The sequence below is a fragment of the Falco biarmicus genome, chromosome 6, assembly GCF_023638135.1.
Source record: "Falco biarmicus isolate bFalBia1 chromosome 6, bFalBia1.pri, whole genome shotgun sequence".
NCBI lineage: Eukaryota > Metazoa > Chordata > Aves > Falconiformes > Falconidae > Falco > Falco biarmicus.
This window is the reverse complement of record NC_079293.1, coordinates 86,614,426-87,191,141: the sequence shown is the minus strand read 5'-3', so window position 1 is coordinate 87,191,141 and position 576,716 is coordinate 86,614,426. Positions and strand designations below refer to the sequence as shown.

The window sequence follows — 576,716 nt, the reverse complement described above, 5'->3', positions numbered from 1 at the left end:
GCCGTTGGTGGTGCCACGCTGGTGAGCCGTTGATGGTGCAGCATTTGAGGAGCCCCTGAGCGCTCGGCCGCAGAGGATCCCTTTGTGGTGCCGCTCTGGAGGAGCCATTTCTTGCTTTGTGCTTGGCAAAGCTCTTGGCGTTTGCCATCGTGGAGGCGTCCTTGGTGTCATCACGCCGGTGGATCGTGTCTTGGCGCCGGCTTAGAGGTGGCTTTGTGCCGCCCCAGCAGAGCAGTGGGTAGCAGGGAGCGCCGGAGGAGCAGTTTGTTTGATGCCCAGCTCTTCTTGGAGCCCCTTTGCTGCATCGGAGGAGCCGTTGGTGGTGCCACGCTGGTGAGCCGTTGATGGTGCAGCATTCGAGGAGCCCCTGAGCGCTCGGCCACAGAGGAGCCGTTTGTGGAGGAGCCATTTCTTGCTTTGTGCTTGGCAAAGCTCTTGGCGTTTGCCATCGTGGAGGCATCCTTGGTGTCATCACGCCGCAGGATCATGTCTTGGCGCCGGCTTAGAGGTGGCTTTGTGCCGCCCCAGCAGAGCAGTGGGTAGCAGGGAGCGCCGGAGGAGCAGTTTGTTTGATGCCCAGCTCTTCTTGGAGCCCCTTTGCTGCATCGGAGGAGCCGTTGGTGGTGCCACGCTGGTGAGCCGTTGATGGTGCAGCATTTGAGGAGCCCCTGAGCGCTCGGCCACAGAGGAGCCGTTTGTGGAGGAGCCATTTCTTGCTTTGTGCTTGGCAAAGCTCTTGGCGTTTGCCATCCTGGAGGCATCCTTGGTGTCATCACGCCGGTGGATCGTGTCTTGGCGCCGGCTTAGAGGTGGCTTTGTGCCGCCCCAGTAGAGCAGTGGGTAGCAGGGAGCGCCGGAGGAGCAGTTTGTTTGATGCCCAGCTCTTCTTGGAGCCCCTTTGCTGCATCGGAGGAGCCGTTGGTGGTGCCACGCTGGTGAGCCGTTGATGGTGCAGCATTTGAGGAGCCCCTGACGGCTTGGTGGCGGAGGAGGCCTTTGTGGTGCTGCTGTGGAGGAGCCATTGGCTGCGCCGTCCCGCAGGAGCTCTTCATTGTGGTGCCCGGAGGCACCTTGCGTCGTGCTGTGTGGGAGGAGCCGTTGTTTGCCCCGTGCCAAAGGAGTAGTTTCTTGTGGCAGCCTGGAGGAGCCCTTCATAGGAGTCCCGTGGAGCAGTGCCACGTCGCTGAGCAGCAGTGGAGCCCGTCAGGGCAGCAGCGTGGAGGAGCCCTTGGTGGCAGTGCCCTTGAGGCGGAGGCATTGACGCCTTTGTGCTGGAGGAGCCCTTGGTTGCGCAGCCCTGGAGGAGCCTTTCTTTGCGCCGCCCCGCAGGAGCCGCTCCTTGCGCTGCCTGCTAGGGCACCTGTGTCACCTTACGTTGGAGGGGCCCTGGCTGGCGCAGCCCCAGAGGAGCCGTGCATCGCAGCGCCCACGGGAGATCTTCCTGACGCTGCTGGTGTGGTAGGTATTGCACGGTAGGTACTGCAGGGCTGGTCCCTGCCTATGGCATCTCCAGTCCGGTCTGGGATGGTCTGGCATTGTAGTTGGCCTGTATTTGTGTGCTGTCTGGTACTTGCATTTCGTATTGTACCGTATGTCTTGTGTGTATTCTATCGTCGTTCTTGTACAGTGTGCGCTGTCTGGTATACATTGCAGGGAATGGATTTAGTTTTCTGTAGAGTATTTGTTATTGTCAAGTATTGTGTGTATTCTTTGTGCTGTCTTTGATGTTGCAGGATGATTTTGATGGTATGTATTCATTTTTTGTTCTCTCTTGTATGTTATATGTATTGCATAGTACCTTCTCTTGCGTGTGTTTTACTGGGTTTTGCCTGTATTTTCTGGTACGTATTGTCTTTTGAGGTATTTTCCCCGCAGATTGCGTTTCCTGCCTTGTCTTTTGCGTCTGTTTTTGCACGCTGTTTCTGCAAGTGTCCTGTGGCATGCGCTATGGTTTGTCATGTCCTGGCTCTTGCCACTTCTTTGGTGGTGTGTGTCTTGAGCGAGGCTGCAGGGGCTGGGCTTGTTTAGCCGGGGGAGCCCTGCATCGTGCCAGCCCTGGAGGACACGTTCGACACGCAGCCCAGGCCGTCTCTGTGGAGCCTTTCGTCGCCCCGCGCTGAAGGAGCCCTGAATGGCGGCGGCGCCCCGGCAGAGCCCTTCGGCACACGTCACCAGGGGAGCCGGTCACGGCTGCGTCATTGCGTTTGCTGTTCTGTACGGCGTTGGGTTTGGTGTATTCGACTGTCCGGCGCCTTGTGTGTGTCTTACGTGGGGTGTATGGTATTGTTTGGTGTTTATTGGATGGTATATATTGCGGTTCTGCTATGGGTATCTGCTGTCTATTCTATGGTGTGTTGTATTTTGTATTGTACGTGTTGCAGTGTCTTGTATTTTCTGCTGTATGTTTCAGCATTTATATTCTGTGTTGGCTTGTATGTATCGTACCGTGTGTACTTTGACTGAACTGTATATATTGTATGTGTTGCGTTATATATTGTATTTTATGTATTGTGTATGTTGTCTTTTATTGTGTGGTATGGTATTTATTGTATGTCCTTCTAATTATCTTGTATGTAGCTTGCATTTTGTATTGTATTGCAGTTTTTATTGTATGTAAGGTATGTGTTCTAACGTACCGCTTGATTGTATGTAATGTATTGTCCAGTCTTTTTGTTCTTGTGTGGGTTATATTTTGTTACGTATTCTGTTGTTCATTGTATTTTATTGAATACTGCATTTTCCGTTCCGGATTGTATTTTCTGTTGTGTATGCCTTGTATTGTGTGTTGCGTGTATTGTACGGTATGGTGTGCATTGCACGATGTGTACTGTATTGCACTGTAGTTTGTTCTGTACCGTGTAGTTTATGGGGTGTATGCATTTGTGTAGTACTGTGTTTTGTGTGGTATTGCCGGTGTTTTTAGCTGTGCATAGTATTGTGTTTTATGTCCTCTGCTATGCCTTGTGTATGCTATTGCGCTGTTTGTAATGCATTCTGTGTATTTTATTTCATGGAGTGTATTTCACGTATTGTGTGTTATATATTTCAGGTATGGTATTTTATGCATGGTCTGTATTTTGGAGTGTGTATAGTATTCTATTTGGTGTATTGTTTATCTTTAAAGGATACTGCGTATTGTGTTGTTTGTATCGCCATGTATTTTGTGGTTTTAGTCTGTGTTACTGTATTTTATGGTTTCATATACATTGTGTGGTATGTATTGTGTTACAAGCTTTGTTGGTTTGTATGTGTTGAATAGTATGAATTGTATGATATGTATTCTGTTGTATTGTATTTTGTTTTGCATTGTCTTGCTCTGTATTTTGTTTAATTGTATGTATTCGATGTATGGTAGCGTGCAACAGTTTGTGTCGTATTGTGTGTTGTTATTTCTGTTTTAGCGTGCATTGTATGGTAGTGCCCACTGTTTGTATCCTGTTGTGCGCTATGGTATTTATCACAGTCTGTAGTATGCAATAGCTAGTGTTTTGTATTGCATTTTGTATTTCATATTTTACCTGGTATTTCGTATGTTGTGTGGTACATAGTGTACATAGTGCATTTTGTCTTGTACTGTCGTCTGCTTTGTATGGAGTATGCCGTATGGTATGATGTTTCTGCCATGTGTTGTGTTGTATGTGTTGGTGTATCATTTGTATTGTACTGTAGGTATTGTCTTGTTTGCCTTGTACTTTATCTCCTGTTGTATGTATTGCGTTGTATTTTGTATTGTAGTGTACGTATTTTATTTTGTGTTCTATTTGTACGTTTGATTTATTGTATTTATAATCTCTTGAATTTTGTCCCGTATGTAATGCATCGTGTGTATGGTCTGTTCAGTATTTTGTAGCCTGTGGTATGTGTTTTCTGTTGGAATGCTTTTAATGTGTTGCATGTATTGCATTTGAAATACGGTGTAGTAGGAGTTGTATTTGAAGTACGGAATGGGATATGTGGCATTTTATTTTGTTGTATATATGGCTTTGCATTCTAGTCCATGTTTTCTGATGAATTTTTGATGATAACTTTTGTTGTATTGCCCCTTTTTTTTTTTTTTCCATGATGTATTTTTTCCTGTGCTGTAGTTTGTGTTGTATGGTGTGGTACACGTTGTGTGGTGGGTATCGTGTTCTGGTTTTTATTGCTGCGTCTTGTATATTTTGTATGTTTTGTCATCTGTTGTATCGTTTTGTAAATGTTTTCTGTATTGTGTTACATGATATTGTATGTCTTGTTTCTAGTTTGTGTCATATTCTGTGGTGGTGTTAGCAGCGTGGTGAGTATTGCGTGGTGGTACTTGATTTTTTTGTATCCTATTACCTGGTATGGCATTTATTGCAAAGTATTGCTTGTACTCTCTATGATTTAGTCTTCCGTATTGTATTTTGTGTTCTGTTTATTGTATTTTGCACACATTGTGGTATTTGGAGTTGAACGTTTTGTACAGTCTCCTGTGTGCGTGGTATGGTATGACGTCGGTCCCATGTATTGTATGTATGGTGTCACATTATTCATACTGTATTACCTATATTGTCTTGTTTGTATTGTCATGTATTTGGTATTGTAGTTTGCGTTGTATGTGTTGTCTTACATTTTGTATTCTTTTTGTATTGTGTTTTCTGTATATTGTGGTCTGCGCTGCCTTCTATGTATGGAGCTGTATTGCACGGCTTGTAACGTACGAGGGTTTGTAATGTGTTTTGTATTCTACGTAGTGTGTTTTGGTTTAGATGTGGTAATGTATTTTGTATGTACTGCAATGTACCTTTTTATTTCAGTGCTTTTTTGTGTTGGACTGTATTTTCCCTTGTAATGCATTTTCTCTTGTAATGCAGTATGCCTTGTAATGCGTGTTGTATTTTATGTAGGGTGTGTATTGTGTGGTAAGCTATGTGACATACGGAGTTGTATGTATTGTATTCTGTATTTTGTCTTTAACGTTGTAAGTGTTGTACGTGTGGTATTGTATCGCGCATGTTGTGTCCTATCTGTTGCATGGTATGTCACGATACTGATTGTCTTGTGCTCATTGCATTGTATGTATTCTGTGTATTGCAGTCCATGTATTGTATAGTATTTGTTTTGTACCGTAGGGTTTTTCTGTATTTTGTACCAGACTTTGTGGTGTTTTGCGTATTGCATGGTATGGCGTTTATCAGGTTGCGTGTGTCAGATTGCATTTCTCCTGTTGCGTGTCTGAGACTGCATTTTGTGTTGTAGGTATTGTAGCAAATATTGTATTGTATGTCTTTTGTACTGAATTTTTTGCAATTTTTGTGTGTATTCCACTGTGTTGCGTTTTCTGTATTTTGTCTGTGACATGGTACGTATGGTATTGCCCATATTGCATGGAACATAAGGTATGGTATTTATCGTATCGGTTTTCCATATTGTGTTGTCTTTTGTAACGTGTTTTGTAATGCATTGTGTATTACGCTGTGATTTGTACCGTATTGTAAGTCGCATGGTGCTTGTTATTGCATTCTGTGTGTTGAATGGCAGGAATTGTATGGTTGATAGCCTGTACTGCACTTTGTTTTGTACTGTGCTGTAGTGTTGTCCAATAATTTCTGTAGTACTGCAGCCGTCCTTGCGCCACCCAGGAGGGACCCGGTCATGGCATCGCGCTGGGGGATCCCTTGACGGAGCAGCCCCAGAGGAGCTCTTCATCGCAGCACCCAGGTGGTCTTGAAGTCCTTCGCCGCACCGTGCCAGAGGCACTGGGAGTGTCTGTTTTCTGTTTCGCAGGTGTGGGTTGTGCTTTATTGTGTTGCAGGCATTACATTGCACGGTGGTTTGTGTCATCTTGTTTGTTGCTGTTTGCATTTCAGTGTGTCTTGTGTGTATTTTGTGGTATTGAGTGTATTGTAATATTTGTATTGCAGAATCTTTTCTGTTTTGTAGTGCGTTTACCATTTTCTATTGCCTTTCTTATTAAGTACTGTGGGTGTTGTACTTTGCATTGTAGTGTTGTGTTGTACCGTAGTTTGTTTTCTGTTCTGTCCTGTACGTATTGTATGGTATGACGTTTATCCGACGTATTGGAGCATATCAAGGTGTATGATTTGTATGGTACTATATGTAGTGTCTTGTCTTCTATGTATTGCCTTATATTTTTATGTGCGTTACATGCATTTACTTTTGTATTCTATTTTCTCTAAATTATGGCATGCAAAGTATTGTATGTATTGGGTTGTATTGGCGGTTCGTAATGGTACGTGGTATTGTAATGTCTTGTCTTGTACGTAGTGTGTTTTCTTCTATTGCAAGTATTGTAATTTATATTGTATTACATGTATTTTGATGTTGTACTGTTGTATTCTGTAGTGTGGTGTGTTCTGTATCATATATATTGTGTCATGGTATTCTTGGTATCCTACTGTACGGTGTTTTCTTATAGGTGGCATATGTTGTTTACATTATTTTGTATTTTTTTTACTTTGGGTTTTGTTTTCTGTAGAGTATTTGTTATTGTCTGTTAAGTATTGTGTGTATTCTTTGTGCTGTCTTATTGTGCAGGATGATTTTGACGGTATGTATTCTTGTTTGTTTGGTATTGTATGTCATCTGTATTGCATAGTACCTTCTCTTGCGTGTGTTTTACTGGGTTTTGCCTGTATTTTCTGGTACGTATTGTCTTTTGAGGTATTTTCCCAGCAGATTGCGTTTCCTGCCTTGTCTTTTGCGTCTGTTTTTGCACGCTGTTTCTGCAAGTGTCCTGTGGCATGCGCTATGGTTTGTCATGTCCTGGCTCTTGCCACTTCTTTGGTGGTGTGTGTCTTGAGCGAGGCTGCAGGGGCTGGGCTTGTTTAGCCGGGGGAGCCCTGCATCGTGCCAGCCCTGGAGGACACGTTTGACACGCAGCCCAGGCCGTCTCTGTGGAGCCTTTCGTCGCCCCGCGCTGAAGGAGCCCTGAATGGCGGCGGCGCCCCGGCAGAGCCCTTCGGCACACGTCACCAGGGGAGCCGGTCACGGCTGCGTCATTGCGTTTGCTGTTCTGTACGGCGTTGGGTTTGGTGTATTCGACTGTCCGGCGCCTTGTGTGTGTCTTACGTGGCCTGCACAGTGTGCTTTGTCGGGGATGGGTTGCGGGGGGAGGTGTACCTGGTGGAGCATATGGTAGTTGGTTTTGTGTTCCATATTCCATATTGTATGCGCTGCATAGTCGTGTATGTACTGTGTATTGCGTGCTCTCGCCTGGGTTATATTTGGTGCTGTATGTATTGTTTTGGTTTTGCATGGTTTAGTGCTTCTTGTACTGAGGGTCTCTTGAGTTGCATCTTGTATTTCCTGCCTCGTGTGTATGGTGTGCGTCGGGTTGTATTTTGTATCCGACGGTACAACTTGTGTTTTCTGTTGGGCTGTTTGTAATGCGTCGTATGACGGATTGTATTTCAAGTCTGTTCTTTCCAGCTTGGTATGAGTTGTGCTGTACTGCGCTCACGCCACCCCGGAGGAGTGCTGATGCTGTTGCCCCTGGAGACCCCCAGTGGCGCTGCCCCAAAGCAGCCCTATAGCGCAGCGCCCCAGGGGAACGGCTGGTGGCGAAGTGCCCGGGGAGCCCCTCGTCGTGTCGCAGTGGAGCACCTTTGTTACGCTGCCGAGGAGGAGCGGATGGTGGCAGTGCCCTGGAGGAGCCATTTCTTGCTTTGCGCGGGAGGAGCCCTTGGTGTCGCTGTCCCGGTGGTGTCCTTGGTGTCACCACGCTGGAGGAGCCTGTCCTGGCACCTCTCCAGAGGATGGCTTTGTGCCGCCCCCGCAGAGCAGGGGGTAGCAGGGAGCGCCGGAGGAGCAGTTTGTTTGATGCCCAGCTCTTCTTGGAGCCTCTTTGCTGCATCGGATGAGCCATTGGTGGTGCCACGCTGGTGAGCCGTTGATGGTGCAGCATTTGAGGAGCCCCTGAGCGCTCGTCCGCAGAGGATCCCTTTGTGGAGGAGCCATTTCTTGCTATGTGCTTGGCAAAGCTCTTGGCGTTTGCCATCCTGGAGGCGTCCTTGGTGTCATCACGCCGCAGGATCGTGTCTTGGCGCCGGCTTAGAGGTGGCTTTGTGCCGCCCCAGCAGAGCAGTGGGTAGCAGGGAGCGCCGGAGGAGCAGTTTGTTTGATGCCCAGCTCTTCTTGGAGCCCCTTTGCTGCATCGGAGGAGCCGTTGGTGGTGCCACGCTGGTGAGCCGTTGATGGTGCAGCATTTGAGGAGCCCCTGAGCGCTCGGCCACAGAGGAGCCCTTTGTGGTGCCGCTCTGGAGGAGCCATTTCTTGCTTTGTGCTTGGCAAAGCTCTTGGCGTTTGCCATCCTGGAGGCGTCCTTGGTGACATCACGCCACAGGATCGTGTCTTGGCGCTGGCTTAGAGGTGGCTTTGTGCCGCCCCAGCAGAGCAGTGGGTAGCAGGGAGCGCCGGAGGAGCAGTTTGTTTGATGCCCAGCTCTTCTTGGAGCCCCTTTGCTGCATCGGAGGAGCCGTTGGTGGTGCCACGCTGGTGAGCCGTTGATGGTGCAGCATTTGAGGAGCCCCTGAGCGCTCGGCCGCAGAGGATCCCTTTGTGGTGCCGCTCTGGAGGAGCCATTTCTTGCTTTGTGCTTGGCAAAGCTCTTGGCGTTTGCCGTCCTGGAGGCGTCCTTGGTGTCATCACGCCGGTGGATCGTGTCTTGGCGCCGGCTTAGAGGTGGCTTTGTGCCGCCCCAGCAGAGCAGTGGGTAGCAGGGAGCGCCGGAGGAGCAGTTTGTTTGATGCCCAGCTCTTCTTGGAGCCCCTTTGCTGCATCGGAGGAGCCGTTGGTGGTGCCACGCTGGTGAGCCGTTGATGGTGCAGCATTTGAGGAGCCCCTGAGCGCTCGGCCACAGAGGAGCCCTTTGTGGTGCCGCTCTGGAGGAGCCATTTCTTGCTTTGTGCTTGGCAAAGCTCTTGGCGTTTGCCATCCTGGAGGCGTCCTTGGTGTCATCACGCCGCAGGATCGTGTCTTGGCGCCGGCTTAGAGGTGGCTTTGTGCCGCCCCAGCAGAGCAGTGGGTAGCAGGGAGCGCCGGAGGAGCAGTTTGTTTGATGCCCAGCTCTTCTTGGAGCCCCTTTGCTGCATCGGAGGAGCCGTTGGTGGTGCCACGCTGGTGAGCCGTTGATGGTGCAGCATTTGAGGAGTCCCTGACGGCACGGCCGCAGAGGAGCCGTTTGTGGAGGAGCCATTTCTTGCGTTGTGCTTGGCAAAGCTCTTGGCGTTTGCCATCCTGGAGGCGTCCTGGTGTCTACACGCTGGAGGAGCGTGTCCTGGCACCTCTCCAGAGGATGGCTTTGTGCTGCCCCAGCAGAGCAGTGGGTAGCAGGGAGCGCCGGAGGAGCAGTTTGTTTGATGCCCAGCTCTTCTTGGAGCCCCTTTGCTGCATCGGAGGAGCCGTTGGTGGTGCCACGCTGGTGAGCCGTTGATGGTGCAGCATTTGAGGAGCCCCTGAGCGCTCGGCCACAGAGGATCCCTTTGTGGTGCCGCTCTGGAGGAGCCATTTCTTGCTTTGTGCTTGGCAAAGCTCTTGGCGTTTGCCGTCCTGGAGGCGTCCTTGGTGTCATCACGCCGGTGGATCGTGTCTTGGCCCCGGCTTAGAGGTGGCTTTGTGCCGCCCCAGCAGAGCAGTGGGTAGCAGGAAGCGCCGGAGGAGCAGTTTGTTTGATGCCCAGCTCTTCTTGGAGCCCCTTTGCTGCATCGGAGGAGCCGTTGGTGGTGCCACGCTGGTGAGCCGTTGATGGTGCATCATTTGAGGAGCCCCTGAGCGCTCGGCCACAGAGGAGCCGTTTGTGGAGGAGCCATTTCTTGCTTTGTGCTTGGCAAAGCTCTTGGCGTTTGCCATCGTGGAGGCGTCCTTGGTGTCATCACGCCGGTGGATCGTGTCTTGGCGCCGGCTTAGAGGTGGCTTTGTGCCGCCCCAGCAGAGCAGTGGGTAGCAGGGAGCGCCGGAGGAGCAGTTTGTTTGATGCCCAGCTCTTCTTGGAGCCCCTTTGCTGCATCGGAGGAGCCGTTGGTGGTGCCACGCTGGTGAGCCGTTGATGGTGCAGCATTTGAGGAGCCCCTGAGCGCCCGGCCACAGAGGAGCCGTTTGTGGAGGAGCCATTTCTTGCTTTGTGCTTGGCAAAGCTCTTGGCGTTTGTTGTCCTGGAGGCGTCCTGGTGTCACCACGCTGGAGGAGCGTGTCCTGGCACCTCTCCAGAGGATGGCTTTGTGCTGCCCCAGCAGAGCAGTGGGTAGCTGGGAGCGCCGGAGGAGCAGTTTGTTTGATGCCCAGCTCTTCTTGGAGCCCCTTTGCTGCAACGGAGGAGCCGATGGTGGTGCCACGCTGGTGAGCCGTTGATGGTGCAGCATTTGAGGAGCCCCTGAGCGCTCGGCCGCAGAGGATCCCTTTGTGGTGCCGCTCTGGAGGAGCCATTTCTTGCTTTGTGCTTGGCAAAGCTCTTGGCGTTTGCCGTCCTGGAGGCGTCCTGGTGTCATCACGCCGGTGGATCGTGTCTTGGCGCCGGCTTAGAGGTGGCTTTGTGCCGCCCCAGCAGAGCAGTGGGTAGCAGGGAGCGCCGGAGGAGCAGTTTGTTTGATGCCCAGCTCTTCTTGGAGCCCCTTTGCTGCATCGGAGGAGCCGTTGGTGGTGCCACGCTGGTGAGCCGTTGATGGTGCAGCATTTGAGGAGCCCCTGAGCGCTCGGCCACAGAGGAGCCGTTTGTGGAGGAGCCATTTCTTGCTTTGTGCTTGGCAAAGCTCTTGGCGTTTGCCATCCTGGAGGCATCCTTGGTGTCATCACGCCGGTGGATCGTGTCTTGGCGCCGGCTTAGAGGTGGCTTTGTGCCGCCCCAGCAGAGCAGTGGGTTGCAGGGAGCGCCGGAGGAGCAGTTTGTTTGATGCCCAGCTCTTCTTGGAGCCCCTTTGCTGCATCGGAGGAGCCGTTGGTGGTGCCACACTGGTGAGCCGTTGATGGTGCAGCATTTGAGGAGCCCCTGAGCGTTCGGCCACAGAGGAGCCGTTTGTGGAGGAGCCATTTCTTGCTTTGTGCTTGGCAAAGCTCTTGGCGTTTGTTGTCCTGGAGGCATCCTGGTGTCACCACGCTGGAGGAGCGTGTCCTGGCACCTCTCCAGAGGATGGCTTTGTGCTGCCCCAGCAGAGCAGTGGGTAGCTGGGAGCGCCGGAGGAGCAGTTTGTTTGATGCCCAGCTCTTCTTGGAGCCCCTTTGCTGCATCGGAGGAGCCGATGGTGGTGCCACGCTGGTGAGCCGTTGATGGTGCAGCATTTGAGGAGCCCCTGAGCGCTCGGCCGCAGAGGATCCCTTTGTGGTGCCGCTCTGGAGGAGCCATTTCTTGCGTTGTGCTTGGCAAAGCTCTTGGCGTTTGCCATCCTGGAGGCGTCCTGGTGTCACCACGCTGGAGGAGCGTGTCCTGGCACCTCTCCAGCGGATGGCTTTGTGCCGCCCCAGCAGAGCAGTGGGTAGCAGGGAGCGCCGGTGGAGCAGTTTGTTTGATGCCCAGCTCTTCTTGGAGCCCCTTTGCTGCATCGGAGGAGCCGTTGGTGGTGCCACGCTGGTGAGCCGTTGATGGTGCAGCATTTGAGGAGCCCCTGAGCGCTCGGCCACAGAGGAGCCGTTTGTGGAGGAGCCATTTCTTGCTTTGTGCTTGGCAAAGCTCTTGGCGTTTGCCATCCTGGAGGCGTCCTGGTGTCACCACGCTGGAGGAGCGTGTCCTGGCACCTCTCCAGAGGATGGCTTTGTGCTGCCCCAGCAGAGCAGTGGGTAGCTGGGAGCGCCGGAGGAGCAGTTTGTTTGATGCCCAGCTCTTCTTGGAGCCCCTTTGCTGCATCGGAGGAGCCGTTGGTGGTGCCACGCTGGTGAGCCGTTGATGGTGCAGCATTTGAGGAGCCCCTGAGCGCTCGGCCGCAGAGGATCCCTTTGTGGTGCCGCTCTGGAGGAGCCATTTCTTGCTTTGTGCTTGGCAAAGCTCTTGGTGTTTGCTATCCTGGAGGCGTCCTTGGTGTCATCACGCCGGTGGATCGTGTCTTGGCGCCGGCTTAGAGGTGGCTTTGTGCCGCCCCAGCAGAGCAGTGGGTAGCAGGGAGCGCCGGAGGAGCAGTTTGTTTGATGCCCAGCTCTTCTTGGAGCCCCTTTGCTGCATCGGAGGAGCCGTTGGTGGTGCCACGCTGGTGAGCCGTTGATGGTGCAGCATTTGAGGAGCCCCTGAGTGCTCGGCTGCAGAGGATCCCTTTGTGGTGCCGCTCTGGAGGAGCCGTTTCTTGCTTTGTGCTTGGCAAAGCTCTTGGCGTTTGCCATCGTGGAGGCGTCCTTGGTGTCATCACGCCGGTGGATCGTGTCTTGGCGCCGGCTTAGAGGTGGCTTTGTGCCGCCCCAGCAGAGCAGTGGGTAGCACGGAGCGCCGGAGGAGCAGTTTGTTTGATGCCCAGCTCTTCTTGGAGCCCCTTTGCTGCATCGGAGGAGCCGTTGGTGGTGCCACGCTGGTGAGCCGTTGATGGTGCAGCATTTGAGGAGCCCCTGAGCGCTCGGCCGCAGAGGAGCCCTTTGTGGAGGAGCCATTTCTTGCTTTGTGCTTGGCAAAGCTCTTGGCGTTTGCCATCGTGGAGGCGTCCTGGTGTCACCACGCTGGAGGAGCGTGTCCTGTCACCTCTCCAGCGGATGGCTTTGTGCTGCCCCAGCAGAGCAGTGGGTAGCAGGGAGCGCCGGAGGAGCAGTTTGTTTGATGCCCAGCTCTTCTTGGAGCCCCTTTGCTGCATCGGAGGAGCCGTTGGTGGTGCCACGCTGGTGAGCCGTTGATGGTGCATCATTTGAGGAGCCCCTGAGCGCCCGGCCACAGAGGAGCCGTTTGTGGAGGAGCCATTTCTTGCGTTGTGCTTGGCAAAGCTCTTGGCGTTTGCCAACCTGGAGGCGTCCTGGTGTCACCACGCTGGAGGAGCGTGTCCTGGCACCTCTCCAGAGGATGGCTTTGTGCTGCCCCAGCAGAGCAGTGGGTAGCAGGGAGCGCCGGAGGAGCAGTTTGTTTGATGCCCAGCTCTTCTTGGAGCCCCTTTGCTGCATCGGAGGAGCCGTTGGTGGTGCCACGCTGGTGAGCCGTTGATGGTGCAGCATTTGAGGAGCCCCTGAGCGCCCAGCCACAGAGGAGCCGTTTGTGGAGGAGCCATTTCTTGCGTTGTGCTTGGCAAAGCTCTTGGCGTTTGTTGTCCTGGAGGCGTCCTGGTGTCACCACGCTGGAGGAGCCTGTCCTGGCACCTCTCCAGAGGATGGCTTTGTGCTGCCCCAGCAGAGCAGTGGGTAGCTGGGAGCGCCGGAGGAGCAGTTTGTTTGATGCCCAGCTCTTCTTGGAGCCCCTTTGCTGCATCGGAGGAGCCGTTGGTGGTGCCACGCTGGTGAGCCGTTGATGGTGCAGCATTTGAGGAGCCCCTGAGCGCTCGGCCGCAGAGGATCCCTTTGTGGTGCCGCTCTGGAGGAGCCATTTCTTGCTTTGTGCTTGGCAAAGCTCTTGGCGTTTGCCATCGTGGAGGCGTCCTTGGTGTCATCACGCCGGTGGATCGTGTCTTGGCGCCGGCTTAGAGGTGGCTTTGTGCCGCCCCAGCAGAGCAGTGGGTAGCAGGGAGCGCCGGAGGAGCAGTTTGTTTGATGCCCAGCTCTTCTTGGAGCCCCTTTGCTGCATCGGAGGAGCCGTTGGTGGTGCCACGCTGGTGAGCCGTTGATGGTGCAGCATTTGAGGAGCCCCTGAGCGCTCGGCCACAGAGGAGCCGTTTGTGGAGGAGCCATTTCTTGCTTTGTGCTTGGCAAAGCTCTTGGCGTTTGCCATCCTGGAGGCATCCTTGGTGTCATCACGCCGGTGGATCGTGTCTTGGCGCCGGCTTAGAGGTGGCTTTGTGCCGCCCCAGCAGAGCAGTGGGTTGCAGGGAGCGCCGGAGGAGCAGTTTGTTTGATGCCCAGCTCTTCTTGGAGCCCCTTTGCTGCATCGGAGGAGCCGTTGGTGGTGCCACGCTGGTGAGCCGTTGATGGTGCAGCATTTGAGGAGCCCCTGAGCGCTCGGCCACAGAGGAGCCGTTTGTGGAGGAGCCATTTCTTGCTTTGTGCTTGGCAAAGCTCTTGGCGTTTGTTGTCCTGGAGGCGTCCTGGTGTCACCACGCTGGAGGAGCGTGTCCTGGCACCTCTCCAGAGGATGGCTTTGTGCTGCCCCAGCAGAGCAGTGGGTAGCTGGGAGCGCCGGAGGAGCAGTTTGTTTGATGCCCAGCTCTTCTTGGAGCCCCTTTGCTGCATCGGAGGAGCCGATGGTGGTGCCACGCTGGTGAGCCGTTGATGGTGCAGCATTTGAGGAGCCCCTGAGCGCTCGGCCGCAGAGGATCCCTTTGTGGTGCCGCTCTGGAGGAGCCATTTCTTGCGTTGTGCTTGGCAAAGCTCTTGGCGTTTGCTGTCCTGGAGGCGTCCTGGTGTCACCACGCTGGAGGAGCGTGTCCTGGCACCTCTCCAGCGGATGGCTTTGTGCTGCCCCAGCAGAGCAGTGGGTAGCTGGGAGCGCCGGAGGAGCAGTTTGTTTGATGCCCAGCTCTTCTTGGAGCCCCTTTGCTGCATCGGAGGAGCCGTTGGTGGTGCCACGCTGGTGAGCCGTTGATGGTGCAGCATTTGAGGAGCCCCTGAGCGCTCGGCCACAGAGGAGCCGTTTGTGGAGGAGCCATTTCTTGCTTTGTGCTTGGCAAAGCTCTTGGCGTTTGCCATCGTGGAGGCGTCCTGGTGTCACCACGCTGGAGGAGCGTGTCCTGTCACCTCTCCAGCGGATGGCTTTGTGCTGCCCCAGCAGAGCAGTGGGTAGCTGGGAGCGCCGGAGGAGCAGTTTGTTTGATGCCCAGCTCTTCTTGGAGCCCCTTTGCTGCATCGGAGGAGCCGTTGGTGGTGCCACGCTGGTGAGCCGTTGATGGTGCAGCATTTGAGGAGCCCCTGACGGCTTGGTGGCGGAGGAGGCCTTTGTGGTGCCGCTGTGGAGGAGCCATTGGCTGCACCTTCCTGCCGGAGCTCTTCATTGTGGTGCCCGGAGGCACCTTGCGTCGTGCTGTGTGGGAGGAGCCGTTGTTTGCCCCGTGCCAAAGGAGTAGTTTCTTGTGGCAGCCTGGAGGAGCCCTTCATAGGAGTCCCGTGGAGCAGTGCCACGTCGCTGAGCAGCAGTGGAGCCCGTCAGGGCAGCGGCGTGGAGGAGCCCTTGGTGGCAGCGCCCTTGAGGCGGAGGCGTTGACGCCTTTGTGCTGGAGGAGCCCTTGGTTGCGCAGCCCTGGAGGAGCCTTTCTTTGCGCCGCCCCGCAGGAGCCGCTCCTTGCGCTGCCTGCTAGGGCACCTGTGTCACCTTACGTTGGAGGGGCCCTGGCTGGCGCAGCCCCAGAGGAGCCGTGCATCGCAGCGCCCACGGGAGATCTTCCTGACGCTGCTGGTGTGGTAGGTATTGCACGGTAGGTACTGCAGGGCTGGTCCCTGCCTATGGCATCTCCAGTCCGGTCTGGGATGGTCTGGCATTGTAGTTGGCCTGTATTTGTGTGCTGTCTGGTACTTGCATTTCGTATTGTACCGTATGTCTTGTGTGTATTCTATCGTCGTTCTTGTACAGTGTGCGCTGTCTGGTATACATTGCAGGGAATGGATTTAGTTTTCTGTAGAGTATTTGTTATTGTCTGTTAAGTATTGTGTGTATTCTTTGTGCTGTCTTTGATGTTGCAGGATGATTTTGATGGTATGTATTCATTTTTTGTTCTCTCTTGTATGTTATATGTATTGCATAGTACCTTCTCTTGCGTGTGTTTTACTGGGTTTTGCCTGTATTTTCTGGTACGTATTGTCTTTTGAAGTATTTTCCCCATAGATTGCGTTTCCTGCCTTGTCTTTTGCGTCTGTTTTTGCACGCTGTTTCTGCAAGTGTCCTGTGGCATGCGCTATGGTTTGTCATGTCCTGGCTCTTGCCACTTCTTTGGTGGTGTGTGTCTTGAGCGAGGCTGCAGGGGCTGGTCTTGTTTAGCCGGGGGAGCCCTGCATCGTGCCAGCCCTGGAGGACACGTTCGACACGCAGCCCAGGCCGTCTCTGTGGAGCCTTTCGTCGCCCCGCGCTGAAGGAGCCCTGAATGGCGGCGGCGCCCCGGCAGAGCCCTTCGGCACACGTCACCAGGGGAGCCGGTCACGGCGGCGTCATTGCGTTTGCTGTTCTGTACGGCGTTGGGTTTGGTGTATTCGACTGTCCGGCGCCTTGTGTGTGTCTTACGTGGGGTGTATGGTATTGTTTGGTGTTTATTGGATGGTATATATTGCGGTTCTGCTATGGGTATCTGCTGTCTATTCTATGGTGTGTTGTATTTTGTATTGTACGTGTTGCAGTGTCTTGTATTTTCTGCTGTATGTTTCAGCATTTATATTCTGTGTTGGCTTGTATGTATCGTACCGTGTGTACTTTGACTGAACTGTATATATTGTATGTGTTGCGTTATATATTGTATTTTATGTATTGTGTATGTTGTCTTTTATTGTGTGGTATGGTATTTATTGTATGTCTTTCTAATTATCCTGTATGTAGCTTGCATTTTGTATTGTATTGCAGTTTTTATTGTATGTAAGGTATGTGTTCTAACGTACCGCTTGATTGTATGTAATGTATTGTCCAGTCTTTTTGTTCTTGTGTGGGTTATATTTTGTTACGTATTCTGTTGTTCATTGTATTTTATTGAATACTGCATTTTCCGTTCCGGATTGTATTTTCTGTTGTGTATGCCTTGTATTGTGTGTTGCGTGTATTGTACGGTATGGTGTGCATTGCACGATGTGTACTGTATTGCACTGTAGTTTGTTCTGTACCGTGTAGTTTATGGGGTGTATGCATTGTGTAGTACTGTGTTTTGTGTGGTATTGCCGGTGTTTTTAGCTGTGCATAGTATTGTGTTTTATGTCCTCTGCTATGCCTTGTGTATGCTATTGCGCTGTTTGTAATGCATTCTGTGTATTTTATTTCATGGAGTGTATTTCACGTATTGTGTGTTATATATTTCAGGTATGGTATTTTATGCATGGTCTGTATTTTGGAGTGTGTATAGTATTCTATTTGGTGTATTGTGATCTTTAAAGGATACTGCGTATTGTGTTGTTTGTATCGCCATGTATTTTGTGGTTTTAGTCTGTGTTACTGTATTTTATGGTTTCATATACATTGTGTGGTGTGTATTGTGTTACAAGCTTTGTTGGTTTGTATGTGTTGAATAGTATGAATTGTATGATATGTATTCTGTTGTATTTTGTTTTGCATTGTCTTGCTCTGTATTTTGTTTAATTGTATGTATTCGATGTATGGTAGCGTGCAACAGTTTGTGTCGTATTGTGTGTTGTTATTTCTGTTTTAGCGTGCATTGTATGGTAGTGCCCACTGTTTGTATCCTGTTGTGCGCTATGGTATTTATCACAGTCTGTAGTATGCAATAGCTAGTGTTTTGTATTGCATTTTGTATTTCATATTTTACCTGGTATTTCGTATGTTGTGTGGTACATAGTGTACATATTGCATTTTGTCTTGTACTGTCGTCTGCTTTGTATGGAGTATGCCGTATGGTATGATGTTTCTGCCATGTGTTGTGTTGTATGTGTTGGTGTATCATTTGTATTGTACTGTAGGTATTGTCTTGTTTGCCTTGTACTTTATCTCCTGTTGTATGTATTGCGTTGTATTTTGTATTGTAGTGTACGTATTTTATTTTGTGTTCTATTTGTACGTTTGATTTATTGTATTTATAATCTCTTGAATTTTGTCCCGTATGTAATGCATCGTGTGTATGGTCTGTTCAGTATTTTGTAGCCTGTGGTATGTGTTTTCTGTTGGAATGCTTTTAATGTGTTGCATGTATTGCATTTGAAATACGGTGTAGTAGGAGTTGTATTTGAAGTACGGAATGGGATATGTGGCATTTTATTTTGTTGTATATATGGCTTTGCATTCTAGTCCATGTTTTCTGATGAATTTTTGATGATAACTTTTGTTGTATTGCCCCTTTTTTTTTTTTTTCCATGATGTATTTTTTCCTGTGCTGTAGTTTGTGTTGTATGGTGTGGTACACGTTGTGTGGTGGGTATCGTGTTCTGGTTTTTATTGCTGCGTCTTGTATATTTTGTATGTTTTGTCATCTGTTGTATCGTTTTGTAAATGTTTTCTGTATTGTGTTACATGATATTGTATGTCTTGTTTCTAGTTTGTGTCATATTCTGTGGTGGTGTTAGCAGCGTGGTGAGTATTGCGTGGTGGTACTTGATTTTTTTGTATCCTATTACCTGGTATGGCATTTATTGCAAAGTATTGCTTGTACTCTCTATGATTTAGTCTTCCGTATTGTATTTTGTGTTCTGTTTATTGTATTTTGCACACATTGTGGTATTTGGAGTTGAACGTTTTGTACAGTCTCCTGTGTGCGTGGTATGGTATGACGTCGGTCCCATGTATTGTATGTATGGTGTCACATTATTCATACTGTATTACCTATATTGTCTTGTTTGTATTGTCATGTATTTGGTATTGTAGTTTGCGTTGTATGTGTTGTCTTACATTTTGTATTCTTTTTGTATTGTGTTTTCTGTATATTGTGGTCTGCGCTGCCTTCTATGTATGGAGCTGTATTGCACGGCTTGTAACGTACGAGGGTTTGTAATGTGTTTTGTATTCTACGTAGTGTGTTTTGGTTTAGATGTGGTAATGTATTTTGTATGTACTGCAATGTACCTTTTTATTTCAGTGCTTTTTTGTGTTGGACTGTATTTTCCCTTGTAATGCATTTTCTCTTGTAATGCAGTATGCCTTGTAATGCGTGTTGTATTTTATGTAGGGTGTGTATTGTGTGGTAAGCTATGTGACATACGGAGTTGTATGTATTGTATTCTGTATTTTGTCTTTAACGTTGTAAGTGTTGTACGTGTTGTACTGTATCGCGCATGTTGTGTCCTATCTGTTGCATGGTATGTCACGATACTGATTGTCTTGTGCTCATTGCATTGTATGTATTCTGTGTATTGCAGTCCATGTATTGTATAGTATTTGTTTTGTACCGTAGGGTTTTTCTGTATTTTGTACCAGACTTTGTGGTGTTTTGCGTATTGCATGGTATGGCGTTTATCAGGTTGCGTGTGTCAGATTGCATTTCTCCTGTTGCGTGTCTGAGACTGCATTTTGTGTTGTAGGTATTGTAGCAAATATTGTATTGTATGTCTTTTGTACTGAATTTTTTGCAATTTTTGTGTGTATTCCACTGTGTTGCGTTTTCTGTATTTTGTCTGTGACATGGTACGTATGGTATTGCCCATATTGCATGGAACATAAGGTATGGTATTTATCGTATCGGTTTTCCATATTGTGTTGTCTTTTGTAACGTGTTTTGTAATGCATTGTGTATTACGCTGTGATTTGTACCGTATTGTAAGTCGCATGGTGCTTGTTATTGCATTCTGTGTGTTGAATGGCAGGAATTGTATGGTTGATAGCCTGTACTGCACTTTGTTTTGTACTGTGCTGTAGTGTTGTCCAATAATTTCTGTAGTACTGCAGCCGTCCTTGCGCCACCCAGGAGGGACCCGGTCATGGCACCGCGCTGGGGGATCCCTTGACGGAGCAGCCCCAGAGGAGCTCTTCATCGCAGCACCCAGGTGGTCTTGAAGTCCTTCGCCGCACCGTGCCAGAGGCACTGGGAGTGTCTGTTTTCTGTTTCGCAGGTGTGGGTTGTGCTTTATTGTGTTGCAGGCATTACATTGCACGGTGGTTTGTGTCATCTTGTTTGTTGCTGTTTGCATTTCAGTGTGTCTTGTGTGTATTTTGTGGTATTGAGTGTATTGTAATATTTGTATTGCAGAATCTTTTCTGTTTTGTAGTGCGTTTACCATTTTCTATTGCCTTTCTTATTAAGTACTGTGGGTGTTGTACTTTGCATTGTAGTGTTGTGTTGTACCGTAGTTTGTTTTCTGTTCTGTCCTGTACGTATTGTATGGTATGACGTTTATCCGACGTATTGGAGCATATCAAGGTGTATGATTTGTATGGTACTATATGTAGTGTCTTGTCTTCTATGTATTGCCTTATATTTTTATGTGCGTTACATGCATTTACTTTTGTATTCTATTTTCTCTAAATTATGGCATGCAAAGTATTGTATGTATTGGGTTGTATTGGCGGTTCGTAATGGTACGTGGTATTGTAATGTCTTGTCTTGTACGTAGTGTGTTTTCTTCTATTGCAAGTATTGTAATTAATTTATATTGTATTACATGTATTTTAATGTTGTACTGTTGTATTCTGTAGTGTGGTGTGTTCTGTATCATATATATTGTGTCATGGTATTCTTGGTATCCTACTGTACGGTGTTTTCTTATAGGTGGCATATGTTGTTTACATTATTTTGTATTTTTTTTACTTTGGGTTTTGTTTTCTGTAGAGTATTTGTTATTGTCTGTTAAGTATTGTGTGTATTCTTTGTGCTGTCTTATTGTGCAGGATGATTTTGACGGTATGTATTCTTGTTTGTTTGGTATTGTATGTCATCTGTATTGCATAGTACCTTCTCTTGCGTGTGTTTTACTGGGTTTTGCCTGTATTTTCTGGTACGTATTGTCTTTTGAGGTATTTTCCCCGCAGATTGCGTTTCCTGCCTTGTCTTTTGCGTCTGTTTTTGCACGCTGTTTCTGCAAGTGTCCTGTGGCATGCGCTATGGTTTGTCATGTCCTGGCTCTTGCCACTTCTTTGGTGGTGTGTGTCTTGAGCGAGGCTGCAGGGGCTGGGCTTGTTTAGCCGGGGGAGCCCTGCATCGTGCCAGCCCTGGAGGACACGTTTGACACGCAGCCCAGGCCGTCTCTGTGGAGCCTTTCGTCGCCCCGCGCTGAAGGAGCCCTGAATGGCGGCGGCGCCCCGGCAGAGCCCTTCGGCACACGTCACCAGGGGAGCCGGTCACGGCTGCGTCATTGCGTTTGCTGTTCTGTACGGCGTTGGGTTTGGTGTATTCGACTGTCCGGCGCCTTGTGTGTGTCTTACGTGGCCTGCACAGTGTGCTTTGTCGGGGATGGGTTGTGGGGGGAGGTGTACCTGGTGGAGCATATGGTAGTTGGTTTTGTGTTCCATATTCCATATTGTATGCGCTGCATAGTCATGTATTACTGTGTATTGCGTGCTCTCGCCTGGGTTGTATTTGGTGCTGTATGTATTGTTTTGGTTTTGCATGGTTTAGTGTTTCTTGTACTGAGGGTCTCTTGAGTTGCATCTTGTATTTCCTGCCTCGTGTGTATGGTGTGCGTCGGGTTGTATTTTGTATCCGACGGTACATCTTGTGTTTTCTGCTGGGCTGTTTGTAATGCGTCGTATGACGGATTGTATTTCAAGTCTGTTCTTTCCAGCTTGGTATGAGTTGTGCTGTACTGCGCTCACGCCACCCCGGAGGAGGTGCTGATGCTGTTGCCCCTGGAGACCCCCAGTGGCGCTGCCCCAAAGCAGCCCTATAGCGCAGCGCCCCAGGGGAGCGGCTGGTGGCGAAGTGCCCGGGGAGCCCCTCGTCGTGCCGCAGTGGAGCACCTTTGTTACGCTGCCGAGGAGGAGCGGATGGTGGCAGTGCCCTGGAGGCGCCATTTCTTGCTTTGCGCGGGAGGACCCCTTGGTGTCGCTGTCCCGGTGGTGTCCTTGGTGTCACCACGCCAGAGGAGCCTGTCCTGGCACCTCTCCAGAGGATGGCTTTGTGCCGCCCCAGCAGAGCAGTGGGTAGCAGGGAGCGCCGGAGGAGCAGTTTGTTTGATGCCCAGCTCTTCTTGGAGCCCCTTTGCTGCATCGGAGGAGCCGTTGGTGGTGCCACGCTGGTGAGCCGTTGGTGGTGCAGCATTTGAGGAGCCCCTGAGCGCTCGGCCACAGAGGAGCCGTTTGTGGAGGAGCCATTTCTTGCTTTGTGCTTGGCAAAGCTCTTGGCGTTTGCCATCCTGGAGGCGTCCTGGTGTCACCACGCTGGAGGAGCGTGTCCTGGCACCTCTCCAGAGGATGGCTTTGTGCCGCCCCAGCAGAGCAGTGGGTAGCAGGGAGCGCGGGAGGAGCAGTATGTTTGATGCCCGGCTCTTCTTGGAGCCCCTTTGCTGCATCGGAGGAGCCGTTGGTGGTGCCACGCTGGTGAGCCGTTGATGGTGCAGCATTTGAGGAGCCCCTGAGCGCTCGGCCGCAGAGGATCCCTTTGTGGTGCCGCTCTGGAGGAGCCATTTCTTGCTTTGTGCTTGGCAAAGCTCTTGGCGTTTGCCATCGTGGAGGCGTCCTTGGTGTCATCACGCCGGTGGATCGTGTCTTGGCGCCGGCTTAGAGGTGGCTTTGTGCCGCCCCAGCAGAGCAGTGGGTAGCAGGGAGCGCCGGATGAGCAGTTTGTTTGATGCCCAGCTCTTCTTGGAGCCCCTTTGCTGCATCGGAGGAGCCGTTGGTGGTGCCACGCTGGTGAGCCGTTGATGGTGCAGCATTTGAGGAGCCCCTGAGCGCTCGGCCACAGAGGAGCTGTTTGTGGAGGAGCCATTTCTTGCTTTGTGCTTGGCAAAGCTCTTGGCGTTTGCCGTCCTGGAGGCGTCCTGGTGTCACCACGCTGGAGGAGCGTGTCCTGGCACCTCTCCAGAGGATGGCTTTGTGCCGCCCCAGCAGAGCAGTGGGTAGCAGGGAGCGCCGGAGGAGCAGTTTGTTTGATGCCCAGCTCTTCTTGGAGCCCCTTTGCTGCATCGGAGGAGCCGTTGGTGGTGCCACGCTGGTGAGCCGTTGATGGTGCAGCATTTGAGGAGCCCCTGAGCGCTCGGCCACAGAGGAGCCGTTTGTGGTGCCGCTCTGGAGGAGCCATTTCTTGCTTTGTGCTTGGCAAAGCTCTTGGCGTTTGCCATCCTGGAGGCATCCTTGGTGTCATCACGCCGGTGGATCGTGTCTTGGCGCCGGCTTAGAGGTGGCTTTGTGCCGCCTCAGCAAAGCAGTGGGTAGCAGGGAGCGCCGGAGGAGCAGTTTGTTTGATGCCCAGCTCTTCTTGGAGCCCCTTTGCTGCATCGGAGGAGCCGTTGGTGGTGCCACGCTGGTGAGCCGTTGATGGTGCAGCATTTGAGGAGCCCCTGAGCGCTCGGCCGCAGAGGAGCCCTTTGTGGAGGAGCCATTTCTTGCTTTGTGCTTGGCAAAGCTCTTGGCGTTTGTTGTCCTGGAGGCGTCCTGGTGTCACCACGCTGGAGGAGCGTGTCCTGGCACCTGTCCAGAGGATGGCTTTGTGCCACCCCAGCAGAGCAGTGGGTAGCTGGGAGCGCCGGAGGAGCAGTTTGTTTGATGCCCAGCTCTTCTTGGAGCCCCTTTGCTGCATCGGAGGAGCCGTTGGTGGTGCCACGCTGGTGAGCCGTTGATGGTGCAGCATTTGAGGAGCCCCTGAGCGCTCGGCCGCAGAGGATCCCTTTGTGGTGCCGCTCTGGAGGAGCCATTTCTTGCTTTGTGCTTGGCAAAGCTCTTGGCGTTTGCCATCGTGGAGGCGTCCTTGGTGTCATCACGCCGGTGGATCGTGTCTTGGCGCCGGCTTAGAGGTGGCTTTGTGCCGCCCCAGCAGAGCAGTGGGTAGCAGGGAGCGCCGGAGGAGCAGTTTGTTTGATGCCCAGCTCTTCTTGGAGCCCCTTTGCTGCATCGGAGGAGCCGTTGGTGGTGCCACACTGGTGAGCCGTTGATGGTGCAGCATTTGAGGAGCCCCTGAGCGCTCGGCCGCAGAGGAGCCGTTTGTGGAGGAGCCATTTCTTGCTTTGTGCTTGGCAAAGCTCTTGGCGTTTGCCATCGTGGAGGCGTCCTGGTGTCACCACGCTGGAGGAGCGTGTCCTGGCACCTCTCCAGAGGATGGGTTTTTGCCGCCCCAGCAGAGCAGTGGGTAGCAGGGAGCGCGGGAGGAGCAGTTTGTTTGACGCCCAGCTCTTCTTGGAGCCCCTTTGCTGCATCGGAGGAGCCGTTGGTGGTGCCACGCCGGTGAGCCGTTGATGGTGCAGCATTTGAGGAGCCCCTGAGCACTCGGCCGCAGAGGAGCCGTTTGTGGAGGAGCCATTTCTTGCTTTGTGCTTGGCAAAGCTCTTGGCGTTTGCCATCCTGGAGGCGTCCTGGTGTTCACCACGCTGGAGGAGCGTGTCCTGGCACCTCTCCAGAGGATGGCTTTGTGCTGCCCCAGCCGAGCAGTGGGTAGCAGGGAGCGCGGGAGGAGCAGTTTGTTTGATGCCCAGCTCTTCTTGGAGCCCCTTTGCTGCATCGGAGGAGCCGTTGGTGGTGCCACGCTGGTGAGCCGTTGATGGTGCAGCATTTGAGGAGCCCCTGAGCGCCCGGCCACAGAGGAGCCGTTTGTGGAGGAGCCATTTCTTGCTTTGTGCTTGGCAAAGCTCTTGGCGTTTGCCATCCTGGAGGCGTCCTGGTGTCACCACGCTGGAGGAGCGTGTCCTGGCACCTCTCCAGAGGATGGCTTTGTGCTGCCACAGCAGAGCAGTGGGTAGCAGGGAGCGCCGGAGGAGCAGTTTGTTTGATGCCCAGCTCTTCTTGGAGCCCCTTTGCTGCATCGGAGGAGCCGTTGGTGGTGCCACGCTGGTGAGCCGTTGATGGTGCATCATTTGAGGAGCCCCTGAGCGCTCGGCCGCAGAGGATCCCTTTGTGGAGGAGCCATTTCTTGCTTTGTGCTTGGCAAAGCTCTTGGCGTTTGCCATCCTGGAGGCATCCTTGGTGTCATCACGCCGGTGGATCGTGTCTTGGCGCCGGCTTAGAGGTGGCTTTGTGCCGCCCCAGCAGAGCAGTGGGTAGCAGGGAGCGCCGGAGGAGCAGTTTGTTTGATGCCCAGCTCTTCTTGGAGCCCCTTTGCTGCATCGGAGGAGCCGTTGGTGGTGCCACACTGGTGAGCCGTTGATGGTGCATCATTTGAGGAGCCCCTGAGCGCTCGGCCGCAGAGGAGCCGTTTGTGGAGGAGCCATTTCTTGCTTTGTGCTTGGCAAAGCTCTTGGCGTTTGCCATCCTGGAGGCGTCCTGGTGTCACCACGCTGGAGGAGCGTGTCCTGGCACCTCTCCAGAGGATGGGTTTTTGCCGCCCCAGCAGAGCAGTGGGTAGCAGGGAGCGCGGGAGGAGCAGTTTGTTTGACGCCCAGCTCTTCTTGGAGCCCCTTTGCTGCATCGGAGGAGCCGTTGGTGGTGCCACGCTGGTGAGCCGTTGATGGTGCAGCATTTGAGGAGCCCCTGAGCGCTCGGCCACAGAGGAGCCGTTTGTGGAGGAGCCATTTCTTGCTTTGTGCTTGGCAAAGCTCTTGGCGTTTGTTGTCCTGGAGGCGTCCTGGTGTCACCACGCTGGAGGAGCGTGTCCTGGCACCTCTCCAGCGGATGGCTTTGTGCTGCCCCAGCAGAGCAGTGGGTAGCTGGGAACGCCGGAGGAGCAGTTTGTTTGATGCCCAGCTCCTCTTGGAGCCCCTTTGCTGCATCGGAGGAGCCGTTGGTGGTGCCACGCTGGTAAGCCGTTGAAGGTGCAGCATTTGAGGAGCCCCTGAGTGCTCGGCCGCAGAGGATCCCTTTGTGGTGCCGCTCTGGAGGAGCCATTTCTTGCTTTGTGCTTGGCAAAGCTCTTGGCGTTTGCCATCCAGGAGGCATCCTTGGTGTCATCACGCCGGTGGATCGTGTCTTGGCGCCGGCTTAGAGGTGGCTTTGTGCCGCCCCAGCAGAGCAGTGGGTAGCAGGGAGCGCCGGAGGAGCAGTTTGTTTGATGCCCAGCTCTTCTTGGAGCCCCTTTGCTGCATCGGAGGAGCCGTTGGTGGTGCCACGCTGGTGAGCCGTTGATGGTGCAGCATTTGAGGAGCCCCTGAGCGCTCGGCCACAGAGGAGCCGTTTGTGGAGGAGCCATTTCTTGCTTTGTGCTTGGCAAAGCTCTTGGCGTTTGCCATCCTGGAGGCATCCTTGGTGTCATCACGCCGCAGGATCGTGTCTTGGCGCCGGCTTAGAGGTGGCTTTGTGCCGCCCCAGCAGAGCAGTGGGTAGCAGGGAGCGCCGGAGGAGCAATTTGTTTGATGCCCAGCTCTTCTTGGAGCCCCTTTGCTGCATCGGAGGAGCCGTTGGTGGTGCCACGCTGGTGAGCCGTTGATGGTGCAGCATTTGAGGAGCCCCTGAGCACTCGGCCGCAGAGGAGCCGTTTGTGGAGGAGCCATTTCTTGCTTTGTGCTTGGCAAAGCTCTTGGCGTTTGCCATCCTGGAGGCGTCCTGGTGTCACCACGCTGGAGGAGCGTGTCCTGGCACCTCTCCAGCGGATGGCTTTGTGCTGCCCCAGCAGAGCAGTGGGTAGCAGGGAGCGCCGGAGGAGCAGTTTGTTTGATGCCCAGCTCTTCTTGGAGCCCCTTTGCTGCATCGGAGGAGCCGTTGGTGGTGCCACGCTGGTGAGCCGTTGATGGTGCAGCATTTGAGGAGCCCCTGAGCGCTCGGCCACAGAGGAGCCGTTTGTGGAGGAGCCATTTCTTGCTTTGTGCTTGGCAAAGCTCTTGGCGTTTGCCGTCCTGGGTGCGTCCTGGTGTCACCACGCTGGAGGAGCGTGTCCTGGCACCTCTCCAGCGGATGGCTTTGTGCCGCCCCAGCAGAGCAGTGGGTAGCAGGGAGCGCCGGAGGAGCAGTTTGTTTGATGCCCAGCTCTTCTTGGAGCCCCTTTGCTGCATCGGAGGAGCCGTTGGTGGTGCCACACTGGTGAGCCGTTGATGGTGCCGCATTTGAGGAGCCCCTGAGCACTCGGTCGCAGAGGAGCCGTTTGTGGAGGAGCCATTTCTTGCTTTGTGCTTGGCAAAGCTCTTGGCGTTTGCCATCCTGGAGGCGTCCTGGTGTCACCACGCTGGAGGAGCGTGTCCTGGCACCTCTCCAGCGGATGGCTTTGTGCCGCCCCAGCAGAGCAGTGGGTAGCAGGGAGCGCGGGAGGAGCAGTTTGTTTGACGCCCAGCTCTTCTTGGAGCCCCTTTGCTGCATCGGAGGAGCCGTTGGTGGTGCCACGCTGGTGAGCCGTTGATGGTGCAGCATTTGAGGAGCCCCTGAGCGCTCGGCCGCAGAGGAGCCCTTTGTGGAGGAGCCATTTCTTGCTTTGTGCTTGGCAAAGCTCTTGGCGTTTGTTGTCCTGGAGGCGTCCTGGTGTCACCACGCTGGAGGAGCGTGTCCTGGCACCTCTCCAGAGGATGGCTTTGTGCTGCCCCAGCAGAGCAGTGGGTAGCTGGGAGCGCCGGAGGAGCAGTTTGTTTGATGCCCAGCTCTTCTTGGAGCCCCTTTGCTGCATCGGAGGAGCCGTTGGTGGTGCCACGCTGGTGAGCCGTTGATGGTGCAGCATTTGAGGAGCCCCTGAGCGCTCGGCCACAGAGGAGCCGTTTGTGGAGGAGCCATTTCTTGCTTTGTGCTTGGCAAAGCTCTTGGCGTTTGCCGTCCTGGAGGCGTCCTGGTGTCACCACGCTGGAGGAGCGTGTCCTGGCACCTCTCCAGAGGATGGCTTTGTGCTGCCCCAGCAGAGCAGTGGGTAGCAGGGAGCGCCGGAGGAGCAGTTTGTTTGATGCCCAGCTCTTCTTGGAGCCCCTTTGCTGCATCGGAGGAGCCGTTGGTGGTGCCACGCTGGTGAGCCGTTGATGGTGCAGCATTTGAGGAGCCCCTGAGCGCTCGGCCGCAGAGGATCCCTTTGTGGTGCCGCTCTGGAGGAGCCATTTCTTGCTTTGTGCTTGGCAAAGCTCTTGGCGTTTGCCATCGTGGAGGCGTCCTTGGTGTCATCACGCCGGTGGATCGTGTCTTGGCGCCGGCTTAGAGGTGGCTTTGTGCCGCCCCAGCAGAGCAGTGGGTAGCAGGGAGTGCCGGAGGAGCAGTTTGTTTGATGCCCAGCTCTTCTTGGAGCCTCTTTGCTGCATCGGAGGAGCCGTTGGTGGTGCCACGCTGGTGAGCCGTTGATGGTGCAGCATTTGAGGAGCCCCTGACGGTTCGGCTGCAGAGGATCCCTTTGTGGTGCCGCTCTGGAGGAGCCATTTCTTGCTTTGTGCTTGGCAAAGCTCTTGGCGTTTGCCGTCCTGGAGGCGTCCTGGTGTCACCACGCTGGAGGAGCGTGTCCTGGCACCTCTCCAGAGGATGGCTTTGTGCCGCCCCAGCAGAGCAGTGGGTAGCAGGGAGCGCCGGAGGAGCAGTTTGTTTGATGCCCAGCTCTTCTTGGAGCCCCTTTGCTGCATCGGAGGAGCTGTTGGTGGTGCCACGCTGGTGAGCCATTGATGGTGCAGCATTTGAGGAGCCCCTGAGCGCTCGGCCGCAGAGGATCCCTTTGTGGTGCCGCTCTGGAGGAGCCATTTCTTGCTTTGTGCTTGGCAAAGCTCTTGGCGTTTGCCATCCTGGAGGCGTCCTTGGTGTCATCACGCTGCAGGATCGTGTCTTGGCGCCGGCTTAGAGGTGGCTTTGTGCCGCCCCAGCAGAGCAGTGGGTAGCAGGGAGTGCCGGAGGAGCAGTTTGTTTGATGCCCAGCTCTTCTTGGAGCCTCTTTGCTGCATCGGAGGAGCCGTTGGTGGTGCCACGCTGGTGAGCCGTTGATGGTGCAGCATTTGAGGAGCCCCTGACGGCTCGGCTACAGAGGATCCCTTTGTGGTGCCGCTCTGGAGGAGCCATTTCTTGCTTTGTGCTTGGCAAAGCTCTTGGCGTTTGCCGTCCTGGAGGCGTCCTGGTGTCACCACGCTGGAGGAGCGTGTCCTGGCACCTCTCCAGAGGATGGCTTTGTGCCGCCCCAGCAGAGCAGTGGGTAGCAGGGAGCGCCGGAGGAGCAGTTTGTTTGATGCCCAGCTCTTCTTGGAGCCCCTTTGCTGCATCGGAGGAGCCGTTGGTGGTGCCACACTGGTGAGCCGTTGATGGTGCCGCATTTGAGGAGCCCCTGAGCACTCGGCCGCAGAGGAGCCGTTTGTGGAGGAGCCATTTCTTGCTTTGTGCTTGGCAAAGCTCTTGGCGTTTGCCATCCTGGAGGCGTCCTGGTGTCACCACGCTGGAGGAGCGTGTCCTGGCACCTCTCCAGAGGATGGGTTTTTGCCGCCCCAGCAGAGCAGTGGGTAGCAGGGAGCGCCGGAGGAGCAGTTTGTTTGACGCCCAGCTCTTCTTGGAGCCCCTTTGCTGCATCGGAGGAGCCGTTGGTGGTGCCACGCTGGTGAGCCGTTGATGGTGCAGCATTTGAGGAGCCCCTGAGCGCTCGGCCACAGAGGAGCCGTTTGTGGAGGAGCCATTTCTTGCTTTGTGCTTGGCAAAGCTCTTGGCGTTTGCCATCCAGGAGGCATCCTTGGTGTCATCACGCCGGTGGATCGTGTCTTGGCGCCGGCTTAGAGGTGGCTTTGTGCCGCCCCAGCAGAGCAGTGGGTAGCAGGGAGCGCCGGAGGAGCAGTTTGTTTGATGCCCAGCTCTTCTTGGAGCCCCTTTGCTGCATCGGAGGAGCCGTTGGTGGTGCCACGCTGGTGAGCCGTTGATGGTGCAGCATTTGAGGAGCCCCTTAGCGCTCGGCCACAGAGGAGCCGTTTGTGGAGGAGCCATTTCTTGCTTTGTGCTTGGCAAAGCTCTTGGCGTTTGCCATCCTGGAGGCGTCCTTGGTGTCATCACGCCGGTGGATCGTGTCTTGGCGCCGGCTTAGAGGTGGCTTTGTGCCGCCCCAGCAGAGCAGTGGGTAGCAGGGAGCGCCGGAGGAGCAGTTTGTTTGATGCCCAGCTCTTCTTGGAGCCCCTTTGCTGCATCGGAGGAGCCGTTGGTGGTGCCACGCTGGTGAGCCGTTGATGGTGCAGCATTTGAGGAGCCCCTGAGCACTCGGCCGCAGAGGAGCCGTTTGTGGAGGAGCCATTTCTTGCTTTGTGCTTGGCAAAGCTCTTGGCGTTTGCCGTCCTGGGTGCGTCCTGGTGTCACCACGCTGGAGGAGCGTGTCCTGGCACCTCTCCAGCGGATGGCTTTGTGCCGCCCCAGCAGAGCAGTGGGTAGCAGGGAGCGCCGGAGGAGCAGTTTGTTTGATGCCCAGCTCTTCTTGGAGCCCCTTTGCTGCATCGGAGGAGCCGTTGGTGGTGCCACGCTGGTGAGCCGTTGATGGTGCAGCATTTGAGGAGCCCCTGAGCGCTCGGCCACAGAGGAGCCGTTTGTGGAGGAGCCATTTCTTGCTTTGTGCTTGGCAAAGCTCTTGGCATTTGCTGTCCTGGAGGCGTCCTGGTGTCACCACGCTGGAGGAGCGTGTCCTGGCACCTCTCCAGAGGATGGCTTTGTGCCGCCCCAGCAGAGCAGTGGGTAGCAGGGAGCGCGGGAGGAGCAGTTTGTTTGATGCCCAGCTCTTCTTGGAGCCCCTTTGCTGCATCGGAGGAGCCGTTGGTGGTGCCACACTGGTGAGCCGTTGATGGTGCCGCATTTGAGGAGCCCCTGAGCACTCGGTCGCAGAGGAGCCGTTTGTGGAGGAGCCATTTCTTGCTTTGTGCTTGGCAAAGCTCTTGGCGTTTGCCATCCTGGAGGCGTCCTGGTGTCACCACGCTGGAGGAGCGTGTCCTGGCACCTCTCCAGCGGATGGCTTTGTGCCGCCCCAGCAGAGCAGTGGGTAGCAGGGAGCGCGGGAGGAGCAGTTTGTTTGACGCCCAGCTCTTCTTGGAGCCCCTTTGCTGCATCGGAGGAGCCGTTGGTGGTGCCACGCTGGTGAGCCGTTGATGGTGCAGCATTTGAGGAGCCCCTGAGCGCTCGGCCGCAGAGGAGCCCTTTGTGGAGGAGCCATTTCTTGCTTTGTGCTTGGCAAAGCTCTTGGCGTTTGTTGTCCTGGAGGCGTCCTGGTGTCACCACGCTGGAGGAGCGTGTCTTGGCACCTCTCCAGAGGATGGCTTTGTGCTGCCCCAGCAGAGCAGTGGGTAGCTGGGAGCGCCGGAGGAGCAGTTTGTTTGATGCCCAGCTCTTCTTGGAGCCCCTTTGCTGCATCGGAGGAGCCGTTGGTGGTGCCACGCTGGTGAGCCGTTGATGGTGCAGCATTTGAGGAGCCCCTGAGCGCTCGACCGCAGAGGATCCCTTTGTGGTGCCGCTCTGGAGGAGCCATTTCTTGCTTTGTGCTTGGCAAAGCTCTTGGCGTTTGCCATCGTGGAGGCGTCCTTGGTGTCATCACGCCGGTGGATCGTGTCTTGGCGCCGGCTTAGAGGTGGCTTTGTGCCGCCTCAGCAGAGCAGTGGGTAGCAGGGAGCGCCGGAGGAGCAGTTTGTTTGATGCCCAGCTCTTCTTGGAGCCCCTTTGCTGCATCGGAGGAGCCGTTGGTGGTGCCACGCTGGTGAGCCGTTGATGGTGCAGCATTTGAGGAGCCCCTGAGCGCTCGGCCACAGAGGAGCCGTTTGTGGAGGAGCCATTTCTTGCTTTGTGCTTGGCAAAGCTCTTGGCGTTTGCCGTCCTGGAGGCGTCCTGGTGTCACCACGCTGGAGGAGCGTGCCCTGGCACCTCTCCAGAGGATGGCTTTGTGCCGCCCCAGCAGAGCAGTGGGTAGCAGGGAGCGCCGGAGGAGCAGTTTGTTTGATGCCCAGCTCTTCTTGGAGCCCCTTTGCTGCATCGGAGGAGCCGTTGGTGGTGCCACGCTGGTGAGCCGTTGATGGTGCAGCATTTGAGGAGCCCCTGAGCGCTCGGCCGCAGAGGAGCCCTTTCTGGTGCCGCTCTGGAGGAGCCATTTCTTGCTTTGTGCTTGGCAAAGCTCTTGGCGTTTGCCGTCCTGGAGGCGTCCTGGTGTCAGCACGCTGGAGGAGCGTGTCCTGGCACCTCTCCAGAGGATGGCTTTGTGCCGCCTCAGCAGAGCAGTGGGTAGCTGGGAGCGCCGGAGGAGCAGTTTGTTTGATGCCCAGCTCTTCTTGGAGCCCCTTTGCTGCATCGGAGGAGCCGTTGGTGATGCCACGCTGGTGAGCCGTTGATGGTGCAGCATTTGAGGAGCCCCTGAGCGCCCGGCCACAGAGGAGCCGTTTGTGGAGGAGCCATTTCTTGCTTTGTGCTTGGCAAAGCTCTTGGCGTTTGCTGTCCTGGAGGCGTCCTTGGTGTCATCACGCCGCAGGATCGTGTCTTGGCACCGGCTTAGAGGTGGCTTTGTGCCGCCCCAGCAGAGCAGTGGGTAGCACGGAGCGCCGGAGGAGCAGTTTGTTTGATGCCCAGCTCTTCTTGGAGCCCCTTTGCTGCATCGGAGGAGCCGTTGGTGGTGCCACGCTGGTGAGCCGTTGATGGTGCAGCATTTGAGGAGCCCCTGAGCGCTCGGCCGCAGAGGAGCCCTTTGTGGTGCCGCTCTGGAGGAGCCATTTCTTGCTTTGTGCTTGGCAAAGCTCTTGGCGTTTGCCATCCTGGAGGCGTCCTTGGTGTCATCACGCCGCAGGATCGTGTCTTGGCGCCGGCTTAGAGGTGGCTTTGTGCCGCCCCAGCAGAGCAGTGGGTAGCAGGGAGCGCCGGAGGAGCAGTTTGTTTGATGCCCAGCTCTTCTTGGAGCCCCTTTGCTGCTTTGGAGGAGCCGTTGGTGGTGCCACGCTGGTGAGCCGTTGATGGTGCAGCATTTGAGGAGCCCCTGAGCGCTCGGCCACAGAAGAGCCGTTTGTGGAGGAGCCATTTCTTGCTTTGTGCTTGGCAAAGCTCTTGGCGTTTGCCATCCTGGAGGCATCCTTGGTGTCATCACGCCGCAGGATCGTGTCTTGGCGCCGGCTTAGAGGTGGCTTTGTGCCGCCCCAGCAGAGCAGTGGGTAGCAGGGAGCGCCGGAGGAGCAGTTTGTTTGATGCCCAGCTCTTCTTGGAGCCCCTTTGCTGCATCGGAGGAGCCGTTGGTGGTGCCACGCTGGTGAGCCGTTGATGGTGCAGCATTTGAGGAGCCCCTGAGTGCCCGGCCACAGAGGAGCCCTTTGTGGAGGAGCCATTTCTTGCTTTGTGCTTGGCAAAGCTCTTGGCGTTTGCCATCCTGGAGGCGTCCTGGTGTCACCACGCTGGAGGAGCGTGTCCTGGCACCTCTCCAGAGGATGGCTTTGTGCCGCCCCAGCAGAGCAGTGGGTAGCAGGGAGCGGCGGAGGGGCAGTTTGTTTGATGCCCAGCTCTTCTTGGAGCCCCTTTGCTTCATCGGAGGAGCCGTTGGTGGTGCCACGCTGGTGAGCCGTTGATGGTGCAGCATTTGAGGAGCCCCTGAGCGCTCGGCCGCAGAGGAGCCCTTTGTGGAGGAGCCATTTTTTGCTTTGTGCTTGGCAAAGCTCTTGGCGTTTGCCATCCTGGAGGCGTCCTGGTGTCACCACGCTGGAGGAGCGTGTCCTGGCACCTCTCCAGAGGATGGCTTTGTGCCGCCCCAGCAGAGCAGTGGGTAGCAGGGAGCGCGGGAGGAGCAGTTTGTTTGATGCCCAGCTCTTCTTGGAGCCCCTTTGCTGCATCGGAGGAGCCGTTGGTGGTGCCACGCTGGTGAGCCGTTGATGGTGCAGCATTTGAGGAGCCCCTAAGTGCTCAGCCGCAGAGGATCCCTTTGTGGTGCCACTCTGGAGGAGCCATTTCTTGCTTTGTGCTTGGCAAAGCTCTTGGCGTTTGCCATCCTGGTGGCGTTATTGGTGTCATCACGCTGCAGGATCGTGTCTTGGCGCCGGCTTAGAGGTGGCTTTGTGCCGCCCCAGCAGAGCAGTGGGTAGCAGGGAGCGCCGGAGGAGCAGTTTGTTTGATGCCCAGCTCTTCTTGGAGCCCCTTTGCTGCATCGGAGGAGCCGTTGGTGGTGCCACGCTGGTGAGCCGTTGATGGTGCAGCATTTGAGGAGCCCCTGAGCGCTCGGCCGCAGAGGAGCCGTTTGTGGTGCCGCTCTGGAGGAGCCATTTCTTGCTTTGTGCTTGGCAAAGCTCTTGGCGTTTGCCATCCTGGAGGCGTCCTGGTGTCACCACGCTGGAGGAGCGTGTCCTGGCACCTCTCCAGAGGATGGGTTTTTGCCGCCCCAGCAGAGCAGTGGGTAGCAGGGAGCGCGGGAGGAGCAGTTTGTTTGACGCCCAGCTCTTCTTGGAGCCCCTTTGCTGCATCGGAGGAGCCGTTGGTGGTGCCACGCCGGTGAGCCGTTGATGGTGCAGCATTTGAGGAGCCCCTGAGCGCTCGGCCACAGAGGAGCCGTTTGTGGAGGAGCCATTTCTTGCTTTGTGCTTGGCAAAGCTCTTGGCGTTTGCCGTCCTGGGTGCGTCCTGGTGTCACCACGCTGGAGGAGCGTGTCCTGGCACCTCTCCAGAGGATGGCTTTGTGCCGCCCCAGCCGAGCAGTGGGTAGCTGGGAGCACCGGAGGAGCAGTTTGTTTGATGCCCAGCTCTTCTTGGAGCCCCTTTGCTGCATCGGAGGAGCCGTTGGTGGTGCCACGCTGGTGAGCCGTTGATGGTGCAGCATTTGAGGAGCCCCTGAGCGCTCGGCCGCAGAGGAGCCGTTTGTGGTGCCGCTCTGGAGGAGCCATTTCTTGCTTTGTGCTTGGCAAAGCTCTTGGCGTTTGCCATCCTGGAGGCGTCCTGGTGTCACCACGCTGGAGGAGCGTGTCTTGGCGCCGGCTTAGAGGTGGCTTTGTGCCGCCCCAGCAGAGCAGTGGGTAGCAGGGAGCGCCGGAGGAGCAGTTTGTTTGATGCCCAGCTCTTCTTGGAGCCCCTTTGCTGCATCGGAGGAGCCGTTGGTGGTGCCACGCTGGTGAGCCGTTGATGGTGCAGCATTTGAGGAGCCCCTGACGGCTTGGTGGCGGAGGAGGCCTTTGTGGTGCCGCTGTGGAGGAGCCATTGGCTGCACCTTCCTGCAGGAGCTCTTCATTGTGGTGCCCGGAGGCACCTTGCGTCGTGCTGTGTGGGAGGAGCCGTTGTTTGCCCCGTGCCAAAGGAGTAGTTTCTTGTGGCAGCCTGGAGGAGCCCTTCATAGGAGTCCCGTGGAGCAGTGCCACGTCGCTGAGCAGCAGTGGAGCCCGTCAGGGCAGCGGCGTGGAGGAGCCCTTGGTGGCAGCGCCCTTGAGGCGGAGGCGTTGACGCCTTTGTGCTGGAGGAGCCCTTGGTTGCGCAGCCCTGGAGGAGCCTTTCTTTGCGCCGCCCCGCAGGAGCCGCTCCTTGCGCTGCCTGCTAGGGCACCTGTGTCACCTTACGTTGGAGGGGCCCTGGCTGGCGCAGCCCCAGAGGAGCCGTGCATCGCAGCGCCCACGGGAGATCTTCCTGACGCTGCTGGTGTGGTAGGTATTGCACGGTAGGTACTGCAGGGCTGGTCCCTGCCTATGGCATCTCCAGTCCGGTCTGGGATGGTCTGGCATTGTAGTTGGCCTGTATTTGTGTGCTGTCTGGTACTTGCATTTCGTATTGTACCGTATGTCTTGTGTGTATTCTATCGTCGTTCTTGTACAGTGTGCGCTGTCTGGTATACATTGCAGGGAATGGATTTAGTTTTCTGTAGAGTATTTGTTATTGTCTGTTAAGTATTGTGTGTATTCTTTGTGCTGTCTTTGATGTTGCAGGATGATTTTGATGGTATGTATTCATTTTTTGTTCTCTCTTGTATGTTATATGTATTGCATAGTACCTTCTCTTGCGTGTGTTTTACTGGGTTTTGCCTGTATTTTCTGGTACGTATTGTCTTTTGAGGTATTTTCCCCGCAGATTGCGTTTCCTGCCTTGTCTTTTGCGTCTGTTTTTGCACGCTGTTTCTGCAAGTGTCCTGTGGCATGCGCTATGGTTTGTCATGTCCTGGCTCTTGCCACTTCTTTGGTGGTGTGTGTCTTGAGCGAGGCTGCAGGGGCTGGTCTTGTTTAGCCGGGGGAGCCCTGCATCGTGCCAGCCCTGGAGGACACGTTCGACACGCAGCCCAGGCCGTCTCTGTGGAGCCTTTCGTCGCCCCGCGCTGAAGGAGCCCTGAATGGCGGCGGCGCCCCGGCAGAGCCCTTCGGCACACGTCACCAGGGGAGCCGGTCACGGCGGCGTCATTGCGTTTGCTGTTCTGTACGGCGTTGGGTTTGGTGTATTCGACTGTCCGGCGCCTTGTGTGTGTCTTACGTGGGGTGTATGGTATTGTTTGGTGTTTATTGGATGGTATATATTGCGGTTCTGCTATGGGTATCTGCTGTCTATTCTATGGTGTGTTGTATTTTGTATTGTACGTGTTGCAGTGTCTTGTATTTTCTGCTGTATGTTTCAGCATTTATATTCTGTGTTGGCTTGTATGTATCGTACCGTGTGTACTTTGACTGAACTGTATATATTGTATGTGTTGCGTTATATATTGTATTTTATGTATTGTGTATGTTGTCTTTTATTGTGTGGTATGGTATTTATTGTATGTCTTTCTAATTATCCTGTATGTAGCTTGCATTTTGTATTGTATTGCAGTTTTTATTGTATGTAAGGTATGTGTTCTAACGTACCGCTTGATTGTATGTAATGTATTGTCCAGTCTTTTTGTTCTTGTGTGGGTTATATTTTGTTACGTATTCTGTTGTTCATTGTATTTTATTGAATACTGCATTTTCCGTTCCGGATTGTATTTTCTGTTGTGTATGCCTTGTATTGTGTGTTGCGTGTATTGTACGGTATGGTGTGCATTGCACGATGTGTACTGTATTGCACTGTAGTTTGTTCTGTACCGTGTAGTTTATGGGGTGTATGCATTGTGTAGTACTGTGTTTTGTGTGGTATTGCCGGTGTTTTTAGCTGTGCATAGTATTGTGTTTTATGTCCTCTGCTATGCCTTGTGTATGCTATTGCGCTGTTTGTAATGCATTCTGTGTATTTTATTTCATGGAGTGTATTTCACGTATTGTGTGTTATATATTTCAGGTATGGTATTTTATGCATGGTCTGTATTTTGGAGTGTGTATAGTATTCTATTTGGTGTATTGTGATCTTTAAAGGATACTGCGTATTGTGTTGTTTGTATCGCCATGTATTTTGTGGTTTTAGTCTGTGTTACTGTATTTTATGGTTTCATATACATTGTGTGGTGTGTATTGTGTTACAAGCTTTGTTGGTTTGTATGTGTTGAATAGTATGAATTGTATGATATGTATTCTGTTGTATTTTGTTTTGCATTGTCTTGCTCTGTATTTTGTTTAATTGTATGTATTCGATGTATGGTAGCGTGCAACAGTTTGTGTCGTATTGTGTGTTGTTATTTCTGTTTTAGCGTGCATTGTATGGTAGTGCCCACTGTTTGTATCCTGTTGTGCGCTATGGTATTTATTACAGTCTGTAGTATGCAATAGCTAGTGTTTTGTATTGCATTTTGTATTTCATATTTTACCTGGTATTTCGTATGTTGTGTGGTACATAGTGTACATAGTGCATTTTGTCTTGTACTGTCGTCTGCTTTGTATGGAGTATGCCGTATGGTATGATGTTTCTGCCATGTGTTGTGTTGTATGTGTTGGTGTATCATTTGTATTGTACTGTAGGTATTGTCTTGTTTGCCTTGTACTTTATCTCCTGTTGTATGTATTGCGTTGTATTTTGTATTGTAGTGTACGTATTTTATTTTGTGTTCTATTTGTACGTTTGATTTATTGTATTTATAATCTCTTGAATTTTGTCCCGTATGTAATGCATCGTGTGTATGGTCTGTTCAGTATTTTGTAGCCTGTGGTATGTGTTTTCTGTTGGAATGCTTTTAATGTGTTGCATGTATTGCATTTGAAATACGGTGTAGTAGGAGTTGTATTTGAAGTACGGAATGGGATATGTGGCATTTTATTTTGTTGTATATATGGCTTTGCATTCTAGTCCATGTTTTCTGATGAATTTTTGATGATAACTTTTGTTGTATTGCCCCTTTTTTTTTTTTTCATGATGTATTTTTTCCTGTGCTGTAGTTTGTGTTGTATGGTGTGGTACACGTTGTGTGGTGGGTATCGTGTTCTGGTTTTTATTGCTGCGTCTTGTATATTTTGTATGTTTTGTCATCTGTTGTATCGTTTTGTAAATGTTTTCTGTATTGTGTTACATGATATTGTATGTCTTGTTTCTAGTTTGTGTCATATTCTGTGGTGGTGTTAGCAGCGTGGTGAGTATTGCGTGGTGGTACTTGATTTTTTTGTATCCTATTACCTGGTATGGCATTTATTGCAAAGTATTGCTTGTACTCTCTATGATTTAGTCTTCCGTATTGTATTTTGTGTTCTGTTTATTGTATTTTGCACACATTGTGGTATTTGGAGTTGAACGTTTTGTACGGTCCCGCAGTTTGTTTTGTACAGTCTCCTGTGTGCGTGGTATGGTATGACGTCGGTCCCATGTATTGTATGTATGGTGTCACATTATTCATACTGTATTACCTATATTGTCTTGTTTGTATTGTCATGTATTTGGTATTGTAGTTTGCGTTGTATGTGTTGTCTTACATTTTGTATTCTTTTTGTATTGTGTTTTCTGTATATTGTGGTCTGCGCTGCCTTCTATGTATGGAGCTGTATTGCACGGCTTGTAACGTACGAGGGTTTGTAATGTGTTTTGTATTCTACGTAGTGTGTTTTGGTTTAGATGTGGTAATGTATTTTGTATGTACTGCAATGTACCTTTTTATTTCAGTGCTTTTTTGTGTTGGACTGTATTTTCCCTTGTAATGCATTTTCTCTTGTAATGCAGTATGCCTTGTAATGCGTGTTGTATTTTATGTAGGGTGTGTATTGTGTGGTAAGCTATGTGACATACGGAGTTGTATGTATTGTATTCTGTATTTTGTCTTTAACGTTGTAAGTGTTGTACGTGTTGTACTGTATCGCGCATGTTGTGTCCTATCTGTTGCATGGTATGTCACGATACTGATTGTCTTGTGCTCATTGCATTGTATGTATTCTGTGTATTGCAGTCCATGTATTGTATAGTATTTGTTTTGTACCGTAGGGTTTTTCTGTATTTTGTACCAGACTTTGTGGTGTTTTGCGTATTGCATGGTATGGCGTTTATCAGGTTGCGTGTGTCAGATTGCATTTCTCCTGTTGCGTGTCTGAGACTGCATTTTGTGTTGTAGGTATTGTAGCAAATATTGTATTGTATGTCTTTTGTACTGAATTTTTTGCAATTTTTGTGTGTATTCCACTGTGTTGCGTTTTCTGTATTTTGTCTGTGATATGGTACGTATGGTATTGCCCATATTGCATGGAACATAAGGTATGGTATTTATCGTATCGGTTTTCCATATTGTGTTGTCTTTTGTAACGTGTTTTGTAATGCATTGTGTATTACGCTGTGATTTGTACCGTATTGTAAGTCGCATGGTGCTTGTTATTGCATTCTGTGTGTTGAATGGCAGGAATTGTATGGTTGATAGCCTGTACTGCACTTTGTTTTGTACTGTGCTGTAGTGTTGTCCAATAATTTCTGTAGTACTGCAGCCGTCCTTGCGCCACCCAGGAGGGACCCGGTCATGGCACCGCGCTGGGGGATCCCTTGACGGAGCAGCCCCAGAGGAGCTCTTCATCGCAGCACCCAGGTGGTCTTGAAGTCCTTCGCCGCACCGTGCCAGAGGCACTGGGAGTGTCCGTTTTCTGTTTCGCAGGTGTGGGTTGTGCTTTATTGTGTTGCAGGCATTACATTGCACGGTGGTTTGTGTCATCTTGTTTGTTGCTGTTTGCATTTCAGTGTGTCTTGTGTGTATTTTGTGGTATTGAGTGTATTGTAATATTTGTATTGCAGAATCTTTTCTGTTTTGTAGTGCGTTTACCATTTTCTATTGCCTTTCTTATTAAGTACTGTGGGTGTTGTACTTTGCATTGTAGTGTTGTGTTGTACCGTAGTTTGTTTTCTGTTCTGTCCTGTACGTATTGTATGGTATGACGTTTATCCGACGTATTGGAGCATATCAAGGTGTATGATTTGTATGGTACTATATGTAGTGTCTTGTCTTCTATGTATTGCCTTATATTTTTATGTGCGTTACATGCATTTACTTTTGTATTCTATTTTCTCTAAATTATGGCATGCAAAGTATTGTATGTATTGGGTTGTATTGGCGGTTCGTAATGGTACGTGGTATTGTAATGTCTTGTCTTGTACGTAGTGTGTTTTCTTCTATTGCAAGTATTGTAATTAATTTATATTGTATTACATGTATTTTAATGTTGTACTGTTGTATTCTGTAGTGTGGTGTGTTCTGTATCATATATATTGTGTCATGGTATTCTTGGTATCCTACTGTACGGTGTTTTTTATAGGTGGCATATGTTGTTTACATTATTTTGTATTTTTTTTACTTTGGGTTTTGTTTTCTGTAGAGTATTTGTTATTGTCTGTTAAGTATTCTGCGTATTCTTTGTGCTGTCTTATTGTGCAGGATGATTTTGACGGTATGTATTCTTGTTTGTTTGGTATTGTATGTCATCTGTATTGCATAGTACCTTCTCTTGCGTGTGTTTTACTGGGTTTTGCCTGTATTTTCTGGTACGTATTGTCTTTTGAGGTATTTTCCCGCAGATTGCGTTTCCTGCCTTGTCTTTTGCGTCTGTTTTTGCACGCTGTTTCTGCAAGTGTCCTGTGGCATGCGCTATGGTTTGTCATGTCCTGGCTCTTGCCACTTCTTTGGTGGTGTGTGTCTTGAGCGAGGCTGCAGGGGCTGGGCTTGTTTAGCCGGGGGAGCCCTGCATCGTGCCAGCCCTGGAGGACACGTTCGACACGCAGCCCAGGCCGTCTCTGTGGAGCCTTTCGTCGCCCCGCGCTGAAGGAGCCCTGAATGGCGGCGGCGCCCCGGCAGAGCCCTTCGGCACACGTCACCAGGGGAGCCGGTCACGGCTGCGTCATTGCGTTTGCTGTTCTGTACGGCGTTGGGTTTGGTGTATTCGACTGTCTGGCGCCTTGTGTGTGTCTTACGTGGCCTGCACAGTGTGCTTTGTCGGGGATGGGTTGTGGGGGGAGGTGTACCTGGTGGAGCATATGGTAGTTGGTTTTGTGTTCCATATTCCATATTGTATGCGCTGCATAGTCGTGTATTACTGTGTATTGCGTGCTCTCGCCTGGGTTGTATTTGGTGCTGTATGTATTGTTTTGGTTTTGCATGGTTTAGTGTTTCTTGTACTGAGGGTCTCTTGAGTTGCATCTTGTATTTCCTGCCTCGTGTGTGGTGTGCGTCGGGTTGTATTTTGTATCCGACGGTACATCTGGTGTTTTCTGCTGGGCTGTTTGTAATGCGTCGTATGACGGATTGTATTTCAAGTCTGTTCTTTCCAGCTTGGTATGAGTTGTGCTGTACTGCGCTCACGCCACCCCGGAGGAGTGCTGATGCTGTTGCCCCTGGAGACCCCCAGTGGCGCTGCCCCAAAGCAGCCCTATAGCGCAGCGCCCCAGGGGAGCGGCTGGTGGCGAAGTGCCCGGGGAGCCCCTCGTCGTGCCGCAGTGGAGCACCTTTGTTACGCTGCCGAGGAGGAGCGGATGGTGGCAGTGCCCTGGAGGCGCCATTTCTTGCTTTGCGCGGGAGGACCCCTTGGTGTCGCCGTCCCGGTGGTGTCCTTGGTGTCACCACGCCAGAGGAGCCTGTCCTGGCACCTCTCCAGAGGATGGCTTTGTGCCGCCCCAGCAGAGCAGTGGGTAGCAGGGAGCGCCGGAGGAGCAGTTTGTTTGATGCCCAGCTCTTCTTGGAGCCCCTTTGCTGCATCGGAGGACCTGTTGTGGGTCGTATTGTTGTATTTTGTAGTGTGGTGTGTTCTGTATCATATGTATTGTATCACGTTTTTTTTGGTATCCTATTGTACAGTGTTTTCTTATATGTAACATACATTGTTTACATTTTTATGTATTTTGCTTTGGGTTTTGTTTATCATATATTTTTTTATTATATTTTTATTGTATGAATTGAACTGTGCTGTATTTTCCTTTGCGTTATGTAGTGTATGTACTCTACAATTACAGCATTTAGCATGTTATATGCATCACATTGTAGTGTGGTATGATATTTATCATTTCAGATTGTTTGTGCTGTATTTTTTTGTTTGTTTTCTGTGTTTTGTATAGTACGCTGTATTGTATGTATTTTGTATCATATTGCATGTATTTAGTTTTGAGTTTTTTCATGTATGATATGTATTGAAATATATTTGTATTATAATAATTTCTTTTACTATGTAGCTACACCCCCTCAGTATCCCCCTTTGCCACTTCAATAAACACCCTGATCCTTTCCATGCTGTATGGCAGACATTTTTGACCCTCAGGTTAGCAATGGTACCACAGTTAAGGTACGAACCTCTGAAGATGCACCTGTAGCATCCCGAGACAGCGCACTGCATCCATTGGGCAAGCTCCAGTACTGCAGAGCACCATGTGCATGCAGTTTGCCTGCTAATAGAGAATGGTGCATATGATGCTACTGCAAGAGGGAGATCTTTCTGTCTTGAGAGTACTTCAGAAGCTCTACTCCTACAACAACAAAAAAAAAAGCCCGTGCCCATAAATAGCCCTCCCCCCCCCCCTCCCCCGGCACTGCCTGTCCTGCACACCAGAGGCTACAACACTGCCTTTCATGGTTGTAGTAACAGACCTACTGGGTTTTTTCTCCGTTTTAGCAGAGCTCCCTACAGGCCCACTTGTAATACAGGTGAAAGTCAACAGACCTTAACACAACAGTAGAGTCAGCTGATCTTTATTATAACCCAGGAAAAGACGACAAAACTATTCCTTTAAACTCTGGAAAACCACAACTACTCCTTTATTTCACTACAGGCACTGAGGCTTTGGAAGCAAGACCACCCCAGAGTACTAGCGCCTCTCCCAAACAGGCATGAGGAGTAACTAGCGGTTTCATCTGCTAAGGCACTTTGTTATCCAGGGCCTGCCTGCTTGTCACAGTTGCAGAACCGGGTGAAGGGAGAAGGCTGTGGTTAACTGTGAAGCAGATGCTATGGTGGTTTCATTAACTTAAAACTTACATAAGAGATTAAACAGAAGTCCAGAGCTAGTACCCAGGAAGTCACTGATTTAATGCGCTTGTGAATTAAAACTCAATACCGTTGATGGGTTTGCTCACTATAGCAAATAGTGGTATAACTGTTACCTCATTCTTCTGTAAACAATAGCACAGTGAAACTATTTTATGATTAGGCTTTTACAGCCAAATGAGTTTTATTGGAGTCACACCCAGGAAGGGTCGTAGTTCATACAGTTATGTTTGGACTTCAGACTTCAGGCTTGCTAATAACAGAGAACTCAACACCACGTTTGTTGAGACGATCAATCAGTTTTGTTTTGGAGAAGGCAGCTCCTGGAGAATACACACCACCTCTGTTAAGGAAAAGAGAAAAACATGACTGGTGCAGTGATTGAACTGACACCTTGTTTTGAAGTCAAAGATGTGTTTCTCTGCCTAAGAAAGAAAAAGCCGCTTTGTCCCATAGGAGAGCATACGAGGGATTTGGCAAACCGGTTATAGTCACAGGTTCATTTCTGCACCTATTCATTTCAAACTCAATAGAAATCATTCAGTTATCTGGAAATACAGACACTGATGCACTAGGTGCTACTAAACACCTGTGACTACATCCTTTCAAACTGTAAGGTGGGCAGATGAAGAGTAAGTGGCTTTGAATCAGCATGTGGTGAAGCATTTTTGTGGTAATGCAGAAATCCACAGGGTTAGGAGGTCTGTATTTTCAAAGAGAAAGTGCCCAGTAGGTTTAAGGGAGATCAAGCGGTTTGGCATGGGAAAGTACTTACTGTTTAGGCAGACAAGCTGCATCTTCCAGAAGAGAGAGAGCTGCCTGAACCATGGCAATTGGGGTGGCAACATAGCCAGGCTCTGACAAAATAAAAACCAAAACCAAGATTATATTCTACACACTGTATGTGGTTTACCTACAGCATGCTGAAAAATGATCTCTTTGGCAATGAAATAGCCTTCTCCATTTAAAACCAACTTTTTTACCTGGTACTCATTCCAAGTAGCTGATGAAATCCTTAAGATCTAATCTGGACAAATCCTGCTTCAAAGGCAGGGCTCTAACCACCCAACAGCCTTGAGTGACCACAGCGCAGTGACAGAGGGCTCCTCCTGACAGCAAGAGCTTTCCCCATCCCGTGTTTAAACTCAGACTTTCTCTGTGAGACTGCTGCATTCAGTGACAGCTCTAGGTATTTAAGGAAACTCAGCTTCATTAACTCCTTCCTGAATATACATTCTGGGTGTCTCTCCCCTCAAAGGAATGATATGAACGTAAGTATGTTGTAGCTAGAAATGAAACCATGCCAGATCTGATTTCAGTTTGCTCACAGCAGACTGGAGAGAAGCAAGCGTAAAGTCTAGGCTGTAACAACTGAAAACTATTAAAGCACTCTCCCTTTAACTGCTCTACTCCGCAAAAATGAAAATTGCAACAGCGAAAGGAAGGAAAGAGAAGGGCAAGAACGCACACAAATTGGCCATTTCAAAAAACGCTAGTGTCCAAGGTGACGCTCTGCTAAGGCTGCTGACTTTAACCCTCAAGGAGTGCTTGCTGCATGGACAAAGGCATAGCAGTGGAACCATACACCTATTTTAGAGCAGAGAACGCAAGACAAAAGCTGTGAGCTGCTACTAACGTATGTACCTGGTCCTTTCACTTCAGTGCAGATCTTGACGTTTGGTTTGCCATTCTGGGGATCTTGCCCCTCGCTGTAACCCTCACCAAAAAAAGTCATTGTAAACGAGGTTCCGTCCATCTGCAGCCGACAAGACACATGGTCACCAAAACAGTAACTCCCTTGTATCAGGCAAGCACAAGTAGTAAATACAAGTATCTACCGTACCAAATACTATGAGCTATCTAAACATGAGCATAGTTATTTTGAGCTGTTGCTTAAAAGGTGCAATCCCATTAAATTTTTAATCACTTCCACTTTGTTGGAACTGTTACTGAAGTCCATGTATTCTCTCAGTGCTTTCAGTCCTGGGTTTTTGATACTCAGTCTCACTCTGCCATCACCTATGACAGGTTGAGTGCTGTGATCCGTCCGCATAAATACATCAGACCCAGCAACATGATCTGGTTTTTTCCTCCTATAAGTTCTACACACTTCAATGTGTAATAAAAGAGGGCATGATTATTTAATAGTCAAAGCTATCTGAACAGGCACACACAATGTGCACCTAGGAATTGTTTCTCTGAGGCCCAGCAGCTGCCTCTAGATCACTGTTCTACCGTTACCATAACACATTTATTCAGTAATTGTGATGGAAAACAGTCAGTTACCTGTTTCTGAGTTGGTCCTTCCTTTGTGAAGCGTCCAGCAGAGAAAAAAGCCGGGTACTACATAATAAGAGGGGAAATGGAGGGAGACCAACAGTAAACTAGAGAGAAAAAAAAAAAAAAAAAATCTACACACACTCAATTCTTTTGTGTTTTGATTACTTACTTTTGTCAGAAGTTTTCTTCCAAGGCTAAACTTCACAAGAAGAAGAAATAAAATGCCAGCAAACATCAGCTTGATAACAGAGCCAAGACCACCCACATTCACATAAGCGCCATACTGCACCTGAGGCAAAGATACACCTTCAGTGATAGAATTTACATGAAAATTCTTATATCTATTCATCTGTAAAAATAAATATCCCCAAATTAGGATGCAGTTGTTTGACACAACAGATAGCTGTTTAAATAGGGCCTTAAACAACTGTCTTAGTTCTAAACAACTCTTTGAATAATGCTTCACTTTACAAATCCTATGAGAAGACAGTATGAGGGAGCAAGCACAGTAAGTAAGAGTGGGAAACCTTAAAGATGTGTTTTGGTATCCGACTTCAGGCTTCTTTCCAGGTATCCTCCTTTCCTCCTCTTTGTGCTTTAGTTTAAAGAGAAACTGAGGCCTGCCTTTAGAATTCTGGAAGAGCAATAGCAAGCCTTGCTCCTTGGTAGTTTCCAAGTACATTTTTAGAGCCTTATCTCACCTTCATCCCTTAACTGATGCCTGTGATTCTGCACAGCTGTTACACAGATTGTGGGGGCTGATCTCTCAGGGAACCACAGAAAACAAAACCTAAACATCTCTTCCACCACCACCGCTTCACACTGCCTCTACTCTGCACGCCAGAGACCCAGGCGTCAAAGTCATCTCCAGATACAAGTGAGCAGCATATGGATTCTTTATCAGAATGCTGACTGCACTATACTGGCCTGACTAGGGTTACAGAGACTATGATGCTTGTGGAAGCTCTACTACTAAAAAAAGGCTTTGCACAGGAACAGAATTTAATGCATTTTGTCATTCCCCAAAATCAGGAAGCCTACCTTTCAAATATTTCTGTGACTCAGGGCTTCTGTTCCCTACAAATACACACCCAGGAATCAGACAGCATGAGAAACCTACAAGAGACGCTCAAAACTATTCGCTAGCAGCAGGAAGTGAGCACATCAGGCAGAGTATCAAGCAGTATGAAACAGGCCAACACACCCAGAACCTGGGCCACGTCACGTCAGGCAGCTTCCAAAGGTGATCAGAAGGAAAAGCACGCTGTACTTCATTACTATTTACCCTGCTACAGAAACCCTATTACACAGATCTGCACTAAGAACACTTAATACATAAAGGAAGGATTTGTGTAATAAAGACATAGCATACTTGTAACTTACAGGTGTTTCCTGCAACTCTGTGTGCAAGTAACGCTGAGACCGTTTCACAACGGAAGCATCAGATCCCATGAATGGAATGCAGTACTGTTTGAATTCCTGACTGTAAAACACAAGTCCTCTGCAAATGGGGGAAAAAAAAAAAAAAAGGGGGGGTCAGAAAAAAAGTCCTCAAGTGTTAATGTTCACGCAAACCGAAAGAAACTGATCCTAACAGCCCTACCAGTACTGGCTTTTTCTCAAGCATTCTTAGGACATCATCATTTCTCTCATTGAAAGCAAACCATTCCAAATTTATCCCTGGTTCCATGCACTACAGCAAGGTTGAATTCGATGACCAGAATAACACTCTTCTCACATTTCTTTCTTCTGTTCTACTGCTCGCTTCCGAAATCAAACTCAGAAGTTTGCCAGGCCACTAGAAGTCTCTTAGAACAAAGTAACTTTGAGACTCCATAAATGCTGGGTCATGTTCTTTTTTCAGTGAAATACGAGCTTATCTTCAATTCTATTAGATGAGCATCTATGTGTTCATATTATAGCTAAGTCCTAAATGCATCTTTTTAGTATTCAATGGTATGTCAACAATCTCTGTAATAGATACTGAACCGTTAGAAGACGGCATGTCTCACATCTTATGTTTCTTATACCTTCTTTTAAGTTTTGCACCAACTACTGGAACAGGGGTGTATCCTATCCTTTTACGAAGCTTCCTCAGGTTGTCTTGATCTGCGAGGCCATAAACAGCTGACTTCCAGGTCCCATCGTGTACACAAGAACCCTGGTGACACACCATAAACCAGTCATTAATTCAGTATCAGAAATAATACAGTTTCACGTATTGTTTTCACATGTTTTCATAATGGCCTTTAGAGTTGCCACATACGTGTATTATGATCACATGCATTGAAGTTATATTGAAATATGTATTTCAATACGCCATACACAATACAGCCAAGGTGGGTTATGGTGGCTGAACGCCAGGTGCCCACCAAGCCACTCTTATCACTCCCCCCTCCCACTCTGTAGGACAGGGAGGGGAGAAAGTAAGATGGTGAAAAAAACCCCAACCTCGTGAGTCAAGATAAAGGCAGTTTAATAAAGCAAAAGCCAAGGCCGCCTGCAGAAGCAAAGGAAAACAAGAGATCCTTTCACTCCTTCCCATCAGCGAGCAAGCGCAGCCGCTGCCTGGGAAGCAGGGCTTCAGTATGCATAGCGGTTGCTCCAGAAGACAAACGCAGTAACAAATGTCCCTCACCCCTCCTCCTTTCTCTTAGCTTTTATCGCCAAGTAGATGTCCTATGAGACAGAATATCCCTTTGGTCAGTGTGGGTCAGCTGTCCTGGCTGTGTCCCCTCCCGGGACCTTGCCCGCCCCCCGGCTGCTGGCTGTGTGTGTGGGAATGCTGGAGAGGCAGCCTCGATGCTGTGCCAGCACCGCTCAGCAGCAGCCAGAACCCTGGGGTGTTATCAGCACCTTCCTGGCTCCCAGTGCACAGCACGGCACTGTGGGGGCTGCTGCGGGGAAAATTAACTCCGTCTCAGCCAGACCCAACACTATCTCCACCCCTTATTCCATACAATTTGCATCATGCTCAGGTCCCACATAATTTAACACATAGGTATGCAATTCTCTCTCCTAACCATCCCATTGTATTTAATTCTCATTACTTAAATTCCTTCTTGTCAACAATTACAACTTATACTACAGACTTAAACCACCTTTATAGCCAACATACAGATTTATATATTCTCATTAACTGCTCTCCTCTGTCCTTTAACAGGTGGGTATTACTCTGCCATTCTATGGACTTCTGCCACTCCTCCAGATGTTCATAAGAACAGGCTGTGACTTGGGCTCCATCTGTCAAGATGGGTGCTCAGGACAGGAGAAGCAGCATGTTCAACTGCTGGGCACCAACACCAGCTTGGTTTAGGTCATCGTTGCACTATTTTAATAGTGTCCTTAGAATTATGACACTATTACAATTATGACATACACGTATTATCGTTACACGCACTAAACTGTAATGAAACACACACCCCCCAAACAAAAAAACCAAACAGCCAAACACTAGGATTGCTGGCAACACACTATGTACCTGTTACTGTGTGCGACTCCTTCCCACATCTCTGCACAAACTTAAGCATCTCTTCATACAGGTTAACACAACAAGCTTTAGGTCGACAGACAATGCAAACCAACCTTAAAAAAGGGTGCTTGCTTAGGATACTTTTATTAGCTCCTAAAGAATAATGTTCTTGGACTCATGATCATCAAAGTACTGCCAGCTCATTCCTTCGTCTGAATTAATGTCACAACATTTACTCTAATAGGCTATGGTGATGTTATCATAAATACCTCCGAGTCTCCAAGTAGGTATAAAGCAACTAACCTCAGGCCCAGACTTCACCGTCAGAAAACTTTCGACAGCAGTTAAGGTACCTTTAAGGGAGGAGAAAACATGACTTGGCATATGCACTCAGTTCACAAAGCCAGAGCACGCTCTGCTAGACTCAAACAGCCAGCCACTGACACTGGCAGTTGAAAAGGCAATCTCGCATCTTTTTCTCAAAGTAAAATAAACATAAGATGAAGTTCCGCAGCTCTTTGAGTTAGTAAATACCAAATTTCTCATGTAAAGTACTTCAATAAGGGTCACAAATATTATCTTTACCCACTACAGTTTTCATTTGTCATATCTAGTTAATGAGATCATGTAAGTAATCAATGAAAAAAAAATATTATTAGAAGCCATATTTAAATTTTCTCCAAGTTTCAAAATAAAGGGTGACATTGGCTGTGAAGACTGAGATGGGCTTACAGATTTTGGTAGACCTTAACTACAAAAAGACCCCAACCAACCAACCCACAAAAAGCCTGAAACACACAAGGTATCCTAAAACATTCCATTTTCCAACAGCCTGTGTTTTGCAAAGAATCCTTAGTTGGGATGAGCAGCAAAACAACTCCTCCAAATTCTGCTTTGTTCTGCTTTGCTCAGTTCCTTCAGAGACTGTAAAACTACTTGTAGGGGCAAATTTCAGCAGAGGAAGCAACAAGGTGGTAATAACCATAAAGTCAAAATAGGAAGAGATAAAACCCATCTGTATTTAAAACAAGTATCAGACAGCAGATCATAATCCCATGAACAACCAGACACTCATTTCCTTGCCTCTCCCTCCAATCAGATCCAGATTGAGTTTTCTTAAACTGAAAAGTTGATGATACACTCTAATGTAAAGCAATCCCACTTAATAGCAGTTTTAATGGTACATACAAGCAAAGCACTTGCGTACTCTTACTAGCCCTTCCAATGTGAAGTCAGACCTGATGAACAAACTATCCTCATTTGAGATTAGGATCGAGTACTATTTGCATAGAATTAAATCATCTCACATCTTTTCTTGAATATATTTGCCCTCTTTCAGTTACTGTCTAGCAGCCCCTAAAGAAAAAGGCACCGTGTGGCACCACCTACTGCACTCACCCAGCAGCTTCTCGGTGCTGACGGTAGGAAAAACTTCGGACACCCCATCACCCACTGATTTTCGAGCCCTTTCCTGCAACCTTGCTGGACCCACTGTCTCTTCCCTATGAGACCCTGGGCACACGCGGCAGTGCGCTGAGGCTTGCCTAGGGACACCCACAGCCGGCTGCTGGGACCTGTGGGCTCTGTTCTCGGTCAGCAGCGTTGCCTGGAACCCCTCCTCCACCCAATGACCAGCTTTGTCCAGTCTAATGGGAATACGATTTACTGTTGAAGTTCTGTCTACTAGATTTGGCTGAAACTGGTCAGCTGGTGAAGGCAGGCAAAAAGAGACAGAAAAGAGCTTCCATGTACACACAGCAGCTTTAGGAAGCGAGGTGAAGGCATGACCTGCCCTTCTTTTTCAACACAGGGTCACGCTCCAGTCACTCACCTTTCAGCTTGTCTCTGGTGTACAGGACTCCCATATCAGCTGGTATAGAGTCAAAGCCACAGCTGCCAATGACATATACTCCCTTTTCTGCTGCTTTTTCGTTATATTTCAGGTACATTCCTTCCAGAAACTAAAACACAATCAGAACAAGTATTTTAAGCGGAACTCTGGCCATACTCAGTATTAGCCATTAGCATTTTACTGTCACATTATAGCACCCTACATACGGCAAACCACTTACAGGCATCTTTAAGACAGATACATATGATTCTTGTTTTATGGCACAAAAGTGTCACAGCAGGGCAGCAGGATGTGAGCTACACCAAACTCCTACATGGCATCACAACTGAGACTTGAAGCAGAACTCAAAAATTTTTGCATTTCTAGAGAGAACCAAGAGGCTCTCGCCTGAGAGTAGGAAAAGCATACAAGGAATACACAGTAAAGGTTGTTAAAATAACGAAGGCATCTGAAAAACCATAGCTTAGGAGGCAGAAGTCATCTTCACGTTCAAAAGCGTGAGCAGAAACACAAAATGTATACCACAGAGACTCCTTTGATGGATCCTTGGTATAAGGCAGCATTTTTCCACTGTCACGTACCTGGGGCTCTCCGCTGATGTCGATGCAGCTCGCACCATTCTCAACACAAGCTTCGACCACGGGCTCTCCAAAGAACCTGTACTGTAGTAAGGCGAGAACACCGCACGTAGCAAAATAAACCCCACACCCCCCAACTCACCCAGCGTGCTTGACTTAACAAATGTACCCACAATAAAAGCAAACACTGGGTGGCTATTCATGCTGCCAAGGGGGGCACAAACGGCACAGCACCAGTGGGAAGGAGGAGCAGCACAGTTTCATGGCCCATAACAGTCTGTGGCACTGACAACCCTATTTTGTAACATAAAATCACCCAGGCCAGTTTAAGACAGCCTGTCTCACTTTATGCTTCCTCCACTCATACTAGTAGCACGTTCCCTGCTTAAATACTCTTGTAAGACGGTGCCAGGACCCGGCTTCCAGCTCATCCTTCGACCCCCTCCCCCAGTTTCAAAGGGGCCAAGGCCTGACCCAGCGGGGTGGGGGCTCCTCTCCCAGCCGCTCCCACCCCAGCACAGCTCGCACCCACCCCGGCCCGGCCCAGCGCCCCTCCCCACTTCACAAACCGTTTCTTAACGCTGCCCGTGAAAGACTTAAATAAGAAACAGGTAAACAAAAAAAAAACCCAACCAAAAGCGCGCGCACCCACAGCGGCCCCAGCCCAACCCCCACCTGCCCCAGCCCGGCCCCGCACCGCTCCCAGGGCGGGGGCTGCGGGGGGCGCCGGGGGAGCCCCTCCCGCCCCGCACTCACCGGGCCCACGCAGTTGAGCACCAGCCGGGTCTGCCTCGCCACGGCGGCCAGCGAGGCCGGGTCGCCCACGTCGCACAGCAGCACGGCCACCTCCGCCGCCAGCGCCGCTCTGCCTGCGCGCCGGGCACCGCCGTCACCCGCCGCGCCCCGGGGCCGCGGCCCAGCCCCGCCTCGGCCCGGCCGCTCCGCCCGCCGCCGCCACGGGACACCGGCCGCGGCCCGGCACCCCCCTCCCCGCCGCGGCCCGCACCCAGCCGCTCGGGCACGGCCCATACCGCCGCCCGGCCGCCGCCCGCACCCAGGCCCCCGCCGCGGCCCGCACCCCGTCACACCCCCCCGCCGCCGCCCGTACCCAGCCTCTCGGCCGCCCGCACCCCGACCCCCGGCCCGTCACGCCCCCCCGCCGCCGCCCGTACCCAGCCTCTCGGCCGCCCGCTCCAGCACCGCCTGCAGCTTCTCCCGGCTCCGCCCGGCCACGGCCCAGCGCAGGGCCCGGCCGCCCGCCGCCCGCGCCACCTCCTCCACCACGAACTGGCCGGTGAAGCCCGAAGCCCCGAACACCACCAGCTCGTAGGGCCGCTGGGGCGCCCCGGCCCCGGCCCCGGCCCCCGCCCCGCCGGCCGCCATCAGCACGCGCCGCAGTGCCGCAGTGCCGGCCCGCGCCAGGCACCGGCCGCTATCAGCCGGCCCCGCCCCCGCCCCGCCCCCACGCCCCGCCCCCGCCCCGCGCCGCCAGGGGGAGGGGCACGGGGCCGCTGCGGACGCTGAGGGGGGCGGAGGGGACCCGAGTGGGTTGCTGAGGGGGCGGAGGGGCCGGGGGGGTCTTAGGTGAGCTGAGGGGGCTGAGGGGGCCGGGGGGGGCTCAGGTGAGCTGAGGGGGCAGAGGGGGCGGGGGGGGGGCTCAGGTGAGCTGAGCGGGCAGAGGGGGCGGGGGGGGGGGGCTCAGGTGAGCTGAGGGGGCAGGGGGGCTCAGGTGAGCTGAGGGGGCAGAGGGGGCGGGGGGGGGCTCAGGTGAGCTGAGGGGGCTGAGGGGGCGGAGGGGGGCTCAGGTGAGCTGAGGGGGCAGAGGGGGCGGGGGGGGGGCTCAGGTGAGCTGAGGGGGCAGAGGGGGCGGGGGGGGCTCAGGTGAGCTGAGGGGGCAGAGGGGGCGGGGGGGGCTCAGGTGAGCTGAGGGGGCAGAGGGGGCGGGGGGGGGGCTCAGGTGAGCTGAGGGGGCAGAGGGGGCGGGGGGGGCTCAGGTGAGCTGAGGGGGCAGAGGGACGCTGGCAGCCCCTCAGGGCCCGCAGGCCCCAGTAAGGGCAGCCCCTCAGGGCCTCGGCAAAAGGCACCTTTGCTCTCCCTGCAGCAGCTGGGGAGGAGGGCGAGCTGCTGTCCTATCTCCCTCTCTCAAGGGCTCAGCGGATTTTTGACATACCATGAACAAATAAGACTCCACCAAGAGCCCGCCGAGAGGCGCTGAGCCCAGCTGTGTAAGCAGCACTTGTGGAGGGGCCGACATTACCGGCCCCACAGCACAATTACCTCTCCCGATGAGCGCAGCTCGTTACTAGGAGTTATTGCCCTAAGCATTCCAGCACAGGTGACTGAAATGGCATGAGGGTTGTTACTAATCAAAAAGAAAACCTTAATTACCTAGAAGTGAAATGAAGCACTCTCGTTTCCCCCACAATCACAGCAACTGCGTTTCGCTGAACAGCAAAAGCAGCCCACCACAAAATCTGGAGTCCCCGCTGCAGCGGGGAGCGGTGGCCGTGGCAAGGAGCATCCCTGGCTGCGTGGCACAGTGAGGGACAGGCGTGTCCTCTGTGCTTCTCATGGCCAGGCTACCGGAGTGCCTGGATTCCAGAGGCTGGCAGGAAGCCACCTGGGAAGCAGCCTTGCTTGCTGGCTCCTTCTCCCCAGGGAGCATGTGCCATATCTAAACAGCTCCTGACAGATGCCCGTCTAACCTGTTTTAAAACCTTTGGTGCTAGAGGCTTTCATGCTGTCCCCGGGGAATCTCCTCCTGTGCTTTGTTATACATAAAGGTGGGGACAAGAGCTAGATCTCCACATCCCATAGTTTCAACACCATACTATTTCTCTTGTTTGTAGAGGACATTGGCAAAATAGTTAATCCCTGAGGAGTATATAAAAAACACGGAAACTCCCACACATCTCCTTAGTCTTCCCTAGATGAGAAAGCACCAATTCTTTCAATCTTGCCTCACGGGCCACATCATACATACATTTTTCCTGTTTTCCTCTGAACTCTCTCCAGCTGGTTTACATTTTTCTTGAAATCTCGTGTTCGCTGCTAGGCCCCACATTCACATTGTCAGGGCTAAATCGATTGAGGTTACGTGTTGTGCCAGAATTTATCTGTTTCTACATGCCCCAAACATTTGCCTTTTTTTTTTTCTCTTTGTTAACGGGTGTCACATCGTTGACACAGCTGCAGCTCACAATCTGTTCCACCACAGAGTTTCTTTCAAATCACTGCTGCCTGGCCAGTTTTTCCCCATCTCAGACTTGCACTGAAGGTTAATGTCCTTTCTGAATACATTCTAAACAGCTCATCTCCGAGGCAGCGGGAGATCCTCTCCTTGAGTAGTGCTGATGCAGTTGTTGGTAGGCCTCCACTATCAGCTGTATCAGTGACGCAACTCAGTCTAACAAAAAACAAAGAGTGGGGGAGGGGAGGACAAAGACGGGTTTTGTGTTCTTTTTTAATGCGGATCATTTTGTTGATCAGATTTATAGAGCAACCCTGCAAAACCCGTTTCTTGTGCTTGAGGTCACTGAACATCTCATTAGTCAAGCTGGTCTCTTGCTACCTTCCTGTCCTTGCTACTGACTGGGATGATTTCCAGCTGTTGAACTCCTCTGAGCTGCTTTCCTCCAATGCTCAACTTTTCTCTTCTGCCACCAGTTCTCAAAGCAAAGTCTGTTTTCTTCGAGGCTGCTCTCTTTGGACTTCCACTCTCTCCTTTGCAAAAGCTTTAAAAAAACATTGCAACAATGAGCAATATTTTCCCCCTCAATTTGAAGTTAACATAAATTGTTACTTCTTCAGGCTTTGCATTAAGAGTTAAAATTGTGCAGTGGCGGGTGACTGTGAGGAGCCTGCAAATTGAAGAGGGCTTCTGATGTAGCTTGCAGGGCTGGCAGGGTTCCTCAGCCTGCTTGCTCCATCCCTTTGCTCCAGAAGCGTGCCTCCCTTGCCTTCTCTCCCTCTTCCATATTATCCCCTTTTCACATCTAATCCTCCATCACTCCCAGAAAACAAGGCAATTTATAAACCTCTTGACTCAACCATTTGTAAAGAATCAGGACTGCACAAGCTTCCTCAGGCTGTATGTGACAAGACCTGCACTGTGGCGTTAGGCAGTGGCTTGGCAAGCACGAGCTTGCACGCAGTGCTGAGCGCCCGGGCTCCTCTCAGTGACTGAAATGTCACACCAAATGGGGCAGACTTACCCCTTTTATCAATGCACAGCTCTTCAGGTGTCATCCATTCTTTCAATTTCAGCTATAATTCTTTAAAACACACCTTTTGGAGCAAGATGATACAAGTCAGTTGTATCAGATACAGGATACAGAAGCAAGAAATCAGGCTTTCGGAGCTGAGAGGGATAACTGAGTAATGACTCGAGGGACATCAAAACACCAGGCAAACCTGGGGTTTTTTTGCTTACATAAAATATCATTATTGTAGCTCCAGCCCATTTTTCTCAAGAGATCTGTTGGCAAGTGGAAGAGTTGTGTTTGCAGACGTCTCCAGCTCCACTCCAGCTCTCCCAGTTCTCCAAAAAGGAACAAAACCCAAAGTCTCTAAGCCAGTTTACATTCCTGCCTGTGAAACTAACAAGTAGACGGGTAGGTTTCAAAATAGCAAACATCAAGGCAGTGTCAAGGTTCTGATTTTAAATGGAAAGCTTACAGCAGTCTTCACTAAAGGCAAAGGTTAACCTGTCTCCCCAGTTAGTGCCACCGACGCAAGATTGCAAAAGTTACTCTGTGGGAAAGCAGTAGGACGATTTACAGTTTTTCCTCGTCCAATAGGAAGACAAGTCATGCCAGATCTGCTGCCAAGTGCAATTCTGCAAAGGAGGTTCCCACTTGGATCAGCTTTAGAGGCTCACAAAAAAAAGATACTGCTGTTTCTTTTAAAATCTTGCTTCTCAGATTTGAAGGCACTTATTTTTTTTCCATGTATATCTGCATACAGGCGCTTAAACATTTCAGTACTTCACTTAAAGCCTCGTTTAGCCAGGCTGCCTCAGTCTAAAATAATTTAATTTACTAGAGGTCCCTGCCAATTTCTTTGGGACAGAGAAGCACACACATGCATGCACACACACATACACACAAGGCCTGTCTTTTCAAATTCCGTAAATAAAAAGGGGCATACCTCCCTTTGCTCGCTTCTCCTGTTCCACCTGGAGCCTCCAGCAGGACCTGAGGAATCTGTGGAAGCACTTATATAAGCACTTGTGTGTCCCTTCATGTCCTACAGAAGATGTTCTGATAAAATCTTTCCCATCAGTATTTAGGAATTTTGGGCACCAAATCTTTGTGGTAAAGTTTTTGGTACTCATTTATAACTTCAGGGTACTTTTTGTTTATTACAGTGGAAATGCATATGCTGTTCCATGACTACTATTTAATTAAAATAATAATAAGGTAGCAGAAAGATGTCAATTGCACAATGCTGTGTGAAGGCGATTTTTGTAAACACAACATGGTAATTGTCTTCTACCCCAAAGGGTAAAGTAAGATACACTGGCTTGCGTCATTGAAAAGTTACTAAAGAACACAAGAAAATAGAGCATAAGAGTAGGCAGAAGTGTTGGGAAATAAGGTTGACTAATAATGCATGGATAATTCACTGCAGGGTATGAAGAATTATGTGGGTGAATATATAAGAGATTAAAAAAAAAAAAAAAAGGCAGACATCTATGTACCTGTTACAGTTAGTAGTGTAAGACTGTGAGAACAAATGTTTCTGCAACAAAGCCAACAGTTCTTAGTGCTATGGTGTATCTTATCCTTAATTTCTGAAAGAATATTGCTTTACAATCAAGAGGCAATAGGCTCCAAAAACCCACCCCATACAGGACTTAAGAATTTATAATAAACTAGACCATTTAGACAGGGACAAAAAAAAGAGGAGCTTGAAATTAAAAACTGCAGAGAATCCAACAGAAAGTTGCTATCCATATGTGGCAGTTCAGTAATGTTTTTTTGTTTTAATTAAAGCATCACCTAAGCTTTTCGGGAAAAAAGTAGATAAATCATGGAATCACTTAGGTTGGAAAAGACCCTTAAGATCACCAAGTCCAACTGTTAACCCATCGCTGCCAAGCCCACCACTAAACCACGTCCCTAAGCACTGCACCTATGCGGTTTTTTAAACACCCGCAGGGGTGGTGACTCCACCACCTCCCTGGGCAGCCTGCTCCAGTGCTTGACTGGAAATTTTTCCCAATATCCAACCTAAACCTCCCCTGGTGCAACTCGAAGCTGTTTTATCTTGTCCTATTGCTTGTTACGTGGGAGAAGAGACCGACCCCCCCTGCCTACGGCCCCTGTCAGGTGGCTGCGGAGAGCGATCAGGCCCCCCCTGAGCCCCCTCCTCTCCAGGCCAACCCCCCCAGGTCCCTCAGCCACCCCTCACAAGGCTGGTGCCCCAGCCCCTGCCCCAGCCCCCTGCCCGGCTCTGGACACGCTCCAGCCCCTCCACGTCCCCCTGCAGTGAGGGGCCCAAAGCTGAACACAGGGGTCCAGGGGCGGCCTCACCGGTGCCCAGCGCAGGGGGACGGGCACTGCCCTGGTCCTGCTGGCCACGCCGTGTCTGCTACAAGCCAGGATGCTGCTGGCCGCCTTGGCCACCTGGGCACACTGCTGGCTCCTGTTCAGCCGGCTCCTGACCAGCACTCCCAGGCCCTTTCCCACCAGGCAGTTCCCAGCCCCCTGCCCCAGCCTGTAGCGCTGTGTGGGGTCGTTGTGACCCAAGTGCAGGACCATCTTAATATCTCATTTTATTACACATATGTAATATGTATATTGTATACATATATATATTCAACCAAATAAATATCTGGCCAAATAATAAAAGAACAAAGTTATTTCCACCTATTTTGCTTATCTCTAAATCAGGAAACTACAAAACAAATGATGGCAGCCTATGACACCTGCATATGCTGCCCTTTTATTTTTTAATAAGCTGTATGCACAGTCCCACTCACACAGAACTCTAACCAACCTCTTAACAGACGAAATGAAGGCACCATTGACCCGTAGAAGTACGGAGAGATCAAAGCTTTTGAATGCCATGGGAGTTCAGGCTCTTAATTCAACACTGACTGCGGCTGTCAATTCTCACACTGAGCCTGAAGCACTTACAGGTATGAGAAGACAGATAAATGTACAGTTTTTCCAGTAGATGGAGACCAAACAAGAAAGTGTAGGGGAAGAGCACATTTTTCTGATGACAATAAATAATAACCAACGTTGCACTAGAACACTCTGTACCAAGAATGGCTGCACAGTAAATTAAGACAAAGAGTTAAATGCCAGAGTGCTCTCGCTAGGTACTGCAGGGCTCTCTGCCCTACCTCACAGCTCAGTCGTCATTTTGATGACAACAAATAAAGATTTGAAACTTTCTCCCATAGCTGTAGAGAAATCCTTTAAAGGCAACTAAGAAATTAAAAGTGAAAGGATTCAGAAAATGCAAACTAATGATACTGAAAAAGTTAAAACCTGGAATACAGCTATACTAAAAGAACTAGGGATAAAAGTTTTGCCCAGTGGATGGCAAACGTGGGACATATTAGCAGTGTAGAAGCAGCGGATTGCACAGAAGGAAAAAGTCTGTCTCCATTTGAAAGTCTCATTTCAAACACTGCATTCCAGTTCAGCCACTTCACTACGATGAACAGAGAAATTGTGGACAGTTCCAAGAAAATTATCCACGAAAGAATGAATGACCCAGGAGCAGGAATGAAGACGGCTTCCAGGAAAAAATCCAAAGCTCAAGGTATGTATTATTAGGCTAAAAAAAAGCTATAAAGGCTCGGTAACACTTTGCAAGTCTTGGAGGATGTAACTTCTAGGGATGGGTGAAGGACTTGGAACACAAAAGGAGGCGTGCACCTGAGCAGACCAGCACAACCCCATTCCTCCCAGCAAGGGAGGTGTGGATAGGAGCATGGGACCGGGGATTTGATGAGTGCCAATGGCCAGGCCACCTGAAACGGAGCGTGTTCGAGGTGGGACAGAGCACCAGAACGTTAGCTGTGAGGAAGCCATAAGATGCAGAAGAGTAAGTGGATGGCTAGATACTGCCTGCAGTCTTCAGTATCAGAATGAGTTGTAAAATTCCCTAGCCTCTTGTCCCTCAATTACATTGTGAATATAACAAGAGTCTAACAGTTCTTAAAAAGTATTCCTTGCACCTCATTTAAGTAAGGTCATTCTAAAGGGAACAAATATCTGTATGCTATCATTAGCTAAAACTGCTTGCAGACAAAAACATACAGTTCCTTAATGTTATTCTCCGTACTTTACCAATTTCAGTTGCCTACAGAACTTCTTGGAGGCCAGTCAAGGCCTGGCCCGACAGCCAGGTGCCTGTTCAGTGCATTTGAACACTCTGTCAGAGCTCATGCAGAGTATCCACAAGTACTTTTCTCCTTTCAGGTCTGGTGGTTTTCTTTTTCTTTTTTACTTTCTTACTGTCTGTTCACACTCAAAGGAGGACACTCACATTGGCAAAACCACAACCACTCATTTTTGTCACATTTATAAATCACAGCTGAACTACTACTGTTCCCAAAAGCCTTGTAGCTGTCTGATTTGATAATATGCTCTATTTTCAACCTCCAAAGACTTGTTTTTCCCAGTACTGTCTTGAGCAGCTCCTATGTGCAGCCATCTATCCACTGCACCAGCTTCCTTTACATCAAGGCTTGGGAAGGGTGGTACTCCACAAACTGATCTTCACCCCAGAAACTACAGCAGCTTTGCGCAAAACTCTCTCTCGTTCTGCAAGCAGAGCGCATAGCTACTCCTTCTAACCCTACAGCAGTTTTAACACCTTCACACTGTCGTAACTCCCCCTTGAAGCCACCCTCTCTCACCAATGCTACCTCCTCATGACCTGTCACAGACTGAAGGGAATTCCTGGTAAGGGGAGAAGAAATGGTGCAGTGGTGGAGCTTTTCTCCCTCTTGCTCCTGTGAATGAAAGTGGGAGAAGAGAGCACACCATTTAGTTTTGTGCAGCTGCTTTCACTCTGTGTGGATGTTTTGTGCAGCAGCATTGCTGCAGAGTTTTGGGGGTGAGAGCAGAACGCCGGGTGTCCTGTGCTCTCAGCCACCATAACCTGCAGAGGTATTTCTATGCTGAAATCTGGGTGAGAAGCAACACTGCAAAGCTGTTTTACTGTGTCTCCTGTGTAGCTACTATTCAATACTCCCTAACTGTGCTTCTCACAGGATCGCTGTGATTGAATTTAGACGTGTCTGTAATACGGACAGAGGCACAGATGTCTTCCATTTTCCTCACAGGAAAGATCCTAACAGGTCTCCAGTGTCTGCAATTTTGGAATGGGGCACATTTTCCAAAATGCTGCTGACAAATACATCTCATCAAGGAGGTTTTCTGAAATTGCCACAAGACAGATCAACTGTATCCTTTTGTTCATTCTGTAGAAAGCAGAAGTTTAGCTTTCAGACCACTGCCTTGTCTCAGGACTGAGTTTAGAGCTGAGCAGTCAGCACATGTAGCATTTCACGGTGAGGACGGAAAGAACAAACCCACAGAACGTAATGCAGAGACAGCAGATGCCCCTCGTTTTACAGAGCTGGCCTGCTCAGCAGCGAGCAGGGCCAGTAACTGAACTTCAAGAAATACTGAATGGTCCCACAACGCAGGGAATGTCTGCAGTGCAGCACATTTTGCCATGTTCTTGACACACCTCCAGCACCCCAGGTAGCTCTTTGAAGGCATGTGTGGGGCTCTGCCTCAGTTTGTGTCAGGACAGGGCCTCGCTGACCAACACAGAGACAGTTCTCTCGAACTTTTCTGAATTTCTGGGATAGCGTCAAGGTGTATAACCTGGACTGAGAATCAGTTATTTAAGGCTTTACTTCAGTAACACCATCTTATTTGTTACCTACCAAAGCTTGCTCAACTCATACAACATAACGAATTGACCTCATTAACCATTTTCACTACGTTGCTGAACATGTGCAGGGTGATAAGGGTAAAAGGCTCCAATCTGATCCTCTGTGACCTCCTCCTGTAGCACCTCCTCTTTAGCACAGCGCCTAAGACTGTCCTAAGCGGTTTGGATGATTTTTCTAACTCATACTGGTATATTTTAGTGTTCTCCAGCAAAAAGACTCCCAAGGTGTGTCACACAAACTCTTTCACAAGTGTTTTTTTAAAAGAAAAACACACTTATGTAGCAGCAGCAGCAGCGGGTTCCAAGTCTGCTGTGTGCTGGCTCTTGCCTGAGCAGGAACAAACACCTCCAAGTGAACAGCCGCCCTGTGATGTGGGGAGGGCTGCCCGATGGCAGAGAGCTACCCGACCACAAAGCACCTTTACAAGGGACTTTACTCATTAATCGCTTCCTGAACATCACACAAACACTTTCACAACAGCAATTACAGGTAGTCAACACAACCTCGATGCTAGACACAGTGCCTTCAACAGCTCCTCTCAAAATGCCTCCAGCAACAACCCAGGGGTGCCTGAATCTGCACCTGCAGCTCAGGATGCTGGAGCAAGGAAAGATAAGGGGAAAAATAAGATAAAGCACAGGGTACCGATGAAACCCGATGTGCTTTAGATAGGCAAGTAGATTCGGTTGGGAGCATGCTGTAGGCTGGCAGAGGCAAAAGGTTGGGATCCGAGTGAGGTGTGTTACCCCGACACCAGAGTAGAGCATCTGAGGTAGATACACGGGTTTGTAGGAGCAGGACATGCAGCAGAAGGATGTCAGTACATGGATCTCAGGATCTAACGAAGGGGAAGGAATGCACTAGGAGGGAAGAGGCAGGCAAGAGGGGAAACAAACCTCTTTTCGCCCATTTTTATCATCTGGAAAAAAGTATTCTGGTAATATCTACCAATGCTGCCAAACAAATTAAAGCTTGAGACCTCCCTGCCCCAGTTCAGTACCGCTTTGCAAATTACCTGCAATTAAAAGCTCAGTGTACTTCTCCTAACGCAGGCTATGCAGTTGCCCACACGGAAAACTGTTAAGTTAATTAGCGGGAGAGATGTACCGACCGAATACGGGGCAATAAGCGAGCGAGGTGCCGCAGCTGGGCTCAGGCGCTGGGTCTGAGCTCCCTCTAGTGAGTTCTGTGGGGTTCCCACGGCCAAAGCCCGCTGCTGGCTGCCGCATACCGAGGGACTGAACAGCTCAATTCAAACCCAAATACTTCAAAAACAAATAAACAGGCAAAGAATGGTTGTACGTGCCCTGTGACAGTTCACATCAGTTCTGCTTCACAAAGCTAAGTTGTTCTTCTCAGATGTTTCCAGGAACATAGAAAAGAACAAAAGTGGGTTTAATGGTGTTAGAGACAAATGGGAATTAGACAGTTTCCGAAGCACTTGTAAAACAAAAGCAGCAGGCTTGTGTAACTTCCTACAGCAGGTAACATAAATATTTTCTAAAACCCAGAAGCGAGTGTGGTAGAGGGCATTTACCATCATGAATGCAAAACAACTGTCAGAAATAAGGCTGGCATACACATCAGTTCACTTGATAGCCTATGGAATAAGGAAATAGGTGAATCACTAACTCTTTTTAAAAATTCAGGATACTCAGTTTTCTATGTGATATGTGATCAAAAACACAGCTACCGTAGGCCTAAAAAGAAGACTGTACAATTCATTTAAGTGTCAGGATTTGGGGTCCTCCCCCAGTAACATCCCCTCTGCAAATGTTAAAAAATCTTTTAAATTGCTCCATTTTGAAAGGATTTTTTTAAAAAAAACTAAACCAGACATTTAAAAAAAATTCCTCATGGAACATGCGGCTTGAGACATGTATGCTCATCCTGACGGCATTTCTCTGCCTGCCACCTTAATTATTTCCTCCTGGAATGAGGAATAGAAGGGACATTTTTGCACGCAATGGGCTTAAGCTACAGAGGCTGTGAAGTGCTGCCCCCGCTCCTTCACGCAGGCACACCCATCTGCCTATGCTTTTCCCCACAATGGGAGGAAAAAAAGAATACTTTTATTAAACCAACACTCAGCATCTTGCGGTCAGCCTAAGTGTGTCCTCCAGCTCTGCTGGTGATCTGCTGTGAGTTCACTTCACTTGTGCCTGTAGCACACAGGACCCCTTGGCTTGGCTGAGCCCTCCTTCTAGGCAGCGCTGCTGCAGCGCGCTGTGGACACCAGCATTACTGTTTGCTGCTACTGCTCTTCTCTGGCTTGTTACTGTTTCTGCTGTGCTCACGGGACTGCATTTTATTGCATCGTTCAGCCACAACTATTCTGTTCATATAGTCATCCTTTTTCAGGATTCCTGTGCCACAAAAAAAATCCCTGTCTCCTAGATATATGACACTAACAACCTTTTACAGTCCTACCTGCTTCTGGCTGTGGCAGAGAAGTCGTTCCCTCATAGCTCCTGTCCTCACACTGCCCTGCCTCACGCAGAACTCATTTCTGTTCTCAAATCCAGGCAAATGTTTAGGAGTGGGCATGACAGCAGCCAGAAAGTTAATCAGGGCAGGGCGAGAAGTTGTTATCCCATCAGCCAAGGATGAGGGAAAGCTGCAGAGGAAGTTAATTTACCCAAATGAGAAGGAGAATGAAGAGCCAGAGCTTTGCATTTGACATTGCCAAGCAGCAATACTTCCCTGCCCACCACACCAGGCCCAGCACAGGCTCACCAACAGGAGGTTTGCTCACTCGTTTTTACAAAGGATCTCAGAAGGAGAGGAAGCACCCCAAGGCTGTGGTAGCAGAAACCACCGCAGTGTCTCTCCACCTCCCCGGCTAGCTCACCATTTGGTCATGCACCAAGTGATTGAATGGAATTTTCCAAAGCGCTAGCTTGCAGCACTCAGGGACATAGCTTCGTGGCGGACTAACGGTGCTGGGCTAATGGTTGGACTTGATGATCTTAAAGGTCTTTTCCAGTGTAAACGATTCTATGATTCTATTCTACACAGTTCTACAAATCCAGTGGTAACTGAGGCTTCCAAGGAGAGTTACAGCCCCGCTGACATCTGTGCTCAGTCACCAGCTCTACGTGCTGCCTACAACATGCAGAATTGTCTGGGTTTTAATTGAAATGAGTAACGCTGAATGCACAGTGATACCTAACAAGAAATAGAGCACATGGAATGAAAGGTACCTTACAAGTAATTTGGAGCACTGTGGTCAGGTTCCGTATCAGAGGAAGCATATAATGCTGAAACCATCTGGCCTGCGGCTATGAAAACACAAAAGAGGCATAAACCTGAGTCAGTGGCAGCATGCCAGGGCCTTGGTAAAAACCGACGCACCACTAAAACAAAGTAAGTGCTGATGCAGCACCACCAAAGGCTCTTAAGCGGGCCTGGAGACAGCGTGCCCCTGCATTTCGTGATATACCTAACAGCAATACCTGCAGAAGAAATGTGGCTTCTAATGATCACTCTCTTACATCCTATAGTGGTTCCATACCCACAGTAAATATGAAGAGCTCTGGTTGTCCTTCTTGTCCTTTAACTTTTTTATCCAACACACCAGATTTTGCCTTTTTCTGAAAGCTGACCAGTCTTCTTTATAGGAATAAATAACAAGGTCCGGCAGGTGAAGCTGAAACCGAAACTAGGACATTTTAGCATAAAAATAACTCATTAGGATTTAAGCATGTAAGTCACCTGAAGACAAGCTATAGGTGCTCATCAGAATTACCAGTTACAAACAGATGCTCCAACCTGCACGTCTGGTTCAGAGAACATTACAAATAACCTGAAATTTACTTTCAATCATTAATGGAATAAATTGATGATCACATGGTTGGGCACTGAAATCAGCTGGAGCAGAGAAATCACTAAGCATTGCTTAGATCTGAGGAACAGACCCGTGCTGTTATCAGCTCTTACAGCCACACAATGTGGACTTATTTTCCTCTCATTAACACTTTAATCTTTTCCTGTAATTTGTAACACATACGGACAGAAGCACAGCATATCGTTACTTCAAGCAGTTTTGTTTCAGCTGCACCCATCAGTCTGCTTCACTGAACACAAGACATCTCTCACTCATACGCCCCCCCCTGTGTGGTGGTCCTGGGGGTCTCCGGTGCCTGAGGACCGAGCCCAGCTGCTGCAAAGCCAGCAGGCAGCACCGCTCCCCTGTGCCACCTCTGGTTTTCAGCGATTTCCCCGTTGCATATTCTGCAGGCGCTGGGGTGCGGACCACACGTGTGCGCTCTGGCCCACTGAGGACAGCCTCCCGTCCTTAGGGTCACGGCTGCAGAGCTGCTGTTCTTTCTTTTGATGGAAGTAGGGAGGGAATAGGAAAAATCCAAAGGAGGGCAAAGTGTGTAAAAGTTTCTATTTTTAAAGCAGTAGTCTGGAAAGTACTTGCTGCACAGAGGTCAAAACTTGTTTTGAAAGAAAAATCTGGATGCTTGTTTGGTTTTGAGGTGTCTGTTTACAAGCATTCTCAGAGACTACAGTTAACTTCCTTTTTGTAGGAGTTCTCAATACTCTCGGCTCTCAAATCATCAGCCCACACACATGCTCCGTTTTCTCTCTCTTGAAGGGACAGCAGAGGAAAGGGAAGGAATCAAAGTGAAAAATAACAATTTCTGCCAAAAATAAGACTGAAGACACACACACAACTAGACTAAACACAATGAGAAGGCACTGTTACATCTGGCCTCTTGCTTAAATGAGATTGTCTCTAGCTTTTGCCTCGATCTCCCTTCAGTTCCTGGAAGCCATCGAGGCGTGCCCAGGGCTCACTCCCTCTGTCCTCATCCTCCACCTGTGTCCTCTTCTAATTTGCTTCCTCTTTCCATTCTCTCTGGTGCACCTGGAAGTGCCACATTTGCAGACAGAATATGGACCACGTGAGCTCACACAGTTACCCGCATTTTACTGATGGGCAAGGCGGGGGAGGACATCTTAGTTTGACATGGCAAGATATCACCAAGAATTAATTTTGATTCTGCACAAGTATCTTTCAAAAACTGGAAGCATAATTTTTTTCTGGCAAATAACTAAAAAGTCCTCCTGTGTGCATGGCAATTGTCTTCCTTGGATAACACTTGGAGGATCTCCCAAGGACTTTGGGGTTAGGGTTTGATGCGTGACATCTTAATAAGCTCTTAATCTTTGCAATGTTGGGTTTGCTGGCTGACTGATCTAACCCTGTTTTATAGATGTAAACAAGTAATGTCTGTGTACATGGACACTGTAAAGGACAATAAATACTGACCCTGAAATATTAAAATACAACTAACAGGTAGCAAAACCAATCAAACAGATCTAGTGAATATGAGGCTTTTTATATTTAGCTTGTTAGTTTCTGACTCTTCAAAGCTTCTTAAAATATTAGTTTCTCTGCAGCCACAAGGGACAGAAATTTTTACATTAAAAAATTTAGACTCTAGCAAGAATATAGACCCCTTAGTCGAAACAACAAAAATACAACCGGACCTGGGATAAAACACGAAGAGTTGGAAATATAACAACAGAGGAGGCGTTCAGCTCTGATTGTCAGTCTCCTAGGAGCAACTGATTGCATAAAATGTCTGAAATCTCAACTAGCATCTTGTGTAACCGCTTAGCAGCAGATAAGGATTCTGGACTGCAGAAAGGATATCCCTGAATGACCCTCCCAAATCAGGCCCATGAGGGGTTTCTCTCTCGTTCAAACCCAAAAGCCATAGCTTTTTCCAGTTTTACTCCCTCCCATTCCCCCGGGGCCTTTTGCTTCCTCCCGGGCTGAGCGAGCTGCGCTATTAAATACAGCTGCCGCCCTCCCATCACACAGCTCCCTGCGGCAGCCAAGCAGAACGGCGAAGGACTCCGGTGGGTATGGGTGGCACAAAGGTCTGCATGGACTGTTTCTAAATACATGCTTAGAAGGGAAAACAGCAGAAACTTTTGTAGTGAACATGTTATTACAGACTGCCGCATTAATCACCGAGCAGCTCCAGGAATGTTGCTCTGCAGATCTTGCCACTCTAGATACCTCCCAGAGGCACTTTGGGAATTCATCCAAGATTCCATCAAACTTCTGGCTAAGCGGCAATACCTTGGACCTGCATCCACATCCCAAGCACAGTCAAAAAAAGCTGAACTTACCTTAGGTCCACTGAAATTTATAACTAGTGACAATTTTGTTGTCCTTACCTACCCCAGAGGTTTATGCTGGCTCAGCTGCCCCGGAAATTAGTCACGCACTGATGGAACTGGGGCAAATTCCCATTATAGGCAGAACAAAAAATTTCACAGCCATCACCCTCACAGCTGCAACCTCTTGTCCAAGGTCAGTTGGATCCGGCTCCTCCCCAAAACCTGTTAGAAGTTGGACAAATTGCCAAGAAGCTTTGAGAGAACTCATTTCTCCTCCCAGGACTGCCAAAGTGACAGCAAGCAAGCAAGAATCGGTCACCTAGAAGGGATGGCAGGACAGGCAGAGAGCTAGCAAGAATCACTCAGATAACCCGTTTTTCTGTTCTCCTTCCACTTTTTAAAGGGGACACTCATTCTGCGCAGCACAGCAGAACCAATTACACAACAAAAGTTTCAAACCTCTAATTACAGTGGATGTTTCTGCCTTAATATCGCTGGATGGAAACATTCGTGCAATGAAGCCACGGTGTCTGTGACAACATCATCACATGCCATGCTCATCAAATACTAGTTCATGGCTAAATTCTAGTGTCACCCTTCCTGGTGGTAATGACATCTTACAGTTGAAAAAGAATCATTACCGAGGCTGTGTACAAATAAAATGTTTTCATATGAAACAAGGAACTCAATAAGCAAAATATTTTAACATATATTAATAATCTATGGCATATCTTTTCAGAAAGTCTAATTATTTTAAGGGCCAAAGGATGAAACTTCTGTGATAATGAATAGTCTAATCTTTCATAACTGGAACTAGGTCAACAACAAATTAAATTACCCAGCCAGCATGAAAAAGATGAATTGCAGGAAAATTAAAACTTGCTGTTAAAATAGATTTCCAGCCTCTCTTGCTAACCTACCTGGAAGGGAAAAACCAGTAGTATCAGGATGTCAGTGCTGTGAGAAGGAGTGAGGCAGTGTTGTGCTGCTTCCCAGTTTCTGAACTGCAACAGTATAAGAACCAGAGATAAAATTTACACCAGTACAGTAGAAACAACAGGAAAGTTATTGCAGCCAGTTATGGAATTTTTTCAGTATGTCTGTTATTGGAAAAATAGGAGATAGATAGCCTGAAATTAATTCATGTTGCTGTCAAATCATAGCAGTGAGATCTTTTTCTCTTCCTTAGCTCTTTTTTTTTTTTTTTTTTTTTTTTAAGTAAAGGGTGTCTCAAAGCATTTAACTGGTTTTAGGTAGGTGTCGAATCTACTGGAAATGCAATTCTTCAACAGGGCTGCACTGTAACGGTGGGAGGGAAATGAAGCAGCCTTCCACCCCAGCCATGTCCTGTGGAAGGATGGCTCAAGGTGCAGCGTGCGGGGAGCAGGGCTGCTCGTACCCTGGTATCCCCCGTGGGTAAGTACAAGGTACCAGAGGGCGGAAGAAGGGGGAGCAAGGTCTGGCTGCCTATCGGTGGCTCTGTTCATGGAGATGTAGGCATACACTACAAGTGAAGCATATGCAGAAGCCTCATGATATCAGGACCCCTGCACCAAGCAGTATGACACTGCTTGTGCTTTAAACACTAATTATAATAGTAATAAAGCGCATACCTCCAAGATTAGAAGATCAATAACAAATCTGTACAAGAAAAGTTGTGAGAATATAAAAATCTAGCTTTGCTCTAGCTAGAGGTGATGTTTCAAGACTACCAAAAGGCTTTTTCCCTTTTTGCTATGATTTTGTTTTGGAAGAAAATAGAAAGTGTTCTGATTCTGATGAAGCCACTTACTTCAAAGTAATGCAGCTCTCTTGCTGCTTCTCTGAAGAGCACTATTTATTAAGACTGTAAAGCCAATGCCTCAAATCCCAGAAATAAGGCTGCTTGTACCTTGTGATCTGGGCTTTGGGTACCTATATATTACGATGTTGTCTTTAATTACATTAACATACCCTGTTGTCTCCAAGGATTCCTGTTCATGCAGTCACTGGGAAGCTATTCAGTATTCTTTCTGCTTTCCTTACTCAATGAATGGATTCCGGTCTTAGTTAAAATGCCTCCTCCACATCGGGTTCTGCTTATGAAACTATTAACTTGAAGTGATGGATTAGCGCTAATTTAACTACAGTGTTTGAAGGCTTTCCTGTAAATATTGAGGTACTGCCTTCGAAACATAGAAGACTTGATCTCTGCCAACAAGTTTGCATAATTTGAGAGCAGGCTGCTGTACAATGCACATTAAAGTAGTGCAAGCTGGGCCAAGTTATGCATGGGCCATTTGTTGGTTTGAAGTGATTTTGAAATTCAGATTTAGTTACACTGGGAATCTGCAGTACACCTGAAGAAAAATCTTCTGCCGAAGGAGGAAAACTCAAAAGGAAGCAAATAACTTCCCTTAATAATATGCAGCCTTGGTGACATTTTAAGCCTAGACTTTCAGCAATTTGCTTTAAAAAGGCAATGCTGCTCACAGTAACAGAAGCAGCAGGAGTCTGTGACTTTTTGTAGAATGCGATATTTGAGGTCAAGAGACAATGAGAAACAAGAAACAGCCTGAAGAAAGGACAATACAGTTACATCGCTTCCTCCTCTCGCTCTCCCCAATTTGAATAAATTGGCAGCAACGAGTGTTTCATCACAAGGAGAATCCCAGTCATACGACCTATTTTCATCTAATTACATGACCTACCCTTCCCCTCCCCCCACCAAAGGGCTTTTTTACCATTTACTCACATGTGTCTGGGAAATCATGACACGTGCAGAAAAGCTGTACCTCAGTGAGATGTGCTGAGATAAGTACCTCAGCTATGCAGATCTAACAATTAATTTTAATAAAGGCTGATAGGATTATTCATCTAATGTCCATTTCTGATTTTATGTCTCTGTGACATAGGGAGAGGCAGCATTAAATGGTGGCTTCTCTGTATTTAATACTCCCAGCATCAACTGAAAAGAGTAGGAGAGGCAGGGGTCTGAAAAATGGGTACGCAGAAAGGTAACGACAGCACCGAAAAATGGGCGCAACCTGCTGCGAGCATATTCTTTTTCTATTTCAGTAATAGATTACAACAGCATCGCTCTTCTCTGCTGCTACCTGGGTACGTATTTGCAAGGAAACGGGCAAAAGCTGTAACCTCTACCTTCCGCATAAAACCCCACAAGAAAGTCACTTACAAAAAGGGAAAAGAACCCAGAACCAGCAGGCAAGATGCCCAGATGTTTCTGCAGGTAAGGGCCGTTTCCACAGCTAATACCTACAGCAGAAGGGTGCTTCTAGAGGTGGTCACACTAGGGATTTTCTAGCTTGTGTTTGGACCAGAAGCCATGCCTTAATTTGGCTCGTTTTTTCCTTGATGTCAGCCTTCCCACGTTGTTTTCAAAATTTGCAGAGAATAGTTTACGATGGGCAATTGCTCAGTGAACCCAAGAATCTAAATCGCTAAATATAACTAAATCACTAAATCCCCACTAATCCTGTCACTACCCCAAGTTACGCAGCAAAAAGCTTAATTGCTATAAATGCTAATAGTATGAGGGACAGACTTTCCGATTCTCTCTCAAAGCTTCCAGTATGAACACTTTCAAAAGCAACCTGCTTGAATTTTCCACAGTCTGTTCCTGCCCCCCCGGCTAACTACTGGTAATACTAAGACCGTTAAAAGCTCTACCCATTGCAGATAGTCTAAAGTGGGAGGCACTAACAAACCTACATACTGCAGACACCAGATACTGAAATCCGTCAAGCAACTGGTTTTACCCCTCCCTCCCACAGGGAGCTTTACCAAGTTTTATAGATCTGCTAAGATGCAAAAGCAGTTTGTAGTTCTACAAGTAGCTTAAAAATAGCTGTAAAATCTCACAGTATAGTCATCAGGATGATAAAAAACTCACAAAAAATAAAACCAGATGCAATTTCTTCACCTGATGGCACAGCAAAAAACCTCACAGGAATACTACAGTGTATTTCCCATTTTTCAGTACTTCTTTCCTACGGCCCCTCTGAAACAGCTATCATTTTCACGTTCTTTATAGAGTTTTCTGTGAATAACAAGAAGGGTTTTCTTCTCTTATTCTTTCAGATGTGGGGCTCGTTGCAGTTACTTGTGACAAGGCAGGGTAACCAATTCAGACAAAGTGTGACTAGCAAGTTGCTGATATTGCTCGAAATGCTTCACTTCTGAGGTGACCATGACCCCACGTGCCATAAGGCACATTGGAACGTGTATCGCTGCATCGCCCCAGGGAGCATCAAAGAACTGTCCCCATGACATACGTGGGGTACTGAAACACGGGAGAATTAAGTGATGTGCCTAAGACCACGTAGGGAATTCGTGAGGGCAGGCAATTAAATCAAATCCTCCTAAGTTCCAGTTCTTATCACCTAATCAACGCTCTCTCCCAACTACTTAAAATCATGTCACAGCACAGCCTTTTTGAGCCACAGCCAATATTTTTTTCTGGCCATATAAAAAAACCCTACTGAGTTAATTGGTTAAAAGGGATGTCATTCAGAGTCAGGAATAAAGGTTTGAGGAAAATAAAATAGAAAAGAATGTAAGGACAGAACTGAAGAGCAAGTGGTCTGCTCTTTAACAGTGCAGTTCAGAACAACAGCCAGAAAAAAATTAATTTTAAACTTGCCCCATCTCCTGTTAAACCATATTTAATTTCATGATTGTGATGCTAAGTGCTCTGTGATGGTAAGTACCACAGAGCATAACCTTTTCTCCTTAAGACACTATTTAAAGTTTGCCCTTTTTTTTTTTTTCATATTTGAATGATTTTGAAATCCTGAGGCAGTCTCGGCAGCACATTCAAAACTTTCTGCAAGCATTTTTATGGTTTCCATGGTGCCTTTGTTGTGGGATCCTAAAGCCTTCAGTCTCTCATACTACATATTTTTACCTAAGGAAGACCAGCAGGTTTGGATTCTTAAAGCCTTTTGCGGAGCGCTCAAGATAGCTATTACTTTGAAATACTTCTGCAAGGGCCACAGGACATCCAGTGCAGTCTCCTCTGTGCTGGACTGCAGGCACTACAACCTCAGGCTGAGTCCTGAAGGACTCTGCTTTATCTCCTGCAAGCAGAATATCCGACTCGCAGAGGGAAATGTGGTGAAGAGCATCTCCTCCAGGCTCCGGTGGACACGGACTCATTCCAGGCACCTCCCGCCTGCCTCCTCTCTCGCTGCGGCAGCGTACGAGAGGACAGGTTGTTGGAGTTTCACAACTGAAACTCCAGGTGTCTTTATAGACAACTCACGGCTGTTCCGCTTGGTTTTGAGAGACCTACAGCCACTGGTCATCTCAGTGGCCAAGGGAGCAGAGGCAGGAGCGGGTGCCTCCCTGGCTGCTCCGCAACAGGAATCACGGCTGTGAAAGGTCCCGGTACAAAGCCCAGCGGAGCGCCAGACTGCGTGGCAGCGTGGGTGGGCTGTGCAAGGCTTGCTCCGCATTGCAAAATGCAGTCGGTTTACCGAAAATACTGTTTCATCACCCTACTGCATGAGTCGATAGAGGCGGTTCTTTTTAATGGGGCCGTTTTATAATACATGAGTCACTCACTGCTAATGGCCATCTATTTTGCCCTTGTAGGTAAACCGTGGGATATTACCCAGCAGTGAATTGGCTCAGAAAAGCAATGCCCTATTTATAGACAAATCTCAGGCAGTACATGCCAAAACAAACAAACAAACAAACAAATACCACTTTACCATTGCTTACTCTTCCCTTTTGCTTTCAACTAAGGGCAAGCTTTCAACAACACAAATATTGAAAGGAGAAAGAGGTCATTAAAGGCATTTTGAGGGAACATCTGAAATTATTTTCATCTTTCACATTTGCAGACAGTGACAACAACATCCACTTCATGGTCAAAACATTTCTTTGCCTCACAAGAGCTTCATTTCTGTTGGGAGGCAGAATCTGGTGACCGCTACTGCTTTCCACATCGCTTTGTTTCCTCACTCTTGGCACAGCAACAGGTATTGTGTGAAGCCCAACAGAGCTGTGAGATTGTGGCTTGATTTTTTTAAATAGGATTCTTAATAGGGCCTGCTCTGCTGAGCACTGTTGCTTCCCTGGTAGTTAGCAGAGCATGAGTAGTAAGGGTTAGCTGGCAAAACACAAAGCGACTACAGACAGCTTGAGCCTCATTTTCTGACGACAAGAGCTGCCATTATACTATGTGTTCCCGTTCCCACGTGGACTGTTGATACAATTTGCCTTAATACATATAAATAGCAACCAGCTACCACGGGTCTGATGATATCAAGGCCTAAAAATACGCTAAAATGGCATCTGGACTCAGTGCTGCATACTAGAAAGGAAATTCATCTCTCGAATCGATTAAGATCGCCACAAAATTTATGAGAATATAAAAATACCTTTAAACAGCCTTCGAAGCTGCCTGAAGTCAAAGATAATGTGAACAACAGGGTACTCATTTATCTTCCCTAATCTGTGTGGTCTTCGTGGGAACTGGGACCAGACAGAAGATCAGAAGATAGGATTTGTAAACTCCGGTCCTGCTTTGCTGCTATGTCACCTTGTACAAACGACTTAAACTCCTCCTAAGGAGCGCTACAAGGAATTCAGCAATATTTTAACCATGTCTCCTCCCTGATGTCATTAAAGTATTGTGCATTTTTTTTCTGTTTCTATAAAATCTGACTGGAAAAAACACATCACAGATACATGTAATTACCAGAAAGATTCTTCATTGTTTACCAATAAAATTTTTTTATCGTCTTTGATCAAAGGTCTTTATTACATACTTTCTGCAGCCCTTTTGCCCATAATATACTCAGTCTTTACCTTTGTACAACCTTGAGAATTTGTTTCCCCTTACTTCATTTACTAATGTGTACGTAAAGCCTCAATCTTTGAATAGTCACTGACAAACCTCAGCATGTAATTTTTTTCCTTGTAATTCTTCAAATATACTTGTGTATTAATCACGGGGAGCCTTTTTGGAGCAATCGCTAGTTTCTATGGTGGTAGATGCTGACATTTTGTTTCACTGAAATAGGCTGTATAGATCCTTAGTAATTCAAACCTTATGCTCTCTTCTGAGTCCTTTCTATAGTGCACTGAATTCAGCTAGCTCAGGAAAAGTAGCGTGAAAACATTCTTGCTATTATCATAGCCTCAGAGACTATCTACCAATCTCGTTACAAAGTCCGGCAGAAGAGCCAGAAGTTCTAAGCTGTATAAACATAAGGATTTTTAACATCACCTACAAGTGGCAAGACTCATGTTACCTCTAGCAAAAAGCATCAGTTCCAGTTCCTGGAGAATCAGTGGTTAATGCTGTCTATTTCTAATAAAAAGATGTCAAGGTAAACTGATGAATGGTTCCTAAATGAAAGTAAAAAAAAAAAAAAAAAAAAAGTACATTTTTTAAAAAGTACATTTTTAGGTGCAAGGTTTATGTGGAAGTAACAATACCCTCACACTGCTCAACTTCCAGTGCATATATGGTTTCACTGCCACTTCTGACAAAACCATTCCCTCCATGTGCAGGGCTGCCGGCTGGCGAGAGCAGAACGAACACCGGCCAGCAGAAAGGGTGCACCGCGCTGGCACTGCCTCCGTGCATTGCAAAGAGCAGTTGTGGAATCTGGTCGTGTTCCCCCAAAACTCTGAAAACCAGCAAAGTTTTCCCACTGCAGTACTAGGCACGTGGCACCTTCTGGAAAACAAAAACCCACACACCCTGTAACTCTCACTCTGGAAGTTGGTTTTGGTAACAGCTTTAACATCGATCGGTCTATGAAAGCACGATTGTGGGACTTCAACTCATTTTCAGGGCCAGGCAATGCAATGGGACACAATCATTGACTGTCATGTGACAGAAGTGTTACTGGAAATTTCCCCAACAGCCTACAAATGAGTCCAATATCAGGGGCCCGTTTTGGCTAAAAGATGACACTTTGCCAGACAGTTTCTTGGCAAGAAGCAAAAGGAGAGAGCCAACTGATCTACTGCCATGCGAAGCTGGATTCAAACTTGTTTTCAAGAAAGTGCAGCTCAACAATTTTAGATTCACGGAGAACTTTGGTCTGGTATTAGACATGCCTTTGAAATTTGGGTGTGCTTCAGTGCAGTCTCTACATTTTTTATTTTAGCTTGTTGGCCATTAAAAACAAGCTCAGGATGAACCCAAGTGCAGAATCAGACCCTTGAATGAAATTCACTGATATCAATTCTGTAACATCGTAGCTGTCACAGAGCAACTCTGCAGAACAGCACGCATCTACTCCCCACCACCATCTTCTTCAAGAGATGACCACCATCTCTGGACACTACTGAATGCAGTAAATCCTAGGCTCATGTTACACCAAAGAATTACCATGATATTTAATTCAAAGTAATACAATCCTCAAATGCTATCAGGGAGCCTCAAAGAACCAACATCTAAAAATTTCATTTAAAAAAAAAGGACTTTATAGTTAAAGACTTCAGGATTCCTTGGGTAGCTATCTTACAGAAAAATATTTAGATTGTTTCATTAAGGCACCTGGAAGGCAGCATCTGATCCTTCAAACACCAGCTGTTTATGAGTAATACAAGAATCAGTGTAAGTTTGAGGTTGTGCAGTCTCCATCCTCAGAGGGTTTCAAGACCTGACTGGGTAAAGCCCTGAGCAATTGGGTCGGATCTCAGCTGACCCTCCCTTGAGCAGAAGGTTGGACTAGAGGCTTTCTGAGGTCCCTTCCTAACTCAATTAACTTACGATCCTATGAATGATAAATCACATGCTATTTCATACAAAGAAATGGTAAAGGGGGAGGGAGACAGAGGGAATAAAAGGGGACTAATTGGGACGCAGGCAAGGATAGAGAGGGCAGGGGTAGAAGGCTGTTCATGAGAAGGTTCTTGAGGAGAACCAAGGGATGAAAATGGTGACTGACAGATTCAGTGACCTCGGTCTGCAGCAGTACGGAACCAGCACAGCTGTGTCTACGAAGCCAAAGCCTGGCTTCTGGGCAAGAGTTTACTGACTGGTTCTGGAAGCCCATCCAGGTTCCTCAAGATTGCCAGTGCTTCTGGTCAGGGGTCAGATTAAGACTCAGAAGCAGAAGATCAGCTGCTTGTCTTCCTGAAACCAGGTACCTGTCTTTACAGAAGACCAGTTTACAACAGCAATTTACTACTACACATAACCTGGCCGCACTTCCAGGCTCCCAGACACATACAATATAGTTTGGTGCTGTGAGATGTTATCTCACAGGTTTCAATGAAATTCTATGAAATTCTCAATTTTTTCTACTTTTTCACTGTAGTTCTTAATTTTTTTGACTGTGAAAACCAACTTGAAAACGACACAAAGTTGACAAAACCAGAACAAAATGTATGAAACCGCCTCATTTTCTCTTTGGATTTTGCTGCTTCTTCAGCAGTTTAAAATTCTGGATGGCCTCATTCCATGGCTTTTGGGGGAAGAGTCAAGAGTAGAGGGGTGCTCCAAAATGTGTTGGCATGTTCCTGTTCAAATCAGAGGCTGATGGGTTGGGTTGCGTTGGAATTGTTTGGGTTTTTTATTATGTATTTAATTAAACTCAAAGAGCAGACTGGCGTGTGACCACTATCCAGGTCACCCACCCAGTTCCTAGGAATTCTGAAACGTACCACCTGTCAATTTATTTTCAGAACGATGCAGTAAGGCAACATTTTAGTGCTTTAAACTCACCTGTCTAGAGGAACCAAGCTCTGTGAGGAAGCTGGGGTTTCATTTGACTATTAAACCAAACCAATCCACCCAGGAAAACTACATTACACCAAAACCCAAACAAAACATTTATCCTCATTTTCCATTCTAGTTTGGGTTTGACCATGAAATTCTTATTGGAGGTACTGCTGATTTAGTTGAATTTCACAGAAAATCTTTTCAGTATTTTTACGCATTTAGAAATCACAGTACCCAAAAAGCTTCATGTATTTTCTTTGGGACAGTTTTTATTTTTTTTTTTTTTTTTTTTGCTACAGTATTTAAATTACAAGCTTGGGTGCCGGTTTCAAACACAATTATTTACTCCTTTTGCTAAAGGAAGCTTAAGTTAAATTTGTTACAAATAGTTATTAGTCCTTTCAGATGGTCTTGGTTTTACATTACAGTACAAAGTAGGCAAACATGTTTTCTTAGGAGGGTAACGTCCCTTGAGGCTACTGAGTGGAATAATACCTAGCCACACCAGAATCTGGACTTGCAATCTACTCTGCTTGATAGTTCAAGCTTGTCCTTTACTCCCCAAAACCCTAAACAAGAGTTTCCCTTTTCGTTAGGCTACTTTCTACTGCCTGTTACCAGGGCTATCCATTTTCCAAGTATGAAAGCAAAGACATTTGAAAAATCGTAAAGCATGGGCTGTGTCTAGATTACAAACTTCTGCTGGCATATCTGGGCCGTGAAATATCTGCTTCCTTACTGACACTGTTTTGAAAACAAGCCTGTAGTATACGGGGGCTCCACTGTAGCACAGTGCCTTTCCAGGCTATTAGGGGTTAGGGTATTAATTACATCATCAGAAAGCCCTTTTTGGCAGCATATGCTGAATCTACATCAAAAGTCTTGTTGGTTTTGCTCTATCATAAGAATCTCTTTAAAGGAATTACGCTCAAAGAATAAACCAGAAGGTGGGGGTTTCTAGCAGAGCACTGCAGGTGATTAAGTGGCCACAGCTTCTTTGAAGGTACACCATCAGCCTGAAATCCAGTCATATTTTAAGAAATTACTTTTAACTACTGTCAGGTACTGAACCATTCCCTGCATCTTCCTACCAACTACGAATGTTTTTATACGAGCTTAGTATGTTTCCCCTACTGCCAAGGAGAACAGTCATAAAGACAGTGGCAGGGAAGGAAACAGAATAAATAAAAACTTACATACCAAGAGCTTTAAAATGCACAAAGTATGTGCGTGGGAAGCCTTTTCCTTCTCTTTTCTTCCTCCTTATAACAATCTTAGCTGTTGCTCAGCATTATTTTACCTCAAAACACTCAGACAAGGGAAATAACTGTTCAAATAAACTATTTCTTTTAGCTTGGATTTACCTATTAAGATTCTAACCCCTCAGGTCACCCAGGAGGAAGCAACATCACCAGCAACCTGAAGAGAACAGAGCAGACGGGAAGGCAGCACCAGGACTGCCCACACACTCCTTGGAGCTCAACGCAAAGCAAATGTTGTTAGGTCAGCAGCTGCAAGTTTGATAATGTCCTACAGACCATGCAAACTATTGGCACTAACCGAATTGTCACACGGAACAAGAATTGCTACCATCAGCTTTTTATAAAGGAATGCCAACAGAAATTAGATCCAGATTCAACCACTTGATTGCAAATGAGAAGTGAGCAGCTCCTATCAGGAACCGGGCAGCTGTGTGGATGTGCCCCTTCCCCTCCCTCAAATCCTGAGGGACTTTGCAGGGGTGGTACCTTGGCATAGGCTGGGAAGGCTGGAGAGATGCTCCACATTACCACACAAGTGTAAGGTGGTGGAGTTACACAGAACGCCTGGCCGCTCATTTTTCGTTGCGTACATGGCGGTGAAGTGGTGCCCAGCCTCTCCACGATCTTCTTGTAGGCAGTTTTGCTGCTACTAGCGAGTCTTTGCACTGGGAATATTGCACAAAGTGGACATACCAGGATCTGGTACGATTTTAAACCGAACTGCTTATTAAAAATTGCTTTAACTTTAAATAGCTTTACAGTTAAATAAAATAATTTTTTTAAAATAGTTTTAATTAAATGAACCTAGAAGTAGAGGCTCTTTGATCTCCATATCTGATATACTTTTGAATAAATAGTTCTATATATACCTCTTGATCTTTTTGGTGATGAAGTGCACAAAAACTTATAAACAATTTTTTTAAGCTGAAAACAACAGTTGTCTCTTAAGTAATAAACTTAATATCCTGAAACACACAATGCAAAGCTACAGAAACCCAAAATACAGTCTAACTACATAGTCACTATAAATACATATTTTAACTGAACGCATGCTTTTTACTTACTCTGTGAGTAAATTACCAAAAAAGAAAATTAAGATTATCTTTAAAAGAAAAAACTAAATAAATAAACAAACCCAGACTTCAAATAATAAACTGAACCAGCCAGTAACACTTTAAAATACAAAAGTGTCTCTCCCTTTCTCCTTTAGATTAGCCCAGCATTATAATACTCTGAGGACAACAACCAAAAAATATACCAATCTACTGTTCTCAAGTTTCATTCTGAAAGCAAAAGTTTTCATTAATTTGGGCATTCTAAATTTGCTAGTTTAATATAAAGCTGCACATGAGGCTCCCTAAGGTATAAATAAACTAAGCCTCCACAGTGGAAAAAAAGAGAAATCATACATGCAATTTATTCTAGGAAAAAAAAAAGTGATTTTAACTTTCACTTTAAAAACCCGTGAAGTATAACAGTGCGTTAGGAACAATCAAGCTCACTAGAGGGACAAATTGCTTGCAAATGCCAGAAAGCATGATCATTTAATGTTAAAATTCTGAGCAATATCTTGAAGATTTTACTTCATAGTATTTTACAAAATAATATTCTAAACCTGAACACACTGCATCATACAACGTTAGTAAGCAGGAAATCACGGAGTGAAGTGGACCCCTCAACAACGCTGTTTCCTGAGGTGAAAAGGAATCATTTCACACTAACACCTTCAGCAGGGCCAGGCCATCAGACTCTGTGCAAGAACCGTTGCCACATTTTGACCAGAGTGTGGGCCAAAGGCCTGTCTATCGACTTCTCACCTTCACAGTCACGTCAGTGTTCCTGTCACATACCACGGGGAGGGCTGAGCACCAAGTGACAGAAATACCCACTTAAAATCACTCTTTGTACTGATTGAAATTGGTTTGTATGGCTGATAGAAAAAGAACAGATTACACAATAAAGGTCTCAGAACTGCAGGGCAAACAGATGCAAATGTGCTTTATCTGCTAGAACGAGTGCCCTGGACTACCAACATGCCGCGGATCTGCAGTGAGCCTCTGAATCTCTTCTGCTGGACCAGTCCCGCTTTACACAAGCACTCACTCATGGAGAGAGGCTGCAGCACAGTGCAGTGATCCTGTGCACTCATCTGGGATGAATCAGACATGAGCCCTAATTGCAATGAAGATTCATAGATAAAGGCAAGGATCATTATTCCCCATTTATGGAGGAGAAACTGAGGCACAAAGTGATTACTGCAAGTCAGTGACGTAGCTGGACAGAAAACCCAGCTAGCTCCACACCTGCTACCAGGTGCTTTAAAATTGGCCAAAGTCACTTTAATATTTAACATGAATAATTTACTAAACATCTTACTTTTGTTTCTGTGTTTAGTGAGACCCATGATTTCCTTTTTAACCTTCCATTTCTACAACAGCCCACACAATACTGTGAGTAAAGTTCCAGGAAATTTAGTGAAATCTGCCAGCAGATTTATCCCACTCATGATATTCACCGTAAGCTAGAAGATACAGGGTCAGCCTGTTAAACACCAAATGAGGGCTCCGTGAATGCCGCTGCGCTCTTCTCACTCCACCCAAATAATTACATGGCTCACCAGGAGAATTAAAATGGAGAAAAATAGTAAGACTTAGAAGAAAAATAATGTTTCCATGAAACACAGACTTATTGCATGATAGCTGGAGGCAACACCTTTGCACAAACAGCTGTAAATTAAAGCTGTCCTTTTACTAAGCTTCCAGAGATTGCTTACACATTATGTGGCAATGGGAGAGCATATAGAAGACAGTCAATTTTCTTCTTCCTTCTTGCCTTGCCCAAGTTGTCGAAAAGCTACTTGCCTACTCTCACAAGGGTGAAGAGAATATGTTTTAATTCTCCCATACCACAGTGCTACAGTTTAAAATGTGAACATTTTGCCACCTGATTGCTAAACTAGAATTTTCTGGATTTCTAAGTAAAAGTGTAAGTACATCATCAAATACACATCACCTGCAGGTGGCAAGTGTTAGAGAACTTGAAATCACTACTTTTTTTCTACCCTCTCCAGTAACCGTTGGTGAGCTCCAGTGTGCTGTCTCCGCTCACTTCAGCTATGAGAAGGCTATCCAGTGTTTAAGTTCTTCTATACGCTGCAATATCTGGGTATAATAGAAATCCATGTTGGCTGCAAAATCAGTACACACAGGGGATTCCATGTCACCGAAGGTGCAGTACAGTGCAGTTCCTCCAATGCTAAGGAAAACAGTCGCGATGCACAGCAGGATCAGCAAAATACAGGAACCACCAGCTACTTCATCTGTAAATATAAGAGCACAAAAGGTGGAAAAGGATGATATAAAAATCAATGCAAATGTGTCTAAGAAAACTTGAGCTAGGTTTTTCCATGAATGGGTCAGGAGGTGAACATACCTAATGCTCACCGTGTAAAGGGACCATAAAACATACCAGGAACTGTATGTTTCTCTACCCTGTCTTTCCAGAAACCTAAATAATTAAATAGCTTAATTTCTGCAACCTGCTTACTTGTCCTTGCTGATACCACTTGCAGAGTCATTCCACACTGAAGCAAAATACACTTAACTATAAGAACGTTGCACAGCCAAAGCTTCCTTCATGGAAATAGCAGAAATGAAATGAAATCTTTGAAACTACAATAAATGGGAACATTCTTGCTTCTTGTACTGACACTGACTCCACTACCATGAACTGTTGGTGTTTATTCTCCTATTTTGACTGCAAGGATAGACAAAGCAGTCAGGGTAGGCTAATGTGCAGGGTTATTTTACATCTCAGTTATTCTGTGTAACTCTTTGCATGACTGTTTATTCTAGAGTAAGAGCAACAAAGAGGTTGCAGAGGTGCTGCTACATCCCCACAACCTCACTTGTCCTTGATAACTTGTATGGATGAACAACATCTGCGTCTTCTGTCAGACTGAAGAAGCTCTAAGAAAATTTCTGAACTCCCTTCACTCTACATCTGGGATAAGAAACAGGAGAAAAGAAGAAAAAAAGAAGAAAAATTCAAGCACTTTTTTCTGTGTTTGAAATAACAATAACAAAACCAACAATGATGATAACAATAATAATAAATCTTCCCTTTTGAATCACTAAATCCCCGGGGAAAAGAACATCACAGAATAAATTTTAATTAAATTTTATTTAAAACATAAATTGTTTTAAAATAATTTTTTTTTTAATGAAAGATGGGACAAGTTCCCTTTCGGGTAGTGAATGGATTTTCCTTTCAGTGTATGAGACACAGTTAATACACTTTAGTACAAAAGACCACCATTAATACCATTTAGTGGCTGACACACACAGTAGGTACAGGAAGTACTATCATTAGTAACCAAAAGTTACTAATCTCTTGAGTTGGAATGACAGAGATCTTCAACTCCAAAAAATGCATAACAAAAAAAATATATATGGTATTTCTTATGAGACAATTTAGCACATCAAAAAGGCAGTAAGGTGTTTAGCCAAATGTAATGACAATAAGCAAATATATATGGATGTTTAATTGTAAAGCACCATCAAAAATCTGACACCCTCCAATCCTGTGGTCTACTAGGAAGGGCTGGAAAGCTACCTGTGGACAAAGCACAACAGACTTGTTTCTTTCGCATCCCTCTTTACCTACATGGATTACATTTAGGGAGAAACCTACACCTCCCACCCCTAAGCCCTAAACATTAATGAGGGGATGTCCATTACATGTCACTTGCAAATTATTCAGCCAGAGGAAAAAACCTGACTTCAGTCTCAACCAAGCTTTAAAACAGAAATGTACTTACTGTATCTTTCTGTAGTCTTGTAACCCAAACCTGGTATAGAATAATCTTTGATGCATCACCTTCATTTATTACTTAAGTTTTAAAGAAACAAGGCAGTACATAAAATGAATGCCCACGTTGGTCTTGTGAACAAAAAGATCAACATCATTTGCACCGCAAGAACGCAACCCATGAATTAACAGCTTTAAATTACCTTGATCCAATGTGTCTTCCATTTCTTGGAATCGCACTCTTCTCTTTGTTTGCCTTTGCTGGACTTGCGCAATTGTTTTTCCTTCCCTATCATCTCTCTTCTTTAGTATAGACACTAATCCTTCCGCTGGGGCAATCTATCAGGAAATACAGTGAGTGGCACAAATGATGCAAGGCATGCAAGCATAGGATCTATTTGACAGTGACTTTAAGGAAGAAATGAGCTAAACAGTTGAATAATGGTTTCCACTCTACTTTTTTAAACACTGCAGCACCTGTGAAGCCTCCTTCTGGAATACATCAATTCCTTAACATTGCAGGACAGCTGCAGTATCATTCTGCTACTTGCCCTTAACAGCTATCAAAGTTAAATACACATACATTTACTGTTTGGATCATGCACTGTAGTCACTGTAACAGCTCCTTTGTAAGTTCACGTCATTAAATCACATGGGTTGGGGCAGTGGTGAGGAGGGTTCGTGTCAAAACCACCATCATCAGAGGGCAATGAGAAGTCAATGACACACTGACTATCCAAGATACAAACCTGCAGAGACAACCAAATCCTTACTGTGAGATTAATTTTCCAGCACTGCAATTGGTTCCCCAGGGTGGAAACAAGCTACAGTGGGGCCACAAAATGAAAAAGAGGTAACAACAGAGAAAAAGAAAGCTTCAATGCTCTGGATAGATTCCAGCTCCACATTGTAATAAGCTCCCCACATACAGCGCCAGTTCAAAAGTCCTTCCCTACAGGCTGGTCACCCAAATAGCGATACCATCAACAAGTCAATAGACCATAACTTCTCTTTCCATTGCTACAGCGTTTGACTTAGCTGCAAGAGTAAGCCATACTAGGATGTTACACCAGCCTGAGCAGTCTGTAATTTCCTAGTTACTAGAGAAATGAAAGTAGGGGAAATACCAGGAGAAAGATGCCTTCCTGAGCAAGCAGTTCCCGGTGTGCTAGAAATAAACAGAAATGAAAATAGGAAGCATATTTAGACATGCCCTTTTTGATCTTGAGATCGTCTCTACCAGAAGAAGATTCTTAGTCATCTCTTCAGAAATCTGAGTAGCGCTTTTTAACACTTATTCTGTGGAATGGCAATAACATTTATTAAATTGAAAATTTGTATACATTTGTGCCACTGATAAGAAAACGCTTCAAATTTGCAACTCATCTATGTAGGAGATGACCCAAAATGCCTATAATTTTAACAAAAATTCAAAGCGGAAAAAAGCAACTTTAGGAAACATGTAGTTGCAGGCAACTGACTGCTTAACTCTGCCCACAATCTAATCAAGTTAGAAGACCATGCATGAAAACTCATTTGCATAGCAATTGTAAGAGCTGTAGAAAAACAGAAAACAAGTGACTTCATAACTTATGCTCCTAAACCGGCTTCATGCTACAAGCTTATTGAGCGCATTGATGCATGCTGTAATTGGAGCGCCAGTGCACCGAACACAGCAAAACCCAGAGCACAATCCAATAGGCACCGCACAAGCACGGCATTTGGTGTTTGCAACATTTTAACTGGGAAATGTGGCAATTACATTTGCAGGTCTCCAGTCTGGCAGTATTTTATAGCGCTCAACTGGACAAATAATGGCGCTCTGAACAACTCACACAGTTGGCCACTACGGGTATATGCCTACGTCTAACAATTTTTCCCAAAATCACAACTGAAAGAATAAAATTGATCTCTGCCACACTTCCTCTTTTGAAACTCACTTTCCCTTTTGATTATCTGCTCAAAAGCTTAATGGATTATTTAATGAAACAAGGCAATTAAGTACTACAAAGCAGTGAAAGTGGGGAGGTGGTGGAAACAAATTAAGTCAACATATGGAAGACCACTATTTGACACAAATGAAGCAGAAATAATAGCCCACAAGTGTGTCATCACAACAGACAAGTGCACTAGGGTGAAGCTTCGACTGGTAACATTACACTAGCCTTGCAGAACAGCCATCAAAATTCATCAGGCCAGCCAGAAAATCAACACTTACGCTTCCTTGTTGTGACAAGGAAAGGGGCTCATGCAGGACTGCATCAATTTGACTTATTTATTTGGGAGGGGAGAGATGAAATTACGTCCTTTAAAAAAGTAGATTATTTTAAGCCTCTGTGTATGGCATTGCTTTCATAAAGAGGATCAATGGCTTGTCCCACAGCACCCACGCAGCAGGCTAGCTGTCGCCTGCCACGCATGTTCGCAAGCGGCTCAGGCTGCACTTGGCTGGAATGTCACCCTGGGTGACACAGCAGGGTGTTTGTCCCAGTCTGCTCTAAGAGCAGTACGTGATGGTCCGCGCTGCAAGCAGTAATTTCAGACTGAGACACTTCATTTTGCCCGTTGGCTTTTGGTAGTCTTTGAATGACTGTGGCACAAGCACTGTCTTCTCCAAGCTTAAAACCAGAGGGCTATCTTTTACAGGATTATACGGAAATGTGTGTTTCAATGATTACAGTTACATAAAAGGCTTGCAAATGAAAGTCTTGCTACAATAAAGTTTACTTACTTTCCCTGTCAGCCTGCTTGGCTATGTTTCAGCATTTACTTCTAAATGTATGAAGAACTAATTGACACAGGACAGGTTTCTCTATTCCGAACGTCTTTTGCTTTAAAAGGGGGAGCAAGGGCTTTTGATTTTGCAATAAAATCTGTGTGGCTTGTGTTACTCCCCTGTCTCAACAAAAGCCATAACATATTTTCACAAGTCCCCTTTACATGATGTGTAATTCATACCTAGAGTATTTCACATGCCTCTGAATTTCATGAATCATGTAATTAAGGTTTTTGGTTTGTTCTGCAAAGGACCTACAAAGCTATGCCACCTAATCAGGGTACAGTTTATTGATAAAATACAAACATATGGAATTCTGCATAAAGCGATTTTACACCATCTCATCTATCGCATTCCCAACTGCAGCTCAAAAATATTCAGTACAAACATCACATTTCATTTTTCTAATTTTCAGTCATAAAAACATCATTACTGTAAGATTGTCATGTAAGAATAGGGTCTATCTTACTACAAATACAATCTCATTCAATTAAAACAACTGTAAATGTATTTGTCTACCATACTTTCATTTAGAAAGATTTCAAAGCAGTATACAAACTGATTGTATTAGATCCATCTCCCATTAATTAAATATCAAAGGAGAGGGACTTAGCTGCCATGTAAGACTTGAAGTTTTCCATCCCAGTCTTTAGGAGGCAGAAGGAATTTAAAAAGGCAGACTACATTATTTAAATTGGAAGTTGATGAGGGAACTGCGGTTAATGCAGTTGACCACAAGTCAAGCTTCTGCTCGACTTGGACCACAGGAGGAAAAACATAGGCTTGCATCAGGCTGCACTACAAACAGCTCTGCGTTACATAAAAGAGCTGCATAAAGGATCCTATTGAAGCATCAAACATTTTCTTAATTCTGAATTAAATAATTAACAAAAGATGTTCTTGGAGCGTCTGTGTAACTGAACTCACTCAGCTCTGCTGGCCTTCACAAAATCTTTTCATTGGTGCTTTTATAATTATTGTACAGGAACTGAAAATGGCATACAGGTATGAGGTGGCATTTTGACCAACAGTCAAAAAGGAAAGCAGCAATGACTGTTGGTTAATTGACACTGTTAAATATTTTAGCTTTTCTCTTTTTACCGCTATTAAATCAAAGTGATGCTGCTTCACAGAAAAGTTTTAAAGTTTTTTGGATAAAGTTTAATATCCTGGCTGCAAAATAAGAAAGCAATAAGCTCTAATTAAACTACCCGTTCCGCCTCTGTTTTAAACAGCGTTTTCCAGTAAAATATTAAAAAACCTTCTCACATTATGCATATTTTGCCAAATATGATGTGTGTGTATATATATTTATAAATATATTGGACAAAACTAATGAAAATAAGGTCCTGTACTTAAAGACTTTGGAGAAAACACATTGAACTCGACTGTTGGAATAACTTGTAGCATACAGAAGTAACTAAACCCCCCAAAACTGGAGGCACTGCAAACTGAGTTCTAGAAAGAAAAGTTAATTGTATGAAGTATTTTGGTCTGAATGCAGAGAACTACTCAAGGAGGAGTTTTGTTTGTTTATACTGCTGTGGGCTGTATTCCTTATTCAATTATTTGGCAAATGCCTATAGTTTTATTTCTAGCAATACCAGATGTTTTTAAAGCTGTAGTGCATAACTATACGACAAACTGAGAAAAAGAAAGACTATCCTGCCTTAAGCTATAAGCATCAGACAAACCCCTTCACTAATAAAATACATTAGCTACACTTTGAAAAAGAGCTAACTTACAGATTCAGTATTCATAGCCCAGTGTAAGATACTAACCATTCTTCTGTGGATACGCTTGCCATACAAGTACCAGGGCTCCTTTACACAGCAATAAATAGCTCGGATACTGTGTAAGCATTTCATACGGAAACATAATTCTTGCAAACTCAGGCTTACAGGACCCAAGCCATACAAGAGAAGAGGGGATCTCAAAAAGGCATTGTCTCCAGCCCTAGTACAGATAGGTGGAGACTTCATTTCTGCAATCAAATCAGTTGCTAGTCAGTACATACTCGGTACTTTTTAGAAGTCTTGCTGCACAGACAGTGCCAACCAAAAGCTACTACCTTGTGGTGTGGTAGAGAGTCTCACTATCTGCTTTCTGAAAGAAATTTCACATTATAATTTTCGATTTTAAGACCTTACTTCTTTCCCTAATCACCACTCAGATAAAAAGCTTATGTAATAATTTTTTATTTCATGTGGCCAATGCAACTTACATTACTGAGGTTAAAATTTGTTTGACTGCTGGTGTGTCGTCGCATTCTCACAGAAATGACAGCAATGATATCTAAGAAGCGGTTATACACTTCTGGTAACTGTTGCTCCCACCTGCCGACTGTGCTTCAAAGCTCTTTGTTAGCTGGATGAATCTTGTTTCTATAAAATGACAGTGATTTTCCATCATTTGCATGTTGTCATGCACCGTTTGTACTAGTGAAGAAATACCGAGTATAAGGGACTGTACAATATGTAAAGTACTATTTTAGTTTTGCAATTATTTAAAGCCAGAGTTAGAATTTAGTAGATTTTCAGTCTTGTAACTAGTTACTGTAAATGGTAGGCTAAAAGTACGTGACATAAAGGATCTAAATTAGAGAACTACATGAGATGACTGTTTGACCTCAGTATGGGGTCAAACAAAACTTCCTAACTAAATACATACAGAAGTACTTACCCTTCCCCATTTTCAATGAATTAATATTACATCTCCACTGAAGAATATTGAGATTTTGTCCTACCGTACTATTTTTATACCTAAGTTATTTCAAGACAATCTTTACATCCACCTTCCATTCTAACTTATTTGTGGCAATTTTGTAAATACTCGCTCCATGACAAGTTTTACCACAAATTGATATTTTTTTTTACCGTCACATTGGTACATTTAATGTAATTATTTTCATTTCATTCATGTGGCTACCAACGCATTTTCTAGGTATTTCTTTCACAAGTACTGTGTGAAAACACTGTCATCTTATTAGATGGCCACAGCCTGAACACAGCCTCAGGAGGACAAGAGAGGTAAAAACTTTATGCTGGGTGCAAAGATAAGCCTGCTTGTCAAAACGTTGGTGAAATACTATTCTAGCACTGAAACAAAACCAGCAAGAGCAAGTTAACAGTGCCGCTTTCTGAGAGGTGCCAAACTCTCTCAGTTCCTGGCATCTTCCAGGAAAGCTGTAGGTTCTCAGCACTTCCCAAAAGCAACCCCTAGGGTAATGACAGGTTGTAAGATTAACTGGAAAAACAAAATATAATTCTATAATGAAACAATACAAGCTTCTGTGCTGTCCTTAACTCACCCCGCTACACCCAGAAATTTCAGGTATTGCAAAACACCCCCAGATGCTGCACATTAGAAAACTTAATCGGTATTGAGATTAATCCTTCTCTTCTCCCCTATTTAAACCTTCTGCTCACACAATTCAGGCCTCTTGCTAAGGACGATTCAAAAAGAATCCTACCAGTGCTAGCCAACACGATGCCTTATATGGCCAGAAAAAGTACTATGGAAAGACTCAAGGTACTTTTCACTCCCCAGAGAGTTAACTCTGCCATCTGAGTACTGGCAGTCCTAGCATCAGGATAGCAAACTAGAAATGAAACTAGATTCCCTGTAAAGCATCATCATCGGTCACTGGGCCAATCAATTCAAGCATAATTTTTCTAACAGTATCAGTATGTTGTTTCCTATCCCATCCTCTGAAATGCAAATGGCCAAACACAGCAATTGAGAAATAGTTTCTGTGGGATTAATTTAGGATTTTTCTACATGAAACAGAACAGTTCTCTCCTGTTAAAATGCTGAACTTTCAGTGGGCTCAACACAAATCTAATCTTGAGGGACAATACTTAAATTACTCTTCTGTTATACACATATATGGGTGTAGCACAGGCTGTCAACAAAACGCTCTTTTTCAAAGCCATCCTCTAAGCAAACACAAGCCAACGGATTTAGTGCAAAAGTCTGATTACATGGATGGACATGTGTGTGGGTTTCCACAGCTGCATGCTGTCAAGAGTTTGTGTACATCTTTGTGCACAAGGCCCTCAGTCCTGGTATGTGGTATGCCTCCTGACATCCCACAGAAAGACAAGGTGTTTCAGGGACAGGTCAGGATGAAAGATCTTGGAAAGGAAATAAGATGTTTAGGTGGTGAGAAAACCCAAAATGCTCTGTTTCCAGCTCTGGAGACTGTGCCAAAAATGTAATAACATCAGCATGGATCCCCAGTGTTTAGTTCCCTGCTTGGCTGCTGTCCCCGAGTGATCGTGGGGGTTCTGGGTCACTGTGCATTAGCTTCTGGTCTACAGAGAAGTAGTTACTTTATTGCCAAGGGATGCTGTATTGTTCAATACATTAAAAATAGAGATGGACTAAGATACCTTTTTATAAGTCTTCCCCCTCCAGCATCTAGAATCACATCATTTCACAATAATACCACTTTTTCAATCAAAGAAAAAGCTTTTAAGGTCCCACGGTTGCAAATGCATCAAAACCAGAAGACAAATAAAGCGAAGACCTCATCATACAGTCTCCAAAAAAGTCCCAAAGCAATAAATCTTCTGTATTTTTAGAAAAGCAATTTAGCTTATGAAGCACTCATTCTTGTTGTGGCCGATCAGCAGTGCTTCAGAAAGGTGGGTTCAGGCTTAGAAGTTCTTTCTTAAGTTTTGGTTGAACAACAAAACTGCCTAAACTGAGCAAAATGAGAGGCCCATACTTTCATATACAGAGCTTATGACATATGTAGTTCCAATCTATATGGAAGAGGCACAGAAAAGCATCTTTTATTCTATGAACAGAAACGAACCACATGTTACATCACAGACATTATGTAGATCTCTGATGTGAAACTGTGATTTAGCAGGAATTGTCAGCTCATCTAACAGTCTCTGTTAAAATGAAAAAAAGGTGTTCACACTCATGTAAAAATCAATCTGATTTTTAGAAACACAGAGCACTGCTGGTCAAGAAGGAAGCAAACAGGTTAAAAGAAACTTTTCTGAACTCAGAACAATTAAGTATAGAATTATTTTCAGATTAAAAATAAAGTGATATATGAAAGAATATTTAACACATTTTGAAGTTGGAAGTATCTAAAATATTTTAATTGAGATAAACATGAAAGATTTTATAGGATTCACAGTATTTACCTCAGCAATCTCTATCCTTCTTGCGAGTTCATCAAGAGACGAAAAGCTGTCATCTAGTGATAAAGCTTCCAGTGAGCTGTAAGATGCTCGTTCAGGTGAAATATCTGGAACAGTGTCAAAGTCCTCTTGGTTCGCTAAGTTTGCAAATGATTCTTCAGTGTCTATTATGTTACCATTTAAATATCTGAGAAATAAATCTTCTTGTTCTTCATTATCTACCTTCTCCTCCTGCCCTGCTGTTCTCTCTCTTTCTTTGCACACTCCTGAATGGGCAGTACTCTCCTGCTCAGACACTTTATTACACCCAGAGCATACATTTGATGCAGTTCCGTCCCGTGAAGACTTTTCATCACCATCATCAGGCTGCTCCTGTTGCTGCTTTAAATCACTATTCCCAAGCTGGCCACTAGCAATTTCTGAAGAGCCAGCAGCATGTTTTGATCTGAGCAGATTTCTATCAGCTTGCACATCTTTATCAGTAGGAACCAAATCAGTAGGCATATAATCAGCATCTGTTAAACCCAAAGCATCTACCATTGGCTCAAGAGGGAGTTTCAGCCCAGGCTCACCAGCTGTGCCTTCTATTTTTTCCACATCCTTAGAGAGCTGTCTTTCTCTCAGCTGCAAACTGTTATCTTTACCGGCATCACCAGATGATAAACAGCCCGAAGAAGGCCTGCCCACTGTCCCTGTGGACTGGGTGTGTGGCTTCAACGTTGATTCAGCACTGCAGTGCTGCTCCTCCATGTGGTCCTTTCCTGCAGCTACCCAAAGACTTGCTGCCTCTATCTGTCTCTCAGTTTTGTTTTCACCCAGAGAACTAGTGCTCAGCTGTTTATCTTCTTTCTTTGGTCCAGTGCCAGGACAAGTTTCAGTACCTAAGTGCAACAGGAAAAACAGTTCCAGTGTTTTTAAATGATTCAAAGCATCAGCCCGGGGTGAAAGAGTATACTGTGATTTGATAATGTTGTAACCCAATGCTTTAAAATGCACTCCCATAAAGGGCAGGTATTTATGCTCCCGTCAGAATAAAGTTCCATTAGTAGTCTGAAAAGCTGACTCTTGATTCAGCAAAGTATTTGCACACATTCTTGCAGGCAAAGAACATACTGTAGTGTCCTCCTGAAAAGAGTTACTCCCATACTTCAAGCACAGTAAGTATGTAAACGTCTTTCTGGACAGCCGCTTTTCTTCTAAAGCGTATTTTATGTGAGCGCACCTTCTGGATGTCTGGAGTTCAGACAAATGCACTTAATGACAAAAAAATGTATTTTGATGCTAGTGTTACCTATTACACAGGGAGATACCTGCATTTCCTTTAAAGATGCTGAAATTGTACCAATTTAATACATTTAAAATTCAATCCTTTTAAAAGTAGCTCCTTTGGTTAATGCTAAATTAAACAACCAGTTACCATATTTTACATAATGGACTGCATAAAAATATATTACTTTTTGTGTATGTAAGTTAGTTTAGCTATTAATAAATGCAATTGGATGCAGCTTATTTGTGTATTCACATTTACAGTACAAATGAAAACTGATTTTTCTTATCTGAAATTTCAGAAAGAAACAAGGAGAGCTTCACATAGCTTGTGAATTCACTTACTGTTGGCGTGATCTGCTGATGAAGGAATAGATAACTAATGCAAGTTGTCAATAAAATTATTAGACATTAGCCATTGCAAGAAGCTCAAAGCCAAATCTCCCCTTTTAGGTTTATGAAGAAAGGGAGTGTTTAGAATTAGTATACTAAAGCAAGCCAGCTGTGACAGTAACTGTCCTTTATTCCATACTTCAATGAAAATTAAGTTAAGACTATGCTGTAGTAGGACTATTATTACAGTAATAGTATTAGCCTCAATCAACAAATTAATAACTCTAGAAAACACTCATTTGGACTTTTTGGTCATAGCAAAAAGCAGAAAGGTCTTATGAATAGATTAACAAAGAGATCAAACAATGCCCTTATTAACTATACATTCTCACAAGAATGACTGAAGATCTATATGCCAATCTTACCCTTCCTCATCTGTTAAAACCTCACTGAAAAGCTGAGCAATTTCCTGAACTTGTTACATGAAACAGGGTCACATTCATCAGTCTTTAAAGAAATGTTTGCATTAATTTGTCGTATTGAACAGTTTTACTAAATTCTAAACGATGGCCATTTTAAAAGAAAATGGAAGGTACAAGGTAGCATAGAAAAGACAGGCTTGGAAACTGAAAAAGAGAATATCCAACCATTTCAAAATGCAGAAAAAAACCCCACAGAACATCACTAACAGATAGAAAGGGTATAGGAAACCTAACTTCTGTAAAATGATGAAAGAAGAAATCCGTATGAGACAGGGAGTTTTTGAAAATTAGACACACATGAGGAGGTAGCTCAAGGGATTTGTAACGGGATACTGAGCCCTTCACATATAGGTCACGAGTTCAAACACTGCCTGGATTATTGGTACAAGATTTGGTTACCATCTGTCAATTTTTCCTAGTGGATACATGCACATTACAACAAACATCTTTGTTGGCAGCCCCAACTGCAACAAAGATTAAATGGAATCGGAAATTAAATCAAATTACTCACCCTGAAAGGTGGCCCTTGAGCTCAGGGCTGTTCCTAAAAAAGTAATAAATAATCCTAGCATTGTTATCTAACTATAGATGTACAGGAACTGAGATGTAATGATCATCATTACACTCCACATCAAATTTTCAGCAGCTTTCAGTGTTTTCTTTACACCTGCTTTAGACAACCCACACCCACTGCAGACTTAAAGTTAAGACAAATACTTGAACACGTAATTAGAAAAGGTGCTCTTTCCTACTGAGTTAAATGAAGACATACCCACCAATGTGGCAGCAATTTTTACCTGTCAGAAATACAACAGTGTCTACTGAGAATCTTCTAGCAACAAAAGCAGTTACTGTAATTTAAGATTTTTTTTTTTTACAGTTACTTTAAAATTGACACTTGCTTTCTTCATCACAGAAACCTGTAGCCACCACCTTTTTATCCTGTTAATCCAAGACAGTCCAGCAGAGATAATGCTGACATATGGCATTCTACCAGAGGAGAATTAACACTTTACCATCTATTGTCCCTCTTCCCACTTAAAAACAAATCCCATATGATCTAAAAGAAAACACGGTATAAGCAGTTTCTCCCCACCTTGGAAACAGGTCTTTATGTACACACTGCAAACTTATGCTAGTGGTTTTTCTAAATTCACCATTTAATTAGAAAAGGTTTCATGAAACACATGAATTTGATGATCTTTAGTTAACACTAAAGCTATTAAGGCTTTCTGCCAAAACCTGGAGAAATTAATGGATACAGGATGTATCAAATCTCATCTTCTAATATACACACATAGCTTTAAGGACGTAGGTTCCCTCTGTTGGTAACTCAAAGAGGAAAATCTGCCAGAAAGGAAAATGTAGCAGAACAGACCATTCACAGCCCTTGCTCAGAAGGGCAGAAAACTCATTCAGTGACCCTCCCCGTAATCTTTACTAGACAAGTTCTTATACAGCTGCTGCTTTGTCACTGTATCCCCACGAGACAGAAGTCACAAATTCTTAGGATTGACTGCCTACAAAAGCTCAAACTATATTCCCAAATGCCTGCAATAAGTCAATGGAGTAATTTTTCTTTAGATTAGTAAAGAAGTGTGATTTTACTTCAAAGTGCTACCATAGTACAGTGCAACACTCTCTACAACATAATATATATCTGTATATATATCTGTATATATATTGTGTATCAGCTAATACTTCTTATTGATAGTTGCTAGATAAATTTTATTTTAGACATATGAATTCATATGAAGGACAGTCTTCAAACAACCTAAGGTTTTCATTTTCCTGTCTTACTGTAAATCAGACTTCTACTACCAGCAGCTGAGTCAAGTAGCTCTCCCTGCAGACTGGCAGATACATTTCTAAGAGAAGAAGAAAAAGTTTACATATTTACTTCTCATTTTTCATGATGTTGAGGAAAAAAAAAACCCACACAAAAAGCAGAAGACAAGCATTCTAAGTTTTCAGTGAGAAGGCCCATGCATTTAGGCTAATGCTGAAGAAGTTAGTTTAAGTATTAGGAACTGTATGGTTACTATAATATAGGATTCTGCTGGACGTCAGGCAAAATCAAGAACCAGCCCCAAAAGGCCATACTGGTTCTAGCCCTGAGCTGGATCACTCAGCCACAACTCAAACATTTTTCGCACAGCACTGAGCAGTGTATACAAATTCTGAGTTTTGGATCATCTCTGTCCAATTTCTCTATTAGTTCATACCGATGCCTTCCCTACCCAAAACCTTCTAACTGCAAGAAAAACATTCAGCCCTATGCTGCTGATGCATTGACTTGGTGAGGGGCAGCAGCAGCTAACTGACCACGCACCACCTTAACAGATGAAGAGACATGTCAGGGTGAGAAGTCATTCCTTCCTCAAGAACGTACTGATCTTGTGAACACCATCTTTTGCAAATCTTAAGCATTTAAACTTGAGTTAGGCTTGAAACATTCATATCTTTGTACTGTAAAAGTATTTAGCACTGCTGGAAAATTCCCAGCAGAACTGCCTTCTATGGGATGGCATGAATTTATTAATTCACAATCATTTCACAGGAACCCAAAGATTTTGATTACATTTTGACAAGAGTTACAATAAGAGAATGACATTTAGAAAATTCCATTTACACCATTGTCCTGGTTTTGGCTGGGATACAGTTAATTGTCTTGCTAGTGGCTGTACAGGGCTGTGTTTTGGATTTAGTAGGACAATAATGTTAATAACACGCTGATATTTTAGTTGTTGCTTAGTAGTGCTTACCCTAAGTCAAGGACTGTCCAGTTTCCCATGTTCTACCAGTGAGGAAATGCATAAGGAGCCGGGAGGGAGCAGGGCCAGGACGGGTGACCCCAACTAGCCGAAGGGATGTTCCATACCACAGAACGTCGTGCTCGGTATATAAACGGGGGGGGGGGGGGGGGGGGACTTGGCCAGGAGCCACCGATTGCTGCTGGGGGACTGGCTGGGCATCGGTCAGTGGGTGGTGAGCAACTGCATTGTGCATCACTTGTTCCTCTTGTGTTTTATTCCTCCATCTCTCTCCCTCCCCCCCCCCTTACAATTGTTATTATTGTTATATTTTACTTCATATTAAATTGTTCTTAGCGCATGGGTTTTACCTTTTTCCAACTCTTTTCCCCAGCCCACCAGGGGTGGGGGTGGGGGGCAGTGAGCAAGTGGCTGTGTGGTACTTAGTTGCTGGCTGGGGTTAAACCATGACAACCATGATTAATTACTTTACATTAAGTTTAATATGTCTATATGTTGTACTACAGTGTTTTAACATTGACACAAAATGCTCTTTAATTCAGAAGTTTTGAATGTTCAGAACCAGAAAGCTTTAGTTTCCACCTGGAATAAAAACTATGGAAAAATTACATGTGTCTAATTTCTTTCCATGGGAATTTCCAACCATCCAATAATAAAAAGCACAGGGCTCTTTTGATCTGCCTTCTGAGCTGTACAACATTTTTTTCGTGTTTTCAATGTTTTGTGTTTAGTTAGGTTACAAGAACAAAGACAGAGAAAAGGCAGTACAGGGGTCATGGTGAAAGAGGCTGAAGATGAGGAGGATCCACACATGTAGAGAACTGACTCTGTATCTTCATTAACCCCTGACTCTCCTGAACTGCTGGCTGATACACACTTGTAGGATAGTTTGGCTTGAAACGGACCTCCTGAGGTCACATAGACCAACCCTCATCTTGTGAGAGATTCTAGCTGCTTTCAAGGAAAGGCGCACAGTTTAGGTCAACTTTGGCAACTGGAACATCGTAAAAACCAGAAACATTTTGCTGAAAGAGAGGACACATAAAGCACAGCCTGGTAGTCTAGCAATTCTCTTTCCCCCTTTGCCTCCATTTGAACAGTTCATTCAATTAAAAATGTTTTGTAAGAATCCAGCCATTCTAACAAATTAGTCAAACAAAACAGCCACTGTCCCAAGGCAGGAGGAGGATAATGAAGCTGATACAAAAGTGTGTATTGAAAAAAATTAACTGAAGTATGCTTTTCTCTTCAAGACCCCCAAAAGCTTCCTAATTTTCTTTGCTGTAACAGAAAAATGTGTCTAAAAATCAGTGTATTGCATGTAATTTATAATAGTTACTAATTCTGTTAATGGTACTGAATTGCCACAACTCAGAATATTTGTCATCAGATAGTTTACCTTGTATTTTATACATAGAAATTATTTATCTTATCTCTAGTTTTACACGTTTTGTAGCTTATGTAGGCTGCTATAAAAATATGCACATTTAAAAGATTTTTTTTGATGGAGACTAGAATTACTTTAATTACAAATCTGAATATCAATGACTAATTAAAATGGCATAGTACATCCATTGTGCAGTTGTGGAAAAAAATTAAAATTTGCACAAATGGATGAAACTGTGGGAATCCAACAAATGCTGTAGCTTCAAATGAAATAGTTTCATAGTATTTGTAGGAATATATCATTACAGTATAATATTTAAAACAAACTTATGCATGCACATAAACACACACATACCTGATTTAAAAGCAGTAGCTTCTCTTTCCTTTAATTTTTTTGATTCCATTAACTGAAGCAAACAACCACTCTCCCATGTATTTTCTGCAGCTACTAGCTGTAAAATATGATAGTATTTCCTGTAATTTTTGGAATTAAACAGGAACACTGATTTTTTGAAACATCCAAACTTCAAACAGTTTCTATACTAAACTGGAAAGACTGTATCAAATATTATTAAAAATATATTCATTAGCAATCTTTGACAAAGCAGAATTCAATTAGGCAGCTGCTTACCTTATTTTTGGATGCCTGTGGCCTGCAGCAATAAGAAAAAAAAGAAACAACTTAAAAAAAAGAAGCAACATTCTTCATAACAAATGTCATCGACATCTTATAAACCCTTGCTCTGCTCTAATATTAGCACAGAACTTTTCTTACATTGAAACAGTGTCAGCATGCTAGCATACTTCCAAGCACAGATCTGTACCATATGTGAATATCATCACCCATGAGCCCAAACATTGCTCCACCTAATTGAGAAAGCAGTTTAAAAAAAATTTACTCCAACATATCAAGCAATCTAAAATCTTCTAACACTTTATGCTCAGAAAGAACTCTACCAACTTTAAAAATCATGTAGGGACTTAGTATCTACTAGTATTAAAAATACTGATCACTATAAATGTGATTGAGGAATGGAAAAAAACCCATCTATTTCCTTCTCCACAAACTGTTTACACTGGGACATGTTTTCTGAGTACTCTAAGATACAGCAGCTCCCACTGATTCCACTGGGATTCACACGTGAGTCAGCACTGCTCACAGCAAGGACTTTGCAAACTGGGTAGAGATTCATGCACAATGTGTTTTATCATGCACGATCTGTCTTGCAGCCTTTCATACAGCGATAAAGATAAAATGTTGAGCACTTTGTTTAAAGCTACCAAAAAAAAAAAAAGGTAGGAAGGACAAGAGGGAAAAGTACTGATGTTCATACTCTCTAAAAAAAACTTGTGAAGACTTTTAAATTTTACCATTTAAACTTCAAATAGAGACACTCAAAACTATCTTTAAAGAACAACCATGTCCAGTATGTAGCTCTAGACCTTGAGTATCAGAAGAAGTTACATTACGTTCAATTACAAAAGCAAAATCCTCACGTTTTCAAAGAGCTGCATGTTATTCACTAAAAAATAAAGTGTAATTTTAATTACAAAATAAACTGAGATTAAAGCTTAGGAAAAAAATGTATGAAACAATAAAAGCAAATAAGAGTTCTGCTTAGAGTTCAGAAGATTAATGATATTAAATACAGACAACTAATTATGGCCAATGAACAGAAGCCTTAATTTTTAATTGCAGGGTTTCTCAGAACCAGGAATGATGTTACATGACTGAAATTTTGTATTTTGAAGTGGGGCTGCACCAAAGTATTAGCAGGAGAAAGCAGAGTTATTCTCAGCAGGGCGACAACTGAAGCGACAGTAGGGAGGTGGTGCTAGTTGAAGAGCAGCAATAGACTTGAATCTTAATCCTTCAGAGGGCTTGCAAGGTTGTGTGCAAGGAAATGCAGGCTGAGGAACCCTGCAGGTACTCAAGAGTGCCATCTCTCAGTAGCAGTCTGCTGTAAACATGTAAACATGATGCTACCGTGCTAGAGCTGCCCCTTCCTCCTGTGGTACCACGGGCTTTCCAAGGGCTCCCTCCCAAACCATTCACACTACAAATAAACAATCCCTGCCTGGGTTCTGGCAGTCAGCCTTGGTGTTTTCAAACTTCTGTACAGTCACCCAGAAGAAAAAAAAACCACATGGAAGCCAAATCATACTCTCTATGAACAACAGAAGCATTCTGTTACATCGAGACTGCCTAAGCCAATGCAAATATATTTGAAAAGGTTCTCTCTCCCCATCGATAGAGAGCATTTCCCCTGTCACAGCTTGGACTTTCCACAGCTTTTGAACGTGGTTAGTTTCCCTATTATCATCATTGGCTGATCATTTTTCAGTGGCAGATGGCATAATCTTTTCCATCTGTCCCTTAAACTCAATGCCTAGTAGGTAGGACATTCACCCATAAAATAACAGATCCGCTTCCTGATGGGTACAATCTCCTGTGTGTACTACCCAGAGGAGCACCCTATCCAAACGAGTGTGATACTGGGACATGCTGATTCTGGAGGCTGAGATGCATCAAGCAAAGCAGGTAGGAACTAAGATTCCACCACTTTTCAGAATACTGCCACACTAGGGAAACTACAGAATCGCTGCTTCAGAATGGTTAGGCAACCTATATGAAATCAACAGAAGGCAACAAGAATGACTTGAAGCATTAGGGATTTGTCCTAAAATGTAGAAAATTTGGGAATAAAATCCTATAGGGTAGATGGGAGTACTGGAGTCTGAGGTGCTGGACAATTCCCTTTCAAAACAATTACTAAAATAATAGGTACTAGACACAAGCACCATCATCAGTTTTACAGTCTCTCTCTGTCTAAATTAACACTGCTCAGTTTTTACATTGCCTGAAAATACTAAAACTCAAACCTCCATTTCTGGCATACTAATAATTTGCTGAAAATAGTTCAGATCTAGTCCCTATACATTCCTCAAACCATATAAAAACAGTGAAAATTGATGGTAATGGAAACATTTTAGTTACATATCAAAAAGAACCACTACTTTATAACCAAATTCACTGAAGTCAATGGGATTCAACTTTTATTTTGACATTGACTATTTTAAAACATCTATACTGGCAAATAGACACAGCTGCACTAACATATTAGTACTGGAAAAGTAGTAACATTTTCTTATACTTACTGTGGATGTGAAGAGCAAACTCTGGTAAGCTTTTCCAGCTCTTCACCACTCAGTTCTTTAGCTGAATTCCTCAGCGTTGTAACTGGAGTAGGAACTGCTGTTTTCCATTTTCTTTCTAAAGTGAACCAAAATCACTTTTACCCAAAATATTATAGACGTAGTATTTGCTTAGCATAAAACATATATGTGAAACTAATTAACAGAGAAATATTTAACAACTCTTTGTGTATGCTCTACAATCTTGTTTCAGGCTATGTAAAAAAGCATTGTATTTTTTCACAATACACTTTATTTTCATCACATCAGATTCATCAACCCTAAACCAAAAATAAGCTCAAAACAACTGTGGACCAATCAGAGTCTTAATTACTAGAATAATGAATGACAAACTATTTGCACTTTTTTCATGAAATGTGTGAGAAGAAATCTAAAGCAGGTATACTTTTCTCGTAACAAATTCAGAGAAATTCTGAAATAAACGCTGCTTTTGCTATATAACATTTTAAGCTGGCAGAATGTATACTCTGTTATTTAGAAATACAAACCAAATTAACTCTTTCTTCTACCACACCAGTTTAGCCTCTACTCACCCCACTGTTCTTGTATAGAAGAAAGATTTGCGAGCAGCTGCTCATGATACAGTCGTTCAAGCTGAATGAACTTCATTGCCTTCTCATCTGAATGGAAGGTTAAAGAAAAATTCACACATATCTGGACATGTTATGATTTATTTGTATTTGGCACCATATTTGTTATGTACCTGAAATTTGACATAACCGAATACAAATGAATAATGGCTAGCATCTAGATTTCTGTGCAAGGAAGAAAATAGCAGCAGACATGAAAACAGCAAGTAAGAAGTAAAGTAAGTTGAGGAAAGCTCCAAAAATGAAAATCCTATTCTCTTCAGCAGTCACCTCTTCCCACATGCCTTAACTTCAACAGAAGTTTTTCTAGAAAAGAAACAAGCAAAATGTTATTATGCTGACACCTCTTACCAGAAAATGAGATCTCTGGGAAATGAAAAACAAAATAAATTACCCAAATACCAGCATGTATCTCTCAAGAAATCAAATTACATGCCAATAACCATAACTAACTGAAAATATGGCTCCTTTCCACTGACCAGCTGGAGACACTATTTAAAAAATTTCCCCAATTCAAACTCCAAAAATCCCCTTCCCTTTTCAACCACTGAATACAACACTGCCGGATAGCTGAGTTCACCTTTTGTCTTCTTTCTGAAGATGCTGCTTACTTTTCTTCCATATGAAGAACTCTTCCCCCTCCCTTAGGTTATCAATATATTCACAAAGGTATACTGATAGTTACATATTTTGTAATAATCAGGATAACTGTCATTCCATCAAGCCCAACTTGTTAGTTCTTCTGTTTAAAGCCATGTTTTGCCAGCTATTTGAAAGTTAATTCCACAGTACAATGATGATAGAAGTACAGTGAATGAGGTTATTAGTAATATTAGAAAAAATATTTTCCATTATTCATATTAATTAAAATACTGGAGTAATTATTACAAAAACACAACCAGTACTTGTTATTCTTGTTAGCTTCATGCAACATATACATAGCATGGCTTATGAACAACAATATTAATGGAAAGAACAATCCCTGCTTTCAAGAAATCTGTTATTAGAAACAGAATTACAGATCACAGAGATAGCCTTAGAGGATCACAGCAACAAACCCTCAATTATTGTTAATATGAAGTTCTACGCTGGATGAATTAAAATGTCTGTCATGGATAATTAATACCATGCAACACGATCAAGTAAGTTCTTTATTAACCTCAGGAAACTGATGGTTGTGAGGACGGAGGAGATATCCTTCATAAATATGTATTATATAGTGGTATTGAATTCCACACATCAGGTCTACATTGCATTAAAAATATTTCCTTTGATCAGCTTTAAATACAGTGCCTTTGATTAAAGAAACTTCTATGGAAGAGAAACTGTCTATCATGCTGTTGAATGCATTTTAGATTTACTGTACTTGCCCCTGCAGAGCCATAATTTACTACATGCCTAATTTTTCCATTCCTTTAATTTATGCTGTTTATTTTGGATTTTCTGATGGATGCTTTTGAAGTAAGATGACCAAGAAAGAAATACAGTCTTTAAGACAGTGATGGATATTTTATTTTATATACTGTTTCTATAATATTCCAACAGTTATTTCTCTGGGTTTGTATTACAGGCTAATATAATTTGGCTAGGCTTCAAGGATACCTTTCCAAGTTTCTTATTCTTTGTTATTTAACCATTACAATTGCCTATTTGCTGTATTTTGTTTGTTACAAATTACATAATAAAGAAATAATATGTATGCACAAATACTGTAATTTATGATGCATCTTAGTGAACCACATATACCTGAAGGGCTTACCAGTCTTGCCTCTTCTTTTTATAGTCTGATCGTTTTCCCTTAACAGCAACCAGAGGAAAACCCAGTCCACCTTTTCTAAAAATGTAATTTCACTTTAAGATGTAATGTAATTGTTCTTTCCCGCAATTACTGAAATATATGAGAGCAATTAGCAGAAGTTCAACTACTGTAACTTTTTTACTAAAATTGTTTGTATTATCTGGGCACAATCAAAAGGAATTGGACCATTGAACTAGCTGTTCCCAGAAGCAATTACCCATATTTTCCTATGACAGTTTCTCAAACTACCTTGATATACTTTTGACTAATTAGCATTTGCCAAACAACATGTTGCTATTGTTTTCAGGTTGCTGGTCTCCTTTAGCTCAGTGTGCTTGATATTTTTATTCTAATCTAGATACTTGTAGTACATATTCTAATCAACTGCTGTGATAATTTTGTTCTGACTATAACAGTGCCTTATTTGATATAATGGAATCCATACCCTATCTAGATTGGACATATTCCCAGCTACTAACACTTAGAATAGAACTTATCATATAAACCCAGAAATATTTTCTTTGAAAATATTTTCTTACTTCCCTGTTTATGCACAACCGCTAATGATCGTATCAGTTTGCTTAACTCATATTCCAGCTGTTTGATTAAGGACTTGCTAACATGCTGTATATTCACTCATGAGTAAATTACTGCTGTTCACTTCTTTCTAATCCTGACCCACAACCTGTGGGTCAATGGTAAAGCATTTATCTTTTTATGTTTTATCATGCCAGATTATTTTAATATTGCATAACGATTTCTACAAGTAAAAGGATACATTCCTCCTCTTGAAAATAGGTCTCAGCTATCTGCAAAAGTAAAAAGAGAAAACTAGGATTCTATAATTTTTATGAGAGTGGTAAGGATATAACATGAACTTTTTATCATAGTTTTAAACATCTGGTTTGCAGGTTCATATTTAGTTTGGGTGAAATACTAATATTCAGACTAAATACATATATTCTTATTCTAGGAAAGATGTTCAAAAAGAGTATCAAACAACAAAGAAATATTAAGTCTTCACACAAATACGAATTTGCCCAAATGTTAGTTGGGTTTTATCTTATTACAACAACAAAAAATTATTCCACAATTTTTTTTAATGATTTAAAACTTTTAAAATTACCTATAACAGAAGAACTGTGTTTACTGATACAAGTTGAGGAGTCTGAATTCTGTTATTGACCATTGCTTCTTTATGTTTGACCAAATTAGGATCATTGCAAGCTCTCCTGAGCATTACAGTGCAATGTGATAAAATGGAGAAATGGAGGTTTCCTGACTGATGAGAAAGAACAATCTTCGGATGAAAGACACTAAAAGTATTACATATCACAGCATCAGATATACCAACGACCTTCCTGCTTACTGTCTATCTACAATATATAATTACAACACATATAAAAAATACATAGAATTTGAAATATGTACAGTATGAATATTTGAAATTCATGAGATAAATGTAAAAGGACTCAAGTTCTTAATTGTCATCTGTATTACTTCTAGTCCATCCACAGAAGCCAGACCATTGCATCAGCTTTCTACCACTTCCTTTCCTGAAGCTGCTCTGCTGTGTTAAAGATTTAAAGACCCTCCGCCTCATGTGTCGGTTCACTAAGCCTAACATCCTGATAGCCAAAGCTCTTCAACAATAGAGCAAGTCATAGAGTTAAGCCAGACAGCAGTTGTTTGATTTGTACCACCGCTGCTAAGACATGGAACAAATCTACAGCTCTTCCTCCTTAGGCTGACATTTCTGTAACAGAACAATTAAAATTGGATTTGTAACATGACAGCTTTGCCACTAAGATGACCATTGGAAAAAAACCCTAAAAATCACAACAATCCTCCAAGCCTTGTTCTCTTAGATGGATGCTGAGTTAATACAGATACGTCAAAACAAAGAAATAGCAGGGAGTTGACACAAGAAATAAGCAAACTTTCCTTGTTGCCTTTAGAGCTCAAAGTGCTAAGGAGGTTTAATATAAAGAACAAAAGTCATTCCAAAGCAGTTACTGAGAACCAGGAAAATCAAACATAAAAGAGATTACATATAGAATATTTGAACACCTAAGTCAATCTCCAGCCCTTCTAGCTTAACAAAATGCATAAACTGACATTAAATGCTGCTATAACAGCTGCTATCTTAGCCAATGGGTAGGACCTGAACAAGGGATCTCCATGCCTTAGCATGCAAGATGTCCAGATGCAACATCTTAAAAAACAACGTCACCCTGGCTGGGTAATTTTATAATGCCTATGTTTAAGAGATCACTGCAAATACATGCTCACCAAGGGTTTATACACTGAGAAGCTATGTATAAACCAGGAACACAGGCATGTAAACATAAGGGAAAATTATGTTCCCATATACCAAGGTACTGCTAGATCAAAGCTACATGTTTTAATTACAGACTACTGAAATAGATTTACTATCCCTTTCCTAGAGATGCTTTTTATTTCAACCAGCTATTTCAAAGCCAAAATGATAAGCACAGAAGTGGCTCCAGAAGAAAAGTCAAGATGCCAGTTAAAAAAAAAAACAACTTACTTTGTTAATCAAGTACAGGTACCATTTTTTTAATTTGTTTTGGGGGTTTTTGATTTCTTTTTGGGTGCTTTTTCCCCCCAGAACTGAAGTAAAGGATTGTTTCTCGGACTAGAATGGCAAAGACACCACTGTACTACAGTCTATGCAACCAGCTCAAAGAAAGCAAGTACCTAAAGACAGTCAGAAAATAAGCATGTTTCTAATCAGAATTTCACTTTGACTCTGGTGAGGAGTATTATAGAAAAGGTAGAGCTGATACCTGGAAATGGAAAGGTGTAACACTGTAGAGAAAAGCTAACATGGTAACTGAAATATTTTTCTTCTAATTACTCCCTGCAGACAAATAATCTTGAAGATTTGCAACAACTTATTTGTGCTTGCAAGAAAACTGGACAGGCTTTCCTAGAAAGCTGAGGAATACTGATGTTCGTTTGTAAATACAATAAAATAAAAAAATATAAACCTCAGAAGTAAAAATATTTTGCTCAGCAGCATTCTCCGGTATCAGTGACCTTTACAAGCACTAACTCATCCATCTCCAGGGACAGCAAATGTTGGCAGCCTTCCTATTTCCATGCACGGTGTGACAAGGGCCATGGTTGTAAAACATGTGCAGTAATTGCAGGTACCCTGATAGCTAAACATTCAGGTTAAGACACCTCACAGCTGACACTCCATGACTTCTGTGGGTGCACACAAACATTCAGTCTCAAAATCCTTGGGACGTATCAGTTTAGGCACTCATAATTTGAAGGGCTTATCAAGTGGACGCTTTTGTAAAAGTCTAAAGATGACTGCTCAAAAAAGACAGCAACTTGATAGTGGGTCTAGATTACAAGCTGTGTATTCCTGGCTCAGTCTTATCTCTAACCACTGTACGATTCTGAGCCCAGTACCTCCAAAAGAGAATTGGTAAGTCACTTCTATGGTTTAATTTTTATTCGCATTGGGTTTTATTCACATTTTGTCTGCTATCTACAGCAGTCTCTGAAGGATTTTTGGAGCTGCCAAAGCTCTGTACTTATGTTAAATATACAGCGCTTCTTAGATTCTGTAACAAATGCTAAACAAATCACATGAATCCCATTTGAGACAGGAAAAAAATTACATCCTATTTTAATTAAAAGTTCACCCTTAGAACAGCCCCTAATATCCCACAGCCTTTAAATATTTAATATAGGCTTCCCACTAACAATGCAGATTGTAAATACTCCAGAACATCTGATGCAGCTCTTTATTTTACATTGAATTTTGTCATACAGAATAAAAACAGAATATGATAGAAGAGTATTTGCTAGACTTGGCACAAAAGAAAGTTACTGGCAGGCTGTATTAGCAATCTGAAAAAAAGACTGAAGATGACAGGTTAATTCACTGGAAAAGTAAAAAAAAAATCTTGATAGACTCACTTTACACCAAAACATGAATGCTATCTTTAAAATCCTTTATTTTTTCCCCAGATAAAGAAGTGTTTTGTATCCTTGTAAATTCTGTTAGCTTTCTATTCAAAACGCTTGATAATTCTTACAAGAAAAAGAGCTGGTGTTTGATTACATGTTTAAATCTGGAAATGCAGATTCTGTTCTCAGTTCTGTCACAATTCCTGTTTGACTTTCAACAGGTTGTTACCCTTACAGTTTGGCTTCCTTATCTAAAAAGCAGCAAACAGATTTCACCTCCACCATGTTTTACATCACTCTGTAATATTTGCAATGCATTTTGAAATTTCTGCCCTAACTCTGTTGTTTTCCAAAACAGACCTTTGTACCGACTCATGAACAGCCACAGCCACCCAATTTGGCATGGCTAAAAGTACAAACAAAAATAAAGAGTTCAAATAAATTAAGGAACGATAGCAAATATTTTCATTCAAACAGATTAAAAAAAAATAAAATTCTATGTCAAGTGTAAATTATCTGTAATTTGCAATCCTAAAGAGAAACCTATTTCTCAAATATAATTGCTTATTTATATTGAAGATAATAAGAATGCAGGAGTGTCATCACAGTTCAGAACTTTAAAGTATCACAATCATCCAGTTTTTCACATTAAAAATAATGCAACTAAGTCAAATCACAGGCTGTACACTATTTATATATACAGCTCATATTACACCCTACACCCAAACATTCTGCTCTTCTAGTCCACTGGTCTGACACAACTAAACTACCAATAAATACTGCATCAAGTCCTATTGACATACTCATCCCACATCATAATCTCCAGAAAGAAAAACTCCTGGTCAGTTTTTGATTTGAAAAGAAATCTTTTACTCAGCGTTTCCTCTGGCCTTACAGGTATGGCAACTGTGCTATAAAAAAAGTATACAATAAGCAACCTTGAATATTAGTGTTCATGATGAAATCCATGCTAGAAAGAAGTCTGCAACAGCAAAAGTAATTCCAGATTTAAAATGTTATCTAGACATCAGCTGTCTTGTACGTATACCAGTGTCTTACAAACCATATTTAAGGTATGAAGACTGATTTTCCTAAATCATCACGCCAAACTAGAATTTCATCATTTGAGGAATTATAAACCCCATCCTTAAGACTTTCCTTTAACTGCAGAATACACTTTCAAAGCAATTTATAGTTTTAAATACATTAGAAGACCTTAGAGGAGATACTTGCTTTGAACACCCATTATAAATCAAAATAACCCGTCGAGGTATGAATATTGGTGTATGTTGAGTTAATGCATTTTTTCCTAATGAATAAAGGTCTCAATTAAAAACAAAATTGTGAGCAACATCCCAGAATCATAGGAAGTACCTGATGGAGACACAGGGGCAGTATCTTTGAATCCATCTGCTCAACCTCTTCACGGAGCAAAGAGAAAAGAGACTGCAACGTCTGTTTTTGTTCTTTTTGGTTAAGGTTTTCATTTGCTTCAATAGCACCTTCATCATGCGCAGAATCTGTGTCTGTAGTAAGAGTACTTTCCTCCTTGATTGCTGTGGTTCCCACTGTAGGAACTCCTTTAAAAAGAACAAGTACTTAGGTTAGAACTCAAAAAAATACATCAAGTTGCTTTTTTAGGAAATTTCAACATAAAAGCTATGAATAAAACCCTAGTATCTTAAATAACATCCCTGCATGTAAATAAAATGCTGGTCTTGTCAGAATTAGTTGTGGTAGATCTGTCTCAGTGTCAGCTCACCTACCTGAAAAAGCAAGGTAACATACATAAAGTATACTTGCACATTTCTAACATGGACCTGACTTTAACTTGGGGCAAAAAAATCCTCCTGGTCTAAACTGTTCTACAGAGTTATTAATAAGAGACCAGGATGGCCTAAAATAAAGAGTGTTGTGACTGGTGTTAGTTTCAGTTACAAAACCCAATACTTCGGTCCAAATGGATAAACTTCACTAAGACAGAACTGAAATATAGCAGAGACAGAAAGCTGGGTTGTTTGCAACCGTTTTTCTCAAAAAGGGAAAAAAGAAGGCAGGCAAGGAGAGTGTGAATGTTCTCAGTTTGCCTCTTCACTCCTGCCAAGGACCTTGTACAGCCAGATGTCCCAGGAAAGGAAGGAAGGAATGAAGGACAATTCGACCTGTTCTTCAGATGATAACACAGGAGCTCCTCCCAAAGACGACAGGATCTTAAAGGACAGAAAGAAGCAGATGATGACAGAGGGGGATTCTACTGTGGAGGACATATGTCCAGGGGGACTGTCCTGCTAAGTGTAAAGGAAAACCTCCCTAGATAGTTGGACGGTTCATTCAGCCTGGCAGAAAAGGAAACCCTGTCAGTTTTGGGCCTCTTACTTCAAGAGGGACACGGAGGTGCTGGATCGTGTCCAGAGAAGGGCAACGGAGCTGGGAAAGGGACTGGAATACAAGCCTTATGAGGGAACTGGGGTCTTTAGCCTGGAGAGGAGGTGGCTGAGGGGGGGGAACCTCATTGCTCTCTACAACTACCTGACAGGAGGCTGTAGGCAGGTGGGGTCGGGCTCTTCTCCCAAGTAACAAACAGACGGTCAAAAGGAAACAGCCTCAAGCTGTGCCAGGGAGATTCAGGTCGGATATTAGGAAAAAATTCTTCATGGAAAGGGTGGCCAAGCACTGTAACAGGCTGCCCAGGGAGGTGGTGGAATTGCCATCCCTGGAAGTGTTTAAAAAAATGTGCAGATGTGGAGCTTAGAGGCATGGTTCAGTGGTGGGCTTGGCAGTGCTGGGTTAACGGTTGGAGCTGATGATCTCAAAGGTCTTTTCCAACCTAAATGATCGTATGACTTGAGACTCCAGGGAATAAGCCAGTAGTGGTGACCTACATTGGTAGTAATGACGTACACTGAATTTAGCCTTCAGAACTTCTTGCTAAGCAGAAAACTAGGTTCTCCATGGTATGTTCCCTGGCAGTCCACTGTGGCCTGCCTCCAATTCTACAGAAGTCAAAACAGTCAGACATGCAGGTAGAGGACTGGCAATATGTACAATAGATAATGTAAAGCTTAACAGTACAAAAATGTTACTGGGTGCAAATCCCCTATTTTATTGTTAGAAATAAAATATCTGTAGTATATTGCTGATCATGAATATGATAGTTATCAGGAAATGTTAAATGAGATTAGAGAAGTGTAGAGCAGTCAGTAGTAGTGGGAGAAATCAATTACCCATATACAGACTGGACCAGTTTCTCATGAAGATCACAGAATAAAAGGAATAAATGATGGCTTCCTGTAACACACAGTCGTAGGTGTAACCAGAAAACTACAGTTTATACCACCGATTAATATTTCTTTTTCCACGAAACTACATCGAACTTGATACATTTACATAGGACTCGAATTTTTAAAAAACAATCCCATAATTTTTTGAAACAATTTAGAAAATTTGGCTACTGAAGCGTGCACAATAGACTTTTATAAACTCAAGTTATTATGAGTATGTTATTATTCCCTAGCTACACCCAGTTTCTGAAAATCATGTTATTTAAAAGTGTCATCCCCCTCCCCAGTGGGGGACACAGTTTCAAGTAACCATCACGCTGTTTCTACCATTTGGGCATGCAGCGTATTTCAGAACCCCTTGATTCATCACAACTGAAAGATTTAGGGCTTAAGAAAGGCACTAGCTTGTCCACTGAAGGTCCAACCATTTTATTCTTGGTTATTTTAAACTCTTTATTAAGTAAACTATCCAGGTCAAGAGTACTAATAAGCTCTGTGGGTGGCTATTTTCACAGGGCTTACTGCCAGACAAAATATGGGTGTAATTTAAGATTGCTTTTTCAATATTAATGCATATGCCTGCTTTTCCAGTATTTATTTGGGCTTGCTGTGGGCCAAAAGCAACAAGAGACATAACTGGCTGCAAGACACAAACCAGGAAGTATTTTCAGAGATGGAATTAAGGTGTCTTTAAAAATACAGCTTTCTGTTCAGCACATGATCATGAAACCAGAAAAGAGGGTCCACATGTTCTGGCAAACCTTTTCTCTCAGAAAAAATCCCCCATCACTTCAAACTGCACTTTATAATAAGTATATATATATATAAAATAAGCAGTTAATAATCACCTGTCACATCAAAACATGACTATTGACTGAAACATGCTCAATAGCAACTGTCATGAAAAACCTTCATTTTCATGTTATTGTGGTACTTTGCTAAGACATAATTTATAAACTGTGTATTACTCCTACATATAGTTGAGCTATCACTCACTTGGAATCAAATTCTGCCCTCAAATTACTCCCCTCATTCTGAAGCAAGGCCTTACAGCCATTCAGGTTAATTCTACCTTCTTCTATTTTAAACACAAGACAGCATTTGTGCCTCAGTGGCACTGTAACAAGAATTTTCCTTGAGATAGCAATGCTTAGTAATGCTGTTTCATCATAAAGGTGTTATGGGCTAAGAACCCTATTTATTTTTTTTTCCACTATGTTTTTGAAAATGGCACACAACACTGCTTCTTCCTGGAATCAATCGATCTTGCTGTCCAAAGCAGATTTTTTTTTTAATTACATTTATTTCTGATATTTTAAGAAGCAAGGATTAAGTTTTTTTCACTTTGCAAAGCATTGATATTTACTCTATAACTTAACATTTGGTTCCACACTAGAATGGAAATTTATTTTTATGAAAATAAATGTGAAAAAACACCGAAAATATCAACTTTCCAATAGCCAGAGCATGCACTAGAAATGTAGCAGACAGCTGAGATCAGGTTTCTGTTCTGTGAGACTCAGAGGAGTTTCAGCTGGCATATCCAGTTGGGTATGCCAATGTTTCCCAAGACATGGGGAGAAGGAAATTTTCTCAAAGCTTCCCTAAGAGTTCACCGAAGCAGTGCCATGCTTGCAAAAAGATCCAATTTTGACAGATCTTGTGAATAAAAATTATAAATGCATTTTTCAGTATGTCCCACCCTTTTTGTGTTTCGTCAGTACTGCAAGTGTATGAAATTAGAGATGCTTTGCCACCTGCCTGAGAATGAGTCAGAGGTGGAAGTAGGAGGTATTTGCTATCAAAATAAAATTATGGATATTGTCCTCTTTTTTTCATTGAAATTTTAATTTTCACATTCAGTAGCATTAGCTTAAATCAGCTGTAACAGAAGGTTCTAGTACAGAAAACATATGGTAATCCCTTTTTTTAAATGTTCTTGGTACTCAATACCAGAGAGCTAGTTCAGACTGATTCATTCAGAAACCATTAAAAAAAAAAAAAGAAAAAAAAAGAAAAAAAAGAAAAAAAAAGAAAAAAGAAAAAAAAAGAAAAAGAAAAAAAAAGAAAAAAAAAGAAAAAAAAAGAAAAAAAAGAAAAAAAAAGAAAAAAAGAAAAAAGAAAAAAAAGAAAAAAGAAAAAAGAAAAAAGAAAAAAAAGAAGAAGAAAAAAAAGAAAAAAAAAGAAAAAAGAAAAAAAGGAAAAAAGGAAAAAAAGGAAAAGGAAAAAAAAGAAAAAAAAAGAAAAAAAAAGAAAAAAAGACCAGCAAGTATTAAAAAAAAAAAAAAAGAGCTTTTAAGACAGTAGTATTGGTAAAGATGTAATTCTGCCTGAGCAAGCTCAAAATCTTGTTTAGTGGTTTAGTGTGGAACAGAACCCTAAATAAAATAACATTCCTAGAATTTTCATATAATTTGACTAATTTATATTCATATATTTCATTTGCTGCAACACCAAATTCATCCCAGTCACTCCACTTTCTTCTTCCACCTTCAAGCTGCTTCAAGAAATAAGTTGAATAATTTACAGGAAAAGCATATGTTGCAGAATTTAACTTAGGGTAAAATGATTAAGTGTAAGTAACTGTGCTATATTATATTAAGGAATTCCACACTGATTTTACAACACCAAGTTACTAGTTATGCCAGGACTGATCTTTTGAAAAATATGAAATTATTTACAGAGACTAGAAGTCCACATTTACAAAAATACATTGAAGCAGATGACACCTCATGAATCACTATCTCTACTGCACTAAAGTTAGTACAATTCATTACAAGGAAATCAAGTATGAATAATCGTCAAAGTTTAAATTTGTCAATTTAAATTTACCTCACTTCTTGAGCATCAGGTGTCCTCAAACAGATATAATCGCAGTCTATTCAAAACTATTATTAGTATACAAAAAGAACGTTGAGAGAAATTTGGGATCCGGAAGCTATAGACTTGTCAATTCATTCTTAGTATGTTTACAGCAGCATCAAGACAGCTAAAAGGAGGTGCTTCTTCAAACAACACATAGGTGAAATCTTGGAACTACTTACCCCAGGACACTGAAATGGACTCAAGAAACCAACTGCAAGTCAGGTGACACATTCACTGTAAGCTACTGCAGTCTAGCAGTTCCCACCTGGGGGAGCCCTGAATGGATACTTGCTGATGGCAAGGAGAGCACATGAACAAATCACTACCTCTTTGCCTTGTCCTTCATACTCTTACCTACCCATCCTTTATTGGCTACTGTCAGGAGAAAGGTATTGAACTAGGTAAACCTTCAACCACATATAGTTATTCATAATCTTGCATTCCAGTCCAATGATTGTAGGACCTAGGATAATTCTAGCCCTAACACATTCCAAGCATATACAGAAACATAATAATCAAATTCTTAGAAGTGTTTATGCTTTATAAGCAGCTATTTAGAGGGTTTCAAACATGTTGCACGTGTAAGCACTCGCTCTTTCTTCTGAAGATTAACTTATTTAACAATTATCAATCTTCTGCTGAGTAAGTCCCAAATAAATAAAAAAAGCAAAAATGTAGTTTTCCATATTCCAGGCTCATTGCTTTAATCACTAGCAAGAGAAGGAATATGAACAACATGCTTTTTAAGTCAAATCTCCTATTTTCCAGAATGGCAACATTTAACAGAGACCATAACAGGTTTGCTTACAGGGAAAGAGAAGATTCATAAATCTCTTCTTTAGCTATAAGTCCAAGTAACTCATCCGTGATTTCTCAATAGTTAATAAAATTTTTTAAAATATCACCATAATACATGCCATACAGATATTTAGTTTGTGACTCCAGCTTGCTTGTGTGGCACTCTGCTGTCACCCACTCAGGGATCTTCCACTCTGGTTTGATTATTCTCTCCTTTATCTCTGAGTTGGTATAAAGTCAAGAAAGCTAGTTTGGTTCTTTTATGTAGAGGAATACTCAGGAATTGTTTAAAATAGCTAGTGTTAAAAATTAAATGGAAGATTCTCACTAAAATAAAGACATTTGCAACATCAAGAAATTGTGACACAATCACCGCATTGTGTGGAAACAGGAGAACCATCATCTGAGAATATCTAAAAGGCTAAATGTAAACTAACCTGTAATTAGTGGGAGATAAATGCAATTTTATATTTTGATCTTCCTTTCTGTAATAGTCAAGGTTCTTACTGTTAAAGTAGTAAAACTTTGTTCATAGGTATTCAACCAAACTCTTAAAAGCAGGACATTCTCTGTTGTGGTATTATACTTATCTGTATTTCAGATTTCTTCTTTGTGCCTTAAAACAGTGATCTACTATGCACAGCTTGTTTTTCTGCATTAGTTGATTGCATTTCTCAACAGGAATACAAACTAATGCAGAGACAATACAAGCAAAGTTTAACTTCCAGTGTTTGGGCAAATTTCTCATTTTCTTCCTTTTGTGGTCCTTCAGACATCTCTGTCCACACATCTGAATCACATTTCATCAACTTTTTATTTTGTTATACCTGTCATACAGATGACCGGTTCTCAGTTAATTAAAAAAAGAGATTGACAGAAGTAAGTATTTTCTTCTATTTTTAAACATTAAATATACAGTTGAAATTTATACTTAATGACTTTCTGCATGATTTAATGGGAACTCATCATCCTTATGATGATGGTAGTTTTCAGGATCCTCTTATCTCTACTAGAAAATAAAATTTTTCTCTTCTAGATTTTGCCTATATGTACAAGACATGGAACGCAAGGCTTCCTTCCTTTCTCTCTTTACTTATTTTATTATTCTTTAAGATCATCATCAGTTTTCAGACTAGGCCATAAAAAAATGCTGTTTATCCAGAAAATTTTATTTTAAAATTATCTATTTTAAGTAGCTGAATTCCCTCTCTACTCAATCTTTAGATGGGAAAAAAGAAAAAAAAGAAAAAAAAGCTGGCTTGATTCAGCTGTTCTAAGTGTTTCAAGCAACTTTCAAACACATCTATACAATGAAATACACTGATTTTAATTAATATATTTGCAGCACTATGACATATAATCTTTATGATTTATGGCAAAAACCTAATATAATAACACATTGTGTTGATGCAGACAAATCCTACTCATTCAAAAACAGCAGAAGCATCTCAAATAAGAGCATGTAATGAACATTTGCATTTTCCTTATCCAATTCATACTGAAAAGATCTGAAGGAGAAGTAACACAAAAAATTGGTACAAACCCATTTCTGAACAGCTCATTACCCCAAACAGGGTAATAAATAAAACATCCTAGGACTATTTATTAAAATTTGAAAAATGTAAGTAAATTTTGACAACAGCAGGCCAAGGTGAAACTATTTGGTACACATACCAAGATTTCAAAACCTTGACAGTGAATCAAGACACCAAAATCTTGCACTTGAGCACAATGTTCAAATGAACAAAACCATACTGCCTGAATTTCTGGCTCTTCTGATTTGGAAGTCAGCCCAATTTCCATACTGAAATTCTGCACCTCCCTCTACTTGTGCTTCCTTGATGTTCCGTTTGCTACATAGCCAACATTTAAATACAGAAGGTGAAAACATCTAGAGCTGAATCTGATTTAGAACCATTAACAATTCTGGGGAAAAAAAAAACCAAAACCAACAAACCAAAACCAGAAAACCACCTTTAGTGAAATTTTTAAAATAATTAGTATGACAACTACAATATATCTTTCTTATTCGTTCACAGATTATAATTACAGTGCTATTATTTTCAATAAACAGAACAAAACCATTTTTTATAAAATACCTTTAGATTTTTTACTGGAACTTCTTTTGCTTCTTGGACTTCTTTTTCCACCTGGTTGTTTTTCTATAATAGGCTTTTCCTCCAGCTGGGGGTCCATATGGACATTCACAGATCTCTCAGTCTCACTTTCTTTACAGCTTGGGGTACAGTCTCCACTGTCCATATTCTCATTATTATTGATGCTGTCCTGCTCACCTTTATCCTGTCGTCCCATAGCAATGCTGCTACTAGTCAGAACCTCATTCCCATCACTGTCAAGTTGATTTTCATTTTCATCCGCTGAAGAAACCAAATGAGATGCCAAACTTTCCACCCTATAGTCAGCAGGAAGACTGTCCTTTGAGTCTATTTGTAGATCATTTGGTGAAAATTCTCTGTCATCCATTAGAGCGTTACTTGTTGAACCACTTAATCTCCCTCCAAATATTTTTAGACCTAAAACATAAAAACAAAAGAAGTATTTATAATATGTAGACTATAATGAATAAATAACCTCATATTAATGCCAGCCAATAAAGAATCACATTAGCCAAGTGATAACATTTTAAAAGAATGGGAAAATTATTTCAAACGGTAATCTATGGCCCTGTTGTAAGTCTTAAAGCAAAGCATATTTACATACAAAGAACTATCTATAAACTTGTATTTTTATTCAGTTATAATCTGTTACCTGACCTGATTTTTACAGCAGTGCTCAGCATTACAGATGAGGTAACAAGAAAAACAAAAAGATAAACAGACACCCCCCCCCTTTAAATCCATAGCTAAACCAAAAGCATTCTTGTCACATAAGATCATAGTTTGCATGAAATAAAAATAAAACAGGGAGGAATAAAAGCAGAACAACCTTTAATTCTGTCACTGATGGTACCATATCAAATATGCTGACAGAGTAACTGTTACAAGAATCAGATGCAAGTAGAACCTGTTTATTGACTCAGATTTTCACTATTTTCAAGAAAACATTCACCATGTCTTCAGTATACACAGAAGCAGATGGTTTGTTAATAAAAAAACCTAATCCCCCACCTACTCTCAGCAGGGGTCAATTTTCCCTTTTTGTGAACATGCACCTCTGATCAATGCTGCAATGAGATGCATATTCACAGGAAAAAAAAAGGTAACTTAGCAGAAGAGTTACATGGTACTTATACAGGACTGTTATTGTTTCAGTTCCTATCTTTGGCTTTTAGAAGCACGGCAGTACTGCTGGTTTAACTTACCGACTATATAGATGAAATACAGCTCCATTATGTACATCTCATTAGATTTAGCTCACATATTTTAAGTAGTGAAGCCAAAAAATCAGCAAGCACTCTTGTATTATAGAAAAGCTTAGACAAGCCTCCTACAGCAGCTTCCTATCCTTTCCTTTAAATGAAAAGGCATTTTAAGGAAAACTGTCTCCACCAGGCTTTCTTCAGTCTTATGTCCCAGTATATACAACTGAAGTAACTGAAATACAAACTTGCTAAATATGCAAGATAATGTTTAATTTTACTTGCTAGAAGAATTCAAACTGCAGAAAAACAGAAAAAATGCCTTAAGAGAATAAGTAGGTTTTCCTTCATACACAGAAACATATTTCTGTTAATGATTACTAAAAAGATTTTCCCAATATTATTCTTCCACAACCTCTGTAGTTGCTAAAAGGCCTGGAAAACAGAAAACGTCACTGCGATCTTCAAGGAGGACAAGGAGGAGGCTTCAGGGAGCTACAGGCTGCTCAGCCTCATCTCAGTCCCTGAAAGGTGATATACCAAGTAATCCTTTTCAGAAAAAAAGAAACCATTTTCAAACATATAAAGGACAAGAAGGTCACTGAGAGTAGTCAGCATGGATTTATGACGGGTAAATAGTGCTTAATAAACTTTATAGGCTTCTACAAAGAGGTGACTGGCTTCAGCAGAGGAGGGGAGAACAATGGATGCTGTTTACCCTGACTGTGGTAAGACTTTTGACACTGTCTCCAATAACGTCCTCACAAACAAGCATACAAAGTCCAGGCTGCATAAACAGACAGTGAGGAGTTCCAGGGAAGCATGCAGAGGGTGACAAGCCACCACCAGCCAGGCAACAGAAACGCAAAAGTCAGCACCAACTAGGACAACTTCACCTCTGCTTCCAACCTGAAGGATTTATTAACCATTTCCAGCTGTACCAGTTTAACAAAAAATACTGCCTGTCCAATAACATACAAGCTGCACCAGGGGAGGTCTAGACTGGAGTTGAGGAAGTGTTTCTTTAATGAGAGGGTGGTCAAACACTGGAACAGGCTTCTTGGAGAGGTGGTCAATGCCCCAGGCCTGTCAGTGTTTGAGGCAATTAGACAATGCCCTTAATGAATTAAATGCTTTAACTTTTGGTCAGCTCTGAATTGGTCAGGCAATTCAACTAGATGATTACTGTAGGTCCCTTCCAACTGAAATAGTCTATTCTATTCTATTCTAGAAGAATAACGAATTGTACACTAGAGATGGAAGTTGTATTTTCCTTTGGCAACCAAATAAGAGAATTGGCTTGCCTTCCTCGAGCACCAGAAAGACAATGAAGGGAACTCTAGAGAAGATACATATCTGAAGAATGCATCTGTTCATTGGAAGGATGTTTCTTAATCAAGCCCTTTTCTCTCAAAGGGAGATAAACACAAAATGAAAGGTTAAAAGGACAGAACTTCAGTCAAACCAGCAAGAATGAGAACTAGAAGATACTCTTTACGACACCCACACTATAGTTATGTTGATTTATTAATACTGTTCTAAAGCATCAAAAAAAACCAAACAACCCCAAACACTATGTTGAACTTAAAAGGTTCACTTACTATTCCTAGCATATGAAATATTAACTACTGCTGCCCTCCCCAGCTCATAGATGAAATGATATATCAAACAAAAGAGGTTGAATTAAATTGCCCAAAGCCAACAACGAATTCATTTTAACAGCAATAATTAAAAATCAGGATGTCCTACCACCACTCTTGCGTAGTGTAGACAACAGTTTATCCTTTCAACAGCTATCACAGGGAAACAGAAATGTGAATGCATTTGAACAATGTTTCCTACTAGATTATACAAAATGAGGTAAAGATGCTTTTGACAAGTGACAGTTTCTATAGAGGAAGCTGACATTCTGATAGAAAATATTAACTCATTTCCTTTTAACATGTGGCTAAAATGATAGTCCCTCTCTGGCTGAGAGGCTGGAGAGCTTCTGCACCTAGCATAGATCAACATTTCTTGGTTTATTGTTTGAAACGCAGTATTTCTCTAAATAAATAGCCCTGAAAAATATATTCCTTTCTACAGCCCTTATGACTCCTTAGAGAATGAAAATCCAGGAAGAGCCAGCTCAAAGAATTTAGATCAGTCTTGATCTTTTAAAAGGATTTTTTTCCCCAGATGAAGCTTCTTTTCCTTCCTGGTTTCAATGTTGATATCTGCAATTCCTTCTGACTTTACCAAGGCACAAGGCAGGTACCAAAGTGAAACTAAATCCTGTAAGAATGAACTTTAGCTCTGTGTAAAAACAAGTAGAAAACTTATTTACAAACAAAAACGGAACTAGACACTAGTGATTTCAACTATATTTAACCGACCATTAACATGCAGTTACTGAATTTACTGTTTTGCCATTGAAATGAACTGTGCACACAAAGATCGTGCCAAGAATAAAACCTGTTTCTTCCTAGGCACATCTTTCCTCCCTTCACTGGATGCCCAAAATTGAAATAAAAGCTAACACTGAGTAGAACTGTGCTGACCTCTGTTAAAAGATGCCAATGAATCAAAGTGCTTCAGTTCCAGTTGCCACATAGATTCATGCAATTGGCATGTATAATCATGGTGATTATAGCATAAATCGAAAATAAGGTGGCAAATACTTGTCAAGCAGCTACAAGACAGTCTGAGTTGAAGATAGCTGTAACGTTCTTTGTTTTAGAACAAACAATATGTACATTACATAAATACCATGGTACTTCTGTTTTAGGTCAATTTCGATTTTAAAAAGCTTGAGCTCTTCAGTGTTCTCTTTCATGTACTTCATGTAACTTATGTAATTTCAACAACTTTTTTAATTGCTCATTTTTGTGTGTGTACAGAGCCTTTCTTCCATCTATCCTTACCAAGGAAACGTAAGCTTAAATACAGTTGTTTGGACTGTGTTCTAAAAAAAAGCAAGAACTGGGATCTTTCCTGAGCTGGCACAGCCAACATTTGAAGAGAGCATTAAAAAAACACCAAACCAAAGCCACAAACAAATGACACTGCATCCCCCATAACCTCACACTAACACAGCTCCTCTATCCTGGAAAGCTGGATAACCTGTAAGGTGGTTTTTGTGAATGTTTACTGAATATATAGCATACTATTTCATTGACTGATATCAGAAGTATGTTAGAGATCAAGTTTGTAACACCATAGCTGCTGGCAAAAGGCTAAAAATGTTCTAACATTCAAGAAGTTTATGACAAATAATTTTTTTATTCCATTTGACTGCGTTCATATAGGTCCTCTGCCAAAGACATTATTTTCCCTCTCTCATTCCATGCCACTTAATTATTCTATGTTAAGTAGGGAGATTCAAGTCTTTTAATTCTTTGAAAGCCAGTTTCCCCACTATATCACCTATATTGCTCTATTCAAATTGAATGGGCATTTCAGATTGGTTCCCAGTGTTGCTTCTACTGAATCTTTTCATTCATTTTGATGACAAAACACAGTAGCTATGTAAAATCTGCAGTTAACAGCAGTCATAAGTATTTTGGAGGATTTAATTCAAAATTAATTGTAGCAATATGTGCTCCAAAAGGAGTAATGTGAAATTCACTAAGACAAACAGAACACACCGTATATTTTAGAGTAAGTGAAGCACATCTATATGAAATATAGATTAACCAGCCATAGAATCACAGATTCTGTTCTGATGAAAACCATATCGTAAAGAGATACCAAACAGAAAACTGACTGTGAGTCCAAGAGTTTCCCCCACCCCCCTGAGATCCAATACAGCAGGTATTACAAGCACAAGAGAATTCATTATGTCCTACCAGACACTAATCAATTACAGCCCCGTATTTTTGTTTCGTGCACAATATACACAAAACAAGATGTGCACAAATATGAGAACCTAGATCACAGGCAGGTAAGAGTTTTAGAGAGGAAGGGACAGCACTACATGTAGTAACAGTTATTTAGCCTAGAAAAGGTTGTCATATAAACAACCAAACAGGCTGTCTAGAGATGTTGTGGAATCCCCATTCTTTCACAGAAGAAGCTAAGCAAGTCTCAGGTTTAAGGACAGGTAAAAAACTAGATAGTACCTAGGACTAAGAGAATTTAATTTTCTTTATTGTTGCAGGGGTTTTGTTGTTTTTCTCCCTTTTTAAAAAAAAAATACAAGTAGAAAAAAATAATCACACTGATTCTGTGAAAAGGAAACAGGATTTTTTTATACCATTGTCTTTACAGAGTTGATGCTTCTACCACTACAACAAAAAAGGAAAACTGTAGAAACACTGAAATATATAAACATATATTTCTTAAAAAGAATAAATCTCTTGATCTTCCTGATAGCTGGTGTACAGATACTTTACAAGACCACATTTAATTTACCGTATTAATAATGAATCTTCTAAAAATTAATACAAACCAATGTGAATACAAAATCAAAACACGTATTGCAAATTCTTACAGTTGCACATTAGTTTCCACATCCAAGTAAGAATGTTGATCTCATTTTATGAACAATTACATTTACTACCAAAATGAAGATGCAGCGAACTCTACATGACAGAGTAGCTATATGGCACTATCTGAAAACTACATACAACATACCATTGCGAGTGCACTAGCCTGCAAGAAAAAGAGGAATCCTACTATGCTGTTACAGGAGCTAACAAACAAAAAGTCCCTATGTTTTTCTGAGAAAATGCAGGTGCAATTTCTGCAAACATCTGTTTGCTTCTGATGATGTGAAAGACAAGATACACCTAAAGAACCTGCAATACTATCACCAGATCGCATTACAATGCCTTTGCCTCACCACAGCCAACAAAGAAAACCAGAGAAAAGTACAAGTTGTAGAAGGCGTACATGACCATCACACCATTTGCTGCAGAAGGAAAGAGACAGCAGATGAAGAAGGTAGGCAATTCATTTAGCTATAATCATCTCACAAAGCCAGACCACCTCCAGATAGCAGAATTCTGCTCTGAATTGTGTTTTGTGCAACACTTAATGGTTAGAATGCTGCTGTTTCTAAAGAAAGGAAAATACAAATCTGTGTATGCTTCCATTACCCAATCTGCCATCTCTGCAGAAAAAAACTACCATGTTGTTGTGCTGTGTTATAGCACAGACTCCTTAGTAGTTTGTCATGTCACAAGATCGTCTTACATACAATCCCATTACTGGATAGCCTCGCTATGAAAGAATCTCATTTTCTCCTGACTGTTCAGTTTGCCCTATGCTCAGCTTTGAAATAATGCACTAGAGGTAAAAACATCTTTATGTTTTCTGCTTCTCTGTCAGATACATAGTTTCGGAGGTCTATCTCTTCAAACGTGCTAAGTCTGCTGTTCTCCGAGTAGTATTCAGATGTGAGAGTGGGTTATCAAATTTCACTGTATTTACTGAAATGTTCGAGCATGAACACTTTGGTGGTTTGGCACTTTCTGACACTGAAGTGACATTTCTCAAGTGGCAGTGGCATTTCAAGGCATGATGATCTTTACAACTATAAACAGCAGGAATGGTGAGGTTTTGAGAGGAAGTTCCACATGCTATTTTCAACTTCTACGCTTCCTAGTCATACTGCTTATTCATAGCTTTAATAAACAATGATAAACGTATACCGCCAGGCATAACCTACTCTTCCACATTTAACATTACTATGAAAATATGTTTCAGTCAGCAGTTAAATACAAGGGGTTTGTCTGGGAACAAATAGTATCTTTTATTAGAACATACAGCAGAGTTCTGACAAAAATTTCACACAAACTAGCTCTTTTTCAGCACTCAAAATACACAATGATCAGCTCCCCAAGTGTCTGGAGAGTTTTGAGTTTCAAGCTTCACTAGGACAAATTTCACTGAAAGGTATAAAAGGGGACCTCACCATTTGATGTGTTCATTTTTTGTTCATGTTCTGGTGATCTGCTGCAGACAAATCTCAGGTAGGGGTAGAAAGGCAGTAGAACAGACTGGTTTAGGAGGATGGAGAATTCTCATCACTGCCACACTTTCATCAACAGTCTAGACAAACGTTGGTCAAGAATAACCTATAAGCAACTGGTCCTGCCTCAGGGTGCGCAAAACTCCTTTTAAGTCTTATGAGGAGAAGAAATTTGCCTTTTTTGATTCTTACCTTTTCCTTCTAATTGAAGAACTCTCAGATTGTTGTTACACTTCAGAACATGTATGCAAGTTTGATTACAAAGTATAACAAAAATTAAAAACTCCTACTAGACAAATTTATGCATCCTTTCTAGGATGAGTACTTTTTCCTTATTAAGAAAAAAACCCAACAAAAGTCCTGCAAGTAAGTACAGACTATTTTTATGAGAATTATTCAGCTCAGCTCACTCTTATCCAAATCTTTACTTTACAAGGTCCTGAGAAAGCTGATACATCCTATAACCTCATAAGAGTTAGCTAAGAAAGGCACAATGATCTAAAATCCCTCATGATCTCAGGTAATAACTTTAAAAATATATGACAAGGCAGAAATGACAGAATACAGTCCCTTGAAATGGAGATACAAGAAGAATGAGGCAATTACCTAAAAACTGCCCATCTTTAGAAATGAGAGCATTCAAGACTTTCTGACAGTTGAATTTCATAGTGAGATTGAATTCTACAATTTATACCTGAGGGATGAGCAAGTTTTATAGCCCTCATCAATGCAAAAAAAAAAAATTAGCATGGTCAAAATATTCAGTTAGATCCTAAATCAAGGCCAGAAGCAACCACAAATAGAATGGAAATCTGTCCATAAAATTTATGAAACAGTTCTTTTCTGCAAGTATTACATACCTGCAGTCCTTTTGTTATCAAACCTGTAGGTTCAATCAGAAGGTTAATTAAGAACAGAGCTAACTCTTAGAGCTTCAATAATTGTCATCATTAGAAAATTAGAATATCCAGCAGCTCTACAAAAATGTTGCATCAGTTGGTTTTATATTTCAGAAGAGAAGGATGGTCTAGTTTCTACATTATTGAGTGTCAGATACAAATGACTGAGATCAAATCCTTTCTTTTTTTTGAACCTCCTCCGTGAATTCGGTCAAACTGTTACATCATCTTTAATGCAGTTCTTAACTACAAAATACTGTTTTATTTCACAGGGATGTAACAAAGATGAGTACATTAAAAAGACTGAGCAATAGATATTTTCGTAAAGGGGATCATAGAAGGACTGTAAAGAGGACCAAATTTAAGTGTCTGTTTTGTTCAAGTTTTTTGCCTTTAAATGTGCAATTGACAATTCAATCATGTATAAACCGGAAAAGACCTTTAACCTTTAAGATGTTAAATCACAATCCCCCCAAAATTAATTACTGGTGTAACTTAATTGAAGTCAACGAAGCTGCAACCACTCGAACCCGGTGGTGAATTTAGCTTTGAGTGCTGTTCCAACTCTCCCCTTTCCAACAGAAAGTTATTAAGGTAACTCATTTCAGTTCTAATAGTGTAAATAGATGCTGACTATATGAGATATATCTAATACTTTACACATACTTTTGATTAATAGATCTTGGAGACGTTTTCTAGAGCAGAGGTATCATTTTTTCTATTAGAATTTAAATGTATGTTTGTAATTAGATGTCTGTTTACAGACATCTAATCTGGTTTAGATCAGTTTTTTAGAAAACTCTTATTATCAAGGCCACTTTAAGTAGCAGTTTCCATTAAAAAACAAACATCTCTCCATTAGAAAGTCCCAAATATCACAAACATTAATAACACCTATCATCAGGGCTGTAAGAAGATAAAAACTAATTTCACTTAAAATCCAAAGTGAGATAGTTTAAATGATTCCAAGACAGGAGGAGATTTACAACGTACAGAGACAGTGAATGATTACCATTTCTCCTTGTACTAATGATGTCAGTGCTAAAATAGTAGACTTTAATAGTCTTCCTCGGAAAAAAAAGAGAAATCCAGCTAAGAAACTAAGCAGCTACCAAGACAACATTGTATAGAGGGCATTTTTATATGCCAGCTGTCATAAAATCTTCCTGGGATCTAATGTGTAAGCTCTGCATTGTGAACGTCCCTTTATTTTATAAAGACATGAATAAAGGAAGATGCCAAAATATTACTGAACACCTTACAAACTTCTAACTTTCCGGACAGATGCACCCCAATTGTTTATTTTGCCATGAGTCAACTGTAATGCTGTAATGGAATGAACTAACCTGAACTGTGATGCAGGTCCAGCTGAAATACTGGTCTAAAGTAGTAAGATCACCATGCCCTCACTTTGAGGCTAAAAGCACTCAAAATTCCAAGTATTAAACATTAGGAAAGAACCTCCAAAATGTGTACTCCACATTTTCATATTATTTCAATGAGATATTCATCAAGTAACCCTAAAAGTCTTCCTAAAATGCTCATATTGCAAAGATAGAACAAATAAAAGGATTAGTTTCAGGTTTTTTTTAAATCCCAAACTTATTATGAATTAATCTCAGTTTGCCCTGCAGTGTAATATTATTTGTCCAAACAAAATAAAACATGAAAATTAAACCAATCCCATAGACAGAGATAAGCAGTGTTAAAGCTCACATCGTAAGGCCACACATTAGCAATTCAGTTTGGACAGATGGAGCAGTGTATTAGAACAACAGCAGAAAAAACTTCACGCTCCTAAGCAACTCCATTCCTAAAAAGCAAGCATGCAACACACCAAAATTTGTCTAGAGAAATATTTGACACTAACATCATTCTCTTCTACACCTTCCTTATAAGTTAGCAACACATGTTTAAAGATATCACAGTTATACAGTAAGTAGATTTTAAAAAAATGAAAAAAGAAGTAAAAAAATCTTTAGCGTGACAAGCTCTTGAGCAAGATAACATAGCCAAAGCGTTCAAAATAAAGACTTAGGACAAGACATATACACAAACATGGGGTGAGTGAATTTGAGTCAGCAGAATGTGCTCATCAGAATTCAACGAAGAGGAATTCAGAGAGAAGTAAACAGAAGATGCATCTAGTTGAATGTTTTTACTCCTGTCCACAAAGATTTAATAGCACTTCTTTAAGCATGCAGACAAAAAATATTTGCAGTAAATTTACGGCTGATGAAAGATGCCAGATTGATAGCCCTAGGGACTGAGTCTCCCTGTATACACAGAGCAGATATAGCACAGTGAGAAAGTTTGTACCCCTGCCAAAATGCCTTACAATACACAGCTTATGCAACAGTCTTCACACGACAGAACCCTTTGCCTTTCCACTGAAAATGTCAAAAATATTGCTGCTTAGTGTTCATTAAAAGAGGAAAATAAGACATGGGCACTGTTATTAGCATCACTAGGGACAGAACTGAAGGTATCAGCTCATCAAAAAATGTTTACTTTTGTGCTGAATGGCTCTTTTGTGAGCTGTGAACTTTGCTGCAGCGTTTGTAAGGCTACAAAGTCAATTTGCACCTGGTGTGAAAATGCTTTCCTATTAAATAGCATGTTATTACACCAGAAAAACAGCAAAGGAGGAGTGGTTTAACAATTTTTTTTCCCAAATAAGCTTATATTAACATACATGACCATATACCTAGCACTCAGAAACAATCTCAAGGAACTAACTTGCTATGTTTCACTTAATTGGTACCTGAGCACTCACTCTCCAGACACAATTGATCAAGCAGACTTTTAATGGACAGCAATTGCCTACTAATCACGTTTCCAGGCTAGGCTGGAAGCTACACTGTCACATGGAGTAGGCACGCTTCCAAGGAACCTTGGATTCTTATTTCCCTTAATACTAATAGCTTGGCCAAACAACAGAAAAACTCCACCCCACCCCACCTCAAATGCAAGTGTCCAGCCATTTTTCATTGTCCACAGAATGCACACAGAAAAGCTGTAAACTAAAGTTCATAGAGCATAATGGCTCTATAATTAAAACTGCTGACCTCATTATAAAGACCAATTTTCACACTGAAGGAAGATGTCCAATACAACCCACAGGTTGCAAACTACTGGTTCTTAAACCTTATTGTGACATGGGATTAAATACTACTTCAGTCCCTGGGACATTTCCTTTGTGCATGTATAGCCCTGCAGTGGGGGTCAGAGATGACGAGGGAATAGGACAAAAGAACAATGCCACTCTCCGACTGATTTTTCAAAAACACTTCTTCCTAGAGACGATTTTCCTGAGTGCACAGCACTTACAGCACTTTTGAAGAAATCTCTTACCACTCCTACTATTTTCCTTGGTCACCATCCACACTATTACAACAAGATTATTGAAGTATGCTGAATAAAATAAGTGGAAACAAGAATTCTGTGACATCCTGCATCTCAGCAAGGCACAGGGATGTTTCTGCCAATTCAAGCATGTAGCAGGTTATTTTATTTTCACATGACTAAAACTACTACGCTTAAGTAAATCTTTCAGCTCTTTTCCTGAACATCAGTTCTGTTGTAAGCTTTTTTAAAAAAAGTCACATTAGAAGTGGTATTTGGTAACAGGTAAGCCTTTCAATATATGCATAATTTAAAAAAAGAACAGTCAATATGAAGAATAAATCTTAAATTTTACAAATGAGTTAATGATATAACAAGATGTAGTGAATAAAATAGAAAGATAAAGAATTTCTGAAGTAATTAGATGCTAACAAACTTAATCTGTATTCTAAGCCAAACAGCAGACACTAACGTTAAGTATTGCTACCGGGGCAAGAAAAAGTACGATCCTGCGAACTTCTGTTCACACACCCCTTGGGGATTTACGTGCAAGATGAGAATGCTACTGAATTTGTACTTAAAATAAAGTATCAGCATAAGAGTTTGAAAAACTGAGATCAAGATCCATGTACTACTGCAATTTTCCCCCTTACTTAGAAATGCCTGTCAATATTTACTGCAGCTAAGTGGTTAATACTTAGCAAAATAACAATAAAGAACCAATGCTTTAATATTAACTCAAAAGATAAAACTGTAAATGGAACCAAGTAAAAATAAATACGAAAAGAACCACTGAGAAGAACAATTATCTCTTTACTTATCTTTTTGACCCATCCAACTAATGAGCTCTTTTGATTCAAGCACAGGATGGAATCCAATCAAACAGGTAACCCTTTTGATTCCTTCCCTGATTTACGTCAAAAAACACTAACTGGGAGGAAACAACTTCAGAGTACCCAACAATGCACTTAAATTACAGAGACATAAGGCTCTGTGAGGTAAGACTGTAAATTCAAATATTTGCATGCGGCAGTAACTGGATTACACTAGAAAATATATGCCACAGTAAGTCATTAACTTAAAAATAACTGTTCAAATGTCCTTCGGATACACTTTAATGTATTCAACAACTTTCTTCTTTGTAATTCTAAACATAAAATGTACAAAACTTACCATTTTCCTAATGTTTCAACAGTTTCTCAAGGATTTAAAAAAAAAGTCATAAATTTACCCTATGGTTCAATGCAGGCAAGCACTAAGCTAAAGTGAATTAAAAAATGAAGAAAAGTGTATAATTTCCAGTGTATGAAGAATGTTAGGGCATTTTGGCTTTACTTAGCAAACACCCCTCTAAATAATCTCAATTACTCTGAACAGCCAGTTCAAAGACAACCCTAGCACTCCTGAATGCTCTGACAGGCAACAAAATATTTCAAAATGCTTTAATTAATCTTAAAATACATGGAATACAACATGATAATACAGTAACTATACCTAACCTTTCTGTGGCCATAGCTATCAATAAACTTTGATAAGGAATGTCAAATTAGGACATTACTAAACACTTGCTCGACGAAAACCAAGTTCTGCTCGACGTTCTAGAAGTCCTATGAATTACTGAATTATCAGACTAATTAGTAAGAGAGGAAAAAAGCTATTAAAAACAAAGTCCCGTTTAAAAATGGATTGAGGTCTATCCCATCATCCCAGCTGAACAGTCTGTCCATTTCCCTTAAGGCACAGGGAAAACTATTACAGCATTCAGTATAAAAGAGCTGAGTATTTAAAAATACACTGTGGATATGAAGAACTGCCACATTTGACAAGGCATTTGCAATCTTTCCTAAACTCATCCCAGTCCCTCTTCATGCCACATGCAGATCCACCAAACACAGAAGAGCAAAGCCACAATTTTCTGTCCCAGGTTCTGTTTAATAAGAGAGATACGTCAAACAAAATTACTCTGTTTAATAAGTAGGCACACGTTAATTTCTCACTTTACAGAGAAGCAAGATATAAGAAGTTAAGCAATTTACACAAACTCATGCAGAAAGTCGACTTTTAAGCCGTTAATTCGAAGATCAGTACACTCTGCGATTGCCAGCTCTCTCTTGCCTTTTGTAGCAGCTAGGCAGGGAGCAGGGAAACACGTTTGGGAGGATTTTCTCTCCCCTCCCCGTAACTCCATCACACCGCGGTCACTCACCCGCCACCGCCAGGTCTGAGCACAGTATCCCTGAAGGATGAACTCCAGTTCCACAGACCTCGAATACGTTTCGAAAGTTCTTTCTCGTCAAGGCATTAGGGAAATTGCTGAAAGGATAATGTCGCTGCTATCGAATTACTGGTTTTACCCCGCTGCAAGCCGGTACCGGGCAGAAAGAAGCTGAGAGGGGCTGATGTCGTGGATCTGATCGAGCAGGATCCTGCACCTGCTGAGGGCGGCAGGGCGATAGAAAGAACCGAGTCCCGAAGTGACTATTTAGCTGCAGACGCGGAGATCAAAGCCTCCCATGAAACACCCAAGCAAACCTCAAACTAAATAACGTAGCTCCTGGGACTTCCACCAACAAAACCTACCAGACATCGCTCCACCCGGCAGGAACCTTCCTCCTTTCAACGAGTACCTGTCGCCACGCATTTATTTTTTTTTTCCCCCTCAGGTTCTGCTCCTGGGGGGTGGGGGAAGGAATCGCAGGCGCCGGCACCTGCCGTAATTCCTGTGAGGTGAGAGCTCAGCCCGCCCGGTACCGGCCTCCGCGCGCCGCGGCTGTTTAACCGCCGCCCGCGCGCGCTCGCTCTCCTCACAGACCAGCTTCGCCGCCGGGCGGAGGGCGGGAAGGTACCGGCCCCGCCGCACCTTCCCGCCCTCCGCCCAGCGGCCCTCACCCCTCCTTCCCCTGCCGCCCCGTAGCCGCCGTTCACGGCCGGGACGAGCGGTGCGCAGAGCCGGGGGGAAACATCTCCTTTTCCCCTCCTCCTTCCCTTAGCTAAAGCCCCTGTCGGCTCACCTCAGCCCCGCTGCAGCTCAGGCGGCCGGGACCCGCCAGCCGGCATGGCGTGGAGGTGAGGGGGATGGTCCTGCCGCGCTGCCGCAGGCTCCCGGCGGTGCAGGGCTGGCACCATAGAGAGGACGGCGGGACGAGAGACCTCCGACGATAGAGCGGAAGAGCGCTAGAGAGGCCGTGGGGAGGCGGAAGTGACGCTGCCGTTGCCGCGGCGATCGCGCGCCCGGTGCTTGGGTGGGTGCCGGCGGCATGGCGATGCTTGCAGGCCGGGCCCCGCCGGGCATTGCGGGCTGCCGCCGCCTCCTTGAGGCAGCTCTAGCGGCGGGGCTGCGGCCGCTGCTGTGCGGGCTGTCGCCGTGCTGGTGGGTGACGGCGAGGCGAGCGGCGGGGCAGTGGCCCAGCCCGGGCCTGCGGGTGCCGGAGGCGGCGGAGACGGAGCGGCTGGTGCAGGAGCTGCACCGGCCCGGTGCGTCGCTGCGCCGCTTCATCGCCTGCCCGCAGCTGGCGCGCACGGTGCAGCGCTGCCTGCGGAGCGGAGCCGGGCCTGGCGCTCAGTGCGTCGTGCTGGAGTGCGCGCCCGGTAAGCGGCCCCGAAGCTGCCTTCCACCCGCCCTCCCGCTGCCCTCCGGCGGCTGGCTCCGCCGTCCCCTGGGACGTGGCACCGCTCGGCCTGCCCCAGTGACCTTGCAGGGTCAGTGTGCACCGCCGCCTTCGCCGCTGGCGGTAACGGGTCCCCGGGGTGCTGGCGCTGAGCGGGCGGGGCCCCGCCGCTCCCGGGATTTCGGGGCTCCGGTACTTGACGCTCCGGGCTGGAGGGGTGCAGGGGGCTGCCCCGGTGCCCGGGCCCGTCGCCCTGGTGCCTTCGCGGGGCGAACGCTGGCGACTGGTGGGACCGTCTGGGTGTCCTGGCACTGTTTGGGTGGCAGCAGGGTCTTTGCACAGGGCTGGGGAGTGAGCGGGGGCTCAGGCTGGAGGCTTGAGTCACTGGTGTTAAAACTGGGTATGGATTAAGTAACGTGTCTGTCTAGGTAATATTTTTGGTTTTGTAGGTACACTTTGTCAGTAAAAGCACACTTAGGACTGTGGGCCCTTAACACAGCTAGCCTCCTGCGGTTACCTAATGTTTTTTTGCATTTACATATCTACAGATAAAATACCCCTGCAGAGGGTAGTTTACCTGTAGAGATAATATGGGCAAAGTTTCAAAGTGTGTTTCAGTTGACAGAAGAAAAAGGAGTAGAAATATTTGAAATATCGGATATAATGTTCCTCAGTATCTGATTGTAATGCTGTGCTTATGTGTAATTTGCTGAGCAAGCTCAGGCAGGCTGCCTGTAAATCTTTTTTCTAACTCTTGAAGTATGTTTAAACAGACACAAATTATCTCTTGTTGAAGGTGGTGTGTTCCAAGTGTTGTGTTGGGAAAATGACTTAGAAAAAATCCAGTTTTAAAAACTTTTTTTATTTTTCCCCTTCAGGTCCTGGAATCTTGACCCGAACTCTGCTCAATGCAGGTGTTAGAGTGGTCGCTCTGGAGAGTAACTCAGCTTTTCTTCCAAACTTACAGGTACACTTCTGATTTGGTAGCGCATAGCTAAAATTCAATCAAAGGGAAAATAAGAAATTAACATAAAATTGTATAATAGCTGTTGGATCAAAAAGCAATTAGCCAGTGATTGTTACTTGTAACATTTGAAATAACATTCAATAATAGTAAGCACTGGTTGAGTTTACATTGCACGTTCAGCCACAGACATTTTAATAATCAACTGATGTGACATTTTGTGTATGTAGAAATTCAAGTTCGTAGTATTGCTGTGAATAGTTTCGTGCATAAATTTGTGGCTAAAGCTAATTGGAGTCATCCTAGTTACGTATGTTTAAGAAAGATGTCTGCATATAGCTTGAAGAAACCTATAAGAATAGCCTTGGTTATTCTGATTATCTTGCAGTGTTAATCTGTTGTCCTGCAATTGACTGGTGATACTAAGACACTTGCACATGTTGTCCTCTAGTGTTTGTCTTGTGTTTGTGTGGATTCAAGGGTGGTAGACACAGAGCTGCAGAAGTTGCGCTAGAAGGGCTGTATTACGGCATTGTAAAGTAGAAGTTTGGAACCAAAGACTCACCGGACTTGAAATGTGTATAAAATGCATTCTCTCTGTGTATATGGAGAATTCCAGCTGTAAATCGTTAAATGCGGTGCTTTGTTTAGCTGAGTATAGGGTTTTTTGCAAAACATCATAACAATTTAAGAATGTGTTTTAAAGCTCCAGTTGAACAGCACAGAAATGTCAAGATGCTCTGTACAATGAAGGAAAATATTCTTTTTATCAGCTCTAAGAAGCAGCTCTGAGGTTTGACTCTTGTTGACTGGGTAACAATTTTAAGTAGGGCTTGAACATTGTTTTTTTGTTTGGGTGGGGTGGTTTGCAAGACAGGTTACTGCATCCAGATTTCTTCAACTGAAACTAATTTTATTCAGTCTCTAGAGAATAGCCTGGATGGACAATTAAAGGTAATTTATGGTGACTTCTTCAGACTGGATCCTTTGGTGACTGGGACGGTGAAACCACCTGCTGTGTGTTCTGACAAACTTTTTGAAGCCATGGGCGTAGCAGCAGTTCCTTGGAGGGCAGGTATATGTAAATGATCATGCATGTTACAAATACACTGGAAGGGCGCATAGGCAGTTTGGCAAAATCTTTGGGAGTTGCTTGAGGTATATGTTCTATTTTATATACATGCTGGATTAATGTGTATTACTTCCTACATTTCAGCTTTATTTAGGTTCTTAATAGCTTCAAGAAAACCTTGTGGCGATATGAAATCTCAGATATTTGATTGTCTTCGTTAAAGATTTAGTCTAACAAACTGGACTTAGCTTTGACTAAAGCTTGAATCGTATTCATTCTTGAACATGAGCTGATGTGCTTTCTTTTCTTAATTATTCATAGTTTAGACATTAGCATTAATGAGATAGACATTAGCATTAATGAGATTATCTAGTATATATTGCAAAATTTTAAAGATGCTTTTACCCACTATTGAAACAGATTTACCTGTGAAAGTTTTTGGAATTTTACCGCAAAAAAAGGAGAGGAATGTACTTTGGAGACTTCTTTTTGCCCTGTATGAATGCAACTCGATATACAGATATGGAAGAGTAGAACTCAACGTCTTTGTAAGTGAAAAAGAGTACAAGGTAAGAGATTTGTGTAAGAGATTTTACAGGTAGTAAAGAATAAGTAGTACTTCACAGAATATAGTAACATTTGTATTGTGTAGTTCATGTTTTTGCTAGTGAATTGCTTTTTCTGCCAGAATTTTTAAGTCTTGCTTGTTTCCTACTTGCTCTCTTTATGCAGTCATAGCACTGTCAAGAAACATTCTGCTGTCACATAACCACAAATCTTACAAGCATGAAGGCTTGAGAAGGGTATGCAGCAGCAGATTGCCTGCTTTACATTGTAACTTGCGAGGTGTTAAAATTCTGTAACAGGCTTTTGCAAAAAAATGTTTACTAGTTGCAGGTAATAATCAATGAAGACTGAATTTAAAATGCCTCCTTGTGAAGAGAATTCAGAGTTGCTAAATACCATACTCAGTGAGATGCACTTGACCTCTGAGCCACTTTTGTGTGCAGTACTGAAAAATACTGAGGCAAAATGAGTGATTTACACACCTTCTTATTAAGGTTCTTTACACTAAGGTGCAGAGCAGCCTTCTGGGTTATGTGTTTCTAAGTGATGCTGTCCCAAACCTTTAGAACTGTGCTTATAGTTCAAGGGTACCTTTTCTTTCCTTAAAACTGTGAGGTTCATACAGAGCCACAACCCTTTAATTACTTGAAGTAAGCAAAGACTTGCAGGTGTGCTTGCACAAGCTCTCGTGTCTAACACCCTACTGAAAAAATCAAATGTTTATTCTTCTGTGAAATGACAGGTTGGACACCACTGAAATATCCACTTAAATGGTATATTTTTAAAGGCCAGATTTTTGAGCAAATAGGGGGCAGCGTATTCATTTAATGCAGTGACTGTAGGTTTTTAATTAAGTTTTCAGGTTTTATTGTGAACCCTGTTAAATGAGAGTTGTGTACCTAAGTAAAAAGCAATTGGAGCCTTCTTTTAGTGGGCACTGTTGGTTCGTTTTTGTGGGTGGTTTTGTTAGTGGTTTTTTTGGTTGATCATATGACAAGGCTCTCTAAATCTGAGAAGTTAAATCTCCATGCTACAATTTACTTTTTTCTTTGCCTTGTTTGAGTATAACCTCAAGTTTTTCTTTTTTTTTTCCCTGAGAGTTGTCTGATCTGTAATATTGATGAAGGTGATGACTATGCAAGCTGCTTAATGCTCAGTGAGGTCACCTAATGTTTGGCTTGCTTTACTTGTATGTCTTATTTGGAATATTATCTTAGCAGTGCAAGCTGTTAATTCTGCCCATGTTAGCTTTTTATACAAAATAGAATCCCTGGTTCTCTTCTGTGTGAAACTTCTCTGCCTTAAAAGGCACCAGAAGGTATAAGCTGGGAATTCCAACACAATTCAGTTATCCAAATAACTGCTGCAAAGAAATACTTAGACTGCCAGAATGTCTTCTAATCATGTGTTCTGACAAGGTGTACTAAAACAGGACAGATTATGTATTTGAGGCCTAATTTAACTTCACCTTGGACTTCTAGACGTAACTGAATTTCTTGCCGCTTTTTATATGTATATATCTCTATCTATCGATCAGGATTTTGCTTAGATAAAGAAGCAATCGTAGTTTTTGTAACACAAATGTTCTTTCTTTGCCATTAGGTATTAACGGCAAAGCCTGGGGATGTGAGGGCTTACCAAGCACTTACTGTACTTTGGCAAGTAGGATGTGAAATTGAGCTGCTGCATAGCGTAAGTTTTGTTTGTACCAGCTGGTGTGGTCTAATGCTATGGATATGTTTCTAGAAAAGAGTTTGTAGTGGTCTATTGTCATAAACTAATTGGAAGCTAATTTGGTGTTCAAGTTAGTTGGAGAACTATTTAAAACTTTTGGATGTAAAAACCTGGAACAGTCATGTTTTGTGTAAAATTCTTTCAGTTAAGCAGCGTCCTTTTTAGCTGTGATATCGGTATTTTCATTACAAGCCACTGTACTCAACATCTATTCTCAGAAGCTGGTAAATAAGAAAGAGACATTTGCGCAACAGGAAAGTCTTTTCCATCTTGCTGAGGGTTGTGTGAGACCCGAAGACTGTTCTTCCAATCTGTCATAGCCTGCTCCTTGCTATGTACTCTGTGTTTTGCCATCATGCATGCTTTTGACTTCCTAAACTGTTCTGCAGAAATATTTTTTTGAGTCTCATTGCCTTTCCTTTCAAAGCAAGCCTGTTTCTCCTGTTAGTCAATAACTACCTTACCTTGTCAGATGTGCTACGGTTTAGTTATAAAGTTTATGTTGACCCCCCACCTCCTATAAGCACATGGCCATCAACTTTAACTTTATGCTTTTTAGATTTATCTTTTTGTCCTCTCTTTTTCTAGGAACTACCTTTGTACTTGAAATGTTTTGCTAATCTAAAATCAGAAGTTTCACTATCTCTTGTCTTCCAAATACCTTACACCACAAAGTATATATTAAGGAGTTGAAGAATAAGATGATACTTGTTGAAGATGGTCACCTGACTACTAGGGATGAAGAAAAAGTGGAGGCATTCAATGCCATTTTTGCCTCAGTCTTTAATAGTACTGATAGACCTTGGGCTGCCCAGTCCCCTAAGTCAGAGGACTATTAAGTGTGGGAGCAGTGACTCCCCGTTTGTGGACACTGAACTTGTAAGGGACCAGCTGTATCAGTTTAATATTCAGAAGTCCACAGGGCCTGCTGGGATTCATCCCAGAGGAGCTAGTGGATGTTATGGCAGGACCCCTCTCAGACATCTACTAGAGGTCTTGCGAGTCTGGAGGCTTTTCTGCTGAGTGGAAACCAGCAATGTTATTCCAGTCTACAAAAAGGGTGTGAAGGAAGACCCAGGGAAATACAGACCTGTTAGTCTAATTTCAGTATGTGGAAAAAATATGGAGAAGATTATACTGGGTACTATTGAAAGGCATTTAAAGAATAATGCAATCATCAGGCACAGTCAGCATGGATTCACAAAGGATAGTTCTGATTAACTAATTTGATATCCTTTTGTGATAAGCTTACCTGCCTGGTGGATGAAGGGGAGGTGGTGGATGGAATTTTTCTGGATTTTACTAAGGCTTTTGATACAGTCCCTCATAGCATCCTTCTGGACAAGTTGCCCATCTGTGGGATGAGCAGGTCCACGGTGCTGGGTGAAGAACTGGCTGAAGGGCAGAGCTCAAAGGGCTGCAGTGAATGGGGCTACACCTGGTTGGCAACTGGTCAGCAGCAGTGTTCCTTGGGGTTCAGTTCTAGGGCCAGTCCTGTTCAAGGTATTTATCAATGATCTAGATGTGGGAGTTGAATGCACCATAAGCAAGTTTGCTGATGATACCAGACTGGGAGGTGCTGCTGATTCTCTTGAGGGACAAGATGCCTTGCAGAGGGATCTAGATTGATTAGAGCATTGGGCAGTGTTTAATGGGATGAAGTTAAACAAGTAGAAATGTTGTATTCTGCAGCTAGGACAGTAACACTGGGCACCAGTATAAATTGGGAGAGGAGTGGCTGGCAGGCAGCCCTGCAGAAAGGGGTCTGGGGGCGCTCGTTGACAGCAGGCTCGGCATGGGTTTGCAGCATGGTCTGGGAGCCGAGAGGGCAAACTGCACCCTGGGGTGCATCAAACACAGTATAACCAGCTGGTCAAAAGAGGTGATTGTCCCACTGTATTCAGCGTTGGTGCAGCTTCACCTGGACTTCTGTGTGCAGTTCTGGGCCCCACAATTTAAGAGGATGAAGGTCCTTGAATGCATTCAGAGGAGGGCAACAAAGCTGGTGAAAGGGCTGGAAGGAATGTCCTGTGGGGAGCAGCTAAGTACATTGAGCTTGTCTAGTCTGGAGCAAAGGAGGCTGAGGGGCGACCTCATTGCTCTCTACAGCTTCCTGAGGAGGGGAAGTGGAGAGGGAGGTGCTGAGCTTTTCTCCCTGGTGTCCAGTGATAGGACCCATGGGAATGGTTCAAAGCCGTGCCAGGGGAGGTTTAGACTGGACATCAGGAAGTGTTTCTTTACCGAGAGGGTGATCAAACACTGGGACAGGCTTCCTAGAAAGGTGGTCGATGCCCCAGGCCTGTCAGTGTTTTAGCCATTTGGACAATGCCCTTAACAACATGCTTTAACTTTTGGTCAGCCCTGAGTGGTCAGGCATTTGGCCTAGATGATCGTTGTAGGTCCCATTCGTCTGAAATAGTCTGGTCTGTTCTATCAAAGCACTTATATTCTTTAATATATTTGCTCCTTCCCATAGGAACCTTGGTCATCATTTATAACTAATTTGAAAAATGGGGCACTGGCGGTACCGAAAACCATGGTAAGATCATTGTGTGTACTTTTCTTCTTTTGGAGATGCAACTAAACCACTTTAATTAAAGTTAAAATAATTTTATAAAAGCATTTATAAATGTTATAAAACGTGTTTTTTAAGAAGTGTTCTTCTAATTAAAACTTATGGGCAGCACGTAGATGCATTAGAAGTGGAGTGAATTAATGCTATTAGCTTAGAAATTAGTATCTTTATTGTCTGTGATGGAAAAATATAGTGAATAAAGAGTATAAAGGGATGTGAACGGATAAAGTTTTGAAAAAGGACTTACTGACAGGGTCCATCTACCAGCTTGAACAAAACAAGTGTTACCACCATTAATAGCACAATCAGTATGCTGCTGGTTTTGATTAAAATGGTTATTCACATGTCCGGTGTAGATTCCGTGTGCTAGTTAATTGCTGAAAAGTGTGAGTCTCAAAGCTTAAATTTGAGAAGTGGAAAAATACCTTGTGTAAAGTTCTTTATTTCTGTCTTTTAAAGAAGTACTGATGTTCCTTTGTATAATATAAAAAATATTTCTATTTAATACCAAAAAAATAAAAGCAAGTTTACTTAGTATTTGGTTTCACCCTCCCCAGAAAACTGCTATGGCAGTTTATTAAGTGTTGTTTCAAATGTTACTGTGCAGTATAAGTGACTAAGTGAATTTAAGTGAGTAGGGTGTGCCTTACGCACTTAGGTGTGTTGCTGTAAAGCCACACAGAGAGGCGTATCGGGTGGATTGTGTAAGATGTATTGTGGCAGCCTTAGGAGAAGTACAGATGTGAGATCTGTTGGACAGTAGATCCATTGCTGCCAATGCAGAAGTACATTTATTTCCATTAGAGACTCCACTCCTTCTCAGTTTCATAAAATTCTCAAATTGCAATATTGTCTTAGTGTTACACTCAAATAATTCCATCTTCATATACAAAAGGCAGGTAGTTGAAGTGATGTGATCTGATACCTTGCATAGTATAGGAATACTATAGGCCATTTAATCTCTTGAAAACTCACATTAAGTCTGTATTGCCTATGCCAATTAAGAAGGCTCAGTCTTAAAAATAAAACTGAAGCGATAGTAAGTCTGTTTTGTTTCCTTTCCTGTTTGGGGGCGGGGGAGGTAAAGCATCTTTGTTCTAGAAGAAAATTTTAAAGCCTCAGCTCCCAATGAAATCATCTTGGTAAGACATCTAAAACTCTTTAAGAAATGTTACTGGTGGCACAGATGAAATGCTTACTCTTAGCTAAAGAGAGAGATTGTCTTAGAAGTGACTTTTCAGTGACTTGTTTTGTTTTTCTTGCAGTGGCTGCCAAATGACCATTTATGCTTGATACGACTGACTCCTCAGCAAAACCTATTTACAGGAAGCTTGAAGCCCACAAATTCATCAAATTTTATTTTCATGGTGAAACAGTGTTTTGCTAAACCTAGGTCTAGAGTTATGGATAAATTTAAGTAAGTAAGAAAGAATTACAGTTTTTATATTTTTTTCTGCAGAGAAATACAGGAAAATATTAAAATATATATTCTCAAAGCAGTATTTATTTGCAGCTGAAATAGAAATTTTGTAATTATCTACATGTAGAATAGAAGGTTTCATTTTTGCAACCCACGATACAATATTTTAGGGACTGTTCTAGCCTGTATTCACAGATGACAAAAACTTGATTTGACAGGAAGGTTAACAAGTGTTTAGAATGTAGATGTGCAGTAATTGTCTGTACCTCCAATGGAGGTGAGGTCATGTATCTGCAAGAAGTTTTCACTCGCTTTACAGACATAATAATAAAGTCAGCAAGATTTTTGCAGGTATAGAAATTAAAAGCTGAAAAAGAGTTTCAGTTTATAACAGGCATCAAAGTAACACAAGCAAAACCAACTGAAGGTTATTGAAGGTGGAGTGGGGATGTCCTCAAATGACTTTGTTATCTAATTAAAAACCTAGGCTTTAGACTTACTTACCAATTTTGCAACTCTTTAATTATACTTTTTGGTATTACATTGGAACTATTCACTTTATAATCAGTAGATTTCTCTTTCCCATAAATGGGAAGTGTTTGCAGTCTGAAAGCCTTGACCTTCAACCTGTTAATGAAAATAATTAATATATATCTCATTTGCTGGTTCTAGTTTATGAAAGTTAATTTCCAGGAAGTGGGGTGGTGAGGAAGCTAATAAATTTAGGAACTCATTTAGCAAAGGCAAGTGCAAGGAGCCTTAATGGATTTCTCTCTTAAAACTCAGTGGTGTACCTAATCTCCACTCGATCCCTGGCCAGGAAGTGGAACTAACCTTGGAGGCTTCTAACATGCATATTCTGTGTATTTATACACCATTTTCTTGTCTGGGAAATAGTTGATGTAAATATGCATTTATAAAAGGTCTAGTTTTCACAGCAGTGATGTAGGCGGTGGATATGTCTGTTTATATATAGAAGAAAATACCTGGAAGGTGTAAGTCACACTAACTCCTGCTATGCTGAATCATCTTCCTGAAAATGACCTTGGCTTTAATTTCTCAAAAAAGTAACTTGTCTTGTAGGAACGTGTTAACTTCTAGAAGCTGTGGAAGAGTGGACCTTTAGATACTGTTCCTTAGTCTTAATTTTTCACAGAAAGAAATGCTCTATTATGGTTTGTTTGTTTATTTCAGTTCATGGAGCTTGGACAATGCTGGCAAATTACTGAGAGAGCTAGAAATTCCAGAAAATGCTGAATCGCGTAGCTTATACCCAGAAGACTATAAGCGCCTTTTTGAGGCTTTGCAAAACTCTAGTATGTTTACTGAAACCTGGTTCCATGATGAAGCCTTTGAAAGTATAAGGAACATAAATTTATAAATCTAAAGCTGCTGTCTTTTGGAAGATCACCTTTGCTTCTGGAAGATTACTTCGAGAAATGATTTAAATGAAATCGGAGATACTGTCAGCTAGATGATTTCCTGTCCAAACAGGAAAATAAATTTAGCAGTTAACAAGAGACCTTCTACGCAGGATGAAAGTAACGATTCACAGTTATTTGCTCACAATCCTATCTAGAATGGACACACTTTTACATTTTTTTCCAGGAGCCATGTTAGTGACCTGCTGCTGTGTTGGATGTACCACTTAAAAGGAACTTTTTGTTACGCTGCTGTGTATTTACAGTATTTACAAAAAATAAGAGACCAAATATTATGATTTCTGTGGTCAGTGGTTTGAATATCCTTTCACAGGTTCCCAGATTATGTAGGTCTTTACAACCACTGAATATGTTGTATTGTCTCCTGATCGAAAAGCCTTGCAGTCTAAAGTCAATATAATTTAATTAATGAATAGTGGTGGGTTAATAGAAGACAAGGTAATGACATCATGATAAAACATCAACTGCAAGTTGGTATTGAGGTTTTTTCTTAAACTAAAGATTGTTATATCTCTGGGGAAAAAGTCATAACAATTCTTAATTTCGAAAATTTGAAAAGAACACTGGGCAGCCCATTCTAGTTTACAATACATGAACACCTATATGCATATAGGCTTTACCTTATTTCAGGTCTAAAAACAAAGTCACCAGAACATTCAGTGCTGTATAAACAGTTTGGAAAAAAAAAATAAAGTCATCTTGCCAGTAACCTTTGTCAATATGTATTTGTTTAATGTGTATTATATGTACAAAATAACTTCCTTCAAAACCATACGCTATTAAAATTCTCTTTTTAGTCATAGTACTCCATAATGCAACCTGTTCCTAGTTTCTCTTCCTGTCTTACCATGTAACTGTTGTGTCGTCGTGTAACGTGCTGGCAGGCTGTACTAGTTCTGATCTATGCTGTCTCCTCTGGGAAGAGCTGAGGCCAAAAATAAGGTTTTTTAGCAGAGCACAAGTTAATAAAATGCCTTTTTGTTAAAGGCTGAGTTTTTTTCAGGCTTTGGAAACAGCAGTGACCAAACCAATGCAAACAAAGAATTGCATTTCTTAAGTATAATGTGAGGTATAGATGTGACAAACATTCATCTGTCTTCCTCCTGCAGGTCCTACTACGAAAGAAAAACTTACTTCAGGCAGCCTCGGTTTGCTCTGCTAGGTAGGCTGCAGCTATCTGTTTAAGCTGCTGCTGAGCCTTTGTAATATTATGATGAAACTACTGGGAAAGCTGAGGTTTAATTTGCAGCCTGTCTCGGAGCATTACTGGTGTTCTGGTGTAGGTCGTGAAGGTTTGACGCTTTCTTTCTGTTTACATCTCTAACTATTTCGGGTAACTTGCATTATAAATTGACCATGAATGGCAAACTTGCATTAGCAGAAGCAGTTCCACCTTTTTTCAGTCTCAGTAGATGACAACTTTGTTATCTACTGGTCTACAAGAATGCAGTGTCTCCTGGTTTGATTCTCCCCACGTCACCACCACCTTGAATCAAATACCTTGCTCTTGTTGCAGCGACATGTCTTACATCAACATACCAGGAGAAGTATTCAATGCATAAGATAATAAGACCACCACTGTCTCTATAAGCTTCTTTAACTGTGTTGCTGCTAACATTTCAAATGTACTGAAAAAAGGCAATTATCTGCTGTGATTTTTTTTTGTGATGATGTTGGAAAACAGCATTTACTGCGCCAGTGCAGAGACTCCCAAGCTAACAGCAGGAGTCTGTTAGGTGGACGAATATTGTCAAACTGGGGACTTGAAATGAGGAGATTTAATGCTAATCAGAGCTCTGCCATTAAGTCTATGTGTAAACGATATGTTTAGCCCTGATCACAGATGTGAAATGTAGAGAACAATAGCTGTCACTGTAACAATGGTTTTGGTATCAATAGAGGAGATAAGGAAAAAAAAAAGAAAATTTCTGGTGTACCTGAATACAGGGGAGTAAAATTGAAGTAGGTTTGGATTTGATTAATTAATGCAATCTACTCCATACTTCCTGCTACTGCAGGTTTAAAGCTTCTGTAGGATAATATTGAGTGCAAACTTTCACTGAAATTTTAAATTTTTTATAAAGGTTTCTGATGCATTTTAGTCATTGTTTTTAACCAACCTTGTACTACTTGTGTTCCTTTCCTTTGCGTATCTGCCTTTGCCGTATTCCCCAACATGTTGATGGAAAATTGAGCTAGCATCTCTTCACTTATTTTTGATTCATGTAAATGCAAAGACAGAAATTGTAACTAGGAAAATGGTATATAAATTTAGGCAAATATTTGCAGTTTAATAACCTTCATAAATGCTATTTAAAGAGAAAGCAAAACTGCAAATTTGCTCAAAATTTAAAATGCTAGACTCTCACAATGGAAGATTTTTATGCTAACTTTGAGACTGAAGGGTTTACAGGAACTACTTTTCTATCTTGGTGGGATAGCGAAGTTTCCCATTTCTGAAAGTGCATTAATTTGCAACTGAGTTACTGTGTCAGATACAGTAAGTAATAAAAAGTAGTTTGAAATCAGCACCGACATTTAAAAATGTTGCACAGTTCAGTTGTTTTACATAGTTTTGTGTTATAAAACTCTATATAACATATAAAGTTATTAATTTTTAAAGTTACATTAATTGGCTGCAAGCATTTGGGCAGATTTATTTCTTCCTATGTTTTCCTGTCTTTGAATCCGTGTTTTTGGATGAGGTGAAGGCTAGAACATGCATACTACATACTTATTAGAAGGTCCACGGTACAGCATATTCTTCCAATTAATTCCAGACTCTGGGGTTGTGGGGATTTTTTTTCTTCTTTTTTTCTCCTTTCTTACCCCCCCCCCCCCCCCCCCCCCCCGCCCCCCAAGACTGATGTAATTCATGAACCACATGGATACATCTATCAAGTAGAACTTTTTCGGTATTGCTTCTACTCTTCAAATACTGTTTCTTAGAGGAGTTGCCAAGAAAATGGCTTTTAGCATCCCATATTAAAGCATCAGTATATCTAGCTTGTATATTGATTGTAACTTCAGAGGTGCCAAGTCTTTTCTAATGGCTCTCATCATTTTTGCTATCCGTCTGCTTGTAAAAGAAAATTACATGACTGTGATGGCAATTGCCTACATTTTTACTACTTAACTATATTAAAATCATAGCAAACAACTACAAACAGAAGGAAACTTAGTTCTTAATGACACCCAGTTAATGAGGAATTTTGCCACTTGGAATTCAGAGATCAGTCAAGTTGTATTCTGTAGTTAGTAGTTTGCTTTTGATCCAGAAGGGTTTGTGACCTTGTACTAATTAACACAGTAGATGATGTAACAAGGGGTTGTTAAGGTGGAATGTGTATATACTGGTTACGAGGCTTGTTCAGCATTGGACATTTTAATAATTACAGCTTAGCCTTGCAGGTAATAATGATAATGTTGATAGAAATATCAACATAAAACTCGAGAAACAGATTGTGTGGTGTAGTTTAAGATGTGGAAGTGCGATAGGAATAACCTGAAGCTTCCTGAGAAACATGTTGCAGTAGTTATTCTGGCAGGCTAAATGCCGTCTTACCGGGCTGTGAACTGAAAACTCCAGCCTAAGCTTTTAAAGCCTGTGATTGGCAAAGCTGTGCCTTTCTTCTGTAAACACTGAGAAAATGGATATAACCAGTAACTTTTCCAGAAAGGACAGGTCAGTGGGAGATGTTTATTCAATCACATTGTATTCTTGCTCAATAGCTATTGCATCTTTCCTTGTGTATGCTGTGTAACATGTCACTGCTAAAAATAGACACACGGGCTGTCCCCAATTGATAGTACACAACATGCAACAAGCATACAAAGCCCAAGGGAAATTAGGGCTGGTAAAGATACGCCAAATGGAACAGTCAATTACTCATAATGTAAGCAAGACTTTAACACTTGACGTAGTTGGTCCTATTGATGAGACACCAAATAGACAAACAACTAACAAATAATGCTCACAAACTTTAGAAGCTTCTTTCTACCATCAGAAGGAAATTAATGTGTTTAAGGTAGGGAAGACTCAAAAGTAGGAAGTTTTGTAAAGTTCATGGTAAAAACCAGGTAAAATCTATGTAACTGAGTGAAATTTATTACGAATTTGTCTTTAAAATGCTTCTGCAGTGAGTTGTTAAATTTTACATTCTAGAATCGATTTTTAACTAGCACACCAACAATAACAGTGAGAAGACCTCATTGAGACATTCCTGAGTGTTCATGAAAGATCTGTCTGTGCTTACAAGCTTTCAATTAATTGATTAGCTGTTCTATGCTGTTAGTGACACAGCCTTTGTACCAATCCAAAATTTAATGTTTTGTGTTTTGAGCCATATTTTGTTCCCAGAAAAACTCAGGTTTTTTTCCATGTTGGTTGGAACAGGTGTTGCACATTTATGACTAAAGAGCAGCATTTAGATTATTTCATTACTGCAATTCTTTATGTAAATTCATGTGGTAAAACTTGCTGTCTTGAGCTAGAAAAGCTAAACTTCCTCTGGTGTCTCATCTACCTGCAGTAAGGAAGTATGACTGATTCAGCAGCAGCAGCTACAATTAAGGGGTATTTCCCACAAAAGTTCCTCCTCCATTACACGCCTTGACAGCCTCTTCTGTCAGAATGTGTCATGCATTTCAAACAGCTGTTAGGAAGTCTGACCTGTCCAGGTCGGTGGATGACTTGGTCACATAGAAACCCCATGCTAATAACAGGGATTAATTCAACTAAATATAGTCAAGGGCTAAATGAACACTTACCGGAATATACAGCCATAATATCACTATGTTTTTCAGAAAATTCAGACTGACGTTTACAAAAACATCTGAGTTGGGGGTTCAGTTGACCACCATTGCTTAAAGACTGTGTTGAATGGCCCTCCTAGGCAGACCACTTATAAAGTGTAGATGTAGATACGCAGAATCGGCTTTCCAGGTTCTTCTTACAGACGTCAAAATATCCAACACTGCATCAATGAAAACATTTATGCTGTATTTAAAAGCTTATGTATGCTAGAAAAGCCTCCATTACCATAGTTACGTTGTCATATCAATTGAAATGCAATGTCAGCCAAAAGTTGTCCTTGGGCTTCAGTGGCTTATTCCATATTTATTCCAAGCTGATGAAAGCCCCTTTCTTCAGGAATTCACACTTGTGGTTTTGCTAGAGTAGCTGGGCTTTCTTAGGTTGTGATTTTATTTTTGTGGGTGGTGAAAGAAGATTGTCATTCCCTCAAACATGTTTTTTGTATTTTGTGAGATTTTTGGTGTGTTATGGGACATAGGACTGAGAAAACCTGACTTGGAAAACAGAAAATAATGAAAGCTACATCTGGTATTTTATGTTCATATTAGCTCTTCTCATGTCAAATACAGAGGTAGTCGTTTAATATTCTAATAACTGTTAAGGGTAATTCTTGAGTATCTTGCAATATCACTGTAATGAACACTTTAAAAACATTTGCTAGGAGAACTAAAGATAAACATAATAATATGTGTAACAATTTAACTGACAGCCATATGACTGTCAGTTCTTTTGGTAATGAATTACATCACTGCAGCATTTAAGTGAATGTCAAAATACATTTTTCTGTGGGAAACCTGTGGCTTGATGTACATTGGTTCTTCCCAATAGCAGTATTTTGGATACACATTGCCATTTCCGATTACCCTGTTGCAACTTGGATGAAAACAGCTGCAGACTGAAATCATTGTTACTGAGAACAAAACTAAGTATGTTTCAGAAACGAAAAGCTGTTTTACAGAACTGTTAGGTGTGTCTCAAGCGTTAACAGCACGCCGCAATGCTCCTTTCCAAAACACAATCGCTAACTCCCTCTGCAGGCATAATAAGAAGAAGGGACTAAGTTTCCCTGCAGTTTAGCAAATCGGCCTGCATCACGTGTGAATGAAAGCTCCATAAGGAAAGCACTTAGCATCTTAGGGGCTTCGAGCATCACTGTTTGGGAGTGGTGCTCTTAGTTTATCCTGCAAGCGTTTTGCTTTCCCCCTGTCATTCACCTGGTGTCTCTAATGGCTCTGGCAAAAAGCAGCTGGTGTATGGGGTGACACACACTAGCAGAGCAGTTTGCGTGCTGAGCAGCTCCCAAGCCAGCCACAACTTCTTTGTATTCGGACCACAGTTAGATTCAAAAATATGTCCAAATGCTGGCGCATAAGTAAAATATGCTGTTTGGTATATTTTTTTGTCAGTCATTACTGTATCTCTTCCTTTGTGAACCAAGCTGTTTAATATTTGGATCAAGTTAATGAACTGAAAGGTGTATTATCTTCTGCAGTGAATGGGTTTATGTATGACTGAGTCCCTGCCTGAGATCTGATTTCTCTACACTGGTTTCAATGTCACATCAGTACAGAAAAATCGCTGACAAACCTGTGGGTATCAGTACAAAATGAGTTCGATTTTCCTTCTGTGGTACATTGAAAGGTGCAGCAGACTTGCTGCGTTCACATGCACCAGCTGCATGGCTGGAGGGGCTTTCTGGTTTCCTGCACCCACCTGAAGGACACTGCCCTGAGCTGGTGCCAAGGAGGGCCACCCACTTCTGCTCAGCAGAGAGCCTGGGGAGGTTCACTTCATTACACAAAGCCACAGGTATGCAACCTCCATGTGTCCTCATGCTGTTACCAAAAATCGTCACCAGGAAGACTCTCCAAACCAAGTGATAGTTTAGAAAGCCAACGCTGGTTTATTGCAGTGCTGGGTGCATGGGGGATCTTTCCTCCTAACACGCACACCAAGTTACTTGAGGGTACACATTATATACAGTAGAGTACTTGCATATTCATAGTACATTACATATTCATTTTCATTCATGCACAGAGGTTTCTCGCTTCTGATGCAAACTAGTGTGCATCCTCAGATAACACTACTGAAGATTTTTACCAACTACGCATGCTCCCCAAGTGGGAATTTCCCCTTTTTTGGGGGGTCTATGGTTGGAGGTCCCCATTACCACAATTACCTTTGTCCTACTTTCAACTAATTTTCTGTGGGTTTCAACACCTCATCAGCTTGTCTCTTCTTGGGGCCAGAACTTTCTCACTTGGAGGCTTCTTTCTGCATAATTTAGGTAATGGTGTTACCATCATCTTTGTTTCCCAAGGCTGACTCCCTTGATGCAAAGTCCTTTCATTCATTAGTTTTGACAACTTGAGAGGGCGGGTCATCTTGACCTAAACTTTGTGCACTTACTTGTTTAACATATAGTTAATTTGGGAGTTTAGGCAACAATGTCATTTCTGTTTTCATATGTATTTTTTCTGCTTCTGTGTCAGTGCTGAGGCTGGGTCAGTACAGCAATGGAAGCAGTGACGGTGCTGGACAAGGCAAATGTGGTGGCTGGAGCTTCCCATCACCTCAGGTTTCTCCTGAGGCCCGACCATGGAGGTGTGAGGGTCAGCAGGGTCCCAGCCTTGTGGTTAACAAGATTTATGGTTAGGAATTTTCTCACTGCCCTTTAAAAACAAAGAAACAAACGCACAAAGTTATAAAGTAACTGAACAACTGAACACATGCACACATACACCCCCCTCCCCCCCCGAAATCCAACATACTGTGTATTTGTGATTAGCTGTAGAAACCACTGATAACCACTTAGTTTAGCATCACAGGGGTGATGTGTTAATGGAAACATACTATTAACGTCTCCCTTCAGGCAAAGGGTTACCCAGTGCCCCGTGGCCTCTCGGTACAGGCGACACATCTGGGCTCGACCCGCAAAAACTAGCAAAAGGCGGCGGGGGCGGCCCCGGCCCTCAGTTAAGATGGCGGCGGCAGCGCCGCGTCACGCGGTGGGCGGGGCGGCCCCGCGCGCGCTCCCTCTCGCCGTGGCGGCGCGGGCGGGAGGATGGAGCCGGCGGCGCTGGAGCGGTTCCCCAGCCCGGGGAAGGGCAGCGGGCTCCGCTCCCGCCGGCGGCTGCGGCCCGGAGAGCTGCTCTACCGTGCCGAGCCCTTCGCCTACGTCCTCTCCAAGGAGCAGCTGGGCGGCGTGTGCGAGCGCTGCCTGCGCAGGTACCGGCGGCCGAGGGGCCGCCGCCGCCTCTCCCGCCCGGCTAGCGCCGCCCATGCCGCTGAGGCGAGGCGGGGCGGCCGAGGCGCGGCGTGCCGCTGCCTGCCGCTCTGTTGTGACGGCTGTAAATTTCAGCGGCTTCTCTCTTGCCGGGCGCGGGGGGCTTGGGTGGAGGTTTGCCGTGCAGCGGGCGGCAGCAGCCGGCAGCGCCTGGGTGCTGTGCTGCTGCTCGGCGGCGTTTTGGCGCCAGCCTCCCCTCAGGGGATCTCCTCAGCCCGGCCGCCCGCCGCAGCGGCAGGTGCTGCTGGGGGCGAAGGGCCGGCGGCGGGGGTGCTGCCCAGAGTTACGTCTTGTGGGGTGAGGGGGGAGTTCTTACCTGCTGTAGCCCCACAAGGAAGCGGCTTGTGTGACCGTGACGCTGCTGCGTTATTATGCTCAGCCCTGGGCGTTCGTGGAGGCGGCAGGAGCCCCCGTGAGGCGGCCGGGGGGCCCGTCACCTGCGCAAGCCTGTCCTCTCTTTTGAGATGTACATTGAATAAACGCCTGCCTTCTTCCGCCAAATCCTTACAAGTGACAACTGGCAAACCAACAGTAGCTTTCTCTGTGTGTTTAAAAGGCCCTATGACTCTTTTCTACCCTTTCGCAATTTTCCAGCAAGATAGAATGTGATAGACCTCTTTGTAGGAGATCTGGGTATTAATACCTGAAACATGCTGGTAGATAATCCAAACCCATGCGTAATTACCAAGACTTGAAGAAGAGAGACAATTCAGTACTGCTAGACTTTACCTTTTTTTTTTTTTTTTTTCTTTTTGAAGCTATTTGATATTTGGTTTCTTGAAACCTTCCCAGTATTTTGCTTCATGTCCTTACAAGGCATCTCAGCTTCTGTTTAAAGAAATGACAATATGATCCTCATTTTCCCAGAGAGAAGTCTGGCACTGTGTTCCAGGTCAGGCTTGCATCTAACCTCAGCATATAAAATAGAACCAAAAAAGTCTTAGCTAAAATACCTGTGAAGTCTGGCTCACGACATCAGATTCTCCTTCGAGTCATGAGAGGCTCCATGCAGGCTTCACGAGACAGGCTGAGTGCAGCAACAGGTGAAGTGAGAATGAATCTGAAGTGTTTGGATATAGAAGTGTAACCAAGGCAAGTTTTATTGGCAGAAATGGTGGTATTGCCAACTGACATATTATGAAAGGTTATGCATTTGTGGAAGATGGTGGGGTTTTTTTCTGAATAGTGGTGTCAGTTAAATTAAAAAAGTTAAATAAGGAAATAAAAATAAATTTCCACCAATCTACCTTCCATTGCAAAATGTACTGTGTTTTTAGTTTTTAGACAGAGTTTATAGATCAAGATTATGCAATCTGACTTTCTTCTTGCTCATCTAATTAAAGGTAGAGGCTTCTTATTAAATGGACTTTGTTAAATTAGTGAGTGATATGTATATCTATACATAGATCTCTTTTAGATATGTATATCTATACATAGGTCTCTTTTAATAATGTATAAACACCAGAAAAATGGTGAATGAATCATGGGATGTGGAATTGAACCGTTTCACGAATCTAATTTTCATTTAATACAAAGTGTGATCTTTGTTCAAAGCCAGGTATAAGAAAAACCATTATTGCTCACTTCCAGTTCTACACATGGAAGGAAGTCTGCTACTGTTCCTGTTTTTCACTCTGATCTTTAGGTGGCAGTACAGGAACACAAATTAAAAAAAAAAGAAAAAAAAAAAAAAAAAAAGTCCTGTGCTTGACATTGATTTAGCATTTTAGCAGTCATATTGTATATAAAATTAATGTTTGAGGCTTTATACCGTGAAGTGTAATTCTATACTTACTTTTGTCTCCCAACATGTAGAAGTAAATGTTGTTGGATGCAGCTTTTGGCTGTGTGAGAAGCGCTGGATGAGCTAGAAGACGGGTAATGTGCAGAATATCCTGTTTCTGGACTGCTTGCTGAGAGGCAGCATGGTCTCGACAGGATTTGGGGTCATGGGCTTGCTACAGAGCTGAGTTACTCTGTGACTTTGATTGAGTCCTTACAGCAAGGGTCTGAGGTACCCAAGCAGAGTGAGGATGACTTTTGGGGGCAGAGTTTGCTGCTCTGAATGTTATTGTGGATTTTAAATATCGGTGTGTGTATATATATATATATATATGCAATCAGTGCATCTACTAGTAGAAACATTAACATCACTTCCTTACCTTACTAGGCTGTTGATACTATTTGTGCAGTGAAATTAAATTTTTTGGTCAGTGGTGTTAGGTCTATGTTGTATGTAGATAAGATGTCAGATTTTGGTAACTGTCACCCCTTCTATGAGAAAATCCTGCGTTTGCTAATGAATAGGTTCCTGTTGTTTTTTTAAAGAAGGCTGGGCTGAAATATTCTTCTATGGCTCATTTAATATGATAGCGTAGCTGTTTTGAATTCCATAAGCACTTTAAAATAAATACTGTCCTGAAGTAGGATACATAGTAATGGTTTGCTCAGAAAGATACATTTTGATAAAGAAGAAAAGGGTTTTTGACAGAGTGTATTTCTATGGAAGCAGTGTCTTGTGAGAACATGTGACATTGTGTTGCGTGATAGTACCTCCTTTGCAAAACAGTATCTGTAGTGTTAGGGTCAGTGCCTTGCTGAAAACACACTGTGCTTTTATGGAAAGCTGACAAGATTTTAATGGCCAGTCTCTTCCAGCAGCTTACGGGGGAAAGCAACAGAAAAGATTCTCGTTAACTAAAAAATTTCTGTATGGCTTCTTCCATGCTTTAATACCTTCTTAATGTGATGTCAGTGGCAGTACGGCTCAGTACAGGTTTATCTAGCAGGACTGAGAGGGTAAAGAAAGCAGGTTTATTTAAAATCTTAGGGAATTTCACTGTATTTTCCATTCTGCTGGACACTGATGATGATGGTGAATAAAGCTAGTTGCCAGTGATCCCCAGAGGCTTCTATCACCTTTCTCTGCTCTGGAAAGCAACTATTACACCTCATTTTTTCTTCTCTATCCTTTACCTGGCTATCAGATTATAAAATGACCTTTCTTCCAGTCCCTAGTAATTTCACTTAATTTAGCCTTTCCACATTTCTTATGTTCAGTGAATCCCCTTTATTCATATGTGTGTTGCCAACCGCCTAGAACTCAGGTGAATTAGAAAAGTAGGCTGTCCTTTCATAGGAGCTGTGCTTGCTCGATCCTTGTAGATTTTATTCATCCAGCTGATTAATGGTTTTATGCTTGATTATAGTCTCTATTGACTTGCCAGTGTGAGAAGCCAGGCTTGCAGTCAGTATAGTCAAGTAAGTGTGATGATTGCTTTTTTTAAGGAAATAAAAAAAAATGTAAATAATTCAGAGTACTGCAAGCACTGGAATACTTGAGTTGCTTGTACATTTAGAATTCTGCTGTTAATATTATGTGAGATTATAGATGACATCAGACTAGATCAGAAAATACTGATATTCTCAACTTTCTATGCAAAATTCTAAGTTTAAAGAAAAATATTTATCTGACCTCTTTTTCTGCCATCAATTAGAAATATTTTTAATATTACTTTTATTTTAATTTTGTGGTTTATTAAAATTTGCTTTTATGTAGTTGATCAGATTTGGAGTTCTGTTAAATTGAGAAGTAACTGGTTATATCCAGATTTTAACAAAATAGTCCTAAATCACTACTGACTTTTAATGTAGGACAACTTAACATTGCAAAGTTTGCTTGCCCATGCTGATTTATCAGGCTGTTTTATCTGGTGGTGTTGCTCAGTTTGCTTAGCTTGTTAAACCTTTACATGGCCTTTAAAGATGTTCCTTGTCTTGGTGTTTGGCAGTTCTCTTTCTCTGCTTATTTAATGTTCTGTTGGCTATTAATCCCTGCTGTTTGAGTTTCCTGCAAGGTATGTGGTTGTGATGGCACAGCTTGCTGTGACTTCTGGATTTTGAGTTGAAAATATACCCAGTCTGTTACAGAACAGAAGTCAAAATGAGAGTGAAAGTCAAAGTCAATTCTGCCTTTGGTGTTTGCTTTTTACTGGGCATTTCTGTGATGGGTTGTATTTACAAGAATCCACTGCAAGAAAACTCAAGTCTTAGCTGACACTTGGAAACAAGCAAAGAAACTTTCTAGAATCTCATTCTCAGAGAAAGTAGGAAAAAGAAGTAAAAGGAGGTAACACTAGACTATTTCCAAATACTGTACCACTTGCACTTTTAAAGGAAAGAGACACTTAAGAAAAGTGAATATTTGAGAATAGATAATGTACACCATGTATTAGACTACGAAATAAGACATAAGTGTTTCTGGTTTGGGTGAGGTCAGAGGTTTAGAACCTAGTAATGGAATATGAGGAAGTATGAATGTTTTTTTGTATGACTGCAACTTTTGTAAACATATGCAGAAAGAGGAAAAACATCTGAGTTAGAACTGTTGGTAAGCTATCCATGGCAGCAGATACAACTGCAGTATGGGTAATATAACGAAGAATTTGGTAAATAGCTGGGTAATTACAAAGTGCTAAACACGGGACAGCAAGTGTATGCTTCTTGCTGTACTTTACCTGACTTAAACATAGCTAAATGGACACACATTTACATTCAGGACTGTGCATTCAGTACTGTGCCTTCAGCACAGACACACTCTTAAATAAACTGCTCTTTTATTAATAGTAACAATATTATGTTATCCCATCATCAAAAGTTGACATACCATTGTTAATGTGGAGTGCCTACGTTAATGGCATCCTGAAGGTACAAAAATACCATTAAGTTATAACCACAGTGTGGAATGTTTTAAGTAGAGGGGAGCAGGGTTTGATTCAGAAAGAGAATGACAAGGAGGGTGGTTGTGATTGTGTGATCCTTCATACCACTGTGACCCTGGCTTAGACACGCACAGCTCTGCGGAAGGACAGTTAGCCCTTAATGCTCCAAGTGTACCTCTTTCACCCTGCAACTGGGAGATCGAGAGAGGAGAGTAGCTTGTTATTTTGGCTCTGTAGCAATGAGAATTTCTCCATGCAGGTGCTGTCATTCACCAACAAACCTAAGATGATTCCTTAAGCACCAAAGTGAGCATCTCCATTAGCACAGCGCCTGAGTTCTGCTGCTTCCAGCTGTGCTGTGTGATTAGGGGTTTGTTCGTTCTTCACACAGGTAGAAGTTTAGCATATATGAGATGTCCAGTAAAGTGCGAGGCTATAAAATCTATACAGTCTCCTCACTTACCTTTGAAAAATACTTCTGTTGCTCGTTAATATAGAGTTAGCTTTAAAAATATGCTAGCTTCTTCAAAACATACTGGCAATCACATTTTTGAGATGTGAGAACGATGGTGTGTATCATGTCCCTTCTGTGACAGCCAAAGTTCCAGACAGCAGTTTCCAGTAGTTTTCGAGATGCATAACCTCATATGAAGTAGAGGAATATAAACAAATTATATCTGATTAGTGGTAATCACAGTGTGGAAACAGTGTGACTATTAGCAGCAGGGATGTTTTTCTGCTTTCAAGGTAGGATAATCCTGGGAATTATATGCTATGATTTGATAGCATTTCTGACTAATGAGTTAAGAGTGCAATTGCAGTGCTCTCTTCTCTTGATATGTATGATTTTGTGTGACGTAAGGTCAAAGGATGTGAAACAAAATTGTATGTGAGACATGAGCTATACAGGGTATCAGAATTTCAGTTCCATGTACATGTGTGAGAATGTTTCCCAAGACCTGAGGAACTGCACACCACCACCACCACAAATGTTTCTATCTGTAGCTGAATGACTAATGTGTTTTAGGCATTAATGTAGCCTAAAACAAGTAGCATTTTCCTAAGAAGATATATCCTTCCCTCATGTCATCTTACTACAATAGCAAAGGTTGAAGCAACCTTATAAAGAACAGGACAGAAATGCTTGTTTCTGTCCTTGTGCCAGCTGGAGCCATAGAAGTGGCTTCCAGACTGCTATCCCATGCTGCCACAAAAATCTTCTGTAAGAGAGAGTGAGGAGAATAGGCTAGTGACTGTGCTTTACTGCAGTATCTTCTCCAGAGAAGACTCTGAACTTTCTTGTCTAGAAGAATAAAGCCTGTGGCAGAAATTATACTTACAGACTCCATATCCCCTTCCTCCTGCTCAGTCAGGTTGAAGGTAGGGAAGGAGGAAGCTCTGGCATTCAGGATAGCATTCATACTAAGTTGTCCTGGCCTGCCTGTTGATTCGGTTTTCTTCCCTCACAGTACCCTTTAGGGTGGTCAGGAGTTTCCTATGTTGCTGTTAGGAATAACCCTTGGCAGGTGTTTTCCTTGACCAACTGTTTCTTCCTCTTGGAGATTTGTTTTGGGAATGTAATTCAGGTTCTGTTTGCTGTAAACCCTCTCCTTTCCATTGTGCAGAATTTAGTCCTTGCTCCGTGCCTCCTTACCGCCTTGGATGCTCTGGGATTGCTTTAGGTGAGGTGTGGGTCCTTGCCCATCATCTTCTTCCCTTTCTCCTGTCTTGTGATCTCGAGGCTGCTGTTATTGCCTTCTGCTGCCAACCTGGCTTTGCCCCTGTTAATAACAGAAGAAACAGGAAAGGTAGAGGCATTGTTAAAAATAAATTCTCCCAGGTCAAGTGTTTATTGCCATGTCTGTCATTTATGGAAAATGAAAATTTAAAAATAAATTCTCCCAGGTCAAGTGTTTATTGCCATGTCTGTCATTTATGGAAAATGAAGATTTAAGTTTAGCCATGCTTTAGAAGTCCCTAAAGGTCTTACCGTGTTGTGATTTTGTGTTTACAATTTCCATGTTTATACTGCTCTGTAATTTAAAGGCATTATATCAAAAGTGTTCTCTTGTCAAGCTGTGACTGGTAATTTAAGTTCTAGTCATCTTGTAAATTCTTCTGAATTTAGGCTTTACTATATATCCACAATCCATACCTGATATTATGTTTCTTTTGTGCATATATCAGTCAATAATATTAAAGTTTTAAAATATTAATGTTCTGCATGAATATTCTTTGCTTGTGGTAAGTGATAAAGTTTGTGAATTGGATTACCTTTAGCATGCATTTTCTTAGGGTAGTTTGTAATTGTGAAAGTACAAAATTAAAAGTAGTGCTATGAGGGAAAACATAAGTTATTAAAATATGGGTAACTTCTAGCTAATGTAATATATAATGACACAATTAGTTTCAGATATCTTCTGAGAAAGTTCTTAATTTTGCCTAAGTTGCTGGAAGTTTTATACTGCATTAGGGAATTTATTGTTTAACTTCTTTAAGAACTGTTAATGATATCTTGTCCATAGGCATTGGAATTCATTAATTGTTAGTGATTGCTTCCATTGTGGTTGTACTCAAAAGCCACTGTGTGCTTATGGCTGTATGGTGTACAAATGATGCTTTTTTCCCCTTGTAGAATCTATAGTCTTCTTCAGAACCAGTCATAACAGCTGTTTTGAATTGTTTGAACTTATATAGGTGAGGATTAGGGAGTTTTTGTCATATCTCTCCACCCCACCTATTCATGTTTTGAAGTGGGATATCAATCCATGTGACAACCTATCTGATGTGATGACTAGGAGCTGCTGAAAGGGCAGGTATTCTTACCACTCCCCAAAAGTCCTTGTTCTCCTTCCTGCATGCTCCTTCTGCTTCTCTTTTGCCATCTTTGCTGCTTATCTGACCTACGATATACTGGTGCAGAGATATAAAGTGGCACAAAACATATTTACCAAAATATAAAAATATTTTAGTACCCTTGAGTCAAATTATTGCTGGGGGGAGAGAGGAGCTGAGGTGGCCGTTGAAAGGGTGAGTCCAGGTCAGATAGTCAGGGGTGTGCCTTCTGCTAGTAGCTAGCCTTTAGTCTGCTGTACCTAAAAATGAAACCTTAAAGAGCATATTTAAGAGGCTTTTCAAGCTCTTGTGGGTGTTTTCAGGGTAAGTGGGGCTTTCAGAAGTGCAGGACTGACTGGCTTGTTAGTGTGGTGGGGGATTTTTTCCCACCATGTATCACAGATCAGTCCTGGGCAGTCAGGCCCCACCTTCGTTCCTTTACCTGGTCATGTTTCTGCCATATTTTACTTCCCCAGAAGCACTTCCTACCATTAGCTTCAGTTTAGTAGAAGAAACACTGCAGACATTTTCAGTTGCTTCTTACAACAAAGAAAGTATTTTATTTTTGGCTCACGTCTTGGTTACATAGGAGTGTCTTGACTTTTTTGACTATTTTTGTTGCTGCTTTTACTTATTTCAGGATCTGTGCTTAGTTCCTGCAATCATAATTCTCACAGTGTGCCTCTGCAACTGAATGGGAAATTTTATTTGGAGGCCAAGGTCAAGTTCTGAATAATCCCCAAGGGTGTCCCAATGTCTGTAGGGTAGACACCAAGTGGCACAATTGGTTGAACACCAGTAATTTCTATGCTAACTCAAGCTGTAATCCCCTGTTCATGCAATATTTAGCTTTCCTTATCATATTAGTTGCCTTCAGCTCGAGGCTTGTTCTGCTGTTGTCTTGATTGCTCAAGCTTAAGTAAAATTAAAGACTGAATTTATTTTTTTATTTTTTTTAAAGTAAAGTATCTTCTTGGCCTCTGTATATCAGAGCACCTGATTCTGCAGTCAATAGGCAGGAAATACCTTGCTTGGGCATTCATGTAGGGTTTGTGTGCTGCCTGTGTAATCAGGTTTTAGCATCCAAAGGAAGAAAAGCCAGCCTGTTGAGATGGACTTTTTAGGAGGGTGTGATTAGGAGTGGTTGTGATGTAGAAGTGTAGGAAAGGAACAAAAGATCATCCCTGAGAAAGAAGAGAGAGTAAAAACACTCTTATCGACTGTAAGCCTTTTCTTACAATTCAAATGAATATGGCTCGTTCATACAATCTAAAGGCTCATTCAACTGCTAGGAGGGTGTGCTGGTGACCTGAAAAGGCAGTATCTGAGGAGGTGTTATTCTTGGTGGTGGTGGTAAGAATTGTGGCAGAACAGGGGGAGAGAGATTGAGACAAGACGTTTGGTGAAGCATCGCCCTGGAAGAGGAAAGTTTTGGCTCAGGAAATGTCGAGCATGAAATAAACAATGTATGTTTCCTATGTTAAATCTTTGTTCAGTGGATTTCATGCTTCTCAAAGGCTTGTTTTTATTTATTTGTCAAGAAAAGCTTGAAAACAGCTTGTTTTAATGTAACGGTTCAAACTGGAGTGACGTGGGTTTTTTTGTTTACATTTTTTTATTCTCATTATTTTTTAAGTACTACTTCTACCTGATAAGACAAACTGTAGCACCTCTTCTTCTTGCTGTAGCCTGGCTACTGTTTTCTGTCACAGAAATAGAGCTTGCAGCTCCTTCTGAGATGAGTGGTGTACTTGCTGTGTATAAAAGCGTATCTCACAAATTTTGCCTCCTCCATTTCTATGCAACTTGTTTGTGTGGGAGGAGTAAATTCAAGTACCACATTGGAGATTGTTGTGCTGGGAATCTTTATTGAATGTTGCCTGGGATGAAAAAGGTTTGTGTCAGGCTAGTGCACTACAGTTTAATTTCCTCTGAAAAAAATTGAGGGTTTTTTGATGAAACTCTGGAACCAGCCGTTCTAAGCATTGGGCGAGTGTTGATGTGGGTCTGTACTTTGTGTAGCTTGCTCTGATTTCTGTGGTGCATTAACTCCAAGTCCTCTAGCTGCTGAAAGTATCTTAGTCCAGGTTTCTGAGGATGCAAAAACATACAGAAAGATTAAAAAGAAAAAAATGAAGTGGCACAGAAAATCACTTCAGAGAGGTTTGTGTTCCTAAGTGTCTGTGTTGTTTTAGCAAATGTGACTGGCTACTCAGCTATTTACAGATTTTATCCACTTGTAACATTAAAACAGGCTTATTAGCTGATATTGCTGTACAACAGATGGAATAGTGTGGAAACGATTTCTTGAAATACTGTATGAAACTCAGTATATGATGACGGATTTATCTGAAATTTTTGCCCTAGGAAAAAAGAGGCTATGCAGTAATCCACGCAAGATATGTATGACATCAGGTGCAAACCAGATGTAGCAATGAAATTGTTTTTATCTTTAATAAAATCTATTACAGAATTACATTGATTTTTTTTTAAAAGACTGTAGTTCTGGTTTTATTCCCCCAAATAAGCACAGAATACTATCTTTTACTCTAAGAATGTCTCTTTCTGTGGCTGAGACAGTAGATGAATTGTGCTAATGAGCACTATAAAGAGTGACAGATCAGGCACAATAATAGCGGGAGAGTTATAAAGGCTCATAGTTAGCAGGCAGTTACTGAAACGAGTTAATTTTGCCTCTTCTAATAGATACCTAGTATTTTATCAGACATGCAGTCAGTCTGCATATTGCTCATATGTGGGTTTTGGTGCCCCTTAATAGCCTTTGCTGCTTTGGCAGTCATTTTGATTGGATTACACTAGCTATTTTATGTGGTTAATGTCTTATTGTGTATTCTGAAAACTCAAAATTACTTAAATTAGATTTTTTAAATGAAACTCCGTAAGAAGTGTGGACATGCTGAGCATTGTATGCAAAACAATTAGACCTCTTTAAAGCCTTTGTGGAAATTTGGGGTGGGGAAATTGGACTCTCCTTTCTACTGAAAAGTGTGCTAACTGGAGAATCCTGTTGCATATATATGAAATATAACAGGCTGCATTCACTTGTGCTGAGTTAATGCTCCTTTTAGGATTTAGGACTAAAAATAAATAACTACATGGAAGGTGGTGTGTGCGTTTGTGCTGAAACACATGTTCAACTAACCTCTCACTGATTAGGAAGTTAGTGGATTTGTCAAGACTTAATTAGTTTTATTTTTATGACGTTTGTTTTATTCAGTGTTTCGGGAAAGGTTTACCCTTCTGTTCCTGTTCACTGCCTTTATAGAAAATCACTTTGCAATAAAACATGTCACTAATGTTTTTATCTGAAGAGGCTATTGTAAGATTTTTCACTTGTAAAGGCTGGTTATCGTTTTCCTTTCTGACGCCAGATGAAGCCTTCGTAGACAATCTTCAAACACAACTTGGGATAGGGGGTCAATTAAAGCAAAGAGTGGCAACTCTCTCCTTTTTAATTTGTCTTGCTTGTGTATAAAACCAAAGATATTCTCAGCTGATGGGTATATTTTAATGCATGTATGAGGAACACAACAGATGAAGGACAACCTTGTAGTTCAGCTACATCACTGAAGGATTAGAGCCCTTGTTTTGTTGCTGCCTTCGTCTGTGAAATTGAATAAGGTCTTTCATTGCTTACCTATTTAGAGAGACTTGAAGTTTATTGCATTCACCCATATACTTCGAAGTTGTTGATAGCATGTAAAATAGAAAATATTTTTATTATATGTTTGTGTATCACCTTAAGGGCAATATTTGACCCTAGCCCACTTGAACATCTTAAAAAGTGATTATAGGCAGCAGAAGGCATATCTGCTATAAATGTCATAGTACCACTAGGAAAAAGTCCAACACCAACAGGTTTATATGTATATTTAGAATTAATATGGCTTTTCAAAATTGCTAAAATATGTCCTAATTCTGCCAGAGCTGGAAGCTTTGTCGTGCAAAACTTTATGGCCTGTGCAATTTGCCAGATCAGAATATTGTGGTGCTAGATCATATGGTGGTTTCTTCCAGTTTCAAAAGCTGTGAAACTTGATCATCCTTGGGCCAAGAAAAAAATTCTATGTGTGGAAAAAAAGCAGCTTAACTGATACCTTAGAAGAAAAGAAAAGGGACCAGTGTAATCTGAATTACAACAGACTAAAGGAAACATCAGTGTGTAAAATTGTTCACCTGAGATGGGCTCAGGAGACATAACCTAGAGAGCAGTTTTAAGCAGAAGGGATATTAAATATTTCTGGGAAAAACTGATCATAAAGGAAGAACATGTCAGTTTTTTAAAGTGCTGGTTTGTCATGGGTGATATTGTGATATAAATCACCACATCAAAGAGAGAATTTAGCAGATGGAAGCTAAAGTAACAATTTATGTATGGTGTGAAGGGTTATGAGACATGCTTTCTGAATTTTGCATGTATGTGTAAAAATCTCAGAGAGATTTTGAAAGGTGAGACCTACAGTCCTTATTTTCCCTGGAAAGTTACAAGGTTGTGGCTCCTCTGTGTGATGGATGGGAACACTTAAAAGAATGAAGGGGAAGTGGAAAATACAGGTCTGGGAAGAGATTAATAATTTCTGTACATACAAGATTTGGATTTCCTGATGTTGCGAAGCATCTTAAGTAGAGGATAAAAGCATTTTAAATGAACAGGATTTCTTAACGGAAAAGTTCTCTTAGAACTTCTATGCAAACTGATGTGGAGGGAACTGGGTTTTGGGATTGGCAGTATTAAGTTGAGTCTTTGTATTTGGCTGGGAGAGCTGTGGGATGGAAGCACCAACACTAGACACGTAGCTGGAGAGCCTGGGGCTCTTTCTGTGGTGGCATTGGGGTGGTTATGCTGTCTGGTGATGGAAGAGCTCATAGGTATTACGGTCCATACCAGTGAAAGTGGACATTACTTGCAATTCAGAATATCCTGTTTCAAAGTTGGTTTTAGCCTCTTATCTTGTTTCTGAGTCTCAGAAGGAATTGAATTATTAAAGGACACATTCTGCCTTTGAACAGGTAGCTCTCAGCAAGGTCAGTGTTTCACGTGCAAAGAATACAGTGATGTTTGGCTTTCTGTTGGGGTGAGCTGGTGTAGGGCTCCGGTCACTTCTGCAGCGTTCCTTCCTTTATTAATCTGCTTTGAGGCAGATGAAATAATTTGCAGAGCTCCCAAGTGCTTCAGAAATAATTATGGAGCCAAATTCCTTGTCCGTAGAGATTGCTTTGGGAGTTGTGACTTCCGGAATATGTCTGTTCAGAACAACTCTACTGTAGACTTACTGTATCTTCTTTTTAACCTCCCCCCATGGAGTCTTATAAGCTGTAACTGTCTGTACACATACTATTTTATGACTCTTGTAGTTAGGGCTGCTTGTGAAACACATACTTGGTACTCATTCCCATATGTTCATATATGCTTTAATTATGTAATTAATTTCTACTATGAAGTACTTTACTAATAGCTGTTATTAATTGAAAGATTATGCTTGCTTTTCTGCTAGATAGCACATAAGGATTCAGTATCAGTTTTAAAAACTGCATTTGTTGGGGCATCTCAGTGTTGATTCGTTTTACAGCTGGAAGGTAACGGCATTTTAAAATATTCATTTTATTTTCCATATACAAAGTCACCTGCACTGTGTGTTTACCCCGCTCCCTTTTGCTGTAAATTCTTCGAGGCATGTAATAGCTTGCCAGTGGTCTCTTACGCTCAGAAGGTAATGAATGGTTAGCAGTTTATTGCAGATAATAACTTAGCCACAAACTGTAATGCATGCATAAGCTCATTGTGTAGAATTTTTGCCTTTAAGACAATGTTTAATTGGTGGTTGTAGGTTTAGTAATGTCATTCCAGGCTGTGCTTTCCCCCAGGTCTTCGCAACAGAAACATCCTCCTCCTCTGCCATCCCGCCCCATTCTGTGAGCAGACGAGGCTAAAAACTTTTCTCAGTTTTGAAATGCTTCCAATTTTGCCACAAACTTTTTAGTAGCTTTTAGTAGGTGTTTTGGCTTTATCTTGTGATGAGTCCTTAGTATTCATTCCAACTGAAGGAATGAAAAGAGGAAATAAGTGACCTCTAGTCTTTCCCAGGCTTGTACCTGTGAAGTAAAGTTCATCTTTTACATGTGTATATCTTGTTTACTGCTGCTGTGGATGTGAGCTCACGATCAGGAACAACAAAATCTCAGTGGACTCACTCCTGCAATTATCTCCTATCAGAGTTTCTAATAAAGATAGAAAAAAGTTTTAAGTTTTTTGAACTTGTATGTCTCCTAGAATTAGTAATTTCCAAAAGAGCTGCTTTTTTATTCATGTTTTTTGTTTCTATGTTTATTTATGCTGCTTAAGCAATAAAAAGCTGGATTAATTTTAATTGGAAAAACAGTATGTTCTCTTAAACTTGTCTTGTAGCTGAAATAAATAGAAAATTAAGTTTTAATAGTTGCTAAATAATTTAGTTCTTACTTCTGAGAAGTTATTTCCCAACCAACATTAATTAAAAAAAAAAATCCCTTAATTCCTTCTTCTTGATTTTTATTTTACAGATACTGAGGACATATTTAACAAGTAAATATTGTGTGCATTTGGGGAAATAAGGGTTATTATAGCAGTAAGGTTACTGCAGGCACCATGCACTACAATGTGATATGGTGGTCATAGGCCATCAAATTGATTTGTTACTTAATGAGATTTATTGCAAAGCATTGTATGGTAATGGCTTTAATATCAGGCTTTTGGAGGAGTTCTTCATGTAAATATTCTATTTTATTCAATTTTAAAAGTGTCATAGCAGTTACTGCAAATAAAATTACAGCCTTTAGACTTCTTTTTTCTTGTTTGACATTAGGATTTTCACCTACTTTGCATAACTCTGTTGACAAAGCCTCACTGACAGAAAGTTAACTCTCGTTCTCTCATTTCATGTCTACAGTAAACATAAACATTGTAGTTGATGTGATTGTAGTTCCTGTAGCAGTGTCCATGAGGAGTGAAGTTTTCCAATTACACGGTATAATTCCCTAGCCTATTTCAGCAGTGGACTTACTTGAAAGCAAATGTTGCTCCTCCTCACACTGAAGGATTGCAAGCTTCTTAATTATGCATCAGGGTAGGGCGATGTCAGTGCAGCTGCTGCTCTTGTTTTGCTTTTAACACCCAAAGACTAATATTTAGGTGGTCCTAAGGTAGGTGTTTCAGGGTGCTCTGTGTGTGGGTCAGGTGCTCCACACTTTGTTTCTGGATTCCATGCTAGAAGCAGAGCCTAACTGTGAGCTTCTTCCGGAACTTGTCCAGTACTTGAACTCTGCAACAGCTGCTGGGGCTTCACCTGTGACCAAAACCCTCTGGGTCTTTGTTTTTTTGGGGTGCTCCAGGTTTGAAGAATTTCCTTAGGGAGGGCTAATGTGTTCTGGTTTGTCATGTAAACAGAGCTGTTTTGCAATAAGATGAAGAATTTTTCCAGGAAATGTTGCTTGTAGTGAGGAGAAACTGTTCCTGGTGAACATGAGTAGCAGCAGCTGAGGGAATGAACATTGAAGAGGATCAATGACATTTGAAGAGGAAGTAAATGGATGTGATTGTGATAGACATGATTAAAAATGTTCTCTTGTGTACTGCTTTACGATACACTCATCTGAAACTATATTAGATCAGTGGAAGGAAAAAAGAAATTTCAAAACTTGAAATACAGTAGTGTCTGGTGATTCATGTCATGCTTTTATTTTAAGGTTGGCTATTTTTTGTGTGATTTTTTTCCAACATTTAAATGTTTTACATTTAAGGAGAAGTTGTGATTTTTTTTTTTTTTTTTTTTAACCTGGGAATATAGTCAACAAAAATCTTGAAATGAACAAAGGAAGAAAAATGCAAAGAATAGGAAAAATTTATTTTTATTACTGGAAGTGAAGTTGAAATGTAAAAAATGCCTTAATAAAAGGCATCATTGCTTATACAAGCTAGAAAATGCCTAGTTAGTGTGATTATTTGGTTGTGGTTTTTAATTTTTTTTGAAGTCTGGAGACTTAAAAAGTATGTCTGGGTTTGTTTCTAGAAATAGCCTAACACAAGAATTACCCAGGAAACCCCCAACTTTTTAATCTCAGACAACACGCACACCCACCACCCCCCGCCAAGTAACAATTTGTAGTTGCATTTGTCTTTTTGTCTAAATTCACTTGAAAGGTTAAAAAGGCTTAGAAGTGTGCTCAAGTTTTTAATTTTTATGTTTTTTAATTATCTTTATATGCTAATATTTTCTTATTATATATTATTGTACACTATATATTAATATATAAAATAATATTAATATTTATATATTTTAATAATATAATGTTTATAGATTAAAAAAATATAATATATATAAATATTTTAAAATTTATATATTATTATAATAAAATTATTATTATACAAAATAATAAATTTAATAATATATTAAATATCTTTAAAAACTTTTTTAATGCTCAGTTTCACTGAAAAGATGCTCATTGAAAAGATCCAGGCAGAGAAACAGTATCTAGGTAGGATGTAACAACATGTTGTAAACATGCTTAATGAATTGGAAAGTAACTCTCAAAGGTGTAAGTGGCAAATTGATCAAAACCACTCTCTTATGTAGTCCACGTTTTTCTGCTGAGTTTACATGAAGCCACCAGCTTTAATTTTGCTTAAATTGTGGTTTAGAAGTGTGCATGAGTGTAATCTGTAGGAATTAGTGATTAGGAAGTCACCCTTTTCCCTTTGTGTTGAGAAGACTGATATTTACATATGGTGCTCACATTTGTGGATTTGAACTATTGAGTGTTTTTAATCACATCCATCAGAAATGTAGTCTGCAAACGGACTGTGTTTGGGAAGAGAAAAGTCTTCCACAAGTGTCAGTATGTTGTTACTACGTACTGGATATGCATAGTATGTTGTGTGTATAGTAAACTGACCTGTCCCATTAGCAGATGGATCTTTAGGCACCATGAGGGTTTAAGGAAAAGCTGTTACAGTTATGGTAGTGCTGCTCTTGATGTAAAGCCTAATGTTTTCCTAATTGCAAATATATTAATCTCTTACCTCAATTAACTTTTCTGTAGATAAGCAACATTATATGTTGCAGTAGTTCTTTGGGATTTATTTCCTCAGTTGTGCTGGTGACTAATCTGTTACTTAGGGCTGTAGGACCTGAGACATAGACAATTCCATCTTTCTTGACAGGTGTTGAATTTCTTTGTGTGTATAAAGACAGATAAATTAAAAAAAAATGGTGAAATAACAAATGAAGTCTGTCTACCCACTTGCAAAATGGGCAGCAGCAAGAGAAGCAAGTGAAAACCACCAAAACTAATTTAAATACAGCTTGATGATACTTTGGGTTTGTTTTCTAGGCAGCCGAAGTGCAGTTACATGTATCTTTCCAAGACAATAGGGGCTGGTGCTAACACAGTCTGACCTTGGGAGGTGTGTAGGTGTATCCACTCCTGTTAAAGTGAATAGACCCTGGATACAAGGTGCAGGAGGAGATGCATCATCTTGTAAGACTGAACTGTTTCACTTCATTTGTGACCTAATCAGGATTTGAAGTCAAGTTTCAGAAAATTAATGCTTACTGTTGCTATTTCATTTCCATAAGATGCTGTGGTGAATTAGGAAATTATACTTCAAGGGTACATGAGAACTCAGAACATCTGTTACAGTACTGGTGAAATGTGCCTTTCGCATGCCTGGCACAAGCAAAATAAATCCTTTAGATCTCCATATATTTTGGTATTGCATTTTTATTTAACCCCTTTAACTTTTTGTTTTTTCCTCTTAAATACTTTTGTTATTTGCAGAAGGCCTGAAAGGGTAAACCTGCAGGATTATTTTTCAGGACCATAGAATTATTAAACAACTCATTTGTTATAAGTTACTTCTGGTTAAAACTTCCACTCTGGATTTGAATTTTGATGCTTAGAAAATCAAGTTCTAACTTTAAAGCCTGATTTATGACAGTGTATGTCCAAGGAAGGTCTACTGGTTTTTTTTCTTGCTCTTGTGAACTATTCTGTGTAACACTTCGTGATACAGGATGTGGATCACTTTTGATACCAAAAGACATTAGACTGTTTCTCTGAGTGTTTGTATAATAAATAGCCAAATACTGAGAATGCTGAGAGGTTTACAGTAATGGAAGAGATTATTTATATCCCCTCCCTATTTTTTTTTTTTTTGTTCCCCCTAATAACAACAGAAGATTTTGGGCAGTTATCTTCATTACTGTTGATGCAGGTATATTTAAATCTTGGTTTCTTCCTCATGATGGATCCCATCCTATGACACTGGATGGCTGACATTTTTCTGGAGGGTAGCTCGGCAGGATTATTCAGAAAAACCCAACCCACCTGGGGAGGGAGCAGAAATTTCAAAACAGAAAGATCAGGAGGGAGTCCAGTCATGCTGATTGTGTAAGCTGGGGTTGGTTCCTTGTGTTCAGACACTCATTGTCTTTAATCTGTGGGTTCTCCCCCAGATGTAAACATACCCCCAGTGATTGTGGTTATTGTTCTGGCAGACGAGGAAGTGTATTCAACATTGAAATGCAAAATTATCTTCAAATGATAGATCTATTTTATTGGGAATTGTTTAGCAGAATGTGAACAATGAGTATGGGCCGCTGTAGCTAGGAGATGCTCAGTTTTAGAGGTCTTAAATCGGGAATCAGTCTCTTACTTGTAGTGAAGTGTTTAAAACTACTTCTGTAGACACTAGCTATAATCTAAAGCTTTGTGCGTGTCTAAGAAATAATTATTTGCTTGGTCTGGCTATTGATGCTTGATGCATTTTATGATTACTCTGCCAGCCAAGAAATGAGATTGCTAATGAGAAACAAAATGACTATGAAGAACTGAAAACATGAGGGTTGAGTCAGGCTCTGAAAAAGCTGTGCAGATTCTGCTTTAAAGAAAACACCCTCCATTTTGCATATATGATATAGATTATAAAATGTACATATGCTGTTGTTATATGAAATGAATAATAACTGTACCTATTACCTAAAAAAAAGTATATATAAATTGTGGATTTTATTAAGAACATATTAGGCAGTGTTGCAGTCTTCCAGATTCAGTTGTAACAGGCTGCGCACAAAATCTCTATACATATCAGCTGCAGTTGCTATGAATAGCTGAGTATGTTTTACATCATTTGTATCTATGTGATCATTTCTGTGATCATAGAATTTTCTGTGAAATGGTTTTGGTGGCTCAGAATTAATTTAAAGCATACAGAGTGTAGTAGAACAGTTATCTGATCATGTGACACACTTGCAGGAGGAAAGATCTATTTGATATAAAAAGACTTTGCCAGATGTTTTTCTTTCTCCTGACATATTTCTTTTATATGTGTCTGGATTTTAAGAGAGTTGAACTTTACAAGAGTTCTGTCTTAACCTCTGCCAGAGTCAATTCAGTGACATTTCTAGTTAAACGGTGTTCTTTCTTCATTGTTGTCATACATATCAGATAAAAAAAAAAATAATTTGCTAGTATGCCATAGAGGAGGACAGAGCTTTTATTTAGCTTTAGTTTTGCAATTCAGGACTATTTTTAATCCTGCAGTGACATTTTCCTCAGCCTAGTTTGTGTTGTGAAGCAAGAGATGATTTAACCTCATGTATTCTTCAACTGTTTTGTGGTACCAAGTAGCATCCTATTCTGCTGAAAAACCAAATGACAGAAAAACCCCAGTAACAATCCTGGTGAGGGACATGTGTCACTAACTAGCAAGTTATTAGGGAGAGAATATTGCTCAGCTGTTATTAGTTGCATTCTGTAAGTGTAGCAGAAACTAGGTTAAAATATAATGCAAAAGGAATCTTGTTTGTGGAATAAATTGAGTATCTTTTTAAAAGAGGGTGTGTCTGGCATCTTAAAGTAACTCTTTTTTTTGTGGGGCACATGTCCTCGGAAGGGTGAGCTGAAGAACTGAAAGCTAAGGGCACCATGTGATGGGTGCTGCTGTCACTGTTTGCCTCCACAGAGGGCAGTGAGCTGCTTTTCTGATTACCAAGAGAAAGGACTGATTTTAGTAAGCAACAGGATACCACAGGATGCTACCCCATGTGGAGCTGCGAGAATATCCCCTCTAACACTGCCTAGTGGAGCCTCTGATCATATTCTTTAAAAATACCAAAAAACCAAACCAAAACAAAAAACCCGCCACAAACCACCAAGAAGGCAAAACCAAACCCACTCCAAACCCAAGAAGGCTTAATACACAACTGACCTGCCATACGATTCATCCTTCTGTTCCCTGTGTCCTTAAAAGGTGCGCGTTGAAGATGTACAACCCCCCACTCCCCACCCCACCAATATCTTAGTTGGAAGTTGTGAGATTGCGGTGTCCACTTCAACAGCGTGCCGTTCCACCGTGCGCTGTCATTTCAGGACTGGGGACTGACAGGGGAAGGCTAGTTCTGCTGCTTGTCTTTCAGAAGAACAGCGTAAACATTGCATATGTCTTGGCCCACTGCACTGATTTCCAGTTGCCTGTAATTGCATCCAGAAATGTTTGGGAACCAGGGCAAGTGATGAAGTGAAGGTAGGATGTGCATCCTAACCTATACCACCTCAGCACCCCAGCTGCAGTGTCATGAAATGACGGGAAGTTTCAGCTGGCCTTCCAGAATAACACACAGAAAATGCATTGCAGTAGATTAATGCAGAAATGACACAAAGGAAATGGTTGCAGGGAGGTGGAAGGAGAACTTTTTTGTTGTGGGCTGTAACTAACTGTGGCTAAAGAACCAGGACATGCATCATGGCTGTGGCTCTGCAGCCCAGCAGCAGCTGGTGGCCCAAAGGCGAGGTGAGATTGATGGCTTTGTTCTGCTCTTCTGCTGCGTGTTCCCATCAGGCACAGTGCGGCTAAAAGCCCTTCTACCCAGAAACTGTATGTGTAGCTAACACTAAACAAGAAACGGAGCAAACCCTGCTTTGTTTCTTCTTATTTAGGGTATAAACCTGGGAGTTTCATTCAGTTAGATGTTGGATCTGGGCTTCCTGATATGCAAACTGTCCTGGGTCTGTTTGTTTATTTGTGTTTATTTTACAGCTTCCTTAGCTGTATCTGATGTTGTATGGATCCTTTTTTTCCCCCAAGAGTCAGTTATGAATTTTTATGGTATTTTTTTATATGAATTTTTGTGGCAGTTCATATACGTCTTATTTTAAACCTACTAGAATTATTATCCAAGATGACGCTGTGGTTGTCCTTGCCTATGGAACAATCGAAATCAATGAGAAAAGATGCAAATGTATTCAAAGATTATAGGAAGCCCTCCCAGACACGTTTGTAGCTGCAAGTAATCTGTATTCATAGTCTGCCACATGCAGGGATTTTACTGGTTTGAACCATGTGCGCTGTCCCACTAGAGGAGGCAGTTTTGATTTCTTCAAAACCATGTGAGGAGTGAGCTCTTTCTTGTGTTCCTGTTACAAGTAAGTGGGCTTCCTAATGAGAACCAGCAGGGTATTGTTTTGGTAAGGGTTCAGTGATGGGGCTACACTGTTTGCCGGGTGCCTGCAGCGTAGCACGTAACGGGGTGCAGAATAGTCACAAATAGCTGGACTATGATTTCCAGTTACTCTTTCATATTGTGTTTATGTAACAAACGCAATGAAAGATAAAGATTAGGTTTCAAACTTTGTTAGTTAGGTATTTGTTAGAAGTCCGCTTCTGAGCGTAAGCAATAATTTTTAAATGCATACAAGCATAGATGTGCATTTTCAAGTTTGCTCAAAATTCAGGATGTTTTGGAAACTGAAGATAAGAACAACTGGTAGAAATAACTTAAGGTCTATTAGTATTACATTACTGCCTAAGGTATGCATCTTAAACTCAAAAACTGGATCGGTTTGGTTCCAGGAGGGGCAAAAGACGAAGGGTGAAGTAACTTTGGTAGAATTAAGCTCAAATTTCATATAGTATAGGCTGACTGAAATTGTGTACTATGCTAAGAATAACATTTCTTTTAAAGTTGCAATTAAGCTTTTAGTGCTGTTAGGAGGTTCACTTCTAACTGTTAAATTGTGAGGTTCTCATCACTCAGCTGCCAAGCTGTTTGTCAGGTATTCATACAATAATGCAGGCAGTGCTGGTCACAAGGTTGGGCATCTGTGGCCCTGATACCACTGAGCTGATGGCTGAGGTTTGGAGTCCTGTGAGTATTTTTTGGTTTAGAAAGGATGGCTTTAGTTTGCAAGAGCAAACTTTGCTATCCAAAGTTTATCCAAAGATTAGAATTTCTTTTGCAATGCAACTGTTATTTCAATTATACTTTTGCATTAAAAGCAGACTTGAGACTGTTTATGGTTTCTCACGAAAAGCCATCTGTTACTACAAATTGAGACATTTTCAAGGGTGTACTTAGAATTATCTTTTTTTCCTACTATTATGTTTCAAGTTAAGTGCATTAATCCTAAGTAATGTATTTAGTCCTGGGCAATAAATTTATTCAGATTGAGTATTTCTTTAATTTCTTTCAAAAAGAAAACTGTATTTGTGAGAACATAATGAATGACTTTCTAAGTGATATGAAATATCTAGAGTTCTTCACTGAAGCAGGACTTTTTCCTTAATAGGCAGGCTTAAACTTGTAACCACTCTTTAGAGTATTTAAATACATTAGTGACTGGAAACAAGAAATTCTGATAGACTCTTTCTAGGCATCCCACAACTGCTACCATCATTGTGCAAGCTCTTCCAAGTAATTGGGTATAATTCAAAGACTCATAGGCAGTCTAAGCTATTTCTGTATTCTTTTAAATGTCGTAATGGTGGTCATATGTAGACGCTGGGTGTAGTTTTTCTGCTATATGGTCTTAGCTTATTTTTAGGAGATGTATTTTATTTTTTATTTCAATTAAAGTAGTAAGTTTTGCATAGATATTAAATTTTGTTTTGCATATACATTAAATATTTTGTGTGCCATAGGCTTGGTAGCAGTGTATTTTATAAGTGCAATTAATAAACTCACATAAATATTCTCTGTGAGGCAGATTAAAATAAAAGTCCAGGTTGATTAATTTGTTTTCCACGTATGGCAGATGTCTGTTGCAGGCATTTTTAAATAGTGGTCTATCCATGATGCTTAAAGCTATTTGAAGATGTCCAAATATGCAAGTTTTTTCTTGTTTTCCTTTTCTAATCTTACTCCCAGTTGGTCTCAATAACTGTATCTTACGTGGATTGAAATTCATGCCAGCGTAGGGGTTTTCATAAATCCTTCCTTACTTTAGGGCTTTTATACTTGTATTTAGATTTTGAAAGTGTTTTATTTTTTTTCCTAGGCATTTTTCTTCTTAGGATATGGCATGCATTTTGGGAGACAAATGTCTTTTTTTGTTTTGTTATTTAATTAATTGTTAATCAAGTTTACAGTAGGAAATACAGTGATAGCATGTAAAGGCATATCTGCCAGGCTCAGCGTGTGCTCAGCCCCTCTCTGTCCTGCAGAGCTGTTAGGATGCACAATATGAAATTGCTGAGATGAAGCATTAGGTGCAGAAATTTGCCTGGAGGCATGCATGTGCTTTACTTCGGTGGGGTGGCACAGCGTGCTGGCCAAGGGTCTAATTAACCATGTGTGCCGCAGCTTTACTTTGATGGATGGTGCGTGTAGCTTGGATATGGGTGAGATGTGAATGCCTGCACAGATTGCTTATTGTGAGAGACAGCAAGGGAAGAGAAGTTGGTCTAAGAAAGTATTTCAAGAAGAGCACTTCCTATGTAGGTAGCCAAAGAATGACAACTGCTGATCTGGTTGGGTCTTCAGAGATCTTTTTTACAGTTAAGCACCTGTGCACCAGAGGGAAGACTAAATGTCAAATTCTTTGGATGGGTGGGGTTGTGTTCTTACAGGTACTGCAAATTCTGGCTACAAATCTGTGATTTCCTCTTAAAGGAAAACTTGCTGTGAATATGTGGCTTTCTGCTGACGAGTGTGTGTTTATCTGAATCTGACTTTTCCTATTTTCTATCCAATTTTTAGATCTGTTTGATTTAGAGATGAGTTTTGGGCTCATAAAGCTAGAGTGAAGCAAGCCTGGTCAAGGGATGCATCTTGACTTTTAAGGGATGCATCTTGACTTTTAAGGGATGCATCTTGACTTTTAGTGGTCGGGACGATTGCCATTATGTTTACTGCCATAAACATAATTACATGGTTAACAAATTATGTGGATTTTTCTATAATGGTGAGATTGGTTGCTCTCTGGTTACAATTATGGTGTAGCTAATGCATTTATTGGAAACATTTATCTGTCTAAGACAAACCAGCACAGGGGTTCTGCTGTCAGGATAGTGAAGCTGGCCTATGCAGGGCTCTGCTCTCAATGTCAGTTCAGTTGGATTTGCAAGTTTTCTAACCTGTGCATCACAGGTACGTCATTCCTGTGACTGGGACTTCTCAAAGTGTTCCTTCAGGTTCTGCACTGGCTGCTTAATTCCTCCAGAGCTTCCATGTTGGTATCTAGTTCAAGTACTTAAAGTATCTTACTCTTTGAAATCTGAGTATCTTTGTGTGGCTTTAAAGAGTTTGTAAAGTTCCTTTAAACTAGCAAAGGTTAAATGTTTTTATGTTTTTTGATGTAGTCTGATTATCTTGTGTGCTTTGTTTTATATTGCCCTTCTGTTTTCCTTAAGCGTAAACATTCCTGAGAATGGGCCCATCCTGATTTCTACAATCTCCGTCATAACCTTCTGAACTTTTAGTATGGTGAATAGGTTATTTTCAATAATTCTCTTATTTATATGGAAAAAGGGATAGTTAATGTGTTTCTTGCTTTCATTGTTCCATGTATCGCAAGTATGATATTTGGCTAATTAAATTTATCTACTTCTTTTCTGTAAGCATGTACTGCCCATCATTTGATAATTATTTCCAGAAAATTTTATTTGAACTTTCATAATTATGGAATTAGTTTCTATACATAAAGCTATTTGGATCCTTCTTTGTAGGAGGATCTAAACTGTAGAAATGTGGGAGTAAAATTATAATAATGGAAAAGAAATACCTATAAAGTTCAATTAGTGCCTTTATTGTACCGGTGTTCTATGTTACGAGATGTCTTATATTACAAAGATTTGGGTTGTTGGTCAGTTTTTATGTCTTAAAATCATAAGCTGAGCTGAGTAGTTGAACAGAGCTAAATATTTGTAGCTGAGGAATGTTAATAACTTTAAGAAAATGAAGGAAGAATTATGGACTCTTTGGGGTTTCCAAGTCTCTGAAAAAGACTTAACCCAGATCTTTAAACTTGCGAGTAAATAGTGTTTGCTTTCTCAATAAATTAATCAGTTTTACTCCTATTAGGAACTCTTAAAAAGCAATGCTTCTTGCTTTAGGTAAGCTTCAGGCTATTTGGACAATTCCATTTGCACACTATATTTGTTGTGTACAATTTTTTTTTTTTTGGTGTGGATTCTGGTACTTTTTGAAAGGCCAATATTTAGACAAAACTCTTTTTCCTTTTCACTCCCTCTTGTTCCTGAAGAATTTCCAGTTTCTAAGTTAGAGATTTTAAACTTCTTTTTTAATTTGTGGTATAGAATGGTATGCAGTTCCCTTTTTATTTATTTATTTTTAAAGCCATCTCATAACCTCACCTGTTTTATATTCTATTCAGTTAGATTAAAACAAAATGCTTATACATAAATCAGGCTCTCTGCTCTTGATTATTGTGGCCAGTGATGCAGGGACCAATTCTAATAGAATTTACAGGAAAGAAGTCAATTGAGTTTCGACAGGGGTCATTGTAAGATCCATAAACTCCCACGGGGCAGTTATCAAAGATGTAACTGTATGCAATGGAGCATAACAGACCTAATGCCTTTTACTTACTGATTCTTGATTGAACAATTAATTTGACAGTGGTCACCATGCACTTTGCCCTTATTAGATAGGTTTGATAGTACAAACAATCTTACAAGACATTTATAAGCTTCAAGGTGATTTTAAGTTCACAGATAATTCTTCTGAAAAGCTAGTTAGGTATTGATTATCAGAGACTTTATGCTTGCTTTCTAGGGTGTGGTTCATAGTCACTGTGTTTTTCTTAATATTATCACTGTTTTATGAAAAAACCACAACGTTAGGTGTTTAAATCTTTGTTTTAACTGGTTGGCTGGGCTGCTGCCACATGGCCCCCAGAAAAAGGAGGAAAAATCTCTGAGAAGAAATAGAACATGCATATTTATTTTTTAACAGAAATTACCCTATGACTGACTTATCTTTGTTAAACAGAGAAAAAAATTCAGGTTATAATCAACAGGTATATCCCTTGAAGTAATATCCCTTGACATTTTTTTCAAGGATTAAAATAAAATTGCCAACTTTGTGGCTGTTTGCTTTAGCTATTTATGCCTGCAATTAGTATTTACAAATGACAGTAGTGACTAGAACATTACTGTAGTAACAATCTTTATGGCAAAAACGGAATATGACACACAGCTTTTGTTCTGTAGGGTATAACTCATGTTGAACCCATTCACTCTAAATTTACAAGTGTGATGATAATGTGTCTTATGTCATTCAGTGTCTGTGTTTCGAGCCAATGTTGACTTGTCTCATATTTAGATGAATAAATAGGCAGGAAAAGTAGAAATTTTGCAGCATTTTCAATGGAAACTTTAACAGATTGCCTTTTAAATTGTTTTTATAGCTTTCACATATAAAGCTTTTCTGGCCAGGAATGGCTGGATGCTAAATATTTGAGAGATTCTGGTATGCGTATATGTTAAAATATTGAATATTAAAAAAATATTCAGTGACACAAAGCAACTTCAGTCACTGCACATCTGGATATATATTCAAATAATCTTTTATCTTTTAATCTTTAATCTAATTCTCTTCTTCTTGGAGTAGGATTGTAATTATTCTGAGACAGTTTTTATATAGCAGCTGGATACTTAATTTAGTTGCATTCAAAGCTCAGTTTAGTTGCAAATTACTCCGATCCTCTACAAGATAGTCAGGTTATCAACACATGTGGGTTTTTTTCCTGACAGAAGTTTGGGCTTTATCACCTGCAGTTGTTGACTCATCATCAGTTTCTGTGAAATTCAAATCTATACATACATTTGAAGGAAACTGTACAGGGGAAAAAAAATCAAAGATGATCAAAGTGAAACCGAACCTCTGCAGGATAAAAATAGACTGTCAGGACAACCTGTTTCATAGTTAAGGCAGCTGAGCCATCTCTTTCCCACCTGGGAGAAAGAGATGCTTTTGCCTGAGACCAGTTTCAGCCTTGTTCATTGAGTGGACACAGGAGGGCTGGTGGTATCTTGCTGTACCAGGGTGATGCCTCTGCCCTCCGTTTCTCTTTTCTTTCTGTGTGCCTATCCCCTTCGTTACAGAGATGCCCATATTTCTGAGCTGTGACCACTGTGCAACCTGGCACCCCTTCACATCAGTCTCCGTTGCACTGACTTGCCATGCGTGGGCTGTGGGACATCCTCTGAGCCTGCCCGTTTCATGGCACCTCCCTTAAAGCTTTTTGATACCCAACACTACTTAAATGATATTGCCAGACATGGTAACAAAGGCGGAACTGAAATGAGCAGTGTAGGAGGTAGTAAAAGTCACATTTGTATCTGCCAGAGTTGTTTGAAGAAACTCCTCATTCAAGATAAGAGTGGCAAAGCATCTGAAAAATTAAACAATGTAGTGTAACTGTGTGAAATCCATGGCATGATCTGTCTTGGTTTTCATTAAAGCAAGTTTGTCTGGTTTAAAGAGGCTTAAAAATCTGTTTCTGGCCTTGGGTTAAGGTTTGTAGCTCTTGAAGCACATAGATGGGTGAGGTCCAGGCTTCCAGGCCTGAGGGTACAGGGCAGGGGGTTATTGGTATCAGCAGCCTCCCAGAGTTGTCACCTTTCGAGTGCAGTGACAGGGAACATGGCGAAATGGAAGGGACTGAACCCATGGAGCACGGCCTCTCCAAGCCACTGCCACCGCTGAGCAAAGCCAGTACCCCCAGGACTGGTAGAGCTGGGGCTTTCCTAGCACGTCAGCATCCCTGTGGTGGCCAACCTGCTGACTAAGCCCAGCAGCCAGGGCTCTGGTGCTGGTTGTGGCAGCGATGCTCCTCCCGTTACTCAGGCAAATCCTGTTAAAGCATGTGCCATATTTCTGCTGCCCTGCAATATTCAGCATATGGGATTAGGCACTTTTTGACTTTCAGTAGCCCTGTTCATGACATAGGTTGCCCAGCCACTGTAATGTGGGATCTGCATTCAGCACTTGCAGTCAACTTTGTGACTCAGTGGGTGTACAGCTGGGGCAGTTTCAAAATGACCAGAAGCAACTGCAATGTTGTTTTCCCTTTTGTACCAATTCCTCCTATTGCAGTGATTATACTCATGGAAAAAATTGATTTTTTTTTTTTTCCAAGTGAGTCAATAATTATTAAAGCATCAGCAACTTTTTTTTCCTATTCATCATTAATTGAATGATGAAATATTATGGAAAAGGCTCATTGTGGATACTCTTAAGTGTATGAAGCTGGGACAGTTATAATGAAGATTTTAAAAAATCAGACAAGCAAACTGGGAAAGACTATTCAATAATATGAGTGCAGTCATAGGATTGAATTCTGCCACCATAAATACTGTTTCCCATCTTCAGAGTACACCGTAGAACACCTCTAGGGTTTTCCAGAAGTACTGTATTTAAAATACTTTTCAAAATTATATTTTTCTTGTTCCAGTAAAACTGTATCAAGTTTTTCCTCTGTTGCTTATAGCATCTGCTGTATTTTTAGTGCCTTTTATGATTTTGAGACTAAGCAAAAAGGTGCTTTAAAAACTAAAGCATTATAACTTGCCTGGACGCAAGTCAGTACTATGGTTTGCTGTAACATTCTTCTGTATTGTTGCAGCTTTGTGTGTTACAGGGGACATTTTTGGCTCCTGGATTATGGTAAATCATATATGCAAATGGAATAATGTGGAAATAGCAGTGTGTGTACAATAATTCTCTGTCCCTGTGATCTTAAATTTTAAATTGTTGTTATATTTTTTATGATTGAGTCAGCTGGCTGCTAGGTCAAGGTTATCATTGACAACTTTTGCATTTGACCCTGTATGCATAAGCAGTAAGTGCCCAGTTCTCTCTTCTGTCTGACTAGAGAGAGCGAAGAAATTTTACTGTGGATTAATTCTTGAATGCAGATCCAGAATCTATGATAATGAGGTAATCTGTTTGCATTTGCAGTAGGCTTTTATTATTCATTCTTTGTAAACCATTTAGTTAGGAATATGGGCTAACATTGATTACTCCATAATTAGTGCTCACAGGCAGTATGGTTGGAGCCATGTTGGAGGGGAAAATTTATCAGCTGTTAAAGGCCACATGACTTGCGTGGAAGAACTGAAATGCAAGCTCTAAAGTGTATTAAATTGCTGTGTTTATCATCTACCTAAATGCTACTGTCAGTTCTCCAACTGCTTTATGTGCAACTGTTCCTCAAAGTGAGGCAGGAGTATCATGCATTTTATTCATAACAGATTGAGCATGAGGCAATTATCAGTAAACCATTTGATGCTGAAGCTTATTCCCCAAGTCAAGAAGCTAGAAACAGGTATTCTGTAACAGATTGGGAAAGGGCTTTTCAAAATGACCACATCATCAGTGCAGATGCACAGTGGAGCATCTGTGCAACCTTCAGGCAGTCATTTATATACATTAGTGAGAGCATCGGTCTTTGTGTGACTCCTGCGGGGCATGCAAACGCAGCTCAGCTGTTATTTTGCTGGAAGATTTTCTTGCCAAATTTTATTAAAGTACGTAATGGGATAACATACAAATGAGATGAGATAAAATGCCTAAAAAGACTATCTGCGAGCCTGTAGATAGTCTGCAGTCACTACTGTGACTTGCAAGCGTTTATTCTGGAGTTTGTCTTCCATTAAGTTTCAGATCTTCATGGGTTCACTACATCTGTCTTCCTTTAAAGCGATTCCCTGTGCAGCACTAAATGTAGTCTAGCTGCCTCCTGTGCAATACCAATGCCACTGGTATTGCTTGGTGATACTGTGTGTGTTTGAGCTCAGTGAAGCCTCACGCACCTATAAAGGATTTTTCGGCAGCAGTAGGTGCAAGGTAAGTGTAGGGGACACAGAATTGCTCCTGTGGAAATGGGAGAGGCAGCATGGCCTCAGCAAGCTGGGTGCATGTGTCCGTCTGTGCTGCCGTGTGTGTTTCTTCTGGTATTTGCACACCGAACAGTGCTGGAAAGTCAGAGGGCTGCAGGGGCCATTGCTCTGGGGCTGGCCAAGTGGCCTTTCTTTTCCAGTGCTGGTCTGCTGCCAGGGTGGGTGGGTGACCTGTGGTTCTTCCCTTAAATCGCTGCCCCCAGACACTCTTGAGCTTGGATTTTCAAAGGTTGCCTGGCTTTCCTGTCCACTTTGCCTCACTTCTTACACTCTGCTTAGCATTTTTACCTGGTTTCTTATTCATTCTCTGTTTTGTTGCTGCTATTAATGTGAGTTTAGAATTGACCAGTGCTATAGTACTTAAAAATTTTCAAGAATTCATGACACTGACCCAATGCCTCTTCCAGGTTTGTAAATAACCTGGAACTGAAAATAACCAGTTTCACAGAACTCAAAACAATAAAGTGAGTGAAATTAATTTATATCTGTTTAGGGGTTCATTTGCTCAGTGTGTGGAAAGCCTGGCCTCTAAAAGAACCGAACCTGGAAGTGATCAGCTGAAGGGGAGAAAATGAAGAATTTCTCCCCTTGCCCGCAAAAGTGAAGGGAGGGGTAGGATCTGGGCAGAAAGCTGTCTTGCATAATTGCAAATATATCAGAAAATGTAACTTTTAATGTGACAATGTAGGTTTTGAGTTTGCATCTTGTATTTGAGCCATCATTGACCTCTGAGCCTCTATAGTTAAGGATATGCTTGCCCTCTGCTTGCTATGGTAAACAGATACTGTCTTACCATTATGTACTGTAGTGAGGATCGTGTAATTATAATTTGTCTTCGTAGTTTAATATCTTGAACATGAATAAAGAATTGATTCACACAAACTTTCCAACAGCTCTGTGATCATTGGAAGGTATTGCGTGTGCAGTGAAATACAGAAGTCAATCATAGATATTCTATATCTATTAACCTGAATAACCTTTCCTTTCCTCTTGGTATGATGGATGGAGGAATCTCTGTCATGAACTCACAAGGTTATCGTATATGGATGTCCCATCATCTTTCAGACGGACTTGCTAAATCATTTTGGCAGATGAAGAGCTACTTTATTTTTTGACAGTATTTGTGTAGTTGCTGAATGCTAGGTAATGGATCTGTTGTTAACATTTATAAAGTTTTGTACTCACTGGGTTATTGAAAGCATTTTGGGTTTGTGTTCTAAATGTAGTAAGCTTCCTGGCTATTTAACAAAAAATTATGTAATCTCTGCTATATATAGATACTGAATTATTTTTTGAGTAAATGTGTTCATTAATTTTTATTTTTTTTCATAATGAGAGCTGTATGTGCTGTTAGTTACCACTTTTTCTATCTGTTCCTCTCTGACAATACAGTTCTTGAATCTGGATATATAAAGGGCTTTTTTTTTTCTTCTACTTCTTTGGGCTTTTTTTGTTGTGTGGTGTGGGATTTTTTTTAGCAAAAGATTTCTTTATTTTGTGGTATGGAAGGAGACGAGACTTAAAATATGTGGCGTATACTTGATACAGTGTTCCTTTGAGTCTTCAGACAGTCTGAAAGAACTGGATTTTCAGGTGATGTATATGACCTATATTTATTGATGCTAAATAATGACCTCTTCCAGTATCTCTCGCAAGTGGGATCTGCTCTTGTCCTCTATACTCACCCTTGTTTCTCTATACTTGCTCCTGGATCCCAGTGATGCCAATTTGAGTGTCAGTGGCTCTTGGATGTCACCAAAAGGAATCAGTGACCCAGCTCATGTTGGTAGCTGCTCACCAGTACAAATAAACAGTTTGGACTCCTTACAGGGGGATGGATATATGGATTTACAGCAAGACCTGTGGAGTTGATGATTGTGGGATTTTCAGTGGCGCTTACTTTTAAGCAGAACATCTGCTTGTGTTACACCTGGTCAGCCTCTGAAGTCAGCCTTGCTTTGGGCAGGAGGTGGGACGTGGTGACTTCCAGAGGTTTCACACAACGTAACTGGCTTTATGGTTCTGTGGTTTCATATGCTGGCTTGTGGTGTAAGCATCTTCCCACAGCTGCGCGCTGCTTTGTCCTTGGAGTTAAGAGGGGCCCTGAGAATGGTCCCCACAAAACTTGCCTGTTAATTTGAATTGAAAATCTTCAGAAAGCTCCCTTTCTTAGGCTGGTCTAATCTATACCTGCTTTTTCTCTTTTCCTTTGTTTTCCCAGTCCCTGTATCAAAGATGCGTGTAGCTTTAGTAGTTATTGACGAACATGTCAGCGAGTCTTGAATGTGGAGGATGGATTACTTCCTGGCTATCATTGTGTAGATGGTTTATTTATGAACAGTGATCACTAAAACAGCTTTCTGTTAGTGCTGAAGTTTTTGTGAAAGAATTTTTTCCCAAATCAAAGTTTTGGATTGTTTTTGTTACAAAATGTAGATCTGAACATGTGTCTGTGCTGCTGAAGCTTTAGATTTGCTGGGTTGACTGCTGGTTCAGTTGGGTCATAGCACAAGGGGCTGCAGCTCATAAATGGCCTGTTTGCCCCAGCTAATCTCATCAGATGGTCTTTTTTGCAGTGCTTTAGTGCACAGTTGATCTACTATGGTTTGACCTGAAATCTAGAGATGATGATTTTGGTGTCAACGCAAATTTACTTTTCCACAGGTCAGAGGAAAGCAATCCTTGCTGGAAGAAACTAATCTGATTGTGTAACTTATTTTTCTACTCCTGCCTTCATCCTGTGCTAGTGTAGTTGGTGAAAACTTTGTCAAAGACTTCAGTGGTACAAGGGAAGTCCACAGCTGAGGAGGGTGATGGTACTCTAATGTAAGTTTTACCTTCAGGAATTAGAATTCAGCATTGGAGAAAACACCAGTTCTTGTTTTCTTGTTCCCAGAAATCTGTTATTCCTCCTTTCATTTACATAGTTGCCTTTATCCAGTATTTTTACCTGCAACTGTCTACTCATCCAACAAACATTTGTTCCCCTAGAAAATGGTAACTTGTAAAAATTTTCCGTGTATGCAGCCTGAGTATGCATTCATAAACAGAATTTTTGTCATCTTAGAAAATGTGCTTGAACAGTTTTAACTCTAAATCAAATAAGTATTTGGGAACTTAATTGGTTTCTTGAAGTCATAGCTACAAGAGTTGTATTTCTTTGTAATTGCACAGAATGAACAAATTGTAAGAGTAGAAGAGATCCAAGAATGAGTAACTCCCTTTTAAAAGTACACAAATCCAGTAAGAAAAATGGGCTTAAGCTGCTTTTTGGTTTATGTCTTTATAAGAATTCCAGTTAAACATTATAAGCATTATAGGATGGTAGAACCCTTTATCCTGCCAATTTGTCTGTTTGCAATTAGTTTAAGGTACACTGAATATGTTATTGTAGTACTTCACAAATTAAATGTGATGATATACTCCATTTAGGATTTTTTTTTCTTGCCAACATTCTAAAAAAATTGCACTTCCTCTTATTTTTTTTAATCTGATTTTCTTTTCAAAGTCACCTTCTAAAGCCATATAAAAGTGGTAATAAATTGGTAATCTGTTACCTGTTTTTATCCTTTGCTAAAGCTCTAATTTGAGAGTCATTTACTCTTAAGTATTTTACAGAGTCCAAGTCTCAGTGGTTCTGTTTTTCCCACCGGTATTTTTTAATATGTGGTGGTACAATTAAGTATATCATATTTTCACTCTAAAAGAAGGTTGTAGCGTTCTTTTAGTGTCCTAAAACAACTGTCTTGGCACTGTCTAGTTTACGTTAATCTGTTCCATATTTTCATAGGATCTATACTTTGCTTTGGGGTTATGTGTTTATATATATTTAGTTTTAGCAGATGACTGCATATTTATTTATTTTGGCAATATCATTAATCGTTCAGAAGACTTTTATCCCCAAATCCCTTAGTTTTTCAGACAGACTAGAACATCTGTTTGTAATTCTATCTTGAACATTGCCAACGCAAATTAGTCTTGGAAGCTCAGTCCATATTTTAGCTTAAAACATTCACAGACGTTTTCAGGGTTCACAAGTTTTGCAACAGCGATTAATACTGAACATGCACTAATCTGGATTTCCACCCAAGGTTTTAAAAAATTTTTACAAAGAACAACATTGCCGTTGCCTGGTCAGGTAGGTTAAGGAATTTCTGCTGTTACAGGGTGAGACACTGCTGCTGTTCAGCTAACCTGTGCTTTAGGATAAGGAGTGTAGAGAAATAATTTCAAAAGATTGTGTTTTGTGTGTGTGTGATTGATCCATCAGTTCTTGGCCTATCGTGTTTGTGTGTTGTGGTTTTTTTTTTCTTTTTTGTGGTGAATGCAGTGGTCAGAGCCTTGACTTTTTTTATCTCCTGCAGACGGCCTCATCTTTAGCAGTGCAATGACCTAGTATCATGCTGGGAACTTTTTATCAAATTGGATGAAAAAGTAGCTTTATATGAAGTGCAAACAAATGGTCCTGAATCAGCAAATTATTCTGTGTCAGTGTCTTCTTTATACTCTCCCAATTTGAAGTGACCTAGTTCGGAAACATCTGGCATATAGATATCTATCTCATAAATGCAAGCTTTTCAGGTTCTTTGAAAGTTTCTCTCTGTTGTGAGGAATCTCTACAAAATCCTGGAGTAACTGATGTGAAGTTAACCACATTATGGATAATTGCCATGTACTTGGCCTGACTCTGGTGTAGTGCACAGCAGAGGGGACGTCACTACTCAGCCCTCCCACCCCGACCCTCACCCCCCGAGTGATGTCATTTTAGAACAACTGAAATGCCTATTTTTAAGAAGAAAACAACCTTAATTAAAATATGTAATTTTTCTAATTGACAGCCCTGAACATACATACGTTCTTTAAACATAACCCGTTAGTGTGGAAGCAATCATACCAGTAGAAAATGCACTACATGTAATTTCCAAAATGTAATTTACTTTTAGGTTAAATAACCCCAAACAATATGGATCATCTAGAGATTAGATTTCAGGTTTGAAATCTGAGTGGTTCCTTGGGTGATGGGAGTTTTGTTCCACGGTCTGGAGCTGTCAAGAAATCTTGTCTCCTCCAAAGCTGAGTTTTGCCACTGTTAACAAGTAGCTAAATTGTGGTGGGTTAAAGGTGGTATTCACCTTTTTGTCATTTTTGGCCTTCCTGTGTTTGAATGTTTTTATAATTTTTATTTTGTATTAACAGAGGTGACTTCCACAAGCAGCACTTACAAATGCAAAAGAGTTTGTTTTCCTCAGACAAGTATTTCAATAGTAGAACTAGTTTTTGTAGATGAGAGCTGTTCCCTTAGCTGCAATCACTGAGAAGTAGCAGATCTCTCTGTCAGGTGATGTATTCAGGTTTGGAGCAGTCCACCAAAAGGAGATGTGGAGTCTTTTCATATTGAATTCTTACATTCAGCTTAAATTGTAGTTGTGGTTTGGGTTCTTTTAGCTGTCTTAGTGATCTATATGAAATTAATCAGAGGCTTCATTCCACTTACTACTTGAGAATTATCTCAGTTTAAGCAGAGGAGCCCATCTCTTGATTAAAATGAAACACAATAAAAATAGTCAAACCCAAAAGTAAACCTGCATCTCCTGTTGTTTATACTGACAATATAACTTTGTTATTTCTGTTCAGACCTTAAAAAATACCTACTTCAGCAAGTATTTCAAGCACAGCCTAAGCAACCAGAATGACAGAGGCCAGGTGTCTGTCTCCCGGTCTGCAAGGTGCTTGTTCTTCCACCTGGCCTGCAGAGGAATACTTTCTCCGCACCTCTCATTTACAACTAGTGCATGTTGATGGATGCTTTCATAAGAAATACTCAAATCAGCTTTAACTTAAGCACCTATTGCAGGTGTGTAACAACAGTGGGGACTTAACATGAGCTTCTTTAAGTTCTTGGTATGTTGTAATGTTTTTGAGTAAAGAGTCCACAGTAGAAGGACACTTGTCCTTCCCTCCACATATAGAGACAAAGTCTTTGATTTGGATGTAAAGTTTGACTGGAGAGCAGTAAAATAAACTAAATGTAGGGTTTCTGCAGATCATTCTGGTACTGTGTCGGCCAGATGCCTGTGTGCCAGCAGAACTGTCAGAGGGGACAGGTGCCCGAGCTGGTGAGGGACCTCTACTGAGTTTCATTGTGTTACTGCAGGGGTGGTGGTGGATATTCAGAAAAGGTAATGAATTAGTGTAACGTTTTCATGAGACATAAAGTAGCAAATATGAGATGAAAAATTCAGAATAGGAATGAGAAAACCAAGAGACGCTGTATATATGGATAAAAATATGTACATGTATATGCACACACTTGAACAAAATATTTTTATTTTGCAATCTTAATGAAAGAAAAGTTTTTATAAACAGTGTGATTGTGATGGATCATTCCTTCCCACACGCTTTTTCAGTTCATTGATTTGGGGCATGGTTGCCTTTAGAAATTACCAGAGGCTCATGTTTTTCAAACATGTTTTGCTGGCATTTCTTTTATTCTGCAAAGCAGAGCATTGCTGTTGATTATTTAACTTCTACTGATATCTATAAGGCATATCAGCACTGACATACATTAACAAAAACTCTAGCTCTCCCAGTGTTTGCCTATCACAATAAACCTTTGCTTTCTTCCCTTGCAAATAAGGAATAACATATTTCTCATTTTCTTGTACTGTGCTCTGCAAAGTCTCATTCCATGGTTGTTGAACTGAAACAAATAATGTGATTTCACTCATGACCTATCGCTGAAGCTATGGTATGATGATTAAAGGCCCACGTTTCTTGTCCATAAAGAAAATGAGCTTTAACTGAAGACTTATAGTGATGTAAAAGTAGCATTTTCTGGAACATAAAAAACAATTTTAACTGGATAATTGTGCAAAATCTATGGCCAGTCCATTTCAATTTGTGATTCTCCATATTCAAACCTCTTTTCAGTGTCTGTGCCTCTTTGAAGCTTCTTCAATAACAGCGGCAATTTTTTAAATAGAAACGTGTGCACTGATGCATTGTGATTTGGACAAGTCAGCAGGAAGGTAGATGACTATCTCTTATCTTATGACAGATATGGCTTGGCAGATCCTCCTTCTTTCAACTTTCCCTATGGAATGTTGTAAGAAAAAAATAAGAACCAGTAGCTAAGTGTGAGGATGCATGTTGTATGTTGAAATTACTGTGGCTTAGTTAAGAAATTGATTCCATTAATGAAAATGATAGCTTCAGATTTTTAAAAAGCATTTGGTTATTTCTCATGGTAATGCAACATCATTATTATATTGCATGATAAATCTGAGCTAGAAATGGAGAAGGCTTCATTTAAAAATACATGGGCTCTTTTATTAAAAATTTAAGTTTGAACAAAATTAGTTCAAGAATTACTCGAATTCTGAAAGCTACCCACATTTTACCTAATTTTTTTACATTTCCAACAGAATTTATTAAAAAAAAATTGCAAGTATTATCTGAGCTCCCTCTCTAAAATAAGGTGTAGTTTCTGGGAGACACTAAATTATTCAGGTGCTTCCTTAGTTGGAGCAAGTACCTTTTATGAAGATACTGAGTACAGTTAAACTGTAGCAGTACTAAGAACTAGTTTATGAGACAGGGCTGCCATTTACAGACGTGCCTAAGCATGTGTATGTCCTCAAGCATGTCAGTTAGCTAGTGAAATTTTCAGTGTTACTCCCAGGGTTAGATGCCTTCCTTGTCAAACTGTTGATTTTTCAGCAGGAAGGTTTTCTGAAGGTAGTGATGACATTGGGTTCTATTTACACGTCTGAACTGGGCCAATTTCTTTTAAAATATCTTTCTTTTCAAAATGGACCAATTTGGAAACCATGAAGGGTGTATAGATTTGGCCTACTTACTAATTGATATGTAAATGGGTGGGAAGTGGACTGAGGCAAATTAACACTGGTGCTCTCAGCTGTTAAATTATATTTACCTTTTTTTCTGAAAGTATAGGTGTCCCTATAGTTATAGAGGCATTTCTCTTGACTTTTTTTGCTTCTCTACTAAAGGGAAACTTGGATGACTAATCTTTGAAATTGAAGAAACATTTATTACACTTTTAGCCATTGGATGTCACCAGAGTACAGAGAGTAGTTGGTGATGTGGAACCGATTTATGCCTTTCCTTGGCTGTTTATTTTGGAGTAGAAAGGCTCAAGTCCTGCAGAGGATTTCTTAGATCAGTAGTCGCAGCATCTTGGCCAGCCACAATGGCCGTGACTCTTAGATTTAGAGTATGGATTTGGGACCTTGTCCTGTTTCTGTAGAGGCGTTGACACCAAATGAAGTGGGGGAAGAAGCAAGCAAGAGGTGACCAAATATCACCACACAGTTCAGCAGTGGTATTTCTGGGTTTGTTATGGTGGAATATTTAGCAGAGCCCCTGAAACCAACTTGTGTCTTCACTGCACATGTAGCTATGGGAGTGCTTACTAGCTCGTGTACCCTCCCGTGCTTTCTGCCCTTTGGGTGGTGTTCTGCTGGCCATGCAGCAGCGTGAGCCTTTGCCCCGTTAAACGCCCGGGTGCTTACTGCTTTCCTGGGCAGCACCGTGCGCTGCCTGTGCGTCCCCGTAGTCCCGTACTCCAAGGCTGTTTGGGGACATGTGCAGGTGTTTCTGTGCACACAGGTTAACTGAAGCATGGAAGGACCTTACAAAGACCTTTGAGAAAAAGATGGATGCTCCAATGAATCTTTAAGCTCTAGGACTTTATGATTTCAGATGTAAAACGTTTAGTGACTACATTTTTTTTATAGTAAGGTTTCTTTTTGTCAGTCTGGCATTATAAGTTTTATATAGACATTAGAGAAGTTTCAAGGTTTAACTTCAACTTATGGCTATTATATACTTAGTCCTGCTTCAATATCTTGCTTTCCATCACTAATGGTGTGAAATAACTGTAACGAAAATAACAATTTGGCTTTAAATGCCTTATATAAGTCAAAAGTAAATATTTAAAAATATGTGTTCTGAATTTTCTGAATACATTCTATGTAGCATTGCTGTCCCACTGCTAGAATTAAATACCTTCATTCTTATTGGTGAACATCTTCAAAATTAAGCTTTAGAATGGGACTCATGAAATCCACCTTCTGATGACATGTAAAGGAAGGAAGCATGGGAAGACATCGCTTTTGTATTGACATCCAGAATCTGTTGGAGAGAGAAGTGAGAGATGTGACAGAAGAGATTTTATTGAATCACTTGGCATTTGGAAACTTCGTAAAATGTTCTCAGATCAAGTTGTTTGAATGTGGTCACCCTGATGTGCAATGAAAACTGCTGTAAGGAGTGTAAAATGAAAAATCATCATTCAGTATTGGTATTTTGCATTGTGCTTTATAAATAAAAGTCCACTCTTTTCAGGTATTGCCAAGCCATGTTTTGTTTCATTCTTGAACAGAAATTATTGGGAGAGAAAAACCTTTTGGGGCTGATGGGGAGCAAAGTGAGACTTCTCCAAGCAAACAACCAAGGCCTTTGTAATCTAGAAAAGGGGAAAGAGGTTCCCAACATCCGAAGAAAAGATGTTGAAACACTGAGAAAATTAGGGGAAAAAATACAAACAGTGGCAAGAAAACTAAAATGCCTGCAAGGCTGGAGATGACAAAATGACAGGAAAAAACCTGATGAAATATTGAAGACTTGAAGAAAAATGTATGTTTAAAAAAAAGTTGGAAGGGGTGTGTGTGTTAATGGTAATTTAAAAGGCTGTCCATCCAGCTAGACTGAGAGAACTGGTTAGACAGCTCTTTGCAAATTTATTACAGGTGTTTGTAGATCTACTAAAAATGATTTTTCTTCAGGTTTCCTCAATGCTTGATAATTGTGTAGAACAGTTTAGGAGAGTAAACAGTGGTGCTGTCAGGAGTAGTCTGCATTTCTAAGATGTGAAGATTAGGCTTTGTGTCAGAAGTGCTTTTGTCTGAGGAAAACTTAGATGCGTTTAAGGGGTATCCCAAGAGGAACGAGTACAGCAGAAAGCCATCATGCTTTGGAGGGCTTGCTGGAGGTGGGAAGTGGTTGCTGATATCAAGAATATTTTCACATTCTTCTAATGCAAGTGCCTTCAGTGGGATTTTATGAGCATCCAGTTCATGAGAAGAATGCTTGGGATATCTTACAAGACCTCACAATACCAGATTACACCTGAGCAAAGGGGAAACAAGCAGTTTTTCTGGGCTCTGTGCCAGTATATGTGCAAATTTGTTTCTCTCTGTGTCATCAGCCCTCTCTATCTGACAGAAATACAATTTTCCCCCTGCATTTCACTCCTGTTTTCTAGCTTTGTGGGTTCTTCAGCTTAGAAGCAAGCAGAACTGACTATCTGTTCCAGTCATATTTGTATCCTAACTTGGGTGTGATCAGAACTTAAGGGCTCAGCAGGTGAAAAGGAGGGGTTAACTTGATGTACTTCCTTACCCAGTTCTAAATCTAGGAGACAAAATGCACTGCGATTTATTTTGAGCCCAGCTGCATTGCTATGTCTATCCAAGTTTGTTGCCTGTAATATTTTATTTTTTGTTCAGCACTTTCCAAATGCATTCCATAGGGAATGAAGGGACTTTTGGATGTAGCTCTTCATATTTGGAAGCACAAAACCAAGTAGATAAGTATTGCAGAATCTCTAAAAAAAAAAAAAAAAGGTATCCACAAAGTGTAAATATGGCCAAGAAGGGAAAAGAGCTAAGCGGCAATATCTTCATCAGCTTTTTTTCTTTTTTGAGGGGGTCAGAAGGATTTATATTTCACTGAAAATCATAGATCCGTGTGATCCAGGAGGTAATAGTGGCAGGATGTAACTATTTACAGCAGTATGATATTTTGGACTAACAGCTTTCTTTTTGTGCAATGCTAACTTATGGGTCAACAAAAAAAGTACTTGGACATAGAGCAGACTAATGAACAATGCATTTATCATTTTTTATAGGGAAAAGTGAAAGATGGGATGTTTTTTTATGCTTGGCTTCATTGGATTGTAACCATATGTTCCAGAAATGAGCATTTAGAAGTATCACCTGTAGCTTTTTTTACAGGTTTCTAAGTTATAGATATGACCTTTTCATATTATGAAATATAATCTTCGTCTTCCTCAGTATTTGGCTTTCTTTTTTGATTAAAAACCCAAGGTGAAATGAATGTGCTGTGTGCCTGAAATTAATCTGTTTAAGCCTGAAATTGCTGGAGGCATATTGGTGTGCCCACTGCAGGCAAACACTGGAGATAACCTTGATTTAAGGGAAGTTGTGGCAAAGTACCTTTGCAGGGCAGGTAGGCGTAGGAGACAATTTGTAGGAGTTACCTTGTGCTCTCAGAGCCAACTTCTGGTGTGTTTCTGCTTCAGTGCGCTCAGTGAGGTATAGCGGTGAGTTTCACTGGGAGGATAATGACAGTATTTTCACACAACTATTGATTTCTGTTGTGATGGCATTTGTTTTACTCATTGTGCATGTTGATCAAGGGTGGATGTGTGTATATATGTATTACAATTGCTATGTGTGTGTACATATATACACATATATAAACATAAAAGGTATTTTATTCTAAAGCTAGTCTGTCTTCTGGAACAAAAATGTACTATTTGGGGAGATGCTGAATGCTTCTCCTGAAGAATGTTTTCAGTTAGAGCCTTGTACTGCTGAAATTACTTTTGAAGTCTTTTCTTGTTTTTCAGTTGAGAGATTTTCTTGTGTTTCCTTGTATAGGTTAGGATCAGAGGTAAAGACTGAAAGAAGAAATATAATTCAAAGGTAAGATTAGATGTGTTGCCTGTTTGAGGACGGCATTTTTATGTATATTTCTTATAAGTTCCTTCACTAATTTTGTTGAAAAGCACTGCATCTGAAGCTTTTTATTAGTTACCAGCTTAATGGGGAGATGTACAGTTCTGGTTTTGGCTGTATCAGAATAAATACTGCGCTTCTAGTGGACCTATTTTCAGAAAATTAGTGTGGATTTTTTTTTTTCAGTTTAACTGAAGAAGCATCTTTTTGTGGCTCTAGATCACTTTTCAGTTTTAGCAAAGAATCTCGCACCATTCTGTGAGTGTTGGATTTTTTAAAAAAAATCCAAACTTTTTTCAAAATAGTGCAAAGAAGTTTTGAAACATGAACGTTTTCATATCAGAATTTAGCAATGCCACTATCGTTCCTTCTACATAATAGTAAATGAAAATCTACCCTTTGCATGTCTTTTAATTATTTTTGGTGCTCCTTTGAGTCCCAAAAGAAGAAAGAGCTGCAAATCCAACAGAAATTGTCAGAAAAGAGGATACTGGAATGAAGAAATGACTGTAACCAGTAACAAGGTCTTATTTAGAAAATGTTTTTCACAATTTTCAGACCAGGAATTCTTCAGAAGAAAAATCAAGATGCAGAAAAGAATTATGGGAAATAATACCTAACACACAAAACTAGACAAAAAATACCACCCGGAACATCCTGTCAGCTAGAGTCATATGACCCAGCGTATTCATTACCTATTCAATGTATATTTTAAAACCAAATAAAGTTAATACATATGTAAAAAACCAAAATGTGTAAGATCTGGATAGAACTGATGCCCACTAAGCAGAAGGATCCTCTCTCTCCCCTCATCTGTTTGAAATCTATTTTTTTTACCTGTAGAATGTATGCAGAAAGGTATTAGGGTGTTAAATATCTGGCTGGGAGTGACAAGGGTTACAGAAACCAGCAGCAAATGTGGGTGTTCAGGGTGGCATGTTCGACTTCAGAAGCCAAGACTTAAGTTATGGGAAGTCATCTTGAATAACCTGTGTTTTTGTTTGTGTTAGTAGGTGGTGTGCTTGGGAGTGCAAATGCCTTAACTAAACTTTTGCCACAGACCAGGTGCTTTTGCTGTTCATGTTTTTTGGTTTGGTTTTTTGGTTCCCCTGCTCCTGGACAATGCAATACCACTTTTGTAGTATGTTCTGGTATGAAGTGGTTAATCATTATATATGGAAATGAAGTAAGTGTGTTTTTCCTTTATATAAAAGATCTTAGTTCTTCCTTGAATAAGTGACTGATCATTGATGGTTAGCCGTAATTAGTATTTTTCAACTCTAAATATTCGTCATTCTTGCTGCCTCTCAGAAAGCTACTTCTCCCCAGTACTCCTGCTAGGTTAAAAAAGATTAACTCATATACTTAACACAGTGAGGTGTGCAAGTGGAGAATATGGGAGATTTTTGCGTGACTTTTAGGAACATAGATTTCAAAGGCTTTTTACCAGTTGTACTCTTGTTCGCCCAGACCTGAGAGCTGTGCACAGAATAACCTTAGGACAGGAAAAACCCAGCGGTCTTATTTCAGAGGCCATGGGGTGCATGAAGGATGGCTTCTCCTCCACCAGCTGCTCTGCTATTGCAGAGCAGGTCCAGAGCCCTCACAGGGGAGAAGCCCTGAGCCTGCCAGACTGCCCTAGGTCAGCACCTGGGGCACTGGAGGGGCTGGGAACCCCTGCTGTGGTGCTGGCTTCGGAGGGTTGTTGCTTGCCAAGGGCTTGGATTTGGGGGTGTTATAGAGTTGTATGCCTTGGGGTTGTTGCCACCTGGCCCCCATTGTTCTTGTCCTCAGAGCCCTGCTATGGCTTTTGGTATAGTGGAGATGCCGCCCCTGCCCCACAGGGCCTGGTGCCCACATGGGGCAGCAGTGGGGTGACAGCTGGGGACCAGCTGTGCCACTACACTGCGTGATACTTCTGCTGGGAGAGAGATAAGGAAAATAAGTTGTAATTGCATTATGATACTCCCTCTGCTCTCAAATCTACTGAATCTAAAATAGCTGTTTGATATTTGCATCTTTATTTTTATTATTGGAAGGCAGAAACATATTAGTAAAATGATGAATGACATGTTTGCTTATTGTAGGTATCGATTGCTTTCGCTTTGTGACAGGTCTGAAATGCACACTTGAGAGAATCCAAGTAGACTTTATGCACTTGACATGTTCGACTGAATTGCAAAGGTCTAAGAATTTGTTCAAGAAATTAGTTCAACATGACATGCATCTGAAAGAGCCGCTCTTTTGTTACATGTGTTATAGGACTTGATTATTAACTGAAAAACAGTATCAACAACAAAAATGCAGTAGGGGATTCATGTGAGATTGCCCTTTTCCCCTGCAAGCTGTGGCAGAATCAGAAGTGTGAATAAACTGCATAGAAAAGTGTGTTGAACGCAGTCTGGTAATCAAATGTTCTGTTCTGTCTGGCCATTACCTCGTGAGTAGGGCTGCAAATCAAATGTCTGCAATCAGCACATAAGTGTAGATGCATTTTCTTTATAAATTAAGTAGTCTAATTGTATTTTGTTGGAGTGTTGTTGTGGGTTTTTTTAATTGTATTGGGTCCTTTCCTGGCAAACAAGTATTTTGTGGTGTTTTAAACATTAACTTTAAACATTAATTAAACACATTAAAAGGGCATATGCTTTGTATGTTGTGAGAGTGCAGGTGTAGCACTGATAGGACCTGACAGTTCAGTCAAACCCTCGTCAGCCTCTTCACGTTGGGATTTAGACTTGGCATGTTCTTAGGATTTTAGCCAAGTGTTTTCAGGCTGCCTCCTGTGCTGCCACTCATATTTTTGGGAGCAGCTTCCCATAGGCCCGGCTGCCTCACCACTCATCATCAGCCCCTCCTTACAGTGTTCTGGTGGTCTTGTACCTTTCACAAAAGGGATTTTAAAAAAGCCAAAAGGAAAAAAGTTACTTTGCTGGGGAGGGTGTGTGTGCCACTTCCAGTTGAACTGCCTTACTAGTTTTTTCCCTGTCATAGGTTTTCTTCTGTTTCCTGTCCATATCAATCCCATCGGACTTCCTCCACTCACCTATATATTCAGGTGTAGTTTTTGTCTTCTCAGTACACATTGGGAAAGCTTATTCTATGAATGGTATTTGTAGACAATAATGATGAAAAGATTTAGTTATATCCAAATTCCTCAGGTTAAAGATCCTTCAAGCCACCGTAATGCCACACTAGAGGACAGCCGACAACCCCTGCTTATTTTATTCTTGTGGATTTTTTTTTTTTTTAATTACAGGCCAAGATCCTCACTTCTGCTTGGTGTTTTATAAGGGGTTGTGGTAATCTGGAAGGTCTTGTTGAAGCTGTATTGGGAAATCAATAATTTATTTTCAATTGCTGCATCTTTCCTTTTATATTGCAGCAGAATCTTTTTCAGAGATTGAAGTATTACTGAATGCATTACATCAAATTCTGTGCATTTTCTTCTCATCCATGAAATTAGTCACGTTAGGCAAGATGCAGTAGATAACTTGTGAGTAACCTGTTACTATTTCTAGATGATGTTTACAGGTAATGAGAAATGCATGGGAGTATTTGACAGTGACTTTAAAAGTGTTTGAATAAAGCCTGTAGAATTAATAAAATATTGAGAAGGATAGGAATAAACTAGGCAAATTGCCTCACTTTTTAAAATGTTCTAAAATACATGAATCTTGTGTGTATGTGTATATATGTATATATGTATATATAGATGAGTCTTTTTGAATTCTTTATATTTAGATTAAGTGTTTTAGAGCATGCTGTTCTATGTTTAAAATGTCATGTAGCAAGATTTACAGATACTATAAATCTAAACAATTTATGTTTAGTCCAAGAGAGAGGAAAGGATTGGAAGAAAAAACAACAGTTTCCTCAGTAGTTTCACTATTCAGCTCTGTAACAGACATTCTACATCTGCTGCTCATTCAAAGAAACCTTAAAATATGAATGGATAGTTCATTCATTATAAGGTGCCAGCAGGGGGTCACCTTATTCAAATAATCTGACTGGTAGTGTCAGTTTGGCAAAAGTCCAAGTTTTGAGTGATGGTCCTTAGATTTTTGTTACTGCAGCATTGTTAACCCTTAGGGACAAAGGATACAAAAGATATAATCCTGTGAAGTATTGAAACTTCTGTGGGTGCTGAAAGAATTTGGTGCTTTGTGGTGACAGGTCCACTAGTTGTTTTACAAAAGAAGGAATGAGTATGTGTTGGTGACTTAACACCTATGATTCCCGTAAATCCTGGTATCTCTTGGAAAAATACAGAGGTATACCAAGGCAAGGTATGCTTGCAGTATATTAAGGCTGCTGGATCTAGCCTTCTGATGGAAGAATGTGTAATCTGTAGGAGAGACTTCTCTGATAGTTATAGGCATTCATTCATTTAAATTCTGACTCCAGAGGGTTATAATTACTTTGCTTGGGAATTTGTTTTACTTGCTGGTGCTGAGACTTTTTGGTACTTTAATGTGTGTGGGACTACAGCTGCAAATGCTCTGCTATCAAAGCCCTAACTCATTACTGTGTTTTGATGAATAACATTTAGAACAAAAAAAGTCTGTCTTCAAAACAGTTTTGCTCAGTCATTGAGCAGTTAGGTGAACACTGAGTCATTTAGATAATACCATGTACCAACAAAGAGAAGTTTGATAGTGACTGCCAGCATGGGTATAGAATACTGAATACAGAGGAGGTATCTGGAAATGGAGAGGTTGAAAGCTCCTTCATGACCTTTGTGTGATTCTGTGCAGCCATGTAAGACAGACCTGTAAAGAGCAACAGGGATGGGCTGTGGAGAGACCGTCTCAAGGGCTGCAGCTGTGTGTGTGGGGAGCCAAACAGCAAATCAAAGTTCTAGGTACTTGGCTTGCTTTTTTTTTTTTTTTTTTTGCAGGTCAGTAGGCAGATTTTTAATGGTAATGTTGCCTGTGATGATGTGAATGGTTGACTAGCAGACTCTGAATGTAAAAAAAGTGATAGCTAAACAAGTTAAAGATCTTGTAGTGTTTTCTTTCGGTAATTTGAAATGTCTAGCTTCAGAAAAGCTTTAATCTGTATTATTAATTGTGAAATACCTAGAAAAAAGGTATGGATTTCTTATAAAACATTTTATGTCCTTGATACAATGTGCTGCTTTGTATGAAAAGATGTGTCAAAACTTGTCTCAGTGGAAAAGAATTTATATGCGTAGTTTACAGGCATGTGTTTATACCTGGTCTGCTTCTGATACCCAAATCATTAGGCAGGTCCAAACAGCATTTCTGCTTTTTTATTTTTTCTTTCCTTTTTTTTTTTTGTCTACAATAATTATTCTACAGAACGTGTTTCTTTCCAAAATTACTCTGACATGAAGCTTCTAATCTAGAATGAGAAATACATGCTTCTCTATTGTAGGCTGGTTAAAGTTGTCATTGCTCAACCTTAAGAATGAAGCAGCTCTCCCCAGCTGGCATAATGAAGATTTCACACTTGTTTTGAACTCTGAATCATCCTCAGGCTTTGCAACTTGAAATCAAAACCCTGCTATGCATGTACAAGATTTTAGATTCTGTTTATAGGAATCCAACCATTGCTAGTTTTTTCAGTCTCCAGCATTGGCTTTGCAGGTAGGAAGGTAAAGAAAGCACTAGCAAAACATGTGCTTTATATCTGAAACATTCCTGTTTCTCCTGGTAGTTAGTAGGAATGCCTACAATATATTGTGTGACAAAACAGTGATTTTTATGCAGTAGAAATGAAAATGTTGTTACTTGATTGTAATGATCTGTACGTTATGCTCCTCTTAATATTTAACCAATGCAGCTATCAGAACTCTCCAAATACTTATGAGTCCTAAGATAGTGTATAAGCTGTTATTTTTAATAATTCAAACACAGAAATATTTTGATACATTAGCAAAACACCCTTTCGACTTGTGAAGCTTGAGGGAAATGACAGGTTGGTTTGTGCTAGAGGATGCTCCATGGTATTTCTGCTGTTCTGCCCCTTACTCCTGATACTTTTGGTGTCATGGCTGAAATCAGTGGGCTAAATTCATCATCCAGAAGTTCTAGATTGAAATTTGTGGGCACGTTGGTGCTGTCTTTTTTAGGTTGTGGCTTTTGGAGAATGTTCTACCATTTTTAAAGTCACCCACAGAAATGAAAATTTCGTGACAACTGGGTGGTGTAAGTAAAAGAAGGTCATGTTGTAAAGCAGTTAAGCTGGGAATATGACTGTATGGTATACAGCCTCTAGATTACCCATGGCAGTGGGGAAGTTTTCTTTTGCTGTCAGCAGAAGCAGAGAATTACACCTTGTTTTAGCCATACCAGTTGGGAGTGTGAGTGTAAAGAACGCACTGGGAATCTTGCCGTGAAAGGTCCTCCATCTGATCATTTGAACTTGCCCTTTCTGTTCAAAATGGGCTGTGTTAGATCCATAGTTACTTCCCAATTAAATGGGAAGGCTGTATTAATCTGTATAATAAGATTTGAGGTGGCTAAATGTAAAGCACTATAGCAACACAAAGATTATATAACTAAAATTACGTTTTGAGGGGGAGAGTGGTGTGACTGGCACATACCTCCTTCCTTGCCTTGCAGAAGGATGGAGAAGGGGGTTCTGAAGAGTAGCTAGTGGTGATAGTTTCTTGGGTGTAACTAAGCTGTGTGCAGCTGACAAGGTTAACAGTGGCACCTAGTGAAGTGTTGTGCTTGGTTGCGGTCAGAGCGATGGCCATGAGGGGAAGTAATAAGGATTATGCCATCCATACGGTCTAGCTAATTGTTTTGTCTGTAATGTAACTCTCTTGTCTTCAGTTTTAAAACCAACAACAAATATATACTGTTTTCCCAGCCTAATGAATGCCCGCAAAGCATGTAACTCTGCATGTTATCAAAGTGGAAACTTCCCAGTGTTACTAGGATAATGTAATATCTTCATTATTTTCTACAGGAAAATGAGGGGAGAGAAGCTTTGAAATCTATTTTGTTTCTACTGATCTAAAGTAGATATCTTTAGTTGAATTTTTATACTTGAGGTGTAAGATTTGCTCTGTGTGTGCTTGCTCATTTATTATTTCCTTAGTGTCTAAAAATGTACATAGCTTCAGTGATATTTTCTTAACTCATATAATGGTAAAGTAAGACAGCAACAGAAAATGGTACTAGAGAGATGTGTTTGTGGTTTTTTTGTTGTGGTTTTTTTTCTTTTTTTTTTTTAAATTGTGATGCATAGCTCCGGTAGTTATTCTAGCTTTCACTGGACTTTTATTCTTTCCTCCACCCCACCCCCCCCCCCCCCAAAAAAAAAAAAAAAAAGGATTTTGGTGTTGCTGTACACCATTCAGAAATATTTTCTTAGAACAGAAATTTCTGCTGACATGTCAACTTCAGACTCCATTATAATGTCACAACTACAGGTTCACAGCAGGGTCTTGCTTAAGACAGATAGTGACGCTTGCTTAAGACAACACTTAAGATAGAGAATAAATAGATTAGGTAGCTGTATTGCACAGCTCTGATTATGTTATCTACAAAATCAAACTCCTAAGGGTTATAGCTGTATGGAAAAAAAAAAAAAAAAGAAGCACATTTGATATTTCTTTACTGTTGATCCAAAGTGGCCCCAGAGGTGCTGAGTCACATGAGTGAAGGGTTGTGAATACAGTTTTGAACATAATCGTCACAATTTGTTCTTGTCTAACAGTGCATTTTAGACTACTCTTGGTTTTCAGATATTTTTCTTGCCTTGAAATATCTGAAAATTGCTTGTTATGTAAGAAGGATAAGAACAAAGCCCTATTTGTATTTATAACTGATTTTTTTTTTCCCCCTAAACAGGAATGAACATCTGCACAGATGCTCTCAGTGCAAAGTTGCTAAATACTGTGGTAAATCTTGTCAGGTAAGATGAAAAATAACAGCTGCAAAGGGTTGGAGAAAACAGCCATTTGAATTCTTCATTTACAGGGTCTCCATGCATGTAGCACACTGTCATACCTCCACACTGCAATTTCTTAGTTGTAGTTATGGACAGAGTGTGTAAACATGCTGTCCTTTTTTATTTGAGAATTTTTCTAGCTACAAATATAACATAATCAGTGCAATAGACAAAACTAAGCTGAAATGTGTGGGGTTTGGCTATGCTTTGTTAGAGGAGGAGGAATAATTCTTCAGCTTTGCTGGCTGTCAACTCAGGGCTCCAAGTCAATTTTGAAGTAAACCAATTTGTATTTCAAGAGTAATTTTTATCATGGCAAAGTATATATTTCAGTTTTTTTAAAAGGAGATAAGGGTCAAGAATGTGCAGAGAAGAGGTGGCCTTGGGCAAAACTGCATCTCTGAGGAGATTTTCAAGAAGATAGAGCCAGGCTCTTCTTGTGTGCCTTGTCCTGCCCCTGTACATGGCGGGACAAGGGACAACAGGCTTAAGTTGAAAACAGAGAGGTTCCCGTGGGGTATAAGGAAAGGCGGTTGCACCCTAGGGACAGCCAAGGGGTGGAACAGGCTGGCCAGGGTGTTTGGGTTATTTGCGTGCTTTGAGGGTTTCCAGACCCCACTGGGTAAATTCTGAGCTGGGTCTGACCGCAGAGCTGACCCTGCTTTGCAGCTAGAGATCTCCATAGGTACCTTCCAACCTGAATTACCCTGGGATCCTATCCTGTGAAACAGTTCTTAAAGGTGTCTTAAAGGCTTTTATATTTGACTTGTGTTGTCACTTAAGCATATGCACCGAAGTTGGCAGGACTTGGTACTGAGTGGATGTAGAAGGGTAAATGACTGTAAGGTCTTACACAGCAGAGAAGCAGGCAGCTGAGATGTGAACCATGAGGGTAAGATTTGAACCATGAGGGTTGTCTTACAGATCCCTTAAATATTTAAATGATTCCTCTTAGCTTTGCATTGTGATTTCTGGGTTTTGGTTGCTTTTTTTTTCTTTTTTTTTTTTTTCCTTAAATAAAGAAAAATGAAGAAAGCTAACTAATGGTCAAACCAGACTAGTACTGATAGTCTATTAAATGTACATCAATTTAACTTTTAAAGTCCTTGATATTAAAATGATCTTTTCACATATCATGTGCTTCTATAAACAATTCTGCCTTAGTATAATCTACAGTATTCTCAACATGCCAGAACCCCCTCCTTTTTGGGATTAAAACATATGGAGAAGGAAAGGAAGATGATATGTCATTTTGATTCATTGTATGGCAAATGTGTGAAACGTGCATTAGGTGCTTACTGTAGCATCAATAATAATGCCACAGGTAGATTTATTATGGGAGATCATAAAGGAAAATATGACTGTGAAGAGTATAAAACCCCCAGAGTATTTGCAAGGTAAGTTTAAAACAAATATCTGCCAGGGGAGTCATTGGTAAACCTTCTATTGGTCAGTCTCTAATGGGAAATGAGACTGTGCTGGCCCTGACCTAATACCCTGTCCCAGTTTAGGTGTAGTGGCAATGAAGGTAGGAAATGGGGCTTTCTCCTTGGGGAAAACAACCATGTGAACATGTTTCAGAGATTCACAGTAGATAGCCTGAAGCCATCTTGGGTATCAGTGTTTTGTGCTTCCAGCGCCAGTGTTCCTGTGCTTGGAGCCGTCCACAGTTGTAGGTGGTGTTTTCAGTGAGACAGGTTACGCTGCTAAAAGTAGTCTGCACTTAAAATGCTGTGTATTTACTGTTACATAATATCTTGAACTGTTCATATCAATATATTTGTATTGAGTTAATATTATATAATATCCTGTGCTATTAGGTAGCAAGTGAGAATAAATGCAAATTTTTTTTTTCTAGTCAAAACAGTGAGTTTATTGGGATTGACAACTCAGGGTAGGTGATCCAGGTAAAACTGAGACCAGCCAGATCCGTTTGGTTTTGAGGACTGTCCTCTCATTCATACTACTTCTGATAAGCTAGCTACACTACTGTGCAGCTCTGGTTTCATAGCAGATGTTAGCAAAGCTCTCCTTGGCCAGGCCAAAGGCTTTGTGCTCTACTTAGCTGCTGTAGATTTAGTGCAATTCTTTAATATGTGTGCTTCTAATTAAACTAATTGCTGAACAAAGTAAACAACAGGTTATTGAATGAAATTGCAGCTTGCACATTTAAAAAATTGAACATTGGCAGAACAGGACTATTTTAGTTTTTTAATACAAATAACTTCAGAATTCAAATTGTGTAGTTGGATTTACAATTTATACTTAGTTGCAGAATGATTTGATTATTTTTGTGTGTGTTAAATTAATCTTACAACTGAAAATACTTGGCTTATGCTTAAAAACTGACAGTTTTCTGGTGAATGCATTAAATGAAATCAGAATGCATGTAAAAATCTGACTTAAAAAAAAGAGATTAAAACAGAGTAGCTGAACTAGGTTTAGGGTAATAGTTGACTTTGTTAAGGAAACTTCAAAGTAAGCACATCAGGGGATTTCCATGTTAGGATGTACCAATATGAGCCATTTTAAAAGCTGCAAATACCTTGTAAAAATCTTCATTTGATTTAAAATGTCAGATGGTTAAAAAAACTGTCTTTGGGCTAACCTATAGAAGACAAAATAGTCTTCTGAAAGGTATTTCCCTTTTTGGAACTTAGTGTGAAAATTGTTATCCTTTAAGGAGATATGTAGGCAGAGCCAGGAGTCCTGATCAAAACTATACGGGAATTCATAGTTCCAGTTTGTAGAAATCTCCATAATGTCAATATTGAAAATTTCAAGTGAGTTGTGCCAAATTTCAAATCCCGCCCCCCCCCCCCTTTTTCTTTTTTTGTCAGGCCAATTGAAGCACTTTGCTTTCACTTTTACCACTTCAATTCAAAAAATATTAGAAGTGTGGTACTGGAAGCTATCACAAGAGATTCTTTGGACTGACCTTTTTCAACTCAATTCTGATTTCAGGATCAAGCATATGTAGACCTTTTGTTTGTAAACTCCAACCCCCTCACCCCCCCAAGTTGGACTTCATAGACTTTTGCCACTCTTTGACAGGTCTCTGTTGTATCCCCTTTCCCACTTGTTGATGCTGAATTTCCTGGAGCTGCCTTCTCACAATGTTGGTTGGGTGCCCCTTCAAACCACTTCTGCTGCTCATAATTAGTGCTGTGATCTCCCCTGGCAATGTTTATTAATTTGGTGCATCCCATAGACAGGGGACCAGTGACAGAAATGACAATCCCTGACAAATACGAGAGTCATTTCAGGTAGAATTCAGAATGTGTCATTATCAAACATCATTAAAATGGCTTAATTAAAAAAAAAAAAATTTAACAAATCAATACCTTACAATGGAAAAAAATCCCACTTTTTTTAAAAAACGATCTCTAGTCTTCAGCTGCTTTTTATCAGCAACTTAATCTGCAGGAAACATGCTTTTTTTTTTTTGAACCTGCTTAGGTTCTTTCATAGGGTTAGGGAGCACTGGGAGACAGGGATAGCATATGTCTGTGCAAGAATGGATGCACATTGGCAAACCAGTTTATCTAAAAATATCAAGACCTTGCAGGTAGATGCGAGGGGCCTTTGCCAGTGCCCTGAGCCGGCAGGAGATGCTCCTGGGCCTGGGCTGGCCAGTGAAACCCAGTAATGCTTTGATGCTTGTGTGGTGCTGGTTTGGAGCTGGGAGGGGGACAGACTCTCAATCTGCCACCACTAAACCGCTATATGCTGCACTATCTCCTAAATCATGTGGGATGCTGACCTTTTCACTTGCATAAAACCTGAGGATTTGTACTTGACTGAGAGAGAATGATCTGGGAGGAGGTAAAAGGGATTTCTGAATTACTAAGTGTAGTGAAGCCCAGAGGAGGGCTGGGCACTGCCCTGGGCTGTTGACTCATCTTTCTTCGCCTCCTTTTCATAGCGTTCCTTTCTAACAGGGGAAAAAATAAATCTGCAACATTCAAGATCTTCTGTGGCAGGGAGCAAGAAAGGTTGTACCAGGTGGCCGTACCTCTGTGCTGTAGTATGTATACTGTAGTATACTGCTCGTGCTGGTATGGGGTATAGGAACCTTGACTGAAAGCCAGGATGTGTAGAGTTAAAAAAAACCCTCCCCCAAAGAACTGCAGGACTAATATAAGCCCACCAATAAGTATCGTTAGAGACTGATTTTAAAAATCGGTCTCTCCAGAGTCACAAATCTTCATGGTTTCATATTGTTCTGTGTTGTATTGGTAGTGAGAAGAAATATTGTTGAATTTCAAGACACTAAAGGCATTTGGAGCTGCCCCCCCTCTCCCTGGCCAGCTGGGAGGATGTGAATGCCAGTCTCCGTTCCAGCGCCCCTTCTGCAGGGGAGTCGGACTAATTCCTTTTTGGCGTTGGTTTCGGCCAAAGCGCTGTTTTGCAGAAGGCATGTGTTTGAACTGTTCTTCTCATGTGGGAACATGTCTCAAAGAAATGTGGCATATGATGCTGTGTGGTACTGCATTTTCATCTCATTAGGGCTTTATTTGTTGGGTAAGCTATTAATCATTTCGTTGTCACCTCTAGCATGCTTACAAATCTGTGCAACATTTATGTAGGGAAAAAAACTGACAGATAGAGGCTCACCCCAAAGAACAATTTTAGTTTAAATAGGATAAAAATGCCAATATAATTATATTACCCAGAATGTTGTCTGGACATTTACAAGCATGACCTTGTTTCTTCTAGACAGGAATAATTCTATTCAGCACTAGATACTTTAACTTTTATTTGTCAGACAGCATGTGACATAACTGTATGTGGATTAATGCCTTCTTGGTGTCATTTTTTCCCCTTTAGAGTTATGGGTAAAGGAAATGAAATCACAAATCTCCCATGTATCTGAAAGAAATAAAAAGTCCAATTTATTTATTACGTGTAAGCCAAAGGGCAAAAGAAAAAACTTGAATGAAATGGAATAAATGCTGCTGGTGCTGAAACCTAGTTACCTGAGCAATTCCCCCATTTAAACGCAGCTTAAGAAATAATTGTGATAGTCTTTGTAATCTTACGCCAGTGTCTACAGGTGTGATGTGCACTTGCACATATCACTGCCATTCCCTTTTTTTTTTTTTATTACTGAACATGTAATTTCTTTATATTAAACATTTTATCATTTTCTGTGTGGCAGTTACCTAACAGAAGCTGTTTTTCTGAGTTTGTGCTTTGGTTTGTGGTTTTTTTTTTTCTTTACTGCATATCTATAAGAAAATGCCACTTTCAGAAGCCCTTGGTTATTTTGAGTTCTTGTCATTGTAGCAATTTTTTGTTGTGCCTTATTTTTTCAATTTACTTTTAAAAAGTATTTGAAACAGCTGGGTGGCTTCAAATATATACTGTGAATATGTAAATAAAATGTGTAAATATGTACTATGTTAATGAGTTGGGCTTGGAGTTTCTGTAAATTATAAACAGAATTTTCAGCTTGTAAAGACACAAGGCAAAAAAAAAAAAAAAAAAGTGATCAGAAATTTACTGTTTCTTCCAACATGTTTCTTTAGCTGAAGACTCATTCTTGTTCCTCTTCGGCAATAATTTGGGAGGGACCAGTAAAGGGAAAAAATTTAAATAAATCTCAAACCTGCTCTAGGTGAACCTACCTTAGCAGGGGGTTGGACTAGGTGATTTCCAGAGGTCCTTCCAACCCTGACCATTCTGTGATTTCAGTATATAGCAGCTTTCCCTCACCTTGTTATCCTGTTTCTTCTCTGCTATGGAAATGTTAGTCATTGTCTGCTACTCTAATAAAAGTGACCTGTGAAACAAAAATTGCAGGTTCAGGTATTACATGCAACTAAAATATTTTTGGTTCCATCTGTGGTTTGGTAAGTTTTGGTTACAGTGACCATTCCTGGTCTGAACTGTGAAAATATCATCGCCAGTCCTCCCAGCCATGGGCATTCATGCCTCATCAGCTCAGGGATCTTTGGGGACAGTTTCTGCAGCATGGAAAACTTGACCATTGCTTTAGAGCATCTGCATTTTGTTGAAGTGGATAGGCACTGAAGGCCTCTGTGGTCTCGATTGCTGAGTGAATGCTTGCCTAGAGTGCTGTGTATGTTGGCAGAATTAGAGGAAATTTTTGCATCTCTTCTAGTTCTGTCCCGTCTTGTGAAGTATACAGCTCCATCTCTTTTTACCACAATGAAATGAGAATTAGAGCCTGTTTTTTTTTCCCTCTAATACAAATTTCAGCTAGCTGGAATGGTGATATCAAGTTGAACTAAGCTGATGATGCTATTTATAGCACGTTGCATAAATGTAAAGAAAATTATTTGTGTAGCAAGAACATGGGACAAAAAATGAAGGTATTTGTTCTAGGTTTCTATGCAGTTCTCATTCTATCTTTGTGTTCCTAAAGGCATCAGATAAAATGCTTGAAAAAGTATGGTACAAACTATGTTGTCAGACAGCAGCATGAAGCAGACTGAACTAGGGTTTGTATTGGCAAGGAACTGGACTGGGAACTTGGCCGTATGGTTTTTTGGTTTGTATTTCTCTTAAGTTGTCTTAAAGGTAAGGTTAAATTCTGGAGTAGCATAATGGTGTCATGAACCTGCGCTGCTGTAGCTCCAATGTACTTAGTATCAGTTACACAATTAATTACATCAGAGGAGGGATGGAATGGCGGGGTTAGTTTGAGTGGATAACCCAGCCTACCCCTTTTCACAACACTCATATTATAGCTGCAGTCTTAGGCTGTGCTGGTAAAGCGTGTGTGCGCTGCTGTTTGTTTGGCAGTCGGCATCTGAGGTTGCCTGTGTTGGAGGCTGCCAGTCAGTGGCCATCAGTACCTGAGGAAGGTCCCTTCCTGGTCCTTTGGAGCTGACTTTCGGCTCTGCTGCTGTTCCTCCCAGCCCGGCTCAAGGGCTGTGATGCTATTGTGGCTCTGGATTGCCAGGTCCAGCCTGTGATGAGGCTGAGCATGTTTGTTTTTGTGCATATATAAATGCTGATAACTACATATATATAAAATATATGTGTATATGTAAAAAAATAATGTTAAGTAACGCGCAGTTTTTTCTTTCTCTTTAAAAAAATCGTAATAGAAAGAAGCTTGGCTGGACCACAAGCAGGAATGCAGGTGTCTTAAGAGCATCGTGCCTAATTTTCCTCCAGACTCTGTGAGACTTGCAGGCAGGATTGTTTTTAAACTAGTAAGTGGCATTTTTTATATTTATTCAGTGTAGCAAATACAGATAATACTTTTTCACTCTTCATTTTTAATGTAATTAAGAGCTAGAAAGCTGAAGTGACTGGGATTACTGAATACAATTGGACTTCATATTGCATTACAAGATTACTGATTAATTTGCAGAAATGCTGAAAGGATCAAGAGATACTAAAATGGATGCAATTAAGCTCAAGGGACCTGTTTTTCGACTTTCTCTTCCGATGACTGTATGGTAGCTTTTTAAACTTAACTCTGCCTAGAAGTAAAGCGCAGAGGGATGCTGTTTTATCTTCGATACTACTGAAGTTAATGGTGCTTTTCCATTAATTTTGCTGGGAACCTCATTCAGCCTTATTTGGGTGCATGGTAAGGACAGATACACTGTTAGCTAGCCCTTCCTTTAGAGGGCACAATGCATGCTTTCAATGTTGGGTTTCCTTAGTGTAATTTACTTTTTTTTTTTTTTTTTCTTTTTCTAAACTCTCATGGAAGTCCTGGGTGTTTGACATTGCCGTGGTTTGATTCCTTTATGTAGACTAAATTTTCTGTAAGGTTAAGCAGCTTATGACTGTGTGAGACGGTAAATCTAAAAGGATTTGCCCATTTTTTTGCTGACCCTGCCATGATGCTGTCTGTCTTGGGTAAAAATGCATGCATTTGTTGTAGTCTGAGGTGATAAAATATGATTTCACATCTTAATTTATATGTTGTTGAGAAGAGTGTGTACATGATTGTTTTTAAAGGACAAATATGTACCCAGCTATACTGTGTGTTAATTATAGTCACATGAAATCTGAGACTGCTAACCTCATAAATTGCTTTCAATTATAGTGTGAAGGGCCAAAATAAATTACAAAGGGTAAGCTGCCAAAATAAATAAATAAAATAGTAGAAAGTGTTACATAACACTTCAGGTTTTTTTTTTTTTTTAGTCTAGTTTACACCAAGTATGGAATGACCATATTTATGTTGATGCTGTTAGCCTTTTGTAATTATCTTACAGGCATGTCACATTGAATAATCAATCTTGTAGCATGTTTTCAAGATAGTGTGTGCTATGTGAGTGTTAATTATCTATTTTTCTCTACAGCTTAGACAATCAATGTGCCTTTCTGAGAGACTCTACTCTTTTTCCGATCTTCAGTCAAGTAAGTAGTCGTCCAAGTTCTGCTTTAGAGAATTATTTTCTTGCAGCTTGCCTTCTGAGGGTCTGTGCTGTAGAATAACAGAATGAAAGACAAAACCTGCTAAAACCTTTGTGGGGAACAGTTTTTTCAAAGATCAAGGGAAAAAAACACGTGTATCTTGTTCAAGCTAAACTTCCACCTGATTTTTTGGCTTTAATATTTTGTCTCATTTTATAGTACATCTTACCTGTTCAGTTTTTAATTTACCTGATGTCTGCCTTACTACATACAGTGGCAATATTTTTACTGTCTTATATTTTAGAAAATACATATATATTTTTACATAGAGCTTTTACTTTTCCAATATTTATTGCTGTTGCATAAAACATCAAAATAACTTCCAGAAAAAGGAAAGAAATCTAAAATTTACAAGGGATATGTCTGTTTTCTATGTGACTTTTTTTCAATGGCGCAAAATGATAAAATTGTGTAGATATTTTAGTGGTTTCACAAGTTTTAACTGCTTGGGTGGGAAAGGATGCTCAGTATAATCTCTCAGCAGAGCTAATGTTGGAATAGAAAACATTTTTTTTCCAGATTTTTATGGTAGCCTAAAGTTTAAAGACTTACAAGGGAAGAAATACATCCTTAGTTCATTCTTGCGTCTTGCTTAAAGGGATTTTCTAGAGAGTAATGTGAACGTTTTGATTACTTCTATAGTTTTTAGCATTATTCAGACCTTTGGCTATAAACCGGCTTGATCTATTCATACAGTTAGGCAGAAATAAAAATCACATAAATATAAAAAAATACAATAACTACTGTTATGTTTTACCTCTGTACATCCTGACATTCTGCCGCCTTCTCCCAAACTGCAAGGGCAAAAGACCTTAAGAAGGCAATGAATTAAAAGGGGGGAACAAAATAAAAGAGGGAATCCCTTTCACTAATTTAAAACAGCAGGATTTTCTTCCATAGGTATTCTGAAATCGTGTGACAAAAAATTATGGGGAATTAGATGAGTACCTGAATTAAGAGCAGCATTTCCAGATACTTCAAATGCACTTAAAATGCTGAAGACTATTGACTTCTATGCTTTGTGGCACTGCTGGGATCCAGGGAAAAAAAACAATTCATAGTGCACTATTGTACCAATGGCTGTTGCACAGTGACATGGGAGGAACTGGAAGGAATTGAAGAATTTCCCTTTGAATATTGATTGCCTGTACAGCAATTGTCTCTAGTGTAGACAAAGATTTTTGGGTAACTGCTAATTCCATACAAACTGAGGTTTCTTAGTACCCCTCAGGAGATGATCTCAGCTTCCCTTTACTTGACTGGAGACAAGGGGAATAGTGTGATAAGTTGTCTGGAGAAAAGCTTGTATTGCACAGGCCTGAGCTGAAATGGGAACATTGTACAAAAATCTGTAAAATAGTCAGAAGCTTCTACTCAAATTCTCGTTTTGAAGGAAATGCTGATATGACCTGTGATACAGGTGGAATGACTGTCCTCTCACTGACACAGAAACAGCTGGTCAATAGCAAGTTAGTTTAGCAGGAGGCAGATGAGAAATCTGCATCCAGTGCTTCATCTGTATTTACTCTTAACAGCTTTAATAACAATTCCTGTGTTATCTTGTTAACTCTAAAGCACAAGGTGTTCAGTACTCCTAGACATTAACTGAAGTTGGTACTTTACAGGATACACTACAAATGGCCTATGACGCTTGCATAATCTTACGTAAAGGTTTTGGCTGACTCTTTCCTTCTGCTGTTTTCACAGCTTCCTTGCTAGAGTGAGTAGATTTTTTTTATGGTTTTGTGGTTAGAACAGTTCCAAAGAGTATTTTGGGATGGTGTGACAAGTTGTAGTAGCTGTAAAGCTTTCTGCTGCCTCTGTATCCTCAAAAAGCTACTGTTATTGATAACTTTTTTCCCATTTACTGCACGATTTGTGTTGATAAACATTTACTTTCCTTTGATGCTTGGTAGAATCCATAGGAAAGTCAGAAAAGCATTTTTGTTAGAGGCCTAAGTGTATAGGGGGAAAGATTTCATTGGAAGGAGTCACATGAACTGCAAATACAGGCTGTGGTCTTCTGAAACAAGAAACTTCTCAGGAAGTGCCTGTATAATAGGAGATAGTATTTCAATACTAATCAAAAATATAACAGAATTGTAATTGATACGCCTTTTTTCTACTTCTTGTTTTTCTTTTTTTCTTCTCCTTTACACTGTTACTTTTCAATGTTACTTTATACGGTTGGGTGATTTTCAGTGTGGGAGACAAACTGAATAAAAGCATATGAAGTTTTAATCACTTATTGAGTAAGTATCTGATAAAATATATAATACATATATTTTTTTTTAAAAAAAACAAAAACAAAACCATGTGGAAACATCTGGCCCTTTATGAAGTTTTATTCCCAGCTTCATAGTTCTTTCAAATCCATTGTGTACCCTGAAACTCAAATTAAATAGGAGGGGTGTCTGCGTGCTTTGTTACTTCCAGTTCTCATTTATTATAAGACAATTCCTTACTTATGAGGTTCTACAGGCTTGCTATCTGTTATGATCATTCAGAAGTCAACTTTATTTTAGCCTAACAAGATTCAGCATGCAGCAGAGAGTTTGTGTACTGGACTATGGGCAGACCTTTTGCTACTTTACTTGTATCAGCATCAGAGCTGCATAATTAAATCCCCATGCCTTATTTAGAAAACTTTCCACAGGCTTTTTGTACCATTTTCTTTCCCACGATAGGGTTCTTACACAGCTGAAAAAAGTTTCTTAAACACAAAATGAAAATATTCTCAAATTTCCTTTCACTTTGCTTTTGGCCTTTGCTTCTTGATGTGATGTGAAAACCAGGTCTCGATCATTTGCCGTTAAAGATCGCATGGGACTTTTTGCTGGGATCATTAGCTCTGATGTCCTGGACGGATTCCAACATGAATGATTGCATTCTGCTCTCATCTCTGTCAGTTCTCCCTGAAGTTCCAGTTGGAGTTGGTGTTCTTGTTCGTATCTGTCCTAAGCTGCAGTGTCCATTTATACCATGCTGCTTACGTGAATCCTCTTCACCATTCTAGAGTTTTTATTTGATAACAGTGAAGCAAATCTTGCCTTCCTCTCCTTGTCGTAATACATTTTGCAATGTTTGTCAGGTAGCTTAAGATGAATGAGGTGATGTCTTGAAAGATTACATTTGAAAGAAGCAGCATCTTTAGTTTCAAAGGACTATTACATAAGAAATACGAGTATATGTTTATGATTTTCTTTAAAAAAATATTTAAACTTGACTTTTCCAGTCATCTAGATGTTTTCTGCTTTTCTTGCGGATACAGTCCTCATAGATATGATACTTTTCTATACCAGAGATTCCCATACATTGTGAGGAGCCCACATGTCTGGATTTCTAACATGTACATTCATTCTGGTTTGCATGATCACCCTCAAATGTCCACACTGTTAAGATGCACGTGGGTAGTGCTGTGGGTAGCTATAAAAAGGCAAACACTTTAGTTAGGTGCGTTTTGTGCCAGGTGTGGAGAGGCATATCTCAGCATTCTTAGTACTAACTGGTTTGAACTTTGTGAGGAGCTGAATCTGATTATTCTGGGAGAGCATGTCTCTCCTTCCCTAAATCTGGTAGGGGCGGACCACTCTTAAGATTCCTCTGGAGGCATTGCTTGCTCAGCATGTTGCAGAGTCACTCCAGGCATGGCTTGTAGATGGCATTTCAGCAGCAACAACTGACCATTGGAATTAGTCCAGGTCTTGGAAAGCGTTACTTTATGCTGAGATGGAAACAACAGATAGATAATATAGATGTTTCTTGAACTCTGTGTGTAGCATGAAGGAGGGCTACATTTGCCATAATCCAGTGTACTGGTAGGATCGCCTCATTCAGCGAGGCAAGGTGGCCCTCAGTGACTCCAGAGAAAGTCTAAACGGAACCAAAGTGTTTGCAAATAAGGAAACCCACACCAAACTAGAAGAAAATTGTGGCTGGTTCCACTGGAAGGCTCCTGGCTGGTACCATGGGTACTGGTCATTTTAGTAAGCCAGCATTTAGTGCTCTGCCAGAAGTAGTTCATAGGAGATTATTAAAGCAGCTCGCTTGTGTGGTATGTGTGGAAGGGAAACTTTGCGATAGCCAATTTACAGCCAACAAAACAGCCAGTATCTTCAAGCAGAGGGATGGCAGGTGGGATAAAGCACAGAAACCCCAGTATTGTACGTGCCAGACGGCTGTTTAACGAAACTCAGTGACATCTGCTTTAATTGCATCCTCTTTTTAAGTGAGTGACTAGGAGTTAGCTTTAAAGAGGAATACAGATCTTGAATCGTCCTTCCAGGAGGCCAGCAAGCTTGGGTCTAAAGTCTGGGAAGAACCTTTCCTGGTAAAAGGTTACTTCTGTTTCCATTAAGAATAGATGTTTAAAATAAAACAACAATTCATCTTTATGCAGAGATGAAATTCATTCCTAGTCCATGATAATCCTCTTTGCCTTTTGTTATAGACTGATTCTTGAATCTGTTCACCTTCACATTTTCCATTGTTTTGTGCTAACTGGAAGGAAAAAGATGATGTGAAGTGGGGTAATTGGGCACTGAATTTACTAGGGCAGCTGAGTTTCACTTTCCATGTTACCAGTGACCTGATGCATGTGTGATCACTTCATTAGAAGATAAGGCACTATCTTTCTTTCTGCTTCAGGCTTCCTATCTGTAAAGCATGAAAAATGGTGTCTTAGTATTTAATAAATTGATATTTGCTTAATATTCTTCCATACCCATCCTGTTTACCAGCTGCTGTGTAGGAAACTACCTTTGTCTCTAAAATACCCTTTTTATCTGCTGGCATAAAGTGTTTCTGACATCTATGGAGAATACAGTATAATAATACACACAGCTGCAAGGAGGAAGGTTCTGCTGCATAAACTTTCAAGAGTGCATTTTTAATGTTACAAACCTAGATGCCTAATTTTCATATCTAATGCTTTATATCTGCTTACAGCTCTGTTTTATCTATTGGCTTTTGATCTTTAACTCACCATTGCATTCTTATGATATGGCAGGAGCAACCTGATAAACTTTTCTGTGTGTTGAGAGGTAGCTGTCACAAAAAATGACAAATGTCCGCCCTCCCGTCAAAATTGCCCTCTGTTAAGATTAATTGTGGGACTGGAAATGTCTAGACTGTATGGCTGCCATTGGACATCTTTAAAATGTTGGTGAAAGGTTCTGTTTATGACATGGTGTGCTTTTTTCCCTTCCCTCTAAGATATTGAACAGTTAAGTGAAGAAATGAAAGATGGCCTCAGGCACCTTGCGCAGACGTTGCAACTGTATTTGAAAACAGAGATCCAGGATGCGTCTCACTTGCCACCCGCGATTGACTTTTTTCAGATCTTCACAAAAGTAAGTGTTAAAATGTGATTGCTTGACAACCCATAAATTATCCTTTCCTTGTGTTCTTGATTTATTTTTGAGTTGGGAGTTCAATAGATACAGCCAGAATATGATATATGACAAAGTTAAATCAAACTTTTAATTTTTTCTGTTCACTCAGTATTTAAGCAGAAGTATAGCTTTTATATAATTGCAACACTTCAAAATTAAGGCAGCAGCCAGAGGATATTTTTTCTTTTCCATTTTTAAAGTATTATATTAAAGCTCCTGGCGGGGGGAGGAATTTGCATTAAAAACCAAACAAGTTCAAAAACAGTTGAGTCAATCAACCTCAGTAATTTTTTTCCACAATGTTAAAGAACATATAGGATCACTCTTTAGCCTAGAATTTTTTTGCAAAGTACGATATCTTTGTACATATACTCCCATCCCGTTATGTCATTTAGTGGTATGTGCTAACGAGTGTTTGTGACAGTACTGTATCCCACAAACTGCCTTCTCAGAGGCTGTGGGATCATCTATTCTGAATGGCTACATGTAAAGTAATAGAAATTAATTTCCACAATATGTACAATGTCTGTTATGTTACTAACTAAATATTGTTGGCTTTTGCTGTACATATTTTATTGCTTTCAGTTCTGAAAGCTTAATTCAAACAATGCTAGCAGAAATAATTCCGATGAAGAATAGTCATAGTTTTTAACTTGATTTCATCTTTTTGATTTCTAATTTATTGATAAATTCTACCATAAGATTTATCTTCTCATGCATGTTTTACTTGTTTTAATAAACATTTTCTTATGCAGCAAGTCAAACTCTTAGATGTTTTTCTTCTGTTATAAATAAGAGACTTTTTAAAAGACATTGAATAAACACGCAATATATGGTTTTTACATTTTTTAAGTTTGTTTGCACAATCGTGGAATCTTTTTTGCTATGGACAGAAGGAGTAGGAATAATATAATCAACTGTAGTGTTTTTTTGGATTTTTTTAATCGGTGATTAGACTGCTAGGATGTAAAGTTGAATTTTCCTGAAAAAAAAAAATGCAGGCTGAAATACATTCAGCCAAAAGGACTTGTAGATAAAAACCTTTATGCACTACTTAGTCTCCACTCAAACTGTTTTACTGTCTTGTGTTGGCATGCTGGTTTGGTCTATGTTAGATACATTTCACATGAAATACACATGCTGTGTTATCTGGTTTAGAAGATTTGTACAGCTGAAGATAAAACTTGAGTATCAGAAGATGATCACTGTCTAACCGGTTTGAACTGAGTCGCAACTTGTAAGAAATTCTTCACAAATGTTGTTGCCTTCTATGTAATAATAAGCTTAAGATAAGCTGGCTGTGGTGGTTTTACAGGAGCAGTATGATGATTGCTCAATATATTGGAGCACTAGTGAAGAAAAGATCGAAGCTTTTAATTTTTTTTTTATGTACACACATGCATAAGCATCTGAACGTATGTGCACCTCCTCTTCCCTCACATGTGTTTTACTAAGGTGGTGCAAGCGGGCATGAAGGGCAGAATGAAAGTCAGAACTTCCCAGCTCCATATCCTGATAACTGGAGAACTAAGAATGCTCCTGTTAATGACAGCGTTTGTCCCACTATAGCATCGCTATCACAAAGATATTTTTAACTCAATGTATTCCTTATATTGCCTGTGAATTTGTCCCTACCCTATTGAATATACTGCAAAGTACAGAGTTTTTAAGTTGTTGTTGACTTTTCTTTTTTTTTTTTTCCTTCTGGAAATTCAGAGGCTCTCAGACCATTAAAGTAGGTCTCATTTCCTTCTTTTGCTCATTTTGCTGAGTCTGTGTGACAGTCTTTCCTAGGAAAAAGGACAGCAAATGATATAGAACTATCATGGGTACAGGTACTTCGTATCACTAATAATAAAAATAATTGATAGAAGGGAAAGAAGAATCTGGCACAACAGGTGAGTTGGTAGGGAGAAAGGAGCTGTCAACTAAATATACTCATATGCTTTACATGGGAGTAAAATTAGTACCTCATTTGGTGTTCTGTCAAACACAATGCTTTTTGGAAAGCTCCATTGTCATTTTAATTTTCCATGTGGTAATTTATAGCCTTCCCAATTTGGTTGTTCAATAAGTGTGTTAGGAAGCATGGCATTATACTAAAATATGATTTTAATATGACCCCATCCCATGTGAGGTAGCAGCAGGCATTTTCTGTCGCTTCCATAGACTGTTTTTTGGAAGAAAAGCTGAATGTCAATGCAAAAAATACTGTTGTGGGTTTGTTGGTTTTTTGTTTGTTTTGTTTTGTTTTTCCCCTTAAGCTGAATAGGATGCTTACTCCCAGCAGGTAAAATTTGAGGCTTTGGAATTGCAAAGTCTCTGATAAAAGACTTATGTGGTCTTTTCTCTGTATTGTAACTCTAAAAAAGACCAGCTGTGATGACTTCGCTGTGTGGTCATAGATAAAGAAATACTGCAGATACATGACTTCAAGATGTAATCTTGTTTTCCCAACCTCTTCCAAAATTCCTTTCAAGTTCAGTAGGTGCTTATTCTAACATTGAACTTTTTTGGATCAGTTCTTTCATTGCATGCCACAAAAATATCCAGTCAAAGGTCATTTTTTATTCTGTTTGATGCTGAATCCTCAAGAAGGAAAATAAGCAGACAGCCAGACAAAAGGGAGAAATGGTCCTGCAGTCCTGCAGTGAGATGACTGAATTCCAGATAGTTCTTGGAAAATCTCCAACCTGATTTAGGTCAAAAGAGTTTCTCGGAAGCTCTTTTAAACAGTCCTCCTTCTCTGCTGGCCATTGCTCTTGCTTTTGTGAAAATTAATTATAGTTTTAGTCACTTGCTTGTGACACTTAATAAGCAGAGAGTCCCCTTGAGTGCAGACTTGTGGAATCTTCCCATCAAAAGTCAAAGCAAGTGTTGCCATTTCTTTCTTTGGGTATAGAATTGCACCCCACTGTATGTTGAGTTTGCATAAAACGTGTGGAAAGCATCAGCTGTACTGGATGGAGAGCTGTTTCAGAAGGGTAGTATACCTTCCTTTTTGACAGTGTTGCCCTGTCCTTATTAGAAAATTTGCTTTTGAATCAACTGTCCTTTAAGCAGGAGTTGGATTTTTTCATTCTTGCTATCTGATCACTCTTTGGAAGCTCCAAGTTAGTTAGCGTGCCACTTATCAAGGTTGTGACTGTTTTTAAATTCTGATCCTCAGTATTAAACAGAATTATCTGCAGTTAATTACGTGTTAAGGCTTTAACTCCACTGAGACATTTTCTAATGTCAAGATAAATTTTTGACACTCTGGTTTTATGGTTTAATGATGTTTCCATAACCTTGAGATAAAATCAGTCCTTGCTTTTTATTCTTCAGCTTTTACTTACATGTGCGAGGAAGTGGCCTGGAATCCTGTGAGACATTTTACGGATGCAGGATAAGGAATTAATTTTTTTTTTTTGTATACATTTGTGGTTCTTTTCATAATAGCAGACAGAACCACGTAAGCTACTTAAGACATTGAATGAAATCTGCATGTTGACTGTAAAACTGTGAGTGATGCCACTGACTGGAATCAAGCCTAAGACAACTCTTTTTATAGACCAAATATAGACTTGGTCTCTTACATAGAATTGCAACTACTTATACTGTGTTTCATACTGTGTCTGAATTGACTTTTTGAGCATTATGAAATTGTCTGGAAAAAATAATATTTTTTTCAATTAATAAGAAAAAGAAGAGATTCTTATGTTAGATAAAATGGTAGCTGTTTTAAAGATCTAATTTCAAATCCTCAAATTTACAAAAAAGAGTAAGATATATGCAACTTCTGTCATTAAGTAACAGTAAGGTAGTAAAATTCAGTGACATTAATGAACTGTAACATGACAGATTTCTAGAGCAGTTTAGTAATCTTAAAACAGAATTTATTTGGAAATGGAAGGTTTTCTAAAAGATGATTTTATGAAACAGTTCATAAATTTTTGGGAAGAGGGTGCTGGATTCAAGATTCTTGGGAAATCTATAGAGCACAAATGATATTTTACTCCTGAAATAGTGATCTCCCTAATTTTTCTGCTATGCAAAATTTCACTTTCTGGACAGTATCTTAATTGCACATAGGGTGATAGGGATTAGAGAATTTTTAGCTTTTCGAAAGTTTTAATCTTTCCTACAGTTCCAATCTTGCCACTTTATTCTTATAAGTAGATTTAACTTTGAAAGTAGATGGGCTGCTTTCAGTCAGGTCACTAAAAACATCACGCATTTATATATGTGAGGGATGAATATGCCTCATGTTCTGCTGGTGGTCTGCTGCCCACCACCCTCTTCCCAGGTGCAGTCCTACTCTTTCATTTTCAGATCAGTTTAGAATCGACATAAATCAATGACAAAGGAAAAACAGGTCTAAGTGAGCAAAGAGATGTAAGTCTAGCATAGGATGAAACTCTGTATCCATATACATCGGGAACATATGTGCATCTTTTATATGTCAGGGGTTTTTTTTGTTTTCTACCATTTTTTTTCTAAGGTTCGTGAAGTTGAAATTAAAGTGAAAAAGAGAAACAAGTTTGATGCTGTATGCTAGTCTCTGTGTACCCACAGACAGTTTTAACTGAAAGACTGGTTTTCTGTTTAGGCTGTTGGTATAATTGATTGTATTTTTAACAGAAGTAGTAAGGAGGCCACTGTAAAGTGCAGGGGTACATGCCTCAAGAGACAAAGTGCCCTGGTCCCTTTAAAATTCTTTGTTTATTCTTCTTATCAAAATTTAAATATAGTTTACTTGTTCTTCTAAGTTTCAGACCTTACTACTTATTCCACTCAGTGCTTTGAATGAGTTCCTTTTCAGCTTAAAAGGTATTAATACAAATTTTAAAAAATCATGGTAAAGGGCTTTTGGTATGCATCTGCATAGGCAGAAGAGAACTGGGAGTTGAGCAGTGTCACTTGGCCTTAGTGAAGTCTGAATACTAGATTATGGTAATATATTTGGGTATCTTTTTAAGTACAAGTTGAAGGAAATAGTCTCACTTAATGATATGACTGGGAGAAGTATGTTTGATCTCCACATTGCTCCCTCAGATCTTACAGGCATCAGGTAGCACATGTTTTCTAAGAAAACCTTTGAAGACAAGATAAGCCTGCCTGGTCAAGATACTCTTTAGCAACACTTTTCAGTAGGCTACTCTTAGGATTCATTAGTTAACTTAGTAAACCATGTTTGCAGGGAAATGAAAGTGATTTGTATCAAGAAAGTCAAAAGAATTATTAGGATAAAGTTAAGGGTAAAGTTATGAGCAAGTTAAGAATTGTTAAAAGCATACAGGTGAAGGTTGCTTTCTGATGCCGGGTTGGCTGTTCCAATTAACTCTGGATGCATTTCTCAGTTTCCCTATGATTAGGAGGCCATGAAGTTCTTTATCTGGAGGTGACAAAAACAAGTGCATGTTTATCCATCACCACCTTTTGTTTAATTCAGACCTAATGTATGTTGCTACCCTGTGTCATGCAAACCTTTGTGTTTATGGTAAATTGAAGATCAGGCCAGTACTGACAGATTTATTTTTAGTCATGGCCCAGGAAACTATTGAGCCTAGGTGCTCAATAGACAAATCTTCTTGACTATTTTATTTTTGAGTTGGAGAAAGATATTCCTGCTCATCAGACTATATCAGAACCTTTTTCTCTGACTATTACCATCTTTAAATCTATTAACATGAGATCTGTTATCTTTTTATCTGAAGTACTATTGATTCAGTATTTCTGTTGATGGTTGTGCGCTCTCTCCTGTTCTCTCTGTGTGTAGTTTTAAGCCAGTGAAAGCTTCACACTTACAGCTGTTAAGAGCTGACTTGTGGCCATCAGAAATACTGTGCTCAGTTACTGCCTGAATAACTTCAGGATAATTTTTCTGTGCTCTGTTTCCAGTGTATTCCATAGGAGCACAACAAAACTAATTTTTGTAGACCTTTATACTTGTTTTCAGAGGACAGGAATGATCACTTTCCAAACATTTATTGTTGGTTCTGTAGAGCTGTCTTATCTAGCAAGAGGGGAGTTAGTGAAGGTCAGCCTCTGCTTGTGCAGTATGTAGAACCAAAGGAAATGGGAAAAGCTAAATGTATCAGGAGAAAACTAAGCACTGGTTTGTGCAGAATAGCCAACAACCAAGATTTAATTGAATATTGGATTTTATTGTTCCCATACTTTGACTTCAGCATTTTAAATTCATTTTTTTTATAATGATCCATTAACTGAGGCATTAGAAAGGTTTGGGTGCCGACACGTGCTTCCTGCCAAAATGGTTCCCTTTGGTTTGTTGGACAGGCTTGTGCAAGCCTGGGTGAGCCAGTGTCAGCTGATGGGCAGAGCAATTTGTCCCCTAGAGTTGAGTGCAGCACTAGAAAAAGTCCACAATGCAGACTAATTTCTGGCATAACTTGCCTTCTGCATCTTAGGTCTTTTGAGGAAGGATGATATTTCATAAGTGCAGGGAGGAGGAAAAAAGTCAGGAGGTTGTTTTGTAGTGAGGAAAGGTAGGGAAGGTCTTGGGGCTGTTCAACAATTCGTTTACTTGGTCTGGAATCACTGGGTTGTCTGCCTGGTATCCCTTGTTCTCCTGTCAGTTCTGCTACTCTTGAAAGAGTAGGGGTAAGTTGAAAATCTGAAGTTGACCTTGTTTTTCATTTATCTCTGTTTATGATTTCAGCATGTTTATTAAATTGCAGTAGTGCTTTTCACTTGCACAGTGCTTCTGATAAGGCTTAAGAAGAACTTGAAGACTTATCAACTATTCTTTAAAATTTTCTTGTGTAGCAGACAAATATAATTTTTGAGGAAGCAGTAAGGATGACAGAGAACAGCCATATGGCTGTCTTTTCATAAGAGGTCTGTAGGGCAATCAGAACTGAATTGCATCTCTCCTAACGCACAGCATAGCAGTCTCACGCTGCTGCTTGTTTCCACAATGTAGCAGTGAGTAAGTGTAAAGACACTTGGAATAGGAACAGTTGTGAATAAGAGCCTGCATCTTGGGTTGCATCTCTTTAATTTTGCAGAGCTAGTTCTATACTGCTGCTAAGATTCTCATGCAGTTTGGTTAAGTAGGTGTTCTTTCTTAAAGTCAGGATTGCAGAGGAAGCGGCAACCACTGTGCATCAGTTTTGGAAGCAATGGTGTAGATAGAAATTAGAGGGAAAAAGTAACAACTTTAATAAAATGGGAAGAAATGTTTCAACAGTAAACAGTCTGAGAAGACACCCCACCCCCCCCCCTTCCCCCCCCCAATAAAAGCTGCATTTTTACAGGATGTTATTTCTGTCTAATGTGATTTTTCAGGTTTAGTTATTTCCTGTTATTTACCCATTGAATTAAAATTTGGGGAGATAATTTTCCATAGCAATTATCTTAATTTTTAGTCAGAGTAGTTACCTTCAAGAGCAACAGGATATTGTACCAGACCATGAAACAAGGCTTTAACCATCCTATCTGATTTTAAATTAGAACAACGTTGTTACAATTAAATTATAAGCTTTTGCTAACAAAGCTTGGTGCAATGAAAGTAAGACCATAAGACTACAATACTTCAAACTGAGCTTATGGTATAATGCAGGTCCCTTTGTTTAGTTGTAGTGTGCACCATCTGTTTTACAAACTGTCTGTAGTGTAACAAACACCAGGTGTAGAAAATGAGGTAGAAGAGTTCTAAAACAAAGAGTGGTTGGGCAGAATTTGTAGTAACTTGGTTGTGTGTGTTAGTAAGGAAAGCTTTGCTTTTGGAGGGCAGGGGTTAGAGAAGAGAAAAGACTGTTTTTTAAGGACATTAATTAAGCCCTGATTGAAAAGCATAAGGTTCTAGAAAAGTCACTGCCTTGAGTGAGCCTGGGTGGGGAGTGGGGGAGGAAAGCACTTTTTGTTCAGTTGAACTTTTTTCTAATGTCATGCTAAGTTGGAAGCAATACATCAGAAAAGAGTCTTGAGAAATAAATGGCAGTGTAGTGTAGGCTATTTTGCAACTCTCACTTTTAAATATTTTTTTTTTCTCCTCTGTCTGGTTTAGGTCTAGAGCTGTGATAGTGTTGTGCAGGACTGAAAAGGATCCAGGTGGCCAGAGACTTGATTATCATTACTTTGCCCACTGCTGCTCAGAGCACATCCACAAAACGCAGTGCTTAAAAAGCTAATGGTCTCTGACTTGTGATATATATCAGTCTCTTTTCTGGCACCCTTATGGAAGTGAACTGGAAACTGTAATGACAAAAAGCTTTAGTGGCTGCGTCAACTGGAATACATGCACAAAAATATGTGGGGTGAGGCACCTTCTATGTTTAGGAAAAGCCAGCATGAGACAAGGTCACAGAGATGTTTAGTAAAGATCTGAATAGTAAGTGAAAAACACTTACATCCTCTATCAGCAATTTTAAAAGCCTTTAATTGAGGAGGATAAGCCTGATAACTGCTTGTAATGCTGTTGGCAGCAAACTGCTCTAGCCTTGTCTTTAGGATGACCTGCAGTGGGGTTGCTTAGAGCATTTTTGCTTGTTTGTTTTGGCTGTGAGCAGAGCTAGAATTCTGTGTGGCAGGATTATTAATCAGCTCTGAGACTTGTTTAACATGTTTAATAGATGAAAACGCTAAAAATTATTTTCCTTCCAGAATGGCATTGGATTAGATTGATAGTCTGTTGAAAAATAGCATGCTCTTTGCATATAGGATGGGGAACCATGTATTTGTGGTGTTACTGGTGACTTGCTGTTATCTCAGCTGCTTCAGAGCTGCTCTGAGAATGAGGATAACTTTGACAAAGTTATCCTGTAGAGTTAAATAGCTGTTATGATCTAAATATCAACAGAAGGTGAGCCAACTTCTGTCACATGTATGGCATTTTAGAGGGTGTCAATTAAATGATACCTACCTGCATGAAATGTAGTCGTTAAAGGTGTGTTCTCTCCCTATTCCCCAGTATATGGATATATATTTATTTTATTAAGACTGTGCTTATGATGTTAAAATAATTTTGGTGTGTTTTATTTCATTAAAACTACTCCTGAGTTTGTTGTGGAAATAAGATGGAGAAAGAAACAATAGTCGCACTGAGTCAGGATCACTGTTTAATTGATCCACTGTCCTGTGTTTTGGTGTGGGTGAGCAGCAGTCACAAAGCAGCTGTAGTGCTGATACACTGTGAGCTGGCCGGAGATCACTTGGCTTGTACCACAGCAACTTGAAGCTGACACAGTCTAATTTAGGCAGCTTCTTGGCATGGCAGTGGGTATAGCTATTCCATAATAGTGGCTGGCAGCAGGTACTGCGGAGCAAGGTGCAAGAACTCTCAGACCAACAGGCCCGATGATTTGTCGTAGCTTGCTTTCTTGCATCTCCCTACACACCTACCCTGGTAGTTGCCATGTTGTCCTCGTGTAGTTAGATGTTGATTAAGTTGCAGAGGCAGATCCAGGGATGGGTTTTTTATGAGCTCGTCTAATTTGCCTTAGTGATTTAATTTTTTTTCTTTCTTCCTCCAAACCCACCCCTTTCCTCTTGACTGTATAAATATTGACTAGATTTTTCATACCTATAAGCATCAATCAGTTGCACCACTTCTTAGAGATCCTTTGAAACTTACTGTGCTGGTTGTAGACTTCTTGAAGTTTTAAATGTGTGCAATCAGATGTGTCCCTAATGTCATAGATACTGCAGATGATGGATCTGAACGTATCTCCCTTCTGAATTTAAAGTAAATGTGAGATGCTATTAAGGCTTTTATAATCGCTTTTGGAAATTTGAAGGTATTGTTCTAGTTTAAAATAGAAAAAATGCAAGATTGAAGCTCCTTTCCACCTCCCATCCTACAAGAACATTTTTCAGTCTGTCAGTCAACCTTGTGCTTTGCATGTACTCAAAAGTATAAAATTCATCTTCTTTCTTCTTCTATTACTATCAAGGACAAGGTTTCACTCAAATTTCAGAGGAAACTGGATTGGACTTCCACTCATTGATGGGTATTTCCATGCATCACAAGATCACTGAAGTCAGAGCTGTCTACATTCATCATGTAAATAGACAGGATGTGATGATGTGTTGCGATTAGCGTAGGTAGAAATGGTGAAGTGTCAGCCTACTGGTTTGTCCACGTTCATTCAGCGTTGTGTGTGATAAATACTTTACCTATTTGGGCCTCTATCCTGGGAAGATGGTAAAGAAGGGAGGGAGGTGCACAAATTGCTGTGCAGAAACTATATAGGCCAAGAAATGGTGACATGCTCCTTGTTCTGTAGTCATTTCAGCCTTACTGAATAAGCTTGCACTCAAATTTAAAAAATCTGTATTTAAAACAGCTACTTGCACTGTATGCATTGTGCTGTCTAATATTTTGAAGAGTCATGTTTGCTTTTATACTTTGCAGAATACAAGATAAAATTCCATAAACTCACTGATAGTGAGAAACTTCAGTAACAGCATAGAATCACTGATTTTGCTTTTAAATTTCCAACTTCTAAAATGTTTTTATGTGTTTGAGTTTTTTAACTTGAGACAATATCCATCATCCTGGTGATATTTTAATGGCATAAATCTGAAATGAACATCTCTCTGAATGAGAGATTTCACTCCCCTAGGTTTTGTAATTAATGTTGCTTATGTTGACTTTATTTTCTTGTGTATTAAAGTGAAGTATGTCTATAGTTTTCTAAAACGTTATATATTGGCTGCAGAAGCAGCTTGTCTTAAAAATATAATGATAGTGTTGGCATTTTTGTAGTGAGTTTGGACCAATGACAGGTGAAAGTCCAACAGCATTTGCTGTCTTAATAATACAAGATCATTATGTTTCTTGTTCCATAGTAATTTTTTTTTCCATTAAATGAATTTTTTAGATGTATCAGACAGTCAGCTAGTAATTTTTGCTGTAAGCATCAGTTCATTTGACTGAAAAGCCCAATTCTGAAAACAAGCTACAGTGGTAAAACTTAGTGCGGTACTTTACCAGTTTGCCCCCATTCTGTAGTTTGCCAACAATGACACTCAGGACCAAAATTTGTACCATCACATGGATCATGTAACTAGGCCGACTCCACAGCTGACTGATGGCAAGAATGACCAAGGGAAGAATTCAGCTTGCTGTCTTAATACCTTGTCCTTGTACCTGTTAGTTAAAACAAGAAGTATATTTAACCATCTCCTGTAAGAAGAATATATTTGAGATGAATTAACAGTGGCTGCTAAGAATTACAGTAAGATGTTTACCATCATCTTCAGCATGCATGAACCACAAGGTGTGAAAAATAGAAGCAATTTGGGGTAATTGTGTTAACTGCAATTTTGAAAAATGTTTTTCCTGGTGAACTCTGTCTTTACAGAGTTCTCTAAAAGACTTTTTGACTTAATGAAAATGTTAATGGATATGCTTCCTGTGTTTTATTTATTTAACAGTCCTTATAATATCTTGGCACAAAATTAGAGAATATAAGAACCTGGAAACAAAAAATACTCTGTAACAGCAGGATCTTGTACAGCATTAATGGTTCTTATTTGCCAAACTTGCATCTTCTTGGAAGCAGGTGAATTTAAGGTAGATTTGCTGATGTCTCACAATGGCCCCTGCTGCTGCAGGTGTTATCAGTAGATAATGAATCATGGTGCATGTTCTTGCATCAGCAAGACAAACATAAATCTGTATGTGGGTACAAGACCAGAGAGATAACATATCTCCATAACCGCACAAATTGTGTAAACACAGAGAAGCCGTGCCAAATAAGTAGAGATGTGTCTGCTCGCTTGTGTATTCTGGAAGAAACGGTGATCTATTGGTACAGGTCTTCTGGGAGAGTGAATCAAAAGGGCTGGGGGTGTCCCAAGCTGTGAACAGTATGTTTTCAGTGAGAGATTTTTGACCATGAAGTAGCATACTGTTTGGGAGAAGAGTAAGCATATGCACATCTGCTTTCCAAACATGTTGCTGCCAGGTATATTTCTTCAAAAGTCTTTATCTGCTAATCAAGAAATTGCACCACAAACAACAAAATGAATACAAATTATGCTGGCAAACCTGCCCATGATATAAATAAACAAACCAACCCAGTTTAGTAGGTCCACAGTTGTATGGTTTCTACATATTCTACTCTTTTTACTACTATCTAAATATTGTAGATTCACAAGAAATTAATTTTGCAAATTCAATTTCCTGGTCACTCCATTCCTAGGTGAGAGGGATGAGGGAAATGTGGTCTCATGAGAAAGGCACAAAGCGAAAAACAAGCCTGGCTGTTAGGGGGGAACATAGCGTTCTCCAGTTAACTTCGAGACATTTGGGCACTGTTGTTTGCAACATCTTGATTTGCATCTCTTGATTTTTTGGGATGAGAATATTGTAATTTGTAGAAATTTAAGTGAATGTGCTTAAGTGTGAGAAATGGAGCTTAGGAGGGGAGAGTGAGTGAGTTGGTGGGTTTCCTACTCATTGGTGTAGCTCATCATGTTTTATATTAATTATTTTACTAGCATTAACCTGTATGCATAAGGGGAAGTGGGAAGTTGTGACTATATGTCAGAATATGCTTTTAATCACTCTATCTTGCTGATATACACTTGATTGGAGTTTTATTGTCAGTGTGTGGTTGGAGGAGGATTTCCCTGGACTACATTTTTGCATTGCTGGGGTAAAGGGAGGAGGTGGTACACAGGCAGATAAAGATGCACTAAGCTTGTTGTATCAAGCAGGTGTATAATAACAGTTAATTTGTATTTATCTACTGCCTTCTCCTGGACTATTTAACTCCACAGTTCTCACAGCCAGCTTTCCAAGATGTGAGGGTAGGATTGTGTAACATTCTTTTTGTGGCAATTGGTATTTAGTTCATCTAGGATTAAGTGGGGAATGCTCTATTGTCTGATGTTAATTCTGTAATTAGTATTGTTAGTGATTAGGAATCTTCTTAGGTCTCATTTCATGATTTATTTTCATGTAGCAATATGAAACAAGGTATGTAGCTGCAGTTTGGCAAGATTTTTCCTGGTGTCTAAAATTTTCAGTGGGTATTTGTTGTGCATGTCCTGCCTTTCCAGTGGGGAGATGTTAATTGTTTTAGTTCTTTATGGCAGAACAACTCTTTTAGACTAATAAAAGTTTCTCCATCCACCTTACCCTGTCATGACAGTGCTACTAACACAAGTACTCATCACTCAGCAAGTGAGAAGCGCTGAGTATATGAATGCTTTTGCCACTATTTAGAATCAAAATTGCACAGAAAATTTGGAGAATGTTTGAGAGGGAGGGCAGGTGGCTGTTCTAGCTCATGCAACCAAATGACTTGATTAAATTTATGTAATGATAAATAGTGGAATTTAGAATAATGAGGCACAGTGACTTCGATTTATCGCTCCAAGTAAAGCAGAGTTCTCAGAAAAAAAGATACAGTAGAAGATCTGACCATGGCATCCTACAAAGTTCATTTTGTCCTTTCAAAAAATGTAGCTAGCTTTGTTTAGTCAACTTTGCTTTTCTTCCAATAACGCTGATTTTATAAGTTTAAATGGAAAGCAAACCAATATATTTTAATATCCAGAATGCCTGAAAGATTTTTAAAGCTCAAAGATAATTTTGCATAGTGATGTTTATCTACCATTCTGTCCCAGATTGCAAGTTAGCTTGCAATTCCACTTGACTTACTCTCTCTGAATGTTGAGAGGTGAGGGTGATTTCTGCAACTTCTGGTTTGGCCCATGCATTCAAAAATTTTACTCTGGGAAAATTTGCCTTGGCAGAATGATTATACCTCTACAGGCTTTCTCCTTCTCAGGTTTGAGTGTAGACTTTTCTTGACAAAAGGCAAGAAACCGGGGCTGCCACCAATAGTAATGCACTGTGTGCACCTTCAGGAGGTCTCCAAACTCCCAAAACCAGAGCTCAGAATCCAGCCTCCCTGAGGTGGACCCTCAGGCTCATGTGCCAGGGCATGCAGTTCTGCTCCATGCATTGCCACAGAGGCTCATTCTTTTCCTGCATTTACAGTGTAATAATGTTCATCTCATACCCCTTGTGTTAGATGCGGTTGGGGAGTCCACCAATGCCTCCTGCGTGGGGTCCAGAAGGAGATGCTGACGGAGGGCTGTCCTGTTGGAAGGCAGATTTCCAACTGCATCGGGGCTCCGGGGACCTTGCCCCACTGTGTGCTTCCATGTGCCAAGGCACACACCTGTCCTGCGACCATGTGCCAGGCATGTGTGTGCTCTTTGACATGGGTATCCATTCCCCACCATGTGGCCTTACATTTAACCTTGTGTGTTGAGATTCCAGTAACTTGAGATTCAGTCACTGGAGTTCCATCATCAATTTCATGGGATCAGTGACAAGATCTGAATGTACTCATCGCTGCTTAGGAACAAACGGGGAACTAAATTTCAATTTTTTCCACACTGATTTGTTGCCAGAAGCTGCCTGTGTCCTCTCACATGTCATTCTGTCTTGGTAAGTAAATCTACCTCCACAGATCTGCCTTAGCTCTTCTGTGTTCTGGGAGGTGTTATATTTGAATTATGTTTGGCACAATGAGTATTTTCAGTGGAAGATGTACAGCATGGATTAACTGTTAAAGCTAGCAGGGTTGTGCATACTGTTTTGCTACAGGGTAGGATGAAATAATTAGCACTGCTATTAGTATAGTGTTACTAATTTATTTTACACTGTAGTCTTATGCTATAAAAAGCTTTCAATAATGAGTGTTTCACATGTATAACTAGAATGTGTTACACAGAAGAAAATTAAGTGAAATCAGGATTGCTTGGCTTTTTACTTAATGTAGGATGTATTTTCTAGGTAAAATGAAACTGGAAACTTACAGATCACACAAGACTTCTGTATGTGTGGCTTATACAGAATGGTGTATGTGAACCTGTGAACTTTGAATCCCTAAGACAAGACCTTTATAACTGTCATGAAGCTTGCTCTTATGCCAGAAGACTCTGAAATCACTTTGAAAACAGTATTGATGTGTTTGTTATAAATTAAGGCACTCAGCATCTTACCAGAAGTGCTAGTGCGCTTTGGAAGTTAGCATGAAAACTACTTTAAAAGTATCTCCTATGAAATCTCTCTTGCTCTCTGATGCTTCCATATGGCTGTGACAAATGCTTCTGCTCTTTTTTTTTTTTTTTTTTTCTTCAAACTAGGAGGGAACCTATAATTAAAATACAGAAAGATGCACTGGAAAACAAATTGTGTCTTTACTTCCAGAATTTTGCTGGATTTCCTAGGTATGGGAGTATCTTTATTTGTAGAAGAGTAAGATGTGCTTGGAAATGCAGAAGGCTGCTCTGATACTCAAGACATCTGTCCTTGATTAGCTGTTTGAATCAGCGATGTTGTGTGTTTGTCTTGTTGCCACGGAAGCTATCATTGGTAGCTTCTTTTGAGAAAGAAAAAGCAGCAGAAGAAAATGTACTCATTTACTGCTTCATTTTGAGGTTGAAACATTGCTCAAATTAATTCTTACACATTTTGTTTTTTGAGTGCTTTGTGGTTTAGTGACTGAATAATTGGGAAATAAGTTTGAGGACTTTTATGCAAAAGTGTAAAGGATAGAAAATACACTCTTTAAAAAAGTTCAGCTGGTATTTACCCATTTGTAACTATGATGTGGTATGAAAGACACCCTGTAAACAGAATTTGGTTATGCAGTTATTTGTGTTAATGAACTTTACCCATGAAAAATTATTTAATATGCTGTTCTAGTAGTTAGCAAGTTAAAAAAAGCAATTACCTTTTATGTCTTCTAATGTGGGACCAACCACCTTGCCTGATATCTTGTATTTTAAGCTTCAGCAGTTGTTGCCAGCAGCCTACCTGTCTATGCTAAATAGCTTTTGGATTACACCAAAGTACTTTGAATAAATTTCTTTTAATAAGTGAGTTCCAGAAACCCAAAAAGCACTTGAATGTAAGGATCTGGCAGTGCCTAAGCTGAAAATATTTTTAGAATTAAATACAAAGTATTTGGTTTTTACTTGTTTCCAGGCAAGTTCAACTCCAGGAGAGTTGAAGTTTTAATAGGTCAATGACAGTGAAAGAAATAATTAAGCTTTTTAAAGTAATCTTTATAATTTTTCAGATGTGCCTTGTGCACATCTTGCAGAGTCAAAGCTACGATAATGTTACTGATATTCTTTGAGTGGTGGGTTTATTACAGCAGAATTCCCAAGGACTTTAAATCAATGGGTTTTTTTCAGTCTTCTTCACAGAAGAGGACGACGATGGCGGTGATACTTAAACTTCAGAAACAGCTTTAGTACTGCTGCTCTTACAGGAAAGATCTAGCACTCTCTTTGGATGTAAATTACTTTCTCATGGGTCTGTCTGAATGAGCCTGGTGATACCACACTTAGAGATGCATCCTGTGGGAATTACTGGCTGCAGGGAAGCATTGTTGCAAGCAGAACAGATCTGTAGGCTGGAGTATCTCCTACGGGCTGGAAAGGATTGAAAAGAGAAGAGGCAATCCAAAGGTTATTTGAGCGTGGTTAATAAAGGGGACTTTTTCTATGGTTCAGAGTATAATGAATACAACACTCTGCTACAGCTTTTATTTTCTCTTCTTGCAGTGTTACTGGATTACTAGAAAGTCCATAATCTAAATAGTATTACAGTTATTTGTAATTGCTTTTTACTCTTTGGGTAAATGCTACCCTGTGGGTGTCAAGAAACCGGTATGTGGAGATAAAACAAGAGATAAAAAATGATCAATTTATTTTTACTGTGGTTTTGGTATCAGCTAAACAGCTTTTGTGAAGACTGTTTTAGCAGCTAAGACCAGACAGCACATGATGTAGAAATTTTCAGCAAAATCCCTCATGAATTTTATGGGTGCAGTGGAGTTATTTCTGCCCTTTAAAAAAATATGTTGCCACAGAAGCGACATAAGGTTTAATAGGTCTCTTTTTTTTCTTATTTACAATGTATCATTGACTTTCAATGAAAGCTGAACTAGAAAGCAGGAAATGTTAATCATGTGTGACATGATCTAGGATTGATTCGTTCATGTTTTTATCCCTTTTGGCATTCAGTATTTCTCTGAAATTTGCGTGGGTTTGCATTAGTAAACACAGTGAAGAATAATCTCAATACAAAATTATTATAATTGATATTTCTTTGTAGGCTTGGCTTTGTCAGGAAAACTAGTTGTGACTACTGGGTAATTATAGGGTTGGGATTGCCCTTGGAAATCCGACTGCGGCAGATTACTGTGCATGATTTAAAAGCTGGCGGACTTTTTGGCTCTCTTTAAAGGGATATTATTGTTGATAGTGACTTTTCCCTTTTTTTTTGATTAAATACAATCTATGTTGATTAGTTTTCAAGCTCATTTGTCTTTATTAAAAAGGGACTATGTCAACTTCTTGCAGGCCAATTTGGATTGTTTTGAATAACATGACTGGTATTTAAATGCTGCCTCCAGAAACTGCTTTGTTAGGGAGGCTCTATTTGTTCTTGTGCTATTACTAAACAATTTGAAAGGGTGACTAGTTCACATCAAAGCTCTGGTGCCTCTAATGGCCTGTTAACATCACATAAATTAAGCTAAACTGGGTCAGTATATTGTGATCTAATCATGTTAATGCAATGATTTACTCTTTTTTTAATATTATTTTTATTTTTAATGCTATTATAATTTAAAATATTGTTGTTCCCTGAACCTTGAACTTGAATAAATACTCTGGTATGTTTGACTCCAACGCTTTCTTTCTGTTTCAATTAGGAAAATGCTAACTGTTTTTAAATTGAGTAGAAAACCAAGAAACCATTTCACACTCATGGAGAAAAGGAGCAAGAAAGGCAGAGTTAAGGGTTAGGCCTTTCCATATTGTCCAGTAACTCCAGGTAGAGAAACAGCAGACCAGTGGAAAAAGGGCTGGAGTTCCAGTCACAGCTGCATTTTTATCTAGCATTTCACAGTAAACAAAATTTGAATCTTATGGCAATGTTTATAACGAAATCCTTTTGAAAAAGAGTAAAATCTTCCACTTGGACAGTTTAGTACTTTGAACGTGGAAATCTTCCCCAGCTTGGTCACTACATCAAATGGACCAAGAGATTTATGCAATTCTGAAATGATACAGAATATGTTTAATTATTTTTACTTACAACTAGTTTGGATTGCATGACACAGAATAGATTTAATCAAAACTGAATCTCTTGTTTCTGTGTTCCTATAACAGTGGAATGGTTAGATCTGTGATGATCTACATTGGTTAAAACTATGGAAGAAAAAACCATCAATAATAATAAAAAAAAATATCACCTCTGGCTTGCAATGTCCTTGAGAGCCAAATCGGCAAAGCCTTGGAGAGCGTATAAACAAAGTCTCACCCAAAGTAGCGCTTGTCTTGTTCATGGAGTCTTCCCTTGCCTCCTGCTGCGGGCCGCTTTTGGAGACAGGCTGAAAGGCATGATGGACTTTGAGTCGGCACTGGTGGAAACATGGGTTGCTTTGAAGGTCCCTCAGGGTGCTAAGCAGCTCCGACTGGGTGGAGGCTAGCTCTGCTCTCCAGCTGTGAGTTAAGGGTAAGGACACAGGCACCCGAGCAAGTTTCCAGGCATGGGCCAGGTGGTGACCCATGAGCTATGCTGAAGTTCGGCAACTCATTCGTGTGTCTGAACCGTGATATTGCTTCCCTGCTGGGAAAGCAAGAGAGACAGAAAAAGGAAAAGAGAGGGAGTATAAGAAGGTGAATAAAGTTTTTCATTTGGTGATTTCTTCGTCTATTTGTTTGTGGTCCATATGCATAGGATATAAGATGCTGGGCAGCTACAGAGAAGTTATGTGCTGGCAGGTCTGCCCCGACAGCTGTTACCTTGGGCTGTGGAGTATTTTTGCTCATCTGAGGTACCATCTGGTTGGTCTGATCTGATAGCTCTACTTCATCAGTCTTTGGTAAGTTGGGTGGAGCTGTGGGAGCCATTTCACAGGGTGTTTCTAATGCAGTGTTGCTGTTGTAGTTAGTCCTGTGTAAGAAGCTGGGAGATTAAAAGGCAAGGCCTGAGGGAAGAAGATAACATCAGGTTTGTCATGTCTTAGGCTGGTGTGACTGCTGAGCTGCTGACTTGGAAAAGAAGTCACTGTCATTCTTAAGATGAATACAGCCTCTGGCTCAGGAAATTCCTAAGGCAGAGGTCAGTGGGTGCTGGCATGAATATATCAGTGGAAAGATCCCTCTGTATCTGTGCTGTTACTATGCCTTTTCATAAAGGATCTGGTGTGGGCCGCTCAGAATCATGATACTGTGCTGCACATTGACCTTTGGTTTGACCTGGAATAGCCATCTTTAAATGACAATTTGTTAATCCTGTTCTATCAAAATCAAAACTTGGTGATCTGTCTGCCTGCTGCTGGAATTCCTCATGACTTTTCAAACACCCTTTGAAAGAAGGGAAGAATGATTTTTCTCCATATTAGTGAGTGAAGAAATGTGATCTGACTTGAAATTGTTACTTTGTTCCACCGATCTCTGATCAAAACCCTGCTTTGCTTACAAGACAATCCTAGCGCCATCTTTTGACTGTATGGATACACCTGCGTTGGGCTGCTGGCTTGTTTCTCCATTTTACACCCCTTCCATCCATGTGTCATGGTGCAGAAAGTTAAATATTGTAAAATATTCAATTTTTATCTTTATTTGAAATCAGATTTGATTGAGACCTACTGAGTCTCGTTACAAAAATGCCTGCAAATAAAGTAGCCAGTAGTTCTCCTTACTCTCAATGTCAGTGTTTTTTTAAAATATTTATTTTAAAAGATCATTTCTGGGTAAGATTACTGAAGTTGTATTTTATTATTATGCTGGAAAAAGGTGAACAGCACTCCAGTGGTTAACCTCTGGCACTGGATTTGGGGGAGAAATTAACTTAAGGCAAGAATTCTTGATATATTGACTTGTATTGGAACTCACGTTCACAGGAATAAGAATTAAAACTCTCTATTAGAGTGAAATTAAATTTTATACATTTAAAATGCTTTAGAAAATTTTTTTAATAGGTCACATTATTAAACAGGATGGCTGTTTCATGGAGGGATGAAATTATAGTGATCACTGTCAATCTTTATGCTTATAATGTGCACTGGTCATATTTGTACTCTAATATGCTCTTTTCATACCATGTGAAAAATCTGTAACAGATATAAATTCAGATAGCTTTGCTGATTTCAGTGGATAGCTGTAATAATTTGCATTATGAACTGCAGTTGTATGCTTTTTTTCCCAGAAACAAAGTATAATGGTTGCTAGCAAAGGTGCAGCTGATTAATAACATGTGGATTTTGTGGTCAATGGGTGGAAATGATCTGCATTTGATTTTTATTTGGGAAGTGAACAAATAAATTACTTCTTTCACATGAATTGTGTACCTGCTTGCTACAGTAAGCTGGTCTCTGGATGACAATACAAAGCTGTTGGCTAAAATATTAGCAGTTATTGTTATATTTATAAAAAATGACATATTAAGTAAAAACAGTGTAGTTTTTTAAGTTTTCCTTTTTTAGTGTATGTGATCTTAAAAAAAACCCAGCACACCACATTTTCTGTATTTGCTTTGTTTTAATGCCACACTGTTTTTTTACCACCATAACCTGACAACTAGGATTAAACAGGACAAAACAGCATCAGGAATATTAATACTGGTTGCCAGGTCTTTGATTGGTGAAGTTTTTGAAAACTGGACAAAAGATGATGTTTAATCAGTATTTTAGAGAAAAAGTTCCAGTTTGACCTGATAATAATGTCACTGTCAAATACAAAATACTTTTAATAAAGACAACATGCAGATAAAAATGAAATCTTATCAAATCAGTCTTGACTGATTTAGTCTGGAGAAAAGGAGGCTCAGGGGAGACCTTTACTGCTTTCTACAACTACCTGAAAGGAGGTTGTAGTGAGGTGGGTCTCAGTCTCTTCTCCCAGGTAACAAGCTACAGGACAAGAGGAAATGGCCTCAAGTTGCACCAGGGGAGGTTTAGATATTAGGCAAAATTTCTTCATGGAAAGGGTGGTCAAGCATTGGGACAGGCTGCCCAGGGAGGTGGTGGAGTCGCCATCCCTAGAGGTATTTAAATGATGTGTAGATGTGGCACTGGGGTACACGGTTTAGTGGTGGCCTTGGCAGTGGTAGGTTTATGGTTGGGCTTGATGATCTGAAGGGTCTTTTCCAACCTAAAAGATTCTATGACCTTATGCAAAAATAGATTCTTGTTAAACTAATGATATGTATTTTTGACGAGTTTATGTGTTTGGTGGAGAAAGAGAATGTTTATGGTAAGACAATTTTAAGTATTTTTGGACATGTAAATTAAGAAAAGTATAAATCACACATCAGTTCAAAGCCTTGTAGAATTTTACAGTTATCTCAGCATTCATTGCAAATAAATGAATAGTCACTGTACAGATGTGGGGTTTTTTGATGCCTCACTCACAGGGATAGATGCTGGACCCTGTGCTGCTCAATACTTGTGTCAGTGTTTGGAAAAATGAATAAAGTGATCATCTTCTGCAAAAACTCTGACTAGAGACCAGGGAGCAGTCAGGTATTTGGAATGACCTGTATTGCTTGCCAAAGTGGGTAGAAACAAACTTTTTATTTCAATACAACTGATACTTACTGTGTCATGTTATTACTCAGTAAATCACATCCTCATTTGACCAAAACCATGTATTCTTACTGTAACCTAAATTGCTTGTGGCTTAAAGTGATAATCTTACAGGCTTTTTTTTTTATAGAGTAAGGACTAAAAAATCTTTATTATTCTATTCTTGTGGTGAAAGAGACAGAAGCTAATATATTTTCATTTATTTCAGTTTCAATTTCCTTAGTTTCCTGTAAATAAAAAGTTGAAGAATGCAACAGACTTTTGTAACAAAGAGAATTATTTAAACCACTCAGTGTGTAGAAATCTTTGTCTTCTGTTTTAACAGCTAGTATGGCAAATAAGATTTTTTCCCTTTATCTAACAGATTACCACCGTGCTGTATCTTATTAGAGTGTTTTCATAATTGTTGGAAGACCTTTCATGCTACTGTATCTATTTGAGTTTGACAATGTTTTTGCTACTTTCCTTTATTACAGGGATATAGAGGTCAGAAGCTGTATGCTACTCACTCTGAAGCTAAAATTTTAACTTAATAGCTTCTAGAGAAAGAATTAGGAACGTTACTGTCTTTCGACAATTCTTTACCAAAATGTCATGTGTGCCATAGCAGAAATCGCTGGGCCACTTTCCTCCTTAAGCTGTTCTCTGGGATTTAGAGATTTAATTTTGGGTACTGGTGAGAGGACCAACCTTTGGTATTGATGAAAAGCAGAGTGTGTGTGTGTGTACGTGTACACTTGTGTCCAGCTTTTTTCCTGTCATGGTATGTACGCTTGGGGGCAGAGAAGGGAGACAGTGGTGTCTTACACTGGAGAACTGCAACATTTCTGTGGGGATTATGGTAATGGAAATACTGTGGATGGTCTTGATTTAGACATTGTTTTCAAAACTATATTAACATTTTAATAATAAGGTTTTTTTTACCGTAAACAATTTCTTTGTAACTCTTCAGATAAAACTAGCTTGCTATTTACTTGCATAACTAGATAAAGATGTTGTCTACAATGTTTTATTTGGAATGTAGTCAAATGATCACTTCCAGTAAATGAAAACAGCTAAGACTCTCCAAAATACTTAAGTAACTACTTTTCCAGTTATTGTGATAGCCAAACGTGGAGTTGTGCAAACGTAAGCCTTTTACATTAGGAAGTCACAAAACTGCTTAATAGAAGGATATTTAATAATTATATAAAAACTTACTCTAAACTTGCAAATCTTGGCTTTGTAGAAGAAATTAAATATGAAGAAGTTGCACAGTTTCTTGGTAAACTCAAGACTGTCAGAGGGAGACAGAGCATGTTTAAAAAAAAATACAGTATCCTCATTTTTTGTGGCTGACTGACTAAATTTATGCTGAGGTCATCTTTGGAGATAAGTAATTTTTTTATGTTCTTCCTGATAATCAAATTGTCTGGGAAAATTCTCTGTGTTATCATAAATCCATGTCTGTACAGTCATTTTATGCAGGTGATTTTGAAAAGTAGATTTTTGACCTGATAGAAATGGAAATATTTTTTAGAAGTGAGAAGGAAGCATTAGTGAGGCCTATGTGTTTGAGATGATTTCTCTTCGAAATCTAAGAGGCAAAAATTGTAGATACTTTTTGAAAAACACACTACATCTTCACATCACATCCTGAGGAAAACCTTGACAGTCTCACACAAGGATGCTTAACCAATTTCCATAATAAGCCCTGTGTCCACTATTCCCTCCTATATACGGAGAACTGCAGATTTGGTGCTGGTACATTTGGCAGGCTCTGCCTTCTGCTGAGAAGTGAACTCTGGAGTCAAGGGTATTTCACGGAAAACACCTGATCGTTAATGCTTTTTCTTTAAAGAAGGGTGATATAGCTAGAGTGTTAGCTGGATATTTGCCGGTAAACAAATGGTAACCTGTGTAGACCTTCAACAGTAAATGTCATCTGAAAAGCAATATATAGCTAGAGGCCAGTATATAGAGAAGTTCTATTGTGTTGCCAGCATATAGCAAAATGAAACAAGCAACTGTTTTCTGCACTGGCTTCAGCATTTATCTGGCCTCATATGGTCTGGCTGGATTATGTTACAGTAATCTGGACAGTCTTGGGTAAACATAGGAATGAACATAACTGGGAACTGTCTTTTCTTACAGATTTCTTTGTAGGAACAGAAGAGGCAAAAAAATCAGTGCTTATAACTTGCAGCTGTCCATTTGAATTAGGAGTGTCTCAAGAATTAATGAAAATCTTATGTGTGATTCTGTATGAAAAGGAGCGTCTTCTTTCCCAGAAGAGTCACGGGCACATGCATCACTTGGTTGAAACTTAGGCTTTTTTTTTTTTTTTTTTCCCCTGGGATTTCTCTTTAATATTTACATATGAGTTCTTGAAAAAGACCAGTCATGTATGTACTCCAGGTAGGGGAAGGTTTCAGTCTGTCCTGTTGGGAATCCGTTGCACCAGCTCAATAACTACATTCTCGGCATTGTTTTCACCTGACTACTGCTCCTGTTGTTTGCCTCGGTTGAAGCCATGGCACTGTGGCTTGATTGCTCTACCCCAAAGGAAGGCTCCATACTTTTACTACATTTTGTTACTACTTGCAAAAAATAGCACTGAAATAACCTCCCACTGTTCTGATTGATTTCCACAATTTTCTGTATTTTGGGTGTTTTGGTTTTGCCTCATCCGCCTTAGCCAGCTGCATCTGGTCCAGCTTCTGGCCGTGTTCATGCACGGGGGCCAGTAGCTCCAGTGAAGGATATAGGCCTGATTCATGTGCTTCAAGCTGAAGAAATGATTGCAACCCTCTGTTCTTCCACAAGACAGTCTGACAGAACAAAGGATTATATGATATCAGAGTAGTAAACCAGTGCCTGACCACAATTCTTTTCAAGCACGCCAGTTACGTGTTTTTATCGAACTGAAGAGTGGCATAAAATCTTTGCGCTGTCCTGTTGGAGAGGGAGGGCTGCAATTTTCTGTAGCTAGCTCATGGGAATTTCCAAGAGCAAATACATCCACCCTCTGCTGGGAACTGTTTATATGTCAACAATTCAGGCTTTTATGGCTGCCACTACTTAATGCTTCTTTTAAACTGTTGGTGTGTTATATAGATGCAGGTCAATTCAATTTGTCCTTTTGAACAAGTGATTGCAAATCCTCTAGTGCAGATATTCTGTCTTAAGTTCATCAGATCCCTATAAGACATGACTGGTGTAGTATGTATTATGAATGTGTTTCGTGCATTTTATGGTGACATGTTACACAATTTTGCTTTTTGTTTCATAAACTAGAGAGAGGAACCCCTCCTTGCCTCAGGTTTTCTGGTGGAAAAAAATGCTTTAATAAATTATGTTTTAGGAGGTAGGGTATGAATAGTGGTGGATGCTTAAAATGTGGTCAAAAGTCACAGAAAATCTAAAAGAGCAGGGAGGACAAAAAGGCATAATAAGCCAGATTACACTTGCTGTGGGATTTGGCCAAATATTTCAAGTTTTGAATCATGACAGGGTTTTACTGTGCTGATTGAACTAGTTCAGTCTACTGTGCTGATTGAACTATTGTGCTGAACTACTAGTGGTTTTTCATGCACTGCTTGATTATAGATTATAGACATGAAACTTGATGTCTGAAAGTGGAAAATACTGAATGAGCCTTACTCCGTCGCCGTACTATTCTTTTAGGCCAATGCAGAGTAGTGCTCTCGCAGACATCGACTGTAGTCCCAGGTCTCTTAGACAGTTTATGAAATAGCAGTTCCAGCTATTTCCTACCCTATAGTACCAGTTTCAGTCCTCTAATTTGTAGCAAGTGAGGAAGTAAACCATTTGCTATTTATAGTCACATAAAGTGAACTTTTGAACTTCTTTAATGAAATATGAAGATATTTCATTAAAAAATTCTAACCAAATGATTATACTGTAGCTGTTGGAAGTATAGTCCTTACAGTTACGGATTTACACCTTGTCTAAAGCATGACATTTCTGCTTAGTTGATCTTGCCACACAGGAATGCTAATGTTTAGTTTCTTTTTTTTTTTGGTATTTAATTTAAATCTTGAGGAAAATCCTATCAAACATGTTTATTATAAAGCATATGAGGTAATAGCTTCATAACCTTATTCTGACCCCTTTGCATCCTTAAAGGTACTGCCTGTAAAAGAGGCAGAGTTTTTGTCCAAATGCTATATGTATACATAGTATACGTACCTTCCTCCCCACACATTTGCAAACAGGGGAAACATTAGGCAAAATGAAAAAAATTGGTGTGAACACAATGATAAAATGACATCTCTTAACTTTTCTAGAAAAAAGATTATTTAGATTTGGAAACTTTTACAGTAGAATCAACATTTTCCTCGTCATCTAGAAAATCTGAAAATGGTACAAATATGACTGTGGAAAAAAGCACACCCAGAGATTTTTTTTTTTTTTTAAAAGAAGATATCCCCCAATAATGTTTGTATTTCTTAAGCATTGCCTGATTAAATACTTTCAACTTCGATTCTTTAATCTTCTGTGAATATTTCTTTATGAAGGAAGGCAATATGTATTTAACCACAGATCACATACTGTATCAAATATTTTATTGTATGTTTTAGTCATAAATAGAAATGCAGGACTATCTTTTAGTAATACTGTGTGCTACCAGTCAACATCACTTAGTAACATTTAAATGTGATATTTTTGAATGTATGATTCAATGTAAATGCATTTTATGAGAAGGCATGTAAGAAAAATGTGATATAGTTGATATACTATTTCTGTAAAGCAAACAATTAGAATTATATAATAGCTTGAATTTTTCATTACCTGATATATTGAGTCCTCAGCAACCTCAGTTGACTCTGTAACTTTTTGAGTTCATAGGGTGGTATATTTAAATTAAACAACTGAGGATGGAAAAGGAAATTGGAAAGTAAAGTAGATGCCACTGTGACACTGTATTTCAATTCCTTACTGGTTTCTTACAGAAAACTTTGTGATCAGGATGGGTGAGCTTTTTTGGTTAAAAAAGGATAAACTGGAGGTTTTGTGCATTTTCCAAACTATTCAAAAGTCACCTAAAGAGCTGAGATATTTCCTAATTTTTACTACCTCATCTCTCTGGACACAGACCACTTTCATTTTAATTTGACTCCTTAAGGGAATGAAGAGCTGTAAAATAGAACTCTTTTCCCCCAGCTGTTGCTTCGGTCTTTTTATCACTTTACCTTCTAGCATTTCCATTCCATTCTGCATAAGAAGCTGCAGAACGTACCCATGCAAGATTCCTCATAGAACTTCGTATTTTATTTCCAGTTATTTATGTTCCCACATTCCTGTTCCTTTTCTTGTTGGTGCTTCAGAAAAAATGTGTTGTTGCCAAACTTGGATCTTGTGAAGGATGCAATGCAGCCTGTCATACAAAAACATGGGAAAAAGTGAGATTTGTAGAAGAAAAATAGACTAGTGAAATCAGTCCTTGGTAGACAATTGACAAAGTGCTCCCCCTGCCATTAACATTCTTTCTATTAAAAAAAAAAAAAAAAGTAATTCTTGAGCTACCTGAGTTGGTTTAACTTTCTGTTATGGATAGAAAGTATACTTTGTGTTTCTAGCCTATTACAATCTATGCTTGCTGTATTTATTTGTGTGTTTCTAGCAAACATGATCAATGATTTTGATATAGGAGAGACAACATATTATACTCTGCACTCACAACCTTATTTCCAAACCTCAAACAAGGAAGTGAAACTGTTGAAAAGCACGTTTTTCAATTAGATTTCTAATGCATTCACCATAATGAAAGAATCTCAAGAGGTTTCAGGTGAAGGCAGATATTATAAAAAGTGCCAGTCAGCTACCAAATGAATATTATTTTTGGATACTGATCTAATGTTGTTTAATTATATCAGAGTGGAATTGACAATTTTGAATTATCTTGTTACAGGACTAAGACAACTTTTGCTCACAAGGGATTAATTATCAGTGTAAGTTTCTAGATGAGCCTGTACTCAAATCACCATTGTGGTGTCACTTCAGGACTATGGGTTTGTCTGTTTTTTTCATAGGTGCCTGTAAAATCATGAAGCACTGAAAGACTGATGAAGTCTGTAATGGAAAACCTACTTATTCTACTGGTAAACTTAACTTTTAAGGATGCCTACATATATATCTGTATGTGTATATATATACATACATATATATATATATATATATATACACACACACACACACGCACACAAGACTGTTGCCTTGTACTGGGTTTGTGCTGTGTAAACAAAGCATCTGGCCTGGCTGTTGAGGTTGTGTGGCTGACCCAAAATTAGCTGTGCAGTGTCTTTGTATCTGAATTCTTATTACTCTCTGAACTTTTGAGTCATAATTTAGTATGTCTGGGCTGATGAGAGAGAAGGTGTTATTTGTTGAATTTTACGTGACCGGACCCTAGGTACCCAAGCCAGTAATGGAAATGTGCAGAATGGGTGTGCTATCACCTTTAGTGCTAAACTGAGCTAGCTGTGAAGCATTGCTGACAGGGAAAAGATTCTCCAAAGGGTGGTGGTGTGGGGTGTTGCTGTTGTCAGCCTGTGGAAACATCAAATCCTCCGCTTCTCTGAGGGAAAGTAAAGGGGGAGGAGGAACACAGCTGAGGCTGTGCTGGAGGCATTCACTGAGCTCATCTGGTGATAAAGCTTCTCTGTAGGGGAAAACTATACCTGAAAGCATGAATCCATGACTGTGTAAGTCAAACTGAAGTGGGGATACTTGTGGTTTCCCTTTCTGCCATCCTTAACCACGTAGTTGCATCTTCTTTGCTGCATTGCCCCTCAACTGACCAAAAAGAGGATGGTTCAGGGTCTGAACCAGCTAAAACTAAACCAGAGAAACCTGTGTGAGGTGAAAAAGCAGGTCATAGAATTCAGCAGACCGTGAAAATAATAAATATGGTAGGCATGAAGGTGTCATCATAATCCTAAGTTCAGGCATGGCTGATCTTGGTGGTTCAGAATTACTGCTGCATTTGTTTTTAGTGCATTTGTTTTTCAGTGCTTTCTGCTAGAATTAATTTTGGGTGACCTTTCTTAACATTATCTGATCTCACAAGTTTGTGTTTGGTTCATGTATTAGAGCATTCTTCCTGTTTTTGAAATTATTCATCAGGAATCCTATGTTATGAGAAACAAAGAGATTTCAAGATCTGATTCTAAATGTCTCTTGGTAAAAGTCTTACTGACCGCACTGATATTTCTAAGTGAAGTATAGTGACCCAAGTGTTGAGAATTCATTCTTGTTAAATCTGATTCCTTCAAATGAAACACTAATTAGCAGTTGTGAAGTGGTGGGAAAAAACTTGATGTTTGCTATAAAGGAACTAGGATTTGGGATGTTTTTTGGCTGGAGAAAGCCAAGGGAGCTTTTGAAAGTAAAGGGAAAAAATTATTAAGCTTTATGGTGCTTGACTGAGGGGAATATTCATGCATCTATTTAAGGTGGGACTGATGAAGTAGAAGGTTGTTTGAGCAAGACTTCAGTCCTGTCTTGAACTTGCTTTAGAGAGAGTTTGAACTGCAGTTACTTCCACTTATAAAGAGAAATTAAAATTAGACTTATTCATACTAAAATTAGTAGTAAATACCTTTTAGATAAGATACTTTCATGTTTCCATTGGGCCAGTTGTTCTCATGGAGTGGCAACAATTGTAGGTAAATTTCTCTTTCTGTTCCCCATCCTCCTCTTTGACAGTAACCAAAAATTGTGTGTGTGTGTGGGGTGGCAAGTCTTGCATGAGAATGTTTATAAGCAATAAACATGTGGAGACCCTATAGTTTAATTTGTGCCTTTGCCTAGGGCCTTTGTTGCTAGAGTACCATCATATGCCTGCTATAGTAATCAGTGCTGGCAAAAATGTATATTGATAGTTTATTTTGTTGTTTTTTTTTTTCCCCCCCAGCATTATATAGGCAGAAGAAAATGAAAACAATAGCTTTGCCTTTCTCCTTGAGTAGAGCAGTTTATCAGCTGAATGCATCTGGCCTTTGACAGGACGTACTTGTATGTGATTACCTACTGGAGATGTAGTGCAGGCGCATACGAGTTTGGTAAACACGCTGGCTGGGCAGTTCCCTTACCTCCCATGAAGAATAACTTCTTAACAACTTGTCTTATGTAGAATTAAACTGGTGCAGTTCCTGTCACTGAGGAACTTTACCAAGTTATTAATTATTTATGTGAATTTACATGCTATACTTTGCTGAAAAAATATCTCATGGTTTGATATGTTGTCTTTATGAACATATACCATAAAGCAGTGGTTTTTAAGATGCTGGATCTTGAAAGAAATAAGAGGCTTTTTCCTTTTGTGTGTGTTTTATCTGCACAGCATGCAATTACTCTGTGCAAGTCTATCTAGAGAAGAGAGCTACACAGCACAAGAGTTCAGTGAAAGATTCATTGACCTTGATCCCCATACCATATACATGAGCAATGTCTATAATAGGACACAAGAAAGCCTTTGCTTAACCAAATACAGTTCAGCTATACATATATATATATATATTATATTTTCCTTTAACATTCCTCTTTATGGCAGTCATGAAAGCTTTATATTGTGGCATCAGCTGTTTTTCTGTTCTTCTTTTAGTTGTTATGATTCCTTTTTAAAGGGAAAGAAGATGCATAGCTAAAACATGATTTACCTGATGAATATTTTTAATACAAAGAAATTCAAATAAGACTTGACAATATGAGTTATGATGTACGACAGAGAGAAGGGAAAAATGCTTTAAGGGGACTACACTGCTCAGAGACATTGAGAGGTCTGCAAATCAATGCTGAGAGTGACGGACTCATATATCAACCATGACTCTGCACCAGCTTGAATGTAATGAGAACTTCAGTAATTTGGCTCTGCTATGGTTGAATGCTGCTTCTGGGTGAAATTTCATGAGCACGTTAATAGTGAGACCAGGCCTCTTCTGTCTTAGCAGACAGAGGTAATTTTAAAAATAGTAATACTTGCCCTAGAAATAAAACTTGGGTGAACAGCAAACTGTAGCTGTATATGAGAATAAGTGTATGCGTTACACTTCAGCCATTTGTTTCCCTCTTTTCTGTAGTGTTTTTGAATGGTCATTTCCTTATCAGATAGATTTGAGGGGAAAATCTGTAAATTAAGAGGTTAAAGAAAGTATTCACAGGCAAATGATGAGAAAATGTTGTCGCTTATATTTCAGGTTATTGGAATAATTCGCTCTGTGGGAGATGCTGGAAAGAAAGAAAGAAAAACAATCCATCCCTTAATATGTGTTGTTTTTCTGGTGCTGCTCTCTTCATGCCTTCCTTATGTTAGAAAGTGATGTGTTTATTTGCTGCTCTTGTAGCTATAACATGAAACTTTACTATAGCCTGAGATACTGCAAAATAAAGAAAGGCTGTTCTGATAGCAAAGGAAAAAATCTCAGATTTGGGCTGGTAGGTCTTTTTGACAGTAGTTTTAGATCCTTCCTTTACTTTAAGAAATTCTCCTGGTGTCATAGTACATGACCACTGCATTCTGATAAGGTTGGAATGAATTCCAAGAAAGTATTTTTATTGTTGCATCTAAGTAGATCAGAATCAAATTACATTTGCTTGGTGATGTCAATCCAGCAGGGAGCCTCTCGAAGCCTTATGGAGAAAGACGATCGATTGACTTCTGTTAATACACAAACAATGTTTAACTCTTAATTTCCTAGCTTTTATATTGCTTTCCAAATTATGCCATTGTTTTAAAAAATCAGGGTTTTTTCCAAAGACAAGCTATACTTTTGAAAGTTGGCAGGAAGTGCCCTCGGGATGGGAAATTACTTGGATGAACGATAGGAGGTGTGTTCTCACCCCCACCTTCCCCCCTACTGAAAGCATCTTTCTTTGGTTGCCAAGCTCTGTCTTGTGCTCTGTAGGTTTCAGTTTCTTCTTACAGCCATCTGGATATCTGATAGCAGTCACAGAGGTGTGGGTTGGTTGTTTTTTTTTTTTCCCCTAGGCTAAACAGTGGTATGCTTCTGTCCATCTCTCTGTATATGTATTTGTTAAAAGTTCTGATGGAGTCATCCATATCTGTCCCTTCCCACAGTGTGATACTTCAATCTGAGATTAACTCAGGCTTAAGTTCAGGGAAAACAAACTTTGTCCCACAGGTTTAGAAATGGTCAAATTTCTGAATTTTCAGAAACTGAAATAAAACCAGTTTTTAATCCTATTTAAAAATAGTTTACCTTTTTCTACAAAACAGCTCTTTAAAATTATTTTTTTAAATTTATCTCAACATTTAAAAATTATTTTCAACTGTTTTCATGTGTTTGTTATTTCACCCATAATGACTTTAATTTTAAAATATGCATTGATTAAAAAAAAGTTTAATTACAGCATGAACAGATGGCACTTCAGTATTGAAAAGACCTTTGAATTGAAAAAGACATTTTTATACAAGAACTTTCTGACTTCCTCTTAGCTTTGAAAATGGAATTAATAAGAGTCTGTTACAGCAGAGTTTGCGGGGCGTACTGGTCCATGAAAAGATCTGATTTAAGGCAGTAATCCTGAACTAAAAATGTGTAGCAGGGTGAAATCACATTTCTTGAAGTCCTGTCTTCCTTTCTGCCTGTCTGTATGATACCCATGGTAAACAGAGGCAGGATTGACCCTGAACACCTCCCAGTGCCAGGCAGATCAGGAGGGGAGTCCTTGAGCATTGAGCTCAAGAATGATTGAAGTCCCAGGGTTTCTGGGACACATCACAGTCTCTTTTCCAACTGATAAGCTTTTACAGTCAAAGAATTGCAGAAAAGTTAGTGTCATACTCCTGGAAGACATCTGATTAGATGCTCTTTCCCATAGAACAAGTCGATTATGAGGAAGGAGGAGACGTTTGGCCTTTTGGTGCTCAGTCAAACTGATTTTTCAATAATGCAGGTGGCGTCTGCACGCTGGAGTGATAGACATAGCAGAAGAAACACAAATGGAATTTTGACCTATTTCAGTCAAAATGCAAAGGTAATTAATGGCATAAGGAGCAAATGCCACTCCATTAGACAACTGTTCAGGGCATTAGATTAAAAGATGAATCACTTGGTAGGATGGGAATAGCCATTGCAGAGGAATGTGTTGGACTGACAGCTTGGATGAGGGAGATTGTTAAAAGGCTGGACTAAGAATTTGAAATAAGCAATATTGAATATATTGCCAAAAATCTTTCCAGGAAGAAGTAATTTACATCCCATTTTAAAATGAAGAAATCTTAGGTACAAGAAGTTAAGTTCATCTTTTTCTTTTCAGAATCAATCCTTTTAAACTCAATAGTTTTCTATGGCTCCTTCCTTTGTCTGTAGAGCATCGTTTTGTGATAACCGTCTGTTCCATTTATACTGTCTGTTAGTTGTTCTTGAGGTGGACAGGAGCTTGTCAGCACCCAAGACAGTACTTGCAGTTACCTGAATGGTGGGGCTTGTCTGGAGAGCACTGGGTTTCATGTGTCGGGGTTTTGTGCTGTTTTTTTACACACCACACACACACACTCTTTTCTAATTAACATTTCTCTACAGACTTCTCAGCTGAGAAGTATATTGAGAGATATTCAGACCAGTTGTTCTATGATGAGGCTTCATTAATAGTAACTTGTTTGACTTTACTGCTACCGTGACACCCCTGTTACGAACAGAAATTGACTGTATAGTTAAAGTTTAACTGTAAGTTAAAACCTGGTGGTGCTGGACCTGCAGGTTTTGGGTTTTGGGTGCCCTCCCAGGGAAAGGGAGGCAGTGGCCAGCCCAGAGGAGCGCTCCTTGTCCTTGATACTGTTAGTGCACTTCCCAGCAGATAATTTCTCATAAGCTAGTGCCTCATTGACCTCTACAGAGAGCTAATACAATGTGCTTTGTAGTTTTTAGTGAGAGATGGATGTCCCTTCCCACCTTCCTGTTCAGTCACCTATGATGAAACTAAGTGTGCCAAGCCGAAACTAAATGTGAATCAAGCTGCATTAAGAAAAGGTGGTGTGTGGGGGAGAGAGGTGACCTATTCCCATTTGTTTTCTTTAAAGAAACACTGCTAGGGTCTGAAAGATTGCTACTTGTCAGGAATCTACCTTCTGTTTCATCAGCATGCAGTTGTTTGATTTCCAGTCCCTCACGTTTTGTGACAGGCTTGTAAGAAACCACTGCTGCTGCTCTGACTTCACAGAAGGAAAAAGGGAAATGGATGTTATCTGGAGTTGTATTGCAAACGTGCTTTCACGTAAGCACCCCATTACGTTGTTTACAGCTTTTATCTTCCACCGTGCGCTTTGGGTTTTAATCAGACCATGTCTAATTCAGTTTTGAGGATTTGTTTTTTTTTAATTCAGCCTTTATTGGAGAAGATGATTACTGAACAATATTTGTGGGTTGGGTTGGTTTTCTGTTTTTTTTTTAACTTCTTGCCTGCAGTGTATGCAGTGCTGCATGCCACTGCAGTTTGTCTCTTCTTTTTGTATCCTCTAGATAACTTTTTTTTTTTGCCTTTCCCCCACCATATACCTCCCAGGAATATTTAGCCTTTCAAAAAGTTTGTGTGTGTGCATGTGTCCATACATAAAATGCATATGCAGATGTTAATATATATTTTAAATTAGATGTGTACAGTATGTAATATTCAGATACAATGGTTAGTTTTGGTCATGTGAAAAGTAATTTTAAGGCAGATTGTATTTGTCCTTAAAAATAGGGTACAAAAAACCTACTGTGTTTCCTTTCTTTTCCTACAATAACCATTGCAATAAAAATTCAAATTCATAGAATATTTTTCACACAAACAACTGTTCCTGCATTTATAATTCATAAATAAGGGCAGCAATTAAATTCCAAACAGCCTCTTGGCAGATGTAACAAAAGGGAAAACAGTCTAGTTCTGTAATGGGGAGTCTGTTGTCCTCTGAGACAAGCCTGAGAAGAGATAACGTGCATATGGGACTGATATGGAGGTCACGTAAGGAGGAATCTTTTAATTAAATTAAAAGCATAATTAATCCTAGAGAGATTCTGTAACCCTTTACAGCTGGATTTTATGGGCCTGCACTGTTTGCAAGCCAAAAGTAAATGAAATTTTGACATTTAAAGATGATAAAGTATCACTTTTTTGCCAAGAAACCTATCTGATGGAGAAAGAATTAGTAAAATATTAAATGTCAATTTGCTGGCAAATATAAGATAGGCAACGCAAACCTTTGCCTCTTACAGTGAAAAGAATGATAAAACCAGCTTTTTTCCACACCGACTTGTTCCGATAAGTTCTGCCTCAAGGATTTTCTGTAGTAGTGTTATATGCTCCAATATTCAGAAATGGCGGTATGTTACAGCGTTCATAAAAGCCAAGGCATTAAGCAGATACAGTCTAAAAGCGAAGGCATTAAAGCATGCATTTAAAATTATACATTAAGAATATAACAAAGTAATATTTGTATTATGATACTGCCTTGCATTTTCAGCAAACCGATTGAACAATATGGTATTGTTAACTTATTTTAACAAAAACAATTGCCTATGAGGAGGAAATGAGAATTATTTTGCTTGATAAACCTTCATTTTACCAACCGTTAATGAGCATTGGCTGCACTTCTCCACCTGAGAAGAGAAAGGGTTTTTTTGCTTCACATGGCTGCAACACCTTAGCTACTGTCATGCTGCTGTTCAGCATTTCTTGTAATTGGTGTCGTAGCAAGGGGTCATCCTTTATGAAGCTGCTGTTCATCACCTCTGTCTTGCTAGAATGACATCAATTTGTGTATCTATCATAAAGTTACTGGACCAGCAGTCTTAGACTCAGATGGCTTATTTCAATATACAGGCATCCTGAGATACAGTGAATTTTACTTCCTGAATTTCTCAGATGCAGAAATACTGAATAATGATTAGCAAAATTGGGAAGGGTGCTTGCTTGTTTTGTAGTCTGTAACTTTTTAGGGATGGCATCTACATACTTCATTCTGCCGTAATGAATGGTAAAAAGTTGTTTTTTCAAATTCTAATGTCGCACCCCGACTGCTCAGAAAAGCATCACTTATCTTGAAACTAGCAATAGACGATGATAATTGCCAAGACTGTTTGGAACAAGTTACCAGGACTACATGAAAGGCCAGATTCCTGAGTCTTTCTAGCACAGTATCTCTAACTTGTTAGGGTGGCTCCACACTAACATCAGCTCCCGTCAAGTCATCAAGCTTAAGCCTGAGTTTCTAGCACTGAGGGTGAATGTCTGTACTAAGGGAGAGGAGAGGTTCCTCAGGGACTGTGGACTGGTAGAACTGGGTAGCCTCTTCTCTTCCCCCTCATTGTGCTATGTGCTTTTCCAACTCAAGAAAATTATTTTAAGCTTCTCAGGTCAACCAAAACGTGTTTCTCTTCTGCATCACCCTGTTTCAGGATTTTCTGACTGATTGTTCTGAGTTTTTCATTTAAATCTTTTATCCTGTGCCCAGGCATAATTTTGTATTGAAAATCATGGATGCTCACCATGGATTGTGTCAAGTGAAACAATTGCAGACTCCTCAACTGCCTTTTGGAGCATATAACTATTTACAAGAAATGAAGCTATGGCATAGTTAAGTCAGTTCATCATTCTTGGGTTTTGGGCAATATTGAAAGTGTACATAAGAGGTTGAAAAGCCTGAATTGTTAAAGTAGACCATTACAGGATCCTGTGAAAATTGCTATGCTGGTACATTTGCTTAATGTTGTATATTAAACATGTGGCGAAGAGAAAGATGGATAGAACACAGTGGAACAAGAAGCCTAATGATTTCCTTCCAAGTACCAAGAAGTGTGTAGCTAAAGAAGGGCTGTGTATCTGAGTCCATGCACCAGTGTGCAGGCTGCCTGTGAGTCTACAAATGGGAATGTTTTTATGCTCCCAACTTCCGTGGAATGGAGCATGCTTCCATGCAGATCTTTTATTCCTGACCCACTTGTTTAGACATATTTGAAAGCTTCAGATTTGGTGATGCCAGTGCTGCTTCTGTTTCTTCTGCCACTGTAGCATCAGTTAGCATTTGCTCCTGCATACACACTTGTAATATTCTACTTCATCATCTCTTTCTTCGCTAATTAAGCAGGAAGAGGAGGAGCTCCCTCAAGTGTAGGAAAGAGAAAGCAATCAGGAGCTTTGCTTTTAAGGGAAGTAGGAGCATGGCCTCTTTTGCTAGCTGTTGATTTCATAGCTATCATTATGCAAAAGGAATGCAGATTAGTAACATCAGCATAACTGTAATTTCTTCTCATTCAAAGGAGGCCATAGTGGCAGAGAATTAGATGCTCCCTCTATATTTTGCCAAATCCAAGTGTAAAATATTATAGCATGGCGTTAGAAGTGAACTTATGGAAATTTAGGAAAGAAATGCAACAGTAAGTTGGGTTTTTGTTTAACTTGACTTTTACTCTTCAGGTATTTTTTTAGGAATCTGCCCACAGTGTTGACCTTCCTCAGTCTCTCTTCCCACCTCTTCTCTTGTTTCCTTCCCACTCCATATCTTGGGGGTTGAAAATGAGTCTGTGTACTCAGTGTGCCACAAGGCTTGTGTCCATGCTTCTCTGTCAGAGAAGGGTTTGGAAAAAAGTAAATAATGGCTACTTTATGTCATAAATGGAAACCGGAATTTTGCACAGCAAAGCCATTTCAGTACAAAGGAAGATCACAAGTGTCACATTTGCTGAGGTGCTGCAGCCCAGATTGGTCTTTGAACAGATTGTGTGAGATACAATACTTGTAGTACATTTTGTGTTTTTAAGATTTTTTTTCTTTTTTTTTGAAGATCAGGCAGCAAAGCAAGAGGAGATCACACTGAAGTGGAGGCCAGTAACACAGAGCCAGCTAAAGAGAGTGGGTTTTTGATTAAGTATTTGAAAAGGTTGCTTCCCAGGAAAAAAAGGTTTGAAATTGAAATATAGGTGGTTGCACCCATTTGAAATATAGGCGGTTGTTGTAGGGAAAAGACAAAGTAACAAGTGGGCTAAGGAGAGCAAAGAAAAAGTAGATCATAGAGTGCAAGAAATACGTAGCGAGAAGAGCTACCCAGGTTCCATGTTATGATTGACAGTTATACAAAAAAAGGCAGAAAACAAGAAAGAAAGTAGATGAAGTGATGCAATAGGGAAGGTTGTAAGAACTTGAAGAACTAAGGAAAAATATGGTGTAGCTCTAACAATGGAGGTGGTAAAAATAGGAGAGATGGTCCTTGCTGGCTTCACATGGAAGAGGTACAATTTCTTAGTAGATTACTGTGTTAGGCCATCCTTTTTGAAACCACTTAGTTGGTTTACATGGTAGTGCGTGTTCTGTCAGTGTGGTTTGAGTTATGAAAACTCAAATGCCTTGATGCATTAAAAAATGCCATTACAAATCTTTTTAAAAAAAGTCTGTTTGGAAGCTGGGAAAAGCTTAAAGCTGAAAAGCACATCTTTGAATGCAAAAATGAACTTTGCTTGTAAAATCTGTGAGGAGAGCCATTTTTTAAACCTCTGTACTTCCTTTGAGCCTCATCTTTGTTCTGCCTTTATGAATTCAGATCCCTCGTGTCCTTTCCTCCTCCCCCTCTTTGGCGCGCATCTCGATTGTTTTACAATTTATCTTTGCTGCGCAGGGAATCCAACCGTCTGGGGCCGGTGGCTTCATCCTGCCTTGGTGTCAAGGTCGAAATCTTTTAATTTTGCAGGTAGAGTGGGTATCATGACCCCGGGGTCTGCTGCTGTATATTTAAATCCTGTCAGTGTTCTCAGAATGACAATGTCTCAGGTTTATGTCTGTCAGCTGCTTTATTGAGCTCTTTGCCAGTATTTTGTCTAATTTCTGCTGGCAAAAATAGAACAGTGTTTTCGTGTAAATACTAAAAGCCTGTGGCATTAAAAGCTTTCAGATAAGTAAAGAGAGCTTAGCAACATTCTTATTACAGTTGTTAAACTGAAGAGTATATTTACAGAAGGTAAAAACAACAGTTTTGTCAAGGTAGTAGAGGTTAGCTTGCTTTTCTACAGTTTTCTGCATCATATCTTTAATCATCATTGGAAACATTAGTTATGCTAGGGATGTCCTGTATATATCTCCATTCTTGGGGAAGTCTCCCCTTGCAAAAGAGGAGAATTTTAAATACCTTTTGTGTCTATGGGGTTTGGAATTTTAACAAGAGATTGCATTTTCCTTTAGTCAGTTTTTACCAGTACAGAGCCTAAGTACCTAGATTTTGTGATTGGATTTGCCCATCTTTAGCAATGAGGTGTAGTAGGAACATGAACTGAAACATGTGATCTCTTGTGCATTGTCAGTGTTGCTTGGATGTTAACAGTGATCGTGATTAGTACAAATGCCCTGAAACAAATGCAATAGCTCTTTTGCACTAATTTGGTCAACATGTTGATATATTCTCAAGACCTGCAAGGTAAGTAAATTAAGGAAGGTTGCATGAAGAACCAGTTACACAAAAGTGGAAAATACATCTTCAGTTGCACACTGGAGCTGAGATGCTAAGGTACGCTTGGAGCAAAACTAGAAGATAGTTCAGCTCTAACAAGTTGGTACTGAATTTTTAATTCTGGCTTTTTTCCCCAAACTTATGAATTTTGTTTCTGGTGGATTATTTTTAGACACCTCTAATAAATTTTATTGTTACTTTAAGGTGTAGAAGTGTTACAGTAACCCAACAAAATAATTACAACATTTTTTTTTCTTTTATGGGCAAAAGAAATTATTTCTAACTTCAGAAATGCTTGAGATGTTATTGCCTAAGTCTTTCACTTCTCCCTCTATCCTCTCTCTGATCTCATTCTTTCCCCAAATAAGAAAGTCTGAATCAGTCTGCTTGGTGTATTTCAGCTCAAACAGATGACATACGGAAGAATTATGAGTCTCTGAGAACAGCTTATAACTTCAGTGGCCTCAGATCTGTGGTTGCTGAGAATTTTTTCCTTTATCCATTACAAAATTAATTCTTTTGCTATTAAGCAAGAGCAAAGCAGGCCTACAGATTTCTCAAATTGTTTAGTCATCTTACTGATACAGTTTGAACTGCAAGAAAGCAGTTATTTATCCCTTACATTCAGTTCAAAAATCTATATTAGCTATTTATATGTGCCAGTTGACTGAATATTTTGAAAAGTTGTCCTCCAATTTGCATATACTAATGTCTCTTTTGCATTCTTTATGCTGGTAGTCTTATGAATTACAAACTCATGTATTGTGGAAGCTAAACAAACCTCCACAAGCAGCAGCTGTGAATTCACCCATCAGCCTTTTCCCTTAGAAATGAAACAAAAGGAACTCCACTAAAACCTGATCCCCTTATTGGATTTGGTCTGTTGAAGACTTAATCTTTGGTATTGAAAGGAGATGTGGCAGTCATCATTCCAGATCAATGCTGGAAACTGTAATTCTGAGAAAGATGAGAAAGACTTTTTAAAACAGAATCTGTAGGCATCCATAAAAAACCCAAATCCTGCAGCCTTATTCAGTTGAGTAGCTGTGTTGACTTTTAAAGAGTGTGGCATATTTATGTGGATAAGACGGATTATTTCTGGTCAGAAATGTTTTTGTGTCTGCTCAGTTTGGAATAAGATAGATTACTCATGCTGTATGTGCAAATTGTGGTTGTACTCAGTGGTCTAGACATATGGGTATTTGTGTTGACTAAGCTGTATTATCAACTCATCAACTCCGTCAGCAAAACGTTTACATATTTTTTAATGTGGTAGTATTCAAAATTTCTTAGCATTCACCCACCTTTCTTATCATCTGTAGATTGCTGCATTTTCTGAAAAATCAATATTTATTCATCTTAATTTAGGAAATTACCTTATCTGAAATGGTTGAAGTTCACATATAAATAGGCAGCAAGACCTAGTTCATAAAGAGAACCAGATGCAGTGGGCTTCTCACACTGCTGATGGCCTCCAAATATGTGGTCTAGTACTTCTGGCTAAACACAAGGCACAAATTAGGCTTTTGCTACAAGTTCTGCCATTATTATACCACTGCTCTGAACACGTAAATAAAACTTACAGAACAAAACATTGAATTTCAATTACCAAATCTGTATTGTAACTGTATTTTATATTTATTCAAAAGTAGAGACAAAGGGATTTTATGAAGAAACTGTGTTTAAGGTATGCAGTTTGGAAACAGCGCTATTCCAGCTGTACATTGAAGACTGCTCTACTTGCTTAGGGCACAAGGATGCTAGGAAGCATTGGAAGTATAGTTTTACTCCTAACTTTTTTTTTTTTTTCTGCTAAATATCTAACCCAGTCTTTAAATGTCTCCAATTAGATGTGTCTTATTCTTAAATATTTAAAAATTATTTGACCTGGCACTTGGATTTGATCAGTGTGTTTTTTGTTGGTGTGTGGTTTTTTTTTTTTTAAATAACTTTTGACTGACATTTGCTTGATACCCTGAGCAAATTAGCCTTTTTGAAGAGAAGACTTTGAGCATTTTGGTACAGTGTTTTGCAGGCAGCTTTGGTTGTAGTCCTGTACAACTTTCTGGTAGCCAAACAGGAGGCTTTGGGACCAGCACTATTAGCATGGAAGTAACATGAGGTGTTCCCTGAGTAGGGCTGGTGTAGCTGGGACCCAGCGCCAAGGCAGTCCTCTCTTCCGAGTTGGAGTACGGGCAACCTAAGCTTGTGTTTGCTTTCAGAACGTGGTTTAACCTTTTGAGATATAAGATTTACCTATTCTAGCAAAGTGATTAAGCTCTAACGCAACTGCCTGAATAGGTGAGAGGATTTGCTTTCTCAACTAACTAGCTGAAATAGCATTTCATGTCATAAGCAGAATTACTCAGTTTCTGTAATTCAGAAGGTCAGCACCCTACTGTATGAGCCTATGTTCTTATACGTGTATTTAGTCTTTGTCTTTTTTTTTTTTTTTAATCAGTGTGTAATTAATGGAAGCAGCAGGATGACAAAGCAGAGACAAAAGATGTTAAATTTCTGGTTTTACTGTGGAATGATTTGAAATGTTATTTGTATCTTTAGAATGTTCCTGCTTAATTTGTTATTGAGTCCTTCGGTGTTTTACTGGTATCGTTCAGATGGAGAAACCGATGCAGAAATGTATTTGCTGAGTATAATGAAAAATCAATAATGCAAGCTAGAATTCTTGCTGGCCCATCTCTTGCTTGTTGGGTCACTGTGTCTTTAACTCTTTGCTTATTCAAGATTTTCACACGGAATTAAGGTTTTGTTTTGTTTTTGAAATAGTTTATTTTGCACTATGCATTCCTTCCCGCTGCTTTGGCTTTTTCCTTGAGCTACAGTAGTTACTTTAGAGTGTTTTTAACTCATTTCCTTGTAGCACACTATATACAGTTCCACTTGAGTGCTTAGAAATATAAAATATTTGCCTTGTAGAAATGAGGTTGACACCTGGCTGGAAGAAATTTACAGCTGGTAAGTGACAGCAGCAAGCTTGTGTAATACAATTTAAGGAGGTTCATAGGTTTTGTTGCTATCCTCTGTTAGTTTGGATTGTGCTATTGCAAAAACCATGGAGTTTGCACAAAAAACATTTGCTCTTTTTGTATAATCTCTGGAAGAATTTTTTTTAGACAGTCCAGTCTAGTAAAGGGGCAGTTCACAAGTAGTGTCATGAAAACAGAATGTAAATCTGAACCTCTCTCATCTTTTCAGTACTTCTGCACACTTTTCAAACAAATGACAATTTTTGTGTGCTGAATTAGTTCATCATTTGCTCAGGAAAATCAGAATCCTGCAGGGCATTCTGATTTGCTATATCATACATTTGTTCTAATTTTATATGAGACTGGATGTATGTCCAGTAGTACTAATTTCAAACTGTAAAGCTGAAAATGTGTCTGTCATGAAGAAGCATGTTTAATTTATCATTGGCAGGCTGATGACCTCAGAGAATAAAACTGAGTTATTCTGTTAATTATTGAACTATGGAGTAAAACTGAATACTGTATCTTTAAAGTAAATAAAAGCTTGAAATCATGCTTTCCGAAAGAAGTATGGTATAATAAATTAATAAGTTGTTCTCTTTTTCTGTTAAAGCATTTTTTAACTGCAGGAGTGACTTTCAGTCTTAAAAAACCAGTAAAAATTGGTTATCAATTGGAGAAGACAAGAAATAATGAAGTAACTATGTTTTAAGTTTGTATGCTGGGGCAGCTTGCAAAATGGTGGATGGGAATAGCTGTTTAGCTAGATAAGTTTTGTGTTGTGGTTTTTTTTTTTTTCTTCCTTTAAATAGTTTCATTTGAAGCTTTGTTTTTATTTCAGTACTGTAGGAAGGGAGGGAATGGATGTGCAAAACTGGTGCCAACTGTGGGGATAGGGAGCACCTTAATTCCATACCCCTGAAGTAATATTTTTTCCCCACTTAAGGTGTTTCTTTTCTAACTAAAAAGCATAGATTGTTTTCCCTGTGTATGTACTAATACTCAGCCTTGATAGCGTTTGTATTAGTCTTCTAAAAAAAAAATAATCCTAATTTGAGATAAGATTTTAGATCCTAATAATTTCATCATAACGTTTCCTTGTGAAATTGTGTATTAATTCTCTGTTGTCAACCTTAATACTCTTAAATGCTAAATAAAATATGCTAAAAGCAGGCAATATTTCAGAATGTCCAAACACACACGTGATAACCTAAAGATAACAACAGCAACAAATGCAAGGCCTGGCCAAAGAGTCTTTTAAAACTAATTTACAGGGTTGTGGTCATCTTCGGTAGCCTGTATCTACATATCTATATATGTATATATCTACATATATACATATCTATATATGTCTACATATATACTATACAGGGAGTGCTATAAGGGCCTGAGCAATGGTTGGTTATCAGGACTTGGTACCTGCTTTGCATTATCTAAAATGTGTGTATGTCCACAAATGATGCTTCATCAATCCCAGCTATCCAAATGTTTCAGATATGCTCTTGAAGGTTTTTATAATTATACTTTGCACACACGTGCATGTGACACTCAGATGTGTATACAGCAGCTTGCCTATAGGTTACTGGGGATACGTGTGCACATGTGTCTATAATAACCCACCCTGAGATTTGCAGGATAAATCAGAATAGAGTAAAAGTCTACTTCACAAAGTGTACTTCACAAAGTGGCTTCTTATTCTAGTTTTCCTAAAAGTGTCTTTGGAGAATGTTAGTCTGTATTGTCTATTAAATTAAACTTCATCCCTCATCTTGCTGTTCTCAGTATTTTCTTTCCAAGCATATATAGCTTGGAATTGAATGCTACAATTGCAGTTTTTTGGAAGGACAAAAATATTGTATCAGTAAAATGACTAAATGAGTTCTTTTGGACAGGGTGTAGAAAAAACAGGTACTGTGAAAAGCAGGGTGGTTTTCAACCCTATTTTCCCAACACTGTTATTTCACTACTTTCAGTTGCTTTGTGCTGTCATGCCACTCTCTTTACTTACTCTGTCCTATGAAGAACCCCTCAGACATTACTTTCTAGCTCTTACCTTCTGTAATTTAGTTCCTTTTTCCTTCTCCCACGGTTTTTATTTTTCATTCGCATCCATTTTTTTGCTGGTTTCTTAAGGGAATATGTGACTTAGCTGATCATGCTCTGTATTGTTTGACAATCAAGCCTTCTTTTCCCAAGAACTTTTAGAACTGCCAGCTCATCACCACCACATTTAATAGAGGGATAGAGGTTTCAAAGCTCTTTCTACAAGTTTTAGGAAAACACACATGTAGCTAAGAAGGAAAGAGACCCCTTAATGTTTTCACTAAGGAAATGGCCCCCACAATATAGTAATAGACATGAGATAATTGAAGCAGAGAGGACGTTGTGAATGAAGGCCAAGGCGACTGGGCTTTGTGAGTTCTGCTGTTGGTGGATTCAGTTTCTTTAATAGTTTTCAATGTCAAAACACATGAACCACACGCATATCTTGAAGTTTGTTTCATCACAGTCACCATGTTCGTAATGGACTTAGGGAAAGAATTAGATACCTTTTATTTGTGTGTGTGTGGTTGGTTTTTTCTTTTTTTTTGAAGATGCATAGACCAACCTATTTATATTTACACTTGTGCGTGTGTGCATGAGAAGAGCCCTTGCCTTAGCTCGGATTGCCTTTTCTATGCATCCCAGAGGCTGCCATTAAGCAGATGCAATAGCAACGAAGGAAATTTTGCAGAAAAAGAAATGAAGTGCGATCAAACCTATTAAGAAGCACTATCAAGACTGTAGGATAATATGACAGTGCTTTCTCAGCCTTTGCATGACCTTTCTCCTGATGAATAGTTTTATTTGCATGAGATGCTGAAGCTTGGGCCAAGCCCACAAAATCAGCTTTCCCTTCGTGTTAGTATTTCTGAGAAGATTTTGTGATGGGATTCATGTGGGGGGAATGTTACTACTTTACAGCATCCTTATGTGAGCTTTCTCTGGGAGAAACTAATCTAATAGAGGAAAAAATCTCCAAGAAAAACTGTTAGTTTCAACACTTGCTGTTAACATTATACTGAACCCCCCAAAAGTCAAGTATCTTAACCTTCAAATAATGCAACTTCAAGAATGTGTGACTATATTAATATTTTTTATTTTTTTTAAGTGACATAATTTTGTTATGAAGAGTTTATATGGTTTTAATGTGAGGGAGAAAGTGTTAACTCTTATGCACAGAATTGCTGTATAGCCAAATAATCTTACACGTCTGCCTTCATTTTTCCTCCCCATATTTTTATTGCTCCTTTCTGGGTGATTTCAGAAACTAATTTTGTGAGTTCCTTGGGTTACAAATATTTGTATAAGGAGGTAGATTAGCACACTGTTGGGTGTCGTTAAAAAAATTGTTTCCTTTCTTATAAACCTTTTTAAAAATCCAGATGTTTTCAGCAACTACGAATCCTGCCAGCAGGGGTCAGTTCAGTACCAATGGAACCTGAACCTGCAGGGCTGTGCACGGAGGAGCTGGAAAGAATGTCGAGTTTGTATAATCAGACTCCAAATAAACTGTGGATATAACTTGGTAGACAGCCATTAAACTGACCTTGCTGTTCCTACTGGATTTGGGATTTGAGTCTTTCTTAAAATCAACGAACAAATAACCTTTTCTGGAATTTTGCTGATTTTCCACAATATTTTCATTATTTTTGCCCTTGAGGAGCATGTGAATGGTGTATATTCAACACAGAGGAGCAATAGGATAGGAAGAAGACTAATTTCTATGACGACTCACGTTTAAACTGAAAAATTTGAACCTGATGTATGTACAGAAAAGTCTTCAGGTCAAGTTCTTCAACAGCAGAAGTACTAACGTATGTATAGTGGCTACTTGCTAACTGAAGTTTCATACCCTTCTCACCTTCCTTCCCCCATGAAGAACTCTCCATTGACTTTGGTGGGACCACTGGTGTGCTTTTGAAGTTTTAGTGTTTGCATGAGATCACAAGTGGCCGTAGTCATTCATTAAGGTAAGCATGACTAACATACAAAATCAGAAAGCAGGAAGAGGGTGAAATAAGGAAGAAACACAGTAAATAGGTGTCCGATAAGGAGAATCCCTGTTAGGTTTATATTTTTCATACAGTTGCTATTTCTGCAGCTGTCCAGCTTTGCCTTCTGTTTGCAGCCCTTGCCATTTCGATGCATGCTGCATGGATGGAATAGCTACGTAACTGCATCCACTTTTAGGTTCTTGCATTCCAGGGAAAAATAAATGACAGCATGTATCTTTTAGAAAGTTTTAACTTTCTCGTTATTTTAATAGTGACACCTGTAGAAATTCCTAGTTTGCGTTTGACCCCTCTTTCACAAGTAGTATGTTGGTGGCTCTTTCACCTGTGAATTTTAAAAACCTTGTGTGGATATTGAGAGTCATGTGAGACATCTGAGCTCAGCAGTTACTAAACTTAATGTGTTCTATATTGGTTGATCCTGTTAACTAATATTAATTATAAGAATGTTAAAGTGATGATATTTACAGAAGTATTTTGAAAAGGAGTAATTGCCTTTTATTTTTTTTCTCTGCTTTTTTGTTCTTTTTTGATTCCTAGTCACCACGGTTCAAGCTAGGTCCAGTATTAGTTTTAGTAATATCATTGATGCAATGTAATGATTTAACTGAGGCCAGGGTTACAATGGGCTGTGTTTTAATGAAAGTATAGGAGGAAACATTATATTGAGAACACTAAAAAATTGCTTTTTGATTCAAACTTGTTGCCCAGTCAAGACTGAAATAACATCATATATTTCAAGATTGAAAATCGAAATAACATCATGTTATTGGAAAGTTTTATGACTGTGTTTGCAGCAGCAGAAAATAAAACAGCTGTGAATTTACCTTTTTCTTTTTTTCCTTTTTTTAATCTCCTTTTCTTTGGAAGCTGTATCTTCCTGCTTTTCTCTGTACTTGTATTTCCACTCTGTCACACTCTGCAGATTATGTAACTGAAGTGGATATGACTTTATGCATTACTAAAACATATCTAGGAAGATTACACAGAAATTCAACTTCTGTCGCTATTTGTCATCATTTCTCAGAGATTTGCCATGATGATTTTGACTTTGTCTGGTTTCTAAAGCTAGGGCAACATTCCTCAAGCTTTGGGACTTCAGGTACAAACATTAGTTATCTCTGTCCATAAGTACATTTCTAAAAGATATAGCAGGACTTAGGGACTTGGCCATGTTTTTCTGGAAGGAGGTCATGAATTAGAATACAGCTTTAATCACTGCTACCTTTTCAATGCTTTGAAGGGAAACATGTTCCTATTAGAATATAATATTCCTTAAAATGATCTTGCATGATGTTATGTTTGATACAAAATGGAATAAATTGATTTTGACCATTTTGATACAAACTGTATTGCTTCTTAAAAACTACGTTGTTGATTCTGCAGCTCTTGACTGACTTTCCATCATAGTTAGCTTTGGCAAGCTTATGAAAAATGGCTGGTTGAAAGATTGCTAATGCTTGTAGTATGTTACAAGTGTCGAGTCCCATTTTCCTTCCTGAATTTAGGGACGTGTTGATAAATCTTAGTTCAAAAAGCAGCTGGGAGCTGCTGCCTCTCTCACTTGTCCCTTTTGAGTTGCCACAATTCAAAGCTCTTGGCCTCCTTCATGTCATTCCATGTGCTTACATGTCTCTGCATTGCCACCTGTTGGTTTTTTTGCTGGACTGCCAACAAAAGAGTACTTTTCTTGCCATTCTAGTTTCCATGGGATGGTTCTGCAAGTCTTGGACACAGGTCCTAAATCATTATTCTTTCTAGTCAGCTGAACCCTGGAACAAAAAATCAGAGCTGACTTCCCCTCTGCCCCTATATTTCACCAGTTCTTTCCTCTGTTATGCCCTTGAACTGCATTAAGCATACAGGGAGTCAGCCCTTCAAGGTCTGTCCTCACATGCTGTGTCTTAATCTTTGCTTAAGTCTTAGCAACAGTGTTGCTCGCTCAGAACCATTTGTGGCTTTCCATTTTATCTTCTGGAAAGGACAAAACCTTTCTTTTCCCGACTGTTTGTCTCCCTTCAGAAATGGGTAAGATTTAGCCCAGAAAGAGTATGTAGACTTCAGCTTTTAATTTAGCAGAGAGCACTGTGAGTGTCATAAACTAGCATGGCTTTGATTTCAAAAATCCCAGCAGTAAGACTTCTGGACAAATGTATTTTGTGCTTCTACTGATAGGCCCCAAATGGGCCAGGATCTGCCAGTGTTGTGTGCTAGGGCGACAGAGGAGGACTGCTGTGGTTTTTGTAGAGGGGAGGTGGGAAGGAGCACCAAAACTGCTAAGACTCTTGAATTCCTGTTCCACCCCTTTCTGTTACCTTCAATATCTTGTGAAATGGTACATAAGCTAAGATGCCCCAAGCAGCCCTCTGCTGTGGAGCTTTTTGCTTTGCAGAACGTCTGTCAGGGGCAGAGTGTGGTGCCTGCAAGATGTGGGAAACGGTTCAAGAGGATAATACTTTGCAAAATTGGCAAAATTCTCAATGATATGGAAGTAATTTGCTATAATCAGCAGGTTTTCTGATGCAATCGCTTGATAATTGCATACTTTGAGGCTAATAACATCACAACAAAGAGCAGGAAACCACTACATCTGTAAGTGAAAATGTTGTTTTAAAATGTATATAAGCCCCCAGTGCATAAAATGCCCCACAGGATGGGAGGTGGTATGTGGGAACTTCTTTTCCAATTTGTTTTGAAATCAGCTCTAATAAGGTAGGTGGTCTGTGAAACAATTTGCAAAGGACTCTGAAGGTCAAAAGATTCTCAGGAGTTTGGTGTTTCAGTGCAAACAGTTGAAAGGGAAGCATTTCTGTAGGAAAGGTCCTAGCACAGTGATAGTGTCTCCAAGTTTATATTGCTGGGTGAGTGTTGCACAAGGAGACAGAAGATACTGCTACACATGTTAAAAGCACAAAAGCCCTGTGTCCCCAGCAACTGGTACACAGCCTTACACCTTTGCAACTGAAATAAGCCATATTTCAAGTGAGTGATTTCCACATCTTCCACTGACTGAGCCTGTGACTGTGTAAATCAGGGGACCTACAAGGCAGCAGTAACAACGTGTAGCTTTTGTGGCTATTAAAACTTCATTTTTCAATCTTCATCAGTTATATTTGGGCCAGTAGGTAGGAAATTCGTCTTAACAGGGAGCCAGAAAGGAAGTAAGCAATGATCTGAGGTGGGTAAGAAGATTCTCAGGGTGTGGATAATGCTTGTCATCTTTTTATGCTGAATTGAAGCAGTGCGAGCTTCCCTCAGAAACGCAAGGAAGCTATATGCTGGGGAAAACAGGAGATGAAATGGGCTAAAGCAAAAGTAACAGACCAGAATGCTGTAAGGATTTTGTGTCACGTTGCTCAATATTGCCAAATAGTCCTTCAGACTGGAATAGGATAATATACCTGAGAAATGACCCCCTGGGCGGGGGAGAGCACTGCTGTTGGATATCACCACTCAGTTATATCAGTAGCCCTTCCTATCAAATACATTTCAAAGACACTTCTCAAGGAGAGGACAATAGAAAGAGAAGAAGGAGGCACGCTGGTAGGAGGGTGTCCAGAAGCAATGAAGATGGGTGCTGACAAACAGTGGATTTCAGGTAGGATTTTCAGCACTCACTCTGCTCTGTGACTGACAGGTTTTGTTAAGAAAGCATCTTGACTTTTGAATTCATCTTCTCTAAAACAAAGCAACATCTATTGACCTTCAGCATTCAGAAGTGATCTTGGTTAACTGTATCGGTGCATGACGTAACTTCCTGTGAGCAGTTCACTCTTCATTTCAAAGCAGGTGAGGTCTGCAGAGGAGCCAGGGATTAAGTGAGGTCCTGGGATTTTCAGCTGGGATCTGAGTCAGTGAAGCTCATATTTTCACTATCAAGCCAAAGGTGGGCAAAAATAGTTACTGAGGAAGATTGTCTAATGGCTGGAGATCTTTAGCATGCTTTTTTAACACTATATTTAAGACACTTCTGGACCTAATGGATGAAGCAGCTGTGTGTTTTGGCCCCTGCTGTGCAGAGTCAGATCTATCTTATTGTCTGCATTACAGTTCTTTATTATGACTTCTGATGCTCTTTAAAGAATCTTAATAAAATACATGGAAGGCAAATGATGTTTCTCCTCTTTGCTTTAGGATGATGGCTAAACTAATGATTTAAATTTAGCCTTTATAAAATTAATAAAAAGGTGTTATCCAGACATCCTACATGCCAGCCCACATCCTTCAGAAGTGTAGCTGCAACTGAGACAGAAGCGGTAGTATCCAAAGCTATCTTGTGTAGCAGCTACAAAAAGAGATGCTGACAGACTCTGAAACCTTAGGGGTAAATTCCTTCTTAAAAGAAAAAGCCTTTATAGAACCAGTGTTTTGAATTGCTTTTTGCCCTCTGAAGAGTAGATTTATTTAATTTTTTCCTAAACCAGTAAGAAGAAAGACTTCATTAATATAAAGCTTTATATGTGATGCGGTATTCTTGGCTTTAGTTTCTCATTTTGCCCTTAATGTCATTAAACAATTAGTTTTATAATAGTTTCATTTCTAAGGCAAGAACAAAGTGTTCTCTGTTTCGCTGTGTATGTGAAAGATGTGTTGTGTGATGGTAAAAAATGTACAAGCTTTATGGAAAAAGACATTTTTGTGTGCTGGAGGAATATTCTAAATTGCATTAGAGGAGGTCTTCAGAAGAAAATCAATAGGACACTGCTTTGTTACTAGCAGTAATTGGGATGGCCTTGTGTTTCTCCTCATGTGCCTGTATTTCCTACCAAACTAAACAAAGCAAAGCTGAATCTGTTTTGGCAGCATCACTACATTGATTATATAAATCAGTTATTTCCGGTATTGGATTAAATTCATGGGAGAAATCCACTGGTTTGGTCCACAGTTTACCCAGCTATACAAAGAAATATGTAAGGTGAGAAGAGGTACAAACTAATAACGAATATGAAGATAGTGTAGCATTCTCAATGCAGCAACATTTGCAGGCTGGAGAAATCAAAGGAATCGCTAGAAAGAATGACCTGTATGCTGGTTAATAAGAGCACACACTAAAGCATTATTGATCCAGTAAACTCAAGGCTTTTTAGTTCATTCTTATCTCTCTCTCTGCTTTATGCCTGTTCATAGGTTTTCCAAGTGTAAGCACTTAGACAATATTGAGCTTTCTTTTCCCCTTTTGAATTCTTTCAGAGCAGGGATGAACTATTACATTAAGATGGTCATTGTCCTGACAAATCTGAAGGTGCCAACTTCTCCCCATCTAGTAATTTTATAAGAAATAGAACAGCACAGAAGTTGTTCAACTTAGCTAAAAATTGGTTTAGTTAAACTAGTGGAAAATCTTGCTTGAACACATCTAGATTTGTTTATGGTTAACATGAGCTAAATCAGTATGAGCTACATCGTACTGCTTTTATTCTGACCAAATTATTTTTCTTCAGCTTAACAAATACTTCGAAAACTTAATTTCAAACCAGTGCATTTTGGTGCGGATAGTGCACAGTAGCCTGGATTCAACCCTTCTATTGCAGTTTAATTCAGCAGAGAGATATGTCAAGTAATGAAGCTATCTTAATTTTCCTGTAATGTTTTTGAAGTTGAAATACCAAATTGAGTTTCATCTTAAAAAGTAAGGAAAAGAAAAAAACAGCCAACAACAAACCTCAAACCTTACCGAGCCATTTCAAGCTGTGAGAGTGTAAGGATTTAGACACAGGAACAAAGGATGTGTTGTTAACTGCTCCCCAGTAGCTGTCCATAAACATACTCGCTGCAACTTCAAGGTAAAACTGTGTTAATGAGCTGCTATTCCTGAACTGGGTGGGGATGGTGTGCAGGCTGGTTTCTCCACTATGAACTGATGCACTTCCAGCTTCATCTGTGATCACTTATCTTTGTAATGCTGTCACTAATAAACATTTTTTTAAAGTATTTGTGTTTTGAAAGCATGGAAAAGATAAAATACCTAGCTGTTCTGAAACTTATGAAGGCAGTTTGAAAAAGCATTTTCTGTTACATCTGCTGAAGGTAAGAAGTCAGATTTTTTGGCATTTCTTCCTCCCCTTTCTAACACTGAGCTGTTGGAGATCCAGTAGGGAGCCTGGAAATTAATGTATGTTTCAATCATAGCAAGAGCCAATTAGTTTAGATCTGGTGGCCATCTACAGCAGTCACAAAATTCCAAATGTAATCAACTCTAGCTACGTTGTTAAAAGAACGGAGGACGTTTTAATAGACAGGTGTTTGGACTTATTTTCACAAGCAATCAATTTGAGGAAGATTAACATCTCTCCTATAAATTGATTTGACATCCTACAGATATTAGTGACAAATGCCTGAATATCCATTCCTGCCTTGAAATCTGTTAAGTTCTTCTTTGCACCTACTCTTTGGTGGAAGTGAGTTCTGATCACATAACTTGGGGAGAGTATTTGCTTTATCCAGTTTTTATTAACTCTCTCTTCAGTGTTCTCTTCAATTGAGAATTCCTTTGTTCTTACATTATGAGAAGCTCATGGCTGGTTTCTAGACCATTCACAATGTCATGTGCTTTTAGGATTTCATTCTGAAGGTAACAGTCATGGTTTGTTTTACATACCGCATAAAATGATTTTCTTGCCTCTCTTCTTTCATCCGCTAGTTCAGTAACATCTTCCAAATTTTAATCCATATACTTTGACATAGTACTCCTTACACATTATTACTGTTTTTTAACCACAACTGCTGACTAGCAGAGATTTTTTTTCTCTGCCATTGCTCTCTGTGTTGCCAGCTTTCTCAAGTTGATAATTTGAGTGGTCTGGTCATTTTTCTCCCATCTGGCTCATTTTTCTCCCAGATTTTGCATTCATCAATATAGATTATATTTTTCTATTGCTTTACTAGTTCATTCATAGTGCTCTAAAGTGCCTCATTGTATTCTCTGGTCCTGCACAATGTAATAACTTTCTAAACTACAACTATTACTGCCATTTTTACTTTATTCATTTCCACTTTCCTGTTCTAGAGCACTGATAAGTATGCTAAAGATGGGACATCTAAAGCGTGTGTCATCTGAGCTGAAAAGGTAAAGCTGTGCCTCTTCCTACAGCCAGTGTTTCTTTCACATTGGCATAACATTACCTATGCCAAGTCAAAATTTAAAAACCAACACAATTCACCATGCACCAAGTCTGTTGACTTGTTTCAGTGGTGAAATGTGTGGGAGGGCTAAAAAAATGTGAGAGAATAAAACTGCCAGCTTCCTCCTTCCTGCTTCTGAAGCGTGAAGTAGGTAACTAAAATTGAAAATTTTAGCCTAAAGATTATAATTACCCATATGTAATTACTGTATCACATTTTTTTTTTTTAAGCTCAGAAAACAGGAGAGAGAGAGAGAGAGAGAATTGCTTTAAACACTGTTGGTTAATGAATTTGGACTTGAGGAATTGCTCTGTTTCCCATGCTTAATTTCCTGCATCAATTCAAAACCACCTACTTTTTGACATTTCATGGTCTCTGAAGCAATTAACAGTGATATCCCAAACTACAGTTGTGAATTTAGATGAAGAATAAACTGCAGGGAGAGAAGAACTGTGAAGCAGCAGTGAAGATCCTGCTTTGCTGTTGATCCTTCTGTTAGTTAAAAAAAAAGAAAGAATAACAAAGATTTCTCAGCACAACTGTCTGAAAATAGGGTGTTCTTCTAAATTTTTTGGATGGCATCAGTAGGTGTTTTATAGTTTTGTTTGCATGTTTCCCCTCCTTTTTCTAGTGTTTAGCCTGCCCAGAAATATTGTTTGCAAATCGTAGATCAGCCTGCATCCAAGGACAAAGCAGCTAAGCACAGATGCACTGGTGTATTTGCAGTGACTCAGAGCACAACTCTGCTAGATGTGTGCATTGCCCCGTTAACTTTCTAGATTGGAGGCAGGTATCCACATCCAATAAGTTTCCTTTTAAGTGACAGCTGCAAAAAATATTGCTGCTGTTTGTCTCGTTAATTAGATTCTTTTATAGATTTAATCTCTGCAGCAGTTTTCAGAGAAGAAAACTGGTATATAACCTGTGAAGATAAAAAGGGATCACTTATTTATATTTCCTAAGGTCAACTCGTATGTTACTAACTCATTTTTTTACTATCGTTTCTCTTCAGCATTATTATTTTTTCCTTGATTTTTCTTTCCTAATTTTCATTGCTTCCTAGATTATTTGATACACATTTATTAAAACTTGCAGATTGATGACTTTTCTCAATTTAGTGATTGACTTTCATTGAAGATTATATAGCTTTGATAGGAGAAAGCAGCTTTATTGGCCATATCAAGATGAAATGATGGATTACTAACAGAATGTCATTTTAAATGTTTATAGTATTAGAGTTACTGCTTTAGTTCATGCATTTTAGAATCAGTTAGAAATTAAAACATTAATACAATGATACACAGAGGATGAAAATATTATCAATTTGCTCCAATGATTGCAATGATATTCAATATTAAAAATTAATTGATTTAATAATGCCTCTGTCAAATTGATCTAGGGTTTTTAAATTATATTTGTTACAAATGTCACTTGTTTTTAATGTGATATTGTTGACTGTATGTTAGCTATTTCAGGGTAGTTATCAAATAATTGCTTTTTCTTGTGGCTAATTTAAGGTTCATTGGTAAATCACTTAAGACCCTTTTTCTAAAGATCTTCAAGTATAGAAGTTCTCCAACTCCAGTTACATTCGCTGATACAGTGTCTACTAGAGTTTTTACTGATGACGTTAAGGGAATTTTATCTTTATCTTAAACTTTCTGTTTGTCCTAGTGCTTTCCCTAATGCCCTTGTTACGGTCCTGGGTGTTTTTTCCTGCCACCCTAGTGACCATAGTGAATTGCGCTGTGGTGTGGCATGGAATGATGGCTGCCTTCTAGAGGATAATTCAAATGCATGGCTTCTCTTGGTACAGCCATGCCCTGAATAGTTTTTATATAATATTATCAGGTAAATCTTGCATGGATATCTATGACAGTAAAAAATGACTTAAAAAAAAATAAAATCATTTATGTTCTTTAAGTGAGACTTCAGTTTTTGAAATGTTGTGTCAGTAGAAGTGACAATTTGGGTATGTAACCTGAAGAACATCTTAACAGGAGGTTATGCTTGGATTACAAATTTTGAGTAACAGGAGAATGACAGCATTGTCCAGAGTCACAGAGGGGAAACTTAGAAACAAAAGGCAACGAGCTTGGTCACGCATGCTCTAAGATATCAAAAAAGCTTTTCCGCTCTCATCTGCTTCTGTCACTTTGCCCATTGCTTGTACTTTGGTAGATGTTATTGTGAAGTACCTACTTTCTTCACACATCGTAACAAGCTGTAGAAAATGCAGGCAAATATGATAGGAGCTTCTCCTTCTTTGTATTTTGTAGCCTTTCTTTTGCAATTTTTATGTTTTGTATTTGTGTACCAGTTCTGCAATGGAAGTGCTATCCATGTATGCTATGGATAATGGCAGGGCTGGCATAATTCCCAAATGTCCTGTCATTTTATGGCTGCTTTACCTTTTTCCAAGGAGGAGTTGGTATCCAATTATTTGACTGTTTGAAATTATTGCACCACACTGAGTCATGAAAGTGAGATGACAGGAGTGCTGCTTTCATTGGGCGAATCAGTCCTGTGACATTTGAAGTTGCTGACATGCATGTGTCTCCATGGGGGCTCTTGATGTTTGGAAGGAGATGAGCACAATTTTCTGAAATTGTTCATGGAGATTACTGTTTGTGGTCATGAATTGTGGGGCCTGTCTACAAGTGTCAGTGAAGGTGGTAGTTAATGCCAGTAGTGATAGCAGTGGTATTACAAAGGAAACTGAGAGCAGCAGCTTACGGAGATATGAAATATGTCAGAGGATAGTGCAGGGATTTACTCTTCTTCCTTAGGGTTCACCTCTGTGATTTACACAGGGATTTCCCTGTGCCCTTTTGGAAACCACTGGCGAGACGAAGGAATAGAGGTCAGGACAAGTAAGCTGATGAGCTTTCTCCTTCTGTGCCCTGAAGAAGGATGTCAGCAGGGTGGGATTCGCTGGGGTGATGATGGGGCAATCAGAACATAAGAATGGCTGTGCTAGGTCAAGCCCACTCATTTGGCTGATGACCAGAAGGAAATACTTCAAGGCAAATAATAAATTATCTTCCCTCCAATGTAGCTTTCCAGGATGTGGTATGCTATAGTTTGAGTCTTTCCAAGTAGAGTTTGATCTGGATTTGTGCAAGAGGCCTAAATTTACTTTTTTCCACTTAATTAATTGCTTTTTCTTTCTATCTTTGTTTTCTACAGCAGCCTACAGCAATGCAATCTATAATGTGATTATACTTTACATGGAGTTTAATTTGTTGTCAGTATTCTACATGATACTTCTATTCTGCTTCATATTTCTCGTATGTGAGGAAATGAGTATTTGTTCGTCGTGTCCCTTCTGTGCATAATTTTGCCTCATCCAAGAAGCGTTTTTCGAAGAGTCTGTTGAGCTTCTCTCAATACAGACATCACTCCATAACTTCCATCCACAGTGTTGCTCTTCTCTGTAACGTTCCCAGTTCTGCTAACATTCCCTTTGAAATAGGGTGACACAGCCACATGCTGTGCTAGGGAACTGAATGCTTTATGGAGTGATTTGTTGTCACACTGACCTTCTGTTTTGTTCTCTGTTCCATTCTTAATAGTACCTACAATTTAATTTGCCCTTTTCACTGCTGCTTGGCTTTCAACTGATATTTTCAGAGAACTTTAAACAAATAAACAAAAATATCTTTTCTGATTGGTATTGGATTTGGACTCTAAAGCCCATTATGGTTATCAATCTGTTACTCTGTGTTTATCAAAGTTGAGTTTCATCTGCTAGTTCATTTTCCACTTGCTCATTATAGAAATTCCACAGATCTTCATGGTCAGTTTAGGACTTGATTATTCTGAAAAATACTATATTGTCATCAACTTTGCCATCTCACCTCCTCTTGTACTGTGTAGTTTTTGGCACAGATGCGTGTGAGACTCCACAGACCCTTTCCCCATTATGAAAACTGACCATTTCTACAGTAATTTTGTATCCTTTCACCATGTCATCATTTGTGAGAAGTATCTTCCTCCTATTTGATGCAGTCTCAGCTTCCAGGAGGGAGAGATTTTGGTGAAGAATTTTGTAAAATCCTTTCTTGGAAATTCAGGTGGGCTGTCAGCTAAATCACAGTCATCCAGTCCATAAATTAGATGATTTCTTTGAAGAAATCTGGTAGATTTGTGAGGTGCCATTTTTTCCAAAAGAGCTATCTAGACTCATGATATTCATCTCTGTCTGTATTAATTCTGTTCTCTTTTCTTCTCATTTCTGCCTTTTTGCATAGCGTAGAAGTCGAACTTGGAGGTGTTCATGTAATAGGTGCCCTTTGAAACTGGTTTGAAAAACTGGTTTCATATTTTTCACCATTTGCTTGTCTATTTTCTGATGTCAAAACAAAAAATGGATTTGTCGTTTTGACGTTTTTGCTGTTTCGTGCACGTATGTTATTTCAGTAAGCAGAAGTGACTGGCTGTCTGTTTTCTGAGCGGCGCCTGTTACCACAAGAAACACCTTGGCCACAGATCGCTCTTCTCCTGGGATGCTGTGGTGGTTGTAGCTCAGTGATACGATGGTTTTGCCAACACAATTCTTTCTGCTCCTTTGTTCCTGTCTGTGTATATCTGCTGTACTGGGGCAGACTTCGTCATGCTGCTTACAGCAGCTGTGCTATAAATTGTTCAAGAAAGTGTTCTGGTTCAAAATTCCTTCTCTCCTAAATTATTTTTAACCTGAGACTCTCTCTTTTCTGGTTCATAATGATTAATATCCTGTGCCGTGTGGCCAAAGATTACAGCTGGGAACAGGGGAGAAGGGTAAAAAGTCCATAAAATGCTATTGCCGTCAAAGCCCTTGTGTTGTCAAATGACAGCTTGTATGAACTGCAGTCACAAGGAGTGCTTGGTTGGGAAAGAAATTGGTTTGTGATGGAGCAGAGTGATAAACAATGCTTTTTACACTTAACCAAAATACACTATTAAAAGCTACAGCGACTACTAAGTGATAGTTTAAAATAAATGATAGTATAAATGATGTAGTTTATAATTTATTATCTGTTTCATTGTAACAATAGCCTGAATATTCAGTGTCAGGGTTATAAAAAGTGATGAGTCTCTATGAATGCCATAAAATACTCAGCTGAGCTCTCGCATCTGGCAAACCACAGAAAATCATGTTGCTATAAAATCTTCAGGTCACATTCTGAGGTGGTTGTGGGTGTGGTGACTGTCTGCCTTGTCACTTAAAACCTTCCTGATGGATGTTGCTCATTCAAGAGTTGACCGCTAACGAACTAAGAGTTGACTTAGTTGATGGTGAAGGATCAATGTTGTTACTTTCAGACTCCCTGGGTGGTGACAGATCTCCCATTGCTGCAGTGCAGTATTTGAGCTGGATGCTGTTCCTGCACCGTGTAGGGCCTGAAGCTCAGGCTGCACACAAACTACCTGCGCAACATGCAGCCCGCTATAAAACGCAGAGCGGTTTTTCGGAGAGTTAGCAAATATGATTGACAGCTAAAGGGTAAGCACTGCCCGGACACTCCTTTTCCCCCTATGGTGGTAATTGATTAGACTTAAGAGAACAGTCGTTACAAGCAGACACATTAGCAGACTAAGAAGTCTGCAGGTTTGGTGGTGAGCAGCATGCTCACAAAAACATGTGGTCTGTGCTGCCTGCAGAGGTGAGTGTTAAAGTACATGTGCGTTGTGTGTGATACTCCTTCTGGCTTCTGCTACTTATTCAGAGTAGAAAATGTAGGTGAAATGAAGGAATGTGGGTTTGGCGTTTGTCTTCACATCAGCTTACGGTTACGCTTTAAAACAAAGGGATAGGTTTGCTTTCAGATATGAAAGGAGCACTCAGAGTGAGGTGTGATGTGTTGTATCACCATCTATTTTAATTAATTAACTTATTTATTATTAACATCACTGTACTGTGTAGCTCATGGGGGGAAGGAGGTCCTCCTGAGAACAGCTTTAGGAACTGTGGCTGCTACAGAGCTCTTCTGAGCACCATGGGGCTGCCTGGCCTGGAGGGCTGTGGTTGGGGGCTCGCAGCAACCTTGGAGGTGGGAAATTGCAGCTGCTATCAGGAGGTAGGCCTAGGGAAGGGCTGTGATTTCGAGAGAAGCAAAGGCTCCATCCCAGTTTTGAAAGCAGCGGTGGGATGCTGGCTTCTGGTTTGCTGTGCTCACTGCATTCAAGAGCTCTTGTACATGGGAATTCATCTGCTTTTGGATGCATGTTCAGAATAGAGAATAGGTGGAGGAGACATGGGCGTCATGTTTAGCTTCAGAAGGTGCTAAGGAGATGGTAGAAGCTGTCTTAGACCTGAGAAGAGATTTTTCTTGAGGCGCAGAGGCTCCTAGCACTGCAGCTCAGTGGGGTTCTCAGCCTGCAAAGCAGCAAAAATCCATTGATCAGCTGGTAGATGGTGTCATGTCTCTGCATAAAATATGAGCAATTAAGTTAAAAAACAGTATTTCATTTCCTTCTTTACCTTTGATGTCCAACTTTGTGTGCAGTTATACCACAGTGTCAAGATCTTATATCACACATCTGGACATCTGGGCTTAGGCTGTAGGGTTTGGAGGGGGTGAGCCGTTCTCATGAGACTCCTGTGATTTTTTTAGAATGAGCACCAGAACAGTATGAGAGAGCGAGACAATTAAAAAAGAGACTTTTTGTGCTTTCTGGCGAAGTATACTCACTAATCCCTTGTACTGGTATGTTGTTAGAGTGCTATTTATTCTTTGCTGGGTTGTAACAGGATCACCGTCACTGACTATTTGTTCAAGGCTGGCGACAAAGTGGCATTGCTAATGCATAAGGATGACACTTGAGATTTGTCATCTACTCCTGCTTGACAGCACTTGTGATTACTGAGATTTGATTGCTACTCCAGTATGCTACATATCTACTAAAATGGTAAGATCTGAGAACAGAATTTCTATAACATCTGAAAAGCTGTGTCTTTCACTGTGTAGTGGCGTGGACATGAGCACCATGACAGAGGAGTGTTGTCTTAAGTTGATTGGTGAGAACCCTCTTTGCTTGGAAAATTCTACATTCCATGTAGATGATTTTATTTTTATTTGTTACTCACTTTTACTGATTTGTTTTGGGGAAGGTTTTTTTCCTTCTGGGCTGCTGTGTAGCTACTCTGGTTCAGGGACTGCTGTTCAGAAACAAATACAAATCTTTATAGAGAAGTCTTTTGGTTTTGTAGTTGGAGAGTTGGCTTAAAGAAATACTCTGCTTGTATAGTTTTTTTCGTTAACAACTAGTGTCATACATAAAAGCTGAAAAGTCTTTTAAAGCTTTGAAAGCTTTTGTGATGCAGTGTTGTTGGTGGGATTTGGGTTTTTTCTTGGTTTTATTTTTTTGTTGATTTTGTTTGGTAGTTTTTGTGGAGTGGTTCGTGGGTTTTTTTTGGTTTTTTTTTTTTTTGAGACCATCACCAGTGGAAGACAAACATTAAAATCAGTTGAACTCTTATCCTAGGTAAATTAGAAAAGATAAAATAGCATAATAGGATTAACTAACACCCAACGCTGTGCTGAAAGCAGGGTCTGCTCTGAGGTCAGACCAAGAAGCTCAGGCCCTGTAAGGACGGTGAGATGGCACAGCCTCGCTGAGCAGCCTGTTCTGTAGTCTGTAATCCTAAGTGAGGCTGCCATTCCAAATATTTCCGCAGCTCTTTTAGTTTCTCTTTTATTACAGGACTGCTGCTTACATTTAGTGTTACGTCGCACCAGCTGCTGTGCATTTGTGAGTGCCTATATGTTTTAATATAGCTCTATTAACATAATTCTTAATCATGGCTGGGCAATACCAGTAAGAAGTGAAGAAAGCTTTAACATTTTCAATGATGCCAAAAGACATTTATCAGCCTTTGTGAATTGTGGGTTGTATTTCTAGCCCTTTCTAGATTTATGACAAAGAGATACTGGTTTGTGTAGTTCTGTTGTAAGCCTGAACTCTACTCTTCTGCAAAGTTGAACTGAAGTTTAAGGATTGATCCTCTGTAGAGTAGCTGAACAAGATTAATATTATTGATATATTGATATATATTGATTAATATATTGATGGGTCCAGACAAAAATCATTGCTAAATAATATAGCTACATTTAGGTTTTAATGTGATTTAGACTTACACTTATGGATGGATAAAAAAAAGTAGCTGGAGTACTTCCTTGCCTGTAAAAAGCTCCTAACGATTCTACATTTGTAAGACAAGATGCTTTATTTATGTGGATTGTTTATTTAAAGAAAAAAAAAAAGTCTTTAAACCCCTAGAAAATCATCACTTCAGAAAGTCATTGAAACTGAGGGCAAAAGCCAAGAACAAAAATGGTATTAGTCATTTGTTCTGCAAGTGGGAATTATAATTGGAAATCAGGAATTCTGGAGTCAGTTACAGCAATTATTAAATTGGAAAAACTAGGTAAATATAAAGCATCTGAATACCGTCAATTTAATTTTCAGTGGATTTTATGCAATTAAAAAAAAAAAGACCGTGATAAAGTAAATGTTAGTGTTTGTTGAATGTACGTTAGGTTACAAAGACTTTTTTGAACAATGCTGTACATTTAAAAAATTTTATTCTATTTGTCTCCTTATGGCCTTGTTCCAGTCCGTTAGGTTTGTGTTTCTTAAATAGCATATATATATTTATTTAAATATAATAAGTGTAACCATGAGTCTGAATTTCCAGCAGTTGCAATTCCCTGAGCTTTTAATAATTATAACTCCTTAAATTTGTTATTACCACTAAGATTTGATTTACAAGTGTTGCTTTTACAGGGAGCATGGTTTATTATTGAAATGCAGATGGTAACACTAAGCTGGAAACTTTAAAGTGTGCTGCTTTATGGTCTATTTAATGACTAGGAAGTATTCTAAAAGTATTTGTCTCAGAATGGCAGAAATCATGCTTAGCGCTGCACTGTCCTAGCATGCTATTACCCTCCTGGCCCCATCCACAGCAGAGTCAGAGGCAGGATGGGTCTGCCTAGCAATATTAAGAAAATTTATTCTTTGCACATTACTGTGCTGTTCTGCTAAGTGTGAGATGCCAGAGCAAAGTTGCAGCCCACCCTGCGTTCCCCTTCCTTGATTTACACTTGGCCAGTCCTACAGATTCCCTTTTCTTGTTTCGGACACTGAGTGCCTTCATTCCTACCCAACTGCCAGGATCTTGGAATGAAAATATTGATTTGTATTTTCTGTATTAAGCAAATACTGCTTTCTGTGAGAAAAAGCAGAGTGGAGGAGAGGAAAAAAAAAACATAATTGAAAAAAAAATTATTCCAAGGTAGTTAGAGTACTACTTTTCTACAGCTCTAAACATGAAGATTCCCAGATCAAGGTTTTAGGGTGAAATACATATATTTTCTTTTTATTTAATGGTGACAACTTTCTGCTCATCACAAGTGTGTAGTGCCCAAGGTGTTGGAGCACGAACAGCTGCTGCTGCTTGCTGGTGCCACAGCGTGTTTGCCACATTGCCATCCCTGCCAGTTCCTCTGCTTGTACAAGTCAGCTCCTGGGTAGTTTCTCTAGGTTTTTTAACTGTCTTGTTGGTTGTGGAGGTGCAAGGTCCATGCTCATAGAAACTTGTATTTCCTGGCTTCTAGGTGCCAGCTGGAGCTCTCTGGGACCAGGGAGCTGCTGCAGGGTTTTAGAAACCTGGGGAAGCAATGGTTTTGACAGAGGTTTCAGGAAGGAAGCTGCCAAAGCTGCCTCCATGTGCATGTTTAATGCTACCAGGCATGCTGCAAATATTGTGAGATTTGTCCAAGCCTGTTCCTATTAACTCATGGATTTTTGAGAATGAAACTCCAGTGCAGAAGACTTCCCATATGATACTGCAGCATATTTTTTGAGTTGGTAGTTTTAAACCATGTTGATGCCAAACTACTGTCAGCATAGAAAGCAAAGTGCCTGGGTATTTTCTTTAAATGAGGAAATTTCTAAGTGTTGCTACCTGTGACCATTAGAAGCTGGTGGGTTTTTTTTTCTCCTTCACTGCTGCAGTGCTTTCCCCTCTCCTCCTTTGCCTCTGTCTTTCTGCATCTTCATGTCTCTTGTCTTTTGTGCTCTCCCATTTCCCTTTTCACATGTGAATGCAATTGTACAATATTGAAAGCTGTGTGTTCTTCACCTTCTCGTTCTGTTATCAAGCCTCTGCTAATGTTTTGATCCCCTAATTCTAATTCTGTCTTTGGGATCTTAGAATTCTGCCATCCTTTGCCCACACCAACCCCCCCCCCCGTACAGTTCTGTTTCTCTCCTCTTTTCCGTCATTCATGTCCTGTCAAAGCTTATTCCATAACGATGACCGTCCTTGTTATCCTGACTGTTCCTTTCCCTCCCTCCCTGCTCCCATCCCACACTGCTGCCCCTTGCTTTCCTGGCTGTGTTCTCACCGTGTTCCTCCTGCGCTGAGCTGTGTCGATGCTGTGCTCCTTCAGCCGTATGGCTGTGCCTTCGCGGGCTGGGGGGGAGGGAGCAAAGCTCTCAGCAGTGGCCATGTCTTGTGAATCTGAACAAATTTAGCATGTGGTAATTTAGTCGTGGCATGTGACAAGTGTGCAAGAGGCAAGGATAGCTGTCTGCCCCTGTCTTTAATGAGGGGATGTTACAGGAGCTTGGGCGTAACAACCCTGAGAAGAGGATGCACTTCACATGTTACTTACTGGAGTACCAAAATAATATTGTGGGTTTGGGGTTTTTTTTTTGTTTGTTTGTTTTTTTGTTGTTGTTGTTTTGCTTTTGTTTGAAGCACTTTGTAACTAAGAGTTGGTTAGACAAAACAAAAAGTGAATTTAGGTTTAATCTCCCTGACTATGCAAATGCTTGTCTCTTGATAATAGGAAGACTAAACCCTTAACTTATGCATGCATACAGGCTTTGTATTTTTATTTCATCTCTCATGTTTCCTTAGAGCCATCACAATCAAATTGTAAATGAGAGTGAAGAATAAGTAATTGTCATATGTTCAAGTGGCCAAATGCTTTTTCTGTGACAGAATCAAAATGAAATAGAAATGGCTGGGAATAGGTTTTTTATTTTTTTTTCCCCAATAGGGAGATATTTTGCAAATATGTTTTACAGTGCCTGATTTTACAATGCCTTGGACACATGATACTCCTAGGCTGCTCTGTATTGTGAGGTGGGTGAGGACTGTATGTTAAACTGCCTGAAGCTGTATCAATAAACAAAAGTATAGATAATGCTATGAGGGTTAACATTAGTTTTGCGCTTCTCTACGTAACCAGGAGTACTCACTAGCTTAGACTTAAATCCTGTCTAATAATATTTATGAAGGAAAGAGGTGGAAGTAATGAAGGAATATGGCTGGAATGTGAATGTTTAGTATAATGAACATGGGATAAAACACACCAGTTAGGTTTTTGGAAGATTTTGCATGGATTTGTCGTGTAAGATTGAGGAGTGTGCCGAGTGTGTGGTGAGGGATGCTCCTGGAGTCACGCCTCTCTGTTTGGCCTCATCCCTTGGAGGGGATTTCAAAAGCAATGATCTGAAGCAAAGCAGACAGAAAATTGCAGTTAATAGCAGTCCTAATAAAAGTGATATACAACAAATAATAGTAGGTTACGAGGGAAGAGCGAAGGGGATTAAGTTTATTTAGCCTTCGGTGACAGCTACAGGTTGCTCTTAGGCTGCTGCTCCCTGGGACAGAGGCAGACTGTGGAAGGGAACATGGGGCCAGCATCCTCAGACCTGGGGCCACCCTGGGAAGGCACAGACTCCTGTGGGGCTGTGGGTATCTCTTTGGAGGGCTTTCCTTCAAACCCCCTTCCTGCAGGCAGCTCACGGCCAGCCTGCTTTAGTGTCCCTTTTGCTTCCATGTATCCCCCGAGGAAAGCCTGCCCTAGCTGGCGTGCTGTCTGTACAGAGCCTCTGATGTGTGTGGTGAAATGTGCAGGAAATGGAACTAGAAAACTAAACTGCTCAGTAGATCTTAAGTAGTTTTATTATTTTGCAAAGTAAGAGAGCAAATCTGAATTATTTGCAAATGTTACCAGGAAATCTAGAGAAAGTGAGCCATACAGGCTAAGTACCTATTTTATTTTTTTCTCCCTGCCCTCCTATGCTGAAAGTGCACCTTGAAATGCCATTACCTGCTGTAGCTGCGAACAAGGTAATTTGTAATGTGGAACAGCTAATTTTTCATTGTGCCTCCACTGGGGCATAATGCAAAACAATCCAGTATAGCTACAGTGGTAGTGCACTCACCCGCGTTCAGAGCAGGTACCGTGTCAGCTGCTGTATCCTGTCGCCTTTGCCAATAATGAAGCTATTTGCAAAATTACCATAGGCTTTTAAAGATATTTGACATATTTACTTTTTGCAAAATATAGAAGCCCATGCAGGATGGAAAAAAATTGAGCTTGGGCTATTACAAAAAAATACATAAAAATGCAACTTACAGTTAGCTGACATCTCCCCCTATCTAGGAGCCTTAATTACATTAAGGAGCTAGTCTGGTGAACCAGATAAAAAAAGAAATGTTTTCAGAGCAAGCTTAGGCAATTTTCTGAGTGGTTTTTTTTTTATTTTTATTTTATTTTTCCCCCTCCCTTTTTTTCTTTTTTTCTTCTTTTTCTGAATTGTAATGCATGGAAGGAGCTGGGAAATGCCAGCATTTTTAGGCTGGCAGCACCCTGTGATATATTGACTTTAAGAATCCAGCTTAGAACAACTTTCAGTAGGACAGTGAGCTGTCATTCTTCTGATGTTCCCTTAGAGGGACATTTTTTTATATTTCTCTTGTTTTACCCAGCCTTTAATTTTCCTGTAACTTGCTGAAATACGATGTCTTCCAGACCACTGTTCTGTTGTCAGATTAAGCTAAAATTGGCCAGAAAACTTGTGAGTTCCTTGGAGGAGATCTGTTGGGCTCTGTGATTGCACAAGCCTGCTTTCTTGTATCTTGTGACTAAAAACCCAGTGCAGCCCCCAAGAAACAGAGCCCCTTAATTTTGTGCAGAGGCAGTATTCAAATGTTCAAATGTCCCTCTGCGTTTGATCTGCATGTTTGGATTCAGCAATCGAAGTATTGCTATACACAGAGGTATTTATATCATTAATACGCTAGTACTCTGCAATGGATTTTTCTTCTCAGCAGAGCAAATTTTGCTGTATTATATTTGGTTCCTGGAGAATCCCTGAAAGATGACTGAAATTTAAAATCTGAAATTGCAGCGTAATTCCTTCCCTGTGAGACAGTCAGAACCCCATTCTGCAAAGCTAGATTCTATCTGCTCTCTGTAGATAACAGGAAAAAATATTTTTTACTGTGTAATCGCAATCCTTTTACAAGACTGCCTGAATTAGCAATTCTGATAATCTTAAGTGGTATGCTTCTTCAACCCCTGTATTTACAAATGCTTTACTTATTCAAGGCTTGCCTGTCTGAATCAAAACCAACTCATCTGTCCTGAAAGAGAAAAGGATTACAGACTCTGAAATCTCCTTTTAATAGCAGTTCTGTTGTTGTATGGAATCAATTACTATTTTTATGGCTTTATTAGAGGCTGAATTATTTCTGGTATCATTTGATATAAGAAAGAAACTGAAAGCTCTTAAAAATAATAGTAACAAAGGTAAATTCTCATTCTAAGTTGCACTCAAAAATTTAAATTAAAGTCATGTAAGTTAGTGTGCCTCAAGTGAGAATCTCTCTCATTAATATTAATCTCCGGACTCTAATGAGAACACTAAGCTACTATGTAATGCTAAAAGGGCACAGGTGTGACAGCCTCAGAGAAGGTGGAAACCCTAAATCCCATAGGCTATTAAACTGTAAATTGCACTACCTAATTATTAGGCAATTTCTTGCCTGGTTATTGAAAGGGATGAGGTTTTTAGTGTTTATCTGTGAAAAATAAATGCCCACAGAAGACAATTTATCATATCACTGAATTTCCCTGTAACACTGAAAAATGATGGAAAGGAGTCTGATCCCACTGCTTTATCAACATACTAATTCATACCCTAGGCAGAAGAATTCCATGGAAAGCTGTCTTTTCTTCTTTTTGCTTCCATGGGTTCATGATCTCCTGGGCTGCTCTGTTTGTGTCAAGGTGGTGCTGGGCTGGCAGTGTTGAAACTGCACTGCTTTGGGTTGGAAGCCTAGTGTATCAAGCACAAACGCTTTGGTAGAGGGCACCCATGCCAAGGAAATTGCAGGAGAAAGCAGATGACTGTATTTGGAAAAAAAGGATATATTTGCATTTTACAAACAGTAAACTGTTTTTATTTTCTTTTTCAAGCAATTTTTGGGGGGAGTTTTCTGTCTTCCCATCACCGTGTATCAAGGTGCTAAGAAAAGCAAAGGTTTGAAGCTTAGGTGTGTTCTCCACAGCTCAAGCATCCATCAGTTGGTCTGTGATTGGTGCTCAGTGGTTTCGTCTTAGGAAGGAAAACTTGAGCACAGCAGGGAAGCTGAACTAGGCTTGAAGGGTTAAAAGAGAAAATAGAAACTACAGTTTCTTTCCTGGGCAATGTCAATGACAGCAGCCTGGATGCATGCAGGGAGCATATTTAATCTGTTTGTGCTCCTAGACTTTACAGTGATGGATTCTGTATAAATAAATAAAGACTCAGGAGATTTAGTAAGGTGCCATAGGAAGGTGATCACAATTTTTCTTTACTAGAAGCCTTGTGGTAGAAACATCCATAAACTGTATACAAATATGTTGTCCACTTCCCCCTGAAATGAAATTAAAATTATAGGAGGAAAAGAAAATTTTTTAGTTGTAAATGTCCTTTCATTATTCTGCCTGCTAGTGTAGCTGTTGTGTTAATTGATGGCTCTTAATGAGTCCTCTGGTGGTGGAACAGAATTGAGGTGGGATGGGAATGTGCTGTGTATCTTAAACCCACAAGTAAAATATGATTCTGTTGTCTTGAACAGAGAATTATTTACATGGTGAACTGTACAGATGGCTTGTAAAGGAAAATTACTCTTCCTTCCTGAAAAACCACTTGATAAATCACAGGCTTCTCTTTATGTTTGCTTCTCTCTTAATGTCTAGAAAATCCAAAAGTTATGCAAATGTGTAGTACTCCAATCACACTAAACACCTGGAAAAACATAATAAGTACTCTTAACAGATTACCTTAATATGCACTTTTAAAATTCCTAACACTTGTTGAAAAACTCATGAAGTCCTAGCAATGTTTTTTTAATTGGAAATGAGAAGTTTTCTGTGTCATGCAGTTAATGAATGTCTCTTCTTTTGTAATTGATAAACTAACCTTTTTGAGTGGTTCACTAAATTCGACATAAATTATTGCTTATTATTTTTTTTCTGTAATAGGCAATGCTAACACACAAAAAAGTCAGTCCATAAGTCTTTTGCTACTTAAGGCTGGGCTCGAGTTCTTTACAGGTGGTGAACTGATTGGTCTTCCAGGTGGGACAAGGACTGAGGTTTTAGCTCCTGATTTTTAGGGATCACTAGGGATGCTGTGGGCTGCCTTTGCGTCTGGAGGAGGTGCCGTGTTGCTTTTGGGGACATACTGCACAACTGGTACCGTGTTACTGTGGTGGGTTGATGCTAGCTGGATGCCAGCTGCCCACCAGCACAGCTCTGTCGCTCCCCCTCCTCAGCTGGACAGGGGAGAGAAAATACAATGAAAGGCTCATGGGTCAAGATAAGGACAGGGAGAGATCACTCAGCACTTACCATCATGGGCAAAATAGACCTGACTTGGGGAAATTACTTTAATTGATGACCAATCAGATCAGAGTAGGGTAATGAGAAATAAACCCAAATCTTAAGAATACTTCCCCCCCCACATCCCTCCCTTCTTCCTGGACTCAACTTCACTCCTAATTTCTCTCCCTCTTCCCCCTGAACAGCGCAGGGGGATGGGGAATGGGGGCTGTGGTCAGCTCATCGCGTTGTCTCTGCTGCTTCTTCCTCCTCACACCCCTCCCCTGCTCCAGCCTGGGGTCCCTCCCATGGCAGACAGTCCTCCATAAACCTCTCCAACACACCAGCCCTTCCCATGGGCTGCTGTTCTCCATGCACTGTCCAGCATGGATCCCTCCCGTGGGGTGCAGTCCCTCAGGAGCAGCCTGCTCCAGCGTGGGTCCCCCGTGGGGTGCAGTCCCTCAGGAGCAGCCTGCTCCAGCGTGGGTCCCCCGTGGGGTGCAGTCCCTCAGGAGCAGCCTGCTCCAGCGTGGGTCCCCCGTGGGGTGCAGTCCCTCAGGAACAGCCTGCTCCAGCGTGGGTCCCCCGTGGGGTGCAGTCCCTCAGGAACAGCCTGCTCCAGCGTGGGTCCCCCGTGGGGTGCAGTCCCTCAGGAGCAGCCTGCTCCAGCGTGGGTCCCCCGTGGGGTGCAGTCCCTCAGGAGCAGCCTGCTCCAGCGTGGGTCCCCCGTGGGGTGCAGTCCCTCAGGAACAGCCTGCTCCAGCGTGTGTTGCCTGTGGGGTCACAAGCCTGGCCAGCAACCCTCCAGCCTGGGCTCCTCTGCCCATGGGGCCACAGGCCCTGCCAGGACCTTGCTGCGGCACGGGCTTCCCGCAGGGTCACAGTCTCCTTCGGGCATCCCCCTGCTCGGGTGTGGGGTCCTCCATGGGCTGGGGGTGGGGACCTGCTCCATCATGAACCCCCCCCGGCTGGGGGCACAGCCTGCCTCACCATGGTCCTCACCACGGGCTGCAGGGGAACCTCCGCTCCGGCACCTGGAGCAGCTCCTGCCTCCGTCTGCCCTGACCTGGGGGCTGCAGGGCGGCTGCTCTCACACGTTCCCACCCCTCTCTCCAGTTGCAATTGCTGCTCCCAGTTTGTTCCGCCCCCCCCCCCCCCCCTTTTAAAATATGTTATCCCAGAGGTGCTACCACTGTTACTGATGAGCTCTGTCTTGGCCCTGCCTGGCATTGCCTCTGTTAGACACAGGGGAAGCTTCTGGCAGCTTCTCACAGAAGCCACCACTATAGACACCCCCCCGCCCACCCCCCACCCCAAACCTCACCGTGCAAACCCAATCCAGTTACACAGTCCTGCTGTGATTCTCTGTGGGAATGCAGCATGTTTGGCTGCCTGGCCTGAAAAAAACCCAGTGTAGCTCTGCCCTCCTGCCATGCCTCGCTCCAGGGCAGCCGAGCTTTTAAACGTGCATTTGAAACGTGGCAGTTGTCACACTTGTTTCTGCCCTGCAGTCCTCGGGCGTTCCAAGGAAAAAGTGTTCCTCACGTGGCCTGCTGTGCTGGAGTTCTGTGGCACTGTGACACTGCCGTAGCTCTGCACAGAGAGTTGTGGGATAAGGTCTTAAAATTGTTACTCTGAGGTGTGAAGAGCAGCTGCAGTAAGATGTAGTAGGCTGTTAGTTCGTCAGGATTGCTTTTTTCTGTGTGCTGGATTTCTGTCATCTCGGAGAGAATCTGTTATTAGCGTGTCAGCTATGGCTGCCTCCTCGGTCCTTATTTTGCTGTGGTTTGGCTGATTTTAGCCAGATTTGTTAGGAAGACAAAGCTTTGTTTAATCTCTCCCCGTTGCTGCTTCTTTCTCCAGAAGTGTTTTAAACCCATCGGTGGGTTCTGAATGACTTTGGCAGGAGGATGGAGGTCTCACATTTATCATATTTGCATGAGGTTGGGGAGTGCCAGGCGGAGGCAGGGGCTGTGGTGGGGGCTGCCTGTAACACCAGGGATGCCAGTGAATCCATGTGAGCGAGGGCCTTTGAACCAGGCTTTGCACCATCAGCCAAACAGGGAGTGCCTTGGGCTCTCCAGCCTCTGAGAGGTGGGTCAAACCTTATGGATGGGTTGTCATCTCCTTGTTGGGTCCAGCCAGTCTGCTTATGAGAGATAGCTTCATTCGCGTGAGTCTTCCTCATGAAACAGAGATCTGCTATGGTAAACCCAGTGGTTTAACTGCAGCAGATCTTTATTTCATGATGTGATAAACCTTTATTAATGATGGGATGATTTTTATGTCATGATGTGAAACCACTAATGGTTTAACTGGTGATTTTGGGAGTAAACTGTAGCATAGATCATATGGTGGCCGTTCCCTGCCTCACCCATCCCCACTTGTCCCTTGCTCGGGGGGCTGCATGACTTCAGTGATCCCTGTGAAGACAGCACGTGTGGGCATGTTCTACATTCTACTCCTGTCCTGTCGTTGCCACTGAAGTCCAGCAAAGATTTGGTATCCAAAAGTACGTGCTCTACAGCAGAAAACAGCACCAGATCTGATTATTACTTGTTGAAATTTATTTATTTTTCTTCAGTAAATATTTCATCTTAATGACTTTGTAAACAGCTTGCTGTTTGCATTTGGGGGGGGGGGGGAAAGAAGAAAGAACCCTCAAGAGAACAATATCAGATCGTTTGTTAGGGAAAAAAGCTTTAATGCTTGCTAATTGCATGCTTTAGAGTTTTCTTTTATTAGCATAGCTGGTTAAAGACAAGTCTTTCCCTTTAAGCATCGCAGGAAAAATATCATATGGGTTTACTTCATTTTCTTAACAATAAATCCAAGACAAACAAAACCCCCTTCACTTTAACTGAGAATGAGGCAGTGCCACATCAAAAGAAGGTGGATAATGAGACAGTGCTGGAGCAATGTTAAAAGTTTGAAAGCGAGTACAGTTGACCGGAGGGTGTATGAGCAGTTAGGCAAAATGTTGATAACGTCAGTAGTTTATGTCTCGTGTTGCAGGTTAAGGTGATGCACGCTGGTGGCATGGTGAGCTGTGCAGTTTGGGCAGGAATGGTGGCTCGGGGCCCAGGAGCAGGACAGCTGTGTGGCCGTGTCTGGGCAGGGAGGCCATGCCCGGGAGCCGAGCAGCTCGGACACAGCGCTGTGGCTGCGGCTGGAGTCAGGAATCTTCACTGCTTATTTTAGGGTACAGGGTTGAAGGAAAAGATGGAGGGCAAGTCTGCAGATGATGGTGGTTTAACCCCAGCTGGCCACCAAGCACCACGCAGCTGCTTGCTCACTCCCCCCAGCCCGGAGGGGTGGGGAGGAGAATTGGAAAGGAATGTAAGACTCGAGGGTTGAGATAAAAACAATTTAATAACTTAAACAGAATAAAAAGGACATAATAACAAATGTAAAACTCGAGGGTTGAGATAAGAGCAATTTAATAATTTAAACAGAATGAAAAGTTAATAATAATAACAACAACAATGGTTATAACGGAAAGGTGGGGAAAAGGATAAAATCCAAAGGAAAAGGGAGAAAGGAAAGCAAGTGATGCACAGGACATCTGCTCACCACCTGCTGACCGATGCCCAGCCAGTCCCCAAGAACGATGCCCACCCCCAGCTAACCCCCCAGGTTTATATACCAAACATGATGTCCCGTGGCGTGGAATACCTCTTTGGCTGGTTCAGGTCACCTGTCCTGGCTGTGTCTCCTCCCAGTTTCTTGTGCCCCTCCAGCCCTCTCTCTGGCAAAGCCCAAGAAACCAAAAAATCCTTGACTCAGCATAAACATCACCCAGCAGCAACTAAAACCGTCAGTGCGTTACCAGCATTGTTCTCACATCAGAGCCAAAGCACAGCGCTGGACTAGCTACCAAGAAGAAAGTTAACTCCATCCCAGCCGAAACCAGTATGATGATACAGGACTGGGAGGAGTGGCTCACATATCAGATGGTTGTGCTGCCATTCAGGGGGACCTTGCCAGGCTGGAGAAATGGGCCAACAGGAACTGCATGAAGTTCAACAAAGGCAAAGGCACAGTCCGGTCCTCTGGGATGAACAACCTCAAGCACCAATATAGGCTGGGGGCTGATGGGCTGGGAAGCAGTCCTGTAGAAATGGACCTGGAGATCCTGGTGGACAGCAAACTGCCCATGACACACCAATGCACCCTCATGGGAAAGGAGGCCAATGGCATCCTGAGCCTCATTAGGAAGAGTGTCACTGTCAGGTTGTGGGAGGTAATCCTTCATGGAATCGTGTAGCTTGGAAAACACCTTGAAGATCATCAAGTCCAACTGTTGGACAGTTCCTCCCCCTGCAGCACTGGTGAGGCCACATCTGCAGTACTTTGGCCAGATTGGGGTTCCCGGGTCAATGAAGGATATGGACTTACTGGAGCAGGCCCAGTGTAGGGCCATGAAGATAATTAAGGGACTTGAGCACCAGTCAGAGGAGGAGAGGTTTACAGAGCTGGTCTTGTTGAGCCTGGAGAAGAGAAGGCTCAGGGTGGATCTTACTGATGTGTATTAATACCTGATGGGAGGGAATGAAGAAAAGGGAGACTTACTCTTAGCAGTGCTCACTAATGGTGCAACTCAAATCTTCCTTCAAATGTACATGATATGCTTAATTCTTAAAGAGCTATGTAAGCAGTGAGTTCAGGGAATTTACTAGTTCTGTACACAAAGCTTGTTTTTCTATTTTCCAAGATGATTGATGGCATTGTGATACTGTACTGGTTTGGGCTGGGCTGGGATTAAACTACAACATGTGCATGCTCTGCTTGCCCCAAATCAGTTTATTTTAGGTTTTGGTTGGTTGGTTTCTTTTTTTTTTTCCTCTTTTCTTTCTTCTGGTGAATATCTAACTACCAGCAGAACAACCTTCTGTGTTACAATCTTACATCAACCTGAATTTTTTTCCTGTTCTGGCTTTTAGTCATCTTCTTAACGTTATCTTCTGCAGTTGTTATAATGAAAACACACTACCTCCTGCCCAGACTTAAAAAACGTCCTCCCAGTTGAAAGATTTTGTGCAGAATGCTCTTTCTACAGGTTTCTATCACTGTGCAGACTTCTAAACAAATATTTACCTTACAATGAGGTTCATTTTGAGAGCTGCTAAACACATATTGTTTTGCAGGCTATATGCAGCATACAGTAATGGAGAGAAATATCATTTCAAAGTGCTAAAATGCATACCAGCATATACAAACCAATAACCAGCACAGTATGATTTGACGAAATGACTTCCCCGTATAGAGTGCATGTTCTTTAAAGAGAGCAACCACTGCTTTCTAGCTCATTGTAATTCACACTGCGTCCAGCGCTACTGGAAAACTAATGAAAATGCTGGGAGTACAAGGCTTTATTTTACTGTTGAGAATTCTCAGTGGTTACAATATTATGTGGTGCCTAATTCTCCTGGTATCACATTTTTTTAACGGTGATTTTTATTTTCAGCCCAGTGATCCATTTCATGCATTAACCCCCGAACTACTGAATGTGCTGTGTAGCACAAAGGAGCTTTCAAAGCAAAATGCTTTTACTAGATTAATTGTAAACAGGAAAAATCTTCTCAGTCAGGTGGAAATCTTATATGCATAGGCTCACTAGCATGGAAATTTGGGAAGCAGAGGCTTTTAAGTCCACCTCCAAAAAGATCAAAGTGCGGGGATAGGAGGAGGTGGTGCTGGTTTTATTTTTTCGTACAAGACTGCATGGTATGAAGCAATGCAACTGTTGCCATAGTAAAGTTATATTGAATTGACTAAAATCCAGTCAACACCACTGTGTAGCACCCCCAAAACAAACAAACCAACCAACAAGAAGGGTCAACACTTCTCAATTGACTTTGTTTTCTCTCCTATCACAGGGAATCATAGGAACTGATTTTAGAAATCTTTTTTTTTAAAAAAATATAAATGTCAGCAGTGAGAAGTCCGTGAATATTTTTGGGATTTGGAGTATATTGTGTTTTAGATATAATTCATGTTTTTTTGAAAAATTGTCATTCATGAAGCACCTTCAGTTGTCAACGGTGTGATGAAAGAGTTGTCTCTTCATTTAACTGTGGGAGTATTAAAATGCAGAAGGTATTATGACTAGAATATTATAAAGGGTATCTTTACACATCTGTTTAAGTTTTAGAGGAATTTTCTTTCATCCGTGTCTTGTTACTCCGGAGTAATTTATAATGCATCTGAAGAGTTGCCTTATCCCCTCTGCTGCACCCAACATGTGCATATTTGCAGGGACTGAGAGACCAGGAAACATCACCTGTCCTGGTCTCAGCTCCTCAGCGTCTGATTTTAGGGAGACATCTAGGAGGCTGTTATGATGAAATAAAAGAAAAAATAACTTTTGGTTGTGTTAGTATTCATATTTACATGGTTCAGATCTGTTATAGGTATATAGTGGAGTCAGTGTCTGAAGCATGGCTATACTGTTATAAAAAGCCATTAAAACATCCAACAAATCTGGATTTCTGTGACCAGAGCAGCCAGACACAAAGCACAGATGTCCGTCCATGTTAGAGATCTCTTTCAAACGTAACCCTCCCGCTGCACAGGAGGTAAGGGATGACAGCCTTAGTACAGAGCCCTTCTTTTGCTTCACAGGTCCTTAATTTCCTCTTGGTGCAGCACTTAAAAATGCGAGTAACATGCTAAGGGCCAGATGCTGCAGTGTGAGCCTGTGTCCACTGCCACTTGTGATGGTTTTGAGTGTCCCACCTAGCCTGCAGTCGCTGGTTTCTGTCAGGTCCTGTGTCTGTATCATGTCGGCCAGCCTCCGAGGTTGTTTTAGATGCACAGAGCATCTCATGTGGCTCTCAATTTAGTTAACTAATCTTGCTTCAGGCAACTAATACCCTCGCTAATGCGATGTGCTCTTTCAACTTTTCCAGAGAGGCAGGTGTACTTTGAGGGGCTTTATTTTATTTGAAGGGGCTTCAAGTGTTTATTTTGTGCTGTGGCTTTAGGGGGTAAGGCAAATTGGATAAGTGTTTCTTGCCCTCTGAAGGCAGGGATGCTGATGGTGTTCATAAATTTGTAAGGAACAGTCTCCCGCAGAGCTCTATGGCTGGTGCACAGACAGGCCTCTCCGTTAGTGCTTAAGGCTTGGCCGTGTCAGGAAGGTTGACCATGGCCTTCATTTTGGAGAGTAAGTGATAACTTCTGTGCCTAGAACCTGTGCCCTTGATTGTCCCAAATGTCCAGGTTGAAAATAGATGTCTAATTAACATTTTAAAAACTAGCACTGCAGCAAACCCCTTCCTAACTTTTTAGGTGCCTGAGAAATCAGAGGTATTCTCTGTTTTGGCAGTGAAGTTATGCAGGTATTAAAACCTGCTGGGTTTGTGACAGCACTTAAGTATCTTAAATCAGCAGCAACAAGCTGAAATCCTTGCCTGCATCTGGCCCCAAGACCTTGAATTTGATATGATGCTTTAAAGGGAGCAGGCTTTAAAAACAGATTTCTTGTGTTAGAAGCTTAAAATCCACCTAATCCGGAATAAATAAATAAATAAATAATATTAATTGAATTGTGCTTGGGAGAAAGGGGACAGCTGAGGATACTTGTGGCCCATCCTGTCCTTTGAGAAGTGCACTGAGACAGTGGTCAGTGTGTTATGTGGTGATAGCAAAACCCTAGAAAGTGAAATGCTGCTCCTTCAGGTATATAGGAAAGCGCAGATTTGAAAATTCAACAAATAAGCAAAGGACCTTACTAGCATTGGCAATCTGGGAAACAAAACGTGAGGGATTTAGAGAGAAACAAGAATAGGCCAGCGAAATCAAGGTGAGCCTAAAGAGATAGGTGGTATGGGCACAGTGGTGGGGATCCTCTACAGCACTATGTGGGAATGGAGGGGAGGAAGGAACAGCGGCATTTGTCAAAGGCAAAGAAGGCTTGTTCTTGCAGCCTGAGCTTATTATACCTAACAAAAAAGTTTTTGCTTGCTGAAATCTGTACACACAGATAAGGTTTCTGCTGTGAAGGTATTTGAATTTGCTTAAAAAAAAAAAATAATCAACCTGAGTGTGTTTCCATTTCAGTTCAATTTATTTGAAGCAAATGTCTAGTAAATAACTCTTCCTTTCTTATTTTTTCTCTTCCCCTTTTGTTAAAGAAATCAAAGCAGGAGTTACTCAGATGTCCTCTTTCTGCAGGAGCTGACATTCTTCTGCACCCTCTGAAAGCATGTCAGCGTGCTGCAGTGTTCAGCTGCTTTTGACAAGGAGTGTTGGTTTTCCACGTGTCCTTCCCCCTTGTGTAAAAATAAGGCTTTGGTAGTCAGGACTGTCCCTCGGGAGGTCTTGTTCAGGTAAAGTGCTCATTATCTGCACTGTATGTTGAATAAAGCTTGAAAACTTCATGTAATGGCTAAATTTGAGCCATAAAATACACGTAGAATATACTGTTAGTTTTCCAGGTACTCCAGATGCTTGCCTGTAATTACTCCTTTTTGTACAACATAGCAATCTCATGAGCGTACACATTTCATGTTTCACCTTTAGTAACCATAATTTTCAATGTTACACTTTTTTATTTTTTCCTACCATTTATTTTCCAGTTAGGGAAGGCTTGTTTTTAGTAAGCAGGTACAATTCTTCTAAAATAAGTGCATTTTTTTCTAAATACTCTATTTTTATACCTCTTAAAATAATTATGTGCTCCAGCATTACTGCACATCTCTCTTCTGCAAAACATAGGACAGATTTTGACATGAGCAGTAAGGAGTAGTATGGTGCTTCCCATACTTTCTTCATCCTGCTGCCTTGTAATCCACTAAGCAGCTTTCTTATTTACAGCATTGGCCTGATGTGTTTATACTATTGAGTCAGGTATTACAAAAACAGTCGCTGAGGAAACATCTGTTAGTTAAATTGTACTGACTTATCACTATTGATTAGCAAGTCCTTATCATGATGTCTATTGACTACTTTTGTTGACTGGCATTTTTAAAGGATTATTTTATTTTATGGCATCCTCTGGCTATAACCAGTAAGACAAAGCCTCCTGTACTTAAAATAAGCTCATCCATTATTTTTCATTGTCTCTTCTATTATAGCTATTACCTTAGCTCATGTAGATGTAGTAGAAATGATATTTATAGGAGATAATTCAGTCTCTTCTGTTAAAAGGAAGCCTTTCTAGATTCTACCCCATGAGAAGGAAAGATTGTTCTTTTAAGGACATAAAAAGGGGAAAAAAATACATGCCCCAAACAAACTATATGTGTTACAGAAACAGCAGCATATCTAGTAATTCTTTAAGGCAAAATTTGCACCCTTATTTCCCATAATACAAATGTAATCAGAGGAGCACTGTTAACATCGGTGTTATGTTGGGCTGATAGTGGACCAGAACTGTACACAAGGGTTTAGCTTTCATGTGAGCAAGTGGTGATGGTAGTGGAGGGCTCTGTTTATCTTCATGGTTCAGATTATATTTTAAAGATCATGGAATGTCTCTATATAAGACCCCATTTCCCACACCCCCACCTTCCACACTCCCAAGAATTTTCTTGACTTTTTTTTCCTAGTACCTTGCTAATTTTTACCGAGAGGAATTACATAGTGTTGTCACCTTCACCATTAAACTTTACTGGATTCAATCCTCATGTTCTGGCCTTGTGCTTGGAGAAAAAGCCGAACATTAAAAAAAGTTAGATGTCTCTTTCCTGTGGTTACTGATGAGAGCTGTATTTTGGGTAAGAAAAAGCAGAGGAGATGCAAAATGTTCCTTCATCAGAAGAGAACAGCAGGAACAAGCCTCTTGAGGATTGCCCCATCTGTAGCTGTTGCAGAGAAAGCAGACCTTGCTAAGCCCTGCGCATAGGTCAGAGCTTTCTCCCAGCCTGAGAATTGTTAATGGGAATCCGTTTTCCCCTCTAGAGATAGCCAAAGCAGGAGTGAGCTGACTGGCCGTTAAATGAACATGCAAGGAGCCTAAAAGCCTAAAAGCCCCACTTGTGTACAGTGTTTAGAAAGAAATGTTGCGCTTTTAGAAAGGAAAAGAAATGCTGTTTCTTTCACATGTGCACTTTGGCTTTGAAGTATCTTTCTGCATTCACTGTTTCATTCATTGCAGGAGAGTATGATTTTTAGCAACTTTCTCTTCTTATGAGATAAAGGAAAGAAAAAAATCAGGGCTTTTTTTTTTTTTTTTTGTTTGTTTGTTTTTAACTGGTCTGAAGAAAAAGTATGCATTGGTGGAAACTTCAGGGGCAATGATAAAAGATAAGATAGCTGTGTCGCTGATCTGTTGGCACTTATGTGGAACTTGGCAGCCTAGTTCCTGATCACTGATTGAAGGGCTTAAATTAGAAAAGACAACTTTTGCCAGCAAAGATGGAAGATGAAGTGGATTTTGTCTCCTTTATAAAATGTTGTTGTGTCATTAATTCAAAACTTTAATGTGATAGATGAGCTTGCATATGTTATACAGGAAAAACTTGCCAAAGCTGACTGGAAACTCTTATATGGAGATACGCTACCATAGCCGCTTTCTCAGACCAAAGCTCTTAGAATTTTATGCTATCTGTGTCTAAGACCATTGACAACCAGTACAGACTTAGATCCCAGTTCTGCAATTTTGTCTTGGATGTTACAGGTGCTGGGATTTGGCAGAAACTTTTTTTCCATTCAGTTCTTGGCACAGTAGGCCAAAGGCTTCTTGCCATCCGGGGAGGTGAAATAGGGGACAGCAAAATGTTGGTAGGCCAGCAGTTTTCCCCCTTGTCATTCGGGTTTCATTGCCATGTAATTTTTTTATTATTATTATTATTTTGCTTTTTCTATGAATCTTTATTTTCTTCTCTCCTTTTTTTTTTTGTTTGTTTGGGTTTTTTTTTCTTTTTTTGTTCAGTGCTAGTAGAGCGTAACAACTCCTGGAGTTACTTAAGGCGTTATGAAATGGAGTTTTGGAGGATTTCTGAGGTCTGAAAAACACTGAAATCTCCACTAGACCAGAGAGGCCTATAAGCAATTGGTTGTAAAATATGATAATAGCTATTTATCCCAAACCTTACCCTTATTCTTACTTCTCTAGCATTCTCCAAGAGGACTTTCATGGTTAAGTGACATTAGTTGTTTAGAGTATGTGGTAAAATATTTTTGCTGTTGTGTTGGAGAAGCCCAGGAGTTATTTCCACACTTGCCTTGTGTGCCTGCATACAGATGCGAAGGATAATTCTCTTATGTCAGCCCTTGTCTTGAGAAAGAGAGAGAAGAGGTGCTGTGGGGCTGGTGCTTTGCTTTTCCTAAAGGGCTGGACAGGGCCTGTATGAGATGGGGTAAGGTGCTGGTGGAGCCATGGAGGGCTCTGCTCTGGTGATTGAGGGAAGCTGAAGAAGCATCATAAGAGAAGAGGGAGAAGGCACTTTGCGTTGATTTCACATTTGCAAAACTGAAATATTTCCAGAACTCGCTGGAAACTGGAGATAAAAAAGAAAAAAGTAATATTCAGCTTTTAGAGAAAATTTAGAGAAAATTTTAATTTTGCTTCAACACCAAATTAATTTTGACATTCTTTTTTAGATTATTAGTGCCACAAAGGTAGTATAGCAGTTCATGGCACGCTTGATGTTGTACAGTCTAAGTAGTCAACTGAAATAATCAAGTGATTGTGGTATCTTGTCATTCTGGGCTATCAGTGGATGTCTGCTATGATGATATGAATGAATATTGGGAACATTCATGAGTGAGAAAAGTCAAATATAATTTACAACAATTTTCACGTTGCTGTGAAATATTTTGATTTAAGAAAAAAACACTTTGAGTGTTATTTTAAATTAGTCAATAATATTTAGCAAAAGCACAGTGCCTTCAAAGACATAGTAGAAAATGGTTTTAATGGAAAATTTTCAGTCAGCTGTAGTAGTAGTTTTCTTCTACAGGAAAGTTGTTGTGGCAATTTGTATACATATATGTTTATATATAGTGAGTCTCTCTGAATTGTGGACGTCAACAAGCTAGGATAGGTTAACGTAAGAAAAGCAATGGTAATGAATAATAACATGGATTATGCCATTAATGATCATTTCTTCCTTACAGCATAGGAAAATAAGGGGGAGGTCACCAGAGAGAAAAGAGAACTAACAAATGGACAACAGCAACAAAAAAATAGTGAATCCTCTTTTCTCTCTCCTCCTCAGGCACCCTATATCTGAAATCCTTTCTCTTGTTAGGAAACTAATTATATGCAGGTTGCCAACCCAGGTCTCTTTCAAGTACTAAAATAATGGAGAATCTTTCTCTGTCCAGGTAGCAATTAGCAGTCACCTAGTTGTAAGGCCGACACTATCCTGTTGGCAATCTGCTCAGGGAGCCCCTCTGCGCTGATTTGAATGGGAGCAGTAGAAAAGTTCCCATTAATTCCTGATGAAATTTTTTTAGTTCTTTGTCACATGCCTGATTTCCCCTGTGGTACACTGCTTTTTCTCATGCCACCTATGCTGACTACTGTTCATTTTGCTGTCTGTTGTGTAAATTAATTCACAGAGCTCATGGTTCTGCAGGATGTATAGTGTTCCCTCCCTCTGCACACTGACTGACACCACCATTAATAGGGTCGCTCAAGGCTGGGGACTGTGCTTGGGGGCAGTAGCCATGAGCAACAGGAGCAGTCTGTCCTTCCCCTGTGAAGTATCAAATGTGCTTTTGTACCTCCTGTGATGTTAAATAGGTAAGCTGCTTCAATAAACTGGTTTTAGCACGTAGCCAGATCACCCCAGTCTGGAAGGTTGTTCCTTATTCTTAATGTTTTTTGGAAAGCCAGAGGTTAATTAACTCTACTCCTATTGGAAATAAGTTGTCTTTGCAGCAGCTACCAAACATCTTTAATAATTGCATGCTCTGAAATCAGAGCCACGTGTGGTTTATGAAGTCAGCTTCTATTGCGGCAGCAGATTTTAATTAGTTGATTGGCATGAAATTTTAAAACTTAGCACTGGAGCACATTGTTATGGTTGGCCTTGTTAATCATAAATGGCTAACTGACATGTTCCGGTGTGTCCCTTCACTTTCTTATTGCTTTCTTCTTTACTCAGGTGCCATACTTGGTTAGTAGGATGCTAATGTCAAGAAGAATCTTTACACAACTCCAGGGCTGGTCATGTGTCCATGTATGAGCACACAGTTTCACGTGCCTGAAATCAATGTCAGGATTTCCTCAAAATTCTGTGGCAGACATTTTGCAAACATGACCTGCTTGATAATGAAGTAGAACATGAAAAGACTGCTTACAATCTTTTTTTTTTTAACCCCAAATGACAGAAGACCAACCCATTTTGAACACCTACATGGACAATAACACAGAGACAAGAGCCTACCTAAGTATACAAAGTCGTATATACTACGTATATACGTAAAACTTGGTGATTTCTTTGGACCTTGGTTCTGTCTTGGGCTGTTCTGCAGGGGCCATGTTGCAGCGCCAGCAGCAGCAGTAACGGTAGCAGGATGCAGAACCAACGTGCGCTGGCAGCAGGAGGCAGCCACAGTGCATGGAGGTTGTTTCGGTAGCTTATGTGAAGTGCTCTAAATATACTAAATAAATAAATAAAATAAAAGGGAAAAAGAGTTCAGGCAAACTGTACGAATTTCTGAACAGAACAAACTCTGCTATTATTTCAAGCATTTTCCTGATTTTAAAATAGTTTTATTTCATGTTTATTTTTTCCACATATGATTCTCTTTCCTTTTCTCCTTCTTTTCTATGAATTTGGAGAATATGTGGCCTTACCTACAGACTCTCTCTTGTTACTTGTTTCCCTACAAAACCCAAATTCTCTCACAGACTTCTCCATAATAATGTAGGTGTTCAAAATGGGTTGGTCTTCTGTCATTTGGGGTTCAAAAAAAAAGATTGTAAGCAGTCTTTTAATGTTCTACTTCATTTTCAAGCAGGTCATGTTTGCAAAATGTCTGCCACAGAATTTTGAGGAAATCCTGACATTGATTTCAGGCACGTGAAACTGTGTGCTCATACATGGACACATGACCAGCCCTGGGGTTGTGTAAATATACTAAATATTTATTTTATACTAAAATACACTAATGTGTATTTTATGGAGACGACACTTGGTGGTGTTGACTATTAGAATATGCATGAAAGCCCTGGTAACATGAACGGTCCCTCAGAAACTTGTGGCTCAGCACCCAGCCTTTTCTGGCTCTGCTGGGAACATCATATGCTCAATTTTTCCCTGTTTAGGATCACTCAGTTTGGAGTGATCCACCAAAAAGAGGAGGGAAGTCGGTTCTATGCTTAAGAAAGTCAATGTCATTGAAGAAGTGCTTGCAACAGTTTCTAAATTTTCTTTTCAGACAAGACTGACTCATGTATTTAATTATTAACTTCTTTAATTATTGATGGGTTTGGAATAAAATGTTTGTGTCTCCTTGTAAATGATTCTTCAGGAAATCAAAGACTTCTCCCTGAGGACCTTGAAGCATGGACCACTTCATGGCAATGCTTTCTGTTGAGAGCCTGATGTAGATTGCTGTCTTGTTTTATCCTTATAATACAGTTTTGTTTCATCCTGTGTGAATCAAGAAGTCATAATTCTCAATGTACATGTTTAGGAGCTTTTGGTGGTTTGCTTAAGAATTTTGGAAAGTTGGTAAAGAACTCTGTGGGGCTTTTAGGGTGAGAGGGGGGAGGCAGCTGGTGATTTTTACCAGGGCCAGGCTTGGCTGGGTGCTGTACGACTTACTTTGTATACGTAGGTAGGCTCTTGTCTCTGTGTTATTGTCCATGGTGGATGTAGATGTAAACCTGGTGATTTCTTTGGACCTTGGTTCTGTCTTGGGCTGTTCTGCAGGGGCCATGTTGCAGCGCCAGCAGCAGCAGTAACGGTAGCAGGATGCAGAACCAACGTGTGCTGGCAGCAGGAGGCAGCCACAGTGCATGGAGGTTGTTTCGGTAGCTTATGTGAAGTGCTCCATATTTCTTGTCCCAGTTTTAGTGTATGGGTAACAGGTAGTTAACAGAGGAATTACTAGTCACTGGCCATTCTGCTGCCAACCTACAGGACCTGGAAAGTGACCGACTTCCCACTTCTTGAAGTGACATTTCTTTTTAAAGAGTAATGTTTATATTTTATTCATTTTTATAGATAAAAATATGTAGGACTTTAGAGGATGGTTACCCTACTCCTCCCTTGAGTAGTATGCTTCTCTTAAAATACATAAATAAACTCCCTTTATTCTTAAAGTTGGTTTGGTTCTCTCTAGTTATTCTTTGTGGATTTAAAATGTGCAATTTTGCATACACATATATACCCAAGTATATACTTGTAGTGATTGAAGGCTTTTTTAATATTGTGGAAAATTTTCATTTCAACTCTGCCATCCATAAAAATCGGTATAATCTACATTCAGTGTTGTCTTCTGTTTTTGGTGTTCTCTGTGGTTGTGTGGGCTTTGGGGATCAGCTTTATGCCACTACAATTGTTGGCAGGTATTCAAGCCTTAAAATAATTGCCCATCTGTGCAACTTTCAGTGCAAAATTAACCATTCAGAAAGAGTAGCTTTGACATAATGTGAAGTCTGATTTGACAACATGTAAGATAACAGAGGGAAGTGAGAGGTAACATAATACACAGTCTATCAAGTGAAAGTTGTTCATGCATCTCTGAATTCACAATTCATGGAAATGGCAAAATCAAGAATCAAGAGCCAAAAAAACCCAGGCATTATTTAAAGAAAACTGAACATCAAAGGAAGATGTAATCAAATTTTTCCTGGTAGAAAGAACAATATAGGAAGAAATGTAAAATGCTGAGGTAGAGCGAGGCCTGGAGGGTAAAGAAAAAGTAATATTTTAGAGAAATAATGAGAGAAAAAGCATGCTTGCAATCTGTGGGCAGCCAAAGTTGTGTAAGGGTCGGCTGTCTGATAAAGAGCTATTGGTTTTGATCAGTGATTGAAGGAAGATAATACCAGAAAGTGCTCTTTCTCTGAACTCTTAACTCTCTTAACTCATTACTTTGATGAATGTCCATATGCTGATGCAGCTACGTGTCTGAATGTTACCTGTTTGCCCTACTCCATTCAGGGTGAACCAAAAAAAAACCCCAACAACTTGCCTCTCATGGGGTGGTCAGTGCTGTGTGCAGCATCCACGTTGCGCTTGAAGTGGATAGACTAGACAGGACTTTCTGTCTTACAGAAACCAAAACTCTTACCGTTAATTGCCTCTCCACTGAACTTTCCTGTAGTATTAATGTTTTGGGTTCAGTCCTGTTCCAGAAATGTTTAGATATGAAATATCTGTAATCTGTGAATGATGCATTACTTTGTGCATGTGTGTTTGTGATATAGTCCCACATGTGACTGGCATCCAAGGAGAACATATGTTCACAAACAGCCAGAGAAAAAGAACTCACTTGCCAGATCAGTGACTGATCTTCAGATCTACAAATCCATATATATCCTGTCTCCTCTTGCTTAAATGCTGTAATGCATTTGGGTCTCTGAAGGAGTGTGTATATATATGTAAATATAAATGTATTTGTTTATATATAGGAAATGTGTGCATGTGTATGTGTGTGTATAGGCATACATATGTATCTTACAAGTGTATATAGATGTATAAATATATACATGCATACTAGTTCAAATATGCAGCTTTCATGAATTGAACTATCGCTAGTAAAATCTGTCATCCTAGGACGCATGAAATGCGTGAGGAAAACCAAAAATCCTAAAGAACTCCACCTATTAACTAAAAAGTTACTACTAAAAGCTTTTTAGTTAATAAGCAGCTTTATCTGTTTACTGATTTGTAAATTTGTATATTTTTACTAAGCACCAAATCTCAGAATTTCAAACACATTTTAATATTTTTCTTCATTAGACTTCTAATGAAAATTTACCTGTTTCAGTAAGTAAAGAGAGTAAAATGCTGAAAAGATGAAGTGATGGATGAATCTTACAGAGGAGTTGCCAGAGCTCTGGTAAGGTGGAAAGCGAGCACAGCTCCTCTTCAAAACATTGCTCCATTCTAGGTGCTTTGCAGTGTGTCAAGTCTGACGACAAGCGAAGTAGCTCAGCTGTGTGCAGGATTTTCCAAGAGCAGCACATAGTGAGTCTGTATTAGTTTAAATATTGTGCCTTTATTTTCTCATTTCCATGTCCAGGTATGTTTTGGACATTAGATATTACAGTAATTATTGGTTAATGGTTAATTTTTGTTATGATTGTATATCCTTAATTTTTTTTTTCTTAGTCTCTAATATGGAGTGCATACTAAACCATCTGAGGTGTTGCAGAAGTTTGACAGTAAAAGCCAAACAAACTTTTAAGTGTGAGTCAGTCCATCGTTAATCGGTAATGATGTTTGACTGAGCAACTTAGACGTTCCCTGTGTGGCTAGAAGCAGTAGGCATCCTCACAGTGAGTAAACCACGAGAGGCTTAGCTTGATGTCAAATTTGCTTGCGTTCCCTTAGCAGAATTAGTTTGAGAGTATATGGCTGCGTTCACTTCATTGCTTATCTCTTGGGAACAAGAATGATGCTTCTCAGAAATTGTGGTACATTTCACCATCCATGCAAATTACAAAAATGGACTATTTTAAGAGGTCTAGAGCAGCAAAGGTGTCACTGCAACACTGTAACTGCCGTGTTAATCATATTATCTGGCTCAAATGTTTTTTGAGATGTGTTGAATGTTTGTACTCACTAAATAATGCCATTTTTAAACTTCTTACATGTGCAAAAAATACCAGATTTTAAGAAAACAAGCCACATTCCAATTTACTAGGAGATGATGACCTAATTAGAACTGTAAGGTCCCACCACCAAAGAGTGCCCATGAGCTTCCTTCCAGTTGTACAAACAAAATCAATAACTCGGCGAGAAGCCTTTGTTTTAGAACAAAGGGAGGTTAATGTAAGTCCTTGGCTGCTGGATTATATAATGCCACTGACAAGCCCTGAAGACAAATAAAGCCCTCTTGTTACATTGTGTTATGCTCTGAGCAACGTAGCCTGCTAATTTAGCTATAAAACTAATTTTTTTTGAGGGGTGTCTGATATATTTGAGTCCAGGTAAGGTGAGGAAACATGCTCCATTTCACCTCTAGAACAGAACACATCAGCAGGTTTCTCTCTGCCTCATGAGCTTCAGATGGGAGAGTTCTGTGGGTGATCCCTCCGAGGAGAAATTTCTGTTCAGAAAGGTTAATGGGGGTGCCCCCCTCGCTCATATTTCATGAATCCAGTCGGTGCCGGGTTTCTCATGTGACTGGGGGTAGACATGAGCGCTCTCTAGACTCTGGCTGTTGCTGCCTGCCGGCAGCGCTGCAGATCCTGCGGTAACTCTGGTGCTGGGGTGCTGCCCCAGCGTGGCCGTGAGCCCCACTCTCCACTGGTGGGAGGCTGCCACACCGTTTCTCCCTTGGCTTCCTCTGGAATATTGCTTAAACCAGGCCTCTCCTCCAGCTTCAGAAATGGCCTTTGCTGTCCGATTGCTGTGTGTCCTCAGGATAGGGTGCTGCCGTCACCTGCGTGCACCCCTGCCGGGGAGCGCAGCTGGCAAGGCATAGGCTTTGCACAGGTTTCCAAATACTTTCCTTGCGTGGTTAGAAGGTAAACACAAGTTACCAAGGAACGGCTAGGGAAAAAAACCCACCTTTCCAAGCACAGCGCTGTTCCTTTCGTTCACCAGTGTCCTGGGATGCCACCCGTGCCCAGGAAGGCAGGTTATATTCCTCCTTCTAAGGTGCTGAGGAGCACCTCTAGGTGGGAGGGTGCCTGCCCTGTTGCCACATTCCAGTCATCGCTGTTCTAGAAGTGGTGATTGCAGGTGCCAGACTGGTGAATGGACCACTGTGTGACAAACTTCTTTAATGCTCTATTTCCATCTAGATGAGTCAATCTGATGCAGGGACAGATGCTTGGCCAACCCTCCTCCTCAGCCCCCAGCCGCCAGCATGCCGAACGGCTGTGGCAGCATCTCGCATGGTGGAAGCAAATGGTGTCAGCCAGCATCTCCCAGCTCTGTGGCTGGCACTCAGCGCCAAAATCCAGCAGGGCCAGGGTCGGTATCTGACCCTGTGCTGCTGGGCACCCAGTTGCTCTATCCTTAAGGCAGAAATGCAGGTGTCTTCCTAGGCTTTGTGCGGCTCTTTTGTAGGGGAGGGATTTCATCTGCTTCACAGCTGGTGTATTTATAGCTGTTGAATAACCTGAGATATAATATTTTGCTAATATTGATTAAATCTTGGATCACCTAGGTGTCAGCATAGAATTTTTTTTTACTTTTCATTGTCATTCCGAAAGAACCATGAAAAAAATATGACAGGGCATAGTTTGGTTATTAAAGATACCAGGTACAAGGAAAAGGAACCGTGTGAAAAGTATTGGATTAAGAAGAAAAAAGATGACTTGTAAAGAGCTTAATATAAATATTATAATGAAGCAGTAAAAAATGAAAGTCCTACAGAAATATCTAAGTAGCATAATTCCTACATATAATTATTCCATGTTAACAAAATAAAATAATACCATATAGAAAAGATAGGGGAGACTCCAAATCCACAGGGAGCAGGAACAGAGACTGGAAATATTTAGATGACATTTCAGAGGAAACTGCAAGAGAAACTGTTGAGAGAGTAAACTCATTTTGTGAAATTATAATCCAATACACCATCTGGGAATGTGCATGGTTCCAGCTGAGCAAGAAGTCTTAGTGGTTTAGTGTGATAAATACTAACTCATTGTAAAATCCCATTTTCCTGGTGGTGTTAATTTATTTCTTCTGTTGAGGGGAAAAAATTAGACAAAAATGCATGTAACTTTATTTCTGAAAAAGAGAGTAGTAAGGGTAGTGAATAAATGAAAATATTTTCTGTACTTTAAATTGAAAATTCACCATTTGTCAGGAGCGCTAATTAGTGTCTTAATGACATCACACTACATGATCTACATTAGTTTAAATGTTGGACACAAAATGCATATTTTCATTTATATATTTTAACTGAAGTTGATGAAATTTGCGCTGCTATGGGATGCCTATAAAATGCTCTTTGCAAAATTTTATTATTTTCCATATATTCAATATATTTATAGCATGTATCAGAGGGCCTTAAAACCAAATAGATTAGGTTTAAATTAACGTTAAGTGAGAAATAAGGTGTTTTGCAGATCCTGGCTTTAGGATGCATTTCAAACCCAGGTTAGTTACCTTTGCCAGGGCACTCTCATGGGTTAACAAAATGAGAAAATCTCTGGCTTGTTGGATAAAAATAGTTTAGCAATCAAATGTGAGTACATTAGTGTGTACTAATCGTTATGCAGTATACAATTTATTTTTCATTAGTGCACTGGGCACATAAGGCCAAATCATGTTGTCTATAGCAAAGCAAAATGCTTATTGACAGTTCCAGGCGTTTTGCTTGTGGAGCCTCTAAAGAGTTTGTTGTTGATCTATATATTAATGCCTTTTTAAACTTGGTTTGTTACATCAGCAAATGATTTTTGGGAACGTGCGTACCTGAAATTATTGCAAAGCTTTGCATGTGCCTGCCGAGATGTACCGGGGGCTGGGCGCTCCTGCTGCCCCCCAGGGCTGCCAGCACCCAGGCAACACAGGGTGATCATGGGGGGCCACCGCCATCAGCTCTGTAAGAAGAGATCCCGGTTGCACCCAAATCCTTTTCAGCGGATGCGTTTGCTCATCAATATTATTTGAGCAAAACATTAAACAAAATGGATCCCCTCTCAGTTCTGCCTGCTTTTCCTGCTCCTGTGTCCATCAGGGTCTGCTCCTCATCCATTCTACCCATGCTGGTCACCCCCTGGGACTCTGAGCTCCGGTGGCCTTCCTGACTGAGAAATACTGGAGGGCTGCCTGATCCTTGGCTTCCGAGCACATAAAGGGGTGGGCAGCCCCCCTACCCCCGTTGCTGTTTGGGGGAGCAGAGAAGGGAGGTGGGGGTGCTACCTGTGGCCTGTTTCATGCAGGAGCTCACGTGAAATACAGAGCAAGATGCAAAATGGCAAATTGACTGTCATAAAGTTGTTAAGTGATAAGCGTGGCAACTGAGGATTGCAGTTGAAGGGGTTTTACTGAGCAGCTCTGAAGCACAACAAGCTGGCTTGGTGGGTGAATACCTTGTTTTGTTTTGTTGGGGTTTTTTTGTTTGTTTGTTTTTGTTTGGTTTTAGCTCCTTGGCCAAATTCTCAGTTGGTACCAACACACAGTGATTTCCAGGGGCTGCACTACATTATGCTGTGGTGGAATCAGGGTACATGATATGTAGAGTAAGAAAAAAAACCTTTGGATTTTGAAAGAATCATACAGATAATTAGATCTGAATGTCTGAAATATGGAGTTCTTGTTTTGTTTGATCTTGGCTTTCCTTCTAGTGCAACAGGCCCTACTTTGAAGTTGGTTTAGGTAGAAAACTGTAGCTTATTCTGAATGTTTTGGTTTTTCATAAGAGCAAAACATCCATAAAAATGTAAAATAACAAAATTATTCCTGTTCTATTTTTAATACTTTGCCTCACTCTTTAGTACTTCTATACTGGTCAAAGGAGATCAGTGATAAATTTGGCTCATCTTTCATTTTTTCATATTTCCGTCTGGACTGCTGAAGAGCCTTGATTGTGGACAAAGACTGCAACGTGCTAGATAATGTACAGATAGAAAAAAAAAATTAAAATCTGTTCCTCGCAGTCAAGCAGTTCAATCCTGCCTGTGTCTGTCTCACATCAAACAAGCTCTTAGGATATTAATATTGTTAATAACAGTTTTTTAATTGCCTGCTAATATTTGGATATGTATGAATGCCAGGAGAGCTGCAGGTGAGGAAGAATAAATAACATGCTACCAGAAAATATTTAATTACAGTATAAAATTGAGATAGCAAGCCTTTTTTTCTGTGTGCAGGGAGGAGTGGAATTGGTAGCAGCAGCTATAATTCATGATAGGTCAAGTCATATATGAAGAAAAATCTTTCATTTGTAAACACTGTCAAGCCCAGGGGGGAAGCAATTACTGATGAGAAACAACTTTCTTTCATGTCAATCTCATCATGAATTGTTTTTTGTTTTTAAATAAGGGCTGCTTTTCCCCCCCTGTTTTCCCCAGAAACCAACAAAAGTGACGTGCGATATAATGTAGATTGAAGAGGAAATTCAGCTGTCAGTTCCATGAACAAATTAGTACTCATTAAACAGACTTAGGTCTCTGAATGTATTTCTTGCAAAGGGAAGGGCTAGATTTCACTTCTGAGCGCAGCTCTGAGTCAGCACATGTACTAAGTGTTACTAGACCAGTAAAAACCTTCAGAAGCTGTGTTGCCACCAAGACACCCTCCAAGTTTCAACTTTGTCCCATTTTCTCTTGCTGTGCACGTGTGTAGTAGTTTGCTCTTGGCCAGTCTCACATTGTGATCGTCCTTTGACCATCCCAGATGTGATGGCACACTGTTTCGGAGGTGTAAAACCCAGCATCTATCTGTTGTTACCTGCCTGCCCGCAGCGGGAAGCGTCAGTACCTGCTCGTTCCTTCCGTGAGCTCCTGAGAGACGTACACCAAGTTGCAGTCCTGCCTCAGGGGAGAAGACAGAGTCTGGTAGGGCTGGCAACAGAGACAAGTAAATATTTACTAATTTTTCTGTGGGGATGAGTAACTTGTAGAATTCTGTTTCAGTTGGATTGCGTGCCATGGAACTGTTTCTGCTACTCTTTTACGTTAGATCAAAGAACAAAAAGCATCTTTCCAAGGTATTAGTGCTACCTTGTGTCTTTGCCATAATTGATTTGTTATTAGTATTAGTTTTTAGCTCAGTAGAAGACTCTCCATCAGTTCTGAGCTTTTGACTTTCATGTTTATGCATATGTCTTTGTAAAAGAACTACATAAATAAGATATATCTAGCTGATGTGGGACCATTCTGTGCAAAATTTTCTTTAGTGTTTTGAAAAACGTGCTAGAAGGCATTAGCTCCAACTCATTCTCATTTACAGGAAAGACCTGCTTCAATTTGAACAGCTGGTAGATGGTGTGGATCCGGTAAGCAGAATTAGCAAAAAATCATTACTAAGAATGTGAAGAAATAGCCAAAAATTCTAGGCAACCACATGTTTAAAACCAGTTTGTTACCTTGTGACTTCATGATGCTGATGGCATGCTGGTTAAAAAAAATAATCTAATAAAAAAAAAATAGTTCCAAGGTAAATCACAAACCATTATTTCAGAGGAAGTGGATAGGAACTGTAGTAAATAGTGAAATTTATGGGCATGTGGGCCATAATTTATGGGAATTTGTAGGCCATATGGAAGAAGAACCAACACAGCATTTGTAAAAAGAAGTGCTTCAGAAATCAGTGGAATTCCCTGATGGTCTCAGCACGTGTGTGGACAAGGGAAGTCTCCGATTAAAGGCTCTCAAAGGAATTAAATTCCCATAAAGTAAGAGCATAATCTGTTTCTTGAAAGATAAAATTAAAAGGTGGATTAGTCAGTTCAGTCAAAGCAGAGAGGTCATTAGTGAAGTCCATCATGGGTGCATGCAGCACAACATACTCATAGATGATAGAGGGAACACCTTGCAGGCTGTGGTGATTAATGGTGGATCAAATCAGTGTAAAGAAATCTTAAATGATGCATAAGGGGCGGTGGGTGCGTGTGCAGGGAAACAAAACCTCAAAATAAGAAGTTAATGGAAATGAAATGGAAAACAGCAAGGAACATCACTGCAGGTTTGTAGGTTAGTGGTGCTCTCGCATCTGGACCCGTCTTCCCTCTCCATTCACAAAGCTGTAGTAGATCTGAATTAGGTACCTAGAAGAAGGATTAAATTTATGGAACAGTTTTCATTCTGGAGAATCACCAGTTTAGGACTCTCCAGGCTGGAGAAGTCATCTGTGAAGAAATGTATTTTCAAGTTGAGTTTTGTCAGCAATTATCACAGACGCTTTTCCTGGATTGAAAAAATAGTAATTTAATGTGCCTCTTTGAAGAAACAAACAAGCCCCCAGCTCTAAAGAATTTAGATATGATTTTGAAGTAAATTTTCAAGAGAGTTGTGCAATTACTAAACAATCTTCCATCAGACTTCTGTGATCTGTAGTTCTTTAATTATAACCATGTCTGTTAGCAGTTATCCTCATCGAATATGCTGCAGCTCTTCCACTGAGGGAGCTGCACAAGTGTGGTGCGTATTTGAGGATGAAAGCTGATGTAAGGGCAGGCAGTGCTGCACTGAAGTCACCGCGTAGCTCAAGCCTCCCCTAGTTTCTGGAAGAATCCATCTTGCATTCTAGAGTGGTGCTGGTTTTGTGTGAATTCCTGACCTAGGATAAAATGTTTTTTACATTAAAGTTCGCTCTTTAAGCTGAGAAAAGCACAGCAGGAATATCCAGGAGCTGCTTTTGCTGGAGTTGCATTTGATCTTGGACCGCACAGAGCACAGGGCACTCGCAGGTGGGCAGAAAGGGAAGGTGTACAGGGTTCTGCTAAGCAAAGCACTTTGACAAAACAGCAGACTCCCACAGTGCTCGAGGCAGAACCAGAAAATAACATGTGTAAGCTTTGGTTTAAGTACAGGTATATTCTTCTATCTGTTGCTTCCTCATGCTTGGTTTTGTTGTTCTGTCACCGTTTAACATCTTGCTCCACTAGCTGCTACCCAGTGAGACACCCGAGTCTAGCAGATAGCAAAGCCATTTTCCCTGTTGAAATTAACATATGGAGGTTTGGTGGGGGAGGGAATCAGCAGAAGAAGTTGAAAAATAGCACACCATGTAAAGACACATGGTCAGTGTGCGTGGTGTGGAAGCCGGAGAGCTAAGGGCAGCTGCCACAAAGAGAGGAAATGCTGGCTGGTGGACCGGGATGTTTTCAGGCTCAGATGCAGACCTGGTAAAAGTATGTCTGGACAGTGGAGGAAAGCAGTATGTGGGCACAGCTGGGTTTTACCAACCCGCTTGAGCCTTCCTGCTACCGACGATAGGTTTGTTTGTGATGGGGAGAGTATAGGATCTTTAAAGTTCACTGATAAGTTCCAGGATTTTTGGTTCGGGATCTTCAGTAAAAGCCTTTTAAATCGAAGTTCTGCTCCTGTTTCATATGGGTGGAAACGGAGCTTCCTAAAACCTAATGAATAGCTTCTACCAGCTTTCTGTACTCCATGTTTGATTGATTTGTTCCCTCGCTTGCGTAGCCTGTTTAATATCTCGGATACTAATTTCTTTTTTGTGTTATGACATGCACTCTGCAGCACATCTTCTGATGTACAGCTATTACACGTATGATAAATGAACATTGTAATGTCAGGCACACTGAAAATCATTGCTGTTAATACGCAAACAGATAAGGGACCTGTAACCTCTCTAAAGGGAAAGCATCTCAGTAGCTACAGGAATCGAAAGCTTCACAATTTGGTGTTACCTTGTGAAATTAGCATTCAGAATGATAATTCAGGCTAATGGCTTCAGGCTCCCATTGGGGCAGCTGGAATAGATTATGAAATGGCAGAAGAAAAGGGTATAGTAAATAAACGCAATGAGCTGTCAAAGAATATTCCTACATCAAACGAGTCTCTGAACCTTTTTGTTCTCCATAATCTGACCTTTTCTGGCTGCTCCGTTTCTTGACTGAAGCAGATCACAAAGTGAAACACATTAGCCACGAAATAATAATAATAGTAATAATAATAACAAAACATTTATATAGCCACTAAAACACAAGGTGTTAGAGTATTGTAGAGAGATTTCTATTAATTTACAGTAGATCGGTGAGGGTAAAAGACCCTTTGATTGCAGTTGCTAGGCAACCCTTCTCCGAGCAGATGTAGGTACCGTTCCTGTTTGTTTAACACCAGCCTTACTGGAGACTGTCAACAAAATATGCTACAGCAGCAGCAGGGAACAGCAAAGAAGAATTATATCATCACAATGCTAAAGTATCTTTCTCCCGCATCCTTCAGGCATGAATAATACAAGTGAGGTTGCATGGAGAACGCTTGACATATTGGAGAAAATAAGCTTGTGTTACTGTAATCTTTTCACCTGTTGATCACGAAGTGCTTTGTAAAGAAAAATGTCATTATTCCCATTCTGCAGATGTGGAAAACAGGGCACGGAAACTTTAAACTTTCCTATGAAAAGTTGCTGTAGGCAGTGACAAGGCTGAAAGCGCAGAGCCCAGGTCTTCTCAGTCCCATGCTCAGTGGGCTGTGTAGCGTTTGCAAGACGGATTGGTCCTCAGGGTACCACCGTCCAAGCAGCTACGTAGGATTATTTTGTGGTATTTCTGTTACAGGAAACGTTATTCCAATTCAAAGGATTGTATCGGTGCTTAGAAAGAAAATAACCAGAGTGTTTAGAGAAATGTGATCTATGCTTCTGTATAAACACTGGTGTAGCATATGTTTTTGTCATTTATATTAACTTCCAGAATGTGCTTTTTTACGTTATTTACTTTTACAATTAAAAATTAAGTATATTTTATTCAAGACCAAGAGTGAGAGAGCAGTGTGTTTGGATAAGTCAATTGAAAATTCATGTTTAGGGTGTTCAAGTGTGGTAATTTCCTTCCAAGAGACCTCAGGCTTAGAAGGTCAAATGTTTGCAAAAGCACTTGTTTCAGCAGATCTTTGCCATTGGGAGTGGTGAAAATAACACATTTTTGCTACTCTTTGGTGCACCATATGTTGCGATGGCTTCTGGCATGGGAATGTGAATGAGGCTAACAGATAAAAGATGAAATGGGTTCATTGTCCACCTGATTTTTAAACTACAAATAATTAAATCTGTAGTTTAGAGAATATGAAGTTAAATCACTGGAGCTGATACCGAGTACAAGGTAACAAAGATCTGTGATAGTCTTCAGTTTGTCCTTTTTTTTTGTTTCACAGGTCACGAGCAGGCTTTTTTTTTTTTTTTTTTTAACCTCTCTGGACATAGAAGGATGGATCTGCCTTTTTCTTTGGAGAAAGAGTCTGGAGACAGGAGGTTCTCGTCCTTTTCTGTTTTCCCTCACAGCTCAAAAGAAATAATGACCTCTTCAGAAGAAATGAACCTGAATCTGGTGGTTTGGGCTTATGATCAGTGCCACAGTTTGTACGCAGCTGTGGCTGCCTGGTGGGAAAGCTGGGGTGTCCCAGGAGTGACACAGCCAGGGCATCCTTAGTTACTCTGCCTGTTTCCACAGTGAGGAGGGGACAGGAGGACTGAGTGCTGGGGGACACTGGAGGTAGAAGTCCCCCAATAGTTTTAGCCACAGATATTCTCAATTTTATTTTGGTAATTAATCAGTGTATGGCAAACTCTCTTCCCAACTTGACTCTTATTTGAGTAATTCCATGTAATAGTATAGCTGAGGGTCCACAGGAGGATCAGAGATCTCAGTACCACGTAGCCAAGTTATACAGTGAGAGCTCTAGGGCTGTGGGCAGCTTCATAAACAGGTCTGAGCTGCTTTGTTGGTGAAAGCAATGGGGAGTTTTCAGGACTGAAGTCCCGTAGACATAGAAAAAAACACGTGCCCAGATTTATTGTTAGACTCCCTTACAAGAGTTCTTCGAGTTTCTGTTGTGTAGCATAATATCTGTCTCATCTTTGTTTCCAGTTAATCGGTTCATCATGTGGGGTTTACATGTTGTACGGATCAAACGCAATGTTCTCTGTAATGAAGATGATTTATATTACTTTTCCAAGTTGTACATTGCTTTCTTTTTCCTACCTGGAAGAAAGGTAGGAAACAGCCTCTGAGGTAGGACAGAGAAATTATTGTGTTGGGTTTTTTTTAAAAAAATTATATTTATGAACTATCTTTTCTTTAAATTGGCATCGAATGTATTTCAGTCACTTATTCTTAATGTAAAAAAAAAGGGTGTAATATGATATTTCACCTTCATATAAAATATGCCTCTAACTACAAGCTTAAGGGAGTAACTCCATTATGTCTAAGAGGACCTTTCAGAGCTCAGTGTCTGTCATCCCAACTATTAAAACCTCACGAAACGAACAGGTGTAGTGCCCTCAAGAAAACCAGCAGCTTGGAAGCATGCTTTAATGTAGTGTCGGTACGATGTAAAAAAAATGTTCATGCTTCAGTCGCTTGATATGAATGGTGATAGCTTCCTTTCCAGTTTCATGGAGCAGTGTAATACCTGGTCTCAAGGTGTAGTCTCCCTTCCTTCACATGTGTACTTTACATTTTTAAGAATGGGTATTACACACATGGATTATGGTCAGGATATTTTGAAAAGACATTCAATAATTTCTGAAGGTGAATTCTTAGTGTTTCAAGTGTGTTGAAAGGTACAGATGACTTTAGCCATGAGGAAAGTAAAGGAATTCTGCAGAAATTGGCTGTGTTCAGTACCGTATTTCACTTGAGAATCAGATAATATATAAAAAGAGAAAAGCTAATCTTTCCCAGTCCGTAAAAGTCATTACCATTTGACAACTGTTGGAGGGCTTGCATGAAATATGTTAGAAGTCTCAGTTCAGTTTCTATAGCATAGGTGTCTTTCAAGCACCACAGGCACCAGAGAAATAATGGTGGTGTAGCTCTTGTGTTTGTAGCAGAAGATCTACTTGTTATGGATATGGAGACGGAAGTTGAATAATTTTACTAAGCCAGGCATGTCTGTTGTCCAACAGGCAGCACACATGATATTCTGGGATTTGAAGGAGTAGTGAAAAGTGCTGAGGCAGCAATTGCAATCGTGCAGCTCAAAACCAAGCACAAGGAGTGGGGACTGTGCTTTAGGAATAATAACAGCAGAAGGTGATACTTAAGTTTTGGATGTTAACTGCCATGCTCTTTCATGTGACAGGAATGGGTGCATGTATTTATGTCCCTGAAATTGCTCATTTTTTGCTTGGCTGAATGAACATTGTTGAAATCATAACTTTTGTCACTGTTAGCTTTGTTTCATTAGCCTTATTCTTAATGTAAAATATGCTCATTCATCTGTGATATTTTATATTGAAAAAATCTGTAGTCATCTCCAGTTTGCTTTTATTCAGTTCCCCATCCATTAAGAAAAGCTGTTTCAGTAACATTCTGTTTTTTTCACTAGTTGCTGTAGTTTTCATATGTCTTGTTTAAAGTTCAGAAATATGGGCCAGACCCTCGCCTATAAATTCATTACCATTGCACCACTGGAAAACAAAACAGACCTAAAGTTGCCTCTAACTACAAGTAAAGTTTTCTCAGGTATTGCTGTGTGTCTACCAAAACTGATGAGGGACAGGAATAATGCGGCCAGCTGGTCTGGGTGTCAGTCCGCAGCAGCGTGAGCTCAAGGTCCTGAACAATAAACCCCGTGTTCTGCATTCAGAATGCTCTAAGACGAAGGTCATGGCAGCTTGGTGTTAGAGGTATCTGCATGTCTTGTAAATGCTGTACTGAATGCCTCGTTATCATTGTTTCCCTTGTGTCCTGAATTTGTGACTATAAAACACCTCCTACATTAATTTCCTTCTCATTTTAACTTTTCATGGATTCTAATGCATGATCCTCCCTTTTGTTGTTTCTTCTCATTGAATCTGTGTGTGAAACCAGGCAGATACTACAGTAGGACTGCTTGGGTTTGCTCTCCATTCAAGGAAAAAATGACCCACCTGACTTTCTAGTCATGTGTTTGGACTTGCTGCATGCTTTCGGTACCAGCCAGTTTGTGTGCTTGCCCTTGCTTTTCAATGGGGATACCTTCTCCTGGAGCTGTGACTCATTTTCTTGTCATTGTGCTACAATTTCAGCTGCTTCTGCAAAACAGACAGAAATACATGAATTTCATACACATCCTACTGAATACTGAAAAGAGAGGAGGACAGGAATGCGTCGATGCAGGACAAGGATGAAATATCAGAGTGCACAATACAAGGCAAAGGTGAATACTTGGTTATTTGGATATAACATGCACAATTGGTGTAGTTGACACCATTCAAAAGATAGAAGGGGAACACAATTTAAAGTGAACGCAATTAAAAAAAAAATCTTTTTGGAAAAAAATACTCTTAGTTGGTATAAGGCCCAGTCAGATAATCTTCCTTGCAGTGACAGACCTGCGTGAGAGGCTGCTGTTCCAGCATGAAGCAGGCACTATTACTAGAGAAGAAAAATGTAAATTATAGGAAAGGGTGACTAAAGTCACTTCCATCCTAACCTGGATCTGCTGCCAGCAGAGGCTATTTGCTGGCCGTGGCCAAAGGGAGCAAGCTGAACATTTCACATCTGAGCTTGGTATTACAATAATCTTGCATCAGATCGCTTTGCGCTTGGGTCTTGCTGTATATGCTTTCAGACTCCCCCTGGAAGTGCAGAAGTCCAGAGAACTGGAAAGGAAGGCTTGCTTTTACGATTTTGGAAGTTAAAATGTATTGTGTCATGTGAATTAATTTCTGTTTATGCATGTAAGTAGAAATAAGGGTGAATTGACATAGTAGATGCAGATACCCTCAGCATTGGTAGTGTTAGTTTGTACGTTAGCTCTTGAAAGTCACATTCTGAATTTTTTCAAGTTAGATGGTATACTTTAGTGCAGCCAAATTTCAGCACCCAAACTATCTTGCCCTTAGCTTCTTACCAGAATCTTTTGATAAATTTTGTGGTTAAAACTAATTTTCATTTCTTTTCTGCAGACTGGCTTAAAACTCCGTATCTTTCTTGTTTCTATAGCTTTAGTCTAAAACTAGTCAACATCACCGTCAGAGGAGCAGTGACATTCTCCATACAGAGTGATCTGGACCAGTGGTTATTCAAGGTTGGGGAACAGGCAGCTAATCATGTTGTCAGCCTTTCTTTCTCATTTTCTAGTAACAAGTTTTTAGAAAGTCCATAGACTCCTGGAATACAGGTGGGGTTGGTCACGGTTGATAATGGCTGATGCTCTTTCTGACTTTTGCTCTTTTTAGCGTCAGAGACTAAGGGGATTTTTTTTCACTAAAAGTTATCTGTTAACTTTGTGTTTTGTTCACATTTTCAAAATGTACTAAATATAAAACAGTCTTGATTTGCCACCTATTATCTATTGTTTGTCAGAGGGAATGACAAATATACTCGTCTAAGAAGTGCTGAAGTAAGGTTTCGGTGCAGCTGAGACCTAAATTGCTTTTGTGTACTACAGTGGATAAAAATCTAGAAAAAGAATTGAGTATTGATTTTCCTAATCTGTTTTGTGTTTGTATCAACAGACAATGCATACACATGCAATACCCATACCAAAAAAGCTTCTTTATGTATGACTTTCTCACGTATTTATATATTTGTGCACAAAATATACGAAGATTCCACTTCTCTCACTCACAAATATTTTGCGTTAAATCCTCATTTAATTTGACATTGAAAACCATGAAGCATTCCCTTAAAGTCATTATCATTTTTGTTGCCATCACCATGCTCTAAAATCAACATCTTAGAATTTGCCGAGCCTGTTACTTGAGCAATACTCTTTTGGCTTAAAGCCTGAATCTCAACTTCTGCTTTTATTTATGTTTGATTTGCTTTCTTCATGCTGAGTCTGGAGTGGTATATGCCTCTGCAAATGATCTGGCTTTGCTAATGCAGAGATTTATAGATATCTCATTTTCCCTTAACAAAATAACAGATATTAATGTAAAATTACTGTTTTACCTACACATAGAAATATTTCCTAAATACCTGTGAAGCACTAACCTGTGAACTATCCAGAAAGCATCTGCTATGATCAGCACTTAATATATTTCTATATTCCCATAATATATAGACTTGCCGTAATGCAAACTGAAGTCATGAGTAACCCTTACCTTTGGGGAAAATCATTTAGAAACCCCTTATATCGATTATTTTTTTAAATTATGATGGGACCTATCGGCCACAGTCAGGTTAGGCACTCTGCTGTGCTTAACTGCATCAGCAGCTGATGGGGGCAACTTCGGCTTTAAGTAATTTTAAAGCCATTTGCATTTGATCTGGACCTTAACAAAAGGTGGTGGAAGGTTGGCGAGATGAAACCAGTGTATTGAGAACTAAGTCAGCAGGTCTTTGCAGAAATAGGCTGGTAGTGGGTTGACGTGGGGAAAGCTAGAGAGAAAGAGATGCCAGGGACTGCCCTTCCTGAAACCCTCCAAAGAAAGTTCCCAAACTGAGAACAAGCTGCAAGTTCAAGGAAATACGGATTTACCTTTAAATTCTGCAACGCAAGTTTATCTTTAATATTTTACAATACCACTTCATTATACTAAACACATGAGAAGAAGTGAGATACTTGCAGCTGGGTATGATTAACATAAATTTATGCTGCTAATTTAACACTATGCAAATCATATTCTTTCCCGGTTAGCTCATTGAGCACTGGATGTGAGGTGTCTCTCAGCAGAGTGTGAGTCCTCTTGCTGTAATTGTTTCATGCTTTTCACTTGCAGAAATTAATTTTTCTCTGTCTCGTCACACTTTTTGCCATGTTTCTTTTAATCTTGTAGTTACTTGGAAGGAAAGCTTCTAAATGAGAAATGCAAACTCAACTGGTAATTATTTGAAAAAAAGATTCTGTGAAGGGTTGAGATTTATTGCCTCTCCCCAAAGGCTCGGGGACTTTGATTTTAGGCCAGGCTTTCAAGAGGTTTTTTGTTTACAATGAGCTGAAGATGGTGGGGGTTATTTTCATCCCATATGGGTGTAAATCAAGAAAAACTTTGAAGTTTGGCTGGGGTTAAATCCAGCGCAACTCTCCTGAGACTCAAACTCCTGGTGTTTCTGTAAGTGCTGGGTGAGGAGCATACACTCGTGCTGGTGGACCTGTGGCTCCAGTGGCCGTGGGCGGTGCCAGTGCCAGTTCCCGTGGATCACTGCATCTCCCTTGCCACCGAAGTGCCGTTGCCTTTTCAGCATATAATGGTGTACACATTCACTTACCAAAGGTCTAAAAGGAGGTGAAGCAACCATTGAAGGCTGCTGACATTTTTCCTTCCCTTCTATTTGAAATGGACAAAACAACACGGGGACTTCAGCGGAGCGGTGCGATGTGAATTACTGCCATCAGGGCTCCCATTATAGCCCTGCTCACAACTCAACGAGCACAATGGGCAAAATCACAGATTTCCTTGATGGATCATACCAGTCTGCACTCACAGAAAGGCTCAGGGGCTAAGGGATGGCAGTGCTTGGCGGGGGAGCGGGGAAAGAAAAAGCACTTTGCAGTTGTTTTGTGCTAACAAAATAACAATCCTTTCTGTTTAATAGCAAAAAGCCCAGGAGAAAATGCCCCCATGCTGAGCCCGGCTGTCATTTGTGTGCCACTGGGATGCTGGGGGAGTGGGGGGCTGTCAGGCATTGTTTTTTCTGCAGAGACCTTGGCTGTGGGAGTCACTCTGTCTTCCCAGCTTTCGTTGGTCAGAAATGAAGACTCACAGGGGATTGTGTGAGGACTGTGTGCTTATGCCGTGGGGGCTTTCTCGGCTAGAGGTGGTTTTGTTTGGAGTGTTTTTCCTTCAGCTGATGTTGCTGAGCTCCCTTGTTACCGCTGTTGTGAGCGGGTGGTCCCCAGACATGGGCTATCTGTGGTTCTCCTGGTTGGGTGAGCGGGTTTTTACCCTTGAAAGACAGCGTGACGATAGCGGTACGCTCCTTCGTGTGATCAGCTTGTGGAGAGAGGAGACCCTGCAGCTATCAGGAGAACTGGCATGTGGTCTTTGGGTTTGAGTAACACTTTCATGGTCAAATGTAACTGTAATAAAGGACGCAATGTGAGTATCTCCACCTGTGGCAGGTTTTTTAGTGCCTTTAACTGTAAACACAGGCAACGTCACTGCTAAAAAGCAGTTTTGCTTTTGAGGCTATTTTAGTTATACACCAGCTTAAGTAACTTTTGGACACTTTTGAAAATACTGCTTAGGAGCTATTGCTGCAATTTAAACATTAGCATGGCACTGTGTTTATTCCCACCCTTCGCTGCTTTCAAGAGGATATTAGGAGAGGTGTGTCATCTGCTGATTATTGCTTTTGAGGTTCCCTGTGTTTGCCTGGTTTAAATGTTTTCCTGTTTCCAAACAGTTTTCATTGGATCAGGCCAGTTCCCTTAACCTGAATTTATTACTCCTATGCTTTCTATGTTAATGAAATTAATTCGGTACACTGTCAACAGTGGCATTTTTACTTGCATATGTAAAGTGGGTCGGACTTTGCACATCTTGCGAGGAAGTGCGACATGACGGGGAGGCAGCAGTTGTGGACACGGCCCTCTGTTTAGTGAAGCACTCTGGGACCCAGGCAGATGAAAGGCAGTGTAAAAATGTAAAATATTATAATTACTCAAGCAGGATCTTTGCCAAAAGCCTCTTATTGTTCTCATATGCAGGAACGTGTGCTGCTCTCTTAATTTAAAAAGTAATTCAGATAGCTTAATGAAGGCTTACTGGCTCAGTGAGGGAGAGCCTGAGCTAAGGGGGATGTTAGAAGCACCTTTTTGTTGGTTCTTATAAAAAAATCCCTAAACCCGGGAATCAGAGATTTCTTGAAGTAGGGGGGAAACATTGTCTGGTAACAGCCATGTGGCCTTGCAAGATTTTTTCCTATATTTACTGAGAACACTTTGCTAAATCCAGCTTTGTGGTGCAGTGTGTGCTGATTGCAAAGAGCTCCCCATTAACCTGAATTTCTCAAGTATTTAATATCCTTGTTTTTGCAAGAGTTTGCAAACCATAACACTAGAGTCTGCGCAGCTAGCTGTCAATCTAAAATGCAAGCAGTTCAACTTCAACCCATGCAGAGAAGCAGGAGTGAGCTGTGCATGCTAAACCCAACCTGAAGTATGGAAAAGTCATGAGGCTTGCTTAAGAAATGTAGATTGAAATAAATTTCCTCCAAAGTTTGGGTTAATTTAATCGTTAACTTTGGCTTATGTTGTAATTTTGTACTGTTCTTACCAGCTGTTAATGCTTACGAGCTTCTTGTTGTTTCTGACTTTTAGTTTGTTTTACTTTCTAGCAGTTAAGACATTAGGAAGAATGCATGTCTTTGGGACAAAGACAAAATCGAGAGCTTTATATTGGTGCAGGAAATAGAGTATTTCTAACTCCCCTTCGTTTGTATATCATCACCTGCCATGTGCTTTTGGCTGGAAAACCCAGCTCAAGGGCTCTGTCTCCTTCCCCCTCTTTGTCCAGCAAGGGATGCTTACGGGTGGCAAAGCATGTGTCTGATCAGTTCTTACTCAGGGGTACAGTTCTTTGCTTGGCTTTCAAGGTGACGTGTAAGGAAGGCTAGGTAGGCATCCCTATTCTCCTATCAACCCATCATCCATAGTTCAACAGAGTGATAATTTATTGGTAGCTTCAGCTTATATAGTTATCTGTAGCCAAATTCTGGTTAGAATTAATGCGCTATACAGGGGTTTGGCCACAGACCTGGGAAGAATCATAAGGCTGTAGAGGCAGCACCTCTACAGGTTGCATTATTTTGGTATCTTTTAAGTATTAAAATTAATATTTGGGCGAGGTAAAATATGTGGAATACTTCTTGCATTTACAGCATATTAGTCTAATTTCCTAGTTTTAGCTCCTGTTTTGTAGAAGTGAGACCAAAGGAGGGCTCAGGAGGGGAAAAAAAAAAAAGTAAGTAAAATGATATGCACCTTTCCTTCAATGTTATCTGAACTTCACCAAGGTCAGCAGGCCAGAACAGCTGGTGTTACTGTACCTTGCCCGGCACGACAAAGTGTTTTGCATACTATTCATGTACCATCTGCTTAGTTCAGGGATACAATGACCAAAATGGAAAGCAAAGACATTTGCGCTGGCATTGTGTAAAATAGACTGCTGGAAATCCAGAGCACTTCCTAGCTGCCTACTTGTAGTTTGGTCCCTTGTTTATTCTGATAAATGGCTGTCCTGGAGGGTTACTGCCAGCCTTTTGGAAGATTGCGTGCCCAGGTTTTTAGATGTTGAATATTCAGCAGGGACGTGTACACAAACATGTATATCTGGCACAGGCGTGCACTAGGGCCAGATTTCAGACGTCCTTGGCTTTTACGCAAGTGTTACGCTAAGACCCGCATTTCCAGAAAAAATAAGTATCAGCAAGAGCTCATATTTTTAAAAATTTGGCTCCATGGAATAAATTATTTTGATGCCTAAAATGAAATGAAGCAAGAATTTGCTTCTTGACAGTGTCTGCAGAGCATGGGAATATTCTGGCCAGGGTGGCCAGTGACAGATATCTGTGTTTCTCTTGGTTGCTCATTTAATGTGTGAGCACTCAGAGATCCTTTTCAGGAGCAATGGCCTCCTAAAGCGAGCTCTTATGCATAGAGCGAAAGGAATCTGGCACATATGGGGGGGGGGGGGGGGGAAGTGCAAACCCCATGTTTTTAAGGATGTGGCAAATTAAACAAGAAAAAAAATATATATTGTGACAAATGCAAAGACTGTCTTTCTCAAAGCAGAGTCAGTGAAAACTACTACCCATCTAAAACCCAGGAGATTTTATGCAAAGCACTGTTAGGTGAAAGTTGTCATTCAGATGTCCATTGAAGTGTCAGCAAATGCCGGAGTTTGCGTGTTGGATCTTCATTCTGACATGGAGCAGTGCTTTTTAGAAGACCTACACCCAGGAATCAGTGATTCAGCAGTCAGAACTGTGATGTTATCTCAACTTTGTTTGACTTCAATCAAAACCAGGTGGCCTTTGACACTGGATTGTTCTACTCTTCCAGTTCAGACGTGTAACAGGGAGGCATCAGAGGTCATCAGCACTAATGAAGGCATCCTCCATCTTTTCACAAACCTTCCCAGAAGCTTGCTTTATATGCTGAGCTAACGGATGGCAGTGGAAAGTCCCAGGAGCATGCGTAAGACATCGTTTTAGGTGGAGGGAGAACTGCTGAGGCGTTAGGAGGAAACAACCTTTGCGCTTCCAAATTCTTACCCATGCTCAAGTGCCTGCCTGTGACTTCTTTTGAAGTCTGGGTCCGTAGGTTTTCAGTTTGACCTAGGACAGCTGTCCTGCACTTTTCGGTAGGATTGTGCTATGAAAGTGCTATTGCAGGAGGGAGACCTTGAGCAGAGAAGGGGGCTGCATGGTCGTTCGCGCCACTTCCATCCTCCCCACTGTATGCAGGCACAGGCGTGGGGCAGTGTAATGAGCTAAAGGGTTACCTGGTCTGCAGGTGTATACAGATGGTGACCACGGGTAGAAGATGGTAATACATGGAGGCTTTATCCTCTGAATTTCTCTACTTTATTACAGAATACCACAAACACTGCAAAAAGTCACCGCTAGCAAGTATGTCTAACATTAATAAAGCAAATATATATCTCTCAAACTACTACAAATTAGTATCAGCAGTCAGTAATATAGTATCAATCAATAGTATAGCAACAATCAATAATATAGCACTAACAAAGTAGGTATATACTATTACAGATTACTACAAACTACTTCACATTAGTGAAGCAAACTTATCAACAATATAACAGCAGATATATTTATGATCAATTACTTATATGGATATATAATACTGGTATCAAGCAAATTAGACAGATTTCAGAAGGGGCCAAACCATCCCAGAGGGGAGGACAAACCAAATCAACCCCAGAAGTGGGTGCAGAGGGGGGTCAATAAAGTAACAGAGTCTCACTTTGATTGAGAGCACCCTCAGCAAGTGTGCAGATGACACCAAGCTGAGTGATATGGTAGACATGCCTGAGGGACAAGATGCCATCCAGAGGGATGTGGACAAGCTCAGGAAGTGGACCCATGTGAACCTCATGAGGTTCAACAAGGACAAGGCCAAAGTCCTGCAGCTTGGTCAGGGAACCCTTAGTATCAATACAGACTCGGTGGAGAACGGATTGAGAGCAGCCCTGAGGAGAAGGACTTGGGGGGTGTTCGTGGATGAAAAGCTGGATGTAAGCCAACAATGTGCACTCGCAGCCCAGAAAGCCACCCGTATCCTGGGCTGCATCAAAAGAAGCATGGCCAGCAGGTCAAGGGAGGTGATCCTCCCCCTTAGCTGTGCTCTGGTGAGACCCCCACCTCGAGTACTGTGTCCAGCTCTGGAGCCCCCAGCAGAGGAAAGACATGGACCTGTTGGAACAAGTCTAGAGGAGGGCCAAAAAAATGACCAGAGGGATGGAACACCTCTCCTATGAGGACAGGCTGAGAGATGGTTTTTTTCAGCCTAGTGAAGAGGAGGCTCTAGGGAGACCTCTTTGCTGCCTCCCAGTACTTAAAGGGCCTGTAGCAATAGGACAAGGGGTAATGGTTTTAAATTAAAAGAGAGTCGATTTAGAATAGATATAAGTAAGAAATATTTTGTGGTGAGGGTGGTGAAACACTGACACAGGTTGCCCAGAGAGGTGGTGGATGCCCCATCCCTGGAAACATTCAAGGTCAGGTTGGATGGGGCTTTGAGTGACCTGATCTAGTTGGTGATGTCCCTGCTTACTGCAATGGGGGCTGGACTAGATGACTTTTAAAGGTCCCTTCCAACCCAGACTATCCTATGATTGTATGAAAGATGATCTCTGTCACAGGGCCGGCAGTCAGCCAAGTGTCCCAGATGAGAGTTCAAGAGCTTGCTAGAAAACTTGAGCAAAATTCAACCTGTTTAGGGAAAGGAAATGTACGAGAAGTGCTTGGAGAGAACTTTTTTTCCCCTTTGCCAGACTGTATTTCACTTTCTCAGGTGGTAGTTTGCTGTTGCATTTCCTTGGCTTTGCACCTATCGGTGTTATCTGGGGATGTCTCCAGTTTCTAGGTACCCAGCTGTACTCCAAGGAGGCCAGCTGCACTTTTCAAGGATGTTTTCAAGGCTTACAACTCCCAGGCTGGCAGGAATTTTCTCTATCAGTATTTTTCAGCAGACATTTTCTTTTGTTCAATAATTTGCCCCTTTTAACCAGGCTACCTTTATGGCTGCTCACATCAGGCAGGCAAACCAGCATCCCGCCTTCCCCATGTCACCCTCCACAGGTGCCCTGACACCCCAAATGTGGTGGGTGTGGAGTGGCAGCAGCCTTTCGTCCCACAAGGTCTTATCTTAGGTCATGCTACCCTGGACACTGATTGTGTAAGAACTCCCTCGGGGGGGAACACTCTGGATCGAGACCTTTAATTGGCCATTGATTCTCACTTTTCCCCCACACAAACCGATGTTTGCTTGGCCTTTGCACTGGGGGATCTCCGCAGAAGGGAAGGCAACTGAGCCTTTATTTCATACAATTTCTTCTGCAAAGCCTTGCCTGATTTAAGATAATAAATGGTAATATTTCTGGAATTAGTAAGAATATCTGCTTGCTGCTAATGGCAATTTCATGAGATCTAGAAACAGAAATGATAATGTATTTAAAGTGGTTTTCTGTTTGTTTGGACTGGTCAAGAGTAGCTTATTAGTTACTTCTAATAAAGCTAAGTGCCTGCTGGAGGTACTATAAAAATCCCAATTTACTCATGAAAATGATAAACTTTGATAACTGATGCTAGTAATTTATTTTTCTATTTTACGCTGAGATTAGCACTTGCACACAGAGAGTTAAAGTTCATAATTTACAAGTGCCAGAGGCACTGGTGGGCTATGTTGACAAGCCTTTTAATGACTCCGGTAGGTTTGATAGTAAGAAAAGCCACTGGAAGTGCCACATGAATATTCATTTTAATGATATATATTGGTAGGCAAAGAATTGCAACTTGCATGATATAGCTGTCTCTTAAAAATTAAATGAACATACGGTAAATGATAGGCATCTTAAAGAAGCCCCAAATAGTTTCATTACAGTTAGCTGGCAGTGATGGAATTAAATAATAATGAGAAAAAGAAGAGCTTTCCTTCCGTGTGCAGACTGAAACCATGATTACACTGGTATCACATGTACAGGGGAAGTGGGAAGGGACTGCCCATACCATCTGAAATTGCTGACAGCTGTTAAAATCAGTCTTGTACCACACGCAAAGGCATTAATCATGTTGCTGACTACATCTGTTCTTGGGAAAGGGGACACATCTTGCCTTTGAGGACAGTTACCTGGCTAGAAAAGGCTTGTTTCCAATTATTATGCAGAACCGCATGTCATACCATTGCCACAGACTGTGAGCTCCTGATAAGAACTAATTGACTAGCAATTCCTTATTTGCATTGCATTTTTGATTCCCAGAAATCAATGAGTAACCTGAAAGTCATGACATTGTAGAGGTCAGTGTCTGCACACACACCCCAGCAAGCCACAGAATTTGATTAGCAGGAATAGTAACAAGGTTTTTGTACATTTTTTTTTTTCTTTGATGTGCAACACAGCCAGCCGATGTAGGTCTGGCTGAGAAGTGCTCACCTGCAATCTTTTTTTCTCTCTCATAAAACCGGTGGCAGTGTACTCAGGTGCCGTTAAACCTTGTACTGCTGACAACAGTTGATGATCTTGGGAGTTTCTGGTGAAGTGTCGTGAAGCTGAGGAAGCAAATTTAATTATTTCTGACGTTGTTCCTATGCTGGCTAGAGAAAACAGGATTTTCAGGACGAGCCTAGGAAAAGAAGGTAGCCCATTGAGGAAGATGCTCTAATATCAAAAACATGTGTGCTGAAAGCCTGAGGAATGCCTTTTTGTTCCTCCAGAACAGCAACCCTTGCTTCATACTAAGCAGGATTTCTAATATGGCAATTAATCTAGATTTTCAGGTTCTGCAATGCAGTGTGTGGTATTCTGTATGAATAATGAATGCTTTGAACAACCAGCCATTCTGCAGCAAACTTAAAATCTAGGAGCATCAATTAAATATAATGCACGTTACATACATCATCATAAATGGTCTTGATACCCCAGAAAAGGTTTCTCCACACAGCTCGTTTTCATTAACATGTTGCATGAGAAAAAGAAAGGTCAGTAATCGTTGTTTGTGCAATGTCTCTAAATTGTCCATTAAAGCTCATGTTAACAGTACCATGGTTTTTTTAAGAGAAAGGCTATTTGTTTATCTCCGTTGCTGCTAATATGCTGAATGGAGTATTGAATTGAATTAAATGAGGTGGTGGCAGGAGACAATGATGAGAAAGAAAGAGAATTGATGAGAAGAGAAAGAGAAATGATACAGAGAAAATGGAAGTAAGTAGAAAGCAGAGAGCTGTGTGCAAATGGGAAGAGATCAAGATATCTACAGATAAGCCAGGCTGGGTGACACTGGGAAAAACAGGCTTCTGAAGTCTCCTGCTGGGCTTCTGTTTCTGTTTTCTTTCAACACATGAAATAGAAGAAAAGTGAAATAAACCCCTGAAAAATATTGTCAAATTCAAGAAATGCTGAAGAGTAGATAAATCAAAGAAAAGAAAGAAAAAAGAGGGGAAAAGGCCCTGAAAAAATCTACAGCTGTGTCTTAAACAGCAAAAACCGCTGCTTTTCCTGGCCCCACTCCCTTGCCACTTGCAAGCAAATGAAATGTAAACTAAAATAACGTTGGTTCAGGAAGAGATGCTAGAGCAAAATCTAAAATGAAGGAGGGGAAATAACAGACAGCGTAAAAGTCGTGGCAGGGACATATGTGGAAAAGCTATGTAAAAACAAGGATCTCTGCAGAGTTACCAGAAATGAGTAGCTAATGTTATTTGAGATACCCTGCATGGGGTGGGTTGGTAAGATCCAGGCCTTACGGCAGTGCTGCTGCCTCAGGAGTGCTAGACACCAGGTCGCATAAGCGTAGGCATCTAAATTGGCATGAGATGCCTTTGGGCGGTAGAAACAAACCCATCTTGGAGGTCATACGCCTCGCAACCCCCCTCGCGGCTCTGTAGATACATGTGTATGCGTGGTGTGTGCTTAGCATGTGCCAAGATATGCTTTGTATTACAGCACTGGTAACTTCATACTGCAGTGTGGTAATGGTGGGCAGCGCTGAAGATCTTTGTTTATTAAGATTTTGTTTGAAAACGCGGATTTATAGTCAAGTTTTTGTAGGACCTAGAAGATTCATCAGCCTGTGAAGCCGCAGTGCAAGGAGCCATCTTCCCTGCCGGGCTTTTGGGCAGGTCTGGCTTCTGATCAGAAAAACATTCCTGGTTTGGGCTCTGCTATTTTTGTCTCCTGCGCCACGTGTGGGAAAGCAGTAGTCACATAAACAAGAGTGTCACAGCACTTGCCTTCTTGGTGTCACTGGTAATTTTTTTAATCTAGTACAGTTCATAATTTGGATCAAAATCAGTGTTTACTTTGTGTAATCTCATTCAGCACATCTGTTACACTATATACTGTTAAGGAATTAAAGCATATATATTAAACAGTCACGTGGGCGCTGCATGTTTGTCAAAAGTTTTAATCTGTGAACCAAATGTATGGAATTTGCAGTTAGCTTGTAGCACAGGTAACCATAGGGGTTTCTTTACAGGGTCTGGTTTGGTGGTCTTTTTTTTTTTCTAGTTTTGCAGATGTTCTTGTATCATATCATGCTCCTTGCTTTCCAAAACTGAGCAGGATCTTAAGAAAAGAAAGAAAAGAAGCTTCTGGAAGAGTCTGATTTTTAAAAAAACCCCAACAACCCAAACTACTAGCCATTTCATAAGGAGCAGCACTTACCTTGTGTGATATGCATTAAAAGGGGAGGGAAAGATGAAATGCTTTACAGCCTTCAAACAAATGGCTAAAGTGCACAATAGGACAAGTCTCCTTGCATCTTAGACATTTTCACTTATTACATTATATGACTAGGATTTATGCGTTTATTTACTACTTAAAATTTTCTTCTTTAGGGAATGAAAGATTTCCATATTAGCATGGCAGGAATTTCCTCAAAAGTGTTACGACTTTGCTTACTGATTAAGAAAATCTTTTTAATCCTATGGAGTGAAAACAGACCAGAAGGTTTTTCACTGAAGGCACACTAGCTGTTAAGCAACGTGTATGTTAACACAAATATCCTTGATTTCTTTCTAGTCCTTTATGGACTTCATACACAAATATGAGTGTTCTCACCTACCATTATGTTACTATATATGGATGTAACAAATGTCATGTTGTTATCTTGGACTCTATGTGTCCACGAAGTAGAGACATCTTTTTAGTAAAGCTACTGATTTTCATGAGCTCTTCACAAAAAAAATACCTAATGATCTGTTAATTCTGCTTTTTTGTTGGTTTTTTTTTTTAATAAGGAGTACTGATATTTTATTTATTTTTTTTAAAAAAAAACATCTTAAGCAAGATTTTCCCCATTTTTGATTAGTGAAAAATCAAAATCTGAAAATTCATTTGATAGGAGGCATTCTCACGATAGCAGGCATACATTATGGCATGGTGTTCTAAAAGAATTGTTAAGAAGCTGTAAAATGATATTTGTAAATACAATATCATGACAACCAAAAGCAACAACTTATTTTATAGGTTCTATGTGCTGAAGCAGTGCCGTAAGTTATTTTTATTCCTGGCAGAACAAAAAGCCCACTCCCTAAGACATTGATTCTTTATCAGTTGCTGCACGCTGTGTAAGCTGCTATACGCTATAGGAGAAGCTATGCTATGGACTGCGCTGCCTAGTACTGCCCCATGGTACCTCAGAGGTTCTGCTTACTGGTGAAGATGCTCAGCAGTGTCTTAATTTAATAAATAATATATAGCATCACCAGCAGCACTGTTGTAGTTTTTTGTTGCTCTCTGTAACCTGATCTTCACGAGGCTGGGGCATGGTGTGGAGAGGCAGAAAAAGCCACAATGATTTTGTAGTAGTAGATGGTAAGAGTGTGAGCAAGCTCTGTAGCGTGAAGGTATCTGTAGCTTCTCTCTTCTGGAGGCACGTTATGGTTATGTTAAGCAGGCTTCTGGAGGACTAGGAAGCTGGAATGCATTTTTATTTTACTTATTTATTTTCTTTAAACAGAAGTACCTTCTATTTGATGGTTTATGAAATAATGAACCAAACTTTAATGTGTCGAAGGTTGTTGTCTGGCGCTTTCCTGGGTTAGATTACATGTTGGGTCTTTTATACCAGAAGTAGGAATAGCAGTGTTTGAAAATAGAGACTTGTCTGTTCCAGTATCTTTAGAAAGGTATTCCTTGCTTGAAACAAGCATATCAAAGGATGATAATTAGTGCAACAAAAAAGAAAAATGTTTCAGTGTTAGCAATTCAAATCCTATTGATTTGTGTTGGTTTCCTTGGAGAAAGCTGCATTGGGTGACATTCGTAGGAGGAAGTGCAGTGAGCAGTGGGCTGAGCGTTTCGAAGGGCGCATCCCAGAGCGGAGGGAAGAGGGCACCTGGGCTGCCGCACGGAGCCGGCGGGGAGAGGTGCTCACCTGGCCTTTGGTATTGCCTTCTCAGCATTGCTGCTTTGTTCCTCTCTTTTTCCTGGTGTGCTGCTAGGAAGAGTCAAGGAAGCACTTTGCACCCCCTCCACTCCCCTGTCTGTAATATCATGACACTTTGTTTTTAGCATCTTAATGAAGGAAAGGTTTTCCGTCATCCTCTGCAGCGCTGAGGATCCCTTCTTCTCTGCAACTTCTGTAAGACCACAGGGTTGATCAAACATTTTGAGGCACCAAAGCAACGCTCTTGTGCTGCAACAACATGGTGACTCAGACTCACTGTGTGGAAACTGTAATCGTCTCCTGCCCGCTGGAGATTTCACATGGGTTTGAGAGTGCCTGCTTGGAAATCAGTGTAATGGGTCCAAATGTTTTAAACCGGTGATAGTCTTTTTCACAAGATATTTTTCATTTAGTGGCCATATTTTGATAATAAGGTTTTAGAAACAAAAGGGTTGGATTCTGCAAGCCTTTACTCTTTTTTTCAGTCCTGTTAATTTAAGTGGATTTTCTCCCTATTTCAACTATATTAAAGATAAAATTGAAGAGATGTTTTTGACTACTGTTCATAAATGTACCACAATCTACGTTTCTTACTGAACAGGATTTGAATTCAAGATGTCCTAAAAGATTAGTATTGGAGTCATGTAGTATCTTATCTCAAATATCCCTTTCTTTAAAGCTGGTTTCAACTTTTGTAATACTTAAACCTTCTGCCTTGTAAATAATGCATATGTGCTATGCCCCTATTCAGTATTCAGTCTATTGTTTTCTATTATCTTTCTTATTTATACGGTCTTCCTGCTGTAAAATGAAGAAGATTTTGGACATATTCCCCCAGGACTTGAAAACTGTTAGTAGAATTCAATCCTCTTTCTTACAGAAATTTGAATATAATTTGAATACATTAAAACTAATCTTAAAAAGGTAGCATTCTTTGCAGAAAGGTATCAATAAGCGTTTTGCAACAAGTTGAGAAAGTATTTTGTATGTCCCAGTAGTTTGCTGTTATCTTTCAACAATCGTAGAGAAAACTCAAAAAATGACTTTCAGAAGTCATTTTACAGTGTATTAGAATATCAGTGTATTAGAATATTAGTATAGCTAAAGTTTTACTCGTTGCAAATATGATTCTTCATATCATTTTGCAAGCAAATGCGCTCTGCGATGCTGCAGCATACGCTCGGAAATGGCTTCCTGGGGACTGCAAAGAGGCAGCTTCAGTTTGGGCTGGTTTCCGACGTACTGCTGAGTCTGAAAACTCACATCGCCTCTGCTGGCTTTTTTGTTTTCTGAAAAGATGAATTGAGGGGCACTGTGCATCCCATGGCTGTGTATGTTGTTCTGTAGGTAGTTTTTCTTGAAATGGTAATGTTTTTGCAGTAAGGAAATCCAACCCTGAGGCTCAGGCTGGCATTCTGTATTTGTCCAAGTAAATCTTGTGCAGCCTTTTCAAACAGAGGCAACATAAAATTATGAGTTAAAATTACCTATCTGCTTGAGGATTGATAGAGTAGGCATCTTCTTTGCACTATAAAAATGGCAATAAGAATGGAAGTTGAGTCAAGCTGGTTTATACACCAAAGAAAATAATTAAGTGAAATAGAACAGAATAAATCCCTTTTCATGGGACTCTCTCTCAGCTGCCGCAGATGCAGTAATACAAAATGGTAAAGCCACAGAAGTGGAGCAACATGTGTGAGAGAGGGCTCTGCATAACAGTAGCTTCCTGAATAAAATAGCAATAATGCCAGATTCTTGTAGTCCATTATTCACAATTCAGAAGACAACTTTCTAAATATTTGTAGTTTCCAGCATACAAATAAATCATAGAGTAAAATAATTATATGTCAGACCATAAGGTATGAAAGTGTTATACTGTTTAAGGGGCCTTAGAGATCTTGTATCACTTAATCATTTTGTAAATACGGGTTTTCATTGTATACAAAATGTATGCACAGTAAAGGCAATTAATGTGGACAGTACCAAAATGATACGTACTACAGCAGTAAATAATCCAGATAGTTGAATTTATCTGCTCAGGGATACTTAACTGTCACACCTCGAGTTGTATTGAACGGTTATAGTTATGGCATTATAATATACCTCTTACTAGAGGTCGACTTTGCCTCAGTTTCCGCTAGTTACAATTTATTATGTCAAAAAGTGACTACCTTTAAACTCAGCTAATTAATTACTGGCTTAATACTTGGCAGTCTTGTTACTTTGAAGCAGGGTTTAAATCCAAGTTATTTATGATGGCAGTTCAGGCACTGGAAGTGATCAGTTTTCATGAGCTCCAAGTTACTCAGGTTTGTGGATCAGCACACACTCAGTCATATACGTAAGAAGAAGGAAGGAAAGCAGAGCAGTGACAAAGGAATAGCTGCTGCACAAAGAAGTACAGCCCCCACCATGATGCAACAGCAGCAGCAATTGCATCAGACACACCAAAATATCATTATCTTGATTTTTAGAAGAAACCTCCTATTTTGCAACCACAATTACTTTCAGCAGTAGCGTCCATGTTTACTCATCTGAGTGTTGGGCCAGGGGTCCCATGTGCCATGCAATCTCAGGTCTCAAAGTTAGCTTAGGTTCTTTAGTTGGGAGTTCCACAGAGAAATCGGAGCATCTGCATTAGATACCTGCCTCTTCTTATTGACTTTATGGCATCAGGTAACCCAAGCATTTGATTTAGTGCTTTAACACTAGATACTAAAGCCCTCCTTCCTGTACGTGGCTAACCCCCCAAACAGCTCGATAAGCTATACATACTGTGCCATGACTTGATTCTGCCTTAATTTAATGAAATGGCTGTAATCAGAATTAAGTGATGGCAGAGTCTGGCTTACCATTTACACAGTATCGTTATGAGTGATATAAGGTGGGAAATAACAAAAGCCTGTCCTTCAGGGCAGTGTTGGGTTTCACCTGAAAGATGCTGGCAGTGTGGCAGGAGGCTGTGAGGAGCACACGGGCTGCTTCCAGCTGACGTGAGGGGGTGATCTGGTGTGCATCGCCCCTTGGTTTTGTCACAAGCAATGTCTTGTTCAAACAGGTTTTCGAAGAAGATCAGAAAACAGGTTTGTGTTAAGCTCCAGTGTTTCTAACCTCTGAACCTCCTCTTTCTTTTTCATCACCTTCCTTCAAAGGTGAGCCATGATTAAGTTAAAAACAACAGAGCTACTTCTGGTTTTATTTTCTGCAGTATCTTTCTGTGTCTAAGATATTAAATCATTGCTTTTATGAAAGAAACCCAAATATGGAAAACTTGGATTTTCTTTTGACATTATGTTTACTGAAGACCCTGAATAAACATAATTTGTGAGTATTGTGAGTTATAGTCTATGTCAAACCATACATTAGTGAGAAATGTCCTTGAGTTCCATGGATATATAATGATTTTTTTTTTAATTAGGCTTAATGGAAAGATTGAGGGAAATTTTATGTATAAATTGGGATCCAGAATTCTGTGAAAAATGCAGATGTGTCATGAAGTAATAAAAGTCAATACGTCTAAAAAAATCTATTACAATATTATGTTGTTTATTAGTGTCAAATTCAAACAATTGGTAATTCTGGCTTTGTTATTTTTATTGAAGCTGATTTTGGGTGGACTGAATTGCTCTTGGGACGTGAGTACCTGTCCAGGGAGAGCTCTGGGTGGCATTTCTATATTAAGTGCCTTAGTGGCATTCCTAAATCCAGGTGGAGATGAACCAGTGTTCTGTCTCAGCTTTCTTTTTATGCTTTTGCAAGTCTTGCTGCAAGGAAGTATGTTAAAATACAGTGAGAGAGGAGGAATGAAACTCATTTTTACCCGCAGGCAGTAGTCATGTGTCATAGATCAAGGTTATAAAAGATTGTAGCCTGCAATATAGCAGTGAGCATGTGCTGCTGGCTGCTGTGGCTCCTGGAAGCGTTGTTCCTATGAGGGAAACTGTCCGATTTGGTCCTTCAGTCTGTCTAAAAGATGTCTTGTCTATGTCACAGCACTCACATTATACAATGCCCCTTCCTTAGATCAAGCACACAATTCTTAGCTCCTTAGATTTCTTAAACACAAGCTCAGGAGTGGTGTGATCCATATTTACATGATCTAGGTTTTATTTTTCAAAAGGTAAAATATAAGATGAATGTGACTGAAGAGGCAGCTTTGGCCATCTCACCAGCTGAGCACTCCTCAGCCTCCCCTCTGCTGAGCTGCAAAGCACGTGGCCTTGTTGTTCCCAGTGAGCCCACACCCCGGGCTCCCCCAGTGCTGGACACTGGAAATCGGATCCCCATCTGGGCCAGGCTCAGTTTGCTTTTTGTACCCAGCCTAGTTTGTACCAGACCCAGACCATTCCCAGCATATATCTTGTTCCATCTCTCCACCTCCAGGTGTCCTTTCCCATGACCAAAGAGCAGAAGAGAAAATATACTGATTTCTTATTCTTGCCCTGTAAAAGAGGTAAGGCCCAGCATGCCAGTGTTTACTGGTGCTTAACGGGACACAACTGTCTGAAGATGCTGCGTGCATCTTTAGTGTCAGCACGTTTTATTTCTGCAAACAAAAAAACCTCCAAAAATAAAATAAAATCTCACATTATTTTGAAGCATTAACAAAGGTTTTTTTCTTTCCCCTTTTAAAATAAAGCGTAAAATGAAACTCCAGCCCCAAATGCCCTATTGCTTTTAGAGAATTTATAACATGATCTCTGTGAGTGTGACAAGTTATTAAAGCATGGAGTTTTCATTACAGAAATTATTCAATTTGAAAGTTTCAACTTGAGGTGTAGATACAGATGCCTTAAATCACAGAATCTAAAGACAGAGCAGGCTTTACAATATTTAAACTTCTGCCTGTAAAATTATGCCACTGTTGCTTGTAAATATGCTAAAAGCCTCCTGTAGTGTCTTGTAAATATGCTAAGCATCCCCTGTAGTTAATTCCCCCACTACCGTTATAAATGGGAGCAAAGAAAAGGTATTTCTTACATTATAGCTTCTTTTCCCAGGTGTCAATCTGCTGTTTTGTTTGGCATTAGCAGCTCCATTCCTTGACTGACAGGCTTCAGAGTTTGCTGTAATTGTGAGCCATGCTCACAGTCACTGTGCTCTAGAGTCAGCACTGTACTGTGTGCTATTTTTTCAAAAAAAGGAGCATTACAGTGCCAACAAGTAATAAATAGAATCGTAGAATCATTTAGGTTGGAAAAGACCTTTAAGATCGAGTCCAACCATAAGATCCTTTGCATTATCACATGATAGTCTGAACTGCTACAGTTATAATTGTCTTAGCACTCCCATTATAAACCCGAGTTTTTATGTGTTACTGAAAGAAGTGGTGCAGGCTGGCCTGGCAAACTGCCTATCAAATACCATGCTTGCTTTCTAATATTCATTCCAGGAGCAAGACTGTATAGGTAGGAAAAGGGAAAATGATTTCCAGGAGATCCTGGTTAACAACAGTGCCGGGGGGCTGACATACAGGGGCTGCATTGGTGGGCAGGTGCCGGAGCTAGCCATGGCCAGCCAAACATCAGCTGTAGCCAAAAGTCCCGTCCAGCGTTTGCAGGGTGCGGAGCCCAGGCAGCGCTGCCAGGGGCTGCCCATGGCACGGCTGTGCTGAGCCCACCGCCGGCAGCCGACCTCGGCCCCGGGCTCTGGCCAAGGGTCCTCTCCTGGGTGCAGCCTTGGGGACCTGGGGGGACCCTGCTGGGGGTACCCTGAGTTTACACGGGCTTTTCTGCGGGAGGGTCAGGACAAACATCGTGAGCCCTGAGCCAGCTCCTCAGTGTGCAAAGGGTGTGTGTGATGCAGCAGCACAGCCCCCAGACCCTTCTGGGCTCGTTCCCAGCAGGGACGTTTCACAGAGGTATGGCCCACAGTGATGAAATTGGTTTTTTCTCTTCATATTTCACCAGCATCGGGGAGGGGGGCAGCCCAAGAATTATTTAGGGGCAGTCTGGAGAACAGAAAGAAGAAAATATTATGTTTGTTGTGCAAGTCTGATTTTCCCATTGATTGCGAAGGCCAGCTATAAGTTACATGGTTAATACTAATTCAGAAATCATTTATGATGTACTAAAGCTGGAGTATCCCTATTGAGTAATGTGCTGTGGTCAGTAGAGTTCATCTGAAATGATGCCAGCTTAATGAAGAACATTGTTTGGTCATAGCTCTGTGTTTAGCCTTGAATCATCTTCCTTTTCTTCTTTAAAGAACTGTTGCAGCTTTTGAGATGCAGTTTCTGATATTATCTCGACCGCCTTCTCTTTGTTTCACTGTATTGTTAAAAATGTATTATTTCAACCAAAATTTATGATTTTGTTTTGTTGTTTGGGAAATGTAAGGTTCTAGGTCTCTGGGCAGACCACACTACTGCAGTCCTGCCGTCCTGTGAGTTCTGCTAAAATGGGATCTTATTGCTCTTACTATGTTCTTTAATGTGTATAGCATACTTTTCATACCTATTTAAATGCCATCTTTCTGCAGTTTATTATTTTATGTGCTGTTTTTCTGTTTTCCGCACAAGCCAACATAATTGCCTTCATGTACGTTCAGGAGAAGAATGATTTATTTACCAGACAAAAAAAAAAAAAAAAAGGTATTGGGCATAAATAACTTCTGAGTGTGTTCTAACATTCTTGTATTTATTACATGGTCATACAAACATGCCTAGTTTGAGAGCAACTCTTTGCAGAAAATAGATTGCAAAAAGTACAGAATGTGTCTAGAGACTTTTCAAAAACACAGTTCTATTTGTGCTGTGAGGACCAAAGAACTGTGAAATATGTGGTAAAACATAATGCAGAGTGATTTTTACATACCAAAGGTGCTGACACATACTAAAACCCATACGTGCTAACAAAGACCTGAATGTTAAAGGTCTGTTCAGAAGCTGAATAAAATTCTGAATAGACTGGAAATATTCAGAGTTGTATTTTAAGGGCTTAAGAAATGAGGTATTGTGTCTTTCTGCAATTCTTTTTGTGTGTCACTTGGGACTGTATTTACATTTTTTGTATGCTGTATTGTGTACCGTCAGTTTTTCTAGAAAGTAATTTTGTAATGAGGTGTCAGTAGAAATGAGGTAGATTTATTACACTTCTGTGACTGGTTATCAATAACTTGTTGCAGTGCGTTATTTCACCGTGGGATAAACTGGTTATGGTCTAACACTCCCTGCTCATTCTTCTTCCTGCTTCTATTTAACATTTCTACTAAATATTCTGTTTAACATTTAGTGCGGTATGTTGGGTGGCTTTTGTAAGGTCAGATACTGTTTTGTCTTTAGACAGAACTTGGCACTAGAGAGTTATCAGTGTTACAGAACTGAAATTTTGATCATTTGGTCTGGGTTTTTGTTACAGCTTTAATTCAGATTGCCCTCTGAACGCAGTCTGGTGTGCATGGGGAGTCCCAATTCGTTTTCTTGTTATTGGTTCCTTATTAATAGAAAAAGCAACAAGAAAGTAAAATTTGAAAAAAATTGCAAATTTTTTTGCTGAAGAATGGCTGCTTTTTGGGTTCTTTTTTTTCAGGACTAGTTAGAACAGGTCCTTGAACTCCACAGACTTCATTCACATACCGCTTTACTAACTGCTGAACAGATTCTTCTACAGCTGTTCCTGTTGTTCTCTTGTCTCACTGGAAGCTGTTTGAATAACAAAAACATAGATAACCCTTTTTCATCTGAATGGTGCTTCCCAAAAGAGGTGGAGTGTTGCAATGGAACGCTACTGGTTTGTAAAAATACTGTTAGGTTTAGAATCCAAGCTCTTTCAAATTCAAAGATATTTCAGTTTTGGTACTTTTCAATATATAAATGCTGATTTTTAGTACATGCTTCAGCAATATAGCAGTCATAAGCAAAGATGAAGTTAAGAAGATGAATGAAGAACATTCCTTCCTTTTTACCGTATCATTTCTGTTCATCCTATTGTGGCTTTCAGGATTATCACTGATACTTCCTGAAAACTTTGCAGTTGTGTGACAGTCTAAAAAACATGGATTATGAGATAAAAATTGGAAAGACTTCAAAGTCTCTTGGCCCTTCCAGTGTCTAAAGATACCTTTTAGTATCCTCAGAGAATAACTTTGCTACTAATTGTTTACAATATGTGTTATGTTTCAATGAATCTGCATCTTTCTTTTGGGATATTTTTCCTGGTTATTAGTCTCAATGCTGGTTATTTTGTTTGCGTATAATCTTATTCATCTGTGCAGTTGTCTACTGTAAGACTCTTTCATCCTGAACTTGGTATTTCCACTCAGTCTTCTGAAGTTATCCACATGGCTTTTTCCTTCCTTCCTTCTGAGTTTCTCATCTTAATGTCAATCCCTGTTGCAATACCTTCCATTACCACTCTGAAGTGCATAAACACGCTAATTATGCTAATAGCTTTTCCTGGTGTCTTGACGCAAGTCTGTTCAACTGATAGTGCTGGTGAAAAGCAACTTAAAACAACTTGTCAGCCCTACCCAGTGAGTGCTGGCAGTCACTCTGCCGTTCCTTTCCTCAGTTATTAAATGTAAATGTTCAACAATATTAATTTTCTAGCTTCAGAAGACTCATAACTTCTGTGACCCTGCAACACTGCTATGTATACCTGGGGGGATAAGGAGCCAGAAGAGATATTCTTGGCAATGATTTTATTTTTCCACTTCCATCCTCTTCTCTTTCCTTCCTTGCAAGGGTCATACCAATGTTCATATGCTTCTTGAGTCCTGTGAGGCCAAAATGTTTTGTTCAGCCCACCATTAATTTTCCAAAGCTGTTTTTGAAAGTTCCCTGTCATCGTTGGAGGTAAAATGGCTTTTCCCATTGCCTTTGCCTGTTCGGGTCAGTCCTGCCCAAATCATCGGGGACCAGAAGTGGGGGCGTCTTGTTGCTTTGGCCTTGGAAGGCTTGTCTGTGCCTGCTGAGCCTGACCCTGCTGCCATTGCTGCCTTCAGGAGACATCCTCTTCAGGGTAGCCTTGAGTTTTAGGAACTACCTTTTCTTTTCCCAGGCACCAGGCCTTGGGGATATCCCTTGTGCTCCTGTACCCAGGGCAGCAGGCTGTGAGGTCTCAGATCCCTGGGGGGGAGGATGAGTATGGAGTTCAGATTTTCTCAGTCCCTCAAGTATCTGAAGACACTTTCTGGTATACATGAAGAGAAATATTACTACTAATTATTTACACTAAATAGTTCCCCAAATGTGTTACATGTAGTATCTGCGTACAAGAACAGCTCACTGAAATATTTTCATATAATTGTTATATGGTATATATCTCCCAAACAAAAAAAAAGGTAACAGGCAAGTTAAAGTGGAACAGCCTCTTTTCCCTGCTTCTGCTCCCCCAGTTTTCTGTTTAAAGGCTTTTAATAAATCTTTTATAAACATTACCTCTCAGTTAATTTAGATTAATTAAAAACATTTCTTTGGTCTTAGCTGTTGGATATCAGTTCTGGCCTGCTGATACGATGATAGAAAATGTGATACAAAGATTTTAATTGGCAGCCGGTGCTGAATCACTGCTCCTGCTAGCTGGCAGGGGCAGCCTGTCCTGGTGATATTCCTGCTGGTTTGCCAGGTCCCTCAGCGGTCCTGAGGAAGCCGTGGTAGCTCTGGCTGCCAAGATTTTTTCTATGTGTATCAATGTATAAGCTGGCAGGGTATTGAAGTCGATTCTATTATTTCCCCCCCCCTCGGAGATCACTTAGCCTTATTTTTAATGTAGGTTTCTTTGCTTCATGTGTCTCTGCATCCACAGAGGGGAAAAAAGCATTAAATAATTTCTCCTTCACTGCTTTTATTTGATTTTCTAATTTGTGGTGCTATGCCCAGGCCCTGAACCTTTTAAACATCGTTACATGCGCCGCTTCAGGTCTCGCTCATGCTGATGCTTTGGGCTCTTGACTTAACATTTCTCTACCGTTTCCCCGTGGTTTCTGCCGCCTTTGGGAGTTCCACCAAAAGAGTATTTAGATGTGAAATGGATCATTTCTTTACCCTTCATTCATTCCCTTTTGCTATTTTCTTGTGCATTTTCTCTATTGATGAAATGGACGCTTCTTTCCTGTACCTGCCATACCGGCAGGTCGGCGTGTGGTGCAGGACGGAGGTGAGCCAGGCCTCCCACTCGGGCAGAGCCCAGAGCCAGGCAGTGCCCCACGGCAGGCAGATATGTCACCGTGTTCTTGTGACGTGGAAGCACGTAGAGTCTTAGTTCCTCAGTCTTCTCGTTCGTAAAATGGGAATAATAAACTTCCGCGTGTGGTTAGCGTTCAAGGAACGTTGGTGAAAACTTCTACAGGAGTTGTTCATATAGTACAAGGAAAAAAAAATGATAGAGACTAATTAAATAAAGTAGGTGTTGTGCTGCATACTTTTCATTTGGTAAGCAAAGCTAATACAGGAAGGCCATTAGAATGAAAAATTGTGTCTTGCTTGAAACCTTCTTTTAGTTCTTTAATTTTGTAAATATCTTGTCAGTTGTTCTAGGAAAAGCCAAATTTCTATCCCACGTGAGAAGTGAAAACATCGCTGCCAGTCCCCGGACCCCTGAAGTAAGATGATGTCTCAGTAACCCCATTCTGTTTTACAAATATGCAGAGACGGTAGCGTTTGGCCAGTAGGGTGAAATTTTGGTATCTGTTCCTGCTTCTAGATTTACAAGAGCAGGTTGCACTGCCATGTTAAAGTCGGGCATAGAGACTGGGATTGTAAGAGTTGCGCCGAGTTAATGTCCTGCAAAAATCAGACCAGATTTTCAGCTGATGGATTTAAGCACACCTTTTATTAAAATAATTCAGTTTTTCCCTATTACATCAGCAGCAATAAATTCCTCATATCACTGTGAGATAATTAATAATGTGGGATTATGATCTGTCTGTGCAAAGTAGATAAATTAAGGATGCAGAGGTAAAAAATGAAAATCTGATGATAACATCAAAAATAAAACAACGAATGGGTGAAGGAACTACTATATTTAAAGAGGTATCATGTACCTAGAAATATGGTAGAAGTGTGTAAAGAACTGGTAATGTAGAGTAAGGAAATGAAACATATATGATGCAAATATGTCTCATATTTCAAGGAAATATTCCTTGAAATCAAAAGAAAATTTTAACGGAACAGTCTTTAAAAGTCACGAGCGACGTTTTGCAGAACACACAATTTTCTCATGGTATGCACTGCTTCTGGGGGAGTGGAGTTTATTTAAATTCGATTAAGTGTATATATATTTATAAATCTGTATTATAGAACATATGCCCTGTGCTCCTCACACATCAAGCATTGTATAAACACTGTGAGATCAGTGAGTTCTGGTGGGAGGACTGAGAACAAATACTGGCAGTACACATAAAAACAGAAAAAAAGAGGTGCCATTGTTAGCTTATAATAAAGAAAATGTTGAGTTAAGGAATAAATTCTGTCCTTTTGACTTCAGAGGTGTTGGACCTTTCTACCATGGATCTGGTTCTGGCCTGCAAGGCAGCAGAGTCCTCTGTGTGTGAAGCAGGTTTGATGGGTTTTGGTGGGCTGGACTCATGCCAGGCCTCCATGCACTGCCTGATCATTTCTTGTGAAATGCATTAAAGTATTCCCTTTTTTAACTTTGGAGAAGTACTTTGTCTGCGAAACGCGTAGATGCGTATTCGCTTACACTTCACAAGTGTGTGAATGCATGGGGTGAGATAGATGACAGTAATTTTTGCGGTTTAAGTTGCCTCTTTATCACAAGGAAGCAAATAGGATCTGTATGAGGTACATGCTATTGCAGAGTGTGCTCCTTGCGTAGCATTCGGCTGCGGTTAAAGCCATCAAATTTCCTTTATGACTCCTTATATCTCAAGACTCTATTTGCTTCAGATTTAGGGTGCGTAATTCGCCTGTGGCTGCATTCAAAGCAACGTACTCCAGGCAGGAGACCAGCTGCGGGATGCTGCCCTGCAAGGATGGAAATTCAGGCACAGAACATCTGCATAAGCCGGGAAAACTTGAATTTCTAGTGCTAGAGGAGATGTCTGATTCAAGAAAGGGTTTTTCTGTACTAATTCTTAGTAGGGATTAATGAACAGCAAATTCCAATAATTCTCACTTAGTAAGAGTTATTGGAATTTGCTGTTCATTAATCTCATTAGGTCAGACAAAATGCTTTGTTTAGTGTGATATGTACTAGTAAAACCCCCATGTTTAGACATAAAAGGCTAAGCAAAATGCTTACAGCTAATTAAAGAACATTGTTCTCTATTGCTTGAAGGACCTATTGCATCCTGGTAGCCTTTATAGCCCATTTCTGATAACAAAACAGATAGAGACACTAATGCAGTGTTTTAAATATGCCAAAAAATTATTAAGGGTTGCCTGAAATACTGACTTAAAATTTTGGTACTGAAAATATTTGAAAGTGACTGCCATTTCCATGCATTAAGAAAACAGACATGTTAATTCTTGGGAAAATATATTATCTTATCTATAGATTCTCTGAGTTTTGGAAGTCTGTTGCCCATTTCATAGCCCGTATCATTCGATGGAACATTCTGCTGGAAAGATCTATCGTTTGAGAAAACGGTCGTTTATGTAATGAGTTTTCTTGGGTCTCTGCAGTTCTGCTTTGGTTCTCATGCTCGGTGCAGCTGTGCCATGGTTTGGACGATGAGGCTGTTGGGTGCGCCGGTGGGTGTGCTGCTCCCTTTGGTGTGTTCTGAGACGAGCTGGCGGCAGCCGCCCGCTGCCCAGTGCCCAGGGCTCTGTAAGTAATTTGGTGGAATTATTGGATGTTACAATATGCTGATACGTTTGAAAAGAGGTTACTATAACAATGGGATTTTGAGCAATGAAAGATGTTGACTGTGTGTCAAGTCTGCCATGGCCAAAGGCTGGCCTAGTGTGATACACAGCCAGCAATGACAGGCTTTTTTTTTTCTGGGGGGGGGGGAGGGATTTAGTAACCCAATTTCTGTTACAAAAAGATTTTACAGCCATCATATATCTTGATGAGGATAATCTAGACACAATTTATCTCTGTAATCTAATTTGGATGATTATTTACTGAGCTATTTTTTAATGTTTTTACCCTTACATGCACGGTGTATACACTAATGCCAATTTGCAACTAATCTTTTTAACCGATACAAAAATTGAACCTGTGCTTTTGAATGCCATGCTAACCCCCGGCTTGCGTGACACAGCAGCACAGTCCCTTCGGATGAAACGTTGGCCTCTGCTTTTCTTCTGCAGTGCCCTCGGTTTTGCAGGCTTGGCACCAGCACAGTCCCAAAAATGCACTTTGGGAGCCACGGCTTGCGTGGCACTGCAGCGTGCTCTGCGTGGTGCTTTGGACTGGCCTGTTTTAACCTGTGTAGTTACGTAGGAATATGTAATGGTATCATTTGTTGGAGATGGATTTGCAGCTTGCATTATTTTTACCGTAGCACAGGTCTTCTCTTCTGCTACCTCTGGAGGATGTTTCAGGTGGTTAAAGGAAAATCCAGTCTCTTTTCCGTGAGCTAGTTATGTATGATTCTCTTTGGCTCACATTATGACATCAGCTTTGTAGAATATTTTTTATTCATTTTCAAAGCATCTGAAAAAGGCAATAAACTACCTTAATTCCTCTCCTTCCGCCTCCACACCCCCTCCCACCCCCCCCACCCCCCCATCTCAATGCAGCCCTGCAGCTGCACGGCATTGCCGTTTTGTGGGTTTGGGCTGCCTGTACAGTGCAGGCAGATCAGGAACATGAGACTGAGCACTGGCAGTGATTTCTGAGAAATTGTGAAACAGTGATCTTTCACTGAGAAGAGAGTAGAGGCGAGCTGTTGCGATACTTTCCATTTGAAAGCTGAATGCTCAGGAAATGCAGGGGAAGGAAAAGGAAAGGGTAGGAGGAGGGTGAGGGGAACCTTTGGGTGTACTTAGATTATCAAATTACAGACTTTGTGAAAAATGAGTTATGAACTTCACTAGGAAGCAGTGATACAGTAGAAGGAAAAGATGTAATGAAACATTTCTGCATTTGAAGAAAGCACCTTTGCTGCTCACCTGAACTTAAGCTGAATTTTGGTTTGAATATTGAAGGAAATGATGCATCATAGGACAACAGGGCTTTTCAGATGCCCGTGGCAGTTTGCATGCAAAGTCATCCCTTAACCAATGATAATTTTTTCAGAAAATCTTGTAGGCTTGCAGCTCTTGTACTCATGTACTCCTTCGGGGGGCATAGTGCTAGTCTAGCAAAAGGTGGGCATTGTGCTAATTTAGAATCATTCTGTTTTGGCATTCAATTGGAAGTTGCGAGGTAGCTCTGAATGGCAGGTTGCTGAGGGTGTCTGCCAAAGCACCTGGGTCAGAGGGTGGAAACAGCTTTCAAGCTGTCCTGCACACGAGGAGCTGTGGCTTTTACTGTTGAAATTTTAATTCTTATGGAAAACAAGCAAAGCTGTAACTGGGAACTGAGTCCCACATCCAAAGGAACAAAATGTGGATTTAGAGTTCAGGTTGGACTCCTCTTTAATTACTGTTCTTAGAGCAGGGACACAACCAACATGGTCAATCCTGGAGACTGTCACTCCCTGAGAGCAGAGATGAATTGTTAATCCATGGGAGCTCCTTTTTGTGCACGCCTATTCTTGGCTGCTGAAAAAGTGCCATGCTCTTACATGAGTATATTCCTAACAGGCAATAACTGATCATAAGATGAACACTTGCAGTATATTATATTTTATCATCAGTCTCTTTACTTAATAAGGCTATAATAGCAAGTCGTTTGAAGTCAGTTTATTTTTTTAATGCACACTGCTGAATGTACAGAAAATTGGTGGGTAATTCAGGATTTTTTTTAATTTAGAGGATAAGTACTACTACAGATCCATTAGTTCTGTGACAGATACACCTAATACATGTCGTGGTTTAACCCCAGCTGGCAACTAAGTACCACACAGCCACTCCCACCCTCCCTCCCTTGCCCCCAGCGGGATGGGGAGGTGAATGAAAGAAAAGTAAGACTTGTGGGTTGAGTTAAGAGCAATTTAATAATTGAAATGTAATAATAATAATAAGAGCAACAAGAATAATAGGGGAATAAAACCCCAGGGGGGAAAAAGACCCAAACAAGTGAAGAAACCCAGGCGATGCAAAATGCAGTTGCTCATTGTCCAGCCAGTCCCCCAGCAGCGATCGGTGGCTCCCGGCCAAGTCCCCCCCATTTATATACCGAGCACGACGTTCTGTGGTATGGAACATCCCTTCGGCTAGTTGGGGTCACCTGTCCTGGCCCTGCTCCCTCCCGGCTCCTCGTGCACCTGCTCACTGGTAGAACATGGGAAACTGGACAGTCCTGGATTTAGGGTAAGCACTACTTAGCAACAGCTAAACCACCAGTGTCTTACCAACATTATTCTCATACTAAACCCAAAACACAGCCCTGCAGCAGCTACTAGGAAGAAAACTAACTCTATCCCAGCCAAAACTAGGATAATAATGTCTTGTAATTTTTAGGAATTATTTAAACCAGCAGATAGCCTTCTGCTTTTTTAAATGCTCTTTTAAGCTAGTATTTGAAATACCTCAGAACAAAAGGTTTCTGTAACTAATTTTTGAAATGTAGATGTGCTTTAAAATACGTATCAAGTCACAAGTAGGAACATGTGGCATTCTAACCTGTTTGTTGCTTTGAGGGCCAGCCAAAGTTTCAGTGCAAAGTCTCAATATCCACGCTTGCCAGAGAGTTGATTTGTGACTTATCCAGAATAAAAGTGTGTGTGTAAATGGGGTTGCTCATTCCTGCCCAAATCCTGCGCAGATTAAAGCACATCACACCTGCAGCACACGCAGCAAGCTCAACCAGGTGTGCGTGCAACAGGAGTGGGGAGGTGGTAGCTGTTGTACATGGACATCCCTGTGCCATGCCCCTTCCACGCTTCCAGGACACGGCAAGCAGAGTGGCTCTTCTGGCAAGACTGCAGCGAGCGGCCTCAGCCAGCACTTCATTAAAAAGCTATTGTTACAAAAAGTGGCAGAAAAACTGCACTCATGGGGTAAGCTTTGCCGATAGGAGTAAAAGCTTTGGTTTGCTCCTCAATCGGCAGATCTGACTGTGTGCAGGCCAGGAGCAGACTTGCTGCAAGATTTTGTTTTACTATTTTATTCCATTTCATTAATTTTTTTTTTCACAGTTGGTTTTTACTCTGGTACTATACTGAAACTGAGTTTAGGGCATTGTTATTAGCACACATGGAGTGAACATAACCCAGGGAAAGACATGGTTTTACCATGGGAAGTGTTGTACTGTCATAGCGAATGCTTTGGTGCAGCAGCTGAAATCTTGTGTTTTGGTGAGGGGGAGGGCACCATCACTTCATGTGAAATCTCTCCGGGGATCATTTCCACGTTTGCTTATTCATTTTTTAAGACAGGTAGAACATTAATGAATGTTGTGAAGAAAACATGATCTAATACCCTTTTAAGCACTTTATACCAAAAGAGTGACCACACTTTTGTCAATCTGTCTGATATATTTTCCATGATTATGCAATAAAGCTAGACCAGCTTGTGGACTGGTTCAGGACCAGGAGGTAACTTCTCATCAGGTGGAGATCCTTCCATTTACTGGTTTATTTTTGCCCTTCCACAGAGGCTGGCCAAATGAAATGTTCTCTTCATGCCCTGCTCATCACTCTGGTGTTTTCAGCAATTTGCGCTCCATCTCTAGGGTTAAAAGTGTCACACAGCTGCAATAAAGTGTCATTTTTGCCAATTCTGTGGTTATTGACAGATCTCAGGCATTTAGTGCCCAGTTTCTTGGACCTTTGTCTTGGGTGAGCCGTGTGGGATACGCGCTCAAGAGCTATGAGAGAAATATGTGTAGCGGATCCCTCTGTTGTAATAATAAAATATAGAGCTAAGGATCGTCTCATGCCCACTGACAAGTAAGTTCAACTAACTTTATTTATGTTTCTTGCTTAATGCAAATTTTTGGCCTCTGTGATTCAGAGGACACCTTGAAAATCTTGTCTAAGTGACCTGTTATGAATCAATAGCCAAATAACAGAATCTCAGCTTTGTTACTCCTAGAAAAAATCATTGCAATTTTTAATAGCTTTCTTCACTTGTTTCCTTTTCAACGAAAACATCAAAAATCTAAAACATCAAAAATCTATGAACTGTTTGGTTGCTTAAGCATGGTGTTACTGCAGCTGCTGTTTCTCCATAACCTTTTGGGAAGCAGGCAAGTTAGATCCTGGTCTGGCATCAGAAGTGCAGACACAGACATAGAACAGCTGAGAAGACCTGCACTGGGGCAGTCCTACCATATGCTGTCTGCTCTTGGAAATGAATCCAGGATGTTTCCTGCAACTTTTCTGGGAATTTGTCAAAAAATTCCTGTGGCAAGATTGCTCCCGGTACAGCTTCCAGCCAGGCCAGGCAAAGGTAAAGCTGTGTAATGCCCCAGTTCCCTTTTGGGTTTTGAAGCAAGCAGTGTGCTGAAGCCTGGGCAATTAGGCAGCTAATAAACCTTGAACAATTTAAATAGAAATGGGGTGCGGAGGATTTTGTGACTGTGTTCTGTGCCTTGACCATTTTGCCATGTTAGGAATTCATGACTATTATTCCCACTCTCCGGTGAACCCTAGGTTAATCACTCTGTAAGCTTAATGACCTTCAAGGTAATATTTCTTTTTTTCCCTTTTAAATCAGGCCAATTTTTTAAATGTCAAGCAGTCTACGACTAAGGGATGACTCATTTTGTGTCATGTTATATCTTTTGGTAACTATGATTATATCTTTCCTGAGTGTGATCAGTTAGAAAACTTGAAAAACTGCTGTTTTTAATTATAGGCAAGGTAGCACCATAGCAGCGTTTAGTAATCCTGTAAGATTTCTGGAACCAGAATGTATCGTAAAGTTTAAAGGTGCACAGTATAGTGAAAATGATGTAAAAACTCAAAGTTAAACAGGCTAATTCAGTTGCACATTGGAAGTTAGAGATGCATCTGGCCTTTTTCACTTGCTGTGTGGGAGTGTTGCAATGCAGTGTTGTTTGGGGTTTTGCACTGCTTGCAGTTGCCTTTGCAGGATGCACATGCAAAATTCAGCTGAAACTACAGAGCCACTTGTACACAGGGGTGTTACGTTCTCAAAAAGCATGAGCAGGAAACAACTAGAGCTGCTAAAGTATTGCCTGTGGTAACGAGAACATGATGTGCAGTTTAAAAATCAGTAATAATTAATATAAAAGAAGATAATACCTGCAATCTGCCTTGGACTCCTGTCTAGAGCTTGGTTGAGGGAGAGGAAGAAATGATTCTGGAAAAGTTTTGTGGGGCACTGTATAGTCTGGCTTTAGTGCTCCAAATGGCTTAAAAGTTCAGTTACCAGTATCAGTTCTTGTAGTGCAGATTGGACTTTTTGTTGGGTGAAAGGGAAGGAGATCAGAAAGAAAGGAAAGGACAGGTAGGTGTGCAGCACTGCTTCAGACTGATGGGCAGAGGGAGATTTATGGAAGAGGTCTCCCTGTTTAGAAGAAATACTAATACTCTGTCCTATGGTCTCTGAAAATGGCCATCAATATAGGGAGGATTTCAAGAATTATCTTGGAAATGTGATAGCTGAAAGGAGAGTTGAAATTTACTGTTACTACCTGTAGCAAAGGAGGTAATACCTGCAGACTAAAGCTGATGGCGTGGTGGTGAAATACCTACAAAAGCAAACTGAGGTGGACTTACATGCTAATTCTGCCACGCCGAGTTACACCTGATGCTTTCAGAATCCACAAACATTCATTCTGCAGCATCCCCAAAGTGAGGAGAGAATAGTGTCCTTACAAACCAGTAGGCTGCAACAAGGCTTTACGTCAGTCGGATTCTACTGTCCCTGCTGTTTCTCCTTCCCCCAAAGGCCACACCACTCCTCCTCCATCCAGCCCCCTCTCCCACCATCCTCGGTGCTATTTAACCCTTGGTGGGAACGAGCTGCAGCTGTGCATCATCCATGTCAATCAACCCGCTGCCTTCGTAGCAAGGCCACAGCTGCATGTTATCAGTGTTAATCAACCCACTGCCTGCATTCCTCTGCACCTATCTCACCCTAACCTCATGGCAGAAGAGAAAGGATCAGTAAAAAGGCATAAGTGGAGCCCAACCCAAACCAGTTAACAAACCGTGTCAACTAACATTTAACATTGGAGCAGGTATTAGGTAACAAGCCATGATCTAGCTTTGAGATTCTGCCTCCAGTTCAAAGCATTTTCTCCGATGAGTGATAATGTCTTTGTCATGTCTCTGCCCATTACTGTCATTCTTAGACTAAGTCCAAGTTTGGGGATTTCAGAATGACTAAATAACTAATGAGCCATGCTTGTGTTCGGAGTCTGACATTGCTGATAAACTTTGCAGTAAAGAAGTGATTCTCCACCAGCTTCAGAACATGTGACACTTGCTGCCATCCCTTAAGCGATAAACGAAAGAAGGGATTTATAACAGATGCTTTATAAGGCACTTTCATTATGTGCTTTCTTATGTTTCCTTTTACGTTCTCTGTTAAACCGAAGTTTTAAAGCTGTTTTCTTTTCAGACAGGTGACAAGTGAGTCAGTAAGTGAAGGTACAGATGCAGACAGTTTGACAGCCCATGAAAACAATGATCCAGGGCACCAATGGCAAATCTGATTTGTAATTCTGAATTATGTATTGCAAAATAGCGAAAGTTCCTAGGAATAGTTATATAGTCTTGGAAGTTTCTTGTTTAAAAATAACCTTCCCCTGTGTTGCAAGTGAGTGTCAGCAGCTGCTGCTGAAAACGGACAAATATGAGGACTAGAATTTGATTTTTTTAAAACTTTGAGTTCTCTCTTCATTATCCGTCAGCACTGCAGTTCTCATGGCTCTCTGCCCTCTGTTTCCCGTGATTTCTGAATGACTGCTGTCCCTTCAGTGGCTGTATAATTCCTGCCTCTGCTTTGATAATTTCACCATTTTGGTGGAGGACTGCTCAAAATGTTTGTGGCTTTGCCACTAGTGCATAAAGTGCTTTTTAAATCCATGATGCTAAAGTACAGGGTTTCTTTCCTGGTTCCTACTGAATGTTTCTGCACACACCGCTTGGTGCAGCGGGTGCTGAAGACCCCCTATGAATGTCTCTGCAGTCTCTGAAGAGTCCCTGTGATTTGGCGGGGTGGGGGAAGGCAGGTGCTGCCTGGTGTGCCTGAGTGCCTCCCTTGGTGGCACGGCAGTGCCAGGGCTCCCTTTGGCTTGTGTTCTGTCTGGGCTGCAGAACTTAGATTTTCACTAAGTTACATTTTCATCACCCCGACTGTTGCCAAATAGGCTGATTAATCAGTATGCATATAGCGATTGCTGCACCTCCTCACTATGTGTTAACACAGTAAAAGCTAGTTAGGAGTTCAGCAGAGTGTAAGGTAAGTTGGAATTGTTCCCTCAAAACAGCATTAATTCAAAATTATTTTCACTCATTCAGAGTCCTGTGCAGCTTTGGGTGTCCTAAAGAAGTTGCTATTTAAAAGTTACCTGTCTAGAATCAGGAGACAGCTCACACCTGCTATAAATTCTCTTCATGTAGTTGGGAGGACAGAATTAGGCAGCTTTCCCAGTGGCAGGCTGGTAACACTTGCACTGAAAGGGCAGATGATCCCAAACCAGATGACACTCTGAATTCCAGAGGTAGAGAAAGAACTTCTTGTAGAGGTTTTTGTTGTGAGTACCTTAAACCGCCACCCCCCCCCCCCCCTTTTTTTTTTAATGCTTCAGAGTCTGGTGTCTTCTTTTTTATTATTTTTTATTATTATTATTATTTTTTTCTGTGAAAATCTATTGCTTCTTCGGAGTCTTTTACAGTTTGCCATGATGGCTGTGGCTCGATGCCAGCAGGGTACACAACCTGACTTGCTGTGAGACAAGATTGGGGACTGTTCCAAATAGCTGGCAACTACAAATAACTGCCAAACAGAGAAAGGCAACCTTGCTGCCAGCTGTCTCTGCCTGACAGAATGCCATCTTGGGTTATACATACAGAACAGAATGAATAAAAAAAATGTGGTTGTTTTTTTCCCCTTTTGTTTTTTTTCCTTTAAGCCGATTGAACTAAAGAATCAGAGATTTGACACCTTATATAGAATTCAAGAGGCATACACACTATGACTCATTCTTCATTCTTCAACAGATTCAAGTCCATTGTAGCAAACTTCACAAAACCAAGGCTATTATTTTTATTTATGTTTTGAGAACAAAATAATTTACACGTAAATGTTCTGTAATATAGAATATGTTCACGTAACTATAAAGAAAAATTACTCATCGGAAGTGAGGGAGGAGTTTAAGATAAATACGCGTTAAATATAAATAAACACTAATACATGGGAAATTACACTTATCACAGCATGATGGTGTGTATTAAGACAAAGAAATGCTTTATAAGTGCTGGAATGAAAGAGGAATTCAGTTGCACTTAAGTTGATGGTTTTAAAAACTGAAAAACAAGTTTCTTTATCATCAAGCTATGTTTAAAAAACAGTTAAAACATTTCAAACAGTCTTTCCTACTACACTGAAATCTAATCAGAGGGGCATCTCCCATTGTCTGGGAGAAATGAGTCTGGCCCGTTACCTAAACTGTTTGTATTGACAGAAAAGGTTTTTACTGATACTTTTGTGTCATTGTCCCCCCTGCCCCGTGGGCGGGATCCTTTAATGCTGGTTAGTGTACAAGACAGATGCGGTTCTGAAACAGTGGCCCCACTTTACATGTGGGTATAAAGATTTTCAAGAAATATTGACTGAAACGCAGATGAGAAAAGCTTTAGTGGTTGTAGGATTGCTTCTAATGAAGAGATGACAATTTCTTAGGGTTATGTGTCTGCAGGGCCAGTACCACAAGTAGGATGTTTTAGGATGTTTTGAACACTAAACTCCTAGGACCCTGGGGTTTTATTAGCTTTACTCTTGGCTTGGACTTGGTTCAGACTTTGGTTTAAGGTCCATCTCTTGAACTGGCCAGCCCAAATATTTCTGAAGTCTGAAATGCAGAACCAAAGTGGAATTAGCAGTGTTTAACCCCAGCCATTCCCTGGTGTCACTGTGGGTCTCTCTCAAAGGACTACAAGAGGTGTTTTTCCCTGTAGGTATCAGTGTAGGAATTGACAGCACAAGGCTGTCCCATCCATCTCAAAGCAGTCAGGTGAAGTCACTTTCTGTTTAAAAATCTCTTCTTTCACCCTGAAGTAGTGCAGTTCTGCTTATCAAGAAACTCACCATCATTGCTTGAACTAGCAGAACTATAATCCTCTGAGCTGCTGGTGTCTGAGGGGCCAGGAAGGCAATGAAAACTCCAATCTGGGTGGCATGAAAGCTCCCAGGTAGAGCTGCCTGGTGACTTAGCAGCAGCATGAGCAGCACTGATTTTTACCGCACCACAGATGAAGGGCTTGGGCTGGGTCGCTCCTGCTGCAGGATGGGGACAAGGGTGAGAACTGGAGCTGGGGAGGAGAGCCCTACTGAGATGAGTGAGGGGTGTGAGTGTCCGAGGGGAGGGTGCTCGTTGCTGCAGCTCCTTGCATGAGCTGTCCCCTCTCTGGTGAAATGTGGTCAGGCAGCAGCAGCAGTGAAATGCCACAAGCCAGAGAGAGAGAAGTGAACAGGCAGAATAAAAACATTAAGTAGTGTATTTTACCACTGTCTTCCTTTCTCCTGGGACAAAACCCCCCCCAAACCCACCCCTTTATTGTTCTGCCTGTGTGATTTGTCTTACTGTGCAGAGGTCAGAGGAGCCGTGGTGGTGCAGCTGGGCGAGAGCTAGCAGTTACAGGTAATCCAATTTACACTCACTCTCCAGACGATTTAACTTTCCAGGTTGGTTTGAGGTCTGTAATTTCAGTGTAATCCTGTAAGACAAGACTGCAGAAAGGGAGGGTGCAGTGGCTGGAGGGGTGCTGAGCTGCGGCGAGCCACCCCCGCGCAGGGGCACTAAGACACACAAAGACCCAGGAGGCAGCGGTCCTCCCTGTCCTTGGGTGTACATCCCGCTGTGTGGTGGGTCTGTCGCTTCAGAGACATCAAAGCTGTGTCCTGGTGGGTGTTCAGATGCCCTCAGTGCGCTGCCTTACCCGCCTTCTGTTGATGATCCTTCAGGTGATGCTGTAAGAGCCAGTACCACTTCCCTCAGGCTTTGCTGTTGTCAAAGCAGGTGATGTGTGGCAGGGTGGTGTGTCTCCTCTGGTGAAATGCAGCCTGGTGGTAATGAAAGGCCAGATCCTGCTCCTCCTGCTGGGCCAAAGCCTTCCTGTCAGTCCTGGGAAGCACACCAGAAGCAGGCTCCAGAAATCCCGAGTGCACCGTATGGTGTCTGAATTTGTATTTGGTATTGACTTCAGGATTCACTCTGCATGTAGAGAAGGCCATCGTCTGACTTTTATGGAGAGAAAAATCAGCTTTACGCAGCTGAAGGTCCCCGTTAATTACCTCACAGGAAGGTGGCGTCAAATCTCCCTTTCCCCCCAGTGCTGAAAGCTGCGAATGATCCTCTTCAGGAGCAGAGCACCAATGCTCCCGTCACGGGCTGCACAGCTCAGTAGTGGATCCATAAAAACACAGTTTGGTTTGGATTTTTTTGAAAGCCTGCTTTCCTTTACACCGGGCGTGAATAAGACGTAGAGGAATAAAGCGCTCTCCGCTCCCCTTTCACCTCTGAAAAGCAGCACCATTCAGGATAAGATCCTCCACTTGGGTATCCTTATACAGAGTTTCTTATGGATTCCGGCTTTTCTAGTTCATCCAAGGATTATACGCACTTTGTAAGTTTTCACTGAGCTCTTTCTGCTCTTGCTATAAACGTACAATTCCCATTCATGAGGAAAAAAGAGCTTTAGGTGTGTCTATCCAGGGCAAAACTTAATTTTATTATGTGGCATAATTTAACCCTTTAAAGGCATAAACCCACCCTCTTGTCAGAGAGAGCTGCTTTAATTAAGCTATGGCAGAAAGTGCCTGTCTGCCATTATTTTAAGAGGCACACAATTTTGAAAACGCTTTACATGGCTTGCGAGATAGAACCGCTACAGCCTGTGCTAACAGATCTTGCTGAAAGAGGCATTTGTAGGAGCAAGTGAGACCCGGATACCTCCAGCCCCACCGTGGACTTAAAAATGCCAGCAGTGCTGACGTGGCAGGACCTTGCCTGGTTGCTCTCGTGAGGGAGAAGGTAATGCTTTCTAACCATTCTCCACTTACATGCTTAGCATGGAGTTGATGTTTTGTTTCTAAGCCTCCTCTAGTTCTCCGAGCATAGGGACTTGTTTGGCAATGTGTCCTAGCAATTTACCTGCAGCTGAATCGGAAATTTACGTGCAGAAATCTTATTCTTAAGGGTTATCTGGCAGGTCTCTGACATTTCCTGCGGAGGGAAAGGAGGTTTCTGTAAGCCTTCATAGATTTCTTCATTTAACATTACTGTTGGAGACGGCTCTACAGATAAAATCTTTTATGTGTATTTTTCGTAACTGTACATGAGAGATAAATCAAGATACAATCAAGATTATATGGAATATTTCAGTAGCATTAGTGATAGGTATTTCATTGCTAAACTATGTGTACAGACTGTGATTAGAAGATTTACAGTTGAAGTAAAAGAATAAAATAGGTACTGATTTGCATTAATGATTACATCAAATACATGATCTGGTAGTTAAGGTTGAAGAGATGCTTGTATTAGATCCTAAATTCTGGTACATACGTGTAACTTACGAACTTTAAGATCTGTATTTCAAAGTTTCACTTGTATAGTCTCAACCTTGAATTTTATTTAAAGTAGTGGTTGAAGAATAACTGTTCATCCATCATTCCTTCTAAATTTGGAAGAAGCTGTTTAGAAACTCTTCACAGACTTTTAAAAATCCTGGACACTTTAAAAATACAATTTCCAGTAGAATTTTGTCAGTATGTGAAAAACAGGTCAGCATATGTACCTTTGATCCATCTGAATGCTTTGCTGTTGTTGGATAAGCAACATGCAAATTGCAAAATGGATATCAGAGATGTCTGGTTCTGATACATGTATACTTCTTCCCAACTGTTCTCAGTTCAAAAATGAATCATCTTAGAATCGTCTCCCTGCCTGTAAACACCAAGGTGTCATTAGCATAGATTTCAAAATTTTGATCTGTCCAAACGTAAACTTGCAGAAGACCTAAAGGGTTTTCAGCTTGAAAGTCCAAATCCAATCCTGACATTTCTCAGCCCATTTTTATTTTCCAAGGAAGCTAACCGTGGTATGTACGTTAATATCATAACCCTGCAGAATCTGGAGGGCCAAATGCTCAGGTACTATACACTGAAGGATTTTACTACCAGCATTAGGTGATTAACACTAATTTACCACAGCTGAAGATGTCACCCCATGTATTTACTCTCTGGTGAAAGTATTTTCCTGAGCCAGTCTTGTGCTCTGGTGGGCATGATCTGTGGATGTATATGTATGAGTTCATGAATATTCTGTGACTTAATTGGGTTATAGAAATGTCTGCTGTGTGGCTTGGATTAAATTCACTGTATACATGACCTGGTTAATTAATAGCTGAAGTGTTTGTTATGAGTTTTGCAGTAGTGCAGTGGACCAACCTTCTGCTTCAGGCGTGATTACACAACTCTGATCTATGAGGAGGGTGGTAGAGATGCGCAGCGTGCCACCAGAAAGTGATATGGAGGAGGGGGTCTTTTTAAGTCCCCGAATTCCCTGATCAGAAGGGGGAAAAAGGTTTTGCCAAGTCATGAAAGGACATTTAGCTTCTCCCTTTCCTGAATTTGTACCTGCTGGTGTGCACACGGAGGTATTGTTCTTCTGTTTAGGGTTATCTGGGCTGTCAGATCTTGCAGTGGCCTCCTGCTGCTGGGCAGAGCGATGGGAAGGACTTCTTTGAGAGCTATGTAAGCTTCCTGTAGCTGTTGGATGAGGCAGGCTGTTCTGGATGTCTTCTGTCTCTGGGTCCTGGATGCTCATTCCTGCTCCATCAACAGCTGAAACCATCTCTGTGTTGGCTGCTGGTGACTGCCGTGTTGTTGAATACTGTTGGGAACCACACAGAGAGATTTTTGCAGGCTGGAAGTGTCTTGTTGACTGCACTACGCAACTCTGCTGGAAAGGGGTTGGATTTTTACTTGTAGTAAATGCTGTGCTACATGTTTTTGCATGTTCCTGCTGGAAGTTATAGTATGATTTAAAAGCCAACCTTTCACAGTGTGACAGAAACTAGGGAGTCACTAGCTTTTTATACATCCTACAACTGTCCTTCAGTCTTATGGAAGGCTACTACTGACAGAAAAACCCAAAGGCTTTCAAAGCTCAGAGGAGTCATCTACTGCCTTTTTGATACTGAAGTCATTGCTTTGGTGGCATTGTTTTACAGAGAAGGCCAATCCTGCATTTGATGTTCACCTCACACAGTCACCTGCTTGCATCTGTTTATGGCTGGTCCACGTGAGCCTTTTCAGTTTGAACACATCTGACTGGATCGCACATACTCGCGCACGGTTGAGCTGGCCTCCTGTTTCTCAGCTTCTGTTTGGGAAGAAGCTCATTGCTTGTGGAAGGTGTTGGGGTGAACAGAAAAGTGTGCAAGGCATTCTTCTGACTAATGGTGGTTCTGTTTCACTCATCAAAGCAGAGCATGTGTCTACATGATTTTTTTTTTCCCTGTCAAAGACCAGTGTCCAAATATTTCAGATCATTCTGGTTCCATGTGACATAGGCTGTCATGAGCCAAACCTCCAGTTCTGAATGTCTCTGAATTGAGGGTCCCGTCTCCAAGTGGGCCTTTTGTTTTGGGTTTGCTTTTAAGCTTTGTGAATGCATCTTTTCCCATCTGTTTTTCTGAATTATCATGCTATATTTTAGAAGAAGGAAGATGTGTGTAAAAAAAAGAGAGGAGAAGGATGTGATATTATGCAAATCCTGAAATCAACATTTGCACACAGCGACAAATAGCAGTGTTGCTGGAAAGACAAGTAGGTGTGCCTCAGGTGACCAATGCACCTTGAATAACAATGTAATCCAAAATAATAATAATAATAAAAAATTAGTTCTGCAAAGATATTTCATGGTGGTATTCTAAACAAACAGCTTAAACATCCTAGCATTTTTACGTAGGAAGATGCTTTCCCACACACTTCAGCCTTTTATTTCTTTTGACTTGGCTAGTGGAATCAACCGTGTGTCTGAGGCATGTGAGGTGCAGAAGGACAGAACACAAAATCATTTTTCTTTTTGGTGGTAAGTACTCCAAAATAGTCACTGGAAACTAGGAATAAATCATGAATCTTGCAAAATTATGCTCTTTTATGGTGATGCAAAGTTGTAGGACTATTAACTACAAGAGCGGATGTGAAAATCTAGTCTGTAGGTCCCTTGACAAATAATTCTACAAAATTATGTATTGCATTATAGCTCAAACCTCACTCAGTGGACGCAAAAGGAGAATTCCTAGAGAATTCAATGGAGCTTGATTTGTGTGCACCATTCTTTGAGAGCTATGTAAGACACAGCCTAAGACACTGTAGCTGTTGGGAAACCAGAGAATTAGCCTTGCTTTTGTTTTCCTGATTAAGTTTTCACAATTTAATTGATTTTTTTAGTTTTCTGAATTGTCAAGAGTATTTTGATAACTCTTTTTGATAAGACATGAGCAGAAGCAAGATCTAGGTTTGTTTCACCAAGTATCTGCTCATGTGTGGTTCTGGACTTGAGCAGTCTAAGGCAAACTCTTGGTATTTTCCCTTTTTCATCTTCAGTACAGCAAATGCAAAAGAGCTAAGATAGGAAACTTATTATATGATAAGAACTCCAGCAATTATTGTCGGGTTTTCAGTGCTTAATGCTCCCTTCTATTTCCTGTGAAAATTAACATGTTCAACATTTTGCTCCCTATTGAAAGTCTATAATTTGATAGTTTAGACAGAGACTTTCTTCTTCTGCAATATGTTGTTTCTCTTCATATACTAGAATCTTTAAAATACTCAGTTGGCAATTTCTATTATAGTTGCTTATTTGGACCAGGCAAATTGCCGAATAAAAGGTTTGTAAATTATCTGCTTTATATTTGTGCTGTCCTCAAAGGACTGAAATTTGCTTTGGGGAAAAGCAAAGGACCAAGTAATAACATTTCCTTTTTTAAAGCACTGCCAGAAACTTAATTTCAGAGAGCTTTTTATTATTAAATTTCCCAGCCTTCCTTTCAAGCACTTTATTAGGAACATGGATCATTTATTTGGGAGGGGGAGGAAAGCACTGAAGAAGGGGAAGATGAAGGTGAAAAGCAAGCTCATTAATTCATATTGTGATCTAAGTGTAGTGTTCATGTTGGCAACAGTTTCGGTTTTCTAATGTTCAGTCATTGTGAAAGACTGATTTTAACATGGAAACCTTAAAGAATTAGGGAAATTGTTTCTCTTGAACTTTCTTTGGAGCTTGTTTATATTGAAAATTTCAAGGCTTTTGGAATTTTCAAGTGGCTCTCCTACAGCAGGTGAAAAAGACCTTTGTTGCTTTATCAAAGGAAACAAGAGAACTCAAACCTTTGCTTGTTTTAATTGCAACTAGATGCAGCTTTGAGCACTGGGCTGGAGTCTGATGCTGTTAGAAAAGCGAAGGGAAGTCTAAGTAATAGATGCAGTGTCAGGAGGAATTGATCCTGCCTATGGGTTGTGTTCTGCAAGTGTCTTTCTGTTCGTTTACATTCAAGGCTTAGCAGATGGCACCTAACACAGAAGGGGGGACCATTTGTTTCCAGCCTGCAGAATAGAGCTGTCCTGGTAAAGTGCAACAGAAGAGGTCGGTGGCTGCTATTAGTTATATAATAAATGCATAAATCTTCTCGGTGAAAGAAATGTTGTGAGCCTACTTAAATAAACCTTAGGTGTGGGGACAATCCAAAGTCGGATTTTTGTCAGTGACACTTGAGAGAGCAGACTGGAAACTGGGATTTCCATTCCCCAGGAGAGCTGGACATTTTGAAAATTTCTGTCTTTCTACTTTGAGGCAAAGTCTGGCAAAATTAGCATTCTGTGATATTCTGGTTTAGGGGCATAGAAACATTTCAGGTTTAGTATTATCCAAAGAAATGAGAACGCTCTTGGTTTTTCTGTTTAAATATTTACCAAACCTAATCTGATTAAATTAAAATTTTCAACAGCAAACAGCTCTCTCGAGAAATGTCTTTGCTATTTGATTATTTGGGGGCTGAGGACACATCCCTCTGAGGGAAACCCTTCGTTTGCTGCCCGTTTAATTTAACTCTTTTTCTGCTCTTTCTACTGACTGTCCAAGCTGGAGCTCTGAGCCATTGGCTGTCCTTCTCTAGCAGCTGTTTCTGTAGTGCATGGGTCCTGTCAAGGAAAGCATAGGATAAATTTCCACTTTCTTTAGCACCGTTAATGAGATGTTTCTAGCTTCCTGAAATCACTTTCAGGCACGGGTAGAGATCTGAGGAGCTGTGTGTGTCTCTGGTGCTTTTAGAGCTTGAGATCAGGAATGTTCTTCTCCTCTACTCTTTCTTAACTTGCTTTAACTCTTTCCTCTGAAAATTTGCTGCCGCCTTACTTATACATTTTGTCAAGCCTCCTTTTCTTGTGGCTGGTTTTTCTTTCACAGGGCTGAGTTTTTTTAACAGCTGATTTGTATTTTGCAGGCTTTTTCTCTCTGATTGTGAGGCATAGTCCTTCAGCAATTATCGTGGTGCAAGGCTGAGGACAGGGTTGCTCTACAAGAAGTGTTATTTAATGGGAAGGGATGTGTCTCCAACACACCTAGATGGAGAGAGCAGTGCAAATGATGTATTTCTTCCAGGTGGCACATTGCGTTATTTGTAGGCTAGGGAAGTGTGACAGCACAGATTTGAAGGAATACACCCATACTGTTTCGGAAATTTCAAAAATAATAACAGTCAGCTGAGAGGTGGCAGCTGGAGCAAAGCAGAATGGGCACATCCTACTTTTCTGTGTTGCAGGGAGCTGCGGTGGGGCACAGCTGGAGCCGAGCTGTCAGGCATACCTTCAGGTGGTTCAGAGAGGCACTGTTAGTGTCACTGTGAAAAGCAAAAAAGCTATTGGCACTTCTGCAGGAAATGGAGGGGGAAAAACCTTGCTACTGCTATTCAGAAATGCTAAAAGAAACCAAACCCAAACAAATACTGTGGATGTTTGCTGCAGAGCAAATGTTGGATAGCGATCTGATGTTAATATGTAGCATACAGGTAGTGGGTTTTCTACTGTAAATCCAGTCCTGTTTCATTAATTTTACTCCTCTGACCTTCACCTTTCTATGAACTTGTCAAACCCCACCTAAGGTGGTGGGGCTCTGATGGGGAGGCACTTCCAGAACTTTGCTGCTAGACACACTTTTTCTTATTTTCTTCTAAAATTTATACCCATGAGCTTAAAACCCCCTTTGAACTGTTTGGTTTACCTCGTAAACGACCAGGCAGGAATACTATCCTCCCTGTCCTGGTGTTGCTAGGGTAAAAGGTGAGGTGGTTTAGTGCTGTTACATCAGAACGTTATCTTGATAATGCTGAAGCCTAGTTCTGGGCCTGTTCTGGTTGGAAGGACTCCTGGAGTCTGGCTGGCACTGTACATAGTATTTCAAAGGAGGAGCTCTCACAGGGGTCTTTACCATGGGAATTAATCTTCCTTCGCTATGCTGAGGATACATCACCTGATGATTTTACTCTTTTCATGGCTGATGATTTGCAGACGTCCCATATTCTACAGATATACTTCTCCCTATGTAGCTCCTCCAGCTGACAGCCTTGTAGTTTATAGCAGAAAGTCTTGTTATTAGTTCCAAAGCTTCTGACCTTGCACACTGCTATTAAATTGCATCCCATTTCTATTACCCCTCTAGATAATCCAGCTCTTACTGTGCAAGCCCCCAGTCCTCCTTCTGTCGACAAGGCCTCCAGACATTTAGGTCTCAGGAAATTTATTTGTTTGCTTTTATATTTTTGTACCAATGTCATTAATACTGGTATTAAGCGAGATTGGTCCCAACACCGCTCTTCAAGGGGTTTTATTATTAACCTGCCTGCAGTTTAACGGTTTCCCTCCCGCTGCAGGCCGTGTGCTCCTTTAGCAGGCTGTAGCTGAGGAGCAGAGGGGAAGCCTGGCCTGGCCCCTGTGCCCCCCTTTCTGTGGATGCCTTTGGGGTGTAGGGTGGGCTGCCCTTCCCGAGCACCCGCTGGGGAGGCCTGTCGAAGAGAGGCTGGTGGAGCAGAGCGGACAAGTGCACACAGTGAGCACTGCCCTTGCTGCCAGGGGAGGCAGAGAGGCACAACCAGCCTTTCAGGATGGGAGACACAGAAAGTGCATCAAGACAGAGTTTGCAGCGTCTGCTTTGATCCAGGAAATGAGCAGGTATGGCTCAGCCAGAGCCCATCCGGAGGAACGGACCTGCCCTGCCCAGGGCATGGAGCCTGGGGGAGAGACCAGGGGGGGGTCTACTACTATTTGTAGTCCCCCTTGCTTTCGCTCCTTCATCCGGGGGAGCTGAGGATGTGTATTCCTTCTGTTGATAACGTTTGCTGCTCTAGCTGGTGTTCAAACAAACCTGACTTTCTGGGATGTTGGCCTATCGCTTTAGGCAATAGGTCTTGGCACTTCCTCCTAAAACCTTGTGTTGATCTGAGGTCTGCTACAGTTATGAAAGAGCTAAAGTGTTAGAAGAAAAGGTAGAAAGCTGAGAAACCGCCTCCCTTTCACCTTGCAGTGCCAAATATGCTAGTTTAGTGGGTTGAATTTGCTACTTTATTGATGATCACACATATTTTGTCCTTTGGAAGAAATAATTTGCTCAGGTTAACAATATCCACTAATGACATCATGTTCTGACTAAGTTTCGATGGTCAGAAATGGTATAGAGGGACAATATGCTAAACACCGCCTTTTGTGGGCCATAATTAAACTGTATTTTCTTGCGTTAGAACACTCATGAACACGTCAAAGCTAAGACACCGTGCTGATGCCTGTGCTGATACTTAACCACTTTGCAAGTTCACGTCCTTGGACAAACATTAACGAACTAATGTCAACAGTAATTTTCATAATGTGGCTTAATATAATAAGGCATTGTGAACCTTGCTTTGCCTCCATATGCTCAAGGGATTGTAATTTGTACCCTTTTGCATGCGCAATGAAGGCTATACCCGTCATCTACCTTCTCCCATTCATCCTTTTCCTGCACAGTTCCCACCAAAGGCGGGAGCACCGTTGATTTCAGACAGGGCTCCAAAGAGCCTGGGCCATAATTTGTCTGGCTGTCTTCCAACTTTCTAGATGGTGCCAGTTTGCTCCAGGCTTCCTCTGATCTGTATCACTGCAAATCCCTTTTTTTGCAGGGATCAATTTCCCCACATCTGGAACTACGGCTCTCATTGCACTGCCAGGAAGAAAAGCCCACCTGTATCTCAAAAGTTCATGCCTGCTACATTTTTTACATTGCCTTACGCACTTGTCAGCAGGAAAACACTGCCTGCCTTGTGCTTGCTTTACTTTTAAAATGCTAGTTATCCTTTTGCTTCAAGTTACATGTATGTGCATCTATTTTGGCAGCTTGATTTCAAATAGCTGTATTTCAGGTGTGAAGAAGCGTGCGCTCTTGGGGCTTGCAGGAGCCAGGAACAAGTGAAATTAGAAGACTAGAAGGAGGTCAGGTGAAGTACTGAAGGGCTCGACTCAATTTAGGATTACAGCAGAAAGCATAATAAGAGAGCCAGCTCTCCCAGTTGTTGCAAGTGTACTTGAAGAAGCTGAGAAGGTACCATCAGATGTTTTGCCTCCTACCAGATGGTGCTAACTGGGACTCCCACAGCCCTGATTGTGAGCTGAAGGAATCCTTATTGGGGTTATCTCTCTATGATACCGACCTGCACTCAGGGAACGGCCTTTATAGCCAAACTTGCTGTGTCCTGTGAAACCAGAGCCTTTATTGAGTCCATAGCAAGATCGGGATCCTTTGCCTTCAGGATGGTTAGCTTCATGGCCTGGATGGTTAAGGTGAAAGGTGGTGTGTGTGTGTGTTAATTTTATTATACTGTGGGTGGACTATGGCCTTCCACGCTGGCTAAAATGTGATAAATTGAGGAAAAAAAATTAAAGCCTCTGTCCTGCAGTTTGTTGAGGGGAGGCATGCAACTGACAGCTGATAGAGTTTAGTATTTGCAGCTTAAAGGTGTAGATCCTCAGCGCTTCTGAAGAGCGAACAGGAGTTGAATTATTTACGTTATTCAGTGCAGATGTCTTGCTTTCAGTCTCATCGTTCATCATTGCTCAGCAAGCACCTGTGTTCATACATTACGTCATAAGTACTGCAAAATGAATATGTAATTTAATGTTCTTTGAATATGACTCTGATTCACAGCCACACAATGACATGCACAACAGCCATGACGTATTGCTTGTTCAATATATATGCAGAATGATAGTTGAACCCAGTTATTCCTGTATATAAGAGACGTCTTTACTTAATAGCTCCTGTGCCAGCAGGGGATTGTGCTCCTTTAGACCGGATTTAGCCATGCCAGAATGATGTCTGGGAAGAGCCTCCCTGTAATGCTACTTATCAGATGGGCAAAAGTAGGCCTGTAATTTGTTTTATCTTCTAACTTTGAAAGCATAAACTTTAAGGACTCTTGTTCATGCTGATAGCTATAATGATGAGCTCAAGAGCTGAATATAGGGCTGGACTAGAATTCCGTAGGTTAGAGGTGCAAAACCTGTAGAAACCCCTGAATTCTTCTTGTGTTGCTTAGGAAGAAAGCTGAAAGACTCCAGATCTACGTGGATGAATAACCACACCCAAAACAGACCTTAAGAAGTTGATAAAAAGCCTAAAGCAAATGAAAAACACAACTTTGTTATCACAGTCAGGGAAGACAAGGATAATCTGAAATTGCCACATTGGTTTGAATCTTGCAGAATAATTGTACAGAGTACCTTATGTATAATGATAACAGCAATTCATCAGTCAGGTGGAACTGGCTGATTAAGTCTAGATCTTTTATTCTAGATCTAGAATAAAAGAACCCTAGAATAATTTGGGCTGAAAGGGACCTTCAGGGGGTTGTCTAGTACAACCCCCTGTTCAAAGCAGGTCTAATTATATCAGGTTGCTCAGGGCGGTGTCCAGTCAAGTCTTGAATACATCCAAGGAGGGAGATCTACAACTGCTCGGGGGCAGATAAATTCCTTACATCTAATTGTAATCTCCCACTTTCCAACTTGTGTCCACTGCGTCTCATCCTACTGCTGTACAACTCCAAGAAGAGTCTGGCTTTGGCTTCTCTGTGTCCTCCAGTCAAGTAGCTCAGGAAAGGAAATGAGATCAACTGAATTGCAGTGGCTGGGGACAGGTAACACAAACTGTTCACGGAGTGGGGGTCACCAGCCCTAGTGATTACCACCAGTCTGGAAATGACTGGCCAGTACATATCGGTGTGTACTGCTCAAACTTACCATGAACCACCAACACCGACCATTAATGAGATGCTGCCAAAAATATGTAAAAGCACTCTTGAAATTTATCGACTCAGGAATTTCCAGAGGTGGTTTTTAAATGTAGCTCAAGTCCTGTTAGAGATGGATGAAATCAAAATGGAGCAGATAAAAAGCAGAGCTATGAAAATGATTGATTATGGGGAATATGAAGAAGTAAGAGAGTTTGATTTGTTCAGGCATAATGAACAAAGACTTTGAAAGGCATCTTACTGCTCCCTGTAAGTTCATTAGCACTAATAGGTATAAATGGGAAGAGGTAGATGAATACCGTTGATTAGAAAAAGGTTTTAAACATGAAAGCAGTGAGGTCTTGGAACAGCCTTCAGAAAGAGCGGTTGTAAAAATACATGAAACAGAAACAGAAACAAAACCAAACTGACTTTGACGTGGGGGTCTGCAGGGGTAGCTTTTGCTGTATATGCCATTTGTTTTTTCAGGGTAGACATTGTGTTCAGGAGGAATTTACCTGGCATTTCAGTACACATGGTAGCACTTGGGGTGCTCCTGTCATGCCCCGTTATTTCCTGAGCACATGGACAGGATGAGGAGTGTGTGTGCAGTTTGTTTGGCACATCCCAGGTGTTCCCTGGTGCCTGCACCCTGTGAGTGTGTGGTAAGACTTGACATACCATGGAAAGGTCCAGCTTACTTTGTGTGTGTGTGTGTCTGTAAACCCTCAGTGCAGTGAGCCCACGTGAGGCCAGGAGCTTTGCTGGTGTGTCAGCCAGCTGGGCATGAGCTTTGTATGTGCATTTCTGCTGAGGAAGTCCAAGATAAAAATACAGCAGTCAATAGAAAGAAACATTTGTGAAAGAGATGGGATGACGTGGACTCAATGTGTACCCTGGGTCCCGATGCTTTCAGACCCAGGTCTGTCTCACCACAGCATCACAGAATGGTCAGGGTTAGAAGGGACCTGTGGAGATCATCTAGTCCAACCCCCTGCTAAAGCAGGGTCTCCTCGGTCAGGTTGCACAGTCGCATCCAGGTGGGTTCTGAATGTCTCCAGAGAAGGAGACTGCACAGCCTCTCTGGGCAGCCTGTGACAGCGCTCTGGCACCCTCACAGTAAATTAGTTTTTCCTCGTATTCAGGTGGAACTTCTTGTGTTGCAGTTTGTGCCCATTGCCCCTTGTCCTGTCACTGGGCACCACCGAACAGAGCCTGGCCCCATCCTCTTGCCACCTGCTCTTAAGCTATTTTTGTGCATCGATAAGGTCCCCTCTCCGTCTTCTCTTCTGCAGGCTGAGCGTGCCCAGCTCTCTCAGCCTTTCCTCACAAGAGGGATGCTGGATCCTACAGTCCCCTCATCACCTCCACAGCCCTGCCCAGCAGTTCCCTGTCTCTCTTTAACTGGGGAGCCCAGAACTGGACCCAGCACTCCAGATGGGGCCTCACCAGGGCAGAGCAGAGGGGGAGGATCACCTCCCTCGACCTACTGGCCACACTTGGAATGCCCCCCAGGATCCCACCAGGGCTCGCTACTGGCTCACGGGCAACTTGCCGCCCACCAGACCTCCCTGGTCCCCCTCCGCAAAGCTGCCCCCCAGCAGGTCAGCCCCAGCCTGGAATCCTTGAGCGGACACACAGTGGTTTTCCACAACTGAACAAAAATAACCATTTCTTAAAATATTAGCTGAATTTTTTTCAACTCTTACGTTTTATTTGGCAAAATTATATGCCCTACAAGCCATTTAAGACAAATCATGAAACTAAAAGTTGATCCTAATCTTGTTAAGAGTTTAGTTTAGGACAGCCTGGCTCTGAAGCAAACAAAATAAAAATGAATTCTAGCTGAGATCTGCTTCTACTATTTGTGATTCTGAAGTCGTAATTTGAAGTTCTCAGCTGTTACAGCATTTCTACATTTTATGTTTAATTTTAAAACTGTTACCTATTTTGTGACCATAAATGGGATAGAAGAATGGGAAGGCACTGATAAAACAAATATTTCAGGGTAAAATAATAAGTTAGTGTTAAATCTTTTAAGAGTAACAATGAGAGGGCTTAGGCAGAATACAGAAATACCGATAAACTGGTAGAGGAGAGGCAATTAGTGACATGGAAGTTCAAATTGGAGAAAACGGGAAATACAAAAGGATATTGAAGAGGTGGGGTTTTTTGGAACAAGAAAGTATTAAGGAAGTTATTGATAAAATAGTTTCTTCTCTAGCATTTAAAGATCAAAAGCAAACAGTAGAAACTAACAGTGCTGGCAAGAGATGGAATGAACAGTGGTTTGGAAAGGCATATGCGGCTGAAAAAGAAACAGATTCTGTCTTCTCAAAAAGGGGATGTCTGACAGATAATTAACTGATGTTTGCGTCAAGGTCAGTGACTGACAGTGACTGAGCGTCTCCAAGTTTTTAGATAAAAAGGTCTTTGAACGAGATTGATCCATAGGGGTATTTACACTGAATTAATGGAACTGCAGGCTGGGTTGTGTGAGCCCCCATTGTTTTGGTTTAGATCGGGTTTTGCCTAGCAAAGCTCAGCAGTATCGTATTTTGTGTCACTGGGAGTTTTTATCAATGAGCAAAGCTAAAAATAACGGCATATCTGCTGCATTTCTAATGTAACCTTTTAGCACAAGCACGCTGACCACTGAGCTTCTGAATTTATATGTTGGGATGCTTGACTTTGTCCAAAGCATAGATTGGATAAATCCATATGAATTTGCTGGCTCCAAAACAAAACTTCCATCAATTTCTTGTGGGGTAATTGTGTATATGATCACATCTGTTATTGTAGCTGTTTCTCAGTAGTTTTTGTGCTGGTATCATGAAGAAGCGCTTGATGTTTGGCGAAAGGACTGTTTTTGAAAAGGAAATCTGGAGCGGCTGCGTTGCCATACTGGGAAAAGCTGAAAGCAAGGTGCTCAGCCATGCTGCAGCTTTCATGTACCCGCTTTCATCTTGACACCGGTGACTTCCAACATGAAAGAGGAGAACTTGTGTATGGGGAAGATATGCAGATTTACTAAAGCTAATCAACTGAGTTTGTACCTTCAAAAATAACTGTTGCAAGGCATGTGAGAACTTGCCCAGATTAAGTCAGACCTGTTACAGAAATTGTGGTGGTACTTAAAGATCTACCGGCAGGAGGAATTTCCCTGTTCAGGTTCCCATCTGAGTTTGAGCTCCAAATCTATAGTCTTGGTCCAGCAAAAATTAGTTCATGATCTGTTTGAGTAAAATTTCTAGGATTTTTCTCCATAACTTGAAGAGATGTAAAGGTTTTTAGTGAAGAACAGAAGCGCATTGTTATAGTAAGTGTTCAAGTGTAATGAGGGTGCAAAGAGATCTACATTTAATTTACTAACTTTTTTTTATTTTTAACATTATTGATCACAAAAGTGATTAGTTTTGATATAAGCCTTTTTACATGTTACCAGTACCCAGATAACAGTTGCTATTTGCAGTTTATGGATGGATAGAAAGACACAATTGTTGTTCTTTGATAATAAATACAGTTCTGACTCATATCAAAACACTAAACTTAGCAGATGCAAGTTCATTAATGTTGCATTTTTAGGGACCATTGAAATCTTGATTTTTTTATTATTATTTGTGGAAAATTATGTTTAAGAGACAGTTCTAGAACTGAAATAAATATTTTTGAGGGCAATGAAATATGCTGGGAAAAAATGCTTTCTTTGAGCACTAAAAACTTGATCCCAATGCCATTTAAAAATCAGTGAAAGTTTGATTTCAATATGCTTTTGATTAGGCCACAGTGTGTAACATCTTTGAAGTCAGGTGCATCTTAAATACCTTTCAAAGCTGTAACAGCGTGTTTTTAGGCAGTACCTTTTACTAGTGTGTATTAAACTTAAATGTAGCCAATTAGATCAGTTACAGCATATATAGGGGGTGTTTGTGAAGCAGAGATACAGTACCCTATCAGAGACGTAACATATACGCATTACAGAAATACATACTAAACCAGAATTTAACCTTGAAAATGTCTATTTATTGTCCTTCTGTCTGGGCATTGGTGGGAGAAACCAGCTCGTGGGGTCTCTTCTTGGCTCAAAGGAGGTTGTTAATTTTAAAAAGATTTTTGTTAAAGCCCAAATGTTGCAGATTAAGATTGGGATTACAGTAGGAGACAGCAGGCATTTTTAAGGAGAGTTAGAGATGCTCCTTACCCTTTATAGGGAAAGCTTTTCTGCAGATATATGTTACTGTGCAAATAGAAACATCTCTTTTCTTTTTCACCTCAGCGGACACTGATGTTGTTAATGTGATTGATGTGTACATATAAAAAACTGGAGACCCTCCTTTGTGAGGGTCCTTTAGAAGGCTGTAGCAGTGGGGTTTGCCGTGCCTGTTCAATATGTAGGGAAACACTCTTGTTCCTTGCAGGTGATAAATTATAGCATGTTGACCGAAAGTACAACCTTGCATCTTGTAGCCCCGTTCAGCCATGTCAGATGTTTATATGACAAGCAGCCATTCAACAAATTAATGGCTTCAAAAAGCAAACCAAGAACACCTACGGTCTCTGTGTACTTTTGTCCTCCTTCTAAACGCAGTAAAACTTTTGCCGATTTCTTGAGGTTGGCAAAGCTTTTAAACAGCTCTCTATAAATCATCGAGAGTATTCTGTTTCTGCTTCCTGGAGGGAAACGTGCATGGTAGGATTCAAGCCAGTCATTTAAGTGGTCCTCAGGGGCATGGCATCAGACTGCACTGTGGGTGCCTTTTTATTGTCATCATATGAAGCCAGCAACTGTGGCATAACTGGAATTTTTGGGTGTAGAAATTCTGGAGAAATTTGGTGTGGTGTGGAAATCCTGGCCGTGTTCCTGTGGCCAGCTTGAGGCAGAGCTTGTCCAGTGTGCAGGAGGGAAGAACAGGACATGAGGTGCTATGAAAAAGCAGTTCCAGGAAACCAAATCAAGTCTGCTTGAATGCTTGTGTTGGGTAGCAGCAGATGCAGAACTGCCAGGCAGCTTTCTGCTGGAGATGTGTAAGGTTTGAAGAGTTTTGGTTCTTCCTTAAAGCGTTGCACCTTGGGTCAGGATTATTTACAAATAACATGTAAGTAACAGCCTTTTGCAAACACCTGAGCTGGATCTCCTGGGAAACTGCAGTTGTTTCCAGAGTTCACTTTCACTGGAGAATCTGTTTCTAGCAGCTTTTCCATCCCTCCAACTGGTGGGCAAGTTCAGTTTTTCCCAGTTTCCTGAAGACTCAGCGGCGCTTGTCGCTGCCCGTGACTAGGGCTGCAGACCTGTGTGTCCGTGCCACCCGGAGCCTTCACCGCCACTTGCTAGCACCTTGCCTGGGCTTCCCCAGGGATGCACTCATGCGGGAGCGGCACCGGCGTGGCGTTGTGCCCCTGGAGCCATGGTGGCGCAAGGCTTCAGGAACCTCTTTGCTCAGGTTTGGTGCTGGGGGCAGTTTGTCCCGGAGCAGTGAGGCTGGGCTCCTCAGGGCACATTTCTATTTCTCATGTTACAATGTGTTTCTGAATACTAATTACCATTTACAACTATTTTAATGTCTGCTGAGGGACTTAGCTTGAAGGGAGCAAAAAGAAATGCTGGTGATAGTTTGAAGAGTACAAAGGCCACATTTTTAGCATGTAACAGTTTCAGAAGAGTACAAAGGCTGCATTTTGTAGCAAAGCATTTGGCTTGCTTTACATTAAACGTGCCCTCGAGTTCCATATTTATTTTTAATGTATTACTCCTACAGCTTCTCTTCCACAGTGATTTTTCCCTTGCTGAATAACATCCACCCAGCTTTCCTTGTCCCAAACAGAGCTGTCAATCTTAAAGTTTAAATTGGCATCATCCTTCCCCCAGCCCCAGCTGTCCTGTGCTTCCTTGAGTTCTTGTCAGTGTGGTCAAAGTATAGTGCACTTGTACCCGTATGTTTGAAGTTCTATACTGGTTTCGTTTCTTTTGGATAGTACCTAGTCTATCACAGTGGTCAAAATTGTTTCTGGCATCCATGGAGATAATTATAGTGTGTCATAATGCTGTAAATAGCATATTGCATTGATCTCCTTACATTACTGGGGGAATGCTAGATATGAAAAATAACTATTTGGCTTATAGTGAGAAATCTAAAGGTTGATGTTCTTCTGTTTTTTAGCATGATTAATTAACAAACTTGGCTTAAAAGAAGAAAACACCTATGAGCCTTTTCTGGGTTTATTTAGTCTGCGGGAGAGACCTGTTTCAAATCTTGAGCTGAGATGAAATGCATTTAACAAGAATTCTGGCACGATCAATGGCAAAGCTATCGGGGGAACGTCTTGCCATTTTTAAGGTTGGACTGCTGCTTCTGTCTTCATCCTAGTCACTTTTATTTATTTATTTTTCTTCCCAAAAGATACTTTTTGGTTTTGATGTGTTTTGTAATTCAGATTTTTGTTCTATTTTAAATCTTCAAAGCAAAAGACATCATTGCCGCAGTGGATTGTAATAGATGCTATTGCATATTCTATACAATGTTCTGGTCCACTGGTCAGTCTTCTCTGTTAGGGAACCTGCCAGGACCCCAATATGAATGCAGGGTGGGTTTATTAATTTAGGATTTGGACACTGTGTATATTTTGTAAAAATGTGAATTTGTTATGTGTGTGGGCTGTAGATGCAGCAAAAATAAATAAATAAATGTGGCATTTTCATCTACATTTTGTGATTTAAGGGCTAAATAGAGCTATATTTGCTCTAACAGTGCCAAATATGCCGCATGCCAAAGAGTATTCAGACAATTTTTGGCAAACTTTGGGTTTGAATGAACAATTTGTTACCTCCATTAACCTCAATCCTTTGTATCTCTCAAGTACCACAATAATAGAGCATCTGCTGTAATAAGATGTGGTTTCTAACTGTAGTACGTATTTAGAACTTTAATTATAATATTTCCCCAATGAAACATGGGTTGTTCCTTGATTTAACTCCTTGTTTGATATTTCTGTTTCAAAGAACACTCAATTCAAGAATTTCTTTAATTTTATGAACATGTGCTCCTGATAGAGGAAGTTGGACTAGATGACATCCAGAGGAACCTTCCAACCAACATTTCTGTCATTGCTTGACTAAAACCATGGCTGTTAATGACTTGCAGACTTGCAGATTTGTCACCTTTGATAGCAACAAAGGCAGTAAGAGCTGCTACATTTGTAGTTTTTAGAAGGAAATAAGTTTTGAAAGAAAAATGAGGCCAAGACATGGTGATGTGAGATCCAGTAATGGGAGTACTCTTACCCAACTCTCAGTAGAGTTTGCCATAGTAGAGTTTGCTGACAAATTTACTTATATTGTGAAATCCTGTGTAATATAAACAATAGTGCTTCATGGTTCCTGTGTAGTTAGTCTGAAAAGGAACGTGCTGGAGACTGTGCCTTGTAAGGAGCTTGTCTCCTCCCTGTTACTGAGGATTATTTTAGGTGGGACACAAGCAATTCTGAGAGCCAAAGCAAACAGGTCTTTGTGGGAGACCTTTATCTCAACAGTCTCACCATCGCCTTCAGGACAGTGAAATTCAAGTCATAAGATATTTTTGCTGAGATGGAGCTTTGCAGAGCCCATCACAGTATTCAACCTGGAGTTTGTCATTTATATTTCTTTTTTACTAAATCCTTGCTTCACACCACTCTTCCATCTAGCTCTGCTATTAAACCCAGGAATGATTAACCACCAAGCCACCTAAATTATAGCCACTTTCCTACCTGGTTTATTGTGCTTTTGAGTAACTCTGTTTGTTTGGCTTGTTTTGCAGGTAAGTAGCACTTAGCACCTGTTAGTCAGCAATTTATGGTAAGTGTTTTGTACTTAACAAAAACAAAGTTAAAGTCGTGTTTTGTTCTTTAAAGGGAATATACAAACTAGGGAAGTAAGTCATACAATTTATTTTTTTACAGATGCTAATCTGTGCCCAGAATCTTTGCAGATGTTCTGGATTTACAACATTTTTCTCTTCAAAGTATTATTCATCTGTTGCAAGAAGAAATAAATATAAACACTCAAGGCAATATTTCAAGGAAGTTGAGCAAACAATGTTTACTTTAAACAAAATAAACAAATGGGGTTTTCTCTTTTACTCTCAACTCCTTTCAGCTATAAGAAACTTGGAAGTTGTTTGTAACTAAATGAAAATTGCACACACAAATACAGTATATAAACCTTGGTGTCCCTTGACATTTTTTTGCTACACAGTATTTCTTAAACTATTTTGATTATCCTGCCTTTAGCTTGATGGAAATACTGTTAATATTTAGTTCTTATCTATCTTTTTAATTAATAGATCTTATTGTGTTTCCTAAAAGATGCCAGTGTCATCATGCTTATTGTTCACCCAGGGAAGTGACAACAAAGGTGGAAAAATGTGTCTTGGCTCAGTGTCAGGGCTCTGACAGGGCTCAGGATCCTCAGTGGGTGCACAGGCATTCTAAAATAAATCCGACTTTTCTAGTATACATCACTCGTCTCATCAGTTTAAAGTCTTAATATGGCACCTGGTTACTGTCCAAGCAAACTGTAAAATCTGTTTGCTCATTTTTACTTTTTTTCCTGCCTAGCCCCTCCAGAGGCAGTTACATTCTTATCGTACTGGGAAAGGTGTTACAGCTTTGCACTGCAGTGTTTGGTATCTAATAAGTGTACATGGTACATTTTTTTCTTGTGGTAAGACCGATAGGCTCTCAGCATTTGACACAGATGCTGTTTAAGTGTTTGATCCACTTACAAAGTCACTGTGTTTTTCCTCCTCGTAGTTTTGACTTTGTAGGAGATTTTTTGTTATTGCTAGACTACATATGATTCTTAGCTTGGTTTTTTGTATTTTGGGTTTTGGGTGTTTTTAAACATTTTCTCCTTTCTTCTCTTCATAGGCCCGTTTTTTTTTGGTTTTTTTTTTTTTTCCTGGAGCATTTTTATTTCGAATTCATGTTGTTCGCTTCAACTGATCACACAACTCAGTCGTCCTTAGTCACAGAGGCTTTTTCTTTCATCCTTACCATACCCTGACAACACCTGTAAGTTTCTGATCTAGTCTATGTTTATTTTAAACTCTAGTCATTCAAATGTGTTTGCTATACCAATGCCTTAATTAGCAGATTTCCTTTGGCTATATTTTCTCATTTTCCCATGACATCTTCTCCAGAGGTTTGCTTGTGCTGCCTGCTTTCTGTCATCTTTTGTAAAATGTTTTGCCAGATGATTATTGCTCTACGTCAACTAATTTTCTTCCCAAAGATTTTTCTCATGCATATTTGTACATGCACATGCAAAACTCGCATTTGAACACAGGCTGACAGAGAAATAAGATGTGTGTCTGCTAAAACTGTCGAGACCCGAATCTGGCCATGGAGTTACCTGTTGGGTGGGGAGGTCAGCTTTGAATTCCTTCTCCCCTCTGAGATGTCATTCTTGCCTTGCATCCCCATTTTATCTCTTGTGGGCTAAGTTGGTTACATTGCTGTGTTTCCATAACTCAGTGTTTTGAGGGCAGGTTACAGGGCCGGTATGGTCAAATCAGAAGGATGAAAGGATACTTTTCATTCATGTTTTCACTTGTTCTGTCTGGTCAGGGATGGGGAGGTGAGTCTGAGACTTAGAGCCTTTCCTGGCAGAGGCTCAGCTCGTGGTCCAGCCACAGGGAGTGGTTTCAGGCTGTGATGTCCTGGCTCCAGCGCCTCATTTTAGCCCTAGAATTAACAAGATCTAGCTGGACCTGCTGATAGCTTTTGCTATCCCAGCCCAAAGCACTAGCAGTCTTTTTGTCTAGAAAAGATTATGTGTGAACAGCAAAGTAAAAAAAAAAAACTAACCCTGATGCTGATTGGCTTGGACGTATTTTACTGGGAGGTGGGATTTATACTTTTTATATAACTTACTTTCAATATGTTTTCCTAAGACTGAACATATTTCCTAGCGTGTTTTCCACCTTCCAGCAGAACCAGAGTGTACCATATCTGCAGGTCATACTGCAAACACAAATCTTAGGTTATTATGGTCTCAGAAATTTGTAGCCTGCGATTCTGCATATTGTTTCTGGGGCAGTGCTTTCAAAAAGGTTGTAGAAATATAGAGACTTAACAATGGCCAATTAATATTTTTTTAAATTAAATTTTAAATTAAAATGTTTTATGAATACATTGGAAATAGTAGCATCAGAGACTTTTTTGACTGTCATAAAAAAGGGGGGGGTGAAAGAATCATCCTTATTAAAAAGATACCCATTGTGCCTCTAATAACAATGAGTTTTATAGTTAAAGTAAGGACTGAAATGTATCACAAGATTATGTATGAAAATTATGATGCATCCCTTCAAAACTGTATCACTTATTCTTGAAGTGCTGAGTACATTTTGTGCAATTTCCCAAAAGACAGTCATCTGAACAGAGGTAAAATTAATGTTTTTAAATTTTCTTGTATGTAAGGGATTTCTTGTATCTTGAACAATGTTTACTGTTCCTGTAGTGAATGATCTCCAGCAAGGCAATACCTTACATGCGTGGAAGTTCCTAGAAAAGTGACTAGTGAGTACCCATATGTAGCTTATATAAATATATCTAGAGGTATTTTTTTTTTTTTTTTTGCTTTTACCTGGGAGTTTCTGTGTTGAAGCAGTTCTTCAAAGAAACTAATGAAGATTTGTCCTCTCTAAAAGTTTTTTTTTTTTTTTAACTTGTATTCTGGATGAGCCTATTAATTGAAGATACCTTTACCAGAAAGATCCCCTTCTATTCATCCGTTGACTGTGGTTTGGAATGGGCACTGGCAGGCGCCTTCCCCGGACAGGCTTCCTGACTCTCTGGCAGTGTGGGAGAGGAAAATCTGTCCTTGTTTCTACTGGCAGCAAAAAGCTGCCATGATCACTGGTCCTTCCACCATAAAATTTCATGCACTGTTTATCTTTGCTGTTTTTTTCCTTTGGGAGCTGTTTTGCCGTTGTACTCTTTATTCTGAAACAATATAAGTTCTGGTCAGAATTTAGGCTTTACATTTTCCCAAGAGTATCATCAGCATTATAACAAGCAATGTAAAATGCTGAACATCAATGGAAATAATGGTCCCGTTTCCTTTGTGTCAGTAGATGTATAGTACATCCCTTTTACAGGCAGGCAAGATTAGATCTTCTATTGGCTTGAGACGGCAGGGCTTTACTCTCTTATAGCACCAAAAACCATAAGCAGGTTGTGTCAATAGAAATAATTACACTGAATCCAACACATCCCATTTCACGTCTTATCTAAGTAAAGCAGCTAGATTATATATTTATTAAAATAATAATAAAATACCAGTTCATCTCTGTGAGGCTCCATTTTAATGTGCAACTGTCACGTTCACTATGTTGTAACTCTTTCGTTACTGTTGTTTAATCAGTGAAGGAAAGAATAAAAGCGGTGGCTGGCTGAGAGATGTATCTGCGACTTAATGTTCTCAGTGAGTTACCCTGATGCACTTATGTCTTGTGGTTCTTCTCAAATTTTTTTGCTAGCTGCCTTGTTGGAATATGTAAGGTGAAAATTCAGGTGCTATTTTGGAAGTGTGAAAGCTGTGCTCTCACTTTCACGAGCCTTTCTGAAAACCTTGGGAAAAGAGATGAAAGCAAAGGGATTATTTTATATAGCAAGAGGACAAAGCACTCATTTGTTTTATGCAAAAATTCCCACTTTCATATCAGAGGATAACTATATGGGAATTTATTCTTATAATAATTGAAGGGATTGATTAAAGATTTTGTGGTTTAGTGGCTCTTGAAAGGTAACAAGTAACTAACACTGTTTTGGTTGTTTCCTACTATTTCCTTTAGCATACTTTAAAACAACCCCCTTTTTAACGTGTTCAAATGTTACAACTTGTGTCAAGCAGAGATATGTCAATTAGTTTCCTGAGACTGAAAGGGTCTCGACCTGATATGGTTTAAAGTTCTCGGTTGTCAGGCTGGAGGAGCGTACACCATTTCTAGAACAGCACAAGCGGCAATTTCTCTGCACTGTTTTATCAGTGTGGCTCAGGAGGGTCTCATCGCAGCAGAGATGGGTGAACGAGAGGTTGTCCCTCTTTTTTTGACTTGAATCCTTTTCCCTGTCTGCAAGCCCTTTCCACAATGTGCAAATTAATGTCACCACTTCAGTGGTGACTTTGATGATGTTGGGTACTTGTCTACAGGCTACAAGATAATGTCACTGAGCAATCAGGTGCTGCTAAATTGTAGTGGTGATCAAAATGGTTTGTTGGGCCGAATTCATACTAATAGCTTCTGGAGGAATTTCTGTTCCCTGCTATATGTATTCTTTTTTTAAAGGTTTTTGGGTTGGTTTTTTTGTTTTGGTTTGGTTTGTTTGTTTGTTTGGGTTTGTTTTGGTTTGGTTTGGGGTTTTTTTCCCCTGCATGCTTTGTAATGCTTCAAAACAAAGCCATTTTACTAACTTGACTTTGAAGCTGGAATTGTCCAGTTACAAATTAGAGCCAACTGACGTGATGCCTACACCCCACTTAGAGCAAGGGGGCTACCTGGGCGCTGGCGCTGCTGCTGCTCAGGTCCTCTCCTCTGCATCCAGGGTATCCTGGGACATGGGCAAGAGCAGGACCTCATCCTTCAGCCAAGCAGCACAGGTTGATTGCCAGTAGGGATGCTGGCATCCCTGGTATACTGGCCATGCCTGGGATCCCATGCCCTATGCTCCAGGCCCATGTGCAATTCGTCATACTTTTTGACAGTCCTGGGAAGAGGGGATAAGCCAGTTGCAGTGGAGGTGCAGCTGCTGAGATGGTAAGCTGTGATCAAACTAAGGCTGAAAATCTTTCAGCTTTTTGTGGAAGGAAACAAATTAGCATATATATGCTTAGTCCTGGGGGTTTCAGTTGCTGTCTTTTGTAGCTACAACAGAAATACAAATCCTATTCCTGTGATAAGCTTCCATGTGGTTATTACTGAGATATGCTCATTTGTCGAAACTTAATGGACCACAAAAATGAGTGTTTCAACAAGTGCATCTACATTCATGTATTAATTCAGATGAGGAGTGCTCTTCTGAAATGAATTTCCCAATCAGTCCCCTTCGGTTCATTTTGGTTGAGCAGCAGTCCTGGAGTGCATGAACTTGATGCTTTTTTAATGAAACTGAACTGGAGGATGTGCTCAGGGAGTCTTGAATGCATTCCAGGTGCAAGCGAGTTTCGGGACAAGGCACCAAAGCAGAGCTAGTCTGAAGTTTAAAGAAAGACACAGAAAAATCTGGAATAGCTACAGCAGGGGTGAGAGATCCTCAGCACAAAATTTTGCTTTACAGACCAGTTCCTGTTTGCGTGTAGTACCTGCTGACATGTACCTGGTCAGTGCTACCCTATGCAATTTGGGTGCTTACTGCCTCGTGGAGTTAAAACATCTCCAGTCTGGACAAACATACTGTGTCCACTTCTATGATTTATACTAACACAGTTCCTGCATAAAATCTTACTCTTTTCATAGTGCTTAGTACTGGTAAAATACCACAGAAATGTGTGTCCTTCTGCAGATTGGGAAGATGAGTGTTGGTATGTGAGGAGTGGCAAAGCTGAGAATTATGAAGTGGGTGCTTCTGCCCATTTCTAAAATGCATTCATGCATTATTCAGCATTTCTTCCTTTGAAAAAGCCAAGTCTTGATTGTATCTAAAGAGTCAGCATCCTGGCTTTAACGTTAGAGATGTGTGAACCTCTTCCTTCGGCCACAGGGTTAATGCCACATATTGAATGCTGGTGAGCCATGTTCTGATGCGCTGCGCCTTTTCCAAGTACCCTGAAGAATAGGTCCAAAGTAAAACCGACCCTTTGGGGTCAATGACTGACAAGTACACCTTTGTCCCCCCTTTCCTTACAGGTGGTCATTAATCTCCAGAAAAATCAGAGCAGCTGGTTGTGTTGGGTCATTGCTGCTGTGTCTTAGTCTTCTGAATACTTTGGGGAATGACATGAGGTTTCTGTGGGTTTTGATGTTTACCGGGTTCCAGGCACTGGGCAAGGCATTGGCACCTTCCTTTGTACCAGCTGAGCATGTCTGATTAACAACGTAATAATTCAGCTCATGAAACTGCTGGATGAAGTTCCGTCTTACCGAAGGCTGAGGGAAGATGTTGTGAAGTCACTAGTGTGACAAGGATAAGCCAGAGTGGCAGTGGTAAGGGAGGCTGCTGGTGACCGAGAGAGAAAAACTGACTGGAAAAGACAACAGTAAAGAAGCAGAGGAGATGAGTGCACTGTAAAAAACATTCAGAGTCCATAAAAAATTCCAACAAAGCTTTTTTTTCGATCAATAATACTGAAGATGGGTTAAAAAAATGCGCCAGGGCCATTATTATTCACATATGTGATGATGTTCATAAGGATTTAATTGCAGCAGTAATAATTTCCTGTTATAAATAACAGTCTCAAACTGCTACGCAAAGGGAGTTGCTGTTTTTACCCCATTTCTGTGCACGGGGAAAGGAGATGGCAGAAGGGTACAATTACTTGTTGGAAGCCACTCAGCAGATCCAAACAGATTGAGCAGCAGTTCCCAGATAACCCTAAAGTTTCAGATCAGTGTGCACGGTATCTGTGCACCAGCAAACACCAGTTTCTGGCTCTGTGGCGTAGCATGGGCTCTGCTTGGGGGTGCTCACCCAGCCTCTGGGACCTTCCAGCACCCTGGTGGCCTCAGCCTGTGCGGTTGGTATCAGATTTGGGACCGGGAGGAGGAAGACTGGGGGTGGACGACTCCTCCTCCTCCTCCTTCTCCCAGAGGTGGTCAGTGTTATCCAGTTACTACTGATAGTTATGTGCAGACATGCAAAATTTGTGTGTAATCTGTCTAGTTTGACTAGCTACCGCGATGTCCAAATTTTGTGGAGTGGCAATTTTGTCAGTAAGTTGCCCCACATAATTTTGTAGGTATTAGTAAATTCATTTTATGTTCTTTGATAGGTCTTATTATCTAATTTATTTTAAATGGTGTGTGTCAGTTCAGTAAACACTGGTTCTGATTTAAAAAGCATTTTCGCAGGTGCTTTATTACATTTGTATTCAAGAGGCTTATGCTCCTTTTGAATCCATTGGATCTAATCACATGCATACGGCATACGGATGTTCAGGTACTTTCAGAAGCAGATGTTTCCACCCACGTATGGACGGATTTCTGTAAGATGAAGTAGAGGCTTCTCTATCAGAGAAAACCGTTGTCACTGTCAAATTCTTTGCTCTTGTCGCTCTACTGCATCTTCCCTAAGCATTAAATTTGGTTCCAAAATGTGCAAATGACAACCAGGCAGGGGGAGAGGTGATAAAGCATCTCCAGAAAGCCGTTGTAACTGCATCAGGCACACGATCCAAGGGCTTTCTTCTATCAGAGCTGCTGGAAGCACCGTGTTGCTGGCAGCTTCGGGCTCTGCTGGGGCACGCTGCTGGGCTGGGCATGCGGTACCCCATCCACATCCACCTCACCCCATCCACATCATCCACATCACCCCTTTGGACCGGTCACCTTTGAAACATCAGAGGGAGGTCAGGGGGTGTTAGGATGGGTGTGTGGAGGGTGAAGGTGAAGCAAGGATGTAGGGAAGAAGGCATTATCGGATTTCCTGATAAACCTGGCAGCTCTTTTTGCTGCCTGGGTGCCCATTTCATCGCTCATTTCTGAGCTGCATTCTCCCTCATGTCCAGTAGATGGTAACGATGTCTTAAAGATGCTGCTTCATCCCTATTTTGATCGGAGGAAATACTGGTACCACAATTACAAAGAATGTGCTTTGTTCCCAAGGATTATATACTAATGATTCATTTTTACTACTTTTTTAAAATAATTATTTTATTTTTATTTCCTGTAAGTTAATCAAGCTGCTGTGATAGCAAGGCCTTGGTCTGTATTGCTCACTCATAATGTTTCAGCTTAGATTTTGTTAACACTTTCACAGATGTCACTGATTCTGTGTTATCTGTAGACTTCTTACAAAATACTATGATAAAGTAGGATGGGCTACATGATTAATGGCCCTTTCCAGACCTGGAATTTTATAAATCTTCCTTCCATGGTATATTGAAAAGATAACTAAGACTCCCTACACTACAGAGGAAGAAGGGGAGTTTTTTTTGAACTAAAACTTCCAAGTGCATTTATCTGGCTTCCACAACCTCAGGGTCAACTGCTTTTGATAACTGGAATAAGCGTGGGTTTGTTTTTTTTTCATAACTTGCTAGGGGAAAACACAGTTTATGTGCCACATTTGCTACCTTAGGGAGACCATAAACAAGCTACTAATTGGAATGGCTTCTAATTTCTACATCCTGTCTAAATGTCCAAAATTACCTGAATTTTGGAGGTGCTAGGGTTTTCTAGGTACTATTTAACAATGTGAAAATCAGGCTACATTTGGCAAGGCTTGTCTATAAACCAAACTTCCCATTCGTTAGAGAAGCTAACCAGTAAAAAAACAACGATAAAAATAGACCTAATAAACAGATAAATAGTTAGGCTTGAATACAGCGAGAGTAATTATTAAAGATGAAAGTACTTCTGGCATTTCAGTCCATCTGTTTATATAGGCTTTTCTATACATTTTATCAGCATAATGCCTGAGCAAGTAATTGCATCTAAAACCGGCATTATAGTTTTGCTGGATTCTGATACCCGATTTAATGGTTATGCTCTTATCCTGTAAAAGATATTTAGGAAGACACCTATGTGTATGCACTGTTATAAAGATAAGTATTCTTTACTCCATCAACTGTTAGGATTTTTTTCAAAGCTGTTGACACTGGTTTTGTAGTGCAGCTCTTTTAAAGCTATTCTGAAAGGAGGTCCAGTCACCATTAATTCCTGTGGAAATTAAGCATAATCACTCGGAGAAGAGAGCCTTTATTTAGTGAGTTTAAAGCTCATTATACAATTTTGTGGGGGGAAAATTACTGTGCCTGTAAATTAGCTGCATTTCCTAATGAAATAACTTGGCAATTTTTTCAGCTTCCTTTGATAGGAACAAAAATTATAGTGGCACTGGAAGGTAAAATCATGCTATTCCTACTGGCAGGTTTTCCATTTCTAGAAGAAATTATAACTGTGAACATATTTTGGTTCAGATTCATCTCAACATGTAACAAAAGCATCTTTTGTCACGGTGTTTTTTCATCTCTTCTTTTCCAGCTCTTTTATTAGAGCCTAAAGCTGGCTCCACCAGCCTTACTCGCGGTGTATGATGACACAAATTCTCTGGGGGCATGTGGCTTTCTCAAGCAATAAAGCATCATTACACTCCTCATTCTTGAGGACACACTATTTCAAGTGTGAATCATGTTTCAAGGGCCGAAACAGCAGAACTCATCATGTTCATTTTCCCCAAAAATGAGGCTTGGATCCTCCCATCAGGCTTGCAAAGGCAAGCGTATTTACCATAGGTGTCCGGGCTTATCTGGTTTTATCCTGACATAGTTTTAGACGGCAGCAAATAGATGGCATTTTAAGTGCTTTGGCTGCTGCTGCCAGCAACAGGAGTGGTAAAAGACAAAATAATTGTTTTTGGGCAGACTGTCCTCTTCCTACCAGCAGCACCCTCACGTGTGAATTAACAGGACAAGCTGGTGCCTATAGCTCTGCAATGCATACACAGCCGTCTGCTAAGCCAGGTGTCATGACTCTGTTTCAGCAGCTAAAAGCAGGTGTCCATGGACCTGCTTTAAAATTGAAAATAATTTTAAGGATGCCTGAAATAATTGCTGTTCCCTGAAATTGGTTGCATTTTATAATATTGATATTAATCATATGTACTCATGGAGTGTGGTTGTGATTCTCTCATTTGGGAATGGTATAAATGCATTTAGGGGCATATGGATTGGTATTCTCAAAGTTTCTTTTTTCTATTCCTGCTTTGGTCAGTTTTCACCTGTATAAAATAAAGATCTGGGAATGGTTTGGCTGTGGAAAATAACATTAAGACAGATTGATAAAGGAGTATTCAGAAAGGTCAGCTCAGTGTATGGGTGCCACCTTCATTTCTTCACACATTAACTGTTTGTTGTACAGCCACGGTAGGATGCGGTTCTCCTTGAAGTCTTTTGCAAGTGCATTAAAATCAGTGAAAAATGAAATTGGGTTTTGTTACATTTGATCAATGTATAACTTTACATCGGTGTGAACAATATTCCCTCAGCAGTTAGGAGCTGGTACTGAAATTCTGGTGCTGGCCAGTGGTTTTGGGGTCAGGCTACCACAGAAGGTCGATAACTCTGGTTTCAGACTTGCTCATGGTCCAGCACAGAAAAGCAAAGCCATTTCTCAAATACCAAGCCTGTTGATTTCTGTGTAGAGTCCCATTTAAAACACAGGGCTGCCTATGTCAAACAGGTCATCAGGGTGAAAAATTGTATTTCTATTTTGGATGGTATCAGAATGTAGCTTCCTGAAGTTAGTACACCTAAGTCTGAATTTTCGGGACTCTTGTGTATGTATGCTACCACTGATTTTCAGTGCTCAATGGTAGATGGGCAGCGCTTTTCAAAGGTGATGTATTTCTGCTTAGCATTTTCAGCATCTGAAGAGGGGGCCCTGAGATAGTCACTAACAATAAAATTCATTCTCTTTGGAAATATGGTGAAATTAAAATGGTGTTAATTTACTAAGGCAGCCATTTCTGAAAAATATAAGATTAAAAATTTATTTCTGATTAAATTGAAGTTTCTTGGTTTGGTTTCAGCCTTCATGTACTTTATTTTTTATAAATCAAAAAGACAAATAAGATTGGTTGTGGCACAGGACCAACAATTAACATTAACAAAGTTATAGGATGGAGGGAAGGAAAAAGAAAAATAAGCAAATTTGAGGTGAAGGGCACATTACTCCATTGCTGCTCTGATAATTAGAGAGAAAAAATTAATAGTCGCCATAAAGTATTTTAAATATGAGAGTCTCTTATTAGGTTCTTTGAGAGTGTAATTAATCACTTGCAGCCACATATGTTCTTTGTGTAGTGGTGTACAGTACTAGCATTTCATTAAAAACCAGTTCAATGATAATGGGTCATTCAAGCTTCATTTTCTCTGGAGAAGGCTGGGAAGCTGAACGCATGCTGCTTCATCTCCGGCTGCTGTGCCGCTGTGCTGAGCAGGGTGGTGCAAGCCAAGTGGCCGGGCATTGCGTTCCAGACCCCGCCTTGGTATGGTGCAAATGCTGCTGTGAGCCCCTGGAGCGGAGGGACGGGTGTAGGGCAGTGGTCTGACACACATGCAAGGCAGTGGCCGAAGGACAGGGTGCCAGCGAGCCCTTTGGCCAGGCTGGCCCACGCTCCCTCACCCAGCCTTCCCCTCGGGCAGCGCAGGGGACAATGTCCCCGGTGGGGGGTGCTGCTGCTGGAGCATCTGCCGGTGTGGGGCTGATGTATGTGGGCACCATACATGCGCACAACAGCCGGTGGGGCACCAGGCTGATCCTCATCTGTCAGTGCATCGTCTGTCCCTGTGTTTCATCTGGTAGTGGGTGCGCCGATGACCCTGTGCTCATGTGGAGGTGGAAGTGCCACTGCTGGAGCTGTTTGGGGACGCTTATTTGATATTACGATATATCTAGATGCCAAATTAGATGAAGTCTTTAGGCTGGAACACTGTCAGGCCGCTGAATTTACATGCTGCTGCCACAAAATCATCTTGGGCTTGCCTCTTGTAGCCTTCTGATACAGCAACTGCAGGTCACAGTCAAACTCCAACCGAAGGGAAGTCCCATGGTTATGTAGAAATATTTTATTAAAAATATAAAATCGATGCACGTAATATATTGCCCTAACGATAAGAGTTTTTTGGCTGTAACAATATTTTTTTTTAGCAACGGTCGTGGGTTAGGTACTCACAGCTCCTGTGCTGCCCTAGCGAGTTTGCACGACAGTGAAGTTTAGCGGTAGGCAGACAAGCTGTTGGAGATGCTCCGATCGTTGCTTGGTATTATTAATCTCTCAGGGAATGAGATAAATTCAGATTTTGCCTATGCCATTCCATGTTGCTTCTGAGGGATGGGATGAAATGCCAGCAAGGGTAAGAAGGTGCCCTGGGTGCCCACTGGGGTTTGGGAACTGAGAAGCGTTCTTGACTCTGAAGCACTATGGCAAACTGCAGCATCTTGAGGGGATAATTTTACATAGAAAGCAAACAACAACATACAGACATTTTACAGGGAACCTGGGGTACTTCAGGGAGATCAGATGAACAGATCAGGGTCAGCCGGCAGGATTGCCAGGGCAGAGTCCAGAACCAGCATCGCCCAAGCTCCAAGAGCTGGGTTCCTGAGTGGGTCCTCACAGAAGGTTGGGAACCGCTTCGCAAGTTCATCACTGCATCCTCCTGGGGTGGCCGGTGGCCTTTCATGAAGCATGCAGTAAATGAAAGACATTTTCCCATGCAGCTGAAGAAATCTGAAGCCCCATCCTGTCTTCTACTTGTGACTCACCTTCCTTTTTGAAATACATCTCACTGGCGTTACACGAAAACACGTTAGTCTCCTGGAGTCGTGCTTGCTGTAAATGAAGAACAACATATGTTGTGTAGTCACACCCTATTTTATATTTTACTTTGTGAAGAATCTTTTGCCATTAGCTTGTTGTTGAAGTCTACAAAGTACAAACACAGGAAGCAGAGCAGTTTGGATAGGGAGGGGACCTGTCAGTAGCTGATCAAGGATCTTTTTTTTTTTTTTATTATTCTTAAATATGATTTAATGCTCTGTGAAAAGAATTAAGAATCCCATTTTACACTGAAGCATGCTGTTAATGTGCATATAAAAACCTCAGCAATTTTATTGACAGTTACAAATTTACAGCTGCTGGTGGTGAATTTTTTTAAAAGACTGCTTCCCTTTCCCCAGGTCTTTGCAGAGCATTGTCATAGCTTGCTATTAGCTAAGGTAGAACCTTATTTAGCAGAAATGCATAGGACTTCAATTTCACTGTATACATCAGGAAAAAAGAAAATCGATGTGAAGCCCAGACTCAATGTGCTGAGAGGACTGTCTGTAGAATACAGAAAGAAAACCATGCTCGGATTAATTTTTTTTCTTACACTTTGGATGTTAAAAATGACAGAAAGAGGCTACTGCTGGTGAGAGTTGTGACTATTACCTTCTGTTTAAATTTGGGGTTAATCCTAGAGACTGTCAGTGTATGTATCTAATATTTCAAGTACTTAGTATTAATTTCTATTTAAGTTAATGGAAGGATGAGTATTAAGAAACAATATGTGCATTCGCAGTTTCACATGTGCGATGCATATCCACTGTGTATGTATGCAGACAATTGCCACATACCCAGGGTTATATGTGTACGTATATAGAAATGCGCATAGATGTTCCAATATGTATGTATACATATATCTGACTTTTTATATGATATATATATATCATTTAAATATATATCTCATATATAGATATCTCATATATAGATATGATATAAATATATCTGTATATATATATAAGAACCACGGTCTGAATGACTCTTTAAATCGTGAATGAATATTCACAATTCTTCTTGTGATATGTATACAACAGCTAATCATCAAGAATATAGAGAGGTGAAGATAATTTTTATTTTCAAACAAGAGGTCTGAAAAAACCCCAGTGCCCACCTTGCAGAGCTGGGTCCCGTTAAAGCGTCGCCGATGGGGTCTCCGCGTGGTTCAGTGCAAACACAACCATAGCTGTGGCACAGCGACCTGCAGCTGGTAAGGGTGCTGTCTGGCCAGAGAAACCCAGTGGGAACAGAAAGTGAGGGTTTGTGTGATCCTGTTAATTTTTGGTCTAGGGGCAGCTTCTGTTAATTTGACTGTCACTTAGAAGGATCCTTATAAACGGTGTTCTTTAGGCTGGTTAAAAAACAAGGAGCAGATTTTGTGAAATTTTGCAAGCCTGGAAAGTTGTCGTTTCATTGGATTTAAAGTGGACTTATTTTCTTTTTGTATAACACCTCCCATGATGTTTTTTACAGAAATGTATTTAAAATAATGTCTCAGGTGTGTATGTTGGCCAAAAATATACTTCTTAGTCAAAAATCGTGTTGGGTGGTGAAAGAGAATCTTTAGTAAAGCATTAAGAAAAAATATGGAACTTTTGAGAAAATGGAAAGGTATGATTGTATCTATTCTGCTTTTGAAAATGAAAAGGCTTCTTTTTTTTTTTTTTTTTTTCCTAATCCTACTGAAGCTGCTATTCTGGCCTAGGTAAAATGGCACTGACTGGTCTTCCCATCAGAGTATGGAGATATTATTTGTGAGTCTACATCAAGAAGAAGCTGGAGCTCCCCATTTATTTCTACCAACTGTTTTATTTAACAAAATAAATAATCTCTCAGGCTTTTCTAACGTTATTTCCAGCAGTTATATTTGATACCGTGTTTGTGGGATCAGGGCCTGCAAGTCTCATATACTAACTTTTCTGAATGATTTAATTTATAATTGTTACTTTTTAATTCTGAAACCTACAGCCGCCAGTATACTCTGTAATGTAATTGAATTTAATAATTAATTCTGGGGGAATTTGGAGCTTTCCTTGCCCAAACTCATTCTGTGGTTAAAAAAAAAAAAAAGTCTTGGGTTTTCAGAGACATGAATTCAGCATACTTGAACAGTAAATTTGCCTGAATTTCCAAATATGCATAAATGTCCATAACTCAGCTCGGGAACCCAGCTCCGACCTGGAGCTTGGGCGATGCTGGTTCTGGATCTTTCCTGGCAATCCTGCTGGCTGAGCCTGATCCGTTCATCTGATCTCCTTGAAGTACCCTAGGTTCCCTGTAAAATGTCTGTATGTTGTTGTTTGCTTTCTATGTAAAATTATCCCCTCAAGATACTGTACTTTGCCGTAGTGCTTCAGATTTTACCATGAGGCTGAAATATTACATACTTCAGATAACTCCAGTGTCAGATTATTTTAAAACTATTCCCCATGTTAACTTTCTCCATTATACATGTTTCTTTTGCAAAGGAAAGATTTGAAGGCAATTGATTTTTAAACACTTGTTTTAGAAAATTATTTTCTTTTTTTTATTACTTTTTTAAAAAGTTGTTTGGTTTTTTTTTTTTTGTCTAAGGACCATCTTAGAAGTGCAAAGACATTTTCTCATTCTTTCAGAAATATAGTGCCTGTATGAAATGAACCCCATGACAAGCCAGATTATGACTTCATTATTAAATATACAGAATATGTGTGGTGGAGACAAGAAATGCAAAGTCCTGTGTCACACACTGTAAGGTATTTTTCTGTACCTAATAATCTATGGTCTTTTCCCAAAGATGAGTGTTAAATTCTAAGTGAGCTACACTGAATTTGTATATAGTGATTGAAACTTACATAGCAAATATTTTTCTAATTTTAATGATGATTCAGCCTTAGATTTGGAGGTGTTGCTTCTTTTTCAGTGAACTAATCACATCTAATCCGCCTTTCTATCTTCGTTGCCTTTAATCAGCTTTCTCTGGTCAGGTAACACTCCTAATTCAGTAAAGTTCCAAAATGTAATTGTGTTTATGTATTGTCGGCATTTACGGTAACGCTGTGGCTTGCTTCTTTGTACGAGCCTCAGCATTCCCCCATAACCCTCCAAATCAATTTTGATTCCTGTGGCGACCATAAGACAGCGAGGGAAACTGCTGCAGTAACACGCACAGCAGGTTTATAGCATGGCACATGATAATGGTAGGTATCACGTTCTTCACAAGCTGCTGTTCGGGGCTGCATCTTTAGGATAGACATGTTTCATGCATCTGTTTCCATTCTCTGTTTCTGAGCTGACAGTTTAGGGTGGCATTTATAGGATTCCCGTCTCACCTCTCTACTTGTTTGGTAGAAACGACTCTGTTCCTGCAGGATGAGTTACGCGTGCATCTGCATGGGCTCGGAAGTCCATCAAGCCTAGCTCTAATCTGCTCCCTCTGCACTCCCAACAAATCTTCCACTGGATTGATGAGCAAAGACATGGATATTTTGGGAAACTGATGCCTTCATGTGTTTCTGCCCCTTGCCTGGGCCACAGGGGCTCTCCGGGATGGTGCGGAGGCGAGCCCCCCATTTGCCTCTGCTCTGCACTGGCAACGTTTTGCCCCGGAATATTTTAAATTTCTTATCCAGAAGATGAGAAGTAGCAAGTAGCAGGAGCCAGCATTTTCTCCACGATGCATCTGAACACAGGCGTTGCAGCCTTAGAAATTACTGACGGCTTTTCTGGGCAGTGTGATTCATGCCGAGCACCTGATGCCCCTGAAGCCTTGTCTTTTGACGTGCTCAATTAGTTATATAGAGCCCTTTTTATTAATACTGTAAACAAATCGGTTTTAAAAGACAGCTATCAAATGGGATCATTGCTGTGAGGCTCAATGATTTCAAAGAGAAGTCTTCCAAGGGGCTAAAGAGCAAAAAGCTTCTTTCCTCCTGTTTTGTTTTTCCTTCATTCACATTGTTATCTGCCTTTATTGTTCCCAAAGCTTTTAAACCCAGTGAGTCATCAGTTCGTGGGTTTTAATTCTTTTTTTCAGAAACTCTTATTTTTACCACAGGGAGTGTATTTGGGCTGAACTTGGAAAATGACCTGCAGAACTCAGTCAGCTTCTGTCGTAACACATTTAAAAATGAAACACCTTGATACTTCTCTGCCATCAAAAGAACATTTCCTTTCATTGCTCCTTGCTGTCTCCAAGAAAAGGCTAACTCAGCAATACTTCAAGTATATTCATATGCTATTTAAGATAGTCAAATGTTAAACCATTTTGGAATAGTTTTCCATTAATAATTTTAGCTAGACAGGACCAATTTAATTTGAATTAACCGTTATGCTTAAATTCTACAAAAAAAGAAAAAAAAAGGGGTTACGATATCTGTTGCATGTGAAGTCAGATGTTTATTTTGATCTCAAGGCAGGACTGGTTTTGTGCCTACTAATGTTTGTTTGGGTTAGATCAAGTACGAAGAGTTCAAAATGGCAAAGAAGTATGGAAAGTGAGTGAAGGACAAATATGTGTGCATTGCATAAGACGCATACCTGTGATCTGCTGCAGAGAGATCTTTGCTGCTGTAAGACACTTTTTCCTTTCACTAAGTGAGGATCAGAGCAAAGCATTTGCATCACAGATTTTTAATTCAAACCAGTTGATTGATGGCAGCACACCTGCTGAATTTGCAAGCAAGCACCTTTACGTAGTTACAGGAGCACGGAGTGTGCCTGCCTCTTGGGAAGAATCCAGGACACGCTCAGCCTTCCAGCTTCGCTCTCTGGGGGAACTTTTTGTTGCTGGTGTTGCTTTTCTTCATTTCCTGTACTGCAACGATTCCTAAACAAGTGCTGGTTGATGTCTTGGTTTGTTATAGCTCACTTCAAAGTTAGGATGTTTTGCTGACCCACTGAAAGGATAGAAACTTTTTTTTCTGGATAAATTGAATAAGGATCTCCTCCCTTTGCCTAACTGCAGTGCCCGACAGCAGGCTCACTGGCCACCTTGGGTGGCCCTCTGGAAGAACCCCAATGGCCCACCTGATGTCCCAGGTTCCAAAGCTGCATCTTTAAACCATAGGTTACACTTATTTGCAAGCCATCCCAGGCTGTTAACACAAGCAGGCTAACAGGCAGCGGGACCCCCGCCTCCAGGGGAATGCCTGAGGGGGTGTGCAGGGAGGAAAGGACAAGGCTGGCAGCTGGCATGGCTCAGCGGGGCTGGGGTGGGCACTCCTTCCCCAAACTCCGAGTCAGTGAGGGTTTCAGTAAGTTGTTCAGTCTTAAGGTTACTCAGTGGCAGGCTTGCTCCTGCTTTTTCCCAGGCTGCTCAGTTTCATCCTTGCAAAGCCTGTACGAAAAGGATCCGTTACTGACACGTATTCTAGTTTAGAGATGAAGGCTGCCATTTGTGTCACTCTGGAGTACCGACACACATCATTACCTAGTCAGAGATTTAAGGAAGAAGCTACCTTTTAAGAAAGAAACTTTGTCAGCGATGAGAAAAAATGAATTTCATTGATCAGAGAAGTGTTTAGTGTCCTGTATTTCCCAGATGATATGCCCGCTTTTTCTTGTGTGTAACAGTTCGGTGCAAATTCATCAGTGCATTCTGAGCAAGTACAGGTTGCAATAATTGTGACATTATTTTAGCAGATGCTGCTGCCTGGCAATAGCATTTTCAGTGCTCTTGCAGATTTCACCCAGTTGTGCTTAATGTCTAGTTTGTGATGCCAGTGAATTCTAGAAAATCAAAATCTTTGTGCAGGATAGAAACACCACTTAATTATGAAATTATAAAACATTGTATCATAGGTCTGGTAAATGATTTTCCACTTAGGCAGATGCACACATGATTGTGTTCAAGAACAGCTTCTGCTTGAAGAAGTACTGAAGCATTGGGTTCTGTTGTATTGAAATATCTAGTAGAAATAAAGCAAAAAATGCAATGTTTACAATACCTGATTAGTAAAAAGGTAGATTAAGAATGAATGGAGGGATAGTTTTGAACTCTACTATTTTAAGGAATGGTAGAAATGCTGTTTTGAAGGACCTCCAGCAGGCACCTAGTCCCAGGTTTTGCTTGGAAGAGGGCAGTTGCAACAGAGGAGCAGATCGGCCATTGCTTTGTCTGGATAAGCATTTGTAAGGACAGAAAGTCTCTACTGTTTGACAGCCCTGTTGCAGTGCTGCTAGGGAAGGTATTTTTCCAACAGCCCAGCTTGCACCCCTGAAGCTGCTATGTGTTCCTTGTTACACTGCCTGGCACTACCGAGAGGAGTTTGGTGGTAGTGTCCAAATAACTGCCCTTCAAGTAGTTGTAAGCAATTATTAAATCACCCTGTGGTTTCCTCGCTACCAAACTTACCATGCCCAGCTCCTTCAGCCTCTCTACACCGTTTATGGCTGCTAGGCACCTTGGTGCCCTTCTCTGCATCCCTCTTGAACCGAGGGTATCCTGAGGCTGCCGCAGCACTGGCTTCCCTTGCTCTGCTGCCACGGTCCCCCTGATGTAGCTCAGCGTGCAGTTTGCTTTCTTTGTAGTGAAGACTTACTGCCCTGGGGTCTGCTGTATCGTGACAGGCATGTTCTTAAGGGCTGCTGCTGGGTACAGTATCAATCAAAGTGTGGGGTTATTCCACTCTGGTTGCAGAGTTGTGCATTTTTCCCCATTGAAGGTCGTGACATTTCTGTTGGTCGGGCCTCAGACTGATTGGAGACCACCTGGACTGAAGCTCTGGCATTCACCACGCCAGCCGCTCTCCCTAGCTCACTGCTGCCTGGAAGTTGGCTGTGTCTGTTGACATGGAGGCCATCCTATTTTTATTTTGATAGCCTCCTAAGATTCTCTAGCAATGCTTTTAGGAGGAAAAACCTCCATTATATCTAACATTATACTCCTACTTTTGTAAAGAGAAGGAAGGACTCAGCAGTAAAGCAGAAGGTGGTATTTTATTTCTTATGCAGAGATGATGTTGATATCCATAGGTTAATATATGAAATTTTATAAACCTTTTTTTTTTCTTCTAAGCACAGCATTTTCTGTTCTTTTTATTTCACTGGCTAATATGAACACTCTACAGTCTCTAGATTCAGTGTTTGGTTTGTGACAAAGCAATGTGATGTGTGTTAAGAAAATATTTTCAGGTTAGACTCTTATGTCTCTCCTCGGGGAGAAGCACCAGCATCACATTTGGTCTTCTGAAATCTTTATCAGAGAACTTAACTAGTTTCCACATCTTTGTGTGAGTTTGTATTACTTCAGGTACTATTTGACAATTTTGTCCAAGGGACACGGGCTGAATTTCTGTACCATGTTAAAAATGTGTTATAGTAGGATTTTTTACTGGAGCAAAAGAATGCATCTTTGATTTTTTTTTCTTTTTTTTATAAAGCTATTGTTTATCTTACATACTAGCCCCAAGCCAGACATGTATTTATTAAATTCTTTATATTTGCAAATTTTAATTTAAGTCAGGGAAAAAAACCCTGGCAAAACATGAAAAGCTGCTTTAATCTAATGTATTTGTTGGTTTGGTGTGGGTTTTGTTGTTTAACTCTCATTATTCGAACCCATTACCTAAATGACCAAGTGGTTCCAGCTCTTCCGTTTATGAGCTAGATGATGGATGCTGCAATATTATAGCCGTTGTTCTGAAACAGTGTAAAAAACACAAGTTTTTTACAAGTTAGGAACTGTTGCTTTGTAACTGAAAAATGGTTGTTGTATATTATGAGCATGTTAATGGAACCAGGGGGAAGAGGAGGGTCTGCAGAAATTCACAGGAGGACTTTTGAGGCTTTCTGGAAGAGCTCATGGAACTGAGTCCAGTGACAGCCTCAGTTTCACTCTCCCCAGGGATCATTTAGTCCACCTGGATATCTAAGGAGGCCTTTGGTCTTGTGTGGAAGATGTGTATTTGACTCAAGTTATCACCTGAGTCCAGTAAACTTAGTTGAAGAAAAATTTCTGTGCAGGGCTCGATTTTGTGTATGTGAATCTACTTTTTTTTTTTTTTTTTTTTTTTGATTAAAGAACACGGTCTTCCCCTTCATGAGAAGAACAAACAAATCTGGTTCACTTCACTATTAAATTCGTCTAGATTTCCTCATGTGTTCAACATGCAAATTACCATGAATACAAGGCTAAGCAAGGAATGCATTTATAAAATACTCTCTGAGAAATGTAGCATGCTGTGTAAGCGCTTGTTAGCTGCCAGTATATCAAGTGTATAATGGAGACCATGTATATGGCTCTACAATAATGCTAAAGAAAATGAAGAAAATTACAACCCAGGTTGCCTCCCAGGAGCACAAATTCATGATTGGTCCTACAGGACCACATTAGAAACCAGATTATGATTTATACCTATATGATTTAAATACTCAGTGTGATTGCTGTCCAGTACTTTATGCATTTTGTTTTTGTGTTTTATTAAAGAAAATCCTAATGTGAGAATTTTATTATGGTGGAAGACTACACATTGAACCAGGTGGCAGTAATTATCCTTGAGAGAGTCTGGTTTTATTGTACACAGCAAAGTTGTAAAACCCAAAGGATGTACTACCTCTTGCCTGGTTACTGAAATCCACAGCAATAACCATTATTGTATTAGTTTAGATTGTACAGTGAGGTTTTTTTTCCATAAAATGTAACCTCCCACCTTGCTGTGGAAGAGGAAGTAGAATGGACCATTACTTCTTCAAGAAAGCAGCATTTATTTTAGGCAATTTCTCAGTGATTCCTTTGCTTACAGCTTCTTAGAGCTACACAAAACCACTGCAAAAACAACGTCCCGTAGGCTGTGATCGTAACACATTCTTGACAGCAAAGCTTCGAACAAAGGGGAGTGAGCAGGAGGAGCTGTAATAACAGGAAAATATCGGCTCTGGTAACCTTGCATGATAACCGGGGGGCTGCCTGCTTGCTGGCACTCTGCAATGGGCTGTTTTCATCATCACAGCCTTGTGACACTGCTGGCACCATCACAGAGAGGTTTTTGTTTGGTTGTTGTTTTTTTTTTATTTTAGGTTGCTGAAAGGACTTGCTTTGTAGATATGCTAGTTGGATCGATATTCTTCAATTGAAGCCATGTATAGCTACATGATGTTAATATAATGTTTGAGTTTGGTAACTTCTATTTTGCTTTATGCATTTGTAACTCAGCAGAAGCCAAGTGCATTCAGCTAAATGTTTGTTGATTCCCTACGAACCAAAAATGCAAAACACATCAGCTTCCTCTGCATAATCATCTCTTGTGTTCCAAATACCAATGTTTTCAAACACTAGCCGCTTATGAGAAGCTTCTGAATGTAGATGTTTATAATGGAAGCCACGTTTTTATGTAAAAAGCAGATCTGCGGTCTCTGCTACAGACTATTCACGAAAGATCAGTGACTAGTTTAGCTTTATACCAGCATAAAGGGGGGCAAAACATCAGCCATAAAAAGCCCCAGCTTGGTACCTCATGGAAAATACTTAGATACCTTAGGGTGAACTATTTCTTTTGGATAAATACATACATGTCCTTTAAGAAGGTCAAATCCTATCCTCAGATTTTTCCATCCCACTGAACCCAAACCAATACTGACAATATTGTTTCTAAACACAGCAGCATGAAGCTTCCCTTTAAAGTACCTTTTCATAACAACCCATAGCATAAAGGAATTTAATTTTATTTTCAGTTACACCTTTATAGTCTCGCAGGCAACAGTAGGAAAATGTATATCATTGTGTTGAGGGGGAAAAAAAAGGCCGGTTTTCGTGGGGCAGTTCTGGGTAGTACCCCCCCAATGAAAAAGTCTTCCTTTGCTCTCACAAATTTTTATTTGGCAATGGGCTGCCAGTGTTGCTCTCAAGTATATGTGGAGGGGGTAAGTTTGGCTAGAATACTATATAAATTTGATATTTGTGGTCTCTTCAAGTAACATATTTAGCTTGGCGGTTGTAGATTACTTCTTTCTATTGTCTCTCATTATGCAAAAAGGCTGCAGACAGTGCTGAGCAGGAGCTGATATCCACCACGCTGTAGAGACATATGCAGGTTTACCTGACATTTATACAGAGGAAGCAGTCAGACCTTTGCAGTGAACTTTTGTGTCCAGGGGCTGTTTTACTCTCCGTGGGTCAGTGGGGTGATTGGCAGCAGATGACTCCATCCTTCACTGGTCAGGACCAAGTCATCCATTTCCCTTGGAGTGATGCCTTCTCTCAGGGAGACATCTGTCTTACCATCTCGTCTCTCTCTGTATGCAACACAATTCTCACCATGACCAAGAAGCACCTGCCTCTTCACTGACTGCTTTTTTAGGACACTGACATTGTTTAAAATTGGAATGCTATAAGAACCACTGGAAAATTAGTCTGCTGGTGAGTCGCGTCAATGGCGATAGCTCTAGAGCCATCCTGAGCTGATGGAAAAAAGTCCTGAAATTAAAAAATGAATGGTGCTGCCCTTCTTTTCTTCCATCGGTATAACTTTGACCTCATTGGTATTTTTGTTGATGTGTTGCTGCACGTTTACCTTGGCAGTCCAAGCATGATGGGGCTGCAACCCAACTTAGGGGTGTTAGCCCCAAGATCTCAAGGGGACATACCTGAGCCTCTGAAATTTCTAAATTTGCTTGAAAAATTCCTTCTGGATAAACATGTCTGTCTTAGGGATTATAGAGCAAGCGTCGCTGAGCTCCACTGTGGATTCTGCCAGCATCCCTGCAGCAGGACGCCACAGTGATCTTTGTCACAGCCGCAGGGATTCTTGTCACAGCCACAGTAGGTGTCCTTGTCACAGCCAGCACCGTAAAATAACGGCGGCAGCCGCAGCCTCTGCCAGCTCCACCTGGAGCAAACCTGCACGGCCGGGGAGCGCAAGCTCTGTGTCCTGCTGGTGACCCAGCAGCAGCATGTGCTCCACAGCCATCGGCACAGCCACGAACAGGCTGTGCTCACCAGAAGGCATTAGAGCTGACCATTTATCAGTGGCGACATCGCCGTGTTGGTTTGAACATGACACCAGGCGCTGAGAGCCAGGTCACCCTCGGTGGGAGGGAAGAGGCTTTCCTCAGGGCAGCTCTGCCTCCATGGGCACTGCTGGGGCTGACCTGCCAGGAGAGGTTTAAAGACCTAAAAATTCAGAGCTTGTGTCAATGATTACATACAGGGCACGATATAGAATGGATTTGAAGCATGGAAAAGCTTTGCCCTGCTCTTCTGCCCCTGCATGTATGGACTACGTATAGAGCTGCAGCTTGCCTTAGCCTACCTGCAGTGTTACCAGAGAGTTCTTCCACAATCTCTTTTGCTTCGTACCTTCCCAATCTCCTTGTGGCTTTGGCAAGGTGAAGGGATAGTAAGGAGCAGCTTCCTGATATTACACAGGTACACTGTTTTTGATTCTGAGTCCAGCTCTTGAGTTTATTCAATCTTAAGAAACCAAAATATGTTTCAGAAAGACAAAATATGGTAGAACACATTTATGAGTGCACATGCCCGATGCAGCTGGCCCTTTTCCGTTTGCATCTTTCCTGCTGGCAGAGGACTGATTATAAAGACTATTAAAAGGCACTTCAAACTATATTAAACTCTTATGACTTTATGTCATGCATCACTATTCCTAGACAAAGCTGGAAGAAGTATTACTGAGCCCCAAAGGCAGTCCGTTCCTAACGTCAGCAGTAGTCATTTGCTTTACTGACTGTAGTGTCCTATAAGGCAAGTTTTATTAACCTCAAAAGTAGATGTCCGTAACGTGTGCCTGGGCTGGATGATTTTATAGGGGTCTCACAGCTAAGTGTGTTTGTCTGGTGGTGTCCTGCTTGGAGCCCTGCTTCCCTCAGTATTGCGCTGCAGACAGGAATAGCAAGAAGCGTCTCTGGTGTGTCAACGGCTGTTGTGTAGCAGCCACATGAGCCACAGGTGTCCCTGCTTGGAAATGAACAATAAAAAGCAATCTTCGTAACGGTTGCTCAAGTTACTTCTTTATACAACTGGATAAGATCTTTCTGTTTGATTCTCAGGTAGTATTTCTATATCTATTCTTCCAAAGGGACTCGGAGTGCTCCCATTTCTCCTCGGAAGTGATTTTCTTTTTTTGAAATTATATAGAATACTAGCAAGGGGTATGTGTATATTACTGTAATTATTATAGGAAAGTGAATCCAGTTTTTTCCATGTGTATGTTAAAGTCTTGTTTATAGGGTTATTGTTCTGGTTCCTCTTCCAACAGATATTTTCAGCTTGAACATCCCGTTTTTCCGTATTTGAGCACTAATGTAGCCAGTACCACTGGGTAAGTGTATGTTTGAGCTACTCTGAGTTAATCCCGCGTTCCCTGGCAACAACTTCCCTTTTCTTTCCTTATCTTTCTGAGGTGCTATGAGGGTTTGATCTGGGGCACCATTAGCAGAATAGACGTAACAATTGCATCAGTTAATTAGAGGCATCTAACGTATTTGCTGGACGTTGGTTACTGCTCAGTAATGGAAATAGATCAAGGGAATACTTCATGAGTCTGCAAAAGAAAAGTATTACGGTTGACCTAACAAGCTAGAAATCTGCCATTTTTCTTAGAGGCACACAGGCGAGTGTCCCGTGTCCTCATGGCAGTGTGAGGGGTCCCTGGTGGAAAGGCAGTGTGTCTGCTGGCTTCGGTTTGCCTGTCTGCTTGGTGTCATTCACACACCTGCCGAGCTATGGTCACCCTTTGGATTTTCTGTGAGTGATTATATTGTCCCAGGCTTAAACTGGGAATCTCTTTGCTCAGGTTACATTTGTCTTACTTTGCCAGAAACGTGAGCTGGTGACTGCTGCTATGTATAATACTTAGGAATAACATAGTACATAGGTGTAGTAATTAGGTATGTGTGTCCATGTGGGAATTTCAGTATATTGTGGTTTCAAAGTACTTCATAGCTATACTAGGATTATTTTCAACTATTATTTGCTGGTCCCACCCCCCACCCCCACCCCCCACCCCACCCCATGGAGCTGTATTAATTACCAAATTAAATTTCTTTTTTTATTATTCTTAATTTTGATGATGTTACTTTATTTTCTTGTATCCATTTTGGTCTTGCCAGAGCCATTTCCAAATAAAACCAACATAATTTAGTGGAGGAAAGCAGCTCAGCTGGTTTATGAAAGCTTTATTAAAAGGGCTGCTGTCTGCATGCAGTGCCTATTTAATCATTGCCTTTATTTTCTGCTCTCATTTTCAATTCAGTGTATTTTCTAAGTTTTAATTATATATAAAAAGGTGACGATATGCTCTTTTCTTCTGTCTCTTTAGTTTTCCTAAGAAAGTCTCATTTGAATTTGTCACCAAAACCTGTCTTTTACTTCTTTCAAGTTGGCGTTAGAGTCCTCCAGAGTCTCAGAATTTATATTTTCTAGCATTTCTAGATCTAGAAAAATACTGGCTCAAACCTTGATGCTGTTAAATTCAATAGACATTTTGCCATTGACTTTAATAATGCTAGGATTCAAACACTTATTTTTGGGTAGGTTAATAAGTTCATGATAATGCAGGTTTTTAACCGAAAATTATGTAATGTTTAGGAATTTCCATTAGTACCTACTTATGATTACTCAAAGGAGACTTTTTTAGCCATAGTTAATTTATTGATTACTAGCAAATAAAACTACTTGATTTAACAGCTTAGGAATTTCAAATTCTGTTAGATATGATGTATTTTTAAAATCTATTTTTATACCTGTCATCTCCTGCAAGTAGTTGGTATAATGCATATATAACATTAGTAGAAAAATGGTACTTGAGGATTTTCCTGTTAACTATATTAAGAGCTGTCTTTTCTTTCTTTTGTTTCACCTAAGGATCAAATTTTCGTTGAGCTAACAGTAAAATAACAGAAGTTATTAGACAAATAATATAGGTGGTTTGGGTTTTTTTTATTTCAGAAGTTATAAAATTAAACTAAGTTCCTCTAGAAGGCAGGATGTTGTCTAAATGCCAGCAACCTTTTGTTCTGCAGTATGCTGGTTCTGAGCACCACCAGTGCTCACAGTGGCCTTTCATTCATCTGTGACCTGGCAAACTGTACAAATAACAAATCAATACACAAAGCTACAAATGGCAATTACATGATCAGATCCCCAAAACATTTACTGTTTAATTCCTACTACTGAGATTATCCTAATTGAGTGACTCTAAACAATTAGCAAACATTACATTCGTCAGAAAGAGTTTGCAGGGACTTAAGTGATGATGTTCTTCAATTCCTGAACTGGTTCCTACTTGCAGGCATGGTTGGTTGTTTGTATCTGGGCACAACATTGCATGTCTTGTGAGAGCAGAAGCAGCAAATTTCACAGTTTCTGCTTCTTGATGGTTCACACTGCTTGACATAAACCCAGTGTTTTGTTGCTGCTTTTTTGTGAGTCATTTGCAAGAAAATTTTAGGACACAGATGAAGAAGCGAGAGATGTGTTGTCAGCAAATGTCAATGTATATGGACCTTGAACTGGGTTGTCTGCCTCCATCTAAATCCCATTCATCACAGAAACCGTCTGTCAGTGCTTGTTCTAGATAGTTAGCCAAGTTGAAGACTCACTGGGTTTGTACTTCCAGGTATCTCTTTGAGAAAAAAACTGTTGAGTTTTAAGATTTGACCTTATACATTTTAAGATAAATGAATGGAATGCGCCAATAGCTGAAACAAATTTTCAACCCTTTCTTCCGTCAGTAATCTGCACCCACAGAAGTGTCCTCAGGCTCAGCCAGGTGAGGTCACAGGGTTATTCCATATTTGTGGGGAAACTTTGTGGATGAGCTCAGGATGTTTGCTGCTTCCGAAGACTGTGCGATGCAGCGGCAAGGTGGGGAGTGTGAAGCTGACTGTAATTCTCCAACCTTACCCTGTTCAGGGTCATGTTTTACACTAGCCTGGTGAGAGCCAGGAGGTTAATAGAGATTCCAGATCTAATGCATTTTTCCCGTTCAGATGCTCATTCTGCAGGTTCCGAGCATTGCTGTTGGAACCCTTTCAGTAGCAAAGCTTTACTCATCCAGCAGTGGTTGCATCTGTGCACTGAGACACCCTTCACATCAGAGCGGTAGCAAAAGGTTACCTGCCTTTGCTGGCTTGTCAAGTCCAGGACTCATACAGTGAATACCAGGTGGATGCTTAAAATAATAATAATAAAACAGGGTATGTGGGGAGTGGAATGGGTTTTAAAGATGCTGACCTAAATTGCACGTAGCGTACTGTGCAAATGCATAGCTACCTTCACAGCATAAAATTTGCAACATTAAAATAAAAGCTAAGGTTTGCTAGGAAACTAGGAGGCTGTTTATTGATTTCCTTCTATTATGAGTATTTATGCTTATATCTCTGGGTCACTGATAGCTCTGGCAAGTTCTGAGTATTATGGAACTGAATCAATAATCGCTTATTTGCCTCTTATAATTAATTCAGATTCAGATAGCAGAGGTTGATTGGTTTGGCTGTTTGGTTTTTTTTATTTCCATGCATCAGTTTGTTTTTTAATTTGACACTTAACAGAATTAGAATTGATCCTGCTGTGAAAAGATGCTGGTATGAGCAGCCACTGATGGTACTAAAAAACAAAAGTTGTCGATACTGCTTATAACTTTTAACCAGGTCTAATTGGAGAATGGAATGTCCTCTTGCAAAATTCAACCTTGGTATTCTTTATCCACCTTGAAGTTAAAATGTTATGAAAAAAACCTCTTAAATGTGTAAACCCAAGAACCTTTAAGAAAACGTCAGTCACATAAGGTCTGCACCATGCTGAACCTCATAGCAAAGATTATTCCACTGAACATTTTTCTGTTTAGTTCCTCTGTTATCGCGATGCGAGCTGTGTCGTGTGTTTCATTTTGTGTACAGCTGTTGCTGTGAAAGGCACTGAATCTATACAAGCATTTGGCAGAATCATTCAGGGAACCGTAGAGTACCTCAGGATTGAAGGGGACCTCTGGATCAGAGGAATAGACCCCCGGACCAGAGGTCACCTGGTCCTGTGCCCTTTCAAAGTAGGGTTGGGGACATCAGGTTGCCCAGGGACTTGCCCAGGTGAAATATCTTCAACAATGGAGAGTCCACATCTTTGTTAATTGTTTTGGAAATATCATTCAGCTTTTTCTTATTTGAACCCATTAATATGCTGAGGAAAGTCAAGTTTCCTTCAATAACATCATTCTAGAATGATTTGATGATTCCAACACCTTTGTTAAAAAAAAAAGAAAGAAAAAAAAAGAAATAGAAAGAACAAAAAAGAAAGAAGAAAAAGAAAGAAAAAAAAGAAAAAAATCTGCAGAATGATTGTTCAAAGATTTGCATGAAACTAGTGTAATTATAAAGCATGTAACACACTCCTTTGTTTCTTGTTTGCTTCTGCTGTGGTCTGATGGAAGCAGATTAGTTTCTATCACACAGCTGCCATGAAACCCCTGCTCTCAAGGAAGTTTTCTCCCAGGCTTTTTTATTATGCAGAAACCCAGGAAAGGAATTGGGGAATCCTTTCTAAGACTTAAGTGAACATGTGTGTGTAGCCACAAGTGCATAAAGTCCCAAAGAATTTGGACAGTATCTCAGCAGTCCAATTAATTTAATTTTATCTGCTCAAGATAGGGTTAACACTGTGAATATTCCAGTTCATGACTGGGCTATGTGGAAAGTAACATTCCCATCTGTATCGCTACAGCTTGAACTCCGGGAGCAGGGTAGTGCTCTCATCACATGGGCTTTTCTTTTTTCTTCTGTAGTGGACCTTACTGTGATGTTTTGCCTGGTCCTTTGTGTTAACGTGTAGTACTCTACTCTCCCTGTTCCTGGTGTGGAGGTGTTGGAGCCATGACTTTGCGCTACCTTCACATTCAAGGAACTAACAAAGTGGAGCACTGCTTACTATTTTTCTGGCTTAAAGGGATGGCTTAAAATTAGCAAAAATCATAACTGAATGTGTATTAGGTTTCTACATGCATTTTTCATCACCTGAAAAAAATCGTCTTCACAAACTAACTTTTTAATGAGAAGGCTTCTGGTGTTGCTTGTAGCAATGAGTAAGTGTCTACCTACTATAGCACTTCTCGTTAGTTCGTTAAAAGGCTAGCCTTTTTAAGTGCATTTCCATGTCTTTCCATAATTTGTACAGACCTCAATAATTATATAGGTGATAATCTGTCAGCAGAATTGCAAAAGACCTTGATTCTTAAATATGCAATCCCTCTGGCAGTATTTACAGTTACATAATAGTATGTTGCCTTTCTGATGTGATTTTTAACTGAATATTAGATGCTGCTGCTCATATAAATCTTCACAAAAGGTGTATCGTGGAATGGATGAAGCCACTTTGGGGCAGATATATGCAATCTGTCCCCTTGCTGCCTGTGCATTCCAAAGGTGGATCTCATTTCTGCTTTAGTTATTTGAAACTGTCGGTGGTTTTATTTCACTAGTAAGTCATGTTAAAATCTGAAATGAATGTTATTTTTTGCTGTTTGAAGGCCACTTCTCTTCGTGATGCTTGGGTGGCCAAAAGATGGTGAATAAAATGCATACTGTGTACCTGCAGCCTAATTGCTGAAGGTGCAGAGGTGAAGCTGGGGGATCGGTGCTCACCCTTGGAAGGTCAGAGCAAGGACTGAGTTGTGTGACTGGAAGTGCCAAGGCCTTACAGTTCTGCTCTAAGTAAATGTACCTGTTTTCTCTTCTATTTGTTCTTTTCTTCAGACAGATAGAAAAGTAAGACATCCTAATATATTTTCTTTCATCATCTTTTACCTGGTCTTCAGTTTTAGTGTAATTTTACCTCTTCTTTAATACCCACGTGAGTTAAATGCTTTTATGTCTGTATCTCATGTGGGAAATGCCTCCAAAGACATTCATTTAAATATAACAATTTCAGTGCATGGCTCTCTGAATAATTGAGAGCAAAACGATCCGTCATTAGATGAAATTTGTGCATGCTTATCAGTGCAGTGGCTCACTTTCTGATCATCTGAGAAGCCTTCACACTCTCACCCATGAGTTATGCAGTCATTGGTGCTCCATTTCTAGCAGCATCTACAGGTTTACGTGTGCTCTTGGCTCACCAGCTCCCGGCTTAGTCTCCCCTCAGAGCAATGCAGGGCAATTGTCTTTCTAACCTTCTGACTCATTTTAAGACTCTTCTTGGAGACCTTTACACCTGTGTCATTTTCTTCTAAAATACTTTTTAAATGTGCCATTTTAGCACTAGGTTATGCCCTTTGTTGTAAGAACACGGGAGCTAAACTGGAAAGGGAAGAAAGGAGAATGACTTCTGTGTTTGGTGTTAACGTTTGTACCTGCTGGGACATGCCTTTGGCACAGGCTGACGTGAAGGTCGCGCAAACGGTGACGGAAGGCACTTGGCTGAGGTTGCAAAGAGATTTTGTAAGCTGAAAGAGTTTCTGACCACCTGCCTGGACAAAGTGATTTCATCTCAGCTTTCTGCTATTGGAATTGTCCCTTTGTGGTTTGGCAACTGTTTGGAGCATCCTCTTTAAATTGTTTCCGTTTGTGCACATGATGCAAGTAAAAATAAACTCAGAGAAAATAAGAAGGGTATATTCTTTTCCAGAAAAGCTTGTGACCTATGGCTGATTCCTCCAAATCACTACTCTTTTACAAAGGGGCAACCATATGTTGTAAATAACAAGTAACAATAAAACAGCTGAGAAAACATAGATAAGAGCCATATATTGGAAAAATAAAAATATTAAGGTCTGAGAGTTTTCATAGTGTGCAAAACCATGTACTTTATAATTTCTAGTATTCCATTCTTTTAAATCGCATTTCATTAAAAATCATTTTATGCTGATGAAGATATGTATCTGTTGCTTATTACACATGGCTGTTTTGTGAGCTTTAGTGTTGCCCTGAGTTTCACGTTAGATTGTTATGTGATGCCACCATTATATTTCAAAACCACAATTTAAAAAAAGCCATAAACATTATCGGCTAACTGTACTTAGCAGAGATCTTCTGCATCTCTGATGGACTTTATGAATTCTTAGGCTTCCACACTTTTTTGCTCTTATGAAGGGACCATATAATTTTTATATATATGTGTATATATATATATATGCATTTACCTGGCTTGGAGCTCCCTTATTCCAGCATCCTCAGTTTACCAGCATCACTAGCAGAAGAACAGAAAAAAAATCCAGTCTTTATTTACTACTTGTATTGATAGATGAACAGCAGAACCTACCAGCCAGCTAATAGAACATGCCATACCAACCGTGATGTTAGGTGTGAAGAGCTGGTTTGGCAGGATTTTGGAATGTAAATCAAGTGACTTGTAAGCAGATGATACACAAAATTTACAGCCTGCCTCAGTATCTTTCCTGTTACTCACATGGAAGTGGCAACAGAGTTCCTGCTCCTCAGTTCAGGTGGGTTATAAACTTGCCTACCTTCTTGCCGTCAAAATATTGGTGCAAAGAATTGAGGCCTGGTGCCTGTTTGATGACAGAGTGGAAGGGTTGTTGTTCGAATGATGCTGAGATGGTACGCAATGGACCATAACCTTGTTAAACAGCTGGGTGAAAGCTAAAAACAAGCTCAAAGCCATTAGCTTTCAGAGACGTGTTTTGCTGCTTGCATGAAGGGTTGGTTTTTTTTAACCTGCTGACTCCTCATTGTACTTCAGACACAATTCATATCACATCATTTTAGGAATTATTGTTTCCTAGGCTACCCTGGCCTCCATCAGTGCCATACCTACAATACGGACAGTCTTTGTATAAAATGCCCAGACCCACTAAAAGTTATGCTTCTAGAAATAGTGATAATATTCAATAGATTATGGTAAAGATAAAATTTTTTGTCATTCCCTAACATTTCCCCCTATGACTGTCAAGGGGAAGAAACTTGTATTTCAGTCTCCTTAGTGCAGTAAGTGTTGACTGAGGTGGATTTAGCTACTTGCCTCCATCATGATAGATAAAGCTTAGAACTGTATAAATTAAATGCTAGGAATATGACTAATATTTTTCCAGGAATCTGCAAGGCAGTTTATACGAACTGGAAGCAACAGGTAAAATGTTGGGGTTTCTACATCAAATTGGCTTGAGTAATACTGGATTTTGAAACTTGCCTCGTTCAATTAACTTTTTCTTGTTCTTTTCTCCTTGTTTGGTGAGGCTTGATTTATTTTACTAGGGATCGGCTGAGTAACATTGGTGCAATATTCCCCATGGAAGCTCCGGCACTGGTGTCCATTGTTCCATGACATTGTGTATCCTGTGTGGTCAGTCCCACCAAGGGTGTTATTGTACCAGTTGCTCTAAATTTATATAGATATTTTTTTTCCTTCCTAAAATTAAACTAAGATATTTCAAATACTTGGTCTCAAGGGCACAGCTGATTCATGTGGGAGCTTTTCAAAGCAGAAATGGTAATAATGTGCCCAAATTCTATTTTCCTTCTGTGGGAATAGGGCACTGAAAGGACTGTGTGCCTTGAGGTCCCCAATTTATTTTGGTTTTGATGGCTTAAATATTGCCCATGAAATACTCGACAGTTATAGTCCTTGGCTGAGTTATGAATAGGATAAGCTAACAAGCATTGTTCTTTTATGGGTTTTTTTGTGTCAATCAGTAGCTCTCATCTGATTTTTGAAGTATGCTTAGAAATTCTTCTTGGAGTTTCATGACGTCATCACATCTGTAGATTTAGAGGTCTGATGCCAATGATGATCTGATTCAGTTAAAATGACTAGCCTTTCAAAACACTAAGAAAGTTTTGTATTCTCTCCATCTGCTATATGTCTGACTACATTCCAGTATTTTATTTATGTTATCAAATTCGTTTTGAATTATGTTCTTTTGCTGCATGCATGAATGCTTTATGAGTCTTTTTTTCCTGGTATATCACTGTTGGGAACAGCTGGTCCTCCCTTTGTTAAGCACATGATACTTTCTGAAAACTTCTTGTTCAGTTAAAAGGCTAGTGTTTCTGTTGTTTGACATCATTTAATGTCATGTAATTTGTAGTTAATTGTCCACACAAATAGAAATTGAAGGAAACTTGGGGTGAGATAAAGTTATAGGGATTAATTCATCTCTATTGAAACTTTGTTGACCTATAGACATGTATATTATAATAGTTTTCTTCATGGCCTACATGTAATGAATCATGTCTTTACAGCCTGGATATTTACTTCCACGTGCTTCTCCTGTGAGCTCTGGTAAGAACCACTTAGAGCTGTTGCTTGGATTTCATTTTAAGAGTAATCCCTAAGGGCTATTATAGGAATAGTCCTTAAAGATTATTGCTTAACACCTGTTTTCAAAACACTAAACAGATAAAAGGTATAAGGAAACCCCTTTACAATGCAGTCTGATATTTCATGAAATACATATAGTTTGTACTCCCAGTTCAGCACAGAATGTAAGAAATTATATTTAGATTGCTACCCGCGCCGTGTGTCTCTGAGAAGTGCTTCATGGTCTAATCAGAAACATTAGCAGAAATGCTGAGGATTAGGTGTTTCACGGGGTAGTAGTGCAGGGGAAGAAGGGATTTTTTGCTCTTTAGTAAAAAAGAAGTCATCCAGTGATTCTGTTGAAAAAATTTAGTTTCAACACTGACATGGAAATATTGCACTGAAATGTAAACAGATGACTTCAGAATGAATGCAGTAAATGCAATTATGCTTCCACCCACGATAATCTTAAATGAGATAGTTGATTAAATGTTAATAACTTTGGGGACTACATTGGTTTCTTCTTAGGTCGTTCAAGTAAGAGTTACTCTGTGCAACAAGATGACTGCAATATAAAGAAGGTGGGATTTGTACCAAGGGACATTTCTGAGGGCTTAAAACCATTTGAAATTTATTAATTTTCTGGATTTGGGTTAACATGGTTCCATGAATAGGCACAAGGCCTGGAGAGTGGGATTAGGAAGGTTTCCAGAAGCTCTGAACTCATGTCAAGCAAAACTGTCATGCCAAGCAGCTAAGTCAACTGAACAGGGAAAAGCCTTGAAAGTGCTTTATCAGTGCATAATGTTTGTAAATTTTATTCAATTAATTTACAGCTGCAGGGCTCATGAGACTGAAATTAAAGTTTTGAAAAGTTTTTATAAGGAAGGAGCCAAAATCAAACAAAAAAAAAGTTTGATGAGCTCTGGTTTGAAACAAGTTGGCAGGGGAACAAAATTACAAGCAAATATTGCAGAAGTTGCATCTAGTCTTAGGAGCTGCGGTGGGCTGGAGCCTACTCGCACCTTGCGTGGTGCCTGCAGTTTGCGTTCCCTGCAGCCAACAGGTGCCTCCAGGAAAAGTCACGTCCCAGAGAAAAGCCCCTGGAAGCTGGTGCTATCGTAATACTTCACAAATAAACATTTTGCTTAAAATTACCGTTATTTCTATGACAAGATTAAGTGGGATTTACTTCAGACAATAAAGAGTAATGAAAAAGAGGGCAGCCAGGGTACTAAAATACTAGCTTTACACAAAATATTCAGTGCCTTTTGCAGGCCTGAAGATTCTAACTCTTGAATAGATGCTAGCCATGCCACTGCTAATTTGTTTTCTTTATATATATATATATATATATATTATATTTTTTTTGTGGGAAGATCAGAGAAACCCTCACGTTCCCCAAGAGCCCACTGGATATATCTTGGGCAGATCAGAGTCAGGGTTGCCACCTGTAGAAGAATGGCTCAGAAGCATGGCCTTAGAATCTCTGAAGATCTGCACAATCCAGGCCTGGTATTAGAATAGGCCTGTAATCAGAATTATACTGAAGTTGCTGTGCTGAAGTTAACAAGAAAGGTAGCCTTGAGCTATTCTTGAATCCTGAGACCAAGTAATTATGTTGTGCCAACAGGCCGTGGCTGTAACAAGCTACAGCTGCTGGGAAAGCAGGTGCAGGGCCAAGAAAGGTAGGGACTGGTATGGGAAAATAGGGAGTAACAAACTACAAGGCTGAAGCACAGCAACACAATTAGCTACATGGATAGAATGCTTATTTTAGTCATGATAATTAGGGGTGTGAGAACCGCGCGTGTTTAGAGACTACTAACCAATTATATTTCTGCTTTACGAATATGCATGTGTATCGGTTCTATATGAGTAGTGTTAGAAACTAATAAAGTTGAGCAAGATGCATAACTCATATTGAGCGTCTTCTTGACTCCGGTGAACCCTTCTTCCAACAGCCACCCCACTTCTCTGGTCCTTGTGGGTGAGTAAAGGAGAAGTGGTGTTGCCTGTTCACACCTTGTTTTTGTTCCTCATGTGGAGCCAGGTTAGAGCAGACTTTTGGAACCCAGCTTAAGATGAGCCCTCCCTCTTGCATGCAACATGTGTCACTGAGGCTGCAGTTCCTGTTCCTTTTGGTTGTGTGTATTTGTTATTTCATGTTTGCATTAGTGGAAGGCATAGTATTTTTGGTTTTTTTCTTACATGCATTGTTAATTTTTAAACCTGAGTTCCCATTTCTCAGTATTGTTTCTTAAGATTAGCCACATGGATTATCTAGACAGCTTTTTCACTTACAGGCATTGTGAAGTTTATATTTTATTGGGAACCTTCTGCCAGTGTATCTACAATGAAAAGGGAAATTCCATTATGATTGAATTTTCACATGGGAACCCATCCACTTTTGCTGAAATATTTTGGTTTTCTTTGGGAAAATCTAAACAAAATCTCAGTTTGTTAACAGTGTCCTTTATAGGGGGGTGAGTGCTATAGGTTTGATGCATCCCAGTCCTGTCCGCGTTGTGAGGGATGCACTTAGGGAATGCTGATCTGCCTGGAAACAGGAGCTTTAACTCCATCAGAAGCCTAGCCCACATCGCATCTGGGCAAAATGTAAACTGTTTTTTCTGGGAACAGAGCAGAGTCTTGGGGGGAGAAAAGCAGCGCTACCCTTGCTTGCGCCTCTGCTGTATCTATCATTGAAGTCCTGTGGTTTTGAGAGAGACCTAAGGGTGACGGGAGGTTGCTGCGGGGGGGGTGGTGGTGGTTATTACCTTTCCTGCAGCGGGCACAGCTCCCTGTGTGCCCTGGGGAAACTGCTGTCCCACTGGCAGTCCTTTCACCAGGGCTTCAATGGGCTGGTAGAAGTTTTACACCAAAGTGGCCCAGATCGTACCCAAACACCAGCGAATTGCTTTCAGAACTGGGATTAGTTTCTGAAATGACGGTGGCGGTACCAGATTAGGATCTTTCCTGAAGTGCTGTTGGTCTGGGAGAACTTGAAGGCTTTGTAAGTGTAAATCATGCCATGCACTATTGTAATATGACTTTGAACTCATTGTTCATGGTTGGATGCTGAATATGTTTTGCAATCTTATTTCCGTACCTATTTGAAAAGAAGCAAGTCTTCCTTTATTAAGTAATGTTTTCTTCAGAAACTCTGCTGACGTTTTTAGGATTGGAGAAAAAAAATGGAGACAAATAGCTTTCAGTGAGATTCTGATCCTTCTGGTCTTAGAAAGCTACTGGGACTGAGCCCCCAGACTTTCTGGAGAGGTTTGCGTGCCTTCCAGAGAGGCTTTTACACAGGGACAGCTGGTGACAGGCATCTGGTTTTGTACTGGGAGGGTTTATACAATGTCTTGAAGGTCGTTTTTTTAAGGTTCTACTGAAACTTCCTTGATTTTCCCCATGTCCTGTACCCAGGTTCATGATTTTGAAACATAGTATGTGGATGAACACTCATTTACCTCAGTGGTATAATTTATTTTTTTTTCAGATTTCACATATTTTGAGTAGTTCTTAACATTTAAAAAGTACAGAAAGAAAATTTGTTACCACAAGACTGATCTGATGGGTTTCGGTTTGGTTTTTTTTCTGATGGGTTTCTTTTTTTTTTTTTTTTTTGTTGTTGCTTTTTTAAATAGCAATCATTCCCACAGAAGGAAATACATAGGTAATTTATGATCTTCCCCATAGACTGAGTTTTGGCTACATTTTTAGAAACATACTCTCAGCTTCATAGAAGTTGGTCATCTTTTTTGATTCCAGTCTACTTGTGCAGTACAGAAGATACCCGAAGTTCATTATCTTAATGGTATGGCATGACCATTTTGGGCTTGATGAGCTATTTGTCCAGTTTAATTTTGGTTTTCCTTATTTCTTCCTTCAAATCCCTCTGCGGATTTTTCCAGAATAATTTAGGGGTTGACAGGGCACTGTCTCAAAACAGAAACCTGAAAGTTCTGGTACAGTGTGACAGCTTATCCATTGCTTTCCACTCTCACCACCAAGAGGAAAACAGTCTTGCAGTGCATTCTTAATACTTTGAGAGTCTTAGTATTCTTAATTCTTTTTATTACTATTTCTAAATAGTAATAAATATTAAATACATAGTAAAAATATAACATTGCACACTTAAAATCAAGTGCTGTATTTATGTGGAGCTATAGCTGAGCTGAAGCTAAACATACACAGCATCAAACTTTGGACAAAATTCAGATTTTTGTGTCCTAACTTTGCATGAAAAAAAAAAAAAGTAGAAGCTTTCTCTGAAGTCTCTGAAAAGATTTGGTTTGGTATTCATGAATGTATGTGTGAAAATCTAAATAGTTTCTGCACTTTAAAATCAGACTCCAAAAGAAGTATTCTGGATGTTTAGAACGATCATGGTTTGTCCCTCACTGAAGTGTCAGTAAGTTTTTAAAAGGCAGTCATGTCATACCAGCTCCTTAATCACACCGCTAGTGCAGGTGTTTTTTCAATGTGTTGGGGTCCGCCTGTTTATTTCTGTTTTAGAAAAATAAATTATGTTTCTATATAGAATTCTTTGATGATGGTAGAAGAAATAAAGCAAAACTCTACTGTAACTTGCATCTATTACTAAGAATCTCAAAGTATAAAGAATGTTAGAATAATAACCTGTTACAATAAACCTATGATTGACCTAAGCCCTCTCTTTTTAAGGGGAGAAAGCTTTGATTCATCACTCAGGGGTAAATATATGCCAAGGAGGTCAGTTGTTTTACATTGTATAGTATACAGTGAGTCTATGAAATGAATAAAACTTTAGAACTGAAGATAATTCAAGAAGCAAATCATGAATTAGTTTGAAATACCAGGAGTCATGAGAAAAAGGGACTTGCTCTCATAAATACTGATTTGATCAGGACTTAAATAAGACTATTTTATAGCAGAAACACTGGAAAATTCTATACATTATACTGAAGACATTAGGAAAATATAGAAAAAGTTTCTATACCTACACAACCTACCTGCATTCTGATAGCAGCTGTGATTTGTTTGTGCATGGTCTCTGCAGTTAGTCCATCATTAAGTCTGTTGCATTATTCCCTGTATTGCAAAATGCCCTTTTTCGATTTTGGGGGAAGAAAAGGAAAAACTGCCTCTATAAAATCTAACCTGGAGACTTGGAAGGCATTTCTGGACTTTTAATTTTATTGTGATTGTCTATAGCATTCAGTGTGGCTTCGAAAATAAAAGTTGGGAGGAGGGGGAGTACTGCTCTTCGTAACTTACCTTGAGCTATGTGTCCTGGTGGACTTCAATTCCGTTGGAAGAGACTGATCATATGGCTGTGGGCTCCCAGGCTCGCTGGTACGCAGCTCCGCTCAGCCTGAGGAGCAGCCAGGCTTTGAGGAATACTTTTACTTTGCACTTTATAGCCAAAGAGCTGCAGATACGTTCCCAGACAGGTACTGCCTTTGTACAGTTGCATTTGCTCTGCCTTTATCCTTCTGTTGTCCAGGTGCTCCAGTCCCCTGTGGCCTCTGCACTGCCCTTGCCTGGCTCTGATCTGCAAACCATCCTGGGGGGTGTCCAGAAGTCAGCATTCCTTCCAGCCCACCATGCGTGCCCCTGGTACGGCGCTCGTCAGTCCTGGCTGGTGCCACTTCCACTGACAGCTGGGCTTGGGAGCGCTGGTGGCTGTCAGAGGTGTGGTCTGAAAACGGTTGATTTGTAAGAAAATAATGGTGGTGGACATTGGACACAGACATGGCTGATGTCTCCCTTTAGGTGTAAGAGCTGCAAGAACTTTGTCTGATGGAGGCTGACCTCCTCGGTGAGGAGGGGCTCAGTGAGGCTCCCCATTTCAGAAGTGCCCATCTTAGGGGAAAACAAGAGCGTAACAAAATACACAGCTAGGCTGCTGTTGTTTCATGAAACATTTTGTTTAAATGTGGTTTATTGATTAATATTGGCAGTTAATACACTAAATGAAATGAAACTGTGCTGGGCCAAAAGCAATATTTGAGAAAGCTGTTCTTCCCAGGGTGACTGGCACATGGGGTTGAGGTGTGATACTTGTACCTGGTTGATTTACGGCTAAAATTTCAACTGATGTTGTAGCTTCTGTTTGAAGCACATTGAGTTTTTAATGAGATTTCAGGAAGTTACTGTGTTTTGCAGCCAGCCTTTTTTACTGTCTTTGTTTTTGTAATCTACTAATATGCTCTTACAAAAAATACCTGTCCACAAGATAATGCGAGGGAGATATAGTTGCCTGCAAACTTTCTTCCAGAGCAATTTCACTCTGAGCTCAAGGAAATCTGAATGAAAACAAGATAGGTCATGGCCAGGGGTGTATTTATGAGTACAGAGATCTGCCTGCTGTGGGGGCACTTGACAAGAACCAGAGAAGGCACGTGAAGAACCAAACGTGTGGCATGATTGTTTATATCTCCGTGACTGCTTCTCTCCTCTGTTTGCGCAGAAATCTCTGAATTTTCAGTCTTTTTGAAGTCTTTATTCTTCTTCTTGATTTTAGGTAGCTTAATCCAGGATTGCTTGTGCCACTTTACTGTCTCTTTATAGTGCAAAAGTTTTAGTCTCTGCTATGAGACAAGTTTCCCCTACCAAATTATTTTCTTACCTCTGTGCAATCTTTGCCCTGCCTCAGGTGGGACCTAGAGGAGCAGATACACTATGTATAGTTTTCATGGCTGCCTGCAATATTTTTTCTGTTACATAGCAGAGAAACTCAGTGTCTTGGAGTAGTAGTTTAATCTTGTAGTAGTTTGTTTTGGAAGGAGGAAAGTAAAGACAAGCAAAAGCTGTGTTCTCATATTTTTCTGTAAGTGATCTAGATTTGCTGGCATCTATCTCAACATCACTAGTTGCATCTTAATTAGAATCAAATCTTTGGCTTCTTTTCAAAATACATCTTGTCTCCCCACCATGGAATCACTTACACTGCTTCCTTGGAAATATTAGCCAAAATCTTGCCCCTGAAAGGCAGCTTGGAATAAGGGTTGGTTTTGTAGAGCCATAGTGACAAGATGCTGCAGAATTTGTCTGCATTCAGTCAATCAGAGGGGACTCTCAGTTCATCGTGGGAGACAGAAAAGTGCACAGCCTTTGGTGGATTTTCCTGTTACCGTGAAATATATTCCATTTAATAATTTGATTAAAGAAAACAAAAAAAAAGGCTGCTCAGACCATCTCTCTTTACAAAGCAGCGTGTGCGTGTGATGGCTGCTCGGGCACCGTGCCGGGCCGTGCGTGGTGCGCAGCGTGTGCGCTCTGTGTCACGCTCTTGCTCTGGGTAACTGCATCGCACTTGCAAGGCGTAGTAATGGGCATGCCAGACAGCAAGCTGGATTGGCATTCAAGAGGTTAATTAGAATGGGAAAGAGCAATTAAAGGGACGTGAGGAAGTCCTCATAAAACTGTAATTGAGCGCTGTTCATTAAATGATCTCATTAAATGAGGCAGAGGGGTTTTTTTTTGTTGTTGAAATTCTGAACCTCCCATTAAGACTGTCTAATCAACTTTCTGAAAGAAGAGTTATTACAGTACCATCATTTCTGAAACCTTTTGTTGTTCTCAAGGTGCTGCTAGGTACGTTTTACATGGGTGTGTTTTCCTTGGCCTCAAAACGGGAAAATGGAAGTGGTGATATTGCTTGGGTACGAATGTCACAAGCCCATTATTTTTATTTGCCCAGCCTACAAGACAAGTGAAGATTTAGCTCTTTGTTTCGGTAATTGCATTGTTATATTATGTGTATTGTGTGGTAATGTGGCTCCACATGCAGAATACAATTAAATACCTACACGGCAAGGAGCAGATGGATGGCTTCTGTGAGAGAGCTCGGTTGTCCATTTATTGATCACAGTGAGTAGTTTATGTTAGCAGAGATGTTACCACCACTACCGGTGCCAAAATAAACATCGCTTTGAAGGGTAGCCCGGTGAGAACAGGCTCTTGGGTTACTTGGTGAGTTCTGTCATGTCAACTGCTAGCCTGGCTCTTGGGTCGAGCCTACACAGAGTGCAGGGACTCAGGGAGAAAAAGGAAAGGAAAATCAGTATCATTACATTTGTGTTGGTATAAAATAACTTCAATATTGCGAAGAAGTTAATTATTTAAATCACACCAAATAAAGCCTGTCGGGGAAAAAATTAATTTAAAAAGAGAAACGGTGAAATGCTGCTGATTTAAACTGAACCAAACAAGAAGTAATAGCTTTGCCTAATGTGATGCCATTCATATTCCTGCTGTATAGCGCTGCATCAGTGATTTCTGTTGTTTTTCTTTTCTGTCTCTGGATGGCCAACAGAACTGCAAGAGTGCATGTTGAGAAAGGACAGCAAAACTCAGTGTACACAAAATACTGTTGGCATAGAAAGTAAGCAAAATGAAAGCAGAAGGAAAAGCTTCATATCTCTCCGCTTCCCTCACCGTGACCCTGGGTGCCATGTGCTGTAGCGGTGAATGCCCACGCAGTGATTAGATTACAAATGATTTTTTGAAGTTCTTGGTGTCCTTCCAAAATCCTTTAAAGTGATTTACATGTGCCAGTGTGTGGCACAGGTTTCACGGGGATGTTTACGCTGTCATCTTGGCTCACGGTATGTTTTGCACCGTGGCCCCAGCTCTCCCATTGTCCGGTGTCAGTTGTCTTCTGGCCTCCCCTTGGCACAGAACCAACTTGTTCCCACTTAGAGGAAACCCTGACTGCTGAACACAGATATATTGACATATTTTCCACATTTCCACTGGGGCATGCTTTCTACAGAGCAGTGTAAATATAACCAATCTGGAACAGCATGGATGCGAGCCAATATATGCCATTTGCTGCCAATTTTTCTTCTATATTGCAAAAGCAGTCTAGAGGCATCCACAGCGTACCTTTACTGGAAACAGCATTGTTCTGATTAGTCATAGTAATAAAAGTCCATTTTTCTTAAATGGCCCTTCAGTGAAGAACTAATTGACTGTAAGGATTTGGGAATCCACATTGTGTAGCTTGTGCTTTCTATTAGCAAGAGATGTAATTTATTGAAAATACTGAAAATGGGCAGGAGAAGAGAGAGGTACAGTACATTTTATAAGTGGCAAGGAAGGTTGGTAGTTTTTAGTCTCAAACAAACTCCTAGACATAAACAAGGACGGACCCTGTAGGAAATGTGCCTTTTCCCCTCCTGTCAGTAGGAGATTTTAAGACTGCTTTGCCTGTGTTTGCTCTTGCTTTTTGCTCTTGAAGCCTAGCAGATACCATTGCCCCTCAGCTGTGTCCTGGCAGCTGCACTGGCTGCATTTGTACCCTCAGTTTTGGGAATATGAGAAATTATAGGGGGAATGAAGTGGCCCAGAAGCATAGCAAATACCCATTATCTATTTTAAGTAAATTACTGAAGAAACTGTGTAGTTTCTTGCCCACTTGCCCAGACCAGCCACATGGTACTGCAGCAAATTCAAACACAAGGCATAGCACATCAGTTCTTACCCCTTCCTGTGGGCTCGGCTGCTTTGTTAGGGTTGCATCCTGTAGTTCCTGTAAGGATTAAAAAGGTCCCCAAAACCTTCAAACTAGTTCCCTTCCTGGTAGGAGCAGCACAGGACATCTGATGCATCAGGTGCTGTGCCATAGATTGTGCGTAGAAATACTGAGACCCCTGCTCCTGATGGCCTGCCTTTGGTAGGGGGGTAGAGGGCAGCATTTTTTTTTCTATAAAGGTGTATCAGGAAGCTCAAAAATAATGTAATGGTTTGTATAATTTAGCATAGGGAGAAGATGCCCAGAATTCAGCCTGATGTATAAGTCACATCTGTGGGAGGCAAAACCCAAAGCCCAGACTCTCTGGTTTGCATCATCAGTACTTTATATCATGCGCTGTGCTGATAGCTGGCTGTACGGGACTTCCAAACATGATTGACATTGCGTGTACTCTTTGGCCTTTCTTTATCTTCTGCTGAGCAGAAAGAAACAGCCACTCCATCCTTAAATAGAGATCTGGAATAGGGGAGCCAGAGGCATGCAGCACATAAAAATCGGATGATTGTAATAAATAAAACTTGGTATTTTTCTTTTTTTTTTCTGAATGCCCTTGCCAGACACTCTTTCCTCATCCTTTGCCAGCTAATTAGCATCTTGTGATAGTCGTTTCATTTCAGGGTGATAGCAAAGCTTAATTTGTGCTGTTAATTACTTTCCATCAATTTTCCCATCTTTGCATGGACAGTATATGTATCTATACTATTACTGAACAAAAAAAAAATTCCTCCTATATGAAGTGGAAAAAAAAAGTAGCTTGTCTTATCTCAATAATTTTAATGGTTTTTTAAGAGAACGAGACTGGATTATGACACATTTTAAGTGTAAATGCTAATTCAAATTGATTGTAAATTCTAGCAAAATCATAAAAGCAGTATGCAACTCAGAGAAATGTTTCCAAATTAATTTCTGGAACCTTTCTTGATGCAATTAAAATGTTTTAAAACATTAAAATGTTGGCTCAGATAAATAATTTTTATTTAGTCATTAGCCAGACAAACAATTCTGAAACAATGAGATCTTCATAATATGACCTATTAATGGTATCTAAGGGAAATAATTGAGAAGACAGCATAATGTAGCTATGCAATTAATTCTTTGAGATATACGAAGGTCTGAAAGCTGATGGGATGACAAGCTGGATAAAATTGCTGTACAAACACAACTTGACTATGGAGTGCAGACAGCAGTTTCTTTAATGGTAGGTTTTGATTTAGCAGGACTCCTACCTACGTCGTCCGTGCTTTTGATTTCTGATGGATGCAAAAGTAGCACTTTGTGACTACCCCTGTTTCGTAAAGTTCTGTCTCACTTCTGTGCTGCTAGGAAGTGAGGAGCTGGGTGTAACTGATGAATGGGGGAAGGCTGCCAAAGTGATTTTTGTTAGTGCGATCATTACAAAGCTCACGGAGGCTTCTGCTGAAGTGTTCCTGGGACAGTTACTGAAGGCTGTTTATTTTGGGCTGTGTACTGTGAAAGTTTGTCAGCAGCACTGATGGGAGCTAGCTCTTGGGCTTTCTTCTCACTGTGTCTGAAAAACTGTCATCCAGCTCCAAACCTGAGGTGATGCCGATTTCTGTGAAGGTTGAGGAGTCCCATCTATAGTTTGCACTTGCTCAACTCATCATCAGGCTCCCTCCTGAGGGACAAAACCACCTCAGATGCCAGAGAGGCACAGGTATGGCTGTGTCCCCTCTCTCCCTGCCTCCCATTAGTGCAAGCACACAGGGTGCATCACCCAGGAGGTGCTGGCTGTGGGTGCTAAGGGGAGGACCTGGCTGCTCATCCGTGGCCTGCTGCTTTGAACACCATCACCAAGAACTCACAGCATGGTGTAGTACCCGTTTGGAGTGGTGCAAACTCCTTGCTTGATTTCAGATAGCTCTGAAGCAGACCCTTAGAGCAGAGGGTGCTTGATTTTTTGCAGGCACATTTAGTATCGCTACTGTCTGCTTCTAATTTTCTCTAACCCAATAAAAGAGAAATGTAACCAGAATTGTCTGTCAGTGTACGCTGCAAGTACCAAAGTTAAATAAGTACCAGCACAGCATTCAAACCTGGGAAAAAACAAAGCAGGGTCTGTCCGTGGGAGCAGATTTTGCCTTCCTGAGTGATGTGAGAATGGAATAAAGGTGCAGCTTCTGTTTTAGAGCAGGGCAATTCCTAACACTCACTCTCTGGATTTGACTCTGCAGAGGAGACCATGACTGCGACAGGAAGGATCCACAGCCTTGCTAACTGCCAGAAGTGTCCCTGAAAGAGCTCTCTGAGTTCTGCTGGAACCCCAGCAGCTTCTGGAGCTTGTGATACCTGTTCTGGGGAGTGGTGGGAAACCCCGGGCAAGGGGACAGTGCCTCAGGGATCCCGCAGGAAGCGAACTTGGGATGAGTGGTTGATAGGGGTTCTTTTGCTATTAGTTGTCTAATACAACCAAGCTGAAGAAAGAGGAGAAATTTAGACTTTGGCAGTATTTATCCTTCCTAAAAGTGTTATAGCTGTTGAATGTTGGTAAAGGATACAGGATGAAATTTGCAAGTGCTAAATTCAAAGCAAAACAATGAAGCCAGTTTTCTGCGTGATATGTTGTTAACCAGTGGGAATCCTCACTGCAGGACATTGTGGATATAAAAAATACACAAGTTCTTGAGAGTATTCTCTTGAGAATTAATAAGTGCACGAAAGCATGCTTGGCTTAAGAAAAGCTTTGGCTGTAAATGTTTGAAGAATAGGAGAGTACTTGGAAGAGGTGGTTTGTCCTCTTAATATGCTCGTTCCCAAGGCTTTCACTTAGCCACATTCCTGGTGGCTCTGTTCTTGTGGTTTTGTTGAACACCTTGCTTGCGAGATAACTCACAAACTTCTGGAGTTATTTGCTTATAGTGTCGTGTATCTGTGTGTCCGATGGTTTCTAGCCCTGAGTAGATGGCTGGCTTTTATTTGCTTGTTTTATGTAGGATAAATTCAGAAGGTCATTTCCAGATAAACTGTTGCAAAAACTTTGGGACACCTGCTATCTGCAAACGTTCTAGAGGAGAAAAGTAATATCAGGAGAATATAAAAGCACCATTTTTTTTTCCCAGGTGCTGATTGGAAGAGGAAAGCTGGGATAGAGAGGGCTCAAGGGCTCTTGACTCTCCTTCCACAAATGCCCTTACACAATTCTTGCTTTTACACTTGCCACAATCTTACCCTTAATATAAAACCAAAGAGAATTAGCAAATGCAGGTCAAACTAGAAAGCATTTTTGAAGTAGTCTAAGTATTTTAAAAGATGTTTTGGCCTATCACTTTAAAATAGGCCTTAATTTCAGCCTATATTACCATAGAATTATGTCAGAAATAGCTGCAGAAAGAAAATTGTTACTGCCTGTGGCCGGTGAACTATTAATTTCACCTTCCTCAATTCTATGGGGAGTTTATTGTAATGATATTTTATCTAATATATCTCTAATTTCCATCACTTTCACTTAGGCTTATTCATTTATAGTAGATGTTTTTGAGGAGAAACTTCTCTTCGCTTTCTATTCACGTCCTGTGAACTGGGCTATCCAAAGGGACACACTCTCTATGACTTAGCCAGAATAATTTTGAAAGCATTTCAGTGGTTACTTCCTACCTTTCCTTCCCAAACAAGCCACGTTTTTCCCAGCTTGCGGTAAACAGGCAAGACAACTGCTCTCTTGTAAAGATTGTCACTCCAGTCACTTGTTTTATTTGAATTATTTGCTTATTAACAACAGAATTGGATTATAACAGCTGAGTCATTCTCCTCTTAACAAAGGTAAACAAACACACCATAAAAATAGATTTAGTGTGATCTTAGCAAAAATCTCTTAAAATCAAGAGAGTTTGTATCTTTTTCATTGTCGTCATGTTTAGGCTGGTGACTGAAGTTGACATGCAGACTGATTCGTTTTCCCTTTTCTTCTGACGCAGTGAAGGTAAAATGAATAGCACCATGGATTAAAACGTTCTATGGCCAGAGGTAGAGCCCAGATCTTCAGAGATGTCCTTTATAATATTGGAAATCAAACCACAACAATAATTGCTGTGTCAGGCCCCATGAATAAAAGGGTAACACATCTTTGAAAAGATAACTAGCTTTGATTTAAAGGCATCAGGCAATGGTAAAGCCTCTGCATTTCAGAGTGGTGTTGCAGTGATTAAACTTCTAGCCTGCATTTGGTTAACTTCAGCTTCCACTGGTGTGAATTGTTACGGGTTTGTCTGAGAAAGAGGCAAAGAATCTCTTCCATGCTGAGACTGTGCACTAATTGCCTCCTTATCCTATCTTAAATAAACCAAACGGACTGTTTGAAGTAGATGCTTCCAACAGGAGTAGGCAGATTCAAATTATTGAAGCTTGCCGTGGGGAAAAGATACACACCTTGCTGGTGTGTAAGGCAGTGCTCGCCTGATGGTGACTGGAAAATATGTAAACCTTGAGTTCTATTTTGTCGGACAATTCCATGGATGAAGACTACCCTCAGACTTGCAGGTGTGAATTAATGGTGCCCAAGACCTGTAGAGAGGAAAGGAGCTTCCCCAATACAAGTTTACTTCTAGATATTCTGGTGCTGGAGCTGTTAGCAGCTGGTTTCAGCAAGGCAGGAGATGGTCATGCTGCAGGACTCAGTCTTTTGCCACTATGAAAGTGTGAGACTGAAAGACACGTGAAAATTTTCTCCCTGGATGTTGACCAAAGCTGCTATTGCTCTCTGTGGACCTCCTGTGTGATCTGCTTATTTTTTTCCAGTTTCCTAGCTGATCTAATTCCTTTTGCAGTGCTCATCCAGACCTTATTGACTGTGCTCACGGTCTGTGCTGTGACAGTGCAGCTAAGCAGAAAAGGTGAAAACATGGCTTTTGCCATCTATATGCTTAGTCCTCGCATCCACCTTCCAGGAACAAAGTGGAGAAGTTGCCTGTTAGGCTTTCTCCTAGTCAGGGCTGACAACAGCGGTGCTCTTTCTGCCGCAGCTGTGATTTCCCCTTCTGCAGCGGGAGCCTGATTCCTTCACTGCTGGGTATTTGCAAAGCAAGGTGGACGATGCAGCTTCTGCTGTCCTAGCTCCCATCCTGGTGATTTGCACTTGCTTCCATAAGCAGATCTCCTGATGTCAGTGAGAACACACTGCAAAAAGAAAATGGTTATTTTGCTGCTTTTACCTACTTGTTTATAGCCGTTATCTAATGGGGGTAACTGAATGGCTCTTGACATCACCTTTGGGGATATTAGATTTGATCTGCAACTGAGAAGCAGTTCAGGCACTTTTGGTTTAGCCTTGGTCTTGATAGAAGGAAAAAAGACTTTTAGTTTTCCATTTCTGTTTGAAAAAATACTGCCAATTTGTCTAGTAAAGAGCTGTCCCCTTTTCTTACAGGTCCTTTTAGTGGCCCAGGTACCTCTCTTTGGATGGGCTAGTGTACCTGTGCTTTAGGGCTGTATCACTTGCCTGCTGCCAGCTGTGTGGAAGGGCAGAAGTGGCTGTTCAGTGGTGGTTCACCTGGGTGGACTGTCACTGCAAGCCACTTCAGCAGAGGTCAGCATCAACCCCTGCCTTCCTCTGTATTTCCATCCAGTTCGGTTCACCGAGTGGTATCCTGATTTTCCTGTACTACCTGTAGAATAACATACTTGGCATGGAAGCTGGGGCACGTCTGGTGAAATCGGGTGCCTGCAGACAGTACTGCAGCGGTCATAAATCCTGTAATTTAAAACAATTGTCCTCTGCTCGATCGGCATCTGCTCAGATCAGCCTTAAGTTTGGGGAACATTTTTGTTTCTTGCATTTCCAAATGATATCTTTAATTTATATATCCTCAGCGGAGTCTTGATTTGTATGAATGTTTATCCCACAGGCAGTGTTAAATATCTTGCAAGCAGATCTAGCTGTGCTCTTCACTGGGTTCATTTACGTAGCCCACTCCAGGCTGGTCTTAGCAAAGGAGATGCTGAAACCGTACAGTGTGGGAGCTGTTTATCTTCAGATTTGCATCTCTGTGTCTGGTTTGTGTGGCAGACTGAAGAAAACAGATCAAAGTGACAGATCCTGTAATTTCATTACCTTTGTGTTCCACAAATTCTGTTTGTGCCTGTTCTCAATAGAAGGGCACTGGGACTAAAACAGAGATTTGAAAATTCTTTGAAGTTTGGAACATATGGGAGGAAGAACAGTCTTGTGACAGTAGATTTTGCTTGAAAGCTAAACTGGTAATTTAATATACAGACTGCATTATGGAAACCACTCGTGTTTAAAAGCGTCGACAAAGCATCAGTTCTTAAACAAAAAACAAACTCTGTCTTAGATTTGCACAAACTCTGTTCTTGTGTTGGCAGTGAATGCGCATGAAGCCTCTGTTCAAGACCATGGCGTTTCCCAAGCCTAATGGAATTGTTGTGTTTATTTTGAGGGGATGAGAGAGGTAAAGGATCTTTGCAGAATTAGTTCTTCATTAAAAAAAAAAAAAAAGCAGCAGCTCTTCTGTCAAGATCAGTGAAAATGAACATATATTCCTGATAGGCCTGTTTTTCCCTGAGGAAGAAAACAAGGGATCCTGTTGAAAGCTGTGAGGAGCCCACTCCCATCCAAATGACCAGCAAGATTTTAATATAACCATTTTTATCCACCATCTTTTGATGTTCCTTAGTGCTTTGCATTCTGTCTAGCTATCAGCAGCAAACTTCATACAAAGCAGCTGAGAGATGCTGCCAGGCCAGAATCGAAACTCTGGGTTACAGCCTTTTGAATACATTTAAATGATATACAAAGAAGTCGGCTTCCAGTTTAGGGACATGGTATCATGTCTTTCTAAGCTGAAAATTGCTAATTTTGCTGAGTTCTCACAAAGCGCAGCAGAGTACACAGTGTGATAAAGAATCCTGTAAGATGTTTGGTGTGCTTTTAATTCCGGTTGAAATGAGGAATGGGCATTAAAGATTGTGCTTTTCAGCTGAGTCTGGATTTTCTTGGAAGATCAGATCCTTAAATTTGTGATGGGCATTTTATTCCCAGATCTACTTTGGTTTCTCTGAATAACAAGTTAATATAATTCATAAAATAGTACATTGTTTTATCTGTAAGTATTGAAGTGTGTATTCGTAGTTTAAAATCACAGATTTGTATTTTAAAATTCCTACATGCATGGTCATTTTTGACTGCTTCTTCTGAATAAATTTCCAGATTAAGTATAGACGAAATTGTAAAAATCATAAGTGTAAATTTAGCGTGTATAGGAATAAGTGAACGAGTGACGAAAAAGAACGCATGACAGTTTGATTTTTCTAATAACCTTCAATAATAACTCTTCATGGATCAATGTTTGGTCTGATGCAAAATGTGTGATGCAGTTGATTTATCCAGCCAGTTTCACCAGAACTGAATAGCCTAAATAGTTCAGTCTTATAAGCTCAGAGAGAACGTGACTACAAATGAGGAGTGAGTTAAAAGAAGAATTTGAAAATAATCCTTCACTAGTAAATATCAAGTCCTCTGTTTGATTCAGAGTAACAATTTATATTCAGTCCTGTCTCAATTATTGCAGTGAGAGCTCTGTGTGTCCAGGAGAACCCTGGAATGTTTGATTGATGAGCGGTGTTGGCCAGAATGTAGTTTTCCATGCATGCTGCTTTTAAATCTAGGAAAAATAAACATTTTTAGTTTTGAAAATTCTAAAGCTGAAAATAGGTGCAACACGGTAAATGTGATCCTTATTCTGATCCTATTTCAGATTACATTAAAGTTAACTTTAATAGCAGTGCTTTGGCTGGTCGTATGTTTTGAGAAGAACAGTTTATGGTCAGTATACTGTTTTCCTATTTACTGTTTCTGAACATAGTTGTATGATATATTGCAATAAGGAAATTAGATGTTATATACTTTCAAATAAGGAAACTAAATTTTATGTGCTCTTACTTACTAGTTGTGGAGAATTCCCTCTCCACGTGCCGTAGGAAAATCTAGTTCAGTTGATTATTATCTCTGTGAAAGTAAATATTCATAAAATCAGGTTATGATTCCCTTAGGATTTAGAGTGATCTGCAGTCCTTTCCCTCTGTGCTCCCAGGCTTTAACCTCTGCACCTAAAGGATATTATCACATTTAGAGCATACAGGTCACCTCTCTTCACCATCTCCAAGGCACTGTATCCCCTCAGCGGATATGGAAGCAATGCAGCGGTGGCCATAAAGAATCAAAAACAATCATGAAAGTATCTGTGCTTTTAACCAGAGACTTGGTCTAGAAACAGATGGGACCTCTCTTGGACCTTTGTCTGTGGGAAAGTGGAGCCGAATGCCGGTGCCTGTGGGATAATGAGGCTGTTGCCTCTCTGTGGAGGGCCAGGAGGGCCAGGCAGGGGCAGGCAGTGCTTTCATCCTGTTCTGAAGATCTAAGTGGGATTAAAGCCAACCTCTGTTTCCAGTACCTTGTGTTCTGCCTTCACCTTCATCTGCTTCAAAGCAAAGGAAGGTTTGGGCTTTGCTCCTTGTCTTACTTGAGTGAGTCGCTGTTTCTGTCTTCAGGGGCAGGATGAAGAGACATGCTGTGGCTCCTTGGTCCTCATCTCCATCGCTCAGCTGACCAAGGTTCTCAACGCTGTCTCCCAGACTGCATCAGACCCCCTCCTCCTTTATTCTTTCCACCCATACCTCATGTTCCACCTGGGTATGAAGCGGAGTACTTCTCACCCCAGGGGGCTGCTGTGGAGGTCAGTGCTTTGCAAGGCTGTGGCGCCCTCAGGGATCAGAGCCACACAGACCGAGGAAGCAGCGATGAGTAATCAGTAACCTTCTCTTACATGAATGTTGGTGTCCATTCCTCGTGATTCCCTACATGTCTGTACACGTCTTGCCTGTCTACTTGATATGTTCCCTGTGCCTGCTCCCGAAGAATGTGTGCTGGAACAAAGTGGCACTGCTGCTTGTTGGGGGGGCTCTGCCTCCCCCTGCGCCATGCAGGCAGCTGGGGCCGCACTGCGGTTCATGGCACAGCATCACCTTCCTTTCTTGGCTCTTTGGTTGCTTCAGGAATCTTCAAAATACAGGAATCCACCTTACAGTCATAAATATATGTACACTGACACTGTTGTCATAGCATCAAATGTGTTTTTTGAGCTTGCTTGCATGTGGGAATGTGTGTCGGTACGCACACGCACGCCTTAATTTCCACTGGTGTATGTACACATAAATGGCCATGGGTGGAACCTCTGTTTATATCCCATAAAGTTTTGTTCTTGCCATCTGTGCATCAAAAAATTTGCATATGATGATTTTTTTCCCCAGATGCTCAGATTTTAGTTTACTTTGTAAATTCTGTGTTTATAGCCAAGCTTTTTGTTCTACTTTTGTTTTGATCTCCTGGACTGCTCCACTGCAGTGAGATTTTGATGTCTAGAATATGACGTTTTTAGGCATGATTCTCATTTTCAGTTAGAACTGGCTAAATGTATACATTTTGGAGGTTTATAAACTCTTTAAAGATTTCTTAAGACCTCTAGAGTCTGAGGTTTGGCAGCAGTTTTGTCCTCTGACAGTCTAGCCTGAAAAAAATGGAGAATAGAGATGAGAAAATTAATTTGATTGAGCTCTTTGTGAATATTGACATGAGCTCAGTAAGGATGATTTCCATCAGCTCCATCTATACTCAGTGACGGAAGGGTCCTCCAGAGAGGGACTCAAAACAGTTAGATTAGCCTTCACTGGTGTTTTTCTCTCCATTGACTGGGGGCTGTTTAGACACATTAGCCACACGTGATTAAATTAGCCTTGATGAGTATTCTTTCTGATGGGCTAATCTCAGAATTGAGTTCCAGTCATTAGGAAAGCTGATATGAGAATGGTATCTCTGTATCTTGGGCAACTTACCCTAAAGATGGGCAAATTAAGCAGCATTATGAAGTTCTTTGTAGATCATTTTGCATTAGGGTTGTATATTTCAGAGTGGACTTTGATCCATATTACCATAGACAGGACAGTTTAATGAACCCAGGGAAAAAGAGAAATAAGTATTAAAAGAGTAGGAAGATGGAAGGAAAACAGTCTTCCTTGAACCACTGAGTTTCTGACACAAGATCTTCAACTTCTATTTTTTTTCCTCATTAAAATAGACGTGCATATAATTTTCATTTACCGAGTGCAAAAGAAAAGGTGGCAAAAGCAATGTGCTAACTGAAGGAGATGCCCATGGCAGGAAAACTGTCTAACCCTCACTGCTGGAAAATCCTCACGTGGCGGTGGCCCAATATCTGAAAGTACTGACCTTGCCTGCCCTTGGCAGATTACGAGAGGGTTGGTAGGAAATAACCAGAGCTGGAGTGCCGGGTGCTAAGGGAACACGGAATACAAGAAGTTAGCCATGCAATGTTATGATTGCAAGTAGAAAAATCATTTGGAAAATGCAGTACAAACTCATCCATAATATAGGCATTCTACATTAATTACATCACTGAGTACTGCTGGCGATGTTTACATATTATGTTACTAAAGAAAGGCATGTTTTATCATTTGAGCAGATGGTTCCATGCAGAAGAAATATTTATATTTTCTTTATGTGAAGATTTATCTGTTACATGAACCATTTTAGGAAAACGATTACGTGACTGACAAAATAACCTGGTTTATATCAGTTTAAAAACCCTACACTGGTGTTCTTTTGCTTGATATGGCGTGATGACATTCTCTGTGGTGGAAAACAACTGCTGTAACCCAGGTGGCATAACTTTCTGTGGGTGTTATAGGTGTCACAGGAACCACACACCTAGGTGGCTCTTCCCTGGAGGCCCTTTGATGTCGGAAGTGTGCAGTCTCGTTGGGAATCCTGGCTCTTCCAGGAAAAGGAGAGCGTTGTGTTCTCAGACTGCCACTCCTGGTGCATCACCACGGGAAGGCGCGGGTGGCTACTTGTGCCATATTCCTAGGTAGTGGTTAATGGGAAAGTTGTGTCGACTCTTGTAACTTCAAAACAATGCATAAACTAGTGTATTGGGTTTGCGTGGTGAGGTTTTGGCAGTGGGGGGGCTACAAGGGTGGCTTCTGTGAGAAGCTTCCAGAAGCTTCCCCCATGTCCAATAAAGCCAATGCCAGTCAGCTCCAAGACGGACCCGCCACTGGCCATGGCCAAGCCCATCAGTGACAATGCTGGCACCTCTGGGGTAACAAATTTAGGAAGCAGGGAAAAAACCTGTGGTAGAACAGCAGCTGGAGAGAGGGGTGGGAACATGTGAGAGCAGCAGCCCTGCAGCCCCCAGGTCAGGGCAGACGGAGGCAGGAGCTGCTCCAGGTGCCGGAGCAGAGGTTCCCCTGCAGCCCGTGGTGAGGACCATGGTGAGGCAGGCTGTGCCCCCAGCCGGGGGGGGTTCGTGGTGGAGCAGATCCCCACCCCCAGCCTGGGGAGGTTCATGGTGGAGCAGATCCCCATCCGCAGCCTGGAGAGGTTCATGGTGGAGCAGATCCCCACGTGCAGCCCAGGGAGGGACCCCAGGCTGGAGAAGGGGAAGGTTGTGAGGAGGAAGGAGCAGCAGAAACATGTGATGAGCTGACCGCAGCCCCCATTCCCCGTCCCTCTGTGCCGCACGGAGCAGGGACGTAGAGAAATCAAGAGTGAAGTTGAGCCCAGGAGGAAGGTGGGGTGGGGGCAAGGTGTTTTAAGATTTGGGTTTCATTTCTCGTTACCCTACTCTGATCTGATTGGTTATAAATTAAACTAATTTCCCCAAGTCGAGTCTGGTTTGCCCATGAGAGTAATTGCTGGGTGATCTCCCCGTCCGTATCTCAAACCATGAGCCTTTCATTGTATTTTCTCTCCCCTGTTCGGCTGAAGACAGGAGTCACCAAGCAGCTTTGGTGGCCACTGGCGTCCAGCCAGGGTCAACCCACCACCGCTAGCAAAGGTGGGCACTTGTGAAGGGAGGCCAGGTTGGAAGAGCACTGCCTGTCCTCCCTCGTTGTCTCCTACAGCAGGTAAAAACCTGTCTGCCTGATGAGCATCGTGTTTCTTTCCTATCCTCAAAGAGGCAGGATGACAGGGAACATGAAAACTGACTTGAGATAAAATAATTCAGATCAGTTAAAGCAATAAATATTAACTGTTGTCACTTTAGGAGTTGGAATTATTTGGTTTTAATTAGGAGTGCTCACATTAGGTACTTGTTACTTGTCCTTTAAAGGCGCTTTGGAGATTGTCTAATACAAAAATATCAGAAATATGTTTAATCAAAAGAGGGAAATATCTCTCCTGCTCTTTTTCTCTGTGCGTGTATGCATGTATAGGATATAGGATGATTTTTGCAATGAAGTGGCTTTAAGACCAGGTCAGGCAGGAGCAGAGCCCTCTGATGCTGTTCCAGCTGAGCCCTGAACTATGTGCTTGAGGTTTTGCTGGGATTCTAGCAAGACCATTCAGCACTTTTCAGAATAAAGATTTATTTTTTTAGATGTCTGGGACTATTATATAAATCTAAATTTTGATATAATAGGATAGCCAGTACATCCTGCTGGGAGTGGTATAGGGGGCTACATGTGGTTCATGGTCTTTATGTGAGATCCCAGGAAGATCATGCAAATCTGATCCATTGGCTCTGATAAGGAATGAGATCAGTGGGATTTAACCTCTGACACTGCTCTCTTCTACTGCTAAACATCTATATTCTCCCAGTCCCACAATACTCACATGGCTGAATACCCTTTTTTAAGCGATGACTTCATATATTTTGATTAAAACCCAGCAAGACAGGAAATGAGATGAGAGACACGGATCTCAGCTCGCGCTTTGAGGAGAATGTTTCTTGTTGAAGAAAGGACTGCTTTGTTGCTTAAAATATACCGAGAGAAGTGGTTCAGAAGGGACAACTATATGAGCAGATTTATCCAAAGAAATGCAATTGTTTCCCTCCTTCCCTCAAAAAACGTCACTGATGCTGATGATGACATTTTAAAAAATAAAAAAAAAGCTTAAAGAAAGCAGAAATGTCTTTAAAACTTTTTTTAATTTCATTTCAACTCACAACATTCATTTCTCATAACAATTCATAAGATCATAGTAAGTAATCATGCAAATATTTAGAGATATTAAAATTGCTTTCTGTGTAAATTTCATGTTAATAAATTGAAAAAAATACTTTGATTAAGGGATTAACAGTATTTAGTCTTTGCAACAATTATGTATTGGCTAGTAGCAGTCAGAATACCGACCACTTCAGGATGGAAATAGTGACACTCAGAAAACATCTTAAGCTTTTATTTTTGTATTCTAATTAGTTCTACAGTAGCATCTAGAGGCCTTGGGTTTGGAATAGTGCCACCCTGTGCTAGAACTGCTCAAACACGTGAGATGCTCTGCCTGGCAGATGCGACGGCAACAGCCGAGGCAAATAAAGGGGAGGGGGGAAGAGGTATAGGAAAGCGAAGAAACTTGCTGAAGGTAATCCAAGAACAGAGGTAATTCTGGAAAGCAAATCCATTACCGTACTGCATCCACTCTCATTACTGCTTTCTTCTGGGAGTTCAGTATTTATTATAAGAATTTTGATGTCGGCTCAAACTAAAATGAAGAACTTAGGGTCTAAGTGTATAAAAGCTTTAAAATAATTTGGTGGCTTCACTGCAGGCAATTCATAGCTTAAGACAGGCACAGCAGTTCCACCGAGGTGCTAACATTTCAGTTTACCCCTTGATAATTCGCTCAAATGTGTATTACCTCAAGATGTATTAGTATCTGACAGAGACAGCTGCATATAAAAAGCATCATTACAGTCAGTGGAACAAATTTTGTTAAAATTCCTGAAATTCTACAACTGCAGAGGTGTTTGAAGCCAATAGATACTGTCTGTGCCTTTTTGGTGAGAATATGGAAGTTATTACCAATCAGACCATTGACCTTTTTTCAACCATGTCCAGTACATCACCAAAGGTTTAAGTGCACTTATTCTTTTTTATTTCCTGTGTGAATATTACCTGCAAAGTTTCTAATTTTCTTTTATCTCACTTTGGTATGATACAACTGGATGAATGGTTTGAAAGAATTTAGATTGCCCATGCCCTAGTTCCACAAGTTCTCATTCAAAATCGGGTCTGCTTTTCATTCCATCAGCACACATTGCATTGAGATAGGCAGATTCTTCAGAATCAGAATGTTAATAGGAATGTGTGTATTTCATTTTTTCTACCATTGAAAGCATTTCTTTTTTACTTTTGTGTTGTAATTTACATAATGTAAAAATAAAATTATTCTAGTTTTATAGCATAATAGACAAAATTAAAAGTTGAAATGAAAATGTTATTACTAAAAATGAATCTATGAAAACCAATGTTTAGATCTCCAATCTGTCTTAATTCCTTAAGAAAGAACAAAAAGATTGGAAAAGAAATGTTTCAGAATATTTTACAAGTGTCTAGAATAGCTCAGTTTTTGCACGCCAATACTTGCAGTGGTGAATTCAGAACTTATCTACAGTGAATAACAGGTTAAGAATTCAAATGCATGTTGCATTTCCTAGAATACTTGTGGATATAGTTATCTAATATTTACACTTTGGATACATGAATAAAGCTTAAAAAACTAACTGCCTATTTAACACCAGTTTTACTCTTTATTTACTCTTCTTATTTTTAGGAAAGAAAGATTTCTGGTCTTTAACAGACTTTTTTTTCAATAAGATTCATATAAAGCAGGCCAAAATGTGAATCATTAGGCTTTTTTCCTTAGAGTTCGGTACTTCTGGTATTTGGCTTCTTTAAGACTGGCTAAAATAACCCCTTCAGTCTGTATTTCTTAGATGTTTGAATAGTTCTGCTTATAATTAGAGGTCATTGAAGACCCAGCACTGTGGCTCCTGCTGTCACTGTTAAGTCAGATTACAGGATGGCTACTGACAGTCCTGAGGCTCCCGAGCTCTTTATCGCTTCTGTGAAATACGGGCAAGAAAAGGGTGAAAAATGAATCATGACCTGAATGCTGATCTGTGCCCACACTGCCAACCCGTGATATCTATGCATTATCACAGAGCACCTTGTTGCAGCCAGGGCCAGCCTCTCTGGGATGCAAGGCGACTTGTACATTGCAATAGTTTTCCAGGACACAGCAGCAAGGAATTGGGTCCTAGAGGGTGGTGAACTCACACAGACTGGGTCTGGCTCCTGAACTCAGCACGGAAAAGGCAGGACCGTGGAAATGCTCGTTTTCTCTTCTGCTGTACTCCATCATCTAGTCAAAGTCTAATTCTGGGTGTTCACAAGTCCTCGTCAGTTCTGGATGCCAGTCAAAACTGAGCATAAGTAGGGTTCCAGCACACATCTATAATGCCAATATACCTAAATAGTTTTTGTGTAATGCCTTATTTAAAAATGATCTTGTATTGCTTCTTGCTGTTACAAATATTTGAGATAATTGTCTTAACATATCTTTGTAGTATATGGTCTTACTATGAAAAAGATTGACATTGCCTGCATTCTTCTCTTTCAAAATGACCTACAACCCTGCCTGACCTTATTTTTCCATACCTAAATAACAGAACTCTTTACAAAACCCCCAAAACTATGTGTGCAGGATTTCAGAATCAGCTTATAGAATGACTCCTGTCTCTGTACTATTTCAGTTGCTAGCATGCTGCGCTTGAAAATGCAGCGTAAAATTACATGTTAAGTAATGACTTAAATTTTTTTATTGTTATTCATGAATATGTGAGCCTGTAGTTGAAAGTTGTTATGATTAATCTCTGAACTTAATCCTCTGAAGGAATGAAAAGTAGAAGGGACTTAGCATTATTTGGCTTGCTGATGCCAGATGACAAGTGCTTGAGTGTTCCTGCACAGAAACAGGCAGTCAGATATGCTTTTAGATCTTCCTTTACTGAAAAATTGAGTGGACAGTGAATAAATTATTTGAAGTAGTTCCTCTCTTTGCTTATCAAAATATTCAGCAGAATAAAAGCATAGTACTGGAAAATCTTTAGCCTCTTTAAATTCTAGATCTGATACATCATTAATGATTTTTTTGGGTTGTTGTTATTTAAACAAATTAAGCCAGCCTCTATGTTATCATCTGAACAAACTTGTATAGGACCTTCTTTTACAGTATTTTTTCCACAATAAAGTAGGGGTGTGGAATTCCCCGGCTAGTCCCTCCCTTGTTCCTCTCCTCTCCTTCCACCTCCCACAATAATGCAATAGCGTGCACTACTAAAATTAGATAAAGGCTTCTAAATCCTGGCCTTTAGTATGGGAAAAAGAGGGGCTTATAATGGATCAAGTGCCAGACTGTCTGCAGGTATGTGGCACTTTATTTACTCAAGCTCACTTGAGATGTTATTCATATTTATTTGAAATACTTGTCTAATCTCTGAATTTGGAATCCCATGTTTTTGTCTGGCAACTTAGAGTTTGGAAGAAATGTTTTGTTTCCAGTATGTTATGCTATTTGTAATAACACTTGTTCTTTCACCTACAATCTCAGGTTTGTTTCTCATTCTACCATGATATTTTTGAATATAAGTTATTGCTCATTAAAATGGATCGGTTGGATTTGCTCCAAATCAATCTTCTCTCAGCTTCAGCTGGGAAAAGGGAGCATTCTGGATAGATCAGGAATCAGCAGTTTCAGAACAGAGCTCCTCCTTGAGCTCTCCCAAAGAGCTAGACAGGGTCTTGAGCATCATCTGGTCAAAGGGTGTTGTCTTCTTCCAGGGACAGTAAATCTTTGTAATGATGGAGTATGTATGGAGTGAGTATGGAGTATGTAATTGATGCTCTTTGAGCAGTGTTTCATGGCACATCTTCCTCCAATTTTTCCTTCCTGAATTTTGGTACATAGCCTGAGACTGCAGAATTGCAGTCCCATACTTACACTGCAATCACAGATCTGCTCTCATGTCAGAGGGACATTAACCCTATTTGTCCACCCAAAGAGCTCTTAAATTATATGATTAGAAAGAAATTTTGAGGATTGCTGAGAGTACCACATACTTAGCAAGTGTGCAGTCCCCTGCACTAAATGTCACTTGTGCAGGAAGGACAAGGGAAGAATTTGATGTAAAATTTGCATAGGAATTATTTTCCCGTTCTGAAGTTGAACTTCCTTATTATTGGCATTGCAAATTCTATCTGTAGGCATACCAGAGACATACTACTTCACTTTACTTTAGAACCATTAATTTAATAAACCTTAGGATCCAAGTACCTTGTTTAGATATGTAGTCAAATGTTTCTTTCACAGGAGAAAACATTTCAGATGTTTCAATCAGATCTTTCTGGCCATTACGCATGATGAGAAGTGTACAACTATGATTTTAAAAAAAGATAAACTTCCCAAACGAGGTCAGACTGGGATAACTCTTCTCTGCTAAAAGAGAATAAATAATGAGAAATAAGAGCGAAAAATGTTTGCCCACACCTGAAGTCACTGGGTATGTACAATGGGTTTGTCATAAGGTGTGGTGGGTCTGCCTGTATGAGGCTAAACTGTGCCTCATTGCCCAAACCCTATTAAAGGAAAAAAAAAAACCCACCCCGAAACTTAAGAGTATTACGTGTTTATGACTGTCACAGGCTTTATTTTTCAAGGGATGAAGTCAGAAGCACTGCTGCATAACTGTTATAGAGACAGAGCTTGTTCCCAGAACTGAACTTCTCTAAATTGAAAGAAACTTCATGGAAGTCTACCAAAAATAGAATGAGCTATGAGCTTTCATGAGGCACCATGGCTGTTAGGAACCACTTGTAGGCAAGTAGCAAAAGCTGTCAAATGTGTTGGTGGCACTGCTCAACATTTAGAATAAACTTCTGCTCACCATAATGCGCATTGCCCCAGGGGTGGAATCTGTCCTGTGTCATTCTAGATGTTTATAAGATGGATAGTATTGCAAAGCAGGTTGTCTGGACTCCCTTTGCAGCCAGAAGTTCAAATGATGCTAGGATGAAATTCCTCAAATCTAAACCAGAAAGCAACTTGAAAATGAGATGACTCATGATCTAGAAAAGGCTATTTAGTGATCCTAAAGAGAGGTTGGGCAGCTCTCTGGGATGTACGTCTAGAATTGGCTTGACTAATCCTAGCCTGGATTTTTAATTACTCATGCTAATTTTGTGTGTGTGTGACTTTCTGATGAAAAAAGCCCTGGCTAGAGGTTTTCTTGTGGTTTTGATCTGTAGCTCTAGCTTTGATTTCCTTGTGTCTCATAGCCAGACTGCAAATACTGCAAACCCATGCAGTGTAGCTTGCAAGCAGGCAATGAGAAGTAAGAAATAAGACAATATTACTATACCAAGTGTTCAGAAGTCCTGGTTTTCCTTCCAGTGTTTGAATCACTGATCCAGCTGGTTCATGTATGTTCTTGTGTTCACACCTTGGGCAAATGCATTCAAAGGCTGCTGTTCAGACATTATTTTTTTTACCTCTGTAGTACCTGTAGCCCATAACCTGAACTCTCCACACTACATGGTTCACATGACAGCAAGAGCACTGGAGCTCATTCCTACTTCAGTTTCCTCCTGTTTATTGTCTGTGTTACACTTTCCATTCCCGTCCCATTGTAAATGCTTCACAACCCTTAGGTTCTCTTTTAATGCTTTTGAGGACTTGTACTGTTTTATTCTTTTGCTTTATAACTTTAGTCCTGTGTTTCCCCATCTCATCTTTAATCTCATACTGTACTTCTGGCTTTGGTCCAGAAAGTGTGTGGTTATGATCCCCCCCCTGGCACCAAGGGCTGCAGTTGAGAATTTTTGGTCTTTAACGGGCCTACCCAGGTTTTTTCCTATCTGGAAGAAGTAAACATCACAATTAAATATCCTGCATGGCACTTAAACCCGGAGCTGGATAGAAATGAAGGGGTTATCCCTGGCTGCTTGATAGCTTTGCATACAAAGGATTGCACGTTTCCCCTCTCCAGCACCCCTAGAGTCAACTGTAGAGAAAAATAAATCAAACCCCTCCTTGGTTCCAGGGCTGCTCTCTGGCACAGGTTCTGTGGGACACAAGGAAGCAAGGCTCTTGTCAGCAGGGCTCCAGAACCAGACAAAACGGGTCTTCAAGAGACACTTGTCAGCACCAGAGCTGCCGGTGTGCGCTTCTGTGTTGGGAGCACACAACCTGGCGGTCCCTCAACTACAGCAGGGGCTGTGGGGGGTTGTGTTTAGAGAAGAACTTTGGCCATATGTGAATGATATTAGTATTCCATAATGATATCCATACCTATGATTCATTCTACTTAATTACAGAAAACAAAATCTCCCCATCTTTTGTATCACCACATATTTCACAGAAATGGGTAAAGGGTAATTTAACTAACAAGCCCTGCCAGCCCAGCTGAAATGTGAAACACCGCACCTGTGAGATGTGGTGCTGCATAACATTGTTGGCTTGCTCTCGTAATTGTGCCCATGCCTGTACACACACACGTACTTTAAATTGCCTGGCATAACACATATATGCAGCAAATATTTGCCTGCAGGACTGCTGTGGTAGTACTCCCTCTCTGTACTTCCTACCTGAGAGTGGGCTGTTTGCAACCTTTGCTAAACATAGCAGCGTTTTAGGGTAGGAATGTACAGGACATTTGGCTTTCAATCATGCAATATACATTGACCCTTTTTGGGAACGTTTTTCTTATATAGCACAATTCCTAAAATCCCAGTTGTTCCCTATATACTCTGTTGTAGAAATTTGTTACGTATATATGTTTTTTGATTCAGATGGAATAATAAGATCTGGTTTAAATCATGCATTTTTGTCCATTTTTCTTGTTAATCGAAATTATCTTCTTTAAGGGGTTTCATGGCCAACAGCAATGTCACCTTCATTTAGTGTATTTGGAGGCTGGTTCCTTGTTCGGATGCCTAGAAGGCCTCAGCACAGAAAAAAATGTTGCCTAATCTTTAACAGAACTCAGAAGTCTTGCTGAGAAGTTGAAACAGGATTAGAAATTTCAGTATCTGATCCTTTGAGGACAGCTGCTTCAAAGCAACTATGCAAAGCTGGGAAGAGAGTGAATGAACAAGCTTGAACCCTTTGAAATATTTACTGTTCAGTGAGTTTGGATAGGAAGGGGGAACATGATGAGGCCTTCCCTCTTCTGAAAGTTGATAGCATCCTCTTGTTTTATTAATAGAAAAAAGGTGATGTTACTAGTTTGACATTTCTTTTGTTTGACAAAAGCTGGAGACGGTGATCTAACTATTATACTTTATACATATATACATAGGCATATGTGAAAGTGGTAGATAAAGGCTGTAAAAGTTCAAATTTTCCTAAATATTGGCAGATTCTTTTCAGGAATACTTCAATTCCCTGTAAAACACATTCAATACTTGGATCAATAGCCATCATATATTGAACATGAAGCGTTAAGAATCATTCTTTTACAAGGTTTGCGCTATCTCTCCATGTGCTGGCAGCAGTTTGTCCCAATTTCAAAGCAGTTGTGAAGCTTGAGCTTTTGTTTTGGCTCTGTGCATCAGATGGAGATTGGCATGCCCTGATGAAAATTCAGACCTGGCAGGAAACTAGTCAGCTTGTCACCCAGTGTACCTAATCCTGCACCTGAACTTGTTTACACAGCCACGATTTGCAAAGAAGTGTGCAGTTAGCCTCTGGTTTCTTATGTCTTCATAGTGTTTTTTATTTTTTATTTATTTATTTATTTTTAACTCAGGCTTCAGGGTTTTGGTGTTAAACTCGAATGTTTTTTGTGATAGATTTCCTTATGCTCCTCTTCTGAAAGCATCTTACAGGCTCACCTGTTCCATTTCTCATTTTGCTATTGGGGTAAACCATAGTTATGTAAAAATGGGTGGGTGTGAATCTCTCCAGGCGACCATTCTGTCATCAAGACATCTTCCCAAGGGACTCAGCATAGCACACCTTAGATGCCTAGGGACTCTGCCAGCGTTAACCATGCAGAGCTATGTTTATATGAGCTCCTAACTGCAAGGGAAATTTTTCAAGCATAAACCAAATATAATTTTGACATTTTTATTTGGGGACCTCGTTGAATTGTGGTGTGGAGCCAGTAAAAATTCAGTGTGGAGGAACAGCTCTTGCCAGCTCAGCCTGAGAATGAGCATCCTAATAACCAGGCGTATGCCCTTCCTGTGTGCATGGTATTGGGGTTTTAATTGCATTTAGTGTAAAGGTAATCAGAGCTTGCTAATAGATTTAGGAAAAATAATTATTGAAAAGAAAATCCAGTCTTGAGTCAAAAGTTCATTGGTTTTGAGAGGACTGTAAAAATATTTCAGGGGACGCCTGAAATTCTTGAGTGGATTGCTATTTATCTATGGTCATGCACATGCTAAATAATGATATTAAATAAATGACTCTCCTGTTGTGTTTTATAATAAAGCAAAGCCTTCCAGCTATATAAACAACACTTTATTTTTCCAGCATTACGGAATAAAACAGGGAGAGGTGGCCTTGTGGGTTGACTTATTTGAGGTTCATGACTAAACAGCAGTTTCCAAAGCTGAGCCTTTATGCCTTTTGCTGTGCTCACTCATACAAATTAAGGCAACTTTTGAACAACCTGTGCACATTAGATTTCCTATTTGGTAAATCTTATGTATTTCCCATCATGTTGGATGGAACTGCCAATGTTTTAAAAAAGCAATTTATTTTGCCATCTTTGAAGTAGCTGATGCATTAGTAACCCTGCCACCTTTGAAATTAAACAGGGTTTTGTCTGCAGTTTAAGCACTCTGAAGTGTCTTCTATTTTTAAATCTCATATGAGTATTGGAAATGCCTTCAGCTCTCCTGCAAATGGGTTTTGTTTAATGATTGTCTCTAAATGGGTCCTGGCATTTTTAGTCAGTTTGTGGTGGAGCAATTATTTTTGCTAATTGAATTTACAGGGGAGTGACTTGGGACATGGAGCAAACAACACCACATAGTCATGGGCACTTTAGGGTTGAGAAGGTCATCCAAAATATGGGATAGCGGCCTTTGCATTTCAGCTTGTAAGTATCTCAATATACGAGTGGTTTTAAGGTCTGTGATCCAAAGGCTTCATTATTTCTTCAAAGTGAAATACTCACTTTACAGGTGTAAAGCTTGCAACAGAAGTGTCCTAAGTGACTTTTGCCAGAGCACATTGGTTTTGGTACACTGCTCATTGCCGTTAACTTATCAAGTACTACATGGGTGAGTGCAAACACTAGAAAGATAGATACACTGTCAGATCCTTCTGATTACCTGAGCTTATTCATCACACAAGCAGAGCAATGGAAGGAAAGATGGCTTTGATCCATGAGTAGATGTTCTCGCATGCTGGGAAGATAGAAATGTCCCAGCCTTTTCCCTCCCATTCCCTCACCAACTTCAGCTTATAGCACTGTAAGAAGTATGTTACTGTGACTCCTTTGGTGTGGATCATCACCAGATATGGCATTAAAGAAGTTTCAGGCTAAATAAACTATTTAACTTTTTCAGAGTCTTCAAAACATGCTGATTTCTGCTGAATTGTATTGATAGAAGTAGTTAAGGAAAGAAGGGAGCTTACTAATTGCATAGCAATTGAGCAGTGAGGTAGCAAAGCTTTGGCAGAAGGTGAAGAAGAGAAAACTGAGGTACTCATTAGACAGCTCGCGCTCTCTAAGCTGAGATCGTCCTGTTCAAGGCACATCTGTTGCCAAGAAAGGAAAAAAATCTAGGTCGAATCGAGGCTGGCAAAATAAGTAATATTTAAAAATAACATATGGATAACATTAGTCCCTTGGTATTGGACAAGGCAAACTATGAGGTTAATGTAGTATGGAAAATCCTGTTGGTAATGTTGATATGTGCGCCACAAAATCAGCTGCCCAGGGAACGAGGGAAGCACAGCTCTGTCTACTTTAATATGTGACAAAAGAGATCTGGAGCAGTCAAAAAATCAGATTATTGAAAGGTATTGCACCAAGTAATACCAAGTAGCAGGTATTCGCTAAAACAGCAGGCGCTTGACAAAGGACTTCCCTAATTTCTCTTTGTACTGTGGTGTATGCATCACTAAATTTCTGAAAACCACAAAGCAATCTGATCAGCTCTGTTGGGGAGTTTCTAAGTGTCGCAGATTGTAATGTATGGATTCTTAGAAATGGCCAGTAAAGAACATTAAAGAGAAAGCCATAGAATCCCTTTAAAATATGCCAAACAAATCAAGCAAGGACAAAAATCAGGAGGCAGAAATGGCATTTATTGTTGTGAACAGGCAAAAATGAAATTTTGTTCTAAGCAAAGTGATGCTTTGCCATCACTTAGCACCATTATTGCCGCACTAACATTCCCTGAACAAACTCTCTTTGTCAATGTATTTCTGTTAATTTGACAGCCTCTGGTAACATTCAGATCTCTCTTGGGATGTTAATATGTCCTGGGCTGAAATGAATAGTGTAAGCATGGTTTATAGCTCATTCTAAAATAATTTTCTTCTTCAGAGCATTAAAAACCAAGCCCTATGCATGGTTTGAACTTTCCACTACCCAGGTGATGGGGAATGGAATAAACACAAATAAAAATTGGCTGGCATCCTTGCAGTGTGCCATGGAATGAGGTCTGGTCCTGCGAGGACTGTATCTGCCGTCGAGCTGTGGATACTGGTGAACCCCCAAATTCTTGTGGGGTGAATGTGTGTCTAACAGCCGCTTTGAAAATATCAGTCCTTTGAAAATACCAGGGCTAAAGCAGCAGAGAAGTCATTGAGCTCTGAAGTAAGACGTTATAATCAGTGGGTTTTTGTCTTCCAGCTGATAATTCTGGTCTTGGTCTTTTGTTAGATTGCCACATTCCCATGAAAATGAAGTTAGGATGTGCAGGGAAATATTACCGTTCATTTTGTATTCTTTCCGGTGTACTTTTCATCTACACATCATGGAGCAGAAAATGAGAGGCTTGCACTACCCCAATTCTCACAGGGGATCATTAGGATTCCCCACTGTTGTCTAATCATGTGCTGTCCTATTGATGTGTAGTCAATTGATAGGGTAATTGTGTTTGGTGCAGTAGATCTTGCTCAAGTACAGCAGTGTGTTGGTTTTAATTATGAAAAACTGGTACAGAATTTAAGCTCTTAAAAGAACAACAGACCTTTCTGTGCTTTACAAAGTATAAGCACAAATTATGAAGGGATTAAGTAATGGAAAAAGGAACATTTAAAATACATATATTTGCAGATGGACTTTTGTATGAAAGAAGTGTGTCAGATGCATGCCAAATCAGCTGAGTTTTTAATATTTATAATGCTGGAAGGAGTTTTCGAATGAGACTGCCAGTCCATTAGAGGGGCTGCCTTAGCAGCTGGAGCATGTCTATCGTAACACACGGGACTGAAGGTCCTGCTGGGAGCTGGGGAGCTGCAAGGCTCCACCAGAGAGAGCTAATGAGTGCCATGGAAGGAAGAATTTGTCTTTGAGTTCTTTCTTTATTGTGCGTACTTAATGCTCTGGGCTGCAGCCGTTAGCCCATTGAGGGGACAGGGAGTAAGGGCTGGAGCCGTGCTGCAGTAAGGCTGTGGCTGATGCTGTGCTGGTACCCACGCCGCCTTGGTCCTGGTAATACTGCAGAGTTTTTTCTGCGGTCTGAGGGAGCACGGGATGCTGCGGTCTGATTTCTAGGTGTAGGTTAGGAAAAGAACCCCTCAGCACCAGGGTGATTATCATGAGCCCCACAATGCCTCCTGGCCATAGGCTCAACCTCATTTATAAAATAAAACTTCCCACAAACTTATAGACTGGCTGGGTTGAGGGAAGGCTCACTTATTTCATGGAAGCAGCAAATTCGCTGACCCCGTCACCTTCATTTCCTCCGGCCTGGCTTGTCAGCCCCAAAAGTGCTTCTGCCTTTGAGGGTTCGTGCAGGGGAGCCCGTGCTCCCTGTCCCAGACAGCCAGGGAGGGGGGTCACCTGCTGGGAGACATGCTGCGGTGCCTGCCCGCGCTTGGCTTTTGCTTTCTTGCCACCTCCATGGGGTACACCATTCTATTTTGAAGCCAGTGATACTATCATGCTGAATTAAATTAAACCAGGAACCTTCACGAGGTTGTGGGCAAGTCTCTCCAGTGCTGCAGGGCAATATTGATTAGCCCCAGTGTGAATCTAAGAGTGGCAGCCCTGGAAAGCTTATTTAATATTATTTGGTGGCAGCACATCTGTTTCGCAAATGGCTGTTTTGATGGTCAGCCATTTGCGTGTGTGGCTTTTGCCATTTTCCTGTCTGCCTTCAGCCCGCAGCCGGGCTGGCCGTCGTTATTTCCTACTGTAATTTGTGAGGTTGTGTTTGAGATGAAGGCGAGAGGGAGGGCAGGTTAGTGGTGGTGATGATGAGGTGGTGATGATGAGACATTAGGCAGGAACAGGAGAAAGGTGAGAAGCTGGTGCCTGCGCTTGCCTGCCTGGTGCTGGTGTGGCAGCGTCTGTGCAGGTACATGGCCGGTAAGTCAGCGTGTTGAGAACCACTAATTGAAAAGTTATAAAGCCTGCAGAGTTGTTCCAGCTTCTGTTTTATACAGATGCACCACGGTTTGAAATGATGAAATTTGCTTTTAGAAGATTTTGTTTCCTCTTATTTTAATGCACTTTGTATACCGATGTGTTCTATTATAAAACTCTGTTTTCAGTGTCCCGTACATTTTCTTTTAATGTGTAATGTTTCTCAGACAAGGCAGGCACAAATTCGTTTTTCATTTGTTTCAGCCAAAGGAGCGTATGATTAATGGAATTCGGATACAAAGGTGCATCAAAGAATTATCAGAAATAAGACTTAGTCCTTTATCATTTTTCCTACTTTTCTTTCTTGTATAATTTTAATTTCCCTTTTCCTTCATTCTTTTTTAAAGATTGGGAAATTCATATTAAAAGATGTATGTGCCCACAGTCCGATTTATCGCCCAGGCAAAATTATCATGACATCCAAATGCAAAATTCCTTCAGTTTACTGACTCCACTGATCAAAAAAGTGTTTTAGTTATTATTGGGAGGAACTATAAAGGTCCAGTAAGATTAAGAGGTTTTGGCTTTTTTTTTTTTTTTTTTTTTTTAATGTAATGACTGAATAAACAGGTCCCAAGAAAAGTTTGTTTGAAACTGCAACCAAATCCTCAATTTGGTCATTAAAGTTGACTTTGTAATTCCGGAGTCAAGTTATTTTTTACTGCTAGAAGGTAAAAATGTAGTGAATATTACTGCAAAATAACTGATGATTGAACATGGAAGTGAAGGCAGAGTGTTCATGCTTTTTGAGAAGGGAGGGGAAAAGCACAAGAGGTTTGTAAATATGTCATATTTTTATTCCTTGATATAGTCGCTGAGGGATATGGCATTACTGTCTCATTTTGTATTAGAAAATATAGGTATACATGCCAAATATGCCAAATAGAAATGGTTCCATGTTGTTCATTGTGGTATTTTCAAGACATCCCCCAAGTCTCTGTCCCATTCACCACTCCCTTATTGCCTGCAGATAGCTCTGCTAATACTTGGAGAGTCATCATCTGATTTCTGAATTGAAGAAAAATAAATGTCCATTTGATGTGAACGGGGTTCTTCCCACCAAGAGAACCTGGAGGTTTGCGGACTTGTCACAAGCTGCATGTTTTAGCTTTGCAATATGGCTTTACACGTTATAAGGATGAAGAATGCAGTCTATTACTACCTCTTAGCAGACAGCAAGACCAACCTGTTGACAGGGATGGATGTGTGCTTGAGGTAGCCAGCATGCTAATTGCTGCTTCCTCAATTTGGAAATTCCAGCTTGTTCATCAAATATGAAATATCAAAATCAACAACAGCCTGGCATTTAGCATTTTTGTATTACCATCCTCACTGTTACTGATGTATTTTTTTAAATCGTATTTTACATGACTAGTTGCAAACAGTTGGTTTTCCGTGTAAGAACAGCTGGTAACAGCAGATTGGGAGTGCAGGAAAGCAGAGATGAATTGCCCAGGCCTATCAGTTGCACTCCAGAGGGATACAGGAATTCAAACGTCACTGTTTCGGAGGGCAGGGAGGTGATCAATGTGATTTTGAAGCTCGTCTCTGCCTCTCAGGTGACAAAATGTTCCTGACATCAGCGTTAGGAGAGGTGCTTGTATTATATCACCTGTGAATTGGTTGGAGACGTCCTTGTGTGGAGAACCTTTTGATATAATGTCAGCTGAAATTCTCATCAGACTCACAGGAGAATTCCACCAAGACTCAGCATTTCTTTGCATGGACAAGAAAGTGGAAATCTTAGTGGTAGACTCATAATTCAGGAAGGTAACTAAAGGGTGCCAGGCCCACCTCACTCCAAATGTAAAGGTTTTAAGGTCAGCTCGTACACACCCCAGTGCAGAAGCTTGAGTTTGCACCCAGTAAGTGTCTGTCTGCTGCCTGGGAAAATTTAAATGAAACTGTGGGGCTTGGCATAGCGTTATGTCAGATACCCGTATCTGTAATTTAAGATCTTACTACACTGGGAAATAAAATAAAACACGAAGACCCCAGAAATATCTCCAGCCTTTTCAAACTAACCGTTGTCTAGGCTAAATCAATTGCATATTATATATGTGGAATTAAGTAGATAAAAATAATTCAAAAGCAGCTATTCTTTTATTTCCCTGCTAAATGTTATAGTCAAGATTCATTCCTTCTGCAAATAAAATTACAAATATATACATTTCTGCCAAGATGCATGTCCTGTTGGTTCTATATATTCACTGGAAGCACAGGGATCAGCTAGGGTAGGGATCACCAACCTGTTCCATGCATATCATTGAATACTCCATACAGATGATTGCTGTGGATCTCATGTGCAACTGGAGATACAACAACCTAACATACTGAATTTGCAGCTGTAATGCAAATCTGAAAATCAAAGCAGGACAAAAACATAAATACAGATAAAGAATTGCTTGCATCAGTATCCCGGTAAGCAGAGTCCAAAAAACGGAACTGGCCTTTGTTCAGTATATTGCCCCTTCTCTGTTACATCCTGAAATATTTGTACCAGTAAAATGTCTCCATGTGTTGGTAGGGATTTTTGCATGAGCAAGGACTGCAAGATAAGGTTCTAATGAAGTCTACACCTTTTGAGGGGTATCACTGCTTCATTCTATGGGGATTTGTACCAGTGGTAGCTCTCCATAAGCTGTCTGAAGTATGTACCCTTAAGAATTTATGTTGGTTGTAAAATTTCTTGACTGAAATGCTTCTGAGTCTCTTCTCTTACATTATATTTCCTAAATTAATGGAAAAAATGCTGTACGTTTTAGACATCTATTTCAAAGGTCAGCATGGAGTTCTGTCTCAATCAATATACAAAAAAAAGAAAAATAACAATTGCAAGAAAGCCTTGCTTTCCTTTGCCCCTTTCATATATCTTCATATTATTTTTGCTTCATTTACAGCATAAAATTTCAGGGGATGAAGCCAAAGTGGACTTTTGCATCAGCTAGTCTCACTCATGTATAGCAGTTCCTTAATTATCAGCTTCCTCTTTATTGTGCTCCTTGGTTTGTAAGGATTGCTTTCAGTAAGACAGCTAAACTCAGTATGAATGTGGATGGAGATGAAAAACCTGCCTGTTATTTTGTTCCCAGCTCTCATCTCTACCGTTAAAAACATACATCATGTAGGAATCTGAATGCACCTGGTTTGGGCTTCTAGCTGCCAGTTCTTGCTCTGCCAAGAGTGTGAAGCCATACAAGAACTTTGGCTGTAGAGAGGGAAAAAAGCTGTAAATATGATCTGAATAATAACTGTGCTTTAGAATTTTTAAGACACCTCGCTTTAAGCCTTATTAGTCTTTTAAGTTGTGGTATCTCTGTGCTAGTATGACCTGAACAGAGAGAACGAAATAATAATATCCCTTCTGCTGGGGGTGAATATAATGTATTTTTCTTATTATTATTGGAGTCTCTTAACAGGAGTTAAGGCTCATTGCTTTAAAGACACATGCATTTAATAACCAGGATTTGATGTGTTCTGATCTCAGTGCCCATATGTAGTCTCCTACAGATCAGAAGCAGCGCACAGCTGCAGATATTTGTGCACACGAAGTGCCTTAGAGGACCACTGCCTATACGCATACATCTTCCGTGCTTTCATTCTGATATGGATCTAAAGCTGCCAACAACAGCGTGGGAGCAGCAAAAATGAAAAAAGCAGGGAAGGAATGTTTCCAATAAAAGTTCGCCTCCCTTGCATAGCCTAAGTGACATTAAGCATTCCAGCTTTGAGGGCTTTCAGTTGGCATCGTAGGCAAGAATATTTCAAAGTAGGGAGAAAAAGACCAATACAAAGAGGGGGAGGAAAGGACTGCAGCACCACTGGGCTTCATTCAGATTTGCAGCCAAGACTGAAGAGGGAGGTGATGACAACTGTGGAGTTAGATGTGCGTAAGAGAGGAGTTTCCCACATATGTTCTCATCCCTATCACAGTTTGGGTGCTTGGTGATGGAGGCTTGGGCTCCAGCCGGTAGGGAGGCAAGGCCAACCACACAGTTCAGAACTGGATCCAAACGTTTGCATGTTTGGGAATAGTTAGCCCTCTGGTTTGAGATTTTACTCATCTTAACTGCACAAAACTAAGTAAGAAACCTGAAGATGATTTTCAAGTTGCGGCTGTAATATTTCAAGCCCTTTAGTAGATTTGATTAACTAGGGGGTTACACAAGATTTCATTGTGGGTTTTATTTTATATTATTTTATTTTATTTCATTTACACAAATTTATGTATGAGAGATACTTTGTCACTTACGTTGTGTTTCAGTCTCAAATGAGCCTGAAATCAGGTTTGGAGGAAATGCCGCTTGTGCCTCCACATTGAGTCTTCTGCTTTAGGGAGCACCTGGCTGTCTGCAGGAGGGGGTGACCTCCTCTCCTACCATTCAGCCTTACTAAGGAAGGGACTGACTGGGAGCCGCCATGCTGGCAGTAGTGTGGCAGCCACTGGCCGGTGTCACCAAACCATGGGTCCTGCTGTGGGCTGCACTGGCTGCACTGAGATGCAGCATGTTGCAGGGCACCACTGTCTTTTGCTAACCAGCTCCCCTTTCTGCCTGGGAGACCTGATTTCTACCCCATTTCTGGGGACTCTGCTGCTGTAAGCATAACTGTAGATATCCTGTGCTCATCTTCCTGACCTAATTGCATGAGGAAGAGTGTGCAGAAGATGCCAGAGACTCCCTAATTTATTTAAACTCGAGGGAATGGCTTTGGTTGCTGGAGTTGGTGTGGCAGCTGCCTATAACCTTCTCCTTTTTCTCTTGCACTTCTGTTGTGGCAAAAGCTGCTCAGTTGTTGCAGATGCTAGAGAGACCCTGCTTCTTCTAAGAGACCCACTTCTGCTAGAGCTTCACTACCTGAAAACCTAAAAGCCAATTCCTCCGCACACTGGGGTTCTGCCTGGTTTGGGGTCCGAAGCATGTCCAGCAGCTCCTTTGAAACGAGACACTGGAATTGTGTCAATCCCTTTTCATTCCATTTGAATCACAGATAAAACCATCGCCAATCCATATAAAATATTGCATGTGTTGATCAGACTCTGAAATTTAAATTTAGTACTATAACTACAGTGATTCATGACAGGTTATGTAGAATGGACAGATTTGGAAGATACAGTTTGCTTTGTTGTTGTTTTTGTAACAAAAGAAGCTTGTGGCCTTTTGTAAAAACTCAGTAACTCACTCAGGGAGACTCCTTGGTAGCAAATCTCTGTCTGGATAATAAGCCCGTCCCATGCTCCCGATGTGCTGGTGGTTATGTCACATTAAGTAGACCACTGAGCAATCACACCACAGACAGGTCCTTGGGAGGAGTCCTTCATAGTTTAAGATTTATTTATTTTTTTGTGAGAACATAATTTTTTAATCTAAAGTGTTGGGTTTTTTCCCCCTGGATATTAAAAAATAGCAATCTAAGTAGCCCTCATGCTTCTCCTAATTACACTAACTACTGGGTTTGTATTATGTGGTTCATTCCAATACAGACTGTTCACATCAAGGTGCAGTTGGCATCAAAATGATCCTATCTTATGACTACTACAGTATATGATAAAATTTAATTAAGCAGTAATCCCTTTCAAAATTTGTCATTAGCATTAGCTAGCGATTTGCTAAGTTTGCTTCAAAAGATTGATGTTATAGCCATGGTAAGCAATAACTAATTTAATGGGGATTTATTGCTATTAAAAATTATAATCAATTTCTAATAGCAATACTTAATTTTTTAAAAAGGCTGTAGGTTGGGTGGGTGCACTCAGATTACTTTACAATGGATATTTTTCTGGCAGATGAGTAATTCTCTGCTAGTCAATTCAGTTCTGAGTTTTCAGATTTAGCACTTCAATTATGCATTCTTTGGTTGTTTTATTAATTGTTTGGTTATATTTGACTATGCTGAACTATACATGCATGCATAATATATGACACATTATTCATGAAATTTTCCAATGTGACAGGCTCTGGTTACTCATGAGTGATACAGTATCTGTCACATAATAAATAGAGTAAAGCGACTTTATGTAAGCTTGTTCTAAGTTCTTAAACATAATTATCTGAATTGTTGAAAGGAAGTAAGTGTTGAAATTACTCTGATGCACAATGTAGTAATTTGAGGAAAGAAATTTTTATGCATCAGGTAGAACTCTCCTAAATACGTTTGTGACAGGAACAAATGAGGTAAATGGAGATATTCTGTGCTTAACACCAAGGCTGAAGCTGGCTGAGACTGTCATGCCAACCCTTGCTCTTACTAATTAGCAATTCATTCTTTCTGGGCCAAATTATCTGCTGCTGTAAATTTCTGCAGCTTTATTAACTTCATTTGCATTGGTTTGAATTACATAGGCATAGAAATCAGTTGTGAAGAAGGATTTATTGCTGCTGTGTGGAGCTGGAGTTCTTGCAGGATTGGCCTCGCATGGTAGGAAACACATGGCTGGTGAATCCCTGAGATGCCGTACGCTGGGAAGCCTGGTTTCACGTCTCCTCTGGTTATCGAGTGCAGTAACTTCAGCTCCCCCTCTGTGCCTGCAAATGCAAATATTCTGCAGACACAAAAAAATCCCATTTCCATGGAAATGGAAAGGAAACCTGTCTTGGTTTGAATCAAACACAATGAAAGCGATTCAGTTTGCTGAATTGCAAGGTTGTGTTTTGGGTGAGTTTGGGGTCCGTGTGGCTGGTGTGTGCCACCCTGTGCCTTGTGGAGCTGCGTGCAGGTGGTGTGTTCCCTTGGCCTTCACTTCTCCTGCTCCCCAGTGCTCCTGCTGCACGGAGATGTTGCTGCATTTTCAGGATAGTGAGAGTCTGACTGTAGCCTCAGTAGATGACAGGAGAAGGTGAGGTGACAGTCACTGAACTACAGGTCCCATCAGGCGCCAATGATTGAGGATGCCAGGTTCTGCACTGAATGTGAGCTATTCTTCTTGAAAAGTAGCATTACATAGGGACTCAAGGAATTATATTCCAGTGCTGACATTCAATGTTTTGAGGCTTTAATGTGTAAAATACTTTTGTTTGAATTGAAAGTACCAGAAAAAACACTGAAAGTTTCAAATAATAAAATTCAGATCATTTTGTTCTGTAAAGCATTTTGATTTTAACACCCCCCCCCCACACACACACACGATTTTTTCTTAGGGCGCATGATGTTACATGGTCTTGTATTTTATATGGTAGAATACTTTTCAGTGTTTTCCTGCATGGTATGGGGTTTTGTATACACAGAAGGTGAAATAATGTTAGCAGGTAAATTTTGCCATTTAATGATTTCCATAAAATACATACCCACCTTCTCTGAACTTGCAGAGTAGCTTAAAATTACTTTTAAAATTTACAATATTTTGTTAAATCCTCCTTGTTGGTGGTGGTTTTGGTTTTTGTTTCTTTGTTTGTTTGGTTTTGTTTTGGTTTTGTTTTTTTGTTTTGGGTTTGTTGGGGTTTTTTTTTTTGCCTCTAAAGCCTGTATTAGCATTACTACTTTAGAGCTTTTACCAATTGTTTACATTCCAATAAAATTTTGAGATATTTGGCCTTTAAATAGATATCAGGAATTAGTAAAAAAGGAGGATGTAAAGTGAATTCACAGAAATCATTGGTACAGTAATCAGTTACACTTTTGTTATCTGATTGTGGTTTGTAATTCACATGCAGTGCAGTCATTAACTTCACAGGACAAAACAAACCTCAATAGAAGGAACATCAACCAACATGTTAAGGACATTTCTCCAAATTCATGCTCTGGAGAGTTGCTCCAGCTTCATTAAGACAGGGCAAACACAAGCTAACGTTCTTTCCTGGGTTTTTAGAAGAAAACTAGAAAATTGTACCTGTTTCTGTGCTTGCAAATCTTCAAGTTTAATCAAGAGAGGGATGCACTACTGAAAAGAGTTCATTTGTTGAGTAAGTTCTACAGCAGAGAAAGATTTAAACAGGTGTGCATTATGTGATGTTAATTTTGGTTCTTCTTTCGGACTGTTGTGCTTAAAGGCAATCTGACATCCTAAATATAACCTGTTACAGCTGAAATTCATGTGTGTTCATTAATACAGGAAGTTAGTTTTGAAAAACTTCAGCCATGTCATGATGTCTTGAAATGCTACTAATGTATACTATTACTTTTTTTATGTTCTCTTCTGGTAGTAAGAATTAGATTCTGCTTTCATTTTTTACAAATGCAAATTACTGCCTGTGTAGTTCATTTCCTAGTGTGTAAAACTGCAGTTAAGTTGTGGCATCTAGTTTCCTGGTGCAATACAAAAAGGAATCTAACTTCCAAAAAAGAGTTCTTATATGCAAAGGGAATTTTGGGATACTCTAAGAGAGTGAATTCAGTGGCTTTATATAATCTTCTTTATTACACACTCCATTACAGAATTACACCAAATAATAATACTTTTGTTTAGGCAGAAGTAGGTTAAGCGTGTAGACCAGTGAACCACAATTCAGTAAAAAAAGTTCTGCGTGAAAATTTGTTACAAACATAAATAGGAATATCTCCATTGACTCCACTGGCATTCTGCATTTCAGGAGATGGAGCAGTCTAACGAGTCAATACCTCACACAACTTGAATGTATATTTCCCCTTTAGTCTCATTATATTTGCTATATCTTTCAGCTTGCATCAGTGCTTTGGTTGTCATGCTACAGATTCTATTTTATCAGTTCCAGTGATACGTAAGTACCAGTTCATCCAGTATCCTGACTTCTCTGACACAGATATGTATGTGGTTGTAGAGGGTTTTATTTTAAAGAGCACATTGTTACATTAGTCATGAAGTCACACAACAGTATGCCATTTATTACTGAAAGAGAAGTATGTATGAATGAAATGCACTGTTAGTATTGAATAAGTAAGCTTTACTATGGCTATTTTTATGCATTGAGAGTATGAGAAGAGATCTGTCTTTTTGTAGCATCTGAATAATAATCCTGAGATGTAGCAAATGCCTAGTAGAAATGTGGTTCCTGGAGCTTCTCTTACACCGATTGCCAAGTAGAGTCTTCTGAGATGGCAGAATAAAATCAGCATTCAATGCGTATTTGTGTAAGGGCTGTTAAAAGATTTACTTTCCATTCGCTAGCAGCATTTTTTCTCTCACATTTCTCATCTTTTTACCTTCAGACTCACCAAAGGGCTTCGTTGTGTGCCCTCTTCCATCATGCAAATGTGCTGGCTAGCAGAAAACCAACCAGAACATTACTGCATTGATTTTTCTTCCATGCCTGCGAGCCATGAAGTTTCCATGATTAATATAAATCAATATTAGTGGTAGAGTAGGTGATCTGCATAACTGCTGATGAAAGAGAGAACACTGAAACTTTATTTCAACACTCTGCTATTTGTAAATACTTATCTTCAGAGGATTCCCACTGCACCAGGCTTCGTACTGCGAATACCATCGTTAATGTGATATTGGCAGAATTTGCTCAGCGGTGACTCCCTCAAAAGATTTTAGCAGAAGTAAAATTTTAAAAAGAGCTAGAATCTGAGCTAGATCCCCTGCTTTCTTACTGCTTGGTAGAGGGGAGATGCAGTAGAATAGAGTTGGAGTAGAGTATTTCAGTTGGAAGCACCTACAGTGATCACCTAGTCCAACTGCTTGACCACTTCAGGGCTGAACAAAAGTTAAAGGATGTTGTTAAGGGCATTGTCCAAATGTCTCCTAAACATTGACAGGCTCGGGGCATTGACCAGCTCTCTAAGAAGCCTGTTCCAGTGTTTGACTGCCCTCTTGGTAAAGGAATGCTTCCTAATGTCCAGTCTAAATCTCCTGATGATGGCCATTAAATCATTCCTTGAAGACTGGAAGAGTTTTGAATATGGTGATGATGCTGGGCTTTTTGCAGGCTGGAAAATTGTAATCCTAGCTATCCTCTGGGTTATATCCTCCTCTGCAATAACGGGAGACCCCGTTCACTTGTATTTCCTTTTTGCTTTCCTCATGTAGGACTCTTTTCAGTCTCTTTTTTACCAGCTCTCTCTAAAGAGATCAAAAACCAACAACTATGAACTTTGAAATTGTAATTAATAAGTTAATTTCTTAAAGGTACATGTTCATGTATTACATGTAGCCAAGTAAGCACATTATAAGTCTTATGGGAGTGATAGGGGGAATGCATTTCAGGGAAAGACTTTGTAGGTATCATAGACATGATTCATAGTTCAGGTTTCAGCTAAGAATCCACTAGAAAATTTATTCTTCCTGGGCTCTTTTTCCAGGAGAAAAGAAGCTATTACAGTGAACTTGCTGTATAATCACTTTAAGGCTTAAAAGGACGTGTACAGAGTTTGAAAACTTAGTTATTTGTTTTCAAAATGGAAGAATTCCGGAGTGTGGGTCTCTCTCACATTTTTTTGGCTGCTTGTACAAATTCTGCATAGAAAACTGGCCTGCCACATGTGGCATAAAGTACATTAGAAGACAGCTTTGTAACACTTCACTGTGTTCACTGACTGCCTTTCTGTCAACAAATCCACTTTTCAAGTGCTTCACATTTTAAGCGTATAAGTAACTCAGTGAAAACAGGTCTGTCTATGGGCTAGTAACTGAGCATCCTGGAGGTTGGAGGTAAATCCTGAGCATCCTGGAGGTAAATAGTGGTTCTGTTTCTCTTTAAAGTTTTACATTACTTGAAGGAAAACTTTATTACAGCTAAACTAGCTACGCTTTTAGGGATACATATTTATTTTATATGTCTAAAGGACATGGCATAGAAAATGGTCTAAACGGACTATCATGACCTGTCTTTGGACCTGGGTAAGTATGTGAAATGTCGGTGATCGCAATGATAATCTTGGTGGTTTGCTATCTATGAAAAATGTCCAGTCAAACAAGTATTAGTATTGTAACGCTTTGTATAGAATCCACAATTCAATGTTTAGATATGCAGTTTTAAAAGTAAAAGAAAAAAAAAAAAAAAAAAAAAAAAAAAAGGGGGGGGAACATCCAGCCTGTCTACAGCATGAACTGACACAGGAAAGAAGTGATTATAGTGATTATAGCTTTATAGCTTCATCAACTTCATGCAGATGTCTGTATAAAAGAACAATTTTGGTTCTTTGTTTACCGGTGTTAGAGTTGGATGTTTGGTGCAAGTAGGATGCATTATTAGTAAAGTCAGACTGGTTGGGGTTTTTTGGTAGAATTAGGGCTGAGAAATGTAAAAGGTGGATCTTTGCAAACTAATACTGCATCCAGTGGTGTGGATTGTGAAAGATGTAAATTATATGTTAGCCTAAGTGGTGGTTTCCTTTTAACGCTAAAGATTTTTCTCTGGTAGGTCTTGTACTTACGTAATTTGTGTGAGAGTTGTAAAAATGGGTGCAGCAACAATTTTGCTTGTGCAGGATTGCTGCACAGCTCAGTGTCCCAAAACAAGTGATTTGCCTGAGAAACACTGGTGATCTAATGCAGAAACGAGGTTTGCAGTTCAGCTCAATAGTTCGACCACAAACCCATTTGCAGTTTTATTGCTCTTGTTCTGTACTTGGCTTTTGATACACTGGTATTCACCCCTGCCAAACGCTTGTCAGTCCAGTACTTTTTTGAATAACTGCCCTGTCTTCTTTTTTTGAATAACGGCAAGGACAGGTGACTGCTTAGCTTCCAATCAAGAAAAGAATGCTAATGAATTATACAGAACGTTTGACTTGCATTTAGTAGCACCATGACATGTTATAACAGCCTGCCAAACCCAGCATTTCTTATAAATCATGTTTAAAGGCGCAAAGCTATCCACGTGTCATAGCTGAGGCCTCTGCAGGAGTCAATATTTGAAGATGACATGATTTGCTCCATCTTGTAAAGTACCTTTTTGTGCTAGATGCTTCCTTTTTAATGGACAGAATAAGATAATTTAATGTTTTTTCCCTGCTGCCCAACCAAGACAGCACTGTGCACTTTCCTTCATTTCTGGAAACACTGTATTGTTCTTTTGCAAGAAGAAAATCCATTTCAGGGATGGTGTTTGAATAATAATTGGCAACATGCCTGAAATATTGACATTGTCTCATCAGGACTCTGTACACCTACCTGCATGTCCGTGTAATGTCTAATCTGACTTGGCAAGAAATTGATTTTATATAAGTTTGTTAAACACTGACTGTTTTTACGTACTTATCTTTGTGGTCATACAGATGGCTGGGAGCCAAGCCATACCATCGGCAGATACACTGATGATTTATATCTTAGCAAAAGGTGATACGATTTGTAGATGTAACATAAGGAACCACATACTAGTTCTTCACTAGACAGTGATGTCTGTCCAGCCACATTAAATCAAATGGGTAAAGTGATTTTTTGATGTAAAACAGGGAGTGTTTGTTTCAGAATTTATGCTCAGGCCTTTGGGTAAGGAATTAATCATTCAGTTTTCAGAGGATCATAACAGTGAACTTGCTTCTGCAATTTGACCTGATTAGCAGATCTCAGTACAGAGAAGTTGTGTTTTTTTTAAAGGTCAGGTCATCAGAGAGTTATTTCTGTCTTACAAGTGAAACGGGCAGGAAGGAACTGTCAGTACTCGGAGGAAATGTTCAGCCATCTTCCAGCTTTCTACATTTTCTGCTACATACCTGTATGAGAGATCTGTACAGCTCTACGAGACACTGGTTGACTTCATGGAAACAAGAAAGGCTAAATCCCCAGCTGGTATAAATCAGGCTTGTTTTACCGAATCTGTAGAGCTATGCACTTGCTTTACACCAGCAGACAAGTGGGGTGAAAGTGCACACTGGAAAAAGGAAGCTTATGTGCATACAGGTATTATTTACTATGTGTATTGGTGGTAATTATCAGTAATATAATCCCAGTGGCTCTAGGGGATACATTAATAAATTTTAAATTAATTTAAAAAGTAAAGTAAAATTGAAAATAAAGAGGATTAAAATAAAAAGAGGATTAAAATAAAAAAGTAAGGCCATGGTTGTGCACAGCTGCCACTGGAAGCGCAAACCTGGTATTTTATTTTATACATGACTCATTCTGTCATGTATAATTTAATTCAAACTTTGGGGTATGTTAGTTTGGGGCTTCATTTCTTTAAGGGTAAATTGTATCACTTTTTTGATTGAATCATACTGCTGCTTTATGTGATCAAAAATCCGCTCTGGTCATATCACCTAGTTTCCATCATATTGCCTAGTGTTATTTCTGCAGTGTGTAAATTCAGTACTTGCATGCTGCCATCACTTGCCGAGGCAAATAGCTCCGGAGCAGGCGTGTTCCGCAGCGGAGCAGGTGATGGTGGCATACAGGGGGGTCCTGAGCTGGGGAAGCCCCAAGGGAGTGCAAAGACCTGCCAGGAGCTGGCAGCTCCCACGAGAGCATCACGAGTGCAGCTGATGAGGTGTGGGCAGGGCCAGAAGTTACAGCGGGCACCTCCTGCTCCGACACAGGGTGGCCCTGGGGAGCACCAGTGGCCAGGGCATGGGGTGACAGTTGGGTGGGAGGACACCTCTTTGACCTCCAACCCAACCCATTCTATGATTCTATGATCATCCTGCGTTTGCACAAAAAAAAAAATACCCCCAAAAACCAAAATAAAACAAAACTGAAAGAAAGCATTAAAACCAAAAGAAGGGGGAAAGGAACTGTTGTTGCTTTCACTCATTTTTCAATGTGCTCTTTAGGATTAGTCTCAGTTCAGTCTTCTTCATTCTTCCCAGGAACAGGTGGGGAGTTCTGAGGGTTTATTCAGGGAATATTATGTGCGGGTGAAACAAGGTTATGCCTGCCTCCTTTCCAATGGCTCATTCCTCAGACCACTCCCAAGAAACATCTCTTGGCAGCGGACACAATGAATCATCTTAACAAAGGATGGTATCCAGCAGAGAAAGATATCAATAAGTGTATGAAAGGCAGTTGCATCTAGCAAATTGTGTTTCCAGCAGTCCTCATCATTGCCCTACCTTTTGGACTGATGCACACGTTGGTTAACTAGAGAGCTGATGTGAGGTGGAGTTCACAAGAAAAAGGGGGAGGTTGACACAGATGCAATAATAAGGAACAGGACACAAAAATAAAAAATGTGTGAGTGCATACATCATGAATTAATCGTAATAAATCTGTGCAATGAACACCATCTGTTTAAAGATGATGAAAAAATACTTTAAATATTTTTCAGTTCCCCTATAGAGTTATGCTTTTCTTGTGTTAAACCTTGATCTGCAGTCCTATGGAGGGAAGAAGCATGTGCAATGTTAAAACAACCCCTTTCACTTTAGATTTAAAACAGGATGACAGAAATATAAACATTATATTAACCAATATTGATTCCTCTTTTCTTTTGGAGGGAGAGGAACAAAAGTAATGAGAAATCCTGAATTTAGTTTCAAAGCCAGTCCCTTCACCCTTATTCTGAAAGCTTAGTCTTTTAAATGGAAGAAGTGCCTGCTGACATTATTGAGTACATAAGTCAATGACAAATCTTCCACTGAATTAAATGGAGCCCCAATTTCATCTCAAGATATCAAAATAGATCTTTATGTATGTGCTCATTTTCTTCCTGTTTTAACTTAAATTGAAAGCTTAAGAACTGTATGGTATGCTATAAATTTTTTAGATTATTCTGAGGAGCAGAGTAGCGATTACAATTTGGCATGTACTTTCACAGGAAGAAACGAATCTGTTCAGCCCTTTCCTGGAATATTTTGGACGACTTACTTGATCTTCTCTGAAACTAATTTTCTTTACTAGACTTCACTTACTTCTACTTCAGACTTTGACCTACGTCTGTTCCACGTCGTTTCTCAGCAAATTTATGGATGATGTTTATATTTGTAAAAATGCCACGTACGATAGAATTGGGATGGAAATCAGCATGATGGCTGTTGTTTGTAGCATTCTTAGCGGAGAGCTGTGATGGTTGAAAGTCAAAGCAATGCAATTCATTCACACCCAGTCTGGCAAAGGGCAAGCATAATACGTCATTTGGGAACTAGCATGCAAGCAGAATAATGTTTTCATATGATGGACAGGTCTGCACAGGTATGATATGTAGCTGACAGCTATGATACATGCTAGGCAGGTATTCCTTTTCAGGAATGGGAAACAGAAGAGTTTTACCAGATCACTTTTATATTCTGTTTGGGAGTCCTCTTGCCTTGAGAGAATCCTACGTGCCCCTTCCCGTCAGCTGAGGTTGTTGAGTAAGCATCCTTGACCCATCTTGTGCATCTATAACATAAAGTTGTCTTTAAAATGTATTTATACTTAGCTGAGACCTGTGGATTGCACCTGTAAACTTGCCCACATGGACCTAAGCAGCAGAACTGTCATAGCATATACCTCATGGGCAGTGTCACAGCTCAGCTGCTTTGGCTGCTGTTGGGATTGAATTGACTATTAATTGTTGAGATTAACCTGACTTGCTTAGATGCACCTGTGTGAGTTGCAATCCAATCGCTTTGTAGATATACCGTGAAAGAACCTGAAGTGGGCTATGGTAGGCAGCTCTTGTCTTGCCTCCTTGCTTGCTTAGAGCGTTCTTGGACATTTGGTCCAGAAACACTGTGATAGTCACAGATCCAGATGAAATACTGAAGGTCACTAGCAAGTGTCCTTAGTGTTGCCACAGCGATGCATTCTGTTGTTGAAATTGGGATTCTGGTCAAGCTTTCTATTTAGGCACAAACTTTACAACTCACTGTTAGATGGTAATAATACAATGATTATAATTGCTAAGCTGGCTATGTATTAAGAGGATGACAACTGTTAGTGAAGGTCCTGTGATAAAATAATGAGAAAATTCTACAAATTCAGGATTATGGGGGTTGCATTATTGCTGTAAATGCAAAAATAGCTATAGTGAAAGATAAGGAAGATTCTCTGAAGGTATATTCTATCTAATCAAAACATTTCCCACATGAAAAAGTAACAAAAGCAATGAAGTGATAAAAGCAACATTAAGCTGTACAAAGATGTGATATGCAGACAAAGAACCACTTCAGAAGGAAGGTTTCCAGTTATAAAAGACAATTATGGCTGGCTGGTCCCCTCAGAGTTTATTAACAAACACTTGGGAGCACTGATTAGGGCCTATATCTTTGTTTTTCCACTGGCATAACAGAAGTAATTAATGGAAAAAATGTGAAAAGATTGACGAAGAACTTGGTATTAGTTTATGGGACATATTCTTGGTATTAGTTTATGGGACATATTCTTAGCTTTAAGCTAATTGAAGTTAAACTCTAAAAAACTCTTCTGATCCTCAACAGTTGAAAATTTTCTCTTTCATGTTGTTTGGAGACCATTTAACAATACAGATATCAGAAGGGAATAGCAGAATGGTTATTTAATTTGTTTATTCCCTTTGCTGAAGAAACGGCTTTTAAGACCTTTGCTAATTTAGATCTTTACAGAGCCGTAAGAAGCCAAAAGCATTATTTATTTATATTTTTCCTTTCTCTTATTCTGTTTAGGCTTCAGACTTTGGACAAAATAAGAAAAAAACCTGATTTAGTTTTTTTGAAATAAAATAAACCCAAAAACCTCTTTAAGATTCTGCAGTTTTAAAACACTCTTGCTTTTGTCTGCTCCTTCCATTATCAATATGTTTTTTCCCATGGCTCATAAATTTCCAGTAAACCTCAGAGAAATATTCCAAGCCCACAGATAATGTTTAAGACCATGTTAAATTAAACCCAGCCCATAATGATTATTAATTATTTTAAGTGCTTCCTTTTTAGGCTTCATTTCCACTGTTGGCAGTCTGGGTTTGAGAAAAGCCAGTGATCTGAATACCAAGGAACACTCGCAACTTAAGCCCACGGAAATTAGCAGAGTTATTTCAGATCTGAGCTGCAAGCAATGCCAGTCTGTTTTGCTTCAGGGATTTGTCTGCATCTTCCTACATGGGATCTGATTTAAGGACCTGACTCAATGTCCCCTGGGTCAGCAGGTTCACCGAGGAATTTGAGGGACTTCGGACTACACCACCAAACTCTAGACCTCTTCTCCCATCTAGGGATATTGCTATGGGTAGAGGCTGTCTTCCCAGAACATGCTGCTTGTGGAGGGCACGTGAATTTTTACCAAAGCCTTCTGTACCCACATGTGTCCCTGCCATTCCCTGTGGTGCCATTTCCAGCTTGAGGAAAGGACACACTTCACACATCCTCCCAACCATAAAACAGGTGTTGGAAATAATAGTAAACTTGCAATTAGGGTAAGCAGGATGGTTGTTTCCTCAGGAGCAGCGAGTTCCCTATATGTGAGGTTATTTGGAAGTTACTCATATTGCTAGGAAATTTCAAAGAAAATAACGAGTCAAATTTAGGTTAGGTATGAAATTACAGAACGAGAAAAAATGTTAAACAAAGGAGAAGAAAAGAAAGCATGTTGTCAGGTATACCTGTGGTTTAATTCTGTGTCTTTTTTTGGGACATGTCACATAGGTGCCAGAGCTGAGCGCACCGTCCTTCCTCACACACTGCTGAAAGCATTACTCCTCAGCACCTCACCTGAAGGAGGGGTTGTGTAGCCAAAAATGTGCCTTCCGCCACCCCCCCCCCCCCGCCCCCGCCCCCGCCACCCCCTCACCTCCACCCTGTATCAGCTGTTCTGATGAAAAGCATTAGCTTTACTTATAGACTTTGCCTTGCTTCAGTACGTAACCCATCGGGAATACAGTGAAGGCACTACTCAGCCTCTAAACTGACCCTCTTAGACACCGTGTCTTAGTTCTGGCTGGGATGACCTTGGCTGTCCTTGGACTGTATCAGTGGAGTGAACTGCCGAGAAACCGCCCTTCCCTTGGAGCAGCTTCGGCTCTCAGCTCTGCTCCCTCGCTTTCTCTTTTGTTCTTTTGCTGTCCTTCTTTTCAACTTCCTTCCTAGATCTTTTTCAATAGGAAGGCTGCCTGGGGACCTGCGCTAAATAGAGATGCGAAGGATCAGTGCTTCCCCCCACTGCTAGCTGTGGCTGGGCCCTGGGATATGATATGCAAATCTTGCAAGGGGTACGCTCCCTCCTTCCTTCCTGTTTGGGGCCAGGATTTTCTCTTCTCCTTATCTGGCTGCTTTTAACTTGCATTTCACTTGTATTCTTTAATTAGCACATTCCTTCTAGCTTGGCTGGCTTTTTCCTGTTTACAGCATCCCCACAATTGCTACTCAGCTCTATAAATCATACACTTCATGAGAAGTACTCACTGTAAATATGCATGTTACTAGGCTCATCAATTCTAGTTCACTGGGAGCTTTGAGTATAAATTCTGTATTACATATTAATAATGCAAATAGTAACTTAGTACTGCAGGTGCCTTCCTAAATGGCATTCCTTTTTACTGTGTTTGAGGGTGTTGTCATACCTGAATGGGAATTTCCAAGAAAGAGAGTGATGCCCAAATATATCAGGTGAAAAGACATACTATATTGAAAATGAAACTAATAATTTTGTGAAGTGGAGTGAGTGGCAGAGTGTGAAGACACTGCTTCTTAAAGGCTCATCTTTGTCTCATCTTCTCATCAGGAAGAGGCGAGGAGAGGGGTTATGATGTAACCCATTTAAAGTCTGCAAATAACAGTGCAACGGCGAGATGGAAGGAGGGAACAGGGATAGGGTATAGCCTTCTCCTCCAGGGCAGCGTGTCCACTTGGCCACGCCAGACATGCAGTGTGACAGCGCTCTGCAATAAAGGAGCCTGTGCAGCATTAGTTGATGTGCTGCTCCAGTAACGTCTCATTTAACAAATTCCAGCGTCAAGCAATGGACATGTGAAATACCTTGTGCAGTGAATTTTAACGTCCTGTTAAAAAGATCGTGTAAAAATTGTAAATGGTGTTAGACTTCTGAAATGACATATCAAGATTATAGAGAGGTCCTAATAAAGTCTCTAAAGTCTTTATGTATGAGCTAGCAAATCAGAAAATTGGATTACGTCTCAGAATGGCGTAATCCTTTAGAAAGTGAATTTGATCTGTGATTATGTCAGTTCATAAATACATTACTTATATAAAATGTCCAAGAATACATTCAAAACATGAGGTGCCTTTCCACTCTGTAATAGTATTGCACAAATCATAGCAAAGTGTTTGAACACTGGGCGTATTCTAAGCAAGAACAGGATTTGGCTCATGTTACTTCTGCAACTCAGTGTGGGGTGGGTATATCCGTGTGTCAGTATCGGTGGGAGAACATGAGACGGTCACTGCAGCGTGGTGCTGTGATTGCCATTCAGTGCTATGAGACATCCTGGGTTTAGGTACCATGTTGTAGCCATGAATGTCAAAAGAAAGAATTGAGGCTTGTAGGCTGAGGTAGTCCTTTGTTAGACCATCTGATGTAATTGGAAAAAATGATCGAAAGCTTATCTGTTTTTTCCTCTAATATCGCTCACTCTTATGGAAGATACTACTTTGTTCCTACAGACCTTCGCTGTTATATTCATCTTTCTAGGTGTAGAGGGGATATATTCTTATGTCAAATGTGCACTGCTAAATACTGATTACTTGAGACATTCTATGTGATAAAGCAAATAAAGAAAGGATCTTTGATGAATGTATAGCAGAGTTTAACCCAGGCAGACTTTCCAGGCTGTGTTTATTGTAAAGCACAGATCTCTGATGTGCAGAGCTGCCGTGAAGTGGCTAGAATTGTACTGTACAGTGGTAGGAAGCAGCATACTAAAAGGTTTAAGCTGAAGTTTACAGATTTAATTTTGAGGCAATTGCCAAAGCTGGAAAAGAGGTTAAGGTTTTCTTTTTCTCATTCTGAAAATCAGAAAACTCAGTGTGATATGCCAGTTTTTCTTTTCGTGAAACATGGACAGCAATATTGCAATTGTAATTCTTTCGTTAAGACCAATGATTTAAGGATGAATTAAAACACTATCTTTTGGAAAGATATGTTCTGGATCTAACAGTGCAAATGCCAGAGAATTTATCCATGTCCCTCAACACTTTTTCAATAATGCCTTTGCTAACATGACCATGCAGTCAGTAGATCTTTCTGCATCTTTCCCCAGAGGCTGAGAGGTGCCCAAACTCAAAAGATTTTTGATAAAATAGATTGTGAACAGTTGCTTTAAACTTCCTGTTCTTAATTTGGCCAGAACTTTTAGCACAATGATTTTTAATAGCTTCAACCTGCACTTGCAATTCCAGCTCCAGACTCTAACTGATATACTTGTATACTCCAGATGTTAGTCTTGCTGTGCTACACATGCCTTGAGCAACCCAGATCTTCACACAGTGCCAACGGAATGGGAGACAGAAATATCTGAAGATGCTGGGTTTCAAGCATGCTGTGTGTACTGTAGCTTGACACGGATCACTGGCTGGGCTCCTGTTAATTTTGGTGCTTTGTAATGTGTGAAATGTTAACTGAAAAATGTTATCATATGAGGTTTTGGCCTTTTATGGACAGAATGATCTGAAATCTGAAGCTTTCACGGCTCAGCTGAATGTCATATTTCTTGCTGAGTGAATGAGTCAGATTCATTTCCTGTTTCCTAACAAAATTAATCTGAGACCTTAGCCATAGCATACAGATTAAAAGTTCTAAGAAATAAGAATAAGCAGATCATCATTGAAAGCTTTGAGGAAGAAATGTATCAATGAGGCAGTTGAAAAAGGAAATAATCATGTGGTCCCAGAAAGTTGGGAAGAATGATAGAAAAATATAACAAAACCAGAAAAATCTACAAAGATTTGCTCTGGATTTTGAAAGTTGAAGATAGGTTTTCAGTCCTGCCAGAAGGAAAGATATGAAACAAGCAAAGGTTTTGTGTGGAGTAGGAGGCAGACACAGTGAGGGGAAAAGAGGAAGTCTTTCATATTCTACAAAAGAGACAGGCAATACAGAAGAAAACAGTTAATACTATGCAGAGAATACAGAAGAAAGCGGTAATCATGTATTGCGTTGATTTAACCCTTAATATAATACACTGGGCCGAACTTGCCTTCCATAACTCTTCTGATTTCAGTGGAATTTTATCCAGGATTGATTTTGTCAATATATTCCCTGCTATGTAAAATAATAATAATAACAACACACCAATGTTTTGGCTGTTGCTGCAAAGCCCCAAGGCTTTCTCTTTTTCGTGCTCTGCCCTCTCCTAGTGAATAGCCTGGGAAGGGGACACAGGTGGGACAGCTGACCCAAATCGGCCAAAGGGATATTCCATGCCATATAACATCTTTCTCAACAAGTGGTGTTCCCCAGGGCTCAGTGCTGGGGACAGACCTGGTTAATGTCTTTATTGATGATCTGGACAAGGGGGTTTAGAGCACTCTTAATAAGTGTGCAGGTGACACCATGTTGGGGGAAGTGTTGATCTGCCTGAGGGCAGGAGGCTCTGCAGGGGGGTCTGGGCAGGCTGGACCCATGGGCCAAGGTCAATTGTATGAGGTTCAACAAGGCCAAGTGCCGAGTCCTGTACTTGGGTCACAACGACCCCACGCAGCGCTACAGGCTGGGGCAGAGCGGCTGGAAGCTGCCTGGTGGGAAAGGGCCTGGGGGTGCTGGTCAGGAGCCGGCTGAACAGGAGCCAGCAGTGTGCCCAGGTGGCCAAGGCGGCCAACAGCACCCTGGCTTGCAGCAGACACAGCGTGGCCAGCAGGACCAGGGCAGTGCCCGTCCCCCTGCGCTGGGCACCGGTGAGGCCGCCCCTGGACCCCTGTGTTCAGCTTTGGGCCCCTCACTGCAGGGGGACGTGGAGGGGCTGGAGCGTGTCCAGAGCCGGGCAGGGGGCTGGGGCAGGGGCTGGGGCACCAGCCTTGTGAGGGGCGGCTGAGGGACCTGGGGGGGTTGGCCTGGAGAGGAGGGGGCTCAGGGGGGGCCTGATCGCTCTCCGCAGCCACCTGACAGGGGCCGTAGGCAGGGGGGGTCGGTCTCTTCTCTTGGATAATGAGTGACAGGTCAAGAGGAAACAGCCTCAAGTTGGGACAGGGGAGGTTCAGGTTGGATATTAGGAAAAATTTCTTCATCAGAAGGGTGGTGAAACACTGGAACAGGCTGCCCATGGAGGTGGTGGAGTCACCATCCCTGGAGGTGTTCGCAAAACATGTATATGCAGTGCATAGGGACATGGCTTAGCGGTAGGCTTGGCAGTGCAGGGTTAACAGTTGGACTTGGTGATTTTAAAGGTCTTTTCCAACCTAAACAATTTTGTGGTTCTATGAAAAAACAACCCTGGGGTGGGGGTAGGGGTGAGGCTGTGGTGTGCCTTCCCAGGTGGCAGTTGCTTAGAGCCTGGCTGGACATTGGTTTGCTTGTGTGAGGAGGTGAGTGATTGCCGTTGCATCACTTGGGATTTTTTCTCTTCCCTTCAGTTATTAAACTGTCTTTATCTCAACACACAAATTGTCTTGCTTCTGCTCTTCCTCATCCTACTGAGGTAGAGGTGGGGAGTGAGTGCAGGGAGGGTGTGTCATTGCTGGCCGGGGTCAACCCACCATGTGGCCTTTACTGCATGGGTTAACGGACTGTGTGGGTTTGTGCTCTCTGATGCCTGCAATCTGATTTCCTTAATAAGTATATAGCCATTGGCAGCTACGTATCCTTAAACTCTGAGTCACTGAGGACCATTTTCAATTAACCAGAACACCAGGAAAAATACTGAGCAGTTGGCTGTCAGTGCCTAATGCTTCAGGATATACATTTAGGTGGGTGAGTCATCCAATTAACATTCTGTATTCTTCCTATGGAGTTGAATGAAACACAGGGTTTTTTCCACAACAGGTGCTTTTATCAGATAGACTGATTTCATAACCATTCAATAAGTAAGTACATCCTTCCATTTTAACTGCGTGCAGCACTTAGAATTTCCTGTCAAGGCAGTGTCACGACTGAACACCTGTCCCTCACATTAGTTGTCTCAATGTACCCATGCCACCATAAAGTGCAATTTAGTCTTTGAGGAACTATTCTTCACAGCAGGAATTACTCTTAACTGTGTGCCCTCAAGTAGAGCAGGAAGAGCAAGAGCACTCGGTGCCACAGCGAGTTAGCTGAGGTGACTGGCGAAGGACGGTCTGCAGGCTGGAAGGGTTAGTCCTAGTGTAGGGATGAGGCTGGGGAGCCCTATCACAATAGCTGATCAGTTAAAAGTCAGATGGAAGGCAAATAGAGCAAATCTGAGAAAATGTTGCAGTATTATTCTGAAAATCGGTGGGATTTCATCTCGAGCTTGCAATTTGTAAACTTTCCTTTATTGATTGAGTTTTCTTCTCTTTCCTTGGCGATGATCTTGCCATGGGCAGTCAGTTAAAAAGAGTCTAAAACTTGAAATCAACACTGTAATAAAGAAAGTTTGAACTTCCTTAGTCATGAATATTGCTACAACTAGCGTTTTCCTGTGATGCTGAACAGGTGGCACCACCTGGCACCACTCTGCTTGCAATGGTTATGGAGAGTAAATGTATAAGATATGGTTGTGCTAGTCTCAGCAATTGATACTGTAATAAGTTGAAAGTGATGCCAGAGATGGGCCTTATACCTCTCCTATCAAATCATAGACAGTTGTCTTGGAAACACTGATGGTCATCCTAGTGCTGCTTTTTTGTAGTGTTAAATGCATTTGAATGACTTTCTGGACTAGCGTAGAATGGTCTACAGTAGGGGTGGTAACGATGAATATACAGGCAACTGAATATTTTTTTGCTTGGTTCAGTAGACAGTTTTAATGCTGCCTTGGAGTACTGCTGAAGATGATTTTTAACTCAGGAAAAAAAAATTCCAGTGATTTTTTTGGGATGTATATATATGATTGTTAAGAAAACAGTCTTCTACCAGCAGTAGTGGAAATGCAGTTTAATAACATAGCAAATATTTCATGGATGATAATCTGGTTTCTATAAAGGGAATTACTATTAAAATATGATGACCATAAACAAAAGTTAGAGGAAAAGTTTTAAGCAATGGGAGGGAGAAAATTCCTTTTTTAGAGAGATGTTATTCTGCCAAAGAACTGACTAAATAGTATTATGAAAATGTATTCTCTTCCTTCATTTTCTGCAAGTCATCAGCTCTTAGGCTTCTATATGAAAACACTGGATCAAAACACTTTGAAGTCAGTGGGAGTTTTTCCACCGAGTGTCATGAACTCTGTGTCAGATGCTTGTCTTATAACTTATGCTAACATACTGGACATGGGGAATGTGTCTCTCCACTGTTCTAACGCTGAAAATGGAGAAATAGCGTTGTTTTTCTGTATCACAAGTTGCAGGACAAGTGATAGGTTTTACCTAGTTCTGTGCTGATGAGCACACTAACATTTTTTTGTGACTCCTTTCAGGCTGTGCAGAGACCAAGCATAATGTTTGTCCTTCTAATGCCAGCACATGATGGCTTTGAATATTCTAGACCAGATGCCACAGAAAGAATGACCTTACACATGGCAGTACTGGGCATCTGGCTATGATAGCAGATGTGACTATCCTCTTCTTAACTTCTTCCAGTGGCATTGAAGACCAAGGACAAAATGATCCTTAAAGACAAAACTTACTTCTCAATACATGAACTAGTTCTGTTGGGGGATGTTTGAGACACATTAGTAAGCAATTGCTTGAAGGATTACAAATTTTTCACTTCTTACCCAAATATTACCACACACAGTAAAAAAACCCATAGGTCTCTTTGCTCACTGATGGCATTGTTTCATGATTACATTTCTGTGATCTTATTAAGGGCAAGGGAACTCCTCATTTCAATTGGTTTATTTAAAGCAAGTGAAATTGTAGGAAGGATTCAGGGCCTCTTTCCAGAGAACCTTCTCTTGTAGCATTCTTCCCATAAACAACTGAGTTTCCTATGCACTTAATTTTTGATGTTTATACTGTTTTTTTTCCCTCTTGGATGGAAGTATAATTGAGTTAAAACAATCTTTCACTGATGAATACTTCATTTACAATAAGCATAACTATAGTAATTTTATCTGTCACTCAAGATGCTGCTACCCTGTAAAGCTACATTTCAGAAAACCTGCTGTTTTCTTCCCTAGACTAATTGGAAATCACAGTTGCTTAAGCAACATTACAGAAGGTCACTGTTCTTAGAAATAAAAAATAGAAGATAGAATTATCCAAAAATAGTTGAAGACAGACCTCTGGATATCTTTGTCACATAGAAGTACATATTTTCAAAAGTGTGTTTGAGAAATTGGCATCTGTCTCTCAACCACATGAGACAGTCTTATCAAAGTCAGTTAACTCCAGTTAACAGTTCAGATGTGTTTGAAACACTGATATTTAGCTTGTTTGGGTTTATGTCAGATGAACAGATTTTACATTACGAAAGGTTTGGCTGTAGCTTGACTCTGGGCTTATTTATTGCAGAAAACAGGGTATGACATTAGTGAAAGTTGGAGGAAACAAGAACAAAGGCTCTGAGCTTTTTTGTTGTTGTTACATCACATTCTTATGAAATGGTACTGTAATCCTCACAGGACAGGGAGAAACCAAAGAAAACAGGGATACTGAGCTGTAGAGTTGGATCAGACTATTTCTTTTAAGTGCAGAGCTCTGGGTCACGGAGAGGGTAAGTGATTTGCCCAAAGCCACAGAGGAAGTACATTGCAAGCCAAAGGTTTGAAAACTCGTGCTCAGATTCTTTGATACTCTTCCTTTACTGCAGGAATTAGTGAGCACTGCAGCCAAACTGCACTGTGTCATTTCTCTTGCTCACTATCACCCTCTTTTTATATTTGCTACCTTTTTATTTTATTTTCTTACGTGACACTGGGGGGAAAAAAAAAAAAAAAAGAGTAAGGCAGTAGCTGGTATATTTATTTTTACTGATGTGCCAGAGTTTCTGGCAGCCCTGTTTGTTAGTTATGTATTCTACATTCTGCATCACTAGAATAATGATTTGTGAGTGAGTGTATAGCCAAGGGCCTGCCCTAATTTGCATTGTTAAAATTTTAACTAATACAATAATAACCCTGCAGGTCATTTGCAACCTGCGTAATCTATTTGCTGAAGCAATGTCATGTAAATTAGAATTGTGAGTAGATGATTGTAAATGATTAAGTTAGCATGTCCTAAGAAGTTACCACCCTTGAGCTGAGATGCAGTAACTGGTTGTTGCATGCTTCTATTTCATGACTGGTAAACTGTGGCTAATTTGATGCTAATTTAAGTCACCATGCAGTGCAAGATTCATTTGACCATACCTTACAATTTATTCTTTTAAATACCTGGGTAATTTTATTTTTTCACAATGTTAAGTCTGGCATTGATTGCAAACTATCTAAAACTCTGATTCATCTGAAAATAAAGGTCACACACTTGACTCAGGCATTTCAGAGAATGCATTTTGTTTGGGGATCTGTGTATGGCACTGGAAGCTGCTGCTGGTTTCAGATTCTGTTTCCAGTGCAGGTGCATGGCAGCACACAAGCCAGCATGGCTGCTCTGGCACAGGCACTGAATACTGTCCTTGGGGACAGGGTGGCCTCTGTACTCTCTCTAACGCCTTTGAGTTTCCTGTGTTTACTGAAGCAAACAGTGTCAGATGTTGACATCTTTATATTCAGTGACTGAGATGATAAAATAAATGGGGAAGCAACAAAAGGACAGGGGAATTTGCTTGGAAGTCTCAGAAGTGTTGCTATTCCCTACTAAATAGCTCTATATACATATACATAATGTTGGCACATTTTAGAAGGAAGGGCAAGGCACGAGCCAGAATGCTCACTTAAGATTCCTTTATCCACTGTAAGACACGTAGACTGACACAGGCACAGTGTTTTCTTGAGTACCAGTGAAGCTCTGCATAGCCACAGTTACTCTCAGAAGAAAGATTTTCAGAATGGGACCATAAACTGACGTGCTGTTGGGGGAGCTTTTGGGACAAGATGGGCTCCCAGAATACGGAGTGCAGGCTGATAGTCGGGAAGTGTTCAGATCCTACAGTGAGTGCTGCCAAAGTAGGGCTCCAGCTAGACAGTTTAAAAACCTAGACAGAGATTGTATCTGGCGTATTTTTAGAAAATAATTATGCACATTCTTTTGAATATTTAAATTGATGGTGAAAACTGTATCATTCATCAGGCATGTTGGTTTAGAAAACCAAGAGATGCTTTTAGAGCCTGAGAACAGAGACAGCGTATCTTTGTGAGAGATTCACAGACACTTGATTTCATTCATCCACCCACACAGTCTGAGATAAGCATAAGAAAATTGTTCTACTTCAAGACAGAAAGTTAACTCGTTTGAAAAGCTGTCTTGGAGGTCAAGAGCTTCTGTGATATATCTACATTTTTATTTGATCAAGTTTCTTAATGTCCATATAAGAGTTGGTTGGCTTTATGTTTTAATGTTCTCAGAGCAGAGAATTCACATTTTGACAAATGTACTGCTGTACATTCAAAAAGGACACTATCATGAAATTGCTGTCATTACCAATTAATGTTCTTATTGCCATTTTCTTTCTTGTGATAATGTTTAATTCATTCTAACCTTAACAGAGATTCCTGTCAAAGAGAAATGAGAGTGAATGTCAGACAAAAAGAATTCAGCAAATGAGTTGGGCCTGGGTAGAATATTTAACGTTACAAAGAAAGCAACCAACTTCCTGATTACATTTTTGTCACTATCTGATAGATCTTCACTGTTGTAAACCGTAACAGTACCATGTAAAATCTGCTTGAACTGTGCTCATAAGCATAGCTGGGGAACTTGTCCAGTGCTGCCAGCACCTACTGGGTCTCAGTAGTTGGATGGGCTTAATCGTTACAAGCATGGCTATATTAGTGCTGGGGTCTGCCAGTTAATAGTGCGATTGAGAAATCAAATTAGTCCAGCAGTATGATATGCAGTCTGTTTAGCATCACTGTTAGAAACAGTTATTGTAGTTCTATGATAATGTCTTTATTTGTGATGTTGGATGTGCTTTGCCATGATGTAGCTGGTTGAGCTCCAAGTGCCCGACTCATGCCAATTTAGAATGAGACTTCATTCTAAAATTTTTCTTACAAATTCCCGGAAAAAAAAAATAATCAGAAAACTCTCCTACAGGTTATTGCTCAAGATAAATATGCTCTCCAAGATCACAGCAACAATTTTATGAGACTGGCATTTCTGTAAAATACTTGGGTTCAGCAACATGGCATTTTCTGACAAACCATCAGCTGAATCTAGTTTATAGATTATCCTTAAAGTGCTCAATGTCAAACCTATTTTCTCCTTCCCAGGGAGGATATTGTCCTATGATTTATCTAAGCTACAGCTGCTTTCAGTTTTAATCTTGAGAAGAGATATTGTCTGGGTAAAACATATGGTCAGGTACCCTGTGCCATCTACCTCAAACCACTATACTTTTGTTAAAATCTTGCTTGGGAATGAAGTTTCTGGTCTGCTAAAGTAGATGCTTTTGCACTCTTAAGTTCATGGCATCTACGAAGTTGTTTTCAACTATGTCTTGCATGAAGACTGAGGGAGAGTTCCTTAAAGCAGCATGAATCATGCAAGAATTTGTGGTTTTCTTTTACTTAGTGCTATTATTGAGGCTTATGGACCATACCTAGAAGGAAAACTCGTATTCCCAGTGAGACTATGCTTTCTGTGAAGCACAATGCAATATGACTATACAAGAATTGCCTTCTTTTCCTGGAAGAGCCTTGTGCTTTTGCCATTATTCACAGAAGGCTATACAGGATGTTTTGACATCACTATACATACCTGTAAAAGCATCTATGAAGGTTTCAGAGCACCAGCAATTTGTTAAAATTATTTTTGAGTTATGATGTAGAGTTGAGCAAATGGCTGTATGATCTGAAACCAAAAGGGACCATGTATTTTTCTCATGTTTTTTAAAGAAGTTGCATATGCGTTTGAATTAAGAATCTCTAGCTGGGGCCTACTGTGAAAACAACCCATGGAAATAAGTTACCATTCATCCCAATGTGCTCCTTCTAAAGTGGCAAATAACACAGATTTCATTGTGCACTTTCAATGACTCCAAGAAAAACAGCTTATATTATTTGTCCACTGAAAATGAATAGCAGTGAATGTTTTCCTACACAGAGTATTTTCCCACATGCATTGTTTTCCTACATACATTTATATATGCCTTACATGTATTAGTTCTCTCACTTTCTAGACAAAAATACTTGCTTTTTTTTTTTTTTTTCCTAAAATTCATTATAGATAACTTGTATAGGAGCCAGAACTGCATATGCTTTCAATATACAGAGAAGAGCATAATTTTGGAAAATACAGAGTTGATGAGGAGTTGTTTTTCTTCTGTCACAGCAGAAGTTTGCCTCTTAAGGAGGGCTACCTCCTCGTGGAAGGGGAAAGGGGGAAGACAGCCTTTTAGATCGTCACATTTTCTTCTTTCAGTGAAAAAAAAAATAATTAAATTCTTCTGGATTTGCTGTGGTTTCCTTGTGAACACGTGTTTTGGAGATATCTGTTGACGCACTAGTTTTCTACTGAACCTGCTTTCTGCAGTGTTTTGTGGGGAGTATTCCTCCATCACGGAAGGTGGGGAGGAGGAACAAAGAGTATTTGCTTTCAGGCTGGCATAATTATGCTTCTGTTGTGATTATGTCTTATGTACCGTAACCTTTTCTTGGCAGAATTTTGCCATGACCTGATTCACTGAAGAAAGCACTATAAACTGGCCAGGGCGCTGAACATGGCGGGGGCTCCGGCGGACCTCAGGGCAGGGCCCGGCAGCCAGGGCCTGTCCCTGTCCCAGCCCCGCCAGGAGCCGGGCAGCTGGGGGGGCCGGGGGTAGCCCCGGTGCCCTGCACATCCCTGGGGATGGGCTCAGGCTGAGGGAGCCATGGTGGGTGGGCCCGGCTGTGGGGAGCGGGCAGGCTGCCTGGCCGCCAAGCTGCTGCTGCAGGGGCTGGCAGCCTCGGGGATGGGGCTGGAACGGGTTTCCCGGTCCGGCTGGTGCCCTCATGGCCCTGCCAGGAAGCTCCGCCATGTTCATACTCTGCTGCAGGGCGAGCTGTGACAGCTCAGGGCTTCCTGGGGGCTGCCATGGCGAGGGTCCGTTCCAGGAAGCCTCCGCTCCAGGGGGCAGGGGCCTTTCCCAGCTCTCCGAGAGACAGGAGCTAGCTCAGGGCTTTCCATCTCCCAGTAGGAGTGTTTTGAGAACATGAACTCTTAACCGGGCATGCCGACAGCACACCAGCTGTGTTGCTTTTAGTATTAAATTTAGGGCCTGACAAGCTGAGCACTGGGTACTTTCCTAAGTGCCTTCCTGGCCTGCCGCTGTCCCCTGTGTTGGAGGTTGCAGAAATGGCAGCCCCCCACTGCTGTCAGTGATGTCCCCCATCACCCGGGGGGACCAGGCGAGCTGCTCCCAGCAGCAGGCACCCCTTCACTGTCAGCGCTGCAGGTGCGGAGGGGCAAAACTGGCCCTGCCGAGGGTGGCCACGGCATCGAGATAGTGGGTGCCCTGCAGTGAGCGGGCAAGGTGGGCTCTGGTGCTTTCTGTGTTTTAGCTGCTGAGGAGATTTATTTCCCTCCTTTTTGTGTTGCTCACTTTTTTTGTTTTCCGTATGATGAGTTCCCTCTGTAATGGCAGTTAGCAGGCATCCAGTAATCTACATAACTGGGGGAAGACAAATGTGGACTGAAAATGCGCCAGAGAAGTGCGTTGGAACTACCAGCTGATTTCACTGTATCACGCAGCCAGGATGGAAGACATGAAATAATACATGGCCCCTGAACTGGTGTAACATCACCAGCGCTCTGCCTGCAGCTGTACTGCAGCAGGGCACCATCAGCGTGTGCCACAGGGAACCGTAAAGCCAGGAATCCCATTTCAACTGCAGATTTTATGCTTCTGTTATTTTCCAAAGAACGTTAAGGGTTTTTTTTTCTTTTTAACTGTAAATTTTTTGGTCGTTTGACTCGGTGATCTTAAAGGTCTTTTCCAACGTAAACAATTCTGTGATTCTATGATTCTATGGTACAAAGACTCTAAAAAAAATTCCTTTGTATGCCAAACTGCTGCTGATGCACTCTGTGACCTTGGTGTTACATTCAACATCTTTATGATCTGGTGCCACATTTCCATTCTTCAAAGGGCAGTTATAACACTTAACTAATTAATGTCTCTGTGTTGTTTGATGCCCTTGAGCAATTAGAAATATAAAGCTACAGATATACAGGCAAATAATAATATTTCAGGCCTGCTGGACTCTGGTTCCAACTTGCAGTCATGAAACTGAATTGCCAAAGTGAGAAGCTGGAAAGAAACTCTGTAAGAAGCTGCAGTGAGGAAAGGATCTCCAAAAGCATTACCTTTTTTCCCTCCCTCCTGATGAAACGCTCCATTATTTTACTTCCTGCATTTGAATCATTATATTTCTTGCTCCCAGTTCTTTTCAGAAATCATTGAAGTAGTTGTTACTCCAATAACATGATAATGGGAGAAGAAAAGAAAAATTTCTCTCCAAAACAGTAATTCTCAGGATGGTCTCAGTAACAATTTCTGTGTGGGCTAAAAAGTGAAGAAATAATATTTTCAAAGACTCATTCTAGGGAAGGGCTTCTTCCAGTTTTAGGAAGTCTTTAGGATTGTGATTTACATTTAGAATATATGCTGCAGTGCAATGACAATAAACTACAGTATTTTCAGTTTTTAAGTTAGACAATGTGTCTGCAGACTCAGCGACTGTCACAATTTTAGTACTTGAGTGTGAATTTTACTACCTAGTTCATGGTTGGATCATTGAATTAAAAAATAGCAACTAGAACGAAAGATTTGAGCTGATTTCAAATGAATTTTGACAGATTTATAATTACTTTCAGAGATTCCATAAATAAAGACAGAAACTGCTTTTGGAAGGTAAATGATTTGTTGAACATTAATTGCTCAGTTCTAATTAGGATAAACATTTTTACTCATGGGAATATACAGGCTCAGATGTTTATTAATTCATATATGTCGCCGTTTTGTTTATGAATAATTTTGAAACTGATAATACCCACGTTCATGTATTGTGCAGTTAGTTACTATGGATACTTGGTTTGCAAAATCTGTGGCTTTATGGCTTAAGTTACTGCCAAAGACTGTATTGTTCAATAGTACGTCTTTTTTTTTTAGAGAAACACATGAGGTGGTATGAAAGTATGCTCACAGTCATGCACACAGATCTGGCAGAGCAAACTCTGAGTAAATATCAGTGTGCTGTATTTTGCAGTCATCTCTTTGTGTCTTGGAGGAGATTTGTCAGATTTGTATAAATAGGGCTTTTAAAATAATGGCTTTTATGTAAAAATTCAGGCATTATTTTTGTTTTGACAGAATCTTCCCCCCTTCTATCTCCCCACATGCCAGTACTAATGCAGCTCTCTGAAAGCCCAGTCAGCATTCCTGCCCTTTGCTGTTGTTGTCCAGTCTCATGGCAGTATTGTGCTATAAATAGTTCATCCTTTAGTTATCAAGACTGTATGCTTCACTTGGTTTCTCATTTAATGTGTTTCCTTTGTAAAAGAATTTTACATCCATTTTATTAAATATTGTCAAGTATTACTCAGTGACACATTTACCAATAAGCAGCATGTAAAAATGGTGCTCCACACAGTTGTTACTGTCATGTTCCCATCTCAAGCGCATGTCCTGGGGCTATTGCTGACTCTTCTGCTTTGGAAATCCTCTCAATGGCCAGATTCTGCATGAAAATCACATGTCTATTCAATAAAAAAATAAGTTTAAAGGTAAAATTACCTTTCTTACAGTAGTTATATTGCAGGGTCTTTAGACACAGTAAGACACAGCTAGTTATAACTGGAATAGCAGTACTCAAGCAAATGGATGAACCGTTTGTGGGGTGCGGGTTGCAGGGTGGATTGCTGAAGTCGCTAAGCAATGGCAGCAGAAACCTGTGAACAGAAAATGAGTAACCTTCTGAGGTTAGTGAGAAAGCTCAGCTGAAAACAAAACTTCCCTGTAATTGCTTGCATAAGCAGGGCCTCTTTCTCAAATAAAAGCAAAGCGTGAAGATTTATGTCTCCCTCTTCAAATGTCTATTTTGTACAAAGTTAGGTGACAATCCTAAACAAACTTCTTACTCATAAAGCAGCAAAAGAGAATCATTATTCATTCAGGGTATCACTACTCATTCAGTCAGTCATTCCCACAGTGGCAGCTGGAAGTGCAGTCTCCACGTGTAGGTGCTGATGGGGTGAGGGGATGTCAGTGGAGGGACCCCAGTATTTATGCAGCCCCTTTGGCAAGGCAAGGCGTGGCGTATGATTTCTGTAGCCTCAGTTGTCCGGCAGGTAATAAGCTGTCCTTAGTTAATAAGTGGCAGTTTTTGTGAATTGGTGAGTGTGGCTTGGAGTCGGGGGCCTTGAGATCCCCAGGCAGGTGAAGATTCAGCTCCACGGGGCTGAATTCAGCCCTGCATTTGCACGCAGAGGCAAAAAACTGCTGCTGGCTGTTGTTGTCTGCACTGGCACCTTTGAGAGCGTGCCAGCAGGCACTTACGAGCAAGTACTGTGCCAGAGCTGGCTGCATCGCTGCTTAGAACTGCTGAGTAAATTAAGATGTGTACTAATTTTGAAAAGAAAACTCTTATCTTTACTTATATTCTCTTGGGCCCTGTGTATTCTAACACCTTTGAGCAACAGGTGGTAGAAATTAAGCACCATTGACTTTGACTAGTATTTTGCCGGGTCCTCTCCTCCATACCCTTTCCACAAACAAACTGATAATAAATGCTCATCAAGAAGCAAGTTGTCTGTTTGAACTTGTTTTTTGAATACATTATCTCCTGTAGTTTCAGCTTCTATTTTATTTCTCTTTACTTCATTCAGTCATTTTATAGGTTTTGTTATTTTCCTTCTCCTGCTCCTTATCTTCTTTGTTAAAAATCATGGATGATTAACTGTAGGGCTGGCAATGTAGCCTGGAGAAACAGATCTAGAAGTCTAAATTTTGTCCTAAGTGATAATTTTCACATACTTGTTTTTAATATCTTACATAAACTGAATGATTGATTTAAATGGTCCTTCAAGTGGTAATTGCTCAATGGACTGTTCAATGTAGTGCTATCACAGTGAATATAAAATGTCAAAAAAGTAATAGCAATGAAGTTTAAGAGAAATAGGCACGTCATTCATGGCTAGGAGGAGCCTTGCTGATGAAGAGGGGCACCTGTCTGAGCTTCACTGAGGAGGTGATGTTACTGACTGTCTATGGGAAGACACTTGGACTCAGTCTGAAAAGGCTGGTCCCAAAGGCTAGAGCATGATTCAAACTTTCAAAATGTTTTGCATTTTCATTAGGCTGAGCTGAATATATATATACAAAAAAACCCAAAAACAACAAAACCCAAGCCAAAACAAAAAAAAAAAATCCAAAAAAATGGTGGAAGCATTTGGTATTTGAAAGCTTAATATTTAGATTTAAGTAGATGGATGACCTAAAGGTTACAATTTCATAATTTCACACAGATGATTTATATTTGAGATGAATGGCCAACAGTAGCACAGCATGTAAAATACTTTAAAAGTACATTTTAATTGTAACTTAAACAGGATTTAATGGAACAAATTGCTCTTTCCTGTTATAACATGTAAAAAAGAGAACTATTTCCACGTTTGTTGGTGAAAAAAAGGCATGAATTTACTTTGTTTGTTCTCCCATGGCTCTCATAACAAGAGCTAACAGTGAAACTTTACCTAGTGCAATTTTCTAATTTTTGTTTTAAATTCTTACTGTATGAGTGTATGAATGGATCCTTAGGGTGAAATGTCTTGGTTTTAGGCATTACTTTATAGATTTGCCTCATTCTGTTCATGGAAATATAACGTTTTAAAGGTAACATTTTCATAGGCAGTCAAATCAGATGAGATACTAGTCCTAGATGAAAGGCAAATATGCTCTTAAATAATCATAGGCAGAGTATTGAATTTTAACTCGTCAAGGAAGAATGCATTTTAGCATATAGGTGTTTGGCATTATGCTTGGGTAAAACCAGTATAAACATAAGGAGCAGAGTCAGTGTCAAAATGCAGATTATGAGGAGAAATGCAACAGTAGATTTTAATAACCTCATGCCTTGTGATTCATATTTCTGATCCAGTTTTGCACTTTCTGTAGTTTTGTGGTGTTTTTAAGAGAGTTTCAAGGTATAAACTTGTCATCGGAGGTGGAAGTGAGAAATTTGCCAGGATCCACTAGTGCGACCAAAAATTAGTGTGTTCTTTCCTGCCACCCTGGGTTTTGTCAGGTGTAAGAGCAACACCAGCTACTCCTGGTTGCTTGCTGAAATCACTGTTTATCTAGCTGGTTTGCTTGTCTTGGGTATATATAAAGATCTGGCTGGCAGAAAATGGAAAAAAAAAACCACAACCCCCCCCCCAAAAAAAAATCCCCAAAACCCCTGAAGTAAGGAGTATGAGAACTGTAGATAAAAAAACCTGCCCGGGCACGACTCTGTGCAGCCTGCTGGAGGTGAGCCTGCTTTAGCAGGGGGTCAGGCTAGATGATTTCCAGAGGTCCCTTCCAGCCCCAACTGTTCTGTGGTTCTGTGATTTGCTGAGAGTGAATCTGCATATCAGAAAAAAAATAGGGTGAAGCACTAGGAGAGCGTTGTGAATCAGAGAGGTATTCTGCAAATCTGTAATTAGTTTTGTAAAGCTGGCACAGCCATCTCAGCCATCTTTCTTGCTTGAAATGTATAACACACCACCATTGTAATTGTCTCAAACTGTAGCAAATGTTGAGACTTTGAAATATAGAGATCATGTTTGTTCTTAAAGTTCCTGAAATCACGAATCTGGGTTATGAAAGCAATTGAATTGACTTAAAAACTCTAAGATAAAATGAAATCAAAGCATATTGGTAGGCAACAGCTTTCCAAGGTATGCTACTGGTATTTATTTTCCTGGGCTTGCATATATGGGGGAAGATGATAAAACTTTTCCTATAAAGAAATTTTGATACTTGTTGGTAGGCAGAAGTGTCATTTTCACATGAAATAATACGTGGTTACAGCAGTCACTTTGTAAATGGCAGTATATCATTTGAATGCTGGGGAAACATAGATGTTTTTGATAAATGCTGTTTCAGTGCCTTTCAAGTTAACTCAAGCTAAAGAAAAAAAGAATAAGTGAAATAAAATTGCATGTTATTTTTTAAAATGTTTCCTCAGCTTTCAAGTCTGGCTAGTCAGGCTATTTAATGATATCACATGTACTGTCCATTTTTAAAAAAAACCTTCTATCTCTTTATTTTAATATTTAATATGAGCTCGAGACATTTATGGTGGAGAGCTTACATTAAGAACTGAGCCACCAAAGTTCACAGATGTTTAATGACAATGATTTATTTTGTTTGAAATGTACAGAATTTTAACCACATGGAGTTACATCACCCAATTTCAGTACTTACAGAAATTTTAATTCTAGTTCAGCTTGTGAACTTTTTTCTAACATTGTTGTTTTGTGTAACTCATCTGGTGCCACTGGAGTCGCTGTCAATTTACAAGTGCAAATATTGTGCTCTTACTTGTGTTACAAGCTTCAAAAAAACACGTGAAATCTGAACAAGGACAAATGAACAAGGAGTAGATGATTTTGTTCCAAGCTTATTTGTATAAAAGTATGTACTTTATCAATTAATACTGGCTAAAATCATGTTTCTGAGAAGCTGACAGATTCTGTTCCTGGCTGTTAGATTTAGTTCATGTCATAGAAGTAGGGGGCATCCTGTTCATCACGGAAATGCTTTTAGGAGGTTTCTTTGCTGGTGAGTTTGTGGAAGGGCAAAGGTGAAGGAGTGAGGAGAAAATTCTTTTGCTAATGCAAGTATTTCCTGTAGACAGCAATTACATACAGGTCTGTGAACTTTAGTTAGCTATGTACAAGCATTTGAACTGTGAGCTCAACATAGTGTTTGTCTAACCTTCCTTTTTTTCTTTGTTCCAAGAGATCTGGTACAGACTTCTCAAAATAATATTTTTTTTCTTTATAAGTGAAAGATCAAATAATGCAATTATTTGACCATTTTCTCACCAATTTACAGTCTGTATACCGTAAGAGAGTTCATTAAGTGGGAAGCATACATAGAAGTTTGGCTTTTTCCTGACTTTTTCTGCAAGCTATGATTCTAGCTGTGCTAATAGAATCTACTTGTTACGTAGCTATTTTGCAGTTGTTTTATCAGCTCATTGTTTGATGTCACATTGACTAGCAATTCTCTGTTTGAGCTTAATTTATGAGCTTATTCTGGAGTAAATAATTATATTTCCTTTGTTCTGTGCCTCTTACTCAAATGAAAGTATAGCTTAATGCTGCCTTCAGGTGGTGTGGTTTTTTACCTAACTAGTAATAGCGTCTAGTAACAATACAGAAAATCTGTATAATGGCTAATACTGATCTGGCACAATAAAGAAAAATGCTATTTCAAAGGAAAAATACTCTATTGCATTGTAGGTGGAAAAATATACTGGGAGTTATTATCTATTCTGTTGAAGTAATGTCATTTCTGCTAAGGAATGCTGATGGATGGGATGGTGACTTTCTCTCTGCTAGTTTCTGGGGTACAGACTTTGTGGTTGCCGTAAGCCTTGTTCCCATGTACCCACCCAAAATATGCCTATGGTTCCTTCTCTTGGGGAAAATAATCAGTTATTTTCTACTAGTACTTTCAAAAGTCACAAAGGAATCCAAACAGAATGTGAAAGGGAGGTTCCTTTTCCTCTGTACCAGCTCTCCAGGCATTCCTGAATGGAGCAGGCTGTAGCATCCAGAGCCTCTTCAAGCAGAATCCCCCACCCTGGCCTATCAATGGGAGATGCAGCTCTGAGGTGCTCTGGTTTAGGTCCTGGGTGCCAAATGTACCCTGTGGGTCCGAAGGAGTAGAGCAGGATTTTTTTTTTATTTTTTTTTCTGACTTAACTGCTTCTCACTTCCCAATATGGTCAAATATAGGGCACAGTGCTAGCAATTGTCTTTGGTATTGTTAGAACTCATTGACTGACTGTGGTTTATCATCAAATTGGATTGTCCAAGAATGTCAGACGAGCATCATGGGAATGAGGGAATGAGTGGCATCAGCATGAAAGCTATGCCTCACAGTAACTAGAAGCGTATGTACTGTGTTGAGACTAAACACGTCCAGTGTTATGGAATTCTGAAAATTAAATTATTTCAACTGTTTCCTGATTAGAGCGATGTTTGAAATAACCCCCAAAATGGAGATGCAGAAAAAAACCCATGCTAGCTAGAAATCCTTGGGGAGCTGATTTTTCAGAGATACTAAGAATGCACACATCCTATAGAAATCCAAGAACTCCTTGAATGCTGAGTAGTTGAGTTACACAGGCCTTATAATTATTACTTTAGCTTTAATTTGTCCTATGTATCACATCCCATCTTTACCTTAAATTTAATACTGTTCTATTTTGTCCGGAGAAGGAAATGGAATCTGACTAAATTGTCAGATCGTTACCGCAAAAAGAAACATCGAGTGCAATAGCAAACACTAGTTTGACACTAGAGCTGGTTCAAAAACCTCATGATACTTATGAAAAAATTACTAGAAAAAATGTGGGGGTTTTCTCCAAAAATGCTTGCCACGTTTTGTCCTTTTCAGAATAATTTTCAAAATCAAACCTTTTTTTAATATTTGTTTAAGTTTTTAGGATTTAAAAATACTCATTTTATGCCATCGCATTTTGGAAGAGATGTTTCATTTTTTTCTACTCTTCTTGAAATTTTTTTCTCAGCTTTTGTGATTGCAAAAATTTCCTGGAAACAATTTTAAAGAAGTGGTATGAAATCCCCAGATTTTTATCTTCCTCCCACTTCCCCCCCCAAGTAGAAAAGATAGTGTGGGGCACTAGTTAAAGAATGAAAAAAAAAGAACTGGAAAGAGAGGCAAAAATCCACTAAGCCCAACAGTCCAAATCCAAAGTCTTGATGGTCAATGAACTTCCAGAGCTAAATATACATGAAAGTCTAGCTCAACAAGCACCTCCAGAAGGAACAACAATTACATTGCATCAGCGAGAATGAAGATGGCAAGCCCTGAAACATTTAGGCTAGGTTTCATCTCACCCAGCTTAGGCTGCCTAGCAGTTATGAGCCTGGCAAAAGGAAATCATCTGGGTAATGGAAGCAGATGACAGACAGTAATTTATTCCACCTGTATTATTAGTTGAAGTTATACAAGATTATTTCATTAATGTTTTGCTTTTGCCTATGTAATTAACACTCATAGCTCAATCTCAACCTAATTTTTCTTATTGTCCAGCATGTATTTTTTCAAGATACCATTACAAAGCAGATAGACAGCTACCTGTAACAAAATAGGCAAGACAAATACAAATCAGTTAACCACTCTGGGATGCCCAGGAAGTTTGATCTCATTCAAATAAATGGGCAGTTTGTTTTCAACAGGCAGACATGCAGTGGCTGTTGAAATCAAGTTAATAACTCTGCCCCATTTCACAGGAGTGGATTTACCAGTAGCAAAATGAGGATGAAGAGAAGGATGTCATGCCTCTACTCCACTGCAATTAATAATGCCAAACGCTGCAAGCGTGTGGTAATACGATCCATTAGTGGCTTTGCAGTTCCCTCTCTCCAGTTCTGCTCCAGAAATAGATGCATTTCAGTTCTGTTCCAAAAAGCAGGAATAATAATAACATTTGCAGGGCTGGGTAAAAAGCTAGAGTTTCGCTAAAGGGAGCATGAGAATTACTGACTGGTGTCAGAGGAGAAATTTGTGAAAAGGTTAGGACAGGTTGCACGAAACTTTTAATGGGGGTTCCACAAAACTTCAAGATACTTCATTTTACCCGACGAGTGCAGTATTTTTGCATGTTTCAGATTTACCTTCTCAAGTCTTAGGTTTATAACTACATCTTGCACACACATAAAAAAAAAAAAAAAAAAAAAAAAAAAAAAAAAAAAAGTGCCCATAGCAATCATAACATTAATCCTAGTAATGATGGCTTTGCAATTCTTAGTAATCAAAAATATTTAGCTTCATAGCTAAATATTTTTATTTAAAAGATTGGAGAAGTATGTGTGGGGTTAAGAAGAGAGGAGGTAATTTGCCATGACCTATTTTCATTCCATTCCAATCAAAATTACACCACTTAGCTGAGTACTAAAAAGGGATGCCTGAAGCACACTTGCATTAAATCATCTGTTAATGTCAGGCCAAATTTCTGGTCTATTGCCTTGTAGGTGGTGACAGCCCTTTGCAAGGGATACCTGTGTTTTGCACCCTCATCAGAAACTTTTATGTGCTAGGACAGCAAAAAAGGCCTGAAATATTGATAGTTGATGTGAAGAAAGATCTCCAAAGACATAAGATGAAGAACTAAGAAAAGAGTTGGAAAAACACATCTCCCCTGTAACTATCTCTGAAGTCATGGTAGTCTAATTCAGCCAAAACATTCATATTTTGGCACAAGAGATTCATAGGATGAATTTTTCTTGACGTAAAATGAAATATTTGCAAATTCAGTCATGGTGTGAAATAAATGTAACTTCTCCAAATTTCATGGTATTGCAGCAATATTTGGCTTCTGAACAAGTATCACAGTTAAGTACTTGTCCCCTTTCCTCAAACTGAAAAAATGTAAGCAAGATAAAGCTTTCCCAAAGACGTTCTCATATGTTTTGATTTTTGTCTGGAACAAGACACCTAAGAATCATTTTTTTTTTTTTTTCTCGGTTTATTTTGATCCTTCTGATGCCTCTTTCATCTAGTTTTGGTTCTTGTGGCTGCCATGGAATCTGGTAGGTAAGTCCTGAGTACAATGCAATGTAGAATTGGATTCAGTTCCTATTTAGTAAGACATGCAACTGTGTGTATAAGCCACAAAGGTCTAGTTTGCAAATACACCTTGTAACAGGGCTCCTTTCAGCACAGCATTCTGGTAGCAGATGCCTTCCCACCTCGACCCGCCTCCCCTCTCCCTCTCCAATACCCTGTCCAGTGGATGGAGCTGGGGTTGCAGAGCAGGAAGCTCTGCCTGTGAAACCTGGGTGTTCTGGGCTGTGGCCATGAGCAGCTGAGTGAAATACACTCGAAACAGGGGCTTGACAGGTCTGTCACCGCCGCGGCATACTGTGCGTTTATAGTTTAGCACTGTTGCTCTAGCACTCTGTGTGCCAAATGAAGTCGTTAGCAGCTTTGAGATCTATCAACCATCTGTGCCCGCTATCTGTTCATCCTCAAGGGGGAAGGAGCTGTCGGTGCAGAGCTACAGGGGGATGTAGTGGTGCTGGAGGGTCTCCGGGGTATGTTTGGGGCACTTGAATTAGTGTGTGCCTCACACAGCATCTACTGTCCATCCCCTCCTCCTGGATAGTGTTTGGGTCTCTCGAGAAGCCCGAGAACTGGTTACAGCATCTTTTGTTAAATATTCGCCAATGACCAGGAATACCTAGGCAGCTTTGGTGTGAATGAGAAACTTAATGATCTGTGAAGGGTTTTTTTATATCTTTAATTTACATTACATTGGGTTCATAAATTAGGGAAAAAAGTGTTAGTTATGGATTTCTTCCTGGTGGTGGGTTGGAACAAACCAGCTGTGTCACACCATTTACAGAGGTGGCTGGAGTCATTGTATATCAAAGCTGAAAATTATATTGACCCTATCAGTGCAACATTCCCTTTGGTAGTCCTTCTGGTGAGGGTTTCTTACATGCTATAAGAGCTGCCTCACTGTGTTGCAGTAACACGTGAAGACACAATGATCAATTATTATATAGTAATTATAATTTTACATTGTTATTATTATTATTATATTATAATGTTATAATATAATATTATAATACAGGAACACATGAAGCTGGAATGATTGATTATTAGTTCTGGTGTTCGTAATTTGATTTGTGCAGCAAATGCTAGCTAATAATTATTTGTTTTCTTTCTCTTACTCCCTGTTGATATTTTTCATTGTCTTAGTGTCCAAAATTGCAAATCTGGAATATCCTGCTATCAAGTATGAGGCTGCTTTATTTAACCCAAATGCAAATCCATGGTATAAAGCAATATGAATAACGTCCGAACTGAAAGTAATTTCACCTTGGTATGTTGCCAAACTGAAGCCTTCATACCTTGTCAAATGCAAACACCAAAATAAATCTTCACGGCCAGACTGTTGGGTCTGGCACAGAGATCGCTCAGACAGTAGTTCCAAATGTCTTGAGAACAGAGACCTCTTCATGGGGTAAATTTGCAGAGTTTTTGTATGTCACTCAGAGATTTAACAGATTGCAGTAATTTTTGTTTGCTGATACTGGTCAGTCCGTAAAGGTGGTTTATTCTCTGTGTGTTTACCAGTCCAAGAAAGGTTATGTCTTCTACGTGGGTTACCTTACTGGGTCCAAGATACCTCTTTAAAGCATGTGCAGTCTCTCAAAAGAGCAAATCTTTTTGCTTAAGTCAATCAGTTTATAAAATATTGTTTGTTTTTTGAAATCGCAATTCCTTTTAAATAAGTTTGCAGGATTTATTGCCCTGGAGCCAACTCAAAGACTGAGAATTGATTGTTTAAATTGTTAGTGAACTGTATGGGCAGTCAGGCTATGATGACAAGCCTTGAGAACTCTCGGATACTCCTAAGGAAGTTTTGCATCACAGAGGTTGAAAAGTCTGTGACTTTCCCCTGAGAATTTTCCTTTGGATCTCATGCTGGGAGAGGTATTATTTCAGAAATTTTGGAAATGGCAAAGAATTCATCTCCACAACTTTGAAGTTCCGACATACGTGGACATTTTTCCTTATTTGTGGGCATAACAAACTGTGTGAGTACTCTGCTCTGTCTCCGTATGGGGATATGCAGTTTTGGTGCTGCATAGCTGGATAGAGAGGAATTTTTAGAGGAATCAAAAGGGACAAGTTGAACAACAGCACAAATTAAATAACTGAGATAAATGATTCAGCAGGAGTTAAGATGACAAGGGCCATGCCTTTGTAAAGAAGAACACCTTTCATGCAGTGCCAGATTGCTGAGAATTGTTTGTTCTTATTTTAAAACCTGGGATCACACAGAATCAGAACCTGATTGTAGTGTAAGGAATAAGGTGGCTCAGTTAAGGCAGAAAAAAAGACAATGAAAGGTGACCATGAAACCTGAATGAAATACTGTGATGCATGAGAAAGATGTTGTTTGTTTTGCTTTGGGTTTTTTTCCCCTAGAAATGGAGTTAGTTAACTTCCAGTCCCAGTAGGTTTTGATCTCTAAACAATTGCTTTAGGAACAAGCAGCTTACCTGCAGCCGTGTTACGTACTCCAGATTTAGCTGTTATTTGAGCTACGTCTGTGAATCTGGGGAGCTAGGAGAACAGATTTTTCTTCAGGTGTTCTGTAAAAGAAATGCCTTCTTCCTTTTGTTTCTATGGAGGTGTCAGCTACGTCACCTCTGGTGGTGCATTTTTGGATTGGAAACTCCCCTTGGTAGGACTGATCTTTAACTTTGAGATTTAAAACCTCTTAAAAGTTAATGTAAAGAAAATTGTAGATGAGATTCAACAGAATTTTAGAGAACAAAAAAACCAACCCCATCATCAGTTGACAGACTATGAAGATTTTATATTTGATTCCTGTTACCAGCTGCTGTCTGTGAAGGACTGACATTATATACATTTCTCACACTGTAAACGATGAGATCTGCCTCCCACCATGACCATCTCAATTTGTCTCTCTGCACTTGCTGAGAACAGGAAAAAATAATTATAATTACAAAAAAAAAGAAAACCACAAACAAAAAAAAACCCCAAAAAGCAAAAAACCCCTAACACAAAACCAGCTGTCCGTGTCCCCCCCCCCTCCCCGGATATTTAAAAATGTAACACTTTAAATGTGTATAGCTTTTATTTTATTTTACTTTATTTGTACCTGAGTTTAAAAGGGGGAAAAGATTGTTGCCTGGGTGGTTAATCAAACTTCAGAGCACCTGAAACTTCTTGTGCCTATGGATTGTGTGCAAAATCATGCAGCTCAAAATTCCTGGGACCAGTTAGATTTCTGCTTGTGTTTATGTACTTAAATACCTTTTTTGATTCCTAGTCTCAAATTTGAAAATGCAAATAATAAATAGGAATAGATGGTATTTCACTACCTCTCTGGGATATTGAGATGCAACTGCATACTATGAAAATATCTAAAATAGAGAGGTTAAAAAGTGCCTTATGGCAAACTATTCTTGAAAGAAGTTCTTGATGTCTGAGTCCCAGAGCATCTATTCATCTCGTTTTTCCTCACACATATCCTGGTATAAAAAGCTAATGAATGTTTATGAAAAGGAAAAAGTAAACCTATTGCAACTTCTATGTGTAAGACTTTTCACATAATAGAATACGTACCTTTACTATGAAATGGTGAAACAGTCTCTATAACTCTACAGTAATAAACATTCAGTATTGCTAATATAAACATTTTATGGTAATAATAGGAGATTTGCAAGGAAGAAGGATTCATTTAGCTCTAAGAGATGTTTGACCTCTGCTACTTCATAATCCGTTAGAGAGAGCTAAGGTCCACATAAGCTGGCTTTCTTTCTCTTTTACCTGGAAGGCATTATTTTCTCAATAAATACCTAAATCAAGTAAATACTTTTAGAACTAGGATAATTGCCACTTTAAATGGACTAATCTTTGCTCAGAAGTTGTCTGACACTTTATATCCAATGCCAGCAGGAAAGAAATAATTAAGATGTATGCTTTTGGTAATTGATCAGGAACATTTGAATGGGTTACATAAATAATAGACTAGTCAAAGTATTGTCTAACCATTTAAAAAAGCACATGCCCTACTGCATGTACATTTATTTAAATTAACTTTGCTGTCAGAATTTATGAGAAATTTTGAAAGAGGATTTCATTTTCACCTTATGGCTAATGCTCTCATAAATAACAATTTGTCAATTTATAGGATAAGATATACTATTAAATTGTTCAGCGTACCTCTTTAAAATAGAGGTGCGCATTTACTGTTCTGGGCAATTATTCTATGGATAAAACTGCAACTTTCAAATCTCATTTTCACGTCTGCCAAATCCTACTCTAACTCATTTTTTGTTCTAATGAGGATTAATGATATTAATAATCTAAAGTTATGCAGAAAAGACCTGGGACTTTTCTTGTATATGCAGTATAATGCTGTGGTTTTCTACATAAAATATTTTGTTAATATTTCATTGATAGCTGACCAACAGATTGTCTAAAAAACAATATTAAAAAAACCCCCACAAAACCAGCTGTTAAAAAACAAAAAATCAGATATTTAAAAGATACATTAGGAACTGGGTTCTGGTCCTTGTTTAAGCCCATGAAAATGATACTTGCTAATTATTTACTAAGTGCTGATCTGTCTGGGAGTTGAACACCAAGAAACTGCAGTCTGGTAGTTTGGGGTAGGGTTATAGCTACTTGCAAGCAACTTCCATTTTCTAAAACCACTTTAGCTTTGTATGATTGTATGAGGGAGGAATACACTATCAAGCTGAATATTTGAGGTTAAATGAAAGGTTATATTTCTCTTATGTGGTAATTTGAACATGCTTTTTTGTTGGATATTTTACATGCAAACCAAAATACCCATAATGTTGGGGTTTGGACTAGTGTGTCTCCAGAGGTCCATTCCAACTCTGACCATTCTGTGATTCGGTGATTCTGTGAAAGATATGGTATTGCACAGTCTTTGTATTTATTTATGCCTGTATCAGGTTGCCACAGTCCAGGCTGCTGTTTGCTTCAAAATTTCCCAGATATATTTTTGGGCTCTGCTGGTACTCATTAAAAGGTGCTGGGACAGCCTGGAATCAGCAGAGTCCCCACATGGAAACAGCCACTCTTCTCCTCAGCAGTCACTGTCATCTGTTTGTGTTGTCTCTGGGCTGAGCTTCTCAGGCTCTGTGTAGGGTGGCTTTTTTTTTTTTTTTTTTTTACTCTCTGGAAAGGAAAGTAGGGCCTCTGCATGTGTTTAACCCCACATTTTTGCAGGATACTAATATTTCTGCTTTTAATTGACTGCAGTTTTACAGGAGAGTGTCCCCCAGATGTGATTGCTCTAAAATGAAAGAGCGCCAGTGTTGAGCTTGAATGTTTCCCATCCAATTACCAATTGCCCCTTCATTTTATTTTGAAAGTTTTTTCTTTTCACTTGAGTATGGGGTTTCCAAATGATTCTGGTAATCCTGGATTTTTTCCCTTGTTTTTACAGGTGACCTGTAACTGTTTCACCATCAGTAATGGAGAGATGCAGGATGTTGGTGTTGGCCTGTATCCCAGGTACTGTGGACACTGTTTCATTCATAGGCAAAATCTATGTAAGTTTTTTTTCCTTTTTTCCTAGGTAGCTGTAAGGGCCATCAAAGCAGCAGGTAACATGTCTAAACAAGAAACTAGGAAATGCAAATAAATTACAAGAGAATAAAAAATATGATCAAGTTGAAAACATTCTTGATAGTCCCAATTACATAATCAAAACAGTTTAAATAAAATACATCTTCTTATTTTATTTTTGTGGAGGTGGTAGTCTTTTCTAAGTAAGAATAAATGCTAACATCAAAAATACATGACTGGGACTAGCATAAGGAAACATACTAGCGTAAGGAAACATCTTTAGAATACAGATATTTTGCAGCCAAGAGCCTCTGAAATGGTAATTTAAAAAAAAAAATAAATAAAAAAGATTGAACACATTTATTAGTAAATTTCCATAACTACAAAACCAGTAAGGTGAAAAGTTACGCCCCTTGAAAGATGGATGTTAATATTTGAATTTCTTATTAGTATTTATTTGTATTAGGTAAGAAGTAGGTACCAGGGATGGTTTTGCCTTCATAGATTTATTACCTGTAATTATTAATGTATGTATAGTCTATATGTTTAGTAAAATTAATATGTATAGTCTATATTTTATATATATATTTTTATATATATATATTACCATCTCATTTTTTTGTGAATGTACGGTTGAACTATGTTGTCAATACCTCAGTGAGCCTGTCTCTGTTGCTTCTTTTTCTAATAATGTCACGTTTAAGATTTGACTAAGGACACTTAATGTCTTAGAGCCTGCCTTGTGGTACAGGTGAGGGAAGGGTGGTTAGGAAGACATGGGAATCGGTGTTATGAAAAGTACAGAACAGTCATTTCACTTGGTAGTGGAATGGAAATGAATCCTTTCACATACTCGGGGAAAATGGAATATTATTTTGGAGCATTATTATTATTGAAATGTTTTCTTCTGGTTGAAAAAAGACCCTGACTGCAAAGAGAATGGCTATGTTCTGTGATAATGTGCTGCCAAGGGATGCAAGAGACTCTTTCCCAAGTCAGTTCAAGAGTTTTGCTGTAGCAAATCACTCTGAGCTGGGAAAACTGTGAACTTAAATCTGTGGTTCCCAAATCCTAGGCATATGCCCTTCCAGATTAATTCATATGCTTCCTGATGAAATTGTCTTCAAACCCACTAGTGTTTCCATAAGATGAAATGTGATTAAAAGTGCTTTGTTTAGTCTCAGTAAGAGGTTAGATGTTATTGCGTGTCTTGATAGCTTCAGCATCCCAATATATTTTAAAACAGATAAAACTCCTGCAGTCCTTCTCTGCATCACCTTGCCAGCAGCTTTGGGTGTATGCCCAGTGATCTCACAATAAGTGAAATGGATACTCTCTCCCAGCGTACGCTACTGGGTTCACGTGGAGATTAACCACAGATACTATATTAGGCCAGAAGAGGTATCAAGAGAGGCAGGCCCCTGTTGATAGCTCCTTTAAGAGTTAAAACCTGAATGAATAAACGTGGTTTGGTGCAGAGCTCTGACCCTCAGCAACATCCTCTATTTTGCCAACAACAGTAGGCATTTGGAGTTGCTGAATCAAGCAGTCAAAGAAAGCAATTAAAGGCAGCCAGGAGCTGGATAAGCCAAAAATTCTTCTTCCAGTCTGATGATGCCAGAATTGTTCTTTCAATAGGTCATTCCCATAGGGGAAGAACCATCAGCCCCGCGTCTGCTTGGGACAGATGCTGGCCTGGCAAAGTCAGTTGTTTCTCAGCTAATGAAGCATGGGACTCAAAAGTGTATAGCAGATATTGATTTTGCTCTGAAGTTTTCTTCCCAAAAGAGGGAAGGGCATGCCTGCGTTAGGAGATCCACCAGTGTTTGTGTCCCTTGGAGGTGGCAGCAGCTCCCCAGTGAGCTCTGCTGCTTCAGCTGTCACAAGCCACAAGAACAGAGGCTGAACCAAAATATTTGCAAAACAGAGGCAATGGCTGTATCTCTTCTTTCATCTCTATATACCAAGTACTTTGGTTTTGGGATGTAGTAAATCCATTTTGTGCCTGATATGAAATGCAGGTTGATTGCTGGTCCCTTTGAGCTGCGGTTCCACTGATGGTCAGGGTAACCGGTGAGGTTAGTGCCCTGAAGCCGAGCAGAAGCAGCAGAAATAAAACACAGTGCCCAGGTACTAACCTTTTGCTCTGAACTGCCCAGGTTGCCTTGTTCCCCGCTTGCCTGCTTTGCCCTCACCCCTAGTCAGGCCTCTTAGAAAGTCTCTGGGAGGCCACCACCTCCCTCCTGCCCTGGGTACACGGGAGGCATAAACACGTGAAGAGATCCAGGCATGCCTCCAATTAGCAATGAATAGGAATCTTCTCAGCATTAATATTCCTCCACTAACCAAGAGCAGCTGATTTGCCAGGGATTTTATTTGTTCCATAACTTTATTACTTGATACTTCAGATATGATCATGTTATCTGCTTTTAAATGATTAAAGGGGAATGGCAGTGGAGGCTCCTCTGTAAAGTTCTTTTTCTCTTTTGCTCCCCCTCTACCACCCCTCACAGCATGTCTTTGCTGAACCACAGCTGTGACCCAAACTGTGTGATCGTTTTTGAAGGATACCAGCTTTTACTTCGCTCTGTCCGAGAGATCCAGATTGGTGAAGAGGTAATTAACTTGTCCTCCCTTCCATCACAGACACCTGCAACAATGACATCTCCCTAAATAAATTCCAGACTCCAGGGCCACCAGCTTAATATTTTGATGATATATTGATGCCACTTTCTAGCACATAGCTATCAGGGGAAAATGATAAATAGAATCATCTCTTCACACTGCCTGGGCCCCATAATCATTACTTCTCATAAATCACTAGCAGTCCTGATAAATTCTTGTTCCTCCTTTCCTCCTCTAGGCACTTCATTTTGTTTGTATTTGAACGTCTGTACCCTGATGGAAACACTTACAATATCTCTGGGTGGAATGCAGTGCTCACTAAGTCATTGCAACAATAAGCATTTGTCAGGCTGCAACTATACTGTTGTAGTAAACCTTTCATTGACAGTGAAAGTAGCAAGATAAGGTTTGTTTTCTTGTCCATTTCACTAGAAAAGACTTCAAAATATCCCTTTCAAGAGATTTCTGATTTGATCTAAAGTATTCTCAGCTTTGTTTCTATGACAGCATTTGTATTACTTCAAAAACAATCATTTGTGGCTAGGAAAGAATTTAAAAGTAAATACCTTTTGCAGCAATACAATATTGAATTTGCTTAGTAAGGCCAGCAAAGACATGTGTGTATATATGTAACTTTACATCCACCAGTGACCTATGCAGCCCTAGCCGTCCGTCATTTCAAAATTGTAACCTAATATAAATACAGTTCATGCCTGTGCTTCGAACTCTGGGAAGATCCAGGGCATATGTATTTTAATTTACAAGTAGTATCTCTTTTCCTCCCTATGAAGTGTTTTCTTTTTCAATGTATCATTTCTCTAAGATAGTAGGCCATCAAAATAAGTAAATGGTAAAATATTTTTTTAGGCAAAATATTGTAGAGAACCACAGAAATACTTTTGCATACTGACCTTTTTGTCAAGAGAAATCTTTGAGGATGCGTTATACTTTTCTGGAGCTATTAAGTGACATTTTTTGGTCTGGTATTCTTGTTCAAGCCGAATTATAGGCACCTTTCTTCCATTTAACCCCCATGCCAATAACTTTCCTCTAGGCTTCTGAATTCACCAAGATGTATTTTTTATTTAAAAACACAGTAGATTTTAATGTCTTCCCAGGATGCATTTGGCTTAATAATTAGAGTTCTAAATTCTGAAGCTATCTGATTTTTGTGTACGTAGTTATATGTTTTTAGGTAAATCTCATAAAGCAATTCTGTTTAACCAGCAGCGTTTACAGGGTGGGAGGGTTGCTCAGGTGGTCTGGGTGGCTCTGGAGCGAGCGGTGAATTCCCTTGCAGGTGTGACCACCATGCAGACTGTGCTGTGGTTGGGAAAATATGACCCAGAGTTTAGACGTAGGTAGGGTTAGCAGTCTGTAACCCACAGAAGTCTCTAGGTTCAAATCAGTGGTGAAACAGATCTGGTGTAAGCTATGAGTCACTTGTAAGGCAAGCAGGAAGTAAATATAAATTATAAAGCCGGGCAAATAGGACAAGTTTCTTTGCAATGACTTTGGCATTTTTGTGAATATAGGCTTTAAAAGGACTTCACCTTATGTGGGCAGATTATGTTTTATAAAAAACTTTGCCTCCAATGAGGCAGTAAAATAAAGTCAGAATTTTCCAAAGAGCTCTAGGTTCTGGTGTGTTTGTTGCAATGAGTGCTTCTGGTTTTGGTACTGAAAGGAAAACTTGCACTAAGGAACAAGTAAGATTTTTTATACATATACACACATATATATACACAAAAATGTATGCACTGTGTTAAAGCTGATGCCCTGTTGCCTTACCTGGAAATAAAAGTCTCAGTCTAACATACGAACTTCTTTGAGTAAGGGGTATCTAAGGAAAAAAATGGTTGTAAGTGAGAAAGTAATGATACAAACTGAGTATTAGATTAGATGTTATGGGAGGAGAACGGAAAAGAACATTATTATGAAGGTACGTACAAGTCGGAAATTTAATATTATTTTCTACACCCAATTACTTTTCCTCTTATATAACTGCTACTGCTTTTCATTTTGTCTTCTGTACCGTAGCTTTGGTACAACTTCTTTCCACACTGCCTTACTGCAGCAAGGTGAGCTTCGTTTTCTTTATAGCCATGTACTGATTTTACACACCTACATACATGTAACCACGTTACCTTTTACGAGCTTAGTTTTTACTTACATTACTAATCTGAGCTAACGGGACAGAAAAAACATGTTAGGAATGCGAGTGGGTTTTCTGAATATATTGAATGCTCTGAGGTGGTAAAATGAACGGTTTCAAGTCATGAGGCAAGAAGAAAACTTAAATAATTATAAGCAGTAGAAAATTTGCCTTATCCTGTTCAAACTTACACTAGAAAAAGACATGATGAGATCCCCTATGTAATAATAGAAAGTAAATAAGCACTAAGATTTATTAGAAATTAGAAGCTAAGCAGCAAGACAAGCTCAGATTAGTAGAAGAGGACTATGGCTTTACTATCCATACAGGAACAAACTTGATAGGGCTTCGGGACCCTTGCCAGGAAAGTTTCAGCCACTGCAATATGATGTGTTCACTAGGCCAGTTAGAAGCAAAAATATTTTTTCACGTTAGTAGTGCTTTCTATCAGAGAATGCTGCAACAATTGACTGACGTGGAGGAGTTGTTGACCATCTATATTAACAGGGAAAACAGACGCAGGGAGCTGAGGTGACTGACCATTGTGGTCTTCTGGCAATTATATAAAGAGGGAGACCCCAGTACATTGGAACCTAGCTGCTGCAGTGTGATGCAGGTTGAGTCAGGAATACACTTTAGAGTGCTCATGCTGTACATAGTAATTATATTTATCAAGGCAGTGATAAAAAGCATGCAAGGTTATGAGAACCTCAGAACGGGTTTATGTCCTGGTGGAAGTTTTCAGTTCAGTTTTAGTCTCATGTCTAGGCATATTTTGTTGGCTTTGCATGTTTTTGACAGGAAGTCCTGTGGCATTTAGTGGTTTTTAATTGAATTTTGGTTTGGGCTTTGAAATTTGTTCAAATCCTAAGGCCAAAATGTATCTCAGTCGGTAGAAAATTAGGATTCCTGAGCCAGGAAATGTTTGCCTGAGTCCTTATAGAATGAAAGTGCTACATTTGATGGAGCTGTATATTTGGAAAACTAATCAATTCTGAAATCATATGCAAGAATTCTAGCCAGCTAGACCTTTTTTGTGGCAAAGACAGTGTTGCCAGTCCTGAAGCACTAAGAAGTCATGAGTCATGGATGTTACTGGTTTTTAGACATTGAGTATGGTTTCCCAAGTTGAAGCTTTAAGAAAACAGAGTGTATTGCAAGAATCATAGGAAAATAGAGTTGGCAAAATGGAGAAGTGTCTGGTCTTTTTTTTTTTTTTTTTTTTTAAATCAAAAGTTCAGATTTATCTTTAGGTATATTATTTGGGTTTTATTCTAATGTGTTTCTATGGAAATGCATGCTCTTTGAGGACAGAGCTACCATTTTAAACAAACACACACTACGTTCCCATTGGCTTTTGCCAGTGAATGCTTTAGTTGATGTTAAAAATAACAGCCTTCATTTCAATAATTATGTAACTTATCTGTCTGTTGAAATGACATTTATAATCCTCATTAGATGTAGACTTTTTAAAGTAAAAATTTGGCTTTGATAGGAAACTTCCTTCAAGCTTGGAAGCCTTTTTTTTTTTTTTTTTTTCCTTAGCCATCCTTGCTCTAACTTTCTTACAATTCATATAGGGCAGTAAGGGTCAGTGCTAATACCCCAAACTGCAGTGCTTGATCAGCTGGAAATGGTCACCTCTAAAACTGTTTTCTGTCCTGCAACTGGCATAAAGGGAACACAACAGATAGGGAACAGAGGAGAGGACAAAAGAAGTGAAAGTAGGACAAGGCTGGGGAGCAACTGTTGATCTCTATCCATAGTCTGGGGGTCGAGGCGGCTAGGAAGGGTCTCCTAACAGTCTGTATACTCTACTCTGTACCAGGTTTTTGAGCATAAATGAGTCTAATAGCGGGAAGAAAGAAATAATAGATTTTTGTGGGGATTTTATTCTATATGTCCATACTTAAAAGACTACAGGGCTTTCTGACACTTGCTTCCAGCAGCTCAAAACTAATTATAACACCGTTTTGTTCTTCAAGATAATGTTAGTTGTAGTGCTGACTATCACAGCTTTTGTAATTTTAGGTGATGTTACTTTGACAGTATACAAAGATTACGTTTTCTTGCACTTTCTTCTTTGGAAAAAAGAATTTTAAAGATTACAAAAAAAATGTAAGATATGGGGAAGGTTTATAAGAAAGCAAAATTTTTCACTTTGAGATCACCAGGGCTTCTTCAGTGATAAGGCAGCCTATCAGCTAATTTATTTTCTCAAAATTACAAGCAACCTGTAGTGAAGAGATCTTCATCATTTCCCTACCGTTAAGTAACCACTTTAAACAGCATCAAGATGTGTGCTATAGTTTCAGTTAACTTTTTGGTAATTGCTGTGTCTACCTGGTGTTTTGCAGACAGACATGAGCTCATTTTGCCTATTTTCCAATCAGAAGTTGTATAGCTGTGGTTAGTTCAGTGCCCAGCTCGAACTAGTGAGTCCTGCTGAGAGACACGAAGTATTAGCTGAGGTCCAGTTCTGCTCCAGAATGGGCGCGTGGCTTCTCATCAGCTTCAGAGTTCAGTTAGAGCAAATCTGTATCTCTCTGCAGAAAGTCACATAACAGACCGTACTCTTACAGATCTAGTAATTTTTTTAATTAATATTAAATAAAAATCATAATTTTGGATGGCCAGCAATTCAACCTATCTTCATGATAGACTTCAACCAAGATAGGTAGTATTTCTGTTGTTATAATTCTCTGAGGAGAAGTTTTATATCTGTGTGTGTTTGACATATTACATTTGGTCGCATTCCGTTTTTTTTAAAACTGAATTTTCCCTTGAGTTAGAAGGCATTTTGATCAGATATGTCAAAACAGAAAAAGCACAGACTGTTGGCTACTTACAAAACTCTGTCTCAGGAACAGTTTTGTACACAATTTTCCCTAAGACCCTGACACCCATGACTGCAAAACCAAGAGGACTCACTTTTTTCCCCCTGCCATTTGCATTAAAATAAATGATTTAAAATTTCTACAGAATCCTCTGTCTAGAAATTTTGTAGCTTAACAGTCTTTTACAAAAAACCATAAATTATGTCTACTGCAGACACTGAGGTGCTGAAGCATGTCCAGAGCCGGGCAGGGGGCTGGGGAAGGGGCTGGGGCACAAGCCTTGTGAGGGGCGGCTGAGGGACCTGGGGGGGGTTGACCTGGGGAGGAGGGGGCTCAGGGGGGGCCTGATTGCTCTCCACAGCCGCCTGACAGGGGCTGTAGCCAGGTGAGTATTGGGTCTGTTCTCCCAAATAATAAGCGATTGGACAAGGGGAAATGGCCCTCAAGTTGTGCCAGAGGTGGTTTAGATTGGCTATCAGGAAAAATTTCTTCATGGAAAGTGCTGTCAAGCGCTGGAGCAGGCTGGCCAGGGAGGTGGTTGAGTCACCATCCCGGGAGGTGTTTAAAAGATGTAGATGCAGCACTTAGGGGCAGGGTTTAGTGGTGGGCTTGGCAGTGCTGGGTTAATGATTGCACTTGATGATTTTAAAGGTCTTTTCCAACCTAAACGACTCTATGATTCCGTGGCAGTATTGGAAAATTGTGTCCACCTCATTTGGAAGATGAGGAACATGAGAAAGTAACCACCATACCCATGGTTAAAGAATTTCTGTGTCAGAGGGAGAAGCGGGGCTCAGGCAGTGCTGCATTTCTAAAGAGAAAGTCTTGGGAGTCAGTAAGTCTCACGGCTGTTAAATAATTCCTCGCCTTCATAAATGTTATTTAATATATATTCTCCAGTTTGGGGGAAAAGATTTACTGCATTCTTTATAAGCGATGCAATAAAGAGTCAAGCTTTGGTCAGTTGAAATAATGTTTTAATTAGTACCATACATCCCACATGCAAATACCATTAAGACAACCTTTGATAAATGGGCATATTTCCTAAATATGTAGAAGTTAAATGAGTCTTGCATCTAATGAAGGGATCCAAAATTAAAAGAAGTGTAGGAGAGAGACCTGAATACAGATTTTTTATGTTTAAACGATTAAATGATTAGTATAGACTTAGTCACCATTAGATGGGTCATGCTTCTAAACATTCTAATTACATTTTCCCACTCAGTCTGCCAGCTACAAACATTTTTTCACCTACAGATTTCTGCTGGCAGGACTGGGAATTTGGACTTGGGCCTTTAACTGCAAGAGGAACCCTAAGCTGTAAAAACTCTTAAAGGAGGTATCAGTCTGATGAAGCCTCTTGTCCTCCTCCTGCCCAGTCATATGCTCTAGTCCAGGGCAGGTTGTTACGTGACTGTTCGTATCCGCAACTGTTTGGTAACCTTTGAAAAAGAAATTACTGCTTTCAAACTTGTTCCTACTTCAAGGTTTCTGCAACATGAATGAGAAAGAAGGAAAAAAAAGAGAGAAAAAATAAGCCAAAATGAAAAACAAAAAGGCAGGAAGCCTGTAGGCTGAGGATCGATAAAGCATGTTCAGTGTTGGCTGTGTGTTTGTTTTGCAGTATTAGAACTGAACCCTGCCTGACTGATGGGTTCAGCTGTATTGATAACATTCAATTCATTGTCTTATGTATTTTGGCAAAGAATAGACTAATCTCACATGAATCATTTGCCCCAGAAGATTCCTACTGTTTTGCACTGTGCATGGACTTAATGAAATCCCTTTTCCTTCTGGGTGCCACCTGAAGATGTAGCCCGGCAGGACATGGGTCAGAACCAGTGGTGTTTATGCGTAGGAGAAGAGACAGGGAAAAAGGCACTGGGTGGAATGATTTTGACAGAAAACACTTGTGAGTTGGAAGGAGACATGGAGATCAGAGGGAAATTGGGTTTGGAATGGCTGAAGGATGAGGTTAGGACTACAGCTGGAGTGGAATCTGCTTTGTGGGAAGGAAGGCAGACGGATATTCCTTACCACACTGGGGAGGATGCAGAGTAGGACCAGCTGGGGAAAGAAGTACGAAGTTGGTGGGGTCACTGAAGGTGACTGGGAAACCAGAGCAGGGCAAGAAGGACTTTTAACTTGGGAGAATAAAAGTGTTGGTGATCTAATATGGGGAAAATGTGTCAGATGAGGCATGCAGGGGAGGCAGAAGGGCACATCTGGGGTTGGCAGGATGGCAAAATCAGCCCGTTGTGCCAAGAACGGCTATGCAAGGAGCTGGACCTGAGGGCTGGAAACCAGGTTTGGAAAATGACACTCATGTTCAGGGGCAGAGAAGAGAGAGAAGAGGGATAGATTGGAGAGAGTAGCACAAAAGATACCAAGCTTGGGAGAAGAGTGGCAAAGAAAGAGGCAAAACCATTTCCATCCATGCACCACAGAAAGCTCAGAGAGAAGCCTGCACCTCCTGTGTAAATGATTAGTACAGACTGTTGTGCTGTCAACCAGCAGTGGTGAAACTAATCCCCCCTCAGCTGAGACACACGAGCTGGGACAGAATATCATTCCATAGAAAGCAAAACCTAACAAAGTTCTCACACTTTCTAACTTTTGATTACCTGGGGAAATTTAGTTTGTCTCTTTCATTAATTATATTATTAAACTTCAATGATGAAACCATTTTATCTTTTTCTGCAAGCTTTCTGCTAAAATAATTTTAAATGCTTGACTTTGCATCTCGGTAGTCTTAATCAAATTACACTGTAATAATAAATAAAAAAAAATAATCAGGCATTGTTTTTGTTGTTTGTTAATTGCTCATTTAATTAGAATGCTCACTAATTTGTGAAATGCAGGTTCTGACAATGGATTTCATAGTCATTACTACAAATTGGTCAGGTTTTCCTGTAATTTCTTTGAGTGGACTCTCATGATTTAACTGAGAACCATGTGAAAATTCTCCCAATTAGTTGGAGTGCCTAGGCTCAGGATGAAATAATGTGACCTGAGTTTTTTAGCTCTGACCTCTCTGGAGTGTTTCAAAGTGTATTGGGCGTGCAGTGTAATTACTCAATAGCATGTATGACTGAATGCTGGTCTGAGCTGGGCTGTTGTTTTGTTATATTCTCTCCGCTATCATTAGTTTGTGCCTATGCAGCACTTTAAACTTTTGAAGAACTTTACAAATGGTTAGCCCTGTAAAATTCCTCCTGGCAGGCGTCAAAGTGAACAAACTACAGACCTCTCTGTAGTTCATTGAAATTCACTCTGTACAGCACAAGGAGTAGAAAATGGCACAAATGTAGGCATTTTCTTTTATCTTTTTAATAAATTTTCTTGTCATTAGTTTCAACAACTTTGACTGCAATGCTTTTGCGCTGCCTTGGTCCCAAAAGAAACATCGCGGGCATACTGAAGATGGGTATGGCATAAGAGGAGCTTTCTTCAGGCTCAGACATATATTTGCGAGAAAGTAAGGGCTTCTCCAAACTGAAATTTTTGGAGATAGTTGGAAGTTGTATCACATCAGGGCTAAATACACACTTGAGCTTTGGAGCTAGACAGAAAATAAGATTTCATGCACAGGGAGTTCAGATACTGAGCTGCTTCCCCACCCCCCATTGGTTTTTTCCCTCCTTTTTCTTCCAAATTAGGATGAAAAGTTGAATTTTAGGGGGATTAATAGTATCAAATGATATTGATCTGGAAATGTGAAAAAAATGTTCCTCCATGGAAATTATCTTTGGCCTTTGATTTCACGCTTTGTAAAGTAGTCAATGTCTTCTAGGAAATTATCTGTTAAGATAAAATTTTATTTTATGCTGGAAAAATATTGAATCCACCTTAGAATACGGTGGATAATACACCTTAACATACACTGAATACGGAATTTTTGTAACATATACCAACTCTGGGTTTGTATGTACTGCACACAGCTCACCATCAGCTATATTGAGTCCCTGATGCCCACCAGTGAACGCCAAAAGCAACTGATGCGCCAGTATTGCTTTGAATGTGACTGTCTTCTCTGCCAGAATCAAGAAAAGGTAGGTTGAATGAAGAAATTCCTGCCAATGAAAAAGAATTTTCCAAGGCTTGTCAGCGTCTTCCCTTCTTTTACGTAATACTTATCTTTCTTTTGCTACTAATTGAATGGGCAGAATAGAAAAGCAAATGACCTCTGCCCTCAGTGCTGTGTAGGTTGCTATGAAAGACAACTGTGAAGGAAAGAAAAGCAGGAAATGTTGACAACACGATAAGAAGAATTTCTTGCTGAAACATGCATTGTTCGTAAAGCTAGGAACCACTTTCAGTTCCAAGATGGGGTTCAGATCATTTTGAGATTCAAGAACCTCTGTACATGATAGTTAACGTGACTTTAAGCTGAAAGGAAAGAATCTTATATTTTTTTCTATTCAAAAGTATAGTGTTGAAACTTTAACTGAAGCCAGTTGTCTGATGCTACAGGAAGGCTCTGCTTATCCTCATAATATGTTTAAACTAAAGCTGGCAAACACATGCATCAAGAACTTTCAAGAAGTACCAGACACATTTAATAGTTTTTAGAGAGAGTGGTGAACTTCCTTGGAGAACTGTTTGCAGTTTTAATGCTCTCTTTAACAAGTTTTTGGTGTAGCAGGTCAGTAGTTGTGGTAGATAACATTTTGTTCAGCATGACCTTTTTACTAGCGTTCAGCCTAGCCTGGTGTAATTATATTCTGTGTTGCTTTGTATTTATACAGCCTGGCCAGAATAATTTTGGCTCCAAGCATGATGAGAGATCAAATGGAATATGCAAAATGAGACTGGCTTTGTAGCAGTTTATGCACTTTGTCTCTCTAGTTATATGTACACTTGTTCTTATTTTCACAAATGCCTGTTTTGAGTGAGTCACATGCCATAGCTAAATGTGTTCCCCATAGATTAAAAATGGTAAGAAAGGTACTGATGAAAATGTGATTCCAAGAAGCATGATATGATTCATGAAATAATTGCTATACAGTAAAAATGAAGAAAAAGAAAAAAATCACCCGAAAGTTTAGACTCTGTGTTGGGTAGGACAGTTGTGTGTGTGTAGTTTTGTTCAAACCAAACGACACCCATTGAATACATAATATAGCCTTTGATTCATCAGTAAGCAGTTGAGAAAAGAGAACAGAGAAAAGTTTCAGGCTTATGACATAATGCTAAATGACTTCCTGCCATGGGCAAAAGTTGTTGGCATTCTGTGCCTGGTAAAGATCGCTGCAATGCTACTCGGAGGCAGCGGAGGGACGTGAAGACCTCTTTTGTCTTTGATTTAAAGATGCTCACTCAACTGCCGTGAAATCTTAAATTAGTTCTGGGGAATGGCACCCTCACAGATGCAGTGACGATTAAGAAAAATATGCAGGTTAAAGAGTCTTTAAGGATTGCTTAAGAGTTTGTGAAAGGGTAGGTAAGTGGTGTGAAGACCATTCAGCATGTGAAATGTTTTAAAAAACAAGGTCCACAGGCTGGAGTACACTTCACTGTCAGAATCAACTTACAACATCAAAAATATTGTAGTAGAATTATACGTGCATATATTGATGAAATCAGTAGTCTCATACAAAGGTTAAAATTAATAATTTTTTCTCTTTGAAATTTTTAATTGTGATTTGAGTTCATTTTCTATAGATAATTTTGGCAAAATTCCCTGTGGGGATGAGATTGCAAAATGTTTGGTAAGCTTTTTGTGACTGCATTCTGAAATTCTGCAGTTTCCTCATTGTTACCATGTAGAGAGGTCTGTGGAGGGCTAGGAACCGCATGTCAGCTTCGTCTGTTGATGTCAATGAAGAAGACATCTTTATCCTCAGCTTCAGTCTAGGACAATCAGATACAATCTGCATCAGTCCTCATAGTACTGCGTTTCATTTCGCTGTGACAGATTTTATAAATACAACTGTTTAAATTACTAACTTGGAAATATAGATTTATTTTGTTTGCCACTGATTTCAGTCACTGTGGGTGAACTGAGAGGTGTATAACACTGCAGCTACAGTGGGAGATAATTTTTTCAGAAATTCTGTTTTTTTTAAATTGCAGAATGCCTGGATTTGAATGTGTAAAAGTCGTTGGTTGGCAAAATTATTCCATAAAATCCCTGCTGAAATACCCCTGATACTGAGACAAATTTCTAAGACATTTTGGAAAATTTTTAGAAGGCAAAGTCTTTGCCAACAGAATAGGATATGGCTACAACTTGTGTCATCAAGGGTGGCAGATTCAACCGTGTGATTCAATAAATAAATCAACTGACAATAAATTCCCATATTACAACATTGCTTTGCAAATACAATGGCTTAGTCAACAACAATCCATCTCATAAATCTTTGTTACAGGTAAAAATGCAAATAGCTGTTTGGCTAAGAAATGCTTTATGCCTTCAAGTGAGTTCGTGGGCATTGAGGATTTTACTTTTAGTCATCTCATCAAAAAAGCTACAGTCCTGTTTCTAACAAACACTTACAGAGTTCATAGCTTCTTGTTACTTCCAGATTCCGTTCTTGCTGAGTGTGCCTGCCGGCTGCTGAGCGCATACTAGGGACAAGTGACAGCAGAGGAATCACTCCTGAGATGCACGTATCAATTTACAGTAAAACTATAAGTCAAGTAATTTTCATTGTAGCTTTTATTCTGCATCTTCTGTAATGTTTTAACAGCCGTCCTGGGAATCCTGTGAGACATACACATTAAAGTTTATATGAAGGGCATATAAACTTTATAAGTATTAGTATGTGGTTATATGTATGCTTATTTATTCATTATTATAAAAATACTCTGTATGTTTCCTATCGATGAAACTCATGTCTCCTGCTGTATTTTCTAAAGGCTTGCTCATTTAGCCTTACATGCCCAAGCGAAGAAGGAAGATGGTATCAAGTTTGTGTTTTCAAGTCAGTTACCGACTTCATAAGTGACCTTGGGTAATTCGTTTTAATCAAAACCAACCTCTGTGTTTTCTAAGACCCTGCCCTATTTTTTCAGAATTAGTGAGAAGCTACCGTTTCAGTGGGAGCTGAACAGGTTTTTGACTAGAAACCAGATCAGTCTGTCTAAATGGGGGATGGTTTACGTGAATGTTCTGTAGAGCTCTCTTTTGCTCAGTTTCCCCAAATGCAGCATGAAGATGGCAAGTTGTACTTCTGCTGAGAATTCTGATGTCCAAAGGATAGTAAAGAATGATGTTGCATTTTCTAAAGTCTGTTAACTTTAAGTGCTGGATTTTTTTAAATAAGAATAATTCCTTGAGGTGGAAATGTTTGAGGTTGAGTTGTATGCTGTATGCAGTTCCCATTGCTATGTGGCATCTCAGTTCTGTGTGAAAAAAATCCAGCAGGTTCATATTTAACCTCCAAGACATCTACATGAGGAAAAAATAGATTTAGCCTACAAAATGCTACTAATTTCTCCTGACTTTAACTAAGCATCTAATCTAAGCCCATTTTTAGCTTCCCTCCATACCCCAAAAGGTAAGCAGTTCATTCATACTGTCTTGCAGTAGAAATCTATGAAAACTGGAATGAACAGAAGAGGTTAAAGGAATGCCTTCAAGTCGGTAGCCACAATTTAGATGGATAAAGTTGGGTGAGATAAATTATGCTGCTCTATGAACAACATATAAACACAAAATCAAAAATCACATGATTACATTTCTGTGCTAGCTGATAGGGATAGCAAGAATGCAGTTGCAACTGTGCAGGTTTCAGCACGCTAACATCCAGATTGTTGATAATTTTTTTTAATGCAGATCACTCCAAGCATTTGTCTCTGGCTGCCGCTGTAGACATGTCTTACAGCCAGTGTCATTGCTTCTTCACTTATTTGTGCTAAAACTGATTAAACTCAGATAGTGATTGCATCATACTATAATCACACAGTTTAGCTATGCACACAAAGTGTACCAAAGTGCTTTTAGGCAACTGTAGGTTGCATGATTACGCAAGGGCTTTTTCTAATATTTCAGGCCTCTGATGAACTATGAGTTAAAGAGGCAACTTATCTATGAAGAAATATTCTTTATTTCTCATTTACTGTAATATTTCACATCACAGCTATATAAAACGGGGAATCACTCTGACACCAGCAATGACTTTAAAATTCATGGTCACTTGATCTTTTTAGCTATATACGGCAGCTTCATACAGCATAAGAATCGTCTCTAACCACTGCCGAAGTATACACAATTCATTTCCACATTTGCCTAGATCTGAGTCTACAATATGGCAAAGGCTGTATTTTCAAACGTATTGGGCTGCAGCCCAACCACAGGGACCCTCTTGAAGCTGAAGCTGTTGAAGTTGAGCGTCAACTTCAACTGATGCACACTGGTACACCCAGTGTGAGCAGACACAGCCCTAGACCACATGGAGAGGTCCACTGCTGTGTGGTCATACTTGCATTGCATATCATGAGACCAAAGGTGCCTCACTGGTCACTACTGATGAAAGGGCTTCCAAGTGAATCCCTGCTTGCTATGCACTGGTAGTTTTTTGTCCTCCTCTCCAACTGTGAGCACAGCCATGGAATAATGCAGGTGCATAGCTGTCATCAGGGATAAGAAAACATGGAGGCAAATGGTAGCGACTAGCTGGACCTGTAGATCTCAAATTTTGTTGCCTGGTTCTCAGTGTCAGCTTCGTTTTTGATTCTAAGTCATCACACTGTAATACTGGCCAGTCTCTTTTAGCAATGGGTCAAGCAGCCTGGCTGCTGAATTGACAAGGGAAGATAGCAAGTGCTAACACATCAGTGTAAACTGGTTAAATAAGGTTAAGGCGAACCTTTTGGCAGTACAGTTACTGCTGAATTAAATGGCACTAAACAATACTTTAAATTGACTTTGGCCCAAGTTGGAAAAAAAAAAAACCACCACCAGTGACTAAAGTAGAGAAAAAACCCATGTATTTCTAAAAGTCACTCACAGAGTATTTCCTGACTGTCAGTACTTTAAATTATTGCTACTGTAATGTCTTCAGTTCATTGTTTCTCTGACAGCTTTATATATTATTATTTGCTCCATTTTAAGATCAATCTCCACTCTAATTTGGAAATACGTGTCTTCCTAAAAGCTGAACTCTTGGCAACGTATTACCATTCCAGCACATAAAAGCCCCTTACATTAATTATAATTAAAGATGGGATTACATTGATGACAAACATTTTCAATGGAGAACAGTTTTTTTCCACAGTCATGAGCCAGAGTATTGTTCATGTTCTACATTTTCAGCCAAGGATTTCAGGGACATTTGTGCTTATAGAATCACTTTGTTATGAGTTGTCTTTCTCCTTTGGAGCTAGGATTTAATATTTTAGCCTAGCTAGGTTTTTGGAAGGCTTTTAATTATTACAAGGTCAAAAGCAACGCGTTTCAGTCTGAATCATTTTTATATTTGGCCGGTATTTGATAGTTCTCAAAGTTAGTAATAACATAATGCCAGTAAATATGTTATCCCTTTAATCAGTTTATTGCTTTGCTTGGTACTTACTTATTATTGCACCCTGAGTTTGGTAGGGAACATCACAAGTCCAGTTTCCAACTCAAGGACTCTCAAAATTAGGTCATCTCAGCAGCAGCCAAGCCATCTACATCTACATCAAAATGTCACGTGCAGTTCTTTAGCTGGTATTGCACTTCCATACATCCACCAGCTCTTTTATGAAAGAACGCTAAACAAGTTCCTGAACCTACTAGAAGTTTTGACATTCTTTTCATATCGTAGGAAAAACCACAACTGTATTTTAGGAATTTCATCAAATGTAAATGGTCCTCTATGTGAGTTGATCAAATCTGTTGCTAGAGCATATGTCTGTGGTTGATTTCCCTCACCAAGGTTTCTGAGAGATGCTTGAATATGACCAAGGACAGAATTTACACGACATTTTCACCTTTGATCTTCATGTTTGGTGTCAGCAATACCATTGAAGAACATGTGCTTAAATCGCAGAGGCATCATTACATGAAAAATAGTATTATTGACTGCTGTTTTGAATTAGCATGTAAAGGCTTCACGTAAGATCACTGTGCTTGGTGTTAGTACAAAGTATCACCCCTCCCTCAGGCAGCGTATATTTAGGACAGAGGAAATACAAAACTATATGTTAAAGAAGTGCCTTTTAAAATTGCTGAATTGTCAAGTTCCAGAAGTTTGTGTCCCAGTTTCCACAATATTTATTTATTTTCAGACATTTACATCCTCACTATGTTTTCCGAGTAAAATACAATATGAAATATTAGATCTGCAAATTAATTCAAAAGGTGAAGCCTGGGAAGGAAGGATTAAATAAAGTTGTTGAAAACAAGTCTGTTCATACAGCTAACTGGACCCAAATCCCATTGATCAAAGCAAAGAATAAAGTAGGAGCATCTGTATCTCTAGTCATGATTCTAAGGTACTTGCTAAGTACTAAGGTACTAAGGATGTGTTAAAAAAAAACAGGACTTTGTTCCTACAAAATTTTAGTTTACTCAACTTCCTATCAAAAGACCGAGTTTGCAATAGTTTATTTTAGAAGTGGACTGTTTGTTCCTCATCTTCTTTTTACTCTTTTGCCACTAGAACTGTCTTTGAAGCAAATTACAGAAGAAAGTTGAGCCAGAGCTCAGTCATGTTTCACCCACCTACCCTTTCAGCCCAACGTTAGTATAAATATATGTATATAATATAGTTAGTTAGTGCCTACGACAGCCAGTGGCAGTAATTAGCAGCCCACTGGGACACAGCGCTGATTCTTTCCATAGGTGCTTGGCTGAGTAACATTTCCTTCCTTCTGACAAGACATTTGGTAGTGACATAAAGCCTGGATCAGTTCCTGAAATCCAACAGTCCGTCTAACAATCTTCTGTTCCCTTTCACTGGATCTTACCCTCTTGGGATGTATTTCCAAACAGCCAAGGACAGAGGGCTTTTTATTTTATTCTTTTTTCCTAGTGGCAAAAAAAATGACACTAAAACCCAAGGCAACTACTTGTAACTCTCTTCATTAACAAAGGCATGATCTCATCAGCTTCTCAGCATTTCTTACATGACTTCTGAGGCTTCTTCCATCTTTCAACACTGTAAATTTTATATTTTTTTTTTGCATCAAAAGGCAGGGCGACAGACAATGACAAATGGGCTGTGATCATTTTTCCATGACAGCTTACCTCTCCCGGCTGCTTCAGGAGTATCTCAGTGTGCTCTGGTCACAACTTGGCAGCAGCCAGCTGGAGCTCACTTGGGCTGTCAAAGGTCAGAGAAGATACTGCTGGTCTTATGAAGAGACGTGAGCTCAGAGCTGTGCAGACTCCCTGCTTGTTCAGAAGGTCCGTAATGGGGAAGCCTGTATCGATTTGGTCTGACAGGTTGATATTTGGAGCCAGCATAGGATTGGAGTGTGGCACTCTCCCAGGAATGTGGCTTTCTGCTCAGCTGAGGGGAGCAGAATCTCGTTCCTTTCAGACCCGGCCATCTAAGGGGAAATGTAAATCTTCTGGCAGTTGTTTTAAGCAGAAACACTTTTTTTTTTTCCCCCTCTCATTGCTGCTTCAGGCTGCAGTGGCTACATTGACATTCCTGGTCCTGCTTGCCCAGCTTCCTTGGCACTGTCGTTACAGCTCAGTATTGCCGTTATGATTTCTTTTTTTCAGATGGTGTCATTCCTATAGCAGTCACTATTTGGTCTCTGCTGAATGATAAACAGAAATAAGAAAAGTCTTGCTTTGGCTTAGCAATCTAAAATAAACACAGAGAAGAGAGAATATGCTGAGGAAAAGCAATTTAAAACATAAGACTAGATCAGACAATTTTCCAAACACCTTTTCCTGCAGTGGTTTTGGGGAGACTAGTTCACAATTTGTTTCTAAATATATATTGAAACCAGTCGTTGCTTTACCTGATCTTGAATCTCTGAATCCTCTTTCACTGAGGTTGCTGTAAGGTTTTGTGTGTTTCAGCCTGACAAAGTGGTTTCTAATACCAGTAGTACCTAAGGGAATAAGCTTGATTTTTTGATGCCTTTTCTTGATTTGTTTATCAGTCACTTTCTTCTACTCTGCACAATGTTTGGTCTTTTTTAATCCCATAAATTAAGTAATTTACTTGAAATATGATAGATTTTAATTCAGATCCCATTTTAGTGAGAAAAAGGGACGACACAACTTTAAACTGTGGTTTTCTGGACTGACTGGGATTCAATTTTCTGGGTTCAAGTATCTCTCCTGTTGAAGGTCTCCCACTGTAAAACTTCCACTGTAAAACTGAAGACTGAATGCCTTGAATTGAAATATTGCTATAGTAAGCAATGCGCCTTATCAATTTCTTGGCATTAATTTCATTAGTAACACAACAATGCAGTAACTAAAGCTGTAGTTACAAATTTTGCACGTAAGCTTTATTTTTAGACATGAATAGACACTTTGTGTTGTATAAAAGGCTTGAGAAGACTGAATTTACTCCAGGCATGTGAGTTACACGAGAGGACTGTGTAATTCGTTGACCTGTTGCAGGGCGTCCTGTTATTTTCCACAGGATTGCTCAGCGAGTTGTATGAAAGCCATTGATTACACTGCAAACAGTGATTCCAACTGGGGAGCCTGGTAAAACAGTGTATCACAGTTCTGCCCAAGATTTATCTGACCACAATCATTAATAAAAATACGTTGCTGCATCATATTGCCTTGGAAAGGATAAGGCATGAATTTGTCATAGTCAGGTCTGACAAGCGTTGGATATAAAGTAAATTTTCTGCACTTCCTTTGACAATACCTAGACAACTAACTTTTTACTCTCAAAGTATTTCTAGTGTACAAGTTTACATTAGGTTCGCATCATTCCTGTGCACAAAAGGAGTCCTTCTGAGCTTTGAAAGCTTATGACATGATTCCAGCTACTGCTTAATGATATTTATATATATAGTTTGAATCTATAGACATTTGGTATAGGAGAGGTAGATACCGTGACGCTCAGTTACTAGTACATTGTATTTGGTTAATGAAGATGGGGATCCATGTGAAGTGAGCTGCTTCGCCCCTTCCCCAAACCCCCACCTGCAAAAGAAATTGTAAAAAGGACTTGAGAGGGCATGCTTTTCAGAAGGGTGACACTCATCCATCTGCCTGCGAAAAATATTTCAGGAGAACAGTATGTCTGTTTTTAAGTGATGAGTGAAGTAATTAGTGGAGGGTACTTATCAGGAGACAGAGAAATAGATCACTAGTAGTGTGAACTGTTTCATAAAACTGGAAATCCAATTTAGGTTATGCATCACCAAATTATGTTGTTCCAGCGTGTCCCATAAACGGCTGCTTCCACGTAAGTCAAGATGTCTAACTTCCAGTATGTGTTTTTTGATCTAGGCTGCCTCTCCTTGATCAGAATCACCTCAGCCGATCACCGTTGATCACTGAGGCACATAAAAACTTGAAACAACGGCAGTCAGCAGGAGGCAGCTGCGTGATAGCTATTCAAACAGTAAATAAAGGCCCGGAGACATATTCAAGAGTCTTATAATAATTTCCATGAAATTATAAGATTTTAGAGAATGTTCTTTTTGCTCTCTGGAATGTGGCCATTTTCCTTTTTTTTTTTTTTTCCTTTTTTTCCTTTTTTTTTTTTTTTTTTTTGTGATAATAAGTAAAATGTCCGTATTATTGAATCAGGATAACAGAGTAGTGGGAAAGTCCTGGAAACAGTTTGTTTCAAGCACTCACTTGCCTTATGGAGTTTTTCTAGCTGCTTCCCTGAAGACTGGAAGAACCTCCACTGGTTGAAATTGGTGTCAGTTAAAGGATAGTCAGTAATAATTCTCCGAAGTAGACATCCATGACATGACTAAAACACTGTACTACATCTTTTAAAAGTATTTGCGTACCTCTCCTTTGACTGTATGAAAGTAACATTCGCCTGGGAGATGATCAAATTTTTTGGCAAAATTCTAGAGAGGAAATTCCAAATCCTGTGCTCTCTTAAGAGCTGCAGTTGTACAAAATGGATTCAACCTTTTTTTATTCATGACTTTAAAACACTTGGAGACTGCTCAGTGTGGATTTGAGCATTGACATGGAATATTCAAGCAACAGGCTAGTGAGTTAGGCATTCAATTTTTATGAGTACTCCAGGAATTGCCACTTTCACTTTAGAACTCTGTCAAGTACTTTAAGGTATAGCGAACGTGTGTATGATCTTACCATGTTGCAAGTGCTTTTCTAAACCTTAAATTCCCTGTATTTCATACCCATTCATTCAGAAAACATATGCTGGAGTATATATTGTTAAATTGCATTGCATTATACATTTAAAAAATTACTATAGCTACCATTTTTTTCATGTGATATGTCATGCATTAAGATATTAAATCATTTTGATATTCGTGTTCAAAATAAATATCTAACTTCATGACACTATATCTTCAGTTAGAACCAATAATTCAATGGGCACAAATTGTTCCAATGAGTGAAGCATAAATTGAGTTTTGATACACAAATAACTACACCTCAGTGAAGTATTTACTCATTCACATAAATATTGATTTTAATTGGATTTATGCATGCATTTAAACTTAAGTATATATTTCAGTGCACTGGTGAATGTGGATTGGATTATGTGTTGTGAATACCTAAATATTATGAGGATTTTTGACCTACATATCTCTTATGAGCCACTAAATGTCCTCAGTGGCACTCTGTGTCTCCACGGGTTGCAGAATTAAGGAATAAAGCAGATTTGCCTTATAGCTGTCAGTTTGTTTGGTAAGATAGACCTAGAGATCGCCTGAACAAATGTGTAACGTCTAAGGCGGTCTGAAATACCAGCCTCACAGTTGCTAGGGATTAGGCTGAACAATATCCTACCTCAGGTAACTGAATTACCCACAGGGGTTTTTTTGACTGATGCTGGAAATTACAATGGAATTACAAACGTGCCAAGAATTTTTGGGTGGTCTGGCATAAGGCCTTAGTTGTCTGATGCTAAGATGTAAGTACTTTGCTTTGCTTTTCCTCCCTTCCTCCCATCCTCTGGCTTTTATGAGTTAATAGTGAATTTCTATTTATTGCTCTTCCCATGGTCCAATCAATTTTTATTTCAGCTTGTAACATATGCAGCTGGGCTGGGAATTTTGCAGTCAGCTCTAAGCTCCTGAAATTAGTAGGTTTATAAAGGCAGTGCTGTCACAGGCACAAAACTCAGTCCTGTGGCTCATGGAATAAACCACAACCTCCATCGTCCTGACTGGGAAGTAGGGTTTGGGGTCTTGGGCTTGCAGAATACTTATTGTCCCCAGGCACCCAAGCTGTGTGTGGCACAAGGGGGGTTGTAATGCAGTAGGGAGGAAGGGCAATGAAAAGAATTAGGATAGCCCTTGTGTAATTATGACTTCTTTTCCAACAAAAGGAGTAGTAGTATTTAAGGGACCTAGTTTTAGGAATAAATACGGGAAATGTTTTGGTCAGCAACCAGAATGACCAGCACTTAACTGAAATGGCTTCAGAATGTATCAAATGCACGTGCCTCTTGTTTGAAGGGTCTCCAGGTCCAGGCAAGATGCTATGGTGAAGGTAACTGCTTAGCACCGTGTATTATTTATATTTTGTCAGATCTCTTTAGATACTGTCTTACTTTCTTGCTAAGTAGCCTAGTATCCTTCTGTGCTGCTTTTTGAGAGAGGAAATACTGTCTGTAATGTTATTTGCCTAGGTTTTTATCACAAAGAGTGCATGCAAAATAGAAAAAAAACTTTAATAAATGCACTTGGTCTGTGAGCATTATTGGTCTTTAAAAAGTGTGTGATGTTTGAGACTAATGAGAGCTTTGAGTTATTTTGGTGTCTTCTCTCTTATTACAGGAATTTCTACATATACACTCTATATATACACTCTAAAGATTGTTCTGACAACACACTTACACATTAAATCACCATAATCATCAGTTATATATAATGCTTACCAAATAGTTGCAGACTGTGTCCATAATAACCCTGTTTCTACAGTACCCAGCATTTTCATGAATGAATTGGAAGTAACTACAAAATCGTTGCCAGTTAAATTCATGGGTGACAAAGACTGAGAGAACAATAAACATTTATGCAGATAGGTAAATAATAGAGAATCTGGAATCGCTTAGTAGATTAGACCTATTGAAATAAAATGTGCCGCCACTGCAAAGGTAGAACACGTTCCACATTTGAGATTGGGATCTACAGCTATGATTTATTTCACCAAATCTCAGACAGCTACAGTGGTAAAGGCTGGCATCTGAGCTAGTGACTCTAGACCTCCTTTGTGGATAAAATGGAGAAAAATTTAACACACATTCATCTGCCATGTTTTAGATGCCTGCTTGAGGATGATCCAAATTACACCCTGAGCGTGCTGCTTCTTCACTGTCAAATAGAAGAGTAGCCCAAATGTCTCCATTTGGTCATATGAATCTCAGCGTGGGTATCCGAACAGAAATGGAAAACATTGTGTTCTCCTCTGGCAAAGAAGCTGAATGTGACCCTTGAATCTATAAGCAGCGGAGTCAGTAGGAAGAGGGATGTCAGTTTGCTTCACTATAAAACACTTATGAGATTTCCTCTGTAACATACAATATACAGATGCAGTGATCTTTGAAAAGGCTGTTTAAAAATGTGTGTGTCTATAAAAATTGCAGAAGTTAATAGCTGAAGTGGGATTGCAGTGGGTAAGAGTGGAGTATGAGTCTAACAGAAATGCAATTACAATTTTTGGGGTGCAGAACTGTGAGCCTGGCAGCTGGGCAGGTTGAGAACTATTGGTCTCCTCTGTTACCTTATGCTTTAAGACCTAAATAAATATAAGATGTTATTGGGATAGACTTATCTTAGACCCATTTAATTTTATTGGACAGACTTCTTAAAATGGACTTGCTGATCTTAATTTTCTCTTTATTAAAATATCTCATTTTAATAAACTTTCCACAGTTGTCTCTGATGCCTCCTTTTAAATTTCTGAGTAAATATTGTGATGTTGTAACTAAGTTGAATAATGTTAAGGAGAGGCTATTCATACTGCCATGTGAAGGTCCTTGGTTTTTTGCACTAATTGTATGCTGGGTCTGGGGAAACCTTCATCTTGATTTGAAGGCCTGAGTAGAGCACTTAAGCGTGAATGGTGTGAACAACTGTTAAATTTTCCAATACCTGTACAATTTATAGTATTACTAGCCTGTAGTTGTTACCCACTTCCAGACAGCAGAGTCAGTAATCCATGAAGAGCTGATATCAGTTCTGTGAGGTAATGCAGCCTGCCTAATACTGAGCAATGTACCGCACAGCGCGATACAGCACCCAACTGCAATGTGTCTTATTTTACTTTCAGAACTCAAAAATAAAAAGTACAAATTCAATTTGTTCAGAAGTTGGGTTCGACCCCCCTCCCAACAGCCTCACAGGGAACATAACGTTTGTTTTGTCTGCAGACAGAGTAGCTTTGAAATTGCCATGTGCCACCCTGTCCAGAGCTGTATGACACGAGACACAAGGTCTTCTCTTCGTCGTGACAGCTCAGCATCTGGTGAGGATGACCTTGTGTGGCTTGGGAAGGATAGCTGAACTGGCATATACAGAGCTGGCATTATTTTTCATTGGGCAGGGCAGGGGAGCTTTCTAAACTTCAGAAATCACATATAAACCTTGAATCATGACAGGGCTCTTTGCGCTGATCGTTTCACACACTCGTCGTTCTTAACAAAGTACATTCACAAGAGGGAAGGTGAGTGAAAACCTCAGCTGAAGCTGTAGGCTTCTATAAGCCGCAGCCCTCATAATAAGGGATGAGGGGTCTTTGTTTCTGAGTTTAAATTGCATCCAGTACACAAATATAAATCCAGCCCAGACTTCAGTGTGGAGCCAACCTCTAGTACCACAGTTCGCTTCACAGCAGCCAGTGCTTCCCAGGGAGCATACGCTTCTCTTCAGCTACACAGTCCTCTATGACAAACTGCTGTCCCGTCACAAAACTGTGGCTTCAAAGTTGAGCACAAATGATGTATGACAATGAGAAAAACGTCACATGTTTTATAAGAGATGACCTCAGATATTTTGGGAAACCAGTCAAGTGTGCTTTCTCTTGCTGTGCCGGTAGCTGCAGGCACCTGTGACTGCCCAGCAGGTTCTTGTACCCTGTTTGCTCTAAAGCACTCAAAAGTCACAAAATCAGTTTAGCTGCAGTGTAGCGCTGTCCATATCACATTTCCTTACTGCATTTTTCTTTACCTTTACTCGAAGTGAGGCTTCAGGAGATCTGCGGTATCTTCTACTCATGTAATGCTTTCTTTTTGCTGCCAAGTATAAAACAATGAGTTACTGAGTTTACTAGAAACACACATTCAGTAGTTCCTGCACTTCTAAATAGGATCAGAAATAGAAAATTGTTATTTATGCTTTCAGGGCATAATGTAACAGAAATCTGATTTAAAATGTCATGCCCTAATTTAAAGGTGTCTGAACTCTTCTGACACCTTCTTCAAACAAAACCCAAGGAAACCTCTTTCGATTTGAACCTATCAGGCTGGTCAGAATTGTTCTGTCAGATGCACAGCTGTAGTTGCCACTTACATTTTTAGAAGTTCAGCAAATCATAAGTCATGGTCAGCAATTTATATGAAATGTTCAGATTTTTGATGTATCCGTAGCTTTTAAAGTGTTAAAATATTACAGCCAAGAAAACTCCTTGTTCAAAGATGTTTTTAAAGCCTCCACAAAAAAGAGAACAAGAACAGAATCAGATGCTGCTGTCTCATAGGATTATCATTATGTAGTCATAGATTTTGTGTCCAAGAAGGAACTGTTATGATTATTTAGTGGGATTTTTGTCTCTTGCAAAATTATCATACCCAATAATATTTCATATTAAACCCTGAATTTCTGGCTGAACTACGGTCTATAAGCTTTTACCATTGTAAAAATGACATTTGCTTGTGTTTACATGACACTATTGTATTCCATTTGTGTATTTAGAAGAGAAGATACTGGTCATGGAAAACTTTAGACCTTGTTTTTTACTCCTCTCAGAGCATCCTGGCACGCCCATACCCCCTACAAAGCTTTGCTTGTTTCTGCCTATGTGGGACTGGATACCTAAACACTGGAGAAAAGCACATAATGAGGATGCCCTTGGATCTGCCTGGTGTAGGAGGAAGGCTGGGAAGAAGAAAAAGAGGTGTAGGAGTGCTTCACAGTTCCTCTCCACAGCAAATCTCTGGCTTGTTTCTCTACCTCCATCTGTAAGAAGGAGAAAGTTGAACTTTGTAGAGAGGACAGAAAATCCATCTCCTATTTCCATCCTTTCGCCTAAGTATGAAAAGAGGAATTGCCCTTAATCAACCTTTTCAATGTTCAGGAGATTTTCGGAGGTGCAGTGCATTACAGATGAGCAGCGTTGGGGCTGTGGGAGTGTGTTTGGGCAGAGGGCAGTGATGCTGCTGGTTGGCGTATGCTTGTTTTGGTGAGAGTGGTATCTTCTCTCAGAGGTTATGCCTGTCTGGGAATCTTTTAACATCCAGGATTTTAAAAGTTGGGGTAGCAACACTGGCTGCTAACTTTGTGTGTAAAAGCAGTGGTGCTTGAAATGAGTAGGTAAGGAGTGCTTTTAGGAAGTGTAAGAAACAAGAGCAGACAGGGAAAGAAATGTAGTATAAAGCAACAAGAAGGGAAGAGAAAGATCTATCTGTCCTTTGAAGATTATACTCCTTTCAAAGGAGAGTTCAGTTAAGGATGGGGTGTGTTCAGGACAGTAGAACAGCAGAAGAGATAGGGAGAGAACTTCCTACAAACAACGTGGGAGCAAAGGAATAAGAGGGAATGGAACAGGTGAACATTTTCAAATGCTTATCTCTGTGGTGGCTGATGTCTGTAATTGTTTCAGGAGACGATGCTTTTATAGTAAATCTTTGTATCACTTAAAGCCAGAACAGCAGAACATTTTACATTTGATCACTAAGCAAACAGATGATAATCCTCACCAGATACCCTCTGGTTTTCTTATTTCCCTCTCTTCTGTTATAAGTGGTTATAACGTCATTTTTACAAGTGTCACTAATGGAACCTAAACTGTGGAAAACTGTAATATTTAAAGCAAATATTGACAATTAGTGGTATGTTGTGTACCACAAACTATTTTTATGAGCATTTACAGGATGCACCGGGCAAAGCTGATAGTGTCTGTTCTCAGGCTCTTGAAATATAGATTGCAATGAGTGCCTTTGAAAGTCTGGAAAGTCATTAGATATAAAAGCTGGAAGTATTCTGAAAGAAAAACAACAACTAACGTTCTTCTGATCTACAAGCTATAGAAATTACGGTGTTCAAGCAAATAGTAAAGAAAATAATCTTGTTCTTGAATCTTTTATATAGCAAAATTATTGTGAAATTTATGGAGGAAAGATGGTTTTTATGGCAGGAAAATTGTGCTTCACAGAATATTTTGCATTTGCACATTTCAAGAGCAGAATTTCATCTGGTTGAATTATGTAGGTGAGCCTTCATGGTTTGTACACCCGAACTAAGTTCAAGAAGATGTGAAGGTAAACAGTGTCCTTCTTTTGCGAAGTGTCAGGTGTGAAGAGTTTAGTTTATAGCTTGTTTTACTAGAAGAGCTAGAAAATTGTTCTGTCTAAAGGATTAGAAGCACAGGTCTAAGCAGCCAGGGGTAAGTAGTCCAAGAGGTAGGCAGTCCATGGAGATTTCTAGAAAGCTTCAATGTTAAGAAGATGAATCTCCAGGTGTGTTTTATCAAGAAAGCTGTAGCAGCACCTGCCATGGTATTGGAAGAAAACAGAGAGAGAATTGATATGGTACTGTTGCATGTTAACTTACCTTTTAACGAACAACTTTCCCCTGCGCATGCTTGGAGTAATTGGAAATTAGGTGCTGGAACCATCTGGCATCTGGAATAATTGCTCAAAATAAATCACAGGGTCAATTTTCTCTTTCTTGCGCCCTAGATTGTGGGTTCAGCAAGCACATCCAGTGACGCTTCTGCCGCCGGTGGGTTGCACCTGTGTTACTAAGAGTGTTGCAAGCTTGTGTTCTTGACATGGGAAAGCACGGCTTGCAGCTGTCTTTTCTACCATCCCCATGAGCCTTCAACACATCCACTCTCAGTTTTCTCCAGCACGTCTCTATGTGTGAAAGCTGATTTGTAAAGCGTGCCAGTTTCAGCCATCGCGACGTTGTAATGCATTTTTGTGGCTAGGTTCTCTAGTCTAATTATTATTTAGTCCGAGACACAAATATTTTTTTGTTCTGAAGAACAAACTCTTATGTTTAGTTTCAACGTTAGAAATAAGGAAGATAATTAGGCCCAAGCTGCTAACTCTTCATTTTCAAAAGCCTCTTCCTTTTCTTCAGCGAGGGTTCTCCTTTTCCACACACAAAAAAGCCTGTCTTCCTTTATTGTTGGCAGCTCTGCACACCTGGAGGTTTGACTGGGAACATGTTCTGAAAAGGGATGCTTTGAATGAGTGTTACTCTGTGGAAAGCTAAATCTCCCATAGCTGTTACTGCCATGCTCTTAGATTAAATTAAACAGTTCAGCATAACTAGTAATCACTTCAATTATTTCCATAATTCAAACGCCAAGGCAGCTTTGTATTTTTAGCTGGCTGAGTCATATCACATGGCCGTGACTTTCAAGGCATTGTCCAAGGGAGAGAAACAACTTACTTGGAAAAAGCTTATTGGGCTGGAAGGCTGAAGTGTTGCCAGTGGTGACAAGGAGGGCTTGTTTTGCAGAGTTGTTTTGCAGTCGCTGCCTGGCTGCTGGTTTGGAAGAGGCCTCCCTGACGTGAACAGGAGTGTTTAGGAAAGGACAGGACTTCTTTAGTGGGTAGAAATCAGGTGAAGAACAGTACAGGTGTAAAAGGCCCAGCTAGCCAGGTGTTTGCTTGTTCCTGTGTGGGCCAATCCCCAAAATGCCTCACCTTGAGAACACAGAAAGCGTTGAAACCTGTGACTTAAATCCCTCCATCCTAAAGTCTCTTACAAAAGGGATAAGGAGCGTGATTCTGGAGAGGGCTGGGAGATTACTGGGCCAACAGACACTCCCTGGTATGTCCCTCAGACACTACCTGAGTCTGAAGCCAGTGTTGACTTAGCCCTATGTGCTAGTGTAAAGGGTAGATGCAATCCCTACCTTGCACTGCTTTGTGGTGTTAATGAAATGCTAGAAGACAATGAGACTCAAAAGACTGCACAGGAGAAAGATTAATCCCATGTCAATGAATACCTTAACCCGATTCATCCATCGGTCCCTCTGTGTTTAAAGTTAGCCCTAATGATGCATCAGTCATTGGCCTGCAACTTGGTGTATGGTTGTTTTTGTTCTTTCACCTATAAATCTGTCCCAATTCCCACATTTCTGAGGTTTTAATTGTAAGGCTTACAACATGTTACAGAAATACTGAGAATTATACTTGGGCTGGTGGGAAAAGATAGGGAAAAAAATTCTTAAGAGAATTGTTCTTTTTTGGTAGCTCCTTAAACCTAAAGTTTCACAGACATCATTATTAGTATCTTACAGGCCAGATATTTTTTTAGCTTAATCACTGAGCAGGGCTTGATCAGTCTCTAAAAGATGTTTTAGAGACAGATTGTATCAGGTTCTCAGGCTAAGTTGGGAAACAGATGTAGTCCCATAAAAACTGGTGGAGGTTACATTGGAGCTAACGGATTCAGCGTAAGTCTGTCACTAAGCTGTTAGAGGGCTAGGTATGCACATTAATTGTGCTGGTAACATTGATACAGTATGAGCTTCTTTGTCTTAACATTCACCTTATGCCTTCCTGTGGCAAATTCAGCTATCCACAGAGTGATTTCCAGGGGATCTTTGTGATAACAGAACCGATTGTGGGGGAAGGACACATGATATGCAGCAGGGCCGGGCTGCCCTCCCTGTATAAGGCCCTCACGGAATGGTGGGGCAGCTGAGACCAATCTGGATTTATTCTTGATTTAATCAGCCCAGGAATACAGAGGTCTGCTCTTGCATGGAGCAGGAGCAAATGGAAAGACAAAACTGCATATGAAATGTGAAAGTGAGGGCTGATTCTTACTGTAAGGTTTTTTTGGGTCTGAATTTATGGTAAATAAGGAGCAGTAAAAGAAGAAAATTATGGAGTTCTAGACAGATACAGGTTACAGGCTTTTAAACAGAGGTACTCCTGCGATGCCCAGTGAGCATCTGTTGGTTACTAAGTGCTTGGTTAGGTTTTCACACACCTTCCCTGTTCATCTCCAGACCTCCAGCCCTCCTGAAGGCTGATTTTTTTATTATTTTTTAATTTTTTTAACTGTATTTATAATACTCCTGCAAGAATTTGTACTTACAAAATTCTTTTGTGAGGGCCTTTTATAAGGAGGGAGAGGTAATGAACTGCAGTGTCTTAAAGGCCAGATTTTTAAAGGTATTTAAGTGCTTATGGCGATGGAAATTGAATATCTAGATGCTTTTGGAAATCCTTCAGGATGCTTAACCATGTCTGTGGATGCTTTAATAAATTTGTTCCAAGTGGTTTGCCTAAGGTGCAGTTACTAACTGCTAGAGAGTTGAAAAGGGAAACTTTCTGTTACTGCTCTAGCCATTAATCATTTTTGCCTTCTTTATGACAAAGCAATGGGAAAATATAGCTGTTTATGGAATCAGATGGAGTAGGGAAGAAATAGCAATGAGTTAAAAAACAAAACTGAAGTTCAGATTTTTCTGACTACTAGACTTCTCCTGCAAGCTCATGCTGGTAACTGTAATAGATGAAGGTAGCCTCCCACTGTTTATAAAGTCTATAATCACCACATGGTTAATCAAAATTATTTGCTAAATCCTTTCTGCACTGTGGTTGAGGCTCTATGAAGTATTAGGTAGCAGGTTTTTGAGAGAATTTGATCTGCTTAATGCATTTTAATATTAAAAATCACATGCTATTATTTTTCTTTTCTGGTTGATCATAGTTCTTGTGGCAAACATAATGTCTGGTTTGAGTATTTATTGTTTCCAAGTGTGCATTCATTTTTCTTGAAATCATCTCATTTGCTTACAAACACAGGATGAGTACTAATGCCAGGTGAAATGATTTTTTTGTGCATTTAAAAAAACCCGGTGACACAATCCCCACAAGTAGCTTTCATCAATGTAATTTTTTTAGTGTTTTTCAGCCCTACTGCGTATTCTCAGTTTACTGTTTTTCTCATCAAATGCTTTTGTTTCCGTTAACCAGGATGCTGAGAAATTGGCCGGTGACCAGCGTGCCTGGAAAGAAGTCAGAGATGCTGTAAATGAAGTAAAATATCCAAAATCAAAAGAAGGTATCCTTTCAGTGGCAGGCTGCAGTATGTCATTCGGTTGCAAAAAAAATCTGGAGAGACCCTTGCTATGCAGTTCATCTGTTGAGATTTGTTTCGTAAAGATTTATGTTTTTATGTGGTTTTAAAATGTATTTTTCATTCATTTGATGTTAAAAATGTGTAATATTCTTAATTGTGTTAATAATAATAGAGTCTCTGATTGCTTGGCCTGGAACTGCTTTGTGGCAGGCGTAACAGGTACCTGGGATGTGAAGGGGTATTTTGGCTCAGGTTTAGACTTCTGCCGTCACAGCCCATCACTTCAGATAAATCCACTTCTAAATGAAATAAAGCTTAATCTGAATGTTGTTAAATTCCTTATCCCATTAGTCCCATTGTGAACATTTCCAGGTTCTCATTCTTCACACAGCAGTGACAATAACAAGAATATAATCAGTCAGGTTCACTGCAAACATTACAGAATCATTATAATATGTTATAATAATAATATATAATAATAATTGATAATTAAGCAAATTGAATGAGATGATCTTGCACTAATAAACAGAACTGGAGCCTGACGGCCATCATGCAGATATTCAATCTAATTAAAACAATTAGTATACAGCAAAAGCCAAGAAAAGATGAGTAGAAGAGAGGTGCAGATTTTCTCTAGAAGGCTGAATATATTGATCCCTCTCATCTTAGTCTGTTCAGTGGGATTTCACTGACTGCAAACCTGGCCTATTGTAGCAAGATGCCTTACCATTTTCAGAAACATGGCCTTTCTCTGGAGCTAGAGAGAATTAAATCTTCCAGTTTTACTTTTCAGCAGCATAAGAAACATGTTTGCATAGTGATATTCCAGACTGGAAACAAATGATCACAATTTTTATTGTAACAAAAAAAAAAAAAACCCACACCCTAACTGGGTTTGTTTCTTTCTAATCCAGAGAGATTAATTTGTTAGCAAAAGGGAAACACTCATCTCGTCTAACTTTAATTTTCATATAGTTTCTAGTCTGCTTTAAGTCCCTCTGTAATCACTGGATTGAGAAAGACAATGCTGAAATACATCTTCAGGCATCCAGTTGTACTTCAGGGCCCGGGTTTTAACCTGAAAGTTAAGTTATAGATATGCAACGTGCAGTTGCAATCATTTTTATACCAAAAGAATGGAGCCCAAACACTGGTCCTATTTAACGTTCCTATGCTTAATTTCAGGAGAAATTGCACCTCCTGAATTTTGCTAGTGGCTTTAATTAAGATGGCTGATTTAACTGATACTTAAAAATGAGTCAAACACGTTGTAGTAAAAAGGTATCAGGGCTGCTTGAAAAAAATAAGTCCTTGTTGTCTGTGCGGCTTTTGTTCTCAGGAACGGGGCTATTTGGGATGTGTCATCTTTGCCACAGCACCAGTGCTAATTGGCATGCGGTGCTAAGTGCAGTACCTGACGAGGGAGCCTGGTATTTGTCTGCTTGCCAAGAACAAATAGAAAATCTTGCTTGCTGACTGAAGCACGCCATCATTAGTTTCTGCAAATGTGTGTGTGTTGTTTTTGGGGTTTTTTTTAGCAAATTAACTAACAGTTCCTACAGTTGAGAAAGTTAGTGCCTTCCAAAATCTGATGATAGCTGGTGCAGTGTTGTAATGCTAAAGCTGCAGTTAGAGAACCTAAAGCAATAGGTGTCAGTGAACTGTCTTAGGCCCAAATTGCAGTTTAGGCAGACAAACTGAGATGCTAAAGCCCAGTGCAAGGGGATTATGGTGGAGAAAGGGATTCCTCTACATCTCAGGCCACACAGTAGCAGAGCTCCTGGAGGAGCTAGTCTTCGGCAGATACAGACAGCCATCTTCTCTTTAGTCCTGTTGCACTGATAGAGGGTTTTCTAATTTGCAATTTATATACCTGAAAATTGGGTCCCATCAGGTTTTGCAATATAGCACAGTTGCTGTTAGATGCTACTGAGGGAACAAAGCAGTATAATGAGAAATAAAAGCAGACAGGCTAATACTATGCATCAGCTAAAATGGTAATCTTTCAAGAATGTCAGTGCTTTGTACTTTCTACAAAAATTGTATCAAGTGGAAATAATATCCCTCATTCTTCTGTTTGTCTGTCCTTAATCAGTTGTAAAGAATACATGGATGTTTGCCAGAGATACAAAGGTTAAGGTGCAATTTTATAATAACACATTCCTTCCCTTATATGGGTCTTTCAATCCAAGGGCATGAGAGCAATTCACAAATAATTAGTTTAGCCTTGTAACAACCATGTTATAAATCCTGGCCCAGCCATGAGTGGTCACATACTTAAATTTAAGTATGTAAATATTCCCATGTTCAAGAAGGACTCGTTACTTCATCACAGGGTAATCATTGTACACTGAAATCCATTGCTGGAGTGGGGGGAATAGTATTTTCAGTTATGTCATGAAGGTAACTGCTGAACTTCCTTGAGCTGATTGTGTGGAAAAGGCTGTGATGCAAACAATGCTATTACTTCTCATACTATAAGTCTATTTTGTTGTTATTATTATTTCATTTGTTCTTACTGGTGTATATGGTATCTTTTTGGTGTTTAGACTACTTGCATTCTGGGACTCCTATAAAGTCCCAGATGACAGTACTCACTTAAAATCTGGGAGTATTGGTATTCAGCTTAGGTGTGGTCAGAGCGAGAAGAATCTGCTCTACAGAGAAGTCAGATCAGTGTGGAATGTAATGAAAATAAGTGATTTGTGGTTAGGAATATCCAACTAAAGTGAATGCAGGGTCCAGCTTACTTTTCCTCTCTCCCAAACACACAAAATATCTTCTTGTAGCAATGGAGGTACACATTTTCTTTACTGCCAGGATCCTTAAACCCAAACTGCAGTCAGATAGCAGAACTACAATGCTTTTCTTCCTCATGCATGACACATGCAGCTGTACTTGAAAAAAATAAAACAATGCTCTTTACAACTGTTTCAGGGAGATAGAAGATTAATTCATTTCAAGAAAAGGTTCTAATTTCATGAGAATTCTAAACAAAATCTTGGGCAGCTTAAAAGTGTGTCTCATTGTTTTAATATATAAAAAATACATTTTTTTCTTTTTTTAGCTGCTGAGGCATTTTGTTAAGACTCTTTTCCATGGGTCCTTGCCCTTGGATGTAAGATTTGGAGGCGTATCTTAAGTAAGTAATAATGTTTCAGCAGCTAAATAAAAAGTATTTGAATTTTAATTTGTATCCTTCCATTTTGTCATCTTTCTTTTACTCTTTATTGCTGAAGTACTGCCTTCTTTAGAAATTGTTTTTCTAAATGTAAACGAAGCATAGTTACCTAAGCTACCACTCCTGAGTTCAAGTATGTTTTCAGGAATTGAGTCTGGAATGGTGGCAGCTTTTTTATCTTAATGCCCTGTAGCTCTTACTCCTTGATAACAACATTTAGAACTTGTATTTTTGTTTGATTAGAGATATTTCTTTAACTAAGGCTAATAACAGACTGGGAGCAGGTTCTGGCAAGATGCCAGAATCTCTTGAGCGGCAATGTGGGTCGTCTTCCAGACACAAATATTTATCAGCTGAAAATGCTTGACTGTGCCATGGATGCCTGTATTAACCTTGAATCGTGGGAAGAAGCTTTGTATTACGGCCACAGGACTCTGGAACCGTACAGGTAAGAGATGTAATTGGTTTAACTGTTTCCAAAGATGGGGGGGACAAGGGGCTGTCTCATTAAAAGCAAAGATCGTTGTGTTTCCTCTAGCTGCTTCTTACTGGTTTTATTTGTTGCTGCACATCTTGCCTTGCTTTCCAGGTTAATGGATGAGGTAGAATTCCCTTTCTGCTTCTGCAGTCAGACTGAGAGCAAATCAAATGATGAAAGGAACTGTAATAATCACTGAGTATTATTAGCCTCTCACGGTTCCCTGTGTCCAGATGCTGCCCTGTTCCGGATCAGAAGCTGACTTTCTGCTTCAGGTTCCATTGCAATGGGGGCTTCTGTATTTTATGCTGAGTTAGGTCAAGCTTGAAGGACAGGTAGCTGGTTGAAATAATGTATATTCTCTGTATATTCTATACATAGAGTTTACAGAAGGATCTGCTTTTTGCAAGAGTGTTTTTTTTATTCTAACTGGACTGAAAGAGCCCCTGGTCCTTATTTTGGGAAGAGGCTGAGCTGGTGGAGCACTTGTTGTTCTTCTCTCCTGGACAGTACTTGTTGCTATGCAATGTGCTGGGAGTTTCCGAGTCTGATGGCCTGTTATCAATCAGGAAGGATGCTCTAGGAGATCCTACTTTGTGTGGTAGGTCTTGAAGTTGATTGGAGCCTGGAGCTGTAATGCGACTTTGGTCATCTTGTGGAGAAAGGGTGGGTGCTGTCTGCTTTGGGCTGTGTTCTGAAAGCGCCAAGACTTAAAGGTTTGGGTTTGGGATATTTGCATTGTATTGTTTATAACTAAATGTAAACCTGTGCTGAATGTCCAGATCTAATGTCATGCACATGTGAATGTTCATTCTTTGTAAGGTGTTTTTTAGAGCATCCATTCCTTCTCTGTTGGTTCTTCTACACCATGTGATGTTCCAGTTCACAGTGTGACATTAAGAAGTGTGAGGGGCATGCTAGTGCTGAATGGGATGTGCTGCTGTGAACATGAACATCTCAAGGTTTGCACGTCTTCCCTAATCAAACCAGGATGGCATCAGCATTCCGCATTTTGCCTGAGGAAATTTCACCTGGCAGCCTGTTTCTGAATAAAACCCTGGGCTTTACTTGAAAAACAACACAGCATTTCAGAGCTTTCACTATGAAGTGATTAGCGAGAAATCTGCATAGGCTGTGGTACTTCAGAGCTGTAGAAAAGCTCGGGGTTCATAATGACTATTGCTTATGAAGGAGGGCGTGAGTGCCTACAAATTCCACATTTCTTTGGAGTGAAATTCACGTCATGTGTGTCCCACTTAACCTTTCAAATGGGGCTTATGTCGTACTGCAGCAGTACATGCTTCCTGGCAGCCTGCTACCATGTGCCATGCTCCAGGTGAACAGAGCAGTCTGCCTGCTTAAATATCCCCTTATTACATACTAATAACCCCCACACACACTTGCTTTTCATTTTATAACTTGTTAACTCAGTTCTTCACAACTGAAAACAGGATTTTTCTGCATACACTTTTGAGAGCAGGGATTACAGTAAGACCAAGTACAATTTTACCAGATAATTCAATAAAGCTTTCTCGGTGTTGCTTACTGAAGTGTACTGTAGTTTTCAAGCTGTTTAACGCAGGAGTTTGGAGATGAAGGAAAGGGTCCAACTGTGCATCCAATTAGTATCTCTTAAGGAATACTATTTGCATAAGATATTTGACCTTTTTTTCCACCTTGAAGAGCTTTTCCTTGTTCTCTCCTCATCCAAAAGCATTATTTAAGAGAGATTTTCAGTTGTTGGTTTTTTGGGTTTTTTTTCTTTATACCTTCAAGTCACCACTGCAAGCTTTGGCACACCTGAAACAAAATCCTCAGTTTCTCATTACAGCAAATTGTGCCCTGAGCAGCGGGAGAGCAAATCCTAGGAAATCTTTTGGGATGCATTGAATTTCTCCTGTTGAATCAATCTACTGCTTGGCTGCTCCTGCAGTTCCATTATAGCTATCTATTTTCCTTTCCTCAGCTCTGGAAAAAGTATTCATACAGCTCTCCACAGGGAATCACCTGAGAATTCAAGCAGTCCATATGAATAGGAAATCATTGTTACAACTTTAAAGGCTCTGGAGATTTGGTCAAAAACAATTTTAATTTCAGGTAATGTGTTTATTGTGCATTTTCCATTTCTTTAGCAGCAGGATTAATTTTCACTGCTGTGTGACACTTTGTGTCGTAACGTATACTTTCATTATGATGGCTGCTGGCTTTCTCAGAACCATCCACTTCGTGTAACTGGCAGAGACAGATGCTTAAACTACATAAAACTGATCTGTCATACTGAATACCAACCTCTGCATTTTAGGTAGTGACAATAACCTGGAAGGAACATTGTTTAGGACCTCTCAAATATTTTTTAGACCTTCCAAAAAATAGGGAGACGGCAGCTGTCGAGATGAAAAGCTGCCTTCTCCTTTTGTGCTGAACCTCAACTGTCCGTTATTTAGTAAAACCTGCAACGTGTACTTTCACTGAACATCCTAAGCCAAAATGTACCTACCCGGCTTTTGTTGTAATTGTCGCAGTAATTGCCTGTCTGTCCAGGAGCCTTAACAAAAGTTAAGACATTTGCCTAAGTGAAAGCTGCCCCACGTCACAGTCAGCCCTCGGCAGCTTGCAAAAATAAACTTCCTTTCAAAAATCCTCATGAGCCTTAACCACAGAAAAACAGAATATCAGCAAGAGGTGTTACATGGGGTTGTCATGGCTCAGTTAGCACATTCACACTCCGGGCTGACTGCTGCTCCTGCAGGATCAGGTTCAGAGATGCTGAGTAAGGCAGGCTTCCTTTGGGTTACCTCTGAGGAGGGACCCCAGCATTTAGCCCTTCGGCTGCAGAGAAAGGAGATATGTTCTGGGGATTGGATTTGGGGTATTTCCCCCCCTTGTCTCAAGTATTCATGCTTACACAGCAGACTAAGAGTGGAAGTATGCTTCCATTATAAAACTCTGCTAGATGTCCTCAGCTACTGCGACAAGAGTAGTAAGAGGAAAAGAAGTAGCTAAGTGACACCATGTACCTACTGAATTTAGGGAGCAGGGGGACTTGGTAAAGCCGCATCGCCTCCTGTGGCATTGGGTCTGGTGAGATTCTGATATGGCGAGAACAAGCATGTTCCTCTGTTTCTGTTCTGCACTGCTCATAATCTCCTGCTGGACTTAAAGCTACTGTATAAGTCCCACTGATTTTCTGATGGGCTGTTTTAATTAACAACCCTCCATCTCCAGTGCTGCAGTATTAGGTGTTAGTGGAGGGCTCCAACGTTAACAAGAGGAAATTCCTTCATTTCATCCCACACAGGAGCGTGGGGCAGAAGCGCTGTGCTGTCTCCCCAGCAGCCTTGCACATCCTTCTGTTGTTGCCCTCCCTCCACCGAGTCAGCACTGGTACAGGGCTTGTGCTGATGTGGCTGTTCTGGTCTGGAGTGGGAGGAAGCTGGTTAGGTGCTAGCAACCCATGTTCGTGTTAGACGGGCATCATTTGTCTGCTCTTCTCACTCCTGTTCTCTAACCCTGCGAGTGGTGTTTTGCAGTATCCCATTACTTCACCTTTCCTCAGTGACTGAAGTCTTTTAGGGAAGAGGGAAAACAATCCCAGCCAACGCAACTTTGGATTGCTGTGCGAAGGGCTGGGCTTAATAAGTGTGGCTGGGGTGTGCTTCTTGTTGAGTGTTTTCTGAGAACGTAGTTGAATTTTCATTGTGTGAACAAAATGTCAGCCAGGATTTTTTTTTTTTGTTTAGAATTCTAATTCAATAGATATGATGGACTGCAGTTTTCTAAGTATGTGCACTTCAATCGAAAGGCAGATGAAAAATTGATGGTTGCTATAGTATCTTTTCCATGAGTCGTGGTCTTGTAAAAAAGCCAAAAATATCTGTTAGAACCTAATATTCTTGGAAGAGCCTCTTAACCTATTTTCTTTTGTTCAAAAAGGCTCTCCAATAGAGTCAGGTTTTGTTTTGGTCTGATTTTTCCCCCCTTTCCACTGTGTTTTACCAAAAAATCCTGCTCTTACAGGTGCGTGTTTTGTAACACAATATATGCAATGACTGGAAATAAATTAGGTGTTGGTTTGTTTTTTTTTTTCTTTAGCTATGATCAACTGTCTATGGTTCTTTACTGAGTTCGGCTGAGTCCTGAATACTAATTCTGAGGCACTTTGAAAACTCCAGAGTGGTCTGCAGTGAGGAACAGGACCACTGGGGGATGCTGGTGCTTCAGGGTTAAAGTGTGGCTCCAGCGCCAGTCGGCGTGGGGGAGGTCGCCCGGAGGCTTGTGTGAGGCTGGCAGGTTTCGGAACCTACGGCTAGTAGTAATTCAGTGACCGAAGTTCAGTGTCTTAATCATAAAACATGAGTAGTAAACATAAATCTTACCTCTGGGATCACCTGAGAGTGAGGCAAAAATGTGGAGAAAGCAATTCAAAGAAAGAACGGAACAAAGAACAGAAAGGAGAAAACCTACCTTGCTGACTTTTCGGGGGTTTTAGAAAATGGCCACAGGCATTTATCTCTAAAGTTTAGAGCAAAACGTGGGGAAAGAAGAGAAAAAGAAATCTTACCGAAGAACTGTGAAAAAATTTAAAAAGTGCAGCTTGTGGGAAAATCTGAATAGCTGGGGTATCATTTCTTCCCATTGTCTAAACCAAAAGGTGTGAATTAACTTGTAGTTATTTTATATACAATATATATAAATGATATATATTATTTAAGTAATATCATTATAAAAATATATTTTTTCATTCCTGAATGGTGCCATTGATTTGTCATCTAGAGATGGTAAGACAGTGGTCCCAAGTAAACCTCAGAGGTTTGTCGAAGGAAGGATGAGGTACGTTTGCTCCAAGAGTAGCTGTGTCTGTGGGCATGAGCAAGGCTGGAGCATCACGGCTCTTCGGAGCCTCCAGGAGCTGTTGCTGTAAGCCGAGTGAGGAGCTGCTTGGCACACCTTCAGCAGAGGGATGAGAGCTTGATAGTGACAGACTGCTACAGCAGGTAGAAACGGTGGTGAGCACCAAGACCACCTCTCTACTGTCCTCCCAGGTTGTTGGTAGCCGCTCAGTCTTTACTGCTTCTGTTTGGTCACATGAAATTAGCTGACACTATTAGCATAAATCAGCGGAGGCCAGACCATCCTTAGCAACCACTGCTCATGAAGCAGTTAGAAATCCTTATGAGAGACTGTTGATGTTAGAAGTTATATTTATAGCCTAGCAAAAACATTCTTCAGTTGACCATGTGTAAGTCAGACTTTCTCATGCGCTGTACTCTGTATGGTTGTGTTATACAGCTTCTTAAAAAATTGGGATATATATGAACATTTGTAGCATATGTATGATAATTGTCTTCCTACTTTACCCCCACTCTATCTCACCTCTCCTTTATGTGAGATAACACAGGGCTTGTAGTAAAACTTTTTGCTGGATAATATTTGTTATTTTTATATATATAACACAATATTTGTTATTTTAATCAGAAGTTTGCGTTCTGGAGAAGTTCAGACATCTCTTGTGCAGATCTGAAAGTACAAAAATATACATCACAAAACCGTGAAAACTGTAAACTCCACTTGGTTCTTTTTTTGTTGGCCCTTTGGGAGGGAAAACCCAGTATAAATTGGAGAGTGTATTGTCTGTGCTTAATGGTAGGCAATTATTTGAGAAGACAGATGTTTGTAGCAACATTTGCACAATTTCTGGCTCCAGTGTACCTATTTTATAGATAAACAGGGAGCATGCTTGTCCCTGGCCTGATATCTTTAGGAATCCCTTAAAGCACTTCAGCAGCCCACTCCTTCCTACTTCCTCCCCTGCAGACCCCTCCAATCCCAACAGCCTTTTCAAAAAATGAAAAAGCAAAGTTTTCTGCCTGAAGTCTGGTGCCTGTGTTATCTGTGTCCTGATCAATCCATTTCCCACATAGGAAATAGATTTTCTGCTTTGCTGCTTGCTTGCTACGTTTGCATAGCACCGGCGCCTTCGATTCTGTGATTCTTCTCTAGTTGTTTTTTTTGTATCCTTCCATTACAACAAGGTGTTGAGCCCAAAATTGATACTTAGCTGCGTAATCCTCGGTGATTTCTGAGAGCTCACACCACCATCAGTGTGCCACCGTCGACCTTTCTTCATTTTCACATATTGTGCACGTGGATAAAACGTCTCGCTGTTCTCCCCAGTCACGCCAGCTGTTTTTCAGGCATAAATTTGCTGTCTCTATCTTGTCCTATACACTCTGTCACTCCTGAGTGGAAGTTCAGCAACATCAGTGTTAATTTGCAGTACCTCATTCGGTATATACCACATTTCTTAGGTAGGCTAAGCCTTTTAAAAATAGCTTCATTGCTGCAAGATTTTCCTGACAGTGTTCACCCAGTAGCTCTGTATTTGTATACTGGTGCTTACTAGCTTTAGTTCTAGTTTCTAGTTTCACCTTTTGCTTATGCCAAGAGCTATTTGAATCTCAGTTTTACAGGCAGTGATCTCCTAGTGATGTTAGTGAACTACATGCCCAAGTTTCCAGCGTTTCTTTTTCCTCTGACCCGACTACAAGTGCCAGTTTCTCCCCCCGTCACATGGCATTGCCAAGGCGTTCTAAGACCCTTCTTGAAAGGACTGGGTTCTCTGGCGACGATCACTTGATCTCTAGAGATCGGGGGGGCTTGCACTGTAGGATCTCTTTCAGATTAAGGTGTTAGACCATTCAGAGCTTCAAGCTTTGTCTAGAATAAGAATTTCAGTCCTAGTCTACCTTCCTACCAGAACTGAAAGATTCAGGTAGTTACGGGGTTTGGGTTTGTTTTTAGTTTGGTTTGGTTTTTTTGTTTGTTTGTTGGGGATTTTTGTGTGTGGGTTGGTGGGATTTTTGGGTTAATTTTTTTTTTGGGGGGGGGGTGGTGGTTTGTTTGGTTTTTTTTTTGTGGATGTGTGTGTGTGTTTTTAATTAAGCAGAAATACTTGGTATCTTTGTCTTGTAATCAGGAGATCTTTTTTTTGTTAGGTTTTTTTTTTTTTTTTTACACGTATCCTTGCAATTTACAAAGTAAGGACTTACGCAGCCCTTACTGGAGCTCTTTTCATTAGTCTGTTTGCTATTATACACCAATTAAAGGACACACGTGACCAAAGTAGAAGTGAGTATTAAACATGTACTAAGCAAAACTAACCTACAAATGCATGAGTAGATATCATGGACCTGTGTGCTGTGAGAAAAACGCAGCATGGTTATTCAGCTGGAAGGATGACGAGAACAATTTTTGGGAATTCAGTGTCTGGGTGAATTTTGTTAAGAAGGGGCGGGGGGAGCTGATGATCCTAAACAAAGGTTTGGTTAGAACCTGAGCTAAAATGGGATTGGGAAGTAATGTCAAGGGAACAATTAACAGTTAAAAATAGATACGTATGAAGCGTATGACGAGTTTTGGATTCCTTTGACAGTAACTAAGTATTGCTTTGAAAAAGCTATTTTAGAGGCAGAAGTCATGGTGAAAAGGGAGACAAAGGGGAGGAGAATCATTAAAAAATAAAGATAAACTGAACAATGCTAGCTCTGATGAAAGAGAAGAAAAGAGAGGACATGCAGAAAATAGAGAAGTTGTAAGGAACAATGCATTCTCTGAGGGGAGAATTAGGAAGAGTCTGATTTTAGTCAGAAAATATCTATTTCTTTGTTTGAATAAATTGTCAATTTGAGTTGAGGAGGCAGAGAGCGGAGACTTGGCAGTACTTCTAAGAAGGAAATAAATTAAGAGTGCCTAGTGGTGGAGATGTGAACAGTGGTGAAAAAGAAAAATCACGATATTTAAGCAAGAAAATGGTCTAAGCAACCTTAGAGATAAAGGCTGAAAAGGATGAAAAAGCAATAATTTTTTTTCTATTGAAAAAGTGGAAAAGTTACTGAAAATTAAAAATACAGTTGGGAGGGAGGGGAAAGAAAAGGAGCAGCAGATAAGGAGAGCAAAGAAACTGAAGAACACAGAGTCTGTTTAAAGGGTGAATCAATGAGATTGGCCAGGGAGCATGAGTGATGGAAACACGGTGCTTTGCAGAGGGGTGTGCAGAACCAGAAAATTGAAGGAAGTATTGTCAAAGAAGAACTGTGCCAATGAATGACCAAATTCCTAGTGAGATGATCCATCCACCATAGAAACCAGAAAATGAAGGTCGGAGAGCTTCTGCAGCAAAATAGGTGATGCTGAGTAAACCTGAAATTTCACAGACTGATGTTGACAGGAAAGGAAGAGCAAAACCTGAACATGGAAGTGAGAGCAAAAGGTAAATTACTACAGCGAGCAAATCCTGGAGACCACACAGTTACTGGTGTTGTGGTAGACCACAAGCTCATCAGTTCTTTAATTTACCAGTGGTTGAGTGAAAGAACTAAGATGTAATGGAAGATCTTATTAAGAATGCATTACTCGGATGTCTCTGAAAAACAGAAATATCCTTATTTTCAGGTCCTGTGTTTACTGAGCTTGTGCATAATGCTACATTGGTTAACGGGTTGATGCATACTCCTGTCCACCATATCAAATCTCTGTGAGCTGTATTTCTCTTGACCTGGTCAAGGTCTGTCAGGCAGTTTTCCTTAACCCCATAAAACAAGAAAATCCAGTCCTTCTCTACAGGGAACATTTGAAGGTATTGGAACTAGTTCTGTCTAAATTATCTAATCCTGGTATAAGAAACGACACCAATGCATTAGGACAGCACTCTGCTTCATATAATTAGTAGTAGAATTGTGCCATAGGGGACTGCTCCAGGAAATGCTGAGAATTTTGACTGCTACACAAACACTAGTTGCACTAAATCCTAAATACTACAGTTCCTGGCCTTCAGAAATGTAGGTAATGGCTAATCTTCTAATCTCCTTACTTCTCTGTACAACATCTCAATGTTGGTTTATGCAATTTAGAGTGAAAGGGTTGACGGTGTGATGTGACCCTATGCCCACCTGCAAAACCATCCTGCATATTTCAAAGGTGCTTCTTCCTTCCTTTCCATTCTCGTTTTCTACTAGAAAATTCTGTCTGCTGGTATCGAACACAGAGATGCCTGCTGATCTCCTGATAATCCAATTTCATGGTTAAGCAGGTGATTCAGTGCTTCTCTCCCATCTCCTTACCGCTCCCAGATGCCCTTCTCTTCCCTTGAGTACACTGGAACATCTTTTCTCAGTTCTCAGTTTGTCATTTCGTCATCAGGCAAGACACAGAAACCTGAATCGCCTTTAGTTATGTGACTTTGAAGATGAAAGTAAGAAGGAAGAAACAAGAAGCAAATGACTGTGGGTAGAGAGCTGAACAAAGATGATAACTGATTACAAATGTTGGAAGGCTAACAAAAGACAGGCTATAGCACTTCTAAGGAGAAAGCCTCTGAGGAAGTAGGTTGCCAAAAGGGCCAGGAAAGCTGACAGAAGTGAGAGCAAGATAAATATATCAGAGAGAAAAAAAAACCCCAACAACCAACCAACCAACCAACCTTCAGAAAATGATGTAAGTCTCCTAATAAATACTAAAAAACAGGTATTCTACAAACAAAATAAAGTCATCTTGGAGGAATACTGAGGAGTGCAATGCCCAGTAATAAACAACCAAAAAGCAATTATGAGAAGCCCAGAAATAGCAAAATTAGGGAGAAAAATACCTTTCTTTTAACTTCTCCCCATCATCACAAAAGATAAGAAAGGAAGAGAGCAAATCAAACAGATACTGCCACAGTTGCAAATACTTTCCTAGAGGAAAATCAGCTTTCTCTAACCATGCAGTGCACTCTTGGAAGATACGGTTGATGGGCTGCCAGAAGTGCAGATAAAGTTCTGGAATCAAAGAGTGTTCATTACAGCCACACCATGAATATATTTCCATATTAATTCAGGTATGTTGAATGATGCACACCAAGGATTTAATGTACTTTTAAGGCTGGCCAGCATTTCAGAAGTCTTCTGAAAACTGGCAAAAGTGACAGCCAACAAGTAGAAGCATTCTAAACCAGGTCTTTCTACTCCATTCATTATTGATGAAACAGAAAAGAGAAAGAGAAAAGAAAATCTTTTCATGCAGTAGTGTGTTTGGCAGAATTTGAAAAATGGAATTAGATCCTACATGGCTACAAAACAAAAGCCTCAGTATATACAGTCATAAAAAGGAAAAACATGTAAGAGATTAATTTTCTTGTCATATGGGGAATTTGCAAGGTTTACCACAGCATTTTGTGGAGAACTTTGCTTTAGACAGTGGCACAAAATACATGTTTTAAAAATGTTTATGTAAATATGCCTGGAGATCTTGCTTGGGAAGAATGGGTAATTGCTGCATGTTGTACTGTTTGAGGTGTTCTGAAACACAGGCATTGCGTCCTAAGGTACATAGTGTCACTTCTTAAATCCTAGGAAAGAATCACACAAAGTAATTTATGACCAAGGGAATGTCCTACAAGTTAGTTGGTTTCATGACAATAACTAGATAGGTATTTGTCTCAGTACAGCACCAGCGTAAGGCCTTTTAGTTTTAAGAGATTTCAAAATGTGTAACCAAGTTGGGTAATATTACCCCTACTAATTCAACATCTCAGAATTTGGAGATGAAAAGCAGGTTTACGTGCTTGCAATAAGATAACATCCTGAATGCAGACTCAAGCTTTATCTGTTGCTACCCATCTGGATTCAGTTCATCTGTGTATTGTCTCGCTGGCATGTTTGCAGCGCAGGGGGGCTCAACCAATGCTGGGTATTTATCAACAGATGCTATCAAATTATGCAAGTTTGCTTATGCTGGTAGAGAGAAAGAAAGAGAGGAAAAGGTGGGGGGAAAGGTCTTTTTCATGTAACAGAGCATCAACATTAAGCTGTGATGCAAATAGAATTATATTGGTTTTCACTAAAATTGTTAATCTTATTAAGTGCTCCATGCTTTCACCTCCCTGCCTTGCTCTGAGAGCAGCATTGTCCCAGGGAAGTACTCCTGTCTTCTGATACCTTGAGGAGAACAAGAAAGTTCTGGTTATACCCGCTGGGGCGTTGAATTGTGTCCATGGATGCACAACCTACTCCAGATATTGCAGTGGGGGAACATGATTTTTCCCTTCCCTTTTGCAGGGGCGAGGACTCTCACTGTGCCTACACCTTTGCATTTAGCAAATATCAGGGACAGAGCGTTTACTGCATCCAGTGACCCTCATAAAAACCCACAGAGAGTTCTCCTCAGACCCTGCTACGTTAAGCAAGGGAAACGTGACTACAAATTTGCTGATAAATGAAAAGGACACAGCTCCATAGAAATTAGTGGTGGTTTGTGCATCCTGATTTCACTGAAGGTCTCAGCAATGTGCAATTCAGTAGCAAAAGGCTGTCATTGTTCATGATAAAGGTGTGGTATATATAACTGGGGGGGTCAGTCTGCTTCTATAAAATCTGTTTCAAAGGTCAGAACTGGGCAAATATATACCAGGTTGAACGTGGAAGAAAATTTACTTACCATTTCTCTGATACTCACCCTAAACCACTATCCCTTCCTTTTGGTGCCCTATATTTAAACATAAGGCAAGGTGACGTTCTTGGCTGCTCTGAACTAGCCAAGCTTGTTTTACATCAGGTAAGGATGTAAAGGATTCTCCATGAAACTCTACCTTTCCCACAGGCACAAATGCAGATATTCATGGTGTATATTCAGGTTTTGTATATATTCATACCAGTTTCTCTTGCTGTTACTGCTTCCTAGGTAAATCCACAATTAACTGGATTGCTGATGTCTTTAGCGAGCTGGGCTGTATTTTACTTGAGTTTTGTTGCTGTTGCTTTTTATATTTGCCTGATATTTCCTGTCTTTGCAGCCATTTTATCAGGATCTGTTTGTAATGGCTTCAAGCAAATACATGCATGCTTAAGCCATGCAAGTTGCATTCCAGCAAACAGTGCAATCCTTTGGCCATTTCGGCACACTCCTCAGGTGGCTCATCCCTAACCCCCAGGGCTGCTATTCTGCTTGCTTTTGTTCAACTGAGGTTGACAAAAACTATTTGATTTCCAGGGTCTTTGGCAGGGCTAGTGACAACAATGGCATATATAGAGGTACCTTAGCCTGTTCCTGAAACAAAGTTAGTGTGGTGTGTTCAATGCAATAACACTACCCCATCTTGTGATTAAGTGCTTTGTGAGTTCCATTTCCTTATAAGAACATGTGTAAGAACCCAAGAATGTATGCCACAAGTGAACTAAGCATTAATCTGTCAGCAGCTTAAGTGTGTTTGGGATAGTGCAATGGAAATATGCAGTATAGTGACACAGTGTTTGTTCTCTGGGAAGCACTTAAGAGCAGATGGAACCTGTAAAATAGACTGATTCATGAAAGCGTGCAGCTTCTATCAGATTTGTTGGATGCTTCCTTGTTTTAACCTAAATAAACAAAGGCCTGGATTTTCAGTAAGGTGCCAGTAGCTGCAGGTGCAGAACCCAACATCAGTAGGTGCACAGAAACTCATCAGGAAGGGGCTTGACTTAAAAGGTGTGCTCCTCTCCTAAAATAATGAGGTGAGTAAAAAGTACAGTATCATTGTGGATATATCCTAAGGAGCTGGAGAAAGAAAAGTGAAGTATACTGTGACAACATAAAGAATAAGATGTTGGAGTCTCATTACAATACAATCAAAAATTAAGTCCGTAGCAGGCATGTCTTAAAATTATAGTTTAATTCAATAGCATCTATAAAAATGAGGTAGAATTTTATGGAAATGGCATACAATTCTGTAACATTTGATAGAAAAATGTTAAGCATCCTACAGATCTGTTGAAGCATACTGTAAATCCCTGCAGACAATGGATAGAGTTGCAAGCTGAATTCTGCTAGGGTATGTACATAGTGTAAGGGAGATGTCACATCTGTATCCTGAATGGTGACTTTCTGAGCTCCACCACTCGCTAATCTGAAGAAATAATAAACCCCATATCAAGATCTGGAAGACCCTTACCATTTGTGCAGAGCTTCACCACAGTCACTGCTTTGTGGATTTTGACTCGCATGCCATTGTGGCAGTGGCAATTCAGGTTTTGTGTTCCATAATTTACACCAAGTTGAACCTTGGGATAGAATTTGCAGACAGCCTACGCTGACGTTTATCCTATTGTTTTATACTGAACTAAATCAGCTTAACTGAATCAAAAGAAGGGCTAGGTTTTCAGAAGCATGGCGTGTTTTTTTTCAATTTTGGAAAGCAATCAAATCAATGCCTCTCCCAAAATAAAAAAGAGGATGTGGATTTCTAACGACTTGCTTTCTGTGTAGTGCAGAATTTCTGTACCTGTAGCAGAGATCTTGTTTCAGCTGATTGTGAGAAATTTGCCTGGGGTGAGCAGAATAAGAAATAATATTAAAAATGTGTCTCTGGAAATATAATTCTACTCTTGTGAATTATGTGTGCTGTAGTCTCCAGTTAACTTTAAAACTACATTTTATGTGTTCTTCAGGGTATAGTATATAATACTGTATTGAGCTGGTTTGCATGTGCTGTTGGTAGGAGGACACATCCTTAGCCTGCTTTTGCAAAGCTCAATAAAAGTCGTACCTCTTCAAACCTAAGGGAATCCTGACTATGCAAAGTATGGCAAAAAAACCCCAGAGCAACCCCCTCCATTTTCCCCAGCAATCGTGTACCATGTTCTTTCTGCCCAGAGCACGAGAGAGCAGAATGGCCGGAGTCAGAAGCATGCTGAAAGAATGCCATGCATTGTCCCAGTGAGTCCTTGTTCTTGCAGCAACTGTTAAGAAATTAAAGACATTTTGCTGTCAGTGAGGCTTCTATGATTGTGTCGTCTGTGCCTTTGCTTGTTAGTGCTACCTAGCAACTTGCATGAGACGGAGATGGCAAGCGTACAAAGTTCCTACAAGTTTATAGGAAATAAGAGGTCACATACAGAGTGCCTAGAAAGGGAAGGAGTTTAAGCTCATGTTCAAATATATTAATAGACACCAAAATGTCCCCATAGCAAAAAAGGAGGTTTTAATGTCCTGGTGGTGAGGAAAAAGCTTCACACCTATCTTACTGTGGTAGCGTAAACCAGCCACAAGGAGTTTGGTAAATTTGGGCGCTCCCACAACCAGCTGAACTCTTACTCCGCGGCTCACCTCGGTGGCACAGCTACGGGCAGAACCTCGGCCATCTCTCGCCCCCGTTGGGGAAAGGGAAAAGCTACAAAGAAGGTGAAAGAGAGCCGTAAATAGCAGCCAATATATTTGCTTATTCAGGGCCCGTATTTCTCTTAGAAATAATGTCATCAGAGCTCAGCATCTGCATTTTGCAGATGTGGTACTCTGTGATGTCACTTCTCAATGAATGCTTTAGATTAACAGAATGTACACTGCATCAGTGCAATTATGTATGATACAAAAATGTATCAATGGAAACATTTGGTTTCCTTCCTGCTTTTTCTGCTACAGAATTGTTGATATGTTTTATCTAAATTATTTTGTTTTATAGCTAATGTACGGAGCAAAAAAATTACCATGGTAAAGATGGGGTGAAATTTTTAAAAACAATGAAAATCTTGAATCCTGTGTGCAACTTCAGTGTTCCTTGAACATTATGTGGGAGCAAAAGGCATTGCATACACAGCAGTTCTCACTACACTGCCTGAGCGAAGCTGAGAGAGTTTTTCAAGTCTCCATTCTTTTATATATCAAAGTAAACACCATCTTTTGTTAATGTGTTTGGAAAAAATTCAAAGCGATCAGGTGGAATACTTGGCACTGTTGTAGTTATGGGTGAAATTCCCTTGGCTTTGTTCGGGCTAGAGTCTCATCTCTTGTGCTGGTTGTGGATCCCTCGGCTGTGGAGGGCTTGTGGGTGAGCCCTATGTAGGTGTCCCCAGACCTTCAGAGCTGTCGAGCCTCGCACGCCGGGTGGGAAACTTGCTCTCCTGACCTCTCCCTTGCACTCCCCAACCCACGGTGCAGTGGCTGCTGCTTGTTTCCATCTCCAGTGGCTGCTGCTTGTTTCCATCTCCATGTCTTTTGCATCTGCAATGAGGATCTCTGGGAAAAGTCAGCTGGAAGAATTTATTGCTAGATGGTTCATTATCCGGGAGCAATGCAGTGACATCCTTCTCTCTCCCATGCCTGGGAGTACAGGCAGTCACACGCACGTACAATTGTCATCCAGCGTGTGCATCCCGTAGTGTGTTTCTTTTCCTCAGTTCTGTAGGGGCAAATACACTTTCATGAATTCAAGACCTGATTCTCTTTCATGTACATCATTTTTAAATTGGCAAACATCTCTGAAAGTAAGAAAGCTGCACTGGTGACTGTTCACTGTAGGAGTTTTTGTTACGATATGTAGACAGATGTTTCTGAGTTCAATAAAGCATCACCTGCTCTTTAATTTTAGTGCAGCCACATTTTGCAATTTTACTTTATTCTCAATTGGTGAAGATACCTGCTTTTCACGGTCTGATGGAGATTACAAATTATTTTATCATGTAACCCAGACAAAGCAGTGATTTGGAAAGCAAAGAAGATTTTGTGAGGCATCAATGGAATGCTCTTCTCTGTGTAATGCACCCTCTTCTACTAAGCAAAAGGTTTTTGAATAATGCAAAAAAACCCCACCATTATCAAGTCTTTTTTCTTGAATTATCACTCTTTAACTTAACGTCAGTGAAGAAAATTACTGAATGAGAGTTCAGGGAAATGGAAAGGGAACTTCTGATTAATAATTTTGAAACTGTCTGACTACATTACTTTCTGTGTCTTGGAGAGCATACTGTGCACTGTAGGAATTTGTCATATATGATGGTCTTTTTTGAATGGCAGTCCTTAATAAGCTGATATTTATGTACTCTAACATTTCTTAGAAACCTTTTTTACGTGGAGATTATGTGGGGCCAAAACCATAGGATGGGCTGGAAAGGACCTTAAAGACCATCTAGCTCCAACCCCCCGCCATGGGCAGGGACACCTGCCACCAGCCCAGGTTGCTCCCAGCCCTGTCCAGCCTGGCCCTGGACACTGCCAGGGATGGGGCATCCACAGCTGCTCTGGGCAGCCTGTGCCAGTGCCTCACCACCCTCATAGTGAAGAGTTTCTTCCTAATATCTAATCTAAATCCTCTTTTTCAGCTTAAAACCATTCCCGCTTGTCCTAGTAGTGTGCCCTGGTAAGAAGCCCCTCTCCAGCTTTGTTGTATGTCCCTTTAGGTACTGGAAGGCTGCTGTAAGGCTGCAGTAATACACATCTGAAGATTGTGTATCCAGTTTTGTGAAGATTGATACCTGCATGACTGTTGCCCTCTTATCCCCTTTCACAGCTTTTGGTTTTCAGTGATTTCAGTACAGGGTGGTGGATCAGAGGGACCAGAGGTAATGATGCTATCGAACTTGAAGTGATAGAAAAATGAAGTTGGTGTGTAGTGTAAGTCTAAATAGTTATTGAGAATGAATCCAGCCACTGACTGATGCTGGCATGATATTTGATATTGAAGGTGCTGGAGATGGCTCATCACAGTCTGAAGGAGCAAGCCCTTTTTGTACTGCTTTGTTTTTAATAGCTGCTGCTATTGTTCCTTGTCTAGTGTGAAAATATCCCCAATTTTGTACATGATCTGCCTTCTGTGTCACTGCATGTTGCCCTGTTTCATCCCTGACACCATCCTATGCGTGCCCTTTGGCCAAGCTATCATGACCTTTAACTTTTTGCTGATACAGATCATAGCAGCGACCAGAGTCCAGTGATATTTATGTAAGATACATCCAGCCCTCTGTGTCTAGTAAGACTACCTTATTTAAAAAAAAAAAAAAATTAAATAGACGCGCTTCATAGAATGTTATCTGGTTTATTCTCCTCCTGAAGGCAGCTTGCTAACAACGGTCGCTCAGGAGATCTGTTTTTCTTCTTTGCATTTAAATGTTTGCCTTTTGTAAGCCACAGATTTCCCTGAAGTGCTATCCCTAAATGTACAAGCATACAGACAAGTGGGCTGCAGACATGTGCAACGAGCATATTGGAAACCTGCGGTCTGTGGACTCGTCTATTCACAGGATTTCAGAGCTGAGCTCAGTGTGTTCCTTGTAGCCTTTCACTGCTTGTTAACACTCAAGACTTTCATGGTACCTGTGAGGAGCACCAGGGCAATTTCTGGCTGTAAGAAGCTCTGGGAAGCGACAGAGCTCAAAAGGAAAAATACGACAAGCAAGTTGCTCACTGGCCCCCAGAACTAAATGAGCTATTAGATTTTTATCTCTGATTGACTGGCTTTTTATGCTGATTGACTGAATGATAGCTATGCCACGGTGTTCATGCACTACTTATTACACATCAGAGAATTCACTAGAGAGGCAGCATAATGGGTTTTATAGTGCACAAGCCCGAGTTTCCCATGAGTGGAGAATTTATAACACTTTTCCTGCATGCATTCCGTCATCTCTATCTCGAGGCGAGCTCACACTGTTCTTTACCATGGGGAATGTAGTATTGGTATCTTTACCTTCTGTTATCTTGGTTTTTTTAGAGTGCTGAACCATCTTTGAGATTTCTGCTTCACTGCCAAATTTAGCTAAAATTGGCCAATGGATTTGGAATTTACTAAAGAAGAACTGGCAGACAGATGATGGCTCCATAAATCTTGTTATCAGGCTAAAAAAGGGATTCTTTTCCTGAGCTGTCACAGAAGTAGATAAAGCCAGCAGGTCAGGGAAGGACAGGCTGACAATAAGGTACAGTATGATCAGGACATCACTCCTGTCCAGCCTTAGACAGTCTGACTACTGGTGGGCATGAGTGGCATGTTACCGCTTCCCACATAATCTAGACGTTATCCAGGACCTGTGATAAGGAACGGTTTTAGTGAGGGATTTGCTGAAAGCTAATGAAATAGTTTTATGGATGCTTATAGGAAGCTTCTTCCAGGTGTGAAGGGCAGCTTGAGAGAAAGTGTAGGGAAAAATGGGTGGGTGGGGTGTTTCTCCTATTAGTGTAACCGAGCAGTGACAATTGAACATCTCGGTTTGTTAGGTACCCTAGCACTGATTAGATAGCTTTAGCTAATCAAGTTTACTGGTTGCAATGCTGCATTGTCTTCTTTTTGCAAAGACACTTATGGCAGCTGCCACATCTCCAGGAGTCACTCTTTCCCACCTGGCACTGGGCACTCATTTCCCTGTCTCATGTAACACCAAACACTATCTACCTATTTCCCCATTTTCCTACCCATGCCAGGATACTTTCCCACCCCTGCCCACTTTGCTGCAGGCGTGTGTTTTCTTTACCAAATGCCCACCTTTTTCTCTTGGAAGGCAAGCTACAGATGACAAGCAGAAGCACAGGATTTTCCTTCCTGCCTCTGTGTTTACCCCCAAATACTATCTCCCCTTCCACTACCCGGACGGTGCCCCTGCTGCGAACAAAGGTCACCTTTGGATGCTTTCCCAACATTTAAAATGGAGTTATTTTAATCAAAGTGTGTCCCTTGCGTAAGCCAAACCAACCTCAAGGAATCCTGGGAATGGCTACATTAGGATATATGAGTGTCTTGCATTTTGTAGTTCCCAGTAACAATTTTTCAGCAGTTGAACACGTGCCAGTCCCACACAACATGACAACTCAGCCAGAGCTTACAGGCCTCTGTCACTGATATTAGAATTGGGTCTGAACAGAGCAAATGATGACAAAAGTGAAGAAAGTAATGAATAACAACTAATTTGTTTCCCAAAATTCATTTCTCCTTTGCCTTCAGAACAGCCATGAGCATATTTGCAGTTTTCTCAGATTTATTTTTAGTGGAGTTTTTAAAATTAATGTATTTTAGAATATTTTAGAATATTTTACTTCGTGATTGTATTGTGAACCTTTAAAACCCAAAGCTCAGTTTTTATCCCTCAGGTAAAAATGCTTTCTCCCATACTAGCTGAGCATTAAGTCAGTTCCAGCCAAGTGCTGGTGTTAAAAAATGGAGATATTTCTGCTGCAAGTTTCTGCACAAGCACAAAGCCATCTTGGAATCCTTACTAATAGCTTAAATTATGGGAAACAAGCTTTAACTTAACAAATTCACACATATGACTGGAATATGCACGCTATGAATATTTATTTCAGTAGAATTCAAGTTGTCATTGACTGTGAAACAAAATCAGGGACCTGATCAATTCAGTTAAAATGCAGGCAAGTATGTTCCACTTCGTAGCAAAGAACAGAATATTTTGTGCTGCTTCTAGCACGCTTCTGAAATGAGAAGGAAAAAAAAGCAATGTGTACGTTTCCAGATACTATTTAGATTGTCAAATACTTAAAATGTTTGCAAATGTATTTTTTGTGTGACAACAAATGAATTTCTGTGTATATATATATATAAATGAAAATCTGTAGATTTTTTTTTATTTTTTCATTTTATTTTTTTTAGCCATATGGTCTAGTTTACAGATGTAGTTTACCTCTCTTCTGTGTTCCCAACCCTGGTACTTCACACATTCTGAGTGGTTTCTGACTTCCCTGAGCTACCTAAAATACTCCATCTAAGCAATTCATTCTGAAAAAAAAGCCAAGAAGATAGTACGGTGATGTGTTTGTGCTGGATCCAGCGGTACCAGTAGCAACAGTGATTAAAGTAAAAATCCAGCTGTTCAAATGTCTTAGTTAACCTGTGGGGGAGGTCAGGGCAGTAAACGAGCCTTTCCAGGTTGCAGAGCCTGGTACTAGACCTGAGAGAGTTGGGTTGATTCCCCAGTTGCACCCACTGCCACGCAAGGTTGCTGGCTCGGGTGTGTGTCATCAGCCTGGCTGCCAGAAAGGAGGGAACCAGCAAGTGGAGGTGCCAGGGTGGCCGTCACCCTGCGGAGCAGAGCTGGCAATGGCTGCTGGCTGCTCAGTAGAGAAAGCAGTGGGATGGAGAAAATGTTCCAGGAAGGAATAATTTGTTTTCATTCTGGGGTCGAAAGACCTGTGAACATTTGGTGTTAAAGGCAGTATGGATCTTCTAGGATCCCTTGGTTCAGATTCTTTTTGCTAACCTCAGGGAGGTGTTTCGGATCAGGTTCCTTCCTCTCCCACATTCTTCTTACACTCCTTACTGCTTCTTTGACTCCAACCTGTTTATTTTCCTTTGTTTGACTCCACTCTCTGTTCCTTAGTGAAGAATGAGTTGGGGTGTGTATATGTGTGTGTGTGTATTTCTGTAATTTCTTCTTTATTCTCCATCACCTCATCAACTTGAGAGTACAAATGTGTATCATCACTGGTGGCCTCTCCTTTTACTACAGGAGATGGAAAACCAGTGCTCCTTCCAGTGTGGAAAAAGGATAAAGACCCTATAACTTGACTTCTTTTTTCCCCAAGGAAGAGGTTGTTCTTGTCACACAAAGTCCTCCTTTCATAAACTGTCATTTCTCCAACCAAGTTAGAAGATCTTTTCCATCTTCCAAGAAGTGAGGGGAGTCACCTCCCCTGCTTAGCTGGTGCTGGAATGAGGAAACAATCAGCTCACTAAAGCTTGGCTGCTCCAACTCAAATGGATGCCTGAGCACCTTGGTGCCTGGTTAGAGGGATGTGAAATTGCGAGATCATCCAAACCCCATTAATTTCTGTGGGCTTTGGATGTGGTTGTCAGAAGGCAGACTTTTGCTATGGCCCAAGCATTCCCCACCCAAAGCATCTGCAGGCTGGCATAAGCTAGAAGAGCGGTTTCAAGAAAGGCAGGGGGTTTTGAAAGTAGCTTTACCTTTGTTACCCTTCTCCAGCATTGCCTTCCCCAGGTTCATCTGCTGTCTGGACAAAAAGAAGAAAAAAAAAAACCAAGCCAAGAAATGAAAAAAGAAAGGCTGAGCATAGAAAGGGATTTCATATACTATAGCTGCTTAGTTTGTTAAATCAAATTTTGACCTATACAGAGATCTCTCTAGATCATACAGAGTTTTCCCCTTTACTTAAATGTAGATGGACCGTTGGCACCCATGGAACTGTGCTGCCTGGTTCCCATTTACATTACTGGGCAACTTGCCCTGTGGCTGATGCCAACAGATGCTCCCGTGCAGTTGTGTCTGCCTGTGCTTTGGTGGGTGACGGAGGGTTTTCAAGAGTTTTTTATAAAGCTATTTTCTTTTCACCCCTTTCATCTATTTGTTGTGTATGCCCACATGACCTCCTGAAAATACAAATACACTTCTATTTGCAGAGCCCATTATCAGCCTCGTCTTTAGCCTCATGATAAAGGTCAAGTAGATTAGTTAGGGAGGCTCTTGCCTTTCTAAATCCACGTTGGTTATCTCCTTTTAGATAATTACTATCCATGTACTTCTCTAATGTGCCCCAGGGTATAGTTTCCATTCCTTGAATACTGCAAGGTTAAATTCATCTACTTTTGACACATTTCACTGGGTTTCAGCTCTGCTAACTGATTTAATACCAGTGCTTTTGTGATTAGTCATCCCAGACAGGGGAAAGAGAGCAAGCACTCAGAAAGAATACTGTTCTCTGATGCAAACCCTCTAAGAAACACTTGTGCTACACCAGCTAATGTTCCTGACTTCTCATGTAACAGTTCTTCAGCTATCCATGCTCTAATCTCTTCCTCCAGCACCGTACTACCTATGCAAATTCATGCTGTTTATAGAAAACCTGTGGGAACAAAGTAGTGCAACAATAAGAAAGCAATGACTAATATTAACTTCCCTGTAACTTCTAGTCAGACTTTAAAATGCCACTGATACATCAAGGCTTTCCACCTTCTTATTCTAAAAAAATAATATTCTTATATGAAGAAGCCCACATTTCACAATTAAAAAAATAAAACCATAGCAGATTTTTTTATTTTATACTCTGTCTTCATGATAATAAATGCAGGAGAAACGTAAGGGCTTTAAACATATATAAACATGCAAGATGCAGCTCAAAATTATTAGCTTCCAGTGAATGTTCCTTATCTACTGAATTGTCAAGCTGGGTAACTATGCTTTAATAGGCGCATAGGTCCATAGTTAAGCGTGTGCTTTTTTTCTTGGTTTTCATGATTACTCTTCATCACAACAAGACATTTAAAATGCTGCGTAGGTTAATATGGCATAAGGAATATGGAGAAAATACGGTGTTCCTTTCAAGGTCTTTACTCTCCTCTGTAATTTGCTAATTATAATACCTGGTTCTGCCTCATTTACACTTTCAGTGTAATATTGATTCCTGATGCGATAACAAAGTGGGAGCATTTTGATATTTCAGTTTTGACAGTACTGTATCTTTAGAGGCCAAATGTTCTCATGTGATGTATCTTTTCAGCAAAGCAGCAGTGAGGATTTATCACAGTGAGCAGCACTGGTTCTCCAGATAATCTGTATCACTATTTAACTCCTCCCTTAAGAAATAATAACAATAACAACAACAATAATAATAATAAAAAAATGCAGTCCACATTACTGTGATTCATACAGATTTACCAAAGATAAAATTCCCTCATCCCCAGAGGGATATTTACATTTATAACTAATGTTCATTTGCAGCTAATGCATGTGTCCTGTGGTCGAACAAATCTATGATGGCAACGAGCACGATGCTTCACGCATATATTTTCCTTCCATCCTTTTTCTATGAGCATGGATAGACAAATAATTTCTCCTTATCACAGACTTCCTCTTCTCACTAATTCCCCAATGTTATGTATGGAATTAAATAATTCAGCCAGACTTTTATACTTAGGAAGCTCTCCTGTGCTTGAAGTCAGCAGGAACAAAAGACGCTGAGGCCAAAATGAGGACACAGCAGTTTGCCTCTTTCCCTGTACTCTGAACATGAACCCTTTTCAAACATAAGTTGGTTTTCAGGTATGAGAAGATTTAAGCACTAGAAAGACTGTGTCAACGTATTGCCTATTTGTATGCTGTTCAGATGCCACTGCATGTGGGGTGTGGTATAAAAGCCTGGCTAGACTGTACTGCATCCAGCCTAACATTTGTCCTTGGCTATACACCCATTTAATAAAATCCTTCAAAACGCTAGTATGTTTTTATTCATAAGCATTTCTCTTTATATGCAATATTCTGTGCTATTCCTGAATGATTATAACATCTCTGTAGAAGGAAATGAGGTAAATATTGCAATATACGAACTGTTTTTCAAATGCTAAAGCTCTGACCTTATAAAACAAAGAAGCAACCTTGAGTCAGCCAGCCAAGAGCTTTTTATCAGTTTAATGTAGCAGAACTCGACCAAAGGGGCAAATTTTTTGCATTACCTTGCCACTGATGCGAACGCTGCAGCTGCGTTTGTATATCCATATTCATTATTGCTAGTGCTCCTCCTGGATTATGACTAATCCAGAAGAATTTGAATCTTCATTTTGAATTTTTTACTTTTTATTTTGGTAGAAGCAGACAGAAGGAATACTCAAGGCATCCATTATTTCTTTCCACAATTTGCTGGAAGTGGCAGAAGTTATTAAAAAATGAAGGCATACATATCTCATGCTATTCAGCTGACTGGTAATTAAAGCACGATTAAATTTTTCATGGTGTAGATTGTGTCTGTTTTCCAAAGAAATTAGAAATCGTGGCCCTTTGAGAATTGTGCTTTTAGTCTCTAGACATTTACTGTTACGGCATTTCTTAAATGCGATCGTTGATGAAGTTTGTATATATATATATGTATATATGTATAACATACTTATAGGAGGAGGTTTGCAGTTAGGTCGCTTCTCTTTTTGGAAGCACGTTGTTCCTATAGAAATGCACTGTTCTGAAGCCTCCCATATATTTCAAAGATTAGTAAATTACAAGCAAAATCGGTCATTCTGTATCCTCATTTCAATTTGGAGAATCAAAGTGTGGCACAAATGGCCCCACAGTTAGGAGTCTGGGTCCACATGACAGAAAACTGAGCTCATGAGATGATCCTGAATTATTAGTGCTGGGGAATACTCAGCAGGGTGAGCTAGGTATTCTGAATTTCCTTCTCAAGGAGCCCTGGACTCTGCACTGCCTATACTGGGAACCTGGGAAACTCCCCGTCCAGGCATCTAAAGTTGACAGCGTGAATATACCGTTGGGATAAATCCCGCTTTTACTGTCATGTCAGAGTTTTCTAAAGTTGTGTTCAATTATAGTAGCAGAGCTGATTATCTCTTAACTATTTAGACGCAGGTGCAGGTAGCTCTGGAAAGGACTTAGACATGTGCATAAGGCCCGCAGAAGTCAATTAAGCAGGTGCTTAAGCACTTCCTTAAGGTAAGTGCCGTGCTGTGCCATGTGAAGACGTCAACTGACCTCAGAGCACAGACTGGGAGATAGATGGGCGGAATATAGTGTTGCCCCCAGAAACCTGGTGGCAGGGGTTACTAGAGGATTCCTCAGGAGGGAAGAGGTTCACGTTCTGCTTTGCATATTCCGCAGTGCCTAAAGAATTTTCTAAGAGGGATTTCAGTGAGGCAATGTAATATTTTGGTGATTTGGCATGAGAAGAAACATAAGGATATATAGAGAAAGATGTCCAGAAATGAAGCTGAAACCAAAAGAAGTTTTCTCAAATATGTTGTCATTAATAGATCAGATAGGATCTGATAGGAGAAAGTCCAGTAGCACTCAAAGCATGAATTCTGTAGTGCTTTCAGTGCAAATTTACCACTTGAAGTATCTGTGGCTTTTCTCCAGGAATTATGAGGAAACTATTCCAGTATATTGAGGAATAATTCCAGTATTATGAGGAATTATTCCATTAGGTTTTCCTTTATTTCACAATTTAGCATGGATCCAAGTAACTGAATACTTGTCAAAATGTTTAATGTCTCAAAAAGAATTGGTTTATGTTGAATTGTGGGGATAAATAGAGTTTCCAGATTTCAGGATGCTACCTTCCTTAGAAATGGTGACTAATGCAGAAATGTAAAGGAATAGAGAAACCTGTAATTACTAAGAATCCATGAATCCTAAAAAATTGCTCATCAGGGATTAAAATCCAACTCCTTATAGAATACAATTTAATCATGCATTTTAAAATCATATATTTATGTGAACAAAACAGGTAATTGAAAGCTTGTATATCTTGAGAGCTTAGTACAGTATTTGTCCTGCCCTACGTTTCCTGACATAGAAATGAATTTTATTGAGTACCACTAAAACCCCTTCCTTTAAAGAGAGAAAGACAGAGAAACAATCTTTTTCTTCAGAGTGAACCATCCGTCTTCCTCTTCAGGGCAGGTTAAATGATAAAATGTCGTATATGGGCCGCAGTTGCTTGCAGTTGCTTTGTGCGTGAAACTACTTTGTTTTGCTGGGAGAAAGGGAAGAGCGACAAATACAATTGAGGTGAGAATTCCGATTCCGATTTGCTAACAACCTCCTTAATGTTCAGATTCCAGCTATCTTGACAGGTATATTCATAGAGGATGAAACTCGCATGCAGCCAGCCAGCCCCAGGCTTATGCACCACATAAATCCTGTCTAAGCCTTTAAAATGTGCTTTAAGTGGGCCTAATTGATGTACAGGACCTATACTGGCCCTTATACACATGGGAGAATTGCTCCCAGTTTTTAGGCTTGCAATAATTAGCTGTTGTACTTGGCATTAAAAATCTTTTATTCTTTCTGATCTGCTTCCATTTTTTCCTAGTAAACTGCTTTCGTGCTGCCTTCTGGTTAAAGACAAGCAGAGTGGAGTATCTGAGATCGTGATGCATATATTAGATACAAACGCAAATGAAACGTATATTGGAAAGGTCAGCATTCAATAAAAATTCAAATCAGATATTTGGATCTGATTAGCCACTGTGTGATCTATGCAGTATGCACATGGGGATTGTGCAGAAAATCCACTAAACATGATTATGAGAAAGCGCATGTTGTGTAAAGGACAGAATTCATCATATCCCTTAACAATTCTCAAGACATAGGTGGCGACTAGAATTACTATAGCAACTGATTATGTGTTCGTTGGTAGTTTAGTATTTGCTAGTACATTAAGGGCAATATGCCATTTCTGATTAATACTTCATAATTTGTATTTCTTGTACCATCTATTTTGGATCAAAATGTAGCACAACCAGTTTATTAAGCTAATAAGGCAAGATATATTTTTGTATCCAGTTTGCACCTTGCCCAATTTTGTCTAGTATCTGAAAGGACAAATCTTTTTTTCTCCATGTTAACCAGTTTTCTGGCCACCTCCTGTCCACTTAGAGCAAGTAATGTAGAAAACATCAAATTTTACCCTGAGGAGAAGGTACTTACACAATCTTCATCATAGGATTTTATCTTTACATACGTTTTGGACCAATTTTCTGAAGAAACATAGGCTTTTGAGTTTTGTTTGAGCAATGCTTCTACCTCAAGGGTAAGTAACCCAAACAGATTTTAAAGTGTTTTAATTAATCTTTTCAAATACCTGTGTTTTTCTCAGTTTAATGCAGTATGGCCTAATTTACTTCGGAAATGAATCAAACCAGATCTGAAATACCTCTGTTAGTTTTCAATGACAGCATCTACAACATGGCTGAAGTGATTACTGTAAATTCACACCATTAATTAAGTCAAATTAACCTTGAAAGTCTATAGGTAGACAATCTGTCTAACTCTGGTATTGTGCAGAATAATTATGTCTACCCAAGAACTGCAGTTATTTCCAAACTGGTGCTGAAAATCAATGTGCTTGCCCATGTATTATAAAAGCTGAAAATTTGAAATCGTAATCCAAAAAGTGTTTCATAATGTAGCCATAATTTCTAATCAACTCAACTCAGGGCTCATTGGGATAGCCCCATGTACACTGCCAAGTACAGAGCTGAGGTTTGAGCAAACACCCTTTCTTTAAAGTATGTGTATATTGTCCTTAATCTATCTATTTTCAGTTGCTGACCTTATCTGTAAAGTAGAGAGATTTGTTGTAATTCACAGAGTATTAAATTGTTCAAATTAAATGTGATGCAGTAATACACGTGTAGTGAAGTATTGAATAGCAGCGTTGTGGTTACTGGGTGACAAAGACACACTGGGTAAGCAGCTTTACAGGTATTAAATGCCCAGATTGGCATTAATTTTATTCACTACTCTGATTTATGGAATCTGTTCTTCATGTAAATGGTCATACACTGCTTTTAAAAATATTTTGCTTGTAGAGCCATGCTACAAAACCATTGGCAATGAGAGCATGTGCTGGAGTAGCTCAGTACACCGTACCAAGCTTATCTCTCAGGTTCGCTACCCTACTCTGTACATGAGACTTATGATGCAGTTAGCAAATGTGATGGCTGTGGAGAACAGCGGTCTTGTCGGGAGCCCTTTGCAGGCAAAGCCACAGGAAAGATACGTAGTGAAGGAGCCTTGGGCATGGGCAAGCCGTGTTAGAAGCTTAAAGATTCTTGGTGGTGGAGGGTTCAGAAAAGGCTTGGCTGTTCCCGAAACAAGAAGCCAAGGCTGCCAAAGGAAGACAGAAAAAGAAATGAGCGTATGTGCTCTGGTGTGGAGACTGAACAAGGCATTCCTGTACTCTGTAGCCCAGTAATCTCTCCATTTATTGCTTTTGTGTTGAGGGGTAGATAGCTGCCTTCTTCAGTCGTTGTTTTCTGTTTAATTTCATATTTTGGTATTTCACCACATGAAACTGGCTTAAAATGTTGTATCTTGTGTGTGGTATAATATTGTAGGACATACAATATGAAATGACTTGATCTATATTCTATCATGTAGGAGTCAAAAAAAATAGTGGTATGGTTATATTTAATCTGTCTGGGCTCATATTTTTAAATGCTGAGGCAATCTGCATATCTGTACACATTCATTTTAAATCTACTTATGTCATGGTGGAAATACTTGTACTATACAGTAGTGTTCATGCTGTCTGTACTTCTGTACACAGCAAATTTCCTTCTTGGCTCATCTCTATTCATAAACAAATGGCATGGATAAGTAACTACTCCGCAGTTTTTTTAAAAAATCTACTGTATCATGCCTCAAACCAGCAACAAAAAAAAAGATAGGTATTTTGCAAAACCTACTTGCATGGTTAGCATTAGCTGTACTTTATAGCAGCTTTACATGGATCAACTATCCAGGCCTTCTGCTGTGTTGTAGCTAAATAACACTGTGTCTGGAAGTGGGCTTCATTCTTACTTCTGTTCTGGAAGTGCACTGTTCAAAACTATGATAGCATTTCGAAATGCGTAACTTTGGGTTTCCTTTTCTTATAATTATCTTTTAATGTAAAATAGAAATTATACCAAAAAATTGCAACATAATCCAGCTGCTTTCTAAGGCAGGGTGATGGGATGTTAGATCTCAAAACCGTGGCCTAAACACCAAAGCAGGGGTCATTCTGCTTTAGGATGGGATCTAGAACATGCCTGGGAGAGGTAAAATGCACGCAGGGCAAAGCTGCTCAGAAAAGTCAAAGCAGGAGCTCAGCCATCGGTGTGTCTGCCCTAACCTATCCGTAGCAGACCTGGATGAGAGCAGATCTGATGATTCCAGACTAAGGATGGCCGTTGATGGTAGCACCAACCAAGTAAGGGCTAGAACTGAGCCCTTATATATATATATAATATATATAATATATATATATACCTTATATTATATATAATATAATATAATAATATACCTTATTATTGAAAGGTGCGATTCTCATCAGCTGTTCATTTGATGAGGGATGATGTAAAAAACTGCCCTAAATATCAGGGACTATGGTAAGGTATGTCATAGTTTTTGCCAAAAAAAGTTGGCAGAAAGCCAGTAAACAATTAGCAGAGCTCCTTCTAAGAGCTGGTCTTTCATGTGAAGCAATGTTGCTGGTCCTTTGACAGAGCCTTATGAAAAAGAGGAGGATGTGAACCAAGAACATTACTTGATGTACCGCCATGAGTGAAGAAAGAAGGTATAGCTCCACGGAAGAGCGTGAAGTCCTTTTATTACCAGAGTTTGCAGTGCCGTGGTGTGCATCTGCAAGGTGACTCCAGAAGAGATCTCCTTTCTTCTGGGAGAGAAGCTGTCCCCTAGCAGAGGCCTGTTTCTGCACTCGGTTGAGATGCATCTGGCCCAGCATGAAATACAAACTGGAAGTGATACAAAAATCCTCAGAATGGATGCCGTGAAAGCCAAGAGATATCTAAGCCATATTTCAGAGAATTCACAAATTGACAATCAAATGATGAGGTCCCATTGTGCTACTTTGCAAAATCAGATGGAGCAATGACATTTTGTTTTTGCTCGAGGCAAGTAAATGCCATTTTAGATTGTGATGCCTGCCTCATGCCATGGATTCATATTTGATAGCAAAGACTCAGTATGTGGTTTTCCTTTGCCTCACAAAGGAGTATTGACAGATTTCTTTTCATGGCTGCCTCCTGTACCAATTTAGAAATATGCCCTTAAGGCTGCAGAGATTAATGGACACATCATAGATCAATGGGTGCTTTCCTGAGGCTTTATGCACAGTACACCACTGTGTGTCTTAACATGTAATTTTCAGTGTGTTTAGGGAGTCACTCTGAAACAGCTGTTAGTGGTCTCACTGTTGCTTTAAAGATGTGTCTCTTGCATGAAGCCCACCCAAATGAGCTATTAGCCTCCATAGGACGTACCACTTCGGTTATATGTAGGTAGACAGGACCCAGCAGTGGAGAAATATAAAATTATGAGCAAAAAGATGGCATTAGGAGGTTAGAGGGGAAAAAGCTGACTTGGTAGGATAGAGAACAGTGAAAGAACATGCAAGGGTAAGGATAGAGAAACCAGGAAAGAAAGGTACAAAAAATAGAAGGGGAAAGCAGGGAAGAAAACAGACAAGTATCTGCAAAGAGGGAGAAAAGGGCATTTCCTACTGCTCAAAATAATGACTTGGGAGATAGACTGGAGGTTCTGCCTCAGACACAGCTGATACGTGTAATGGTAAACTGATAGTAAATACTATGCCAAAGTGGTTTAGCCAACAAAGGGGCATGACCTGGGACACGGGAGGAGAGCAGTTGAGGACCCATACGTAAGCTATGCTGGCAGCTCTGCTGCACTTGCACAAGAGCTTGCTGAAGCCCTTCCCAACATGCTTGCTCTGATTTCTGAGCTAGACCTGTGAGTCTCACTTCACAGAAATAGTCTACTGGGAACCGTGGGCCAAGCATTACAGTCTCTCTTTAGCTCAGTGGGACACTATTAACATTTGACAGGAAAAAAAGAGTACTTGATAGAGTCCACATGTGTTTCTTTTGCTTATTTCCCCTCCTCCACTCAACCATAAATCACTGTGCTAATTGCCTCCACACACTTGGTTGAGAAGGAAGTGCGGTTGCTCACTGTTTCGTAATTTTAGACTGCTACAAGCCATGTAGTCATGTGCTTTAGGCATGATAGTGCAGTTGTAGCTCTCCCTTCGTGCCTGCCGCCCCTAGTGAAGAGGGTGCAAGGTAAACATTCATCCAATTGTTTCAGAGAATTCCTGTCCGATGTGGTGCCGATGGGTGTCTACCCACACCCTCCAGGGAGAGGAAGCTGGACATGAAATGTCTGATCCACCCCCGGTGCCTGAGCAAGTACCATTGTGAAGGGCTGGACTGGTCAGGTCCCTGGCAAGTAACTCCACAGGGTTCCTGTGCAGCTTCCAGAATTGGATTTTGTTTGGGTTTGGGGTTTTTATTGGTTGGGTTTGGTTTATTTTTTTTTCTGGTGATATCATGGCCATATTCTTCAGCGTCGTGTTCAGCCACTGCACTTGTGGTCTGGCCCAGAGAGGCAGACACCCTTCCATGGCTCTTCTCACAAGGGCTGGGACTCCCATGGTTGGAGAAAATGTTAACCTTCCAATAGACCCATCATGTATTTTTCTGCAGTAGCCACTGAGTGGGAAGAAAACTAGCTAATTCTTTGGGAACTGGGTTCCTGTGTATCGTATCCCTGTATTTTCAGTCTGGGGACTCTTTATTTCTGTTTTCACTGGAGATTTAGTCAGTAGGTCCCTGAGTGCATTGCATTTTAGCTTAAATGAATTGTGCATCCCTTATCTTGCCTATAGAAATATATCCTTGTCTTGTCAGGACATGAACCTCCAATGACCTAATCTAGAAACACAAACCAAAACCTCGTACTGAGGAAATTCAGTGCAAAATGGCAGTTGGAGAGTACCTGTTATCTCACACGGCTCTAAACAAGCTCCGAGTGGCTGGGCCACGTAACTATGCCTAGGTATAATTTTGCAAAATCCCAGAGTCTTTTAGGGCAACAAATGATCACAAAATGGTGGATTGAGATTGCAAATAATTTGGAGCCAAAATCTGAGCATAAAACTTTACTCCGTGTCCCAGAGCACTATAGGAAGGAAGCAACGTTTGAATAAAAAGTGAGACAAAAATCTTTTAATCCATAGTACTATGCATTCTGAGCAATGCGCTGGAAACTCAGTTTTGATTCTGTGATTCTGACATTAAATTGTTTTATAGACTGTAGAAGCATAGTGTTCCATGCACTAGCAAAAGGTGATGTAACCGTGGCAGTCTGTGCATCTAGCATGAGAATCAGTGGCATTGTTTACATCTGGAAACTGGTTTACATCGATGGAAAGTGCCATAAGGTGTTCTGCTATCTGTAACATACATGTTGCATTTCACCATTGGAGACAGTAGCTCACAAACTAAACTGGCTACTGGTAGGAGTTATCATGTAAAGCATGAAATCTTGAGAACTGCTTTACTTTGTGTGAACTGAAATATTCATTTCACGGATCTATTTCCTCCTCGAGCAATCTTTTCTTAAGAATTTTTTACCCCCTGCCTATTCTGCCAAGGTACAAATGCACTCATTAATCAAGGGGTACAGCAAACCTGGGTTTGCTTGAAAAATGCTTGCTCAGTGAACAAGCTACTTTCAATTACAAACAGAGAGTTCAAGCATGCCTTGGTCTTTTGAAGTATTGCATGCCGGTTTCCAAGCCATGAAGAGGCATAGTGGTGTTACCTGAAAAAAATCTCTCCTTTATATTCAGCCAGCATTTCAGGCAGCACTGTAGAGCCTGGGAGTGATTATTGCTCGTGATTGCTGTTCATAAAGTTCATAGCAGGTCTCCTTTTCTCACTAAAGAATGCTATTTTCCCCCTCCCCTTCCTTCCAGCTTGTTTTATTTCCTAGGAAACTCTGGTGCAATTTACATGCCTTTTGGGTCATGCAAGAAATTTTCTAGCCAGCTGAGAGACTGGATGGAAGTGTTCTCCAGTTCAGACAGATGGTCTTATTTAGCTGTCACATTTTAACTGTGTAGTTTACCAAGTATTTGTAGTTCTCCTCGGAACTAGTGCTAATATTTTGAACTTCTTCAGAATCTTATAGTTAAACTCTCAGAACTCTTCACAAGCACAAGTGAATTTAGCCCTCATATCAGCTCCACTGAGCAGATCAGGATTCACATGTTAAAGGTGGAAAAGCTGAGACTAGGTTCAACAGCTACCCAACCAACTGCATCAGATGTCTGCTGTTGGCGTGACAGTGAACCAGCATCTTGCTGGTGTGAAGATTGTTGGGCAAAGTAGAGATCCCTGGTCTCACTTTTTCCCATAACATGAAATTCTGTTGGTAAACTCAATGCCACTGTGGTGTCAGTGCAAACAAGAAGGTCTTTACTCAGCGAACAGCGATGCCAGGAGACAGCACAAAGCAGAACAGACCATCTTGCTAATTGGATGCAGAGCAAATTCCTTTCTGTATTCACTCAGCATCACTGTTGGCTATGGATGTGGTACGCTGCGCTTCCAAAGTACCTGTGGTGCTCAAAGACCATCCTCACGTCAAAGGTGACACTGAACAACTGAAGAGTAAGGCCCATGGTACTTGTGGAAGGGGGAACTAGAGGGCCATCACCTCAAAGATTTTGGGCAAATTGTGAAGACAGAAGAAAGTAAAAGGAATAGAAAATGCTATAAATTTCTAGCTGTGTTGAAAATGGATCATGGAAGACTGTATTTTTGATAAGATGATATAATCTAAGGGAAGGAAAATACTAAGCTTCAGTGAGGAATGTCATGAAGTATTACAGAGTTACTGTCATTCTGGTTGGTCATTTGCAGAAAAATGATAAAAGGTGGGTAAGAAACTGGGTAAGAAAGAGGCAGGTTTTGTGAGACATCAAAAAAAAAAAAAGAGGGAGTTTCCTATGAGTCCTTTCTCACTTTTCCATCCATTTTAAACTGGAAGCTTAACATCTGGAAATAGCAGACAGGGAAGAAGATTTGGTGATCACAGTGTGACTGTAACCTGCCAAATAATGTAGATATTGGGAGAAGAAAATAAGAACCTGAATGTGGTTATCCATTTACTTTTTGATCAAAAATCCACTGCGCCTAGAGGTAGGAGGCTGATGGCTCAACTAGTGTCTGAGACAGAACACCTTTGCATTTGTTCTGAACGTGCCAGTTGGTTTCAGCTGATACCTTCTGGGTATTCTGGAAGACAGCGGCGATTCCTCATTTGCCTTTTCCACACTACCTGTGATTTTGTAGAGCCATCAACAAGTCCTTCCACATTCATTTCTTTTGCAGGCTTCTCCTGGTCTATTTGTTTACTCCTTCATTGCACTGCCTCTAACTGGCCTCATCACCTTTCTACTGAAGTCTTTTGGAAAGACAGGATCAGAATTGCATACCGTACTCAAGATATAGGGGATGATGTATTTTTACAGCACTTCTCTGTTTTCTTTTCCTAAAAAATATCCTTATATTTGTTTTGCTTTTTTGACTATAATGTCCACAGAGCTGGTATTTTCACAGAAATATCCAGTATAACTCCAAGATCTATTTCCCAAATTATACAGGTTACTTCAGAACCCATCACTGTCTGTATAAATGCCTACTAAAACACTGATCGGTATGTACAAAAAAGTTTTAATAAAAATAGCAATAATTCTAGTCTCCTGAAGTGGAAAGTGACAGAAATCCAGCCGAACAACAGGCTGCTTTGACTCTTTCCTGACCCACAGCTACCATAAGAAAAATGACTGTGTGTCTCCATATTTCAGCCATCCTGTCTGAAACTGGTATTTGTCATCATCTCTCTAAAGAGAGAGTCATTGCACTGCACCAGACAGTTTCTCTGGAGAATTGTCTGGAGACGCAATAGAAAAGGAAACAAGGAAGTTTGATACTATTGCTTAAAGCAGTGATCTAACTCACGTTATCAGTCTTTTGCATCACAACGGTCTTCCATCTGAGATCCTGGTGAGTGGAGAGAAGACGCTCAGCACTGCAGATATCAATACCACCAGCGGCGCCCACCCTTGTGCAGTTTGCACTCACACGACCTCTCTGCAGTTTGCCGACACCAGTAGCAGTTGGATGTGTGTGGCTCTGATGCTGGGGGGACTCAGCAGAGCAGAGGGAAGCAGAGGAGAGTCATATGCAGCTTGCATAAGGGATGCAGCAGTGCTTTTCATTCCCCTGTCGCTCTGGTTCTGTGGCTGGAGAGGCCATGCAAACCTCTAGATCCATGATCTGCTCTAAGAGAACTGGAGTCTGAACTTGCATCGCTGGTACCTGCGGCCAGGCCTGTGTTCTCAGCTGTACGGGATGTGGAAGGTGGGCCGTTTTCCTGAACATCAACAGCTAGTCATAGGTTCACTGCTGGAGGAGAAGGTGACCCCAAGGACTCTGTCACAAATTACAGTGTCTCTGGTGTACATTTTCCTTCTGTTTTTTGCTTCTCTTCCCATGTGTGCTCCCTTTAACTAGCTTTCCCGTGCTTCCTCTGCCGTCTTCCCTACACTTCTTGTGTTTTCTGGCATTCTTCCAACATACTCTGTATGGCTTTAAAAATAATTTTATAAATCCTTTGAACTAAACTGTTGACTTTAATCTCCTACTCTTATGGTTATGCAAGGGCTGAGACAGTACGTTCCTATCTGCAGCGACAGCCCATCCTACCTACCATCTTCAGCTGTAAGGATGGTGAACCTGTGACAAAAAACCAAAGAGCTACAAGATGTTTTGAAGATCAGGACACAGGGAAGATCTATATAAAATCTTTTCCTGTTTCCATTCCAGATGGAGCACACTTTCTTTCCTTAACAACTCTTAACACCAGAAGACAGAACATTTGAAGTGGACATTTCCAACAGACAGTGTTAGCATTTAAAGTGGGTGAGTTGTTAGACAGATTGAGAGCCAAAATGAAAATTGCATTTTATACCACTTCTTCATTTTATTGAAGTTATCATTCAAATCTGGCAGAGCCAACATCTGGAACAATATCCATTTTAATGTGACGTAAATTATCAGCATAAGGAATATGGCAGAATGATCAGCATCCAGAAAGGAATGATTTCTGAGATGGATAGCTAACATTTCTGGAGAATTCAGTCGATTAAGAAGTGTGATTGCTTATTTGATCACATCAGTTAAATTACTGAAACAAATAGTAATGGAACAGTATGAGATGCAGATGTGATGAGAAATACTTTGAGCCATAATTTCACAGATGTAAATCCTACACTGTTTCCAGAGGCAGTTGTTTCACTGAAATATCAGGACATTTCTTGAGTGAGGACAGAATAAATAAAAAAACCAGAATAATAAGTTGGCAGTCTGGTACAAAAATTTCTAAACTAAGGTTACTGCCTCTGCATTTCATTTACAAAATACAGCAAGCCTGTTAAGCCTGTAAAACTACATTTGTTTTCATTTGGATTGGCAGAGCTAGACAGATAGAGGAGACAGCACAGACACAAGAACCGGGCTCTGCATGAACCAAAAGTCATCCTGAAGTTACAATGAGATCTAGGTTCAACTCCTAGCTTTCCCGGAGATTTTTTTTTGCAACATTTCTCTTGCTGCATTTGCCTGGGCCTTGTGGCTGATCTGCGTGGAATGAGGGCCACCATGCTGTGCTCTTCAGTGCTCTGTGGCATGAGGCTCATGCCCGAGTTGGGGTTGTTGGTAAAAATTTTGATATTGGGGTTACTGAGAGTTTTGCCAGTACAGCAATAACACAGATAGAGAGCATGTTTAAATTAGGCTGCAAAAATGTGCAGCCAGGATATATTATAAGAGTATGGAGACTTCCAAGTGAACTTGGAGTAGTGGCATTAGGTCTACACATCTCTAGTGGTATCAGGCCACAGCTGGCTCAGAAAGTGTTGCCGACTTTTTGCTGTTATTTGGTTAAACCAGAATAGTAATTCTCTTAGTGGTAATTAATAGTTTTATGCAAGAATACCAGAAAGTAACTTTTCCTGCTTTAGCTTGCTAGAGATTTCCCAGCATAAATTTTCTAATAATAATAACAATAGTAATGTCTTCTTATCACTGGCAAAGCTTTTTTGTAATGCTTTAGGGATGTGCACTAGCAGTTACCTCCAGGAAAACCTCCCAGCTAGTGCTGAGGAGCTGATCCCAAAATCCAAGTGAGAGAGGTCAAATCTGGGAAAAAATAGAAAAGAGCGATGCCAGCACTAAACTGTTCACTGATGTTTTGATCATCTCCATGAGACACAGTGATGGGGAGATAAAATGGACAATAAACCTTTCAGGGAAGCTGGAGTCTATCAGGTCTGCCACAGGTAAAGCATTTAGCCTGCTGCTCCCAAAATGGCACGGATGCTGCAGAAGGTGTAAGGGGAATGGGAAGGTACTGAACTGGTTCACGCTTGTCTGGTTATCCATGATAAATAGGAATTTATTTTGAGATTATAACATTGTTGAGAGAAGAAAAGAAAGAGAGGGAGAAAGAGAGAGGAAGAGAAACCAGAAAGTGTAACAAGTTGACACCATTATTATTCCAAGCAATATTATCATGGAAGCCAGGCCAGTATTCTTTCAGAAGGCTTTCACAGGGAGCCCTAAAGATTATACACAGGTTAGTATAGATCTATTGCCCTTAGAAATTTTACAATTCCAACTAGGCTTCTAATACTTAACATGCAAAACAGAGCCACTTAGTCCAGTACTGATAACACATTCCCACTCCCTCCAAAAATAACCCTGTAACCTTGTGCTGTTCCAGGCAAAACTCTTGCACAAGTCTCGTGCTTATTAAAAAATACTAATATTGAGGATATTATGTATAAAGCTGCTCAAGATCATTTTCCATAAACACAACATTGCTTGTTAAGCACTATTTAAGCCCCAAATTACTGATTTTGGGGCAGGAATTGCTAGGTGAAATTCCGTGTAGATCAGACTGAACAGCAGCAGCACCATTGCCATTAAGATCTGTAAGCTCCTAATTGAGCACGGTTTAGAACACCTGTCTTATGTTCCCACAGCACATGATTTCTTCGAGTTTCATTAAATAACTAGTTCCTGCCTGGAAATGATGATAGATACCAAATGTTTTATACTTTTTAGCACAAATCATAATTTGTCCTTAAATTTGTCCTAAATATGTTTTTCATAATTGCCGTATTTAGAACCCATTGACCATCCCAGCCAAGGAGCAGAAATAATATCATGTGAATTAGATGGCCGGTCTCACATCACTGAATAACGAAAAAACAAATAACTGGACAACATAAAAATAATTCCTAGGCTGCAGTTCAATGAACAGCTTTAATTAATGTGTTCAAATACTGAGCAGTCAGAGAAAGAAGAGAAGGTTGAACTTAGTGGGTGCTGTATTGGTGGTGGACATTTCCACCAGCTGTAGCAAGTATGTTTCTGTTGTGAGGCTTACACCACCCTCTCTGCTTTCTGCTCACCACCTTTGCTGAAGCCCGAGAGCCTCTTCTTAATTCCTTCTCTGTTGCTGAGGCTCCTGAAACCCCTTTATGTGTTTTATGCTGTCATATTTACTTGCACTAAAAGGTACTGCGAAGCAATTTACAGTTAGGTGTAGCATCACTTTATACATGTCACCATATTAGAAAGCCTTGTAACATTTCCATTTCAGACTCTTATTTCAGGTTTTATAAATCCTGCCTGCTTCTAATTATGTCAGGCTGAAGACAACAGTGTAAATGTTAACCCCACAGACTGATTTACAAGGAATGGTAGGCGTCTATTTATTTTAAAATATGAGGCATCAGAAAAGGAAGTGAATTGGCATAGTCTTTTTTTTTTTAATACTAGGCTTTAATTCACAAGAGAACAAAAAAGCTCTCATTATTTACCCTGTAATGGGAGATAAGTTGAGTGGAATTAATGGAACTACAGTACTAAGAAATAGGAGGAACTGGCTAAAATTTGTCAAGGCTTGTCTTCTTTACATTTTCCTTTACATGAGAACTCAAGGGATTGCTTGGAGAGATTCAGAGCTAATATATAGACTGAATAAAAATATTTTTTTCTTTATAAAATATGTGATCAGCAACTGCTCTGGGGGTTAATCAAGGCAAACCTTGTAGATGAATTACAAAGAGGAGCTATTGATTTCATGGTGTGTTAGAAGCAGATATTGCTTTACAAAGTCTGGGCCGTGTCTTTGCCTAGTGAAAATTGGAATCCTTGTATTTTGTGACTGAAATGCAGGAACTGCTGGTGCCTGGAACAGTGAAGCACTGGTGCAAGCTACCCGGTGACTAGGAAATAGCTTCCTTTTGAGGTTTTGCACAGTAAGCTAGACGGTGCCGCCTTTGCTCCACTGCTCACCTATGATGTCTCCCAGGCACATCCCAGAAGAAAGGTTGAGCCAGGGATTACCTGGGAGCGTGTGACCCCTACAAACACATCAGACCTGATGGCTACCTCCAGCAAAGGTGTTGGGAGAGCTGGCCAGCTTTGCTCACCGTTATCTTTGCAAAGTCGAGAAGATCAGGGAGGTAACACCCAAGTTAGGGTGTTACAGTCCAGGTGAGTAGAGCGCTAGATGACAGGTGGAGAATTGGTTGGGTGGTGAGCGCGAGAGGGTCTGGCTGTTGGGTCATACCTGTCTGGGTGCCAATAGCAGTGAGGTACCATGGGGGTCTGTCCTGGGACTCGTCCTGTTTAACATCTTTATCGATGACCTGGCGGAGGTGACAGAAGGCACTTCTGTGTGGTTTGCAGATGACACTGAAGTGGGGGGACCCATCGATAGGCAGGAGGACAGGCTGGAGGCACAAGCCAGCATGGATGTTGTTGGTCATAGATGGGAACAAAGCTGTGCTGCCTTATATAAGCAGAAAATGTGACACAAAATGTACAGCTCTTTCTCAGCCTCCTCCAATTCTCTTGTTTACAGCGCAGCTTTACTTGTTAGCTGTTGTATTCTGTTTAATCTCTCTTTGCAAGCGAGCTACTGAGCATTGACCAGTGCCAAGGGCCAGGAAACATCACTCCACGGAACTATCTTTATTTCAGCTTTCAATATGTTACTGTTCCCCTTCCTGTCCCTCAGGTCCTGGTAAATCTCATAAAATCCTTTTCAGATTGAATTCCTACTCTACCCACGCTGTAACGTGTTTCACAGCATGTATTTCTCTATAGCTGTCTTAGTCTCTTGCTGACAGTCTTTAGGTACCAGTTCCTTGGCTGGTAAATGTCTCCCTTATTCTTAAATTTATCCACTTGGCTTTGTTCAGAGCAATGTGTGGGGATAATAAATTGGCTCACAAGTACCTGACACTGCTTTTTAGTCCTTTCTGCCATGCCAGTTTTTCATAATACTGAATCCTAGGAATGCCTGGGAGAAGCCAGCAGCATTTTTCTCACTTACACGTCTCCCAGAAGAGCCGCAAGCTGTCTGCATTTCTCTAGTAAACTCACTCAATGGATGTGCTTCCACAAAAGGTGTTCCAAAGTTTAATAGATTTATTCTAGAATATGATAACAAACAGTTGTTTCAAATGTCAGTTGTAAGGCTTGCCAAATATAACTATGTACATGCATAAGATCAGAGTATAAATCAGCTCAGTAAAACAGCTTTGTAAATATTTATGAACACAGGGTTCTTCATTTCACACTTACTCCTTCTGTGTCTTCATCTTAAATTTTCACGTGCTTTAGTTTATGGCCGGTAGTCCGGGCTGAGGGCCTGACATTGCTGAATTGCTGCCTGTTTTCTCCAATATTGCATATACCACAATGCTAAATCTTTACTGACTGCAGGTGAATGTATGGAAAGAAACCTGTTTGCATGGAGGGGCAGGTTCTGAATTCTGATGGGCCCAGGTGATGTTTAGCAGGTGCCACGTTGCTGAACGAAAATATAGCCTAGATTTGTCTGTGTGAGCTGCCATCCCTGAGGTGGCTGCAGGCAAGGCACAGCCCAGGTTCCCTGTTCCTGTTGGCATTTTGGATGGAGCTGGTTATTCAGGAGGGAGAGGAACATGAGAGACATGAAAAAGGTGGTTGAAAGGATGAAAGGTGTGAAATGAAGGAGATGTGAAGAGGCTGTGAAGGAGCAGTGGGAAAAGAACCAGACCTGTCAGGGTACAGCAGAGACAGTCTAGTGGGGACTGCAAAGATGAGTTATCTCCTGCAAAAGTCTTTGCCTTCCTGGCTCCTCTTGTGACTGTGATCCTTGCCCCGGGCATCCTGGCATTTCTGTGGCCCAGAGGAGAGGGAACGACCATTTAACTCCTTCCTTTTCAGCAGCCACAGGTGAGGGCAGAAGTACACAATCGTATAGGCATCACTTTTTTGCAATTTTTACTAAGTTGTGCACGTGCTCACTACTCCCATTTGTGCTGTGTTAGCGCTGCAATTTCTGTTGCTCTTTGCTAATTCACACCAAAACCTGTCACTTAGTTGCATTTTTTCCCTATTCAACTAGTAGCAGATAGCACCATGTTAACTGGTACAATAACCAGAAACAAAATCTAAAACTAAACCTACTGATAATTTTCTGGTGTTTGTTTAACCAGATCCTTGAAGCTCCTGAGTGGTCGGGTTGGACCGAGATAAGCGCTACCATTTTTCTGCTCTCTGGCCCGCTGGCCCTCCAGCCTTCTTGAACTGCATCCCACAGGGGGGCTGAGTGGGTGATGCTGGTGGCAATGCAGGATGGATTATTCTCATTGAGGAGTTGGTTTCTGTTGCTTCATGAGAGGCTTTGGCAGACCAGGAGCTGTTGCTTCTGAGATCCTGCCAGGCATGCTTCCCATGTGTTTCTGTTTGTCTTCACTGAAACTGCGTCGGATCAGCAGAAAAGGGATTTTTGGGTGTGAAAACATTTTCCATGATGTTTACACATCTTCATTTGAGATTTGGAAGGACAGCCAGATACATAGCCATTTAAACAATTACTTGTGTTTAATCGTGTTTGCATTTTCATTACTGAAAAGTAATGGAGAAAGATAACTCATTCATTGCCACACAGATTTATCAGAAGATTCCTCTGCACTGTACAAATTTACATCGTTTAATGTCCCAGCATGCATTTAATCATACTCATGCAGGTTTAAGTGTCCTTCAGACTGCAGTGGTTTCATTCATTAGCAATTCCCCTGAAGTCCGATGATGGTAGGTTTGGGGTAAACACAAAACCAAATTCTTCAAAGAGCAGATTTTAGGAAGCTTATTGGCTCTTCTTCCTGCAGTCGTGACAAATTCTGTATTTTTTTAGACAGTCCTCAAGCACACCGGTGTACTTGAGGAAGTGAAATGCTGTTTGATCGGATAGGGTGTTTGTCTTCAGTAAGTGTGCTTAAGACTTTTATTCTTTGATTTGTGTAGTTAGGCAAAAGAAATATAAGATCTTTTTCAAGTGATGTAACATCCAGGTGTGTCCCTTCACCTCGTATTTCCTGCTGACCAGTTCCAGGCAAGTCACATCCACAGCTTTCTGTAGCCCCCAGGTTGCTCTTCTGAGATGCCGTGCCCGCCACAGCTCGGGCACAGGGCTGGGCTGAGGTCCAGGTGTTGTGAGCCAAAGGCCAGCAGGATTTGGAAATGCAGAGTGGTCACCATGAAAGCATGGACATTTCAAGAGCATCTGCAGAGGAATGAATAATGACATTGCTCTCAATCTACTTCCTAGAAAGAAGGAGAGCATAGTTCTGTCTTTATTAACTCCAGCGAGATTGATGGAAAACCTCTGCCTCTGCGAAATTAATTAAGAATGGGAGCGTGTCCTCACACTAGCAGATGCCTTGTCTAGATGCACGAGCCAAGGCTGAGATGTACCCTTGGGCACGCAGCACCAGTTCTTTCCACAACGAGGAGCAGCAAGCAAACCCTCAGAAACAGTGGCCTTGGTGTTAGGTACCTGCATTCCCTGCAGTCCCTCTCCTTCATCTTGGAGGATCCAGAACTGGGTTCCTTGCTGAAGCTTCCTCTTAAAATTATACCTCTCCAGAGACCTGAGATTGTGAACGACCTCTGTTTGCAACACTAAGTACAGTAAATGCTATTGTATTCTCCAACAGTAGCGAATTAAATAATCCCACTCCCGTCACTTTCTAACAGGATAATGTTAAAGGCATTCCTCTGAGATGGAGAGTAATAATTTGCTAATTCCCGTCAGTATTTCATGCTTCTCAGTAGTGCAGCTAATTTTCTCTGAGTACCTTATTAACATTCACAATGACTTTGCAGTCCCACCCTAATAGCTCTCAGCAGAGGCAGTGACTGTGAAGGTGAGAGCTGACATGGACTTTTTCCTCCTTTTTCTCTGCAGCTTGTATTATCCTGGTTTCCATCCGCTGAGGGCTGTCCAGCTGATGCGAGTGGGCAAACTGCAGTACAGTCAGGACATGTTTCCTCAGGCACTGGAGACTTTGAAACAGGTCAGTATTGTCAGCTTTCTTCTGTCCCCCTCCCTCCTTCCCCTGAACCTGCTGTCTGTGTCCCCCACTTCTGCTCTGACTGTCCCTTGTGCCTTTGCATACTCCTCACTGCTTTTTCCATCAGCGGTGTCTCCACAGGCTGCAGCTGAGTGCGGTGACGGGTCACTGTTGCTCAGTGTTTCAGGCACCGACTTCTTCCAGCATCAGTCACTGCTAATTACAGTTTGATAGCTCAGAGGTGCCTGGATGAAAAATTACTATTAGATCCGAAGAGATAAAAATATCTCAGTGCCTCACACTGTCCTCCTTGCCATAGCAGAGTCTGGGAGTACTGACAGTGCAAGAACAGGAGCAGAGCTGCAGTTTCTTACCCTCCTTATTCCCTATCAGGGATCTGTGATTTCAGATTGGAGAACTTTACCTTTAATGCTTGTATTTTATTGTGAGCCACACTCAAATCAACAGGCAGGCTTCCTGATCCCTCCTATTTCTATATCATCGTCTTTCCCTTCTTTGATCTCTTTTTGCAGCTGGTGCTTTGCTAGTTACATTTCAGCTTTAAGCCATCCCTCTTGTACCTGAGCTGACTTTTATATTAATTTCCTCCTACCTCAGGCTTTCATTTATCCTGCTGTTATATTGCTGTTGGTATCATCTTAAATACGTTGAAGAATCCCCTTCCATGTGTAACGTGTTCTCAGGATGCAGGCTTTCACTTGCTTCCCATCTCAAGCCCTCAATCACTGCTAGGGTGTTTTTCTCCCCTTGGAAGATGTGCTGCCCCCAGTTCCCCTCAGAGATATCTTAGGCTTTTATTCCCTTGTATTATTGATTGTCTTGTGGTCAGCTTGGCCTGAGGACAGTACATGCTCCAGGCGGTTCCACCTCTCGTCTCTCAGCCCACCTCCAGTGCCTGGCAGTGGCTCCTCGTCACCTTGGCTGGTGCTGCAGAAAGCCACCTGGCCCAGCTACTGGCCCACTGCTGCTGGGCAGGAGCAGGCCCCAGCGCTGGCCCCAGTTTTGGAAAGAAGTGCAGAAGCTGGCTGTGTCCCCCCGATGGTTAAGGTGCACGCTTGCATGGACAGCTAGTCTTGTGGCAAAGAGGTAGGGCAGCTGCTGGGGATGGAAGGGAATGGGTGTCTGCACTGGGGCTGTGGGGGAGAAGTGAGTTTCACTCCTGCCTGGATCCCCTATGAAGTTAACATCTGTCATGCTTCTCTAGATAACTTAGTATTTTGTACTTACTTTTTTCAACCCCCATATCTATTTGTTTGCAACACCCGATTAATTATGCAAGCTGAAGAACTGATACTTTCCACATGTTGAAATAATAAACTAGTATTTAATACGATGCCAGTCTTACTAAGTCTTGGTAACTTAAATCTTCACTTGATATATTTAACTTAAATTATGGCCAATTCTGATCATTAAAGAGCAGATGGAAGAGTAATCAATTCTATTTTCCATGCATTATTCAGAAGTAAGTCATATATCTGTCATATGCCAGGTAATCTGCTCTGCTATTTCCCCCGTAATATTTATAATTTCCAAACATTCAGACTTTCCTTTTCAGGAGGTAGAGCGAGTCCCCAGTCAGAGAAGCTTCTATTTGCATTGCTGCTGCCACAATATATCAACAGGCATTCTTCTAATTGCATTTCTAATGTGATACTGACTAAATTAAACTGGAGTGAATCCTCTAGAGAGATCTGAATGCTGCTTGTCAGTGAAGGTGGAGGTTGTGATGGGGTTTCGGATGTTTGTAGTGAAGGAGTTGCTCATTGCAAGCCAGATTGCTACTGTATTATTCTTCAAATACTAAGCAATGCCTAATGAAAACCCCTTTTTCAAGCTGTGATCTCCTTTTTCCCTGAAAAGGGAGAATAAGATGCTGCTTACCATTCTATGCCATACCTCAGTGCACCTCTGGCTGTGGTCCCCAAGCCATTACTGGTCCGCAAGGATGCAGTAAGTGCTTTACAGCTGAGACGCAGAACCATGTACAAACTCATCCTGTTGTGGTTTTGCCTGTTCCCTGCAGAGCCTCTCCCCGTTTCCACCCACATGTGTGAGACTGGGAGACCGAACTCCCACTCTCTGGGAGCACAGCTGAGAAAAGCTTCTTGTCATCCTATATCTCGATGCAATTTGTAAGCGTAGGATGAGATAGGAAACTGATTCTCTTCATTGCTGTCTACACTACAACAAATCAGAGCAAGATATAATTCCCAGTTTGTTGGAAATAAAGGATGTGATTCCTAGTGTAGAATCATAGAATGGTTTGGGTTGGAAGGGACCTTAAAGCTCACCCTTCTCCAACCCCCCGCCATGGGCAGGGACACCTGCCACCAGCCCAGGTTGCTCCCAGCCCCGTCCAGCCTGGCCTTGGACACTGCCAGGGATGGGGCACCCACAGCTGCTCTGGGCAGCCTGTGCCAGTGCATCACCACCCCCACAGTGAAGAATTTCTTCCGAGTATCTAATCTAAATCTACCCACTTTCAGTTTAAAGCCACTCTCCCTTGCCCTGTCACTACATACCCTTGTAAAAATTCCCTCTCCAGCTTTCTTGTCATCCCCTGTTAGGTACCGGGGTGGCTGTTATAAGGTGCCCCCGGAGCCTTCTCTTCTCCAGGCTGAATTAACCCCAGCTCTCCCAGCCTGTCTTCACAGTGGAGCTGCTCCAGCCCCTTGATCATCTTCGTGGCCCTCCTCCAGACTTGCTCCAACAGGTCTGTGTCCTTCTTAGCTCAGCTAATACCCTAGAGTTATCTGAGAACCCAGCCTGGCCCTTTGTGATTAGATGTGTCAACAGAGCATGCCACATGCTCAGAGCAGAAACTCGATTACCTTCTCCGCTTCATTACTCTTCTTAATGCACTCTGACACTGAATAGCAGCACCCCATTGGAATCCTCGTCAGGCTAATTTCAGTGTGGCATTAAGGAGAAGGATGTGGAAGGTGCAGAGGAATTGAGCTCTGAGTGAAATTCACCTCACATATAAATCCTGTTTAATCAGGCACAGCCTCGGAGTGCTGGGGACCGACAGCTTCCGCATCAGATGCACGGTCCGGTCAGCCCAGCAGCAATTCATACCCAGCTCTGCAGCCCAGCCCCTACTGCCGCCCTCTGTACCACCCAAAAACGAACCCCCTTACTCTTAGTGCCCTTTGGGTTTAGCTCTCTTCCCTGCACCCCCAAGGAAGGCTTAAATAATGTGGAGTGCTTTGTGTTACCTATTAAAAAGAAATCACCCCCCAAAAGTATATTAGACCCGGCAGAATCTAATTTGCCAGGTTTTGGAAAGAGAAATGTTACAGAGAGGCAATACTCCGCTTCTGGAATAAAACCTGAAGGTAGCCCTTGGTTTATTGTACAACCAATGTATTATCTTTAAATTTATAGACATATATATATGAAAGATGTAATGGTGGGAGGACAAATGGAATTATAGATCAGGAAAACCTTTGTCAGCAAAAGGCCAGAGCTGCAGCCCAGTCTGGCAAACCTAATTTAAAGAGCCTGGAATGACTGTGAAAAGCGGCAATAACAAAAGTTGCAGCAAGCTGTCTTGTGAAGGGAGAAGCTTCTCTGCCGGGAGGCGGCACTTCTGCAGGAGCCAGGATGGGGCTGCATCTCTGGGGCTCTGGGGAGCCCCTAGCAAGTGTCCGGATCAGTCCTGAGCTGTGCTCCTTAGCACAGATATTTGTTAGGCGTCGTTTGCTACCTTCACCGCACCATAGGGTCACCCGCTTGGTTGCCCACCCCCTGAGTAGAGCCGGAGTCGGTTTGGGAAGGCAGGCAGGGTGCAGTGGGGAAGGCTTGGATTCAAGGAGACGACTTCATTCTGAGCGCCGTGCCCTGGAAGCATGCCGACAAGTGCCGTGACGTGCTGTGCCCTGGAAGAACGCTGATGAGTGCCGTGCTGTGCCGTGCGGTGCCGTGCCGTGCCGTGCCATGCCCTGGAAGCACGCCGACGAGTGCCACGACGTGGTGTCAGGGCTGCTGCTCCATCCCCTGGGTGGCGGTGGCTGCCTGTACCCATGCACTGCGGGCAGGGTGCCCAGCCACTGAGCGGTGGCTGGTGGGGATGGGGCAGGCAGGAGGGTGCACACGTGTGCAGCACGGACCGGCCAGGCCCCCCGCGGGCCCTGCACTCGGCTGGCTCGGTCGCAGAAGCACCTTTGTCCTCCCATGAGCTTATGGGCATAGCCATCTTGTCTCATGAAGTCCTGCAATAGCTACCATATAATTCCCCTTCTTACTGTAATCCCTGGTGTGGGGGCAAAAAGCACGGGAATTGGGTTTAAATGCCTCCTAGGTTTCACAGCAACACTGAAAAGAAATCCCCTTTCTCTTTTTATTTTCTTCAAACGCTGAATTGTTGACCGGCCGTGCTTGATAGTAACTGTGATGCTTTTGGCTTTTCCTATGCCTGCTTTAGTAAGGCATAGGAATCCCCCTCGATCAAGAGGGATGGAGACCCCCGGGTACTCCCCCCCACGCGCTAGCCTTCTCTGCTTTCCCGGTGATGGAGCGGTGCTGTCCTGCATCTGCTGGCGGTTCCCGCAGCTGTGGTGACAGGCATCCTGCCCCATCCCCATGCAAATCAGGTACAAACGGCTGCGCAGCGTTTCGTTTGCATTCGTGGAGCAACAGCCGTCCCGCTAATCTAATGGGTCTGATATTCTTCAGGGAGACGGTATGTGGTTGATGACACTGTGGCCTGTGTTGCTGTCTTGCGATTACTGTAGTTTTTTGTAATTAGATTTGTTCTTTTTAGCTGAGAGGAAGGCCGCACAGACCACAAGACTCTGCTCTGCCTCGACTGCGCTGGTTAGCTGTGTGATTTAGGAGGGCAGGGGAGTGCTCGGGGAGCCTACATGTTCCTGCTTCTGCCCACTAAAACGATTCCTTGCTTTGGAGGTGGAATTATCCCCAGTTTTGCTTTGACCTTTGCAAAAACAGCTACATAACTTAATGCCGGTTTAATGTGGGGATTACAGAAGTCATTGCTATTCTAACTTTGATGCAGCTGGTTCTGACTGGCACTGCAGTGTAGAGACAGTACATTGCATGAGAATGATTTTCTCCCTGAGGAAACAAAAAGATGAAGCCTGGGTGCATTTATCTGCCAGACTGAAGAAAGAAAGGAAATAGAAAGGAAATGTTGGAGGCAAAAGAGACGTCAGCAGTGCTAGCATTATTTCAAGATTAGGTTTGATAGAAGGGATTTTTGCCTTTTAACAGAGGCATATCCATATGGGCACCTCTAGCTGTGCATCAGGGTCTGTCACTGACCTCTGTCCTGTATGTGGGCTGAAGAGCAGGGTCAGGTGCCCCGGTGCTGTGACTGAGATGTATCCAGGTGCACAGCCCTTAGCATCCATCATTGACAATAAAGCCATCAGCTTTCTTGACCAGGGCATGCAAGCACTGTGCACCACGTGTGGCTGGATCCACGGCCAGTTCACCTGGCCACTTTGCCCTGGGGTGGTCCTGCCCCTTCCCAGTTAGCCTGGGTGCAGCTACACTGCAGCACACATGGCATCCCACCTGCAGCTATCCTGTTCTGCTCCAGCCAAGGATTTGTATACCACGCAAGCATTCATCTTTCTCCATCCCACTGTTTCTTCCAGGGAAGGACTGGCTTTTATTCTTGCTTTTTTGCAATACTTTTCAATTTTTTATTGGGGGGGGGGGGGGGGGGGGAGGGAAAGCTCCTGTACAGCTTAATATCTCACACTCCACTATGTTGAAATACTTCATTGATCTATTCTTTACAACATTTCCCCAGCATGTTAAATTAGGAAAAGCAGAACACTAAGAACAACTCAGGTAGTCTTTTCAGTGAGTGTAATTATGACTTACTTGCAGACATTATAGAAAAGCATGAGCAGCTTTGTATTTCTGCTAAACTAGAAATATGAAAAGATTAAGGATTTCTGATTTTATTTCACGTTTCTGAGGCATTTCTAAGGGTGATGAAAGCATTTCCATTGTTCTGTTTAACTGAGTGTTTTATCATTCACTGGTAAGGCATTGTGGTAACTCAGAACATGCTTGACTCTCTTTAGAGCTCCTTGCACACTCTGATTTGTTTTGACTGCTGTTTCAACTTGTTCTTTCAATCTGTTGCTGCCTCCCTCTTCTTTTAAGGATCAACTAACTCGAAGCAAAAATAAACTGTGCTAGAATTTCCATATGCTTTCCAGTCTCTAGAATTTGGAAGTAGGCTTTCATTCATTCCACTAAAGGATACATTTGTTTTCGTCTTTACCTTTCCAATTTAAATGAGGCCCCTACCTCAACATTTGATTCCGAAAAGAACCTTTTTCTGCAGTCCAAAGCTGATTTAGCTGAATTTTGTCAGTTGACTGGACCAGGAACCCATTGAAACACAGGCTGCATTTAGTTTTTAGCAATTCCTCAGTTTGGGATGAGGAAAAATTTCTGATGTCTTTTTCTCTTGCCAGTACACTTCTAGCTTCCTTGTTCTTTCTTCAGAAGTGCTGCATCCATTTCCATCTGGTATTTCTCTCCTTGCAGGAGGAATTTAATAGAAGGACGAAGCAGAAATGTCATATGAAAAGTGATGATCTAAACATAACATGAGCTGGGCAAAGAACATTTCAGATGTATCGGTGGCAGGGAATCAGCAGCACTACAGGCAATATCAGCGAGTGTAAATTGGCCTAGCTATGGCAGGTGACAAATACACAGAGAAAATAATCCCTGGGAAAAGCTGAAAAGACCCATTCCCCTGCGTGCCTTTGCAGAGTGAAACTATTGATGCACTCATTTGTTTGGTGCTGTGCATAGTTTCTCACTCATTTGTTTGGTGCTGTGCATAGTTTCTCCTGATACAATTCAGGCACTTTTTATCCTGTTGGTTAAGCATTCGTCCATTTCTGTTTACAGGATTTTGAGGCTACTAACATTATAAACATCACAGCCATCTTTTAAATAACGCATCAAAACCTTGCATGCTGTAGTTGACCAGTCTTAAAATGGCCTTCATGCCTCAGTTGCTTTACTGTTCCAAACATCCATCTTTGCAACCTTTTTGTGGGCTTTAACACCTAAGAATATTAATGTGTTGGTGTCTCCTCCCTTATCAAGGACAAAGCATTACACACTTGGGGATGCTTCACTCCTGTCTCTGCTGTGCCATGCAATCCAGTCCCCCGCTGCCAGCCGCCCGAGGGGCCGTACCTACACCCCTGCCCCACTGCAGGGCCCAGCCCCTCTGCTGGATCTGCACGGTGACTAACTTGTCCCTTCTGTTGTCTCCTCAAGGCCTATAACATCATGAAGGTGACCCACGGGCCAGATCACAGCCTGATGCAAGCCCTGATGGAGATAAAGGAACAGTGTGAGGCCATCATGAGGGTACAGCAAAGATAACCTCTGGTCTGGAAAAGAAAATATTCAAGGAAAAAGGAAATCAAATGCTTTTCATTGCATTGGGAAGCTTCTTGAGGATTTTGGTGTCTTTTCATTAGGCCCTACTTGCTTTACAAAAATGTTTAGTATTAGTTTTGCCGTATGATATGAATTGAGTTGATGTTTGGAGGAATATCTGCAGTTTTCTACCAAACAATCTAATTGACCATACCTAATTATCAATTTACAACACCTAATTTAATTGATGATAAGTATTGGGAAATGCATACGAAGTCTTCATCAGTTACGAAGTGATACAAATTCATTGCTATCAGCGGTCAATTTTTTATACAGTTTCTGCCAGCAGTTAAGGAACTTGTGTCAGACACATTATAAATATAAAGAATATATTTTTTCCCTTGCCTTGCTCTTAGGTGTGGTTTCCAAAAGCCTGATCCAGTGCTTTTTGACATCAAGTAAGTTTCCCAATGTTCTAAATGAGATTTTTCCTCCCTGCCAATATATCTGCAGGGCTCTGTACCTTTTCTTCTTGCATTTCATATGTTATAATACTGAATATTAAAATGGATTGAATAAAAAATTTAATCAAAAGTGTATCTATGTGGAAATTGCTTACTCTGTTTTCTCCCTGTTTTGACTACTTCCAGATTTTCTCACTTCATGTTGCTTCTTAGAAGAGCGAGATGTGAATCTGTGAGCTCTGTGGTGTGGTTTCTAGACCTTTCTGAGCCTGTGGGCTTTGGATTTCACTTCCCCAAACAGTGAAGCTCTGAGACCTACAGGTGGACGACCGCTGACTTGGGAGGTCATATCTGGGGGAGAGAAGGATGCCTTGGAAAACACGGGCACCCCAGTTCTCCACGCTCCTCAGCGAAAGACTTGTTCTTGCCAGAGCTTCTGACTTCCTTTTTTAACAGAGAAACAAATGCTAACAAAAGCCAAACATTTATGAGGAACATTGAAACCTAAATAATTTAAGGCCTTTGAAAGTATCACTTCAGGTGTATCACCCCTCTCTTAACAATTTATTGCTGCTACTCCAGCCATGACTGTTATTTCATTAATCCATCGTTGTTGGAAAGTCAGGCTCTTTTCACACCAGTAACTTGACACCATTAATTATTATGAGATGAGAACACATTTAAAAAGAAAATGAACACTCTGGGCATAATTTCCTACCACATCACGAGAATGCCAACGCTGAGGAAGATATCTCCTTGCAAGGCGTTTGAATTTGTTCCAGCGTATGGAGCATTCACTTGCCCGGCAGTAATGTGCAAGCAATAACCTATGAAATGCAGTGCATTTCTGGAGTACGTAGCGTGGCTTCGTGCCAGAGGCCAAGTCGTATCAGCCACCCAAGAAGTGCAATAATCCTCGCAGAAATTCACTGCTTGGGTGGGGGAAAAGGTCAGACCTTTGTATTTATTGGGATTTCTGATGAGGTACTGGCATCGCTGATGGCCAGTCAGTAAATTGGAGGGGTACCCAGCATTAAAGAGCTATTATCTGGTTTTAAAGGGGCATTGTGCATATTAGAATATATGTGATTTTTGTATAAGGGTGATGCTTATGTTTGATGATTACATATCTAAGATGTGCAAATGGAAGGGACCCAGAGCATAAGCTAAGGTGATGCATTAGTTTGTGCAGCAGATATTGGGGAATGGCCCACCAGCTCTCGGGTGCGCCTGTAGAGGAATGAAGGGGGGTTGATTGACATTGATAATATACAGCTGTGGCCGTGCTTCAAAGGCAGTGGGTTAATTAACGTGGACAATGTGCAGCTGTAGCTTGTTCCTGCTAAGTGGTTAAATAGGACTGAGGGGAGGGGTGTGTGGTTTTGGAGGAAAGAGGCCCTGGATGAAGCAGAGAGAAGGAGGAGTGTGGTGTGACCTCTGGAAGCTGGAGAAACAATGTGGACAGTGGAGAATAACCTTGAGTGGCAGCAGCTGGACTTATGGACAGTAGAATTTGACCCACAGTAAAGCCTTGTTGCAGCTTGCTAGTTTTGCCTGCATGGTGATGTGTGCAGGCATGTCTGGGTGTGTGACCGGGGGCTGCTGGTACCAGGGCACCTCAAATCCTCGGGCACGATAGCAGGGAAGGGTGGGTGCGGGGGGGGTGGACAGAATTACCTGATGTCAGATGAGAAAGGCCACGTTACATCATGCTGAAGGACAACCCCATGCTGGTATTTTCTCTGTTTCTGTAGTAGATGTTTAGAGAAAATGTACAAGCAAAGCAGTTCGGTGACTGGGGGAAATGGAGCAAGAGGGTGCTGTGTTGGCTGCGGAGTGCCATGTATGTGCTGCCATGTGTGTAGGGCTGTGGGAGAGTGATCAGTAGCCCAGTGAGCAACTGAGGAACCGAACGGTCCTCAGGCTGCTCTGTGGCTCCGGTTTCTGGCTCCGGGTCCTGAGGGCACCACCACGTTGCCTGGCCGCCCACTCGGGGCTGGGCTGCACAGGCTCTGTACTACGGGGGCGTAATTCATGCTTTAGATTCATCACTGTTGATGGAAAACTTGCATTGCTTTCAGCTGGGTCAAGGGAAAAAGTCAGGTTTTCTGGTTGTTCTCAGTCATTTACTGAGTGGTTTCCCTTGGCCATTCACATGCACTGATGCTGCTGGTGGAGCTGCTGATACTGCCCTGGGAGGTTGTTGTGGGCAGATTTTCTCTCCCAGTGGTCCCACTCCAGCCTGTTTTCTGCAAAGAAAGCTGGCTGGTGACTGCAGAGGGATTTAGCTAAAGGCATCATTTGGAAGTGCGGTAGCCAGCAAGCATGCCAGCAAGGAAGGAACATTAGATAAGCACTCATTTCAAATCAAGTAATCTTATTTTTTTAGCTTGGACTTAGTAGCTGGAGTTGTCTTTGTACAGACATCATGTTTTGGTCTTCATGAATAATATCTGTCAAATTTTTCAGGTGGTATCAGCTTGCTAAGATAAAGATGCTGAAGTCAGAAAGAGGCAGACAGCAATGTTATCAGTAATGCTGGCAGGCTTGCTGCTTGCTTCCAGCTGGTCAGAGACTTTTCCAGTGCCTTTTTGGAAAGCAATGGTAATTAGGGTTCACCTCAAGTTTTAGGCACACATTTTGAGTTACATTTGATTTGTTGTTGTCCCTTAAATTACTCCAGGAGCGATGATGTTAGCTTTTAGTTAGAGGGAGTTGAACTGCATTGCAGTATCTGTTTGGAAGAAAAGTGGTACCAAAACACAGGAGAAAAACATGGGGGGTTATATAGTTTGCTAAGAAAAATAGATTCCACTTGAACAAAACTGTCTTAAAAAAAAAAAATAATCCCTAAACTGTGCTGTTTCTTTAAGCATGGTGTAATTCCCCGTGTCCGTACCCCTCAAGGTGTACTGACCTGATGTTGAAAGTAAAAACTCTCCAGGCCCCAGCAAACAGAACTTGTAGTGTGTAGCAGAGGTGATGGAAAATAGAAGAAATGCAGTGAGAGAAAAATGCAATGAACCAGTTTTTTAAAGCTTTGACCATCCTGAGTCTATCAAGCTGACTATGGAGTCTATCATGTGTGGGTTTATGTAAAACTCGCCCACTACTCAGCCCTTTCTCTGCTTCGTGCTGTAATCCTGTTCTCTGATGGCTAGGCTGTTTAAGCTTTGCTTAGACAGGTGATTTTTTTTACATAGCACAATTATGAAATACAGAGGCTGTTTCCCTGCACAATATATTCCAAATAGTCCCTGGTCACTGCAAGACTTTAATGAACTGAGTTCTGTTTTTCACAGAGGTTGTGCCAATTATGAGGATTTTTTTTTCCTGATTCAGAAATAAACCTCCCATAAGACAAGAAGAGGGAAGGTCTTTTAGTTATGGATGTGGAGTCCTTGTTTGGCTTCCCTGCTGCACCAGAAATGGTGCCTGACCTTGGGCAAATCAGCCAGGGTTAGACTGATGTCCAGAGTTGGACTTTGTCATTATTGATCCCTGGGAAATGTCTCCTCATAAAAAAAAACAACAAAACAAACTTGAATGTGACACTCTCCATGCATCTGCCTCTCCACTTCCCTACCTATAAGGGCTTAAAGAGTCTATATGCATTCCCTTAGTGCATTATTTGCAGGACAGCAGGAGAGCTAGGCACAGAAAATGTAGTTCTCAAAATACCGCCGAGTACTTTAAAATACAAATGTTAGTCATGTCCCATATGACTGTGTCCTGACTGGTGACAGCGCTGTAGCTACACGCAATGTCTCTGTTCTATTCCTGCCATCGCTGGCTGCGGGATGAATTGTCATCGCCATACTTGCCATGATCACAGGTGTTGCCAGAGAGTTCCCCCACAACAGAGTTGCTGCTCAGGGGCAGAGCATGGTGAGCTGCCCGTGCCCAGGCTGTGCTTCTTCGGTCTCCACCCACAGGACTTCAGTAAATCTAAAGAACAGACACAAAAAACAAAACCAAAAAACCAGGCAAATGCCTTTGGGTATTTCAGACCAAAGCCATGCTAGTGTTCCTCTTTTCCTTCTTTTTAAATTGCTATTCTCTTCTTCCTATCAATAAAAATTTTCCCTTAGGAAAGTCCTTTTCTTTTTCAGTTCTGATTCTGCAAAGTTAATCAGCCTGAAAATATATTTGAGATGGCTGGTTTGGAAAATGCTCCCTAGAAGAACATCTAAGTGTGTATTTTTCCTGCCCTAAGCATAAAAAATGCGCCTTACCTGAAAATCTGTAGTTGGCTGTTCTTGCCATGCAGCATGGGGGTTTCTGTTTCTCCCCACAACAGTGGTGTGTAAGCCATGCCTATGTGACCCCCATTAGTATTTCATGGGGAAAGTTCAATGTTTTTATTTGCTCTGCACTCGTGATCAACTTGGACAAATCAATTCTAATTCCATCATTCCTTAGACTTTCTGTAGGTTTTAATAAGGACCTTAGAGATTCCTTCCCCTCCCCCCAAAAAAGAATAACTCAGGCTTAGCAATTAGGCTTCGTACAGTCGCTGCTCAGACAGAGGAACCTAACAAGTTCTTTATAGTTCCCAGGAGACCAATTAACCTTCTTTTAAATATATCTCTATATAGCTACAGAGACGGGCACGCACAGAAACGTGCATACACACAGGCTTTGCTGTATTCTCAGACCGCCCAGCCCCTTGTTAACAGTGTTCTGGTGGGGCTCAGCAAGAGACCAGGGCTGAACCATCCTGCCCGAGTCCTTTTTAACTCCAAAGATGCCTAAATCGGGGCAGAGCACCATCTCTTCTGATTTCTTTGCCCCCAAGACAGCAGGGAGGGGATGACCACACAGCCTCTTCTTTGCTTGCAGTTGCCCTCTGTCTCCGGGGCTCGGATGCTGGCTGGTGTCCTTACCTGGGGGCAGGGGTCCTGCCCCCCTGTCACTGCTTTAGGGGGGCTGGCAGACCAGAGGGATGAGCAGTGTTCTCTGCCTCCGCCCCTCCAATTCGACGGCTCTGATTCCTGCTCCCTAGAGGCTCTGAATCGGAAGGTGGCAATTTTACATTCCTCTTGGAGGAAAACTGCACTTTAAATCACAGGTGATTCCTCTTGACAATTCCACTTGACTTTCAGAGCAGGAGCCAGGAGACGGTAATAGAGAAGGGCGTCTGATGAGAAAATTAGTGGAGCTCCACTCTTCCCCTCCCCCATGCCCTGTGCTCTGCTCTGTGCTGTAGTTGCCTGCTCACTTTTAATGAAGCTCCTTTTGATGAAGCATTTTTAATATTGCCTTCCCCTTGCAGTAGGTGCCAGGTGTGGTGGTAAGCATCCCTTGATGACACAGGTAGAGGAGAGGTCTGGCCTGATCCGCCCTGTGCTGTCCCTTGCCCGCTGGGGACACCCAAGTGATGTGTTGCAAAGTCACGGAGCTGCCATCCCTCCCGCTGGCAGGAGCCCACAGCGAAGGGTGGAAAGGTGGGTGGTCTTTGGGGAGAGTCGCAGCATCACACGGCTGTGGGGAGGAATTGATCTCCGTGCCTGTGGTGGTCTGCACAGGGGTGAGGGACAGCTGGTGGTCTGGGAACTGGAGTAGCTGAGGTGACGGGGACTGCGTGGAAGGGAGCAGTCGTTGCTGGGGGGTCGCTTCTGCTTCTCCTAGGCAATCCCATTCTCCCATTAGGACGCCAGGGCCCTGTTGTGCTTCAGTCTCCTTTACAAAGTCACGTCAAGCTCTGGGGAGAAAGTCTTCAGTGAGGGACTGGCAGCGTCTGGATTTCTGTTCTCTTTAATGTCATCAACGTCTTGCACCCAGCTTATTCCCAATGTAGAGCTGGGATCCAAACACTGTTACTGGGGTGTGATGTTCCCCATCATGCTAACAGGAGTGCTGAATGAGGGTAATTCTCTGTCACAAGTTGGGAATGTTAATTTCTGAACATCTGTGGCTGAACACACTAGTAAATAATGGCATTTTGAAAGGTCAGTGCAATGAGGGTGTACAAAGACATGGTTTTTTTCATCCTTACCAAATGTTTTCTGTGGGGACTGTTACATAATTTGTGAAAAATAGACAAAAATCCGATTTTGTATTTGCTGCAAAGACCAGAGGAATGCTGATCCAAAGTCTGGGATGGGGCAGCCCGCCAGCCACAGGCAAGGATGCCGCCTTGCTTTATGGCTGGCAGATGGGAAGATGGATAAAAATCCTTCAGATGGGCATTGTCCAAATTAATTTCATCAGAGCCCCAAAGCTCTTCGTGCAAGCCATGTAATGTGACTGTGATGCACTCAGGCCACAAAGCTGCTTGTTTTACCATTTCAGTCTAAAGCCTTGGCAAAACGTGTCCTTCCAAGGTGGTGAAGTTTATCAACAGAGCAACATCTCTGCTGTGGAACAACCCTTTGAAACCTGCTGCTAAGTCACAAGAAATGATGGTTATTGGGTGGTGGGAGGGAGGAACTGGTCCTGCTCGTTACTTGGAAAAAGGCCCTTTTGCTGACAAGCCTCTGGTCGGTGTTTGCAGAGCTGCAGAAAAGTCTAGAGCTCTGCAGACCTACAGACTGACTCCAACCTAGCCCATGGCTCGGGGGCTTTAACCTGCACCGCTTTGCTCTTGACTGAGCTCTGTCAGAGCGTCACCCAGCTGGGCAAGTAGCTCTATTCAAGCCAGAGCCAAAGGAGGAGCCGAGGGAGGCAAAGACAAGGGGTTTGCTCCTGCCTGGTGTGACGATGCCTTCAGCCAACACCTTTTTCCCACGTGTGGGAATGCAGCAACAAGCCAAAGCCAGCGCTAGAGCACACTGCATTTTTCACAGCACAGCACAAAGGTGCCTTGGGACACTTGTTGAGGCTCTACCTCCTGCTGCAGTGAGCGTTTCGGGAGCTGCAGGGACCTTCCCATTTACCCGCTCTGCACCACAGGGAAACCGGTGCCTTCCTCACCGTCCCCTTGGTGTCCTGCCCTGCCAGGGACCCAGCCTCCCAGGAGGGGCCATCACTTCTCAAGCTGTTGAGGTTTTACCCTTGTAACAAGATGTCAAGTGTCCAGCATCTATTGAGGGGTGAAGAGAGAGCAAAAATTTATATAAAAAAACCACCCCAAACCAAACAAATAATAAATTCTGAAGTGGAATGGAAGTGCTTAGCTTGCTGTTCCACCCTTGGCGCATGTTGGAGAACAATGGTTAAGCAGGACAAGTCTTCAGCTGCTGTGTTGGCTTTGGATCGTGGCAGCTTTTTTGTGCCCGTCGCTCCCTGGCACCGGTTGAGCCCAGCCAGTCCTGGCACTGGCCACCTGCCCCTAAAGCCCTGAGTGCGCTGGGCTCAGCTGCTGCTGCTGTTCTGTGGCACAGGGCTTGGCAGCCTGGGGGTGCCCACAGGGGCAGGATTTGCAAAAGGCACCTGAGGAAAGCGAATATTGTTGTTACCAGGCTTGAACACCCTCTGCCATCTGCAACTCCCACAAAAAAGCTCACGCAGGCTGCCAGAGGAAAGTGGTGGAAACCCCAAACTGCCTCTGGCTGGCAGATGTTCCCAGGCAGAGATGCCCAGGTTTGGCCCCCGTGCCCCTGTGCCACCTTCACCCAGCCCTGCCGGGTACCCCAGGCACCACGTGAAATTTCTCACAGCTGCGTGAAGCAGCCCAGCTCCTTGCCAGCCAACAGGACCTTGCAGCCAAGCAAAGCTTTGGGGATGTGGTCAGGTGTGTGATTTCTTAGAGAAATGGGTTTACAGCTTTCCCATCTGAAACACACCGGTTATTTGGGGTTTAATTACAAGTTACCTTACTGCGTGCTTTAAAAAAAAAAAAAAAAAAAAAAAAAAAAAAAAAAGTTCTACTCTGTCTTGCCTGGGAAATAATGTCTAGGGTCATAGAGGGAATTTAAAGCTCAAAGGTTTACAATCCCAGTGAGATAAGGCAGCGTAACAGCCTCCACACTTTATGGTGCTAGCTTATGAAGAGGTCAAAATGTCTTAGCATGAGGGTCAATTTCACTGAAAGTTCCTGTTTGAGGAAGGGAAAATACATCCCAAATCTTCATCGATAGCTTTGATATAACTACTAGATTATAGGGGTTTGGGTTTTTTTGGCTCTAGCCCCAGTGGGTTTCTGCTTCCAGAAATGAATCTGGAAATGAGACGGTGACACCGTGTGTTCGGTGCCTTTGCAGGGGCGAGCAAGGCGCTGTCATGTTCATCCTCTCCGCAGCCCACCCGGTGCTGCTCTGCCCTTACACTGCTGGCGAGTCTGTGAGTGTCCATCCGCCTCCATGAAGTGGGACTGGTTTTGCCACCCTCTTTGTTTCCCCTCGATCCCACCTCTCTGTGGTGTAGCGCTGCCTGCCCCCTGCTCCAGTAGCACTGGCCTCAGTTACTACAATGTGTAACCACATGTCACGGACACTGTTGCACAGGCAACATCACTGTCCTAGTGTCTGGGTGATACACA

The 576,716-nt window shown here is 41.1% G+C and overlaps 4 protein-coding genes across 16 annotated transcripts; 2 read left to right on the top strand and 2 right to left on the bottom strand.

Annotated features, from left to right (window-relative positions):
* Positions 1–42,510: 42,510 nt before the first annotated feature.
* SCCPDH (saccharopine dehydrogenase (putative)) lies at positions 42,511–52,435 on the bottom strand. 2 transcript variants are annotated; one of them, XM_056344380.1, is made up of 12 exons: positions 52,176–52,435; positions 51,760–51,872; positions 51,007–51,087; positions 50,405–50,534; positions 48,877–48,926; positions 47,132–47,262; positions 46,485–46,602; positions 45,271–45,390; positions 45,108–45,164; positions 44,466–44,577; positions 43,597–43,678; positions 42,511–43,164 (listed from the first exon to the last, which is right to left on the bottom strand). In XM_056344380.1, the coding sequence occupies exons 1-12, from the start codon at positions 52,384–52,386 to the stop codon at positions 43,059–43,061; spliced, it is 1,311 nt and encodes a 436-aa protein (XP_056200355.1). In that variant the 5' UTR covers positions 52,387–52,435; the 3' UTR covers positions 42,511–43,058. The 2 variants fall into 2 exon arrangements, with proteins under 2 accessions (XP_056200355.1, XP_056200356.1); XM_056344381.1 differs by lacking the exon at positions 52,176–52,435 and adding an exon at positions 52,112–52,139.
* Positions 52,436–79,420: 26,985 nt separating this feature from the next.
* On the bottom strand, positions 79,421–130,195 carry CNST (consortin, connexin sorting protein). Of its 8 annotated transcripts, none has more exons than XM_056342476.1 (13): positions 130,046–130,190; positions 129,241–129,469; positions 115,618–116,052; positions 107,949–108,154; positions 103,402–103,432; positions 100,769–100,855; positions 100,179–100,293; positions 97,651–97,672; positions 97,375–97,471; positions 93,371–93,403; positions 90,782–91,659; positions 83,044–83,179; positions 79,421–81,350 (listed from the first exon to the last, which is right to left on the bottom strand). In XM_056342476.1, exons 3-13 carry the CDS (start codon positions 116,000–116,002, stop codon positions 81,145–81,147), a joined length of 2,196 nt encoding a protein of 731 aa, XP_056198451.1. In that variant the 5' UTR covers positions 116,003–116,052; positions 129,241–129,469; positions 130,046–130,190; the 3' UTR covers positions 79,421–81,144. The 8 variants fall into 8 exon arrangements, with proteins under 8 accessions (XP_056198451.1, XP_056198457.1, XP_056198455.1 ...); XM_056342482.1 differs by having other exon boundaries at positions 129,241–129,347; XM_056342480.1 differs by having other exon boundaries at positions 129,241–129,466; positions 130,046–130,187.
* Positions 130,196–130,220: 25 nt separating this feature from the next.
* Positions 130,221–141,125, top strand: TFB2M (transcription factor B2, mitochondrial). Of its 2 annotated transcripts, none has more exons than XM_056342484.1 (8): positions 130,221–130,733; positions 131,521–131,609; positions 132,528–132,681; positions 133,099–133,247; positions 134,848–134,937; positions 137,456–137,518; positions 138,820–138,971; positions 140,169–141,125. In XM_056342484.1, the coding sequence occupies exons 1-8, from the start codon at positions 130,292–130,294 to the stop codon at positions 140,353–140,355; spliced, it is 1,326 nt and encodes a 441-aa protein (XP_056198459.1). In that variant the 5' UTR covers positions 130,221–130,291; the 3' UTR covers positions 140,356–141,125. The 2 variants fall into 2 exon arrangements, with proteins under 2 accessions (XP_056198459.1, XP_056198460.1); XM_056342485.1 differs by having other exon boundaries at positions 130,228–130,622.
* A 7,125-nt stretch (positions 141,126–148,250) lies between these two features.
* SMYD3 (SET and MYND domain containing 3) lies at positions 148,251–568,429 on the top strand. 4 transcript variants are annotated; one of them, XM_056344176.1, is made up of 12 exons: positions 148,251–148,460; positions 197,888–197,951; positions 205,067–205,174; positions 206,282–206,339; positions 211,611–211,747; positions 482,132–482,199; positions 484,767–484,869; positions 493,812–493,922; positions 514,110–514,197; positions 517,670–517,844; positions 560,318–560,426; positions 567,726–568,429. In XM_056344176.1, the coding sequence occupies exons 1-12, from the start codon at positions 148,297–148,299 to the stop codon at positions 567,831–567,833; spliced, it is 1,293 nt and encodes a 430-aa protein (XP_056200151.1). In that variant the 5' UTR covers positions 148,251–148,296; the 3' UTR covers positions 567,834–568,429. The 4 variants fall into 4 exon arrangements, with proteins under 4 accessions (XP_056200151.1, XP_056200153.1, XP_056200154.1 ...); XM_056344178.1 differs by lacking the exons at positions 148,251–148,460; positions 197,888–197,951; positions 205,067–205,174; positions 206,282–206,339; positions 211,611–211,747 and adding an exon at positions 331,745–331,827; XM_056344179.1 differs by lacking the exons at positions 148,251–148,460; positions 197,888–197,951; positions 205,067–205,174; positions 206,282–206,339; positions 211,611–211,747 and adding an exon at positions 347,655–347,673.
* The last annotated feature ends 8,287 nt before the right edge of the window (positions 568,430–576,716 follow it).

What these genes read in the sequence shown, in the direction of transcription:
- TFB2M (XM_056342484.1), top strand. Translation starts at nt 130,292, where the DNA reads ATGGCGATGCTTGCAGGCCGGGCCCCGCCGGGCATTGCGGGCTGCCGC. An exon ending in TGCCCCAGTGACCTTGCAGG is followed by an intron (nt 130,734 to 131,520) that starts GTCAGTGTGCAC and finishes TTTCCCCTTCAG; the next exon opens with GTCCTGGAATCTTGACCCGA. An exon ending in AGCAGTTCCTTGGAGGGCAG is followed by an intron (nt 132,682 to 133,098) that starts GTATATGTAAAT and finishes CTATTGAAACAG; the next exon opens with ATTTACCTGTGAAAGTTTTT.
- SCCPDH (XM_056344380.1), bottom strand. Translation starts at nt 52,386, where the DNA reads ATGGCGGCCGGCGGGGCGGGGGCCGGGGCCGGGGCCGGGGCGCCCCAG. An exon ending in CACCAGAGACAAGCTGAAAG is followed by an intron (nt 48,927 to 50,404) that starts GTGAGTGACTGG and finishes CCTCCCTTAAAG; the next exon opens with GTACCTTAACTGCTGTCGAA. An exon ending in GGTGCAAAACTTAAAAGAAG is followed by an intron (nt 46,603 to 47,131) that starts GTATAAGAAACA and finishes CCCCATTTGCAG; the next exon opens with AGGACTTGTGTTTTACAGTC.
- SMYD3 (XM_056344176.1), top strand. Translation starts at nt 148,297, where the DNA reads ATGGAGCCGGCGGCGCTGGAGCGGTTCCCCAGCCCGGGGAAGGGCAGC. An exon ending in ACTGTGGTAAATCTTGTCAG is followed by an intron (nt 197,952 to 205,066) that starts GTAAGATGAAAA and finishes AAATCGTAATAG; the next exon opens with AAAGAAGCTTGGCTGGACCA. An exon ending in TCTGCCAGAATCAAGAAAAG is followed by an intron (nt 493,923 to 514,109) that starts GTAGGTTGAATG and finishes TCCGTTAACCAG; the next exon opens with GATGCTGAGAAATTGGCCGG.
- CNST (XM_056342474.1), bottom strand. Translation starts at nt 129,675, where the DNA reads ATGCGTGGCGACAGGTACTCGTTGAAAGGAGGAAGGTTCCTGCCGGGT. An exon ending in CTATTTTCAAGAGGAGGAAT is followed by an intron (nt 100,856 to 103,401) that starts GTATCCTTTTAC and finishes CCTTCCATTCAG; the next exon opens with ATGAGAAGGCAATGAAGTTC. An exon ending in AGCTACTGCTTTTAAATCAG is followed by an intron (nt 93,404 to 97,374) that starts GTATGTGTGTGT and finishes TTACTTTTTTAG; the next exon opens with GAACAGCCCTGAGCTCAAGG.